The 576,716-nt window shown below is 40.9% G+C and overlaps 6 protein-coding genes, 1 non-coding gene and 1 pseudogene across 15 annotated transcripts in view; 4 read left to right on the top strand and 4 right to left on the bottom strand.

The window, feature by feature from the left end:
* The window catches only part of CISH (cytokine inducible SH2 containing protein), a 5,650-nt gene extending 1,609 nt beyond the window's left edge, over nt 1-4,041 (bottom strand). Inside the window, exons 1-3 of one of the 3 annotated variants that reach the window (XM_045530120.1) lie at nt 2,312-3,679; nt 1,031-1,036; nt 211-431 (exon numbers count right to left, since the gene is read on the bottom strand). In XM_045530120.1, coding sequence (XP_045386076.1) covers nt 211-431; nt 1,031-1,036; nt 2,312-2,376 — 292 coding nt within the window. In that variant the 5' untranslated portion in view covers nt 2,377-3,679. Of the gene's footprint in view, nt 1-210; nt 432-1,030; nt 1,037-2,311; nt 3,680-3,720 lie in introns of those variants that run through there. The other 2 variants (XM_045530118.1, XM_045530119.1) reach the window with 2 other exon arrangements.
* Nucleotides 4,042-10,890: 6,849 nt separating this feature from the next.
* Nucleotides 10,891-40,115, top strand: MAPKAPK3 (MAPK activated protein kinase 3). Of its 5 annotated transcripts, none has more exons than XM_045530115.1 (11): nt 10,899-11,068; nt 11,306-11,582; nt 31,055-31,194; nt 32,745-32,809; nt 33,276-33,355; nt 35,133-35,256; nt 36,445-36,520; nt 36,861-36,985; nt 37,475-37,560; nt 37,864-37,944; nt 38,676-40,115. In XM_045530115.1, exons 2-11 carry the CDS (start codon nt 11,358-11,360, stop codon nt 38,826-38,828), a joined length of 1,155 nt encoding a protein of 384 aa, XP_045386071.1. In that variant the 5' UTR covers nt 10,899-11,068; nt 11,306-11,357; the 3' UTR covers nt 38,829-40,115. The 5 variants fall into 5 exon arrangements, with proteins under 5 accessions (XP_045386073.1, XP_045386072.1, XP_045386071.1 ...); XM_045530113.1 differs by having other exon boundaries at nt 10,900-11,015; XM_045530114.1 differs by having other exon boundaries at nt 10,925-11,000.
* Nucleotides 40,116-78,849: 38,734 nt separating this feature from the next.
* Nucleotides 78,850-87,003, bottom strand: LOC123623397 (annotated as a pseudogene).
* Nucleotides 87,004-131,255: 44,252 nt separating this feature from the next.
* Nucleotides 131,256-482,820, top strand: DOCK3 (dedicator of cytokinesis 3). Its single transcript, XM_045530466.1, has 52 exons — nt 131,256-131,424; nt 148,711-148,751; nt 174,210-174,265; nt 194,585-194,681; nt 232,533-232,681; nt 244,141-244,225; nt 273,502-273,543; nt 274,181-274,335; nt 318,661-318,742; nt 322,017-322,077; nt 323,300-323,447; nt 353,170-353,258; nt 358,419-358,544; nt 371,484-371,608; nt 373,116-373,278; nt 373,800-373,906; nt 374,468-374,639; nt 375,005-375,102; nt 378,559-378,642; nt 379,743-379,843; nt 387,570-387,651; nt 396,412-396,582; nt 399,792-399,984; nt 402,978-403,105; nt 405,630-405,776; nt 407,808-407,906; nt 431,028-431,122; nt 432,746-432,821; nt 433,211-433,311; nt 433,581-433,639; nt 435,721-435,869; nt 439,685-439,770; nt 442,314-442,340; nt 442,470-442,565; nt 446,959-447,019; nt 447,549-447,642; nt 449,930-450,078; nt 454,973-455,059; nt 456,443-456,547; nt 459,872-460,013; nt 461,064-461,230; nt 461,384-461,470; nt 461,938-462,117; nt 462,746-462,829; nt 462,951-463,067; nt 465,407-465,528; nt 466,753-466,891; nt 467,412-467,559; nt 472,879-472,997; nt 474,151-474,238; nt 478,728-478,810; nt 479,699-482,820. The coding sequence occupies exons 1-52, from the start codon at nt 131,256-131,258 to the stop codon at nt 480,206-480,208; spliced, it is 6,141 nt and encodes a 2,046-aa protein (XP_045386422.1). The 3' UTR covers nt 480,209-482,820.
* Nucleotides 184,309-184,415, bottom strand: LOC123623665. Its single transcript, XR_006729959.1, has one exon. It is a non-coding gene; the product is annotated as a U6 spliceosomal RNA (small nuclear RNA).
* Nucleotides 481,915-487,366, top strand: MANF (mesencephalic astrocyte derived neurotrophic factor). Its single transcript, XM_045530465.1, has 6 exons — nt 481,915-481,971; nt 483,388-483,678; nt 483,810-484,026; nt 484,707-484,834; nt 485,640-485,781; nt 486,934-487,366. The coding sequence occupies exons 1-6, from the start codon at nt 481,915-481,917 to the stop codon at nt 487,116-487,118; spliced, it is 1,020 nt and encodes a 339-aa protein (XP_045386421.1). The 3' UTR covers nt 487,119-487,366.
* A 1,932-nt stretch (nt 487,367-489,298) lies between these two features.
* Nucleotides 489,299-492,421, top strand: RBM15B (RNA binding motif protein 15B). Its single transcript, XM_045530112.1, has one exon. The coding sequence runs from the start codon at nt 489,419-489,421 to the stop codon at nt 492,092-492,094; it is 2,676 nt and encodes an 891-aa protein (XP_045386068.1). The 5' UTR covers nt 489,299-489,418; the 3' UTR covers nt 492,095-492,421.
* Nucleotides 492,422-495,502: 3,081 nt separating this feature from the next.
* On the bottom strand, nt 495,503-565,274 carry DCAF1 (DDB1 and CUL4 associated factor 1). Of its 3 annotated transcripts, XM_045530109.1 has the most exons (24): nt 565,101-565,261; nt 556,789-556,906; nt 548,787-548,863; nt 546,593-546,666; nt 544,124-544,237; nt 535,429-535,566; nt 533,949-534,461; nt 533,266-533,367; nt 527,046-527,204; nt 525,512-525,691; nt 524,314-524,523; nt 523,136-523,305; nt 520,203-520,327; nt 518,011-519,274; nt 517,230-517,428; nt 516,062-516,144; nt 515,425-515,509; nt 512,459-512,692; nt 511,784-511,877; nt 511,139-511,243; nt 510,857-510,930; nt 510,234-510,335; nt 500,457-500,709; nt 495,503-496,485 (listed from the first exon to the last, which is right to left on the bottom strand). In XM_045530109.1, the coding sequence occupies exons 2-24, from the start codon at nt 556,896-556,898 to the stop codon at nt 496,427-496,429; spliced, it is 4,524 nt and encodes a 1,507-aa protein (XP_045386065.1). In that variant the 5' UTR covers nt 556,899-556,906; nt 565,101-565,261; the 3' UTR covers nt 495,503-496,426. The 3 variants fall into 3 exon arrangements, with proteins under 3 accessions (XP_045386065.1, XP_045386064.1, XP_045386066.1); XM_045530108.1 differs by lacking the exon at nt 495,503-496,485 and having other exon boundaries at nt 500,058-500,709; nt 565,101-565,262; XM_045530110.1 differs by lacking the exons at nt 495,503-496,485; nt 500,457-500,709; nt 510,234-510,335; ... (1 more) ...; nt 511,139-511,243; nt 511,784-511,877 and having other exon boundaries at nt 512,495-512,643; nt 565,101-565,274.
* Between the last annotated feature and the right edge of the window lie 11,442 nt (nt 565,275-576,716).

Here is a 576,716-nt window from a genome sequence, read left to right as displayed (position 1 = left end):
CAAGTAGAGAGGGGGCCGAGGGACTGGTTACAGTGGAAATTAGCTGGGGGCACCAACCCAGGGCAGGTTCACACTTCCCTAGAGAGGACTGTGCCTCTTCCATCGCCCTCTCTCGGGCAGGACCATGCCTCCCAAATCAGACTCAACAGGCACAGCTAAGCTTCTCCCACCACACTTCCTAGGACAAGGCCTGCCGCCCCTCAGACTTACCAGATTCCCGAAGGTAGGAGAAGGTCTTGGCTATGCACAGCAGATCCTCCTCAGGGTCCAGCACCTTGGGCTCACTCTCCGGCTCGGCTGGGGTCTCCTCTGCTACCTCCTCCAGGAAGGCCCTGACAGGCAAGGGCTGCATGACTGGCTCAGGCAGTTCCAGGGACTGGGCCCTCAGGGGCCGCTGCCCGATCCGTTCCGCAGCCAGCAAAGGACAAGGTCTAAAGGAGGTGGATGGGCAGTGAGTTGAGGCCCCATCCTTCCCTCATTTCCAGAGATCCCCATGCCCCAGACTTGGGGTGGCCCATCTCACTATGAGCCTCAGTGTCCCCTCTACCCAGACATAGGCTCAATTAGCCCAGTATCCTATCCCCCACTTGCCATCAGAAAATCTCCCTTGAGTGTTTCCCCAATGTGAAGATCCTCTTTTTAAAGATTCTTCTCCATTCCCCTGCATTTATCAAACAGTAATTAATCTATTTTGTATCGGCCCCAAACACAGATCATTCCCTACAGGCATTGTGAGTGTCATCAGCACACTGATAGGATCCCGTCCAAAGCAGTCTCATATTTGTGTCCTGGCTGAGGTAGGCTGATTAAATGGCACTAGTCCTAGTTGGGACTGCAAGGGGTCCTCCAGAGAGGCCTCAAGATTACAGTAGGATACCTGAGGTCACATGCTACCTCCCCATGGATAGGAGTGTCTCTCAGAGGAGCCTACGTCCACACTGGCCAGGACTTTGAGGCCGAAACAACCCCTTACCCATACAAACTCCCCCATCCCGGCCTCTGCTTCTCTCAGCTGAGGTCTGGGGTGGACAGTGGCCTCTAAAGGCACTGGCAAGTCTACCTCCCATAAATATGAGCTCCCACCAAAGGGCGGGGTATTTAAGCCACATTCCAGATCCCACCCTGGCAAGCCAGCCTTACTATGGCTCTATGACCTGTGCTAAGCTTGCTTCTCAGTGGGCTTCAGTTTCCCTCTCCCCCAATAAAGGGTCCCACCAGCCCACATACTGAGAGGTTCAGTAGCACCATATTCTTGGACGGTTAGGGTTGGGAGAACTGAGCCAGCTAAAATCTGAGTAGTAGCTTCCTCCTAGAGGAAGCCCACGCAGCATGGTGATCCTGGAGCTTCCTCCCTGGGAGTAGGGCAGGGACTGGCTCCACTTTCCAAGGAAGAGACTGCTGATCCTCCCTCACTCCTTATAAAATACACCCCCAGGCCTCAGTTCTGGGGATAGTCCCTGGCTGGGCCTCAGGACACTGAGATTGGGCCTGGCCCTCAGGACTGGCTGGGGAAGATGGCACTAAGAATAACTATAACCCAAAGTCATAAAAGTACAGGGTGTCACGGGGGAGTCAGAGTCGGCTTGGCCAAAGGAAGGAGCTGGGGGAAGGCACTCCATGCAGAGATGACAACATGGGCAAACAGTGTCAGGTATTGCCTGTAAGGCAGGAAGGAGTGAGCAGGAGCTGGTGGCAGAAGGCAGGTAAAGGAGCCAGATCTGACCAGTATAGGTTACAGGTGACCCTCAGAAGGTTCTCACAAATTATGGCCCTATAACCACCCATGGGGAGAAGGGACTATACAGCCCTGGCACACTGTAGCTTGCCAAGTACTTTTCCATACCTTCCCTGGGTACATTGTGGAAGCTCTGAAATCCCACTTGGGGAGCAGGAGGCCGAATTTTGAGATTACCTGCCTGCTGGGGCCCAGCACAGCCTTCCCGAAGGTGGCTAGCCAGTCAGGTTGGAACCTTTGGGGGTGGCCGTGTCCAGACAGCTAAGGAACCTACAGCTTCAGGACCACAGGTGGCCTTCCAGATCCCCAACTGTGGCCCCTCAACTGAATCCAAACTTCACAGAACAAATTTCTTTATTAAAACGATTTGTTTTGTAAAATTTGGATTCTGTCAAAAGGCCGTACTCAAGGATCCAGAAGGCCACATATGGCCCCAAGGCCACACACTCCCCACCCCCAGCTCTGACAGGTCCCTTGTGTGGGTGTGGGCACCTCTGGGGCTGATAGGGTATCTGGGTGTGTGAAATGGCAGTGTCAATCTCCACAAGCTCCTGGCAAGTGACTGTATATCTGGACAGGGGTGTGTCCATGGCTGTGTCATCGTCGTGGTGGGGGCGGTGGCTGGTATGTCCCAGGCACATGTGTGTGCTTGCTGTGGAGCCCTACCTGGGGATACACGTCAGTGGGGTGAGCTCCCCCTAGGGTTACCCCCCAGCAAAGCTGCCAGCCCAAACCTACAGTTGGGAATCCCTGCCCTCCATCCCAGGAGGGCACCAGCTGTTCTGTGGCTGTGTGTGGGGGAGATCTCTTAAAAACTTTGTTCCCTGACACCCTACACTGGCCCTGAGGTTACAAAGGGGCCCTCAGCTAGGGCAAAGTGAAAGAGGCTATGGGACCCGGAAAGGGGTAGGGGGTCCCGAGGAGGAAGGTAGTGGTAGGGGCAGGAGTTCAAGAGTCCCAAAATTCAGAAAGGAACATGCTGGAGACAAGCAGGGAGTAGCAGCCTTCCCAGCACCACCATGTCCTCTTTCCTGGACCAAGGACTGCTCAAAGTAAGGGGCACTTCAGCTTGGCCCCAGCTTCTACCCTTTTTTACTTGGCACCATGCCAGGTCTGGTAACAGCAGCCACTGGGCCACCCAGTTCTCCCTGGGTGTGGAACGCCCATTTATACCTCCTCTCTCTCTCCTTGGAGCTTCCTGAGCTCCTGTCAGATCAGTGTGGAAAGCATCAGACCCTTTGGCTGAAAAGATTACTGAGGCTCAGGGCAGAGTGGATGTGCCCAGAATGCTCAGCTGGGGCCAAGACTCCCTCTTTTCAGGATCCCCCCTCTACTGGCCCTCACCCCAAGTCTTTGGGAAACTTGCAGATGGAAGGCAGGAGCCAGGGTCCTTCTCACACTGGGATCCCAGATGGGGCTGAGAAGAGGGGTGAGTCGATTGTGGGGCTACCCCAGGCAGGACCAGGCCAAACCCAGACTCTCCCAAGAGCTTCTGGTTATCAGGTGCCAGCCTGGGGAGAGGCAAGAATCTCAGGGGGCTTCCCAAGAGGAACCTAATTGGTAGCTGAGGCAGAAGAGTGGACACAGAAGAGGGGCAGGGGCTGGCCCAAGGTCACCCGTTGGCAGGGCAGCCGGCAGGCTACGGTACAGCGCTCTAGTCCCAGAAGCGGGTCTGAGCTGGTGAGCCACATCTCGGAGGACGCCCTGCAGTAAGAGTCCACTTGCTCCAGTGAGAACCCAGCTGAGCCCACCCTGTGTTCCTCCCGTAGCCGGCCAGTCCCTAGTTTCCCGACCCACAGTGTGAGTGGAGGTGAGCGGGGGAGGAGGGTGTCACAGCCCCATACAGCGCCGCACTCCAAAAGTCCTTACGCGCTCGGTCACCTCCGGCCCGCCAAGCCCTCCCAGTGCCCGGCAGCCAGTACGAGGCCCGTGCTTTCCCGTGCGCCCGGCGCAGAGGCTGGGCGGGGGCGGAGAACCGCGCTTACCCCTGAACGCAGAGGACCATGTCCTCGCGGCGGCGACGGCGGCGGCTGCTCGCGAGTGGGGACTCGGCTGAGCGGCGGCGGCGGCAGGGAGTCGGCGGGCTCGGAGCGCGGGCACAGGGTAAGCTCCCGGGGCGCACCGGCTGCGGGCAGAGACTGAGAGGCTGCGGCGCCGACCGCAGGGGAGGGCGAGGGGGGCGGGCCAGGCGAGCAGGGCGGGGCGAGCTGTCGCCTAATCCTTTGTCCGCCGCGACCCTGCCCTTCCCGGAAGCGGCGTCTTCCTAGAACCGCAGGCTGTGCGGTGGGGCCCAGGACCGCGCGCGGGCGCCGGCGGCGGTGTCTGGGGCCTGGGGCTGTGAAAGGAAACACCTTTGACAGATTTCCAAGAACTTTCCAGGAAAACGGGGCGGGGCCCCGTGACCCGACCAATCACAGTGCAGAGGTGGAGCCGAGTGGCCAGGGCGGGCCAATTGCAGCCCGTGGACCCCGGGTGACGTAACCCGGCGGGGCGGGACCGAGAGACCAGTAGGGAAAGACCGGGTTGGGGGAGGTTAAGGAGGGGTCCGGCTCCGGCAACCCGAGCCCAGATTGCTTCCTGGCTGTCTGCTTCGTTGGGGAAGGGCTCTCTTATCTCACTGTCGAACCCGTGGGCAGCGCGGTGGCGAGGTCCCAGGCCTGTGCTCCCTACTAGCCTCCCTTCCAAGGCGGTCTGTCGGGGTGTGCAAGCTCCCCGTGTTGGGCCGCGCCTGGACCCCGGGACTCTGTATGCGGGGTGTGGGGGGAGGTGAGTGGAATGGGGTGGGGTCTGGAGAGGGACATGGGGGAGGAGCAGGGTGCAGAGGGCGGTCCTGCACCCACAGAACCACTGAGGTCAAGCCTGCGGCCACCACAGCCAGAAGAATCCAGGCAAGAACGTTTTCTTTGAAGGAGCTGGGGGAGAAGCAACCCCTTTTGCATCAGGCGAGACTATCTAGTCTAGGCAGGTACTGACCTCGGGCTGGACCCCGCCAATCAGGGAAGAATTGACTACAGATTTGAGGAGGCAGGCAGGGATAGTCAGCTTCCCAAAATGCTGACAGACCTGAAGCTCTAAACACCCAGAGATAATCTGGAGGTGGGAGGTGTGGAACAGTGACACTTGCTCTCATCTGCAGGGAGTACTAGCTACATTTGATCTTCAACAACTAGTATTGCCCCCCTTATGCAGACTGGAAGACAGAGCCCCAGGAAACAAAATCTCTTGTTAGGAAATAGCAGGGTTGGAACTTGATCCCAGTTCTGAGTCAGAAGCCCACACTTCTACCCCGACGCCCCCCACCATTTTTAGTTCCCTGGACCCACCAGGGAGCATGTGGAAGGACTATAGGGTTTGGGCAAACCTCCTCCGAATCCTTGGGCCAGAAGAAAACGGGGCAGGGGGAGGTGGAGCAGAGGGGAGTGGGATTTGGAGAGGGGGCAGTGTCCACTCCCTACCTCCTACTGCCCAGTGTGTGCCCCCAGGTTCCCAAGAAAGGAGGCAAGCTTTGAGATCCAGGGCAGAGGTGACAGACCCCTGGCCTGAATGATAGGGTCCAGGCTTTCCCCAGGGCAGACAGGGCTCAGCTTGCCCTGCTCAGGATGGCAGAGGACAAAGGAGACCTGAAAGCAAAGCCCTGTGAAACTGGGTGTAAAATGGTTAAGATGAGAAATGACTTCAGGGGACTTATTTTTCTGTACCTTTCCTGAAGGGAAGCTAGGCTTCAGTGTAGCACTGCAGCTCCCTCCTGACTTGGCCAGAAGCCAGTTTCTTGGGATGGAGTGGGGCGCGATGGATACCTCATAACCTGCTTTGAGAGCCAGGGTGCCTGGGGACCCTGTGTGGGGTGCTATCTAGTAGGAACTGTCCACTGTCCCAGTACTATGAAGACAAAGAGGCTTTGCAGCTGCCGTGCAACCAAGGCATGATTTTGAAACTGGGTCTTTATGGGGCCAAATCCCAAGCTTTCTACCCCAAGACTATACTCCTTCCCTCTCACCATGACTATTCTACTGAACACTTACTATGTGCCAGGCACTGTCAGCAATTGCTAGCCTCATTTCATTGTCACAACTACCACAGTCAAGGAAACTGAGGCACAGAGAGATTACAGTGTATCTTAGGTCTCATAGCTGGCAAGTAGTGGGTTGGAGTCAAGGCTCTACACCCTTCTACTCACTTCCTCTCTAGGTTCCGGTGATCTGCCAACTCCTAGGCATCCTTCAGGATCCAGCTTTAAGGTCCTCAGTGAAGTTTCCCTGTCCCCAGGCCAGTCAATGTCAGAGCACCACCGGTGTTCCCTTGAAAGCATTGTCTACAGTGGTCAGTCTATGTAAACCAAAGGGTCCCAAGGACTTTGGCTCTCCAACTATTTTTTTGTGAATTTAACAGCACTGGGCGCCTGGCCTGCATGCTGGGAACAGTGATGTGTCCCTGTTCTGCCGCAGGTGCCTGCTGGCCTCAGGCTTGCGGGTCTCTCTGGCCAACTCCTTGTTGGGTTAACTCTGCCTGGGCTTCTCCCCACAAGCCCCGGGTCTGACTGCTGGGCCCACACTGCCACCCAGTGGTGCTCCATCTCATGGCCTCATGAGCCAAATATCCAAAGATTGTCCCTTCCAGGATGATCCCTCCTCTGCACCCCGGGGATTGGCCTTATTGCAGAATCCCCCCACCCCTCCCCACCCAGAACAATCACAACATGGGTCACAAGAATACACAGTAGTGCCTTCCTCAAAGGCAGGCTCATTTGGTCTCCATCCACTCCCCATGTACAGCCTCCCCTGTCCTATCCCCAAAGGACAGTCCACAGGCGTGTGTTGGTGAGGGGATTCAGCCCCCCTCACTCAGGCACTTACTTACTGGACCCCTTGGTCACTATAAGCTATTCCAAAAGCCTCAGTCTCTGTTCCCTTAGACACACAGCTATTATGGATGACTGTGTGGCCAAGTCTGCCACCATGAACCCATTCCTGCCCAGGCCCAGTCATCCCACATACTGAATCCTCCCATCATTGTGAAGGTGGATGTGGCAGGTAGTTGCTGGAACATGAGCATTGCGGGGAAATCACATATTCTGACGGTGCTGGGGTTAAGTGAGCAATTGCAAAGCATCTGCCTCTAGGGGAGCCATGTGGGGAATGTGTGTGCCTATAGAAGCACGGGCATTGGTTATGGGGACTGGGAGGGGAGAGGCAGCGCCACTGCTTACTTTTTACACTTCTGTATGGTTTGAGTTAATTACAATTAGCAAGTTTTACTTATGTAATTAAAAATTTTAATAAAAGAGACCAGCTTAAAAATGCAATTATAAAATTTTTAGAATAATTGTAATCTAACTCCATTTTTAAGAAAGAAGACATCTTCACAGAGCATGCACTGAGATGACCTCAGCTGGGACAAGAGCCAGCCTCCACCCTCATCTGCCTAAACTTCTGCTCATCCAGAATGAGACCTTGCTCAGCCTCAGGTTCACTGGGCCTAAACCAGTTGCCTTCAGAGGTCAGAGCCTTCTCCAGACTGCCAGCAGTAGTGTTAGGTTTCAGTCTGAAGCTTTCAGTTCTTGGCGCACCCATGGTCGAAGAATGACCAGACACACCACAGTTAGGCAAGTACGAAAATGAGGTTTATTGAAGAGAGAAAGATAGGATTATAGGGCAAGAACAAGATACGGGTTTACAGAGCATGGTACACACGCCACAGGTGAGGACTGGACCCATTGTCGCAGCAGGGCAAGTAAAAGGAAGGGCAAAGAGAGAGAGACTGGCTATGGTCTGCGTCCTATTCCATAGTGTCAAGATAGGGACCTCCCATGTGGTTCAGAGGTCACCATGGAACCACTTTGATTAGACAATTGGTAGTCAGATGACCTGTACCTTAACTGCGCATGTGGGTTCTAGGTCACTTTCTGGACTTTATGATACTCATGCGGCTTGGCCTGTGGGCTAGAGAGTCCTCTGTATTCTTTTGCAGCTGGCACACCAAGTTCTGATTGGCAGATTCATAGGGTATTCCCTCCTCTCCCAGGTATAGAGAATTAGGGTTGGGCAGGACCAAGGTCGGGGTAACAGCACCCATTTTCATCCCTAGGAGATCCGGTATCCGTCACTGTCTACCTAACAGTAGAAGTTTCCAAATTGCAGGGCTCTGAGGTGGGGCTCAAGGACATTGATCCTGGGTTCAGCTGGGCATAAATGTGTGTGAGTATGTACATGCACATGTGCATATGTGTGTATGTGCACGGGCGTGTTGTGTGCATGTGTGTCTATGCACATACAGACCTGTTAGGTTTGTTCCGGGTGGGAACCCGAAAAGTATGTATAGGATGGAATAGCGATCATAAAGCCTGGGAAAATAGCTGCAGGAGTCTGGAGAGTCCGGAGGTTGTAAAGCTAACTCTGACCACAGGCAGTTGCAGCGACGCTGACATTCCTATCCCCCCTGATAAGAACGAAGCTACCCCTCCATCTCTGCAGAATGAGACTGAAGCAGGGGTCCCAGAAATTGGTTGTTTGAAAAGAATTTATTACATAGGCTGTTCTGGTCCAGTTGCTCACTCCCCCTGGAAAAACCTATAAAACTCAAGGCTTTCCCCTCCCTCGTGGTGGATGCTCTTTAGGCCTCCACCCATCTGCACCCAGGTGCTCAAAATAAACAGCATTTTGCTACACATGAGGCTTTGTGTGTCTCCCTCTCAGCTCCAGACCTAACAACAGCCACATGTAGGCATGTCTCTGTGTGTGGACATATATAAATGCATAAGTGCATGTGTGTATGGGTGAGAGTATGTTTACACATGTGGACATGTGTGAGGAGGCAGGGAGGGCCAGGAATGGAGGCCGAGATTCGAGGATAAGAGCCCAGCCCTGAGGTTGAGCTTTGAGATTGGTTGGCGGCTTTGTCATGATAGCTGCAGACTCAGGCAGGTTGCTTAACATCTCTGGGTTGTCTGTCCTGTGTATCTGCAGAGTGTGCCCAAAGGGATGAGTATGCCCTCCCTCCTCCAGTTTCCCTGAGGTCATATGACACCCAACTAGAGCACCTGCTGAGCATCTGGACTGCAAGAGACAAGACTGCATACAGGGTTTGGTATGGTCAGCGGAGACTATCTTCTGGGTCCCCCTGCTTCACTGAACACTGCTAGCTTGAAGGTCACCTGGAAGAGATAGGGGCTGTAAAGGAATATAAAAATCTCAGGACCAACCCTCCTCCCAACTCCTTATGCAAAAGGGAAGGTAAAGCCTGGAGGCTGAATCATGCAACACCCCTCTCCAAATAAATAGCTCTTATTAACATGTATCAGCCAGACCCCCATGGAAAGGTAAAAGGCCTCAGGCATCTACAAAGACTGTCCCCACAAATCATTCATAAGGAAATTCCTTGCTGTCCTCCCATAAACAAGGACATGCAAACTGTAACTTTGGGTCTGCAGGCTAAGTCTAGCTCCTAAAACTAGTCTGTGCAATTCCACACTAATAGTGTTGATTACAAGTTTATCTTCCCAGGTGCAGAACAGAGACAGGACAAGAGCAAACATTCTTCCACCTACTCAGGGACATCTACATAATTGATGCTTCCTTCACTCCCTTTGTCTTTTCTAATTCACCTTATCTTATATAAAATACAGATTTCCTGGGCCTCACAAGAATGTAACCATTTATCTCCTGCCCGTCCTCCTCTTTCCCTCCTTTATTCCCCTGTGTGTTCTATCCCCTTAAAAAACTGAGTTCCCAAATTTTGCTTTGGAAAACCAGTCCCAGATTTGTCTGTGGTTTGTGTTTTTCCCGGGGGTGTCGTCAACTTTGGTTTAATAAACCTCCACTGATTGAGATCTTTGCATCAGCACTTATTTTGGGTTGTCAGGGCAGAGCTCCAAACCCCCGTCCTCACTGAACATCTGCACATAGGGTGTACCCACCAATAATAGTTGTAGCACCCCTTCACTCGCTCAGTTACTCATTCACTCACAGAACGGTCATCAGGTAAGGGGTGGGTGGTGGAGAGCCAGGTGCACTGAGAGGAGGGCACAAGTTCCCGCTCTCTGAGAGCTATAGCTCTGACCATCTTGGACCTTCAGTGCAAGCGTCTGTGAGAGGAGAGAGAGAGAAAGACAGACAGACAGGGAGAGGGAAAAGGAGTAGAGGGAGAGGGAGAGAGAGAGAGGGAGGGAGGGAGAGAGAGAGAGAATGTGTATGTGTATGTGTTGGGGGGGGCAGGGGGTTGGGGGAAAGGCGCTCATGGGGCCTCAATTTGGAAGCCAAGAGTAGGACAGCTCGAAACGCCTTTGGGTGGGACCGAAGTCACGGAACCTGCATTCCTGAAGATGGCCTGTAGATGGCAGAAGAGGCACACGCAGATACCCTGCCCCAAGCCGCACCTTCCCAGCCGAAGCCACCTCGCTTGGGTTCCTGTTTCCTGGTAGGAGGGAGGGGTGATGCGCGGGAGTAGTGTAGATTTGTCCCCGGAGACAGCCACAGCCAGGCTCTCTGTGGCTCTAGACAAGCTGTTTTCTCTCCAGGGCCTCATTTTCCTCATCTGTGAAATGAGAGTTAACAGCCTGGGGAAACGGGCTCAAAATATGTAAGATGGGCTCAGGATGAAGTAGAGACCTACATGTGGACAGGAAAACTACAAAGCTAATAGAGAGTATCTGTCACTGGGGTAGGAGGCAGAGATTATTAAACATGACACAAAAAGCCCAAAATAAAGGTGAAAAGTTGGTGGATCTGGCTAAATGGAAACGGAATTTCTGGCCCAAGGGCCCTGTATAACAAGCGGGGAAATGAGCCAAGGATATGAGCGTGAGAGGCGCATGAGGGGAAGAGTAGCCAGTGCCAGTGAGACGCCCGGAGGCACCAGGGCCTAGGGAGTCGCGAATCAAACAACGGGATGCTACTTCCTTTAGCATGGTGGCAAGAATTGAGAAGTTGGGTACGCTGGCGGTTGGTCACTACTAGGGAGGGCGGAAGCCTAGCAAGCCATGCCGCAGCGCCGCCTGGCAGCGTGTGGAGAAAACACCGACTCAGGAAGCCACGCCTCCTACTTTGTCCCGGCTCGGGGGCGGCGCCCACTAGGGGCTCCCGCTCCGCCCAGCTGGGGCCCGCCTGGCCCTTTAAGGCTGACCTAGCGGGGCCCCAAGTTGGGATGACGCGCGGGGCGGGGTGGCGTGGGGGTCACGTGGGCGCCGACTGCACGGCTGGCGGCCCAGGGCGCTCCGCGGCCTCCAGCTCCCGGGACCGCCGCCCCTGCCCCTCGCCAGCGCCTCTGCCAGGTGCGCTGCCGCCAGGTACGCCCCAGCCAGATACGCCTTCCTTGAGCCCCCTCTGCGGCCTGCTCCAGGTACGTCGCCGCCACTAGGCGCCTGGCCACTTCCCTTCTCGACACGTGCCCGGGTAGGACTTGGTTACGCTCGGCTGCGCGACTACCAACCCGTGCTGCACGTCTGTACCCTGGCCATTCGCCCCACATTCCCGACTTGTCCCGGGCCAGGCCCACAGCCCAGCCCGGCTTAGGGGCTCCAAGGCCAGGGTGTGTTGGAAAAGTCTGGGCAGGACTCACTTTTCCCCTTTCCCCCAGGTGCCCCTGGACGCGCCAGGCTGGGGCCGCCTCTAAGTGCCCCGCGGGGGCCATGGACGGCGAAACAGCAGAGGAGCAGGGGAGTCCTGCGCTCCCTCCAGTTGCACACGGCGGACCCAGCTTGAGCGGTGCTCTGGCTTGCGGGGGGCGGCGGGAGCCCAAGAAGTACGCGGTGACCGATGACTACCAGTTGTCCAAGCAGGTGCTGGGCCTGGGTGTGAACGGCAAGGTGCTGGAGTGCTTCCAACGGCGCACCGGGCAGAAGTGTGCCCTGAAGGTCTGTGACCCCCCTCAGTGAAGCCTGGAGTGACCTAGAGGGTCCAAAAGCAGAAGCCTGTGGGTGCAGCCTGCTGCCTCTCGGGCCCTTCTAAGCTTCCTATGTGTGGCGTCATGTTTAGTCCTCATATTCTCTTCTAAGGTCAGGCTTGTGGTCCTCCCTGTTTTAAAGATGGGGAAACTGAGGCTTAGCCTAGCTAAGCTCAGGGTGTCCCAGTGAGCAACGGGTGGAGTCAGTATGGGTAGGGCTGTTGTACCCGGAAGCAGGGAAGGAGTGGCTCCTGACTCTTAGAGTTCAGGCCGCACCTATGTGTTCAGGCCCAAGGGGGGCTCTTGCTCAGCTTGGCTGCCCCTTCCGTCAGAAGCTCCTCTGAGTTTCCCTCTGCCTGAAGGTCAGCCCCCACCAAGGCTTAGGGTGTGCCTACTTCCTCCCTATGGCCCCTGCTTGCCTGGGTTGGAATGGTGTGAGCCTCCCAGGACTGGCTGGTGGGTAAGGCTGATGCCCATTGCACCTGTGGGTAGGAGGCTGCTGATGGGCTCTTGATGAATCACTGTTGAAAGGGACAGGCCCTGCTCCAAGCCTGACCCACCATAGTTCCTGGGCAGAGGGTGGGCCAGCCATCTAGACACATCACGCTATAGGATCCCTGGAGGCCTGGCCTGCTGATACAGGTGGAATGGGGTGGGTGGGTAGGAGTTCTGAGCTGGCTGATCTAGCCACCTAGTTCTTGCTTAAGGCACACAGTTCTGGGCCCAGGGCCTCACCCCATACCCAGAATCCCTTGAATCTGTCATCACTAGGAACCATAATCATCTGTAGCTTGTGCCAGTGGCCACCTGAATGGGTAGAGCATGGCAGAGAGACTGGCTCCTGGAGGTTAGAAGTATAGCAAAGGATCTTCCCATTTTACAGAAGTCGTGATTATGAGTCTGAGTGTAGAGTCCTACAGATATGGCTCCAGGGACTTCTGTGTGTGTTTGCGAGCTCTGTGACCTTGGACAGTATCCTAGACTCTTGAAGCCAGGTTTCTGTCTCTGTTCATGGGGAAAGATAAGGGGTTGTTGTGAGCTTGAAACAAGATTATGCATGTAGAGTGCTTGACACAGGACCTGGTACAGGCTTGAAAAGGCTATAGGACTAATTTAGGGTACAGGATCTTCAAGCACTGAGCGCGGACGTGGGCCTAGCTCTCTGTGTCTTTCCCAGAAGCACTAGAACCAATGGAGGAGGTTGTCTCCCCAGGGTGGCCTTAGAGGAGATCGTGAGGTTGGGTCTCAGGGAGAATCAAGGCTGGGCTGTTAGGGCTGGACCCTTTAACCCAGCAGTGGAATGGGGTGGGGAGAGCTTTTTGGAATCCTAGGCATGGAATTCTCTGAATCCTTCAGGGAAAAGGTAGCTGTTCTGAGGGCAGATGGGGGTGAGGGGATTAGGAATGAGAGTCTTTACGCTCTCCCTCAGCACCAATTAGCCCTTCTACCTGCGCTAGGGTTAAGGACAGCCTGGGCAGGTGAGGGGCTGATTGAGGCCAGAAAACCACTTCTCAATACCAAGGCTTTGGCCCTGTGAGCCAGGACTGAGTTCTGGCCAGCCCCTGTGGTGTCTAAACACTGGGATGGGTAGGAGACCAGAGTTTGTGGGCCCAGACAATGCCAGCTTTAAACAGGGCTGGGCCTAGACCCTCTCCCCATAGGTTCTGTGTCTGATAAATAACTTGGGGGAACTTCTGACTGCAAGAACTTCCACAGCACCTCCATTTGAAGCTGGGGCCTCAGTGTTCTCCCTGTTCTGGACTGGGAACTGGGGCAGGCCTGGAATGGGTTCCCCTCTGTACTCCTTTAGACTTTATGGGTGAGCATGGCTGGAGCTACTGGCTTGGGACCTTGAAGACTGGCCCTAAATTGGCCTTCAAGGGGGACATAGATTAGATGTGCCCCCCCCAAACACCTTCCTGTTCTTGGTCTCCCCAGGGACCAAGCCTAGAGTCCATACCCAGCTAGACAGGCTCTCACTATCTCCCAAGATTGGGCTAGCATAACTCTGGCACAGTCATTGTACCTGTACTGTGAGTGGTAGCTGTGACCATGAGGAGGGAGGTAGCATCTCCCCACTTACAGCTTCTTCCCTCTGCCCAGGAGGGCCAGGACTTAGAGACCTCAGCACATGAGCAGGCCTGGACCCAGGGAGCTTAGCTGCTCATCAATGGGTCCCAGCCCTCTTCCCAGCTGCCTTAGCTCAGCCTTGGTAAAGGTCATGGGCTCTGAGTCTTTCTGCATCCCCAGGGCTATACCCCAGGTCTTGCCAGTGTCTTGTAGTCTGAACTTGTTCAAGCCATCTCTGCCCATCTCTTTTCATGCCTGTCCTCTTGGCTGTTATGCCTGAGATGGCAGATAGTGCTTAGCAGGAAGCCTGGGCCAAAGCAGCCTCATCAAACAGGAAGAGCTGTGGTCACTGTCCCTGTAACTGTTGCTACTCCGTGGAGGCCCTATGAGGAGCAGGCCTCTCCCGCCTGGGGAGCTGGGCCTCTTCCCCTTTCCCTCAGCCCCTGGCCACAGGCTCGCTCCATCTTGGCCTTGCCCACGCTCAGTGGCTCCCTTCCAAGGTCAATTTCTGCTGCTGCTCTAGCCATTCTACTCTCCACCCCACCCCAAGCACTCGTCTGCCCCATGGCAGGGACTGGAGGGTTGCCTTTCTCAGAGAGGGTCCAGTTCTGCTGCTCCTGCTGACCTCTTGCTTGTGCCCCTCTCAGGCCTGTTTAGTTTGTTGGTACTCCTCAGCTTTACCTCTAACTAGGCATGGCCCGCAGATTTGTCACCTGTCAGTCATCCCACCAGATCCAAGACACAGCCCCTCAAACTTTGTCACCTATGTGAAAATTGGGAACCAGAAGTTGGTCAGAAGTCACATGGCTTAATGGGGGTGTGTGGTGCAGCAGAGGCCAGGATTCCCTCCCCTGACTTCCTGCCCAGTCCACTTGTGGTTGTCGGCCTCCTGGCAGGCAGAAGTGACCATGGCACTTAGTACCTCTAAATAAAAGCAACACAACACCTTGAGGAGACGTAGGGGGTCTACACATGGGATCTTCTTTCCCGGCCCTGTACTCTGGACTGTGGGGCTGGGGGCCCTTCCCCTCTGACCACTGCAGCATGTTGGAAGCCTCTCTGAGTTCCTATTGCCCTCCTCTTCCCTTCTTTAACACCAGTGGAGTAGTGGGGGTGGGGGAATTCATATGCTCAGGAGACCCCTACAGAGTCCTCTGGGTCAAGTCTCTGCAGTGAACATCTTCCCTCTGGTCCCCAGGATCTGGGAAGGTTGCTGGGGCTGCCTTGCCCAGGACAATGCCCTTGTCCTTGGTGCCAGATGGCTGCTGTGAGCCAGGCTGCTCTGTGTGTGGGATCTCAGTGATGCTCCAAAGCACAAGAGGGCACATTTCTTCTGACAGATGGAAAACTAAGTTCTGGGGAGCAGGAAGAGATCTTGCCTGAGATGACACAGAGATTTGAGAACTTGACCATATACATTCTGAGCCTCTGAGTGTGACATTTGAGGCCTCTGCAGTATAGCCCACCTGTCTTTCCTACCCTGGGTGATGTCTCCTTCTGCAGCACTGAAGAATCCCTTCCCATCTGTCATGACTCAGCCCCAATGCCACCTCTTCCAAGAAGCTGTCCACAGTCCCTGGCTTTGGGGAAATGGAACCTTCTTTGACCCCTAAAATCCTCTTGTACCATCTGAGCCCAGGGCCTGGCACAGGGGCTCATAAATCTTGTTAAAATAGCCATGCTCTGGCTCACTGAGCTTCGGAAGGAGCCACCGAGGGCTGATCTTTTCCTGTGTTTCCCCATGTCCACAGGAGAGGGATTCTCTGACTGCATCTCAGAGGTAAGCCACAGAGAAATACTGTTTCTTCTGTGCTAAGGTCTGGGAATTCACAAAGGAACCCCCTGCACCCAGACAGACCTCATAGGGAAGGTCTGGGGAGAAAGGAAATGCCCATCCATGAGGCCATTTCTGCCCTCTGCCTGCCATCTAGGCCACACCTCTGAGCAGTAGACAGAGGGGCTCTCTCTAACCATAATGCCAAGAGGAAGGTAGCATGTGAGTCAGATGCAGAGCTCGGGGCAGGGCGGCAGAGGACCAGGAGCCCAGTAACCTGGATGCCTCACCTTGCCTGGGGGGGATGGGGACAGTGCCCATTGGTTCATGGGCGGGGCTGGCCTGTTGGGGCTGGTGCTGCCAAGCTGGATTTGAGGCCAGGTGGAGCTGCCTGGCAGGTCAGGCCCTTTCTCATTTGGCAGCTGCCACCCCCTCACCTGCCATCTCCAGACCAGTCAGATGAGCCTCTCCAGGGCCACTTGTTAGAGTCAACAAATCAGGAGGCACATGGAGGGGCTGGCAGCCCTGGTACAACCAAGTCCCTGGAAATGGTCTCACTGTACCCAAGGTTCTCTGCAGGCTGTTCTTGGTGTTACCATGTTGTAGCCTTCCGAACTGCCAGGGGTGGGCAATTTGCTTTTTAATGAGGATCCTGGGGACGGCATCAAACCCTACAAAATGCAAATAGTGGAAAGGGTTGATTGTTTTGAGAGGCCTAGCTGGCCTTGCTCCAAGCTTTCGAAGCTGCACTCCCAGCCCACTCCCAGGATCCCCTCTAGGGGTCTAAGATCTTTTCCCACCCACCCAGGAGCTGGTGCCAGCTCTCCAGGCTTGAGATATTAGAGCTGTGGATTCTAATACTCTCATAAATAGCTAACAGTTTTCCAGAGCGTTCTGTCTGGCAGATCCCGTTCCCAGTGCAGAACACATGTTGTCTTACCTAACTCCCATCATTCCCATTATATGGATTATATGGATGAAGTTCAGAGAGATCAGTGATTTGCCCAAGGTACACAGCTGGTAGGTAGCAGGGCTGAGATACAAGCCTAGGCAGTTTGATTGCCAGAGTCTTAGCATTTAAGTCATCTCACACCTCATGCAAGTCTGTGGGGACATGAGTGGGTCTCTGAGACTTGACCCCTGGAAGGATATTGTCCTCCATGTCTCCACAGGGAGCCCTGGCAGCCCCAGCTGGGCCCAAGTGGTGCTGCCAGTGTTTGCCTACATCTGCCCAACTCTCCTCATTGTATGGAACTCTATGCCTGTGATTGGACAGGTGGTGATCCTACAAGGCCAGCACACAAAGACCATGATGGCTGTGGGGCTGCCTCAGAAGGGGAATGTGCCTTGTCCTAGGCCTTATGAGTCTCAGATAAGCTCAGCCCAGAGCAAAGCCCAAGCAAAGCCCAGAGCGCCATAGACAGACAGTCAGGCTGGTGAGTGGGCCAGAGGAAATTTTCTCTGGGCCGGGCCAGCAAAGGGAGGATTCCTGGAAGAGGTGGCCAGTTTAATCCAGACCTCTGGTCCGAGAAGGATGTGGATGACAGTGGAAGGCACAAGGGGTGGGTGTGTACGACAGCATGCTTGATTTAGACACTCAGCACCTGCTTCCCTACTCGCAGACCTGTGTCCTGGCAGGATGTGACTGATAAGCCCTGGGAAGCTAACAAGTGACTGAAGGGTTCTTTGGAGGTAGAGACACTTGTGTAGGGCTTCGCAGGGTAGAGCACCATTGCCAAGGATGCTATAGGGCTTCCAGATCACCTGGGCTGTGTTCAGGCTGTGTGGGAAGGACCTGGTCTCCATCACAACAGAGTCATTGTTATATCTCTTCTGAGCTTCACACTTGAGGGAGTGGTTTTCCTACTTATATCCCTCATCTTCCTCTCCTTGGGACATCATCATGGGAGACCCCTGGGGGGGCAGCTGTTGGAGCATCTGGTTCTGCAGGCCCCCACCCTCTGCTGGTTCCAGCCTAGTGGCTGGCTGCTGTGTATCCAAGGGTGATGGCCACCAGACAAGAGCTGAGGACAGTAGTCATCCCTAGGTAAGGGGAGTATTCCAGGCATACTTGTGTCATGGAGAGAGTGTACACCAAGCACTTGCTGGAGGACTGCCTCTGCTGCTCTCAGGGCAGTGATACCATTGGTCCTGTGAGCTCCAGTGTTTTCCCAGAAGAACATTAGTTCTGCAGCCCTTGCTCTATCTACTAGAGATCTTGTGTGGCCCCAGATGAGAGGCATTGCCTGGGGTTGAGAGAGGAGCAGGGCTCTGGGCTTCAGATCTTTTTTGTCACCTTTCCCCAAGTGACCCTGGACAAAAGGCAGTTTGGGAATCTTTTGCAAAACCATCACCTTTGTGGTACAGTTGAACCCTGGGCTTGAATGTGTGGCAGGAGGCAGGATCCAGTCTTGGCGGCTGTAACTATCCCTACTTTCACGCTGCGAGTCAGTGCAGGCCGGCAGACACTCTCAGAGGGCAGGGCTCTCTTGTGGGTGGCCTGGGTGCGTTTGTTTTTGGTATATTCGTGGCCTTTATGAGGACTCTCTTGGGTTCACCCTGTACCTGAGGAAGTCAGTCCCTTGTGGAGCAGGAAATAATGGTGTGAGGGGAGCTCTGGGCCCTGGGCTCCTCCCCGCCCTCCCTCCCTTTTGGAACTAAGTGGATTAGGCCTTGTGCAATTGTGATTAAAATCCCACTGTGTGGGAACCATGGAGGTTTTGCTTAGAGCAGGAATATGAGGCGTCTGTTTGGGGGAATAAGGAGCCTCAGGAGGCCTTTTCAGCACTGGACAGGCCAGGGACGCTGAGAATGTTGATTATGGTTTTGATGCAGGTTTGGTATTAGGGTTGCCTTTTTCTTTAGGCTAGGGATTTGTCCTCACTGCTTTCTCATGGCACTATCTGTCCTCAGCCTCCTCACCCTTTTCATTTTTCCTTTCCTGCCTGTTTCCCCTGCTGTCACTCTGTCCCTTCTTTCTTAGGCCTTGCCACTCTGCCTGTCTCATGTGTGTCAGGCCTGGCTGGCCTCTTCTCTGCACAGGCAGGCCGAGGGCAGGCAGAGGACAGCGCAGGGCCAGGTCAGGTGCTGGGGCTTCATCCTAGCCAGTCTGCAACTCCCTCCCCCTTGCCCCAGGGGAGGCTGGGGGTGGGACACGAATGAGGATTGCCTAGCTATACGCATGCCACTACAGTGTCCCCTCCTGCTGCCAGCATCACCAGGTGCCAGCAGTGTTGGCAGTGGGAACAGTGGAGTCAGGCGCTTTTGGGCAGAGCTGTAACCCAAGGCGTCTCCCCCCATGAGGTGTGGGAAGTCAGCTTCAGCTTCGGTCTCTGTTGCTGGGCCTTCTTTTATGGCCCAGTGATCTGAGACTTTTGCTTGGGACAACAGTGTGGAACCATGCACATTATGGCCCCCGAGGCTTCCCTGGCTGCAGTTGGGGAGGGAGGGGGCTGGGGTCTGACCTGAGTCAGAGTCTCAGAGCCAGCAGGAGGAGCCAGTGGGGGCTCTGGAAATGTTCAAGATGGGAGGTGCAACCTGCTTCCATTTCACAGAGGGGGAAATGAGTGTGAGCTGCCGCTGTGCTAGCTGAGACGAGCACCTGAGACTCTAGCCCGCACCTTGCACCTGGCTGCCCTCACCTTGGTAAAGCTCAGAGGCTATTTCCAGCGGCATGAGAGGCCAGGGCCTTGACCTGCCACACTCATTGTCCCACTCCTAAGGCTTCAGCCTCCATGAGAGACCCATAGCTTGCTCATAGATGCTCCCCCAAAATAAACAGCCCCCTCGCAGGATGTGGCAGTGGGGCTGGCAGGTGCTCTCTGGCAGACAGTGGCAGGGCCAGGGGATAGGGATTAAGGCACCCACTTTGCTGAGTGCTTCCTACACACCAAACACAAACAGCAGAATCAGAGCAGGTGACCACCCCCATGTCGTGGATGCAGAGACTGAGGTTCAGAAAGGCAGAGTAGTTCACCTAGGGCCTCATCATGGGGACATGCCCAGGCTGGGCTGGAACCCAGGGCCGGTTGGCAGCCATCCCTCCCTATATCCTGGCTCAGCTGGGGATCCGGAGCCGCAGTCTGCCCATCCCGTAAAATGAGGGGCTGGGTGCTCTGCTTAGCAGGGGCTTTCATTCTGGCTGTGAAGACACTTTTGGTGGGCAGTGACCATGGGCAGTGCCAGGGAAGCTGGCAGGTGTGGGGGCCCACCTTGCCTACCTCTGGGGCTGCTCTTCCAAGTAGACAGGCCATCAAATGGAGACTGGCCATCCAAGATGCCTTTTCCAAGCCAATCAGTGACTGTGTTGCCAGGAAAACAGTCGGCTGTGGTGACACTACTAGCGGTGTCTGTGTTCTGCTAGAGACAGGAGCTCTGGGGTTATGATTCAGGTTTGAGGACCCTTCTCCACTATACTCCATGGCCAGGTAAATGTTTGAGTTAGGCTGAGCCAGTACTGGGGTGCATCCTTACCCTAGGAAGGCCTTAGAGAGTGAGGATGAGTCACTGCAGCCCATTCCCAAGGCAGAGGTGTCCCTCGGTGCTGCCAGGCCATCACCCTGGTCCCTTAGAGGGCAGGGCCTTTTCCCCTCCCTTTCTCATCGCCATGGCTCCATAGCGTGATTGGAGACTAGGAAAGTCTTCCATGAGCCAGCTAGGTGTTGGGATCTTGGGAGCCCTCTGGCTGAACAGGGGCAGGAGGGAGAGAGGGGCCAGGCAGGGGCCAGGGGAAGCTGGAAGCCTGGACAGCCAATGTCCCTGCTGCCCCTGGGAGGAGCCTGAGTAGGGCGATGACTGCCTGTGCTCACCTAGGCCTGTGTGGGGAGCTACAGGACATGGGTGAAGCCAAGAGACATGGGAGAGATGCCGAGCTGATGTGATGTAGGCTTCAGGAAGGCCAGTGTGGAGGGCAGGAGCGGAAGGTTCCCTAGGGCTCTGTGCCATGCCTCTGGAGTTGATCCAGTGCACCCCTCACCCACACTTCTTATTCCATTGTCATCTCTGTTATGTCTCCTCCGGAAGAGAGAGACCAGCTGTCATTCTTCTGAGAGCTAAAAGGTGTTGGGTTCCCTATCTCCAGGGTTGGCCGGAGGCATGGCCTGCTGGGTGCCTCAGAAGGGGTCACCTGGGTGTGACCTCGTTTACCCTGGTCACTCCTGCTTAGGAAGGGTGGCACTGCCCTCTGTAACTCTGTGCTAGCTATGTGGGCATCACTGCAGCATAGTGGGCTAGTTGGGGACACATATTCCATGGCCAAGGTGGGGTCTCTTCATGAAGAGTGACCACTGAAGAGCCATTATTTCTGAGATTAGAACAAAACACTTGTTTGCTAAAATTTTCCAATCTTATGATGAAAATGTCCTATTTTTATACTGTCATAGAAGAAATAGAACCAGGGTAATGTTTCATAAATTATGTAGCTGATTTTGACAGAAAAATCCCTTTTTCCTCTGAGAAGTTAAAGGAGGATAATAGAAGCTGGATCCTCTGAGTATATACTCAGGGGCCTCCCAAGAGGTCTCTGTGGCCCTCCCAGCCTCCTGCAGGAGGGCCATGGGCAGAATGTTGCAATCCCACACCTGTCAGGGGCAGAGGGCGTTCTGATCCTGCCACTTACTTGCTGTGTAACCTCTGGGAGAGGGGAGGAGGCCATAGCTCTCTCTGAGCCTTCTTTCCCCACCTATAACCAGGGCCCATGTGTGAGGAGAGTGCAAGTCCAGTTCACAGATGGGGAGCTGGTGCTCAGGGAGCTTAAGGGATTGGCCCATAGTCACATACTTTGCAGAAGGGGACATTGTTCCAAAGGATACATGGAGGAGTCGAGGGGTATACCACCTGGGAGAGTAGGGGGCTGCCACAGGGGAGTGGGAATATGCCCCCTCCTGCAGTTGACCAAAGCCAAGAACCTGGTTAGTTCTCTGGCTTGGGTCCCCAACTCTCAGCCTTGCTTGCCACTCTCCAGGGTACTCCCCTAAGATCAGCCACCCTCTCCCTACCCTGGAGGGTCTGCCCCTTACTTACTGAGCCTTTCACAGAAAAACAGGATTCATAGACTAGTAATCCTTGGTCCACCTTTGAAATGCCCAGTATGGCCCTGCCCCTCTGAGGATCCGAGACCATTTCCTGTGACCTGCTGGATGGGAAGGGGTCTGCCTCCCCTAGGTCCCAGAGGCTGCACCTAGATTTTCCTGAGTTCTGAAAAACAAGGAGGGAAGAGTATAAGGCCATTTCAGGAAGACCCAAGAGAATCCAGAAGCCAGTAGTCCTCAAGCAAACCTTGAAACCCATTTCCACCCATGACATTGTAGCCCCTCAACATACTCAATATGCCCTTGTCAGTGTGTTAATCTGAGCTCTATATGTGTGTTCTCATTCCATCCTCATGGCCACCTGGGAACATGAGTACTGTAACTGTCCCCACTTTCCAGATTGCCCAGTGAGGCTCAGAGAAGGTAAATGGCCTGCCCAGGGTGAGTGGGGGATGGAACTGTCCTCTGTGTACAGATCTGTCTGACCTGAACCCCTGTGGCTATAGCTGGTCCGGCAGTGCATGGTCCCTGGCCGGGGGTGCTGGGACCCACTGGCCTGCTGAAACTAGCACTCATGTTCCCACTGTCCTTCCCCCTCCCTTGCTGGGAGCCTAGCTCAGCTCCCTCTTTCTAGAAGCACTACTCCCCTGCCCCCCTGCCAGACCTGGCATTTCTGCCTTCATTTCCAGGTTGTCTGGGGCTGGCAGGCAGCAGACAAACTGAGTCCATCAAAATTTAGCAGATTGGACTAGTCTTATGTTCCTGAGACTTAATTTCAAAACTTGTGTTGGCTCTCCTGTCAGCAGCTGCTCCGTGTTCTCCCAGCAGGAAGTGGCCAGGGAGGTTTCAGCCTGTCAGCTGCCACCCACTTTCCCATCAGGTGTCCTGGCCTTGGCCTAGAAGCAGAGTGGTTATTTAGGGGTCTTCCTTGCTCTGTAGTTACCTCAGGAGGGCTGGCCTTCCCTATCTTGCCCGCTCTGCCAGGTTCTGGCTCTGGAAAGAAAGGAGAAGGGAAGAGGAGCCAGAGCAAGTTTTCCCAGGCCTATGTATCCTCATTGAGCATCCCAGTGGGCAATGACTCATTCGTAGACCCCCAAATCTGCCTGTGGCAGCATATCCAGCCCCAGCTCTAGGCCTGGCCCTAGGCAGGGCCAGTCCATGTTTGCAGGAGTGGGAAGGGATCCCTTCCCTGGGGATGAGAGTTGAATCCTGGTTCCCAAAGAACTCTCAGACTTGGAGGTGACCATGTGAGAACCATGGGACCCAGAGAAGTCATAAAACCTCCCTAAGCCTCAGTCTCCTCAGCTGAAAATGGTGGATAAAGATGCAGTTGTTGAAGAGCAAGAGCTAATGGGTGTAACATGCCTGGTACAGGACGGAGGGTCCTTGAACATCTGCCATTGTCGTAACAGACACTGAGTAGCAGAGCCTGGTCTAGACCCAGGAATGTGGGGCCAAGCTCTGGGAAGAAGCATCTGGGCCTTCTTGTTTTGTTTTCCCTCAGCTGGCTTTGTGGGGACAAGTGCGTACTCCAAGCCCCAGAGCTGCATGGGAAAGGGATGAAGCAGCTGTCTGCTTGGTCCCCACTGCCTAGAAGCCGACAGGTCTGGGTTCAAGTCTTGACTCTCACTACCTAGCTGTGGGACTTTGGGCAAGTCACTTAATCTCTCAGAGTGACATTTCTTCACAAGTAAAAGGACGCTGCTGGTTTTTCTTGGGATGTGGTAAGCACTGTATGAGATGGTGTCAGCACAAGTACTGGCTGAGCACCAGGCAGAGACTGTTGTTATGAAGGGGGCACTAATCCTACCTGGCTCCATCATTCTCTGAGCATCTATCTGGGACCTGGGCATTTGGGGTCAATGGTATCATGTGAGCTGATCTCCCTGGAACTGAGCCTCTGAGGATAAGAGGTAAATGCACAGGGTGAGACAGAGGACAGGATGTGGTCAGAACTTAATGAAGCAAGGTCTGGTCTGGCGTGAGGCCAGCTAATCCATAGCTGCAAAATTGGATCCATTAGCTCCCTTAATGAGCTACGAAAGCTGGGAAAATGAGTGTATGAGAGAATAATGGTACATGTCTGTGGCTTTAATTTGAAACTGTGGCTAAAAAGTTAGATTTGACACTACTACCAGCTCTCCAAATAGCACTGGTGCCCTTGGAGAAAGGGGAGGGTGTGGAGGGAAGGAGCAGGGCTCCAGCTTTATAGGGAACATGCTGAGGCCTTAAGAAGTAAATACCTGCTTCTGAACTCTGACTTCAAGGTCAGTCCCTTCCTGATGTCTGCCCCTAGAGCAGAGGCTGAGGCTGTGGCCCATGCTCTCAGTGGTCACAGCAGCCTGCAGTGGTCACAAGTGCTGGCCAGGGCCAAGTGTGTTAACCCTCACAGGTGCTAGTAACACAAGGCAGTAACACAAACCAGTTGTTGGTTTCAACAACTGGCTCTAGAATAAATCCTGCTATTGCATTGGTACCTGTTATAAAATTGGAGATGTGTCCCCATGGGAAAACAATCCCAAATAATCATACAATTGGGAGCAGGAAGGGATCAATCCCAGAGATGGCTGAGTTTAAAACTCTTGTCAAGGAGGGAGTATGGTAGGTTCAAAGTGTTCTTCTTATTCATGGCTTCCCTCTATAGAGAATAAGGGTTCCCTACAATGAAAAGAATGTGAGTTGAAACTGAATTTTTTCTATAACATTCTGTTCCGTTCTGCTGCTTGAGTGTCTGGTGTTGAGCGTATTCACTGTGGCTTAGTCTTCAGCGTTCCAGCCTGCCCTTGCCTGAGGCTGGGATGAGACCCCTGAGGTGGGAGAGACAGTGTTGGGGGACATACCAGTCCTTGCCACTTCTCTCTGTCCTCTGGCACAGAACAAAGGAGAAATCCCAAGAAAGTAAAGGGCTTGGCAATGTCACCTCAGCACTCCTGGCAGGTGTGCCAGGCTACAGTGCCATATGCTGGCCCCAGTTTTTATGGGGGAATCCATATTAGATATGTTCATTTGGGTCTATATCTTTTGAAAAATTGCTGTTGAAGGTGTTGCCAGGTTTTCCGTTATATCAGGTTTAATGCTAAATCCCTTTCAGAATTTAGTCTTGGAAAAAGTTCGATGAATGTGCTTCTCTTCATGGGATAATAAAAGTAACAAAGCCTACTTGATTTCCTTCTTTGCCAAGACTTCCAGGAAGCTCAGGATTAAAATTTGTCCTTGTTTATAGTTATGAACTTAAATGGGTTTCTGATGCATTTTATCTTTCTCTTTATTCCAAAAAGAATCTGCTGTTTTTATATTATTTGGCATCTGTCATGTGTTAGCATCATAAAATGCCTGAAATCCTGTTGTCAATAAGCAGGGCATGTGGCAATAATGGGACTTGGAGTGCTTCGTGGGGCAGTGAGAGGAACTAGATCCCTGGCCTCCAGGAGGCTGTTCCCTTCATCAGCTGTAGGGCCGAGGTCTCTCAGGTTGTGAGTTGTCATGAAATCCAGAGTTTCAGCTTCTTCATTTGTTACTGCCTCATTGATGGGAGAGATTACAAGTCAGTTCTCTTCCCTGGAAAGAGTGGGTGTTCCAGCAGGGGCTGCCGAGCAGTGTGGCCAGGGCTGCAGGTTAATTGGCCGGGGGTGTGAAGGTTGGGGTTTTTGTGGTGGGGGTGTTGGGAGAAGCTGCTTGTTCAGCCTGGTGGCCTCGGCGCCTCGTGTGCGTGAGAGACAGATGGAGATACTGTGAACACTTATATTTGAGAAGAGCCCAGCCCTGGGGTGAGCTGGATGGAGATACTGATATGTGGGTGGGCATGTGGGCCCGGGTAGGTGGCCCTTCCTAGACGGGAGGCAGCTAGAAAAGGGTATTGCGGGCTGGTTGTCAAGGATCACTGCAGGCATCCCAGCTCTGTTTGATGCTCTAGGAAGACAGTGCTTTTCCAGCTCCAGGCAACAGGAGGTGTTGGGCCCTGCAGTGGATATGGGGCCTCAGTGGGAGAGAAGGTCTGAATGGAGGCGTCTAGGCTTAGTCACCTTCTTGGGCAAGTCTGTCACAGACAGGTTGAGTTGTAACAGCAAGACCCCCAGTCTTTCTTGGGCATCGCTCTGTGGCCAGTTCTCTGCTAGGCATTTTGGAGAAATAGAAAATATTGGATAAATAAATGGACAGATGGATGAATCCCTCTGCCCCCATACTCTCCACACACCCATGCATGCACCCCTACACATGCATGTATGCACACACCCATGTTCCCACGTACACTCATGCTCCCACACCGCACCCCCCCCCCCATATGCACTCACCCACACACCCTTGTACATATTTATTTCAGAACAAGCTTCTCAAGTCTTGTGCAAGCTGTGGCTTTGGCCAGTGCCTCTCCAACCTGGGGCCACCCGCTCCTCTCATCTCCCTTCAGGGAGGGACTGTCTGGATGCTCTCACCAAAGTCCTGTTCTCCTCTCTATTCCAGCCTTACTGCAGCCAGGTGGCCCCAGGGCTATGACTTCATCCTCCTGAGCCTCTGTTTCCTCAATCTGTAAATTAGGGCTAATGGGCCCCACCCTGCTTGCCTCACAGGGTGGCACCAAGCATTCCCATGAGATAAGGGACAGCAGAGTGTTTTGGAAACTGCAAATTGTTTTCCAAACAGGCAAATACTGCTGTTGTTCCCTAACTAGGGAACTCAGGAATTCCTCCACCCACAAGTAAGCCCTGTCCTTGGGTGGGAAGGGACGCACCATGGAGGTGGTGAGGGGGCCTGGCCTGTTCTGAGGCCCTCATTCCACCTGGTGATGTTAGAGGAACACGAGCAAGTATCTGTGTGGAGCACGGCCCTTCTGCTCTCAACTTTTGCTGGAACTCACTAGCTGGGGAAGTCAGTAGGGGTCTCGGCCTTCTGGCTGCTGGCTCTGAGGGCAAGTGAAAAAATTTGGCAAAGGAGGGTGAAGGGAGAGGGAGAGGTAGAAACCACTACATCAGAGCCTGAGGCCAGAGCAGTGTCATTTGTTCAAGAAAATGTCATCTCAATTTGATGCTTGTTAAATTTCAGCTCTGATACAGCAGGAGTCCCCTTCTTTAGGAGAAAGCCAGGTTTCCACCTCACCCGTGTGTGTACATCTGTGTGTGTGTGTGTGTGTGTGTGTCTATCTATGTGTGCCTGTCGAGCACTAGCTGGAGCTCTGGAGCTGTCCAACTGCCATGACAGACCCTCTAGCTCTGATGGACTCCTGGGAGCTAAGGGGCCATAGGACGGGAGTGAGGCAAGGGTGGGGGTCTGTTGGGTTGTCAGAAGCCCCCTCCCATCTTCTTGTCCTCCCAGCTGTGACTGGGGACCAATACACCATTGCCTATTTCAAGTAGCCCCCAGGGGGCTCAGGTATGTGGATATGAAGTCCATGGAGACCCAGGGGCTGCTCCGTGGGGACAATGATGTGGGAGTGGGACTACGGTAGGTACTTGGCAAGGAGCCCCCGTCCAGAGGTACCCCTTGTTATCCCACCTTCTCTCCCCACCCCACATAGCCCAAGCCCTGCAGCTTAATATTGGGGAAATAGAGGCCCAGAGAGGAGAGGAGACTGGCCCGAGGTCATATGAGAATAGGGATAGATCTTATTCTCATGCCTGGAAAGATGGAGCTCTTGCTTGGGGACAACTATTATGAAGGATAGTGTGGAGTCATGTACCTGTGAGAATGAGGCCAACTTGTAGCAATGCCTCGCAGACTGGAGCAGTCACGATGGGCTCCCTGGAAGAGGAGTTAAAGTCAGGTTCACCAGAGAGGGTAGGTGAGGTACAGGCTGCCCTTGGACTGCGGGAGCAAGTTTGGCCAGGTGGTTATGTCTCCTCAATTTTATCTTGTCCTCATGATGAGTTGTGAGGGTTTCTTCCCTTAATCCCCACTTGATAGGTTTGTTCATTAAATCTGCAAATACAGATATTATCTGAGTCAGTGCTGTAGGACTGGGCCCACAGTCTGATGAGGGAGGCAGCATGGTGCCAGCCTGGCTGGGAGAACAGCCATATGATCTAGGACCAGTTACTTCCCCTCTTTGTGCCTTAATTTCTCATTTAAAAAGTGGTGATAATGAAGTCCTTTCCTCCTAATATTTATAAAGTGCTCCGAACAGAGCCAGGCACACTGACAATGCAATATCCGTGTGTGTGTTTGTTTAAAGAGTTATCAGAGGAACAAGCTAATTGCGGGTTGTGAGCAAGTGCTGCACAGGAGGTAAAAAGGGCGATGATGCGGGAGCTTTCTGGGGAGCTGGGCTGCTTTCTGTCTTGATGGGGGTGTGAGTCCCAAGGATGTGTGCAGTTGTCAAAACTCATTGAACTGCACCCTTGAGACCTGTGCATTTTACTGGGTGTCAATTATACCTCAACAAAACAAAGCATATATGGAAAGACAGAAAAGAATGTAGAGAGAATGAAGGACCCTAGGAGTCCTTTTTAGACAGGGTGGTCAGGGAAGGTTACTAAGGGGAGGTGACATTGACAGCAGTCCTGGAGGAAGAGAAGGCTCTGGCTGTGGGGAAGAAAGATGAGGAAGCTGAGACTCTGGGAGGTTGGGGCTATGTTCAGGGTCAGCTTGAGGGATCAGGAGTGACAGCCAAGGGGATTTCATGGCAGCTGGGCCTGGGTGGGCCCAGGTTCAGGGTCTGGCCCCCGTGATCTGCCCTGCAGACAGGCCGGTAGGGGCATTTACTATGTTTTCTGGGGAGGGCCCTCTCCCCGCCCCTGTGCCTATTCTCAGGCCTTTGGCACTTACAGAAGGACTATTTTAATCCGTGTGAGAAATGGGTTCCTAAATAGAGGCTGAATGGGGCAGGAAGCCTCATGAGGCTCCACCACAGGGCAGCTCCACCTGCTGTTCCACCTCAACAAAGCAGGGATACAGACCCAGGCTGTGAGGCTCTCTGGCCCTGCCTTGGCCATCCACCCCCCTCCTCCTCGCCCTCCCACACCTCCCGTGTCCCTCTGGCCCCATGTTCATCCTTCCATCCTTTGTTTGCTCAGGAGCCCAGTGTTTCCTGCTAGGCCCCAGCCAGGGACCCGACCCCCAGGTAAATCTGACCTGCCTCGGCCCTGAAGCTGCCCCCAGCCTGGTGGGAGGAACACAGGCAAAAACACTGGGAGATGTGCGGGGGGGACTTTGCAGAGGCAGAGACATCTGAATTGAGCCCAGAAGATTCCTCAAAAAGAGGGAGTTGACCCAATGGAGAGGGAGATGGGACAAGAATGCGTGTGGCAGGGACCAGCTCAGGCATAGCCGCAGAGACTTGAGGGGGTAAGGCCTGTGTGGGAGCAGCATGTGTATCATTCTGGCCAGAGCAGAAAGTGTTTTTGGGCCACAGGGAGCAGGAAATGAGGTGGGAGAGGAGGGCAAGCCCTGGATGCAGGGGAGGAGGTGGTGTTTATCTGGAGGACGTGGAGAAGCGGTCTGTGGCCACAGGTGGAGAAGAGTCAGAAGGGGAGAGGTAGGGCTGAGGACCCCTCCACCAACAGCATTCCAGCTGTGAGCTCAGAATTTGGGATGAGATGCCACAAGGGGGGCAGAGTGAGGAAGAGGTCCAGGAGCCAGCCTGGGAGGCCTGCAGGGGGAGGCTAGGAGGCAAAGGCTAGGAGGAAAGGGCACAGGGAGGCAGGAGGACTGGGACACCCCAGCTGGAACTGCCTCAGGACATGGTGGAGGTGAGCTGGTGTAGTGAGTGGGGATGACCGAGCCCTCTGTGCCCAGTGCTGTGAGCAGGAAGCAGGTGCTCAGGGGCTTTGTGTGTTCCGCGAGGCAAGGACAGCATGAGCAGGGGATCCGTGGTGTCCAGGCGCAACATCTGCCCACAGCAGCCTCCACACGCACCCCCAGCCTGGTCTGGGTCATGAAGCAGGGACCCCAGAGCTGGTAAAGGGGCTTGTTCGGCCCCTGGCTCTCTGAACGCCTTGCACTGCCTGTATTCCAGGCTAGGGTTGAGGGGAACAGCCCCAGAGGGGGAGGACCAGCCAAGGAACAGCAGATTCAAGAAACCACTGCCTTCCTTTCCCCTCCCTGGGACACTGCCCCGGCCCAATTTGCCTTTACCTAGAAAACTTGGTCCCAGAGCCTGCCCCCACAGTGTCCTGTGTAAAGTGGCCTGGCCCGCCCCATCCTGCAGACGGCAGCCCAGGGTCCTGAGGGTACTGAACAGGGCAGGGGTGATCTGAGCCCTGGCCTTGGGCATCAGCCTTGGTCTCAGCTCTTGTCAGGAAACACTGGCTGGGCCTTAGCTGAGCAACCCTTTCGGCAGATGGCTTGTCCCTGCTATCCCTATTCTGGGCCATCTCATTTCTGGTGATGGTTGGCAGCTATAACCCAGAGCTGAGTTAACCTGAGCAAGGATCCTGCCACCTGCCACCTAATGCTGCCTTGCTATGATGCACCCTGTGGGGATGACCCTATTATTACTTCATTTTACAGAGTTGTGGGCTGCGGCTTGGAGCTGTGAATATTTGCCTGAGGTCACACCAAGTCATTGGAGTTCAATCCCAAATCCACATCTCACTCCATCCAGCTGTCATTTCCCTCAACTAGGGTCCTCCCTGCCCCTAGTCTGGGATCCTCACCTGTGGTCTCTAAGCATGGGATGCGGGTGGAGGCTGGGCAGCCAGGTCACTTTGAGATGGTCCCATCTCTCTAGCAGTGGAATGGCATTGTCGCCTTGGCCCTGCACAGCAGCTCCAGGGGAGGCTACAAAGTTACCGTGGAATCTGGGGCCTGACTGGGCGGTCATGACAAAGCAACTCATTTTGGAAGCACTTTTGCTGGTAGGGCTTTATTCCCACGCCCACTCCTGTAGAATTTGAAGTCTTAATTACCTTTACTCCTGTAGGAGTGTGGCCTTGCCTCCCTCCACTCTGGGCTGGGTTTCCAGGTGATGGATGGACTGATGGACACAGGCCTCAACCCCTCCTGCAGGAAGCCTTCCCTCACGCTCCGGCACTCTCCTGGTCACACTGAGGCCTGTAGGGCAGATGTGCATTTAGTGTATCCTCTCCCCTCCCCAGCCTTTCCCCAGCACCCTCCACTTGTTTCACAGAGAGGTGCTAGATGAGGATCACAAGGGCCTACTGTGTGCCACGTGCCACTCTGTACGATTTACATGTACAATTCCCAAACCTTGCCTGGGAAATGGAGCAACCATGTCATCCTCACTGCAAAAATGAGGTTCAAGGGATGTGTGACCCCTGGCTTGGGGTCCCACGTCTGATGTGTGATTTGACTATAAAGCCCACTCAGTTCCCACTTTATTTGCTGCCCATGAGAAGGAAGGCAGGGGCTTCTCTGGCCTCTGAGACCTTCCAGGCTGTCAGCTGCCTCCCAGGGACTCCCTGAGCTACCAGCCAAGCTGCTTGAGCCCAGGACTGACCCTAAAGTCCAGAGGCTCATTGGACCACAAGTCAAGGAAACCTGGATTCAAATTCTCATTCTGGCCCTTATAAGCTGTGTGACCTTGGGCAAGTCACAGGCCTCTCTGAGCTTATATGCCCTGCAAAGTGAGGGCAGTGGGCTGTGAGCCTGACACTCTCTGTGCCCACCCACCCGCAGCTCCTATATGACAGCCCCAAGGCCCGGCAGGAGGTGGACCACCACTGGCAGGCCTCTGGCGGCCCCCACATTGTACGCATCCTGGACGTGTATGAGAACATGCATCATGGCAGGCGCTGTCTCCTCATCGTCATGGAATGGTATGCTGGCCCCATTGGCATCCCTGTGGCCTCCAGGCTCCCAGCCATTCTTCTAGGGACTTTCTCTGTTTTTCAGGTGGCAGCTCTGGGTGCCACCACAGCCCCTGAGGGGCAGCTGCAGGCCCTGCCCATAGAGCTGTGGAGCTGGCCATGAGGGCATTCCCTCAAGGGTGGGGAAGAAACTACAGGGGCTCTGATATGGCCTCATGGGGTATGATTTCCACTCTGTGAGGAGGGGCTGGAAGAGCTGTCAGAGAAGGCTTCCAAGCCCTGAATGTGGATGAGTGGGAGGATTTGGGGAAGAGCAGGACACACACAGTCCCCTCAGCTTTCTTCTTTGTACCCAGGTTTGTGCTCCCATGGTCCCACTGGGTGCTGGGTGATTAGCGCCTAGAACTCAGAGCCAGTGGCCTTCTCTATGCTAGGCTTCTCCCACTAGCACTATGTCTCTGCCCCAGCCTTCTGTGGACCTTGGGCCTGCCGTCTAGGCCCCCAGCTCCTCCCTGTCTGCCTTTCAAGTCCCTCCTACCTCCACAGGTTAGCCAGCTCTTCAGATTTGGGATTCACATCCTGGCTGTGCCGCCCACTAGTTGTGTGACCAGGGGCGGCAGCTGCTAATCTCTCTGAATTTCTGTAACTCACATGTAAAATTGGAGGAAGATCTTTTTTTTTTTTTAAGACAGAGTCTCGCTCCGTTGCCTGGGCTAGAGTGCCGTGGCGTCAGCCTAGCTCACAGCAACCTCAAACTCCTGGGCTCAAGTGATTCTCCTGCCTCATCTTCCCAAGTAGCTGGGACTACAGGCATGCACTACCACGCCTGGCTAATTTTTTCTATTTTTAGCTGCCTGGCTAATTTTTTCTATTTTTAGTAGAGACGGGGGTCTCATTCTTGCTCAGGACTCCTGATCTCAAGTGATCCTCCCGCCTTGACCTCCCAGAGTGCTAGGATTACAGGTGTGAGCCACCATGCCCAGCCTGGAGGAAGATCTTAGTGTAGCATTTATGCTGTGCTCGACACCATCCTAAGTGTCCCATGTGTATCACATAGTCAATCTTCATGACTGTGAGGTTGGTGCTAATAATATTATTCCCATTTTGCAAAAGAGACAGCTGAGGCACAGAGAGGTGGAGGAACCAGCCCAGGACCACACAGCAGTGCTCATACAGGGTGGAGCCCAGGACATAGCACACAGTACGTGCCCAGAGAACAGTGGTCATAGGATGTTGATTGACATCTCATTCCACATTTGGCAGGACTGAGACTTGGATGTGGTTGGGGCTACCCAAGGCATTACAGCTGGTAGGGCCAGTGCTGCTGGGAACACAGGGGCTTCCTGGCAGGGATCAAAGCCCACCAACCTCCTCTAATTCTAAGAGTTCAGTTCAACCCATCCAAGCTACAACCCACCATGCACCAAGTTCTACAAAGCATGGGGAGGCTGATAGTGGCTATTCACCAGGGCCTGAAGCTTGGGCCTAAGATTTGGGGCAAGTGCAGGATGATGCTCGATTTCCCGTCCCCCTCTGCTTACAGTCACCTTCTCTCATAGCATGGAAGGTGGTGAATTGTTCAGCAGGATTCAGGAGCGTGGCGACCAGGCTTTCACCGAGAGAGGTACATGCATGCAGCTGACCAGCGGTGGGGTTCAGGGTGAGAGGGATGGACGAGAGTTGCTGTGTGATGCTGGGCAAGGCCCTGTTCTTCTCTGTGCCTCAGTCTTCCTATCTGAACAAGAGAGGGTGGGACCCAGTGTCCATCCCCTCAAGGGGTTCTGTGAATCTGTGATACCTTGCTAGAGATGGACTCTCCATGGCCTTGGGATGGAGGCCTCAAAGCCTCTTGGTGTTGACCAGCAGTTGAGGTGGGGAGAGGTAGCCCAGGACTGAGGAAAGAAGTTTAGGTGGGCTGGGGGCATCCTCAGAGGAGACTGGGGTGTCTGGGATGGGAGTCCAGGTCAGAGGTCCTAGGTAGTAGGAAGGCTGGCCCACTAGACTGTGCCAAGGAGGGATGATAGGGTGGATGCCCCCAGGTTGATTGACCTTTGACTGGCATCACTGACCCCTCTCCTCTGTGTGTGCAGAGGCTGCAGAGATCATGCGGGATATTGGCACTGCCATCCAGTTCCTGCATAGCCAGAATATCGCCCACCGAGATGTCAAGGTGAGGCTCCAGGACCCAGGTTGGGGGACCAGGGGAGAGAGTGCTGTCCCACTCCACAAGCCCTGATGGCTCCCAGCACCCACGGGATGGAGGCCAAGTTCCTTGGTCAGGATTCAAAGCCTCTGCTCCCTGGCCCAGATTGTTCTCAGCCTCTTCTCCCCTGGTTTCAGCATACTTACTCTGTTCTTGCCAGATGGGTCTCCTGTTTCCTTCAAACACTGTGTAATCCTAATAGTAATAAGCTGACTGCTTACCTCCAGTCACATCTAGCTTAATCCTCAGCCAGCCCTGTGAGATAGGTGCCATTTCCCATTTTACAGATGAGGAAAATGAGGCTCAGAGAGAGATTAAATGGCTTTCACAAGGCTGTGTAGTTGCTGCACTGGGATTCATTTGTTCACTTGTTCAGCAAGAAATTTTGTGTACACACAATGTGTCAGGCCTCAGGCAGGGGCCACCTGATACTGTTGGGGCTTCTGTGAAGTCATAGCCATAGTTCTGACAGATTAGTCCCTCTAATGCCAGCATTTTAAGGGAAAGAAGCCAGTTGCTGGGCACTAGAGGAAGGAATAGAGATAGTTCCAGTTGCTGGGGCTGCTTGCCCTTCCAGTGGATGGTCTTGAGGCTGGACACTCAGCTCTCCAAATTTGCTGTCCTGGGAGGACTGGGTCTTAGAGATGATCGGGATCAGATGAAATGCAAACTGAGGCAACTTTGCATACACAGGCATATGTAGTTGAACACATAAGCACACATATGTGAGCCACCATCAGAGCAGAATCTGCTCTTCCTGGAGCCCTGCCCCAGGCCCAGAGCATTACCCTCCTTGCCTTATTTCCTCCTAAGACTGGACAGAGGGAGCTGAGGGGCCAGCTACTGCGTCAGGTCCATCTGGCTGAATATTCCCAAAGTGTACCCTTTGATTCTGGATATATGTGGAGCCACAACAAACATACCTTCTGAATCCTTGCTTTACTTTGGCTCTGGCTTCTTTTTTCCCCAAGGGGAGAAAAGCTTTCTGCAGAGTGGGCTCCCTTGTGTAGACTAAACCTACCCCTCAGTTTTTATCCCAATACAAGGTCAGATCATCTCAAACAGAACCTGAGAAATAGCTTCCACTGGCTCCAAACTGGAGTTCCATCCAACACCCTGTCCTACCCCAGCTCTGCTTGAGGGTCGCTCCTGCTTCTGTCTGTGGGCCTAGATCGTACCTATTCATTAAAAGCCAGTTCCTGGGCTGCTTCCTCTATGTACACTTCCCCACTGCCCTCGTCTGCCAGGCCTTCCTGTGCTTTACAGCCAGCAAGAATTGCTTCTGTGCAGCCCTTGGGGTCTGAGCAGTCAGGGCCTTATCCCCTGAGCAACCTCAGGCTGGGCTGTCCTGCAGGCTTCGTTTTGGGCTGGGCGTGGGACTTGTGCTTGGCAGCACTGGCTTGTGAGCAGTCTGCCTTCCCCAGCACCCTCATTCTGGCATTTCATGGCAGTGTCACCAACACAGAATCAGAAGTTCCCGTCCCTAGGCTCTTGATGGCACTTGGTCATTCACAACCTTGGCTGAAGACCTGCCTCACTTTCTCCTCTGTGAATAAAAGTATCACCTTGGTCTTCTCTATATTTGGCACATATTATTGATGGCCCAGGCCCAGGTCTTTTTATAAGATGGACCTGGCTCCTCCTGCATTAGAATGGAGTGGGAGAGTCTGGCTGAAGATCACTGTGGGACTCTTCCCCCACCTGGTCCCTGACTGTAAACCAATGCATTCTCTTCCTGGTCCAGCCTGAAAACCTGCTCTACACGTCCAAGGAGAAAGATGCGGTACTTAAGCTCACTGACTTTGGCTTTGCCAAGGAGACCACCCAAAATGCCCTGCAGACACCCTGCTATACTCCCTATTATGTGGGTGAGTCCTTGGGACATGGTTTGTACCTCCTTAACCCAACTGTACACTGCTGTGGTGTGAGACAGCCAGTGGGTTGCAGAAACCAAAGGGTTAAAGCCCAGCGAGGAGGGAGGGGGAGAATTCTGTCTGCATGGAGGCGGGTGACGTGGGGGGCCGGAGGCTGCAAAAATATTCTCCCAAACTTCAGCTTCTGCTTTTGAAAATAGATCCAGGAAAATTCTGGCTGTGGCCTGTGAGCTGAATGACATCACAGCAGCTCTAAATATATATGTGATAAAAGGCTGCCATCAGCTCGGGACGGAGCCCAACTGCGGTTGTTTTTCTCCAGTTTTTCTCTTCCTGGGATTCATATTCAGAAAGTGGGCAGGCCTTTCCTCCTACATTAGAGGGACACAGGATACCAACCACCTGCCTTATGGGAGACGGTTGCTTAGGCCAGGCCGTGGATGGGGCCTAGAAGTGTGCACATACTCATGCTTCCTGGAAAAGCTCCCCACTCCTCTGCAAGTGGAGCCCCGAGATCTGGAAAGGCCCCTTGCCAAAAGTGCCCTGAACCTGAGACTGGGGCAATGGCAGAGGTCACGTCTCCCTCATGGGAAGTCTTCTGGAGCTACTGAAGGGGTAGGGAGCCCTTTGAGACAGCTGAAATGGTACCCTGTTTACCAGGACATATTTTGCAGTATTTTAACTTTAAAATCTCTGGCCTACCCATCTCATTGCACAGATGGGAAGACCAAGGCCCGATGGCTTGGTAGCCAAGCTGACAGTGGAATGCAGAGCCCTTCCCCTGGCTCCTCCTTGCCTGTGACGTAGGCCGTGCATTCAGGGAGGCAAGGGACACAGGACACCTGGTAGGCTGAGGCCCTCTCGCCTATGGCAGGACCCCATCAAGCTCTGGACTGGCCTTCTTCCCTTCTCTTCCCTCGTCAGGGTTGAGACTGGCAGAGGGGCTCGGGGCCCAAAGGAGCTAGGGGGCTGTCTGAAAGTGGTTTATTTTTTTCTGGGAGCTGTTTCTCCTCCCCCACCTTCACACACATGCTGCCTTCCCAGAAGGTGCTAGACACCAATCTGCTCTGCCCCACCTCCCAGCCTGGGCACCTGCTTCCCACCTAGCCCAGGCTTCAGGCTCCTGGCTGGGCTCCAAGACCTTTGGGGCTGAGAGCCCTCCTGTGCCCTCTACCCTGGCAGCCCCTGAGGTCCTGGGTCCAGAGAAGTATGACAAGTCATGCGACATGTGGTCCCTGGGTGTCATCATGTACATCCTGTGAGTACCATCCCCACTCTTCCTCCACCTCCTCTCCCCACCTCCATTATGCACCCTCAGTGCCACTTCCGCCTACATCTGGGTAAGAGGCTTGTGTGTATCACTCCTCATGCAGGCTGCCCTTCCCTTCCGGTCTTGGGATACTACTTCAGGCTGTCTGAGGGTCTCCCCATGCCAAGGGCTGATGGCATTCCTGGGATGTGTCCAGGAATCTGGAGGGCTGGTACTATTGTCATGGTGTCTGGCTGCCTGTCTTCCCAGTCAGGGCCTTGGCATAGAGAATGGGTCTGCCCTGGCACTGCCCTTCACCCCATGCTGAATGACCTCCTCCCTCCCCCAGCCTGTGTGGCTTCCCACCCTTCTACTCCAACACGGGCCAGGCCATCTCCCCAGGGATGAAGAGGAGGATACGCCTGGGCCAGTATGGCTTCCCCAATCCTGAGTGGTCAGAGGTCTCTGAAGATGGTGAGTGAACTTCTCTGCCCCAGCCTGCCCTACCTCGCCCCTGCAGCCTTCATGCTGGGAGATATCGCTTTGGTGTCAAACTGACCTGAGTTCAAATCTTGGCTGCCTCACTTCCCAGCTGTGTGACTCCAGACAAGTCACCTAACCTTTCTGAGCCTCTGTTTCTACATCTGCCAAATGGGCTCAAAACTTGCCTCCTTGAAACTCCCTCTAATTCCTTTCTCATTCATATTATCCCCTCTGGTGACCACAAACTAATCTGTCCTATATTATTAAATAGTTATCTAGTGTTGCTTAACGAATTATTCTGAACACTTAGTGCCTTAAAACAAGAAAGTTATTACCTTACTGTTTCTGTGGGTTAGGAATTTGGAAGCACATGCAACCCTTTGCCCTGACAGAGCTTGTGGTCTGTGGGGAAAGGTTGGGGGACTGGCTCTGAGAAACCCTGCAACCTTACCTTTCCCCTCTCTTCCCTGGCCTCCCTAGCCAAGCAGCTGATCCGCCTCCTGCTGAAGACAGACCCCACGGAGAGACTGACTATCACACAGTTCATGAACCACCCCTGGATCAACGTGAGCACCTCCTCATCCTGCAGCAGGCAGGGTGTTGAGCTAGAGCAGGGTCACCAGGCAGGAGGGTGGTGGCTCTGGAGGCCCCAGTGTGGGGCTGGGATGGACCTGTGTGCACAGATGGGTAGTAAGGCTCTACCTACAACCTGGCTTTGCCATTGTTCCAGTCAGACTCCTTCACCGCTCAGTCTCACTTTCCCCATCTAAGACTGGGAGAAGGGCATGGAATTATGTGTGTGTGTGGGGGGAGCCAGCGCTGTTCAGGTGCCTCCAGGTTCTAATCCATGGGCCTGGGGCTCTTTTCAGCAATCGATGGTGGTGCCACAGACCCCGCTCCACACAGCCCGAGTGCTGCAGGAGGACAAAGACCACTGGGATGAAGTCAAGGTGGGTAGGCTCTGCCTTAGTCTCCCTGTAGGTTCCAGGGTTTTAGAAAAATGGACTACCAGAGTCTGGATCTTTGGCCCCTCCCCCATGCCTGGAACACAGGGTGTCTGTGACTGCCCCAGTGGTCTAACCATGGCACTCCAAGTATTGGTCCACACAACCCATTCAGGGTGACCCTCCTGGCTCATTTCCTCAATGAAGGGGGCCTTTGGGCCAGAGGTTCAGTGAAAGGGCTATGGCCCAAGCTTTGGTCATAACCTTCCTTATAACCAGCAACATTTGGGAGGGTGGTCAGCCTGGTTTTAGACTCAGCAGAGGCCAGGTTTGAGCATATGAGGTAGTGGCTCAGAACTCTGGGGCACCTAGGGCACAATTTCCAGGCCCCAGTGTCCTGGATATCCAGCGAGATGGCATTCTCTGGAGGCCTTGTGGTTCTGAGCAGGTGGAGTTGGTTCAGTTCCCTGTTCCACTTACCCTTGGTGTGGTCCCAGAGAGTCACTATTCTTTTGTGTCTTAGTGGATAAACTCAGTGTCTACCACAAAGGGCTATAGTAAGGGTTATGTGACACAAAGGGCTTGGCCCAGTGTTGGGCACACAGTAGGCACTGGGGCAGCACAGGATGTCATTGCCATCACTGACTTTATTAAGGGGCTTCCAAGGCAAGAGGGTGATGGCTCTTAAGGTCAGTACATCCTCACCTCTTAGTGCCCCCCATCCTGTCTGTCCCCAGGAGGAGATGACCAGTGCCTTGGCTACCATGCGGGTGGACTACGACCAGGTGAAGATCAAGGACCTGAAGACCTCTAACAACCGGCTCCTCAATAAGCGGAGAAAAAAGCAGGCAGGCAGCTCCTCGGCCTCACAGGGCTGCAACAACCAGTAGCTCATGGGGCCTTGGATGAACCAGGCCTCTCAGCCTGGGTGACAGACTGGAGTGTGCTGAGGCCCTGGCCAGGAGGGCCCAGGGTCATTCTTGTAACAAAAGGATTATTTTGTTGTGTTTTAATTTGTCACTTGAAACTTCAGGATGGAGGACCCTGACCCAAAACCTCCTTCAGAGCTCTGGCCCAGGCTCAGGCTGAGAGGGTCAGAGCCTAGAGGCTAAGGAGCTGCCTGCTGCAACTGCAGCACCTTTTGTCAGGGTGGCCTGAGTGATGCCTCAGCTCTGTCCTCCCTGGGGCATGGCCTTAGCCTTCTAGGCCACTGGGAGTTGTGGCTAGGCTTCCCTTCTTCTACGGAGACACCCCACTGTGGGGTGGGCAGATGGGCCGGCCTTGAGAAAGGCATTGGGCCATCGGTTGCCATGGTGACCAGGGATAGTGCTGCTGTCTGTGACTGCAGAGCAAGTGAGCAAGGGAGGGAGGAGGGGCAGTCGAGAGTCCACCTCTGCCTTCTTAGAGAGCGTGGTTTCTCACACTGGCTGCCCCTCTCACGTTCACCCCTCTTTGGTCTCCCTGACCCTGCAGGGTCCAGTCTGCCTGCCTCCCTAGGTGGTCCAGCCCTGCGTTGCTGCAGCCCCAGCCCAGAGGGCACTCAGAGCTGTCCCCAGAGGGAGTCCCTGGGCCCAGCCATTTTGTCACTACCCCATACCCAAAGGGTGGTTTTGTTTTTTGTTGTTGTTTTTTTTTTTTAATCTCAACTGAGGGTGAGGGGTATTCTTAACCCTTTTCCACTTTGGAAAATTTCACTGTGACAAAATCCAGTACACTTCCCTTGCCCCTACCTGCTCACCAGATCTCAGGCAGGAAACCCCCTGTCTGTTCCTGGCAGGGGCTACCTTTTGGTGCGCTTTTGTGAAAGTGGATGGTTGGAGGTGGGGCCAAGAGGCTTCCCATTAACCAGGCATCTCTTTCTATCCTCTGGGTCAGACCTGAGGGGCTAGGAGGCTACTGAGCAGTGCCCCCTAGAAGTCTGGTCTCACTTGGCTCGGGCTTGCATCCAAGCAGAGAGGACGACCCCTTTCTGGCTGATCCAGGCTTACCCCTCCCCATGCTGCCCCAGGTAGCCTCAGGGTGCTGAGTGCCTGGTATGGGCTGACAAGTGCCTGACACCCAGCCTAGTTCCTGGTTCCTGGCCCCTCTCTCACTGGCTGGGAAACCCTAGGCCAGCAGATAGGGCAACACTGCTGGGTTTTACATCTAGATATTAATAAACACCATTTTGGCATTTACCCCTGGTTTCTGGGTTTCTCTTTGTCTACATGGGTAGACAAAAGTGGCCCAAGGGCAGCTACTCACGCCCACTAGTGAATTCACCCTGACTGGAGAGGGTGCCCCAGGCCTGGTAAACATGCCAGGCTGTTTCCCAGGCCACTGTGTCCTCACTAGGCATGGAAAGGTCAGAGATGTTGAGGGATGGCAGCTGCCGCGTGCCCCCAGCTCTGTGCCGCCCCTGTGCACTATGTGTGTGACACCCACCCCCAGCCCCATGTGTGCCAGTGTCTGCCCACAGCGGCCACCCCCAGCTGCGTGCCAGCCTGCTGAAGGGCGGGCAGAGTGCCTGCTGCAGCGCTGAGCTATTTTCAGAAGCTGCCAGATTTCATTTGGCAGTGAGAATATCGGGGAGGGGAGGGGCGGGGGTGGGTTGCTGGAAGACTGTCTTTTGACTACTCTAGTAACAGAGCACCTTCACCCCTCTGGAGCCTTGCAGGCAGCCTCAAGGGGGCTCTAACTGTGGCATTTCTCCCCCAGCTCCTGTCTTGAAACCTCCCAGTTTTCCAAGAGCTTATCTGGTGTTTCCTCCTCCTCCCGCCTTCCCTCGGGGGAATGGGGGAGGGTGTGGAGGTGTTAGAAGGCAGGGGACAGGCAAGCACTCCTGAGATGTTCTGCTGCTCCTCAGCCTGGTGACCTTGGACAAGTCCCTCGGCTTCCTTGTCCTGTGTCCCCAACCATGTACTGGAGATGATAGAGCTGACCTCGTAGAGTTACCTGGGGATTTGGGTAGATGATATATGTGAAACACTTAGTGGGGTGCCAGGTGCACAGCTCATGCCCAGCACCCATTAGCCACCCCAGCATCCTTAGCCATCAGAAAAGAGAAATACCTAGAGTTGTGAGCAAAGAGCAGTCCAGCCCCAAATCTACCTCAGACTTTCCACTCAGAAGATCAGGCCTTCTCCACCCCTGGGGTTCCACTACTAAAGTCCTGCTCTCCAGAGCAGCCTCATGTGGACCTCCTGGGCTTCAGTTCCAGTCTTGGCTTCAAAGTGGGTGGCTGGATAAATTCTAGGGACCCCATGGAGCCTGTGGTTCAGGCCATCTCCCCGAGTATACTCTCTAAGTCCGGTGAAATGCTGGCGGGACGCAAAGGTATGTGTGGTACCTATCTAGTCACAAAGCTGCAGAGGTACAGATGGATGCCCTCACCTGGCCACTGAGCACCTGCTGTGCCTGAGACCCTGTGCTGGGTGCAAGGAAGGCAGCAGTGAAAGCTTAAGACAGAGTCTCACCTCAGAGTGTTCATGTCTATGAGGGAGAGGACAAAACACACAAACATGCACTGAATCACGGTCTTGATGCAGTCTATGAAGGAAGGATGTGACCCCAGGAGAAGGGGGTGTCATGGGGCAGTTTAAGGCAAAGAGAGAACTTGTGTACTCCAGTGGCTGGGAAGGGCGCCTGATAGGTTATGGGGTTGAAGGCAGAACTGCAGTGGCTGAGGCCTTGGGGGCAAAGGGACTCTGTGCTCTAGGGCTCTGTTTGTCCCCCACCTCTGCCAGTCTATGCTTCTCCCTGGGGCTGGTCTTGATCCCCCACCTGCACCAGCCTTCTGCACAGGCAAGACCAGAGTCGCTGAAGTCCTAGTCCGGAAGGTCATCTGCTCAGGTGTCTGTGTGCCAGTCTCAGGGAAGGATTCTTATTGGTCACACTTGGCCCTTTGCTGTTATGGGGTAGAGGATATGGTCCCTACTGTTATAAGGTGATGAAGGGGGTGCAGCAGAGGCAGTTGACAGAGGACAGGATGGAAGGATTGTCCCCTTATCTCCCGCAGCTGTTTGGCCACTTCCAAGAGTTTATGAGGAGCCTGGCCCAAAGAAAAGCCCAGCCCAGGCCCTGGCTCCCTAATCTTAGGCATCAGGTGTAACTCGCACAAGCCAGGGCTGGGAGACCAGATGCCTGGCCAAGTCACACTGCGCTTGGGGCCTCAGTGTAGTTGTCTGTGAAATGGGAGCAAATCTCTGATAATCAGCTAGTATCAGGTGAGCTGAGAAGCCAAGTGGCAACATGTTCACAACTAATCTATATACAGACATTTGCATGGGCTTCATGGTAGCTTCCCTGGGAGCTTTTAGTAAAGAATTCCATAAGAGGTATGTTCACACATATGCATGTGTGAGTATGTGTGTACACGAGAGAGAGAAAGAGAGAGAGAGAGAGAGAGAGAGAGAGAGAGAGAGAGAGAGAGAGAGACATCTCTTCCCAATGATGCACCCCCTGACTTAACCACAGCTCCTGACTCTGTCCTCCAAACCTGATGCTGGCTGGCTCCCAGCAGCCTGCCTCATTGCTATTCTACACCAGCCCCTCTCTGCCCTCGATTCAGCCCCTCCACTGCAGCGTCAGAATTGAGCCTCAAAATGCAGCCTGCTGTGGCCTCTGCGGGGGTCTCAATGCTTCCAGGCCTGCTTGAAACTCTCCTGGCAGGCATGGAGTGGGGGCAGGGCAGGCCTTGTGTGGCTGTCTCCAGACCTGGCTTCCCTGGGCCAAGCCTGTGGGTCCTCACAAGCCCAGCAGGGTAAAATTCTTCCTTTTGTTCTGCTGGGCAGCCAGCACACTTACCTTTCGGAATCAAGACCAGCAGGCAGGGAAGGGTCTAGGAAGCCCACCTCCCACACTGTGAGTAGAATAGGGTGGGGTTGTCAAGAACCAGGAGACCTGAGCTTTGATTATCATGAGGCCTTGGGCAAGGCCATTCTTATTTTTGAGGTTCCCCATTAGTAAAATGAGATGTTGATTAAACACAACCAGGTAATTCCAGCCCCCTTGACAGACATGTTACCACCAGTTGGATTGTGAGGAATGCTCTCTGGTCTCAGGTAGAACATGCACTTTGCTAGGCCTTAGTTTTCTTATCTGTTAAATGGGAGTAACCCTCAGAAGGGTGGGAAGTGCTGTGATGGAGAAGGAGAGAGGGGTGGCTAAGCCCAAAGGTGTTGGTCACCAACATAGCCCAAGTGTCTGCTAGGTGATGTGTCACCTACCCAGCACTCTGCCAGTTCTGTGCTCTCTCTGCTTCCCCTGACAGGAGAAACCAGTTCCTTGGGACCCAGAGGAGCTGGCTGCAGGCAGGACAGGTTAAATGGGTGTGGGGCCACCTGCTGGTCACCTGGGTAAGCATTCAGTGGATACCTACTGTGTGCCAGGACTCTGCTAGGGCTTTACATGGATCATCTCACTTAGTCCTCATATTCCCATCTTACAGATGGAGAAATTAAGCCCCAGGCTCTTAGCCACTGGCCTTTGTGCCAGAGGAGGTCAGAGGAAGGAAATGCTATTTTTGGCTGTGGGTAATCACAGAAGGCTTCCCAGAGGTGGTGACAATGTGAACTGCACAGGAAAGCCAGATCTGGTTAGACAAAGATTTAGGGAAAGGGCATTTCAGCTGGCAGGTAAAAGGTGAGGCAAGACATTCTGCATGAAGAATGGGGAACAAGCCTGTTTGCTGGGTGAGAGGCAGCCATGGCAAGGGAGTCTCTCATTTCCTCATCCCACCTCCTGTAGGAAGTCAGAATGGGGTGCTCAGGGGTGAGAGAGACAGTGGGCACCTGGTAAAAGCTCCTCCTTCTTAGCACCCCCAATGTACTTTCATGTGTGGTGCATTCCCCTCTCCCCACACCCCCCTCTGCCTCTCCTAAAGATATACCCAGCTTTTTGTCAGCCAGTTTATCAAATAATACATGCATTTTCTTTTAAAGCTGTAGCACTTCTAGTTGGCTCCAGAGCTGGCTGCCAGAGTTGGGGCCAGGTCTTGGACTCCCTAAACCCACAGGATTTGGTAGAGGAGTCCTAGGCACCCCCCGCCACCACCCCATTTCTACTTTCTACAGTGCTATTTTATATATTGGAGTTTCTCCTGAGATTTAATTTAAATAAAAGTTTATATGCTTAAATTTTTTTTTTTTAAATTTCAGCTCATCATGGGGGTACAAAAGCTCAGGTTATATACATTGCCCATGTCCTGCCCATCCCCCTGAGTCAGAGCCTCAAGCTTGTCCATTCCCCAGACAGTGCGCCTGGCACTCACCATGTAGTCATACCTCCATCCCCTCCCCCCATGTGCCAGGCATGGGAGGCCAAGGCAGGAGGATTGCTTGAGGCCAGGAGTTTGAGACCAGAATAGGCAACATAGTGAGACCACATCTTTACCAAAAAAAAAAAAAAGAAAATTAGCCAGGCTTGGTGGCATGCACCTGTAGTCCCAGCTACTCAAGAGGCTGAGATGAGGCTGGGCGTGGTGGCTCATGCCTGTAATCCTAGCACTCTGGGAGGCTGAGGCGGCAGGATAGCTTGAGGTCAGGAGTTTGAGACCCCCCTGAGCAAGAACGAGACCCCCGTCTCTACTAAAGATAGAAAGAAACTAGCTGGACAACTAAAAATATATAGAAAAAATTAGCTAGGCATGGTGGTGCATGCCTGTAGTCCCAGCTACTTGGGAGGTTGAGGCAGAAGGATTGCTTAAGCCCAGGAGTTTGAGGTTGAGTTTGAGTTTGAGGGAAGAAATAGGACAAGGAAAGAGAAGCAATCACTGGATTTGCCATCACAAACATCCTTGGTGGCCTCAACATGGGCATTTCAATGGAGAAATAGAGCTGGAAGCTCAGTTGGGAAAAGTAGGATCTGTAGATACGGAGGTAGAAGCAGTGAGCACAGTGAAGTGGAGGCAGCCTTTCTCCAAGCACCCCAAGAGGAACCTTGAGGAGCTCTGGAATTTTTCTCTGAGTGACCAAAGGCCTCGTTGACCACAGAGAAAGAAAAGTGAGCCCTGTGTCCTGGAAGTAAAGGCCTGGCCAGAATGGATGAGTGGATGAGTCAGGCCAGAGAGGATGAAGAAGGTACAGGAATCCATGCTCAATGCTGTCGCAGTTCTCTATCATGAGAGCCTAGCTTTGAGATATCCTTCCTGCTCATCACTAGGAGGGATGAGCTCCAAGAAGGGTGGGAGGGTTGGGCTCCAGAGTACCAGGTGGCCAGTGCTGCCCAGTTCCATGTCCTGTCTATGTGTGTTATTCTCCTGAGAAAGCTGCACTGCTTTATACAGGTAAGTTTGTCACAGAAGCAACACACACTCATTGGAAAATTGTAGAAAGGAAGGAGTCACTTCTTGATGTATTTTACTCTGGTTTGTTTATACATGCATTTGTTTTTGCATAATTATAACCACACTGTGAATAGTTGTGGGCCTGGTTATTTTTCATTGAATGTGACATAATAGACATTCTCCACTGATATATGGCTTTCATAGTTGTTATTGGTTGCATAAAATTGCATGGGGTAATGCCCCATGTTCAATCAATTCATCCTCTACTGGTTGTCATTTGGGTTATTTCTAGTATTTATAGACAGTGTCACATTGGATATCTATGTAAATGAAACTTACCCCAGATCCATTTTCACAGAACTAACATTTTTTGGGGGGTTTCTTGATACCCACTTGCCATATTGCTGGTGTAAAGGTCAAATGGACCCACCCCACTATTAACTTCCTGCACACTATCATTCAATGTGGTTTTTTTTTTTTGGATGGGCCAAATAAAGGGTCTCCCTGTAGCTTCAATTTGTCTTATAATATTTTGGTGGTTAAAGAAGATGCTCATTTCTCCATCTGTTCATTTACTGGTTTTATTACCCCTCATGGGAGGAAGCAGATCCCGTTGAGTCACCCACATTTGTACCTTTTCCAGTGGGCTCTCTGATGGCTCGTCATTCCCTGCTAGGGCTGTCTTCACCTACTGGAGTGATCCAGGATCAAATCTTTGTGTCCTTCTGCACCATTTCCACACCTTCAGCCAGTCTTCACAGTCACATTCTTCCTCCTGAGTGCCTCACAGCAGCCTTTCGGCCTGCCCCGTACACTCTCCTCTAGGCCAATATTGACTCTATTCCCGGCCGCTTCCCTGGGACCTTGAAGAGCCTTCAGGAAATACACCTTGACTAATTGACTAGTCTAGTCTCTACTGACTGCTCAGAATTCTTCACAGTCTGCCTCCACCCACCTGACACTTCCCCCAAGGAAATCTTGGGCTCTGGTCACACTGGCCTTGCTATTGCTACTCACTCATCTCTGCTTCTTCCTTCCTCTGTGCCTTGGTTCATGAGACCTTCTCCAAAAGTGCCCCCATCCTGTGCCATGTCCAGTTAAACTCATCCTCTAAGACCTTGCCTCCTCAGCCAAGCCTTCCTGGATTTTTCCAGTTCACTCAGCCTTCCCTGCCTCTGAATAGCTGCAGCATTTATAGTCTACAGGGATTCTCTGAGAGGGCCCCCGGTAAGTAGTCCCCTTTTCCTCATCCAAGTTCTAAACAAGTTGAGAAATAAAAACTTAGAAGGAAGCCAAAGCATTACCTGCTTTACTGATGAAGGCTTGGGGGAAGAAGCAGCTTAGCGTGAGGTCAAATGAGCCTGACTGACCCCAGAATTGGGCTGACTTTCCCTCTTCCCCTAGTCTCACTTGCTCTGGGTGAGTGAAGCCCTGCTTGTCACAGCCAGTGGAGCACTGAAGTGGAAAATCTGCCACCCTCCCCACAGACCAAACCCTAGGGGGAAATGCTAAATCCTGTCTTGAATTATTATTTTATCACTTTGTGGGTTTTGTTACTTCAGCTATGCCATGATATCCTTAAGGCCCAAGGTGTATACAGTTTCCATCTTCACAGTGCCTTCAAGTAGGTGAAGAGGACTCACTCTTAGCAAGCCCTTCCTCCCCCATGCACAGCTACCCTGGTTAAGTCTAAAATTCTCTTCTGAGGGCCTCATTTCCCTATTGATGCTGTCCTGAGTGTGCAGGCAGAACCTATGCGAGCAGGAAGGGATGTAAACACTGTCATTTTCTCAGGCCTCAATCAGGTAGGGTAACAGGCCCTTTCCTGAGAGAAGTCTTCCATGGGAGTGTCCTTGGAATAATTTCCCTTGGTGTCCTTGTACTAGGATCAAGGAGAGAGTCAAATAAGAGGTTTGGATGGCACAGATGTGCCTTGCTTAATTCACAATTGTGCTAAAAGCCCCCTTTGGGCCTGTACTGGATTGATTGATGAATGATTAGATCATTCAAGGCATGGGCGATTAATTACTTTGGGCTGGACAGAGAAGTCCATGGACAGAGCCAAGTTAAAAACTCCACTGCTCCACTGGCTGTTGCTTTCTAGAGGAATGTAGAGCCCACCTGGTATTGCTTGGATTCTAGAGCTGTGAGAGTATACACATCATTGCACCATGTAGAGTTAGAAAAAGATTTCTCTAAAAATAACCACCAAGGAATATTTAATTTGATAGCAAGACTGTGACTAATCCATGAAACAGAGAGTCTGTGTGACAAGACACAGTACAATAATGGGGAGAAATTCATGTTTGACCTTTAAGCAAGTGCAAAATGAAACAGATCTATGCCTTGGCAGCTAAGGACCCTGTGGCTCTAGGGAGAGTGGCGATGAGCAGGGTGTCTGATGGTCATGGAGGACAACTAATGGAATATGTAGTTCTCAAGGGTGTTGCATCATGGAAATAGCTCTGGGAAATCAATACTTTTTGGTGTTAAAAAAAGAGAAGAGGCTGGCACTGAGCTATGTGCTGGCTTGGTAAGAGGCAGATGCAGGAGGCCAGCCCTGCTGGGCAGGGGTGACCAAACCAGCTCTCACCGGTTGGCTCAGAGGAGAAGCAGATTCCACAAATGCAAGGAGACCCAGAATTTCTGGGAACCAATCTGAGCTGGTGGGAGGGGAGAAAGATTCCAATGCTTAGTGAAAATTTACCATGCCAGGCACTGTGTTGAAAGCTTTAGAGGTATCATCCTCACAAGTATCCCTGAGTAGAAGCTGTTGTGATTCCCACTTGACAGAGGAGGAAACTGGGTTCAGAGAGGTTAAGCTACTTGTCTGAGGTTGCTCAGCTAGGAAGTATTTGGACGTGGATATGAACCCAGTTCTGACTCCAAAGCCCTCAAGTTCTATTCCCTGTTGCTAGGTCACTTAAAACTAGAAAAAGCCCAAGACTGGCAGTGGGCCAGAGTGACAGATTGGGGTTGGGGTTGGGAGAGGCTAGGTGCAGGTGGGGTTTTGGCAGGGGCTACCTGGTGATGAGTTCTCATGAAAAATTGCTGTGGCTCCTGGCATGGCAGGTTTTCTGAATTGGGATCACTTTTCCGATCACTCCAAAATTCATGACTGCATATTATAAATTCTGATCCATTCCCTTCAGTGCTAATTGGAGAACAGAATATTCTCCATATTTTAGAGTTGCTCTTCCACAGTGGTGAAAGGGTAAATACTATTCTTGCTGCTCCCTGGGTCAGGCCCTGCATGTTTCAAGTACATGTTCCAAGGCACGGTCTAGTGAGAGAGTTCTTTAAAGACTTTTTTTTTTTTTCATCCTCTACTAAATGTTCCTCAGAAAGAGATTAGCAGTGGTCCTTGATCAGATTTGGGGCCAATTGCTCCTTGGCATGCTTGGCCAGAAGCTTGGCAATATTCTTCCCCTGGACCCTTAGCAGGGGCAGGGATGTGGGTGACAAGCAAAACCCCTCACAGACCCTGCTCTTTCCCTCTGGACCGGGGAGATGAGGGCCAGAGCCTGGGTACAGGTATTCCATCTTGAGAAAGGAAGGATTGGCTCAAGGAGGAGAGAGAAACCTGGAGTGGTTCTAGATGCTTTTGTATAGACTTTGTTGAGTGCTCAGAGAATTGGGGAATATGCAGTAGTGCCTCTGAGCCTAGTACCCAAGGGGATGGGCCTTTTCATAGGCTGTTCCCTCAATAAGCCCAGGATCTCATTGAGGGGCCTCGTCTTAGGGTCTGGGCTTAGTCATATCTCTTATTTCTGCTTCTGACCCAAGGCCTGGTAATGGTTGGTGCCTTAATGTCATGGGACCCAGCAAGGCCCCAAGACTGGCCCCTGTCTTCTACGCCAGCCACATCTCTCCCCACTGTCCACTTATTTGCTCATTCACACATCATATCCTGGTCACACTGGCCATCCCATTCCTTCCTGACCAGACTTACCTCTCCAAATACTCCTCCCTCTGTCTAGAATGCTTTCTTTTCTTAACTGGGCTGATTTGTATGCATTGTCAGGCTTCAGTTTAAATATCATTTCCTCCAGGAAGTTTTCCCTGGCTTGCAAACTAGGTCAGGCCCCTTGGCTGAAGCTCCCTTTGTAGGGTATTCTCTTCTTTCCTAGTTCTTGTGTCTGTAATTAGAGATTTCCTTGTGTGATAATTGGTTCAATTTCTCTTTCCCCAACTAGATGGTAAACTCTGTGGCAAGAAAGACTGTGAGCATCTGCCCTGGATCTGGTCCATAATAGGTGCTCAATAAATTTTTGGTGAACGAATGAATCGAATTTCTCACACTTCAAGATTAAAAGTATGAAGAGCTGGTGGGAACAAAGTCTCAGTTCCTCTCCTAGTCTCAGTACTATAGCAATTCAGAGACAGGATATGTGGTGCCACACCAAATAAATAGGCTTTGTTTTGCATTTAAGTGAATTGGTAAAGGTATTGCAATTGGTTGCTTTTTATGTGTAGAGAAATTACCTCTGTTCTGTTTGCAATATCTGTGCTATTTTGGGCTGTTTTCCTCTTTTGGGTCTATTTGTATTGAAGCAATAATTTCACCATTTGGCTACACAGAGGCCCAATTAATATTATAAATATAGTCCCATAAAATTCACTTCTTGATATTAGAATGTTTTGTTGCTAATTACTCTCCAAGGTTTTTAATTTCAATCCTTCCTTGGTGACTTAGTGAAGAAATTCTTCACTAAGTTACCATGCCAGGCACTGTGTTGAAAGCTTTAGAGGTATCATCCTCACAAGTATCCCTGAGTAGAAGCTGTTGTGATTCCCACTTGACAGAGGAGGAAACTGGGTTCAGAGAGGTTAAGCTACTTGTCTGAGGTTGCTCAGCTAGGAAGTATTTGGACGTGGAAAAACAAACAAACAAACAAACAAAAAACCTTACTGGAACAAAGATATAAATTTCTGGAAAAAATAAAAGCACTCATTTACTAACGTATTCATTCAAACAATATTTACTGAGCATCTACTATATGTCAGATCCTGTGTGCTGGGCACTGAAAACTAAAAAAGAGTATAACATGGCATTGTCTCCAGGTAGCTCACAGTCTTGAGTGGACAGGAAGGAAGTGCTGAGGATTCCCTGACACATCTGGACACATCTGGGGGTGCTTCTCATAGTGGGGCTTGATAGCTACAGCCCATCTAGAAGTGCCACATCAGTTTCCAGGAGTTGAAATCAGGGGAGCTTTGGTCATTTCTCATTTGAAGACCCTGGCTAACTTGTAAGGAATCCACATTTTAATAATATTTTGAATGGGTTGATAAAATAGGAACAGATGGTTAAAGTTTGTCATTTTAGGGAAAATAATAAAATATTGCACTGCTTAATCTGTCTCTCTTTCACACTTTTTTCTATCCCCTCCCTACTGCAAAGATATTCAGATGCAACAAAATTTAAAGCAAAATACTAATAATATCTTCTTAGTCACTTTAAGTCTCTTCACCTGAAAGCACCCTAACTTTGTCAGCCATCTCTGTGTTAACCTATTCTGTGTTAGCCCTTTATTCCTTCTGAAAAGAGGCCTCCTAAAAGGTGTTGCTTTGGGGGTAAAATAAGAGATGATGGTGAAGCGAGACTAGCTTGAGTGTCCCCTCTGCCATGAAGAAAATTAGCTCTGCAGATTTTCACTAACCAGAGCAGACCTACTCCTTGAGGGAACCCAGAAGGGCAGAGATAAGCTGGGCAACATGTGTTCTTGAGCCTTCCATTCACCTGCCCCTGGGCCTTGTATGGGCATAAGCTCTAGCTGTTGCTACCTCCTGATCAAGAGAAGGCAGAATGTCACTGCTCACCTGCACTTTGCTTGGATTTGCCTCTATACCCACTATCTTTCTCTGAAGTTTTCCTGCCATTCCACTTTGACAGAGCATTAGATGAGATCAACCACTGGGAGAGGGAAGTGAGTGCTGCTTTGGCACTGCTGCCAGAAAATCTTGAGAGAATGAGCATCGTGTGCCACTTACCCACTGCTTGCTGACTTCAGTAGCAAGAGCCTCCAGAATGCTCCTGGATAAACATCATCTTTGTGGCCACACATTGTTTTATGAGCTGAGTCATCAGACCAGCTGGCTCCTTAAATGCTGCTTTCTGATTCTCCAGGCAGCAGAAAACAAGGAGAGAGGATGTGAATTGTAGCTCATTGAGCTTTGTAACGAGCCAGTCTCATTCACCAAAGGTGGTGGGCATTTGACATTATGGAGTTTGCTTATGATAAAAAAATTATTGATCAACTTAAATTCCATTTAAGAAAAAAAGATGCTATCTGCATTTCCTGTACATTATTTACAATTTTTTTTGGTTATAGGCTATTTTTAATGGCTACCAGTCTTAAAGAATTTCCTGCTGAAAACTTGATTCCTTCCTCACCCATTAAATTGCAATTTGTCATCTAAGGTAATGAGTTAAGCCCAAAATTAATAGTGATAAGTCAAACTGTTTGCAGACTTCTTTGTTTCTTAGATAAATTGCACCCCCATTTTTTATCTTTTATATAGCTACTCAAGATATATCAATGAATTTTTAATTAAAACCAATGTGCCTATAACAAGGAAATTTAATTAAGCTTCTGAATTTAGAGATTTGTAACTTGCCAACGTAAATATCCCAGTTTTCTTTTCCAACCTATTTCATTATGGTGTCAGTAAACATACAGGCAGATCATTTACTGAAGAGTATATGTTAGGCCGGGCGCGGTGGCTCACGCCTGTAATCCTAGCACTCTGGGAGGCCGAGGCGGGTGGATCGCTCGAGGTCAGGAGTTCGAGACCAGGCTGAGCGGGACCCCCGTCTCTACTAAAAATAGAAAGAAATTATCTGGCCAACTAAAAAAAATATATATATAGAAAAAATTAGCCGGGCATGGTGGCACATGCCTGTAGTCCCAGCTACTCGGGAGGCTGACTCGGGAGGCTGAGGCAGTAGGATCACTTAAGCCCAGGAGTTTGAGGTTGCTGTGAGCTAGGCTGACGCCACGGCACTCACTCTAGCCTGGGCAACAAAGTGAGACTCTGTCTCAAAAAAAAAAAAAAAAAAAAAGAGTATATGTTAAATTCCTGTTAGGTAGCAGGCACTATGTTAGTCTCTGCATGGGGTAAAAATAAATAAAGATCAATCCTTGCCATTGAAGAAGGAAACAGTTGTTTGCCCATGTGCAAGGCAGACACATTTGGTCTCTTAGAGGAGGGTAAGGTGAGTAAGTGCTACAGGAAAGGACTTAATGGGAGTGAAAAAGCCCCTTGAACTGAGAGGCTTCCTGGGGAAGTAGCCATAAGACAGCCTTTGGAAGGTGAGGCAAATCCATGGTTCCAAGAGACGAGAAGACTTGGGCTGAGGGACACTGTATGCAAAGGCCCAACCAGAGCCAGGGAATGCCCTGAAATTGGGGTGGCCCTGCGGAGTTCTGGGAAAGGAGTTTCCGGGAGGTGATGAGGTCAGAAACCAGAACTTTGCGGCTGATAATCAGATGAATTACATTGAAATAAAAGGATTTGGAGTGGATGATTCTCCTTTGAAGGCACATGGAGAGAGGAGGAAGAGAGGGATGAGGGTACTGACAGGGCAGGTGTTCCTGGGACTGTAGAAGGAGCCTGTGGAGTAGGATAGGGTGAAGATGGGAGACAGGAGGCAACAGTAGCACGATGGGGAGCAGGCAGTGAGCCTGGGTGGTGCTGAGAATATGAGGAAGTGTGGGTGGAAAGGGGAGGAGGTCAGTGTGCTGAGGGTCCTGATTTTCAGAAGCAAGCTGGAAGTTAGCTCATGTGTTGGAAAGGTGTGTGTGGGGTATCTCGAGTGGACTGAGAGTCGGAGGAAGGAAGGGCTCAGACCAGATGCTAGGGGGATAGGAGAGCAGGTGCATGGTCCTGCTGAAGGCCGATTCTCTACAACATGTGCTATGTCCTTTTGCTTCAACTCAAGAAAACAGTCTACAAACAGTACAAACAGCAAGAGTGTAGGAGTCTAGGACTTATCAAATGCCCTCTTTCTCACCTTGGCTCCCTTTGTTTTCCCTTCCCTGGTTGGGTTTAATGACCTCATCCTGGAGCTGAGGTCTGCAGTCATGGAGTGGGACTTTCTTTGTTTGGGAAAACCGTCACCTAAGATGGATTCAGACTGGGAACAAGAGAGTAAACTTTGTAAAAACTGGCCCTTAGGCTCTGTGACTGTCATCATGTACATCAGACAAGGGAGTGGAACTAGAGGATGAAATAAGAGCTTTAAGGTTGTTCAGAAGGCCTGTGTAGCTCACCCCACTTGCTGGATAGCTCTCTGGAGAGAGCTTTGTGGGGCTTCATTCCATAGTGGCCATTGGGCAGGGGTCTATCTTCCTGAAACAGTTAGCTACATAAATAAGGACATCCCTTTTGTTGTGTTCTTGGACCCCACCCCCACCCCTCTCCGAAAAAAGAGAGAAGTGTATCTGGCTGTTGAGAAATGCAAACATTCACAGAACAGACATTTTCTGGGCAGGAATGGGCAGCTTTCATTGGTGGGGGGAGGAGCCTATAAATCAGAAGGTGGGAGTGGGTGGCAATAATCCAGGTGAATACTGTCAGGCTTCTCCCCAGGCCTGATTATGGACACTTTGACAGAAGAATCAACAAGATCTGTTGCGACTGGGCACGGTGGCTCACACCTGTAATGCTAGCACTCTGGGAGGCCAAGGCAGGAGGATCGCTTGAGCTCAGGAGTTCAAGACCAACCTGAGGAGGAGCAAGACCCCGTTTCTACTAAAAACAGAAAAAATTAGCCAGGCATGGAGGCACATGCCTGTAGTCCCAGCTACTCGGGAGGCTGAGGCAGTAGGACCAGTTGAGCCAAGGAGTTTGAGGTTGCTGTGAGCTAGGCTGACGCCACGGCACTATAGCCTGGGTGACAGCGAGACTCTGTCTCAAAAAACAAACAAACAAAAACCAAAATAACCCCCCCCCAAAACAAAAAAAACCCAAGACCTGTTAACTGCCAAAATATTCTTGTATTAGTTTTGCTTTCCACTCAACACCCATACACTAGGTGTTGGGTTGGGTGCTGAGGGACCAGAAAGATGACTTTAGCTTCGAGTTTACCTTCTGGGAGTTGACAGTCTTATGAGGGAAATAAAACACAAACTGAACACAGCTGGAATCCCAGAAAAATGAGGGAAGGATCCAGAGGGAAGTCTGCTGGGTCAGGGCAGACTTCCTGGAGGTGAGGTGCTGAGTTGGACTTTTAAGTAAGAATGGAAAAATAAGCACCACATGTACTCACCATCAAATTGGTTTCACCGATCATCATCTAAAAGCACATTCAGGAATAACATTAATCAGGTGTCGGGCGGACGTTGGGGGGGGAGGGGATGGGTGTATACATACATAATGAGTGCGATGCGCATTGTCTAGGGGATGGACACATTTGAAGCTCTGACTCGGGGGTTGAGGGGCAAGGGTAATATACATAATGTAAACTTTTGTACCCCCACAATATGGTGAAATAATAATAACAAAAAAAAAGAAAAACAAAACAAACCGATATACATGAAAACAAAAATCATAACCAAAGGAAAAAAAAAAGAATGGGGCTGGCCAACATCCGAGGGATGACACCAGGGTTTTGACTTGGTAGTGCTCGTGATAGAGATGAATGGATCTGCTGGGATTAGAGCTGGGAACACCATGTGAATCCAGATGTAGGTGGAAAGAAGTCCTGCAGTTCCTGGTCTTTAATGAGGGGTTGACTTGGGGTCACAAGGTGACATCTGTAGATATCAGAATAAATGGATTCTTAAGGAGGAGAGAGAGGAGGAAAATTTCGGGTCAGAACCAGAACTACTCAGGAACACATGGGAGGCAGTGTCCTGGGTAGGAACTCTCAGAGCCCAGTGAGGAAGCGCTTCCTTACTACGAAGGCTCCTGTGATTGTTAAGGTCCCAAACATTAACCACTCAGGCCTACTCAGTGAAGCAAGAACCCAGGAGGTGTCAGCGGCCTCGGCCTAGAAAGCGTCCAGGAACGAGGGGCAGGAATGCACCCATCTTGCAGGCCCTGGGAAAGCGCACGGTGGCTCCGGTATCTTTCCAAGGATATAGCCATGACACGACTGTGGGTGAAAATGGGATGGGGGTTTGAAAACGGTGTCGTCTCCTCCTTTTGCATATCTCCCCTCTCCGACCTGGGGGCCCGTGGTCATCTCCGTGCCCCTGGCCGTTGGCAATGGAAGCAGAAGCTGGTGGGGATTCCAGGGGCTTGCGCACCTGCCCAGCCTCGCCCGCTCCAGAGCTCGCTGTCTCTGAGGGCCCCTGGCCGGCGGGGGAGCCTGTCCTGCGGGGGCCGGCCGGTCCAATCGCCTCTCGCAGATTTCCCTCCGCCGGCGCGCGGGCTCGGGCAGCGCGAGCCCGGGCGGCGCGAGCCCCTGCGCGGCGGGGAGTGGCGCATGCGCGGGCGCCCTGCGAGCCCGCTCAGGCGAGCCGAGCCGCGGCGGCGCGGGGAGCGGAGCGGCGGTGCTGTGAGAAACCGAGCCGCGGCGCGGGAGTGGCGGCGACGGACAGGTGGCGAGCCCTGGCCCGCGTCGCCCGGGGCTGCTGCACCACCCACGGAGCCTTGCGGTTCAGACGTGGCGGCGGTGGCAGTGGCATCCCGGACGGCCTGTGAGGGATGCGCCGCCCACTGCCCCGCGCCGCCTGACCGCCCCCGCCTCGGCTCGCGGTGCGCCACAGCCGGGCCCGCGGCCGTCCCCGCCGCGCTGTCGCCCGGCCGCCGCGCCCGCGGAGCCGCGCCCGGCCCGGCCATGTGGACCCCCACAGAGGAGGAGAAATACGGCGTAGGTAGGTGAGGGTTCGGCCTGGCTGCGGCCGGGATTCCAGAGGACGCGCCCGAGCTCCGGGCCCTGCCTCGATTAGCTCCCTCGCGCCCCCGCCCCTGCCCGCAGGCTGCGCGGCCTCGGCGCAGGGTTGGGGGGGGCGGTGCGGGGGCGGGAGTGGGCGCGGGTCTCCGGGTGCGCCGAGGGCGGCAGGGGGCGCTGGCGGCGCGGCCTCGGCAGGTGCGGCCCGCGGGAGGGGCCGGCGAGGCCCGGGGCGGTTGCCTGAGGTTTCTGGTGTAGGGCACAGGGCAGTTTTACTTAAGAAGCCAAATTCGGGGAATCTGTTTTTTTCTCTCCAAAACCCTGAATTTAATGAGTTTTCCGCACTTGAATTGATGAACCCGATGGTTGTTTAATTTTGGACTGGAACCTTACAAAAAAAGGATGAAAAACGTTGACATCATTTTCTCAGTTCAAAATTTTGCAGACATTTGGCTGCAAATGTTTCATCCCTTTTAATTTGTTTTGCCTGTGGTATTAGAAATAATTACCTTAAAATGGGAAGTGTTTTTTTGACATGTATCAATGTTAAGTTTAGGTATTTTATAGATACGGTTTTGCTTTTTAGAAACCCCTGTTTTCAGATGAAACCGTTATTCCTCTTAGAATCCTCTTTTTAGCTGTTACGAGTGTTAAACTCCAGAGGCTAAATAATTCTTTTAACATTCAATTTCTTTAAAAAGAACATCCAGTAATTTAAGGAATTGAATGTTAGTTTTACTTTTACAATGTCAGTGTTTGTGACAACTACATGATAGGAGAGTTAAGCCACACTCATTATTCTAAGTCACCTATCATCTTGTTCAGTTAGAAACATTTAAAATGTTGAGTGTGCAGGTTTTTTTTTTTTGTTTTCCCCAAGCTTGTAATGGAAAATTTTAGATAGGAAATCTGTCTAAGCATAGATTTTTGTTTCCCATTTTTACTGTGGTTTAATCAAGATTTAGTTCACAATTCACTACAAAATAACTTTTTAAAATGCAGTGGTAACAAATGTTTTGGAATACAGGCAAGTTATGTGAAAAAGTCATGTAAAAATGTAGTTTACTGAAATTTAAGTATGTGCACAGAGGTCTTCTATGCTGGTAGAAAATCTTGTTTTGAAAGATACCTTTCTGAAAAAATTAGCTATGCTAGGATGGAAGTGATAAAAGGAGCCCTACTTCTAGATTCTCTCTCTAGAAGGAGTTGGTAAATGATGCAAAGAGCCAGGATTCACCTCTAGGAACATTTTACTACTTCTCTTAAGCATTCCCCAAATATTAAGTTGATTCTGTGAAATGAGTTGATGTTTTCTCTTCTCCATAACTTGCTTTCAGAATTGCTTAATTAAAATAACAAGTAATTGATGTGAAAGTGGTCAACTGTCCAGTAGCATCTAAGTGATTAATTTCTTTCCTTTTGAGGAGGAACCTCTGAGTAATGGAAAAGGTGGAATTCAGAGTTCTGCTGTGGTGTGCAAGTTATTTAACATCATTTTCTTAATGCGTAAATTGAGGATAATGTTTAGCTATCTCACAAGGTTGTCAAAATCAAATGAGAGCATATCCAGTGCTTATTAAATGTTAGTTTCTTATTTTCCCCTTAGTACTTAGACCAATAGTAATACTAAGTGTATTAGTTCTGAGACAGAGCCAATGCAGGGTAATCAAGGTAGGTGTATGTGAATCTTAAAGCACTATGATTTGGGGTGTGATTTACTCAGCAAGGTGGAATGAAATTCTTGCATTCCTAGGACTGTGTGTTTAGTTTTAGAAAAATTGTCATTCTATGTGGAGGGGAACAGCATTGGGTACGGGGCAGGACTTAAATGTTTGTTAAATGAAAGAGACAGTTATTCTGAAGACATTTCCTTAGCAGATGTAGTTTACTATGATTCAGATGTCTTTTCTGCCAAACCAGGCCTCTCTCTCCCTATTTATCTCACGCCTTTCTTCTACTGTCCCTTCCTCGGTTATGGTCTAAAAGTTTTTGTGTAAATTGTTTAAAACTCAGAACAAATTTTTTCCATAAGCATGTCAGGGTTACACTCCTAGGCCTTTTCATAAAATCCTGTTCACTCTATAAAGTAGGTTAAATATTGTACTTGTAATGAGCAAAATAGTCAATTAAAATGACATTTTAGCTGCATTGTTTAATTGCTGTTGAAAATTTAACCATTATTGTTTCTATGAGAACATGTTTTGAATTTCAGCTTTGATTTTTATGACTAACTTGGAGCACAGATTTCTGTCTCTGCTTGTCAATCTGTAATCCCACAGCAAGGAGGGAAAATTTACACTTACTTCCCACCAATTTGAAGAAATGTGAGGAGGAGGACCTCCTTTTGCCCTGATGTTGGTAAGGGAAGGAGTCCCCTGTTGCAGCAGTGCAAAGAGTTTTTTTCCACTGCAACTGTTCATCTGTATTTGACATTGGTAAGGCTTTTGAGATCATGTAGTAATATCTGACTGCCTTTTAAATTTTTTATAATATAGGAATTCCGCACAGATTATAACATTTGGTTATATTTGGTTATTTATTTATGACTAGGTGATACCTGAGCTTTCCTTTCCATTGTAATATTCTGTGATTGACTTTATAGGTGATGGGGAGGGCACTGCCCTTTTTTGAGGATCTATGATGGGCCAATCATTGTGACTTAATGTTACTCCGTGACAATTGCCGGTGTAGTCTTAATGTTGTCTTTATTATACAGATGAAGAAACAGGATCTCAGAGGTTGTTAATCCTTTTTGTCCTTCAACAATTGTATATTCCCTTAATTTTCTTCTTGGCAATGGGCAGTATTTTGTGATATACTTGTCTGTCTTGCTGTCCTTCTCTAGTTTTATAAGAGATTGTTCTTTACTAAACCTGTTAGCCTGTGTTTTGACTCCTTATGTCTCTTCCTCTTAGAGGATCTTTGCTTTCCTTTCTGTTGCCATGAATGCTTAGAAAGCCCTCCATCCTTCCATTCTTTATTCTACCTTTCCAAGAAACTTCCTGCTCTGCAGTGCTTTAGGTGAGAAAAATCCAGCTATTTTTGTGAAACACTTGTCTTTCTCCATACAGATAGTACCAACACTACCAAACACAGAAAACAAAACCCAAGAAAATACTTTTCTCACCCTTTAATAGCAGCAGCAGCAAACAGCAACAATAAATAAAACAAAAAATAAACTAGAATAGAAAAGCAGTAAAGATGTGAGTGAATATATGTTAGTCTGACATCTTAGAAACAAATGCCACCTCAGAAAGTCATCTTGTTATTCTCCTGCTGTCATGAGGCAAATTTTTTAATAATTCAGGGTATTTATTGCTTAATTTTTCCTAATCCCCATTTAGTAGATGATGAAAAATTTTCCTCAATACCAACTAGAATAATTTACATTATAATTTTCTAATGTTATATTTATTTTTTTCCTAATTTAGAAAGAAATGCATATTTTCTGCTTTACTTTTATCTAATTTCCTCTTGCTCGGTTTTTCCCAGATGGGGAAGGGAAAAAAAGCAGTTTTTTTTTTTTTTTTAGCCCTGAGTCCTTAAAAGAAATTTAACTTATAAACATCTTGTGGTGCAGAGGAGTCTGAAGGTGGGAAGAGAATAGGTCCATGAAACCAGATCTGAAAGAACATTTTGTGGTCACAAAATTAGAGTAAAGCTGTTGGTAAACTGACTACAACTCACTGAAATAGCCTGAGGGCAGTATGTTCTTTAGTTACTTGCTCCTTGAGGGAAGCCCAGATTTTGAAGTCTCTGGAAGGGCCCTAATACCTCTTTTAGAGGTAAAGACACCTACTCCAGGGGTAGAGAATATGTCATATACCCAGGATTTTATTTTGTTCTGAAAAGTGAGGATGTGCTTGATATCTTATGATGAGGGGTTTAGTGTTTACAGGGAACTCCTACATTTCATAATTCTACTTGAGCCTTACATCATAATATCACCTCTCCTCTCTTTTCTAAACAGTTGAGAAAGACACTTTAGCCGAGAGAAGTTAAGTGACTGATCTAAGGCACTTAAGCTAGTAAGTGCTGGATTGAGATTTGAACCCAGGATTTTGGGATTCTAAGTCAAAGATTATTTTATTACACCGTTGTCTCTGAAAGCAGTTTGTCAGTAGTGTGTGTCTCTGGCTTAAAAGATGAGGTATACTCTACTACTGTTTTTAGTTTAAACTGGATATACATTGATAAGGACATGCGAAGTTCAGAAGGCAGGTTTTTATACAGCCCTGAGGAGTATGATGGGTACTATTGCCCTCTTTTAAGGCATTGTTAGCAGGGGGAAAGAAGTTGAATTAAGTAAACATTTATTGAGTGTCTTCTTAAACCAAGATGGATTGATTTTGATCTGTCATTCTATAAAGCAAACAGGAAATAACATGAAATTATCAGCATTTTAATAGAAAAGTTAATATAAAACCCTATTCAATAGAATTCAAGTTTACAGTTCATTTTATCATACAATATTAGAATATGCTTTAGAAACATTAAGCTAAAATTGTAAACATAGGACTATTTTCTGTCTAGTATTTTTAGACAACATTCTGAAGCATGACAAACTCAAAGAATGGCCATTAATTTTTAGTAATTTGTATTTTGAATTTTTTTTTTTTTTTAAGACAGAGTCTTGCTCTGTCTCCCAGGCTGGAGTGCAGTGGCATCATCATAGCTCACTATAACCTCAAACTCCTGGGTTCAAACAATTTTCCTGTCTTAACCTTCTGAGTAGCTGGGACTACAGGCATGCTCCTCCACACCTGGCTGATTTTTCTATTATATTTTGTAGAGACGGGGTCTGGCTCTTGCTCAGGCTGGTCTTGAACTCCTGGCCTCAAGCAATCCTCCCACCTTGGCCTCCCAGAGTGCTAGGATTATAGGCATGAGCCACCGCACCAGCTTTGAATGTTTTTTAAATTCCTGTGTCTTTATTCTTGATTATAAGAATGATCTGAAATTATTCCCAATATGTAAACATTATTGGTTATGCTATATTAGGATTTTAGTTCCAATGTTGTACTTTCACTATAATGAACTTGTTTATAATTATGCTTTCAAGTGTCTTGTGTACCCCCTCTTGACAGATTTTGTATGGAAAAGCAAGGTTTTTTTTTCTGCACATAAAGGCTCTGGAAACCTTAATTTTAAAGAAATAAATACATTACCAAATTATTTTAGCTGTGGCTCAGGTACTTGCAGTTGATTTGCTATATCACACATTAAGATACTCTAGTAAAGGTAATTACTATATTGGGAAATATCACTTTGAAGCTTCCTATTTTCCTGCTTATCTACAATAGAATAAAATCCCAACCTCCTGCTTCCATCTGTTTCTCCCTCTCCCTTCAAAACTCATTCATGACGAGTACATGTGGTGCCTATTCTTTCATTCTTGTGATACCTCACTTCGGACTGATCAACACTAAGGTGCTCACACAGTAGTAATATTCTTTGGGGGTAGGGGAGTTGGGGGTGGGTAAACTCATAACTAATGGACGCGGTGAGCATTGTAGGAGGGGAAGAGCACGTCTGAAATTATCCTTGGGATTATGGCAAAGTCATAACATGTAACCAAAATGTACCCTCATAGCTTCCTGAAATAAAAAAAAGTAAATTTATAAAAAGAGATAAAGCAAAAAACAAAAAACCGACCAACCAACAAACAAAAAAATCTGATTCATGAGCTCTTGGAGATGAGTGAGAACCAACATTGATGGAAGAATTATAGTGTGATAAACACAGAACTTTATAATACAGATTTAGTACCATACCTCCAACAGATGTGCATTTGGCCTTATAAACACATCTAGTGACAGTGCACTCACCATTCTTGGGACAGCCCATTTTATTGTTAGATAGCAGTAATTAGAACAGCTTTTTTTTTTTTTTTCTTTGAGACAGAGTCTCACTCTGTTGCCCTGAGTAGAGTGCTGTGACATCAGCCTAGTTCACAGCAACCTCCAACTCCTGGGCTCACGTGATCCTCCTGCCTCAGCCTCCCAGGTAGCTGAGACTACAGGTGTGCACTATGATGCCTGGCTAATTTTTCTATTTTTTAGTAGAGATGGGGTCTCCCTCTTCCTCAGGCTGGTCTCGAACTCCTGAGCTCAGGCGATCCTCCTGCCTGAGCCACGCTAGAACATTCTTCTTTATTGAATAGAGTAATGACGCTCTGTATTTTTCTTTTTCTTTTTTTTTATATGTATATATTTTTTGAGACAGAGTCTTACTCTGTTGCCTGGGCTAGAGTGCCGTGGCATCAGCCTAGCTCTCTGCAACCTCAAACTCCTGGGCTCAAGCAATTCTCCTGCCTCAGCCTCCTCATTAGCTGGGATTACAGGTATGCGCCACCATGCCCGGCTAATTTTTTCTATATATATTTTTAGATGTCCATATAATTTCTTTCTGTTTTTAGTAGAGATGGGGTCTGGCTCTTGCTCAGGCTGGTCTCGAACTCCTGAGCTCAAACCATCGGCCCGCCTCGGCTTCCCAGAGTGCTAGAATTACAGGCATGAGCCACTGCGCCCGGCCTGTATTTTTCTTGTAAGTCCTTGTTCTGTGCCTACATATAAATAACTTGCATCATAGCCCTGTAATAAGTAATAAATTTTAGAACTCTTTGGATTTTATAGATAGTATGGTTTAAGGCTCCAGAGCTAAGACTAGGTGGAATGGCTAGCATTCATTAAGTGTTTACTGTGTGCCCAGCACTTTCATGTATGTTATGGGTCAAATTTGCCTTTTTAGCCTCATCTGTGACTGACTTGTACTTTACACGTTAGCCAAATTTAACTTTCCCCATGTTCCTGTTTGTGCTTATTTATACCAGTGCTGCCATGTGCCAAGATTATTTCCTGCCTATTAAACATTTCTTATTTGCTGTATCATGTCTTTGTTTATATTATTCCTTCTACGCAGGTTGTCTTTTCCTCATGTCTTCATCTCTTGAATTATTTCCTGTCTGTCAAGGTTCCTCTCATATATTGCTTTCTCTGTAAATCCTTTTCCATATCCTTGACAATACCCTTCCCTTTCTCTAACCAGATATATTTTATTCTGCTAAATCCTATAGTACTTTGTACCTTCCAGTGGTATATTTGCTTTATCCTCTTCCTTTAGACTAATGTCTTTCCAACTTTTGACTATGATCTATGGTAGAAATACATTTGAAGTTATCTTGTATATGTGTATGTATAATGTGTATGTTAATAGTTATATGTATACATATGTATGAAAAAGTTAAACAAAAATTTAAAGATGCAGTACTTAGTCTTACTGTGTGCTTTGAACAGTGTATGATGATATTTTCTATTTCATTAATAATATTGGTGACAGTTTAATTGATTTTGTGACTCATGGTTAAAATAACATGGTTTAGGCTATAAACTCTTAAAAGCAGGGATCATGCCATGTTTATCTTTTTTTTTTTTTCTTTTGAGACAGAGTCTTGCTCTGTCACTTGGGCTAGATTGCTGTGGCCCGATCATAGCTCACTGCAACCTCAGACTCCTGATCTCAAGCAATTCTCCTGCCTCAGCCTCTTAAATAGCTGGGACTTTCAGGTGTGTGCCACTATGCCTGGCTAATTTTTCTATTTTTTGTAGAGATGGGGGTCTCACTCCTGCTCAGGCTGGTCTCAAACTCCTGGCCTCAAGCAGTCCTCGAGACTCGTCCTCCCAGAGTGCTAGGATTGTAAGTATGAGCCACCGTGCCTGGCCATATCTTTGTATTCTTTTTTTTTTTTGAGACAGAGTCTTGCTCTGTTGCCCAGGCTAGACTGTTGTGGCATCAACCTAGCTCACAGCAACCTCAAACTCCTGGGCTACAGCGAGCCTCTTGCCTCAGCCTCCAAAGTAGCTGGGACTACAGGCATGTGCCACTACGCCTGACTAAATTTTTTCTATTTTTAGTAGGAAAAAAAAAGGCAGTTCTCGAACTCCTGAGTTGAAGCAATCCTCCTGCCTTGGCCTCCCAGAGTGCTAGGATTACAGGCATGAGCCACTGCACCTGGCCTGTCTTTGTATTCTTGGCAGACATAATTCAGTATTTGGCCTATAGAAGTTTTTATACATGCATTTGTAGTATTGAATTGGACATTTTTGTTAATGTGGCATAAAGCCTGAGTTTTGGAGACTTTGAAGCTGCCATTTCACACTAATTGCTCATTGAATTTATAACAACTAAATTCTAGGTTTTATTTCATATGAAGTTAAACTGTATCTCCTCTATTTTGAACTTGTATGATTGATACTAAACATACAAGTCAAATTTTAGTTTCATTTTTAAAAGATTTTAAAAATTTATTTCTGTTATATTTTAAGCACTGTATTTGGCTCATTAGTACAAACTGTCAAATCTTTTTGAAGCTTAAATTTGTGATCCCACATATTATCTTTTTCTTGAACCTTTATCTACACAATTGATAAGCCTATCTTCTTTTTCCAAGTGGCTACTAAAAATGTTGAATAGGATAGGAAAAATTTTTATTGCCCTGGAAGGAAGTGTCTAATGTCTAAAAAAGTGGATTTTTCAATGTTGTGTTTTGAATGCAAATTATCTGGATGAACATTTCATGACAGTGCCAGCTGTGCCACCTTCATGAACCTGATAGTGTTTGGGGTTAGGGTGGGCTCCTGGCCAGACTGTGGTTTTTGGCAGAGGTATTTCAGAGGAGGAAAGATTGTGCTAAGAGGTCTGTATGGATTTACATTTAAGCATGGGGAATGACAAATATAAGCATTGAAAAAATGTTGACTCCATTTTCATCTTCATGTACAGGAGGAAGGGTGTCACTAAACTTTTCTTGAGTTTTGTTTCTGACATTCTCTCCACATTCCCTACACTGTAGATATGGTAGACAACTCACCCTTTTGCAGACAGGCCTATAAGTTTCCTATGTTTGTTGCTTTGCTCAGGTTGTTGTTATATCAGCAGTCCCCAGCCTTTTTGGTACCAGGGACCAGTGTCATGGAAGATAATTTTTCCACAGATGGTGAGGTGGGGTGTGGTGGGTGATATGGAGCTCAGGCAGTGATTCAAGGCCAGTTTGCTAATGGGCCATGGACTAGTAACAGGCTGTGGCCCGGGGTTTGGGATCCGCAGTATTGTATGACTAGAATACTATGACTGCCTTTATGTGCCTGAGGAATGCCAGCTGAAAAAGCTCAAATGTCATCTCCTCTTTGGTGCCTTTCCCAGCTCTGCCTGATATAAATAAGTATTGCTGCTTCTCCTACTGTAGTTGGTATCCACCTCTAGTATGGCATTTATCCCTTTAGATCATGCTTAATTGCATCTCTTTGACTCAGGGGACTGAGTTTCTTGAGGACAAGGAACTTTGTCTTCATGTTTGTATCATCAGGACCTAGTACATTGTACCCATACATAATGAGTGATCAATGAATATTTAATTAAAAGTCCAACCTAGTGAAGAGTTTTATTTTGCTTTGTTAATCTTGGTGGTATTTTAAAAGGCAGACTGTAAATAATATTTGATTGTTAGAAATTTGTAACATCATGAATATACTTTTTTTCTTGGTTTTTCTCTTTCCTGAGCCTGTCAGAGAGGTTTACTATCTACAGCTGAGTTCAAATGACTGATTTTTGGGTGGGAGCCTTAGGATTCCCATATGAATCCTTCTCCACATAGTGTTTCACAGTTACCACAGCAGTGATTCAGAAATCTTGCAGCAGGTAATTGGGACGCAGTTTGAACTTATCCCAACAATGCCTGTTTCGTTTGACACCTTTGGGGAATGCTATGTTTTAGATGAGTGACTTTTCCAAAGACCTCAAGGTTAAACCTTTAAGAGCCCAAGAAGAGATTTTGTCTATTTTTGTTGAATTTTTCCTAAACTATAGCATATTCTAGTCTTCCCTGTATTGTGAATTCAATTACACTGAATACATTTGAGCTTTTTATTTTTCTATGTAAGATTTCTCTCTGATTACATAACATATATATCATTATAGAAATGTCAGTAAATATAGAAAAACAAACACAAAAATAAAGAAAGTGTCATTTTTTTTGTCCCCAGACAGAACCTCTCTCAACATACTGGCATATCTTTCCACTCTTTTTTATGCATATATATTTAAGTAGACATTTAGAATAAATTTAGGACCTTACGGTTTATATTGTCTTATAATCTACTTTTATTTTAAATCTGTTATACTGTGAACATTTTATATCTAGAATGTTCATTGTTGTTATGACTGCTGTTGCCTAATATGGATATACTCTAATTTTCTACTTTTGAGCAGTTGATTGTTTGGAGTGAGCTATTGCCAAGTTGTCCTCTAGGGCAGTGAGGGTTCTTGTTTTCTGCAATGTTGTCAGCATAGGGCATTATTTCCTCTACAGATTTGCATTTTCAAAAATTTCAAAACTGATACATACTTGAGAGGAATAAATCCTCAAGCATTACAGAAGTAAAGGGTCCCCTACTGGCAGTTCTACTTCTTGGGTATCAATTGTTTAACTGAATTTCTGATGATTTGACATTATTAATACAAACACGTGATTATGATGTTAATACAGTAATAATTTCTTTCTTCCTCACTGAAATCCATAGGAAAATTTTTAGTTCCATTTTGTGGTTCTCTTGTTTATTTGTTCCTCTTCTAATCTGGTTGTGATGTTTGTAGGGAATTTCAGAGGGGGGGATATGTAGGATTCTTTGACTCACTATCAGTGAATTTAAATGGTATTTTTGTTTTGTTTTAGTATCCTTTTTACCTCTGTACATTTCTTTTCTCTGTAGCTACTTGGGGCATTATCCTTTTCCTTTTCCAATTTGGCAGCAACTCATTGCTGTTTGCTTCTCTCTCCACCCATACATTTGCAAGCTAGACCTGAATTGAACTTGGTCAAGGGAAACTGAGTAATCAAATGTGTGAAAAAATAAAGTGGCTCCTTTCCTCTCCTGTGGTGTGAGATTCAGTTCCTTTGTTAGAGACTCAATCCTGTTAAAAGAACTTTCTGACTCATGGTCAAAGTCCTTTAGGAATGTCTGTCTTTGGAACAGAGACAATACTCTGGGAGTGATGGAACCCAATGTAAATTTGGTCTGTGTAGAGGGAAGTTTCTCTTCTGGGTGGATGCACATGGATGTGACATATGGTAGTGCTGCAACCATCTAATCATGAGGAAAGCCAGGAAGGAGAGGGTTTTATTTTGTTTTTCAGTATAGGAATGGGAAGAAACACTTAGTGCTTGGAGCACTATGGATAGCGGGAAGGAACTTTTTGAAATGAAAATTTTTTGATACGTTTAAATATACCAAAATGTTTAAGGTATAACATATAATATATAAATATAATATAAACATATATAATATATAAATATACTGAGCCAGTGGTATGTGATTGTAAGTAATGATACTGTGGTTGTTCTACAAGTGCTCATTGTTTTTTTTGATTTGCTCTTTCAGAAATTGTAGCAGGTTTCTGTGTTAGGTATATAGAGTTATGATGGATTTTAATTGGTTAACTCTTCACTTTGATCTTTTTTGATTTTTAAAAATTTGTTTTTTCTTATTTTTATTGTGTTTAGATATACATAACATTTACATTTTACCCATTTTAAGTGTACAATTGAGTGGTATTAAGTGTTTATAACCAGCACCATTATTTCCAGAACTTTTTCATCATCTCAAATGGAAAATCTGTACCCATTAAGGAGTAACTCCCCATTCCTCTGTATCCCCAGCCCTTGGTAACCTCTGTTCTGCTTTCTGTCTCTATGAATTTGACTATTCTAGGTACCTCATGTAAGTGGAATCATACAATATTTGTTCTTTTGTATCTGGCTTATTTCACTTAGCCTAAGATTTTCAAGTTTCATCTGTGTTGTACATATCAAAATTTCCTTCCTTTTTTATAGCTGAATAATATTCTGTTGTATGTGTATGTATCCCATTTGTTTATCCATTCGTCTGTTGATAGATACACAGGTTGTTTCTATCTTTCAGCTACTGTGAATAAAGCTGCTGTGTACATTGATGTGCAGATATCTGTTTGAGTCCCTATTTTCAATTCTCTTGTGTAGACACCTAAGATTGGAATTGCTGGATCATATGATTATTCCATGTTTAACTTTTGAAAATGTCCCCAAACTTTTTCCATGGTAGTTGTACTATTTTACATTCCTCTCAGCAATGAATGAGGGTTCCAGTTCCTCCACATCCTCACCAACACTTCTTATTTTCCACTTTTTAAAAAAATACTAGCCACATTAATGGGTATGAAGTGGTATCTCATTGTAGTTTTGAATTGCATTTCCCAACTCAGTGATTAGTGATATTGAGCATCTTTTCATGTGCTTTTTGGCCATCTATGTATCTTATTTGGAGAAATGTCTGTTCAAGTCTTTTGCCCATTTTTGAATTGGATTGTTTGCTTTTTGTTGTTGAGTTGTAGAAGCTCTTTATATTTTCTGGATATTAATCCCTTAGGGAATTGAATAGGATAGGTGAATTGCAGATATTTTTGCCCATTCTGTGGTTATCTTTTCACTCTCTTGGTAGTGTCTCTAGATGTATAAAAGTTTTTAATTTTGATGAAGTCCAATTTATCTATTTTTTTCTTTTCTTATCTGTGCTTTTGGTGTCATACTTAAGAAATTATTGCCAAATTCAAGGTCATAAAGATTTTTCCATATTGTTGTAAATTTTCTTTTATTGTGATAAAATATATGTAACATAAAATTTGCCATTTTGACTATTTTTCATGTAGAGTTCCATGGCATTAAGTATACTATGTTCATATTGTTGTGCAACCATCACCACTATCCATCTCCAGAATTTTTTCATCATCCCAAACTGAAATTTTGTATACATTAAACAAAAACTCCCCATTCCTCCTGTCTCCTAACACCTGGCAACTACTATTCTACTTTTCTTTTTTTTTGTAAAAGGGTCACACTCTTGCCCAGACTGAAGTGCAGGGGTGTGATCATGGTTCACTGTAAACATGAACTCCTGGCCTCAAGTGAGCCTCTTGCCTTAGCCTCCCAAGTAGCTAGGACTATGGGTGTACACCACCATGCCTAGCTAATTTTTAATTTTTAATTTTTTTTTTGTAGAGACAGGATCTTGCTATGTTGCCCAGGCTGATCTCAAATGCCTGGCCTCAAGTGATTCTCCTGCCTCAGCCTCCCAAAGTGCTGGGATTGTAGGTGTGAGCACCATGCATGGCCACTATTCTGTTTCTGTAGTTTTTTTTTTTTTTTTTTAAGAGATGGTGTCTTGCTATATTGCCCAGGCTGGTCTTGAACTCCTGGCCTTAAGTAATCCTCGCACCTTGGCCTCCCAAAGTGCTAAGATTACAGATGCGCGTCACTGTGCCCATCCTGTAGTATATTTTGAAGTCATGTAGTGTGATGCCTTCAGTTTTGTTCATTTTTCTCAGTATTGCTTTGTCTTTTACAGATCTTTTGTGGTTACATATGAATTTCTGGATCGTTACTTTGTTTCTGTGAAGAATGTCATTGATATTTTCATAGGGATTGCATTGAATCTACATATTGCTTTGGGTAGTATGGTTATTTTTAAAACTATTAATTCTTCTGATTCATGAACATGGATTTCTTTTCATTTCTTTTTGTCCTGTTCAATTTCTTCCATCAGTGCTTTGTTGTTTTTGTTGTAGAGGTCTCTTTGGTTAAACTTATTCCTAGGTATTTTTTTTTTTTTTGTGGTGATTGTAAATGGGATTTCTTTCTTGATGTCTCTTTTAGCTAGTGTGTTATTGGCATATAGACGTGCTACTGATTTTTGTATATTGATTTTGTATCCTGCAACTTTACTGAATTCATTTTTCAGTTCTGAGAGTGTTTTTGTATGCTGCAACTGTACTGAATTCGTTTATCAGTTCTGAGAGTGTTTTGGTGGCATCTTTAGGTTTTTCTTTGTATAATATCATGTATTCTACAAAGAGGGATGGTTTGACTTCCTTTTTCCCAGTTTGGATGCCTTTTATTTCTTTTTCTTGCCTGATTGCTGTAGTTAGGACTTCAGGTACTATGTTGAATAAGGGTGGTGAATATGGGCACTCTTGTCTTGTTACAGTTCTTAAAGGAAACGCTGTCAGCTTTTCCCTATTCAGTATGATGTTATTTGTTGGTTTGTCATATATGGCTTTTACTATGTTTAGGTAAGTTCCTTTTATGCCTTTGTTTAGTTTTTATCATGAAGGCATGTTGAATTTTATCAAATGCTTTTTCTGCATCTATTGAGTTAATCCTATGGTTTTTGTTCTTCATTCTTTTGATATGATGTATCACATTTATTGATTTGTATATGTTGAACCATCCTTGCATCCTGGGATAAATCCCATTTATTCATGGTGTATTATCTTTTTGGTGTATTGTTGGATTCACTTTGCTAGTATTTTGTTGAGGATTTTTGTGTCTGTGTTCATAAGAGATATGAGCCTGTAATTTTTGTTGTTGTTGTTGTTTCTTTGTCTGGTTTTGGTATCAGGGTAATGGTGGCCTTATAAAATGAGTTGGGAAGGATTCGTTCCACCTTAATTTTTGAAATAGTTTGAGAGGAAGTGGTGTTAATTTCTGTTTTATAAGTTTGATAGAATTTGCAGTAAAGCCATCTGGTCCTGGGCTTTTCTTTGTTGGGAGGCTTTTTATTACTGATTCCATCTTATTACTCATTGCTTTGTTCAAGTTTTCTATTCCTTCTTGGTTCTGTCTTGGTAGGTTGTATGTGTTCAGGAATTTATCCATTTCCTTTAGGTTTTCCAATTTGTTAGCATGAAATTAACATTAAAGTCTACTGATCCTTTGTATTTCTGTGGCATCAGTTATAATGTCTCCTTTTTCATTTACGATTTTTTTTGTTTTTTAATCTTTTTTTTCTTGGTTACTCTAGCTAGGGTTTATTGATTTTATTCATCTTTTCAGAAAATGAACTTTTTGTTTTGTTGATCCTTTTTATTTTTGAAATCTATTTTGTTTAGTTCTGTTCTTCTCTTTATTATTTTTTTCCTTCTCTAATTTTGAGGTTGGTTAGTTCTTTTCTAGTTCCTTGAGGTATATCATTAGGTTGTTTATTTCTGCTTTTTTTATGTAGGTATTTATTGTTGTAAACTTTCTTCTTAGCACTGCTTTTTATGTATTCCATAGGTTTAGGTATATTGGGTTTCCATTTTCATTTGTTTGAAGAAATTTTTTTACTTCCTTCTTAATTTTTTAGTGATCTAGTGGTGGTTCAGAATCATGTTGTTTAATTTCCATGTATTTGTAGTTTCCAGAATTCTTCGTTATTTATTTATTTTTTTGAGACAGAGTCTCACTTTGTTGCCTAGAGTGCCGTGGTGTCAGCCTAGCTCACAGCAACCTCAAACTCCTGGGCTCAAGCAATCCTCCTGCCTCATCTTCCTGAGTAGCTGCGACTACAGGCATGTGCCACTGTGCTCGGCTAATTTTTGCTATATATATTTTTAGCTGTCCATATAATTTCTTTCTATTTTTAGCAGAGATGGGGTCTCGCTCTTGCTCAGGCTGGTCTTGGACTCCTGAGCTCAAACAATCTGCCCGCCTCGGCCTCCCAGAGTGCTAGGATTATAGGCGTGAGCCACTGCACCTGGCCCAGAGTTCTTCATTATTAATTTCTAGTTTTATTCCTTTGTGGTCTGAGAAGATACTTGATATGATTTTGATTTTTAAAAACTTTTTCAGGCTTGTTTTATGGCTTAACATATAGTCTGTCCTGGAGAAAGTTTTGTGTGATAATGAGAAGGATGTGCATTCTGCAGCTGTTAGATGAAATATCCTATAAATGTCTGTTAGTTCCCTTTGTTCTATAGTACAGCTTAAGTCTGATGTTTCTTTGTTGATTTTCTGTCTAGAAGATCTGTATAATGCTGAAAGTGGGGGTATTGAATTCCACAACTACTATTGGATTGACGTTTCTCTCTTTAGTTGTGATATTTGCTTGTATATCTGGGTGTTCCGGTATTGGATGCATATGTATTCCCAATTGTTATATCCTCCTTATATAAAGTTATATAATGACTTTCTTTGTTACTTTTTATGTTTTTTGACTTAAAGTCTATTTTGTTTGGTATAAGTATAGCTCCTCCTATATGCTTTTGGTTTCCATTTGCGTGGATTTTTTTCCCCCATCTTTCAGTCTATGTGAATCTTTATAAGTGAGTTTCTTGTAGGATGCATTTTCTTGGGTTTTGTTTTTTTATCCATTCAGCTAGTCTGTATCTTTTAATTGGGGAATTTAAACCATTTGCATTCATGTTTTTTTTGTGATAGATGAGTACTTACACCTGTCATTTTGTTGATTTTTTTATCTAATTATTTTGCATATACCTGTACCTTTCTTCCTCTCCTATTGTTTACTTTTACAATGTAGTGGTTTTTGTAGTAGCAACATTTGAATCCTCTTTTTCCTTTGTGCATCTGCTCTACCAGTGAGCTTTATACTTCTGTGTATTTTCATGATGGTACATATCATCTTTTCACTTTCAAATATAGGACTTTCTTGTGCATTTTTTGTAGGGCTGGGTATAGTATTGTTTACTAGCAGTTTTTTTCTTTTAGCGCTTTGATTATATCATCCTATTTTCTATTGGCCTTTAAGCTGTCTGCTAAGAAAGCCACTATTAGTCTGATGGTGTTTCCTTGTATGTGACTTGATGCTTTTCTCTTTCTGTTTTTAGAATTCTCTTTGTCTCTGACTTTTGACAATTTTACAATAGTTTATCTTTTTTTTTTTCTTTTTGAGACAGAGTCTTGCTCTGTTGCCTGGGCTAGAGTGAGTGCTGTGGCGTCAGCCTAGCTTACAGCAACCTCAAACTCCTGGGCTTAAGTGATCCTACTGCCTCAGCCTCCCGAGTAGCTGGGACTACAGGCATGCGCCACCATGCTCAGCTAATTTTTTCTATATATATTTTTAGTTGTCCAGATAATTTATTTCTATTTTTAGTAGAAACAGGGTCTCACTCAGGCTGGTCTCGAACTCCTGACCTCGAGCGATCCACCCGCCTCGGCCTCCCAGAGGGGTAGGATTACAGACGTGAGCCACCGCGCCCGGCCCTACAATCTTTTTTTTTTTTTTTTAAATTTTAGTCATTGAATTCTTCAGTTCTAGGATTTTTGTTTGAGTCTTTTTTACTGTATCTATCTCTTTGTTGAATTTTTCATTCAGATCATGAATTGTTTTTATCATCTTTGTGTTATTTATCTGTGTTTTCTTTTATCTCGCTGAGTTTCTTCAATATCAATATTTTAAATTCTTCAGGCATTTTTTAGGTTTCCTTTTCTGTGTGATCTGTTACTAGAGAATTATTGTGTTCCTTTGGAGGTGTCATGTTTCCTTGCTTTTTCGTGCTTTTTATATCATTGCGTTGATATCTACACATCTGGTGTAACGGTTCCTTCTACTATAGATAGATATATCTATAGTATTTGTTAGGTGGGGTGCTTTGGCTTTGATTCTGGGTAGGTGTAATAGTGTAGTGTCTATGATTTCTTTGGCTATGATTAGTGTCAGTGATGTCTGTGAGTTCCTGAGTGGCATAGGCTGCAATTGTTAGTGGAGGCCGTGGTGAAGCTTTGCTGGGGATGGGGATGCCCAAAGTAAGGTGCCTGAGGTGAGCTAGTCCTCAGGCATCAGTGACGGCTACGATGTTCCAAATATGCTTTTCCTTGGGCTCCCATGTGTATGTGGGCACTGGTGGTGGCAGGTCCACACTTTCTGGTCCATGGGCCTCCAAGTGGCATGCTTGCTTGGTGGCAGTGGCAGTGGCACTGGGGGGCTGGGCAGGCAGGTCCACAGGCCCCTGGGACCACAGGCGTGTATGGTATGGGCAGTGGCAGTAGTGGTAGTAGGTTAGCCCTTGGGTCCCTGAATGGCACACATGGGCACCAGCAGTGGTGGTGTCGGGCTGGGTGCACCATGGGCGTGCCAGTCTTTAGGCTCCCAGGTGATGTATGCAGATGGTAGCAGCGGCAGCAGTCTTGGTGTGCTGATCCCTGGGCCCTTCAGAGGCGCACATGGGCATCAGCAGCTAGCAGGGTGGCCCCCTCTGATGCCTCTGGATAGGATAGCATGTGCATGTGTTTGTAGCGGTGAGTAGGATGGCTTCATTCTCAGGCATCTGAACAACATGCACAGACACTGGCAATGGTGGCAGTGGGTGATGTGGGGTGTCATCAGGCCCTTCCTCCCTGATGGTGCATGCAGGTGGTGGTGGGTGGCACAAACCTGTCCTTAGACACTGGGATGGTGCCTGAGGAGGCCGGTCTCCAGGTGCCTTGAAGGCATGTGTATGCACGTGAAGGCTCTGCTGCTTAAAGAATTAGGGTTGCTGTCAGTGACCGTGGTCCTGTGCAGGAGTCTCTCAAGCTCTGGGGAGTACATGCTTTGACTGTTTTTGCCTCTGTGACAGCCTTCCTAGTGCTCTGTATCACCCATCCCTGGGGTATAGAATACTGTATGGGGCTAGAGTGCTGGAGACCTGGCCACACTGTTCATTCCATTTGGCACCATGATGCTGCAGCCCTCTGGGTGGATGTGGGCAAATGTCAGCAGGGCTTCGGGGATGTGGAGATTCAAAGGGTGTTGGACTCCAGTGCAGTCTGAAATCTGATGAGGGCTGGGCTCTCAAAATGGCACCATGCTGTAGCTGCTTGTGTCTCGGAGAGCATGTGGACCCAGTGCTAACCCCCTTTCTGGAACAGTGCTATAGTATAGACTCAAGGAAGCTCCCTATACTAGTCTTACAGTCCATGAAGACTATAAACTCTCCCATGCCTAGTGTTGCGGGAATTCATTGTGGGAATATAGACTGCTTAGGATCCCTTGCTTACTTTTTCCCTGAAGTGGGGAGTTCCTTCTGGCTCTGAGCTGATCCTGGTTGGGCTGGCTGCTTTGCTTCCCTCTCTTTCTGTGCATCAAAGGTTCCCTGTCACTTTAGTGCTGAATTCCAGTGTTCTTTTCTGGACGCTGTATTTGACATATGGTTATCTGCTTGGTGTTTTGGTGTTTTGTGGAAGAAGTGAGTGCCAGTTGCCTCTAGTCAGCCATCTTGAAGCCCACCCTCTTTGTCTCTGCCCTGTTTTTTCTTTATGTCGGTATAGCATTGTTCCACCGAGTGCTCAACTGTGTTGTGTTTTTCTTGGCAACTTCAATAATAAGATGCAGTGGGTAGAAGTGCTCAGACTTGTACTCCTGATAATAGGTAAGAGATGTCACTTGATGTACAATTGTTAATGGCATTTTGTTTATAAAAGGAATCATTTTCTTAATTCCATTTTTGGATTCTTTTTTGCTAGTTTATAGAAATAAAGTTGACTTTGGATATTGATCATGTGACCTGCAACATTACTGAATTTGTTTATTAAGTCTAGTGTTTTTTATTTTTTTAGTGGATTCTTTAGGATTTTTCATATAGAAGATTGTACCATCTGTTAGTGGAGATAGTTTTATTTTTCTTTCCTTCCAATCTGGATGCCTTTCATTTCTTTTTCTTACCAGATGGCTCTGGCTAGTACCTCTACTACAGTGTTAAATATAGGTGGCAGTAATGGACATCTGTGTCTTGCTTCTGATCTTAAGGGGAAAGCATTTAGTTCTTCACCATTACTTATAATTAATGTTAGTTATGAGTCTTTTCTTAAAAACCACACATACAAGTGGACTTTATCAGGTTGAAAAAGCTCACTGTTTTTGGAGACAGAGTCTCGCTCTGTCACCTGGGTTAGAGTGCTGTGGCATCAGCCTAGCTCACAACAATCTCAGGCTCCTGGACTCAAGCGAGCCTCCTGCCCCATCTTCCCAAGTGGCTAGGACTACAGGTATGTGCCACCACGCCTGGGTAATTTTTTCTACTTTTAGTAGAGACGGGGTCTAGTTCTTGCTTAGGCTGGTCTCAAACTCATGAGCTCAAGTGATCCTCCTGCCTTGGCCTCCCAGAGTGCTAGGATTACAGGTGTGAGCCATTGTGCTCTGCCTGGAAGTTCACTTCTATTTTTAGTTTGTTGAGTGTCTTTATCATAAAAGGATGGTGGAAGCTGGGCCTGATGGTGTGTGCCTGTAGTCACACCTACTTGGGAGGCTAAGATGGGAGGATTGTTGGAGCCCAGGAATTTGTGGTCAGTCTGGGCATCACAGTGAAACCCTATCTCGTAAAAAAAAAAGGGGGATGCTATACATATATTTTTTTACATGTGTGTGTTGTGATGATTGTATGGTTTTTGTCCTTTATTAATATTGCATTAATTGATTTTCATATGTTGAACCTACTTTGCAATTCCTGAGATAAATCCTGGGTACTGTTGTTTGATCTTTTTTTTTTTTGTTACTAGTCATATTTTGTTGAGTATTCTTGTGTTTGCATTAATAAAACAATATTAATCTGTAGTTTTCTTGAGATATCTTTGTCTTGCTCTGATATCAGGGTAATACTGGCCCTGTAGAATTAGTTTTCTCTTCCCTTTTCTCTTTTTTGGAAGAGTTTATGGATTATTGGTATTAATTCTTTGAATATTTTGTAGAATTCTCCAAATTCATTGAAGCCATCTGGGCTGTGCCTTTCTGGGCTGTGCTTTTTTCTGTGGGAAGTTTTAAAATTACTAATTTGATCTTTTCACTTGTTAAAGGCATATTCAGGTATTCCATTTCTTAAGTAATTTATGTCTTTCTAGGAATTTGTCAGTTTCATCTAAGTTACCTAATTTGTTGCTATAACTGTTGATAGTGTTCATAATATTCCTTAATAGTCCTTTTTATTTTTATAAGGTTGGGAATGATGTCCCATCTTTTGTTCCTGGTTTTAGTAATTTGAGTCTTTTTTTAAAAAAAATGTTCAATCTAGCTAAATATCTGTCACTTTTATGGATCTTTTCAAAGAACCAATTCTCAGTGTTGTTGATTTTCTCTGTTGTTTTTCATTGTTGTATTTCATTCAGCTTTAATCTTTGTCTAATCTTTGCTTGTCTTGGTTAATTATTCTTTTTCCATTTTCTTAAGGTGAGAGGTCAGGTTATTTGAAATCTTTCTTTTTTAATATTTATGGAAATAATTATTCCTCTAAGCAGTTCTTTAACTGCCTTATGTAAGATTTGGCATGTTGTAGTCTCATTTTCATTCATCTCAAATTCTTTTCTATTTTTCTTTGTGATTTCTTCTTTTTTTTAAAAATTTTTTTTCTTTCTTTCTTTCTTTCTTTCTTTTTTTTTTTTGAGACAGAGTCTCACTCTGTTGCCTGGGCTAGAGTGTCGTGGTGTCAGCCTAGCTCACAGCAACCTCAAACTCCCAGGCTCAAGGGATCCTACTGCCTCAGCCTCCTGAGTAGCTGGGACTACAGGCATGCACCACCATGCCTGGCTAATTTTTTCTCTCTATATATTTTTTAACTGTCCAAATCATTTCTTTCTATTTTTAGTAGAGCCGGGGTCTCGCTCTTACTTAGGCTGGTCTCGAACTCCTAACCTCAAGCGATCCTCCTGCCTTGGCCTCCCAGAGTGCTAGGATTACAGGCGTGAGCCACTGCTCCCAGCCTGTGATTTCCTCTTAAACCCCTAGTTATTTAGGAGTGTTTTGTTTAATTTCCACATATTGTGAATTCTCCAAATTTCCTGCTGTTATCGATTTGTAATTTAATTCCACTGTGATTGGAGCCATAGTTTGTATAATTTTAACACTTTAAAATTTACTGAGGCTTATTTTGTGGCCTAACATATGCTCTGTCAAGTGTTTCATGTGTGTTTGATAACTATTCTGCTGTTGTTGGGTGATGTTTTGTAATTGTCTGTTAGGCCTAAAACAGGTAATGTTTTGCCCTTAATAAGAAATATGTGTAAACAGGTAGGTCTCTGATTTTTCACCAGTGCTTAGAATGGTCCCATTAGTGCCCTGGATGGAGTTTTTCACACTTCAGGACAGTGCATTTTGGTTAGTTTGAAGATGGATGAAGTGGGATTATTGTGCAAAGGGAGGTGAGAAAGGAGAACCACCAGTATGGTGCCTCAGCTTTAAGTGTGCTCTCAGGCAGATCTGTTTTAGGAAGGTTTCAGGTATGGTGGTGGCACAAAAAAATGTTATTGTCTCTAGTCTCATAAGTAATATTCTTTATTTCAGATATATTTTCTGAGCTCCAGACGCTGATATCCCTCTCTCTACTAGGTTAATCCATTTGGATGTCTCAGGGGTACTTCAGCTACACATCTAGATGGAGTTCATGATCTTCCAGTCTCCTTCAATCTGTTCTTGATTCAGCATATTTTGCCACAGTAAATGATATCAGCTAGAATTTTGATGAAGCTAGAATTTTGCAAGTCCATATTTAGCCAGTCACTATTAATGATTCTAACTATCTCTTGAGGTAAGGGTAGCAGCCCACCATTATTTCTTTTTGAACTGCTGGATTATTATTATTTTTTAACATGGGCCCTTGCTGTGTTGCCTAGGCTAGAGTGCAGTGGCTATTCACAAGCACAATAATAGTGCACTGCAGCCTTGAACTGCTGGGCTCAAGTGATCCTCCAGCCTGTGCCTCCTGAGTGGGACTAAGTGGGACTATAGGCACGTACCACTGTGCTGGGCTTGCTGGATGAGTTTTTTGGATTGATGTCTCTGCATTTAGTTTTGCTATTCTTTTTTCTCTCTTTTCTACACTGTAACTTCCCAAGTGATTTTACTAAAAATAAACCATATCTTGGCACTCCCTTGCTTAAAACCTTCTTATTGCTTCTGTTAGGGTAAAGTCCAAACTTCTTTTTTTTTGGTTATTGAATAATCCTTTATTGAAATATTTTCCTTTGTACTTTTTAAATAGCTGGGCATTCTGCTGCATCTGTATTGATGCCATCTATGATACCATGAGGGTGGCATCCATCAACATTGCAGACCACAGACTGGGCAGTCCTCAGGTCTAATGGTTTCAGAGAGTGCTCTGGCTGAAGATCAGTGCCACGTCTGTTGGGCAATGTTGACAGTCTTATTAATAAAAGTGATATTTCCTCTATGTTTAATGTTTTGCTGTCTTTTTCTGTTTCATGGTGGTTCCTTGAGGACTTTGATAATCAGGGCAGAGGCAGAAGGTACCCACTTAGTCTAGGTTTGTCTGTTCTGAATGGTCAGTTTCACTGTAATCCTCAGACTCTTTCTATCACTAGTTGTCTTAGCAATGTCATCATCAAAGTTTTTTGGAGACAGACCCAGGGAGCCAATCTTGGGGGCCAGGGTAGATGTGGCACTGACTTCGCCACCAGTGCACCTTGAGTACACAACTTTCATCTCATTGGGGTTGAACTTAGGCTCATGGTGGAGGCAGCTAGTGTCAGATGAACCTGGATTTAGGATGACCAAAGAAAGTTACACCTTGGCCTTTTCCGAGCCAAAAAGCAAAAGCCAGATTTCTTAAAATGCCCATCAATTCATGAATGGATTAGTAAATTGTGGTATATGTATACCATGGAGTATTACTCAGCTATAAGAAATAATGGTGATATGGCATCTCTTTGGTTCTCCTGGAGCAGGTCTAGTGGTGATAAATTCCCTTAGTGTTTGCTTGTCTGGGAAGGACTTATTTCTCCTTTACCTATGAAACTTAGTTTTGCAGAATACAAAATTCTTGGGTGACAATTATTCTGTTTAGGAAGACTAAAGATAGGACTTCAACCCCTCTAGCTTGTAGGGTTTCTCTTGAGAAATCTGTCAGTCTCTTGGGTTTTCATTTGTAAGTTACGTGATGTTTTCACCTCATGCCTTTGTAGGAGTTCCTCCTTCATGTCAACTTTGGCCAGTCTGGTGATGTGCCTTGGTGATGTCATTTTTGCAGTGAATCTCCCAGGTGCTCATTTTCTTATATTTGGATGTCTAAATCTCTAACAATACCAGGGGAGTTTTCCTCAATTATTCCCTCAAATAGGTTTTCCAGGCCTTTTGCTTTTTCTTCTTCTCCCTATGATTCTTATATTTGGGCACTTTCCATAATCCCATTTTTCTCAGAGACTTTGTTCATTTCTCTTAATTCTTTGTTGTTTATTTTTGACTGTGTTAATTTGAAAGAGTTCCCTTTAAGCTCTGCTTTTTTTTTTTCTTTTTTCTGCTTGGTCTAGTCTATTCTTAAAATGTTCCATTGTGTTTTGTATTTACCTAAATGAATTTTTCATTCCCAGAAGTCTTATTTGGGCCTGTTTTTAAAATATATTTATCTCTTTAGTAAATTTTTCATTCATTGCCTCAGTTATTTTTCTTGCTTCTATGAGTTGGTTTTCCATTTTCTGTTTAATCTCATTAAGCTTCCTTACAATCCGTATTTGGAATTCTTTATCTGTCATTTTAGTATTTTCATTTTGGTTGGGATCCATTAAGAGAGAGATGGTATGAGCCTTTGCAGGAATCCTTTCACTCTGATTTTTCATACTTCTGAAGTTCTTACACTGATTCCTTTTTATCTGGAGCAGCTGTCACTTCTTGTTTTTGAATTTTCTTTTGTTTAGATGTGACTTTTTTTTCCTTCCCTCTTAAGAGTGTGCCTGTAGCATATGTTGTGTAAGGACCTTTGGCTTTCATGTAGGTATTTTCTGGGTGTGGGGGGATAGGTTCCGAATGGATAGCCTTAGTGTGGTGGTTTTCTCAGTTGCTAGTTATTTATAGGCTGTAGCAGTGTTGTACTGTGTGTGTGGGCAGACTTCTAGCTTCTTGTCGAGAAGCAGAGATGGAGGTCTCTAAATCTTTTCTATTTCCCTAGCCCTGTGGACTTGAATTATATTGGGACACCAGTTTAATTTCCAAGTCAGTAGGTAGTGCTTGTGGGTAAGAGTTGGCCAAGCTCTGTATGACTAAATCAGTAAATGCTGTAATGGGCTGTACAAGTTGATTTCCCTGCCTGTAGGGAAGGTGCTTGTAGGAGTGAACCAGCTGCAGTGTTGATTTGGGGGCCTTTGTCTGGCCCTAGTCAATCAGGGGAAGCACTTGGATGTCCCAGGCAGTGGGTGGGGCCTGGAGTTTCCAGGGGTCTCCTCCTTGTGCTCCAGCACAGCTGAGGCAGATGAAGGGGTGAGACTGGGTGGAGCTGGGTGGGGCTGGGTTGGATGAGCCTGCATCCAGGCTCCACGAAAGCAGGCACAAGTCCTGTCTCAGCAAGATTGGGAATTGGCTCCCTGGTACTGGGGAAAGCCACTAGGGAGGGGCTGATGTGACCCTACTATACCAAAAAAGTCTGCTCTCAGGGGAAGGGTAGCCTGGAATTTATAGTCCAGCAGACAGGAGTGGGTTTCACTCTCTTTCCACTTCCCTTGCCTCTCAGATCCCTCTCTGGAGTCTGGCTGCAGGCAGCAGCCCACACCAACTGAGCTCAATTTTGCTGCCACAGGCTGTGTTGTGAGTTTCCTGCCCATGACCCTGATCCAGACTGAATGCATGTCCTTCCTGTGAGGGGAGGGGTGCTCAGTGAGTACACTATGGTTTGCACCCACATCATATTGTCTTTTTAGTTCTGTCCACCTGGGCTCTCTCCCTTCTCAAGATCAGTTCACCAATTTCTCCTCTGTGTCCCTGAGTGAGGCAGTTGAGTTCTGAGGGTATGGGATCAGGCCTGAAGACCTGTCCTCTGATCCCCCTGGCTCAAGACAGGGAGAGGCGTGCTGATCCCAAGTCACTTGTGAAGTGCTCAAGCAGGCTTAATGTCCCTCTGCTCTGGGGTATGCCCTGCTCTGCTGGAGCATCCAGGCAGGCTGCTCCAGGGAGGGCCGGTGGGTGGGGAGCTCATGGTCTGAGCACCTCTCAGCTACAGGTTTTTTTGGGGAAAGGCATGAGCCCCACTGTCTGTGGAAAACTGGATTTGGTGGATGTGCCAACAGAGGGGCAGCATCAACTCCCAGTTGCCTTGTCTTAATCATGTCTTGGGGCACCTGTGCTGACTCCTTGTGAGAATTGCCACTGCTGTGTCAATAGGTGTGGGCAAGGGAGGGGAAGAGAAGAAGAGTCTGAACAGAGGTAAAGTGGTGCTCTGGTGTGCTGCACTCTCCTCTCACCTGAAGATAACCAACCCTGAATGTCTAAGCTCTGGCATCACACAGTTCCCCAGGGACCCACTGGCCACTTGTGGCTCCTGTAGTCTGAGTGGGTGTTGGGGAATGTTTGTGTGGGATCCAGTGACAAACAACTGAAGGGCTGATGCTTCCTGGGCAGGACAAAGGCACCCAATGGATTTAAAAGCAATATGGCACCTGTTGCCTCTGCCTGGGCCTGTGGTGAGGGGCAGTGACTTTATGGGGGCCTGCAGCCTGGTGCTTTGTTCTCAGGAAGCTCCTAGTTTACTGATGGCAGCGGTTCTTGGGCTTATGAGAATAGAGGAGCTCTCAGACATTTTTGGAGACTGAAGAGTGCCAGAGGTGTGAGGGAAGGAAAAAAGAAACATCCCCATCTACCTTTCCACAGGCCTCCAAATTCCTTAGGGGTCAATCTCTGCTGAAATCTTGGTCTTCCTTCTGCTCTGCGACATCTTCCTGAGGGATCTTTAGTAGGTTCTGGCTCCTTCCCTCAGAAATACACCTGGGCTATGCTTTTTCATATGAAACTTTCTCTTATATGATCTGGCAACCAGTGTCTCTAGTCAGCCATCTTTGTGTATTGATTTTATAAGCTGAGACTTGGCTGAATTCATTTATCAAATCTAGGAGTCTTTTAGCGAAGTCATTAGAGTTTTCTAGGTGTAAGATCATCAGCAAACAGAGATAATTTGATATTCTTTTTTTTCAATTTGGATGCCTTTTATTTCTTACTTGTGCCTGATTGCTCTGGCTAGGACTTCTAGTACTGTGTTGAATAGAATTGGCGAAAGTGGGGATCCTTGTCTTCTTCCAGTTCTCAAAGAGAATGCTTTCAGTTTTTCCCTATTTAGTATGATGATGTTGGCTGTGGGTATGTCATGTATGGCATTCATTATTTTGAGGTATATTCCTTTTATGCTGAGTTTTTTGAGGGTTTTTTTTATCATGAAGGGATGCCAGATTTTATCAAATGCTTTTTCCACTCCATTGAGATGATCACATGTTTTTTGTTTTTAATTCTGTTTATGTGGTGAATCACATTTATTGACTTGTGTATGTTGATCGATGCATCCTTGGGATGAAACCCACTTTATTGTGGTAAATTATCCTTTTGATATGTTGTTAGATTCAGTTTGCTAGTATTTTGTTGAAGGTTTTTGCATCTATGTTCATCAGAGACTTTGGTGTGTAGTTTTCTTTTTTTGTTGTGTCTTTCCTGGATTTGGTATCAGCGTGATACTGGCTTTGTAGAATGAATTAGAGAGAATTCCTACTTTCTCAATCTTTTGTAACAGTTTTAATAGGGTTGGCACCAGCTCTCTGTAAGACTGGTAGAGTGAGACTATGAATCCATATGGTCCTAAGCTTTTATTTGTTGTGAGTTTTTTTATTACTTAATCTCACTAGCCATTATGAGTCTATTCAGGAGTTCTATATCTTCCTGGTTCAGTCTCAGGCAGTTGTGTGTTTTCAGTAATTCATCCATTTCCTCTAGGTTTTCTAGTTTGTGAGTATATAGGTGTTCATAATAGTTACTGATCTTTTGTATTTCTGTGTTACTAGTTATAATGTCTCCTTTTTCATTTCTTATTGTGTTTATTTGGATTTTCGGTTTTCTTTTCTTGGTTAGTCTAGCTTGTGGTTTGTCAATTTTATTTATCTTTTTTAAGAACCAGGTTTTCATTTCATTGATCCTTTGTATCGTTTATGGTCTCTGTTTCATTTAGTTCTGCTATGATTTTTATTCTTCTGCTAACTTTGGATTTGGTTTGTTCTTATTTTTCTAGTTCTTCAAGGTACGATGTTAGGTTGTTAATTTGTGACCTAGATTTCTACTTTTTGGATGTAGGCATTTAATGCTATAAACTTCTTTCTTAACACTGCCTTTACTGTATCCCAGATGTTTTGGTATGTTGTGTTTTCATTTTCATTTGTTTAAAAAATTTTTTTAATTTCCATCTTTATTTCTTTGTTGATTCAGTGATCTTCCAGGAGTGTGTTGTTTAGTTTCCACGTGTTTGTATAGTTTCTGAAGTTCCTCTTCATATTGATTTCTAGCTTTATTCCATTATGGTCTTAGAAGATACTTGATATGATTTTGATTTTTAAAAATTTATTAAGATTTGTTTTGTGGCCCAAAATGTGATCTGTCTTCTAGAGTGTTCCATGTGCTAATGAAGAGAATTTATATTCTCTAGCTGTTTGGTGGAATGTTCTGTAAATATCTTTTGATGTAAAGAACAATTTAATTTCAGTATTTCTTTGTTGATTTTCTGTCTTGATGATCTGTCTAGTGCTATGAGTGGGGTGTTAAGTCCCCCACTATTACTGCGTTGCTGTCTTTTTCTTTCTTTAAGTCTAGTAATATTTGTTTTGTGAATATGGGTGCTCTGATGTTGGGTGCATATATATTTAGGATTGTTATATCTTCTTGCTGAATTCATTCCTTTACCATTATATGGTGGCTGCCTTTGTCTTTTTTTTTTTTTTTTTTTTACTGTGTTTGATTTAAAATCTGTCTTATCCAATGTAAGTATAGCTACTCCTGCTCATTTTTTTTTTTTTTTTTTTTTTTTTGAGACAGAGTCTCACTTTGTTGCCCGGGCTAGAGTGAGTGCCGTGGCATCAGCCTAGCTCACAGCAACCTCAAACTCCTGGGCTTAAGCGATCCTACTGCCTCAGCCTCCCGAGTAGCTGGGACTACAGGCATGCACCACCATGCCCAGCTAATTTTTTCTATATATATTTTTAGTTGGCCAGATAATTTATTTCTATTTTTAGTAGAGGCGGGGTCTCGCTTAGGCTGGTCTCGAACTCCTGACCTCAAGCGATCCACCCGCCTCGGCCTCCCAGAGGGCTAGGATTACAGGCGCGAGCCACCGCGCCCGGCCACATTTTTTTTAGTAGACCAACCTTGCTCAGGCTGGTCTCGAACTCCTAACCTTGAGCGATCCTCCCGCCTCAGCTTCTCAGAGTGCTAGGATTACAGGCGTGAGCCACCACACCCGGCCAACAGTGTGTAGTTTGATCATATTTTTTTAATCCATTCTGCCATCTATATCTTTTAATTGGGCCATTTAATCCATATTCATTTGAGGTTAATATATTGATGTGCAAGGCTTTGTTCTTGTCATATTATTAATTGATCTCTAGTTTTATAAATTCTTTATTTCTTTTTCTCTTTTTGTCTTTGTGGTTTTCTGTACTTCTGTCTGTTGCCATTTAATTCATTTCTCTTCCTCCTTTGTATCATTGTTATATAAAACCTATCAGTTTTATGTTTTTGTGATGATAAATGTTGACCTTTTGATTCCATATTTAAGACTGTTTTGGCTGTGCAGAAGCTTTTTAATTTGATCAGGTCCCATTTATTTATTTTTGTTGTTGCTGTGATTGCCTTTGGGGTCTTTTTCATAAATTCCTTGCCTAGGCCAATGCCTATAAGAGTTTTTCCAACATTTTCTTCTAGAATTCTTATGGTTTCACACCTTAGGTTTAAGTCTGTACCCCCATAATATGCTGAAATAAAAAAGAAAGAAAATGACTGTTTTGAGCATTTCCTGTACTACCAGTCTAGTGGTGATGGATTCTCTCAGCATTTGCTTGTCTGAGAAAGACTTTATTTCTCCTTCATTTATGAAGCTTATTCTGGCAAGATATAAAATTCTTGGCTGGCAGTTTATTTCTTTCAACACTTTGAAAATGCCATCCCATTCTCTTCTGGCATGTAAGGTTTTTGCTGAGAAGTCAACTATTAGTCTGATGGGGTTTACTTTATAGGTGAGTAGATGCTTTTTTCTTGATAATTTTAAAATTCTCTCTTTTACTTTGATTTTCAACATTCTGATTATACTGTGCTGTAGTGAAGTCCTTTTTGCAGCATTTTTTTGCCTGGGATTCGTTGGGCCTCCAAAATCTGAATGTCTAATTTTCTTACAAGTCCTGGGAAGTTTTCATCAATTAATTACTTAAATAATTTTCTAAACTTTTAAATCTCTCTTTTCCCTTGGGAATACCAATAATTTATAAGTTCTGTCACTTTATATAGCCCCAGATGTCTTAAAGGCTTTCCTCTTCTTTTTTCTTTTTTCCTTATTTTACAATGATTAGATTATTTCAAAAGACCTGTTTTCAAGTTCTCCTATTTTTTCTTCTGCTTGTTCTAGTTTGTTTTTGAAGCTTTTGAATGTGTTTTGTATTTTATTCAATAAATTATTCAGCTCTAGAGTTTTTTTTAAACATCTATATCCTTGGTAAATTTCTCATTATTGTTCTGAATTGATTTTCTTAGTTCTTTGTTTTGGCTTCTATATATGTCTTGCATCTTGTTGAGCTTCTTTTGTACCAACATTTGGAATTCTTTATCTGGCATTATGAGATATTCTTTTTGATTGAGATCCTTTGCTGGATAATTGTTGTAGTTACTTGGTGGTATTGTATTTCCTGGCTTTTTCATGTTCCCTGTGTCCTTCTTTTGATATCTGCACATCTGATGTAGCAGTTGCTGCTTCCAATTTTTTGAAATTGCATTTGAAGGGGAGAATCTTGGAGGCTTAGGGCACAGTTATTAGTTGATACTTCCTTTATAGGTGAGTAGATGCTTTTCTCTTACTAATTTTAAAATTCGTATATTGTGCTGAAGTTTTTCTGGGGCTTTGAATGCCAGCTGAGCCACTATTCAGGCCATAATGGTAGCAGCATTGGGTTGAGTCTGCCTGTTTTTTAGACTCCAGAGGATTTTACAGTGGTACTTGTGTTACTGAGTACTGGAGTGCTGGTTCTTGGACCTTTAGGTGGCTTGCTCATAGGCTGTTAGTGGGAGCAGTGTCCTGGGTTTGTGGGCAGGTTATCAGGGCCCTGGGCAGCTGGTGTGATGTGGGTGTTAGCAGTTGTAGTGGTGGAGCCACCTACCGGGATCCACATGGTCCATGTTGGTGTTGCTGGTAGAACTGCAGTGGGTTGGGTGGGCTGGTCCCCAGTTCCACAGCTGACTGTAGCAGAGCAGTGGTATTGTCCTACATGTGCTTAGGAGAACTTGGTTTCCCCTTTCCCTCCATGGCCAGGTGATGACTCCAGCCCTGTCACCTTGAACTGTGCCTGAGGACAGGGCTCAGCCCAGTGTTAATCTGTCCAAACCGTAGCAGCGGTGGGCCTGCAGTAAGAGAGGGCAGGGCCCCTTTCTGGTGAGCAATGTGGGCAATAAATTATGGGGAGTGTGGTCTTTTTGAGTCTTGTTCTCACAGCGGCCTGTTGTAGAGCTGTAGGTATTGTTCTAGATATGCATTGGAAAGCCTGATTTTCCTGTTCCTCTTTGGCCAAGTGGTGCTATAGCTGTGTCAGTCAGAACTTGGCCTGAGGGCAGTGCACTGCTCAGCTTAAATTTTCAAAATGGTGCCTTGGGCCTGTGACCAGAGAGGGTGGGGCCTCTTCTAGGCAAACAGTGTGGGCAAGATGCTGAGGAGAGTGCTGTCTGCTTACCACTTGGTCTCACAGCAGCCTATTGCAGGCTAGTGGCTATTGTCCTGGTATTTGTAGCAGAGCTTGGTCAGCATGTTTGTTTATCCCCGGTTTCTAAGCTTTCAGACTGATGCCCAGCTGAAGCTGCTCTAGGCTTGGTGGATGCCTGTGGAATTCCGTGTGGGTTTCATTTCTGGAGCATCGTCCCTATGCAATCTCTAGGCAGCTCCGTATGTTAGGCCTGAGGTCCATGTGGGTTGAGGGGTTTCTTCTGTGGGCAAGATCATAAAACTTGTTTTGGAGTATGGAGCCCAGGGGGTTTGTTGCACTGTTTCCCTTAGCTATCTGCCAGTCCTGGCCAGACAAGCTTCCCTGAACCCTCTCCTTACTTCTGGTGCTTCCTGTCACTTCTCTGGCAAATCGTAGCATTCTCTCTTAGATTATCTACTTTAAATGTATTTGCTTACTATTGTGATTCCTCTCTGTGGATGAAGCACATATTACCTGTGTCTAGTCAGCTGTGTTCCTTTTTTAAAGTCTCGTAAATTCTAGGCTATGTCTTGTGTTGAGCATCTGCATCAGTGTTTCTTGGCACAAAGTATATCTTAAAGACTTTTTCTTTTTTGTACCATAAAATCTTCCTGAATTATATCTCTATAATTATATTTCTGAATTATATTTTCCCTTGTTTTGCGTTCATTTAGATATTCCAATTATGCATATATTGGATTCCTTTTGGTATCTTCTTTAGTTATGATTTTTTTTCTCTAATCTCTTCAAATTTGTGGTTGGTGTTTTTAATGAGTTTGGGAGAAATGTCAGACATTATCTTAGTGAATATTGTTTCTTTCCTATTCCCTTATTAAGGACTTGAAATTGTAAGTTTTTTAGACCTTGTGATCAAGTTCCACATGTCTCTTATGCCCTTATCTGTTTTTTCTTTTCTCTGTTTGTTTAGATATTTTCTATTGATTTGTCTTCAAGTTCACTGTGTTCTGTTGTGCTTAAATCTCTTGTTAAATATCCATTGAGTTCTTAACTTCATTTATTGAATTTTTCCATTATTAGAATGTCCATTTGACTCTTATTTATAGGTTAAATCCTCCATTGAAATTCTACAATCTATCATTTTTTTCTTAATTTAGCGTACTAATTATAGTTAAAAAAAATTCTTGGCTGGGCATGGTTACTCATGCCTGTAATTCTAGCACTTTGGGAGGCCAAGGTGGGAGACTCACTTGAGGTCAGGAGTTTGAGACCAGCCTGAGCAACATAGCAAGACTCCATCTCTATGAGAAATAGAAAAATTAGTGGGGCATGGTGGTGCATGCCTGTAGTCCCATCTGCTGAGGAGGCTGAGGCAGGAGGATTGCTTGAGCCCAGGCATTTGAGGTTGCAGTGAGCTATAATGACAATACTGCACTCTACCTCAGGCAATAAAGTGAGAACCTGTCTCAAAAAAAAAAAAAAATCCTTGTCTGGTAACACCAGTGTCTGGATCATCTGTGAGTTTTCTTCTGTTGCCTAAGTTTTCTTCTTTATTGTTCATATTTTCTGCTTTCCTTGCATGTCTAGTACATTTTTATTATGTGCTGGACATTGTTATAAAAGAACAGTAGAGGCTCCAGATGTCATTTTCCACTAGAGAGTTTCCCTTTTCCTATATTAAGTAGATTGGAAAATGGACTAATCATCTGAATCCCAGCACGGATTGAGGTGGTCAGCTATGTTTTGCAATTTTAATAAGTGTTGTTTCTGGTTCCCTTTATTTTCCATGGTATGACTTTCCTGGGCTTTTAATAGACTGACTGGTACATCATAGTATCTTTAGTCCAGAGACACTGTAGGAGATTCATTTATGTCCTTTAGAAGTTTTTGGCTTAGCACACCCCTAAATTTGGCAAATTCCCTGAGGGTAAGACTGGTTGTGTGTTTGAATCATGTCCCTTCCCTTGGCAGGTCTTTGCTTCCAAAGCATTGTAAGATTTAAAGAAATTTCATTCCATGATAGAGAGCTTTTGACTTCTCTCTGTCCTTAATGTTCTGCATAGCTCCAGAATTTGGCAAATGTTCTATGTGGTCATACATTTAAGGCTTCTCAAGTTTCCAGTTTATTACACCACCCCTGTGTGGCTGCTAAAAGCTTTGCTGGTTTTATTTTCTTTTAGCAGCAACTCTCTGCCTGGATCAAATCCAAAGTTCAACCTGTAACCAGAATTAGCATACTCCCAAGGAAATGAAACAGTCAGCATTTGTTAGCTTATATTGGAATGTTTTTCTCTTGTTTGGAATTTTAAGTCATCTGATGTTTGTTGCTTCTAGAGTTCTCTAATTCCTTTAGAAATAGAATATTTCTAAATTAGCATTTTCTAATTGTTTTGGGAATGCTATCCTGTTGCTACTACACATTAAATGTATTTTAATTTACATTTTATGTTCACTTTTCTAATTTCTATCCACTGTGTTTTACTGTGCATTCTATAGTGTTTATTTTCTCTTGTGCCACTTCCAATTTTGTCTTCATTTATGTGATGGTTTATTTTTGCTTTTCTCTTTTGAGTTATGTCTATTTTTTTCTCATTTTCCCCTGTTGTCCTACAATCTCTTTCCTGGGTCTTGTATTTATGCTTTGTGGTTCTTTTCTACTGAGGCTTCATTATGTTTTTAAAATTGATGATGAAGTGCTTGTTCATAACTTTTATTTGTTCCACTGCAAGTGATGAATATTCATTGTTGATATGTTTTGTTACTCTTGTCTGCCATTTTTCATTTCATATCTTTATATCAATCCTATTCCAGTTGCTTTCTAAAAACATCTTTATTGAGGTATAACTGACATACAATAAACTGCACATATTTGTAGTGTACCATTTGATACATTTTGGCATGTATATACCTGTGAAACTATCACCACAGTCAGTCAAGTTAATGAATGTATCAGTTATCCTCAAAAGCTTCCTAGTTCCCTTTGTAATTCCTTCCTACTGCTTCTCCCCTAACCATTCCTAGGCAAACCCTGCTATGCTTTGTGTCACTATAAATTAGTTTGCATTTTCTAGAATTCTATATAAATAGAATCATACAGCATGTATTTACTTTCTGATCTGACTTCTTTCACTTAGCGTAATTATTTTGAGATTCATCCTTGTATAAATCAATAGTTCTTTTCTGTTTATTGCTGTTTAGTTTTGCTGAACACACTAAATTACAGAAAGGCACAAGTATTTCCTAGGACAAAGAGACCCATGGCCGGCTGCTTTTTTATCCTGGGGGAATGGTGAAATGAGGTGAGAACCTGCCACAGACAGGGTAGGGAGAAGTCAACTGAACTTTCTGTGAACTTTTAATTGATCAGAATCCCCAAGACTCCTAGTCACAGAGTGAGTTTGCACCTACCTGCCAATTATTTTCTTTTGGGCCTTCACTTAGTGTGAGGCGGAAATATGCCAAAGAATAAAGATAAGGTGTGGGACTGTGATGAAACCCCTAAGATTCATGGGGTCTTTACTAAGTTCATGGCTGTGGTGTGCCAGAGGCAGGGGACAGGGTAGGAAAGCTGAGAGAGATCTTCCTGGTGTGTGTGAGGATTTTATCAAATGCATGGCAGCAGTCTTCTGCAAACTAGGAGAAGGGCAGCAGGGCAAAGAGTGATTTCCTGCAGTACAGAATGCCTGCAGTCTAAAAGGCTGACATTTTGGCTCTATAAATCAGAGAAAGTGAGATAGATCAAGATCTCCTGTGCTTTGTGAAGTAGAGAGAGTTCTCCTATGGTTTGTCTGGACTGGAAAGCCATAGATATTCAGAATCTTGCTTATACTCAGATTCCTAACTCTGGTGATAAAATAGTTCTGATCTTGCATCTAAAACATTTGAAGCAGTGATGAACTAAATCAGTTTTAAGTGGAAAGAAATCTGGACCCATCTTAGGTACTTATTAGATTAAGCCTCCCAGTCTAGTGGCCTGATAGAGGAAAGTTCATGCATTTTTTGGGGATAAATATTGTTTTAGTCTCTACTTTTTTTTTTAAAACACAGAATTGTGTCTGGCATACAGTAAGAAATTATGAGATACACAATGAAGGATGATAAAGCAATGTATAATGAAAAGACAAATAATCAGTAGTGTCAGCTTTACAGGTGGCCCAGATGTTAAAATTAGTATATAGGGACTTTAAAATAACTATGATAAATATGTTAAAGGATATAGGGAAGGTGGACAACATGTATGAACATATGGGGAATTTCAGCAAGGCAGTGGAAGCTGAAAAGAACCACATGGGAATTTTTAGAAACAAAAAGTACAGAAGAATTCCTTAGATGGGCATAGTTTAAGACAGGACATAGCAGTGGGAAATATGGGCAACTTATAGATAGGTTCATAGAAATTACCCCTACTGAACCATAAAAAGAAAGCTGGATGACAATAAAGCGTAACAGAGCTTCTGAGATCTGTGGGACAAAATGAAACTAACATATGGGTATTTGGAGTCTTAAAAGGAGAGTAGAGAGAAAATGGGGTAAAAGAAATCACTGGACAAATAATGGCTGAGGATTTCCCAGTATTGATAGAAGATACCAACCAAAAACAAAGGAAGGACCTGAGGCCACTGAGGATGGTAGAGTTAGGACCTTCAATGATTCATCCCTCTACTGGTGCTGTGATTAAGCTGGAAAATCTGAATTTTTGGAACTCTGGTATCTAATAAAAAGCAACAAACAGGTGAATGCTTAATGAAGACAGGAGCTGCTAAATTTTGGTAAAAGAGTATTATGGCACTTTTGCACAGCAGCTCACTATCTCCCATTCCTTATCTTGGTGGCAGTGGTAGGCATGGTGGCCCACATTCCTGGTATGGCTTGCTGGTTGCAGGGGTGGGGGGGGAATATTGGGGACTTTGTCTCACAGAATTGTGGTTGTATTAATACATTTTGACCTGTCTGCTGTAAATAATTGGTTTAAGGACTTTTGTTTTGCTCCCCAAGCCCCCAACTCAGGGTTGGAATAGCCTTCTGGGTGGCAGGTATCAAAAATGTTTAAAGGCATATACAGTAGTTTCTCAGTATCCATGTGAGATTGGTTCCAGGACCTCCTGCGGATGCTCTAGTCCCTGATATACATAAAATGGTGTAGTGTGTGCATATAACCTATGTGTATTCTCTGTATACTTTAAATCATCTCTGTATTATTTATGATACCTAATACAATGTAAATACTATGTAAATGGTTGTTATGTTGCATTGTTTAGGGAAAAATGACGAGATAAAAAAAGCCTGTATATGTTTGGTACAGATGCAGTTTTCTTTCCTGAATATTTTCAATTTCTGATTGGTTGAATCTACAGATGCAGAAGCGTGTGGATTCAGAGGGCTGACTATACTATCCACAGCCACCTGGAGCAAGGGACAACATTTGAAACAAGCAACACAGAGACTGAAAAGCCTAGGAAGAAAGAGGGTGGGAAAGGAGATACAGGGGGGAATATGGGCTTTGCAAAGTGTATGCGGAGGAATCCAGAAATCTATGTATATGCCCAGAGCTAGACATATGATTTAAAAAAAAAGAAAAAAGACCCGAGAAGACCCTAAGCATGCATTTCTGGCTGATCTTTAGGTTCTGTATGAGGAGGAAGTGAAGGCTAAAGCCTAGATAAACATTGAAAGAGTGTCCTAATTCAGATCAATTTGCAAAGGCTAGGAGAGTTATTTATTGTTTTCCTATTTTGGCTCCAAGCATTTAATTAAATTTGTCATATTGCAAGCTGACTATTCAGCAAGCAGAACAGAGACTTAAGGTATCATATACCACAAAATAATACCTAGGCGCTCCCCCCTGCCTTATTTTTTTGGGACAGGGTCTTGCTTTGTTGCCTGGACTAGAGTGCAGTGGGCATCATCATAGCTCACTGCAACATCAAACTCCTGGGCTCAAGCAATCCTCCTACCTCAGCCTCCCAAGTGGTTAGGACTACAGGCATGCATCACCATGCCTAGCCAATTTTTCTTTCTGTCATTCTTTTTTTTTTTTTTGTAGAGTTGGAGGTCTCGCTGTTTCTCAGGCTAGTCTTGAACTCCGGGCCTCTAGCAGCCCTCTCACTTTGGCTTCCCAAAGTGCCAGGATTACAGGCATGAGCCATCATGCCTGACCTAGAATACGCTGTTTATGAAACTTGTTTAGAAAACTCAATAAACAAACAGCTACAACTATAACAACAACAAACTCTAGGGAGGGGAATGAATCTGATTTCCAGAGTTAGCACATCATAGTAGTCAAAATGCCCAGTTTTTCACACAAAAAAATGACACTTGCAAAGAAACAAAATGTGTATCCCATTCACAGGAAAAAAAAATATTAACAGAAACTGTCCCTGAGAAAGCTTGAAAATTGAACTTACTAGACAAAGAATTTAAATCAGCTATCTTAAAAATGCTCAAAGAGCTAAAGGAAACCATGGACATAGAACTAAGAGAATCTAGGAGAATAATGTGTCACCAAAAAACAGAGGAGGAACAAGGAACAAATGGGCTTGATAGGACCAATGGAAAACAAATACCAAAATTGTATATGTGTGGCCAAAGTGAGCACAACAAATACCAAAATTGTAGACTTAAAACACCATATAAATAATGACATAATTAAATGTAAATGGAATAACCATTTAAAAGACCACTATTATCATCCTGGTTAAAAAGCAGGACCCAGGCTGGGCGCAGTGGCTCATGCCTGTAATGCTAGCACTCTGGGAGGCCGAGGTGGGCCGATGGTTTGAGCTCAGGAGTTCAAGACCAGCCTGAGCAAGAGCAAGACCTTTTCTCTACTAAAAATAGAAAGAAATTATATGGACAGCTAAAAATATATATAGAAAAAATTAGCCGGGCATGGTGGTGCATGCCTGTAGTCCCAGCTACTTGGGAGGCTGAGGCAGGAGGATTGCTTGAGCCCAGGAGTTTGAGGTTGCTGTGAGCTAGGCTGACGCCATGACACTCTAGCCTGGGTAACAGAGTCAGACTCTGCCTCAAAAAAAGCAGGAACCAATCATATGCTGTTTAGAGGAAGTGCACTTTAAAGATGAAGATATAGATAGGTTATAACTAAAAGGGTAGAAAAAGATATGCCATGCAAACCTTATGCATAAGAAAGTTGGTATGGTTGTCTTAATATCAGACAAAGTAGTCTTCAAGAAAAGGAATACTACTAGAGACAAAGAACATTTATAATAATAATGATAAAAGGGTCAATTTATTGAAGAGATAAAAATCCTAAATGTGTATATACTAGTTGATAGAGCTTTAAAACAAACTCTAAGCAAAACAAGCTTAGAAGCAAAAATGAACAGGACTCAAGTGAGAAATAGATACATCTATAATAATAGTTGGAGTTTTTTAACAGCAAATTTTTATTTTTAAAAATTTATTTTTATTTGTATAAATTTATGAGATACATTGTTACATTTGTATACTATGTAGTGATCAGGTCAGAGTATCCAGGATGTTCATCATCTGAATACAGTATACTTTTGCTAAGTATAGTCATCCTACTCTGCTATCAAACACTGAATTATTCCTTCTAACTGTATGTTTGTACCCTTTAATTTATGTCTCTTCATTCTCCCTCGCCCCTCATTCACCTTTCCCAGTCTCTGTTATCAATTATTCTACTCTCTTCCTCCATGGGTTCAAATTTCTTTAGCTCCCATTTATAAGTGAGAGTAAGTGATATTTGTCTTTTTGTGCCTGCTTTATTTCACTTAACATATGACTTCTGGTCCCATCCATGTTGCTGCAAATGGCATGATTTCATTCTTTTTTTATGGCTCAATAGAGTACTTTTGTATGTATACCACCTTTTCTTTATTCATGCATTGATGGACACTTAGATTGATTTTATATCCTGGCTATTATGAATAGAGCTGCAATAAACATGTGAGTGCAGGTATCCCTTTGATATACTGAATTCTTTTCCTTGGGTAGATACCCAGTAGCAGGATTGCTGGATTGATTGGTAGTTCTATTTTCAGTTTTTTTTTAGAAATTTCCATGTGCTTTTCCATAGTGGCTGTACCAGTTTATATTCCTGCCAGTAGTGCAATAGTGTGTAAGAGTTCCTTGCTAATATCTTTTTTTTTTTTGTCTTTTAAATAAAGTCCTTCTGGCTGGGGTAAGATGGTATCTCATTGTGGTTTTTTTTTTTTTGTGTGTGTGTGTGTGTGACAGAGTCTCACTCTGTTGCCGAGTAGAGTGCCATGGTGTCAGCCTAGCTCACAGCAACCTCAAACTCCTGGGCTCAAGCGATCCTCCTGCCTCAGCCTCCCGAGTAGCTGGGACTACAGGCATGCACCACCATGCCTGGCTAATTTTTTCTATATTTTTAGTTGTCCAGCTAATTTCTTTCTATTTTTTTTTAGTAGAGATGGGGTCTTGCTCTTGCTCAGGCTGATCTCGAACTTCTGAGCTCAAACGGTCTGCCTACCTCAGCCTCCCAGAGTGCTAGGATTACAGGCACTAGCCACCGCACCCGGCCCATTTCAAACATTTTTTAAATTTCCATCTTGACTTTGTCGTTGACCCAAAGGTCATTCAGGAGCAGGTTGTTTAATTTCTATGTGTTTGTATAGTTTTGAGAATTTCTCTTGGAATTCATTTCTAGTTTTATTCCAGTGTGGTCCAAGAAGATTTACTTGATATAATTTTTTAAAAATTTATTGAGACTTTTTGTGGCCTGACATATGTTCTATCGCGGATAACATGCTGATGAGAAGAGTGTATATTTTGTAGTTGTTGGGGAGACTGTTCTCCAAAATGTTTGTTAGGTCCATTTGTTCTTTAGTCCAGTTTAAGTCTAGAGTTTTCTTTGTTGATTTTTCTGCCTCAGAGATCTGTCAGTGGGTGTTGAATCCCCCAATATTACTTTATTGTTGTCTATCTCTCTTCTTAGGTCTAGTAGTTTTTTTTTTTTTTTTTTTTTGAGTCTGGAAGCTCTGGTGTTGGCTGCATATATATTTGGCATTGTTGTATCTTCTTGTTTAATTGATCTTTTTATCATTATATAATGACCTTCTTTGTCTTTTTTATTGTTGATTAAAAGTTTGTTTTCTTTGATATAAGTATAGCTAGTCCTACTTACTTTTTTTTTCTTTTTGGAGACGGAGTCTTGCTCTGTTGCATAGGCTAGAGTGCCATGGCATTAGCCTAGCTCATAGCAACCTCAAACTCCTGGCCTGAAGTGTTCCTCCTGCCTCAGCCTCCTGAGTAGCTGGGACTACAGGCATGCACCACCATGCTTGGCTAATTTTTTCTATTTTTAGTACAGGTGGGGTCTAGTTCTTGCTCAGGCTGGTCTCAAACTTCTGATCTCAAGGGATCCTCCTTGCCTCAGCCTGTCAGAGTGTTAGGATTACAGTCATGAGCCACTGTGCCTGGTCCCTACTTAACTTTTGGTTTCTGTTTGCTTGCAATGTCTTTTTCTACCTCTTTACCTTGAGTCTACAGGCTTCACCAGTTAATTGAGTTTTCTGTAGCCAGCATACGGTTGGGTTCTGTTTTTTATTCATTCTCTCAATCTTTACCTTTTAAGTGGGCCATTTAGTCCATTTACATTCAAAGTAAATATTTTTTTTTTTTTTTTTTTTGAGACAGAGTCTCACTTTGTTGCCCGGGCTAGAGTGAGTGCCGTGGCATCAGCCTAGCTCACGGCAACCTCAAACTCCTGGGCTTAAGCGATCCTACTGCCTCAGCCTCCCAAGTAGCTGGGACTACAGGCATGCGCCACCATGCCCGGCTAATTTTTTCTATATATATTTTAGTTGGCCCGCTAATTTCTTTCTATTTTTAGTAGAGACGGGGTCTCGCTCTTGCTCAGGCTGGTCTCGAACTCCTGACCTTGAGCGATCCACCTGCCTCGGCCTCCCAGAGTACTAGGATTACAGGCGTGAGCCACTGCGCCTGGCCGGTTGAGCATTTTTTAATGTGTTTGCTGGCCATTCTGTCTTCTTTTGAAAAGTTTCTGTTCATTTCCTTTGCCCATTTATTTTATTTATTTATTTATTTATTTATTTTTTATTTGAAAGAAGTTTATTCTGAGCCAAATTTGAGGACTATGACCTGGAGCCACGCCCAAGAGGCCTTGAGCAAGTGGACTCACTGTGGCAGAGTTACAGTTTGGTTTTATACATTTCAGGGAGACAGGGATTACAGGTAAAGTCATAAATCAATACATGAGAATCACACATTATTGGTTTGGCCCGAAAAGGTGGGACCCCTCGAAGTGGGGGGGGGTTGGTGCTTACAGGTTATAGGTGGGTTTAAAGATTCTTTGGCTGACAATTGGCTGAGAGAGTTAGACTTCTTATCTAAAAGACCAGAAAGGAAATGGTTAATTTAAGATAAAGGTGTAAACACTCTAAGAGGTCCAGACCGGAGAATCTCTCAACTTAAGATAAGGATCTGCTGGGATGCTTGAGTTAAGATGGGGGCTTTCTATCTTTTAGGTGATGTTAATGGTATACCGGAATCAGGTTGGGAAGTAAACCACACTATATTTGGTTAACAAAAACCTGCTTAGTGGGATTTTACCATTTGTGAGCCTGACTCATCTGGCTTCCTTAGGAAGGAATTTGAGCAAAAGGAAAGAATCAGAGTTCAGTCCTCACTACATAGAAAATCATGTTTTCTATGACTAAAAACTTTTATTTCTTCCTTTCCCATCTAGATGCCTTTTGTTTTCTTATCTGACTCTCCTGGCTAGAACTTCCAGTACAAGGTGGAAAAGTGCTGATTTCTGGGAAAAATAATTAATGACTCCTGGTCATTATGTATTATTATTATTATTATTTTTTTTTTTTTGAGACAGAGTCTCACTTTGTTGCTCGGGCTAGAGTGAGTGCCGTGGCGTCAGCCTAGCTCATAGCAACCTCAAACTCCTGGGCTTAAGCAATCCTACTGCCTCAGCCTCCGGAGTAGCTGGGACTACAGGCATGCACCACCATGCCCGGCTAATTTTCTGTATATATTTTTAGTTGTCCAGATAATTTTTATTTCTATTTTTAGTAGAGACGGGGTCTCGCTCAGGCTGGTCTCGAACTCCTGACCTCGAGCGATCCACCCACCTCGGCCTCCCAGAGGCCTAGCATTACAGGCATGAGCCACTGCGCCCAGCCTCGTTATGTATTATTTTTTAATATATTTTTGGATTTGATTTGTAAGATTTTGTTTAGAATTTTTTTTTTAATTTCAGCTTATTATGTGGGTACAAAAGTTCAGGCTATATATATTGCCCATGCCCCCTCCATCCCCCCGAGTCTGAGCTTCAAGTGTGTCCATTCCCTAGACAGTGCACATCGCACTCATCATGTAGGTATACACCCATCCCCTCCTCCCACCCCCATCCCCCCCAAGTCAGAACTTCAAGCGTGTCCATTCCCCAGATAGTGTGTATTGCACTCATCATGTAGGTAATACACCCATCCCCTCTTCCCACCCCCCACCTCTGTCCGATACCCAATTGGTGTTATTCCCAAATGTCCTTTGCCCATTTATTGATGGAGTTGTTTGATACCAAAGCCAGAAGAGGACACAACAAAAAAAGAAAACTACAGACCAATATCTCTTATGAATATAGATGCAAAAATCCTCAACAAAATTTTAGCAAATCGAATCCGGCAGCATATCAAAAAAATAATTCACTATGACCAGGTGGGCTTTATTCCAGGGATGCAAGAGTGGTTCAACATATGCAAATCTATTAATGCAATTCACCTTATAAATAAAAGCAAGAACAAAGACCATTTGACTCTCTCAATAGATGCAGAAAAAGCCTTTGACAAAGTCCAGCACACCTTTATGATAAAAACTCTGAACAAAATAGGCATAGATGGGTCATACCTTAAAATCATCAAATCTATTTATGACAAACCCACGGCCAATATCATATTGAATGGGGAAAAATTGAAACCATTCCTACTTAGAACGGGAACCAGACAAGGTTGTCCACTATCTCCTCTTCTATGCAACATAGTGTTGGAAGTCCTTGCTAGAGCAATTAGACAAGAGAGGGGTATTAAGGGCATCCAGATGGGGGCAGGTGAGATCAAACTCTCGCTGTTTGCTGATGATATATTATATCTAGAAAATCCCAAGGAATCAACCAAGAGACTCCTAGAATTGATAAATGAATTCAGTAAAGTCTCAGGATACAAAATTAATACATACAAAGCAGAGGCATTCATATACGCCAATAACAGTCAAGCCGAATTTCAAATCAAAAGTGCAATACCTTTTGCAATAGCCTCAAAGAAAATTAAATATCTAGGAATATATTTAATGAAAGATGTGAGAGGCATATACAGGGAGAACTACGAGACACTAAGAAAAGAAATTACAGAAGATGTAAACAGATGGAAACATCTACCTTGCTCATGGATTGGTAGAATCAATATCGTTAAAATGTCTATACTACCTAAAGTGATCCACAGAATTAATGCAATCCCTAGCAAAGTACCATCATCATTCTTTACAGATCTAGAAAAAATAATTCTGTGCTTTGTATGGAAGCAGAGAAGACCTCGTATAGCCAAAGGAATCTTAAGTAAAAAGAGCAAGCTAGGAGGTATCAGTCTACCAGACTTCAAGTTGTACTACAAGGCTATAGTAACTAAAATAGCATGGTATTGGCACAAGAATAGAGACATAGACCTTTGGAACAGGACTGAGAATCCGGAGATGAAACCATCCACATATGGTAATCTAATCTTTCATAAAGCAGACAAAAATACACACTGGGGAAAAGAATCTCTTTTCAATAAATGGTGCTGGGAAAACTGGATAGCTACATGTAGAAGATTGAAACTGGATCCCCACCTCTCACCTCTCACAAAAATCAATTAAAGATGCATAACGGACTTAAACCTAAGGTATGAAACCTTAAGAATTCTAGAAGATGTTGGGAAGACCCTTTCTGACATCGGCCTAGGCAAAGAATTTTTGAAGAAGACCCCCAAAGCAATCACTGCAGCAACAAAAATAAATAAATGGGATATGATCAAATTAAAAAGCTTTTGCCCAGCCAAAGAAACTATCGTTAGAGTGAATAGACAGCCTACAGAATGGGAGAAAACATTTGCTCTCTACACATCTGATAAAGGACTGATAACAAGAATCTATCTAGAACTGTTTGAATTTACTTAAAAAAATTTTTTTTATTTCAGCATATTACAGGGGTACAAATGTTTAGGTTACATACATTGCCTTTGCCCCACCTGAGTCAGAGCTTCAAGCATGTCCATTCCCCAGACAGTGCGCACCACATATACCCATCCCCTCCTCCCCACTCCCATGTAGTAGATTTTCGAATCGGATAGTGTGTTGCCTCCAGCTTTGTTCTTTTTGCTGAAGATTGCTTTTTGACTATTTGGGATCTTTTGTGGTTACATATGAATTGCTGTTTATCTGAAGAATGTTATTGGAACCATGATAGGAATTGCATTGACTCTGTAGATCACTTTGGGTGGTCTAGACATTGTAACAATATTAAATCTTTCAGACCATAAACATGGGTTGTCTTTGTGTTTATTGGTGTCTTCAATTTATTTTATCAGTGTTTTGTTTTCATTTTAGGTATCTTTCACCTCCTTGATTAAATTTATTCTCATGTATTTTTTTGGTAGCTATGATAAATGGGATTGTTTTCTTAATTACTTTTTCAGGTAGTTCATTGTTAGTATGTATTAATATAAACACTACTGATTTTTGTGTGTTGGTTTTGTATCCTGCAACTTTACTGAATACATTTATTAGCTCTAGTTGTTTTTTGGTTTAAGTCTTTAGGGTTTTCTGTATATAAGATCATATCATCTGCAAACAGATTCAGTTTTACTTTTTCCTTTCTGGTTTGGATGCCTTTTCTTTCTTTCTCTTCCCTAGTTGCTCTGGGTAGTACTTCTAGTACTGTGTTGAAGAGAAGTGGCAAGAGTGGGCATCCTTGTTTTATTCCTGATCTTGGAGGAAAAACTTTCCACTTTTCACTGTTGTGTATGATATTAGCTGTGGGCTTGTCATGTACAGCCTTTATTATGTTAAGGTACATTCCTTCTATTCCTAATTTGTTGAGAATTTTTATCATGAAAGGATGCTGAATTTTGTCACATGCTTTTTCTGCATCTATTGAGGTGGACATACGATTTTTATCCTTCATTCTGTTAATGTGCTGTATCACCATTTATTGTTTGTGTATGTTGAACCATTCTCATAAGCCAAGGGTAAATGCCATATAATCATGATATATGATTTTTTAAATTGTGCTATTGAATTCAGATTGCCAGTATTTTGTAAAAGATTTTTGCATCTGTATTCATCAGGGAAATTAGTCTGTAATTTTCTTGGAGTATCTTTGGCTTTGGTATCATGGTAATGCTCTTCTTATGAAATGGGTTTGGAAGTATTTTCTTTTCTTCAATTTTTAAAAGAGTTTGAGAAGAATTGGTATTCTTCTTTAAATATTTGATAGAGTTCACCAGTGAAGCCAGAAGGTTGTGGGCTTTCCTTTGTTGGGAGGTTCTTGATTACTGATTCAGTTTCCTTAATTGTTATTGTATTACTTCATGATTCAGTCTTGGTAGGTTGTATAGGTCTTGAAATTTATCCATTTTTTTTGCTATGTTATAAAATTTGTAGGCATATATTGTTCATAGTAGGTCTCTCAGGGTCTTTTGTATTGCTATGGTATCAGTTGTAATGTCTCCACTTTTATATATGATTTTATTTGAGTTTTCTCTCTTTTTTCCTTAGTCCAGATAAAGATTTGTGAATGTTGTTTATCTTTTCAAAAAAACCAACCTTTAGTTGCATTGATCTTTTAAATTTTTTTGCTAGTCTCTATTTCATTTATTTCTGCTCTGATTTTTATATTTTTCTCCCTTCTGCTAACCGTTGGCTTAGTATGTTTTTTTTTTTATTTCCTTGAGGTATAAAGTTTGGTTTTTACTTGAGATCTTTCCTTTATCTTCATGTAGACGTTTGTTTAAAAATTTCCTCTTAAAACTGCTTTTGTTGTATCCTGTATGTTTTGGTACATTGTATTTCCATTTTTTTTGGTTTCAAGATTTTTTATTGATTTACCTTTTGATTTTTTCTTTGACCCATTGGTTGTTCAGTAATATGTTCTTTAATTTCCACATATTTGTGAATATTGCCATTTTCTGCTGTTACTGACTTCTAGTTCCATACCATTGTGGTCAGACAACAATAGTTGATATGGCTGGATATGGTGACCCATGCCTGTAATTCCAGCACTTTGGAAGGCCAAGGCAGGAGGATTACTTGAGGCCAGAAGTTTTAGACCAGCTTGGACAACATAGCAAGACTGTGTTTCTACAAAAAGATTAAATAATTAGCTAAGTGTGGTGGCTCACACCTGTAGTCCTAGTTATTTGGGAGGCTGAGGCAAGAGGATTTCTTGAGCCCAGGAGTTCAAAGTTTCAGTGAGCTATGATTATGCCACTGCATTCCATCCTGGCATACACAGTGAGACTCTGTTTTTACAAAAAAAAGAAAACAAAAAAAGGAAAAATTACTTGATATTATTTCAATCTTCTTAAATTTATTAAGACTTGTTTTGTGGCCTAATGTATGGCATATCCTGGAGAATGTTTTGTGTGCTTGAAAAGAATGTGTATTCTGCTGCTGTCGGATGGAATGTTCTGTATATATATCTCTATTTAGTACATTTGGTCTGTAGTGTCATCCCAGTCTACTTATTGATTTTTTTTCTGGATGGTCTATCCATTGTTGAAAGTGGTATATTGAAACCTCTTATTATTATTGTATTGCTGTCTTTTCCCTTTAGCTCTATTAATATTTGCTTTACCTTAATGTAGAATATTAAGATGTTCTGATGTGGATGCGTATGTATTTACTGTTGTTATACCCTCTTGATGAATTGACCTCTTTGTTGTTATATAATGACCATATTTGTCTCTTTTGACAGTTTTTGTATTTTGTATGATGTAAGTGTAACTGCCCCTGCTCTTTGGTTTCATTTTCATGGGATATCTTTCTCTATCCCTTCACTTCCAGGCTATGTGTGTTCTTAAGTCTAAAGTGAGTCTCTTGTAGGCAGCATATAGGTGGATCATGGATTTTTATCCACTTAGCCACTCTGTGTCTTTTGATTGGAGAATTTAATTTATTTACATTTAAAGTAATATCAATAGGTAAGTACTTACTATGGATATTTTATTAATTGTTTTGACTTTTGTAGTTCCTTTGTTTTTTGCCTTCTGTCTGTCTTCCATTGTGATTTGATGATTTGTTAGTGGTGTGCTTTTATTCCTTTCTTTAAATGAATCTACTATTAGTTTTGGCTTTGTGGTTGTGTGAGGCTTATTTTAACCATATTACTGTTGTAACAGTTTATTTACAGGTAATAACAATGTAAGTCTGCATATAAAAATTCTATATTCACAACATGGCGACTATAATTAATAACAATGTATTGTATGTTAAAAATTGCAAGAGAATAGATTTTAAGTGTTCTCACCACAAAAGATAAGTATGTGAGATAATGTGTATCTTAATTAGCTTGATTTAGCCATTCCACGATGTTTACATATTTCAAAGCAAAATGTGACACACAATAAATATGAATACATGAAATTTTTATTTGTCATTTACAAAGTAAATAAAAAACCCAAAATGCAAACTACACTGTAATTTCTTCTCCCCCCACATCTTATGTCACAGTTTACATCTTTTGATATTACATATTCACTTACAAATTATTATAGTTATAGTTATTTTTAATTCATCTTTGAACTTTTATGCTAGAATTAAAAGTGATTTGTGTGCCATTGCATTATTGTATTTGATTATATTCTTATCTTTACTGTGAGTTTTTTACTTCATATATTTTCATGTTGTTAGTATCCTTTTGTTTCACTTTGAAGAACTCTATTTAGCATATCTTGTAAGGTAGGTCTGGTGGTGATGAGCTGCCTCAGGTTTTGCTTGGAAGCATCTTTAACTCTTCTTGTTTCTGAATGACAGCTTTGCTGAGTATAGTATTCTTTCCTGCGTTTTTTTTTTTCTTTTGACAATTTGATCATTTTATTCTTCTCTCTCCTGAACTGCAAGTTTTCTGCTGAGAAATCTGCAGATTGTCTTATTGGGGAATGCCTTGTATGTGATGAGTGCTCTTCTCTTGTTGCTTTCAATGTTCTTTTTCTTTTAACTTTTGAGAATTTGATTATAATGTATGTCAATGATGATCTGTTTATGTTTAATCTATGTGGGGTTCTTTGGGCTTTATAGATCTGGATGTTCATTTCTCTAGATTATGGAAGTTTTCTCTCACTGTTTTTTAAAAAATAAACTTCTTCCCTGTTTCTTTTTCTGTATTCCTTCTGGAATTCCCATATGTGCACATATTAGCTTACTTGGTGGTATTACCTAAGGTCCCTTGGCTTTTTTCACTTCATTTCATTCTTATTTTCTTTTTGTTCTCTGACTGAGTACTATCTTTGAGCCCAGTGATCCTTTCTTCTGCTTTATTCACTGTGCTCTCTATGCAATTTTTCAGTTCATTGTGTTCTTCAGAATTTCTGGTTGGTTCTTTTTTATGGATTCTTCTTGTTGAACTCCTCATTTTATTCATGTATTGTTTTACTGATTTCATTTAGTTGTGTGTGTTCCCTTATAGCTCACTGAGCTTCTTTAAGACAATTACTTTGAATTGTTATGGTAGTTTGTAGACCTCCATTTCTTTGGGATCAGTTACTGGTGATTTATTAATATTTTGTTACTTGGTAGTGTCATATTTCCCTGATTATACAAGATCCTTTTGGCTTTGCATTGGTGTCTGTGCATTTGAAGAAGTAGGCATCTCTTTTAATATTTACAGGCTGTTTTTGGCAGGGCAAGCCCTTCACCAGTCAGTCTGTCTAGAGATTCTGGGCAGGTCAGCTGGCAGGTTTTGCTGGCAGGCCTGCTGCTGTAGTCCTTGGGTGGGCTGTCCTGGTGGTTTGGTTAGCAGGTGTGTGTGCCTGGCCCCTGGCTTCACAGAGGCTGGCCCAATGCCCTGGTCCTTAGGGCCAGGCATGGAGCCTGGATATGTGAGTGCTGGCCTGGAGGCTGGATCTGTGGGTGCTTGTCTGGAGCCAGAATCCATGGGGGCCTGGTGCTGGGGTCCCCAGGGGCCAGCCTGGCAACTGGGTCCTCAGGGGATGGCTTGGAGCCTGGGGTTTGTGGGGGTTGTCCTGGAGCCTGAGTCCATGGGAGCTAACCTTGCATCAGGGTTGGCTTGGCCACTAGGTCTTCAGGGACTGACATGGAACCTGGTTTTGTGGATACCACCCTGGAGCCTGAGTCCACAGGGGCTAACCTGTCACTGAGGGAGGCCTTGGGCCTAAGTCTGCACGTGTTGGCATGGTCGTGGAGCCTGGGTCCATGAGGACTAGCCTGGAGCCTTGGTCCATGTGGGCCAGACTGATGGCAGGGTTTACTGGGGCAGGACTTGGACTGGGATTCACAGTGAGTAGGGTATCTCCCTCTGTGATGTTCAGGCTTGGTGGTGGTGGTGGGGAGTGCTGTGAAACTGTCCTATAGTCTTCAGTGCATCTTTTCTTATTCTGTGCTCCATTGAGGTGCTGTAATATCTCACTTGCATTCGTTAGCTCTTGTGAAAGTATTTTTGTGCTTGGATAATTGTTCAAATTGATGTTTCTGTGAGGGGATGAACCCTAAAAACTTGCATTCTATCATCATCTTGATGATGCATTCCACCTAACTATGGTTTTAGTTAGGTTTTAGCAGGAAGTGACATTACCTGCTTGTGTGGGGCTAGCTTCCTTTGGAATTTGAATTTTTAAATTTTATGGCCCAACTATATGTTGGGGCAGAGAGAGCTGTGATTTTAACACACTCAACCTAACAAACCCAGTGATTGATAATGAATTTCTTTTGTCTGTACTGTGAGGCTTCATATTAATGCCAGTGGAGTATAGGATCTGAAGAAGTTTTCTCTGTAAAAAACGATGAAACTTTATATTGTGAATGGTTGAACCAGGATTTGAGATCAAAGTGCTTAATGCTTGCAATCTGTTTAGAAATCATTGTCTGTTTTCCATGGTCTTCAGTGAATTTATGTGCATGTTTCTTAAGGAATGGATGGCCTCAGCTTTTATCAAATTCTAGGGGAGATTTCTGTGGTTGAGCTATGAAATTAGGTTATAATGGAAAAAAAGGGGAGTGATTTAGAGACTTTATCCTTTTTCCTATTATAGGTGAAGATTAAGTTCATTCTTTGACGCCTAGTATTTTGGCAGTGTTGGCCCTTTTTGCAGTCAGTTACAGTGAGGGATTGTTTCCAAATCACAGTTGAAACTTTCAGGTTGTTTTCCTGCTTTAAATAAAATATATCTTTATTTTACTGTTTTCAGTTTATCTACTGTGCCTAGTAAGCCTTCTTTGTGTTAATTTTCTAGGTTTGTGACTTAGCCTCAATAGTCATAAACTGTCATATTTCAGATCTCAATGTATGATTGCTCAGTCTTTTTTCTTAGGTTATATTCTTTTGTAGTTCCAGGCAGAAACAATTCTCTGTAATTATGCTAATACCTACTGGCAGGTTTCCAGATAAATAAGCAGCAGGTTGATATTGTGTGCTGTGGTAATTATACTAACTTTTGAGTCATCTTCCATTTGAGTTTTGGGGAGTTTTATTTAGATTTAGGTTACCACATTTAAAAATATAGCAGTGTTCTCCAAGACACATCTCTTGCAGTTTTTTTTTTGTATTATCTTACTGTCTTATTGTCTCACTGACCTGTTATGGGAAATGACATAACTTTTCTTTATGCAGCACAGATAAATACCCAGAATTGCACTAAATTCTTTTTTTGGGGGGGTTAGGTTGAAATCAGTCTATCACTGTAACTTCCTCTTCCTTAACTGTTTTTATTTTATTTTATTTTTTTTGAGACCAACCAAGTTATTTAGTTGTGTCTGTTCTCACATGTCCTTTTCACATCAGTAACCATGTCTTTTGCATTGTTTTACTGTATCTTCCTTGAGACATTTCTACTTTTAAACATTGAACCACTCATTCCATAGCACCTTATTTTACTTTTTTCGTAGCATTTAATTGACTATGTCATATGCCATTTACCTTTGTTTATGACCTGTCTACTCCCAGAATGTTTAAACTCTATGAGTACAAGGATTTTTATATCTTTTGTTCACTGCTATATTCTCAGAGCCCAGAATAGTGCTTGACATATAATAAATATTTGTTGAATGGATCTTTACACATGTGTATACTTCTCTTTCTTCAAAATAAGCATAAAGAGAAAGGGCTTTGTTACTACGCAGTCTTGGATTTGAATTCTGGTTTTTCTTCTTACTAGTTCTGTGACCTAGGGCAGGCTCATTGAACAACCTGTTACCTGTTTCCCTCTCTACAAGACTGGCAACTCTATCTATTGTATATAAAAGTGAGCCATGTTAGTTCACCTTGACATCTTTTTTTTTTGTTGAGACAGAGTCTTGCTCTGTTGCCCAGGTTAGAGTGCCGTGGCGTCAGCCTAGCTCACAGCAACCTCAAACTCCTAGGCTTAAGCAATCTTTCTGCCTCTCAGCCTCCGAAGTAGCTGGGAATACAAGCATGTGCCACCATGCCCGGCTAATTTTTTTTTCTCTCTATATATATCTGTCCAGATAATTTCTTTCTATTTTTAGTAGAGACGGGGTCTTGCTCTTGCTGAGGCTGGTCTCAAACTCCTGACCTTGAGCGATCCTCCCTCCTCGACCTCCCAGAGTGCTGGGATTACAGGCGTGAGCCACTGCACCCGGCCACCTTAACATCTTTTAGAAAAAAAATACTTTATTGAGTTGTAATTGACATATAATCTATACCTATTTAAAGTGTATAATTTGATAAATTTCAATATATATATTCAACTGTGAATTGATCACTGTAATCACCCTCAAAAGTTTTTTTATGCCCCTTTTTTTCCAGCATATTATGGGGGTACAAAACTTTAGGTTATGTATATTGCCCTTGCCCTCTTCTTGTCCCCCATATCAGAGCTTCAAGTGTGTCCATCCCCTGGAAGGTGCACATCGCATTAATTATTTATGTATACACCATCCCCTCTGCCCCCCCACATCTGCCTGACACCTGATTAATGTTATTCCTAAATGTGCTCTTAGGTGATGATCAGTGAAACCAATCTGATGGTGAGTACATGTGGTGCTTATTTTTCCATTCTTAGGATACTTCACTTAGTAGAATGGGTTCCAAGAAAATACAAGAGGTGCTATATCACCATTGTTTCTTAAGGTTGAGTACTACTCCATGGTATACATATACCGCATTTTATTAATCCACTCATGTATTGATGGACACTTGGGTTGTTTCCACATCTTTGCAATTGTGGATTGTGCTGCTACAAACATTCGTGTGCAGATGTCTTTTTTATAGAATATCTTTTGTTCTTTTGGGTAGATGCCCAATAATGGGATTGCTGGATCAAATGGTAGGTCTACTTGTATCTGTTTAAGGTATCTCCATATTGCTTTCCACAGAGGTTGCACTAGTTTGCAGTCCCACCAGCAGTGTATGAGTGTTCCTGTCTCTCCGCATCCACACCAGCATTTATTGTTTTGGGACTTTTTGATAAAGGCCATTCTCACCGGAGATAAATGATATCTCATTGTGGTTTTGATTTGCATTTCCCTGATGATTAGGGATATTGAGCATTTTTTCATATGTTTGTTGGCCATACTCTGTCTTCTTTTGAAAAATTTCTATTCATATGCTTTGCCCACTTTTTGATAGGGTTGTTTGATTTTTTTCTTGCTCATATTCTTGGGTTCTAAATAGATTCTAGTTATCAGCCCTTTATCAGATGTGTAGCATGCTAAAATTTTTTCCCATTCTGTAGGTTGTTTGTTCTCGTGACAGTTTCTTTGGCTGTGCAGAAGCTTTTTAATTTACTGAGGTCCCATTTATTTATTTTTGTTGTTGCTGTGATTGCCTTTGGGATCTTCTTCATAAATTCTTTGCCTAGGCTGATGTCTACAAGAGTTTTTTCCACATTTTCTTCTAGAATTCTAATAGTTTCACACCTTAGGTTTAAGTCTGCTATCCACTGTGATTTGATTTTTGTGAGAGGTGAAAGGTGTGAATCTTGTTTCAGTCTTCCACATATGGCCATCCAGTTTTCCCAGCACCATTTATTAAATAAGGAATCTTTTCCCCAGTGTATATTTTTGTCTGCTTTGTCAAAGATTAGATGGCTATGTGAAGATGGTTTTATATCTGGATTCTCAGTTCTGTTCCACTGGTCTGTGTCTGTTCTTATGCCAATACCAAGCTGATTTAATAACCACAGCCTTGTAGTATAGTTTGAAATCTGATAAATTAATACCTCCCATTTTGTTCTTATTGCCTAAAATTGCTTTTGCTAAATGGAGTCTTCTCTGGTTCCATACAAAGGGTAAAATCAGTTTTTTTATATTTGTGAAAAATGATGTTGGTAATTTAATAGGGATCGCATTGAATCTGTAGATCACTTTGGGTAGTATAGAGATTTTAACAATGTTGATTCTTCCGATCCATGAGCATGGTATGGTTTTCCATCTATGTGCTCTGCTATCTCTTTCCTCAGTGTTTATGCCCCTTTTTAATCCTGCTTTTTCATCTCTTCTTTCTCCTCTTGCCCCTTCCCCCATCTCCAAACAACTGGCTTGCTTGCTGTCACTGTATGTTATTATAGTTTGCATTTTCTAAAATTTTATATAAATTGATCATTATGTACTTTTCTTGTGACTGCTTTTCACTTAGTCTGATTATTTTGAGATTTATCTATGTTGCGTATATCAATAGTTCATTGCTGATTCTTATTGAACAGTATTCCATTATATGGAAGTACCACAATTTGTTTATTCATGTATCACTGATGGATATGTGGATTGTTACCAATTGTTTGCTATTGTGAATAAAACTGCATTGAACACCCATGAGTAAATCTTGGTATGGTTATATTTTTCTGTTTCTCTTGAGAAAATACCTACGAATGGAATGGTTGGATTATGTATTAAGTATATGCTTAAATTTTTTAGAAACTGCCAAACATTTTCCCAAAATGATAGTATCATTTTTACAAGCCTACTGTCAATGTATGAGAAATGCAATGCTTCCACATCTTTACCAACATTTTCTATCACCAGTCTTTTTAATTTAAGCCATTAAAGGTGTGTTGGTATATCATTGTGGTATATAATTTGTGTTTACCTAGTGACTAATGATGTTGAGCACCCTTTTATGTGCCAGTTGTTTACTTTTGTAGTGGGTTTTCAAATATCTTTTTTCATTTTAAAATTAATATGTTTTCTTATTGTTGTATTTTTAAAGTTGTTTTAGGTTGGAATCATTGATTTATTTAGGTGATGAACTTGATTAGTCTTAAAATTTCATCCCCAGTATCTGGCCATGAACTGTCAAGCTATTTATGGAAAACTTTTTACTGTAATAGCTTTTTAAAAAATTGTGGTAAAATATATGTAACATAAAATCATCATTTAAACTGTTTTTAAGTGTACAATTCAGTGGTGTTAAGTACACTCACAATGTGTAACCACCACCACTATTTCCAGAACTTTTTCATTATCCCAAACAAAATCTGTGTACTCATGAGACAACACTTTTGTTCTCCACTCCCCACAAGTCTAGGTACCTCATATAAATGGAATTATACAGTACTTGTCCTTTTGTGTTTAGCTTATTTCACTTAGCGTAATGTTTTCAGGATTCTACCATGTTTATAGCATGTATTAGAACTTCATTACTTTTTATGGGTGAATAATATTCCTTTATCTAGCTCACATTTTGTTTATCCCCTAATCTTTTGTTGTACATATAGATTGTTTCCACTTTTTGGCTACTGTGAATAATATTTCTATGAACATTGATGTAGAAGTATCTGTTTGAGTCTCTTTTCGATTTTTCTGGGTATATATTTAGGAGTAGAATTCCTAGAGCATATGGTAATTTTATGTTTAATTTTTTGAAGAACTGCCAAGCTGTTTATGGAAAATGTCTATGGAAGCAGCTGTACCACTTCACATTCCTATCAGCAGTGCACAAGGGTTCCAATTTCTCCACATTTCTTGCCAACACTTACAATTTTCTGTTTTTTTTAATAAAGAATATGATAGCCATTGTAGTGGGTGTGAAGTGATATCTTGCGGTTTTGATTTGCATTTCCCTAATGACTGACGATGTTGAGCATCTTTTTATGTGTTTGTTGTTCATTTGTATATCTTGGTGAAATGTCTATTAAAGTCATTTGTCTATTTTTGAATTGGGTTTGAAAGATTTTTGTTTTGTTGAGTTGTAGGACTTCTTTATATGTTGTGTATATTAAAGCCTTATAACATATGATTTGCTGATATTTCCTACTGTTCTGTGGGCTTTTCACTGTCTCAGTAGTGTCCCTTAATGCACAAGAGCTTTTCATTTTGAAAGAGAGTTCAATTTGTCTATTTTTCTTTTTTGCTTTTGGTGTCATATGTCAGAAACCACTGCCAACTCTAATGTCGTGAATACTTGCCTTTATGTTTCCTTTTAGGAGTCTTATAGTTTTAGCTCTGATATTTAGGCCTTTGATCCATCTTGAGTTAATTTTTGTGTATGCTGGTAGATGAAGGTCCAACTTCATTCTTTTGCATGTGGATATCTATTAATAGTTTTCCTAGGACCATTTTCTGAACAGTCTGTCGTTTCCTCATTTAATAGTCTTGGCACCTTTGTTAAAAATGTGTGGACTATATGTATTCGGATTTATTTCTGACTCTTGATTATATTTCATTGATCTGTATGTGTATCCTTCTGCCAGTACCACACTATTTTGATGACTTTAGCTTTGTAGTAAGTTTTGAAATCAGAAAGTGTGAGTCTTCCAACTTTGTTCTTCTTTTTCATGATTGTTTGGCTATTTAGGGTCCATTAAGCTTCCATGTTAAATTTAGGATGGGTTATTCCTTCTGCGAAAGATACCTTTGGTATTTTGATAGGGAGTAATTGAATCAGTAGATTGCTATTGGTAGTATTGTCATTTTAACAATATAAAGTCTTCCAATTCATGAACACAGGATGTCTTTTCCCTTAGTTATGTCTTATTTAATTTCTTTCAGAAATGTTTTGTAGTTTTCAGTGTACGAGTCTTGCACCTCTGTGGTTAAATTTATTCCTAAGTGTTTTACTCTTTTTGATGCTATTATAAATGGAATTTGATCAAAACCAAGACAAACATGTATGCTGATCACTCAGGGATCCTCCAGACCAAGCAAAATGCATAAAACTGAATTTTTGGAGGACGACCACTGCTTGCCCTGGCAGCAAGCAGCTGCTTCAGGAATGTGGGCTACTATCCTCACTTTTGCAGAGGGGCTGAGAAATGAGTGATAGCTGGTTTGCATATATTGTTCTTCTATCTAAGATCAAAGTGATTAACCTCTCCCTTAATCAGGTTGTATTAGTGCTCATCCCTGGTTGTTGTAAGTGTCCAGTTAGGTCCTAGGGTTCCAAGAGAGTTGATTCAGGTTGTTTCTTTTCCAGTTACTGCTTTTTTTCAGTGGAGGGTACAACTCATAGAGCTTCCTACTCTGCCATTGTGTGTCGCTTAACTCTTTTATTGTTGGGTTTTGACAGTTCTTTATGTATTCAGGACACAAGTTCTTTGTAAGATACATGCTTTGCCAAGATTTTCTTCCAGCCTGTGTTGTGTTTTCATTCTCTTAACAGTGTCCTTCAAAGACCAGAAGTTTAAGTTTTGATGATGTCCCATTTATCAATTTGTCCTTTTGTAGATTATGCTTTTGGTGTCTTATCTAAGAGATCGTTGCCTAACCCAAGGTCATGACAGTTTTCTCTGATGATGTCTTCTGGAAGTTTTATAATTTTAGCTTTACAGTTAGATCTATTAACCATTTTGAGTTTTCTTTTTAATATGGTGCAACATATGGATCCATGTACATTTTTTTCATATGGATATCCATTTGTTCCAGCAGCATTTGCTGAATAGACAATCTTTTCCCCGTTGCATTGTTTTTGCATTTTTGTAAAAAATCAACTGTCTGTATATGTGTGGCTTTATTTTTGGACTTTTTATTCTGTTCTCCTGATCTATTAGTCTATATTTACCACAAATTAGTCTTTAATACTGCACTATTTTGATTATTGTAGCTTCATAATAATTCCTGAAGTCAGATAGTGTTAGCCTGCTGACTTTTTTCTTCTTTTTCACAGTTGTTTTGGCAATTTTAGTCCTTTGCATTTCTATATAAATTTTAAAATCTGTTTGTCAGTTTCTGTAATTGGGATTTTGATAGAAAGAATTGTCATCTTAACAATATGGAGTCTTTGGACCAATGAATAAGACATATTTACTTATTTCATTAATTTCTTTGAGAAATATTTTAGTTTTTAGTGTATAGATGTTTTATTTATTTTTCCATTTTTACTGCTAAGTATTTCATATGTTTAATGTTAGTTTAAATGGTATTTTTAAAAATTTTCTGTTTTCTGCTAGGATGTAGAAATGTAGTTGATTTTTGTATAGTGATCGTGTAATGTCTCATGTTGTTAAACTCATTTATTAGTTCTAGCAACTTTTTGGGGTGGATTCCTTTTGATTTTCAGTGTAGAAAATCATGTCATATGCAAGTAGAGGAGGGAAAGGATTCAGTCTTGTAAAGTTGAGGTGGAATTCCTTGAGGCCAGGAGTTGAGACCAGCCTGGGTGCAACATAGCGAGACCCTGTCTCTACAAAAAATGGGAAAAATTAGCCTGGAGTGATGGTGCATGCCTATGATCACAGCTACTGAGAAGGCTGAGACAAGAGGATTGCTTGAGCCCAGGAGTTTGAGGCTGTATTGAGCTATGATTGCACCACTGAACTCCAGCCTGGGTGACAGAGCAAGCCTCTGTCTCAAAACAAAACTATTTTTAAAGAAAATAGCCTCTGAAGTGACTTTTTCATGTGTCCTTGGACCCCGTGACATGAATGTTTTAGGGGATTAAAAAGAACTGACTTTTTATAAGCCGTTGTAATGCTATGAATGCATAGGTATCACAGCTTTTGTAAATGTTAAGTGAAATTCATAGTAGTTCTTCCATCTTGATATTGTTATGATACCATGAAATGTTACCAGCTAATTACATATGTTACAGCATGTATATAGCTTATATATTGATGGTTTGAACTAAACACCAGTACTCATAATGGTTTTTTTTTTTTACTTTCCTATTTCAAAGGGAAGCTTGTCAAATGGAAAATATGATAATTCATAGGATGCTTTATAAATTCTTTGAGGAAGTGTGTTATGTAATTTTAAAATATACTAGTGAAGAGGTAAAAAATTACTCATTGATTATAAAGTAGAGGCAGTCAGTGAACACAAATAATAGACCACTTCCGTGTAGTGTAATAATATACAGCACTATAAATTCCTTCCTTCCATACTTTGTGCTACTTTTGTCATAAATTTTACTTTCAAAATACTACAAATACATGACATTGGTACTATTTTTGCTTTAGACTGGGAGTTGGCAAATATTTTCTCTAAAGGGCCAGGTAGTAAATAGACTTTATGAGGCAAGAGGCAAAATTGAAGATATTATAAAAGTACTTAAATAACAAGAGAGCAAACAAATTTCCACACATTTTTTATTGATGAAATTTAAAATATAATTCAGGGTATTTTTTTGTAATACATGTCTACTGAGAAGAATATAATTTTTAAAAATAACATTTCAGTTATTATTCTTTGTTAATGTTCCCTGTGATCAAAGTCAATTGCAAATCTTCATCTGTTAATGCTGATTTGTAATGAGATTTTATTATTTCATCTTTATAAATACTTTTTCATATAGATAGGTATTGCCAAATGCTGATGTTAGTCAGAGTATTCCCCTATAGACTCCCGTATGTCAGTCTATAGGGGAATATTTTACTTCGAGAATACTCATCATTTGAAAGGCATTTATGGGAATCTACTAGAATCTTATCTTGTTATTTGCCACTTAGCATATCATTACACTGCAGATTAAAGTACTTCCAACTGATGGTTAGATGGAAGCTCCTCAGTTGCACTGTTATATGGATTTTGAAGTATGGAAATTTCATTTGAAGTTGCATTGAGGTTTAAAAATGCTGCAAGAACTATACTTTGAGCACAAAAATATATTTGCTGTAAATCTGAGAATAGAGATCTTCCTTTTTAAACTTTTGACAGTGTGTTTAAAGAAGCTTGATATTACTTGTGATTTAGGTTGTTGTTGAAATGACTTTATAGCAGTTCTAAGTTTCACATAAAAATGTGTTTTTAAGTTGCATTCATTAAGGAATATTATCAAGATTGTAGCAAAAGCTAATTCCCAAAACCATTTATTATTTGATAATAGTGGTTGAAGGGAGTTCTCATTTAGAAAAATTTCAGTTACAAGCTCAAAAAAAAAAAAAAAGCAGCAAAACTTGTCCATTGCTAAGCCATCTTTCTCTGTACATGAGCAAGTCAATGTGTCCAGCTTTTGTTTCTCACAAAGGTCATGGAAGTGAAAATGGTTTAGTCCATGAGAGTGAATGAAGTTCGTTGTTGACTAGTTATTGTATAACACATGATAGAGTCAAATAATTTCTTCAAAGTACTTGCTGATGAATAATACCACATCTTGTATTTTCACAAGCTTTGTGAATTTGTCTAACTGAACCTTTTTCTGCTCCACATATATTTTCACCACCATTAATTGTATGTAATACATTTTAGGAGATACCACTTCATATTATAATGAATTAGCGTCTCAACTTGTTCAGTCACTTCAGACTTGGCAGTGACTCTGTGAGTATAACTGAGCAGTGTCAGGAACATTTGCTGATGTCAAGGAAAATTACTTGAATTCTTTTGCCTTTTAAGAAAGTATATAACACATCGGTTTTTAGCATATATTGAAAAGGTTGTACGGCCATCACCATGATCTAATTTCAGAACATTTTCATTACCTTAGAAAGAAACTTTGTACACAATAGCAATGAATTCTCATTCCCTCTCCCTTCAGAACTGAGCAACCACTAATCTACTTTCTCTGTCCATGGATTTGCCTATTCTGGACATTTCATATGAATGGAATCATATAGTATATGGCCCTTTGTACAAGCGGAGTGGCACAGCGGGAGTGTGCTGGGCCCATATAGTATATGGCCCTTTGTGTCTGGCTTCTTTTACTTAGCATAGGATTTCATAGTTCATCTATGTTGTAGCATGTATCAATAATTCATTCTTTTTCTGGACAAATATTCCATTGTATAGCTGTATCACATTTTATCCACTTATCAGTTGATGAACGTGGGTTGTTTCCACTTTTTTGATATTATGAATAATTTTGTTTTGAACATTTGTGTACAAGTTTTTGTGTAAGCATATGTTTATAATTCTCTTGGGCATATACCCAGGAGTAGAAATGCTGGATGGGTAATTATATGCTTAACTTTTTGAGGAACTGCCCACCTGTTTTCCACATGAGCTATACCATTTCACATTCCCATCAATAACACATCCTCATTTATACTTTTGTTGTCAGTCTTTTTGGCTACATAGTTATCCTAGTGGATGCAAAGTGGGATCTTCTGGTTTTGATTAGCATTTCACTAATGACTAATGATGTGGAACATTTTTTCAACTTGCTTTTTGGCTATTTATATATCTTCTTTGGCAGAAATGTCCATTCAGATCCTTTGTGCTCTTTAAAATTGGACTATTTGTATTTTTATTATTCAGTTGCAAAAGTTCTTTATATAGTCTAGATACCTTATAAGTACCTTATAAGATATATGTGATTTGCAGACATTATATCCATTTTTAGGTTGTCTTTTCACTTTCTTTACTGGTGCCTTTTAAGGATAAAAGTTTTAAATTTTGATGAAGTTCAGTTTATTCTTTTATTGCTTATGATCTTGGTATCATATCTAAGAAACTGTTGCCTAATTCACGGTCATAAAGATTTACTTCAATGTTTTCTTTAAGAATTTTATATATATAACCTGAGCTTTTGTACCCCTATGAAGAGCTGAAATTAAAAAAAAAAGAATTTTATAGTTTAACTCTTATATTTCAGTTTAATCCATTTTGAAATAATTTTTGTGAATGATGTGAGGTAGGGGTCCAGTTTAGTTTTTTTGCCTATGGATAGCCATTTGTCCTGTCATCATTTATTGAAAAACCTGTTCTTTCCCCCATGGAGTGTCTTGGCACCTTGTTGAAAATCAATTGACTCTAAATATGAGGGTCCCGTCTCCCCCACTGGACTCTCAATTCTCTTTCATTGACATATATGTCTATCCTTATGCCACTGCCACACTATCCTCACTATTGTAGCTTTATGGTAAGTTTTGAAATTGGAAAGTGTGAATCCTTTATATTTCTTCTTCATTTTCAAGATTTTTGTTTCTATTATTGATCTTTGAATCTCTTTTTATTGTGGTGAAATATGCATAAAATAAAATTTACCATTTTAACCATTTAAAAGGTAAGTATATTTACATTGTTGTGCAGCCATCTCCACCATCTGTATCTAGAACTTTTTCATCTTACACAACTCAAATTTTATACCCATTAAGCACTATTCTTCATCCCACTCTCCTATAGCCTTTAGAAACCACCTTTCTACTGTCTATCTCTATGAATTTGAGTACTCTAGGAACATCATATTACAGATGTTTCTCAACTTAAAAGGAAGTTACATCCCTGTAAACCTATTGTAAGTCAAATATATGGTTAAGTTGAAAATGTGTTTAATACCCTGATAAACCAGTCATAAAGCCAGACCATGGTAAGTCAAGATACTCTTCTACTTATGATGGGATTACTTCCTGTAAAAGACATCATAGAGTTGAAAAATCATAAGTTGAACCATCGTAAATCAGGGACTGTCTGTAGTGGAATCATACAAAATTTTCCTTTTGTGACCAGCTTATTTTACTTAGGATAATGTCTATAGGTTCATCCACGTTTTGGCATGTCAAAATTTTCTTCCTTTTTAATTCTGAATAACATTCCATTGTATGTTTACCACATTTTGTTTACCTGTTTATTCGTCAATGGACACTTTGGTTACTTTCACCTTTTAGCTATTGTGTATAATCCTGCTGTGTACATGAGTATACAAGTATTTGTTCATATCCTTGCTTTCACTTCTTTTGGGTATAAACCCAGAAGTGGAATGGCTGAATCATATGATAATTCTATTTAATATTTAATTACATTGAAATAAAATTAAATATTTCATTAATTAAATTTTAATTTAAAATTTTAAATTAAATTCTATTTATTTTTAATTTTTTGAGTAATTACTGTACTATTTTCCACAGCAGCGACACCATTTTAGATTTCCACCAGCAATGCATAAAGGTTCTAATTTTTCTTCATCTTTGTTAGCATTTGTTATTTTCTGTTTTTTTGTGAAGGCTCCTGACCTCAAGCGATCCTCCTGCCTTGGCCTCCCAAAGTGCTGGGATTGTAGGTATGAGCCACCATACCGGCCTATTTTTTTTGTTAATAGCTATCCTAGTGGATATGAAGTGGCATCTCACTGTGGCTTTGGTTTGCATTTACCTAATGATTAGTGATGTTGAGCGTCTTTTTATATGTCTATTGACCATTTGTATATCTTCTTTGTAGAAAATGTCTATTCAAGTTTTTTGCCCATTGAAAAAAGCAGTTTGTTGTTGATTTGTAAAAATTCTTTATTCTACCAACCAATCCCTTATCAGATATATGGTTTTCAAATATTTTTTTACATTCTGTGGGTTGCCTTTGATGTATCCTGTGGTGCACAAAAATTTTTAATTTTCATGAAGTTGAACTTAACCTATTTTTTTTTTTGCCTGTACTTTTGGTGTTCTGTCCAATAAATCATTGTCCTGAAGCTTTTCCCTTATATTTTCTTCCCTTAAGAGTTTTATATTTTTAGTTCTTTAAGTCTTTGAGCCATTTTGAGTTAATTTTTGTATATAATGTAAGATAAGGGTCCAACTTCATTCTTTTGCATATGGACATCCAGTTTTCCACCACCTATGGTTGAAAAGACTGTCTTTTATTCATTGAATGATCCTGCCACTCTTCAAAAATCAGTTGATCATATATGTGAAGGTTTATTTTTGAGATCACAACTGACTTTCATATATAGATGGTCCCTGACTTACAATGGTTCACCTTAATGATTTTTGGACCTTACGATGGTGTGAAAGTGATACACATTCCATAGAAACCATACTTCAAGTACGCATACAACCATTCTGTTTTTCACTTGCAGTATAGTATTCAATAAATTACAGAAGCTATTCAGCACTTTATTATAAAATAGGCTTTGTGTTAGATGATTTTGCCTAACTCTAGGCAAATGTATTTTGAGCATGTTTGAGGTAGGCTAGGCTAAGCTATGATGTTTGATAGGTTAGGTATATTAAATGTATTTTCAACATATGATATTTTCAACTTATGATGGGTTTATAAGAGAGTAACCCCATCATAAGTCAAGGAGCATCTGTACTGATGTGGTATCTTCTTCAACTTTGTTGAACTAGTTTACTACCTCTAATAGTTTAATGTGGATTCCTTAGGGTTCTTTTTTTTTAATGTAAGACCATATTGTGGGGAGTTAGCTACGCTCCCAACAAAAGTTTGGGTTCCTCAGACAGGGGTAACAGGGTTTACATAATAACAGGTAGTTTGGTTTAGGGTCAGAGTCTTCTAAAAGGCTTCTACATATCCTTTAACTAACTCTACCTAGGTGAACAATGAGTTATAAAATCTTCTTAGGGCAAACTTCTAAATTTTAGGATAAGGTTATCACTTTAGCAAAAACAGAGACATCGTGGCTCTGGTTATTGTGTAACAGTGATTTCAGAAGTCAAGCATGAGCTGTCCCTTATGCTATTTACTTTAACCTCATGGTTTCATCTGGGCCCCGGCTCGGGCAGCATATCTTATTGATCACCTTTTATCTCTGATTAGCTGTCATCTCCAGCGGCCTGTCTTTGTTGATCAGCTCCACATCCCATGGCTCCATGCAAGACCTGCTTTGTCTTTCAAAGCAGGTGAGAGCCACAGGCTTGAGACTGCAGCATCACCTTGGAATGCAGCTGCTACTGACCATTGAGACGCCCTTCTGAGGCGAGGCAGCTTTTGATATGTGAACTAACACGTTTACATTTTCCTTTAGGACAAAGCCTTGCAAGACTCCTGAAATCATTTCTGTCTCTAAAAATATAGGAGGCATTTCTATAAATCAATATTTCTTAGGCTCAATACCATGTCATCTTCAAATGTTAAGTGGTTTTACTCGTTACTCTACGCTGTGATCTAGATGCCTTTTTTTTTTCTTGCCTAAACCCTGGGTAGAACTTTCAGTGTAACAAATAGAAGTGGCAACCGGAGATATCTTTATTTTGTTCCTGATCTTACAGAGAAAACATTCAGTTTTTGTCCATCAAGTGTGATGTTACTCATGGGTTGAGAAAGTTACTTTGTATTCCTAATACTGTGAGGGTTTCTTTAAATCTTGGAAGGATGTTGGATTTTGTCAAATGCTATTTCTGCATCCATTGAGATGATCATGTGCTTTTTGTCCTGTAATAATATGGTTTGATATATTACATTGATTGATTTCCGTATGTTGAGCCAACCTTGCCTTCTTTGAATAAATCCCACTTGATCAGGTTGTGTAATCATTTTTATATGTTGCTGGATTTAGTTTTCTAGTTATGTTCATAAAGCATATTATTTGTTTTTTTATGATATCTTTGGTTTTGGCATGAGGGTAACATTGGCCTCATGGAATGAGTTGGGAGTTGTTTCTTCCTCTTCTATTTTCTGAAACAGTTTTTGAAGGGCCTGTATTAAATATTTTTTAATCATTTGGTAGAATTCACTCAGATTATGATGGGGTTATGTCCTGATAAATTCATTATAAATTAAAAATATTGTAAGTTGAAAACGTATTTAATATCCTGGTAAACCCTCCATAAAGTAAAAAAATTATAAGTTCAGATGCTTTTCAACTTACAGTGGGGTTATTTCTCTATAAACTCATTATAAAGTTGAAAAGTGTAAGTCGAACTATCATTAAGTCAGGGACCATCTGTCTGGTCTTGGACTTTGTTTGCGGGAAGCTTTGTGATTACTACTTAAGTACCTTCTCTTGTTAGAGGTCAATTCAGATTTTTCTATTTCTTCTTGAGTCAGATTTGGTCACGTGTGTCTTTTTAGGAATTTGTCCATTTCATATAGCATTATGCAATTTATTGGAATACGATTGTTCAGAATATTCCTTTTTAATATTTTTATGTTTACTTTTGTTTTTCTTTTTGGTAGAAACGGGGTCTCACTCTTGCTCGGGCTGGTTCTTGCTCAGGGTGGTCTCAAACTCCTTAGCTCAGGCAATCCTCCAGCCTCAGCCTCCCAGAGTGCTAGGATTACAGGCGTGAGCCACCATGCCTGGCCTCATATTTTTAATTTTTCTAATGTTGGTAGTAATGTTTCCTTTTTTCATTCCTGTTGTTAATAATTTAAGTCTTCTCTCTGTTTTCCTTGATCTGTCTAGTTAAACGTCAATCAGTTCTGTTGATATTTTCAAAGAAAAAACTTTTGGTTCTATTGATTTCTTTATAATAAAAATGTATTTTTTCCCTTATACTATACACAAAAATCAAATCCAGGTGTACAAAGCCATTAATGCAAAAAAAAATCCTCCACATTTTTGAAAGAGTACCTAGGAAAATATATTTATGGTTCCATTGATTTTTTTGCCTCACTTTCAAATTGATTGTGGATGTTGGTCTGTATGTCCAGAACTCTTAGAGCAGTTGTTCTTACCGAAATGCTAATGGTCTTAAACAAGTTTATATTCTCTGGACACATTTCTTTGCTTATAATCAAACATGATTTAATTAATTCACTATCTGTAAGTGGCTTTCCTTGTTTGGCTATCAAATTAGCCACTCAGAAATTTACCTTTTTTGCAGTCATATTTTCATTTCTGTTTTTGTGAAGAAGATCTGTGATAAGATACTCTATTTAAATTTTTGTTTTCTGATTGATGGTTTCCTGTGAGTTGAGAATATTGTGATGAGTACTTAATTTGGTGGTGTTAACATATATTGGATTCTTTTAGCACAGATACAGTGTTATTCCATAATAAGCAGAATGTTAGAAATATTACAGGAGTATACAGTTGGCCCTTCATATCTGCAAGTTTTGCATCTGTAGATTCAAATAACTGTGGATCAAAAATATTTGGGGAAAAATTACAACAATAAAAAATACAAATAGAAATAAAATATAACAACTATTTATATAGACTTTACTTTGTACTAGGTATTATAAGTAATCTGGAAATGATTTAAAATATATAGGAGGATATGCATATATTATATGCAATTACAATATCATTTTATATGAGGGACTTGAGTATCTGTGGATTTTAGTATCTACAGGGGAGTCCTGGATGCAATCCCTTGTGGATATCAAGGGATGACTGTGTATACACTGAAGAGTAAGCAGAATATGAGGCAAATAAAAATATCCCTATTCTTACCCTAGCTGAAAGCAGATATATACTCCACAAAAATGGAATCATGCTGTAAATACTGTTTATAATGCTTTTCTACTTAACATAGTATGAAAAATTTTGAAGTTAATAAATATCTGAAAAATTTAAAAATTAATAGCCAGGCACAGTGGCATGGGCTTGCAGTCCCAGATACTTGGGAGGCTGAGTCAGGAGGATCACTTGAGAATAGCCTGGGCAAAATGGTGACACTCTATCTCTTTAAAAAAAATTTTAAACCAAGTTAAAGTAATTAATCTATCTTTTTCTTAACATGTTGTTTGTCAAAGGCCTTCAATTTTATTTTGCCACTGATAAATTCTTAATTACTTAGAGTTAAAGAGGGTACACATCTAAAGGAGAAATGGTAAAGGGCATAGTTGTTTTAAAGCTGACACTTCATTCAATAACTTTTAATGTATCTGACAGCCATCTGACAGACACAGTGGGGAACAGAGCCAAACAATCTATTAACTAATAGTTTTATTTTTCCTAATATGCCTGCAAATAGAGGGTAGACCTGAAAATAGATCCATGATTATAGAGAGAAAGCTGTACTCTCTTTCAGGCTTCATGCTTTTCTTGCAAGTATAATTTGTTTCTTTCCTCCTCTTTCTACATTAGTAAATTTTTTTTGTTCATTTTAAAAGTTTTGCTTTTGACACGTTATTTTAAATATTTATGAAATATAGTGTGTTGTTTTGATACGTGTATGCATTGTGCAAATCAGGGTAATTAGCTTTTCCATCACATAAAACACTTGTCGTTTTTATTGTGGTGAGAACATTAAAATTCCTTTCTTCTTGCTATTTTGAAATATACACTATGTTATTGTTATTTATAGTCACCCTATTGTGCAATGAAGCACCAGAACTTATTCCTGTTATCTAACTGTAACTTTGTACACATTGACCAACCTCTTACTGTCTTACCTCTTCCCGTGCCTCCCTATCCTTTGGTAACCCCTATTCTACTCTCTGCTTACATGAGATTAACTTTTTAAAATTCCACATATAGGTGAGATAATATGGTATTTGTCCTTCTGTGCTTGGCTTACTTCATTTAACATAATGTTCTCTAGGTTGATCCATCTTGTCCTAAGTGACAGGATTTCGTTCATTTTTTTAAATGGCTGAATAGTATTCTGTGTGTGTGTGTGTGTGTGTGTATGTGCGCGCGCGCGCGCGCGTGTGTATGTATGTGTGCGTATGTTAGGTTATTAAGTGTGGAATGTCTGATTTCCTTAAGTACTAAGTTTGACAGTTGATATCTCTGACATTTCACTTTGACATTTCTTGTGGGTTTTTTTTTTTATTGTGAAGGTATATCCTCTTTCTTTCAAACACATGTTTGAAAGAGTTTTTTAGAGCAATTTTTGTGAAACCATGGATAAGTCAAAAATTCATATTATTTTTTAATATGAATTCCATCGTGAAGTGAATGCAGTACACACAGCTCGAAATATCAACAAAGTGGTTGGGAAGGATGTGGCTAATGAACATACAGTAGTAAGGCGATAGTTTGAGAAGTTCCGTTCTGGTAGTTTCAATCTTGAAAATGAGCCATGTGGGTGACTAAGACCAAGGTGGATAATGATGAGGTGAAAGCTGTAGTGGAAGTGAATCCATCTCAGCCTACTCGTGAGTTAGCAGCAAGGTTTGATGTTACTATTCCAACAATGTCAGACCATTTGAAACAAATGGGCAAGGTAAAGATGGATAGATGGGATGGGTGCACATGAATTAAACGAGCATCAGAAGAGAAATCGTCTTGAAGCTTGTCATTCTTTGCTGTCACGACATAAAGGTGAACCGTTTCTATACTGTATTGTTACATGTGATGAAAAATGGATTATTTTTGACAATCACAAGCATTGGGCACACTGGTTGGATAAAGATGAAGTACCAAAACATAGTCCAAAACTGAACAGTCATCAAAAACTAATGGTGTCTGTTTGGTGGTCCTGTGCTGGTATTATCCACTACAGCTTCATGAAACCTGGTCAATCCATTACAGCAGATGTCTACTGCAACCAACTGGATGAAATGATGAGGATGCTTGTGATTATGAAGCCAAGATTGATCAATAGAGACAGGCCAGTCTTCTTGCAGGACAACGCTCAACCACATATTGTACAAACAACGCTGCTCAAACTACAGAAGCTGGACATGGAGACTCTCTGTCATCTACTGTATTCACCAGACCTTGCACCAACCATCTACCACTTCTTCCAGGCTTTGGACCACTTCTTGCAAGGAAAAATAATTCAATTCTCAACAAGTTGTGGAAAATGCCTTTCACACTTTCACGGCCACTTGCTCTCTAGGCTTCTTCACTGCTGGCATAAGCAAGCTACTGTTAAGATGGCAAAACTGTGTTGATAGTTTAGGCACATACTTGGATGAATTATACTGCTGCTTGTTTGAGATATAATAAGGTAAACTTTTGATTCAAAATTGTACATTTCATATTTAATGACCTAATACATACATATTACATTTAAAAAATCCATTCATCCATTGTTGGACATATAGGTTGATTCCATATCTTGGCTATTGTGAACAGTGCTGCAGTAAACATGGGAATGCAGATATCTCTTTGACATACTGATTTAATTTCCTTTGGATATATACCCAGTAATGGGATTGTTAGATCATATGGTAGTTCTATTTTTAATTTTAATTTTTTCAGGAACCTTCATACTTTTATCTTGAATGGCTATACTAATTTACATTCCCTCTGACAGCATTTGTTATTTTTGTCTTTTTGGCAATAATCATTTAACTGTGTTGAGGCGATATTTCATTGTGTTTTTGATTTTCATTTCCCTAATGATTAGTGATGTTGAGCATTTTTTCATATACCTGTTGGTCATTTGTATGTCTTCTTTTGAGAAATGTCTATTCAGATCTTTAGCCCATTTTTAATTGGGTTTTTTTTGCTGTTGAATTGTTTGGGTTCCTTATATTCTGAATATTGACCCCTTGTCAGATGGATAGTTTTGAGAATATTTTCTCCCATTCAAGAGGTTGTCTCTTCACTCTGTTGATTGTTTCCTTTGCTGTGCAGAAGCTTTTTAGTTTGATATAATCCCATTTGTCTATATTTGCTTTTGTTGCTATGCTTGTGAGGTCTTATCCAAAACATCTTTGCCCAGACTAAAGTCTTGAAGCATTTTCCCTATGTTTTCTTCTAGTAGCATTCAGTAAAATTTAAGCATCCTTTCATTATAAAAACCCTAATCAAAATGGTTATAGAAGGATCATACTCCAACACAATAAAGGCCACATATGATAGTCTCACAACTAACATCATACTGAGTGGAGAAAAGTTGAAAGCATTTCATCTAAAATCTGGATCAAGATGAGAATGTGTCCACTTTTACCACTTCTATTCAAAATCATACTGGAAATCCTAGCTAGAGCAATTAGGCAAGAGAATAGAGGGCATCTAGATTGGAAAGGAAAAAGTCAAATTGTTCCATTTGTAGAAGACCTATAGAAAACCCTAGAGACCCCATCAAGAAATTGTTAGAACTAATAAATGAGTTCAGTAAAGTTACAGGATACAAAACCAACAGACAAAAATAGTGGCATTTATACATGCCAACAGTGAACTATCTGAAAAAGAAATAAAGAAATCAATTCCATGTATTAATACAATAGCTAGAATACATATACCTAGGAATAAATTTAACAAAGTAGGTGAAAGATCTCAAAAAAAACTAACATTGATGAGAGAAATTGAAGAGAACACAGATAAATGGAAAGATACTACCTGATCATGGATTTGAGCAATTAATTTTGTTAAAATATCCATACTACCCAAAACAATCTACAGATTCAGTGCAATCTCTGTCAAAATACCAATGACATTTTTCAGAGAAATAGAAAAAACAATCTTAAAATTCATACGGAACAACAGAAGACTCTGAACAGCTAAATTAATCTTGAGCAAAAAGAACAAAGCTGGAGGGGCATCACGCTACCTGACTTCAAAATATGCTACAAGTAACGATAACCAAAACAGCATGGTAGTGGCATAAAAAAAGACATATAGATCAATGGAACAAAAATAGAGAACCTAAAATAAATTTACACAGGAACAGCTAATTGATTTTTAACAAAGGCACCAAGTGCACACATTGGGGAAAGGACAGTTTCTTCAATGAATGGTGCTGGAAAAACTGGATATCTTCGTGCAGAAGAATTGAACTAGATTCCTGTCTCTTACCACTCACAAAAATCAACCCATAATGGACTAAAGACTTAAATTTAAGACCCAAAACTATGAAACTACTGGAAGAAAACAGAGAGGAAATGCTTTATGACATTGGTCTACTGCAGTAATTAAAAAAAAATAATTTGAAAGCCAATCTAGAAGGAAGATAGTTATTAAAATGGAAAGTTTAGCCGGGCGTGGTGGCTCACGCCTGTAATCCTAGCACTCTGGGAGGCTGAGGCGGGCGGATTGTTGGAGCTTAGGAGTTCGAGACCAGCCTGAGCAAGAGCGAGACCCCGTCTCTACTAAAAATAGAAAGAAATTATATGGACAGCTAAAAATATATATAGAAAAAATTAGCCGGGCATGGTGGCGCATGCCTGTAGTCCCAGCTACTCGGGGGGCTGAGGCAGGAGGATCGCTTGAGCCCAGGAGTTTGAGGTTGCTGTGAGCTAGGCTGATGCCACGGCACTCACTCTAGCCTGGGCAACAGAGTGAGACTCCGTCTCAAAAAAAAAAAAAAATGGAAAGTTTACACAGTTTCTCTGAATATATATGAAACACAATTTCAGACAGTGAAGGCTGTTGTTAATTTTTGTGTTCTTGTCAATTAGTGACAAAGGTTAAGAAGACAGGAATGATGAGTGCTCCTGAGATTGAAATTAAATAGCAAGGGCTTTGATAAGGATTTATCAGAGGGTAGAAAAACTGCTGATGTTAAATTCTTAAATGCCCATGCAGTTCTTTGTAGTTTTATTTATGAGCCATGCTCAGAGATTGTACACTTTTGACCTTAGCATAGTAGGCAGCTATGTTGTTAATTTGTGGATACCTGAAATGACTAGAGAGAGACTGTGGAACGTGATGCGTGCTCACCAAGGGTTAAATCCAGTAAATCCTAGGAGAGGTAATTTCTTTGGCACTTAGCATTTGGAGGAGCGTACTGATGAGTACCTGATACATTTTTTTTTAACATTATCTCCATCTGTATAACATTAAGTGATAGAACTTGGTATAACTGCTTTGTTTTTAAAGTTTTTATTCAGAGTTTATTTTTCATTGGGAATTTAAAATAGTTATAGAAGACTGATAATGCTACAAGTACTTGCAAATATAATGAAATATTACAAGAGTATGTAAATTACCAATAAGCAGATTTGATGTGTTCAACAGAGATCAGATATAGATATACACATATATACACGTGCAAATAGATTTATGCTGTATATATTTTTTCATAGCTTGGTTTCTTTTTCAACTGAAAGATCGATATCTGATAGTATATTTACCCGTGTCATCCTTTGCATTTTCATACACATTTTAGAGTTAGTTTATTGATTTCCACAAAAGTCTGTTAGGATTTTGATTGGGATTGCATAGAATCTAACGATCAATTTGGGGATAATCTATATTTTTACACTATTGATTCTTCTAATCCATTAATATAATGTATATTTTTGTTAGGCTTTTAATATCTCTAATGTCTTATATTTTTGTGTGTAGAGATCTTCCATGTGTCTCATTAGATTTATTTTTAGTTACTTACAATTTTTTGATGTTGTTATAGATGGTACGTTTTATTTTATATTTATTTATTTTATTTATGTATTTTTTGAGATGGAGCCTTGCTGTGTCACCTGGGCTAGAGTGCCATGGCATCTGCCTAGCTCACAGCAACCTCAAACTCCTGGGCTCAGCGATTCTCCTGCCTCAGCCTCCTAAGTAGCTGGGATTACAGGCACATGCCCTCATGCAGGGCTGATTTTTCTATTTTTAGTCGAGACGAGGTCTTGTTCTTGCTTAGGCTGGTCTTGAACTCCTGACCTCAAGCAATCCTCCCACCTTGGCCTCCCAAAGTGTTAGGATTACAGGCCTGAGCCACCATGTCCAGCCCTGATGGTACATTTTAAAAACATTTTTAATTTATTTTCTAATTGCTTGTTGGTATATAGACTTAAAAAAGTTAACCTTGTGTCTAATGACCTTGCTACATTTATTTATTTGTTGTACTAGTTCATGTCCAGATTGTTTTGAATTCTTTATACACACAATCAGACCTGCAAATAATGACAATTTTATTTCTTCATTTCCAATCATAATACCTTTAATTTTTTTCTGCCTTATTTGTACTGGCTGGCTCTCCAGTACAATGTTGAATAAAAATGGTAATAGTGGGTATCCTCGTCTTGTTCCTAACCTTAGTGATAAAATTTCAGTACTTCATTAATATGCATGATGTTTGCTGTACACACATTGTAGATACCCTTTATCAGATTAAGGAAATTCCCTTTTAATCTTAGTTTGTTAAGATTTTTTGGTCATGAGTGGACATTGAATTTTATCAGATTTTTTTTTTATACCTACAGAGATGCTCCTGTGATTTTTTTCATTTCATTGACTTTCTAATATTAAACCAATCTTGCATTCCTGGAATAAGCTCAAATTGGTCATGATGTATCCATCATCCTTTTTATACATAGTTGGATTTGATTTCTTTTTATTTTTTAAAAAAGATTTTTATATATGTTCTTGAGCAAGATTGGCCTGTAGTTTTCTTTTCTTATAATGTCCTTATCAGGTTTTACTATCCTATTGAGTTCAAAATGAATTCCCTCTTCCCTATTCCTTGGAAGAGTTTATGATTGGTGTTATTTCTTCAGCTGTTTGGAAAAATTCACTGGTAAAGTCATGGGAACCTAGTATTTCATTTATGGGAAGATTTTAATTATAGATTTACTCTTCTTTAATAGGTATAGGACTATTCACGTTTTAAGCTTTTCCACCAGTTTTTGTAAGTTTTTTCTTTCTATAAATTTGTCAATCTCATCTAAAGTTTCAAATTAGTTGGTATAAGCTTTTTTTTTTTTACCTTTTATGATGTTTTTAATGTTTTGATTGTTGATATTGATAATTTGTACCTTTTCTCTTTTTCTCCTTATCAGTCGTCTTGCTAGGTGTCTGTCAGTGTTAGTGTTTTCAAAGAACCAGTTTTAGATGACAAGGCTTGATATATGATAGTATAGGTTCCTTAAACTTGACAACGCTTTTCTTTTTTTTTTTTTTTTTAATTTCAGCTCTTCATGGGGGTACAAAAGCTCAGGTTATATACATTGTCCATCTCCCGCCCATCCCCCTGATTCAGAGCCTCAAGCGTGTCCATTCTCCAGACAGTGTGCCTGGCACTCACCAGGTAGTCATACCTCTATCCCCTCCCCCACCCCCCACCTCCCCGAGTCAGCACCTTCAAGCATGACCATTCCACAGACGGTGCGCAACGCACTCATCATGTAGGCATACACCCATCCCCTCCCCCCCATCTCAGTCTGATATCCAATTGGTATCCTTCCCCGAAAGCTTTTCTTTATTCTTTATATTCTTTTTTTTATTGTTTATATTCTTAATATAAATTGAATCTGTTTATTCATTTCCTAAAAAAAGACATGGGATTTTGATTGTTATCTATAGATTTTCTCTGTTGTACTTTTGCTTCCTATTTCATTAGTTTCAGTTCTAATTTTTATTATGAGGATTCTGTTTCTCAAAGCATAGTCAAATTTCATGACTATTTTAAAAATTATCTGTTTATAATACATAAGAAGCTCCCAGTGTTAATTTTTTCTTAAGTAATTGATACAGACTTGCCCCAAAAGGGCACATGAACACAAGTTATGCAGAGGGACAGAGAAGCTCTTTTTAGAAATGTTTTCCTACATGGACACACCACTCAGGAATAGTAATTTTGGCACAATATACTTCATTGTCCTAAAGTATTTAATATTGCCTTTCAAAATATAGATTAAGTTGAAAGGGGCTTACACATTAGAGAAATTAGTAAAGAAGGGAGAGTATGTATTTAAGAAAATGTAGTGTGATTGTGACCCTGTCTCAGTATTTAAAAATGCTAATTGATGTGTTTATTCTTGCTTTTCTAGTGATTTGCAGCTTTCGAGGATCTGTCCCTCAAGGGTTGGTCTTAGAAATAGGAGAAACAGTCCAGATTCTTGAAAAATGTGAAGGTAAGTATGGACCTATTAAGCACATAAATAGTGATCATTTCTATCATTATATACATTTATTTTGTGCTAATAAGATTATAAATAGTAATTTTAAAGCCATAATTAATCACATCATGAAATAGTGTTATGTAAAATCCTTCCTGATCTATGTTCAGCATAAAGGTTTGAGCTTTTTTGACTCTGATCTAATAGTAGTAATTAGATAATTAGTTGTTGTCTGTCAGAACATGACTTTTACATACTATGTCAAGTTATTTTTGATTTTTTACAAATAGGTAATCTTCTACTCATGCTAGCTGCATTTGAATGGAATTGAATTGTAAATCCATTCATTTGTGTGTTTCTGCCTGATTGGTTGGATATCTTTAGTCATAATTAAAACAAGACCTTAAATATACTCAAATGAAGTTTGGCTTAACTGCTATCCTCTTCTGTGACATATATGGGTATTTCTGCCATAACATTTATGCACTCTTGAGATACATCATGTTCTTCAAAATTGCATACTTACCAAGATTTATGGAAAAAATAAATTTAGAGAGAAATCACACAAAATCAGAGCATTAACAAAACCAAAATGATACCATGGGAAATAACTTTAGAAGACTAGGCTCACAGTTCAACATGACTAGAAGCCATCTCAGATGATAGAAAGGAGTGGAACTGTTGTGATGTGGGTATGGAGACAAGTGCATATGGGAGTGGAACTCTGATTGACTTGGGCTACTGTTAAGATGGCTATGGGAGTACATTTAACCTACTATGACCCAGGAACCATTTAAGTTTAGGATGTAGTTTTCTGGAAAGGAAGCTCTAGTATAGCATTCATTTTAAATTTTCTTAAAACATAAGTATAAATCAGAACCCATTCATGATAAAAAAAACTCTTAGTAAAACAAAAATAGAGCATAATTTTCTTAGTTGGGCATGGTGGCTCAAGCTTGTAAGCTCAGCTACTTGGGAGGCTAAGGCAGGAGGATCACTTGAGCTCAGGAATTTGAGACCAGCCTGGGCAACAAAGTGAGACTCCGCTTCTTAAAAAAAAAAAAGAAGGTAAATAAAGGATATTTACTAAAAAGCCTACAGCAGACATCATATGCAGTTGTAAAATATTGAAAGATTTCCCACTAAGATTTCCCAGTGAGGCTGGGTAATTTATAAAGAAAAGAGGTTTATTTGGCATTGTTCTGCAGGCTTTGAAAGAAGCATGGTGCCAGGATTTGCTTCTGGTGAGGACTTCAGACTGCTTTCACTCATGGTGGAATGTGAAGGGGGGCTGGCATGTGTAGATGCATGTGAGAGGGAAAGGAAGAGAGAGAGGAGAGGTGCCCGCCTTTTTTAAACAATCAGCTCTCTTGGGAACTGACAGAGTGAGAACTCAATTATCCCCACCTCTCCAGGGAGGGCATTAATCTATCCATGAGGGATCTGCCCCCATGACCCAAACACCTCCCATTAGGTTCTACCTCTAACATTGGGGAACAAATTACAGTATGAGATTTGAGAGGACAGACATACAAACTGTAGCACTTGCTGTCTATTGAACATTGTATTGGAGGTACTTGCTAGTATAGTAAGGTAAGAAACATACAGAATGAAAAGGAAAAATTGAAACTATCGTTTGTAGATGATATGATTGTATAAAATATCCAATAGAATCTGTAGAAAAAACTATGAGAATAGATAAGGGAATTTAGCAGGTTTGATGGCTACAGTATTTTATTTTATTTATTTTATTTTATTTTTTATTTCAGGTAATTATGGGGGTACAAACATTTTGGTTACATGTTATGACTTTGCCGCATCCCAACCATGATTGGAGACATACCCTTCCCTCCCTACAATGCTCACCATATCCATTAGTTGTGAGTTTACCCACCTCCAAACCCCCTACCCCCAAAGAATATTCCTACTGTGTGAGCACCTTAGTGTTGATCAGTCAGTGCCAATTTGAGGACGAGTACGTGGTGGTGCCTGTTCTTCCATTCTTGTGATACCTCACTTCAGAGGATGAGCTTAAGTCCTGCCCAGGAAAATATAAGAGGTGCTAGGTCATTGTCAGTTTTTATGTGTGTATGATGGCTACAGTATTTTAAAAATACATTATCTTTCTCTATTTGCAAAAAAGAAGTAGAAAATGAATTAAAGAAATAATGCTATTTATAGTAGTATCAAAAACATCAAATGCCAAGGAATAAATCTAATAAAAAATATAAGACATCTGTGTTAAAAACTACAAAAATATTATTCATAGAAGTTAAAGAAAATCTAAAAAATGGAGAAATTTACCACGTTTATGGATTGAAAGACTATTATAAACTTGTAAACTCTCCCCAAATTAATCTAAAGATTAATGCAATCTCAATAAAAATCCAGCAGTTTTTTTTTAAGTATGGAAATTGAATAGCTGATTCTGACATTTGTGTGAAAATGTGAAAAGTTATAAAGAGCATGACGACAATCTTGAAGAAGATAAAGGTGGATGATTTACACTACCAGTTATCAAGATTTATTATACTTTAGGACATTGTGGTTTGGTTTGGCAAAGACAGACTAATCAAAAAGAGCAGAGGGGCCAGAAACTGTAGAGCCATACTTATAGATTAGGTCTGGGTCACTCATGCCTTTCCACAAGTTTCTCTGTCACCCAGCAGGTTGCTCCTAAAGACCAGCTCCAACCCATGCCCTCTTACAAGTTTTGCCACCACTACCAGCAGGCTGCATGTTCCTATGGCAGCCGTGCTCTTTCCCAGAGATTCTGAATCTTAGCCTTGAAGGGGGAAGGGAAAGGGTTCTTTTAAGTTCTTAGTTTCTTGCTTGTCTGCTCTATGGTTGTATATCATCCACTGATTATGAGAGAGGCGATACTGCAGTGCACTGGAGAAATGAAGTCCTTTATGAAAAATGATGCTAGGTCGATTGAAATAAAAAATGATGACCTATTTAATAAATGGTACTGGGCTAATATGGAAAGTGATGAATCTTGATCCCTACCTCACAGAATACACTCCAAACTCAATTCCAGATGGATGGTAGAGCCAAATGTGAAATGTAAAAACAGTGATTCACCTTGAAGGAAGCATAGTGAAATATTCTTCTTGACCTTGGGATAGACAAAAAATCTTTTATAAAGAATACAAAAAGCACTAACCATAAAGGAAAATATTGATAAGTTATACTTTATTAAAATGAAGATTTTGTTTTGTTCAAAAGATGTCATTAAGGAGAGGGAAAAGACAAATCACAGAGTGAGAGAGTTATTTGACAAAAGAATTCATATTCAGAGTATATAAAGAACTACTACAAGTAAACAATTAGAGGGTAATCTGATAGAGGAAGAGGCAGAAGGCCTGAATAGGCTCCTCATGAAACAGATATCCTAGTGGCTCAAAAATATATGGAAAGGTGCATAATCTCAGTCATCAGGGAAATGCATGTTAACACTACAGTGAGGCCGGGTGTGGTGGCTCATGCCTGTAATCCTAGCACTCTAGGAGGCTGAGGTGGGAGGATCGCTCAAGGTCAGGAGTTCAAGACCAGCCTGAGCAAGAGTGAGACCCCGTCTCTACTAAAAATAGAAATTAGCTGGACAACTAAAAATATATAGAAAAAATCAGCCAGGCATGGTGGTGCATGCCTGTAGTCCCAGCTACTTGGGAGGCTGAGGCAGGAGGATTACTTGAGCCCAGGAGTTTGAGGTTGCTGTGAGCTAGCCTGATGCCATGGCACTCTAGCCTGGGCAACAGAGCAAGACTCTGTCTCAAAAGAAAAAAAAAAAAAAACTGCAGTGAGATACCACCAAACAGCAACTGGAATGATGAAAAATTAAACTACCGGCAGTATCAAATGCTAGTGAGGATATGGATCAACTGTTATTCTTGTACATTGCTAATGGGAGGGAAAATGGTATTACCATTTTGGAAAACTCTTTGGCAATATTTATTAAAGCTGAATGTACAAGTACCTTGTGATTTAGCAAGTGTGCTCATAAGTATAAACCCAACAGCAAAATATCTGTATAAAATGTTAGTAGCAGCCTTATTCATAATAGCCCCAAACTGGAGAAAACCAAAATGTTCATCAGCAGGAGAATGGGCAAATAAATTGTGGTATATTCATATAACTCAATGTGATACAGAAAGAAAATGAGTGAATTATTGCTATGCACAATACAGATAACTATTACAGACATACTCTTGAAGAAATAAGCCAGGTATAAGAGTCCATGATGTTACAGTTTTATCTACATAAAGTACAGAATCAGGTAAAACTAATAGATGGTGATATTTGTTAGAATAGTGGTTATCTTTTAAAGGGTGTGTGTGTTGATGAGAGGAGGAGGTACAAATGGCATTTGGGATGCTGCTAATGTTTTATATATCTGGGTGGTGGGCATACAGGTGTGTTTACTCTTTGAAAATTTATTTAGCTGTACATTAATAGTTTTCACACTTACGGATGTTACATATTAATAAAACGTTTACTTGAGAAATAAAATAACTTTGTAAAAAATTGTTGAAGATACAACAATATGGATGAATCTAAAAATATTATATTAAACAAAAGAACTAGAATAAAAGATCACATTCTGTATGATTCTATTTATATAAACTTCAAGAACAAGCAATACTATAGATCTATGGTGATAGAAACCAGAACAGTAGTTGCCTCTGGGAGAAGATTGACTGGAAAAAGGTATAAGATAATTGAAAAGTTCTGTCTGGATGAAGTATGGGTTACATGGGTATCACATTTGTCAAAGCTTATAGTACTATATGTTCATGATCTGTATATTTCACTATATGTAAATTGTGCATCAATAAACTAGATTAATGGTTTAAAATGGATAAAAAGAATATGTATAATCTCTTACCAATAAGAATAAATAACAGGTAAATAGAAAAATGAAGAAAAATGTAATCAGGGACTTCACAGAAATGCTCAATCTTGTTAGTAGGCAAGGAATAGAGTTAAAACCAGAATGATGAGTAATTTCACACACATTAGTTAGAGAAGACTGAAATATCTGACATCTCCAAATGTTATCACAGATATGTTTCCACGGGAATGCTTATAAACTGCTGGTATCTTGTGAATTTGTATGTGCATATCCTTTCACCTAGCTTTTTAACTCTTAAGTATATACCTTAGAGAAATGTTTTTCAGGCTGTCTTCATCCAATCATTAGGGGGTTACAAATTACACTTAGTGGCTCAATATCTGTGTTAATAAAAAAAGAATAGAATAAAAATATCAAAGTTTATTGCTGTATCTGTCATGATCTAATCAGGAGAGAAATCACACTAATAATTTGAATAGGAAAGATTTAATGTAATTGTTAACTAATAAAAAGTGATTAACTACTAAAAGGGGCAAGAAAAGACTCAAAGGAATATGCAAGTAACAAATGCAGAAATCAACTACTACCTATAGGGCTGAGGAAGAGTGGACAAGCAAGAAACTAAGAACATAGAAGGACCCTTCTCCATTCCCCCCATCAAGGCTAAGATTCAGAATCTTTGGGAAAGAGCATGGCTGCCATAGGAACATGTAGCCTGCTGGTAGTGGCAAAACTAGCCAGAGGGCATGGGTTGGAGCTGGTCTATAGGAGCAGTCTCCTGGGTGGCAGAGAAACTTGGGGAAAGGCAAGAGTAAGCCAGAGCAGGTCCATAGGTTCAGGTATCCAGATGGTGGAGAAACTTACCAGAGAATGAGGGCCATAGCTGGGCTGTGAAGGTGTCTTGGATGAGTACTACTGGGTTGCCAACATGCCAGTTCACTGGCTAGTGTGCTGGCAATAAAACAACAGTATACCAGAACCAAGAAAGGAAGCTGCTTCTTTCTGCTATGGCTTGCAGTGTCCCAGCAGTACCCTTTATTTGCAAAGCATAACTTCAGGTGAGCTGGCAAAAGGAAAATGTTTATAGGGTTGTATTAGTCTGGTTTCCAGAGAAGCATTGTGTGTGTGTGCATGTGCACACACACACATGTATGTATGTGTGTGCTCTGGAATATGTATGTTGCTCTGGAAAATGCAGACTAAAACATCCCTCTCCCTATAGAAGTAAAAAGATGTTATGGAGGCTAAGAAATCCCAAGATGTTTAGTTGGCAAGCTGTAGACCCAGGAGAACTGATGGTGTAAGTTCCAGACCAAATCTAAAGGCAGGAGAAGACCAATGTCTCACCTCAAAGAGAATCAGGCAGAGAGATCAAATTCTCTTTTACTCTGCCTTTTTGTTTTATCCAGGCCTTCAAAGGATTAGATGAGGGCCACCCACATTGGAGATGATAGTCTGCATTACTCAGTCTACCGATTCAAGATTTAATCTCATCCAGAAACACTCTCATAGATACATCCAGAATAATGTTTAGCCAAATTTCTTGGCATCCTGTGGCCCAATCAAATTGACACATAAAAGTAGCTATTACAGGGTCTAACTCTAATATTGCAAGGCAGAGCAAAGAAGCGAGGATTTAGTGCTGAGGACCAACAAATTAGTAACTAGCACAATTGCATGTAGCATCATTAAATTCTTTTCTTTATGAGATTTGCTTCAATTTTATGTGTTATGGGATTATGATATAAAATAAATTTCTAAGTCTGGGCCATGGTAAAAGATTCTCAGAAGCCATTGATCTTGGAGAATCTTATACACATGTACACATGAAGACATTTATAGCATTATTTATCATAGCAAAAAAATTGGCAATGTCTTAAATGCCTACCAATAAGAGAATATTGGAGAAATACAGATGCTCCTTGGCTTACAAAGGGGTTATATACCAGTAGACCCACTGTAAAGTTGAAAAATTTTAAGTCAAGCTATCATAACTTTGGGACTGTCTGTAAATCATGGTATATATTTTATGATGAAATACCATTCAACAATGAAAATGAATGAACTCCAGCTCACATACACAGATCTCATAAACATAATATCAATCAAAAATCAGTGTAAAGTATAAAAACATGTAAAATAATACTGTGCATATATGGTAAGGCCATACCAATGTAGTAAAAGTAGAAAGAAGCAATATGTAATAAATACCAATTTAAGTTCATCTGCTTGGGGGACATAAAATATATGGGTACTATTTCATTTTTAAGTTGTGGGGTGAGTATATGGCTTTATTGTAATGCTAATATTTTGCACAGTTTCTTAAATACTTCATGATAGATTTTTAAAAACTTCCTATTTTAGAATAATTTTAGACTTTTAGAAGAGTTGCATGTATAGTACAGAATTCTTATATACCCTTGTTCATTCACCTTCCCTTAATGTCAAATTTTTATATTAACTATGATACAATTATTAAAGTGAAGAAATTAACATTGGTACAATATTACTAAGTTAACTGTAGAGTTTGAATTTTCTCACTAGTGTCCTTTTGCTGTTCTGTAATCCAATCCAGGTTAATAGATTTTTGAAGAGGCATTAAGACTTGCCTATAAAATGCTTTTTTGTCTTTATTTTATTTTTGTTAAAGTATTATACTTCAAAAACCTGGGGCTGGGCATGGTGGCTCACGCCTGTAATCCTAGCACTCTGGGAGGCCGAGGTGGGAGGATCGCTCGAGGTCAGGAGTTCAAGACCAGCCTGAGCAAGAGCGAGACCCCACCTCTACTAAAAATAGAAAGAAATGATCTGGACAGCTAAAAATATATAGAAAAAATTAGCCCGGCATGGTGGTGCATGCCTGTAGTCCCAGCTACTCGGGCGGCTGAGGCAGAAGGATTGCTTGAGCCCAGGAGTTTGAGATTGCTGTGAGCTAGGCTGATGCCACGGCATTCTAGACCCGCTGAGTGGTAGAGGCAATTTACCTGTCTCCTAAATGCCTCCAGCGGTAGCCCAGGCCAGTCCCTCTACCACCCAGTGTAGTCCTGGCACAGAGCTCAGGGAGTTCAAGATGCTTCCCGCTAATGTCTCCTCTCCACAGAGCCCCACATCACCTGCAGTGATTTTGCACCGACTTCAGGCAGATCCCTGTCTGAGTGGGTGTGGAGGTCAGTGGGGAAGCGAGACATTCTCCTGTGGGACTGATCCCACCTCACCCACTGGCGAGGTTGGCGCAGCAGTCCCACGCTCTACTCTCTATTGTTTGAATAATTATGTTCCCCTCATTTTGGGGCTGATTCTCTTATAAGTTTTTTATTTTTGCAAGTGGTTGGCACTTTCTTTCCTGCCTATTACTAGTTATATAATTGGGAAAGGGATCCAGAATTGGGTGGGCTGTGCCTATTTTTATTGATGGACTAAGAGGAGAAAACGCCAGTATTTTTAAAAAGTTATAGATTTTGTTTTTGACTCTTGAATTCACAATTGGATACTTAAATGATCTCTAAATTGGATCCTCATGCAAGTCTTCACAAAGAGCCATGATTTTTTATTAATTTTAAATCATGATGATCTTCTCATGGAAGAGAAATTGTGCTTGTGTTCTACCTGTCTCTACTTCCTGTGCAGCTGTTGGCCAGGGGTTAGGGGTAAATAAATTTGCATTTTTCCTTTTGTCAGTGTGGAATATATGTTATACCTTTAAAATAAAAAGCTTGAAACTTCTTGTCGAAGGGTACTTTTTGTTGGACTGTGTTTGGTGCTTTTGATCTGGCTTGATTGGTTTGCCCCCAGAATCTTTGAAAAGGACTGCTGATTGTTGGCTGTCACATGGCTTGATCTATATAGAGGCTTCATTCTTTTGGGTTAACACTGCTGACACTGTTCTGCAGCCTCTCTGTCAGTAGCAATTGTAGGGGTACTGTTGGCTTTTTGGGATAGCCTCACTTGCATTGGTTGGCTGGCAAGGACACTTCATAATCTAAATAAGAATGCATATTTAACAAAGTGGTATTCAGCATTGTTTGAGATTATAGACGTGAAAACACCTAGTGCAGAGCATGGCACAAGGGTAGATGACCACCATTTTTGTCTGCATGTTTAAGGAATTGTAGCTTCCACATAAATTCATCTTTAGTATATTTATACCTAAGTCCCAAAATATTTTCTCAAATAGATTTCTCACTTAATTTGTATTTCCCTTCTTATTGACTTGCTTGTCTAACCTAATGGGATTACATTTTTAAAAAAAGTTTCCTTTGGTTTTTTTTTGGTAAAAATTAGGTTTGAAGTAACTTTTTTTTTTTTGGAGACAGAGTCTTGGTCTGTTGCCTGGGCTAGAGTGCCATGGTGTGAGCCTAGCACACAGCAACCTCAAACTCCTGGGCTCAAGCGATCCTGCTCCCTCCACCTCCTGAGTAGCTGGTACTATAGGTTCAAGGGGTGGGGGGCGGGTCTCGCTCTTGCTCAGGCTGGTCTTGAACTCCTGACCTCAAGTGATCCTCTAGAGTGATCCTCCTGGTTCAGCCTCCTAGGGTGCTAGGATTGCAGGTGTGAGCCACTGTGCCTGGCCTTTGAAGTAACTTTTTGATTTATATACAAAGTGTGTTTGGCATGACCAATCATGGAAGGTGTAATCCAGAGTTAAGTTGATAAATGAAACCCTGTACCTATCTCATTTCATTCTCACAGCAGGTAATTTTTGAGCACTTACTTAGTGATGGTAAGCACATATACGCTCTGGTATGCTTCTTTCCTACTTCTATGACAATTATCTAATATTCTCAGTTTCTTCTATTTTCTTGTACATTAATTACCTATAAGCAGTATGTAATTTCTCTGAATTTTGTTGTCTTTGAAAGTAGAGTGAATCCCTGTCTTTCTAAAATCTGCATTTGCTTTTTGCTCTTCAGCCTAATGTGAATATTTTTTATTTAAAACATTTTTTCATTTCCTTTGTGGACTAATTGCTTAAATAAAACATACTTTGAATAACTCTTAAATTCTAAAATCTCTAGTAATTTCAGTATAAAATAGGAATTAACATTACGTCTCAATTAGAAATTTAGTTTCATTTATTCCCTTAATTTTTAATCATATTTAGTAATAAATGGCATTTTTAGAATCCAGGTTTTTGATATTTTTAACGTGGACTTTTTGGATATATTATTGAATTTCCTATCTTTATATTTTATTTTAGGTGATTTTATAATTTTTAGTAAATATAATCAATAATGTTTAAGTTGAAATGCAAATGTATCATATTTTCAGTCATCTCCATTAGGATTATAATGTCTAGGTGAAAGTAGTTTTCACAGCATGTGGCTATTTTTATATCAAATTAGACCAAATTTGGAGGAACAGGTGCAGTTAATGTTTTAGAACCTTTGGTTTTACTTTTGGTTTTTCTACTTTATTTTTTGTTATTTCGTTATTTGTCACCTTATCTTGAGGCCCTTGTACAGATAAGTTGCTTTTATAAGTGAGATCATGATTTGCATCTGTATTATAGTTTCTAAGTTGGGGTACAATCTGTGTTTTATTTTGCTTACTTAGTCCTAGTTCCGTTTTGGCTCTTTTCAGCATAGAACTTTTTAACTTATTTCTTGTGTGGGTGAATTAGATATTATAAAGAATTTTTGTAAACCTAGTCTATTATAGAGGAAACCCACTTGGATTTTTGTGAGACTTTGCACCTGGTAATAAAATACATAGACTGAGAAAATAAGCTTGTTCTTTTGGGCCAGTGTATGTTTTGGGACATTAAATCAAGAGACATTTTAATTTATATTGTCTCTCATATCCCTGATTTACTTTCTACGTGTAGTTTATTTTGATGTAAATTTTACTTTAAGTCATAAACAAAAGACCACCAGTGGATGAATAACTCTAGATAGCATTTTGTATGACAGTGAGTTAAAAGTCAGTTGAAACAGAACTATGGTTAGAAGCATGAGAGATTCAGTGGTAGTGTTTTAAGAATAAGGAGATTGTGTGGGTAAAGTCATATTTGTCATGCAGATAGTTTAGGCTTTATCAGTGATCACTGTGCATGGATTGTATGGTTTAGAAATCATTTCTGTTTAATGTTGGAAGCATTACTTCCCACGGGCGTGGAGGCTCTTCATGCTCATTTACTCTGGTTTTAAGTTTATTGATTGTAATTTTGTTGTAATAGTAAATCTTCTCTGTAGTAGTGCTTGTATCAGAATTTTACTAGTGATAAAATAGGTGTTCAGGAAGTCAACAGAAAAGAAGCCAAACTTTGTAAAATAATTTAAAGAGGTTTAGTCTGAGCCAAATTTGAGAATCATGGCCTTGCCGAAGCCTTGCCCAAGAAGCTTTGAACAGTTGGACTCACTGTGGTTGGGTTACAGTTTGGTTTTATACATTTCAGGGAGACAGGAATAGCAGGTAAAATCATAAATCAATACATGGAAGGCATACATTGGTTTGGCCCGAAAAGGTAGGACAGCTCCAAGCAGAGGCTTACAGGTTATAGGTGGGTTTAAAGATTCTTTGACTTGTAATTGGTTAAAGAAATGAAACTTTGTCTAAAGGCCTGGAATGTTTTAAGTTAAGATAAGGAAGTCTGTTAATCCGAGATTAGCCACCAGATGTATACCCAGCCTCAAGTGAGTTGTTATGTAAATTGAGGCCCTGCAGGTTTGTCTGGAATAGCCTTAGGCCTGTTAATGAGTTACAAAGGATATCTACAAGAAGGGATGGGGACGTGATGAGGTGTGTCGGACCTCCCTTCTCATGGCCAGCAACTCAGCTTTAGGGTATTTCTGGGATCCCCTTGGCCAAGAGGAGGTCCATTCAGTCAGGTGGGAGGGGGAAGTTTAAGATTTTATTTTAGTTCACAAGAAGTATGTAATTTTGGTCCCTTAAATTTTCTTAGAATCAGCATCATTTATATTAAGAAACTTCAGATTTCAATTAATTTATTTCATGAGACCAGTCTCCTCCGGGGAGGTTTAGAAATAACATTTTCCAGTGTTACTTAGCAAACATAACATATTAGTGTATATTGCTCCCCTGTCACTACTCCCCCCCAGTCCCCGGCAATAATTGAGTTATTGCAATATGTCACATACTGTGCATGGCACTTTACATCTGTCTCCTCTAATTTTATTAACAAACTTGTTGGGTAAATATTATTATCCTATATATTACATCTTCATTTATTCTTTCAGTTCAATCACCAAGTATTTGAGTGTCAGGTTGGCAGTCAGTTCTTAGCTCTTGGTGTTTTCTTGGCCAAAGAATGACCAAACACACTGATAGCAAGGCCAGTACAAAATGAAGTTTATTGCAGAAGAGCAAGATAGGTTTACAAAGCAAAAGCAAGATACATTCACCATACCATGAATGAGCCCTCTGTTGTAACAAGAGGCCCTGGTTATGGTCTGGGGTCCTGTTTCATATTATCTGGATTAGGCCCTCCTCATGGTTCAGATGTCACCATTGAACGACTTTGATGGACAGTAATAACATGCTAATTACCCTTAGGTTACTCTAGGTCATTTTTCAGACCCTATTATGCCTTCGCTGTCTGGCTCACAGGCTTGGGAATTCTCTGCATTCTTTTGTAGATTGGCAGGACTTTCTCTTCCCCCCATGTGTGGCAATTGCCCAAGGCAGTACCAAGGCCAGGCACCGACTTTAGTCCCTAGCAGAGCCTTAGTCCTTAGGAGAGCCGGAGTTCCCTATCTACCTAACATGTCTAATGTAAGTCAAGCATTCTTTTAGCTACTGGGGCGCAGCTATATAAGAATAAAATAAAGTCCCTATTTTCATCAAGAAGAATAAGGAAAGATAAAACAGGTAAAGAGAAATACAGTGACTGTATGTGGGGAAAAGAAGATGGGAACTTCTGTCTTCTATATATTCATATAGGATCATTAGGGCCTTTCTGAGAAGACAACATGTAGGCAGAGAACAAATGGAAACGAGGAAGCAATCCTGTGGTTCTGTAGGGGCGGGGGGTGAGAGGATCAATCTAGGTATATGGTACAAAAAGTGTAAAAGACCTGAGGTGGGAGCCTGCTCAGTGAATTGAATGAATTGCAGGGAGACTAGTATGGCTGCAGTGGAGGGGTAGGTTAGGGAGGAAGCCGAGAGAGTAGTGGGAGTTGAGATCAGCGGAGGCTTTGGATTTTACTTTGAGATGGGATGCTGTTGGAGAATTTTGAGCAAAGGAGTAACTGAGGCTCAAAGAGTTATGCTTTTGGAATTTGAAGACAGTACCCAAACCTTTTCTAGTAATTCTTACATTGTAAAGTTTCATTGCCAGACATTTTGGGTAATGTGCAAAAAATTATGTTTCTCACAACAGTCGTGTGAGTCACACGTCTCTACCTTAGAAGTTACAGAGTAATAGGAAGTTATTGAGGAAGGGAAGAGCTGGTATTTACAGATGGGATAGAAGACCTGCCTTTTTGGAGGCAATACTTATTTAGCATTTCTTAGCATTCAAATCTAATCATGTTATTATGATCACGTCAAAGGCATACATAGTTGATTGCCTGAAGGAAGTAGTCTTTAAATTATAAACTGTGGTGTTGTAAGAATGCCTTCCTCTCTTCATTTAATTTTCTATACAAATTTATATCTGAAAATTTTGCCTTGATCTTAAGTTCCTAGTAGTGATCAGACCATCAGGTGTTTACTTACTATTTGGGAAAGACTCTGAAATTTTTTTTTTTTTTTTTTGATACAGAGTCTTACTCTGTCATCCAGGCTGGAGTGCAGTGGTGCGATCATAGCTCAGTGCAGCCTCAAACTCCTGAGCTCAAGTGATCCTTCTTCGTCAGCCCCCAAGTAGCTGGGACTTTAGGCATGTACCACCATGCCCAGCTAATTAAAAAAAAATTTTTTTTGTAGAGATGGGGTCTCACTGTGGTGCCCAAGCTGGTCTTGAACTCCTAGCCCCAAACCTGGGCCTCCCACAGTGCTGGAATTACAGGTGTGAGCCACCATGCCTGGCATGTATTCTTCAGTTAACTGCATATAGTGGCATTGAAATTGATGAGGATTCAGGAAATCTGAACAACAGAGGGATTTCACTTTCTTTGCTAATATTCTGAAATCTTAGAAAGTTAAGATATAAATCATGAAAATGAAAGGGGATAATACAGTTGTAAAGGCAGATTGTCCAGGGTTCTTGGATGATAGGTAAATTGACATTTAAAAGATGCTTTGTTGTTACTAGCTCATTAAAAGTGTATATTTCCTGTTGACTTATAATGATTTTGGAGACATTTTAATTGTTTCTTTGAGAGGTTATGAATTTTTTTTTTGTCAATGTATAAGAGACATAAAAACAATGAGTCCTTCTTCCTTTTGTCTCCTCTTTCCTTTCCCTCGCTCTCTTCAATTCTTCTAAGTCATGGAATGGGCACATTTGGCTAAGTTTGTGCAGAGTTTTGATTTTAAGAAAAGGTAGCTGGGCATGGTGGCACATGCCTATTATCCCAGTGCGTTGGAAGACCAAGACAGGAGGATCACTTGAGGCCAGGAATTTGAGACCAGCCTGGGCAACATAGCAAGATCTCATCTCAACAGAAAATAAAAAAATTAGCGGGGCCTGGTGGTGTGTGCCTGTAGTCTAAGCTACTCAGGAGGGTGAGGCAGGAGGATCACTTGAGCCGAGGAGTTCTAGGTTACAGTGAGCTATGATTGTGCCATTGCACTCTAGCCTGGGTGACAGAGCGAGACCCTGACTCAAAAAAAAAAAAAAAAAAAAAAAAAGTGATGGTTGAAGTTCAGTGAACACAATTCTTGTGACCCTTACAATGGTGGCAGCCCATAGAGATGGTAATATGGTTTTGAAGATCAGTGGTTGCCAGGGTTGGGGAGGAGGATGGACTACAAGGGAGCATGATGTCACATTTTCATTACCGTTATATTGTGTTAAATGCATCAGTAATATGTATTTAAAGTTCCTCAATGTCTTTTTATGGCTTTATTGCTCATTTCTTTTTATTGCTGAATAACATACCATTGAATGTACCACAGTTTATTTGTCCAGTCACCTATTGATGGACATCTTGGTTGCCTCTAAGGTTTGGCAGAAGTTATGAATAAAGCTGCTGTAAACATCCATTTGTGGTTTTTTGTGTGGATGTAAGTTTTCAGCTCATTTGGTTAAGTATCAAGGAGTGGATTTCTGGATCATATGGTGTGATATGTATGTTTGGTTTTGTATGAAACCACCAAGCTTTCTTCCAAAGTGCCTGTACCATTTTGTATTCCCATTAACAATGAGTAAGAGTTCCTGTTGCTACACATCTTCACCTGCTTTTGGTGTTGTCAGTGTTCTGGATTTTGGCCATTCTAATAGGTATGTAGTGGCATCTCATAGTTTTAATTTGTAATTCTCTAATCACATAATGATGTTGAGCATGTTTTTGTATTCTTATTTGCCATCTGTATATATCTTCTTTGGTGAGGTGTCTGTCAAGGTCTTTTGCCCATTTTTAAATTGGGCTATTTATTTTCTTATTGTTGAGTTTTAAGAGTTCTTTGTATATTTTGGATAACAGTTCTTTATCAGATATGTCTTCTGTAAATATTTTCTCCCAGTCTGTGGCTTTTCTTCTCATTCTCTTGATAGTGTTTTTCACAGAGCAGAAGTTTTAATTTTAATGAAGTCCAGCTTATAAATTATTTCTTTCATGGATTATACCTTTGGTGTTGTATTTAAAAAGTCATTGCTGTACCCAGGGTCACTATGATTTTCTCCTATGTTACCTCCTAGGAGTTTTACAGTTGTGCATTTTACATTTAGGTCTATGATTCATTTTGAGTTAATGTTTTTTTTTTTTTTGAAATAGGGTCTCATTCTTACTATGTTGCCTGGGCTAGAGTGAAGTGGCATCATCATAGCTTACTGCAGCCTCAAATTCCTGGGCTAAACTGATCCTCTTGTCTCAGCCTCCCAAGTAGCTGGGACTACAGGTGTGTGCCACCACGCCTGGCTATTTTTAATTTTTTTGTAGAGGTGGGCTCTAGCTATTGCCAAGGCAGTTCTAGAATTCCTGGCCTTCAGTGGTCTTCCCACCTTGGCCTCATAAAGTGCTAGGATTATAGGTGTGAACCACTGTGCCAGCCTTGAGTTAATTTTATTTTTCCTAGTATAAAGTCTGTGTGTAGATTTATTTTTTTGCATATGAATGTCCAGTTGTTCCAGCACCATTTGTTGAAAATGCTGTCTTTTTCCACTGTATTGTCTTTGCTCTTTTGTCAAAGATCAATTGACTATATTTATGTGGGTCCATTTCTGGACTCTCTGGTTCTGTTGATCTTTTTGCTTAATCTTTTGCCAGTACAACACTGTCTTGATTACTGTAACTTTATAATGTTTTGATTGCTTTTATTGAGGAGAGGCTTTTTGGAGAGTCCTACTCTGCCATACTTGTTGATGTCATTTTCTATTATGTTTCTAAAGATACTGTAAAGTGTCACATTGATAAGGTTATCACAATTTTAAAAAATAAATGAAGAAATTGAGATTCAAGGTATAAGATGAGTTAATGAAATTTATTATTTCAGCTGTTGTACTCAAGAGAAGCAAGGCTGTCTCTTATTGTTTGTTACATTTTCAGGTGAGGAAAAAGTTGGTTCTTCATAGCTTTGTTGTGAGATTTAAAGGTTAATACATGGAACAGGCTCTCAACAATAAGCCCTCAATTAAAATTAGCTGTTATCAGCAGTCTCGTTTTTCTTCTTTTCTTCATCTCCCTCTTTCAAATACAACTCTTGGCTCCTCTCTTACCCATTGGAGCTGCTTCCTCTTACAACCTATTAGAGAAACTGTAGCAAAGCTCTGAAAATAACAGATCGGAATTGAGAAAAATTGGCAGTAAAATTTTCTTTCTCTGAATATTGTTTTTCATTGTGTAAGTTAAACTTTGGATAGTATGCTGCGTGTGTGAATGCTAAAAAAAAAAAAAAAAAGTAGATCAAGAGGAAGATCTGCACTAGCAGGGATGTTGACCTTAGCAGCTGGAAGGCAAAGAAATGAGAGTAGTGTAGTATACTGCATGGGAAATTGATTGAGACCAGGAAACAGAAGGTCTCGACTGTATTCCCTGTCTGGCACAAAAAAAGCAATATAATTTTAGCATTTCTCTGCCCCAACACCTTTATCTGAGAGTTTTTGTGCTGTTTAATTGTATGTCGTCTGAGGTCTTTTCTAATTTTTTGTGTCTTATTCAGTTGTAAGGCTTTATGCATTGTAATGAAAATTGGGAATGTCATATTCATCATAAGACTGTTCTGTTTGGAATAAATTGCTATGACAACTCTAGATGCTAATAAAGCAACAGTTGGTGTTTTAAAGAAAGATTTGTATTCATATATTTTTTTCTAAAAATACTATTATGTCTCTTACAGAAAATGACAACAATATGATTTTAATATCCTTTTGTGATTTGTTTTAGGTTGGTACAGAGGAGTTTCAACAAAGAAGCCAAATGTGAAGGTAATGAAAAGTTTATTGTTGCCTTTTCTAATGTAGGAAGGAGGTGTCTAGTATGTTGGATATGACAACTGCACTTATTGGTCCATCTTTTACAGTAGCCACAATCATTCTTTCCTTTACAGAATTGCATCAGCCTCTTTTCTGTCTCTGCAGTATTAAAGCCTCTTCTCTGTCTCAGCAGTATTAAAATGGTTTTTCTAAAGGACAAAAAATGCAAATATGGTCATAGCTGCAAAGCTTATCTTGAAAAAGCCTATTTAGGGTTTTTAATATTTTTTCCTTCGAGTATTTGGCAAAAAGTAAATTGACTTATTCATAGGCCTAGTCCTGTGGAACCACATGATTAGTTAGATGAATTTATTTCTAAAATACAAAATGGAAAAAATTTTCAAATAGTGTCCAATTAGACATTTCTCTATTGATCATAATATCCTTGTTCAAATATGAATTTAAACAAAAGTTATTAGTACAGAATACTAATTTTATATACTAGACTTCATGTACTTGATCTATTATAATTAATATTAATTTTATCAAACAAATATATATATATTTTTTGAGATAAGGTCTTACTCTGTCACCCAGGGTAGAGTGCAATGACACCATCATAGTTCACTGCAGCCTGAAACCTCTGGGCTTAAGTGATCCTCTTTCTCAGTTTCCCGAGTAACTATGGCTACAGGGGTGTACTATCATGCTTGGCTAATTTTACTAATTTTTGTAAAGATAGGATCTTGCTATGTTGCTCAGGCTGGTCTCAAGCTCCTGGCCTCAAGCACTCCTCTCACCTTGACCTCTCAAAGTGCTGGGATTATAGGTATGAGCCACTGCACACAGCCCCCAAATATATTTTAATTAGCAGTTATAATACAGTTAGGAATATTCTTTTCCAGTAATGCATTTGTAAAAAAATTCTTTCTGCCTACTCTTTCATATAATTAATACTATCCACTTTTCTTATATGTTTCTGTAGTATAATATTTGATGTATTATATCTTTTCTTATATAAGAAAATATCAAAATTATCTTTTTATTAAAAAAGGCTGCGCACGGTAGCTTGTGCCTGTAATCCTAATACTCTGGGAGGCCGATGCAGGATGATTGCTTGAGCTCAGTTTGAGAGCAGCCTGAACAAGAGCGGGACCCCATCTCTACTATTAAAAAAAAAAATAGAAAAATTAGCAGGGTGCAGTGGCATACACCTGTAGTCCCAGCTACTTGGGAGGCTGAGGCAGGAGAATTGCTTGGGTCCAGGAGTTTGAGGTTTCAGTAAGCTATGATGACACCACTGCACTGCCTGAGCAACAGAGTGAGACTCTATTTCAAAAACAAAGCAAAACAAAAATTCAGAGTTCTAATCACCAGTTTTGGCAGTATAATCATTCAATTTGATTAGTTTTGAAGGTAATGATTATAAGGAGACAGTATTTTCAAATTTTAATGCCTCCTAGCCAGCGTTTCTCATTCTTGGTATTGTTGACATTTTGGACCAGATGAGTCTTTATTGTGGGAGACTGTATTGTGCAGTGTCAGATGTTTAGCAGTATACATGACCTCTACCCACTAGATGCTAGTAACTCCCTCTTCCCTAGTGTGGCAGCAAAAAAGGACTCCATTGCCAAATGTGTCACGGGGCAGAAATGCCTCTGGTTGAGAACCGCTGCTCAAAGGTAATTTTTGTATTTCTAATTTTGAAACATACTCAAGAATGCTTGTATGGGGATAGATTGTATTTTAATTTTTAAATTTTGATTTAAAATTTTTGAAAAGTTAGAACTTGAATAAATGAGAAATCTGAGAAATGAATAGAAAGTTGTAATTTGTGATACTGCAAGCTATTTATTTATTTTTAGTAATATTTGTGATCTTGGCCACCCCTACCCCCACCACCTTGCTTCCAATACTAGTATTTTGAGAATCAGTGTGGAGACTGTGGCTGTTGAAATTCTTGTTTATTTGTGATTAAATTATCAAACTGATGTATACTGTGTGGCTTAAAAAGCACAAATACCTTTAGACATGAATGACAATACTCTTAAAATGTTAAACGTAATTGTTTTGATTATCTATTGCTGTACAACAAAAGTACGCCAAAATGTAGTGGATTAGACTAACACTCATTTTATCTCTCATGATTCTGTGGCTTAACTGGGTCAGCTGGGAAGTTACTTATTCTGGTACCTGTGGCATCTGGGGGCTCAACTGGCAGGAATGTCCAAGAACGTTTACTCACATGTCTGGCATCTTGGCAGGGATTTCTGGAAGGTTGTCCTCATTTGGACTACCAGGATAAGTAAGCTTCTTGCGTGTAGTCTCTGGGTCTCTCTCTCTCCATGTGGCTTCTCCACATGGCTTCTCCAGCAGGGTAATTAGAGTTTTATTTTAGTACTCATTCAGAAGTACTGAGAACTTCATACCTAGTTCTAAATTCTCTTTCCTACAACAAAAGTATTTGGACTCTGTGGGAGAGGCCATTTTATGATTAGTCTTAGTAATGGTTTGACAAATTAATCAAAATGAGGAAACTAAACCATACTATTCTAAACAGTGTTAGATCTCTTTTTGTTCTATCAGACTTCTTTAATTTCTTCACTTTGGGCTTATGTGGTACTTCTGAGATTGTATATTTTGGTATTATCAACTCCATTCTAGAATCTTAGGTTATTGTGTTGTTTATAGCAACATGTACCTATATACCTGTTAATAGCTTACATTTGTATTCTTAAACTTCAAAAAAATTAACACTGAATTAAATATTAATATTAATTAATACAATAATATTAAGTATTAATAACTGAATTTCATCCTGTGGCAGTGACATTTTATGGAACCAGTTATTCAGTGTTTGTAAGGGTAACCATTTAGTGATACCATATGCTTAAAATGCTACAAAAATAAATGCATCCCTCTATATCTTTTATTTTTGTTAATATTATGGTCATACAAAGTAAAATTTTCTATAGGTTTTTCATAGCTGTTAGTGGTTAAAGAAAAATAAAAGGATGATTTATCGAAGTATATGATTGGCTACGTATGATTTATACTAATAATGAAGTAAAACTTGAAATACCTCAAATAAAATATCTGAATTAGGGATACATGGTGAAACATTTCTTCTTATAAAATGGTTTAGTGCCAAATCTTGCCAAGCTTAATCTTTTTTTTCGGCTTTAATAATTTATAGTAGGCTGGGCGCGGTGGCTCATGCCTGTAATCCTAGCACTCTGGGAGGCTGGAGCGGAAGGATCGCTCGAGGTTAGGAGTTCGAGACCAGCCTGAGCAAGAGCGAGACCCCGTCTCTACTAAAAAAAAAAAAATAGAAAGAAATGATCTGGACAGCTAGAAATATATATAGAAAAAAATTAGCCCGGCATGGTGGCACATACCTGTCGTCCCAGCTACTTGGGAGGCTGAGGCAGTAGGATTGCTTGAGCCCAGGAGTTTGAGGTTGCTGTGAGCTAGGCTGACGCCATGGCACTCTAGCCCAGGCAACAGAGTGAGACTCTGTCTCAAAAAAAAAAAAAAAAAAAAAAAGATAATAATTTGTAGTGAAGTATAACATTTAGAAGGAAAAACTGGGTGATTATAAAATACTCTTTCAGTTATATATTTTCACGACTGCATGTTAAAATTATATAGTATAAGAGAAGCATGATAAGGAAATACAGATTACTATATTTTATACTAAGTGATTTTAAGAATGATAGTTTTTTTTGTCTTGCATTGTTTTGAGGACTTTATTTTTGTAGCGTACACTTGTAGGGTAAAATTTAGCTTGGTTTTATAATTTTAGAGATCAAAACAAGATTTTGAGACATAGTGTTATCTTTTACTGGTGAAATATCATGTTATATATATGTTAGGGTCATCAAAATATTAACTTTCTTAAGAACATACATAAAAAATTAAAGAATAAGAGAATAAAATAAAATTAAGAAAAAAGGACAACAAATATTTGACTTCAATTTTGTGCTTTTTATAAAACATGCTAAAGTAGACAAGAATAAAATTTAGAATTTGTATTTACTTACATTTTGTGGTTCCGGGATCAGCTTTTATACAATAATTGTTAACAGGATGCCTAGAATTCCATGAGATAGGAATAGGGCCTTATACAATGTTTTGTACAGCAAAAAATTGCAAGACATACTTAGGGAATGGTAAATAGTCCAAGCAGGCGAGAGCATAGTACAGGAGAATGATGAATGATAAGGCAGGAAAGGTAGATTGGGCCCATATTTAGAGTCCTATATACCAAAGAATACAAAGAATGCTAAGGAATTTGGACTTTGTCTTTCTGGCAATAGGGACTCTATCATTTAAAAGAGGTATGGATTAACTATTGACATACAGTATAACTATAATATAGGGTTTATTGGAGAAACAGCACCTGTTAAAGATACATATTGAAGTATTTATGGATAATTTCTGAAATTTGCCCTAAAATACTACAGTGGGTAAAAATGTGCGTGGGGATAGATGGGTCAAGGTTGACTAAATGTTGATAATTATTGAAGCTGAATGATGGCTTTATGAAGAATCCTTATACTGTTGTCTAACTGTGTGTGTATTTGAAATGGGGATAATATTACTTATCTCATAGAATTCTTATAAGTAATCAATGAATTTATATGAAGCCCTTAATCCAGTGCTTAGCACATAAGAACACGATAAATAATTATTTCTTTTGCTATGTCAAGTATTACTATTAAAGCATAGGTTTCGAAATGACACTGTAAAAACTACCAACACCTTGGAGGTCAGAGAAAGAACTAGCAAAAAGTCTGAGAAATGGAGGTCATAGTTGGTGAAGGAGAAGAACATTTTTTAAAAACGGAGTGATTGATGATTTCATGTACTATGGAGTAGTCTAGCAGAATGCAACCTGAATAGGGGCCAATGTGTTTGACAATTAGAAAGCCACTGATGATTTTTAAGAGAATGTCATTTAATTAGATGGTGGTAACAGAAAGCCAGAGTTTAATGATTCATAAAGAGAAAAGACAGAAGTTACCACAGTAAGTTATAGGTGAAAAAGAAGGAAGAAAATGCAGATTCTAGGGAATATAAGGTTGTAGTGGTGATTTTGGGAGTGGAAGACTGATGAACATTTTTTATTTGATTTATGTAAATTCTGGAAAATGCCAATAATTTATAATGCTTTAAAACAGTTCAGTGGTTGCCTGCAAATAAATGTTGAAGAGAGGGATGGATTACAAAAAGGTATGAGGAAACTTTTGGGATTGATGGAAATGGTCATTATCTTAATTGTGTCCATGATTTTACTTATGTATATATATATATATATATATATGTCAGAAACATCAAATTCTCTATGTTAAATATGTGAGCTTATGGTAAATCAGTTATATCTCAGTAAAATTATTAAAAAAATTGTTTTTTACAACAAACCCTGAAGACGTGGTTTCATATTCACTCTGAAAGTTATTTTATTTTCTCAATTTACTTTCTAGCTGTGGTATGTTCATTTTTACACAGATTTGGTCAAATGCCAGGTCATAGTGGAACCTAATCTAATGCTTTATTTTTTAAATGAAGGGATGCTCTAGGTATCATCAATATTAGTTCTCCTAACTGAAAACTTTTTGAAAATTGACTTTTACCATTGTTACCATGTATTACTGAGAGTTTGTGGATTTGTGATCAGGAATTTACCTGATATCCATATTTTAAGTGTACTCCATGGATATATGCCTTATGGTTAGTGTGTTTATGTTGTTGTAGTTGGGGGAGAAGATGGTGGGAGCTGAAGGGAATGAAGGCTAGGTGATATTTTGTGTCAGGTTTATTTGTTGTTGTGTTTGGAAGTTCCAAAGACCACCCCCAGGTTTGAAGATTTGCTATAAGGATTCACAGGACTCAGCATATAGTTGTAACACAGCTATGAATTACAGTGAAAGAATACTAAAAAAATTAGCAAAGAGAAAGGGTGCATGGGGTAAAAGTTTGAGGAAATTGGGCTCAAGCTTCCAAGGATCCCCTCCCAGTAGCTTCACGTAGAACATGCTTAATTCCTCCAGCAGAAAGTTGTAACAGCACATGTGAAACGTTGCTAACCAGGGAAACTTGTTCAAGACTGAGCACTCCGAGTTTTTATTGAGAGCTAGTCAGGTAGACAGCATCTGTCTAGCATGTAACAAAACTCCACACTCCCAGAAGGAAAGGAGATGTTCAGCTTAAATCACATTGTTGATACAAATAGGTAGGGACAATGAATTATTCTTACCAGTTAATGGCTGGAACCTTCCCAAAATTTTGAGTTTATATTTAACTATGAGAGTTTCACCTGGTTCCTGTTTTCACCAGCACTTTTCATTTTGAGACTTTTTAATTTTAGCCATTCTAAGTGATGAGCCAGTGGTGTCTTGTGGTTTTAATTTTTATTTCCCTGACGACCAAAGGGTTAACACCTTTTCAAGTGTTTATTGGTCTTTCACATCTATTTTTTTCTGTAAAGTGTGTTTTTGCATCTTTCATGTTTTTTATTGGCTTGTTTTCTTAAGTTGTATAAATTCTTTATTCTGAATACAAGTCCTTGGTAAATATATTCTTTAAATGCATGGCTTGCCTTTTTATTTTTTAATGTTGTGTTCTGAAGATATTTTAATTTCAAGGAAGTCCAATTTGTCATTTTAAACTTTTTGTTTATGGTTGGAGCTTCTTACATTTTATCTTCATTATGTTTGTCTAACCCTTTTTCTGTTGGTTTTGGTAAGTTTGTTTTGCAAGAAATTTGTCTACTTTATGTATTAAAATTTGTTATTTATTTATTTATTTTTTGAGACAGAGTCTCACTCTGTTGCCTGGGCTAGAGTGCCGTGACGTCAGCCTAGCTCACAGCAACCTCACACTCCTGGGCTCAAGCAATCCTCCTGCCTCAGCCTCCTGAGTAGCTGGGACTACAGGCATGTGCCACCATGCACGGCTAATTTTTCTATATCTATTTTTAGCTGTCCATATAATTTCTTTCTATTTTTTTTAGTAGAGACGGGGTTTAGTAGAGACACACACACACACCATGGGACGCTATTCAGCCATAAAAGGAATGAAATCCTCCTATTTGTGGCAACATGAATGGAACTGGAGATCATTAAATGAAATAAGTAAGGAATAGAAAGTTAAATACTGCATGTTCCCACTTGTATGTGGAAGCTAGAAAAGTTGATCTCATAGAAGTACAAAGGAGAACAGAGTATACTAGAGGCTGGGAAGGATAGGAAGAGGGAGGGATAGGGAGAAATTTGTTAAAGGATAAAAAATTATAGCTATGTAGGAGGAATAAGTTCTAGTATTCTATACCACTGTAGTGTGACTGTAGTTAATAATAATATATAGTTCCAAATAGCTAGGGAATGTTGATCATTCCCAATCCAAAGAAATAATAAATATTTGAGATGATAGATGCTAATTACCCTTATCTGATCGCCACACATTATATGTATCCAAACATCACTATGTACCCCATGAATATATTACTTAACAATTAGATAAAAATTTTAAAGTAAAAGAAAAGATCATGTTACTTGCAAACAAGGATATTTGACTTCTTCCTTTCCAATTTGGGTGCCCTTTATTTTTCTCTTGCCTGTTTGTTCGGCTAGGATTTCCAGTGTTATGTTGAATAAAACTGGTGAAAGTGGCATCCTTGTTTGGTTCGAGATCTTTTTGAAAAGGCTTTCAATTTTTTCCATGTTCAGTATGATATTAGCTGTGGATTTGTCATATATGGCCATTATTGTGTTGAGTTAAGTTACTTCTGTGCCCATTTTGTTTAGAATTTCTTTCATGAAGGGATGTTGAATTTCATCAAATGCTTTTTCAGCAGCTCTTGAAATGATTATCTGGTTTTATTGTTTGTGATTCTGTCAATGTGTGATGTATCATGTCTCTGATTTGTGTATGTTGAACCATCCTTGCATCCCTGGAATGAATCCCGTTTGACCATGGTGAGTAATTTTTTAAATGTAGTGTTGGATTTGGTTTGCTAATATTTTGTTGAGAATTTTTGCATCCATGTTCATCAGGGATAGTGGCCCTGTGGTATCTTTGTTTTGTTTTGTGTTTTTATCGTGTCCTTGTTTGGTTTTGGTACCAGGGTAATGCTGCCTTCATAGAATGAGTTTGCAGATATTCCTTCCTCTTCAATTTGTGGAAACAGGACTTTTCTTCTTCTTAAACTATTGCATTTTGACAGTTTTGTCCCCCATGTGGAAAAATAGGAATTATTTATTTGATATATTAGACAAGAATAGAACTAAGTATTTACTTGTACTGCAGCATCACAAGAAATTATTCTTTTACTGCAGTATAAGGTTTAAATGCAACAACCTGCACAGGGGTACTTGTAATATAAAACATAGTAAGATTACTGCTGTCTTACCAAGTACTTCCAGTGTTTACTCAGGGACTGTTGAAATACTCGTGGTCCAAATAGTTTTATTGATACAAATGTTTTTTGTTTGTTTGTTTGTTTTTAAGAAAATAAAGGATTTAAAAAGACAAATCATCCCAGCACTTTGGGAGGCCGAGGCAGGAGAATTGCTTGAGTCCAGGAGTTTGAGATCAGTATGGGCAACATAGTGAGACCTCATCTCTACAAAAAATTAGCTGAGCATGGAAACTTGCACCTGTAGTCCCAGCTACTTGGGAGGCTGAGGAAGGAGGGTCTCTTGAGCCCAGGAGTTCGAGGCTGTAGTGAGCTATGATCATGCCACTTTACTCCAGCCTGGGCAACAGAGTAAGACCCTGTCTCTTAAAAAAAAAAAAAAAGACAAATCAAAATGCTTCAGTAACCATATATTCAGTTGAAACTTTATCTATTTAAATTAGTTATATTTGCCTCCCACAATTAAATCTTTATTTCACTCAAACTAGAGCAATAGATCTTTCATCTTTAAGTATCTTCTTTGCCCAATAATTCCAAGGAAAAAATCCAAAATGATTAATAAAGAAAAATGTAGGAATTAACACACCCTTTTGTTTTAAATATTGTAAATTTAATATTTAAATATGAAAAAGTCTTTAAAGTTTGTAATTTTTAGTAGGAAAACATTATCTGAAAGGGTACCTTTATGGCAAGCCCCTGTAAAATGCTTCTGTTACATTTAGGGCAGAAGGGTAGAGATTATCTTCAAAGCATTAAAACTCTCTTGATGAGAAGGTCAGAGGTACACTGGTTGGTATTACTGAGACATTAGATGATCTATTTTGCTTTTCCTTCAGCAAATGCTTTTTTATTTGTCAGAGGATATTATGCTTGACTTCCAATTTGACAACATACTGAGGATATTCATCACTTTTGGGTTGTTCTGGCGTTTTGGCATATTTGCTATGTTCTGGGCCACATCCTATAAGGCCATCATAACTTCTGGATCCTACATGACTGCCAGAATCTCTAGATCACTAAGAATTTCATTGAATCTGGGCATTCCTGTTATTCCAGGAGTTTCTCCAGGAAAATTACCAGGCATTTTCCCCAGGAAAGCCGCCTGGAAAAAGAGCCATACTGAGCTCCTATTTGTCATCTGGCTTCTTCCTCCCTCTGGAGTCTTTCATGCTCTTCTGGAGCCTTTTTAATTCTTTCTGTTCTTTCCTTGATCTCTTGCTCTTCACATTTCCACTCATAGATTCTCTGATATTCTGGGCCCTTGGTTGAACTTCTTTCAACATTTCACTAGCATCTTCATCATAATGCAGTTTACAGGCAAGGGCAACATCATGAACTGCTTCTTCCCAATGGCCAGAAGTCTGTGTGCTTTTCCTATCCACTTGTAAGGCTGAGCTGAATCAAGATTTATTTCAATGGCTCTATCACAGTCTTGAAGGGCAGCATTTGGCTTTTGTAATTGGATGAAGACACTGGCTGTCTTGGCGTACAAAATGGCCAAGTAAGAATTCAACGTGATGGCATCTGTGAACAGTCAGTGGCCTTCTGTAGTTCACCATCTTTTAGAGCTTCAGTTGCATCCACTTTCTTATCATTTGCCTGATCCATCATCTACTTGGTTATCTCTACATTTTCATCTACCATTTCTTGAGGAACATCAAGTGTCTGGTTCAGTCACACCTGCATTATTAGTTGATGGTTTGTCCATCTTTATGTTTTACTCTGTTTCATTACTATGTTTTCTTCCTTGATATTTTTTTCTGGTTTAGGTTTTTGAGTAGCAGGTGGTATTTTACCCTCATGTTTTCCACCTAGTCCCTCAGGAAGTGCATTTCTGTGGTGTGCAGAATGTTCAGGTCCTGCTTATACATTTTCATCAAGGCTTGAACCTCACTCTGGAGCTTGTGGCGGCCCTTGGTCAGGAGGCAGAGGGTGTGGCTGTGGAGGCTGCAGCCTGATTCTAGGCTAGGCCCATATAGTAGCTCACTATGACCATGTAGAAGAGGGTGAGGGTTCTTTATATAAGTCTAGATACCAGTCTGTGTGACATATGTGGTTTGAAATTATTATCTCCCATCTGTAGCTTGTCTTTTTATACTTTTGACAGGGTCTTTTTTTTTTTTTGAGACAAAGTCTCACTTTGTCGCCTGGGCTAAAGTGCCATGGCGTCAGCCTTGCTCACAGCAACCTCAAACTCCTGGGCTCAAGCAATTCTCCTGCCTCAGCCTCCCAAGTAGCTGGGACTACAGGCATGCGCCACCATGCCTGGCTAATTTTTTCTATATGTATTTTTAGTTGTCCATATAATTTCTTTCTTTTTAGTAGAGACGGGGTCTCGCGTTTGCTCAGGCTGGTCTCGAACTCCAGAGCTCAAACAATCTGCCCACCTCGGCTTCCTAGAGTGCTAGGATTACAGGTGTGAGCCACTGTGCCTGGCCAACAGGGTCTTTTATATAGAAAAATTTTTTAATTTTGTTGAAGTCAATGTTTTTTGTCATGGATTGTCCATTGAATGTCAAGTCTAAGAGTTCTTGGCTTAGCCCTAGATCTTGAAATTTTTCTCTTGCGTTTTTTTCTAAAAGTTTAATGATTTTACATTTATGTCTGTGATCCATTTTAAGTTAATTTTTTATAGAAGGTTTGAGGCTTAGATTGAGGGTTATTGTTTGGTATACGAATGTCTACTTTTTCCAGTATTATTTGTTGAAATGTTATCTATCCCTTATTAAATTGCTGTCACACCTTTGTGAAACCTTAGTGGTGTATATTTGTATGGGTCTATTTCTAGGTTCTTATTTCATTAATCTATGTGTCCATACCCTTGCTAACACTGCACAGTCTTGATTACTGTAGTTATATAATGTCTTAAAATCAAGTAGATTGTTTTTTCTCATTTTGTTATTTTTCAAAATTATTTTTTTTAACTGTTGTAGTTTCTCTGACTTTTCATATAAGTTTTAGGATAATCTTGTATATAACTAAAAAAAAAACTTTTCTAGGATTTTTGTAGGAATTACATTAAACACGTATTTCAATTTGGGGAGAATTCATACCTTCTGTTTATTGAGTCTTCTGTGAACATGAAATGTCTCATTGTTTAGATATTTGATAATCTTTTTCAGTGTTTTCTACATACAAGTCTTGTATCTGTTAGATTTATACCTAAATATACTATTTTTTTGAGTGAGTGTAAATGGCATATTTTAAATTTTGGAATGTATACATTCATTGCTGTCATATAGAAATACAATTTATTTGTATCTGCAGTCTTTTAGAATTCTCTTGTTCTAGGAAGGTTTTTTTTTTGTAGATTCCTTCATATTTTTTATATGGACAGTCATGTCATTTGCAGATGGGGAATTTTAAGTTTTTTTCTTGTATGTTTTTTAATTTTGCCTTATTGCACTGGATAGAACGTCCAGCACTATATTGAATATGAGTGGTGAAAGTGGACTTTACCTTGTTTCTGATTATAGGAGGAAAATATTCGCTCTTTCACCATTAAATATAATGGTAGCTATAGGTTTTCTGTAGGTGTTTTCTATCAAGTTGAGAAAATTCTCTTCTATTTCTGTTTTTTGAGAGTTTATCTTTATCATGAATGGGTATCGAATTTTGTCTCATGCTTTTTCTTCATTGATTAATATGATTATGTGGTTTGTCTTTAAAATATTAATATGGTAGATTACATTAATTGATATTTTTAATATTGAAAATGACTTTCATCCTTATAATAAACTTCACAGTGCATAACTATTTTTATATATTGCTGAATTCTATTTAATAACATTTTGTTAGGAATATTCACATCTATATTCATGAGAAATATTGGTCTGTAATTTTTTCTTTATACTGTCTTTGTTTGATTTGGGTATCAGGGTAATACTAGCTTCATAAAATGAATTGAGAAGTATTGCCTTCTTTTCTTTTATTCTATGTTAGAGATTTTAAAATATAATCAATCATTTGGTAGAACTTAGTAGTGAAGCCATCTGGGTCTGGAGATTTCTTGAGAGTTTTAAAAATATGAATTTAATTTCCTTATTAGTGACTGTTCAAATTATCTATTTCATGTTGGGTGAGTAGTGGTTATTGGTATTTTTCAAGGAATTAGTCCATTCCTTATAAGTTGTCACAGGTGTGTAGAGTTTTTTTGGTAGTATTTTTTATTATTCTTCTGATGTCTACAGGGCCTGTATTGTTATTCCATTTCATTCCTAATGAAATCAGTAATTTGTGTCATCTCTATTTTTTTCTGTCAGTCTTACTGGAAATTAGGTTGGTTTTATTGATCTTTTCAAGGACCAACTTTATGTTTCATTGATTTTCTCTTTTGTTTTTCTGTTTTCAATTTTAATGATTTCTGCTTTTTATTCCTTCTTTTTGCTTGCTTTGGTTTTATTTTGCTATTTTTCCCTCTAAATTCTTGATATTGGAGGTTAAGTCATTGATTTGAAACTTTTCTCTTTAATAATATGTACATTCAATTGTCATAAATTTCCCATCCAGCACTGCTTTACTGGGTCCCAGAAATTTTGATGTTTTGTTTGTCATTTTCATCCAGTTCAACATAATTTTTTATTTCCCTTGAGAATTCCTCTTTGATGCATAGATTATTTAGAAGTAAGTTGCTTTGTTACCAACTGTTTGGATATTTTCCTCTTATCTTTCTGTTATTGATTTTTAGTTTGATTTCATTTTAAGTGGGAATGGTGTTCCATGTGTTATTTCATTTCTTTTAAACTTCTTGAGTCCCCCCCCTCCCCGCCCCATATGATTTATCTTGGTATATGTCCTGTGGGCACTTGAAGTGAATGCATATTTTGCTTTTGTTAAGTGGCTGTTCTGTGATTGCGATTAGATCTTGTTGGTTGATGGTATTGTTGAATTTCTTTATCATTGCTGATTTTCTGTGTACTTGTCCTAGGTCTTTAACTAAAATGGTAGATGTGCCTATTTTCTTTTTATTTCTATCAGTTTTACTTCACATATTTTGTAGTTCTCTTGTTTAGTGCATATGCATTTATGATTTCTGTGTCTCTTGGTGGTTGACCCTGTATCATTATACAATGTTTGTTTTTGTGTTTGGTAAATTTCTTTGCTGTGGAGTCTATTTTACCTTAACTCCTCCTTTCTTTTGGTTAATTTTTGCATAACATATCTTTCACCATCCTTTTACTTTCAGTTTGCTTATATCATATTTAGAGTGAGTTTTTTGTAGACAACATACATGTTGATCATGGACACCTATATATGCTCTGCCTATCTCTTTTAGTGTGTTTATACCATTTACATTTAATATAATTATTGATTTGTTAGGGCTTAAGTCTCTCATTTTTTGTTTCATAGTCTATTCTTCTTTTCTTTTTCCTGCTTTGTAGTTTACTTGAATATTTTTAAAAAGAATTCTATTATGATATATATCTATACCTAGATATATAGTGTTTCTAAATCCATCTCTTTGTGGAACTCTTCTAGTGGTTACTCCTACGTTTATATTATATATACAGAACTTATCACAGTCTGCTGGTATCATTTTTTCAGTGGAGTAAATTGTAAAAGCCTTATCTTCTTTTTTATATCGCTTTATTCCCCCTTTATAATTGTATTAAATATTTTCTCTATACATTAAGAACCATATAGCATTATAATTTTTGTTTCAATGATCAAGCATAATTAAGAAAATTACAGAGAAGGAAAATCTATTGTATTTAGCAATAGTTTTGCTTACCTTTTTGTTTCTCCCTTACCGATGTTGCAAGATTCTTTGTTTTATTGTTTCCTTTCTGTTCAGAGAATTTTTTTTTTTTTTTTTAGAGCAGACCTCTGGTGACAAATTCTTTTGGTTTTTCTTCATCTTAAAATGCTTTGATTTCTCTTTCATTCCTGAAGGGTATTTTTGGTGGAGAATAAGATTCTAGGTTGACAGTTTTAGCAGTTTAAAAATGTGCCACTTCTTTCTTCTGTGGTTTTTTTAATTAAAATTTTAAGGAATGTGATTTAAAAATATTTTTATTTTACATATTTTTAAAAAAACTAAAATATATGGCAAAATATACATAAGATAATATTTACCATGACTATCATTTAGTACACTCACAATGTTTTACAAATATCACCACTATCTCAAAACATTTTCATCACCCCAGACAGAAACCCCTGAACCCACTATGCAGTTACTTCTCCATCTTCTAGTCCCTGACAATCAGTCATTTTGTCTCTGTGGATTTGCCTATTTTGAATATTTCATATAAATGAAATCATATAATATGTGCCTTTTGTGTCTGGCTTCTTTCACTCAGCATAATGGTTTCAGGGTTCATCCATGTTATAGCATGTATTAATGTATCAGTACTTTATTCCTTTGTATGGCTTAATATTCCATTGTGTGGATATACCGTAGTTCATTTATTCAATCACCAGTTGACAGGTATTTGGGTTGTTAGGAACTTTAGGTTATTGTCACTGGTGCTGCTGTTCTTTATGGTTTTGGTGAAAAATTCCCAGTGATTTAAATTGGTTTCTTTTTTTGTTTGTTTTGTTTTTTTGTGAGACAGAGTCTTGCTCTGTTGCCCAGGCTGGAGTGCAGTGGTGCGATCATAGTTCATTGCAGCCTCTAACTTCTGGGCTTAGGCATTCCTCCTGCCTCAGTTTCCTGAGTAGCTGGAGCTATAGGCACGTGCCACTGTGCCCAGCTAATTTTTCTATTGTATAGATGGGGTCTTGCTATGTTGCCTAGGCTGGTCTTTAGCTCCTGACCTCAAGTGATCCTCCCACCTTGGCCTACCAAAATGCAGGTGCGTGAGCCACTGTGCCCAGCCTTAAATTGTTTTTTTACTCTATGTGAGGTAGGGTGTTTTTCTTTGGCTGTAATATTTAGAAGTGTAAGTGTGTTGTGTCTTGGAGTTTGTTGTCTTTGGGTTTATTCCTGTTTGGGATTCACTCAGCTTCTTGAATCTGTAGGTTTATATCTTTTACCAAATTTGGAAAGTTTTCTGTAATTTTTTTATTTTACATTTTTTCATTAAAGCTTATTTTTAAACAGTTTTAGGGTTATAGAAAAGTTGTGCAAAAAGTACAGAAAGTTCCCCTTTCCCCTACAGTTTCTCCTTTATAAATATCCTGCATTAGTGTAGAACATTTGTTAAAATGGATGGACCAGTATTGATATAGTGTTAATATTATTCATCATTTACATGAGATTTCACTCTTTTTGGTGTATAATTCTGTGGTTTTTAACAAATGTATAATGTCATATATCCATCATTCCAGTATCATACAGAATAATTTCACTGCCCTAACAATGCCCTGTGCCCCTCCTTCATCCCTCCTTACCTCCCCTAGAAACCCTGCAACAAACTGTTCTTTTTATTGTCTCTATAGTTTTGTCTTTTCTAGAATGTCATATAGGTGGTATGTAGCCTTTTCAGATGACTTCTTTGACTTAGCAATATGCAGTTGTTTCCTCCATATTTTTGTGGCTTGATAGCTCATTTATTTTTATTGCTGAATCATATTCCATTGTATTAATATGGATGTACTACAGTTTGTTTATCCATTCACTTATTGAAGGACATCTTGGTTGCTTCCAGGTTTTGGCATTTATGAATAAAACTGGTATAAATTTTATGTACAGATTTTTTCTTGTGTGGACATCAGTTTTCAACTCAATTGGGTGAATACCTAGGAGTGCAACTGCGGGATCCTATGGTAAGCCTATGTTTAGTTTTGTATGAAACTGCCAGAATGTCTTTTAAAGCAACTATACTATTTTGCATTCCCGCCAGCAGTGATGCTTCACGTTCTTACCAGCATGCTATTATCTCCTCATATACTTTTTCAGTTTCAGGTCTCTCCTTGGGCTCCTCTGATACCATGACAGCAGGATGATGGAGTTTAATTAATGCTGGTTAGGGATGGAAGTCCAGGTAACCCAGTTAGTCTCCATGGCCACTGTGTGGTGGAGGCTTGTTATTAGCTACTAGGATAGAAAGTTTTGGCTCCCTATCCAGCCTTCTCTGGCATTAACCCACTGCATGGTTTGAAGGCTGCTGTACCACCTGATGAGAGTGAAAGTTCAGTATCTCCAGTTGATTTTGCTTGTGTGGGTGAGGATCAGGCCACATTTTGTGTGTGTGTGTTTGTGTGTGGTATTGGACAGCAATACAGTCTGTCTGACAAAATGACCCTTCTCTGGTACTTTGGCTAGAGAGAGTAGGCTTTCATTGCAAGTCTTTTTATCTGTGCCTGTTGGTGTATCCAGGTTTCCAGCTTCTTAAACTTCAAATAGCAGATATATAAGGCAAAAGGAAAACCTCATACACCACTGTCATCAATGTGTTTCAAAGTCCGTAGTTGGTCTGCTGCCTTCTCTCTACCTTTCAGAGTCTGTTTTTTTTTTTTTTTTTGGAGACAGAATGTTGCTCTGTTGCCTGGGCTAGAGTGCCGTGGCATCAGGCTAGTTCATAGTAACCCCAAACTCCTGGGCTCAAGCAATACTTCTGCCTCAGCCTCCCGAGTAGCTCGGACTACAGGCATGCATCACCATGCCCGGCTAATTTTTTTCTACATATATTTTTAGCTGTCCAGATCATTTCTTTCTATTTTTGGTAGAGATGGGGTCTCGCTCTTGCTCAGGCTGTGTTCTGATTTTGGTTGGTATCCATTGCTAGAGAGGTGGTGTTTCCTTTTGGGGGAGGTGTCCTTTTCACTTTGATTCTTTGTTCTTCTGGAGTTCTTTTGCTAATTCCCTCTCATCTGGAGCAGCTGTTGCTACTTACCTTTGGATTTTCTTTTGTTCAAATGACACACCCAATTTAATATCTGAGGCAGTAGGTGGTGCTTTTGAGTGGGAATTGACCACACTCTTATCTGATGAGTCAGTAAATGCAGTAAAAGGGCATGCAAATTGACCTCCCTGTCAGTGGGTGGCGCTTGCTTAGAGGAACAAGCTGCAGTGTTGTTTTTGGGTCCTGTGAGCAGCTCTAGTTCTTCAGGAGAGGCACACTAATGCTCCAGGTAGTGGGTGGAGCCCTGGAACTTCCATATGTGTACTTATTTTCCACCTCAGGAGGGGTTGTTGGGGTGTTAAGGCTGGGGTTGGCTGTGTTGGGTGGACCTGCCCTCAAGCTCCAGATATGCTTTTAGCAGGGGGTCAAAGGTCTGTTCCCTGCCTCTGGGCAAAGCTTCCAGGAAGGAGCTGAGGTAACCCCCCTCAACCAGAAAGTCTGCATGTGGAGGCAGGGCTGTTGAGTCCCACAGTCTGGCAATCTGGAGCAGACTTCACTCCTTTGCACCCTCCCCTGTGCTACACTTTCTTCTGGGCCTCTGTAGGTAGGCAGGACCTCAAGGCATCTGACCTCCCCCGTGACTGTGATGTGGAATGGGAAGTTCCCTGCCCAGGATCCTGGACTGAGCTGAGAACGGGACCCTCCCATGGGAGGAGGGGTGCCCTATAAGCATGCTGCAGCTAGGACCCATACTGTACTCTCACCCCTGACCTGCCCCTGCAGGCACCCACACCTTGGAGACTAATTCACAAATATACCCTTTTTGCCCCTGGGCAATGTAATCAAGACCTGGGTGTACAGGAGCTGGCCTGAAGGTCTGTCGCTGGGGCTCTGGAGATCAAACTCTGACCCTGTAAGGGAGAAGGATACTGGTCCCACGTCTCTCTCATGTGGTGCCCAATCTGCTTCAGTGTTCCTCCACCTTGGGGTGTGTCCTGTTCTGCTGGAGTTGCTGGGCAGGTAGCACCAAGGAGGGTCAGCGGGCAGGCAGCTCACAGTCTGAGCACCTGTCAGTCTGCTACAGGACCCGAAAAAGAAAGGTCTGAGCCCCATTCCCTGTGGAAGCCTCTGTGTGGTGGCTCAATTCTCTCTCTTGGCAGCTGCAGGTGGGGGATGGATAGGGATGGAAAAGAGTCTTGGTGGAGGAAAGTCCACCCTCTGGTTTTCTCCAACCTTCCATGTGGGTGGCAGTCTGCTCAGAATGATGAGGCTCTGGAGTCAACGCAGATCACCCGGGACCCAGTGGACCCCATGGACCCCATGGACCCCTGTGGTTCTTGTAGTCTGGGCCAGAGTTGGGAAATTCAGTGTGGGGACTAGGAAGGTGGAACCTGAGAGATTGAGACTCTCTGTGTACAGCAAAGGCATCCGGTGGGTAGAGAAGCAATGTGGTGCCTCCTGTCACCTTGGGTCTGTGGGTTGGGAGGTGCCCTGAGGGGGGTTGGTGAGAGCCTGATGCCCTGTCCTAAGGAAGCTCTCTGCTTGCTGGTGGCAGCAGTCTCTTGGCTCACTTTGGCAGAAGGTCTCTCCAGCACAACACTTCGAGATGCGAAGGAGGGGAATGTTAGCCAATCAACTTACCCTTCTTGCTGGTCTCTGAGCCTCTCTGGGCTTAATCCTTGCTGATGCTTTTCTCCTTCCAGGACTGCTTCACAGTCTCTTCCTGGGGAGTCTCCTGTAGATTCAGGCACCCTGCCTTCAGACCCTCATCCGATCTATGTTTGTCTGTCTGTGTTTTCTCTTTCATCTAAAATTTCTCCTTCTTACAGAGATGCTCTGGCTGCTAGTGTCTTTGGTCTGCCATCTTGTCCCCACCAAGTCAAGCATTTTTGTCATATGTTTATTGGCTATTTGTCTATTATCTTTTGAAAAGCTTCTGTTCATGTTTTTTGCCCACTTTTTAATGGGGTTGTTTGCTGATTTGCTTGAGTTCTTTGTAGATTCTAGTTGTTAGCCCTTTATCGGATGCATAGATTGTGAATATTTTCTCCCATTCTGTAGGTTATCTGTTTGCTCTGTTGATTATTTCCTTAGCTGTGCAGCAGCCTTTTAATTAAATTAAGTCCCATTTGCTTATTTTTGTTGCTGCTGTAATTGCCATTCGGATCTTAGTCATAAATTCTTTGCCTAGACTGGTGTCTATAAGAGTTTTTCCTGCATTTTCTTTTAGAATGCTTATGGTTTCATGACTTACATATAAGTCTTTTATCCATCTTCAATTAATTTTTGTGAGTGGTGAGAGATAGGGGTTCTCTTTCTGTCTTATGTATGTAGCTATCCAATTTTCCCAGCAGTGTTTATTGAATAGGGCTTCTTTCCTCCTGTGTGTGTTGTCTGCTTTGTCAAAGATCAGTTGGTTGTAGGTAGATGGTTTTATATCTGGATTCTCTATTCCATTCCATTTGGTCTATGGCTCTGTTTTTGTGCCAGTACCATACTGTTTTGTTTACTATAACCTTGTATAATAGTATAATTTGAAGTCTGGCAATGTGATGCCTTCAGCTTTATTCTTTTTGCTTAGGATTGCTTTGCCTATTTGGGCTCTTTTCTGATTCCAAATGAAATGTAGAATTATTTTTTCTAGATCTGTGAAATATGATGTTTGTATTTTGATGGGGATTGCATTGAATATGAAAATCACTTTGGGTAGTTTGGGCATTTTAACAATGTTGATTCTACCAATTCATGAACATGATATGTCTCTCCATTTGTTTGTGTCATCCACAATTTCTTTCCTCAGTGTTTCGTAGTTCTCCTTGTAGAGATCTTTCACCTCCTTGGTTAAGTATATTCCTAGGTATTTTATTTTCTTTGCAGCTATTATGAATGGTATTGAGTCTTTGAGTTGACTCTCAGCTTGACTATTATTTGTATATAGAAATACTACTGATTAATGTACATTGATTTTATATCCTGAGACTTTGATGAATTTATTTTTCATTTCCAGGAATCTCATATTGGAGTCTGTGGTTTTCCACGTGATATGTGATCAATCATCAACAAAAAATGATAGTTTGACCCCCTGTTTCCTGACTTAGATACCCTTTATTTCTTTCTCTTGCCTGATTGCTCTGGCTAGGACTTATATATAGCACTATGTTCAATAGAAGTGGTAACAGTGGACACCCTTGTCTTGTTCCAGTTCTTAGTGGGAATGTTTTCAACTTTTCTCCATTCAGCATGATGTTGACTATGGGTTTGTTGTATATGGCTTTTATAGTTTGGAGATATCTATTTTTTAAGCATATTTTTGTTGAGGGTTTTTATCATGAAAGGGTGCTAGATTTTGTCAAATGCTTTTTCTGCGTCTATTGAGATGGTATATGGTCTTTGTTTTTACTTTTGTTTATGTGGTGGATCACATTTATTGATTTACATATGTTGAACCATTCTTGCATCCTTGGGATGAAGTAACTTGGTCATGGTGGATTACTTTTTTGATTCATTGTTGAATTTGATTTGCTAGTATTTTATTGAGGATTTTGGCACCTGTGTTTAGAAGTGATACTGTTCTGTAGTTTTCTTTTTTTGTTGTGTCCTTACCTGGCATTGTTATCAAGGTGATACTGGCTATGGAGAATGAATGGGGAGGATTCCCTGCTTCCCAGTGTTGTGGAATAATTTCTGCAGTGTGGATATCAGTTCTTCTTTGTAGGACTGGTAGAATTTGACTATGAATCTTTCTGGTCCACGGCTTTTTTTTTGTTGGAAGACTTTTTATTACTGCTTCAGTCTCACTGCTCATTATTGGTCTGTTTCCTCTTAATTGATTCTTGGAAAGTTGTGTGTTTCCAGGGAATTTGTCCCTTTCCTCTACATTTTCTAGTTTATGTGCATAGAGATTTTTGTAGTATTCATGGGTGTTTTTTATTTCTGTGTTATCAGTTGTGATATCTCCCTTTTCATTTCTGATTGAGCTTATTTAGGTCCTTTTTCCTCTATTCCTGATTAATGTAGCAAGAGGTCTATCAATCTTGTATATCTTTTCAAAGAATCCACTTTTTATTTTACTGACCTTTTCTCCCCATTTTGTTTAGTTCTGCTCTGAGCTATGTTACTTTTTTCTGCTGGGTTTAGGTTTGGTTTGCTCTTTCTTTTCTAGTTCCTTGAGATGTGATATTAAGTTGATAATTTATGATCTTTCTGACTTTTGGATGTGTGCATTTAAGGCTATGAATTTTTCCCTTAGGTTGTTTTTGCTGTTTCCCATTGATTTTGATAGCTTATGTCTCCTTTGTCCTTCAGTTCAAGGAATATTTTGATTTCTATCATAATTTTATTGACCCAATAATTATTTTGTAGCAGGTTGTTTCATTTCCATGACTTTGTGTAGAATTGACTTTACTCTTAGAATTGATTTCTAGTTTTAATCCACTGTGGTCTGAGAAGATACATGGTATGATTTTGATATTTTACAAAATCTGTTGAGACATGTTTTGTAGCCTAAGATATGATTAATCTTGGGGAGTGTCTCATGTGCTAATGAGAAGAATGTATATTCAGTAGTTGTAGGTAAATATTTGTTAAGTCCTTTAGTTCTAAGGTCCCATTTAAGTCCAGTGTTTCTTTATTTATTTTATGTTTTGATGATCTGTCTAGCTCTGATAGTAGGGTGTTGAAGTCTCTGGCAATTACAATGCCATTATTTATTTCCTTGTTTAGCTCTAGTAGAATTTATGTATCTGGCAGCTTCTATGTTAGGTGCATATATATTTGGGATTGTTATGTTTTCTTGTTGAATTGCTCCCTTTACCATTATCAAATAACCATCCTTGTCTTTCTTTACCATTGTTGATTTAAGGCAACTTTGTCTGATACGAGAATGGCTACACCTGCTCTCTTTTGGCTTCCATTTGCATGGAATATTTTTTTCCATCCTTTCACTTCGAGCCTGTTTGAATCCTTATGGTTTAGATGTGTCTCCTGGGAGCAGCACATACTTGGGTTGTGTTTTATCATCCACTCAGCCAGCCTGTGTCTTTCTAGTGTTGCATTTAAGCCATTAATGTTAAGAGATAGAGTTGATATGTGTGATGTTGTTCTGTTCATCATAATGGGTAGAACCTTGTTGCTTTGTTTTCTTCTTGTGCCATTGTTTTATAGGAGTTGTGAGCTTTGGTTATTTTGCATGATTTTGCACTAGTGCGTATCTATTGCACTGATTTGTATATAATGCATTTCTAAGTATTTCCTGCAGGGCAGGTCTGGTCATGACAAATTCCCTCAGTGTTTGCATGTCTGGAAAAGATTTAATTTCTCCATCAGTTGTGAAACTTAGTTTTGCAGGACAAAAAATTCTAGGCTGGCTGTTATTCTGTTTAAGATAACTGAAGATAGGGGCCCACCCCCTTCTGTTTCCACTTCTCAGTTTCCACTGAGAAGTCTGGCATTAACCTAATGGGTTTTCCCTTGTAGGTTAGTTGTTGCTTATGTCTATCTGCTTGTATAATTTTCTCTTTCATTTTGACTTTGGCAAGGTTGATTACTGTGTGTCCTGGAGGTGTCCTATTTGCTATCAGTCTTCCTGGTGTTCGATGACCATCTTGTATCTGGATGTGTGGATTTCTGGCAATACCAGGGAAGTTTTCCTCAATAATTCCCACTAACAGATTTTCCATGGTTTTAGCTCTTTCTTCTTCTTCCTCAGGGATACCTATAATTTGTATGTTAGATCACTTCACGTAGTCCCGTATATCTCTAAATGATTCCTCTACTTTTTTTGTTCTTTTTTATGCCTTTTTAAATGACTGCATTACCTTGAGAGCTTTGTCTTCAAGCTCTGAGATTCTTTCTCTGTTGCTGAAACTTTCTACTGTGTTTTGAAATTTCCAAGCGACTCTTTCATTTTTTTAAGTTCCATTATATCCTTTCTTACATTGTCTAGTTCTTTGGTGACTTTTTCATTAATTTCCTGAAATATCTTTGACTTCTTTTTCTTGGTTTTCAACTTTCTCTTAAATTCCATTCATCTTATTTGCCATCTGTATTCTTAATTCCATTTCTCTCATTTTTTAAATTTCCTTATAGTTGGAGTTCACTACAGTAGCCCTATTGTGATCTCTTGGGGGTTACAGTCTTTTTTGATTTTTCATGTTGCCAGGGTTCTTTTGCTGGTTTTTCTCATTTGTAGCCTCTTTTCTAAACTCAGGGGTAATAGGTTTTTAGGGCACCTGTTCCTTGCTGGGAACTCTTCTGCTTAATTAGAAGAAGGGGAGGTCCCTAGATGGCACTTTATCTCCCCTACTCTGGAATATTGATGTGGCAGAGGAGGGGCGTGTGCACTAGAAGCCTGTAATGCAGCTGTTCTGACTTGTTCTGTTTACCTGTGATTACCTGTGCTCAAGCCTGTGCTGAATGCTGTTTATGTTGGGTGTTAGGTTGTTCACCAGATAATTGTAGGATGTTTGAGTTGGGAGCTGGATGAGACCCTCTTCCATGAGGTTGGTGTTGTGGGGATTGCTCTACCCAGGGTCTCTCTGCAGAGGTGACAGTAGCAGCTGGATGAGGCTACCTAGGCAGTTGTTGTGGGTTCCTGGGCTGTGAGCGTTTGCTCTATTCAGGTCACAGTGTACTGGCCGCTCAAGGCTGGGTGGTCCCTGGTGGGGTGCTGGACTTAGAGCAGTTCCTCTGGGCTGGGGTTTCGGGGGCCAGGTACAGTGCTGGAGTCTTGGGGATGGTGTCTTGGGCCTGGCAGGTGCTATGGAGACACAGACACAGAGCCTTCAGCTCCTGTGTGAGAACCATAGAGCTGGGCCTGGGGAGGAACTGGAAGCAGAGCCCTGCGGGTGGCAGGGCTGATCTAACCTGGAGGGCAGGGTCAGGGCTGAGCATGCTGGAGGCAGTTGGGGCCTGGTGGGTGTAGTCCTGGCTGAGCAAGTGGCATGCTGTTTCGCAGCCTTGGCGACCATGCAGATGTCAAGCCATGTGGCTGGAAGTCAGTTCCAGTGGCCCAGGCATCACAGAGTTCTTCCTGGCCCACCTAGGACTTGCTGAAGCAGTTGCCTGAAATCTCCCAGGTCAGAGCTTGCTGCGCCCTAGTCAGTTCTCATGCTCAGATCCCACTGTGCTGTAGGGGAGCGTTGCTTGGCTTCCAATCACAGGGTACAGCTTGGGGTAGCCTCCAGTTGGTCTACTCCTTCCCCAACCCAGTGCAGAGCTGGTGCCATGCATCTGAGAGCTTAGGATGGCTTTAGCTGCTGCCCAGTCCCTACTGCACCTGTTGTCTGATGCAATGACTTTGCACAGACTCCAGGCAGTTCCCTGGTCCAACCAGGTAGAGGTCTGTGGCAGTGGTGGCAGCCGTCTCACAACTTGGATGGTGCCAGCAGGGTGAGTGCACCACCCCAGCGCTCTATCTTCCTATTCTTCCCCGCACACACTTTGATCTCTTTATATATATATTGCCTGTCACCTTTTCCCCCCACACTGAGTGTCCTGTGTTGCTACTCTGTGATTTCACAGTGTTGCTTCAGAGAAGAGGGATCCTATTACAATTTTCAGTTCTTTCTTTGGGAGCAGCATGTTGGCAGGTGATTGTAGTCCACCATTTTTTTCCCTCCCTGCTCATGGTTTTGATTGAGTTTACTATTGGTTGTAGTGTGGGCCAAAGAGTATAAAAAATATTTAGGCCAGCTGTGTTTTATTGAAGAGAGTTTCATATGTCAGGAGAAAGGGTGAAACACTGATTGTAAAACTGACATGGTTTCTAAGAAAGAATACACTTCTTATCTCTTAAGAATTGAAATCAAATTATAATAAATAGCAAAGTGGAAATAGTTTTGAAAGAGTAAAAGAAGGCATATTTATAGAAGCTCCCAGATTGATTCATTCTTGTGAATATAAATGTCAGCCAGAGTCTGGGAATTGTTTCTTCAGCTCAGAGCTGGATAATCTGTAAATTGTTGGTTAGATGATTATATTAGTTTTGGAGATACTTGGTGACCTCTGTACATAATACTGTATCCTGAGAGTGATTTGATAGATGACCTCCAGTTTATAACTCTTTTAAAATTTAAGTTTAAAGCTTTATTTTTGCAGCGCATAAGATCAGTTTTCTCCTGAGGATAGACTCTGATTGCATATGGCCAAGAAATTCCTACCTAATATATTTTGTACAACTCTTGCTTTTTAAATTAATATGCAAAGTGGATTCTATATTAGATCTGCTGTGTTTCCATGTTGAAATGTGATTGCTGCTTTTTTATATGTGAGGTGTTTATCATATTTATTTTTTTCTAATGGGAAATCTTTTCTCTTTTACAGGGGATCTTTCCTGCAAACTACATTCACTTGAAAAAGGCAATTGTCAGTAATAGGGGGTGAGTAATTGGCCTTACTAAATTTATTTACAAGTTTTATAGGCTGTGGAGGAAAGGCTATTTTTCTTTCTGATTCATAGTATAAAATATGCTGTTGTTTTTCTTGAAAACATATACATACATTATCATATATAATTCTGAGGACATAATTTTTTCTTAAAATACTGACAAGTTTAATCTGTTTTCCTATATACTGGAAAGTAAGCTGAGTTGCAAATTTTATAAAAACAGTTAATGCATACAGTATGTTTTTAAACAATTATGTACGGTTTTCAGCATAGTGATTAATAGATTTCCTATAATTTTGTTTCTATATGTCAAAGTGAAGGAGACTTTTAAAGTTTTTTATTTGCAATTAGAAATTGAAAAAATGTTTAAAGGCATACTGTAAGATAAAAAGACAACATAAAAATGAATAGTTTCATCACAAATTTGAAAAACAGAAGTAGTCTGCATAAAAAAAAGCTAATAGTAAATATATCAAAACGTTAACATTTGTTGTTTTGGCATGTTAGAATGAATGCATGAGTGATTTTTAAAAAATTCTTTGCTATCAAGTCCTATTTTTAAAAGTAATAAAAATGTATTACAATAAAATTGTGATTTTATTTTAAAAAATTCATTATTTTAAAATATAAATTTTAAGTACAGTATAATTTTCAACCAAGATAGCTTCCTGTAATAGAAATGATTTTTTTCACCAGAAATTGAGTTAAGTATCAGAGTAACTTTCTGGTCAGTTAGGGTTTATACAGGAAAATAGAAATTACCTGAGTCACTTTATTTGGTAGAATTTAATGCAGGAAGTTGTTTACACACACGTTTGAAGAGTGAAAGAACAAAAGAATAAATACTGATATTACCCATAGATAACTGCAGAAAACAGTCTACACTCTAATGGTTGGGGATACAAAAGAGATAATGGGTTTGGGGATACCAGAACTCAATAACATGGAAGATAGATCTTGAGACACTTGAGCTCAAACATTTGAGGAAGGGACATCACATGGCTACTGCTGGTATGTATGAAGAAGGTGGTAATGAGGCTGTTTCAGGGATTGTCAAAAGTAACTGGAAGCTGGAACCAGTTTCCACTGGTGGGAAATTGTTACAGGAACAGCAAGAACCAACCTCCTACTGCCTTACCTCCTTTCATCCAGTATCTCTCTAATGCCCCCAACTGACAAAGGAGACTGTGAAACAAAGTTTGTGAGTCCCAGCCTCAAGATCAGTGCTTAGAAGGGTAGATTTGGAGATGGTATTTATGACTAAATGTCTGGTATGCCTTCCAAGACAAAATTTGTTATTGAGTATAAATAAGAATATAACTTAGAACATTCTGATGGGAACACTCAACATACTTTACTAGCAGAAGTATTCCTACTTGGATTCAGTTTGTTTCAGGAAAGCAGAGGAGATATAGCTGTATAATGAATTATACAAAGCAGCCATATTTGGAAGCACTCCTTCTTTGTGGAAGCAAAGAAACATAGATTTTTTGGATGTAAATCTTAGAAAGCTACCTGGACTCAACTTCCATATCCAAATGTCTAACAGATTGATGGTTCAGAATAAAAGTTCTAAAATCTACAGAAAATATTAAAAACAACTGTATGTAAGCACTGGAGAACAGTTGATGTAGGCAGGATCTTGAGGGCCTGTGATTCTTGAAGGAAGAGATATACACAAGAAGAGCTCTTTGGCTTTTTTCCCCAGACAAGTTTTGAGTTTGCTGTGTTGTGGCAGAATAGAGCCCAGCCAGAAAGTGGTAGTCTTTCATGGCATCAGCAATTTGCTGGAATAAGAAGTCTCAGTTCTCATTCTCCAACAGAAACACGGATTTAACGACAATATACTGAGAAAAATACCTTTATAAGAGGTCCAGAATTTAGCAAAGAAGTTGTAGTACCCTAGAGGAGCACAAAATGAAAAACAGCCACATTGAAACAGGTAAGAAGACAATTTCACTTGACCTGCATCAACCCCTCCCCAAAGCTGGCCAAGAGAGAATTTGCCTCAGTCTGTGACTCCTCCATAGGAATGAAAGAAAGAGTGAGTAGAGTATACATCCAATATCCCTGGCATTTTTGGGTGCTGCTCGAGTAACTGCTTTTTGTTCTGCGTCACTGAAGTAACCAGCACAGTTTAAACATGTAGGGGCCACTAAGAATAAAACAATGGAGTGGGAGGCTCACTGCAACTGGCACAGTTCTGCAAGACTGGGAGATGTGCACAATCTTAAGATTTTTCCCCCAGGAGGGAGTGAGAGAAGTCGGAGCAGGCATCCAATGTCCCAGCCTTTCAGTACACTACTCTAAAGAAAAAGGAAGGGCAGCTAACTGTGGCCAGTAGAGCTCTGCAAGATTGGGAGAAGGTGCATAATTCTGATAGTTATGCCCCAGGAGGGAAGGAGAAGAGTGAAGCATGCATCCTGGCCTTTCAGTGCAATGCTACAGGGAAAAGAAGTAGGTAATTTACTGCTGCCAGCATGGCTGCAGTGAGATTGGGAGAAGGCAAAGAATCCCAAGATTCCCAGAGGGAGAGAGGGATGGAGCGTGCACATCTGTAAGGTTTGAGAGGCTCCTGGAATCTCAGCTGGGCTGGTTGGTGAGGATCTTTCTCTATTGAAGCCAGTCCATGAAGACTGAGAGGGGTAGCCATTTCTTCATATCTACAGACACTAAGGCAAAGCTACAAAGAGAATGAAGAATCGGGGATATATGACACAACTGAAGAACTGAAATAAATATCCAGTTGCTGACCATAAAGAAATGGAGTTCTGTGAATTGCCAAACAACTCAAACTAATTGTCTAAGATTGTTTAACTCAGTGAGTTACAAGAGAACACAGACAACTAAATAAGGAAAATGATATGTGAACATTGTGAGAATATCAAAAAAAGATAGAAACCGTAAAAAAAAAAAAAAAAGAATCAAACAGAAATTCTGGAGCTAAAGAGTATAATAACTGAACTGAAAATTCTATAGAGAACTTAAACAGCATTCTTGATCAAGTAGAAGAAAGAATGAGTCAATTTGAAGACAGGTCATTTGAAATTATTCATTAAGAGGATCAAAAAGAAAAAAGAGCTGGGTGAAGTGCCACACACCTGTAATCCCAGCTACTTGGGAGGCTGAGGCAGGCAGATTGCTTGAGCCCAGCAATTCAAACATAGCCTGGGCAACATACTGAGACCCATCTCTCTCTCTTTCTTTTTTTTTTTTATTTCAGCTCTTCATGGGGGTACAAAAGCTCAGGTTATATACATTGTTGGTGTCCCGCCCATCCCCCTGAGTCAGAGCCCCAGGCGTGTCCACTCTCCAGACAGTGCGCCTGGCACTCACCATGTAGTCATACCTCCATCCCCTCCCCCCACTCCCCCACCTCCCCGAGTCAGCACCTTCAAGCATGACCATTCCCCAGACGGTACGCAACGCACTCATCATGTAGGCGTACGCCCATCCCCTCCCCCCACCCCCCGTCTCAGTCTGATATCCAATTGATATCCTTCCCCGATGTGCATTTAGGTGATGATCAGGGAAACCAATTTTCTGGTGAGTACATGTGATGCTTGTTTTTCCATTCTTGGGATACTTCACTTAATATAATGGGTTCCAACTCTCTCCAGGAGAACCAAAGAGATGTCGTATCACCATTATTTCTTATAGCTGAGTAATACTCCATGGTATACATATACCACAATTTACTAATCCATTCGTGAATTGATGGGCATTTGGGTTGTTTCCACATCTTTGCAATTGTGAATTGTGCTGCTATAAACATTCGGGTACAGGTGTCTTTGTCATAGAATGACTTTTGTTCCTTTGGGTAGATGCCCAATAATGGGATTGCTGGATCGAATGGTAGGTCTACTTGAATCTGTTTAAGGTATCTCCATAATGCTTTCCACAGGGGTTGCACTAGTTTGCAGTCCCTCCAGCAGTGTATGAGTGTTCCTGTCTCTCTGCATCCACACCAACATGTGTTGTTTTGGGATTTTTTGATAAAGAGCATCCTCACTGGAATTAAGTGATATATCATTGTGGTTTTGATTTGCCTTTCCCTGATGATTAGGGATGTTGAGCATTTTTTCATATGTTTGTTAGCCATTCTTATATCTTCTTTTGAAAAATTTCTATTCATGTCATTTGCCCACTTTTTGATAGGGTTGTTTGATTTTTTCTTGCTGATTTTCCTGAGTTCTAAATAGATTCTTGTTATCAGTCCTTTATCTGATGTGTAGTATGCGAAAATTTTTTCCCATTCTGTGGGTTGTCTGTTTAATCTCGTGACTGTTTCTTTGGCTGTGCAGAAGCTTTTTAATTTACTCAGGTCCCATTTAGTTATTTTTGTTGTTGCTGTGATTGCCTTAGGGGTCTTCTTCATAAATTCTTTACCTAGGCCAATGTCTGTAAGAGTCTTTCCTACATTTTCTTCTAGAATTCTAATAGTTTCACACCTAAGGTTTAAGTCTGTTATCTACCGTGATTTGATTTTTGTGAGAGGTGAAAGCTGTGGATCTTGTTTTAGTCTTCTACCTGTGGGTATCCAGTTTTCCCAGCACCATTTATTGAATAAAAAATCTTTCCCCCAGAGTATGTTTTTGTCTGCTTTGTTAAAGATTAGATGGCTATATGAGGATGGTTTTATATTTGGATTTTCTGTTCTGTTCCTCTGGTGTATGTCCCTGCACTTGTGCCAATACCAAGCAGTTAAGTTTTAGACATTCTAGTACTTCATTGCTAAATAATTCAATATCTCATAAGAAAAGAGACATTCCTCAACATAATGATAATATATTTATTGCATTTAGGAAACTTAACATTGATACAATAGTACTATAAAACATATAGTCCCTATTTAAATGTCCCTAATTTTCCTAAGAATCTCCTTTACAGCTGTTTTTTTTTTTTTTTATTGCTTTTTTCCTGGGGCAGGGGGCAAGGGTACAGGATTTAATCAGTAATTAATTTTTGTATTTAGTCATTATGTCATTTATAATCTTTTAATTTATAACAGTTCCCCAGTCTTGGTTTTCTTTTTCATTTTATGATTGACATTGTTGAATTGCCTAGGCCAGTTATTTTGCAAAATGTACCTCAGTTTGTATTTGTCTAATTGTTTCTCATGTGTAGATTCAGGTAAAGCATTTTGGACATCAATACTGCATAAGTGGTGTTGTGGATTAAAATGGTCAGATTTTTCCTGGATGTTTTTCCAGTTCTTAGATCAGCAGGACTGGAGCTTGGAACTCTGTCTTAGCACATACTAGTCAACAATGAGGACCTCCCAGTGAGAGAACATGTACTGGGTTTCTGCCATGTGTCTTCTTCATTGTCCCTTGCTCACTTTTGGGAGGAGACCATGACCCCTGTGCTCTCATTGTTTCTTAGGGTATATCAGCTGCTTCTTGAAAACTTGTGCCATTTGTGCTAAAGTGCTTGTTTTTCATTTGGTTGACAACATGTGAAATTGCTTGAATAGGCTATATGTGGAAATTTTCCTATGAAAACTTTAAAATTTTTCATATTTTTGGTTAGCTTTCAAGGTATTTCTTGATATCTAGTTTTCTTATTCTTAAAATGATTCAAATATAGTTGCTACTCTTGATAAAATTTCACTGAAAAAATTTACACATTTATAATAAGTTTCAGATTTCAGGGCTGATCGGGGAAAAAGACATGCCCACTCTTGTGGCAGTAGCACACAATGAGCTATGTGGGCAGCAGTTTGGCAGGTTGCAAAGGGAAGTCCCTCACAGTCATGACCTGGAGATAGAATTTCTGAAGACAGCAGGGCCACCACCCAGACGGGGAAGAGGGCAAGAGAACTCTCTGGGGCATAGGGGTAGCAGAGGTGGGGCTTATGTGTCTAGATGAGGTCATTCAGCTGTGAAATGGAGAATGTCTGGGTCAGAGAGCTCTGAAGAACAGCTTGGGGTACTTCAGAGCCTCAAGATTTGTCTTATCTAGGGCCGGGTGCGGTGGCTCACGCCTGTAATCCTAGCACTCTGGGAGGCCGAGGCGGGCGGATTGTTTGAGCTCAGGAGTTTGGGACAGCCTGAGCAAGAGGAAGACCCCATCTCTACTAAAAATAGAAAAGAAATTATATGGACAGCTAAAAACATATATATATATATATGTATATAAAAAATTAGCCAGGCATGGTGGTACATGCCTGTAGTCCCAGCTACTCGAGAGGCTGAGGCAGTAGGATCGCTTAAGCCCAGGAGTTTGAGGTTGCTGTGAGCTAGGCTGATGCCACGGCACTCTAGCCCGGGCAACAGAGTGAGACTCTGTCTCAAAAAAAAAAAAAAAAAAAGATTTGTCTTATCTATGGGTAGCAGATGTTGAGTGCAGTTTCAGTGGACATACAATGTGTTCAGGCTCTAAATGGCTCTAAATGGCTGAGAATATGCTTATTGGTACGAATTGGTAAAAATTTAAGTTTGGTAATCTGAGCTAATTTAAGGTGGTATCTGAGCTAATGGTGCTTGCCTGCTGTAAAGAAATAAACAACATAGGGGCCAATATACAGGGGCTATCTTTGGTTATTTTATAAAACATTACGTTATGAAACATTTATAATTTTATTATTTTAAATTGTAGGAAATTAACAGTGTGATTTGAATTAGGAATAACTAACTTCTGTAGTTTCAGGAATTGTCAGTTTTACTGATCACTAGCCAAGTTTTAGTTCAACTGAAAAATAAATCTTTTACCCCCAAAAAGAAGCTTGTAATTCTAGGGCCAAATTATAATGGACCAAATTCATATTAGGAAGGAGGTACCAGGTATTACAAGTGGGGCAACAACATACTTTGATCTCTTTTGTTCAAGGAATTATTAATATTTATATTATTCTCTCAATAATATAATAATAATTAAATCTGAATAATAATATTTCCTCTTCACTCTCAGGTTTAAAGAGCCTAGATTCAAATTGGGGTGAGTGTGTATAGGAGCATGTACATCAAGCACACAGGTGTGCTTCAGAGAGCACATGAGAGCAGCACCAATTTATTACTGTCTAACATTTCTTTTCTATGGCACTTTTATTCTTAACTTGCTTAGTGTCCAGTTTTTCCCTGTTTATTAGATAATTTTCATCAGGTTGCAACTTCTTAAACTCCTTTCAGCTGTGACTCATGTTTTAAACCTTTTAAATAGCAATACTTCTCAGAATTGGCTATACAGCAGCGCTCATTGAATATAGACAAGTAATATATTTGTGACATTATGTTTGTTTTTACTTTATATTTTTGATTTAAAAAGCACATACATGTGATTCTGTAATAAAAGTTATTTATATGACTTGGGGTAAAACAGGCAAAACCTCCTAACTTGATGGGAAAACCATAATTTATGAATGTTTTCTGAAGCATATCTAAGGTAGAGAGAAATGTATATGTAGACCTCCCCCTACCCCCATAAACACACTACACACACAATTCTTTGCCTAGGCTGATGTCTAGAAGAGTTTGTTATACGTTTTCTTCTAGAATTTTTATGGTTTCATGCCTTAACGTTTAATACTTTAATCCATCTTGGATTAATTTTTGTAAGTGGTGAAAGAGAGGAGTCCTGTTTCATTCTTCTGCATGTGGCTATCCAGTTTTCCCAACACCATTTATTGAAAAGGGCTTCCTTTCCCAAGTTTATGTTGTCTGTTTTGTCGAAGATCAGTTGGTTGTAGGTAGATGGTTGTATTTCTGGGTTCTCCATTCTGTTCCATTGGTCTTCATCTTTGCTTTTATACCAGTTATATGCTGTTTTGTTTATTATAGCCTTATGGTATAATTTGAAGTCTGGTAATGTGATGCCTTCAAATTTGTTCTTATTGCTTTTCAGATCACTTTGGCTGTTTAGGCTCTTTTTGGTTCCAAATGAAGTTTAGGGTTATTTTTTCTAGATCTGTCAAATATGATACTAATGTTTTGATGGGGATTGCATTGAATCTATAAATCACTTTGGGCAGTATGGCAGTGTGAACATTTTGACAATGTTGATTGTACCAATCCATGAGCAGGGATGTTTTGCCATTTGTTTGTGTCATCTGCAATTTCTTTCCTCAGTGTTTCATAGTTCTCCTTGTAGAGATCATTCACCTCTTTGATTAAGTAAACTCCTTGGTATTTTATTTTCTTTGTAGCTATTCTGAATGGTATTGGGTCTTTGATTCTCAGCTAGACTGTTATTAGTATATAGAAATGCTACTGATTTTTGTACATTGATTTTGTAACCTGAGACTTTGCTGAATTTATCTATCAATTCCAGGAGTCTTTTGGTGGAGTCTTTAAGGTTTTCTAGATGCAAGATCATATTGTCAGCAAACAGGGATAGTTTGACCTCCTCTTTCCTTATTTGGATGCCCTTTATTTCTTTTCCTTGCCTGATTGTTCTGGGTAGGACTTCCAGTTCTGTGTTAAATAGAGATGGTGACAGTGGGGCACCCTTATCTCATTCCAATTCTTAGGGGGAATGCCTTCAGCTTTCTCTAGTTAGCATGATATTGGCTGTGGGTTTGTCATATATCACTTATAATTTTAAGATATGTTCCTTCTATTCCTAGTTGATGGGTTTTTATCATGGAAAGGTGCTTGATTTTATTGAATGCTTTTTTTTGCATCTATTAAGATGATCATATGGTCTTTGTTTTTATTTCTGTTGGTGGTGAATCACATTTATTGATTTGCATATGTTGAACCATCCTTCCATCCCTGAGATGAAACCCACTGGATTGTGGTGGATAATCTTTTTAATGTGCTGTTAAATTTGGTTTACTAGTGTTTTATTGAGGATTTTTTTCAGTTTGTTCTTAAGGTGTATTTGTCTGCACCCTGGGAGTAAGACACACGCAGCCATAGTTCCAAAGAATTCCAAGATAATGTTATACAGTAGTCATGTGGGCCACAGGGGACAGGGCACAGTGTTAGCTACTTCTCTGGGAGGAACATAGCTATGTGGACTCTAGGTAGCTCTGTTGGATGGGCTTAGTGCCTGTGAAGACTTCAAGTGACCCCAGTGATGAGGTCCAAAGTGTTGATGTGGGCTCCTTGGACCTTTTTGTATGTCTTCTCACTATAGGGAGAAGTTCCTCCTGGTTCCTAGCTGATCCCTTTTGGGGGCTGGGGTGATGGAGGCTTGGTGTTTCCTTCTGTTCACTATGTGGCCATCGTACGTTTCTGTGTTCTTCAGGGTTTTGTTACTTGTCTGATGCAGTCTTGCACTCTCCCTAAGTTATTTTTGTTAAGATGTAGTTGTTTTGGCTGCCTTTGTGAGGGGGATGAGTGCTAGAGGCTTCTAGTTATCCATCTTGCTCAGTAATCGTTTCAAAATACATATTTTGAAGAATGTAGGGAAAGACCTATGGAACGCAGTAACGTTGAAATATTAGATGCTAGACATGCATGTTCCAGTTGGTTTATATTAGTATAAAACCTTCATGGTCATGATGTATTATTTTTACTGCGCTACTGCCCTTGATTTTCTAGATTCTTTCTTCTGTGTTTACATATGAGATTGGTTTATGGGTTTTTTTTTGTCACATCCTTGACTAGTTTTGGTGTAAATATTATTCTGGCTTTGTAGAGTTGGATAACCTTATTTCTAGACTTTGTAAAAGTTAATATAGATATTAACCCTTCTTTAAATGTTTGATAAAGCTTGCCTTTAAAAATGTCTGGGCCTGCTATCTTTTAGAAAATGAGTGGTTTGGGTAAGGGAGAAAAACTTGATTAATTTCGTTTCTTTAATGGTTATTGATTTATTCAATATTCTATTTCTACTTGAGTCAATTTTAGTAATTGATATTTTCCTTGAAATTTTAGCATCTCATATTATTTTTCAGATTTATTGGTATAAGATTGTTAATAGTATTTCTTAGGATATTTCAAATCTGATCTGTAGTTTATGTCCCCCCTTTTATGCTAGTATTGTTTTTGTGCTTTTAAAAATTTGTTTTCATGTCATAAATCCTTTTAGAAGTTTGTTTGCTTTGACTATTTACAAAGAACCAGCTTTAAAATATTTTTTTTTCTTTTTTTTAAAATGGAACACTTCACAAATTTGCGTGTCTTCCTTGCGCAGGGGCCATGTTAATCTTCTCTGTATCCAATTTTAGTAGATGTGCTTGCTGCCAAAGCAAGCACAGAACCAGCTTTTTATTAATATATTGCTTATCCTTTCTATTGTCTCTTTCTTTTCTTCATTTGTCATATGTGATATTCTTTATTTTCTATTTTTTGTGACCTCTGATATTTTATTTTGTTTTTTATTCTTGTCAATTCTTAGATTTGTGTACTTAGCTAATTTATTTTTAGTCTTTTCTAATACAAGAATTGATGATTATGGAATTCCCTCTATATAATGTTTAGCTATATGTAGAAGGTTTAATATTCAGTATATATTTCAAAATAATCTCTAGAATATTCTCTTTAATTTCATAATGTTTCTCTTTTGCTTTTCTATAATTTGTACATGATAGTGTAAAACTAAACCTTACCTGCATCCCTTTAAAAATAGGTAGAGAAACAATACCTGGGTAAAGAAAGAGGGAAGACATCAATGAATAAAACTTATAAATATATAGATGATATAGCAAGGAAAATATATACTAGATATTACAGACATGTTTCTTTACCTGGTCATGGGTAAAAGATATATTAATTTGTGTTAATAACTTCCTTCTTCCCTCCTTTCTTCTGTCCCTCCCTCCCCTCCCCACCTCCTTCCCTCTTTTTTGAGACAGGGTCTTACTCTGTCACCCAAGCTAGAGTACAGTGGTGTCATAAAAGCTCACTGCATCCTCAAACTCCTGGGCTCAAGCTATCCTCCTGCCTCAGCCTCCCAAGTAGCTGGGACTACAGGTGCATGTCACCATGCCCAGCTAAATTTTATGTTTTTTGTAGAGACAGGATCTCACTTTTGCTCATGCTGGTCTCAAACTCCTGGCCTCAAGCAATCTTCCCATCTCAGCCTCCCAAAGTGCTAGTTTTACAGGCATGAGCCACCACGCCCAGCTTGTGGTGTCCTTTCTTTATCACCTGTTTTATAATCTCTTTGCCTTAGCTAGGTACTACTTAGCATTTGAGCCCTTGGTGGTTCTGTATACACAGGGATGCATTGCTAAAGGAATACCTGAGGCTGGGGAATTTATAAAGAAAGAGGGTTAATTTGACTCACAGTTCTGCAGGCTGCACAAGAATCATGGCACCAGTATCTGCTTCTGGCAGGGGACTCAGGAAGGGAAGCTTCCACTCTTGCTGAAGGCAAACAGGAGCAGGCATCCTATGATGAGAGGAAGGAAGCAAAAGAGAGGCAGGGAGTGGGTGGGGAGGGAGGTGTCAGACTCTTTTTAACAATTAGTTCTTGTGGGAAATAATAGAGCGAGAATTTACTCAATATCATGATAACACCAAACCCTTCATGAGAGATACACTACCATTATCCAAACAGCTCCCACGTCCAACATTGGGGATCAGATTTCCACATGAGATTTGGTGGGGCCAAACCATATCCAAACTGTAGCAGATGCTATACTTTTTCATTAGCTTTTACCATAGAACATGGCAGTATTTCGATGCTCCCTGGGGATTTCCTGGGCTCCATTCATGCTTCTTCCTACCTCTGTTGTATAGCAGTGAACCTGTTTTTTCTTGAGTACTAGTAAAAATCATACCAACCAATTTTAAAACTGCCTCTTTTTTTTTTCTGTTTGCCCATTGGCAGGAGTAACCTGAGCCTGAAATGGCCTCATGGTTATCTTAGCTTCGGTATAATGGAATCATATTCTTATGGAGTGTATGCATGAAATTAGCAGAGCCAGAGTCCTCAGAGATGGGAAGCAAAAATTTAGTAAGTGAGTCATTTGGTGTGAGAGTGGAGTGAGAAATGTAACTTCCATCTCATGTCTTGTTTCTGGACCCATGTATTCGGATTGTGTGAGAAACATAGCATTGATTATTGGTTCAGAATATTTATCACATAATGTGGATTGCCCCAGCCTTAAAAAGGCTAGTGTAATGAATTCTTCTGTGCCTTCTCTATTGTTCTCTACAGTCCATTGCTCTTGGTGATGAAGTAACTAGTAAGATCAGTGAATCCTGTGGTTACTATCCCTTTATCTTCTTTCTTTTTATCAATTCCTTGCATTATGGCAAAGGTATTAAATAGTCTGTTGAAGTTTATGTTGCCAGAAATGAAGCAGTCAGGGCAAGTAAGTCCAGATATCATTCCCTTCATGATGAATGGGGTCAAAGGGAGTATGGTACCATATCAGAGTTAGGGTTGCCCACTGCTGCTTGCCAGTTCTGATTCAGCAGTTGTGGTGCCAGATCAGCCTTGATTAGGGAAAGTCCATAGAGTTGAGCTCCTGCATAGCTGCTGTTCATTTTACAACATTCATATTAGGATAGCTGGGAAAATAAACAGATTGAAATTTTGGGACACTGGGGCCAGTGATGGGGGTGGTATAGGGTCTAAGGAAAATGGGCTTCTCTTTGCAGTATTACTCACTCAGGTGAGGTAACCTCAGAGTGTTTAAGCAAGGCAAGGACACCCTCACCAGTAAGGAAGGGGGTACATTTTCTGATGCAAAGGGAGCTTTACCTAGGGGTGGAGCTCAGGGTTTTCTAAGTTATCCAATATTTTCCTTCTGTCTCCATTCTGGTTGACAGGTTACCATTCTTTCCAAGTGGGTATCCTGCCTTTTATCTTAACGTTTATGAAAAGGCCATGAATACAACTGACCTTATAACACAGCAATCTTCAGTATCAAAACTTGAGTTTGATTTTTGGCAATATGAATGCTGAAGCTGAAGTAAGAGATTGGTTTGAACTCTTGCATGAGCATCAGAAGAGTGACCATTCAGCTCTTTGTAGCCCTGCTTTCCTACCTAGAGATTATCCTTCCAGTTAGATATTATGGAGTATATAAAATTGTCTAATCCATCTGTCAAAGTCAAGGAAAAATGCAAAGACAAATTTCTAAACAAAATGTTTTATTTGGGAGGCCAGGTTCACTAGCTTGTGTGCCTCTAGTCCCAGCTACTTAGTAGGCTGAGGCAGGAAGATCACTTGAGCACAGTAGTTCAAGGCTGTAGTCACTGAGATTGCACCTGTGAATAGCCACTGCACTACAGTGTAGGCAACATAATGGGAACCCCATCACTTAAAAAAAAAAACACCAAAATGTTTTATTTGAGAAAACAGAATTGCTATCTGGAGCATACACACAGATGGGAGTGGTCTTCTGTGTGTCTGAAGAAAAAAGAGAAGGGTTTTTTTTTTTTTTTTTTTTAAAGAGAAATGTTAACATTTTTTGAAAGAAAACTCGCACCAGTGAAGTTTTGGGGAGTTGGCAAGCTTTGATTTGTGAGTGACATCAGTAGGTAAAACTGGTCTTAGAGTCCTGACAGTTCATTTCAGCAGCTACTACCTAAAACTGGTCATAGGGTCATAGCAGGCAGTTTTGGCATCTGGCCTGTGATATAATCCCTTGGTAGGCACTTTGTGCCCAAGTGCTTTTTCTTCCCCATGGTCTCTTGACACTAATTTAGTTGGATATGACAAGATAACTCCAATTAATTTAATCAATTTTTACATTTCCATTCTACATCTGCTAAATTTGTTTAACTTTTAGTTCATACTAGAGTTAAAGAGAGAATCCATAGGTCAGCAGTACCCAGAAGATTTCTTGCCTTTTTTTTAATAATCTTTTTTTAAATTTCAGAATATCATGGGGGTACAAACATTTTGGTTACATAAATTGCTTTTGTACATTGAGTCAAAGTTATTGTACTCATTAGCTGTGAATTTACCCATCCCCTCCCCCCCACTTGCTTGATTTCTAGTGAGTGTTATTTCCGTATGTGCACATTAGTGTTGAGAAATTAGTTCCAATTTAATGGTGAGTACATGTGGTGTTTGTTTTCCCATTCTTGTGCTATTTCATGTAGGACAGTGGTCTCCAGTTCCATCAGGATTAATACAAAAGGCATTAGTTCACCTTTTTTTTAAAGGCTGACTAGCACTCCATGATCTATGTATACCATATTTTATTAATGCGCTCATGTATTGATGGGAACTTGGGTTGTTTCTACATCTTTGCAATTTTGAATTGTGCTGCTATAAACATTTGGGTACAGGTGTCTTTTTTATAAAATGTCTTTTTTTTCCCTTTGGGTAAATACCCAGTAGTGGGATTGCTAGTGATAGTAGGTCTACTTTTAGTTCTTTGAGGTATCTCCCTCCATATTACTTTCCATAGAGGCTGTACTACTTGCAGTCCCACCAACAGCGTATAAGCGTTCCCATCTCTCCGCATCCATGCCAGCATTTGTTGTTTTGGGACTTTTTGATAAAAGCCATTCCCACTGAAGCTAGGTGATATCTAACTGTGGTTCTGATTTGCATTTTCCTGATGATTAGAGATATTGAGTATTTTTTCATATGTTTATTGGCCATTAGTCTATCTGCTTTTGAGAAGCTTCTGTTCAAGAGCTATTGTGGTATCTGGGTTCTGAACTTTAGGTTTTGGTTGACTTTCCACTGTGGGTGTCTATTGCTCTGGTCAGTGTATAATGCAGGTCTGAGTACTTCCTGCAGGGCAGGTCTGGTCTTTGCAAATTCCATCAGTGATTGCTTGTCTGGGAAAGTCTTTATTTTCTCCCTCATATAAGAAACTCAGTTTTGCAGGATACACAATTCTAGGCTGGCCATTAGTTTGTTTTAGAAGACTCAGGATGGGTCCCTAGTCCGTTCTGGCTTGTAAGGTTTCAGCTGAGAAGTTGCAGTTAGTCTGATAGGTTTCCTTTGTAGGTTACCTGCTGGTTTTTCCTCTTTCATGTTTACTTTGGCAAGCTTAATGACTGTGATTTGGTGATGCCTTTTCTCAATGAATCTCCCCAGAGTCCTTTGTGCTGCTTCTACCTGGATATCTAGATTTCTAGCTAGGCCAGGGAATTGTTCTGCAGTTACTCCCTCAAATAAATCATCTAACCCTTATGTATTTTCTTCTTTGGTCTCAGGGATGCCTATGACTTTTATGTTTGGCTCTTTTACATAATCCCACATTTCTTGTAGGCTTTGTTCATTCCCCTTATTTCTTTGTTCTTTCTCTTGGACTGATTTGTTTAGCTCATAGGTGTTGTCTTCAAGCTCTGAGATTCTTTCTTCTGCCTGATCTAGCCTATTTTTAAGGCTTTCTACTGGGTTTTGTAATTGCTTGTGTGAATTTTTGATTTCCAGAATTTTTTTAAAATTCAGGATATTATGGGGTACAAACATTTTGGTTACATGAAATGAGTTTGCCTCGCCCAAGCCAGGGCTACAAGCATGTCCTTCCCTCATACAGTGTGCCCCATTTTCATTAGCTGTGGGTTTACCTCCCAGCCCTCACTCCCCAACCTTACTGGCACCCAGTGAGTATTACTACCATGTGAGCACCTTAGTGTTGATCAGTTAGTACCCATTTGATGGCAAGTACATGTGGTGCATGTTTTTCCATCCTTGTGATACCTCACTGTGAAGGATGGGCTCAATCTCTATCCAGGATAATATAAGAGGTGCTAGATCACCTTTGTTTTTGTAGTTGAGTAGTATTCCATGGTATACAGATACCACATTTTATTAATCCACTCATGTATTGATGGGCATTTGGGTTGTTTCCACATCTTTGCAATTGTAAATTGTGCTGTTATAAACATTCGAGTGCAGATGTCTTTATTATAGAATGTCTTTTTTTTTCCTTTGGATAGATGCCTAATAGTAGGATTGCTGGATCAAATGGTATTTCTATTTTTAGCTCTTTGAAGTATCTCCAAATTACTTTCCACAGGGGTTATTCTAATTAAATTCTGTGCTCAACAGAGTTTCTGTTTTGTTTTTAATACTTCAATTTCTTTAGAAAATTTTTCATTTTTTCCTGCATTGTTTTTATGGTTTCTTTGTGTTGGGTTTCTATTTTCTCTTATATTTCATTGAGCTTTCTTACAATCCATATTGAAAATTCTTCATCTGTCATTTTAACCGTTTGATTTAGGTTGGTTTCCATCAGTGAGGAGGTATTGATTTCTTTTGGAGGGTGTCCTTTTGCTCTGATTTTTCATGTTTCCAGAATTCTTTCGCTGATTCCTTCTCATCTAGCCTCTTGATCTAGAGTTGGGGGTGCTAGGGCTGGCTTATGGCCCTGTCTCCAGTTCCCCAAAGATTGATCCCTGACCATGCTGGGGAGAGGAGTGCTGGTTCTGAGTTGCCTCTTTGGTGTTTTAGCAGGTTTGATGATTCTCTTGAGTTACCTCTGACCTCTTTCTTGTCTTCACCTCTCTGCGATGGAGTGTAGTGAGTTTTCTCCCCCAGCTTAATGTCCGAGCTGTTGGATTGGACTTGTGGGTACGAATCCGCTGCTCCCTAATTGCTTGAGTTGGAAGGCACTATGTTTAGTAATGGGATTGTTCCCACTGTTGTTGATTATAGTTTGTGTGGAGGAGCCAGCCCCTGAGGTAATCTTTTGTGCCCTTGTAGACTCTGGTCCCACAGGTGGGGTATACTAATGCCCCAAGCTTTAGGAGGGGCCCAGTAGCTCCTGGGGGTTGCTTGATCCCCACTACCTCTGAGATGGGGTGAGGAACAAGATAGATCATGGCTGGAATGCGAGAGCCTGAGGGGCTTTGCTAAGACTCAGCTGGGCTCAGAGGTTGCTTATCTGGCTGCCAGGGAGAGCTGCTGATATGGAGTTCAGGGGTATTTCTCCAAGCACAGAGAGCTGCTCCTGATGGGAGGGTCCTAATCATGTGATTGCTAAGGCCTCCTAGCCAGGCTTTTTCTGTCTTTGTCCACTAGCCAGGTTTCTCTGTGGGGTGGGGCAGGCACTCCCACTATTTGTTCCCTGGAACTCCACAAGACTCCCCCTCTGATCAGTCCATGTGTGTTCCTTCTCTGCCCAAGACTGGCTCTTGATTTACCCCACAGTTTGTGTGTCTGAACCACTGGTTTGCATTTCTGTGTGTCGCTGGTGGGTATAGGGATTTCCAGTTGTGAACCTCTTTTCTACCACTAGACCCCAAGGGGAATTAGGTAGGGCTCTCTATCCTCAGAGGTCTCCGCCAGGGGCAGGCTCCCACCTGGGAAGTAATGTCAGCTGACAAGTCTCTTGGATGAAGTTGCACTCTCTGTTCAAGTGAGTGGTAGGAGAGGCTGCTGCGCCTGTTCAGCCTGTGTACCCCAGGTATTTGGTTGCCACGGGAACCAGGGACTATGCTAATGCAGTCACAGTGCTACTGCCTTCTCTAATGTAGCGATTCTCCAGTGGGGGTTGGGGGTTGGGGAAGGCTGGCAGCCCCCACTCCTCTGTGCTCCTCCACACCCTCCCATTGGGTATGGCTGGGAGGGCTCTCTCGCCACCTGAGCTTGGAACTGCAACATGTCCCTGCCCAGCTCTCATGAGGGGTGGGGCACCAGGTTCGGCCTACCCGTCTGAGCCACCAGCGGGTGAACAAGCCAAATGCCTGTGCGGAGGAATATCTCAAACTGGGGGTGTCCAGCCGACTGGGGCAGGAACCTGCCCCTGTCCCTGAAAAGCAGACCTCTCAGCACAGAGCACTCTAGTGGCAGCTATAGTTGGGGGAGGGGCTGTGGCCTCCCTGCACCACTCTCATGTCTGGGAGGCACTGGGTCTGCCCACCTATTCAAGAGGCCCCCACTGCAGCTACCCTCTCCAAGGGTGGTTCAGCTGGGAATGTGCCCCCTTGTGGGGAGAGAAGTCTCTGAATGCAGAGCACTTTAGTGGTTGCTATGGAGAGGAAGGGGCTGCGGCTACAAACCGCTTGAGCCAAAATTATTTCTGGGATGCCAGGAATGGAGACAGTGAGGAGCAGGAGAAGTCCAGATAGATGTAGGAATGTCGGCTGTCTGGTCCTTCATGTCACTCCCCTGTGGATGAGAGCCCTGTGTCTGGCTGATGGCCTGAGGCAGGGAAGGGATGCGAGAGGGGAGCCCCTCCTTGCCTTTTCCTTGGGCTCCAGGCGTCCCTGGATTTGGTTCGCACTGCTGATCTCTCTCTTCTATCCTCCTCTTTCTCAGCTTCCGCAGCTCTTGTTGGTGGGGTCCCCTGACTTCTCTGTTATCTCCTCCCGTGGTCCGCATCTAAGCAGTAACTGTTCTCCGCTCTCCTCATTCCAACCCTCTACTCTTCTGCCAGGATGGTCTGACAAGCTGTGTCTCTAGTTGGCCATCTTGGGTTTGCCAACCATTCTGTTTTTCATTCTCAGTACAGTAGTCAATAAATTACCTGTGATACACAACACTTATAAAATAGGCTTTAGAGATCAATATGACTTCTTTCAAAAAATTAAATTAAATTATGCTTATTTCTCTGCTCCTGACCTCTCCAAACATTCACCCATGCAGATCACCTCAATATTCTGGGTGGGTGAGAGAAGTGGGCCTCTTGGGCAGTGTCTCACATGGCTGGTGGAGCTGTGCACTCACTGTGCTTTCATTTTCCACTATGGCAGAAATTGTAGGCTGAGGGAGTTTCTCTTGGTACTGAGTTGTGCTGCCTTAGGGGATGGGTGATTCAGGTACAGTGAAACTTTCTTCTTACCCTCTTCAGTGCTTCTATTCTGGATTTTTTGCTCCAGTCGTTTGCTGAATTTTCTCTGCTAGATTCCTAGACTCCTACAAAGGTACTCTGATCTATCGGTTGTTGTCAGATTGGTGATTTTTGGGGCAGATGACAATAGAAAGCACTGATTTTGCCATCCTGCTAGTATTATGTCTGTCACATTTTATCCTTAACAAGCCCTTGATGAAAGATTTTATTTTAATGAGTGTGTAAGTTTGATGGATATGGATAGTGCTGTGGCATTATTCCAAGGTGATTTTCTTCTTATCTGCTGGAGTAAGTCACACAAAATAAAACAGTAAAACTTTAAAATATAATAATGTATGTATTCATTGATGCTCAGTGTTAATGCACTGAGTCATCTTAGAACACAGTGATGCTTTGTCAGCTGTCTTCTTGTAGAAAGAAATAATGCATACTGCTAATTTTGTGGAATACATTTTCCTGTACTATTTCCAAGTAGATGACATTCTCATTGGTTAACAAATTGGGTTCAAGTTACGTCAGTATGTCAGTATATAAAATTTTTAGTCCCAGAAAATATTTCATTACCCCTTTAAATTGATGCAGGCATCACAGAAATGTTAGGAATCATGCCCTCTCATTTCAACAACTTTTCAATAACTTTTCATTCATGTCACTTGTGGTTTAGATCTGGAATTTTTGCTGTCTTTTGGAAAGGCCTTGTGAGAACTGGCCCCAGCCATACCAGCTCTTTTTCATCTTTGATTTGTGAAATTATTTTCCAAAAGTATACTTCTTGTATACTTTTCTTTTTTGCAGGTGACAACATACCTGGTCCTCTCCCACCCCATATACTTTTCATGTCATGACTTTTTTTTGCATGTGTTAGGACTTGCCACTTCTTCAGAGAAGAATTCACTGATCTTTTCATCTTAAATTGGATACCCCTGTTGAAATCTTTCATTGTACCTTTTCATTTCATTTTTAGATGTATCACTGTCCATGTCTGTTTGTTGTGATTATTTGTCTGTCTGGTTCCCTATCTGGACCAAGAGCTTTCTGAATATATGAACTATATCCATTTTTTTTCACTGATAAATTTTTGGCAATTAGCGCAGGGACTGACATCATAGTGGATGCTGCCTATGAGAGAATGCAAGCATCTTTCTGTTACCATATTCAGAATTCCTCTACCAGACCTAGAATTCCTATACTGACACTAATTTCTAGGAAAATATAATACCAACATAAGTGAGTACTTGTAAAACTTTTCAAAACCCATTTTCTGGGTTCCTTTTCTTCCACCACCTCCCCCTGCCCCGCCGTTTTCCAGATTTTTTTACCAAAGGATATGTGCTAATTTGCATTACAGAAAAATGTTAAAGGATACAAATATTTTAAAAATTAATCTAAGCAAGACTTCTGCAGTGTCATGTTTTTTTCTTTGAGTAAAAAAGCCAGACTCCTAAAAAAAGCTGTGTCTTAAAGACAGTATTTATAAATATAAAATTGAGGGCTTATATAGTAAAACCCAAATGTTTTTACCTTAATTCAGCTCAATTACACTATTGCAGTATTTCACTGCAAAAGGATCTTTGATCAATTAGATTTACTTTCTTTTCTATGTCCAGGAATTTAAAAGTTGAGTTAAACATGTTCAAAAAGGCAACAGACAGCATTCTGAGATTTTATCAAAGATAATGTGGCTGTCTTTTGTGGCTCTGGTTCTAGGCAGTATGAAACTGTGGTTCCACTTGAAGATTCTATAGTGACTGAGGTTACAGCGACTCTACAGGAATGGGCCAGTCTGTGGAAACAACTATATGTGGTAAGTAGTTGAACACTAGTTTACTGGGTCATTAAAATTCCGTTGTACTAAGTGTAAAAAAATTAGCTAACCTATGCCAGTCCTACAGTTTTTCAAATGTTTGTTCTTAATATTAATTGAAACATAGTAGACTTGAGTTTTTCCAACCTGAAGAGAACACATTATTCATTTGTCTGTAGTTTCTCTACTCTGCTCCAATCACTAGAATGTAAGTTCAATAACACCAGGGATCTTAGGTGTCTTACTTATTGCTTTGTCTCCAGATGCTTTCATAAAAAAGTTGTCTACTGAATGAATGAACTTGAGAGTTACTTAGTTTTTATCTTTTGTGAACCCAGTGGTGAGTAAAGGGCAAGAAATTGTATTAACAGTTTCTTCTAGCTACTAAACTTAAGGAATATGTCATATGTGACAGTTTGCTGGGCCAACAATTAATAGAGACTATAATGAAAACCCAGTAAGGAAAAAAGAGCAATAAAGTTTTCAGAAAATTTACATAGTAGAGGGTGTGATCAGATGTACAAATAATTATAATATCTACACAAAAAAATTAAGTGACAGGGTTTGGATTCTGGACAAGATGGACTAAACATTTTCCACTTTACTGCTTCTCCCACTATTCACAAGAAAAAGCCCTGGTAAAAACACATAATTTACCTACTGGAAAACTCTGAAAGCTAGGGAAAAGAGAGTAGACTGGCTAGGCATTTGGGGGCTCATGAACTGAGGGGGTTCCCTGGTTATTTTTTTTCCTCTTGCCTTCCATATATCTTTACCTGGTCTTTAGAGGAGCCTTTAACTTGGAAATGCCAGTGGTTGGGAAAAAACAGTGCCAAGAAAAGCCTGTTCTCCCTATCCAATGGATGTCTCAGCAAGACAGAAACCTTTCAGCCGTACTTTCCTATTCTCCAAAAGAACACCACAATAAAAGCTATACCCTTTTCCCACCCTAACAGGCATTTCAGTAGTAAAATCCACAACCAAACCTCTGTTTTATACATATATCCCTCCCTCTACCAGCGGTAATAAGGAGATACCCACCTCCAGTGGAGCCTGTAGGCAGAACTCTGACTTCCACCCACCAGCAGTTATAAGGAGGTGCCTCTTCTCAGCAGAGTCTATGGGTGGGACTCTGTTTCATGCTCGCTCTATAGTAAGGAAGAGGCAACCCTCCATGGAGGAACCTGTGGTTGGAACTCTTGACTTCCACTGTCCTTGTAGTGCTCTTCCCAGCTGAACCTGTGGGCAGAACTCTGACTTCCACCCGCCTCATCCACATTGATGAGGCAGTACCTCTCTCTAACAGATCCTGTGGTATGCTGCCCTGTCTTCTATTCTTGCCCTGCTGAAATGAGGCAGTGTTCCTCCCCATCCAAACCCATGCTGAGAAGACAAAATGAAGTTCTGTTACTTAGGTAATACAACAATAGGGGAAACCAGAAAAGCACTGCAGAGATTTATAAACTAAATTGACATTTGAACCACAGCCCATAAAAGTAAGCCTGGGGTTACATTTTGAATTTAAACAAGTTGACCACCACTAAAATAGATGATTTAAATAGAAATCAGGGTGCCACTATGTAATAGTTAAAATGTTTAGTATATAATCCAGAATTATTTGTCATATGAAGAACCAGGAAAATCTCAACTCTAATTAGAAAGATAGTCAACAGATGTCAATGAGATAGGACAGACATGGAATGATCAACAGGATTTTTAAGCAGCTTTTGTAAAAAACCTCCAATAAGCAATTATAGATACTGTTTTAAATTTCAGAATATTAAAGGGGTTCCAATATTTTTGTTACATGGATAGCTTTATAATGCTTTAGTCAGGGCTATAAGTGTGCCTGTCACCTGAATATTGTTCATTGTACCTGTTAGGTGGGTTTTTCCCCCCATTCCCCTCCTCCTCCAGCTCCCCTTCTTGGTTTCCAGTAATTTTTACTTCTTTCTGTGTCAATATGTGCCCATCAATTAGTTCCAAATTATTAGGGAGTGCATGTGGTGTTTGTTTTTCCATTCTTGAGATACTTCACTTAGGATAATAGTCTTCAGTTCCATCCAAATTCCTGCAAAAGACATTAATTCATTCCTTTTTGTGGCTGAGTAGTACTCTATGGTATACATATACCATATTTTGTTAAACCTAGGCAAAGAATTTATGACTAAGACCCCAAAGGTAGTTGCAGCAACATCAAAAATAAATAAATGGGACTTGATTACATTAAAAAGCTTCTGCACATCAATGGAAATAATCAATGAAGCAAACAGAATGGGAGAAAATATTTGCAAACTATATATCCGATAAAGGGCTAATATTCAGAATCTACAAAGAACTCAAACAAATCAGCAAGGAAAAACAAACAACTCTATTAAAAAGTGAACAAAAGACATAAACAGAAGCTTTTAAAAAGCTTTTAAAAAGATAGACAAATGGCCAACAAACATATGAAAAAATGCTCAATGTCATTAATCATCAAGGAAGTGCAAATTAAAACTTCAGTGAGATTTCACCTTACCGCTGTCAGAATGGCTCTTATTAAAAGGTCCAAAAACAATACAGATACTCTTGAAACAAAGGAAAACACAGCAAACTTCAGCAATAAAATAGAAAATATAAAGAATCAAGTGAAAATTTTAGAACTGAAATATATAATAACCAAAAATTTTAAAATCATTATATGGGCTCAGTAGCAGAGCAGAAATGACAGAATGAACTGGTCAACTTGAATGTAGTTCCATAGAAATTGTCCAGTGTGAATAATGGAGAGAAAATAAATTGAAAAAGTGAACTTACTTTCACAGGCCTGTTAGACAATAACATACAGTGTAACATTGTGGCCTCAGAGTACTAGATGGAGAGGACAGAACGTGGAGGTAAAAAAATAGCCTTGAGGGCCGGGCGCGGTGGCTCACGCCTGTAATCCTAGCACTCTGCGAGGCCGAGGCCGAGGCGGGTGGATCGCTCAAGGTCAGGAGTTCGAGACCAGCAAGAGCGAGACCTCGTCTCTACTAAAAATAGAAAGAAATTGTCTGGCCAACTAAAATATATATAGAAAAAAAAATTAGCTGGGCATGGTGGCACATGCCTGTAGTCCTAGCTACTTGGGAGGCTGAGGCAGTAGGATCGCTTAAGCCCAGGAGTTTGAGGTTGCTTTGAGCTAGGCTGATGCCACGGCACTCACTCTAGCCCAGGCAACAAAGCGAGACTCTGTCTCAAAAAAAAAAAAAAAAAGCATTGAAGAAATAATGACTGAAAACTTTCCAATTTGGCAAAAGACATAAGCTTACAGATTCAAGAAACTGTGTGAACTCCAAACAGGAAAGACCCAAATAAACCCATACCGAGACATACAGAAAGATTTCTGAAAATTAAAGCCAAAGAAGAAATCTCGAAAGCAACTAGAGGGTATTGCTGTGAGAAGCAGCAAATTTGAATGACAGCAGGTTTCTCATTGGAAACTATGGAAGATGGAAAGAAGTGTCCCATCATTTTTCAGCTGCTAAAAGAAAAACAACAACAACAAAAAAACACAAAAAAACCCTGATATTACCCCAGAATTGTGTATCTAGCAAAAATATGTTTCAGAAATGAAGACGAAATCAACACATTATCATATTGTTGCCAGCAGATGAGTTTTACAAGAATGACTATAAAGAAAGTTCTTCATAAAGAAAGAAAGTGATAACCGAAGGACACTTGGAACAGTAGAAATAATGAAAACAATGGAAAAGGTAGATTAATCCTTCTCCTCTTCAGTTTTAAAAATTGTGTTTGATAATACAAAGCAAAAATTATAACACGTGGTTCTCATTGTATGTAGAGGTAATATTTAAGAAAATTATCATAAAGTGGAGAGGGAAAGGGACATAAATTGTGGTAGGGTATGTACATTCAACTTTACATATTAATATGTTGATACTTACAGACTGTGATAAGCTATGTATGTATATTGCAATCTGTGGAGCAATCATTAAAAGTATAACAAAATGGTACAATAAAAAGTACTATAATTAAATCAAAATGGAATACTAAAAATGTTCAAGTAACCTCCAGGAATTAGGAAAGGGGAAATAGAGGAAGGTAAAATAGAGGTAGCCAACAGAAAGTAAATACTAAAATGGCAGACTTAAATCCTAACATATAAATAATTACAAGGTAGAGATTAGCAGAATTAATCAGTAACAAGACCAAACTATAAGTTATATGAAACTCAACTCAAATATAATGATATAGAGAGAGTAAAGGTAAAGATAGAAAAATATATACCATGCAAACACTAATCAAAGGAAACTGGAATGATTATATTAACAACAGATTGTTATATTTTGAATTGTTTCCTCCTTAAATATAAATAAAAATAAGAAATATTAATTCTATTGTACTAATATAAGACCAATTTGACATCAGAGCAAAGAAAACTATCTGGGACAAAGGGACATGATAAAATGATAAAAGGATCAATTCACCAAGAAGACAGAGCAACTTTAATTATGTATGTTCCAAACAACAGAGCTGCAAAATAAATAAAGCAAAAGCTGAAACAAGTGAATGTAGAAGAGAGAAATCCACTATTATAGTTGGGAATTAATAACCCATTCTCTTGGTAATCGATATAACCACTAAGCAAAAGTAATCAACAATAGGGAAGAGGCCAGGCGCAGTGGCTCACGCCTGTAATCCTAGCACTCTGGGAGGCCGAGGCGGGTGGATTGCTCGAGGTCAGGAGTTCGAGACCAGCCTGAGCAAGAGCGAGACCCCGTCTCTACTAAAAAATAGAAAGAAATTATCTGGCCAACTAAAAATATATATAGAAAAAATTAGCCGGGCGTGGTGGCGCATGCCTGTAGTCCTAGCTACTCGGGAGGCTGAGACAGTAGGATCTCTTAAGCCCAGGAGTTTGAGGTTGCTGTGAACTAGGCTGACACCATGGCACTACTCTAGCTGGGCATCAGAGTGAGACTGTCTCCAAAAAAAAAAAAAAAATAGGGAAGAACTGAACAGTGCCATCAACCATAGGATATAATTAAAATTGATAGAACATTACATTTAATAAAGTAAGATTATAGATTTCTTTTTTCAGGAAAACATGGTATATTCACCAAGATAGACAATACCTTGGGTCATAGAACAAATCTTACCAAACTTGTAATAATTGAAGTCATGCAAAAGACATGCTAACCATAATGGAAACAAACTAGACATCAATAGCAAAAAAATAATAGGAAATCCTCAAAATACTTAGAAATTATCATTATTATTGTTTTTAGGGGGGGAAGCATGACAATGAGGTTTATTGAGGAGAGAAGGATAGGATTACAGGGCAAGAGCAAGATATAGATTTACAGAGCGTGATATATATGCCACAGATGATGACCGGACCCATTGTTGCAGCAAAGGGAGAGCCAAAGGAAGAGTACAAAAAGCAATACTTAGAAATTAAATAACACACTACTAAATGATCCATGGGTCAAAGGGGAAGTCCAAAGAGAAATAAAAAGTATATTAAAGTAAATGTAAGTGATATAATAATATATTAAAATCTTTGGGATGCTGCTAAAGCAATGCTGAGAGGGAAATTTATAGCATTAAATTGTAACAATGGAAAAAAGCAAGGTTTGAAATTAATAATTTTAGCTCCTGCTCTACTTCAAGAAAATAGAAAAAGAAAATAAACTCAAAACAAGCAGAATGAAGGAAAAAAAATAAAGAGCAGAAATTAAATTAAAAACAGAAAAATAATAGGGAAAAAATCAATCAAACCAAAAGTCAGTTTTTAAAAAGGTTAAGAAAACCAGTAGACATCCAGCAAGACTGACAAAATGAGAGAAAATAATATCAATATGTTACGACTAAAGACAAAGATATCACTGTAGACATCACAGATATTAAACAAGTAATAAGAAAATACTATAAACAACTTCACACACACACACACACACACACACACACACATCTATACACACACACACACACCAGTCTGATATAAATAGGCCAAATCCTTGAAAACCAAAAATTGCCAAAATCTACCCAAGACAGCCAGATAATCTTAAAATCCTGCAACTATTAAAGTAATTAAACTTGTGGTTAAAATCCTTCCAAAAAGAAACATCCAGGCCCAGAAATAACACCAGTTTTACATGCTATCTTCTAGAAAATGTAAAAGAGGGGAACACTTCTGAATTCATCTTACGAAGGCTACTGTTACCCTGATATCAAGACTAGATGGAGATAGTAAAAAAAAAACAACAAAACAAAACTATAGAGCAGTATCTCTTATGAGTATAGACAAAAAATCTTCAAGAAAACATTAGCAAATTGAATTTAAGGAATGTACAGAAAGAACAATAAACTATGGGCAATTGGGGTTTATTCTGGTAATGCAAGATTGATTCAGTATTTGAAAATCAGTCAGTATAATCCATCTTACTAACATTCTAAAGAAGAAGAGCCACCTGCTCACATCAATTCATTCAGAAAAGCATTTGAGGAAATTCAACACTTATTCATGATAAAATCTTTCAGTAAACTAGCAATGGATGTAAACTTCGTCAGCTTGGACATCTTTAACATCCTGCAGCCAATGTCATACTTAACAGTGATAGACTGTCTGCTTTTAGGAACAAGGCAAGGACATTTGCTCTCAGCATTCCTATTCAACACAGTACTGGAAGACATTAAGGCAAGAAAAGGGAGAGATACAGATTAGAAATGAAGCAATAAAACTGTTGTATTTGCAGGTAACATAATTGAGTACATAGGAAATCCCAAGGAATCTATGAACAAAAGACAGTGGAGTCTTAAAAAAAATCCTAGAACTAATAAATAAATTTGTAGTCACAGGATATCTCATACAGATACATACACTCACACAATATCATATTGCCACATATAAACAATGAATAATTCAAAACCAAAATTTAAAACATAATGCCATTTATAATTGCTCAAGAAAAAAATGAAACAGGTATAAATCCAACAAAACATGTATAAGATATGTATGCTGAAAACTACACAATGCTAATGATCGAAAGCAAAAACAACCTAAATAAATGGAGAGACAACATATTCATGGATTGGAAGACTCATGTATTAAAAATGTTTTACCCACATTGATCAATATATTTAATGTAATTCCTAAAGCAGTCCTAGCAGGATTCTTTTAGATGTAGATAAAATTTGTATGGGAATGCAAAAGAGTTAGAATGGATAAACAACTTTGAAAAAGAAGAATAAAGTTGGAAGAATCACTACCTCATTTTAGTACTTACTGTAGCTACAGTAATCAAGACAGAGTGGTATTGGCAGAGGGATAGACACTTAAATTAAGGGACCAGAATAAAAAATACAGATATAGATTCGCACAGGTGTACACTACTGGTTTTTGACAAAGGAACAAAGGCAATTAAGTAGAGGGAAGGTAGTCTTTTCAACAAATGGTATTGGAACAGTTGGATATTCATAGGCCGAAAAAAAAGAAACTGGCCTAAACTTCATTTCTTCTGTAAAAATTAACTCAAAATGGATCATAGGACCAAATATAAAACTGTAAAAGTTTTAGAATAAAATTTAGGAGAAAACTTTTCATGATCTAGGGTTAAGTGAAGAGTTCTTAAACATGATACTAAAGAAAATGACCCATATAAGAAAAAGTCAATAAATGGGATTATGTCAAAACTAAAACTTTTGCTCTGTGAATGACCCTGTTAAGAAGATGAAAATTTAAGCCATATACTGGAAGAAAATATTTGAAAATCACACATACTATCAAAAGCTTTTAAATATCTAGAATATATAAAGAATTCTCTCAACTGAACAGTAAGAAAACAATTCAATTAGGAATTGGGCAAAAGATTTGAATAAGTACTTCATCGAGGAGGATATGTGGCTAGCCAGTAAGCACGTGAAAAGATTTTCCACATGGTTAACCGTTAGGGTAATGTAAATTAATGCTACAATGAGATACTAATATATACCTATTATAATGACTGAAATGAAAATTATTGATAATACCAAGTGATGGCAAGAATGTGGATCTGGATCTCTCACATACTGGTAAGAATGTAAAATGATAAACTTGCACATATAGAGAGACATGCTTAAATAAATCATTGTCTGTTTTTCTTGAGGATGATTTCTGCATATTTACTACTATGTTTTTATGTTTCTTTTGTATGAAAATTGAATAAACTGAAAGTCAATAAATAAATAAAAATGGTATAGCCACTGGGAAAAAAATCTGATAGTTTCTTGTAAAGTTAAACATACACTTAATCTATGACCCAACAATCACATTCCTGCATGTTTATCCTAGAGAAATGAAAGCTTATGTTCACGTAAAACTTGTACACATAGAAACTTTATTTGTAATAGCACAAAACTGAACAGAATCCAAATATCCTTCAATGAGTGAATAGATAAATAAACTAAAGAATACTACTCAGAAACAAAAAGGAATGAAAAATTGATACTTGTAGCAACTTAGATTGATCTCAAGGGCGTCATGCTGCATGAAAACATTTCAACTTCAAAAACTTGCATACTCTGTGATTCCATTTATATAACATTCTCAAAGTGACAAAATTATAGTGATGGAAACATCTGTGTTTGCCAAGGTTTAAGGCTAAGAGCAGAGTGTTTCCAGTAAGCCTTAATGTGAGGGAGTTTCTTTGTGGGGATGACATAGTTCTGTATCCTGATTATAGTGATAGCTATTTGAGTCTACACATGTGATCTCTCTATAACTGAGTTAATATTGATATTGTAACAAAGTCACTTCCCTGGTTTTGACAAGGTGCTGTGGTTATGTAAAATCTTACTAGTGAATGAAGCTGGATAAACAGTACATGGAATTCTCTGTATGTTTTTTCCAAGTCCTCGTGAGTATTATCATATACAAGGCTTAAAAAAGAATGCTTGCCATATATTTAATAACTGAATACAGAAGATGCCCATGTGGCTTACATTTTCATCCTTACATCACACTCCCATTTGTGCAAGTGAAATTTGAAGCTCTATGGAAAGTAAAAGCTTATTTGTGATAGTCACAAAAATTTTTGTTAAAACTGAAACTTTTCCTAATAAAAGTAAATAGTAATGATTTTATAAATTTTTAGCATGAATTAGTATATAGGAGATTTTAATTATTATTGACAGCATTATTTTAAATAGACCACCGAAACTATAATATAAATTTGAAGAACTCTGTTGATAATAATTTATAGTTACTTTCCAATTTATGCAGTACCTCTTTGGATTTGACATTAATAATACTGAGTTAATACAAGAGTATTTGAATTTACTTAACTTGGACAGACGTAGTTTTGAAATTGGAACTGCACAAATAAAATTATGGATTACTGTAAATTCAAATCAATTATTCTAAAAGAGATGAATCAATTTTGTTACTGTGAATGTGACTATTAAAGGAGAAGCAGTTTTTGGTTTTTGGAAAACTTTTAAGTATATTTGGAGCAACTTTTATATGTTAATCTTTTTTCAACTATGAATTTTATGAAATCTATTAATAAACACAGATCAAACATTTGTGATGAAAATTTAGCATATGAAGTGAGATGTGCTGTAAGTATAAAATATGTGCTGGAGTTTAAAGACATAGTATGAAGAAATAAATGAAAAATATCTCATTAGTAATTTTTGTATTGATTGTATGTTACAGTGATAATGTTTTATAGATATTAGGTTACATAAAATGTATTAGTAATACTTGAGAAAGTAAGTGGCATAATAAGAACATATTAATGGCCGGGCGCGGTGGCTCACGCCTGTAATCCTAGCTCGAGGCGGGTGGATCGCTCGAGGTCAGGAGTTCGAGACCAGCCTGAGCAAGAGTGAGACCCCGTCTCTACTAAAAATAGAAAGAAATTATCTGGCCAACTAAAAATATATATACAAAAAAATTAGCCGGGCATGGTGGCTCATGCCTGTAGTCCCAGCTACTCGGGAGGCTGAGGCAGTAGGATCGCTTAAGCCCAGGAGTCTGAGGTTGCTGTGAGCTAGGCTGACGCCACGGCACTCACTCTAGCCCGGGCAACAAAGTGAGACTCTGTCTCAAGAAAAAAAAAAAAAAAAAAAAAGAACATATTAATAAGAAGACTTTGACTAAAGGCATCTGTCTGTTGTGTGAAGTCTGAAAACTGCAAGCTTCTTTGTTGACGCTGAGAAGTTCTGTTTGTGGATTCTTTCTGTATCTTCCCAGTTTCAGTTCTAGGGTTCTGCTAGTCTAATACTTAACTGTTTAGACCATAAAAGAAAAGAATTTCTTAAAACCAGAATAAATAAAATCCTCAGAGTATATAGCAACTTAAAAAAATTAATGTTAAGGCAGAACTGTGGAGATCTTTTTATGAGTAAAGGGGTTACCAGGGGTTGAAGGGTGGATGAGAAGGTAAGAGTAAGTGAACACATAGGATTTTTAGGGCAGTGAAAATACTCTGTGTGATAGATACTATGGTGGTGGATACATGTTATTGTACATTTGTGCACATGTACATTATACATCAGCACCTTCTGTATAAACTTAAGTTCAATTATTAGTATTTAATAAATAACATTTTAACAAGTGGTATTCTTTTTTAGTTTTTTTTTTAAAGCCAGAATTTTGTTTTATTGCCCAGGCTGGAGTGCAGTGGTGGGATTCTGTGGCCTTGAACTCCTAGGCTCAAGTGATCCTCCTGCCTCAGCCTCCCAAGTAGCCAGGACTATGGGCACATGCCAACACGTGTGGCTAATTTTTCTTATTTTTTGTAGAGACGAGGTCTCACTATGTTGTCCAGGCTGGTCTCGAACTCCTGGCCTCAAGCATTCCTCCTGCCTAGATCTCCCAAAGTGCTGGGATTATAGGGGTGAGCCACTGTGCCCAGCCGATGTTATTCTTAAATAATAGTAACTATATGAAATAGGAAGTATACCCATTTACAGATCTGTCTCCTTAATTTTTCTTTACTTCCCCTGCAAGAAAACTAGTTAAGCAAGTTGGCTATAGATCTGATTAATAGGGGAGAGGGCTTTGTTAGAGAGTGATAGAGTTCATGTAATTCTTATTATTATTATTTTGAAGATGGAGTCTTGCTTTGTTACCCCAGCTAGAGTGCAGTGGTGTCATCATAGTTCACTGCAACCTCAAACTCCTGGGCTCAAGCTATCTTGCTGCCTCAGCCTCCCAGTAGCTGGAACTACAGGCGTGCACCACCACGCCCAGCTAATTTTTCTGTTTTTTATAGAGATGAGTTCTTGCTCTTGCTTAGGCTGGTCTCAAACTCCTAAGCTCAAGCGATTTTCCTGCCTCAGCCTCCCAGAGTATAATTCTTATATTAACTCATTTAAAAAAATGTAGTTGATAAGGAATTTATTAATTTTGTAGTAATGATGATAACAGTAACATATATTTCTTACTTTATGCCTGTTCTTTGCATTTTACATATATTATCTCCTTTTAATTATCACTGCAATCACTGTTCTTCTTTTTATGTTACAGATTTGAAATGGAGCCTTAGAAAGGATAATAAGGAATATGTCCAAAGTCATATAACCAGTGAATGACTAGCCAGAACCCAAATCTAGGTTTATTATACTCTCCAGGGCTTTCATAAATACATTATTTTGTCTTCTTAATTAAATACTTTTAATACATACGTCTAGCATACAATTTATTATGATTTTACTAGTTGCTTATTACTGTCTTCTGATATAGAAGTTGTATTAGTTGGGATGAAGATGATCTGGGAATGACACTTTACCCCTTGGCCCCCCGCCACACACAAAATACTCCCTTAAACAAAACAGACATTTATTTGTGTTTAAAGTAAGCATAGGCAGTCTGGGTTTGTTATGGTAGCTGCACAGTCACCAAGGAATCAGGCTTATTTCATCTTCCTGCTCTGTCTTCCTCATTATAATACTTCAGCCATGTAGCTCAAGATGGCTAGCTCTAGACAGCACATTTACATTCTGTCTAGTGAAAAAAAGGCATGTTCTTTCTTTTTAAGGATAGTTCTTAGAAACTGCCCAGAAGATTTCCTGTCTACTTCCTGTTGGTTAAAACTGAATCACAGAGTAACCTCTAGATGATACAGAGGCTGAGAATTGGTCTTTGTTCCAGATACTCATATACTAGCCAAAAATCAGGGCTTGTATTACTATAAAAAAAGAAGAGAATGAATAATGAGGGATCTCTAGCAAGCTCTACCATAGTGACCATGAAAATTGTTTCCAGGTAATGTTCTAATATATATTTCTTCTTTTGCCAAATCTGTGAAATAGTGGAATCATGTGTTACTAACACTTGAATATATTATTTATGTGGACAATGAATTTTGGGTAAAACATGAAAAAGTAATAAAGTTGTTGATAAGAATCCTTAGTATCACCCAAGATTACCTTTAAATTTTTTGATATATGCATTTGTGAGGATAAATATATTGTGCCTAGAAGTTAAAAGGGTACCAGTATGAACTTTGGGACACTGATATGGGAGGATCACTTGAGGCCAGGAGTTTAAGACCATCCTGGGCAACATAGCAAGACCCCATCTCTACAAAAAATAAAAACAGGATAGTATAAAAGGTGCCAGATCACCATTGTTTTTTGTAGTTGAGTAGTATTCCATGGGATAGAGATTCAGCCCATCCTTCGAAGTGAGGTATCACAAGGATGGAAAAACATGCACTACATGTATTCACCATCAAACCGATACTAATTGGTCAACACTAAGGTGCTCACATGGTAGTAATACTCACTGGGTGCTGGTCAGGTAGGGAGGGTGGGGGGGTGGGGGCTAGAGCGGGTGGGGTGAGTAAACCCACAGGTAATGGAGACAGGGTGCACTGTATGGAGGAAAGACATGCTTGTGGCCCTGGCTTGAACAAGGCAAATGCATTTCATGTAACCAAAATGTTTGTACCCCCATAATATCGTGAATTAAAAAAAAAAAAGCCAGGGGTAGTGATGTGTGCCTGGTGTCTTAGCTACTTGGGAGGCTGAGGTAGGAGGCTTGCTTCAGCCCAGGAGTTTTAGGCTATAGTGAGCTATAATCCTGCCATTGCATTCAGCTTGGGCAACAGAGCAAGACCCTGTCATAAAGAAAAAATGGTACCAATGTAATTTTTTCTGTTATAGTAGCTGGTGTTATTCAGAAATATTCTGGATAAATTAGAGCTGCTATTTGATAGTTTTAGAACACTCACCTTTGGAAAAATCTTTTAGGTGTGCTTTGAGGCTTATATACTTGCCGTTTTTCCAGAGATGTAAAAACAAGTGGGAGACTATCTGGGAAGGAGGACTATTGCAAACAATAATTTTTTTTTTTACTGTTTTACAGAAGTTTGAAATTTTCCTTACAGTTTTATTATTATTATTTTTTTGGTGAATGGAATTTTATTGCTATTTTGGGGGCAATTTTAACAAATCTCAGTGTTTCTAGTTAATTATTTTTAACCTGGTGTGAATAAGACAGGTGTCAAATGATTGTTCTTATTCTTTTTGGCATGGAGGAGGTCAGACATGTAGCCAGTCATATTCAACACAGAACATTGTCATTCTAGTGTGGAATTTCAATGAAATGTGATAACTCTAAGCAGATTTCTTTTCTTTTTTCTTTTTTAAGAGATGGAGTCTCACTCTATCACCCAGGTTGAATGCAGTGGCATGATCCTAGTTCACTGCAGCCTTGAACTGGGTCACAAACAATCCTCCCGCCTCAGCCTACCAAATATGTGGGACTACATGTGTGTGCCACCACCTCTGGCTAATTTTTTTTGAGTGACTGGATCTTGCTATGTTGCTCAGGCTAGTCTCAAACTCTTGGCCTCAAGCAATCCTCTTGCCTCAGCCTCCTGAGTAGCTGTGATTACAGGTGTGAGCCATGGCACCTGGCTCCAGATTTCTTTTAATATTTCAAATTTCACTAGGGAGGGTACAGAAATTATCAGGCACAGTTTAAATGAGCTAATCTAGTGTAAGAAGTGACTTGAATGAATGGAATTCATCTCCAAATTACTTTTGCTACTGGAATAGAACACGATGCGCACTGTCTGGGGAATGGACACGCTTGAAGTTCTGACTCAGGGGGATGGGGGGTGGAGGGAGGGGATGGGTGTATACCTACATGATGAGTGCGATGTGCACTGTCTGGGGAATGGACACGCTTGAAGCTCAGACTCGGGGGGGATGGGAGGGGCATGGGCAATATATATAACCTGAAATTTTGTACCCCCATAATAAGCTGAAATAAAAAAAAGTCTGTTGTATTACTAAAATCAGTCAGAGAACTAAACAATTCTCCCTTTGTTTTCTCTACTTAATTCCAGACCTCATAGTTCTTTTCTAATATGATTTTACTCAGAGGTAATTACTTACCTGGCTGTCCTCTGAGAAGGAATATATTTCAGAGCCAGAATGAATCTAGGTGACTACTTCTGAAGTCTAATTTTATCTGATTTTAAAAACAAAAGGAAACCAATAAAAGGAAAACAGTAAACTATGAGAAACAAGTCTCAGCATATATGACTATAAAGATTAATACCTTTCTATATAAAGAATGCATAAAATCAATAAGAAATCCAGTAAAGACCCCAACAGATGATCAGCAGAGGTTATAAACAAGCCATTCACAAAGCAGTACACCAGGAAATGCTCAGTCTTACTAATAATCAAAGAGATGCAAGTTAAATCCATGAGATAATAAATTCTCCTTCAAAGTAACAGATAAGAAAGTGGAAGTTATCCTCTGCCATTGATATCTGTTGAAATGGATACCTCTGTTCTTTGCTGGTAGATATCAAGTTTTGATTAGCATGTTTAGAAAAGCCTTAAAATTCTTCAGATCCTAGTAATTCTAAACCTGGGAATTTAAGACAATTAAATAGTCTGTGTAAATAGAGATCAGTTTAAGACAGTTAAATATGGGGGGGGCGGGGCGAGGTGATCTCTGTTTCATAAATATGTCCACTGAAGCATTATTTGCAGCAGCAAAAATAAGTTTACTTCCCTAAATGGTTCAACTGTGGTCTAATTAAGACATAGATGAATTAGTGCTTACATGGGAAGAGCCATTAGGAGAAATTTAAATAATATGTAGTAACATAAAAATTTATGTATAGATTATATGTAAAGTATGATCTTACCTGTATTCTGAAAACATATTTGGAAAAAGGTAAAGAAAATGCACTAAAATATTAATTGAGATTTGGAGCTAAGGTTTAGATACTCTCTTTTTCTTTCTATTTTCAGAATTTCCAATTGTGACTATATATCATTTTAAGTGTTAGGAAAAAATAAAGTAAAACTTTCATTTAAAAAATAAACACAATGAGTAATGCTGTGGAATAGTACTACCAGTAATAAGTAAGTAGTATGTGTTAATATTTAATACAATAATTTAAAGTAAGGGATTATGCAGCTTAATTTGCTATGTTTAGCTTTTATCACATCATCAGCAAGTAAATTCTAGGGTGGTTTGTGGAAAATAAAAGGGCTTTAGACTTGGGCTGTAATGTGGGTCTACCACCTTTTATATTAGGCTCGTTATTAGATCTTGGTTTCTTGTGCTATAAATGTATGTTATAAACTTCAAAGAGTTTTTAGAGATGAAATGATATAACATATAATTCTTCAAGTAGCTAATGAGTATTAGTTGCATAATCTTCCTTTTGATATGAATCATAATTCTCTCTAGATTTGTATAATTGATCTCTAATTGCTACTGTAGGTGATATTTAGAGTGGTAACAGCTGTATCAATTAAGAAGCTTCTTTGTATGTAGAAATAAATGGACACAATGAAATGGCCTTCATTTGTTAAATGGGGTGTTTTGATATATATTTGATAGTATGTATATATATGTGTGTGTATATATGTATGGGTGTATATGTGTGTATGTGTACACACACACTCATGCCAGGATAGGAAAACTTCATCCCTTTCAGGCAGTTAAAACTATAATCTGTCTATCCAGGAATCTTACTAATCTGAAAAAGATTATCTGAGAGCCATCGTTTGTAGAAAATGGTGACATTGTTGTGCATTCCTGTCAAAATAAGATTATCAGATTTTAAATATTAAGCTCTATTTTTTTTAAGTCAGAAGTACATTAGAGGTCACATACACAAGTTCTCTTTCTCCTTTTGCCAAGATGATTGAGGCCAATTATTAATATAGCTAGAAAAGGAATTTATTACCAAGTATTATCCTTATTCTTCATTTTTAAAGTTATCCCAGCTATGAAAAAAAGGGAATTTTCCAGCAACCATGAAATCTTCATTGACAAACCATGTAGTCATTATCCTACTAACTTAAAGGTGGACTTTTCTGTGAGAGGATTTAACATTCAATTAGAGTGTCCTATTAAGGTGGCACTTAATAGATTAAAGATAAACTAAACAGTAAAGGTATGTGTGCTTGGGATAATTTTGATTAAGAATTTTTCCTCAAGCATATAACTGAACCATTTTATAATTGTAGCTAAATTGCTTCAGTCGTTTATGTGTACTACTATAGGGTGACAATATTATTAGAATTTTTGCTTTCCTGTCAAAAACTTACCTTTATTTAAGGATATCTATGATGAAGTTTACCATGTAGTTTACTTTTCCTGTGTGACAGACCATAACTCAGTGTAACATTTTCATGTTGTAGGAAGATGTTAACCACATTTCTACTAGGACATAGTTGCTGAAGATGATATGCTTTATAACAGTTCTGCTTTGTATTGCCATAAGAGGTTATTTTTTATTTTTTAAAGAATTGCTAAGAAATGAACAATTCCTAGATGTTATGAGAAACAGGCATGCTCCTTTAAACTCTGCTGTGTAGTGTCTCTTTAATCCCTGGAAGATCAAATTTGTAAATGGCAAATGGCATGTCACATTGGGCCCCTGTGAAAAACAAAAGGTACGAAATGCCACTATTCATTTTTATGATTGTCCCAAGAATATTTGTCAAAGATTAAGAATGTATGTTCTTGTATCTTCAATATTCAGATTACATATAAGAGGAATTTAGAGGAATATCATATAGTAGCTAAGTGCATAGGCTTTAGAGAGAGTCTTCCTGAGTTCACATTCTGATGCCACAACTTTCTGGCTGCATGATTCTCTGCACTTTAGCTTCCTCATAGGAGATAATAATGGTACCTATCTTCTAGGGTTGTCATGCTGCTTAAATAACATAAAAAGCTAAGAGTAGTGCCTTGCACATTTTAAATGCTTCATGAAATGCTTACTCATATTTGACTTTTGTTATTATTTAATAGGAACAGGTATTTACTATGTTAGTAGTCTGTTACTGAAGCAAATCTTTTACTGACTTTAGCCCTACTGTTTTTCAAATATATACTACCTCCCTATTACACTCTACACTAAAGTTTTTTTTTTTTTTTTAATTTCAGCTCATCATGGGGGTACAAAAGCTCAGGTTATATACATTGTCCATGTCCCGCCCATCCCCCTGAGTCAGAGCCTCAAGCGTGTCCATTCTCCAGACAGTGCGCCTGGAACTCACCATGTAGTCATACCTCCATCCCCTCCCCCCACCCCCACCTCCCCGAGTCAGCACCTTCAAGCATGACCATTCCCCAGACGGTACACAACGCACTCATCATGTAGGCGTACACCCATCACTTCCCCCCACCCCCCGTCTCAGTCTGATATCCAATTGATATCCTTCCCCGATGTGCATTTAGGCATTTAGGTGATGATCAGGGAAACCAATTTTCTGGTGAGTACATGTGATGCTTGTTTTTCCATTCTTGGGATACTTCACTTAATATAATGGGTTCCAACTCTCTCCAGGAGAACCGAAGAGATGTCGTATCACCGTTATTTCTTATAGCTGAGTAATACTCCATGGTTGCATATATACATATACTCCAATATACATATACCACAGTTTACTAATCCATTCGTGGATTGATGGGCATTTGGTTTGTTTCCACATCTTTGCAATTGTGAATTGTGCTGCTATAAACATTCGGGTACAGGTGTCTTTGTCATAGAATGACTTTTGTTCCTTTGGGTAGATGCCCAATAATGGGATTGCTGGATCGAATGGTAGGTCTACTTGAATCTGTTTAAGGTATCTCCATAATGCTTTCCACAGGGGTTGCACTAGTTTGCAGTCTCACCAGCAGTGTATGAGTGTTCCTGTCTCTCCACATCCACGCCAACATGTGTTGTTTTGGGGCTTTTTGATAAAGGCCCTTCTCACCAGAGTTAAGTGATATCTCATTGTGGTTTTGATTTGCATTTCCCTGATGATTAGGGATGTAGAGCACTTTTTCATATGTTTGTTAGCCATTCTTATATCTTCTTTTGAAAAATTTCTATTCATGTCGTTTGCCCACTTTTTGATAGGGTTGTTTGATTTTTTCTTGCTGATTTTCCTGAGTTCTAAATAGATTCTTGTTATCAGTCCTTTGTCTGATGTGTAGTACGTGAAAATTTTTTCCCATTCTGTAGGCTGTCTGTTTATTTTTGTGACTGTTCCTTTGGCTGTGCAGAAGCTTTTTAATTTACTCAGGTCCCATTTGTTTATTTTTGTTGTTGCTGTGATTGCCTTAGGAGTTTTCTTCATAAATTCTTTGCCTAGACCAATGTCTGTAAGAGTCTTTCCTACATTTTCTTCTAGAATTCTAATCGTTTCCCATTTAAGGTTTAAATCCGTTATCCACTGTGATTTGATTTTTGTGAGAGGTGAAATCTGTGGGTCCTGTTTCAGTCTTCTACCATGTTTTGACTGTGCCCTATCAAGTGGGATCAGGGGTAGAATTTTTCACATGTGGCATAATGTGGGCATACAAAAAGTTTTAAAGTTTGGAGCATTATGGATTTTCAGTTTAGAGATGCTCAACCTGTACTGGAAGTCCTAGCCAGAACAACAGACAAGAAAAAGAATAAAAGGCATTCAAATAAAGGAAGAAACCAAATTATCTCTATTTTCTGATGACATCCTTGCATGTGTAGAAAGCCCTAATGACTTGACAAAAAAACTCTTAGAACTAATAAATAAATTCAGTTAAGTTACAGGATAGAAAATCAACACATAAAAAATAATTACATTTCTATGTTCTAACAATGAACTATCTGAAAAGGAAATTAAGAAAACAATTCCATTTATAATGGCTTCAAAAAGAATAAAATACTTAGGAATAAAGTTAACCAAAATGTGAAAGATCTCTACAATGAAAAGTGTAAAACATAGATGAAAGAAACTAAAGCAGACAACAACAAATAGAAAGACATTTCATATTCATGGGCTAAAAGAATTAATATTGTTAAGATGTCCATGCTACCCAAAGTGATCTACAGATATTGATAGATATTCTCTATCAAAAACCCAAATAACATTTTTACAGGAATAAAAAGAAAATTCTGAAAATCAAATGGAGCCATATATAGAAAAGCCTGAATACCAAAAGTAATTTTGAGCAGGAAGAACAAAATTTGAGGTGTTGTATTTCCTGATTTCAAAATATATATTAAGTTATCAAGTATGAAATGTTTGATTTGCTTAAGTACTAAGTTTGACAGTTGATATCTCTGGCATTTTACTTTGATATTTCTTGTTTTATCTTTATTGTGAAGGTACATCCTTAGTCTTTCAAACGTATGTTTTGGCTTGTGATTATCTTTCAAAGTAGTTTTTTAGAGCAATTTTTGTGAAACCATGGATAAGTCAAAAATTCGTGTTATTTTTGAATATGAGTTCCATTGTGGAATCATTGCAGTGCGGAGAGCGCAAAATATCAATGAAGTGTTCGAGAAGGATGTGGCTAATGAATGCACAGTGTGTCAATGGTTTGAGAAGTTCCATTCTGGTGATTTTTTTTTTTTGAGACAGAGTCTCACTTTGTTGCCTGGGCTAGAGTGAGTGCCGTGGCGTCAGCCTAGCTCACAGCAACCTCAAACTCCTGGGCTTAAGCGATCCTACTGCCTCAGCCTCCCGAGTAGCTGGGACTACAGGCATGCGCCACCATGCCCAGCTAATTTTTTCTATATATATTTTTAGTTGTCCAGATAATTTATTTCTATTTTTAGTAGAGACGGGGTCTCGCTCAGGCTGGTCTCGAACTCCTGACCTCAAGCAATCCACCCGCCTCGGCCTCCCAGAGTGCTAGGATTACAAGCATGAGCCACCGCGCCCAGCCCATTCTGGTGATTTTAATCTTGAAAATGAACCATATGGATGATCTGAGACCAAGGTGGATAATAATGAGCTGAAAGCTCTAGTGAAAGCGAATCCATCTCATCCCACATGTGTATTAGCAGCAAGGTTTGACGTTACTATTCCAACAATATCAGACCATTTGAAACAAATGGGCAAGGTAAAGAAGATGGATAGATGGGTTCTGCATGAATTAAATGAGCATCAGAAGAGAAATCATCTTGAAGCTTGCCTTCCTTTGCTGTCACGACATAAAGGCAAACCATTTCTACACCGTATTGTTATATCTGATGAAAAATGGATTCTTTTTGAGAATTTCAAGCATTCATCACAATGGTTGGCTAAAGATGAAGTGCCAAAACAGAGTCCAAAACCGAATATTCATCAATGTTATGACTCGGGAGGATTGGGTGGGGGGAGGGGATGGGTGTATAACTACATGATGAGTGCATTGCGCACTGTCTGGGGAATGGTCACACTTGAATGTTCTGACTCGGGATGGGGGGAGTGGGGAGGGGATGGGGGTATAACTACATGATGAGTGCAGTGCACACTGTCTGGGGAATGGACATGCTTGAAGTTTTGACTCGGGGAGATGGGCGGGATATGGGCAGTGTGTGTGGCCTGAACTTTTGTACCCCCATGATGATAAGTTGAAATAAAAAAAAAAATCCAATGGTGTCTTGTGGTCCATTGGTGGTATTATCCATTACAGCTTCATGAAATCTGATCAATCCATTACAGCAGGTGTCTACTGCAACCAAATGGATGAAATGTGAGGATGCTTGCGATTAAGCAACCAAGATTGGTCAATAAGGACAGGCCAATCCTCTTGCAGGACAACGTTCAATGATATGTTGCACAAATAACACTGCTCAGTCTACAGAAGCTGGATTTGGAAACTGTCATCCTCCATATTCACCAGACCTTGCACCAACTGACTACCACTTCTTCAAGGCTTTGGACCACTTCTTGCAAGGAAAATTATTCAATTCTTAACAAGCTGTGGAAAACACCTTTCAGGATTTCATCACCACTCACTTTCTAGCCTTCTTGGTTGCAGGCCTAAACAACCTACTGTTAAGATGGCAAAACTGTGTTGATAGTTTCGATGCATACTTTGATTAATTGCACTGCTTATTGTCTGAGATACAATAAACTACACTTTTGATTTAAAATCATACATTTCATATTTAATGACCTATATTACAAAGCTACTGTAATCAAAGCAGTGTGGTACTGGAATAAAAACAGACATGTAGTCCAATGGAACAGAATAGATAGCCCAGAAGTAAACCCACACATATACGGTCAAGTGATCTTTGACAGAGGTGCCAAGAGTATACAACAGTCATTAAATAAATGGTGCTGGGAAAACTGGTTATCTGCATGCAGAAGAATGAAAATGGACCTTATCTTCTAGGGTACACAAAAATCAACTCAGAATGGATTATAGACTTAAATATAAGACCTGAAACCTTTTAAGTCCTAGAATAAAACATAGGGAAAAATCTTCTTGACATTGATTGGCCTTGGCAATGATTTGTTGAGTATGGCAACAAAAGCAAAAATAGAGAAATGGAATTATATCAAACTACAAAACTTCTGCATAGCAAACAAACATAATGAAAAAGCAAACATAAGGAATGGCAGAAAATATTGGCAAATCATATATTTGATAAAAGGTTAATGTCCAAAATATGTAAGTATCTCCTGGAAGTCAATAGCAAAAACAAAAACAGAAAATTAAAAATAATCCAATTTTAAAATGGGCAACATAACTAAACAGACATTTCTCCAAAGAAGATATACAAATGACCAATAGGCACAGTAGTCCTCCATTATCCACAGGGGATTTGTTCGAAGACCCCCTACGGATTCCTGAAACCACAGATAGGACCCACTCCTATGTATACTGATATGCATTTACACACACATATATACTTGGCCCTCAGTATCCATGGGTTCTGCATCTGTGGATTCAAACAACCACTGATTGAAAATATTTGAAAAAAAAAAAACAATTTAAAAATAACCATAGAACAGTAAAAACAATACAAATTTAAAACCATACACTATGACAACTGTTTGCATAGCATTTACATTGCACCAGATGTTATAAGTAATACAGAGATAATTTAAAGTATATAGGAGGATGTGTGTAGGTTATATGCAAATACTATGCCATTTTATATAAGGGACTTAAGCACCCACATATTTTAGTATTTGCAAAAGGTCCTGTAACTAATCTCCCACAGATACTAAGGGGCAAGTATACATATATACCTATGATAAAGTTTAATTTATAAATAAGGTACAATAGGAGATTAACAATAATAGAATAATTATAATAATATGATATTTTATAATATAATAATATACTGTAATAAAATTCTGTTTCTCTGTCAGAATATCTTATTGTACCATACTCACCTGTTTTCCGACCGGAGTGGACAATGGAAAACTGGAACCTGGGAAAGTGAAACCATAAATATAAAAGATGTATATTTCAGCTCAAGCAGAGAGAGCGAATTCACCCTTTCTCTGCCTTTTTTATTCTATTCAGGCCTTCAACAGGCTGTATGATACCTACCCATATTAGCATGATCTTCTTTACTGAATCTACTGGTTCAAATGCCAATGTCTTTTAGACACACCAAGAAATAATGCATTACCAGCTATCTGGGTATCCCTTAGCCCAGTCAAATTAACACATAAAATTTACCATCACATATAGCATTATATGGTTATGTATAACCATATATATTTTTAATGAGAATAACTTAACTGGAAATGATTTATTTTTTTATTAATTTTTTGGTTTTACACTTCGTAGTGCAACAGTTTGATGGCAGCCCATTGATTTTGGGTCTAGGACTTAGTAGTGCTTAATTTATTTGTCTCATTTTTCAAAAAAAAAATTGTAAATAGCTTCTGTCTACCTTATTCAGAGTAGCACATTCTTGAAAAATAAAGATTCATTTCATCAGGAGGATACAGAATTTCTTCATTTAAGGGTTTTAAAAACAGACGAAACTAAACAATTTTTAAGAGATGTATACATAAGCAGTGAAAATATAAAGGAAAAAAAGGATGCAAATGTTTACCTGTAGGAAGTTGAAAAGGATTATTATTAGGGAGATGCACATGATAAGATTCGAGGGTGAAGACCAAATGTGGTGCCCTGATGGGGATGCCATGGTCATTGTTTGGAAGCACATCTAGAAGACTTGGTGATGTTTGGGAGCTAGGTCCAGAGCTAGGTCTGTTGGAGGGAAGGCAAGGAATGTGGTACAGTAATAGTCAGACTTATAGAGCCCTTACTAAGTACCAGGTGCATTAAACTCTGTAATAACTCTTAATAGATGACTTTTTCCTCTCTCTCTCTCTCTCTCTCTCTCTCACACACACACACACACACACACACAAAGAGGAAACTGAGGCACAAAAGAAGTTAGTAAATTTGCCCAAGGCATTATAGTTGGCAGAGTTGAGATAGAAAACCAAGCATTCTGACTCTAAAGCCAATACCCTTACCCACTATACTATTTAATAAATTATCTCTACCTTAAAAAATTATGAACTCCAGAGCAAGGACTAGTAGTAGAAGGCAGGAAATGTTCTGGACAATTTTTACAGATTTTTTTTTCTTTCTTTTTTTCTTACTGCTGGATCAGCACAACACAGATTGTTTATGATAGTGATGACCTTGAGGGGTAAATGGGAAGTATGAGGGTGAGTTTGTGTTCTTTTTTAAAGTTCTCAGCTTTTTTTTGCCAGTAGGTAAGACAGAGCCATTTGAAAGGACTGCAGTAATCCAGAGGTAGGATTTAATACAGTACAGTGCCTCCACTAGGGAATTCCTGGATGCCCTTGGTATTTCAGCCCTGTTTGAAAGGACTGAGCCTGCTGCCTCTCTAGACAACTTAGATGTGAATATGCACCTTCTTCCTTTCTTTGATGCAGCAGGGTGACTCAGATCCTGAAGGGACTTGGTTGACAGGGCAGCTACTATCATTTCTGCCCTGTATGTCCTGTCACCAGTATGAAAGCTGTGAATGGACAGATGCTACACTGTAGTCAAGAGACAAAGCTTTCTCCAGGGCATTTTTCTGCTGTGGAATGTGTTTCATTTCTTATCACTCTGGGAGATGTATAAAGGGTCTAGCTTTTGTGTTGATTCTGAGAGGGGATCATTGTAGTAGTGTAGATTTGGCTGGTTCTACTTATTAATATTTAAAGTAATAAATAGCAGTGAAGGCTGTATTGAGACTGCTTAACTTTGTGACCTATAGCAACCCACTTGGAGTAGGGGGATGGAGGAGAGCCTTTTATAGTAGAGATTATTCAATTTCATTTTTTAAAAAGGTAAAAATGTATTAATATATATATGAATTTTTAAATTATACATTAAGGACTAGTAAGCATTTAATGAAAAAATAGCCGTTCCTGGCCTCATCTCTTTCCATTCCCAATTCTTACTCCACACTCTTTTTTTCTAGCTCTTAGCTATTTCTTCTGATGTTTAATATTTCTAATTAATATTCTTTTAATGTATATCTTGACTCTTTCTATTTTAGGTATCATTTAATGATCTCCTTATTATAGAAGATAAGAGTTAAGCTCTGAAGGCTCTTATCCCTACACATGTACTCTTCCCCACCTTCAGTACTTCCAAACTAGTTGTATCACCATTTTTTGAATCAATATCTAGTTGCTACTATTCCTGTGTAACCACTTTCGAGTATAACAAACTAAGATTGTATTTCCTTTCTTGTGTAACTTTGTTTTTCTTATAATTAATACTTGTTTCTTTCTCCTTTTTCTTTTGTTTCTTCTGTTTTTGGTGTTTCAGTTTTCCGGCATAAATGAAAATCTTCTTCGAGTATGTTCAAACTCTTTAGGTATTTTATCAGTTTAATTTTTTTTTTCTCAGTTATAGCCTATATGGAGCCTTGACACCTCCTTTGTTAATCTGGCCTGAGAAATCTTTGCTTCTCTACTAGGTCCCTTTGTTTCTTAGGTTAAATCACTGTCACTTTAATTCTTGGTTTCCTGGGAAAAGTGTATGGGAGAAATTTTCTTTTTTCCCCCCAATTTTTAAAACTTTTTATTTTTTATTTTATTTATTTTTTTGAGACAGAGTCTCACTCTGTTGCCCGGGCTAGAGTGAGTGCCGTGACATCAGCCTAGCTCACAGCAACCTCAAACTCCTGGGCTTAAGCAATCCTACTGCCTCAGCCTCCCAAGTAGCTGGGACTACAGGCATGCGCCACCATGCCTGGCTAATTTTTTCTATATATATTTTTAGTTGGCCAGATAATTTCTTTCTATATTTTTTTTTTAGTAGAGACGGGGTCTTGCTCTTGCTCAGGCTGGTCTTGAACTCCTGAGCTCCAGCAATCCGCCTGCCTCGGCCTCCCAGAGTGCTAGGATTACAGGCGTGAGCCACCGCGCCCGGCCCAAAACTTTTTATTTTGAAATAATTATGGAGAAATTTTCTTTTTGAAAATGTATTTTCAAATGTATTTAAAATGTATTTAGCATACACTTACCTTTGATTGATAATTTGGTTGGATATAAAATTCTTTGTTACAAATAAGGTAGAGATTTTGAAAGCATTAGTTCATTATTTTCTAACTTCCAGTGTTGTTGAAATGTTCCTGTCATGTCATGTCCCAGTGTCATTCTAGTTCCTGACCTTTTATTGACAATTTATTTTCCAGTGAAAATTTAGAATCATCTCTTTGTCCTCAGTGTTCTGAAATTGTACAATTATGTGCTGTAGTTGTATTTTTTTCATTAATTAAGCTGGCTACTCATCCATCTGTTTGTAGTGGAAACTCATTTCCTTCAGTTCTGGCACATTTACTGGTTTACGTTTTTGACAGTTTCCTCCTCTTTGTTTTAACAGTTCTTTTTTTCCTAGAATTCCTTTGTTAGGGCTTTCTTAGGGTTGGAATGATTCAATAATTTTCGTCCCATTGTATTGCATTGCTTCATTTTTTTTTCTTTTTTGAGAGAGAGAGGGTCTTGCTCTGATGTCCAGGCTGGAGTGTAGTGGCACAATTATAGCTCAGTGTAGCCTCAAACTTTCAAACTCCTGGGCTCAAGTGATCCTCCCGCCCCAGCCTCTCAAGTAGCTGGGACTACAGGTGCATGCCACCACACCCAGCTGATTTTTTATTGTTTTGTAGAGACAGACTCTGTTATGTTGCCCAGGCTAGTCTCAAACTTGTGGCCTCATGTGATCATCCTGCTTTGGCTTCCCAGAGTGCTGGGATTACAGGCGTGAGCTACTGTGCCTGGTCTGCATTGCCTTTTTGTTTTATTTTCTGGCAAGATTTCTCAGCTTTGTGTTCCATCAGTTTGCTATTCTTTGTTTTAAATTATGGCTATCCTGTTTTTAACTTCCAGTGCCCTTTTGGGTTTCTTGGGGGTTTCCCCCTTTATTGTACCCCTATTATTTCTTTGAAATGTTCTTTTACTCCTGGTATTGTATCTTTTTCCTCCAGTTTGCATTTTTTCTGGTTGCTTTGATCTCTTTCATTCACATTGGAAGCTTTCCTTATTATATGGTGTTCTTTATCCATTCATATTTAAGAATAAAGCATTAAAATGTTAATAGAAAGCTTTATGAGTAGGGTCAGTATTTATTAATTGGTGGACATTACTGTAGAGTGATTCGAAGAGGGCCTGGCTTTTCATGAAGTAGAGCAACTGTTAGTATTTCTGGATCTTTCCCCTGGGCTGAGTTTTCCTAATGAGGAATCATCCATTCTCCTTCATAGGAAGGTGTAGGCTTGGCTGTTAATATTTCGGGAGCTCAGTGTGGAAAGGGCACTGGGGATGGTACCGTAATACTATTTACTACATACTCTTTGACTAAGTTTTTGGTTCCTAACATGATACCCCTATCCTCAGCTCTGGTACACCCCAATGTATAGACTCTGTTTTAACCTCTGGAGAGAGTAGCTAATCATCTGGCAGGATGGGGTGAGGATGGTAATCTGAAGATGTCACAGCCTTTTTAGAGACATTTAACTAATTCTTCTGTTTCGGTTCCCCATGGACACTCTCCAGACCCACCACACTCGCACATGCACACATATACACATTTTCAGAGGTTCCTGGTACCTCTAATTCCAGAGCCTTTCTACAGAGGTAATTGGCTTACTTCTTATTGATTTCTTCCCACCTTTCCCACTTATTTTCCCCTCATTCCATGGCTTAGTTTTTGGTTTCATATTCTCTGACAAGTCATCTACTTTCCAGCTTTCATCTTTAACATTTAGGGGAGGAGGTAATTGTACACGGGAAAGATTGGGACTGATATCTTATTGGTCTTCTTATCTAAGAAGAGATGCCTACAAATTAAGGACTGCCTTTAAGTAGAGGCATGTTTTGTCTTGTGTAGAAGGGCCAACTGTGAGCCTGAGAATGCCTCAGCTATTCACTGCCCCTTGTTAGGTAAGTCTACCCTTTTCAGCGTTGTGAATGGGTAAGCCAGGTAGGGTGGCTCCTCTAGTCCATGCCTGTAGTCCCAGTTACAGCTACTTGGGATGCTGAGGCAGGAGGATCCCTTAAGCTCAGCAGTTAGAGACCAGCCTGGGCAATATAGCAAGACCCTGTCTCTAAAAAAACAAAAAACAAAAACAAAAACAAAAAAACCCCACAGAAACCAGAATTGTGAATGGGTACTCTTGACTTGAACAACTACTGCCTCCATTTTTCATATCACTAATATTTTCCTACCTTTGACTTTAATCTCTTATCAAGATCTGCTCTAGGGGATAGAATATGATTAGCTTACTTAAACTAAGATAGCCTTCCAAAAGTCTTAGCTCTCCTATAAATATTTGTGTTGTAAGAGAAGATTCAATCTATAAGACTGTTATTTGGGCTGTCAAGTCTAAGGGAGGATGTGTTTGGATTGAGGGTGAAGTGAGGTTTGCATCCTGGCCCCTGAAAGGTGGAGGAAGGAGTAGATATGTATGCCAAGGAAATAAATTGTATAGGCACATTCCCATATTAGTAAACAGAAAAAGTCCACATTGGTTGTTTGTATTTTTATTTGTTGCAAATATGTGCTTGAAAATCAGCACAAAATAGCTTTGGTTTATGTATTTTTTCATTTCACAGAAATTTCTGTCTTTTGTACTCAGTTGCCAACTATGTTTTTCAACAACCTAAAATGAAAGTTTAAATTCCTGGGTTTAAAGATATTTGTAGACATTTTAACAATGTTGATTCTTCCAATCCACGAGCATGGTATGGTTTTCCACCTATTTATGTGTTCTGCAATTTCCTTCCTCAGTGTTCCATAGTTCTCTCTATAGAGGTCCTTTACCTCTTTAGTTAAATATATTCCTAGATATTTTATTTTCTTTGTTGCTATTTTGAAGGGTATTGAGTCCTTAATTTGGTTCTCCGATTGAATGTTATTGGCATATATGAATGCCTCTGATTTGTGTGTATTGATTTTGTAACCTGAGACTTTACTGAATTCATTAATTAATTCCAGGAGTCTCTTGGTTGAGTCCTTGGGGTTTTCCAGATATAACATCATATCATCAGCGAAGAGTGAGAGTTTGATCTCTTCTGTCCCTATTTGGACACCCTTGATTCTGCTCTCTTGCCTGATAGCTCTCGCAAGGACTTCCAATACTATGTTGAAAAGTAATGGGGACAGTGGGCAGCCTTGTCTGGTTCCAGTTCTGAGTGGGAATGCTTTCAGTTTTTCCCCATTCAGTATGATGTTGGCTGTGGGTTTGTCATATATGGCTTGTATCATTTTTAGGTAGGTCCCGTTTATGCCTATTTTGTTAAGCATTCTTATCATAAAAGGGTGTTGAATTTTGTCAAATGCTTTTTCTGCATCTATTGAGAGGATCATATGGTCTTTATTTTTGCTTCTATTTATGTGGTGAATTACATTTATAGATTTTCGCATGTTGAACCACCCTTGCATCTCTGGGATGAAGCCTACTTGGTTGTGATGAATTATTTTTTTAATAAGCACTTGGATACGATTTGCTAGGATTTTATTGAGAATTTTTGCATCTATGTTCATGAGAGAAATTGGTCTGTAGTTTTCTTTTTTTGTTGCATCCTTTCCTGGTTTTGGTATCAATGTTATATTGGCTTGGTAAAATGTGTTGGGGAGAATTCCATCCTTCTCGATATTGGAGAATAGTTTATGTAGGATGGGCACTAGTTCATCTTTGTATGTGTGGTAAAGTTCGGGTGTGAACCCATCTGGACCAGGGCTTTTCTTTTTGGGAAGATTTTTTATTGGTGTTTCAGTTTCAGTTCTTGATATTGGTCTATTCAGGAATTCTATTTCTTCCTGATTGAGCTTGGGAAGGCTATGTGTTTCTAAGAAATTGTCCATTTCCTCCACATTTTCCAGTTTGTGTGCATAAAGATTTTTGTAGAATTCACAGATGATATCGTGTATCTCTGTGGCGTCGGTTGTGATTTCTCCTTTCATGTTCCTGTTGGAAGTTATTAGAGATTTTTCTTTTCTGCTCTTGGTTAGTCTAGCCAGTGGTGTGTCTATTTTGTTTATCTTTTCAAAGAACCAACTTTTTATTTTATTAATTTCCCTTATGGTATTTTTGTTGTCCTTTTCATTTAATTCTGATTTGATCTTAATAATTTCTCGCCTTCTGCTGGGTTTGGGGTCAGTCTGTTCTTCTTTCTCCAGCTCTTTGAGTCTATTCATTAAGTTATCTATTTGTAAGTTTTCTGTCTTTTTGAAATAGGCATTTACGGAAATGAATTTTCCTCTCAGGACTGCTTTAGCTGTGTCCCATAGATTTTGATAAGTTGCAATAAAAACAAAATGGGAGGTATTAATTTGCCAGACTTCAAACTATGCTACAAGGCTGTGGTTCTTAAAACTGCCTGGTATTAGCACCAGTGCAGGGACATAGACCAGTGGAACAGAACAGAAAATCCAAATATAAAACCATCCTCATATAGCCATCTAATCTTTGACAAAATAGACAAAAACATACTCTGGGGACAAGAATCCTATTCAATAAATGGTGCTGGGAAAACTGGATAGCCACATGTAGAAGACTGAAACAGGACCCACAGATTTCACCTCTCACAAAAATCAAATCATGGTGGATAACAGATTTAAACCTTAAATGGGAAACGATTAGAATTCTAGAAGAAAATGTAGGAAAGACTCTTACAGACATTGGTCTAGGCAAAGAATTTATGAAGAAAACCCCTAAGGCTATCACAGCAACAACAAAAATAAACAAATGGGACCTGAGTAAATTAAAAAGCTTCTGCACAGCCAAAGGAACAGTCACAAAAATAAACAGACAGCCTACAGAATGGGAAAAAATTTTCACGTACTACACATCAGATAAAGGACTGATAACAAGAATCTATTTAGAACTCAGGAAAATCAGCAAGAAAAAATCAAACAACCCTATCAAAAAGTGGGCAAATGACATGAATAGAAATTTTTCAAAAGAAGACAGAAGAATGGCCAACAAACATATGAAAAAATGCTCAACATCCCTAATCATCAGGGAAATGCAAATCAAAACCACAATGAGATACCACTTAACTCCGGTGAGAATGGCCTTTATCAAAAAATCCCAAAACAACACATGTTGGTGTGGATGTGGAGAGACAGGAACACTCATACACTGCTGGTGGGACTGCAAACTAGTGCAACCCCTGTGGAAAGCATTATGGAGATACCTTAAACAGATTCAAGTAGACCTACCATTCGATCCAGCAATCCCATTATTGGGTATATACCCAGAAGAACAAAAGTCATTCTATGACAAAGACACCTGTACCGGAATGTTTATAGCAGCACAATTCACAATCGCAAAAATGTGGAAACAACCCAAATGCCCATCAATCCACGAATGGGTTAGTAAACTGTGGTATATGTATTCCATGGAGTATTACTCAGCTATAAGAAATAATGGTGATATGACATCTCTTTGGTTCTCCTGGAGAGAGTTGGAACCCATTATATTAAGTGAAATATCCCAAGAATGGAAAAACAAGCATCACATGTACTCACCAGGAAATTGGTTTCCCTGATCATCACCTAAATGCCTAAATGCACATTGGGGAAGGATATCAATTGGATATCAGACTGAGACGGGGGGTTGGGGGAGGGGATGGGTGTATGCCTACATGATGAGTGTGTTGCGCACCGTCTGGGGAATGGTCATGCTTGAAGGTGCTGACTCGGGGAGGTGGGGGAGTGGGGAGAGGGGATGGAGGTATGACTACATGGTGAGTGCCAGGCGCACTGTCTGGAGAGTGGACACACTTGAGGCTCTGACTCAGGGGGATGGGCGGGACATGGACAATGTATATAACCTGAGCTTTTGTACCCCCATGAAGAGCTGAAATAAAATAAATAAATAAATAAATAAAGATATTTTTAGCATAAAAGTCATGAGGGTTGCAAGTAGTGTAGTTTAGAAATTTTTACATTATGTTGGGATGAATTTTGGAATATAACAAAATATTTAGAATAGGATTAGAGGTTACTTCATGATAAGAGACTTGATTATTAGTAGTAATGGGAAAAAAATACATGACAGTTTTGAATAAACAAACTCAAATTCTTAATGGTTACCTTGTTTAAAAAGAAATAAAGTGAGGAAATAAACCTTCTACTTATGTATAAATAAAGGAATGTTCAAAAAGAAGAGGTAAAATGGGGAAAATCTGGTAATCTTGCTGTAACAACTTGAAATTTAGTGCAATGCTTATCTTGCATTACATTGATTTTCATGTAAAGTTTTTGGTACTCATGGCAGGATGTTTATTTTCTTTTGAGGGGAGTTGTATTTCTGATGTAATTTTCTTTCAATTAGACTTCTGTAATCCTATATTAGCTTATATAAGCCTTTAGGCATATGTAGTTTTAAAATAAAGGTGTAACATACTTTCCGATGAATATCCTACAACTTTGCTCATTTTTTGACTCAGAGGCATTATTGTGCAACAACCTTCCTTTGCACATTGGGTTAAAAATAGTTAAGTAAAAACTATTTTTAAAACAGGAGCATTAAAACTCACTGTATTTTTTCTGCAGAATTCCATGCTTCACAATGATGAGGCAAATTCTACTTGGCGTGGGGTTGCAAAGTAGTCTAATCATTCTAAATTTATGGTTTCTGCTGACTCTTCAGTATGCCTTCCAAACACTCTGTGACTGATCTTGACAAATATTAGTTGGTAGAGTTTTTGGAGAGACTGGAGGTGTTGCTGAGATGAGCTACAGATTTTTCTTTCACCTCTCCTCTGGCTCCTCCTTTTCCTTGTGGAATTTTCCTGCTTTTATTTTAGCAGTGACAGAAACTAAGGATGGTTGTGCCAGAAAACAAAATTTGTAATGCCCACCTAATAATACCATTATTTCAATCCACTGAAGAGCAGGTCTCTAAGTAGAAAAGGATTGTTTATCCTGAGTGATGTATTCATCTATCTTGTGGCATAAAACGACTGTAGGTGAATTGTGTGCTCTTGTGCTAGTTGCCCTGATTGCTCACCTTGAGTGGTTTATGCTCGTTTCTGCTAATAAACCCAAGCATACAGCGTGGTATCAGAGCGATATTGGTGGAGCCTCCAATGGTAGGGTGTCTGATCAAAGAGATCATTAGATTGGCCTAGAAAAAGAAATTGTAATCACATTCATTGCAGTAACAGTGCTACTTTCTGTTTATATGATCCATTTCATTCTTAGTGCATCTTTATACAATAGCTGTAGGATATTTCCATCTTTTTGTAGTTAGAAACAATAACTGATTTTCTATTGAAATAATATTGTATAATTGTTTCAATTACCTACATTACAAGCCATCCATAGTTTAGTGGCTTAAAGCAACTATTATCCTTCATTCTTTTCTGGACAGAATGAGCTCATTTGGGCAGTTTTCACTAAGGGTTTCTCATTGTGTTGCATTCTGATATTGGTAGGGGCTATAGTCCTCTGAAAACTTGACTGGGCCAGGCATCCAAGATTGTTAACTTACACGGTTGGGACTGCTTACTAGAGTGCCTACTTGTGCCCTCATTATGTAGCTTGGGCTTTTGACAGCATGGCAGCTGGATTCTGGTAGGGAACCTCCCAAGACATGCATTCCAAAATGCAAGAAGCAGAAACATCCAGAATAGTTAATAACTAATAACTGGCCTAGTTCACTGCTGTCACATTCTATTGGTCAGAGCAGTCTCAGAGCCTGCCCAGATTCAAGGGTATGGATAAATAGACTCTACCTTATGCTGGAGGAGTGTCAAAGCACATTATTGCAAAAGAGTACTTGGCATGGGAGATATTGTTGTTACCTTTGGAAAATATAGTCTGTGAAACTCCTGATTTAAAAAGTAAATAACTGTGTATAATGCCTTAAAATACATTAATGTATTCTTGCATAGATATTGTATGTGTGTATGCATGTTTATATGACATATTGGTTATGTGTGTATATATATAGTATGTGTATATATATATGTACATGCATATGCATATTTGTACACATACATAGTGTATACATACTGTCTTAGTTCCTTAGGAACACTATAACAAAATTTCATAAATTGTGCAGTTTATAAACAATAGAAATTTATTTCTCACAGTCCTACCTAGAGGCTAAGAAGTTCAAGATCACGAAGCTGGCAGATTCAGTGTTTTGTGAGGGTCCACTTCCTCATAGTTGACACTTTCTCAGTTGGCCTTCTGTGGTGGAAGAGATGAATGAACTCCCTTGGGCCTATTTTATATGGGCACTAATCCCATTCATGACGGCTCTGCCCTCACGACCTAATCATCTCCGAAAAAGCCTCACTTCCTAATACCATGCCTTAGGGTTAGGATTTCAACATATGAATTTTGGGGGGACACAAACATTTGGACCATAGCACGTACATACATGTATATTATGCTTCAATATCAGTTTACTTCATTATACTTGATGAGAAAAAACCCACCTCACTTTTAATTAATGATCACAAATCTTAAAACTACCTAGCAATTGAACTATTAGTACCTTTTCTCTATCAATTCCAGTTACCACTCCCTAAGAAACTGTTTTACATTGTTTCCTCTATTCTCAAACCTCAAACATCTCCTTTCACTCTCCTCACTCTCAGCTGATGATCTTTTTATTTCTCTGAAAATAAAACAATCAGAGGAAAAATTTAGCTGTCCTATCACCAAATTTCCCAGCTATCTTTGTCATTACCCTTGTTCTATGCCTTCCCTCTTTGTGACAAAATAAAGTATCCAGCCTCTTATCTAAATCCAACCCTTTCCTTTTGTCCTGGGACCCATCTTGTTATGGATATTCAAGGATTTAACCCCTACATCATCACATTTTCCCTCTGTACTAGGTCATTCCCTTCAGCATACAAATAAATAGCCTGAAATTTTGTCCCGTTTAAAAAAAACCAACCCTCCCTTGACCACACAACCCTATTCTGCTGCCCCATTTCTCTGCTTCTGTTTACTGCATATTCTTCAAAAGAATTGTCTGTACTCTTTCTCCACTTCCTCCTCTGATGTTCTCTCTTGAACTCACTCTAACCATTTGATCAAAACTGCTCCTATACGGGTCAGTGATGGCCACCACAATGCCCAATCTCTTGGCCAATTCTTAGTCCATATTTATTTAACCTCTTGATACATTTGACAAAGTCCTTCTTAAAATCCATTTTTCCTTTGGCTTTTGTGACACCATATTCTGCTTTTCCTCTTACCTTACTGCCTACTCCTCCTTAGTTTCCTCTGGTAGATACTCTTCATTTTCCTGACCTGTAAATGTTGGAACTTGATGTCAGCCTTAGCATGTCCAAAATTGAACTTAGTTTCCTTCGTCCAGATGTGCTTCCCAGGCCAGAAAAAAATGAGTAATCCTTTATTCCATTCATATCCCTCAGTCAATCTATCAGCAGATCCTAGTACCTCTACCTACACAACATGTCAAAACTCCAAACCCTTTCCAATATCAGCATTCTTACCTTTATCCAAGCAACCATCATCCTGTCAATTGTTGCACTACATAGAATTATGCTTAGAAACCCTGCATTTCTTCTTTGCCTTTTTATGGTTCATCTTCAACAGAGCACTCAGAGTGATGCTTTCAAGACTTAAAGTCATTTCACATCACTCTTCTCCAAATCTCCAGTGACTTCCCGTCTTGCTCAGAGTAAAAGCCAAAGCCCTTAGCATGGTTAACAAAGGTCCCGGTTTAATCTGGTTCCTGCTGCCTCTCTGCTTGCATCATCACCAATTTTCCCGTTGTTCACTTTGCTCTAGGCACACTGACCGCCCTATTCTTCCTGAACATGCCAAGTTCACTTCTATATCAAGGCCTTTGCACTTGTTTCTTATGGCTGGAAAACTTCCCCAGTTTTATTTAAATGTTGCCACCTTACGTCATTCAAATCTATACTCAAAATTCAGCTCCCAAAGAAGTCTTTCCTTGACCACTATCTGAAGTACCTTTCCCCACACCTCAGCCAGCCCACCCTTGGCCACTCACTCTTCCTACTCTGCTTTAATTTTTCTTGTTAGAGCTTGTCACTACTGCTAATTATTTATTTGGCTATTGTTTTTTTCTGCTCTCTAGAACAAAAGTGCCATGAAAGCAGAGACATTTTGGGTTTTTTTTTTATGCACACAAACACACATATCTGTTAATGTCTATACACACACACACACACACACCATAATTTGCAGCAGTGACTTCTGATCACAACAAAGTTTTAGAACTTAGCAGGTGCTCCATAAGCATTTGTTAATTGGGTGAATGAGTGAATGCTTGTGTATACATGCGTGCAATGGACTATTGTGTATGCTTCGATAGGAAAATAATTCATCTTTCTTTTTTGAACTTAGGTGGCTTTGTTTTATCTTATTTTCAATATGAAATGCATGTGTTGGAAGCACATACCACATTGCTTATGTTGTTTATCTTCAAGATTCCCATTTTCCAGATGATGCAGTTTGTTTAGGCCTTGCTGCTTTTTGAGCTGGCAGGAAGTTGGGAGTTCTGCCCTTTTGCCAACATTGTGTACTATCAAGGTGCTTAACTTTTCTTTATCTGTTCATCATCTTAAGAAAGAATAAGAAGTTATGTAATTAGAATGCATGATTCCTTGGGTCTTCTAGTTAAAAATAATTAAGATGGACCTTTAAAAATCTCATGTTCCATTTGGTGATTTAAGTTGTATCATGTTCCGAACATTTTAATCCTAAAATCACTGCCACCTAAAAACACTAGCTGACTCTACTGTTTTATAATTTGCTATATAATTTTATTTACACCATCTGACTCACGCTTATTTTGACAGACTTTTTTTGGGGGGGGTAAATTCCATATAGGTATTTGTGTCTTGTGCATGTTGCTCTACCTTTAAAAGCATTATTTATAAATAGGTTACATTCCAAGAATTTTAATTATCATACAAAATTACATATACTCTTCTATAACAGAAACAGAAACCTAAAGATTCTAAAATCAAGATTTCACTTCTAAGCAAATAGGACTTGAGTTCTTAAATTTATGTATTTTAAGTACATCTCATTTCTGAAGTATCTACCCTCCGCACTGTTTTTCTTGTAAGGTAAAAACCACTATAATGACCCTAATTAACTTCATTAAGATATTTCCACTTAGGCCGGGTGCGGTGGCTCACGCCTGTAATCCTAGCACTCTGGGAGGCCGAGGCGGATGGATTGCTTGAGCTCAGGAGTTCGAGACCAGCCTGAGCAAGAGCGAGACCCCGTCTCTACTAAAAAAAAAAAAAAAAATAGAAAGAAATTATCTGGCCAACTAAAATATATATATAGAAAAAAATTAGCCAGGCATGGTAGCGCATGCCTGTAGTCCCAGCTACTTGGGAGGCTGAGGCAGTAGGATCGTTTAAGCCCAGGAGTTGGAGGTTGCTGTGAGCTAGGCTGACGCCACGGCACTCACTGTAGCCTGGGCAACAAAGCGAGACTCTGTCTCAAAAAAAAAAAAAAGAAAAAAAAAAAGATATTTCCACTTAACTCATAAAAAGATAACACTTTTTTTATTAAACTGAAAAGACTAGAAATCTATAACACTGTGGACATAAACTTTTTAGAAAAGCTAATTAGGAAGTTAGATGAGGCCTAGAAACCAGGAGTGAATTTCTCATCACAGACTGTGGCTTCATATTGAAACTTTAGTTGCTTCAATATAGGCCAGATGATTCTCCTTCTTCTCTCAACTTCAGTATCCCTCCTGGAGAAACCAGAGATGTTGCTGGATAGTTGAAATCTTTGCTGTTATGTGCACTGCATCTTCTGTCAGAGGAAACAGCTGTGGGCTCCTATATAACTCTCTGTTCTGATTAAGTTTAGTAACTTTGATTTACTAGAAACTGAATAGTCCAGGATGGAATAGAGATAAATGGCGCTTTTGCATGATCCAAATCTGTTGTTACTTTGTTAGATGTCACTGTGTAGCGATTTTTAGACAGTAGGAACTAAAGACTTTAAGATTTTTAAATAAGCTCCTTTTTACAAATTGCCTTAGTGATTCAGAGAAATGAGCACTTTTCACAGTTTAACTCTTTCTCTTTTTCTTTTCATTCCCTTTCCATATTCCTTTTGTATTTCACCCAACACCAAAAATGCCCTTTCAGAAACACAAAGTAGATCTTTTCTACAAACTACGCCATGTGATGAATGAACTAATTGACCTGCGAAGGCAGCTACTATCTGGTCATCTGACTCAGGACCAGGTGCGGGAGGTTAAGCGGCACATCACCGTGCGCCTGGACTGGGGTAATGAGTAAGTATGAATATTTAGGAGTCTCTCAGTTTCATTTATGATAATTCAGTCCTCATAGAGTTTGCACCTATACAGAGTTTCTCTTTAATTATTGAAAGACAATGGTTTATTCTCCACTAAGCTTTTATCATTTTTGCTAGAGCAGTTGTTTCTTTTAGTTAGCAAAGGACACTTGTTCTAGTCACTGAAACTCACTCACCCTCCATTTCCATTTCTAGAAAATAAGAATTAAAGAATTGTAATTAAAGAATCCTCTGGGGCTTCTTCCAGCTCAGTTTCTTGATTCTAGACCTCCTCCTAATCAGTGCTTTTTAAAAATGTGAATTTGGTGTCTTTTACATTTTGTAGCTATACAGTGAATCTGAATAAGCATAATCTACAAATGAGAACTGTCTCCATTTGTACTTCAGAATATTCTTAACTACCTTGTCATTCAGTAATAGTTCTGCATTTATACAGTAGGTATGATGATTTGCTGTTGCCACACAAATAAAATTCTAAGACTCTGGCATGGGAAGTTAAGATAGATAGTATTCAGATTTATTTCTTCCTAGAATTAATAATTGATATAATTTTCAGGTGCTTTTTTCTCATTCTTTTAAAATCGGGTCCATTGAATTTTAAATTAACCAGGTTGCCTCCTAGTTAAGATAATATATATACTTTATGTATATTTAAATATGTGTCTTTAGCTCCTTATCCTTTTAAGACAACTTTGAAATGATAGAAAACAAAAAGAATGGGAGGGGATTCATAAATGAGATTTATGAACCCAATCTTGGAAGGTAGAAAGTAGATGGAAGATTAATGACAGAAGCAGCCCAGTATATGTGGAGGAAAACAGTGTATGTGGAGGAAACCTTAGTTAATGAGAGAGCCAGTTTGCCCTGTACCTCCTGGAATCATGGAGGGTAGGAATAGGCCTTGGAGCTTTATTTGTTTATTTATTTATTTTGGGGTTTTTCATTTGTTTTCCAAGCTGGAACACTCTTCCTGTTCCTTTCTATTTACCTTAATCCTGCCCCATCCTTCACAGCTAATGTCAAGTCTACTCTCTTCTGCAGTTCACATTTTTTTCCCAAATTTTTATAAAACAGTGGAGAAAAATTTATTGAAAGTAGCTGAAAATTATAAATTGTTCAATAGTGCCTCAAAACGTTTTTAGGTAAAGGGAAGGTATATTCAATTAATTTTGCCACATTTTTGTCATTTATGTATGCATGTGTATGTACTTATTTTCTGCTGAACTATCTGAAAACAAGTTGCAAATACAATGCCACTTCACACCCAAATTATTTCAGCATACATCTCCTGAAACAATGACATTCTCTTAAATTACAGAATTTTATTAATGAACATAATAAAATTAAAAAATATATTCACAAAGGGTAGCAGAGTGGCATATAATCAAGCATGAATATATATATTTTAAAACTAGGAATAACAATTAATATGATCTGCACTGGGTTATTTTTTTCCACCTTAAATCTTTTTTTGCTTTTTTTAAATTTATTTTTTAATTTCAGAATATTACAGGGGTACAAATACTTTGGTTACATATATTGCCTTTGCATTGCCTGAGTCAGAGCTACAAGCGTGCCCATCCCCCAGACAGTGTGCACTGCACCATTAGGTGTGAATTTACCTATCCTCTTCTCCCCGCTCCCACCTGCCCTATCCCCAGTGAATATTACTTCCATATGTGCACTTAAGTGTTGATCAGTTAGTACCAATTTAGTGGTGAGTACATGTGGTGCTTTTTTTTTCTTTTTTCTTTTTATTTCAGGATATTATGGGAGTACAAACATTTTGGTTACATGTTATAACTTTGCCTCACCCAAGCCAGGATTAGAGGTGTGCCCTTCCCCCATACAATGCTGACTGCATCCATTAATTGTGAGTTCACCCCCCCAGCACTCTCCCTAGTCCCCAGTGAGTATTACCACTATATGAGCACCTTAGTGTTGATCAGTTAGTGCCAATTTCATGGCGAGCACATGTGGTGCTTAGTATTTCATCCTTGTGATACCTCACTTTGGAGGATGGGCTCAAGCTCTATCCAGGATAATATAAAAGGTGCTAGATCACCATTGTTTTTTGTAATTGAGTAGTAGTATTCCATCGTATACATATGCCATATTTTATTAATCCACTCATGGATTGAAGGGCACTTGGGTTATTTCCACATCCTTGCAATAGTGAGTTGTGCTGCCATAAACATTTGAGTGCAGATGTCTTTATTATAGAATGTCTTTTGTTCTTTTGGGTAGATGCCTAGTAGTGTTCTTGCTGCAAATGATATTTCTATTTTTAGCTCTTTGAGGTATCTTCAAATTATTTTCCACAGAGGTTGTACTAATTTGCAGTCCCACCAGCAGTGTAAGAGTGTTCCTCTGTCTCCACATCCTCGCCAGCATTTGTTGGTTTGGGACTTTTTATTTTATTTTATTTTTATTTCAGGAAATTATGGGGGTAAAAACATTTTGGTTACATGTTATGACTTTGCCACACCCAACCATGTTTTGAGACACTCCCTCTTCCCCGCCCCCACCACAATGCTCTTTGGGACTTTTTGATAAAGGCCATTCTCACTGGAGTTAGGTGATATCTCATTGTGGTTTGTATTTGCATTTCCCTAATGATTAGGGATGTTGAGCACTTTTTCCATTCTTGTGTTACCTCACTTTGAAGAACAGGCCTTGGAGCTTTAAAAAGGGGCTTGGCTTAATAGTGTGTATAAGGAATAATTCACGCCAATCAATGAGCAGAAATCTTGGCCAGGTGTTTCCCCTTCAGATAAACAAATACAAAAAACAACTGGGGGAAAACTGGGAAATAGGAGTATAAACTGGAACCTTATTTTAAAACCATGCACATTCTGGCATTTAGGAGTTTTAAAGTATAATGATCAGATCCCTCCCACTTACCAGAAGGGAAACTTGCCAGTCATGTACAGAAAACACCTGATGTTTCCTTTACTACCTTTTAAATCTGAATGGACAATCAAGTATCACCAGGTGTTTGAAGAAACCCTTCCACAGGGAAGAGGGAGGCCAGGATAAACAAGCTACCTGGGCCCAGAGGACATAATGTGTTCCCAGAGATAATTGAGATTCATAAAGAACTTTAAAACAAAACAAAAGAAACCCCTCTAATATCCTCAAAGAAAGTCAAGAAGATCTATCATGTAGAATAAGATGCCATGAAAAAGGAATGGAGAATGTGACTTCCAAAATAAAACATTCAGAAAGAAAAGATAAATTCTGTGTAATCTCCAAGGAAATAAAACAAAAAGGAAATAGTTGAGGAGAGATGTTCAATGCAGAGGCTCAATCCAGGGAAGTCTAATATCAGACATTATACTTTCCAGAAAAAGAACAAAGGAAATTTTAAGGAAATAATAGAGAATTTGAGCCAAAGAACAAGAATGTTAGAATTGAAAGGGCCCACCAAATACTTATGATAATGAATGGGAAAAAAACAAAACAAAAAAATCACAGTGAGACACATTAAGATATTTCAGTATTCCAGGGATGAAGAGAAGACCCTTAAAAGTTTTCAGACAGAAAAACAGGTCCTCTTACAAAAGAATAAGAATCACACTGGCCTGAGAAGTTTTATCATTAACACTGGATGTTAGAAGGTAATTAATATCTTCAGAGTTCTGTGAGGAAATAATTTGTCAGAATTTTATAAACAACCAAACTATCTAATTAAGTTTGAGGCCCAAATAAAGCTATTTTTCAGTATTTAAAGATGTATATAAGTTACCTCTCATGGCCCCTTTCTTAAAAAAGGACTTGAGGTTGTGCTCCTGCAAAGTGGAAGAATAAATGAAGAAAGAGGAACTGTTCATTAGAAAAGAGAAGAGTACAACCTTAAATTGGTTATTTGTGATCTTTTTGAAGCGACAACATCCTATCCTAGTTTGTTTTATTATACCCTCTCATGACTGTTAATAGGGTTGCCTGGCACACACTACAGACTGCTTGTATAATAGTATATAACATGAATTTGGGTATATCATAGAACAGACAGTGATCTCTAAATTTAAGTTTGGAAAATAAAAACTTAGTGAAATACAGTATGTTGACTTATAGTATAGCTACTGATTCTGCCCTTCAACCCCAAACACTATTATGTTATAAAATGGTATCACTGTATTTATTTATAAAATCAGTAACAGTAATTGCAAACATAACATTACTATGTGCCAAGCAAATTTGTACACTTGACCTGATAACACTAATAATTGTGTGATTCATTAAGTTAAACAATAGAGACCAGTAAATAAAGAAGGGAATTGTTTTAGAAATATTGGTACCTGTACTTCTTTATTATAAAACTTGGAAAACAGATTTTGTAATCAAATCTGAAAACTTGATGATAGTTTAGAAACAAGTTCAAATTATACTTGAAAAAGGTAAGAATATTATAAAAACATGTCAGTAAATTATAGGGCTATTCCAAAACTCAGTAACTTTTCCTCAGTGATGTGTGTGTGTGTGTGTGTGTGTGTGTGTGTGTTGGAGGGGTATTGATATGTCCATTTTATGTCCAAAATACAAATAGGAAATACAGTTCCATTCATCTCTCCACTTCTTTTCCTGTCTTTTCCCTCTCCCCAGTTCCTCCTATTCTCCCTTCCCTACTTTTCCTCTTCTTTCTTCTTCCACCCTTTTTTCCTTCTCTTCCACTTCTTTACCTCCACCACCCCCCTTTCCTCTTTTTCTCGTTCTCTCCTTTCTCCCAGAGGAAAATATGGCCACTTAAAAATCTAAACAAGAACTTTGTAGATTTATCATTATTAAGAGAAAAAGACACATTACCTCAAAACTGATGAGACTATTCTCTCTGCTTGTTGCTTAAGCTTACTCTTTAAATTTTTCTTCGGAAATAAGAGATGTATACTGGAAAAAATAAGGTCATTTCATACCATTAGGTTATGTAAAACAAGCTGTTCCACACAAAAGCTGAGCACAGGTGATTATATCCATTGTTCCCATTTTATTCTGATAGTTCCATATGTCTTGTTCCATCATACTTTTATTAATGCCATAAGATACTGAAGTATGGCACATATTGACATGTGGTGAATGCATCAATCAATGTTGGTGAGTGTATTTTAATGTTTTAATTGATGTAATTAAATATTAATCATTATATGACTTTAAACTTTTATGCCTTTTCTGTAAGCGTAAAACATTCATTACCTTAAACATTTTAGCTCTGACTTTTCAGAATCTATTTCAGAAACTAATAATAGTTTTTAGTAGTTTATTGATTACATATACCTACATCACTGTGACAAGTGCAGGGTCTCACTTATATGCACTGTTATAATGAAATGCTATTATGACTTTCTAAGACAAGAGCTCCATTTTAGCCAGTGAGGAAACTAAATCTCGGAGGCACTTTTCCCAGCATTGTATGGCAAGTGGTAGAGCTGGTGTTTGTACCTAGAACTGATCTCAAAGCCCATATACTTTATATAATACCTTACCATCTCTCAAATTATTTGTAAGTGTGAGTCTTAAAACTAGGCAAATTGTTGCCAGTATTTCTAGTCCTTAGGTTATTTGACCTTTGTTTTGTTCTCCATGCATGAATATTGCTATGTCCCATAATACATATCTGATTAACATTCAGTTAGAACTTCCAAGGATATAAACTGAACTAGTCCTATACTCTTATTTAGAGTTTAAATTAAATGTAGAATTCTCCATATCTAGGTAAAAATAATTTTTGTTTCCTGATACTAAGAATTTATTTGGCTAAAAATTTGAAAATTCAGACATGAAATTTATGTGACTTATGTTTGTTGGCCTATGTATAGACTCACTCCATAAGTAAAAATTATTAAATTGTATCAGAGAGAAACTAACACAATATTGTTCTTAATTATGAATTATAATACTGGAAGGGAATAAAACAAAGTTATGTTCAAATTAACTAGTCATTACCTCTGCTCAAGTGTCCTATGCAGAGAATAAGTCAGTTAATATATCCACTCCAAGGAAATTTTAAAATAATTTGTCTAGTGATAAAATTTTAATTTAATACTTTTTACACTTTCTATAAAGATGTTGATACGTTTCTTCTCAGTCTCTAATTCATCACTACAATAAATATAGCATAGCTAAGTTAAAATTGCATTAACTCAGAAGTGACACAGCCTACTTGATCTCTGCCTTAGAAAAATACTGAAGTAAGAAATATTTTATTCTTAGAATAATAATTTAAGACAAATCACTAATAAATACCTAATTCTAGGTATTTTATTCTTTCTTTCTCTCCTTCTCTGTCATTTTTTTCTCCCTCCACCCCTTTTATACTTTCTCCCTCAGATTTTCACATATCCTAACCCATCCATATCCTTTTCTTCCCACTTAATATATGTCCTTCATCAAAGGAATTGCTCTCAGAGTAAGCAACACAAGCAGTAGTTTACTTTGTAATATGCAGAAAGTACTCACCCAATGATGGGACCCAAAAAGGTTTATGGCTCAGTACTTTCCCTTTGATGGCATGGTGATATTTTCTAGCTTTAGGACATCTGAAATGCGCAAAAAATCCCAAAGATGTCTCAGGGTTCTTCTGATACCTGGTGGTGTGCTCACTGATCAGTGTCTTGCCCTGTTTATGCAGTCTAGGTTGGCTATGTTTAAAGTACATATGCTCAATATCCTTCTGTCAAGTTTTATGTTCAGTTGACTGATTTTCTCACACACACACACACGCACACACACACTCATACACTTTGTACGTCTATTTTGCTCATCATTATACCCTGCACTTACTACAGTGCCTGTACTTAGGAGGGACTATGTGAATATATTTGAGTAATAAAGTGGATTTGTTTTTATGCCTGGTAGACACTTATTAACCAACTGGTATTAGTCTCCTTCTGGGTTGATGTATTCACATGGAATCATCTCTCAAACTAATATGACTGAATTGATTACCATAACTTGTAGCCTTAGTATTTAACTTTCATAGTTATTAGTAGAAGGGCAGCAGGTATAGTGGAAATACCATAGGTTTGGAGGGAGACTGACCTAGCTTGAGATAAGTCGGTCTTTGTTCCCTTAATAGGTGACTTAGTTAACCTCTCTGGCCCTCAGTTTCTTCAGTTATAAAATGGTTCTAATACTATCTACTTCCTGTAGTGCTTAGAGATGATGTACATAAAGTGCCTAGCCCAAGTAAATGTTTGGTACAGGGTAGCTTTTATTAGATATATCTTTTTATATGTTACAGAAATATAAATATGCTGTGCTTTCATTAGTATAGTTATTATCTGTGTGGTCTTTTTATTATAAGCATTAGAAAAGGCACTCCCTACAAGAGATCTTAACATCTCCATTTTTTTCTCAACTGTTCTGGGAGAGAACTAAGTCCTAATGCCCCAAAGCATCCATTGTATGTTATTAATGAACTTCAAATTATTTTCTATTAATATGTTTTTGGTTTAGATGAAGAACTCGAGAAGAAAAAGATAAAATAGAATATAAAATATTTATAAAGATTACTTAATATTCTTTTTTTTTCAAATTATCATTTATCTCTTTTTTTATTTCAGCATATTATAGGGGTACAAAAGTTTAGGTTACGTATATTGCCCTTGCCCCTCAACCCCCCACCAAGTCAAAGCTTCAAGCGTGTATACACCCATCCCCTTCCCCCCACATCTGCCCGACACCCGATTAATGTTATTCCCAAATGTGCTCTTAGGTGATGATCAGTGAAACCAATTTGATGGTGAGTACATGTGGTGCTTATTTCTCCATTCTTGGGATACTTCACTTAGTAGAATGGGTTCCAACTCTATCCGGGAGATTCTTTTCATTACATGAGTGGATTAGTAAAATGTGGTATATGTATACCATGGGGTATTACTCAGGTATAAGAAATAACGGTGATACAGAATCTCTTATGTTCTCCTGGGTAAAGTTTGCAGTGAACATGTATTGCTTCTCACTGTGCAACATCTCTGCCTTTTGCCAATGAGGGCAGTCACTAATTTAATTTTTGCCAACTACTCTTCCTTCATTGAAGATGATCTTAGCAGAAGGAACTGTCTTTGGTTTTTACCAAATCACCCATTAATACTTTTCTTATTTTTCAAGGTAATGAAACCAAGAAACTGAAGGGTACTGTGCTGTAGCTACTTCTAGAAGAGGGAAAACACTCTGCTCTCAGGGGAGGGTTAGCATGATGAAAAAGAACATTTGCTTGACTCAAAACTACTGCATTCCCCATATCTTATACCATTGCTCTGGTACATGACAGGTCCTCAGAAAGTATCTGTGGGGTGAGTGGATGGGTACATGGGTGGGTGTTTGACTGGATAAGCAAGCTAAGGGTTCCATAATGTTAAGATGGACTTCTCCTAGATGCCAGTCTCTAGACAGTCTCATCACTGTGTGTGGTGCACTACCACAGAACACATACATCCAATCCCAGCTCTACTGGCTTAGATGCCATCTGTATTTTTAATAAGTTGCTGTATCTAAAACATTAATTTTGATTAGATTTACACAGTCCTTTTTTTGTTTCCTAATTGCAATACTTAAACTATTCTGTGTATCTATATTTGGACCTCCAATGGTTAACAGAATATGTATGAAATGTTGTCTTTTTTTAATTTAAAAAAATTTAAGGTGATTACAGAACATTTGGAAAGTGCTTTAAAAGATCAGGTTTGGCTGGGTGCAGTGGCTCATGCCTGTAATCTTAGCACTCTGAGAGGCCAAGGCGAGAGGATCCCTTGAGGTCAGGAGTTCGAGACCATCCTGAGCAAAAGTGAGACCCTGTCTCTATTAAAAATAGAAAAAGTTAACTAGGTGTGTCGGCATGTGCCTGTAGTCCCAGCTATTTGGGAGGCTGAGGCAGAAGAATGACTTGAGCCCAGGAGTTTGAGGTTGCAGTCAGCTATCATGATGCCACTGCACTCTAGCGTGGGCAACAGAGCAAGACTCTGTCTCAAATAAATTAATTAAATAAAAAAGATCAGTTTTATAATTTTAGTTTCCTAATACGCTAATATGATCCTTCTGATCTTTCCACTGTTTACCACATACATATAAAATATTTTAAATATTTGAGATCATATCTGTGAAATCTTTATAATTTAAAATAACTTTTTATGAGAAGAGGGGTAGAAAGGGATGTGCTCCAGCTCTCTGTAGTTCTCTGTAGACACTACTGTCTTTTCATACTGTAATTGTTAGAAGCTGGAGGCCTGAAATTGTTTCAGAGAAATTAAGAATAGCTAATAATACAAGTATAGTGAACACTATTTGGGTGATGGGCATACTAAAAGTGCCAACTTAAGCATTATAAAAAGGTATCCATGTAATGAAAACATTTGTACCTCCTTAATATTTTGAAATTTTTAAAAAATGAATGAGACCAAATAAAAGAATAGATAATAAGAGGTGATAGAATGAGTCTTTCTTTGATACAAGAAAACAGGATCTCGGCCGGGTGCGGTGGCTCACGCCTGTAATCCTAGCCCTCTGGGAGGCCGAGGCAGGTGGATCGCTCGAGACCAGCCTGAGCGAGACCCCGTATCTACTAAAAATAGAAATAAAAATTATCTGGACAACTAAAAATACATATAGAAAAAATTATTCGGGCATGATGGTGCATGCCTGTAGTCCCAGCTACTCGGGAGGCTGAGGCAGTAGGATCGCTTAAGCCCAGGAGTTTGAAGTTGCTGTGAGCTAGGCTGACGCCACGGCACTCACACTAGCCCAGGCAACAAAGTGAGACTCTGTCTCAAAAAAAAAAAAAAAAGAAAAGAAAAGAAAAAAAAAGAAAACAGGATCTCAGTGACAGAAAAATAAAATCTCTTACAGATTTAAATTCAATTAACTTCAATAATGAAACAGATTCGAAGGCATAGTTTTATCATAAAACTGTAGACTATTGTGGATAAGGCCAACAGTCTATTATTGATCTCATTATGTAAAACTGAGTTATTTTTAGCATTTAGTTCCAAAAAAATGTTTTTTTCTTTATAAACTCAGGTTTTTCTATTAAAGGATAATGCAAGTGTTTCTTTTAACAGAAAAACATGAGTTTTATCCTTTAATAGAAAACTGTTTTACTTTTTTCTTGCCTATGAGAAAGTATACATGTAAATCTTAAGTCTTAATCATAGTAATCATTTTATCATGTTATTAGTATGTTTGCTTCGAGCTTCTTCATATAGGTTTGATTTTCCATGTTTACTTTACCAATCTTACTGCAATTTGTTTAGTGTCTTCAGATATTTTCCTGTAAACAGGGTCTATATTATAAATAAATCTATATTTTGGTGTACACCTGACTTTATTTTAAATGAGTGGGAGTTTTATGTACAGAAAGAAGCCACAGAATTAGTTTTGCTATCATGTTCTAAGAATAGTTCATAATCTAGAAGAAGAGGGAAAAAATGTTTCTCCTCCCATAATCCCGTGGAATATTTTTGCCAGACACAATTTCATAACTCTTGTTTTGGGGTAGGATGGTCACAAAGCATCTCTGAAACACTAATGAGAAATACAGACTCTCTCCTCAAAAAAAAAAAAAATCATGTATGAACACACACACAAACTTATCCAGCAGTTTCAGGGATCCAGAACCCTCTGACTGTATTGGAACTCCAAGTTTAGAACCGTTGTCCTGGGGTGTCAAAAAGGAACTAAAATTTATTGAATGTAAATTATGGGCCATATCAGAACCCAAGAGTTCTGGCTATATCCAGCATTATTTCCACTGTCTAATACTTCCACCTAATCAGTCATTAATTACCATTAGTTCTTTCTTCCTGCCCAAAGTACCAGCTCTTCTTGATTGTGTCTTGAGTAGTAATACACTTGGATTAAACTTCTGTTTGATGTTTTTTACAATATTGGTGCTAATACATGGCCAAGTCTTTACCAATATCAGTATTAGTTAGATTGAAAATGAGATAAAACTCAACTAAAACATATGTCTCTTTGAGTTTAGTATCTTTAGGAGTAATTTTTGTGTTTGACTTTGAATTATAAATCTACTCAGATCCTGAATTATGTTTTCATCCTAATTAAAGTGATGCATGACTGAAGCATGAACATGCTTGTAGATTGGGGAGAAATAGAAAAATAAACATAACTTGTTGATGATCTAAAGAAAACCCATCCTTAGTGAACCAAGCACTTTTTATAAATGTGAATACTGAATGAAACCTTTTTACCATCATAAGTGGAACTGCTTGATGACTAGAATTATGTCGGCCTTAAAATCCCTAGCCTCATTCATTTACCAAAGGTAAATACAATTAGATGTTTCTGGATAATACTTGTCCCTCCCTGCTGGGGCAATGTCTGAACCTCTGTCCACAAGATCATGGCAATTATGGGCTCCCAGGCATATAAACACAGGTGGGTAATCTGAGGGCATGACATGCTGAGTGTCTTTCTCTTTACTAGGCATTTGGGCCTGGACCTGGTGCCTCGGAAGGACTTTGAAGTAGTGGATTCGGACCAGATTAGTGTCTCGGATCTCTATAAAATGGTAAGAAATCTAACATGGGATAGTTTGTTCCTGTACAGCTCATTTTTTCTCTTTTGTTTATTTTCCCTAGTTACATTATGAAACAATATTGCTCAAATTGTTGCTTTGTCTCTTTCTCAATGTACTTAAGGGATCTTACTTATTCTGACAGTACATACCGTGCTTGCTTTCCAAATGGAATTACAGTGTAGGAATGCTGGGGTTAATATACTGTCTAGGGGTCACTTCTCTTTTGATTTTGCTGGTGAGATAGAGCTCCTTCAGCCTGTAGCAGTTACTAAAGTTATGTCTCTTTCCCCTATGTTCTAAGAAAAGAAGGTGGAAAGAGCCAATTATTGGATAATGCAGTAAATTGAACATGGAAATAATATACCAGTCTTTCCAGAGAGACAGAGCCTGATAGATACTTAGCTGTTCATTGGTTATTATAAAAATCTATTGAGTTGACTAATGACCACAATTACACTTACAGGCTGGATGAGAAGTAACTAAAAGAAAGGTACAATATTTTTAAGTAAAACAAATAGCAGAAACCTAAGGTAAAAATTAAGCTTAGACTGAGGTACTGGGTAAAACCTCACTTTGAGGAGTATATATTCATTGAGTATATATTGGTGAAAATTAGAAGTTTTAGAATCTCTTTAAGAAAATGTAGTATTTTAGGGAATATAGAGGGTACCAAGTATGTTGCCTGGTGGAGGACCTAAGGAAATTTGACTAAATAATATACAAATAACATATCAGTTGCTTTTGCATGTTTACTTGTATATATTTATTAGTGTACACAAGCATTTGTGTACGGTTGATTTAACTGTGCTCTATGTAGTGTATGATATGTATGAGACACAGAGATTAAAGCTGGCCCGACATGGTGGCATGCACCCATAGTCACAGCTACTTGAGGCAGGAGGATCACTTGAGCCCAGGAGTTAGAGACTAGCCTGGGAAAAATAGTGAGACCTTGCCTCTTAAAAAAAAAAGAAAAATATAAAGATAAACAAGACTTATCTCTTCTCTCAAGAATCTTACCATCTAGGGTGTTTGTTCCTAATCCCTTCTGGGTCATGGAGGATCGAATGAAATTTCCTCCCAAGACAATGCACATATTATTTGCATACAGAGTTGTATAATCAATTTTAGGTAATCAATGGGCAGTTCTTCCTCACATTTGTTCCTGAAGCCCATGCATGGACCCCATGTTAAAAATTCTACTCTAGTGGAGTCAATAGGCCATAAACAAATAATTGCCATATATGTGTTACATTACATAATTAAAGTATACACTGATGCTGTTAGAGGCAGTGACTGATTTCCTGGGAATGGTAAAAGAGAAGGAAAGACTTTCCAAAATGGCACACAGCATAGGGAAGAGGTAGTTCCAGGAAAATATAAGACATTTAATAACTTTGACATGGAGGTATATTTTAGCGAATGAGAATAAGGCCAAGAGGGAGGCAAGAGCCAGATCATGAAGAGCTTTGTCTGTCCCAAATTGAACTCTATGCAGTAGTGTGATAGAATCATGAAAGTGGCATGATCACATATGGGCTTCAAATATTGACTCTATCGCGAGTATAAAATGCAGAAGACTGGAATCAGGGAGTGAAGAGACCACAGTAAAGATTCAGGCAAGAAATAATGGCTAGACAGCAGTGGAAATGGAGAAAAAAATTCAATAAGAATGTTATAGATATTTGGAAATCAAATTGATGAATTTTGATGATTGGGTGTGGGAAGTGAAGGGAGAATTAGAGTTTGAGGCTAAGAACTCTCTTTGGAATGGTGGCCTGGAGGATGTTATTTTTGTGGTAAGGATTTTAGATTTTATTCTAAGTGTGACAGAAAGTCTGTTAAGGTTTTTAAGCAGGGAAATCAAATGATCTGGCTTAAATTTTTAAAAGTTCCCTCCAGCTGCTATGTGGAAAATGACTGGAGTGAGACAAGAATGGAAGCAGGGAGCAGTCATTCAAGCAAGAGATCTTAATTTCAGTAGCTTGGGCAAGAGCTAAAACAGTGAAAGTAATAAGAAGTTGTTGGGTTCTGAATACATTATGAAATTGGAACCAATCAGAGTTGTTGATTAAATTGGTATATGTGCATACAAGAAAGAGAAAGGTCAGAGAAGAATTATTCCTGTGTTTTTTACTTGCCCAGCAGTATAGAAGTAGAATGGGAAGCATTGTGGAGGAAACAGGTTGGGTAGTGAAGCAGTGGAAATCAATTGTTCCAGTTTTTCTTTTCAAGTTTGAGATGTCCTTTAGCCATTCCAACAGAGATATTAAAAGTCTAGGGAAGGGGCCAAGATAGCAGCCTAGAAACAGCCTGCACACACCGCTCTCCCGAAGAGGACTTAAAGTTGCAAGTAGGTATTCACCTACATATGAGTCATCTTAGAAAAAGTATTGTGAATCATTAGAGAAGCGACTTGAGACACCCAAAGTGAAGGAGGGAGAAACCAGGGTCAACCACTCAGTAGGATCGGAGGTGCCAGGTGCCCACACATGGGGAATGGACTGAGGAGAGAACCCCGGGGCTGCATACTTCCCCTGTGGACACTCCAACCTGAGCTGTGAGGGAGTCACTCCACCACTGCAGGACTCTGGGCTGATGAGGGAGCTTCTTGGAAACTATGCAGCAGCACTGCACCAGAGAGCAGGCATAGTGGGGTCTTGCTGGCTTCCGACCCCAAGTCCCTGCAACTGACACCACTCTGAGCCCTCACCCCCAGAGTGCCCTGTTTGTACTGGGTCAGTTCCACTGTGGCTGTCTGTCCATTATCCCTGCTGGGCAAGGGAGACAGTGGGGAGGCCAGGCACTATCATGAACCCTGTGATGGGGTGCTGTGCACACACCCCCACCCATAACTGGGGAATCTGAGCAAAGCAGGTATCTGGGGCCCCCAGCATCTACTGCCACCATCTGGATAGTGCTGTTGCTGCTGTTGCCACCTGAGTAGTGCCTCAGCTGCTGCTGCCATCAGACCTGGACAGAGTGAACACCCACAGCCTGGGCACCCATGACCACCATCTAAATATAAACAGGCTTGCCCAGCCACCATGGCCTCAGCTGTGGGGAGACCTGGGTAGAGCAAACTCCCACTCCACCCACCTCCATGAAGAGGGACACCCCCAGCCCCCACCCAAGCTTTCAGCAGCAGCCTGGAGACCAACCCACCACATTGCACAAATATCCCCCAGTACTGGCTTGGACCGTGACAACCACAAGGGAACAGGGTGATACAAGAGAACAGCTGCATCACAGGCTGTCAGGGCATCTGTCCCTCTTCTGCCCGGTCAGTCTTCCAGACAAGGACTCAAACATGCTATCCAGGGACCTCTCCCTCTCTTCACTGAGCAACAGAGTTCCCAGCTGAAGAGAACAGTTGTGAAGGAGGGAGAAATGGAGTCAACCACAATACCACAAAGCTATTACTTTTGAGCTGAGAGAAGAGATTCCAGATGAGAAGGGACCAGCATAAGAATGCTGGCACTTTGAAAAAAGCAGTCTCCTTTGACACCCCCAAAGAATCACACTAGCTTCCTAGCAATGGACTTCAACCAAAAGGAAATTTCTGAAATACCAGATATGGAATTCAGAACATGGATTAAGAGCAAGCTCAATGAGGTCAATGAGAAAAGTTGAAAACCAACAAAAAGAAACAAAAAAAAAAATCACAACATGAAGGAAGAATTCACTAAAGAGGTAGATATTTTAAGGATAAAACAGAATATCTGGAGATGAAAGAGTCAGTTAGGGTACTTTAAAATATAGTGGAAATTTTCAAAACAGACTGGACCAAGCAGAAGAAAGAATTTCAGAACTTGAAGACAAACCTGTTGAATTAACTCAGTTAGTAAAAAATGAAGAAAAAAGAATCAAGAAGAATGAACAAAGTCTTTGAGAATTATGAGACTATGTAAGATGTCCAAACATAAGAATTATAGGTATCCCTGAGGGATAAGAAGAAAAAGCAAGAAGCATGGAAATCCTACTTGAGGGAATAATGGAGGAAAACTCCCTGGACTTGCTAGAAATATAGACATCCAGATATAAGAAGGGCGATGAACTCCTGTAAAATTCATTCCAAATAGGACATCTCTGAGACACATTTGACTGGCCAAAGTCAAAGTTAAGGAGAAAAACTTCAAGCTGTGAGATACAAGTATCAAGTAACTTACAAAGGAAATCCTATGAGACTAACAGCAGACTTCTCCGAGGAAACCTTACAAGCTAGAAGGGAATGGGGTTCTATTTTTAGCCTTTTTTAAAATTTTTATTTATTTTTCAAATTTATTTTTATTTATTTATTTTTTTATTCTTATTTCAGCATATTGTGGGGGTACAAAAGTTTAGGTTACGTATATTGCCCTTGTTCCCCCCATCCCCCTGAGTCAGAGCTTCAAACGTGTCCATCTCCTAGATAGTGCACATCGCACTCATTATGTATGTATACCCCCATCCCCTCCCCCACCCACATCTGCCTGACATACGATCAATGTTATTCCTCATGGGGAAGGGCATGCCTCTAATCCCGGCTTAGGTGAGGCACAGTCATAACATGTAAACAAAATGTTTGTACTCCCATAATATCCTGAAATAAAAAGAAAAAGAAAAGAATTTTGTATCCTGCAAAACTAAGTTTCATAAATTAAGGAGAAATAGTCTTTCCTAGGCAAGCAAACACTAAGGGAATTTGTCACCACTAGACCTACCTTATAAGAAATCCTTAAAAGTGCTCTATACACTGAACAGAAAAGTCAATACCCACTGGTGAAAACAACCAAAAGTAAAAACTCACCTCTTATAAAACAGTAACACAAGTGAAAAAACAAAGCAACTAGATAGCAGTCAACATGATGACTGGTACTGTGTCTTATGTATCAATATTAACATTGAATGTAAATGGTCTGAACTTCCCACTTAAAAGATACAGGTTGGCAGAATGGATAAAAACAAAACCCAAATATATACTGTCTTCAAGAAACCCATTTAACTTGTAAAGACTCTTATAGACTCAAGGTAAATGGATGTAAAAAATATTGCATGCAAATGGAAACCAAAAGTGAGCAGGAGTAGCTATTCTTATATCATACAAAATAGACTTTAAAACAACAGTGATATAAAAAAACAACGATGGTCATTATATAATGATAAAGGGATCAATTCACCAAGAAGGTATAATAATCTATTCATCCAACAGAGGAGCTGCCAAATTCATAAAACATATACTATTAGAATTAAGGAAAGAAATAAACGGCAACATCAGAATAGCCAGAAACTTTAACACTTTAACATTCCACCGTTAAAACTAGACAGATCATTGAGGCAGAACATCAACAAAGAAACACTGCACTTAAGTGGGACTCTAGAACAAATGGACCTAACAGATATTTATAAAATATTCCACCCCCAAACTACGGAATGTACATTCTTCTTATCAGCACATGGAGCATTTTCCAAGATAGATCATATGTCAAGCCACAAAAGTCTCAGCACATTTTAAACAATCAAAGTTATACCATGTATCTTCTCATACCATAATGGGATAAAGCTAGAAATCAATTCCAAGAGGAACTCTCAAAAATACAAAAACACATGTAAATTAACCTGCTGCTGAATGATCCTTGGGTCAATGACAAAATCAAGATGGAAATCAAAAGATTTTTCAAATTGAATGACAAAAGCAAAACATGCTACCAAAATCTCTGGCATACAGCAAAAGCAGTACTAAGAGCGAAGTTCATAGCACTAAATGCCTACATCAAAAATGCAGAAAGAAAACAAATTAGGAACATAATGTTACACTTCAAGGAACTAAAAAGAAGCTAAACCCAAAGTCAGCAGTAGAAATGAAATAAAGATCAGAGCAGAACTAAATGAAATTGAAACAACAAAAACAATATAAAGAATCAATGAAACAAAAAGTTGGTTCTTTGAAAAGATAAATAAAATGGATAGACAACTAGCTAAATCAACCATGAATAGAAGAGAAAGGATTCTAATAAGCTCAATCAGCAATGAAAAAGAGACATTACAGCTGTACGACAGAAATACAAAATATCATCTGAGACTACTGTGAAAACCTCTACACACACAAACCAGAATTCTAGAGGAAAGAGATAAATTTTTGGAATCACACAACCTCCCAAACTTGAATCAAGAAGAAATAGACAATGTATATGACCTAAACTTATGTATCCCCATGATGACCTGAAATAAAAAAAAAAAAGAAGAAGAAATAGAAATCCTGAACAGATCAATAATGTATAGTGAGATTGAAACAATAATAAAAAAAGAAAACTCCCAACTAAAAAATGCCCAAGACAAGATGGATTCATAGCTGAATTCTATAAGACCTGCAAAGAAGAGCTGGCACTTATCGTACCAAAACTGTTCCATAATTTCAAGAAAGAGGGAATCTTCCCTAATTCATTTTAGGAAGCCAGTATCACTCTGATATCAAAGCCCAGAAAGGACATTACAGAAAAAGAAAATTACAGACCAATATTCCTCATGAACATAGATGCAAAAATCCTCAACAAAATACTAGCAAACTGAACCCAACAGCACATCAAAGAGATAAACCATCACAATCAAGTGGGTTTCATCCCAGAGATGCTAGGATGGTTCAGCATATGCAAATCAATAAATGTGAATCACCACATAAACAATTCAAAACAAAAACTATATGATCATCTCAATAGATGCAAAAAAAGCATTTGATAAAATCTAGCACCCCTTCAAGGTAAAAACCCTCAGCAAACTCAGCATAGAAGGAACATACCACAAAATTTAAAAACCCATATATGACAGCCCCATAACCAACATTGTACTGAATGGGGAAAAGTTGAAAACATTCCCTCTAAGATTTGGAACAAGACAAGGATGCCCACATTCACCACTTGTATTTAACATAGTCCTCTTAAGTCCGAGCCAGAGCAGTCAGACAAGAGAAAGAAAGAAAGAGCAAACAAATTGAGAAAGAAGAGGTCAAACTATTATATCCGTGTTTGCTGCCAGTATGATCTTATATCTAGAAAACTCCAAAGATTTCTCCAAAAGACTTGTAGAGTTGATAGATAAATTCAGTAAAGTGTCAGGTTTCAAAATTAATGTGTACAAATCAGTAGTATTTCTATACACTAGTAGCAGTCAAGATGAGAGTCAAATCAAGAACTCAATCGCATTTACAATAGCTGCAAAGAAAATAAAATACCTAGGAACTCACTTAACCAAGGAGCTGAAAGATGTCTACAAGAATTACTACAAAACACTGATGAAAGAAATCAGAGTTGGCACAAACAAAAGGAAAGATATCCCATGCTCAGGGATTGAAAGAATCAACATAGTTAAAATGTCAATACTGCTCAAAGTGATTTACAGATTCAATACAATTCCCATCAAAATGCCAATGACATTTTTTGCAGATCTAGAAGAAACAATTCTAAATTTCATATGTAACCAGAAAAGAGCCCAAATAGACAAAGCAATCCTAAGCAAAAAGAACAAATCTGGAAGCATCACATTAACTGACTTCAAATTATACTACGAGGCTATAGTGACCAAAATAGCATGACACTGCTGAAATAGAAAATCCAGAAGTAAAGCCACATAGCCACACCAACTAATTTTCAGCGAAGCAGACAAAATATTCCCAGCATGCAATAAATGGTGATGGGAAAAGTGGATAGCCCCATGCAAAAGAATGAAATTGGATCCCTATCTCTCACCATATAAAAACTCAAGATAGATTAAAGACTTAAATATATTAGCTCATTAAATATGAAATGTGCGATTTCACATCAAAAGTTTAAATTATTATATCTCAAACAAGAAGCATTACAATTAATCAAAGTTTGCACCTAAACTATCAACAGTTTTGCCATCTTAGCAATAGCTTGCTTATGTCAGCAGCGAAGAAGCCTGGAGAGCAAGTGGTGATGAAATGGCCAAAGGCATTTTCCACAGCTTGTTGAGAATTGAATATTTTTCCTTGCAAAAAGTGGTCCAAAGCCTGGAAGAAGTGACAGTTTGTGTAAGGTCTGGTGAATATAGTGGATGACAGAAAGTTTCCAAGTCCAGCTTCTGTAGTTTGAGCAGCATTGTTTGTGCGATATGTGCTCAAATGTTGTCTTGCAAGAGGATTGGCCTGTCTCTATTGACCAATTTCAGCTGCTTAATCCCAAGAATCCTCATCATTTCATCAATTGGTTGCAGTAGATGTTTCCTGTAATGGATTGACCAGGTTTCATGAACCTGTAGTGTATAATACCAGCGCTGGACTCCCATGAAGTCACCATTGGTATTTACTGATGAATATTTGGTTTTGGACTATGTTTTGGCACTTCATCTTTATCCAACCATTGTGCCAAACTCTTGTAATTCTTGGTTAGAATCCATTTTTCATCACACTTAACAATACAGTGTAGAAATGGTTAGCCTTTATGTCATGACAGCAAAGAAAGGCAAGCTTTGACGATTTCTCTTCTGACACTTGTTTGATTCACGCAGTACCCATCTATCCAGCTTCTTTGTCTTACTGATTTGTTTGAAATGGTCCAATATTGTTGGAATAGTAACATCAAACCTTCCTGCTAATTCACACATAAGTTGAGATGCATTCACTTCTACCACAGTTTTCAGCTCGTCGTTATCCACCTTGGTCTCAGATTGCCCTTGTAGTTCATTTTCAAGATTAAAACAATCAGAATGGAACTTCTCAAATCATCAACATACTGTGTGTTCATTAGCCACATCCTTCCCAAACACTTCGTTGAAATTTTGAGCTGTTTGTACTATATTGGTTCCACGACAGAACTCATATTCAAAAATAACACAAATTTTTTACTTATCCAGGGTTTCACAAAAATTGCTCTACAAGGTTTTTTGAAAGATAATCACAGGCCAAACCATTCATTTGAAAGAATGACAATGTACCTTCACAATAAAAATAAAACAAGCAGTGATTTATTATCTGAAGTGTCAGAGATATCCTGTGATAGTTTCCTTGGCTGTGCAGAGGTTTTTTAATTTGATCAGGTCCCATTTATTTATTTTTGTTGTTGCTATGATTGCCTTTAGGGTCTTCTTCATAAATTCTTTGCCTAGGCCAATATCCATAAGAGTTTTTCCAACATTTTCTTCTAGAATTCTTAAAGTTTCATGCCTTAGGCTTAGGTCTGTTATCCACCGTGAGTTGACTTTTGTGAGAGGTAAAAGATACAGATCCTGTTTCAGTCTTCTACATGTGGCTATCCAATTTTCCTGTCACAATTTACTAAATAAGGATTCTTTTCCCCAGTCTGTGTTTTTATCTGCTTTGTCAAAGATTAGGTGGCTATATGAGGATGGTTTTATATCTGGGGTCTCAGTTCTGTTCCGTTGGTCTATGTCTCTGTTCCTGTGCCAGTACCATGCTGTTTTAGTTACTACAGCCTTGTAGTGTAGCTTGAATTCTGGTAAATTGATGCCTCCCAGATTTGTTCTTTTTGCTTAAGATTGCTTTTGCTACACGGTGTCTTCTCTGGTTTGATATGAAGCATAGAATTATTTTTTCTAGATCTGTGAAAAATGATGTTGGTATTTTAATAGGGATTACATTGAATCTGTAGATTACTTTCGGGAGTATAGGTATTTTATTTTCCTTGTTGCTAGTGTGAAGGGTACTGAGTCTTTGATTTGGTTCTCAGTTTGACTGTTGTTGGCGTATAGGAATGCTACTGATTTCTGTACATTGATTTTGTAACCTGAGACTTTGCTGAATTAGTTTATCAATTGCAATAGTCTCGTGGCAGAATCTTTGGGATTTTCTACATATAAGATCATATTGTCAGCAAAGAGTGATAGTTTGAACTCTTCCCCCATTTGGATGCCCTTGATTTCCTTCTCTTGTCTGATTGCTCTGGCTAGGAATTCCAGTACTGTGTTGAATAGAAGCTATGATAGAGGGCAACCTTGTCTGGTTCCAGTTCTAAGTGGGAATGCTTTCAGTTTTTCCCCATTCAGTATAATGTTGGCTATGGGTTTGTCATATATGGGTTGTATCATTTTTAGGTAAGTCCCGTCTATGCCTATTTTCTTAAGCGTTCTTATCATAAAAGTGTGCTGAATTTTGTCAAATGCTTTTTCTGCATCTTTGAGAGGACCATATGGTCTTCGTTTTTGCTTGTATATATATGGTGAATTACATTTATAGATTTGCGTATGTTGAACCATCCCTGCATCTCTGGGATAAAGCCCACTTGGTCATGATGGATTATTTTTTAATAAGTACCTGAATTCGGTTTGCTAGGATTTTCTTGAGAATTTTTGCATCTGTATTCATAAGGGATATTGGTCTGTAGTTTTCTTTTTTGTTGCGTCCTTTCCTGGTTTCAGGGTCAGGGTGTTGCTGGCATCATAAAACATGTTTGAGGGGATTCCTTCTTTCTCAGTGTTGTGGAATTTTGTAGGATAGGCGCCAGTTCTTTGTAAGTCTGGTAAAATTTGGGTATGAAACCATCTGGTCCCGGATTTTTCCTTTTAGGATGGTTTTTTATTGCTGCTTCAATTTCAGTACTTGATATTGATCTGTTCGGGAATTCTGTGTCTTCCTTATTAAGCCTAGGGAGGCTGTGTGTTTCTAAGAATTTGTCCATTTCCTCTACATTTTCAAGTTTATGTGCATAGATGTTTTCATAGTATTCATAGATGATATTTTGTATTTCCATGGCATCAGTTGTAATTTCTCCTTTTTCATTCCTGATGGAGCTTATTAGAGTCCTTTCTTTTCTGCTTCTCATTAATCTAGCAAGAGGCTTGTGAATTTTGTTTATTTTTTCAAAGAACCAACTTTTAGTTTCATTAATCTTCTATGTAGTTTTTTTATTGTCAGTTTCATTTAGTTCTGCTCCAATCTTTGTTATTTCTTTTCTTCTGCTGGATTTCGGTTTGGTTTTTTTCATCCTTTCCAGTTCTTTGAGATGATACATTAGATTGTTTATTTGACAACATACAGAATGGGAGAAAGTATTCCCATGTTCCACATCTGATAAAGGGCTGATAAGTAGAATCTATATAGAACTCAGGAAAATCAGCAAGACTAAAATCAAACAACCCTATCAAAAAGTGGGCAAAGGATATGAACAGAAACTTTTCAAAAGAAGATAGACTAATGGCCAACAAACATATGAACAAATGCTCAGCATCTCTAATCATTAGGGAAATGCAAATCAAAACCACAATGAGATATCACTTATCTCCAGTGAGAATGGCCTTTACAAAAAAGTTTCAAAATAATAAATGTTGGTGTGGATATAGAGAGATAGGAACACTCAGACACTGCTGGTGGGACTGCAAAATAGTACAACCTCTGTGGAAAGTAATATGGAGATACCTCACAGAGCTACAAGTAGAACTACCTACCATTTGATCCAGCAGTCCCATTACTGGGCATCTACCCAAAAGAACAAAAGACATTCTATATAAAAGACATCTGTACTAGAATGTTTATGGCAGCACAATTCACATTTGCAAAGATGTGGAAACAACCCAAGTGTCCATTAATACATGAGTGGATTAATAAAATGTGATTTATGTATACCATGGAGTTCTACTCAGCCATAAAAAACAATGGTGGTCTAGCACCTCTTGTATTTTCCTGGATAGAGCTGGAACCCATTCTACTAAGTGAAGTATCCCAAGAATGGATAAAGAAGTACCACATGAACTCACCATCAAATTGGTATTAACTGATCAACACTTAAGTGCACATATGGTAGTAACATTAATCAGGTGTCGGGCAGGTGGGAGGGGATTAGTATGTTCACACTTAATGGGTGAGGTGTATACTGCTAGGGGATGGATATGCTTGAAGCTCTGACTCTGGTGGGGCAAAGGCAATATATGTAACCTAAACATTTGTACGCCCGTAATATGTTGAAATAAGAAAAAAATTTTAAACGTCAAAGATATCAACTGTCAAACTTAGTACTTAAGGAAATTGGACATTTCATACTTAGTAACCTAATAATATCTGAAACCATAAAAAGTCTAGGAGAAAATATAGGAAAAACTCTGCTGGACAGCAACCTAGGCAAAGAATTTATGAGTAAGACCCCAAAGGCAAATACAGCAGCAACAAAAATAAATAAATGGGACTTAATTAAATTGAAAAGTTTCTGCACAGCAAAGGAAATAATCAATAGTGTAAATGTACAACTGACAGAATAGGAGAAACTACTTGCAAAATATACATCTGACAAAGGACTAATATCCAGAATATACAAAGAACTGAAACAAATTGACAAGAAAAAGTGAAATAACCCCATCAAAAAGTAGGCAAAAGACATGAACAGGTTTTTTCCAAAAGATAAAACAAATGGCAAAAAAACACATTAAAAAATGCTCAACATCATTAATCATCAGGGAAATGCAAACTAAAAGTACACCAAGATGCCACCTTTCCCCTATCAGAATGTTTATTATCATAAAATAAAAAAACTCTAGATGTTGGCATGGATGCAGTGAAAAAGAAATGCTTATACACTGTTGATTGAAGTGTAAATTAGTACAACCTCTAAGGAAAACAGTGTGGGATTCCTCTAGGAACTAAAAGTAGATGTACCCTTCAATCCAGCAATCTCACTACTGGGTGTCTACCCAAAGGAAGTGAAATCATTTTACAAAAAAGACATCTACTCCCAAATATTTATTGCAGCAGTATTGACGATAACAAAGATGTGGAATCAGTCTAAGTGCCCATCAACAGATGAGTGGATAAAGAAAATATGGTGTGGGGTGTGTGTGTGTGTGTGTGTGTATGTATTATGGAGTACGACTCAGCCATAGGTATGAAATAATGTCCTTTGAAGCAATGTTGATGGAACTGGAGACCATTATCCTAAGTGAAGTATCTCATAAATGGAAAAATAAACACCACATATTCTCACTAATAGGTCAGAGCTAAACGATGGTTATATATGGTCATAAAGTGGTGTAATGGACATTGGAAACTGAGAATGGGGAGGCTGGGAGGAGGGGAGTGAGGGTTAAAAATTTACCTGTCTATTAATTTACTAGACTTCAAACTATACTAAGGCTGTGGTTATTAAATCAGCTTGGTATTGGCACAAGAACAGAGACATAGACCAGTGGAATAGAACTGAGAATCCAGATAGAAAACCATCTTTATATAGCCATCTAATCTTTGACAAAGCAGACAAAAACATACACTGGGAAAATGATTCCTTATTCAATAAATGGTGCTGGGAAAACTGGATAGCCAAATGTAGAAGACTTAAACAGGACCTACACCTTTCACCTCTCACAAAAATCAAATCATGGTGGATAACAGACTTAAACCTAAGGTGTGAAACTATTAGAATTCCAGAAGAAAATGTGGGAAAAACTCTTATAGACATTGGCCTAAGCAAAAAATTTATGAAGAAGACCCCAAAGGCAATCACAGCAACAAAAATAAATAAATGGGACCTGATCAAATTAAAAAGCTTCTGCACAGCCAAAGAAACTATCACAAGGGCAAACAGACAACCTACAGAATGGGAAAAAATTTTCACATGCTACTCATCCGATAAAGGGCTGATAACTAGAATCTATTTAGAACTCAGGAAAATCAGCAAGAAAAAATCAAACAACCCTACCAAAAAGTGGGCAAAGGACATGCATAGAAACTTTTCAAGAGAAGACAGAACAATGGCCAACAAACATATGAAAAAATGCTCAACATCTCTAATCATCAGGGAAATGCAAATAAAAACCACAATGAGATATCACTTATCTCCAGTGAGAATGGCCTTTATCAAAAAGTACCGAAACAATAAATGTTGGTGTGGATGCGGAGACATAGGAACACTCATACACTACTGGTGGCACTGCAAACTAGTGCAACCTCTGTGGAAAGCAATATGAAGATACCTTAAACAGATACAAGTAGACCTACCATTTGATCTAGCAATCCCATTATTGGGCATCAACCCAAAAGAACAGAAGACATTCTGTAAAAAAGACATCTGCACTGAAATGTTTATAGCAGCACAATTCACAATTGCAAAGATGTGGAAACAACCCAAGTGTCCATCAATACATGAGTGCACTAATAAAATGTGGTATATGTATACCATGGAGTACTTACTCAGCTATAAGAAACAATGCTGATATACAAGCTCCTCTTGTATTTTTCTGGATAGAACTGGAACACAGGCTCCTCTTGTATTTTCATGGATAGAGCTGGAACCTATTCTACTAAGTGAAGTATTCCAAGAATGGAAAATTAAACGCCACATGTACCCACCATCAAATTGGTTTCACTGATCATCACCTAAGAGCACATTTAGGAATAACATTAATCGGGTGTCGGGCAGATGTGGGGGTGGAGGGCATGGGTATATGCATACATAGTGAGTGCAGTGCGCACTGTCTATGGGATGGATACACTTGAAACTCTGATTTGGGTGGGGGAAGGCAAGGGCAATATACGTAACCTAAACTTTTTTACCCCCATAATATGCTGAAATAAAAAACATAAATAAAATAAATAATTCTAAAATAAATAACACTAAATGAATATGAAAGTTAAAAAGAAAGGTAAGCTTTTTTGCTTTTATAAATCTTTGAATTATTTTGGCTGAATAATGACTATTTTATGTTATAGGAAAAAAAAAAAGAGTAAACTTACTCTTACCATATGATCCAGCAGTCACACTCCTTAGTATTTACCCAAAGGATCTGAAAACTTACATCCACACAAAAACCTACACATGAATGTTTATATCAGTCTTATTCATAATTGCCAAAACTTGGAAGCAACCAAGATAATCTTCAATAGTGAATGGATAAATAAACTGGGGAATATCCAGGGAAAGGAAAATTATTCACTGCTAAAAAGAAATGAGCTATCAAGCCATGGGGGGCATGGAGGAACCTTAAATGCAGTTTATTAAATGAAAGCACCAATCTGAAAAGGCTGTATACTATATGATTCCAACTATATGACACTCTGGAAAAGGCAAAACTTTGGAGAGAGTAAAAAGATCGGTGGTTGCCAGGGATTGGGGAGAGAGGTAGGAGTCAGGGATTTTTAGGGCAGTGAAACTATCCTTTATAATAGTACGATGGCAGGATGGCAGATACATATCATTATGCATTTGTCAAAACCCATAGAATGTCCAACACTTAGAGTGAACCCTAACGTAAACCACTGACATTAGGTGAGAATGTGGCCATATAGATTCACCGATTGTAATAAATGTGCCACTCTGGTGAGTGATTTTGGTAGTGGGGGAGGCTATGCATGTGGGGGGGGGGGATAGGTGGTATATGGAAAATCTCTGTACTTTTCACTCAATGTTGCTGTGAACCTAAAAGTACTCTCAGGATAAAGTCTATTAATAAACAAAATTTACCTATCAGGTTCAATGTACACCATTTTGGTGACCAGTACACTAAAAGCCCTGACTTCAGCATTGTACATTTCATCCATGTAACAACATTTGTACCTCCGTAATCTTTTGAAATTGAAAAATAAAACCTTTTAAAAAATGTCTAGAGTACATAAGTTCAGAAACAACAATTTTAGAGCAATCAGATTATCTATGGTATTTAAAGCTGTAGGACTTGATTAGATGACCATTCCCATTCCTAAACCTTTGTATAGTGAAATTCAGTGGTCAACACACCTCACACAGCACTTCCAGACAGCCAACCATCAATGGACCAAAAACATGTCACGTGAAATTTTGAGACCAAACTAAACAACATACAAAAGGAACTTGGAAGAAACACTGGTTTCAGCAGAAGAAAATGGTGATTGCTGACTTCAGAGACAAATGAAGAAACAATTAGGAAACAGAGTATACCAACCCAAAAAGCTTCAGAAAATTAAAAAGGGGATAACTGGAATATACTTGGTGCTGGGATTAAAGGTATAAGCCACTGTGCCTAGCCTGGTCAAATTTTAAAGTTATCAATAAGATCCATAGGAATATCCTTTTAGAACCTTTTTGTATGAACATTTAAATCTTTTATTGGAGATTACAAACACTCAATGTGAAGCTTTCCGATTATAACAACACTCCTTGTTATACATACACTTTACAAAAAAAAAAACTATGAACAGGATTATGCTTTAAATTTGCACTTAGAGCATTTTTTTCATGAAAAATTAAGTCCCTGTGCAAATGTTGAATGATAGTGATTGATAAAAATTTCTTAAAATATACACTTGGATTTTTAAAATTCTATATGACAAAACCCAGAGGAAGTCTTTAGTGCTTCTTAGTTTTTGCTTCTGCATCATAACAAATCCATTTTCAACAATTGAGATTTGGTGCTAACCCACATATAAAACATTTGAAATGAAAGTAGCAAAGTATTTGTATTAATCTTAATTAGCCATGCATTCTTGTAAAATATGATGCTTGAAAATTACCTAAAATTAGAGTTTCTAGGCCGGGCGCGGTGGCTCACGCCTGTAATCCTAGCCCTCTGGGAGGCCGAGGCGGGTGGATCGCTCGAGGTCAGGAGTTCAAGACCAGCCTGAGCGAGACCCCGTCTCTACTAAAAATAGAAATAAATTATCTGGCCAACTAAAATATATATAGAAAAAATTAGCCGGGCATGGTGGCGCATGCTTGTAATCCCAGCTACTCGGGAGGCTGAGGCAGTAGGATCGCTTAAAGCCCAGGAGTTTGAGGTTGCTGTGAGCTAGGCTGATGCCACGGCACTCACTCTAGCCTGGGCAACAAAGTGAGACTCTGTCTCAAAAAAAAAAAAAAAAAAAAAAAATTAGAGTTTCTAAATTATAGCAAGATCTAACAGAATACTAACATTGTGACTGCCTGCTTCAGTGTTCTCCTTCCACGTTACCATGTATTGGGAACTGTGTTAGCCTGCTGTCTTCTAGTGCTAATTAATATTTTTAATAGATAAATGTTTATACTTTCATTGGAATAAAGCAATTGATTTGCTAAAATTCAAGTATAATTTCATTGGTGATCCTGACTAAATATGCCTTATATTTCCTTGTAAGAATCACAATCCTTAACATAACTCCCAGCATATATAACAGGCAGTTAGTTCTATTATTGAGTTGAATAGCATATCCAAAGCTTCATAGTTTTATCCATTTTGCTAAACTTTTGTAGACTAAGTGGACTAGAGACTTAAAAGGGCTAAAAACTACTTTGCTACTGGGGAAAAATTGGAAGAGGGAGTAGTGTAGTCCATGCATTTCTTAATCAGTTTACATTTTTGACGTACATTGCTAGGCACCTGGGATATAAACATAAACAAGACAACACTTTGCTCCCTAGGAGTGCAGAGTCTAGAATTAAGTAGTAAACACAGAAACATAATATTATACAGCCCTAATACAGGTGATGATGGCTCTGAAGAGGGATGTATTGGCTGGCCAGCTGAAGGCTACCTGACAACAGAGTAATGGTTTTTCCTTACAGTGCTAGAAAAGACATTCCAATGTGCCAGTTCTTATATCTTTCTCTGGCTGCCCATGTATTGGGCTTTCAGACTAGATTGAAAAGTTCTCTCAAAATTTGATGCATCTGAAGTCTAAAATGACATTTTTTATCGTTAACAGGGATATTTGTTACTGAAAGTAGCAGTTATTTTTAAGAGTTAGTAAATCTACTTGAGAAGAATGACTTAGTGCAGCCCCTGAATGTAAAATAAAATAATCAAATTAGTTTTAGGCCAGTAACCTCCTCCTGAGGTATGGCCAGTAAACCATAGAAAAATTGAAATTTTTTGAAAACCTGATTCTTTAAAAAGTTTTCTTTTCTTTTCTTTTTTTTTTAATTTCAGCTCTTCATGGGGGTACAAAAGCTCAGGTTATATACATTGTCCGTGTCCCGACCATCCCCCTGAGTCAGAGCCTCAAGCGTGTCCATTCTCCAGACAGTGCGCCTGGCACTCACCATGTAGTCATACCTCCATCCCCTCCCCCCCCACCTCCCTAGTCAGCACCTTCAAGCATGGCCATTCCCCAGACGGTGTGCAACGCACTCATCATGTAGGCATACACCCATCCCCTCCCCCCACCCCGCATCTCAGTCTGATATCCAATTGGTATCCTTCCCCGATGTGCATTTAGGTGGTGATCAGGGAAACCAATTTTCTGGTGAGTACATGTGATGCTTGTTTTTCCATTCTTGGGATACTTCACTTAATATAATGGGTTCCAACTCTCTCCAGGAGAATCAAAGAGATATCGTATCACTGTTATTTCTTATAGCTGAGTAATACTCCATGGTATACATATACCACAGTTTACTAATCCATTCGTGGATTGATGGGCACTTGGGTTGTTTCCACATCTTTGCGATTGTGAATTGTGCTGCTATAAACATTCAGGTACAGCTGTCTTTGTTATAGAATGACTTTTGTTCTTCTGGGTATATGCCCAATAATGGGATTGCTGGATCGAATGGTAGGTCTACTTGAATCTGTTTAAGGTATCTCCATAATGCTTTCCACAGGGGTTGCACTAGTTTGCATTCCCACCAGCAGTGTATGAGTGTTCCTGTCTCTCTGCATCCACGCCAACGTGTGTTGTTTTGGGATTTTTTGATAAAGGCCATTCTCACCGGAGTTAAGTGGTATCTCATTGTGGTTTTGATTTGCATTTCCCTGATGACTAGGGATGTTGAGCATTTTTTCTTTTTTTTTTTTTTTTTTTTAATATATTTTTTTTTATTTCAGCTCATCATGGGGGTACATAAGTTCAGATCACATACATTGTCCCTGTCCCGCCCATCCCCCCGAGTCAGAGTCCCAAGCGCGTCCGCTCCCACTCTCCAGACAGTGCGCCTGGCACTCGCCATGTATTCATACCTCGATCCCCTCCCCCCCCACCTCCCCGGGTCTGCACCCTCAAGCATGACCATTCCCCAGAGGGTGCGCAATGCACTCGTCATGTAGGCATACACCCATCCCCTCCCCCCACCCCCCCATCCCAGTCTGATATCCAATTGGTATCCTTCCCTGATGTACATTTAGGTGATGATCAGGGAAACCAGTTTTCTGGTGAGTACATGTGATGCTTGTTTTTCCATTCTTTGGATACTTCACTTAGTATAATGGGTTCCAGCTCTCTCCAGGAGAACCAAAGAGATGTCGTATCATCGTTATTTCTTATAGCTGAGTAGTACTCCATGGTATACATATACCACAGTTTACTAATCCATTCGTGGATCAATGGGCACTTGGGTTGTTTCCACATCTTTGCGATTGTGAATTGTGCTGCTATAAACATTCGGGTACAGGTGTCTTTGTTAAAAAATGACTTTTGTTCTTCTGGGTATATGCCCAATAATGGAATTGCTGGATCAAATGGTAGGTCTACTTGAATCTGTTTAAGGTATCTCCATATTGCTTTCCATAGGGGTTGCACTAGTTTGCATTCCCACCAGCAGTGTATGAGTGTTCCTGTCTCTCCGCATCCACGCCAACACGTGTTGTTTTGGGATTTTTTGATAAAGGCCATTCTCACCGGAGTTAAGTGGTATCTCATTGTGGTTTTGATTTGCATTTCCCTGATGATTAGGGATGTTGAGCATTTTTTGATACGTTTTTTGGCCATTCTTATGTCTTCTTTTGAAAAATTTCTATTCATGTCCTTTGCCCATTTTTTGATAGGATTGTTTGATTTTTTCTTGCTGATTTTCCTGAGTTCTAAATAGATTCTTGTTATCAGTCTTTTATCTGATGTGTAGTATGCAAAAATTTTTTCCCATTCTGTAGGCTGTCTGTTTATTTTCGTGACTGTTTCTTTGGCTGTGCAGAAGCTTTTTAATTTAATCAGGTCCCATTCGTTTATTTTTGTTGTTGCTGCAATTGCCTTAGGGGTTTTCTTCATAAATTCTTTGCCTAGACCAACGTCTGTGAGAGTCTTTCCTACATTTTCTTCTAGAATTCTAATCGTTTCCCATTTAAGGTTTAAATCTGTTATCCACCGTGATTTGATTTTTGTGAGAGGTGAAATCTGTGGGTCCTGTTTCAGTCTTCTACATGTGGCTATCCAGTTTTCCCAGCACCATTTATTGAATAGGGACTCTTGTCCCCAGAGTATTTTTTTGTCTATTTTGTCAAAGATTAGATGATTATATGAGGATGGTTTTATATTTGGGTTTTCTGTTCTGTTCCACTGGTCTGTGTCCCTGCCCTTGTGCCAATACCAAGCAGTTTTAAGCACCACAGCTTTGTAGTATAGTTTGAAGTCTGGCAAATCAATACCTCCCATTTTGTTTTTATTGCTTAAGATTGCTTTTGCTATACGGGGTCTTCTCTGTTTCCATACAAAGTGTATAATTATTTTTTCTAAGTCTGTTAAAAATGATGTTGGTAATTTAATAGGAATTGCATTGAATCTATAGATTACTTTGGGTAGTATAGACATTTTAACGATGTTAATTCTTCCAATCCATGAGCATGGTATGGATTTCCACTTATTTACGTGTTCTGCAATTTCCTTCCTTAGCGTTTCATAGTTCTCTTTATAGAGGTCCTTTACCTCTTTAGTTAAATATATTCCTAGATATTTTATTTTCTTTGTTGCTATTTTGAAAGGTATTGAGTCCTTAATTTGGTTCTCCAATTGAATGGTATTGGCATATATGAATGCCTCTGATTTGTGTGTATTGACTTTGTAACCTGAGACATTACTGAATTCGTTAATTAATTCCAGGAGTCTCTTGGTTGAGTCCTTGGGGTTTTCCAGATACAACATCATATCATCAGCGAAGAGTGAGAGTTTGATCTCTTCTGTCCCTATTTGGACACCTTTGATTCTGCTCTCTTGTCTGATAGCATTTTTTCATATGTTTGTTAGCCATTCTTATATCTTCTTTTGAAAAATTTCTATTCATGTCATTTGCCCACTTTTTGATGGGATTGTTTGATTTTTTCTTGCTGATTTTCCCCTATTTTATATATGAACTTTTGTGCATATACAGTCTATATGATGATTTACCCAGCTGGTTGGGACTTGATTTTTTTTATATTAAATATATATCATAAGAGCATACAGTCCCATGAATGAACATTAATACTTAATAATAATTAGGTAATACTGGTAATAATACACATGGATATTTAATAATAAGCAAATATAGTTAGGGAGACATTTAAATTAATACTTAATTTTACTTCACTTTTATTTAGGGTTAAATGATGTATTTGGAAAAGAAATGAAACCATTGTACTGCCACAACTATTCTTACTTGTGTGATGTGGAGTTGTTCAACAAATGAGTGTTGTCCCACACCTCTAGAGTCCAAAAGGAAGTAGGATGGTAAACTCATTGTTGAGTTCACCAACACCAGGCACTGAATGTTTGTGAACTCACCATTCTTCCTGGCCAGTGTTTACTTTTAAGTGTGAATGACTTTTCTATAATAAGTAATTATAAAGAAGAGTGACAATTAATAATAAGCATACCAATTATAAATAACAGTTATCAGCCACTTACCATATGATAGGTAACATGCCGAGTTAATCTGCTCAAACCCTGTGAGGTTGAGTTAGGCACAAAATTTTATACTCACTTTACAGATAAGGAATACACTGCTGCTAAGTGTGAGTCAAGATTCAAAACCAGGGGTTGAAGGGGGCCTCAGGATAGCTGACTAGAGATACCCAGCATTTGCCTTTCCACAAAGAAAGACCAAACCAGTGAGTATATAACCAAACACTGAATAGAGGATCTAAGAGAGAGAGAACACTGGAATTCATCAGGGAAGTGACAGGAAATCTCTGTGGCACAGGAGAGGGAAGCAAAGTGGCTTGTCCAGCCAAACTGGGATTGGCTCAGAGCCAGGAAGAGATCCCTGCTGTGAGGCAAAGGTAACTGAGAGATCCCCAGCACTCCACATTCCCATGGTAGATTTTCACAGTCCTAGCCATAGGAGACCCCTTGGCCCTCGCAGTCCTTGACATTAGCCTAGGGAACTATATAGAGTCCATTTGACTGCATTGTTTGAGATACGGCATTCATGCTGAGTACCACACTGTCTCTGAGATTCAAGCAGCTGCAGCACAGCATCATTTTGAGAGCCCAGCTTCCATCAGACTACATTCTGCCCTGGGGCCCAACAGCCCCTATATGTCCACATCTATGGAGCCCCACTGACATCCCCAGATATCTACTCAGATAGCTCTAGCATCACAATGCCAGCTGGACCCAGCATTGTGGCTAGATTTCTAGCACTGTGGCCCAGGCAATGTCCTATATTCTGGGTAATAGACAGTGTAGCATAACAGGGAGGCTGCCTCTGGGACAGAGGGAGCTGAAGTATGTGCTCCCCAGAGCCTAAGAGCCACCTGCCTGGGGCCACTGCCACTGATAGCAACAGGGCCACTACATTTCTGCATGTACCTACAGAGGGCCTAGGGATCCACATGCCATCCCAGAGCCTGAAGACAGGTCTGCCTTGCCCACTGCTGCCAGTTCCCAAGCATACCATCCAGGGTAGTAAGGACCAAACTACCTCACCCATCATGAGCAGTGCCCACACATGCCTTCCAGGCCCTGGATATTGATCAGTTTCACCTACCACTGCTGGTGCCTGTGCACATCATCTGGGGGCCAGAGGACAGGCCTACCCTACAGCTATTACCAACACATACTGTTCAAGGGCCTGAGGATTGACCCTCTGAGCCTACCACTGCCATGGCCAGTTCCCTCAGGTGCCACTCAGGGGCCCAATGACCTGCCTGACCCACCACCAGGGCCCACGTACACTGCAAGGAGGGCCAAGGGACCAGCTTGCCTGGCATTCTCATTCTTCACAAAGCCTTGCCACAGCCTCTGCTAACAACCACAGCCTAAGCCACTAAGGAACTGATAAATGCCATGAGTATAGATAAATCATTCAGAGACTACACTTCTCCACCCACCCAGAATCTAAGGCAAAGCACCCTACCCGACCAACACTATAGCTACATCTCTAAGAAAAAGGCTTTTCCTGTGAAAAGCAATCCATAAAATAGAAGTGACTGTTACATCAGATGTACAGATATCACTGTTAGGACACAAGAAAAAGCAAGAAAACAAGACACCTCCAAGGAAACACAATAATTCTCCAGTAACAGCTCCTAGAAAAGGAAATATATGAAATCTCTGAAAAAATAATTCAGAATAATGATATTAAAGAAATTCAATGAAACACAAGAGAACACAGATAATAAGAAATTAGGAAAGCAGTTTATGAGTTGAATGAGAAGTTTTACAAAGAGAGACAATAAAAAACAATCAAGCAGAAATCCTGCAACTTAAGAATTTAATGAATGAAATAAAAATATGATCAAGGGCTTCAGCAACACACTAGATCAAATGAATGGATTTCTGAACTTGATGACAGGTCTTTTGAGATAACCCAGTCAGACAAACATACACAAAAATAATAAAAAAGAATAAAGAAAGCCTACATTATATATGAACACCATAAAGCAAATAAATATTCGAATCATGGGAGTGTCAGAAGAAGAGAAAGACAAAGGCATAGAAAACATTTTAATGAAATGAGAGCTGAAAATTCCCCAAGTATTGCAAGATATAAATCTACATACAGGAAGCTCAAATCTTCCCAAACAGAGTCAACCCAATAAGGCCTTCTGTTAGGCACATTATAGTCAAACTGTCAAAAGTCAAAGACAATTCTAAAAACAAGGGAAAAAGCATCAAATCACATATAAGATAATCCCCTTAGACTAACAAAGGATTTTTTTTAGCAGAAACCATATAAGCTAAGAGAGAATGGGATGTTATATTGAAAATGATGAAAGAAAAAACTCTCAGTCAAGAATAACTATATCCATCAAAGCTATTTTTCATAAATGAAGGAGAAATAATGTTTTTCCCAAATAAGCAAAAACAGGAAATCTATTACCACTAGACTAGCCCAACAAGAAATGTTTAAGGGAGTCCTACATCTGGAAGTGAAAGGACATTATCTGGCATCATGAAAACACCCAAAAGTATAAAACTTACTGGTAGAATAGGTAGATGGAAAGGAATCAAATGTTGCCACTACAAAAAAACACTAAATCATAAGGATAAACAATAAAAGAGGAAAAAGGAACAAAGGATATACAAAACAATCAGAAAATAATAAAATGAAAGGAGCAGCTCCTCACCTATCAGTAACAACCTTGAATGTAAATATTAATAGTTTAAATTTTCCACTTAAAATATATATGCTAGCTGAATGGGTAAAAAAAAAAAAAAACAAAAAACAAGACTCAACTATATGCTCACTTCACTTGTACAGACACACATAGACTGAAAATGAAAGGATGGGAAAAAATATTCCACACAAGTGGAAACAAAAAGCATGCCAGGAGTAGCTATACTTATGTCAGACAAAATATAGACAAGGTTATATATTATTATATAATGATAAACGCATCCATTCAAGAAGAGAACATAGCAGTTGTAAGTATATATGCACCCAATACTGGAGCACCCAGATATATAAAGAAAATATTATTAGAACTAAAGAAATCTATAGACCCAAATACATTAATAGATGGGGACTTCAACACCTCACTTTCAGCATTGGACAGACTATCTAGACAGAAAATAAAGAAACATCAGACTTAATTTGTACTATAAAACAAATTGACCTAAGAGACATTGACAGAATATTCACCAGCTGAAGAATACACATTTTTCTTATCAGCACATGGAACTTCTCTAGGATAGATCATAGGTTAGGCCATAAAACAAGTCTCAATAAATTTTTAAAAATCAAAATCATATCAAGTATCTTCTAAGACCATAATAGAATAAAACAAGAAATCAATAATAAGAGGAACTTTGGAAACTGTACAAATACATGGAAATTAAATGACATGCTCCTGAGCAACCACTGGGTTAATAAAGAAATTAAGAAGGTAATTGTAAGATTTCTTGAAACAAATGAAAACAACATACCTAACCCTATCAGATACAGCAAAAGCAATGCTAAGAGGGAATTTTGTGGCAATAAACACCTATGCCAAAAAAGTAGAAAGATTTCAAATAAACCACCTAATGATGCATCTCAAGGAACTAGCAAAGCAAGAACAAACCAAACCCAAAATTAGTAGAAGCAAATAAATAATAAAGATCAGAGCAGAACTGAACAAAATAAAGGCCAAAAAATAATGCAAAGATCAATAAAATGAAAGTTTGGTTTTTTGAAAAGATAAAATCGATAAACCTCTAACTAGACAAACAAATCAAGAATAACCATTCTACTAAGTGAAGTACCCCAAGTATGGAAAAATAAGCACCACATGTACTCACCATCAAATTGGTTTCACTGATCATCACCTAAGAGCACATTCAGGAATAACATTAATCGGGTGTCGGGCAGATGTGGGGGCAGGGAGAGGATGGCTGTATATATACATAATGAGTGCGATGTGCACCGTCTGGGGGAGGGACATGCTTGAAGCTCTGACTTGGGTCAGGGGGACAAAGGCAATATATGTAACCTAAACTTATGTACCCCCATAATATGCTGAAATAATAATAAAATGAAAAAATAAATAAAAATCAGAAACAAGAAAGGAAACATTACAACTGATACCACAGAAAGTTGAAGGATCGTTAGAGACTATTACGAACGTTGATACACTATTAAATTACAAAACGTAGAGGAAATGGAGAAATTCCTGTACACACACAACCTACCAAGATTGAGCCAGCAAGAAATAGAAAACCTGAAAAGAGTGATAACAAATGAAATTAAATTGGTAATAAAAAGTCTCTCAACAAAGAAAATCCCAGGACTGTATAATGATGGCTTTATTGCTGAATTCTACCAAACTTATAAAGAAGAACGAGAATCAGTTCTCAAACTATTCCAAACAATTGAAGAAGAGGGGATTTTTCTTAACTCATTCTTTGAGATCAACATTATACTGATACCAAATCAGGCAAGGACATAACAAAAAAAGAAAACTATATGCCAATATCACTAATGAACATAGACACAAAAGTCCTCAGCAAAATACTACCAAACCAAATCCAGCAATACATCAAAAAGGTAATACATCATGATCAAGTGGGATTTATTCCAGGGATGCAAATATGGTTCAACATATGCAAATCAACATATGTGATACATCACATCAACATAATTAAGAACAACAACCATATGATCATCTCAGTAGACACAGAAAAAAACTGGAAAAAATTCAACATCCTTTCATGATAAAAACTCTCAACAAATTAGTCATAGAAGGAACATACCAACACAATAAAGGCTATATATGATAAACCATAGCTAACACTACACTGAATGGGGGAAAGCTGACAGGCTTTCCTCTAAGACTGGAGCAAGACAAGGATACTCAATGTTCAACTCTTTTGTTCAGCATAGTACTGGATGTCCTAGCCAGAGCAATCAGGAAAGAGAAAGAAATAAAAGACATGTAAATGGGGAAGGAGTGAGTCAAATTGTCTTTCTTTGCAGATGATACTATCTTATATATAGAAAAACCTAAAGACTAAAAATGTAATAAATGCATTCAGTAAAGCTGCAGAATATGAAATTGGCATTCAAAAATCAGTAGTGTTTCTATATACCCATAACAAATTAGGTGAAAAAGAAATAAAGCAATTAATCCCATTTACAGTTGCTACAAAACTAAAATACCCAGGAATAAATTTAGCCAAGGAGGTGAAATATCCCTACAATGAAAACTACAAAACATTGTTGGAAAAAATTGCAGAGGACACAAACAAATGGAAAGATGTCCTGTGATCAAGGATCGGAAGAATTAATAATGTTAAAATAACCATACTACCAAAAGCAATCTACAGATTCAATGCAATCCCTATCAAAATACCGATGATACTCTTCACAGAAATAAAAAAAATAAATCTAAAATTTGGAACCACAAAAGACCCATAATGGCCATAGTAACACTGAGCGAAAAGAACAAAACTGGAGACACCACAATACCTAATTTCAAAATATGCTACAAAGCTAGAGTAGCCAAAACAGCATGGTATTGGTGTAAAAACAGATGTGCAGACCAATGGAATAGAATACAGAAACCAGTAATAAATCCACGTATTTAAAGCCAACTGATTTTTCAATAGAGGCTCCAAGAACATACATTGGGGAAAGGACATCTTCTCATTAAATGTTGCTAGGAAAATTGGATATTCATATGCAGAAGAATGAAACTAGATCACTGTCTCTCACCATATGCAAAAATCAACTCAGGATGGATTAAAGACTTAAATGTAAGACCCAAAACTATAAAACTGCTTGAAGAAAATAAAGGGGAAACACTTCAGGACATTGGTCTAGGCAAAGATTTTGTGGTTAAGACCTTAAAAGCACAGGCAACAAAAACAAAAATGGACAAATGAGACTATATTAAACCAAAAATCTTCTGCACAGTAAAGGAGACAATCAACAGAGTGAAGAGACAGCCTATAGAATGGAAGATAATATTTGCAAACTATTCATCCAATAAGTAACTCAATGCAATAGGAAAACACCAAATAGTCCCATTGAAAAGTAACAAAATATCTGAAGAGGCATTTCTCAAAAGAAGATATGCAAATGACCACCAGGCATATGATTATCACTAATCACATCACCAATCATCAGGGAAACACAAAAGCACAATGAGATATCATTGCACCCCAGTTAGAATGGCTATTATCATAAAGACAAAAAACAACAAATGCTGGCAAGGATGAGGAGCAAGGGAAACTCTTACACACTGTTGGTGGAAATAAATTAGTACAGCCATTATGGAAAACAGTATGGAGGTTTCTCAGAAAACTAAAAGTAGAATTACCATACAATCCAGCAATTCCACTACTTGGTATTTATCCAAAAGAAAGAAAATCAGTTTACCAAAGGGATAACGGCACCCTCATGTTTATCACAGCATTATTCACAATAGCAAAGATAAGGAATCACCCTCAGTGTCCATCAGCAGATGAATAGATAAAGAAAATGTAGCATATATACATATATATGCACATAATAGAATATATACATACTAGAATATATACATAACATATATAATAGAATATTATATATATGCATAGTATATGTTGCATATATACATAGTAGAATACTATTCAGCCATAAAAAAGAAAGAATGAAATCCTGTCATTTGCAGCAATGTGGATGGAATTGGAGGTCATTGTGTTAAGTGAAATAAACTATGCACAGAAAGACAAATATCACATGTTCTCACTCATTCTTGGGAGCTAAAAACATGGATCTCATGGAAGTAGAGACTAGACTGATAGTTACCAGAGGATGGGAAGGTTGGAGTTGTGGTGATGAAGAGAAGTTGGTTAATGGGTATGAACATACAGTTAGAAGGAAAGAATAAGTTCTAGTGTTCAATAGCACAGTAGAATGGCTGTAGTTAATAATTTATTGTACATTTCAACATAGCTAGAAGAGAAGATTTGAAATGTTCCCAGTACAAAGATGTGATAAATGTTTGAGGTGATTAATATCCTAAATATCCTGATTTGATCATTATACATTGTGTGCATGTATCAAAATATCACATGTACCACATACATTTGTGCAAATATTATGTATCAATAAAAAACTTTTTTAAAGATTCAAAACTGGTATCCTGACTTTTGCACTTAGCTTCCTTAACTACTATATCATACTGATTCCCACTATATAATCTGAGCCTCACAATAACTTTGTGAGGAAGATAAGATAGGCTCATATCTCAATTTTACAATTCAGGAAAATGTCTCTTGGAGAGATTAAGCAATTTCTCTGAAGTTTCACAGCATTTGAGTGGTGTGGCCAGTATTAGAATCTGCTTCTTCAGACTTTAGCTAGCAGGAAAGGAACAGCATGGAGAGATGTTTGGGAGGGAGCCCGTTTTCACTAAAGGGATCCAATGTGGAAAGCCTGAAGAAGCTGAATTAGGCGGCTCAAAAGGTGGTACAGTGTGTGGAGAAGACAGTACCAAAGCAAAAATCCAGTAGCCGGCACCCATTGTGATTTGGCTGGTACTCTGAGCTGGAGAGGCTCAAGTTTGAATACAGACTTTGTTGCCACCTTGCTGTGTGATACTCAGCAAGTCACTTTCCTACTCTAGGCCTTAGTTGCCTTCATCAAATGTTAATGACACTTATCTAACAAGATCATCAGAATCAAATGAGATCATGAATGTAAGAGATATAGCAGACTGCCTAGCATATAGAAGGTGCTTAATAAAATTTAGTTTCTTCCCTGGAAGAGTGAATTTTTCTTTCTTTCTTTTCATAGCATTTATCTAGCCGACAGAGTGTACAGCAGAGCACATCCCAGGTAAGCAGCGTACTCAGGCCTCCCAGTATTTCCCCTCAACTCTCTCTTTTAAGAGATCACAACATGTGAATGTACCTGGAAATGACAGACAGCAATGACTTATTGATTCTGTGGTGTCTTTATCCAAGGAGGTTTGAACTTCAAACAGATTTGGCCAGTCTCCATTTCTCTGTGCAAATTTGCATAAGCACAATTAAAAGAAAATAGACTGAGACTAAAATGAATCAGCTTGGGAGAAAATAAGAACGTTACTAACATTTAGAATGATAACTATTACCATCTTACAGTGTAAATCAAGTGCATCAGGGTCATGATGGCATCTCTAAGAAATGACTTTGAAAATAGTCCCTGAAGAATTTAGATGTTTGTGACCTGGTGGACATTTTGAGTTCACTTCTAAGTTGGAATTAGTGTTCCCGTATTTCCTTCACTGTTTATTTCTCCCAGCTGTTTGCTTGCCCACCTTAACCTAAGTCTGTCAACATAGTAACCCCTACTAGCTGAGAAATCATCTTTAGTCTCTCTCTTAAATAATTCCCTTCAACAATGTGAGGAGAGTTAGTAATTTAGTTTCTAATTTTTAAGGATCAATATAATAACTAAAATAGAAGTCATTGTTTTTTGCTTTTGTCATTAGGTAGATACAATGCGCCCACGTCATGGGGAAACCTGTCGGATGCCAGTGCCACATCACTTCTTCCTCAGCCTAAAGAGTTTCACCTACAATACCATTGGAGAAGATACCGATGTCTTCTTTTCCTTATATGACATGAGAGAAGGCAAGCAGATAAGGTAAGAGCCACTGTAAGTTCTGGTGAGGTTGAGACTCTTTGTTAGGATAATATGGGTCATAGGCATTTGTGGCTTTCAGAGAAGATAAATGCTCAGAGGAAGGAAAACAAGATAAAGTAACCTTGTCTTGTTAGGTAAGAGTTTGGCCCCAATTTCCAGTGTACCCTTAAGTCATCTAAACCATACCATGTGTGGCCCTGCTTTTTTATTCCTATTTCCATAGGAAAGCTCAAAATTGAGTCTTGGCTATCACCACCTCACAGAGAGAAAAGGATGCATCTATTTAATGCCAGAGAAAAGGAATGGGAAAAACATAGAACAAAGCAAATGCAACAGAGATGCCCAGCCCCAGTGTACAGAAAGTGTTTGGCCCTGGCTTGCTATATGTGGGAGAAAGGGTTCACAGGGAAAGAGCCTGATTGTGTCCCATCTGGCAGCCCAATGAGGGGGAGAGGATCTTCTGGGCAGAAGAGAAGGCTAGCATACCTTTGTCTTTCTCTTTGCCTTGGAATGAAGGATAGGCAAAAAAAGAGACTGACGTATAGTAGACTATTTATCTTGGCAGAGTAACAAGGCCCTGCTTTCTGCCTTGAGAAAGGATAGGGAAGAATTAAGGAGACTTTCTGGGCTTCCCTTTCTTTAGAGGCCAGCAAGGCTCTGACAGTGTGAGATGACTTTTGTAGCTAAAATGAAATTTAACAGAGTCCAGCTGTTTCTCTGTGATCATCTTTTAAGTGGGACAGAAAGAAAATAAATCTTGGGTTTCTTTTATCTTGCTTGGAAACTTCCTATGTTAGGAGTGCTTTGTGGGTTTTGTTTGTTTTTTTACTTAAAATTTGAAAACAGCTCTTTCACTTTTTCAATTGCATGTGTTAACTGAAGAAATAATGAGGTTCATAATTTGGAAAAGAGAGCTTTATTTCTCATACAGGGTTGTAGCCTGCAGGTGGCCATTCCAGCAGTCTGGAAAGCAAGGCCCCCCAGCCACAAGCCAGGAACATGTGCTTTGAGGCAGGGACAATAGGAACAGAAATTTATACTGAACAGAAAAATACATATTTAACAAGTTATAGGAGGAGCCATGAATATTTATGAAAAGAGAAGCCTGTGTCTGTGCAGTGGAGCTTTCTGCCCTTTTATGGGGTCCGTGTTCAGAGATGACTGCCCTCTGTGGCAAAAGGATGAATCAAGGACACAAAACCCCTCTCTGTTTAAAACCACTGCATGGTTGGTGGTCTTTTTCAGAAAAGAATGCTAGTCTGGCCCTTAGGAAAAAAAAGCCTGATGGCCATTAGCAAGGGAGGGGGTAAAAGGATGCATGTCTCACCTCCCATCCTGTCATGGCTTGGAATTCAGTTTTAAGGTTTCTTTGGGGTCCCATTGGCCAAGAGGGGGTCCTTTCAGTCAATAGGGGTTTGCTTAGGATTTTATTTTAGTTCACACGTTACATGTGGGAAAATTAAAAATGGAAGTTATAACAATGCAAAAGAAAAACAGTTAATTTACATGCTCCACAATGCTTCTGATCTTGACAAAATAAATTAAAGTACTGTGCTTCACTTTGGCCTAGAAATAAAATGATGCACCCATCGATCAAGGCATATGAGTTTTCCTTATCATCAGTGGCTCCTACTGTGTGCCCTTAGGAAAGCTGTTATAGAGAAGGTAGTAGTGGTATTGATGGCAGCTACAGCACACAAGCAAGACTACAGGCTAGGGCTGCATAGATATAGATTCTTGCTTCTCTTATTTATCTACTAGACCGGAAATTTGTATTCTTGATTATTTATTTTGTGTGTAAGAATCCTTTCTTCAAGCTAAATTTCATGAGAAAGTTCAATATATGAAACAGATAAAATAGACCTATTCCATTATTGAAGGGAAGGGGGAGATAACAGGAATCTCAGTATGCCTGTACCCAGTGGAATTGCTGAAAGTCTGTGGGTTGCAGTTTGAAAACCAGAGCACACCACTTTGTCATCTTTGAGCACAGGGACTGTCTTCTCTCTGCATAATCCCAGCACCTCACACAGTGCTTGTGCCCAGTACATGCTTTGTTAGGTTTACTGAGCAGAGAATATCCAAGCCTAGCAGAACCACTCCACTGCTCTGGTGTGTAAGCTGTGGGGGATCATCAATGCAGCAGTTACTCTATCTTTGGAGTTATTGTTTACAATGTAGTTTCAAGAAACTATAAAGCATTTTAAAAGGAGAATTTTTTTAAAAATTTTGTGGAGTTGCTGGAAATGTTTAGGTTATTAAAAACGTCTTAGATATTAGAGAGAACTATACCACCTTCCCATTCAATTAAGAAAATCATAAAATTTTTAGTTGAAAATATCATCTACTTTCTTTAAAGAGTGAACTAATAAGCAGAATTTTATGTATAGATCTAAAATTGATAAATTTTTGTTTCTTCTTTCTGTTACGATCTGTATAGTTGTAAAAACCCTCAAAAAGTTTAGGTCATTGAACTGGTATTATCAGAGAATTCTGCTTTTATTGTGGTTAAGTGTTAAACTGGTCATATATTACTGTCTTGAAGCAGTTATCAGAAATCATTAAGGGCCGATCGTGGTGGCTCACGCCTGTAATCCTAGCACTTTGAGAGGCCCAGGTGAGAGGATTGCTTGAGCTCAGGAGATCAAGACCAGCCTGAGCAAGAGCAAGATCCAATATCTACTAAAAATAGAAAAAAAAAATTAGGCATCATGGTACACACCTATAGTCCGAGGTACTGGGGAGGCTGAGGCAAGAGGATCACTTGAGCCCAGGAGTTAGAGGTTGCTGTGAGCTAGGCTGATTCCACAGCACTCTAGCCTGGGCAACAGGGTGAAACTCTGTCTCAAAAAAAAAAAAAAAAAAAGACAGAAAGAAAGAAAGGAAAAAGAAAAGATATCACTGAGGTGTGCAGAGTATTGAACAGAGGAATTGGTTTAATTGTGTTTTCTCATCAGAACACCTAGAGTGCTGTATTTCCAATCAAATATTGCTAGTTTAGTCTCCAATTAAATGGTGTTGGTCTAATATTCAGTACTGCCAAGACACTCACACCTCTGTGCCAAAGAGTGCATGTGAGCAGGTAGAGAAGATTAAAGAAAAGAGCAGATAGTTCTCCATTAAAGTCTCCTTGCTGATTCCACAGGCAAACCTAAAGGGACTAAAATGAATGATATATTGCAAACCTACATAGTGCATCCTGATATTGCTGACTGGTGAGTATTAGATGATCTCCAGAAGGGAAGAAGCAGCAGCTGGCAGATCCTTGGTAGCTCTAGCTAGCTTTTTTGATATTTCATCATTCAGAACAGAATCATAAATATTTAGCCATGAAATCTGAAGTCTCCAACTGAGACCTTTCCTCTGAGCTTCAGCCCTCGTTTCCTTTTTCCTGCCAGACTCGGATGTCCCTCAAACATTTCTCCCTCAACATACCTAAAGTGAATCTATTTTCTTTGCTTCACACATATACTTCTGCCTGTGTTCTTTAAATCAGATGAAAGGCATTATCATTTGCTCAGAGACCCATATCTGAAACCTTTGAGTTATCTGAGGCTCCTCCCTTTCTATCTCCTCTCATTTAATCACTGTGTCCTGTCAAATTTTACCTGCTAAATATCAGTCGAATCACCACTCCCACTCCATCCCCATTGTCATCTAAGATCCTTCACATTTCTTCCCGAACAGATTTCCTGGTTCTACTGTCTTCCCACCATGAGTTATTCTCCACACCACCACCAAACTTATCTTCTCAAAATGCAAGCTAGTAGGGTCAGCTCCCATTTATCCTAATGTACTTGCTACGTAGCATGGCATAAAAGGCCTGACATATGATCCTGCCTATTTCTCCTACCTTGTTTTATGCATATTATTTCACCTCAGTGACTTATTTGGTTATCTCTAAACATGTCTTGTTGTTTTATGCCTCTCTACCTTTTATGACTTGATAAACTTCTGTCCATTCTTTAAAACTCAACTTTATGAAACCTTCCTCAATATTCATGGTTAAAATCAATTCCTGAGACTTCATTTTGCACATGATGATGATGACACTCTCTACTTAGTTTTATCCCATTACTAGATACTATATTGTTATAGTGTACGTGCATAAAGATTTCCCCCACTAGAATGGGAACTTCCTTAGATGTCTCTTCCCTGTGCTAAGCATAAGACTTGGGACATTGGAACATTAAATAAATATTTATTGAATAAATAAATAAATGCATCTATAAAATAAATACCAATTACCCATGAATCAAGAAATTTCATTTAATTTAATAATTTAGCAAGCATTTAATAAATTGGCAAGCATTTACTGAGGGTCTGTCATTTGTGGGCCTTTATAATACCTGCTAGGGATCTATAGATTAAAAAGAAATGTCCCTATCCCTGAGGTAAGGACATGGCAAGGCATGGTAGTATTCCCAAAAGATGTCAAATATTTTGTCCCTGATTTTATGTACCAAACAAGCTGACTGAAAAAGTCAAATGGGAAGATATGTTAACTGACATATGGCCAGACTTTAAACACAATAAGAAGGCAGGAAAGAAGAAGATCACTGAGGGACAGAGAAGCCAGAAATGGCTTTTGGAGAAAATGATAGCTGAGTTAAGGAGCGGCCAGGATCAAGAATAGGGTTTTAATTCATTTGTTCAACAAATATTTATTAAGCATCTATCAGGTATTGTGATAGGTTCTAGGGATACCAAAGTGAGCGAGAGAAATATGTAGATTCTAGGGATACTGAGGTGGGCAACACAGATATCTTATCTTCTTGGAGCTTATGGTCTAATAGAGAGACCAATATTAAACACATGATCACGTAAATAAGTATGTAGTTTAAAAGTTGTGGTAAGTACTATAAAGGAAAATTGTGAAGGGTGCTGTGAAGAATCTCATGTAGATTAGTGTAAGGGAAAGTTCTGGCATTCAAGCTAAGCCCTGAAATATAAGTAAGAAAAAAAAAAGTAGGTAATGTGATCTACACAGAAGGTCTAGAGGCAGGGAAAAACTTGGTATATACAGAGAACTGAGAGGTGATCAGTGTAGCTGGAATGTAGTGAGTGAGATAAGAAGAGAATGTTACAAAGGCAATTGAAGAAATAGGCTGGGGCCAGATTATATAGGGCCTCATAGCCATCAGAGGACTTTGGATTTTACAGTAAGTTCAAGAAGAGAAGATATTCAAGCATGAAAAACAGCGAAAGAAAAAGGTCATGAGTCAGAAACAGTAAGGACAGCAGTATATGTGTTCAGGAAAATGGCAGAGGCTATTAGAGCTAGTAAAATGTTTGTGTTCACAATAAACTTTGGGGCCTGAACCTGTTATTTATACTTGTTTGACTGCTCACAGTCCCTTGAACACTGAAAGAACTCAATAAATATTTGATCAGAAAACAAAAGCTAGAGATAGGCTCATAGACCTAGAAGTACAAATATAAGAATCTAGGACTAGAAGAAGAGAGAGTGAAAAGGATAGGAAAAAAATATTCTGAGAAATAATAATTGAAAATCCCAAATTTGTTTAAAAACATTTTATGCCCAGGAAGTTCAATGAACCTCAAGTGGGATAAATATGAAAATATCAATACCTAGACATATCATAGACTATCACAAGGCAAAAATAGAAATTGTTGAAAGCAGCAAGAGAAAAATGACTCATCATGTGCAAGAGAACAACAGTACAAATAATGGCTGACTTCTTATCAGAAACAATGGAAGGCATAAGGAAGCCTAATGATATAGTCAATGGGTGAAAAAACAAACTATCAACCATGAATTTCTATATTCAGTAAAACTACCTTGAGAAATGGTGACCGTTACCTCACACCAAATACAAAAATTAACTCAAAATTGTTGAAAGACTGAAATGTAAGAGCTAAAACTAGGGGAGGGGGCAGAGCAAGATGGCCAGATAGAAACCTTCAGCGATCGTCCCTCTGCACAAACACCAAATTCAACAACTGTCCACCCAAGTAATAACCTTCAGAAGAACCAAAAATCAGGTGAGCAACACTACTACCTGGTTTTAACATTAGATCCAGGAAAGAGGCACTGAGGAGGGCAGAAAAGAAAAGTCTTGCATTGCCTATGCCATCACTCCCCATCCACTGGCAATGTCATATCCGCATGCTGAGTGGAGAGAGAATCTGTGTGCCCAGGGGAGGGAGAATGAAGTGATTATGGTAATTTGCATTGAAACTTAGGGATACTTGGCATAGGGGAACACAGCACAGGGAAGAAATCTACCGGTGCCCACAGAGGGAGCATTTAGACCAGCCTGGCCAGAGAGAAATCCTCTATCCTGAGACCCAAGTTTTGGCTAGCCCCACCACCAGCTGAGAAAAAGTGGCCTGGACTCTGGACTAAATTCACAAGGCAGGTGGGCCACAAAAGCTATAGTCCTTGGGCAATTCCTGCAGGTGTGCTGGCTCGCAGCCAGTGGACTTAGGGCACACGTGACCCAGTGAGACACTAAGAATGACAGCCAGGCCAGTGCCAATGTCACCCCTCCCCCAACTACAGGCAGTGCTGCTCAGGGAGTCTTCTTCTACTTGGGGAAAGAAAAGGGAAGAGTTCAGAGGACTTTGTTTTACAACTTGAGTACCAGCTCAGCCACAGTAAAATAAAGTACCAGGCAGACTCCTGAAGCCCCTGAGTCCATGCCTTAGTTCCTGGAAGGCATTTCTGGACCAACCCTAGGCAAGAAGGAAACCTGCTACCCTAAAGAGAACCCAGTCCTAGCAGGATTCAACACCTACTGACTAAAGAGCTCTTGGGCTTTGAATAAATATCAGAGGTAGCCAGGCAACAGTCACTATGGGCTTTCGGTAAGACTGGGCTGGCTTCAGGTGTGCTATGGTGCTGGTGGGGACAAGGGAGTATTCATGTCATTCCTTCCCCAACTCCAGAAGCCTGGCACAAAAATTAAGGGAAGAGACTGAGAGACTTTACCTGGTAATCCAGGGAATCCTTCCATATCTTACCCAAGTCCACCAAGGTAGTACCACCAGGAGTCTATAAGAGTCACAGCATTACTGGGATTAGGGAACCACCAGTGCTGATACAGCTGCAGTGACCAAAGACTTAGATCACAACACTCAATTTCCTTTGAATATCTGGAAAACTGCCTCAAGAAGAGCAGGTTCAAACAAGTCCAGACTGTGAAGATTAAAATAAATACCTAACTCTTTAATGCCCAGACATTAATGAACATCCATAATCATCAAGAACACCCGGGAAAACATGACCTCACAAAACTAACTAAATGAGATACCAGTGAACAGTCCTGGAGTGATGGAGATATATTACCTTTCAGACAAAGAATTCAAAATAGCTGTCCTGAAGAAGCACAGTGAACTTCAGGACGACACAGAGAAGGAATCCAGAAGCCTATCAGAGAAATTGAAATAATAAAGCAGAAATTTTAGAGCTTAAGAATTCAATTGGCAACCTAGGAATGCATCAGAGTCTCACAAACAGCAGAATTGACCAGGCAGAAGAAGGAATGAGTGAGCTTGAAGACAAGCTATTTGAAAATACAAACTCAGAAGAGAAAAAAGAAAAAGCATAAAAAAGAATGAAGCATGCCTAAAAGATCTAGAAAATAGCTCAAAAGGACAAATCTAAGAGTTATTGGCCTTAAAGAGTAGGAGGAGAGAGAGATTGGGGTAGAAGTTTTATTCAAAGAAATAGTAACAAAGAGCTTTCCAAACCTAGAGAAAGATATCAATATTCAGGTACAAGAAGGTCACAGAACACCAAGAAGCTTTAACCCAGAAAAGACTATCTCAAGGCATTTAATGATCAAGCTCCCAAAGGTCATAGATAAAGAAAAGGTCCTAAGGGAAGCAGGAATAAAGAAATAACATAAAAAGAAGCTCCAATACATCTGGCAGCAGACTTCTCAGTGGAAACCTTACAGTCCATGAGAGAGTGGCATTACTTATTCAAAATGCTGAAGGAAAAAAACCTTAACCCTAGAATATTATATCCTGCAAAAATATCCTTCAAAAATGAAGGAGAAATAAAGACTTTCTCAGACAAACAAAAGCTGAGGGATTTCATCAACACCAGACGTGTCCTACGAGAAATGCTACAATGAGTTTTTCAATCTGAAAGAAAAGGATGTTAATGAATAATAAGAAATCATCTGAAGGTATACAACTGACTGGTAACAGTAATTACACAGATACACAGTACTGTATTGCTGCATTTTTGGTGTGTAAACTACTTATATCTTGAGTAGGAAGATTAAAATATGAACCTATGAAAAATAGAACTTTTTGAGAGATAGTATAAACAGATATGCATGGAAACAACAAAAAGTTAAAAAGCAATGGAAAGATAGAGTTAAAGAGTAGAATTTCTGTTAGATTTCTCTTTGCTTGCTTGGTTATAAGCAAGGTTGTCGTATGTTTAAAATAATTGGTTATAAAAATGTTTTTTGCAAGCCTCATACCCCAAAAAACCTGTAACACTAAAAAGAAAAAGCAAGAAATTAAAACACACTACCAGTGAAAATTATTTTTAACAAAGGAAGACAGGAAAGAGAGGACCACAAAACCAGAAGAAATCAAATAATAACATGGCTGTAACGTTGGTTCTGTCTGCCTGTTCCCTGGTTCCCAGTGTCAAGAATGAGTACTTGGTACCAGTACCAGGTCAAGCCAATTACGGAGTGATCACAGATACAAAGCAATCCCAAACAGTATTACAGGAAAGAGAAAGAAACTATATGAAGTGAAAGTGAAGAAGGAAGCTTCACAAAGTGAAAATACATTCCAGAGAGAGGAACGGGTCAGTCTCCACCAGAGGAGAAAGATGCTGGTCTGAGTGCAGCCTGTCCTTTATATGCTCACTAGTTTGTCCCACCTCTCTCCTTGCAAGATTGGTTGCTGTTTCCTGTCTTTTGAAGTGATTGACAGGTTGGGTTTATATAACAGATCACATGACAGATTACATAACAGGTTGGTTATGTAACAGTTTCCCTTTCTATCTGTGCCTCTTCTCCAGAATTCTTCCTGAGGCTCCACCTGTTATGCTAATTAGCTGGTAATGAGCTCTAGGTCAGTTAAAGGTCCCTGGGAACTTCTTACTACGTATGTTCCTACTAGGGAACAGTTCCTATCTGCAATTCTAGCAGATTGTAGCTCCTAGCTACAATTCAGTTCTTGTTCTCCACCCTTAGCCACTTCCTTGCTAACTGTTTACCCTCCACCAGACCGAACAGTAGTAAGTCCTTGCCTGTCAGTAATAACATTGAGTGTGAATGGACTAAACCAGGGGAGGGGAAGCTTTTCACATTGGAAGGCCATATTAATTTAGCTGTAGTCAAATAAGGCCATATTCAAGAAACTTCAATTGGATATACTTAAAAATGTACATTATTTTATAAAAATCTAACTACTATGTACTTGATCATCACCTAAATGCACATTGGGGAATGATACCAACTGGATATCAGACTGAGGCAGGGGGTAGGGGGAGGGGATGGGTGTATGCCTACATGATGAGTGCGTTGCGCACCGTCTGGGGAATGGCCATGTTTGAAGGTGCTGACTCGGGGAGGTGGGGGGGGAGGGGATGGAGGTATGACTACATGGTGAGTGCCAGGTGCACTGTCTGGGGAATGGACATGCTTGAGGCTCTGACTCAGGGGGATGGGCGGGACATGGGCAATATATATAACCTGAGCTTTTGTACTGCCATAATAAGCTGAAATAAAAAAAAATAATAATAATTTCAAGAAATGAAAACTATTCATTACTTTTAAAGTTAACTAACTTTTAATGTCTTTGTTGTGTCTGCTTTTTGTTGGAAAGCATTTGAATATTTAATTGCATCATGGAGGTCTGCAGTTTCAGTTGATCCTCTAGATGGCTGTCAGTCATGTGTGACCTTAAGGGTGTCTTGATTTGGGTTAGGTAGGAGAATGTAGATTTGCAGCAATAAGTGGTTGAAATACAAGAAAGCATTTTTCAGGTATGTTGCCAACAGCATAGATATTCTGCATTTTTCCATATTTCAACCGTATCTTTCTTAGCATCAAAAAATAACTTTAAAATGTCATTTACTGAGAGCTCAACTAATTCCATCTCTAGTTCTTTAAGTTTCTTGGTGATATCAACTAGGTGAGGCCGAAATGCTAATTTGAGTGTGATGCCATGATTCTCAAAGTCAGTGAAACTTTCATTGTATTTTCCAATTAATATGTCTGTAACAGCTGTGTATTCTTCAACCAATCACATATATCATCTTGCTTATCGATGACCTTTGCTAACTGGGGAAAATGTTCATCCAAAATTTCCTTTTGAAGAAGTGTTTTGAAAAAAAGATAGCTTTTTTCAAAATGCTTGGATTTTTTGCGACATACCGTATATTGACTTAGTTTTACCTTGTAAAGAAATATTCAGGTTGTTTTGATTTGACATGGTATCACAGAGAAATGCTGCATTCCTATAGAAATCTTTCAGTAATTTACATTGCTGATTCTATTCTTCATAAAATTTAACTATCTGTTCTCACAGAGATAAAATTTTGGCTAATACGTGTCCCTGCAATAGCCTATGCACTTTAAAATGATATGGCAAATCCACACTGACTACCTCATCATTAATTTTAGATATGTGTTGCTTTTGCACAAATATAGTTAACTATACTTATAACTTTGTTGCAAAGTGTCACTTAAAATAGTAGCTTTACCACAGAAATTTTGCTGATGCAAGGTACAATGAAAAGAAACGAGAGTATCTGGATTGGTTAATACTTTTTGTACCTGTGCAATAAGTCTTTCCTGTTTTCCTGTTATGGAGGGTGCACCATCTGTACATACACTCACTAAATTTACCAAATTCAGTCTAACTTCACATTTATCTTGAAAGTTGTTGAAAATATTTCTTCCCAGTATTCTGTTCTCAAGGATGCCCAAAGCGAGTAACTCTTTGTAGCAAAGGAAATCTTTGGTTATGACCCAAATGAAGTATAAAACCTGTGTTGAGTAAGTAGTATCGGTTGATTCGTCCAAAGCAATTGAATAATATATATATGTTCCTTTTGAAGTATTGCATGAAGTTATTCTGTTAAGTTGAAGGATAATTCATGCTGCTGATAAGTTATGGTTCTTCTTGAAAAGTTATGGTTATGGTTCTTCTTGTTTGTACTTTGAAACAATATAGGAGCCTAAGCATCCTGTAACTTTGACAATGCATTCTTTCCCAATTTATACATCACTGAATGGCTTCCATTTTCCCCCCAAGTATTAGCTTTTGCTTTTCATCTTTTAATTTCTGCAGTACAACCTTTCATGCCTCTCACTCTAGTTTAAAATATTTGTGGTCCCTTGTGAGTGCTACAAGGCTGATGAGCATTTAATTTCTTTAATGTTGATGTTGCAGTATCACAAAGCAAGCAAGTCATCTTAGCTTTACCAGAAACAAGATAATACTGCAACTCCCAACCCTCATTAAAAAATCTATTTTCTTCTTTCAGTGTTCTTTTGGTCTTCTTTGACATGATGGGCTGTTAACCAGACTGATTTAAAAAATACCGTTAGGCCGGGTGCGGTGGATCACGCCTGTAATCCTGGCACTCTGGGAGGCTGAGGTGGGTGGATCGCTCGAGGTCAGGAGTTCGAGACCAGCCTCAGCAAGAGCGAGACCCCGTCTCTACTAAAAAAAAAAAAAAAAAAAAATAGAAAGAAATTATCTGGCCAACTAAAATATAGATATAGAAAAAATTAGCCGGGCATGGTGGCGCATGCCTGTAGTCCCAGCTACTCGGGAGGCTGAGGCAGTAGGATTGTTTAAGCCCAGGAGTTTGAGGTTGCTGTGAGCTAGGCTGACGCCGCGGCATTCACTCTAGCCTGGGCAAAAAAGTGAGACTCTGACTCAAAAAAAAAAAAAACAAACTGTTGAGCTGTGCAACTATTCACAAATCCCATCTCAAACAGAAACACAATGCACCATTGTCAAAAGCTGTTAACAGACTGGTATACTCGAGCCCCATAAACTCTCACCAACCAGCTTCATGCAGTAGTGGTGACAGGTGGCGGAAGTTAGAACTAAATCATGAGCATAACAGCTGTCACTTTAGCCCTTATGGCTTCCTAATGTTCTAATTGTGCCAGTAAATCTGGGAGAATTATTTCATTGAAACTTATTTTATTCCTCGGTATTTTAAATACATTCAGTTTAAAAATAAAATAAAAATATAAAAGATTAACAAAAATGTGTTTATAAAAATAAAAGGATTTGTTCTGTAAAATTTGGATCCAGTCAAAAGGCTCCCCTAAGGACCTAGAAGGCCACATGTGGCCTTTAGGCTGTAGGTTCTCCACCCCTGGACTAAACTCTCCAACCAAAAGACATTGAATGGCTGAATGGATAAAATAAAACAAGAGTCAAATATATGTTGTCTGCAAGAAACACTCATCACACATATGAAGACACACATAGACTGAAAATAAAGGGATGGAAAAAGATATTCCATGCAAATGGAAACCAAAAAAAGAGAGTAGTTGCTATATTTCTCGCAGATAAAATAGATTTCAAGACAAAAACTGTAAAAAAGAGATGAAGTTCATTATATAGTGATAAAGCAGTGAATTCAGCAAGAGGATATGACAGTTTAAATATCTATGCACCCAACATTGGAGCATCCAAATATATAAAGCAAATATTATCAGAGCTAATGACAGAGATAGACCCCAATACAGTAATCACTGGAGACCTCAACACTTCACTTTCTGCTTTGGACAGAGCATCCAGACAAAAAATCAACAAAGACACATTGCACTTAATCTGCGCTATGGACCAAATGAACCTATTAAATATTTACAGAACATTTCATCCAACAGCCACAGAATACACATTCTTCTCCTCAGCTCATAGATCAGTCTCAGGGATAGATCATATGTTAGTTCACAAAACAAGTCTCAAAAAATTCAAAAAATTTAAAATCTTACCAAGTGTTTCTCTGAGCAAAATTGAATAAAACCAGAAGTCAATAACAAGAAGAACATTGGAAACTATACAGACACAAGGAAATTAAACAGTGTGCTTCTGAATGACCAGAGGGGTCAATGAAGAGATTAAGAAGGAAATTTTAAAATTTCTTGAATGAAAATGAAAACACAGTATATTAAAACTTGTGGGATACAGGAAATGCAGTAATAAGAGGAAAATTTATAGTGATAATTCCTACATCAAAAAAGTAGAAAACCTTCAAATAAACAACCTAATGGTGTATCTCAAAGAACTGGAAAAACAAGAGCAAACCAAACCCAAAATTAGTATAAGAAAAAAATATTATAAAGATCAGAGCACAAATACATGAAATTTAAACCAAAAAAGCAATACAAAAGATCAACAAAACATAAAGTTGGTTTTTTGAAAAGATAAACAAAATTGACACACCTTTAGCCACACCAAGAAAAAGAGAGAAGACCTAAATAAATAAAATCAGAGATGAAAAATGAGACATTCCAACTGATACTGCAGGAATTTAAAGGATCTCTAATGATCCTACTATGAGCAACTATATGCCAACAAATTGAAAAACCTAGAAGAAATGGATAAATTCCTAGACACATACAACCTACAAAGATTGAACTAGGAAGATATTCAAAACCCGAATAAATCAATAAAAACTAATGAGATAGAAGCAGTAATGAAAATTCTCCCATCAAAGAAAACACCAGGACCCGATGGCTTCACTGATGAATTCTACAAAGCATTCAAAGAGCAACTAATACCAGTCCTATTTAAACTGTTCCAAAAAATTGAGGAAGGATTACTTTCAAGGTCATTCTATGAGGCTTGTATCACCCTGATACCAAAACCAAACAAAGACACAACAAAAAAAGAAAACTATAGACCAATATCTCTGGTTAACATAAATATAAAAATCCTCAACAAAATACTAGCAAACCGAATTCAACAAACATGAAAAGGATTATTCATCATGATCAAGTGGGATTTATCTCAGGGATGCAAGGATGGTTCAACATACACAAATCAATCAATGTGATATATCAACAGAATGAGAGACAAAAACCATATAATTATTTCAGTTGATACCAAAAAAGCATTCCATAAAACTCAACATCACTTCATGATAAAAGCTCTTAGCAAATTAGGTATAGAAGGAATATTGCTTAACACAATAAAATCCATATGACAGACCCACAACTAGTATCATACTGAATGGGGAAAAACTGAAAGCCTTTCCACTAAGATCTGGAACAAGATAAGGAAGCCCACTCTCACAACTGTCATTTAACTTATTACTGGGAAGTTCTACCTAGAGCAATCAGACAAGAGAAAGAAATAAAAGGCATCCAGACTGGAAAGGAAAAAGTCAAATTATCCTTGTTTGTGAACAATATGATCTTGTGTCTAGAGAAACCTAAAAACTTTACTGAAAAACTATTAGAACTGATAAATTCAGTAAAGTTGCAGGATACAAAATCAACATGCAAAAATCAGTAGCATTTCTGTATGCCAACAGTAAACAGTCCGAAAAGGAAACCAAGAAAGTAATCCTGTTTACAATGGCTACCAATAAAGTAAAATCCCTAGGAGCAAACTTAGCCAAAGAAGTGAAAGATCTCTATAATGAAAACTATAAAACATTGAAGAAAACATACTAAAAAGAGAGAAAGAAAGAAAAGATATTATATGCCCATGGATTTGAAGAATCAATATTGTTAAGTTCATACTACCCAAAGCAATCTACAGATGTACTGTAATCCCCATCAAAATAAAAATGACATTCTTCACAGAAATAGAAAAAATAATTTTAAAATTTACATGGAACCACGTAAGACCCAGAATATCCAAAGCCATCCTGGGTGAAAAGAACAAAACTGGAGGAATCACATTGCTTGACTTCAAATTATACTACAGAGGAGAGAAGCCAAGATGGCTGAGTAAGAGACAAAGCTTGTCAGACTGTCCCAGCAGAAGAGTTGAGGATTGAACTGAAGAGAGCAGGGAGTGATTATTGCTCGGAAGTGGACCTCAGAGACAGACACCAGTGGAGTCTGGGAACACCACTAGGAGGAACAGAGCAACAGAAAGAGAGGAGGAGACAAGGGAGCAACCAGTGCAAACTAATAGCAGGGAGTTTGGGAGCCCAAGAAAAGTGTAAGGGATTTTTTTCTTCCTCTCCTCACTTGGGTGCCTCAGACTAGCAATGGGACACAGGGCTCTCATCCCACGGGGGAGTGGCACAAGTGACCAAAGAGTTGGTATCCCTGCATCTGGACGCCCCGCCCCTCCCCCACACACCTCCTCCATTCCTGCCATTCCAGGAAGTAATTTTGGCTCAAACCGCTGGTAGCTGCATGGCTGCATCCACCCCACAGCAACCACCAACACATCTTGCACTGAGGGACTTGGCTTCCCACAAGTAGAGTACACTCCCAACCAAGCCAGCCCCAGTTGGCAAAGTTGCCATAGCAGAGCAGAGAAGAGGGCAGTCACTTTGCCACGACGGGGGCTTAGAGAGGAGGGAAGATGGGTGTCCCCCCAACTTGAGCAGTGCAGGAAGTCTACAGCCCCTCCTCCAAACCATAGCATCCAGTAAGGTTCTCTGTGCCAAGAGACCTGCTTTCACCACGGGGGATGCATCTCCATCCCCATTCTCCTGCCCACAGACATTTGGCACATTCACCTGGTAACAACACAAATGGCAGGATGAGGCAGTGTGGGAGAGAGATCCCTATACCAGGGTTGGGCGGCAAGCAAAATCCTGTGTCCATCAGGAGGGTGCAGAGGTGCTCAAGAAAACAGAGTTCTGTGGGTGAGCCCCAACCCTCCTCCCCTGGTTGGAGCATCCCCATGGCAGAGACTTCTGGGGATAGAGAGGCCTACCTGCCTCACCTTGCGATCTAGTGGCAGGAAAGGGGTGCACAATTGGAGAATCCCCTATCCACCACTGACATGTAGAGACACACACCAGCAGGCCAGACACATGAACTGTGGGGAAGCTCAAGAGCCCATCTTGGATAGAGAGGCAAACACAAGTGTACTGATCAGAGGGGGAAGTGCCTGGGTTTGTGGGCAGGGAAGGAAAACCTGGCTAGATATCTCAGCAATGGCAGCAGTTGATCCCTTCCATCAGGAGCAGCCTTACAAGCTTGGAGAGAGAGTTCTGAAATCCATATTAACAGCTACCCCCTAGTGGCAGGATAAACAACCGTAGAAGCTCACACACCCAGGCTTTTGCACTCCAGCTCAGATCTATCTTGCTTTTCTACCTACCTCAGCAGGAAGCAGGGTTCAGGCAACCCCTGGGAGCCACAAGGCCATCCTCAAAGCTTGGGGCATTTGTATACCCGACATGGGGGACCAGAGCATACCATGGGGACAACATATTACCTCAGCAATTGGCTTCTCCACGCAAACTACAATCAATGACAGAGGGTACAACCCCATAGCTAAACATATTTCTTTTCATCTCAAGCTATTAGAGAGCAGTGGATTCATACACACAAGTATAATCCACCAGCTTGGAGCTTAAGCTGGGGGACCAAACTCACTATACTCCCCTAGGAAGAGGTGAAGACATCAGGTCAGAGGTAATCCCAGAGGTTCATCAAACTTGCTTAACACCCCTAAGGCCATAGAGGACCAGCGCTCCTCTCCCCAGCACTGTCAAGGAATGACCCTTGTGGACTTGGAGATAGGGCCATAAACCAGCCCTAGGACCCCCAGTTCTCAACCAAGAAGCCAGATAAGAAAGAATTAGCAAAAGAACTCCAGAAACATGAAAAATCAGAGCAAAAGGTCACACCCAAAAGAAATCATTAGCTCCTCAGCAATGGATATCAACTTAAATGAAATGGTTAAAATGGCATATGAAGAATTTCAATTATTACAGGGAGTTAGCTACTCTCCCAGCAAAGAATCGAGTACCTCAGGCAGGGGTCGTCACATAGGATGGAAAAATAGTAGGAAATAGAAATAAAACAATACACAGAGGCAAAAATACAGTTTATAAAAACTAGATTTATGAATATAGGCAAGGTGGTGTGCTCAGGGATCCCCACAATATCCCTGTAAATTGTGAGGCCAATATTGAAGTTTTACATCAGTATTTATAGGTACAGTGATCGGTTGCCGGGGGTAACAGATTTACATAATAACAGGTAGTTCGTTTTAGGTTCAAAGTCTCCCAAAAGGCTTCTGTCAATCCCTTAATTAACTCTATCTATGTGAACAAATGGTTATGAAATTTTTTTAGGACAAACTTCTAAGTTTTAAGATAAAACTATCACTTTAGCAAAACAGAGACATAGTGGCTCCATATTTTGTCTAGTTACTGTGTATTGCAACAGATTCTTCAGAAGTCAAGCAGAAGCTGTGCCTTAGGCTAATTACTTTAGCCATACATGTCTGTCTCGGGTGGCATGTCTTTTTTGATCAGCTCCCCATCCCGTGGCTCCATGCAAACCTGCTTTGTCATTCAAAGCAGGCAAGAACCACAGGCTTGAGACTGCAGTGTCACCTTGGAATGCAGCTGCTACTGACCATTGAGATGCCCTCCTGAGGTGAGGCAGCTTTTGATATGCGAACTAACACGTTCACATATTCCTTCAGGGCAAAGCCTTGCAAAACTCCTGAAATAATTTCTGTCTCTAATATTATAGGGGGCATTTCCATAAATGAATATTTCTTAGGTGCAAAAAGTTATGGATTGTAAGAAAGCTCAATGGAATTCAAGAAAAAATAGAAACCCAACACAAAGAAGCCACAAGAACAATGCAGGAAATAAATAAAAAATTCTCTAAAGAAATTGAAGTATTATGAAAAAAACCAAGCAGAAATACTGGAAATGAAAGAGGCATTCAAGGAACTACAAAACACAGTGGAAAGCCTTAAGAATAGGCTGGATCATGCACAGGAAAGAATCTTAGAGCTTGAAGATAACATCTATGTGCTAAAGAAATCATATGAAGAAAAAGAATACAGAAGCAAAATAAATGAACAAAGAATACAAGAAACGTGGGATTATATAAAGAGACCAAACATAAGAATTATAGGCATCCATGAGTGTGAAGAAAAAAATACACAAGGGCTGGAAAATCTATTTCTAGGAATAATGGAGGAAAACTGACCTGGCTTAGCCAGAAATCTAGATATTCAGGTAGTAGAAACACAGAGGACTCATAGGAGACTCAGTGTGAAAAGCAATCACCACATCACGTAGTTATTAGGCTGTACAAAGTAAACACAAAAGAGGCACTCCTTCAAGCAACAAGCTGAAAACACCAGGTAACTACAAAGGAAAACACATCCAACTAACTGCAGATTTCTCAACTGAAACCTTAAAAGCCAGCAGGAACTGGGGACCCATCCTCAGTCTTCTAAAACAGAATAATGGCAAACCTAGAATTCTTTATCCTGCAAAATGAAGCTTCTTATAGGAGGGAGAAATAAAGACTTTACCAGACAAGCAATCACTGATGGAATTTGCAAAAACCAGACCTGCACTGCAGGAAGTACTCAGACATGCATTATATGCTGACTAGCGCAACAGACACCCACCAGTGTAGAATCACCCAAAAGTTAAAGGCCAGAACGCTGATTCCACAATGCCTGGAGAGGTAAAACAATAAGTCTATCCAACAGTATGAACAGAAATCTAGGCTAAATATCAATTCTCTCAATAAATGTGAATGGCCTGAATTGCCCACTGAAGAGATATGGGCTGGCTGAGTGGGTAAAGAAACACAAGCCAAGTATCTGCTGTCTCCAGGAAATGCGTCTTACCCACAAGGATGCATTCAAACTCAAGATGAAGGGATTAAAAATAAATTTCCAAGCAAATGGAAACCAAAAGAAAGTGGGAGTAGCCATTCTTATATAGCCTAAACTTTAAAGCAACAAAAGTAAAGAAAGACAAAGATAGTCACTATATAGTGTTGGAGGAGAAAATCCAACAAGAAGACCTAACAATCCTAAATATTTATGCACCCAACACAGTAGCGCTCAGATACATAAAGCAAACCCTGATTTATCTAAATAACATGATTAACAGCAATACCATTATAGCTGGGGATTTCAACACTCCACTGACTGAACTGGACAGATCCTCCAATCAGAAAATAAGCAAAGAAACAATGAACTTAAACAGAACTTTAGAACAAATGGGCCTAACAGATATATAAAGAACATTCCACCCAAACAACGCTGAATATACATTCTTCTCATCAGCTCATGGAAACTTCTGTAAAATTGATCACATCGTAGGCCACAAAACAGATCTCAACAAATTTTTTAAAAATCAAAATTATACCATGTATCTTCTCAGACCATAGTGGAATAAAATTAGAGATCAGTTCCAACAGAAACACTCACCTCTGCACAAAATCATGGAAATTAAACAATCTATTGCTGAACGACTATTGGGTCAAAAAGAAGATCCAGCTGAAAATCAAAAGATTCTTCAAACTAAATGATAATGGGGACACAAGTTATCAGAATCTGTGGGATACAGCAAAAACATTCCTGAGAGGAAAACTAAAAGCATTAAATGCCCACATCCAAAAGACAGAAAGATCACAAATCAATAAACTAATGAACCATCTCAAGGAACTGTAAAAGGTAGAGCAAACCAATCCTAAACCCAGCAGAAGAAAAGAAATAACTAAGATCAGAGCAGAACTAAATGAAATTCAGAATAAAAGAACTATATGGAAGATTAATAAGCCAAAAGCTTGGTTGTTTGAAAAGATAAATAAGATTGACAGTCCTCTTGCTAGATTGACCAGAAGTAGAAAGGAAAGGGCTCTAATAAGCTTAACTAGAAATTAAAAAGAAGAGGTCACAACAGATATCACAGAAATATACAACATCATCTTTGAAAACTATAAAAATCTCTATTCCCAAAAACTTGAAAACATGTAGGAAATGCACAAATTCTTAGAAAAACACAAGCTCCCCAGGCTTAATCAGGAAGAAATAGAATTACTGAACAGACCAATATGAAGCACTGAAATTGAAGCAGTAATAAAAAATCTTTGAATAAAAAAACATCCCGGGGCAGATGGGTTCACACCTGAATTTTACCAAACCTACAAAGAAGAATTGGTACCTATGCTGCAGAAATTATTCCACAACATTGAGAAGGATGGAATCCTCCACAACTCATTCTATGAAGCCAACATCACCTTGATACCAAAGCCAGGAAAGGACAGAATGAAAAAGAAAACTACAGGCCAATATCCCTCATGAATATAGATGGAAAAATCCTCAACAAAATTTTAGCAAACTGAATCCAATATCACATCAAAAAAATAATTCATCATGACCAGGTGGGCTTCATCCCAGAGATGCAAGGATGGTTCAACATATGCAAATCTATAAGTGTAATTCACCATATAAATAAAAGCATATGATCATAAAGACCATATGATCCTCTCAATAGATGCAGAAAAAGCATTTGACAAAATTCAGTACACTTTTTTAATAAAAACTTAACAAAATAGGCAGAGATGGGTCATACCTCAAAATTATTAAAGCTATATACAATAAACCCATAGCCAACATCATACTGAATGGGGAAAAATTGAAAGCATTCCCACTTAGAACTGGAACCAGACAAGGTTGCCCACTATTTCCACTTCTATTCAACACAGTGCTGGAAGTCCTTGCCAGAGCAATCAGACAAGAACAAGAAATGAGGGGTATCTAAATAGGGGCAGAAGAGGTCAAACTTTCAGTCTTTGCTGGTGATACAGTATATATCTAGAAAACCCCAAAGATTTAACCAAGAGACTCCTGGAATTGATAAATGAATTCAATGAAGTCTCAGGATACAAAATCAATGCACACAAATCAGTAGCTTTCATATATGCCAATAATAGTCAAGCTAAAATCAAAGACACATCTTCTTTCACAATAGCATCAAAGAAAATTAAATATTTAGGAACATATTTAACTAAGGAGGCAAGAGATCTATATAGGGAGAACTAGAAAACACTGAGAAAAGAAATTGCAGAGAATGTGAACATATGGAAAACCCTACCATGCTTATGGATTGGAAGAATCAATATTGTTAAAATGTCTATATTACCTCACGTGATCTATAGAAGCAGTGCAATCCCTATCAAAATATCAACGTCATTTTTCACATATCTAGAAAAATTAATTCTATGCTTTCATATGAAACCAGAGAATACCCTGTATAGCCAAAGCAATCTTAAGCAAAAAGAACAAATTGGGAGGCATCAATCTACCAGACTTCAAGCTGTACTACAAGGCTATAGTAATCAAAACAGCATGGTATTGGCATAGAAACAAAGATATTGACCTTTGGAACAGGACTGAGAACCCAGATATAAAACTATCGTCATATTGTCATCTAATCTTTGACAAAGCAGACAAAAACATACATTGGGGGGAAGACCCCTATTCAACAAATGGTGCTGGGAAAATTGAATAGCCACATGCAGAGGATTGAAACTGGCTCTACACCTCTCACAAAAATCAACTCATAATGGATAACAGACTTAAACCTAAGACATGAAGCTATAAAAATCTAGAAGAAAATGTTGGGAAAACTCTTCTAGACATTGGCTTCGGCAAAGAATTTATGAAGAAGACCCCCAAAGCAATCACAGCAGCAACAAAAATAAATAAATGAGACCTGATCAAATTAAAAAGCTTCTGCACAGCCAAGGAAACTATCATTAGAGCGAATAAACAACCTACAGAATGGGAGAAAATTATTTGCATGCTACACATCCGATAAAGGGCTGATAACTAGAATCTGTATGGAACTTAGGAGAATTGACAAGAAAAAATCAAGCAACTCCATTAAAAAGTAGGCAAAGGACATGAGCAGAAACTTTTCAAAAGAAGACAGAACAATATCCAGGAACCTACAAAAAATTGCTCAACATCTCTAATCATCAGAGAAATGCAAATCAAAACCACAATGAGATAACACTTAACTCCAATGAGAAAGGCTTTTATCAAAAAGTCCCAAAACAAAAAATGTTGGCTTGGATGCGGAGAAATAGGAACACTCTTACACTGCTGGTGGGCCTGCAGATTAGTACAACCACTATGGAAAGTAATATGGAGATATCTCAAAGAACTAAAAATAAAACTACCATTTGATCCAATGATCCTACTACTAGGCATCTGCCAAAGGGAAAAAATGTCATTTTATAATAAGGCCATCTGCACTCGAATGTTTATAGCAGCACAATTCACAATTGCAAAGATGTGGAAATAACCCAAGTGCCCATTAATACATGAGTAGATTAATAACGTGGTATATATATACCATGGAGTACTACTCAACCATAAAAAACAATGGTGAACTAGCACCTCTTGTATTATCCTGGATGGAGCTAGAGGCCATTATTTGAAGTAAAGTATTTCAAGCATGGAAAAACAAGCACTACATGTACTCACCATAAACTTGTTACTAACTGAGCAACACTTAAGTGCACCCATGGAAGTAATATTCATCAGGTTCCGGACAAGTGGGAGGAAGGTGGGGGGTAGGGTAAATTCACAAATAATGGGCGTGGAACACACAGTGTGGGGGATTGGCACACTTGTAGTTCTGGTTTGGGCTGTGCAAAGTCAATATATGGAACCAAAATGTTTGTACCCCTATAATATTCTGAAATTAAAACCAACAAACAAAAATTATACTACAGAGCTGTAGTAACCAGAGCAGCATGGTACTGGCATAAAAACAGACATGTAGACCGAGGGAGTACAATGGAGAACCCAGAAATAAATTGACACATCTACAGTGAAAATATTTTTGTTTTTTTTGAGACAGAGTGTCACTCTGTTGCCTGGGCTAGAGTGCTGTGGCATCAGCCTAGCTCACAGAAACCTCAAACTCCTGGGCTCAAGTGATCCTCCTGCCTCAGCCTCCCGAATAGCTGGGACTACAGGCATGCGCCACCATGCCTGGCTAATTTTTCTATATATATTTTTAGCTGTCCATATAATTTCTTTATATTTTTAGTAGAGATAGGGTCTTGCTCTTGCTCAAGCTGATCTCAAACTCCTGAGCTCAAATGATCTACGCACCTCAGCCTCCCAGAGTGCTAGGATTACAGGCATGAGCCACTGTGCCTGGCCTACAGTGAAAATATTTTTGACAAAGTTTCCCAGAACATACATTGGTGAAAGGATAGTCTCTTCAATTAATGGTGCTGGGAAAACTGGATATACTTGATGCAGAAGAATAAATCTTGACCCTTATCTCTCACCGTATACCAAAATTAAAACAAAATGCATTCAAGACTTAAATACAAGACCTGAAACTATGAAACTACTGAAAGAAAACATTGGGGAAACACTTCAGGACATTGGTCTGGGCAAGGACTTCTTGAGTAACACCCCCAAAGCACAGGTAACCAAGGCAAAATTGGACAAATAGGATCCATCAAGCTAAAAAGCTACTGTACAACAAAAGAAACAATCAACAAGGTGAAGACACAACCCACAGAATGGGAGAAAATATTTGCAGACTACTTATCTGACAAGGGATTAATAACTAGAATATATAGGTAGCCCAACAACTTGATAGGAAAAAAATCAAATAATCCAAGTAAAAAATGGACAAAGGATCTGAATAAACATTTCTCAAAAGAAGACATACAAATGGCCAATAGGTAGATCAAAAAATAGTCAACATCATTAGTCATCAGAGAAATGAAATCAAAACTGCAATGAGGTATCATCTCACCCCAGTTAAAATGGCTTTTATCAAAAAAACAGGCAATAACGAATGCTGGTGAGGATGTGGAGAAAGGGGAACCAACCACTATGGAAACAGAATGGATTTTCCTCACATAAACTAAAAATAGAATTACTATATGACCCAGCAGTCCCACTGCTGGGTATATACCCAAAGGAGGGGAATTTAGTATATCAAAAAGATACCTGTACTCCCATGTTTATTGCAGCACTATTCAGAATAACCAAGATTTGGAATCAACCTAAGTGTCCATCAGTAGATAAATGGATAAAGAAATTGTGGTACATATACACAATGAAATATTATATAGCCACAAAAAATGAAATCTTGCCATTTGCAACAACATGGATGGAACTGGAGAATATTATGTTAAGTGAAATAAGCCAAGCATAGAAAGACAAATCTCGCATGTTCTCACTTATACATGGGAGCTAAATATTTAAAACAATTGATTTCATGGAGACAGAATACCAGAGACTGGGAAGGGTAGCATGGAGGGGGGATAAAGTGGAGATGGTTAAGGGTACATAAATATAGTCAGTTATACAGATGAACAACATTTGCTAGCTCAACAAAGTGACTATAATCAACAATAAGTTAGAATATACTTTAAGATAACTGAAAGTGGAATTAGAATGTTCCTAACACAAAGAAATGTCAAATGCCTGAGGTGGTAGATACCCCAGTTATCCTGATTTGATTAATTCACATTGTATGCCTGTATCAAAACATCACATGTACCCTGTAAAGATATACAACTATTATATACCCATAATAATTAAAAATAAAATTTTTAAGAATGAAACTAGTGGAATACCTGATTTGTTTAGATATGTTGAAAGGAGAGGAAATTTACATGACCAAAGGAATATGTGTAATTGAATTAGTGAAGAGTACCTTTTTATGCAAATAATTTTTAAAATGACATTTCTTAGTGCTTTAGTTCAGGTTGTTACAACAAAATACCATAGATTAGGTGGCTAAAATAACAAACATTTATTTCTCACAGTTCTAGAGGATAGAAGTTCAAGATTAAAGTACCAGTAGATCTGGTGTCTGTTGAGGGCATTCTTCCTGGTTTGCAGATGAACATCTTCTGATTGTATCTTTACATGGCTAAGAGAGAAATCATCTCTCTCATATTTTCTCTTGTAAGACTGTAGATCCCATTCATGAGGGTCCCACCCTCATGACGAAATTACTTCCCAAAGACCTCACTTCCTAATATGCTAGTGGTTAGAATTTTAACATATAAATTGAGAAGGACACAGACATGCAGTCTACAGCATTGCACCTATGACTCCCCAAAATTCATACCTTTCTCACATGAAAAATACATTCATTCTGTCTCAGTGACCCCAGTAGTCTTAACTTGTTCCAGCATCAACTCTAAAGTCCAAAGTCTAATCTCAATCAGACATGGGTGAGACTCAAGGTACAATTCATCATGAGGAAAAATTTCCCTCCAACTGTGAACCCATGAAACTGAACAAGTTGTATGCTTCTAAAAATGTGGGATATAGGTTAGATGGTCCCATTCCAAGAGGGAGAAATACAAAAAAAGGAAGGGGTGACACGTCCTAAGCAAGTCCAAAACCTAGCAAAGCAGACTTCATAAGATCTAAAGGGTTGAAAATAATGCTTTTTGGCTTCATTCTGTGCCTTGTAGACCCACTGGGGTGGCAGGGTCACCCCCCTTATGTTTTCTATTATATGAATATCCTTATTCACAAGAGGAATGTCATTGTGTAACTAACTTATTTTCTCTACACCACTGGTATACTTGTTAATATGCCTGGTTTTCTTCCTGGACTTCTACCAATTTAGCGTAGTTTTCCAAACCCTCAGAGCTCCAGTGACTAATTTCATCACTCAACTGACTTTTTCTAAGGAGTCTCCTCTATGCAGGACTTTTCTGCTTGGCCTTTAGGGTACAAAGTTGCCCTCAAAAACTTGTCTCTGGATTATTACATGAAAATGCTTATGTTAGCCCCCTTGTGTAGAATAAACCTTTTCTTGGAAATCAGCTGCTTCTGTTAATATAATTGAAGTAAAGGGCTGTGCCTGAGAGTCAAGCATTGTACCCAAATGAGATAATCTGCTGTGAAAATCTCAGGAGCCCTTGGAGAGAAATTTCTATTTAAATTTATGGGTAAGCACTTTGTGTATTAAAGCAAATAGTTCTGTTCCCCTCTGCAAAAGAGGTCATGTCTTATAATGCAAGTAGAGCTTATCTGCAGGAGCCTAGGCAGTCACTGATAGACCCACAGTTCAGTCTTGGTCCTTTGACCCAGTCTTAATTTGGTTTGTGGCATAAACTCCATCTTACTACCCAACATTTCCACAAGGATTTTCTGTGACTCCCAGCAAGGTCTAGAGAAATTAAAAATTAGTGTTTTCTCTCTTCTCTCTCTCTCTCTCTCTCTCTCTCTCTCTTTCCTTCTCTCTCTCTCTCTCTCTCTCTCTCTCTCTCTCACACACACACACACACACACACACACACACACACACACACACACACGGAAAGCTAGGAATCTGTGCCTGTGGATGAGAAAGCCAACACAGGATATTTAAGTGAAACTCTTGCCTTGATAAATTTTTGCATTAGTATATTTTCTTATATAACTCAAAACTGAAAATATAGACAGAATAAATGCAAATAGGGTTTAAAGTTAAGTGTATTTCTAATTAGTGGACAGGCTATCATGACATGCCTCTACATATATACCCAATACAATAGATCTTACTCAGAAACATTAAAGTGAAAATATTCTGAGAGATAGAATGAAACTTTTTTCTTTATATATGTACCTTGGCCTATGGTTAAACCTATGTCTTTTTCATCTGAGAACAAGGTTAGAAATTGCTGTTCTATATATATCTCATTGTGTTCTGAGTCTAGCTGTTAGGTGGGAGAAAATTTTTAAAGTATCATCCTACAGAGTGTGGATAAAAAAACAGTGAAAGAAATTATCAGGTTCTTTTAACAAGTTCATGTTCTTTATTTACAAGAAATTTGAATTATTCTCTGCCTAAAGCATAATACACATACAAAATAGAGCAGAGTGACTGATGCTTCTGACATAAGTTCAAAAAAATCCTCTGCCAGTGGAGTAATGTGGAAAATTAAGGGAGATCAGAGGCAGAAATTATAGTGATTGGTATAGTCATTTATTTATGAATCAAATGTTTATTTGGGCACCTAGTATGTGCTTGCACTGTTATAGGCTCTAGTGATATGGCAGTGAATAAAACACGGAAGAATTCATGCCCAAATTCTAGTAGGGGGAGATGATAAATAAAAATAATAAATAAGTAAATTGTATAGTATATTTGAAAGGGTAAGTGTTACAGAATAGAAAGAGTAAAGTATAAGAGAGATTTGCAATGTTAAATAAAGTTGTCAGGGTAGGCCTTACAACAGAGAAGGTGAACATGCTATGGTGCTATCTTCCAGGGAAGAAACTTCCTTTCTCCTATCCTTTCATTCTTTGATCTCAAAAATGACTTCCAAATTAATGAGTTGGAGCCAAGGGATGGAATTACAGAGAATCTTGTCATCCTCAGTCACTTAAGGATAGAAAAGAAAACTAAATAGGAAGCCTTTGCCATAACCAAATGATAGAAGACGGTGGCTTGGATTCTGGAATGGGAAAAATTTTTCGCATACTACACATCAGATAAAAGACTGATAACAAGAATCTATTTAGAACTCAGGAAAATCAGCAAGAAAAAATCAAACAATCCTATCAAAAAATGGGCAAATGACATGAATAGAAATTTTTCAAAAGAAGATATAAGAATGGCTAAAAAACGTATGAAAAAATGCTCAACATCCCTAATCATCAGGGAAATGCAAATCAAAACCACAATGAGATACCACTTAACTCCGGTGAGAATGACCTTTATCAAAAAATCCCCAAACAACACATGTTGGCGTGGATGCAGAGAGACAGGAACACTCATACACTGCTGGTGGGAATGCAAACTAGTGCAACCCCTATGGAAAGCAATATGGAGATACCTTAAACAGATTCAAGTAGACCTACCATTTGATCCAGCAATCCCATTATTGGGCATATACCCAGAAGAACAAAAGTCATTCTTTAACAAAGACACCTGTACCCAAATGTTTATAGCAGCACAATTCACAATTGCAAAGATGTGGAAAGAAACCAAATGCCCATCAATCCACGAATGGATTAGTAAACTGTGGTATATGTATACCATGGAGTATTACTCAGCTATAAGAAATAACGGTGATACGACATCTCTTTGATTCTCCTGGAGAGAGTTGGAACCCATTATATTAAGTGAAGTATCCCAAGAATGGAAAAACAAGCATCACATGTACTCACCAGGAAATTGGTTTCCCTGATCATCACCTAAATGCCTAAATGCACATTGGGGAAGGATATCAATTGGATATCAGACTGAGACGGGGGGTGGGGGGAGGGGATGGGCGTACGCCTACATGATGAGTGCGTTGTGTACCGTCTGGGGAATGGTCATGCTTGAAGGTGCTGACTCGGGGAGGTGGGGGTGGGGGGAGGGGATGGAAGTATGACTACATGGTGAGCTCCAGGCGCACTGTCTGGAGAATGGACAGGCTTGAGGCTCTGACTCAGGGGGATGGGCGGGACATGAACAATGTGTATGACCTGAACTTATGTACCCCCATGATGAGCTGAAATAAAAAAAAAAAAAAAAAGGTAGAACTGTGCTCATTTCATTTCTAGTAAGCTTCTGACAGGCTGGCCCTCCTGCAGTTAACTGTTAACACTGGGCAACTGCCTGAGGGTTCTGCAGAATGAAAACAAAAGCAGGCAAATATCAAAGGGGAGTAAAAACTTGGAGAGAAGGACCGGACACTGGGTGAATTCCTTGCTTTTGTGGTTTTGATCTGAAAGTGAGCTGTAGTTGTAGCATAGCATGGAGTAGTTAAAACTAAAATAAAAAAGAAAAACTAAAAAAAAAAAAAAAAAGCAACTTCAGTAGAAAGCCTGCCATATTTTTAGCCTGAGGAACCAAGAGGTGGAGACGGGGGCAAGCATGGCCACCAGAGGGAGTTCTGGAGAAGAGAGATTAGGGAATGGAAATCCCAAATTCCATGTATGAATTCTGCCCAGGTCACTGGCTGACCTCTGAATCATGCATATCCAAGACAGAGTCAACGTAACTAGCAACTAAGGCTAAAAGAAAACTGTGATTTGACCCACCACAGGAGAACCAGATATTATAGATTAAGTCTAATTAAATTAATTACCTATTAAAACAAAAATACTGACCCTCTTCAGAACGTAACATTTACAATGTCCAGGATGCAATCCAAAGTTACAGGACAAACAGAAAAATGAGTTACCTCAACAAAGCAAGGGCTAAATTTAATTAGCCTTTCTTAGAAAATTGCTAGACAATGAAGGTCATCAAGACACTAGAGAACAAAATAGATAATGTGGTAAAATAGAAATCCTTTGTGAATAAAGTGGCGGTAAACATTTGAACAAGGTTTTCAACTTAAATTGAAAACTAAAAAATTGCCATAATATGCACATACTAATTTCTTTTCCTTCTGTTCTTTTTTCTTAGAATATTGCTTGTGTAAGCAAAAATGTTACAGAGCGTACAGTGAGCTGGTAACATTTATCAAATGAAAGAATGACTTGCTATAAACTCTCAAGATGGACTTTGAGCAGTTCATCTACAGTAGACTACATCTATAGTTGTAAAAAGGACTGTGTAGAATCCGGCTGAATTCAAATTAAGGGATTCTTTCCTTTCCCTCATACCTCAAGGCTAGAGCCACAGAAAGAGTGATTCAAGCAGGCATCATCACTTCCACCCCTTTCCTTAACATCCGCTTGGCTAAATCTCAAATTTGCAAAAAGTGCAACTAAAGCTATTCCAGTGCAGTGGATAAAGGAAAATATGAAGAGATTTTAAAAAAAGTATGGACTCAAAGTTTGCTACATTTCTTGTGCTTTTTTTAAAAAAAAAAAAGTTTTGTTAAAATATATTTAGCTAGGGGATATTTCAACTAATTTGTGTTTCTCTGGTGCTTAGAGGAACAGCTTAACTGTAAGGCCTGTGTCTAGTGCCTTTGGAGTCACAGTCCTTGTGGGTCTCTGAGGCTGGGTTCCCTGAGACACAGTTTGTAGTGATTGGAGGTGTTTGTGTCAGAACCAGAGACATTTCTTCAGAAACTGGGGATTATTTTCTCTGACTCACAAAGCAATGTGAAACATCTGCCTGGCTTTAAATCTGGATTTATTAAAGATCATCTTGAGACAGAGCAAGATTTTAAAAACTAGGTTTTGAATCCTCACAAGAAAGTGGCAGAACACGAGGTACTGGATGCTGTCAGCAGATCAGTGTTTGTGGATTTATATTCTGAAGGATATACTAAATGGTATTTAAAAGCTAAGACTGGAGACTCATAGGAAAGAATGTATGTCAGATGCATAGGCTTGTTGGTGTTCAAGGAGCAAGCTGTGTGGATCTTGTTAGGATAACTAAAAATTAGATACAAAGAAATAGAATAAATAGTGGAGATAAAGAAACAGCACAAATGAAAGGAAGCCCTGAGACTAGGTAGATCCTTTGCAGTGCATGAGGAAGCAGGAGTCCAATAATTATGACTTGGTTAAATGATATGAGAGAAAAATGAAAATTTAGAGTTTCAAATACAAAATATATATAATTATGAGTTTTCAAAAATTAGTTCTTGGGTATAAAACAGGGAAGAATATTTTGTCTAAACACTCCTGTATAAACTTTTATCTTAGTGGTATCTAGAGATGTGGCTGCTGCTTCCTGAGAGGGAACATTCCAAATAGCTTTCCCCTGGGCACATTTAGAATAGAAACTCACTTGGAAATAGATTATGCCAGTTGTTTACCTGGAACTCAATTAATTATTGTTAAAACTCCCATTCTTCCCCACCCTGCAGAAAAGACATAATATGGACTCTTCAAATCAAAGTTATAAAACTGTCTATTAAATATCTACCTGATTTTTGCCCTTAGGTTTTGAAACTAAATATATAAAAAGATACCTTTTTCTTTCAAGGGCTTTTAATGGAAAATAGAAATATTTTAGCACCTCAAGACATAGAACAAAGAGACACACACAGCAGATGCACTAAAGCAATGATGATACAGGCCCAGGAGCTGGAGCCTGGGCTAGGATGGGGCTATAGAGCAAAGTGAGTGAGATGCTTATGCAGAAGAAGGGAATGGAACAGACGAGATAAATTCCAGCATCTTGACAAGTGAAAGCAAAGACAGTTTATAAATTACACAGGAAAATGAGTCTTATAGATACCCCTTGTTTACTAAACAAAAATCATATTACCTTTCTTGATTATCCACTTTTACCATACTTAACTCCTAAATTACTTTTTGCCATTTCTAATAAATAAATACACTCTCAAAAAATTGATGTTACTACCAAGATACTTAAACAATTGTGCAACAGTCTCCCAGAAATTCTCCAAATGCTTAAAGTAGTTGACTCCATTTAGTGCCTGCAATGTGCCAGGTTCTATACTAGGTCCCAGTAAAATACCCTCTTTCCTTCAGGGACCTTATATTACAAATCTACAGCTTTTTATGTACAAGGGAAGGATACATTTCTGTGCCCAGGTTGGGCTCTGGTGGGCTTCCTTAGCTGTGTTTGTGCTCATAGAGAAAAAAAAAAAAACCTGGAGGTTACTCCCTTATCTAACTACAATGGGACAAGCTGGGGATATACCAGGGAGCTAGACAGCAATATTCCTATTCATCGTGGGGGCTGAGGGAAAAGCAGATAAAAACAGGATTAGTAAGTAAAATACACAGTGTGTTCAATTGTATGTATTCAGATATTATCTTTATTAGAAAAATAAAGCAAGGAAAGAGGGATAGATTAAATAAAGCATGGGATGGGGGAATTTTTGATAGGAAAAATGAGAGAAGTTTCATTCAGAAGATGACAATTGAGTTAAAGACCTCCAAGAAGTGGGGGAACAGCCAGGTATCTGTTTTGGGAAAGAAGTTTCCAAACACAGAGAACCATAGCAAGTACAAAGGTTCTCAAGAAGAAGTATGCCTAATGAGCTTGAGGACAGTGAGGAGACCAGTGTCATTGGAACAAAATGAGCAAAGGAGAAAGAAGGTCATAGGACAAAGTAGATGAAGAGGTCAAAGAAATAAATTACTGGCCTTGGTGATGGAGTGGTACAGAAACGTGGGGTTTTGAAGGCCATTGTAAATACTTGGGATTTTACTCTGAGTGAAATAGTAGTCATCGGAGGTTTCTGAGTGGAAGAGGGACATGATCTGATTTGGGCTTTAACCTGTCCACTCTGATAGCTGTGTTGACAGCAGACTGGGAAATGGAGGCAAAAGGAGGAGGACCAGTTGGGAGACTAATATGAATACAGCTGGAGATACTGGGCTTGACCAGTGGCGGCAGTAAAATGGCTTTATGCCAAAATGTTAACAGTGATTATGATTATTTCTGAGTGGTAGAAGTATGGACAAGTTTAGTGGAATTGTGGGCAATTTTAGTTTTTTCCTTTTTGCTTTTCAATATTTCCTATAGTTAACTACTATAATCTGAGAAAATATATAAACAACAATGAAGAATTACTCAGGGTATTGCGAGAGCATATGGAGAATTTCTCATTTCTTCCTGAGGATTAGGAAAAGTTTTCTGGAAGAGACCATGGTAAACGATGAGTACTTCTACTCATCCTGGCAATGAGAGGTGACAGATATTCCAAGCAAAAAAGAGAATGTGAGTAAAGACTTGGGGAAATAAGCAGTGGTAGGAGGTAGCACAAGCATTTGATTTTGCTGTAGTACGAAGAGTGAGAACAGAGATGAGGGAAAAGAGTCTTCTGTGCCAATTAAGGATCTTGGGCTTTATCTATAAAGAAGATAATAAAAAACATGATTGAATTTTAAGGAGGGGCCTGGCATAGTCATCCTTATATATCAAATGGATCCTACCAGTAATGAGGATCTAGTAGTACACGAATAATGTGCCAAGAGTGGATCTGAGGTTGAGGCAGTTTCTGATAAAGTTAAACATGTACCTACTCTGTGTCCCAGCAGTTCTACTCTGACATGATATATACCCAGGAGAAACAAGGTATATGCCCATAAAAAAGACTTGAACAAAAATGTCTATTGAAGCTTTATTCATGATAGCCAAAAACTAGAAGGAACTCAAGCATCCATCCACGGTAGAATGGATAAATAAGTGTAGTATACTTATATAATGGAATATTGATATGTACAACAACATGAATGAATCTCAAAAGCTTAATGTTGTATGAAAGAAGCCAGACACAGAAGGATACATACTAACCATTTATATAAAGTTCAAGAATAGGCAAACCTAAACTATAGTAATGATCAAAATATCATCAAGTGGGGCATATTCACTAGAAAGCTCACAAAGAAAATTTTAGGGTGGTAGAAATATTCTGTATCATCTGCATGGTGGTTCCATAAGCAAAAATTCATCAAGTTATATACTTAGATTTGTGCATATTACTGTATATAAATTATACCTCAGTACATTTAGAAAGAAAAAGAGAGATGGCGTAGTTTGCAACTTAGGCAATGGAAGTGACAATAAAGATAAAAGAACATGTTCAAGAGATATTTCCTTAGAGCTATATGTGAAGTGAGAGGAGTGGCTGTTGAGTGTGTGTTGAGGCCATTAGCCACAGGAGGGAACACAAAAGAAGTGGACAGGTTTAAGGGAACAGGTTTTAGTCCAGTAGTTCTTAACCTTAGCTGCACATTAGAATTAAAGTTCCCAATGTCCATGCCACTCCCCAGATTAATTAAATCAGAAACTCTTAAATGACTCCAATGTGTAGGAAAGGTTAAGAACCACTGCCTGTGACAGCTGAACTCAAGGAATGTGTTGGATTTTGGGTAGAGCTGCTACATCTGGAAGGCATTACTGGAGTATTAGAAGTAATTTGTTATTAATATAGTTACAGTACTGATTTGAAAATTATTTACTTTTTTACAAATTTGAGTGGATTTGAGGTATAATATTGCTGTTGTTCATTTATTTAAAACGTGTACACACACCATGTGTAAGAAGTTGTTCCAGGTGGTGGGGATTCAGCACAAAATAAGAGAAAAATCCTTGTATGTAAACTTGTAGTTTACATTCCAGAGAGTGAGACAGAAAATAATAAATTACTCTGAAGAAAATGAAGCAACTGAGAATCACAGAAATAGGGCATGACACTTTCTAAATTAGAGTGGTTAGGGGTGACCTCTCTAAAGACATGACACTGACTCTGTAGGTGATTAAAACCCTTAACTTCCAAGGACTCCAGTGACTCCTAACAAGTCCCCATCAGTTCCTGAACTCTAGGCTTCCTTAGCCATATAGTTTTAGCGATTATACAGCTTCTAGCAGTAGTACTTGGGGGCCAATACCAGCTTGTTACTGTGGTTATAAAAATGCTATTATAATTATTTAAGAATATGTGACAACACAATTAGTTGTGTATCCCTTTTGCCTTAGACAAAATGAAAAGAATTCATTTTCTAGGATTGTCATTCAAGAGTCTCTGCTTGTTCCAAATCAGGCAAATCAGTTGCCTCCATCATCTCTCCATCTTTTGGGTGGGAATGTCATGAACTTCAAACAGTCTAGGTGCCACCAGAAGAGATGCAGTGGGAGCTTGGCATGGACTTTCTAGTCAGAGTGCCTTGTGTGGGTAATAGGGATACTGGGGCTAGCAAGCCATCCTCCATGCAGCACCTCTAGGAGCCTTTGGCACACAGACACACACACACACACACACACACACACACACACACACACATACACACACACAAATTAAATAAATAAATACAATGAATGCAATTAGGGAAGAAAAGAAATACTTAAAGCAATGCCTCATATACAAAAGACATTCAAGTGGCTGCTGTGGCTGATACAGCAAGCTAATTAGTACCAGAGCTATATCTCCCACCCATGTCTTTTCTCTGAGCTTCAGATTTAGATTTGTAGCTGCTTGTTTTCTGTTCACCTGTGTGTTCCACAGAGACTTCAGATTCAGCATACACACCTGAACCTTATATCTTCCTCCCTTATATCTCCTCTGATTGACACTGCCACATCCAGTCAATTGCTAAATCTAGTCAGCTCTGTCTCCTAAATATAGCTCACATTCATTCCCCATCTCTTTAGTCCCAAAACCACATCATAGCTTGCCTGAGCTATTCCAGTTGTCTCTGGAGTATTTTCTGTGTTACCAACCTGGCTTTCTCACTGCAGCCCAAGTGATCATTCTGAACATTTATGAGATCATGCTACTTCTCAAGGTTGAACTTTCAGGGCCTCTCTAAGTCCCACGGTAGAGTTTTCCAAACTTGTTAACCCTAACACCAATTGAGATGCTTTTTAAAAATACAGATTCCTTGACTCCCTCCATTAGTCCTCTCCTCTAGAGATTCTGATCCAGAAGATACGGGGTATAGCCCACAATATCTGTATTTTAAATAAGCTGCCAGTTACTACTGATGATAGCCAAGTTTGGAGAACCTTCACATATTAGTCCACTCTGTATCGCCTGGTGCCTCTGACCATTCCCCAGATCTCCAGGGCCCTCATAACTGATGCTCTCAGCTTCCTCATGTAACAAGCTACATCATCCTTAGAGAGTCTGTGCTTGGCCCCCTCTCCTCCTGTAATCCCTTTCTCTTCATCTCTAATTACCCATTACCAAATGGCAAAAGCCCAGCAATCTTTTAAGACCATGTTCCAATACTTCCTTCAGGCAGCCTATCCTTACCTCGGCAGTTTGTCAGCCCGCTTCTCTGCAATTATAGCATTTTCCACTATGTTGCAATTTTTGGTTTATGTGGGTGTTCTGTTGTACCAGACTCAGAACCTTGAGGACAGGAATTGTTTCATTTCTATACTCAGCATCTAGCTCAGTTTCTGAAAAATTATAGAAGTTAATGAATGTTTGTTGAAAGAATAAAAGGCAGAGAGGAAGGCAGGCTAGAAAGAACCCTTGAATTGTGCCCGGAGTTACAAAAATGTGCCTTGGAGCCCCAAAGTGTCTCAGGGGCAAGTGGTGGTTAGTGTAGAGGCAAGTAGGGAGGATTTTTGCATCTCCCACCTGTCGCCAGGCCACCACCTCTGATTCAACCAAAGTAACAGTACTTTTTAATTTTCTATGTGCTAATGAACAGAGTAAGGTTTTGTTGAAAAAAGGGAAAAGATGATACTAAAATAAATTTGGAAACCATAGCACTGTACCCTGGTTTGCCTTTATGAAACCCCTTTGTGCATTTCTGCTCTCTGTGCTTTAAAATGAAGTGGGAAAACTTGAAGAATTTGAGAAGGAAAGCCAAGTGATCTAAATTGGAAAATTAATCTATAAGGGAATATTAAAGATTTCTTAACCTGTTGGATTGTACAGTATAGTATAGCCTTGGGGCTACTTGCCTATTTTCAAGCACGTGGCAGGTTACCATGAGAGAGTTGCTAAGTGGTTGGTATCCATATCCATGGAGGACCAAATGAGGAACATGAAGATTAAATTGAAACAGCTACTGGGCGCAGTGACTCATGCCTGTAATCCTTGCACTTTGGGAGACCGAGATTGGAGGAATGTTTGAAGCCAGGAGCTCGAGACCAGCCTGGGCAACATGCCAGACCCCATCTCTACAAAAAAAAAATATTAGCCAGGTGCAGTGGCACATGCCTGTAGTCACAGCTACTCAGGAGGCTGAAGCATGAGGATTGCTTGAGCCCAAGAGTTTGAGGTTTCAGTGAGCTATGATGATGCCATTGTACTCTAGCCTGGGCAACAGAGCAGGACCCTATCTCCAGATGAAAAAAAAAAAAAAAGAAAAGAAAGAAACAGCTGAGAGAATTCCTCTGAATTTATTTGAGGTGACTGCTTCCATTTCCAAGACAAAGTATTTAGAAAATACCCTAAGGCTAATACCCTAAGAGACTCTGTTGTTTCCTCAGTGCTTGACATAGGCTAGCACCTCACTGGCAGTCACCAAACATTTGCTGAAGGGATGCATGAATTGCTATCATCAGTGGAGAAGTGTGTGAAATGCAGTGCCAACCAGAAATTATAAGTCTCATAAAAACAAGTGATCTTAAAATTACGATACCTTTAGTCTTGTCACAGATTCAAATTATGGAATTCATTTGTAAGAACTTGCTCAAAAATGTGAAATTAATGTAACATATAATGTATGTCTGTAGTTCCTCATCATAAAGACAAATAGAGTACTTCTCTTATAACGTTGCTTATAATTCTTATAACTCTTACTGAAGAGTAAGAGTAACTGATTCTCTTTAAAGAGATCAGATAGTAAATTAAAAAGAGGGTTTCTCACCCATATTATTCAAGAGAAAGAATTACCTGTTGCTCTCCTGTAGAGGTGTGGGTGTTTATAAAATCTCATGAGTAAATTCGACTCTTGGCCACAGTTCCTATTACATCTTTGAGAAATATGAGTAGTTGCTGTAGCTCTAGTTGCCAAATAGATTCTATCAGCATTTATCAAACTGTGTTCCTATCCACTCCATTGCCTTACACAAAAGTGGGTTGTGGATCAAATGTAACCTGTCACTTCGGTACTTAAAACACACACCAACATCTTAAGCCTCTGAGAAGTCCTAGAAGGTAGAAATTTGTGCTTAATGCAGTATTTCCCAAAAATATTCAACCACTTCTTTTGCAGAACAGCCATTGCCAAATCATGGGAACATTGGATAGATAATTGTCTTCAAATAGTTTGAATGTTAATGGAAATAGGCATTTATTTATCATACCCATTGGAGAAGCTATCAAAATAGGAAATAATTAGACATGCCTAAATCCCTCTAAAATGAAAAACAGTTCTTTTGAGCTTCATAAATTGTCAGGAAGGTCAAGTGAAACCAGAGCATGAAAGGCTCTAGGAAATGTGAAGCTCTGGTGGGCACTGTGAGAACTAGACTTAAGGGTCTCCTTTCATTGTTGAGGAGAGGATGTTTCTGGGTTCTGATAGGGCCGACAACCCTGTACACCTAGGAATTTGCCTCATATACCCCTTTATCTTTGGACTAAAGCTTGGCATAGTCCCTCCAAATCACAGCCGTCTCTGTGGACAGCTCCAAATGGCACCTGCTGGGGAGTGTTCTTGAGAGATTCACAGAGTGGTAGTGTGATGGTGAGAGCAACTGTATGTCTTCCTTCCAAAGAACAGCACAAAAGTAATGCTAGATTCTCTTCAAAAGACATATAGTTCCTGAAATTATTTTTGATGATTGTTATGTGCATGATATACAGATCAGTTAGGATAGATCAACTGTTGTAACAAATAGAAAAATATATAATGGCTTAAATACAATAAAAGTGTATTTCTTGCTTGCATAACAGCACTGGGTGTGTAAATTTTCAGTTAGTAAGATATCTTCCATTCACACAATAATTTAGGGACTGAGATTAATGGATAATCTGCCATCATCAATACATGGCTCCAAGGTTGTCCTGGGGACCATCTCCACTCCAGGTATCTGGAAGAGGAAAGAATGTGAAGGCATATATAAGGTTTTTGGAGCTAGACCTAGAAGTTGTGCACATTACATCCATTCACACTTTAGTATCTAGAATTCAGTCACATGGCCACACTCAACTGAAAAAGGGGCTAAGAAGTATAGTCTAGTTGTGTACCCAGGACAAAACAAAAACATGGATTTTAGTGAGCAGCTGGGAGACTGTGTTTATCACAACATACTTGATGCTTCTTGGTCCTTGGTCACCAAGTTAGAAGGTTGATTTGTGCTATCTTATTTGTTCCCTATTGGCTCGTGGATGTTTCTGCATAGTATGCTGCTGATACTACCAGTCTATTTTTATGGTGACCTTCATCAGCAAGCTTCCACATACCACACAGAATTTCTTCAGGAAATTTCCACCTTTGTTCATTCAACATTTATTGAGCATTTCTATAGGTCAGGCTCTTGGATGAACTGGAGATACAGCAGTGAACAAATGCCGTTGCCCTTAGAAAGCTTATTCTCTTCTATAAGAGAAAAAGAGTAAGTAAAAAAAGATAATAGTTTGTGCCACTTGCTTTAAAGAAGAGAATAAGTAATAGGGAGGGAAAAAGGAGTACTGCTCTTGCCAGCATCATCAGGGTTGGCTTCTTTGGGAAACTGGCATTTGGGCTAAGACCTGAAGAATGGCAATGAGCCAACCAGTTAGGCTGAAAGAACAGTGTTCCAGTCAGAGACAATAGCATGCACAAAGGTCCTAAGGCAAGAATGAGCCTGGCATGTTCAAGAAACTTGTATCTATGAAACCAGTATGTGTGTGTGGAGAGTAGTAAGCAAGAAAGGCTTGTGTGAGATGGGATGGAGCTGAAAACTTAAGCTGAGTGGACTGTTCCACACAAAGCCTTGCACGGAGAGAAGTTTACATGTTATATTTGACAGTAAGAGTGAGCCATGAAAAGGTTTGTTGTTTTCTTCAACAGCTTTATAAAATACATTAATAATTCACAACCCATAGAATTCACCCATTGAAAGAGCACATACAATTCAGTGGCTTTTAGTATGTTAGAGTTGTGTAATCATTACCACAATCCATCTTAGAACAGTCTCATCACCCCAAAAAGAAATTCCATACCATTGAATAGTCACCTCATTTCCTCCAAACCCCTACCCCTAAGCAACCACTAACAAAATTTTTGTCTCTATAGATTTGCCTATTCTAGGCATTTTATGAAAATGGAATAATATGATACAGGATCTTTTGTGACTGGTTCCTGTTACACTTAGCCTAATGTTTTCAGGGTTCATCTATGTTTTAGCGTGCATCAGAACTTCATTCCTTTTATGGCTGAATAATATTTCATATATGGATATATCCACATTTTATTTACCCATCTATTCATCAATGGATATTTTGGTTGTTTTCACCTTCTAGCTATTATTAATAATGCTGCTATGAACAGTCATGTACAAGTTTTTGTGTGACCAGATGTTTTCATTTCTCTTGGATATATACCTAGTAGTAGAATTTCTAGGTCATATAGTAACTATGTATAACATTTCGAGGAATTTTCAGGTTGTTTTCCAAAGTAGCTATACCATTTTACTTTCCCATCAGCAGTGTATGATGTTTCCAGTTTCTCCACCTTCTTGTCAACACTTGTGATTATTTGTTTTTTTGAATAAAATCATTCTAGTTGGTGTGAAGTGGTACCCTCATTGTGGTTTTGATTTGCAGTTTCCTGATGTGTAATTATGTTAAACATCTTTTCGTGTGTTTATTGGCCATTTGTGTATTTTCTTTGGAGAAACATCTATTCAAGTCCTTTGCCCATTTTTGAATTGGGTTGTCTTTTTGTTATGGAATTTTAAGAGTTCTTTCTATATTCTAGGTACAAGTTCCTTATCAGATACGTGATTTGTAAATATTTTCTCCCATTCTGTAGCTTGTCTGTCACTTTACTGATGGTGTCTGGAAGCATGAAAGTTCTAAATTTTATGAAGTCCTACTTACCTATTTTTTTTTCTTTTGTTGCTTGTACTTGTGTTGTCCTAAGAAACCATTGTATAATCCAAGGTCATGAAGATTTATGCCAATGTTTTCTTATGAGAGTTTTGTAGTTTTGCTGGGTACAGTGGTTCATGCCTATAATCCCAGCTACTCAGGAGGCTGAGGCAGGATTGCTTGAGGCCAGGAGTTTGAGACCAGCCTGGGCAATGTAGTGAGAACCTGTCTTAAAAAAAAAAAAAAAAAAAAGGAGCTGGGCATAGTGGAATGTGCTTGTAGTCCCAGCTACTAAGGAGGCTGAGGCAGAAAGATTGCTTGAACCCAAGAGTTTGAGGTTGTAGTGAGCTATGATTGTGACACTGCACTCCAGCCTGGGCAACACAGCAAGACCCTGTCTCTACCAAAAAAAAAAAAAGTTGGTTTTAACTCTTACATTTAGGTCTATGATTGATTCATTTTTAGTTAATTTTTATATATGGTGTAAAATAAAGGTCCAGCTTTGTTCTTTTTCATGTGGATATCCAGTTGCCCCATATCATTTGTTGAAATACTATTTTTCCTCCATTGAATTGTCTTGACACCCTTGTAAAAAACCATTGACCAAATTGATCACATGAAAGTTTCTAAGATGGGAAAAGATATGATCTGATTGCTTTTTTAAAAGGATCTGTCTCTCCAAAGAATGGGTTTTAGAGAAGCAAAAAGGGAAGTAGAGATACCAGCTGGGAAGCTATTGTAATAATCCAAACTAGAATCCAGTGTTGGCCTGGATTAATGGAAATGAAGGAGATGGAGACCTTTATAAAAATTGAAGATATACTTTGGAGAGAGAATTGACTTGACTAACTGTCCCTTTTTTGCCAGTTTTCCACTTGTCTATGTCACAATGATCTTTTCTATTTTATTTCATTTCATTTTTTCTCAAATGGTCTTGAGAATTTTTTCTGATGTTTTGGATGTCTTTTTTTCAAAACTGTACTTTGCTGTTCTTATTTTCTGTTTCTTTGATAATCCCCAACTTTCTATTACTAAAATTACAAACTTATTTGTATCTAAATCTATTGTTTCCTCCGTCACTCTACTGGATTCTGTCAGTTTTTACCTCCTCATGGATTTTCATTTACCAGTCATTTCCTATGTCTTCAATATTCTCTTTCTACAAGCAGTGTCCTAGTAGGTGTACATGTTCTTAGGTGTATCCCATCTTTTTTTTGAAGTCAGGTTTGTTGAATGTAGTTTATATTAAATATATAGTCAAATTCACCCTTTTTGATGCATAGTTCAGTAAGTTTTGACAAATGCATAGTTGTGAAACCACCACTACAATCAAGAAATAAAACATTTTATCACTCCCAAAAAGTTCCCTCATGCACCTTCAGTCAGTCCCTACCCTCCTTGCACAGCCTGGCAACTCCTGATCTGATTTCTGTCCCTATAGTTTTACCTTCTCCAGAATGTAGTATAAATGGAAATATTCAGTATATGGTCTTTCACAATTGACTTTTTTCACTCAGTAAGCTTTTGAGATTCATCCACGTTATTATACCTCTCCCTAGTTTTTTTTTTAATTGTGAAATGGTATTCTGTTATATAGATGATTCAATTATCTTTTGATAGACACAGGTTCTTTAAATTTTTTGGCTATTATGAATAAAGTTGCTATAAACATTTACATACAGGTCTTTGTGTGGACATGTATTTTCATTTCTCCTAAATAAATACCCAAGAGTAAAATTACTGGACCATTTAGTAAGAAACTGCCAAGCTGTTTTTCAAAGTGGCTATACCATTTTGCATTCTCACCAACAGTTTATGAGAGTTCTAGTTGCTGTACATTCTCACCAACCTTTGGTATATATTCAGTCTTTAATTTTAGCTATTCTAGTAGGTATGTATTGGTATCTCACTGTTTGTAACTTGCATTTCTCTAATGACTAATATGCTTTCTTTGTACTTATTTGCCATCTCTGTACATTCTTTGAATAGTCTGTTCAAATCTTCTGCCCATTTTTAAATTACTTATTCCTATCCAGTTGAGTTTTTTTATACATTCTCAGGACAGCCCTTTCTTAGATGAATGTTTTATAAATATTTTCTCCTGCATGGTAGCTTGTCCTTTCATTTTCGTATCAGTGTCTTTCAAAGAGAAGACAGTTTTAATTTTAATAAAGTCTAATTTATCATTTTATTGTGATTTATGGTATTTGTTTTATAATCTCGGGGCACAACAAGTTTTCTACAATGTGCTAAATATGGAAACACAACTGTGAACAAGATATGCAAGGTACTTGTTTTCATTTTTTCCTGAGTTTTCTTCTTGTTGTTTTATAGTTTTAGTTCTTATATTTAGGTCTGGGGCCCATTCGAGTTAATTTTTTATAGGCAAGGGTCAAGGTTCAGTTTTTTCCATATGAATTGTTCAACACCATTTGTTGAAACTACTGTGCTTCCCTCATTGAATTACGTTGATACCTTTATTGAAAATCAGTTGGCTTATGTGGCTTATCCCATCTTTTAACAAAGACCTTCCTCAGCTCCACATGCCTATTTAACTAAAAATCATCACTTCCACCTCTTTACTACCATTCTTTAAAGACTCATTGTTCGTGCTTCCCTCACCTCGTCCTCCTTATACTGGCATCTTTCTCTACCATTCCACTAAAACAATTCTTGCCAGAATAAACAGTAATCTCTATTCTAACATTAAGTGGGACACAATTTTGTCCTTGTCTCATGTCCCTCTCAACGGCGTTGGACCATATTTACCCCTGCCTCCTCTTTCAGATACTCTCTTCCTCTAACTAAGGCAGCACCCCACCATCCTTCTTATTTTTCTTCTGTTTTTCTATTTGCCCCATCTGTCTATTTTGCTAGTTCTTCTTTTGCCTATTTCTTAAATATCATTCTCCCTCAGGATTCTGACCAAAGCCCTTTTTTTCTTCTCAGTCTCAAATTTATATCTGGCCCAAATCTTTTGAAACTCATGTCTGCATGTCTAACTGCCTACCAGGACCATAGTTCTGTGAAGAAAAAGTACCTTGTATATATATATTCGTATATATTTTGTTCACATTTGTATTCACATGCTTAGTACATAGAACCTAATAACTATTCATGGGCTAAATAAACAAATGAATCCATTTGTTTTGAAACTAACTAATCAAACTATGCAGTTGATGTTATACTACATCATAATTCTAGCATAATATTTTAACATCAGCCCTTTTACTGATACCACATACATTCAGTGAATACATGACTACGGGCACAAGAAATAACTTTATTTTAAAATCACATGCTTTCTCTTCACCATGGCTAATTTTTCCTGTTACAGTTGATAGTGAACCTTAGGATGAAGAGATGGCAATGAGATTCTGGGAAGGGGCAGGAAAGAGATGAGAGAGTAAGAAGACATTTCTCCAAATGTTGCAAACACTGTTTATAGGTTTTCTAGTTCAGTAATTTCCTTCAGGAATTACCTATATTATTTGGGGAATTAAATATTTAGTGGCTCTATTAAATTCTCATACAGCTTTAGCTATAATACACCATTTCTCTTTGAATTTCCACCCAAGTTTTTAAAAGTTGCTATAACATTTTTAAGCCCTAATAGGAAGATGTACGTTGGTTAATGTAGATTTCTTTTTGATTTAATATGATAATATTTTTATGAGGATCTGAGTGCTCACATCAAAAAATGTATATACTTGTTATGAATTTAGCATCATGTGAGGTGCTTTGGAGATATTTGGGAGAAATATAAGATACAGTGCTCACTACTGCCCTTGGGGAGCTCACACCTTCAGAGAGATAAGACATGCAGCCACAACCAGCAAGTGAATAGCAATACCTATGAGGCAGTTTGTAGTATCATTTGCATGTTGCTTGGCAGGAAAAATAGGGTATCCTCACTAAACATGTGTATTTGGTCTTGTCACTGCAAGCTGTTCTTAAAGTGTTTAGTATTTCTCTATATATGCCCTTTTTATTTGTTCTGGAGCACACACTTCCTCATATTTCTATCTCTTTCTGCCCTACATTTCAGTGAGCGATTTCTGGTGAGACTGAACAAGAATGGTGGGCCAAGGAACCCAGAGAAGATAGAACGAATGTGTGCCCTTTTTACAGTATGTGCAAATTCTCTTTCCTTTCTTTGCTGTTGACTGTAACCAGGGACCTGTTATGTAGATATTATCATCCTGGAAACTCATTTCTGTGTACACTGGGGATAATAGGACTTGATTTATGTTTCTACCAGATTTTAATGAAATATTTATAGAAAGCTGAAATTAGCTTCAGTTTTAAACTAAATTGTTGTTAAAGAAATATAATCAAGTACCTTTTACTGATGTAGATTGTATAAGCTATTTCATATAATAGAACTTAAAATGTGACAAAGTCTTTCTTACTATTCTTATCCAAGGCCACTGGGAATTTCTCTGATGTGTAAGTATAATTTCTTTTAAAGGCATCCACAAAATTTACAGCTTTGCAGTTTGTTAGTGAGTTCACATACAGTGAAACTAACTAAATAGTCGTCTTCCAAATACCAAATGGAAGATCTTTCCATGCTATGATCTGAACTTTAGTTTCTTCCTGAATAACCGTACTGTTGTTCATAGTCTCTGCAATCATAGACCCATCAACTCAGAAAAGTCTTGGTAATGTGCTTATTAGAAAGTTCTAAACCTCACAGTACCACATTGTACTTGTGTATTCTTCAAGTTGATTCCGACTTACTAATTTGTTTTTACCCAGTTAAAAAACTAAATTATCCAGCTTTATTGAGTTAATTTATTTGCTGAAGAAGGAAGCAAAACTGTGTCACAATTTTAAACCAGTTTTGACTTTTGTGGATTCTTTGATCTGTTTCACTGATACTGAGATATATCAAAACCTATTGTATGGGGGGAGATGTGATAATCTGACAGTATCACTGACCTGTATTTGACTGATTGATGGATGGTGGTCAGATATCTTAAACCTTATAGTGTGCCTCATAAATGCAAATGGGATTTATCTGGACATCTGATATGTGACTTTCTTTGAAAGTTAAAGTTGCATTTGTTCACCTCACTTTTTAGTTCATTTACTACAAATTTATCTTTCAAAACATCAAATGATGTTATTGCAGAATCCTTTACAGGGATAGCTTTTATTGGAAACATTTCAATAAAACAGAAAGATGTATAAATCTGGCTAAGCCAAAATAATGTTTTATCCATCTTAGAGCTTAGCATTCAAGGCTTAGGGGATAATGCAGGAAGAAAGATCAGGGAAAAGCCGACCTATGAAGATGGTCAAGGGAGTTGAATTGGGTTAGTCTGGAAAGATCAATATACTTTCTTTAATAGGAAAAGAACAAAGGATAGAATTCAAATTGTAGTTAATGGGATTTAGGTTAGACTATTGGGTGAGAGCTTCTGAAGTGAGTATGTGAATACCAAGGTGGTTTTATTGGAACTCCTTTCTAAAACAGAATTAAAAAGAGATAAGAGACCCACCTGTCTAGAATGTCTCAGTAGCCTTAGGAGGTTTTTCTAGATCCTGATTCTCTGATACCATCTGGTAAAGCAGCAAGAGAATTTGTTGATACCTTGTTCTTTGGTTTTGAGGGAACAAAGCTATGTGTGTATGATATCCTTGAATCCTTGAATATGATGAGTACAGTCCTTGTCTCTTGAAAAATGGACTTAATTATGATGGTATTTGAATGTAATTACAGTAAATAAAAAATTTCATTTGGTATTTTAATTATCCATGTAGGCCTAGAGGCCAAAGCTGTAGCTCCAACTTTATAAATCAAAGATGCACATAACACTTGGGATGTGCTCTTGTTCAGCCACAATGGGAAGGGGCAAGGCTGCTAAATATACGGTTTCCATAATTCCCTTTGCAGTACAGACCTGGATGGTTTTTTTTTTTTTTTTAAAGGCCCAAACATGATTTGAGGAATTTTTTAAAAGTACATAAGATTTCTGAACAAGATTATCCTAGCCAGGATTGTTATGTTTTACTTTAAACTATTATAAAATAATAACTTTGGTTGACCTGTTTTCTCATTTTCTAAGACTCGAGTTCCTCCTATGAGATAAAGGAGTTTTCCAGATTGGCATATGTGCTACAAAGTCTCAGAGCAAATGCAAGAAAATGTAGCCACAACTATGGTGTTAGCTTACCTTGGAATAGGGAAAAGGGGACCATACAAACAGCAGATTGCATGGTTACTCAGCTGACTTCAGAGCCACATTACAGTCACATTATTTGTGGCACAATGCTGTTCTCTTTGAATCCTTATTTTTTCTGATCTGAATAGATTTTAGAGTTTCCTGTGGAGGAAGAATTTTATCCAAGAAGGGGCTGTTTTATACTTATGTGACTGGCCAATACAATGAGGATTCTGCCGACTTTCATGATAAACAATCCCTATATATACAAAGGTGTGAGAGATAATGCAGGAAGATAGACCTTTATATTAATTTAATCTATCACACTTGATTAATTTCAAAATATAAACCCAAATCTTATTGCCTATTTTGCCTTCTACTCTGTTCTGATAAGAGTTGTATACTTTATGGGATGAGGATCTTCCTTTGGAATGTAACTTAGTTCCATCCCCACCCTCAGTCCATGGAGAAATTGTCTTCCATGATACCAGTCCCTGGTGCCAAAAAGGTTGGGGCCTGCTGTCTTAAAGGGAACATACCTAGTATGTAATAATCATTTGTGGACAATGAATCAATGTTAAACTAGAGAATAGACCAGGAGTTAGAGACCAGCCTAGGCAACATAGTGAGACCTCATCTCTACAAAAAATAAAAAAAATTAGCCGAGCATGGTGGTGTGCGACTATAGTCCCAGCTACTTGGAAGGCTGAGGCAGGATGATCACTTAAGACGGAGTATGAGGTTGCAGTGAGCACTCTAGCCCAGGCAACAGAGCAAGAACCTGTCTGAAACAAACAAACAAACAAAAATAAATTAGAGAATAAACTTTTAGAATTTCAGTCATTAATGAGCTTTTTGGTGTTTTCCCATATTTTTCTGTACTGAGCATTTACTCCTTTTGTTACAAAATGTTTTTACGTGATTCTAGAATAAACATGGGATAGAGCAATCTCATGAAGATTTGTTTGAGAACTTTTGTAGATGTTTGATTTGTTAGGTGGTCAAAATGAGATCTGGAAAAGTATTGTCAATAAAATTAACTTCCAAAGGCATACAAAATATCCAGACTTTAACTACAGGAATTTTAATAAACACTAAACTGCTGTGTGCTGTAATCTCCCTTCCCCCACCTATAACATATACTGAAAGCAAACCGCTAGAGGTTCGAAATGAAATTTTAATTATTTTCTGTGTATTCCTTGCCTAAATTTACTTGTTTTTTCTCTTTTCTTAGGATCTGAGCAGCAAAGATATGAAGAGAGATTTGTATATAGTTGCCCACGTGATCCGAATAGGTACTTCACCTTATCCATTCTCATAACTAAGACTGGCCCAATTTGGGATAAGTATCTCCTATGAATGAGCTTTGTTTTCTCCACAGATCTTACCTGTTATTTCAGGTCTCAGGACTGGAGTCCAGCTTGTGTTGGAGCTCTACCTTAAGCTCAGCTGCTGTGATAGCTGGGTTTGATATAAATGGATGCTTTTTTGTTTTGTTTTGGGGGGGCAGGTTTGTCACTTGAAACCTTCTGCTCCCCATTTGGTTTTGTACCCAAACTTTTTATTTCAAGTGGTCTGCTTTTTTACATTCTCTTTAGCACAATGTCCTGCCTCTGTACCTACCCTCTTGTTCAGAGATCTTATAGCAGGTTACCAGGGGTACCAACCTAACAGGTGGTAAATGCCCTTTCTTGTGGTTTGAGTCCAAAATTATGTATCTGTGCTATTTTTCACAAAATTAAAGTTGTTGTCACTCCAGAAGATGGATGGCATCTCACTTTTATCCCACCAAAGATGAAAAAAAGTTATTTTTTTCTACTGTTCTGTGGTGGGTTTGCCCAGATTTATTTCAAGTTTATGACATAACTTTTGGGTCTATGGCTACCCAAATCTTCCTTCATAGGTTTCGTTCTTTTTATCTGTGGAGAAACTACTTTGCTATACTTAAGGCATTTGTTGAGATTCCAGCATTTGCAAGTCTTCTTGCCACTGTAGTCACTGCTTTGATAAGCAGGCAAAGCAAGCACCTGTCTACTCAAGACTGCTTTCATTTCCACAGTGGTTCAGGAGGACCTTCTGCAGGAAAATTTGGTTGAAAGAACACAGTGTCTTCCTCATCTGTGCATACATAGTTTATACCTGGCAGCTAAAATACTGAACTTTGTATCCTTAATATGCCTGACATATTTAAATTTATTAGCACATTGCTTTTTCTAAGAAATTCATGAAACCACTCTTTTATCCTCACGTGATTAATAAATAGACTATTGGTGTTGGTTTAGAGGTAGATAATAAGGATGATTGATTGATTGTGTGCAGGCAAAGAGCCTTTGCCAGAGGCCTGTTTGGTATTCTGCCACATAAATATCCTTGTATGACTGCATTCAGCCCTGTGGTCTTCCAATATAGAGGATCTCTTAGGTGCCTGTAGCTCTGGCATCCTTGGATGACAGTCAAAAGATGTTAGAGAAGACAGTGAAGTTCTCAGTCTAACTGGTGTTTTCTGCTGTGTCCAAGGCCGGATGCTCCTGAATGACTCAAAGAAGGGCCCTGCTCATCTGCACTACAGGCGACCATATGGCTGTGCAGTCCTGAGCATCTTGGATGTCCTACAATCACTCGCAGAATTAAAGGAAGAAAAGGATTTTGTTCTTAAAGTTTACACGTGAGTAATGGACATCAGGAATATTAATGATTTGCAGCATAAGACATCCCACCACTGCCATCAAGAGCAGCAGTTCTCAAACCTTGTGGACACAGAATCACCATATTGTAGGATAGGGAATTTTTTTTTTAAATGCAGAGATTGATCTCAGGTTTGGGGAGGGGCCCAGACAATGTTTTTTCAATAAGTTTCCCAGGTGATTCCAAACAGCTGAGTTTGGAACCTTTTATCCTAAAGTGAAAGTCTAATAGTACACATTTCCTTTTCTCTCCAGAATTAACCAACTTTATTATATATTTGCAGAAAAGCTAACAATATAATTTCTCATGTATCTTCAGCTATAAAAGAGTCTCCTGTGTCAGTACTTATCTACCAGTTATTGTAACTAAGCTGGCTGGTGATGAAGATTGCTTAAAAGAATGATCACAAGTCAAGTTGCCCTATCTTTAAAGAAAAGCCTGTTTTTCTGAGAGATATAAGTCTTCATTTCTGCCACCACAGATCTATAAGTCACATCCAACCGGGCATGGCATTACTTTTAGTGTTATTCAGCCAAGTGATCTGCCTTATAGAAGTAGTCCATCTCCTCCTGACTTTTGCTAAGCAAGCAATAGAAAAAACAGAATAATGAAAAGAAATACAGAATTCAGGCATATATTCTGTCTTTGCTGGTGGAGACTTAGAAACAAATAATAAATAGTGCTAAAAAATAATCAGTGGTAAATTTAGTGAGTTTCTAAAGCAAGTGTATTTCTGTGAGAATTTTTTTAAATCTGACCTTTTAGTTTTAATCCAACATTGTTTTTCCAAATTAAATCAAATACTGTCAATCACAATATTAAATATTTTCATCATAATATCATATGGAGAGTTTTTTTTGCATTATCTGTTGTTCTGTCTTACTTGGGCATAAGATGAACTTAATTCACAACTACTCTTAATTTGGGCTTTTATATAATAAACCACATTTGATTAATTCCAAAATACAAACCCAAATCTTATTACCTATTTTGCCTCCAACTCTGATCTGTTCAGAGTTGTATACTTTATGGGATGAGGATCTTCCTTTGGAATGTAATTTATAAAGAAAACCTTGGCTGGTTTTCTCCTCCTTTTGTGTATCAGTTACAGACTTACAGACTTTTCTCCATTTACCAAATCCCTTCATTGGTAGATGGTAGAACCTGCTTCTTCACATGCCTTCTTCCTTTTGAAAAGAACTAAACAGAAACCTAAAATCATCATTATTTTCTTACTCCACTGCCCTTCCAAGGGCAAGTGATTTATGGATAGCACTCCAAAATTGTATCTCTGTGCATGTATCAGCTTTTCTGTGTTTTAGTGCAAATGTTCATTGCTGATAAGGGCTTTCACAGCATTCCTTCTGAAATCATGCTGTCAGGCTTAATTGGCCTAATTGCTTCTAAAACAACAGCTTTCAGTACCAGCATGTCACTTTGCAAGAAGTGGGATTTGTGTACACCTTTTTCTCAGCTCCTCCTACGAGCTGTATCTAATATACCTAAAAAGCCAAAGAAAAATGTTTCTAGAGAAGATAGTTTTTTTAAATATTTCTTTTGAAGGACTGATAGAATTAAAATGTAGGATAATTTTTCCATTTGAAAACATTGACAGACTTTCAGACAGACTCTCAAATGCATGTTTGTGAAATTGATTTTGTGTGTAGTGTGGAATTATTCTAGGATTAGTAATTTAAATCCATACCAGCACTGTGAATCCAGCCCTCAGAAGAAGCAATATTTTCCAATAAGTTTTAGGCAATGTGTTTGTTGATTAGATTGAATTGGAAGCTTAAAGGATTTACTAATTGCTATTGATAGTGCTTTAGCCTTTGCTAGGACAGGATTTTGCAAAGATAAAAACCTCTTGTGGGCCAGGTGCGGTGGCTCACGCCTGTAATCCTAGCACTCTGGGAGGCCAAGGCGGGCGGATCACTCAAGGTCAGGAGTTAGAGACCAGCCTGAACAAGAGTGAGACCCCATCTCTACTAAAAATAGAAAGAAATTGTCTGGACAACTAAAAAAATATATATAGAGAAAAAATTAGCTGGGCATGGTGGCACATGCCTGTAGTCCCAGCTACTCGGGCGACTGAGACAGAAGGATCGCTTGAACCCAGGAGTTTGAGGTTGCTGTGAGCTAGGCTGATGCCACGGCACTCTAGCCTGGATAACAGAGTGAGACTGTGTCTCCAAAAAAAAAAAAAAAAAAAAACACCTCTTGTGCAATTTTATTCAATGAATTGCAGTATCATTTCTTTAATTATTCAGAGTCACCTTTAACCAGAGAAGATTCAAACTCCTCTCTGTCTCTGCCAAACCCACTACTCTGTTTTATAGTGTTGTTTAATATAATGTGTTTATGGGAAAGTACCATAGCCTTTTAAGAAATTCACAAGAAGCTGAAGCATAGAAACTAGGTCACTTCCTAATGAGTCAAAAACCTTAAAATTCACAAGTAAATAACCACTATGTATATTTCAGTCTGATATATCATATTTTTCTTCTTGGCCAGAGGGACAAAGGGTCACAAGCAGGTACAGGGCATGCTGTTCCTGGAACCTAGGACACAAAAGAAAATGAGTGCCAGGAACTAAACATTGGAGGTGGTGTCCATAAATAATACCTGTGACCAAATACAAGATGGCTGTGGATATGTGATGACCGCTGTCTAATTTCTTAATGAAAAAAGTTCAAATAAACATTTTTAGGGCAACCCTAATAAAATAGATAAATATTTCAAATATTAAATTTATACTTTTGGTTACAATATATGTTATATTTCATATTATATAAAATATGTATTACAAATTATGTATTCAATCACACATTATGTAAAATTGAAAAGTGTTGCTTATTCCCTACTCACATTTCATGAAAATATTTATTCAAATTCTTCATATGCAGCCATGCCATCGAGTCTTTCTCATCACTAGAGCCACTTTGAGTCATCTAACAGTTTTCCAAGGCAAACATTATTTTCACTTCCATCAGGTTGGTTCTGATACATAACTCTTTGAATCCTTCATGATGTTTTTACACTGGAAATTCATCTCAAGGCACAATTGCATATTTACTTAATGGTTTAACACAATGTTTTTTTATGTGTGTTTTCATTTGTCCTATAGGCCTCATGATACAGCCACTTACTGTGCTGCTTTTAAGGTGATGTTTACAATAAATTCAACACTTTAATTTGGTGATTATACTGCAAGCATAATTATTAATATAAGGTGAAAGGTATAAAATGGATGTATATGTCAGGAGTATCAGGGATTGATGGAAAGAGAACATACATCTACTGTAAGGTTAAATTAAGTTCTTATTTTATCCTCCAAAAACACATTATCTCATGGGAAGACAAGAGGCTGGCATAGATATAGCGTGTGATAGCACTCACTCCTTCAGCCCCAGAATCCCTGCAGGCCAACCCATGATTGCTTGGTTTCTGCAAAGTAGAGCAGTGGTCCTCAACCTCTTTGGCACCGGGGGCCAGTTTCATGGCAGACGATGTTTTCCACAGACAGGATTGGTGGAATTGTTGGGGGTATGGAGGCGGAGCTCAGGTGGTGATGGGAGCGATGGGGACTGGCTGTAAAATACAGATGAAGCTTAGCTAGCTTGCTGCTCACCTCCTGCTGTCCCTCCCCCATCCCCCACGATTCCTAAGTTTCATGGAAGACAATATTTCCACAGGGGATGGGAGGGGTGGCAGACATCTACCACATAGTCCCTAACAGGCCGTGGACCAGTACTGGTCCACAGCCTGGGGGTTGGAGACCGCAGAAGTAGAGGGTTGCTGTTTGCTACCCATTAAATTCAGGGTTTACACCCTTGTGCTGAAGGAATTTTCCTAACATTCCATGCACTTCTGTTTAAAGGAACATTGACCAAATCCAGCCTTAACAAACTCAACATCTTACCTGGGTAGAAAAAGCAGAGCGAAAGCCTCACATCCTTGACAATTTCTCTGCTTCTACCTCTCTCCTATTCCAGGAAGCCGATTTTTTATTTCAAAGGGATAGAAGAGTCATTTTATACCAGTACATGGTGAAATTTATAGTGAAGGTCTAATTGTGATGACGTTAAAGCATATAAAAATATTGACTTCAAGTTATTATAGCCAATTTATGAGAAAGCTAAAGAGAAGACGAAAGTATAGTAAAAGATATTTTCACATGCCTCTTGACAGATAAGACAAAAATAAATAAATATGGAAATGATTTAGGAGAGAATCTGAATAAGTTTAATGTAACAGATGATAATAGCTTCAGTGAGTACTTGCTATAAGCTGTTATTATCTCTTGTTTATGCGTAATTTACAGTGAGGAAAGAAGGCATAGAGTGAGGAATGTGCCTAAGCAGCCTGGTTAAGAGACCATGATCTTAACCGCTTGCTCTCCTACCTATGAATAGGGTAAGCATAATTTTTTGTCTAAACTAGAATGTTGTGATACTCAAAAGGACTGGTATTGATGCCAGGACAACAGATGTAAAAGGAGCATTCCAGCTTACAGGTTGTATGGTTCTCCCAGCTCTAAACAAAATTTTTTAGCTAACAAACAGAACATATCTTTTGCATTGCTTGTGAAACATTCACAAAAATTGTTCATAGAAAAAATTTCTGTAACTTCCATAAGGCAGAAATTGCAGAAGCCACACTCTGATCATAATGCAGTTAGCATATAATGCATCATATCCATCATCCAAAGGGGGAAAACCCATACAGTTATCTTGATATCAAACAAGTATTTGACAAAGGTCAACCTTAATTCTCAATTATTTAACACTTTCAAGTTAGTAAACTAAGAATAAAATGCTGTCTGTTGCCATTTGAGGGGACTAACAGATATCGTAGATCTCCCTAGCTGAGATCAAAACAAATCAGGATGCAGATGTCAAGCAGGTATAAATAAGAATAAATGCACAGTGTAGAGTAGCATACATTGTTTTTGTATATATGTAAGTAGTGTAGGTGAAAGTGCCACCTTTGTTAACAACAAAACTTAAATTTGAGGTCCTAGTTTAGATACATGAGCCAGGTGGACTTGTGTATTAGTTTCCTGTAGCTACCATAGCAAATTATCACAAATTTGGTGGCTTAAAACAACAAAAATTCATTCTCACTGTTCTAGAGCCAGAAGTCTGAAATCAAGATGTCAGCAGGACCTCACTCCATCTGGAGTCTGTAAGGCAGAATCTATTGTTTGTCTCTTCCAGCTTTTGGTGACTGTTAGCATGCCTTGACTTAGGGCCACATCACTCCAGTCCCTGCTGCTGCTTCACATTGTCTTCTCTTCTGTCTGTGTCTTCTACTCTTCACTTTGTCTCAAATTTCTCTTTGCCTTTCTCTCATAAGAATATTTGTCACTGGATTTACCTCAAAATCCTTAATTACAACTGCAAAGACCCTTTTTCCAAATAAGGTAACATTCACAGGTTCTGGAGATTAAGATGTGGTCATATCTTTGTGGCGGCCACCATGCAACCCATTACACTTGTGATTAACATGAACCCTGTATTAGAAAGACTTTTAAAGTCACCATTATGTGGAGCCTGCTGGTGCAGAGATTGTGTGCTCTCTGCAAGCAGGTTGGTCCCAAAAGAGGGAAGAGGCAGAACTGAGATGTTCATGCCCAGGTCCTTCTGTTAGATGCACTGGCCAGAGAAGTCAGTTCTTCTCCCAGGAAAGTGGGTGAAAGGGCAGAGAGACCCTCACTGTTACTCATAGAACCCCTTCCACTTGGAAAAAGAAAGAATAAAAATAAGTATTTCTGACAAAGCACTATAATTACATGAGTATACATGAACATGCTATTTGTACTTTAATTGTGTTAACATGTATAAGTTATAAGAAATAGTTTAAATTTTTCATGAATAAAATGGCAATTTTTTTCCTGTATCTCTTACTATTTAACTACCATAAGAACCTAAGAACCTTATTTAGAAAGGCATAACAACCTGTTTAATAGCATATAAATAGTATATTCATTGTAGATTCAAAAACATGAGGAAGTTATGAAGGAAAACAAGGAAATGATAACCACAAAATTTAGGTTAGTGGTTAGGTCTGAAAAGAGAGGTAGGGGTATGAGTTTGAGGAGGAGCTTCAGAGATGACAGAATGTTCTTTTTCTAAAAATGAGCAGTGAGTACACAGGTGTTCATTGTATCAGTACTTTTTATACCAGTGGAGGACTTGTTAAAACACATTGCTGAACATCTCCCGCAGAGTATCTAATATAGTAAATTGGGATGGGGCCAAGAATTTCTGTTTCTAACATCAACAGTTCCCTGTTGATGCCAGTTCAGTTGGTCTGAAGAGCACACTTCTTAAATATTCTATAAATTGTCTTTTATATCTATTTAATATTATTAAAAAATTAATTTTATAAGAGTATACAAAGCAAAGTCTGGTTTTCAACTCCATGTTCTGGGATAAGGGTAGGTTTGCTTTTACTTAGTCACAGAGAGGTAGGTACCTTTCTAGTAGAGCTAGAGCTAGTACAGGTGAAGGCAGATTCCTAAGGTAGACTGCCTGGGTTGAACTCTTGGCTCTGCCATATATAGGTTATATGACCTTGGGCAAGGTTTTTGACTTCTCTGTCTCTCAGTTTTGTCATCTTTACAAATGGAATAATATTAATATCTATCTTGTTGTGTTACAATGAAGATCAAATAAGTCAATATATATGAAGCCCTTGGGATAGTACCTGGCCTGTCAGGAAGTGTCAGCTGCTGCTGTTATTACTCTGAAGTATTGTACTTAGCCTCTGGGGGTGTCCATCTTGGAGGTGCTGTTTGATGTATTAACTCCTTGTTCTTGAGAAAGGACCTTCTGCCAGAGTCATGTTCTCCACAAGAAGCCACTGTTCTTACTTTGCCTCTAGCTGTCTCTTGTTTTCTTGCTAATGGAGAAAGAGGTACTTAGAGAAGTGAATAATCTTTGAAACCTTCATTTTTTGCCTTGAAGTTTTTTTTTCATTGATAATTACAAGGCATTTGGCTTTCAAACCAAACTAAGAAGTGAAGGTTCCTCCACATGGTGGAGTGAGATCTTTTGATTTTTACCATCCTAGATGTTATGTTAATTTATAATGAAGATTGTGATAATGTTTCTCCTGCTAACAGATACTCTCTAAAATTTTTAAGGAATAAAGTTCCTGATTGTTCGGTCAATTCCAAGAAAGCTTTTATAGACAGAATCAGAATTGTTGCTCTAGCTGTCTAACTCATACCTTTAACTTCTGCCAAATGGTCTAATGTGCCTTAACAGTGAGAACTTGATCAGCAAACAGCCCATCGCTGTTTCCTCCCAGAGTGCACTTTTTGTACTAATTCTGGCTCGCAAACAGACAAATGCATGCATCTGGGCCCCTCATTTACATCTGTCTAATTTAAGTCCAGTTGCCTCCTTTAAGGCCTGAACCATAATTCCCAGACTTTCTCCATCTGCCACTTCCTGCATGGCCTTTTGTATACTTGAAGTAAAATGAATTAAATTAGTTTATTTCTTCCTTTGCATATCCATTAAGAAAGTATTGATTAAGCATTGTGCTTGTATAAAATTAAATACTTGAGGAAAATAAACTTGCTTTGTGGAAATATAAATATTTTTATTTTCATAGATTTTTATCAAGGAAAAAAGTATTTTTTTTCTTTTCTTTTTTTCTCCCCCCTCCCCTCAGAAAAAAATATTTTGTAAAAATTTTTTTCCTTTTTATTGATACATAATAATTGTACATATTCATGGAGTACATGTTGTATTTTGATACAAGCATACAATATACAATGATCAAATCAGGGCAAATGGGACACGATTCACCTGAAACATCTATCATTGCCCCATGCTGGGAGCATTTGAAAACTAGCTATTCTGAAATATAACAAATCATTGCCAACTATAGTTGCCCCATTGCACTATTGAACACTAGAACTTTTTCCTTCTATTTAACCGAATTACTCTTTCACCAACACCTTTTCGTTATCCCTTCCTACCACCCTTACCAATTTCTAGTAGCCACCATTGTATTCACTACCTCCTTGAGATCAATCTTTTTTTTAGGTCCCATATGTGAGTGTGAAAATGCAATATTTGTCTTTCTGTGCCTGGTTTATTTCACTTAAAATAATGTCCTCCAGATCTATCCATGTTTCTGCAAATGACAAAATTTCCTTCTTTTTCATGGCTAAATAATATTCCATCGTATACATGCACCACATCTTTTTTATCCATTCGTCCCTTGATAAACACTTAAGCTGATTCCACATTTTAGCCATTGTAAATAATGCTAAAATTTATCAGTATCATTTTAGAGAAAGAATTTCAAATCCCCTGCCAAGGACATTGTAGCTCTTATAAATCACATGATAATATTTATAGTACACCATTTCCTTTGTAAATTGTTTGCCTACGATAATATAGACAATCTGGTTACAAAGGTATATTAAATGGTGTCTTACCATTTTACTGTGACTGTTTCAAAAGAAACAAACCCAAAGCTTGGGGGTGTTTAGCGTTGAGAATATGGTGGCCTAGCTAGTTAGATTCCATAATTTCATCTATTCTTAGTTTTGATCCCTGATGTATCATTCTTTCCCCTTTGTGTGTTTATGCTTTTCCTCTTATTTATGCTCCTGCTCTCTCTTTAATGATTTAAGGAAGGGAATTGCGGGAAATATGTACATGTGAAGTTTTCCTCATATGGCAGATGTGCTCCTGCAAGGAGGATATAAGTTGGTATTTCACAAACTTTTTGCTTGCTTTTAATGCTGAGGCTACATATGTAAAGAGATTCCATTATGAATTATTTCATAAAACAGATGATTTATCCTGATTTATCTTTTGTGATCTTGAGTTTATTAAATATTCTGAGCATCCATTTCTAATCTATAAACTGGAAGTAATGGTCACTTGCCTCACAAGATTATAAGTCCATTATAAGTCCAGATTTTAATATATTCATGTTGCTTAAGATGAAATATGTCTGTACTTAAGGAATTGTGGCTTCATAATTTAATTCTCATTTTCTTTATCCAATCATCTGGTGATGGACACTTAGGTTGATTCCATATCTTTGCTATTAAATAGCGTGAATAATGCTGCAGTAAACATACAGAAACAGATATCATTTTGATACAATGATTTCTTGTCCTTTAGGTAAATACCCAGTAGTGGAATTGCTGGATCAAATTGTAGTTTTTTTTTTAACTCTTTGAGAAATCTTCATACTGTTTTCCATAGAGGTTGCTCTAATTTACATTCCCACCAACAGTTTATAAGCGTTCCCTTTTCTCCTAAACCTTGCTAACATCTGTTATTTTTTGACTATTTAATAATAGCTGTTCTGGACACAGCTGCAGCTGCCACCTAGCTGAGGAAGGAAAGAGGAGCCTAAGCTCTCCTACATATACCTAGGACAGTTCCAATTGCCCTGCTACAGGCTGCTGTGAGACCAAGATGCAAGCGGATGGCACTCCCCCCAGCATCTTGCCCATGCTGTTTGCCTGGAAAGGGTCTTACCCTCTCTGGTGACAGGTCCAATGCACTATTTGGGGAGTTTAAAGCTGGGCAACACCCTTCCCTCAGGCTGAGTCAGGCTGATGACACAGCTGCAGTCCCACTCAGCTGAGGAGGGACAGGGAAGCCCAAATTTCTTAACACACCTAGAACAATTCCTATCACCCTGCTACCTGCTCCTGTGAGACTAAGACGTGAGCAGACAAAAATCCCCAGTTTCTTGTCCATGAAGCTTGCCTGAAAGGAGTCCTGCCCTATTTTATTGCAAGACCACACCTGGCACCATTTTGAGAGTTTAACACTGGGCCAGACCACACCCTCAAGCTGACTTGAAGGTGATGTGAGTATAACCATCACCTGGCCAGGAGGGGACAGGGAAGACCAAGCTCTCCAAAGTACACTTAGGACAATACCCACTGCCCTGTTACAGGCACCTATGGGACTAGGGACTAGCCTATCCACTCCATTGCAGCTACCAGTAACACCAATATAGACTACTTGGGTCCTAGTGCATGGCTCCACCACCATTTATGCTACCTACCACATCACACCAGCTTCTCAGGGGCCTTGAGATCCTGCCACCACACCCAGGCCTCTGATCCAGCTACTAGATTTTGAGAAAGCTACCTGAAGCCCCAAGAATTGTCCTCCCCAGAACACACTAAGACCACTGCCAGCATAAGCTGCTCTGGGGCCTAAATTCAGGCATACTCAATCCACTGCTTCCACCACTAGGGCCCAAAGACTGGCATGGCTGCCATTTGAGTTCCCACCAAAACTTAACCACAATGTCAACTAATAATTGTTCCCTAAGCCACTAAGGAAATCCTAAATACCACTGACTCTGTGTACTACATAAGATATCATATAAAGATCCCACTAGTGCTGGCACCCAAAATCAAAGCCAAAGCATCCAGCTCAACCAACAACATATTAATATATACACCACCAGGAAAAACTCTCCCCTTCAAAACCAATTTCAAAAAACTTGAACAAATGACTGCTACATCAGCTGTGCAGATATCAATGTAAAGACATAGGAAACATGAAAAAGCAAAGAAGCTCAATGGAAGAGATGGAAGAGAAATCTGAAAGTTAATACAAAGATATCAGAAAATCAATTTAGAATTTGAATGAGAAATTGACCAAGGAGATAGATACCATTTTTTTAAAAATGCAGAAATTCTGGAGCTGAGAAATTCATTGAAGGAAATATAAAACATATTCAAAAGCTTCAAGAATAGACTAGACAAAGCAGAAGAAAGAACCTCAAAACTTGAGAGATCTTTTGAAATAATCCACTCAGACAAAAATAAGGGAAAAAATTTAAAAGAATGAAGAAAGCCTTTGAGACATCTGGGACTACATAAAGTGACTGAACTTATGAATTATGAGTATTCCCAAAGGTAAATAGATATCAAAAAATTTAGAAAACCTATTTAAGAAAATAATTGACGAAAACTTCCCAAGACTACCAAGAGACTTAGACATTCAGATACAGGAGGCCTAATGATCCCCAGGCAAATATATTGCAAAAGGACCTCACCATGGCATATTATAATCAGAATGACTAAATTCAAAGTGAAAGAGGAAATAATAAAATTAACAAAAGCATCTAGTCACTTATAAAGAAAATCCCATCAGACAACCAGTGGATCTCTCAGCAGAAACCTTACAGGACAAAAGAGAATGGGAGGCATTTTCAAAATGCTGAAAGAGAAAACTGCTAACTAAGAATTTTATGGCCTTATTAAACTTCATAAATGAAAGAGAAATAAAGTCTTTCCGAGACAAGCAAATGCTGAGAGAATTTGTGACTACTAGACTGGCCCTACAGAACATACTCAAAGGAGTCTTAAACATGGAAACAAAAGGACAGTATCCAATATCATGAAAACACAAAAATACAAAATTCACAGGTCATATAAAACAGTCGCATGAAGGAGAAAGAGAAAGGAGTTAAATGCCAACATGACAAGTTCAGCAAATCACAAAGACAGAGAAAAAAATTATAAAATGATTAGAAATCAGCTAACAATATCAATATTAACAAAGCCTCACATATCAACATTAACCTTGGATGTAAATGGATTAAATGTTCCTCTGAAAAGGTATAGATTGACAGAATGGATTTAAAAAAATATGATTCAACTATATGCCGCTTTCAATAAACTCACCTTACTCAAAGACATACAGACTGAAAGTAAAGGAGTGGAAGAAGATATTCCATGCAAATAGAAACCAAAAGCAAGCAGGAGTACCTATACTTATATCTGATAAAACAGAATTTAAATCAAAAACAGTTTTTTTAAAAGAAGTCATTATATCATGATAAAGGGATCAATTCAGATGGAGAATATAATGATCCTAAATATACACGCAACATAGGAGCATTGAGTCACAAAACAAGTATTAGTAGACCTAAAGAAAGAGATAAACAGGAGCACAATAATAGTGGATGATTTCAGTACCCCACTCATAGCACTAAACAAATCATCAAGACTGAAAATCAAGAAACACTGGACTTAAATTGGACTTCAGACCAATTTAACAGACATTGACAGAAAATTTTACCCAACAACTACAGAATATACATTCTATTCATCAGCACATGGAACATTCTCTAAGGTAGGCCATATTCTAGGCCACAGAACAAGTCTTAACAAAGTGTAAAAAATTGAAATCATACCAAGTATCTTCTCAGACCACAGTGAAATAAAGCTAGAAATCAATACAAGGAGGAACTTCAGAAGCTATGCAAAACTGTGGAAATTAAATAACATGCTCCTGAACAATGTCTTTATGTCAATGAAGACAGGTGGAAATTAACAAGCTTTTGAAAAAATAAAAATGAAAACACAGTGAACACAATGTACCAAAACCTCTAGGATACAGTAAAAGCAGTGCTAGAAAGGAAATTTATGCCATTTAAATGCCTATATTAAAAAAACAAAACAAATATCACAAATTAACAACCTAACATCTCACCTCAAGGAACTATTTAATAGAAAAACCAGAACAAACCCAATGCAGCATTAGCCGAAGAAAAGAAATAACAAAGATCAGAGGAGAACCAAATGAAATAGAGACCAAAAAATAAAAACAATGCAAAGGATCAAGAAAACAGTTATTCAAAAAGATAAACAAAATTGATAAACCACTAGCTAGATTAACCAGAAAAAGAAGAGGGAAGATCCAAATAAACAATCAGAAATGAAAAAGGAGACATTACAGCTGATACCATAAAAATACAAAAGATCATCAAAGACTATTTTGAGCAACTGTACACTCGCAAATTAGAAAACCTAGAGGAAATGGATGAATTCCTGAAGCATACACCCTCCCAATATTGAACCAGGAAGAAGTAGAACTCCTGAACAGACTAATAATGGGTAGCAAGATTGAATCATTAATAAAAAATCACCCCCCAAAAATAAGCTCAAGACCTCATGGATTCACAGCCAAATGCTACCAGACATACAAAAAAAAAGCTGGTGCCAATCCCAAACTGTTCCAAAAGATGGAGAAGGAGGGACTCCTTCCTAACTCATTTTACAAAGTCATTATCTCCCTAATACTAAAGCCGGGAAAGGATGCAACCAAAAAAGAAAGCTACGGACCAATATCTCCGATGAACATAAATACAAAAATCCTCAACAAAATACTGGCAAACTGAATCCAACAGCACATCAAAAGGATGACTCACCATGATCAAGTGGGGTTCATCCCAGGGATGCAAGGATGGTTCAACATACACAAGTAAATAAATGTGATTCACCACATAAAATAATTAAAACCAAAACCATATGGTCATCTCAATAGATGCAGGAAAACATTTGAGAAAAATCCAACACCTCTCCATGATTAAAACCCTCAAAAAATTCAGCATAGAAGGAACATAGCTCAAAATAATAAAAGGCGTATTTGACAAACCCTCAACCAACATTATACTGAAAGGGGAAAAGTTGATAGAATCCCCCTGAGAACTGGAACAAGACAAGGATGCACCCTTTCACCACTTCTTTTCATCATAGTACTAGAAATCCTGGCCTGAGCAATCAAGTAAGAGAAATAATGAAAGAGTATCCAAATTAGAAAAGAGGATGTCATATTATCCCAATTTGCTGATGATAATGATCTTGTACCTAGAGAACCTTAAGGAATCCTCCAAATGCCTCCTAGATTTGATAAATAAACCCAACGAAGTCTCAGGTTATAAAATCAATGTACAAAAATCAGTATTTCTATACACCAACAGTAACCAAGCTGAGAGCCAAATCAAGAACTTAATCCCATTTATTATAGCTAAAAAAAAAAAAAAAAACCTTGGAACAAATTTAACCAAGAAGGTAAAAGATCTCTACCAGGAGGACTAAAAATCATGATGCAAGAAATTGTAGATGACAGAAACAAATGGAAAAACATCCCATACTCATGGAATGGAAGAATCAGTATTATTAAAATGACCATACCACCCAAAGCCATCTATAGATTCAATGAAATTTCTATCAAAATACCAACATTATTATTCACAGAAGTAGAAAAAACAATTCTAAAATTCATATGGAACCAAAAAAGAGCCCAAATAGCCAAAATAGTCTTAAGTAAAAAGAACAAAGCTGGAGGCATTACGTTGCCTGACTTTAAATTATGCTACAAGGTTAAAGTAACCAAAACAGCATAATGCTGGTATAAAAATGGACATATAGATCATTGAAACATAATAGAGAATGCAGAAATAAAGTCACATACTTAGAACCTGTGGTGTTTGATAGAGTCAACAACAGCATACATGGGGAAACACCCTTTTCAATAAATGGTGCTAGAATAGCAGTATGCAGAAAAATGAAACTGGATCCCTATTTCTCACCTTGTACAAAAATTAACTTAAGATGAAATAAAGACTTAAATGTAGGCCAGACGTGGAGGCTCACGCCTGTAATCCTAGCACTCTGGGAAGCCAAGGCAAGAGGATCACTTGAGGCCAGGAGTTCAAGACCAGCCTGAGCAAGAGTGAGACCCAATCTTTACTAAAAAAAATAGAAAAATTATCCAGGCACAGTGGCACATTCATGCAGTCCCGGCTACCTAGGAGGCTGAGGCAGGAGGATTGCTTGAGCCCAGGATTTTGAGGTTGCAGTTAGCTATGGTGATGCCATGGCACTCTAGCCCAGGTGACAGAGTGAGACCCTGACTCAAAAAAAAAAAAGTTAAATGAAAAAACCTGAAACAATAAAAATCCTAGAGAAAACCTAGGAAAAACTCCTCTGGACATTGTCCTAGGCAATGAATTTATGACTAAGACCCTAAAAGCAAATGCAATATAAACAAATATAGACAGACCAGACATGCGAGTGGTGGCTCACACTTGTAATCCTAACACTCTGGGAGGCCAAGGCAGGAGGATCACTTAAGGCCAGGAGTTCAAGATCAGCCTGAGCAACATAGCAAGACCCTAAATATAGAAAACATAACAAGACTCTAAGGATAGAAAAATTAGCTGGTCATGGTGGTAAGTGCCTATAGTCCCAGCTACTCAGGAGGCTGAAGCAGGAGGACTACTTGAGTCCAGGAGTTTGAGTTTGCAGTGAGCTGTGATGATGCCATTGCACTGTATCCCAAGCAACAGAGGGAGACCCTGTCACAAAAAAACAAATAGACAAATTGGACTTAATTACACCAAAAAGCTTCTGCACAGCCAAAGAAATAATGAAAAGAGTAAATAGCCTATGGAATGGAAGAAAATATTTGCAAACTGTGTACTCACACACACACACCACTTTGGAGTCATATTCATCAATAAGAAAGAATGAAATAATTGCTTTTGCAGCAACTTGTATGGAACTGGAGGCCATTATCCTAAGCAAAGTAACTCAGGAACAGAAAAATAAATGCAGCACGTTCTCACTTATAAGTGGGAGCTAAACTATGGCTACACAGTGGCACACAGAATGGTATAATGGACATTGGAGATTCACAAGGAAGCAGGTGGTAATGAGTGAAGGATGAAAAATTACTTACAGGGTATAATGTACACTACTTGGGTGATAGGTACACTACAAGCCCAGACTCTATCACTACACAATATATACATGTAATGGAATTCAACTCTTACCTCCTAAATCTATTAAAATTTTAAAATTTAAATAAAAGTGAAATGCTGTTATTTAAAATAATAACAGTAATTTAAAAAATAATAATAGCCATTCTGACTGGTGTAAGATGATATCTCATTATGGTTTTCATTTGCATTTCCCTGTTGATTAGTGATATTGAGCATTTTTTCATATGCTTTTTGGCCATGTGTATGTGTTCTTTTGACAAATGTCTATTCCAGCCCTTAGCCCACTTTTTAATGGGGTCATTTGGATTTTTGTTGTTGTTTTGTTTTGTTTTATATTATTTATTTCAGCTTATTATGGGGGTACAAAAGTTCAGGTTGTATATATTGCCCATGTCCCGCCCTGAGTCAGAGCTTTAAGCGTGTCCATTCCCCAGACAGTGCACATCGCACTCATCATGAAGCTATACCCCCATCCCCTCCCTCCATCCCCCATGCCCCCAAGTCAGAACATTCAAGCTACAGTGCGCAACGCACTCATCATGTAGGTATACACCCATCCCCTCCCCCCTACCCCCCACCTCAGACCAATACCTAATTGGTGTTATTCCCAAATGTGCACTTTGGTGATGATCAGGGAAACAAATTTGCTGGTGAGTACATGTGGTGCTTATTTTTCCATTCTTGGGATACTTCACTTAATAGAATGGGTTCCAACTCTCTCCAGGAGAACAAAAGGGATTCCATATCACTGTAATTTCTTATAGCTGAGTAATACTCCATGGTATACATATACCACATTTCACTAATCCACTCATGAATTGATGGGCATTTGGGTTGTTTCCACATCTTTGCAATTGTGAATTGTGCTGCTATAAACATTCGGGTACAGGTGTCTTTTTTATACAATGACTTTTGTTCTTGTTGTTGTTGTTGAGTTCCTTGTAAATTCTGGATATCAATCCCCTATTAGATGCATCATTTGCAAATATTTTTCTCCCATTCTCCAGGTTGTCTGTTCACTCTGTTGATGATTGCCTTTGCTGTGCAGAAGCTTTTTAGTTTAATTAAGTCCCATTTGTCTATTTTTGGATTTGTTGCTTGTGATTTCGAGGACTTAGTCATAAACTCTTTGCCTAGACCAATGTCTAGAAGAGTTTTCCATATGTTTTCTTGAAGTATTTTTATAGTTTCAGTTCATACATTTAAGTCTTTAATCCATCTTGAGTTTTTTTTTGTATATAGTGAGAGAAAGAGGTTGAATTTCATTCCTCTGCATATTGCTATTCAGTTTTCCTAGCACCATTTATGGAAAAGGGCATCCTTTCCCCATTGTTTGATTTTATTAACTGTTTCTAAAATCAGTTAACTGGTGACTTTTTTTCTGGGTTCTCTATTCTGTTTCATTGATCTGTGTCCTTTTTTGCACTATTATCATGCTTTTTTGTTACTGTAGCCTTGTAGTATAATTAGAAATCAGGTATTGTGATGCCTCCAGCTTTGTGCATTTTGCTTAGGCTTGCTTTGGCTGTTTGGGTTCTTTTTCTGGTTCCATATGAATTTTGGGATGGTTTCTTTTTAACTACGAAAAATGACATTTGTAATTTGGTAAGGATTACATTGAATCTGTAGATTGCTTTGGGCAGTATGGTCATTTTAACAATATTGATTCTTCCATTCTGTGAGCATGCAGTGTGTTTCCCTTTGTGCCATCTATTAATATAATTTATTTCATCAGTGTTTGTAGTTTTCCTTATAGGGTTCTTTCACCTCTTTGGTGAAATATATTCCTAGGTGGTTTTTTTGTTGTTTTTGTTTTTGTTTTTTTGTAGCTACTGTAAATTGGATTGACCTCTTGATTTGGTTCTCAGTTCAATTGTTAGTATATAGAAATGCTACTGATTTTTGTATGTTGATTTTGTATCCTAAGACTTTATACTTAATAAATGTAACAGGTTTTTGGAGGAGTCTTTAGTATATTCTAGTTATAAGATCGTATCATTGGTAAACAGAGTTAATTTGACTTCCTCTTTTCCAATTTGGATGCTTTTTATTTCTTTCTCTTGCTTGATTGCTCTGGCTAGGACTTCCAGTGCTATGTTGAATAGGATTGGTGAAAGTGATCATCCTTATCCTGTTCCAGATCTTAGGGAGATTGCTTTCAGTTTTTCCCCTATGATGTTGGCTGAGGGTTTGTCATATATGATGTATATTATTTTGAGGTATGTCCTTCCTATACCTAGTTTGATGAGGGTTTTTACCATGAAGTGGTGCTGAATTTCATCAGCTGCTTTATCTGCATCTGTTGAGATATCATATGGTTTTTGTCCTTAATTCTGTTCATGTGACAAATGACATTTACTGATTTGCATATGTTCAACCATCCTTGCATCCCAGGAATAAAATCCATTTGATCATGGTGTATTATCGTTTTGATGTGCTATTGGATTTGGTTTACTAGTATTTTTTTTGAGGATTTTTGTGTCTATGTTCCTTGGGGGCTATTGGTCTGTAGTTTTCCTTCTGTGTTGTGCACTTTTCTGGCTTTGGTATCAGGGTAATTCTGGCTTTACAGGATGAATTAGGGAGGATTTCCTTCTCCTTAATTTTTTGGAACAATGTCAAGAGGATTGGTACCAGTTTTTCTTTGTACATTTGGTAGAATTCAGCGGGGAATCACTCTGGTCCTGGGCTTTCTTTTTTCCTTTTTTTTTTTTCTTTCTTTTTTATAGTACTTTGAGGTGCCGTTTTACTGAGCTTTTTTTTGGTGAGATTTGTTATTAGTGATTCAATCTCACTACTCATTATTGGTCTGTTCATGATTTTTTTTCTTTTTTCTTTCTTTTTTACAATACTTTGAGGTGCTGTTTTACTGGGCTTTTTCGGGTGAGATTTATTATTAGTGATTCAATCTCACTACTCATTATTGGTCTGTTCGTGATTTCTATTTCTATATCTGGTTCAGTCTTGGGAGGTTGTATGTTTCTAGTAATTTATCCATTTCTAATTGGTGAACGTGTAGTTTTTCATATAGTTTAATGATCTTTTTTTATATGTTGTAATGTCTCCTTCTTGAAGGCTTTGTTCATTCTTTTTTATTCTATTTTATTTATTTTTGTCTGACTAGATTAATTCAAAAGACCTGTCTGCATGTTCTGAAATTCTCTCTTCTGCTTGATCTAGTCTACTGTTGAAGCTTTCAACTACATTTTGTAATTCCTTCAATGAATTTTTTATTTCTAGATGTTCTGTTTCATTTTTCTTATGTCTCCTTGGTGAATTTCATTTTCATATCCTGAATTGATTTTCTGATTTCTTTTATTGGCTTTCAGATTTCTCTTGGAATGCATTGAGCTTCTTGTAATCAGTATTTTGAATTCTTTATCTGGCATGTTGAAGCTTTTATTTTTGTTTGAATTCATTGGTAGAGAACTAGTGTGTTCCTTTGGGAGTGTTATAACCCCTGATTTGTCATACTTCTAGTACTATTATACAGATTTCTTCAAATCTGGAGAAACAGTTTTTTCTTCTTATTTTTTAATTTACTTTCATTTGGGTCAGACCTTTTTTTCCCCTTGAGGATGTGACTATGATGTATATTGAGTAGGGCTGTTTGGCTTTGCTTCTGAGTGCATTTAGTGGCGAAGACTCTGTATGATTTTCTTCATTATAAAGAACCAGGGAAGTGTGGTGGCTTTCTCAAATTCTGGCTGTAGTAGCAGTGTACCAGGCAGATGAGCTGGCTCAAGGCCTCCTGGGTGGCCTGGGTGGAATGGGCAATGGTGGTAGCAGAGGTCCCAAGAAGTTTGTCTTCCCAAATGCTGTGTACTTATGCCAGTAGATGTTGTAATGGGCTCAGTGGGTTGACCTCCAGGCCACTAGGTGGCACTTGCAGGTGAGAGTCAGCTGTAATGGTGGTAGTACAGTTTATGCTTTCCTATTGTTAACTAGAAGTACTCTCGTGTCCCAGGGAATGGGTTGGCCCATGGAAGACTCAGTTGTCCGGGTCCCACATTTCCCCTCTGAGGTGTAAGGAGGAGAGGTGGAGCCAAGTAGGGCCAGGCCTGGCAAGGCCACATTTGGGCCCCTCAACAACGGGCACAAGTGCCAGCCTCAACAGGAATATGGGGCAGTCCTGAGGTTACCAGAGAAACTCCCCAGCAAGGAGCAGAGTAGCCACTGGCACACCAAAGACCCAGCATGAGGAAAGAGGAGCAACTCAGCTCCACAACCTCGCTAGTGGTAGTGGGATCCTCCTTGTTCTCATGTACCACACATGATGGAGCTCCCTTCCATGGCCTGACCTCTGCAGCAATTTGGAGCAGTCAGCCAAGTCATATGCCATTTAATCTCAGTTTGCAAAACTGCCCCAGGCTATAAAACTCACTGCCTAGGCCACAACCATGCTTCTCAGACAGATATCCTCCTGCTCCAGCCACAGGAGGGCAGGGGGTGCCCAACTCTAGCACCCCTGGCTGGAGCCCACCCTACACTCATCTCTCAGTTCTGGTAGCAAGGCCCCACCCCACTCTAGACCAGATCACCAATCCCTGGCCTGAGAATCTCCAAACCAGTGACTGCCAGCCCTGCAAGCTGACAGACTCTGGCACAGCCCTCTATGAACTAGGATCAGAAATGGCCTCCTTCTATTGGCACTCAGGTCTGGGAGCATGTGCAGGTCACTTCCCAGTGCCATTCCTTCTCACAGTCTCCCAACTTCTCCAAGTCAGATCCAGGGTTTAGTATGGTCAAGGAGCTCCCCTGTGTCCCAGATTGCCTGGCTCCCCAGTGAGGCTGTGTATCACAGAGATGCTATCTACCCCTCTCATGTACTGGGAATTCACTCAGTTTTCCACTGGACCCCACCACAGAGGCTGCTGCCCACCTTTTTCCCAATATCTGAAGGTTTCTTTCACTTTTATGTTGAACTCCTGTGTTCCTTCTTGGATAAACATTCATAGTATGAATCTCTACATGCTATTTCCAAGTGAGTGAGGCACACTGGTAAAGCTCCTATTCCACCATCTTGTGGGGGAAAAAACTCAACTCATCTAATCTTTACAAATGCTTTAAAAGCTCCTAGTTCAGTGTCTGGCACACAGAACATGTTCAGCCAATGTTAGTTCCTCTTTACTCTTTGTTTAATGAGAAGGATATGGTCTGATCATACTCTTCAAGCAGCCTTTCCAGCTCCAACCATGCATGTTTCTTGTGAAGCATGGAATTTTGATTAGATTTGTCAGAAGAGGGAGCTTCTGACATAACCAACAGGAAAAGCAGCACCATTTCTTCCTTGTGAGATTTTCAGATATATATTTTCAATGTAGATATAGAAGTAAATCTGTTCAGGTTTTACACAGCTCCCATCTGGCCAGTAGTGGACAGATGTGGCTCATGAGAGCCCATCTAGAATGAATCACATTGGTTGATTTGTGTCACCTTGGTCTTAAATAAGAATTATTCAGGCCATTTTTATAGAATTGTTTCCTTTTTTATTCATCCTTATTAATGCCTCTCTCTTCTTTTGTAGTATAGGTAAGGACAGCGTGAACCAGTGGTCAGTATTGGTTATATTCCTAAATCTGTAGGTTGTTGCCTATTTTCTAGCTTATTAGGGCTATCAATCAGATAAAGGCTATTAAAATAAAGCAGGTGCCACCCAAAGAGAAAGAATTTTAATATGAATTATTAGCAGTAAGTTGAGTTGCAAGCCCAGGTCAAAACTGAATAGTTACAGATAGATAAGGGCAAACAAAATGGGAATGCTGACTGATGTCAGGGAGACAAATATCCTGAAGCCTGGTGCAAGAATAGGGTTTTAAGAGTCCCAGTACTCTGCAGCCTCTACCCCTTTACCTCCATCATGCCTTTGAGGCCAGACAGACCTATATTTTGACTCCAACTCCACCTCAGTCTTCTCACCTATAAAACATACATGATAATACCTATCTTGTAGGATAATGAGAATTAATTAAGGTAAATTTGGGGAAATACTCCAACACTTACCTATGTATAGTAGGCACCCTTTCTCAATCATTTATAATTTCTTGAATGCTTTCTTGGGTTGCCCACCTTGGGGAAAGATGAGAAGAAAGTTGGGTGAATACCCTTCAGAAACAGAGATATCAAGAAGAGGCAAATGATAAATGTACTGCAGTGCACAGGAAGAATATTCTGAACTCTCTTTATTGAGCAGAACCTGCACACCTGCTTTGGTGCTTCTGAATGCTTGGATATCCCATGTAGAAAACAAAAAGGCTCCATCCTTCTGTCTTATTCCTTGAGTAAAATCTCTGGGTGATTATAATGGTGAACATGCTACTTCATTGACTGTGCGCCTGTCTCCTCTAAGGTGAAAGTCAGCTGCCCCAGAGGTACACAGATCCCCAAATCCCTCATACATCTTATAATTAAGGACAAACTATCAACATCAGTGACCATGCTCTAAATATTCATTTGATTGGATGTAACATAATTGTGTTTCATTATAATCACAACTCATTTAATTGTTTAATAAATGCTCACATTTATAATTTTTCCTTACAAATTATCCTAGTGATTGGTTAGAATATGCTGATGATACCACATCCACCTAATTTCCAATGATGTGAGTAGCTTCCCTTTGCGCTCAGCCTGTGCTGATTGTCACTCAGATCACACCTCATCATGTGCAAGATGAGCATATTTATCGGCATATTTATTTTCCCTACAATCCTTCCTCATCTGGTACCCCCTCCGCCCCTGAGTTGTGACAATCAAAAATGTCTCTAGACATTACCAAAAGTCTCTGGGGACAAGATCACCCCCAGTTGAGAACCAGTACTATAAATCTACACAAACAGAAGTAAATCTTTTTAATCTAGCAATTTCTATTTCACATTCCCCTAGACCCACATCCTTGTTATATTTTTTAAATCACTTTTAAGATACAACAATATTTTAGTCTGTTCCCAAGTTCTTTAGCCTTTCTTTGCGCCTTTGGGTGAGTTTTCACCCTCTCATCTTCAGTGCCTGTTCTTTCTTACTTCTATCCAATGCTTATGTCTATTCTCATGTCTCCAAGGCTTGAAATGGCACAACATATTCTTTTATGCTCCTTTTTCTCACTTTTATTTTAAACCGTTTTTTTTTTTTTTTTTTTTGCAGAACCCTGTAAGAGAGTTTTGAGGCAAAGGGAATTGTTGTTGTTGCAGTCTTATGATCTTCACTGTAATCATCACAAGATTTTTGTTGAATACCACTTTATGAATTCATGGTTGACTGTATCTCCCCAGCATTTTTTTTTTAAAAATTAACACTGCATACTAACCCATTCTTTGATTTCTGGGTGCATTTAAAGCATAAAGGAATGGTGAGATACCAGTGGCATTTGAGTCACGTTGATAGTATGTATGATGTGATGAGAATGACACGTTACCTCTGTAGTCTTCCTCCTGAAAACATATTACTTTAGTCTAATCATGAAAAAAATATGAGAAAAATCCCATTTGAGGGCTCTACAAAATACCTAACCATTATAATTGTCAAGGTCATATAAAACTTGGAAAATTTGAAAAACTGTCACAGTCAAGATGAGCCTAAGGAGACATGATGCCTCCATGTAATATGGTATCCTGGAACAGAAAAAAGACACTAGGTAAAAACTAAGAAAATTTGAATAAGGTATGGACTTAACTAATAATAAAGTATCAGTGTTAATTTGTTAATTGTGACAAATATACCATAATAACATAAAATGTTAATAGAGGAGGCAGGGCACAGTGGCTCACACCTATAATCCCAGCACTTTGGGAGGCTCAGGCCGGAGGATCTCTTGAAGCCAGGAGTTCAAGACCAACCTGGGCAACATAGCAAGACCCTGTATATATAAAAAAAAATTAGCTGGATGTGGTGGTGCACACCTGTAGCACTAGTTACTTGAGAGGCTGAGGCAGCAGGATCACTTGAGCCCAGGAGTTCCACCCTGGGCAAGAGAGTGAGACTCCTTATCTAAAAATAATAATAATAATAGGAGAAACTGCATGTAGAATATATAGGAACTCTGTAATTTTTCTGTAATCTAGAACTGTTACAAAATAAGAGTACAAATAAATAGGAAAAGAATGTCCAGCATAATGGTCTTTCTATACTAAGGATCAGATATAATGGTCAGAGTAAGCATTTAATGACTAGTCTTCAAGCACCAAATAATGAACTCTATAAAGATCAAAGAGGATGTATGTTCAGAGTTTCCTTTGTATATTTTAAGGCTTTGCTCTTTCTTATTCTAAGACAGTAAAGCTTCTGATTGTCAGATAACTGTATAACTCCATAGTAGAGAACAGTTTCTCAAGATGTGCCTTCATGTGAGTAACATGATTGTGGTAAATAACATGAGCAGAGTGTGCATTAGTGACTTACAAGCTATGGGAGGCAAGACCCAGGCTCAAGATGAACAATGAAGCCTTCCTTTTTTTATTCATCCCCTGGAGGCATGCCCTCATATCATGAAGGCACATTAGTACCAAGTAGAAAGCAGAGAATTAATGTTATTCTAAGGATGAATGAACTTTATTAATTATGCTAAACATTGCAAGGCTAAGATAATATTATTGAAAGAGATTACACTGAAGACCGCATAGGTTGCTAATTGTTAAGAAGAAAATGATATAGGTTTTATTTTAATATTCAGAAGAAGTTGCAAAAGTATTGTTCTTGGTGTTCAGTAATGTGCAGGAAAAAGGAAAGTTTCTCTTCAATATAATATTATTTATTCATCACTGACAGAGAGGTAATTTGTAGCCCCACCAAAAAAAAAAAAACAGGAAAATGGAGGGATAGAGAGAGTGAGATTGTGAACAAGCCAATACATGTACATTTCTATGTGTTTGAAAACCCACTCACTCTTTATACTATTAATAATTTAAACTAAGGACTTGTGAGTAAGAAGGGCCATAGAAGGTGCATATCTGTCACCACAGAATAGGATTTTAGAGTTAGAGAGCAATTTTACCTAAAGATGCCTTTAATAAGTACATCAGGCATAACATGGGGATGCTACTAAAAAAATGGGAGGGTAAGATAAAGGGGCTTGGAAGTGATGAACTCTATCATGGGGCTAGGACTGATAACTACAATCTATTTATAACTCAGGAAAATCAGCAAGAAAAAAATCAAACAACTCCATCAAAAAGCGGGCAATGGACATGAATAGAAATTTTTCAAAAGAAGACAGAATGGCCAACAAACATATGAAAAAATGCTCAACATCTCTAATCATCAGGGAAATGCAGATCAAAACCACAATGAGATATCACTTATCTCCAGTGAGAATGGCCTTTATAAAAAAGTCCCATAAGAAAAAATGTTGGCGTGGATGCGGAGAGACAGGAACACTCATACACTGCTGGTGGGACTGCAAACTAGTGCAACCTCTGTGGAAAGCAATATGGAGATACCTTAAACAGATACAAGTAGACCTACCATTTGATCCAGCAATCCCATTATTGGGCATCTACCCAAAAGAACAAAAGACATTCTATAAAAAAGACACCTGTACCAAATGTTTATAGCAGCACAATTCACAACTGCAAAGATGTGGAAACAACCCAAGTGCCCATCAATACATGAGTGGATTAATAAAATGTGGTATATGTATACCATGGAGTACTACTCAGCTATAAGAAATAATGGGGATATAGCATCTCTTATATTTTCCTAGGTAGAGCTGGAACCCATTCTACTAATTGAAGTATCCCAAGAATGGAAAAATAAGCACCACATGTACTAACCATCACATTGGTTTCACTGATCTTCACCTAAGAGCACATTTAGGAATAACATTAATCGGGTGTCAGGCAGATGTGGGTCTGGAGGGGATGGGTGTATATATACAGAATGAGTGCGATGCGTACCATCTAGGGGATGGACACGCTTGAAGCTCTGACTCGGGGGCGGGACAAGGACAATATACGTAACCTAAACTTTTGTACCCCCATAATATGCCGAAATAAAAAAAATAAAAAAATTGAACAATTAATGCATCATTAACATCATACAATATTTGAAAACAAGTATCATATTAAGAGGACAAAGAGAATCATTGGTAATTGAAGGTAAGTTGATGGCTTTGGAACAATAACTTGGCAATTCTGTAAAGCTAAATTTTGTTTATAGCCAGTCATGAGTAGACTCAGTGTTTCCTCTGGAGCCACCATGAGCTTTATCCAAGCATATTTCTATTCATTGGTGCCCCATCTTTTTTGACTCAAACAAATAGGGTCATATGGCCATTCCATTTTTCCCTTAATTTCTCCCGAAATGTGATGTTCCCTGAAAATGGTAATGTTCTCATTGCCCTTTTATTATTTTCCTCTGAAATCTAGATAAAACTTGTGATGGTTCCATAATATGGTCATAATGCAGAATGTTTTCCTCAAGTCTGCCTTTACTTTAATGTAATTCTGATACAGATTGATGGCAGAGTTTTAATCAGTATCATTTAAGCTATAAGAATAGCCAGTTGGTTAGTTGACTTTGAAAGTTACTCCGTTTATTCAACAAATATTAAGAACTTACCATGTGCTACAAGTTTTGCTACATGGTGGAGATGATTAGGAAGACACAGCCCTTGCCTTCTGAGTACTTGTAGTAGAGTGAAGTAGACAAATAGATGCCCTAAAATACAATAGACATTCTCCTAGAAATCAGAATTCATTGAAGACCAAAAAGTAGTGGTCAGGTTTGTAGTAGGGGTGTTGAGAAATGAGAATGATAAAGAGAAAAACTAGGAAAGGATTGATTGAGGAGACAATATTAAACCAGAACCTATTTTTTTTAAAAAAGAAAGAACAGGAAAGAAATAAAATTAGTAAAGTAAAGCTTTTGTAGCTATCAAGTAAGAAATACACACGCTTAAATGTATAAAGCTATTGGACTTTTCCAAAGTAAGAGAAGTAAGAGAGGACTCTAAGGTGGACTGCCTTAAAAGTTTGAACTCTGTGTACAGGAGGAACCTGTGAAGGGGTCCAAGAAGGGTTAACATATGACCAGATTGACATTGTGGAAACGAAGATGTTTAAAAGACCAGTTAGAAGGTGATTATACTGATCCAGAAGAGAGATGATAATGATTAAACCAAGATCCTGAAGAGGAGAGGTTGGATGTGACAGATTTTTTTTTTAATTTTCATGTAGTTTTATTTATGCATAAATGGAAAGTTATGCTTGTCTTTTTTTTATTTCAGCATATTATGGGGGTACAAAAGTTTAGGTTACGTATATTGCCCTTGTCCCCCCTCCCCCCAAGTCAGAGCTTCAAGCGTGTCCATACCCCAGATGGTGCACGTCGCACTCATTATGTATGTATACACCCATCCCCTCCCCCCACACATCTGCCCAATAGCCGATTAATATTATTCCTATATGTGCTCTTAGGTGTTGGTCAGTGAAACCAATCTGATGGTGAGTATATGTGGTGCTTATTTTTCCATTCTTGGAATACTTCACTTAGTAGAATGGGTTCTGGCTCTATCCAGGAAAATACAAGGGGTGCTACATCACCATTGTTTCTTATAGCTGAGTAGTACTCCATGATATACATATACCACATTTTATTAATCAACTTATGTATTGATGGGCACTTGGGTTGTTTCCACATCTTTGCAATTGTGAATTGTGCTGCTATAAACATTCAAGTGCAGATGTCTTTTTTATAGAATGTCTTTTGTTCTTTTGGGTAGATGCCCAATAATGGGATTGCTGGATCAAATGGTAGGTCTACTTGTATCTGTTTAAGGTATCTCCATATTGCTTTCCACAGAGGTTGCACTAGTTTTCAGTCCCACTAGCAGTGATAGATTTTAAGATAGCAAAATCTGTAAGAAATGGTGACTACTGGGAGGGTATAGTGAACTAGTGGGTTCCATTCAGCAAGAGGGTATAAATGGGAGCAGACAGGTTCAGGAGAAATGATGAACTCACATGGCGAAGCAGGTCAGGAGCATAGGGATGAGTCTGAGCTGGAGACACCACTTTGGCTTGGCAGCCTGTGGTAGCAGTTGAAGCTATGGGAGTGGATGAGATTTCCCATGAAGGTTTGTAGGGTAAGAAGGAAATGGGCTGAAGGCAGAGCTGTGAAGGCCACCAGTAGTTAAGGGGTGTGCAAGGGGAGAGGAATGGCAGGAACAAGCCATCAGTTGTCTGGCATCAGAATTGTATGTTTTGGTTGGAAAAATGCATGTGAGTGAAATAATACAGACTGTCACTGTTGGTGTGGCTGACAAAGCACTAGCTCCACTATTACCAAGGGACCAGTGAATGTTTTATTGGAGAAGTACTGAAATTACCCCATGTGTTTGGGGGGAGGGGCATAATTTTCAAGGCTTTTCTTTTGTAGTAAGGGAGGGAATATTTTATTTATGACAAACTATGATCAGATTTTAAAATAACTACTGATCTTGTAAACCTGGAAAGTAACAAGGAAAAAGCAATAGCAAGGCAAGTCTTTTGATCCTCACCAGCTGGGCACTTCTCTGATGTATTGACTGGTTGGCTGGACAAGATGAGTGAGACAGAATGCATGTCAGACAGGAAGGGCTGGGTGTGCTGCTGCTGGCACCTCTCATTTTTTATTTCCATATGAGTTGCTATTAAAATATAATTACAAGTATTATTTTTAAGGACACTCTTCCCCCTTCCTTTGTTTGGAAGGAATTCTGTAAGCAGAAAGTTGTCCTCAGAGTTCTAGACTATTTAAGATCCTCACCTTTAACCATTCATCACAATAGCTCTGAGTAAATGAGGCTTATTTATATGGCCAAGGATTCCAAAGAGCCACTGATCAGATAACAGAATTAATTATTTAGTCCTTCATGCTGTTGGATGGCACATGCTATAACTTTTATTGGGATTTCCTCCTGGAAATAGCCATGCTGCACTGGGCACTTCTGAATTACCAATGAAAGACCCTATGGGTTTTCCTTTGTACATGGTTCTTTTTTTCTGGGATCAGTGGGTCCATACCTTCCTAACTAACAAGGGAAGGGGTAGGACCAGGACTGTGGGGACTCACCTGAGTGTCAAATGGAATTTTTCAGAGATTACCTTAAATTCATTCCAACTGTTTTATCAAAGTGTCTGCATTAGGATGAGGAATACCTAGTCTCTGTTCCTAAGCTCCATTCCAAGTGGTTGTGTGGTTGCAACTCTCTTAGAATTGCCCTTTAGAGGGAAGACACTAAAACATCAGAACTTAATAGGAGTGCAGTGTTGTTCCTCCATTCTCTCTTTTGTCCCTACCCTATAGTCCCTAGAAAAGAACTTTATCCTTACATATTTAGGCATCCAGACTTCTCAGCTAAGCCCTCCTTCCCCCTGACCACAGAGGAATTCACAGTGAACAAAACCCACTGGTCTCCCAAGCTTTTCTTCTTGTCTTGGTCTAGTTGAAATACAGCTACAAGCAAATGGTATCCCCATTCCTCTGGACTTTCCTCAGGACTTCCTGAGGAATTCACAGTGAACAAAACCCACTGGTCTCCCAAGCTTTTCTTCTTGTCTTGGTCTAGTTGAAATACAGCTACAAGCAAATGGTATCCCCATTCCACAGGACTTTCCTCTGTGGCCAGTGTACTGAGAATTGTATGACAATATACGGCCAATGGTACAGCAGTTTCTAAACAGTAGCACTTGTTGACAGGAACTGTTCTTTCTCCATTAGGAATTTTCCTCTGGGGCTTGGGGCTGGGTGGGTGGGGTGCGTGTGTGTGTGTGTGTGTGTGTGTGTGTGCGTGTGTGTGTGTGTGTGTGTGTTTGTGTGTGTGTGTGTGTGTGTGTGTGTGTGTGTTTAAGGGGGGCTAGAAAAAAATAACTTTTCATATGGGATAGTGCTACTTTATGGAGGAGGGCATTTTGCCACTTAAAAAATATTTCTAGAGATTTATTTTAGAGTTTCTACCCTTTGCCCAAGTGTGAATCTTCTACACTTAACAGGAAACCAAGCCTTGTCTAATTTAATAAAACATATGCTCATTTCTTTAGGAAAGCGAGGAATCCTTTTTCCTTAAAAGTTAGTGTTACATATTGGAACATCAGACCAAATGCGTAAAATACTTGAGCACCATAACACCTGTCCTTCTGTTTCAGGTGCAACAATGAGAGTGAGTGGTCCCAGATCCATGAGAACATCATCCGAAAGTCCAGCGCCAAATACTCTGCCCCCAGCGCCAGCCATGGTGATGTACTTCTCTGGCTAGAAAATTTTGTGTTGCTTTTGCAGTTGCTAATCATACAGCACCTCAGTTGGTTGGTGCTTATTGACTGCTATATGTGAAGTTCAGTTTCCTGCACAGTTTATTCTCCTGCCTAGGCACTTTCTACTAATTCTTTTGTAATAATTTGAGGCCCTCCCTAATATCTGCTGACCAGAATACATTTTCTGTTCTTTCTATGATGGATCCCCTGTGCTTTGATAGGTAACTTGAGTTCCAGTTTAAATCCAAAGTGAGTAAAAGTGTTGGCAGGATTTGTTGCACTGTGAAGTCTGTGCTTTCCTGAACAAAGATTACACATCTAGCCAAATATATATATATATTGATATCACTCACTTCTCTTTCCATTCCTGAAAGCCTGACACTAATGAGAATCAGTGATTAGTCCACCAATATCAGTCATTCTGGAACTAGAATAGAAAATCTTTACTTCAAGGCAGTTTTTATCTATGCTCAACTTCTTTTCCTTTTCCCTTCTTTTCTTTTAAAGCTCTGTTTAAATAATTTCTATCTAAATCTAAGTGCAATTCTACACATTAGATTGTTTTCTAAGTTGAATATTAATTGCTTGATTAAATTAGAAACACTAAAATCCTATGAGCCTTTATATACCCTTGCAGATAGCTACCTAATTTACATAAAACCATGTTTCTCCTGACAGTTCTTACCTCTAAATCATTTCATAACCTCTTTTATATAACCTTCTTTATTTTAACTTTCATAGGCCTTGTTGGAAATTTTAAGTTTGCCTTAAATGACAGTATGAAGTCACTGCAAGGCATGGCAGTTTCTAACAAGTGGTACTTGTTAAAGAGAACTTTGTTTTTTCTCTGTTGGGGTCAGCAGATGCTCGACCAGGAAGGTTGGTCCTTAGAGGAGATCCACACGAGAGGCTGCGAAGATTGAGACCTTCAGCTGGAACTACTTGATTTCTCTAAAACTCTATAGTAAGGGGGCCCTGAAAGCCTCTCTCACTATTTTTAAATTACAGTTTTCCCTTATGTATATGCCTCGATGCCAAAGAGCTCCATGCAGTATGTTAAAACTAGGCTAAGGCAAGAAACGAATATGCTCCTCTTTTGAAAATATAGGAAAGTTACTAGCAATTTGAAAAACTACCATTCACATCAATATTTGTCATGTTGTTTGCTTTATTTACTTATTTGATTTATAAAGAGGTGCCCTTGGCTACAAGTTCTTGGGGGCATGATGTGATTCAAATAGGGAGAACATTTACAAAGAGAGATGGTGGTAGTAATATATGAAAAAAAAAAAGACTGAAAAAGCAGTTTCCACCGTCACTTCACCAGGTTAAGGTTGTGAGTTTTGTCTCATTCCCCGGAGTGAGCAGGGACTGTGCTGTCTTCAGTGTCTGTGATTTTTATCCAGACCTCACAGACATTGGCCATTGAAAAAGTGTTAGAAAGACCTCTGTGCTAGGGCACCACAGATTTCAGAGAGCCTCAGGTAGAATGGCCCTAGTGAGAAGAGATCTCTAGGCAGTTGTAGAAAAGTCAGGAGGAGGAACAGGCAGCTGCTTTTTGAAGGATGTTAGAATCTGGTTGAGACCTTGGAAATCACCTGTTTCAGCCTCTCTCATTAAATAAATGAGGAAACTGAAGCTCAGTGAAATGACTTAGTAGCTGAACCAGGATGGAGCCCAGGTCTTCAGACTCCAGGGAACTGTCTTTTCTAGTCAATTGCCGGGCTTCTGAGCATGGATTTTCCACTGCTGGACTCTAGGGTCTTCATATGAGAGAATTTTATAGATTGCTCAAGGAATAGTTCAGGTCTTTATTAGTCCCCTTAATTAAAGATAAATCTTTATAAAAAGTTAACTTTGCTACAAATTATTACCCATCTTTATTAAACATCATGGATATTTCATTAAGCCTTGCAATTCTGTTTCAGAAATTATTAGTACTTTTCCTTCAAGTCAAAGCATGTCAAAATGCAAGAAGGAATTGCTACATTAGGTTTGAATGCAGAGTAAATGTATCATTTAGTGGTAACTCTTTTATATGCAACTTTAATTGATGTGGCTCTTCATTTCCATTGATGGCCTCTTAGATGGGTAGCCAAAGACTTAACTTTTAGCAGTTTCAGCAGCATGAAGGTCATTAAGGACAAGTGAAGACAAATAAAGCATTTGGCACACAAGTTTTCTATTAATTTTTGTGGGGGGGGTATTCCTTTTCCCATTTTACAGACTAGGAAACTAAGGGTAGACAGAGGCACCATGGGTATTGAATTTTAGGGGGATCTGACTCTAATCTATAAATTCTTTTCCCTAATACCAAAAGGGGTCCCTGACAAGCCACTGTGGACAGGACAGTAACTTGGCTGCCTTCCCACTCAAGGCTCCCTGGCTGCAAGGAGGCCAGGCATAGTGGGGCAGGGAGCAGAAGGAAAGGTCTCCACCGAGGCCAAGGGCAGAGACTTCGAATGCTGAGGAGGCATCCATTTCCCTTTCTTCCTCCCCTGGGAACCCAGCACTAGGGAAGGGCACCTGGCCACAGCCCCACATATCTACCTGGGCCACCAGGTGCCTTGAAACTAAGCCTCCCCCTCCCACCCCCATGCCTGTTCCCAGGGCAGCCCAAGTCCTATTAATTTTTTTTTATTTCAGCATATTATGGGAGTACAAAAGTTTAGGTTATGTATATTGCCCTTGCCCCTCCCCAAATCAGAGCTTCAAGCGTGCGTATTAATTTTTATTTTTATTTTTATTTTTTTTTGAGACAAAGTCTTACTCTGTTATTCAGGCTAGAGTGCCATGGTGTCAGCCTAGCTCACAGCAACCTCAAACTCTTGGGCTCAAGCAACCTTTCTGCCTCAGCCTCCCGAATAGCTGGGACTACAGGCATGCACCACCATGCCCGGCTAATTTTTTCTGCATATTTTTAGTTGTCCATATCATTTCTTTCTATTTTTTTGCTAGAGACGGGGTCTCACTCTTGCTCAGGTTGGTCTTGAACTCCTGAGCTCAAACAGTCTGCCTGCCTCAGCCTCCCAGAGTGCTAGAATTACAGGCATGAGCCACCGCGCCCAGCCTGCCTATTAATTTTTAAATGACTATTAACTACAGTTTTATTTACATATCTTGGGCTGAGATTAATTTACATAATTAATCCTCATCCAGCATTTCCACAAGAAGGAAATGGGACACAGGGAAAAAGCCAAGTTGCTGAACCTCCATTATTCCACATAAGTGTCAATTTGTCCAGTTACTTTTTTATGGACCAGTCTTTAACCTGAGATAAGGTTTAGTAAGAAAATGGTCTTCTTGTGTCAGATAATCAGGAGGATCAGATTAACAGAGAAATTGTGTAGACTTGGTTATTTGCAAGTTTTTTGACTTGAGGGCCCCCATTGAGATGATGGGTAGGTAGAACATCAAGTGTTGCCTAGAGAATGGTTGCAGACTGGGTGGGCAAGTGGGTTGTTTTTCTGAACTGTTTATGGTGTTTATGGAGGTTCTCTTCCCCTGAGGACCACGCCTTAGCATTATTTTGCATGTGCTTCAATAACCCATGTTTTCAGAACCAGAAAGGAAACCCAGAAGTTCCAGGATCCCATACAAAATGGGATGCAGTTTTTATAATCTCCATTGGTGATTTCTTTCATTCTTTATGTGTCTTTTCACTTGATCTCTTGTGTAAACTGAAGCTTTCCTCTTATTAGTTATGTTTAGAGGTGAAGAGCAGCTGCTCAGGATCCCTTTGGGTAGCTAGCTGTGACTCTACCAGCACCTTCAGTGTCCATCTTCACAAGTTTAGATCTGTATCTCTAGGCCATTTTGGTTGCTCAGAAAATGCAGATGAAAAGCAGTCAATGGGTACTTGAGTAAATCTTTGCAAATAAGAGTACACCCACTGATTTTTTTTCCTTTGCCCTCCAACCGCCACCGCCTCAAATTCTGGAGACTATCCCATCCTCAGCTATTTGCTACATGCTGGGATGTCAGGATTTCTAGGTCAGTGGATTTCTGTTTACCCAGAGGATACAATTTTCTGGCTGTGTAAAGACAATGAAGATGAATGAGCTGGGATTATAAAGGAAGGGTCGATACAGCACAAGCTGTTACCTGCAGAGATCATTGTGGTCTTGGTTCTGGCCCCCAGCCTTTCAGGTTCATAAACTAATTGTAATTTAGTCTACCCATTGATTAAGCTATAAGAAATTACTCTAGAGTGGTCAAATCCCAAACACTGATTATCTAACTAGAATGTCAATTGGAATACAATATGTTTGCTTTTCAGGGCACTATGATACTGGTGTTAATGACACTTGGGATACCAGGTCTGTAATCCCTAGTTTTCTTGGGATGCATGAGCTTAGCAGAAGCAATGAGATAATCTTGAGGTTCTGTCCAGGCTACAGTAGAACCATATTTCTTCCCTTGGCCTAGTTCTGACAGTGCATATTCCTAATTACAGGAATACTTTTATCTACCAGATAAAATATCTATGATTCTTCTGACTTCTCTCTTTCTCTGCTTCTCCATCTCCTCACCACTCCCCATTCCCATATCATTCTTATTCTATAATTCTGCTTGCTCCTGTCTTCATTCCAGCTGCTATTCTTCTAATCATACTCACTGTCATAACACCTTAGTCCTTAATTTCTATATATATTCATCTTTTGTTCAACTCCCAAGTTTACAGATCATTGAGGATGCCTCCTGCCAACCCATAGATCAGTACCTAAATTCATTATCCTGTTAACAGCTAATCCCATTCACAATCTCAGACATAAAACTTCCTAATTAACTTCATATAAGCTTGACCTTTGACAGCCTTCTAGGCAGTGGCTGCAGTGGGGGCCCTCAGGACAGTGGAGTGGAGGAGGGAATTTCAGAACATTCTAACCTTGTACAGTACTCCAAGGGTGCAAGTAATAAGCCAGAAGCCAGCTCACCTTGAGGGGACATTACATATTCTCTCAAGTTTTAAACAAAGATTATCTGGAGGGTCTGAAATCATCATGGAGTCTGAAGCAAGAAGAAAAATGCTGAACTTTGCACATATTCCTCTGAAGACTGTGACTTCTAATGTTTTTTCTAGTACTACATAACAGGGTGGGAGTATGGTTCTGAGTAAGGAAATGCTTTTGTTTTTACAGGTCTTATCATTGCTCTACAGCTTCTTCGTGGAGACATGGAACAGATTCGGAGAGAAAATCCCATGATATTTAATAGGGGATTGGCAATAACAAGAAAATTGGGATTTCCTGATGTCATTATGCCAGGTAGGTAGATCCCAGATCCAGCTTGGGGCTGGGAAGGGAGATGGGTTAGGGTAATGGAGTCCAATGCTCCTCTCCTGAGCAGGTCATGAACTATGCTGTGGAGAAGCCCTTCAGCCAGTAAAGTTTCTGCAGCCCAAGTCAGGTTTCTGACTGTATTCTGCAGCCAGTGACCCCTTGGACTCTTATAGGCATTTGTTCTTTTCCAGAATCCCTCACATCATATTCACCAGGGCAGTATGACAATACAGCAGATGGGCTTTGTTGTCTCCTATGGAGGCTGGATGGTAGGAACTAACACAGAACTCTTCATGGAGATGCCTTTTTCTACCCTCTTTTCCATCACATTTCTTAGAAGAGAATTGCCTCACAAGAACTTCCTGCTTGGCCAGGCGCGGTGTCACACGCCTATAATCCTAGCACTCTGGGAGGCCGAGGCGGGTGGATTGCTCGAGGTCAGGAGTTCGAGACCAGCCTGAGCAAGAGCGAGACCCCATCTCTACTAAAAATAGAGAGAAATTATCTGGCCAACTAAAATATATATATAGAAAAAATTAGCCGGGCATAGTGGCGCATGCCTGTAGTCCCAGCTACTCGGGAGGCTGAGGCAGTAGGATCGCTTCAGCCCAGGAGTTTGAGGTTGCTGTGAGCTAGGCTGATGCCACGGCACTCACTCTAGCCCGGGCAACACAGCGAGACTCTGTCTCAAAAAAAAAAAAGAACTTCCTGCTTAAGGGGAAGAATATACTAAAATATGTGCCTGCAATACCAGTGAATCCCATTTGTGTAGGAATAGCAGATGCATTTTAATGTATCATAAAAATAGTTGGATAAATGGGATAAATTAAGCACTGTGAATAGTCCTCCCTGGCCAGTTTCTCAGGAATGGTCTCACACCCTTCACCTAATGCCCAATGGAGAGCTCAGGCAAAAAGAAGGAATGCATTGACCCTTAAGTGTGGTTGCAGTAGGTCAAAACCAGGTCCATGTTTCCTAGTCAGGTAGACATGGATAGGGCTAGAGAAGCGGGTCCAAATGGAGCATCAAAGCATAGGGGGCTGTTGAGAGTGAAGGAGGTAGGGAGGCATGGTTCAGATAGATGACAGGTGGTCTGATAACCAGAGAAGATGTGAATAAGAGGAGTGAGAGGAGGACAGGCAAATTTCTAGTTGTCTGGATAGATTCCAGGAGGAGGGAACTTTCCTTCTCAGTTGAGTTTTAATGTTCTGCTAAAAGCTTGTTTGCTTTTGTTTAAAAGGGCCAGGCCAGGCTAGACCGAACTGATTGTGACCACTTTAAATATCACCTGTTTGGAGTACTTCATGGTGCTTCACTAAATCCTCTCATTGGAAACATATCCAAGGTAGCATGGCCTGAGCGTGGAGAAGGCCCATGTGATGGGTTTCAGCTGCCTTCCAACTTTCCAGGCTATGCCCAGATTTATTTTCTGTCTCCTTCATTCTCTCTCTACAGACATTGTGAATGCAGAGAAAGCTGCTATGCACAGTGTTCATCTACTTACACAGGAGGGTCTTTTGGATGGTAAACCTAAGCCACTAGATCAATTATGTTTGTCTCTAAATGCTGAGGAGACTTCATGCTTACGCCAATCTGGCTGTTGTAGAGGTGATGGCCTCCACGGGACATTTCTCCCATGCTGTCCTGACACCATTCCTCAGTTCTGTGAGCCTGGTAATTAGGAGAAGAAGCCCAAGCATAGTCTCTGGCTTCTTGGCAATGTGACATTGACAAAAGAATAGATGGTTACCAAAATTGACCTGGTGACCTTTTTAAAATTAGATGCCTAGGGTTATGTAGTGGAGTAATATATTCTAAGAGGTGTACTTAAAGTCCTTACTTTCTTTTAAGAACTTTGATTTTCTAAGGTTTGACATTAGTCAAACATTACCTTCCCAGTAGCCTTTACATACTCATGGGATTAAAGCCAAGTGAACAAGAAAGGAACTAGACTAGAAAGGACAAGCTTCAGTCAGAATTGTATTTAAGTGAAATTTGATTTCAAGTTACATTGCCAAAACCTAATCTATGGAAAGAAATATTTTTTGGAATATGCTGTATCTCTTTGTATTATTGGCACACAGGTTTGTAAATAATTTCTGTCTGTGCTGGACATGACTATGGAAATATGCAATTTCAGGCATTGGTAAGGCAAGCTAAGGTTAAGAGGGTTTTACCTCCCCTGGGCAGCTAAGCGATCATCGTATGATTTGCTCTATAAGGCAGAGACACTGGGCAGTCCTGGGAGGTTCAAGGTGGGGCCACAAGTGTGCTGCTTCCTGGGTTGTCTGCCTTTGAAGTACTGAGTGCTGTAGCTGAAAGCAAGTACTGATTCACAGGCAGAAAGAAGTTCTTTGTGCATAAACTGTCCCTCCTCTACCCTTTCTCTTCCTGAGGAAAGAGCTTTTTACACAGATGGTCACTCTCAGGATTGTGGGCTGTTAACAACTAGGATCCCCCTGAATGCAACCCAGTATATTTTCAGAGTGGGTTTGCCATCCTCGGGCAAGTTGGTAGGGCTGCCACCTGCATGTCCTGCTGAAGCAACAAGAAGAATATGCAGGAGTGTTTTACATTGTGATCAGCCTGTCTTGGGAGACAATGACTGTGATAAGAAGTCTCTTGATGAATCTTCCAAATCCTAGCGACTCCTCCGCCTGCAGCTGGTCCACTCTTCATCTGTGGGAATGTTTTACTAGGGCTGCAGCAGTCCTTCAGCCCTCACAGTGCTGGTGTGATCAAGTTACAAGCAGTTGCAACTTCTGCTTGACACATGAACACAAGGAGAAAGAACAAGGAAAGAAATCATGTCAGTAACTGAGCATTTCAACACTTAAGCAAGTCTGAGAAATTAGGGTAAATGGAAGAAATAGAATTATTCATAAACTGTGTTTCTTATTTTAAAACTATCAAGCACTTGGCAGAAACTATCAGACACTCATCTGAAGAGGTCTTTTTTTGTCAGGATGGCCCCGATAGGTTCTTGTCAAAGCATGTTGGCAGAACTGTAAGGAAGAGTTCAAACAGGCTCTAGCCACACCAGTATCTAACATGCCATTTCTAGAAAGGTCTTTCTGACAGTCCACCATTGCTTTCCATGGTTGTATACATGCACACCATATGGATGCCATGAGCAGGAGATATCCTGTTCTGTGCCACAACTGAGGCCCTATCCATACCACCATCCAACTCTGCTTATGATCCATGCTAATGACCAAGAGGCCACAGAGATGCTGGTGTTCTGGGAGCCAACCCAGGAAATGCCATCTTAGATTATAGAAGAACAAATAGACATGGCAATTTTAGCCACTTTTTCTGAAATTAAGCACCTACAGCCTTTTGTTGGTTGATCACCATATTTCTGTGGGTACTTCTTCGTTCCCTCCATATTCATTTTAGTTAAGTACAAAATCTAAGAACACTATAGCACACTTTTAGTCCTTTCCTAGATTTTTAAAGAAGATGGGCTGGAAAGATGAGGATGACAGGTGTTCCAGGTGAATAAGTTGATGTTAACATTTGTCCCTGTGTGCAAAGCATGTCTTAAAAAATTTAAAACAATAGAAATTTTGCCATGCATCTTCTCAGATCACAGTGGAATAAACGTAGGAATCAACCCTAACAGAGTTATTCCACAATATTGAGAATGACGGAATCCTCCCCAATACATTTTTATGAACACAACATAACTCTGATACCAAAACCAGGAAAGGACTCAACAAAAAAAGAAAACTACAGACCAATATCCCTTATGAATATAGATGCAAAAATTCTCAATAAAATCCTAGCAAATCGAATCCAGGTGCTTATCAAGAAAATAATCCATCACCACCAAGTGGGTTTCATCCCAGAGATGCAGGGATGGTTCAACATACGCAAATCTATAAATGTAATTCACCACATAAACAGAAGCAAAAACAAAGACCATATGATCCTCTCAATAGGTGCAGAAAAAGCATTTGACAAAATTCAACACCCTTTTATGATAAGAATGCCTAACAAAACAGGCAGAGACGGGGTTTACCTAAAATGATACAAGGCATAGGGGCCTACCTAAAAATGAAACAAGGTATTTATCACAAACCCACAGCCAACATCATACTGAATGGGGAAAAATTAAAAGAATTCCCACTTAGAACTGGAATCAGACAAGGTTGCTCACTGTTCCCACTGCTATTCAACATAGTGCTGGAAGTCCTTGTGAGAACAATCAGGCAAGAGAGCAGAATCAAGGGTGTCCAAATGGGGACAGAAGAGATCAAACTCTCACTATTTGCTGATGATATGATATTATATCTAGAAAACCCCAAGGATTCAACCAAGAGACTCCTGGAATTGATAAATGAATTCAGTAAAGTCTCAGGATACAAAATCAGTACACACAAATCAGAGGCATTCATATATGCCAATAACAGTCAGACTGAGAACCAAATCAAAGACTCAATACCCTTCACAATAGCAACAAAGAAAATAAAGTATCTAGGAATACGTTTAGCTAAGGAGGTAAAAGACCTCTACAGGGAGAACTATGAAACACTGAGAAAAGAGATAGCAGAGCACGTAAACAGGTGGAAAACCATACCATGCTCATGGATCGGAAGAATCAACATTGTTAAAATGTCTATACTACCCAAAGTGATCTACAGATTCAATGCAATCCCTATTAAATTACCAACATCATTTTTCAAAGATATAGAAAAAATAATTTTATATTTTGTATGGAACGAGAGAAGACCACGTTTAGCAATAAGAACAAACAAGGAGGTATTAATTTACCAGACTTTATACTACAAGGTGGTGATTATTAAATCAGCTTGGTATTGGCACAAGAACAGAGACACAGACCAGTGGAACAGAACTGAGAATCCAGATATAAAACCATCCTCATATAGCCATCTAATCTTTGACAAAGCAGACAAAAACATACACTGGGGAAAAGATTCCTTATTCAATAAATGGTGCTGGGAAAACTGGATACCCACATGTAGAAGACTGAAACAAGACCCGCACCTTTCACCACTCACAAAAATCAAATCACGGTGGATAACAGACTTAAACCTAAGGTGTGAAACTATTAGAATTCTAGGAGAAACTGTGGGAAAAACTCTTATAAACATTGGCCTAGGCAAAGAATTTATGAAGAAGACCCCAAAGGCAATCACAGCAACAACAAAAATAAATAAATGGGACCTGATTAAATTAAAAAGCTTCTGCACAGCCAAAGAAACTGTCATGAGAGCAAACAGACAACCTACAGAATGGGAAAGAATTTTAGCATGCTACACATCCAGTAAAGGACTGATAATAGAATCTATTTAGAACTCAGGAGAATCAGCAAGAAAAAAATCAAACAACCCTATAAAAAAGTGGGCAAAGGACATGAATAGAAATTTTTCAAAAGAAGACAGAAGAATGGCCAACAAACATATGGAAAAATGCTCAACATCTCTAATTATCAGGGAAATGCAAATCAAAACCACAATGAGATATCACTTATCTCCAGTGAGAATGGCCTTTATAAAAAAGTCCCAAAACAATAAATGTTGGCATGGATGTGGAGAGATAGGAACACTCATACACTGCTGGTGGGACTGCAAACAAGTGCAACCTCTGTGGGAAGCAATATGGAGATACCTTAAACAGATACAAGTAGACCTACCATTTGATCCAGCAATCCCATTATTGGGCATCTACCCAAAAGAACAAAAGACATTCTATAAAAAAAAGCATCTGCACTCGAATGTTTATAGCAGCACAATTCACAATTGCAAAGATGTGGAAACAACCCAAATGCCCATCAATACATGAGTGGATTAATAAAATGTGGTATATGTATACCATGGAGTAGTACTCAGCTATAAGAAACAATGGTGATATAGCACCTCTTGTATTTTCCTGGATAGAGCTGGAACCCATTCTACTAAGTGAAGTATCCCAAGAATGGAAAAATAAGCACCACATGTACTCACCATCAGATTGGTTTCACTGATCATCACCTAAGAGCACATTTAGGAATAACATAAATTGGGTGTCGGGCAGATGTGGGGGGGAGGGGATGGGTGTATACATACATAATGAGTGTGTTGCGCACTGTCTAGGGGTGAACTCGCTTGAAGCTCTGATTTGGGGGCGGGGGGCAAGGGCAATATACGTAACCTAAACTTTTGTACCCCCATAATATGCTGAAATAAAAAAAAAAAAAAAACATTTGTCCCTGTGACTTACATGTCAGGATTAACCATAATAAAACTTTGAAGAAAACTCTCAGCCGAAAGACTATAACCTGAAAGGAGTGATTTAAAACATCTTGCTCAATAAGGGGCTTATACCCCGTTCCAGACCTTGTCTAAGCTAGCAGAGATATGCACTGCTTTCTATGGCTCTTTCTATAATATTTCTTAGCTTTCCTAGAAAGTCTGTGCCCTGGAGTCATTGGGAATACAGGACTCTGCCATGTTTCTGTGTGAAGTACAATGTTTTAACCTGTTTTCTGAGCCTTGAATTTCTAAGGTTATCATTGACTGTGGGTGATATGGGCCAAGTTTCACATTAATTAAATGGTCTTCTGTCTTGTCATAAGAAGTATGTCTATGATTAATTTGTTTTAACTGATGACTAAGTTTTTTTCCTAAAGCAGTGGTTTAGGAAACCACTGGGTTTAGAATAACACAGGGCTTAGAATAACACAGATTTCTGGGCTAACCTCAAGAGTTTCTGATTCAGTACCATTGGGGTAGCACCCAACAATTTGCATTTCTCATAAGCTCTCAAGTGATGGTGATATTGCTGGTCTGGGACTCCCTTTGAGAATTATGTCCTAGAGAATGCTGTGCTTTAGGGATGTTTTTCCTCTCCTTGAGTTAGAGCTGAGGGAATTACTGCTGCCCTCTGGATTGCCCTGAACATGCCTATTAGAAAGTACCTATGCAGGTGTAGCATCCCTCTAGAGCAGCAGTCCCTAACTTTTTTGGCACCAGGAACTGGTTTCATAGAAGACAATTTTTCCACAGACTGGTAGGGGGCTGGCGGGGGAAGCGGAGCTCAGGTGGTGATGCAAGCAATAGGGAACAGCTATAAATACAGATGAAGCTTCTTCCCTCATTGGCCCACCGTTTACCTCCGCTGTGTGGCCCATTTCCTAACAGGCCATGGGACGATTCTTGTCCACGGCCTGGGGTTTGGGGACTACAGCTCTAGAGGACCCTCTGACTCTTGCCCTCATGCTCAAAAACACTCTTTTGCTTTGACCCCTGATAAAAAGTGCATGCTTCATCACTGACCTGCAAGTGATGTTTCTTTCTCTTTTCCTATTTGTTTTAATTGTTCTTGTTTCTCTCTGTGCTGTCCCCTCATTCTCGCCCCTTTCTTTCTGATGCAGAGATGAAGATAGTTGGGTGTAAGTTCTGGCTTTTGTGTGTCCTGTCTGCTTATTGCCTGCTTTGTTTTCATCTTCATTTGTTTCATGGAATGTTGCAATAATGGGATGGGGTGTCATGTACATTATTAATCCTTCATCAGCCTCACCTTCTTATGTAACTGACAAGACATAAAAATGAAAGCTACCAGCCTATCTAGAACACTGTGTATTGCTCTAGGTGTTCATTAATATCTGAAGAAACTGAGGACATATTGGAATGTTTAGAAAATCTCAACAAGCTTGAGATGTAGATACAGGAAAGGACTTTTATATATGAGACAGATCAGTTACATCTGTTGAAAAGAAAAGGAATAGTGCTTATCCCAAGTCACAAATAATCCAAAAGGCAGAAAGCTTCTCTTTTCAGCTCTATTGGAACACACCTAATATGAAGGGCAAACACATAGAGACATGGCTTTTGGAAGAAAGTTCTCCTCGAGAGTAGTGATGAAAGTCAAATGAGGCTTTGTCATTGTCTCTAAGGGATGGTTTAGGAATGATCACATGTGGTCCCACAAGAGGTTGGAAGATCATCACATCCCTGACCCAAGAAAGGAATAACTATATATAGTGATGTCACACTGTGCTCATACCTGTCATCCTGTTATAGCAGAGAGCATCACTGACTTTGTGGTGGTATAAACAAGAAGTGTGACACTAAAGACATGGTGAGAAAAATAAAGAGCCCATCTTTTCTAGTTACTCTAAAGAAGTCCTCCCATGAGTTTTTTTTTCTTTTTGTCTCTTCCTCAAGAAAATAAGAACTACTACAAAATAAAACATTGGTCACATACCCAAAACCATCTAACTTGAATGGTAGCTAACATCTCTGTATTTCCATGTATACTGTTAGGAAACTTCCTTCTATTCCTCCAAGAGATAGAATTAGCACCATCCCATGTAGGCTGCTGTGTCTACTGGGAGAAAGTCAGTTCTCATTTTACGTGATCTTAAGGGAAGAAAGCACATCCACAGAAGCTCCTCCTAATCCAACTAGAAGTAGGGCAGGTATAAATAATATAGTATTAAGTACTGTATTGAACCCAAAGCTCGTAATATGTAGTGTGAATAATTTATACAGAAGGAACATGAACATAATAAAGAACCCAAACCAGACTGAGTGCCCAAACTTGTTTGGGCCCTCCTGGATCATTTCTACTGGGATGGAATTCCACATAGGTTGGAACTAGTGAGATACATGACCCCAAAATCCAAGTAAGGCTGGAGTATCTGGCAAGAAATTCTCTTGCTAACAAATGCTCTGGTGCCTGAGCTGGACCTCAGAGGAACCTCTGTGGACGCTACTCTCAAAAGAGACTTGGAAACACATCATGAGCTCTGTTTCTCCATAGTCATACTAGGATGCAGGTCTTCAGAAAGTTAGACCTGTTGTGGCTGGATGTGATGAAACACAGCAACTCTGTCACAGTGCTCCCTAGCCCCCTAAGATTTCTGGTGGCTGAACAGCACTGTGTCCTTCTAAGACCTCTCACTCCATAAGGACCCCAGAGTATTTCAGACCAATCCTTGTCATAATAAGATAGCCTCAGGTTCATTACCTTGCTCCTCCCAACAGCTGTTTGTGTAGGCTCACAGGAATCTGTATTTTTGATGTGTAGTTGCCGTGCTATGCAGCTGTTCACACATAAACATTCCAAGCCAGGTATCAACGCACTATGGCTCATGGGCCAAATTCACCCAGCAGTCCCTTTTTGTACTGCTTGCCGGCTAAGAATGGTTTGTTACATTTTGAAAGGGCTGTTAAAAACAAAGAACATGCAATGTAGACATTTGTGATCCACAAAGCTTAAAATATTTACTCTCTGGTCTTTTACAGAAAAGGTTTGCCGACCCCTGCAAACTTAAGTAGCTAGTTCCCTGACCTGTAGCTGTACCAACAGCTGGCCTTGGCCATAATGTGTAATTGTGAAAGGGGCAGAAACTATTTATCCTGACACAGAAAAAACTCTGTTCATTCATCTTCATGCAAGAAACTCTGTTGCATGTCACCAAACCACTAAGAACACTGAGATGTAAGAATTCCTGATGCTGTAAGATGTTCTGCCAACCTTAGGAAATAGAGGGCACCGAACAAAGGGAAGTGAGGCTGCCCAAGGCCCTTCCTAAAAGAGAGACCCATAGTCAGGGCCACCCTCAGCAATACCTACTCCTCCCTACAGAAAAGCCTCATTCTCCCAGCACTCCTCCATACTGCCTAAGAGCTTCCCAGCCCCCCAGCCCCAGCCAAACTTCATCCGTGTCCTCCCAGCATACCTCCATGTTCTGGTTTCCTAGTGTTAAACCATGGGAGAGCATCAGAATCACTTGGTGATTTTTTTTTAAATGTACATACACAAGACCCAGTGGAATCTCAAGGAGTATGTGCTAGAAATTTGTTTTTAGCAAGCTCCCAGGTGATTCATATGCAACTAGCCAGGCAGTGGTCTGCACACTACCTCCAAAACCACCACTCATGCTTTCTCTTTCTCATTCTCATTGTAACATGCCTATCCTCATCTCTTTCCTGGTATACTTTCTGGCAGTTGGTACTGAAGTTTACAGGAGCCTCCTGGACACAGTGCCTTAACCCAAAGGCACAATTCCACTGGTAGGTTTTGTGAACATGTAACATGCAATAGCAACAGCTGGAGAGCAGATGAACCCTGGGAGGCTATCTTTAAGGCAGGTCTGGGTCATTAGATCCCTGGAGCTTTTCACATTTGCTTCTTATTAGGTTTTTTCCTAGTTCCAGGGGAATTAGTGGAGATCTCAATTTAAATGATCCCCAGGGAGATTTTGACAAGAAGCCCCTACCCCCAGAAACTTTCATAAAGTGCCATTCTTGAAACCATAATTTGCAAAATTGCAACCCATACGCAGCTTAATAGCTATTCTGACTAAGAATAGCCCTGATCTAGGCAGGTCTGTTCTCCAAACAAAGTGCAGCTAAAGACCTGATGAAATCACACTGTTTCAATCTATAACTTGAAGGGTATGGTTACTTGTATTGACAAATTTTCTCAACTAGGTGATCACCAGGGGCATTCTGTTTTAAAAAGAATGAAAACTATAGGAGTATCTAGCTCAATCCTTCCATTTTGAAATTGGCCTTTTGCCTTAAAATGCCCTGCCCAGAAACTGTGAGCACACTCTATAAAATCAACACAAATCAAATTCTGTCATTAACAATCTTCAAGATGATGCTTAGTTTTATATTAGTATTTAGTATATATTTCTAGGAAAAGTTTGGAAATGTTTCATTTGAAGAATGTATTTATTCCTGTATAGAGCGACATAAATTAAAAGTGTCTGTATAAAGAATATTGCTGGTAGCCAGCAGATATATGTTTTAAAAGTCACATGGATTATCTTAAGGATAACTTCCAGAGAGTACAAACCAGGGTAATATTTAAACCAAGCACCTGTTCTTTAGATTAGGCATTAAAATTTTCTTGACTATTCACTTTGTGCTAAATCAGTTACTTAAATTCCATAGGAAAGTTAACATGTAACTAAAAGGCTTTTATAGGAAGGATCCGTTTCAATTACTAAAAATTCCAAGTGTAACCAACTCTGATTTATCCCATTATAATAGCAGTAACCCATAGTAAAGTTCCCAGTTAAGTTTGAATTTTACTCTCAGAACTGATTTTATTGAGCCTCTGTCCTGACTGTAGCAAACTGAGTTTCCTTTCTCTTTGTATATACCTTCCCCATCCCACCCTACCCTACCCTGCATACCTGAATGTTCTGAATGGTATGGTAGGTGGGCCCAAGCAGTGATGTCCAAAGGAAGCTGATGTCCAAACTCATCAGAATTCCAAGCAGAGGCTCTACCCAACCCAGGAGTCTATGAAATCTGCACACTGCAAGATGGACACCCCCAATGCTATCCCGCATATGCAACAGTTGCATTTGTGTATGATTTTTCAGAACATGTTTTCCTCTTCCCTTCGTGGTAGCTTCAGGTGGCATGTTTGAGGAATAGGATGGCTTTCACACATTAGGGAGAGCTCTGAGGGCTCTCAGAGAATAATTAATTACTTGTCATAGGCTGCTCTTCCCTACTTGAGCGGCATTACTTTGGGAACCTTCATTATGCAACCAAATAACTGTGATTGCAAGATTGCACTCCTGGGATAGGAAAGTGACCTGAAGAGTGGAAGGACTAGTTATGAAGACCTTGAAAGCCTCATATATATGCCAGTCCTGGTCTATCCCTGTTTCATACGTGAGACACGTTCAGATGCTTCCACAATTAGAGAGGAAGTCAGTACAGAAAAAAGAGCATTGCCACGTATCTCTGACCAAACCAGAAAGCTCATTTGCTAACCCAAAACAAACTCTGTTTCTGTCATTGTCATTCCAGGTAATAAACATATTTTGATGTATCCATTTTTCTAAGAATTGAAGCAGAAAGAATATCTGGCTTCTGAATTGGCTTGCATTGCAAGTTAATTGTTTCATCACCTTTCATTTGGTTTCTTAAGGCTGCTAACACATTTTCACTTTGGTCTTAACCTGTTTACCTTTGCCATTTTCTTCCTTTGAAGTTTTCTTCCCCCATAGCCTTTACTGTGTTTTTTTGAAAGTCAAAAGCCCTTATTTAGAATATGTGAGTAAAACTGGTCGTGTTACAGATTTAACAACTTAGAACAGCCTAAATAAACTCTTCTTATATATGAATAGGCAACTTTGTCCTCCCTTAATTCATCCCCCTAAAAAGGCAGATGTGATGTGGGCCATTTTGGACTTATAGTTTGAGCTTCTCCTGCCCAGTCTTGAGCAGCAAAGATGGGCAGAATATGCTGGAGTCAGAGCAAAGGGAAACAAAAAGAGCACAACAGATTGTTGCCCCACTACCTTAGCACCTATGCTTCTGGGGTGTGATCTGCTCCCAGGGCACTTGCAAACAAAAAGAAGAAAAAGTAACAGGTAGTCCAGTGACCTCTGCCTATATCCCAGCAGGGAATGGGATTTGGAACAAAGCCTCCAGAAGGAAGGAGAAGTAGTATATCCTTTAGTTGGACTCAGAAGGGTTGGGGGTTGCACAAAGAAAACCTATAAAATTTATAAACCTACAAGAGAGAAACGTTTTGTGGGAAAAGAGGAGTAATTAGTAGTTAAAGCATAGGTATGATTAAAATAAGTGTTATTCCTGTTGATTCTAAAATCTTTGCCCTTCAGGAGGCTTATATTATAGCCATTCTCCTGGAGAGGAGATAGACTGAGCAATCTGAGCACCCACAATCTGAGAGAAGATTCTCTACCCTGGACAAGCTGTGTTGAACCTTTAGAACCTTTAGAATTCAGACTTAGCACATGACTAACCAACTTGGGTACTGCTGCACTGATACTGGTAGAATGTCTATCATTATTAACCAAGCTTGGAATGCCCTGAGCACCCACCTGAACCCCAGAGGATCCAAATAATAGCATGGTCCTCCATGCAAATGGGGTAGCATGGCTTCTGCGGTCACGAGGACATGGCATTTCTTTCCCCACAGGTGATATCCGCAATGACCTGTACCTAACCCTAGAGAAAGGGGATTTCGAGAGAGGAGGAAAGAGTGTACAAAAGAATATTGAAGTGACCATGTATGTACTTTATGCAGATGGAGAAATCTTGAAGGTAAGACTTTCCAGTAAGTCATTTGGAATGGAGGCTAATCCTGCGATAATTCTCTGTGGACTTTGTCTAGAGGCCCATTTCCTTCAAGCAGGACTGAACTCAAATCACCCCATATGTATTTTTCTCTGTCTTTTCCTTTCTTGAAGGCAACCCTATGGTGTGCTTTGATAATAACTTCCAGTGCCATACAGCTTTTGCAGAAATTCTTCCTAGTGCCTAACCTGAATCTCTCCCGCTCCAATTTAGACCTATTCCCTGTAGTTCTGTCCTACATGTTACCTCTTCTGCCATTCTGCCTAGCATAGAGCCACCTACTTTTGGTAACTGCTATTAGTCCCACTCTGCCTTTTTATTCCTTGAGCTAATACGGAAAGTTATATTTGCACTTTGGTCAGGAATGGCACTTAGATTCTCACTTGCTGGTACCAAGTTGTAGGACAAAGAACAGCAAACTCAGGCCATGGAAGATTAAAGTCAATGTAGTACAAAGATCCTCTGTCATTCTTCATCAAAAGTAAAGACCTAGAGGGCAGTTTTTCTGTTGTCGGTATGTCAGTTTTTCCCTTAGTCATGTCATGGTAAAGTCCCTGGTGAATAACAAGGCATCCTTTACAGCATACTTGATAGAAGGCATATCAGTGTTTCACAAACCTTGTTTCTGTGTGTTGGCAACAGCCCTGTGAGATAAGGCGGAATAGGAATCATCATCCCCATTTTACAGAGGAAAAGGTAAAATAAGTCAAAATCATCTCCAAAAACAAGATAGAAATAGAGGAGAATATTGAAATAGTGATAGAAACAGTGATTTGTCTGTCAAGGACCTAGGGGATGTTAATTGTTTGCCTGGAGAGTGCTGAGGGCAGGAGAGCTCTTAGCTAGTCACACTCCTCGTGTGTGGACAGTCAGCTACTCCTGATTGTGTTGCCCAAAACTTCCTGTGTTCCGGGACAGGAATGTGGGCAGTCCTGAGACTGCATCTTCATGGCAGTATTTGGGAGCTGGGATCAAGTTAAATCTGAGCTAACTTGTTTATATCCAAGGAAAGTCAGCCAAGGGCAACCTAAAATGCCAGTCTAACACTGAGCTTTGGAAAATTAGAAAACAGCCTCTCTCCACTTTGTAATTTAATTTTTTTTTCCTGATCTGGTAAAATGTGACATACAGGTATCTTCTCCCATGGAGCTTGTTGTTTCCTTTCTTAGTGAGGTAAAAGAACCTATCTTAGTGATTCAGATGCACCACCCAGCTTCACTCCAGTTTGTTAAGTAGTGTTATGTGGTTACTTCTACCACAGGGAAAATAAGAATTGTGACTGCTTTTCTTATACTATCTATACAATGGCCTCCAAAAGTATTGAATTTAAGTCAAATGCATTTTGTTATTTCATAGATTTTGCCTGGTGCAAAAATGAGAACTTCAGGCAGGGGAAAGTAAAGTATCCTAGTGACACAGAAATCCAGGCACTCCCTCCAGGAAGATGACACCTTATTTTGTTTCTCTCTTCTAGGATTGCATCAGCTTGGGTTCAGGAGAGCCAAATAGGAGTTCCTACCACTCCTTTGTCCTCTACCACAGTAATAGTCCTCGTTGGGGAGAAATTATCAAATTGCCTATCCCCATTGACCGGTTCCGGGGCTCCCACCTGCGCTTCGAGTTCAGACATTGTTCCAGTGAGTGAGATTTCTCTCCACATTCCTTTGAGGGATATGAATATAACCCTTTCCCCTCTGGAACAGAATTAAGTGGGTTATTATTATTGGGGCAAGAAAATGAGGAGTTGGGAATAAATGGTTACTCAGAGATGGGACATCATCAGAGGCTGTTCTTTGGACTGTAAAAGCAGTGATTCGAAACTATAAGTCTGGTATTGGCCCTTCCTAGTATCTGACCTAGTGTCTGAAATTGTCTGTTGTCATTCTCCTTTGGTTGTTTCCTTTGTACCTATTAAACTACTCCTTAACAAGCCCCTGGTTCATCAAGACCAGCAGTTTAGTTTCTGTTTGGGCCTGGGTAGCCTGTATAAATGGAAACATATTCCAGTACATTTCTTATCATTGCTGCAGTCAGGTTGCTACCTAGTTAATGAAAGAAGTAAGGGGCAAAAGAACATAGGTGATAAATATAAGGGAAATTTCTGTTGGAAATCCAAGTGGGGGACAAAAACAACTAATACTTGGCTCTAATTTCACAGCAAAGGACAAAGGGGAAAAGAAACTCTTTGGCTTTGCGTTCTCACCCCTGATGCGTGATGATGGCACTACCCTCTCAGATGATATTCACGAGCTTTATGTGTACAAGGTATGAGGCCTGGCTGTCTTTCATCCCTACCCTTCCCCCCTACTGAGGTCTCACTCGTGGTTCTCAGGTGATTTTCACTGGGCAGGCCAGAGGATCCAGGGTAGTGCGCTAGTGGATGACAACAGGACAGCTGTGGGCAGGCTATTCTCTTCTAAGTGCAGTGGGCTTTATCCCACAAATAATGCCAGCAGGTTTTTTGTTTCCCACCTCTCACCCCATTGGATGGAAATCCAGTACCAACCCCTCTATGATACTGTGGTCTTGGGTAGTACATTCTGAGACTGCTATTCGAAATCATGGTACTGTCAGCTGTCACAGCATAGCTGCCACCCAAGTTTACTTGCATACCAGGTGGAGGCCACATATCCCACCATGTTCTGTTTAAAAGGCACATGAGCTGCTCTGGGAAGTTTCTGAGCAGAAAGCACTTTCAAGATGACCTGAGGCCCAAGGTTCAGCCTCAAGAAGATAAGAACAAACAACTCAGAAATTCCCTGGCTTCTGGTTTTTACACATGGCATGGCTCAGGAAACATTGTCTGTTCTCTACTTTTGCCTACAGTGCGACGAAAATAGCACATTTAACAACCATGCTCTGTACCTGGGCCTACCCTGCTGCAAAGAAGACTACAATGGCTGCCCTAATATCCCCTCCAGCCTCATCTTCCAGCGCAGCACCAAAGAGTCTTTCTTCATTTCCACTCAGCTCTCCTCTACCAAACTCACCCAGAATGGTAGGTGATGGTGCCTGCAGGGTGGTGCTCTCTACTGTCCTCAGTTCTCTCCACATTGCTAGTGCATGTTAAAGGAGACAGAAATTATTGTTTCTTAATGCCACAGTAATGGGCTTCTTTTCATTTGAAGTTGGAGGAGTCACTCAGCAATAGCAGCCTACAAGGTTTCACATGGTTTTAGTAGCTCTACAGTGCACATTCCAGGTTCGTAGATGTGTCTTTGGCCTTGATCTCAGCAGTAAAGAAGCTACTGTGATGCTCATAGCTAGTTCTGCTTCTATAGATTCCACCTTGGCTAGGAAAATCTGGGCCTCACTTGACCTTGGAATAACCAGGGTTCACCATCTTTTGGGCTTGCTTTCTAGTGGACCTCCTTGCTCTACTAAAATGGAAGGCCTTCCCAGACCGGATTATGGATGTCCTAGGACGGCTGCGGCACGTCAGTGGGGAGGAAATTGTTAAGGTATGTCTTCCACACAATTTGAACATACTGCCCTGAGAAAGAATCTGGACAGAAGACCTTACTTCCTCATGATTTCTGCCAGTAAGCCTCTAAGGCCATTTCTCCAGATTGCTTTTTACTTTATTTTTTTAGTTTGTTAGCTTCTTTTTTAAAAATATTTTTATCTTTTTATTTTCAATTGAAAAATAATAATTGTATATATTTATGGGTTATAGTATGATATTTTGACATGTTTACAATGTAGAATTATTAAATCTAGCTAATTAACAAATCCATTACTTCACATTCTTATCATTTTTTCTTTGTGGTGAAAACATTTAAAATCTATTTATTCTTTTAGCAATTCTGAAATATACAATGCATTATTATTTATTATAATCACTATTTGGGGTAATAGATCACTAAAGCTTATTCCTCCTATCTAACTGAAACTTGTACCCTTTGATCAATATCTCCCCCCTTTCCCCAATACCCCCATTTTCAACCTCTGGTATCTATCATACTACTCCCTAGTTTTGTGAGTTTAACTTTTTTAGATTCCACATATAAGTGAAATTAAGTGGTATTTATCTTTTTTTGCCTGGCTTATTCCACTTAGAGTAATGTCCTCTAGTTCTATCCACGTTGTTGCAAATGACAGGATTTCCCCTCTTTTTAGTGCTGAATTCCATTGTGTATATATGCACACATTTTCTTTAGCCATTCATCTGATGATGGACACTTAAGTTGTTTTCATATCTTAGTTATTGTGAATAACGCTACAGTGTACATGGGATTGTAGACATCTCTTCAGCATACTGATTTCAATTCCTTTGGATATCTACCCAGTAGTGGGATTGCTGTATCATATGGTAAGACTATTTTGTACTTTTCTGAGGAACTTCCATACTGCTTTCTATAATAGCTATATCAATTTATGTTTCTTTCCACCAGCAGTGCACAAGGGTTTCCTTTTCTCCACACCCTCACTGACACTTATCTTTTGCCTTTTTTATGATAATCATTCTGACAGGTCTGAGGCGTTATCTCATTGTGGTTTTAATTTGCATTTCCCTGATGACTGGTGATAAGGACTATTTTTTCATATGTCTGTTGGCCATTTGTATTGTATGTCTCTTGAGAAGTTTCTATTTAGGTCCTTTCCCCATTTTTTTAATTGGATGGTTTTCTTGCTATTGAATTGTTTGAGTTCCTTATATATTTTGGATATTAGCTCCTTATCAGAGATGTATGGTTTGCAAATATTTTTTCCCAATCCATGAGTTGTCTCTTCCCTCTATTAATTGTTTTCTTTGCTGTGTAAAAGCTTTTTTCAGTTTGATGCAATCCCATTTTTTTTATTTTTGCTTTTGTTGCCTGTGCATTTGGGGTTATATCCAAGAAATCATAGTTTTTGGATTTCTTTTAGTTTTTTTGTTAGTGTCTTTTTTTTTTTAAAAAAAGTATCTATCATTTCAGATTTATTACCTTTTAAAAACTATATTTAAGTATAAACTCTATTTTTTAAATTGTTTTTCTTCCCAGAGAGCAAAATGATAATTAAAGGGTAGTGGTAAAAGCATCCTCTTAGAAACAATTCCAGTGCTTTGTGCTGCCTCCATTCCTTTAGGTCTCCTCTCCCGTCTTTAGGTCTCTTTCTCATTTTCCTTACTTTGTAACCTTTTTACCAAAAACCCAGCCCAATGTCTTTCTGGTTCTCCTCTCCTGATTGTAAGAACTCTAAATATTGTCCATTAACTTATATCTGCTGATTTTGCCCAGTCTGTCACTTGGAGTTCATACTAGGAAACCCTTCGTTATCCCTATGTCAGCTTCTTTCTCCAGATACCTTTGTGACATTTCCCATCTAATGGTCTTAGCAGGCTGATGTCAACACTTCCAGTCACCAGTTGTCTTCATAGGGCTTTTCTGGGAAGAGTGTTTGCCCATCTGGTTTTAGCTCAAAACAAAACCAAAAATAAAACACCCAGGCACTTCCTAGTGGTGAAAGCCCAGCAGGTGAATCCTGCACAGTGGACTGAACTCTACTGAGGAAAGTGGTCATCAGCAAGAGCAATGGAGTGTAGGTTAGAGATTAAATCTTGAGAAGTCATCCTGTCTATCCTGAGCGTCCTTAGCTCTGCCATCATAAGTGTCAAATCAATTATTAGTAGCACAGATGCACTGTCTATACTTTATTTCACAGCTCCATTGACTCAGTAATACACAACATGGTATCACCAAATGAGGAACAGTTTTAAAGTTTGTGTACCACTGTGTACTTTTATGAAATTGATGTATGAATTGTTTTAATTACTCAGATTATCATAAACATTTTTTAAGCTCTTCACAATCTAATGCTAGTTTTGAAACTTAAGAGAAAGTCATACTCATATTTTCCTTCTAAGCATATTAAAAATATCAACCAGTACACAGACAAGGTATTAAGAAATCTGTGGTCTTTTTAAGGGTGAGTTGTATTTCTGACAAGAGAACATCCTACTAGTGTACCTGGTTTTAGCGTCAATAATTTGTCTCAGCTAGCCAGAAGAGAATGTGCTGGCATCTTGAAATTTATTTTTTTTTCTTTTTATTGGAAAATTTCAAGCATACACAAAAGTAGACAGAATAGTATAAAGAACCCTACATATACTATCACCTCGCCCCAAAGACCATCAACCCTTGCCAGTCTTAACCCATCAGTACCCCAATCTAAAACTTCCACCTCATATTGTTCTGAAATAAATTGTAAATGTGATATCATTTAAATTGAGATTTGACCAGAAGAATGTTGAACTTGATTTTTAAAGACTGCTAGCATCCATCAGTATTTATTATTGTCTCTGTTTTTGCATCTCAAAAATAAAAAGGTACATGCCCAAACAACAACAACAACAAAACACTTCCACTTTTTTTACCCCCATTGACAGCCTTATCAGCTGCATTCTCCCTTCTCCTGTGATACTAATTCCTAGACCAAAAAATAGTTTCTGTAGTTAAAGCCTAGCTTGCCACACCCATATCTAAATGTACTCTGTATGATTAGGCCACAGTAGAAAGCAAGGGACTATTGAACTTTTTGAGTCCCCGGAAAGTGAACTCTTCTTCTCAAAATGAATTTGGCATCAGAATCACTTAGATTGTTTTTATTTCAAAATTTCTATTCTGCATGGATGTCTTTTGTTTTTCAGGCAATTGCTCTTTCTTTCTAAGGAAAAGGCTTAGCACTTAGCCAACAAGAAGATCCTCTCTAGGTTTCTCTCAGGGCCCTTTGGGCTATAAGCAAACACCTCAAGTCCACCTAGCTGTCACTTAACTAGGTGGAGGCAAGACACTAGATCATTTTGAAGTGGTGTTTTAAGATCCCAAGAAATCTTTCACTTTGTTTATTGTGAGCTGAGTTCATTGGTGGATGGAAGTTTGACCATGTATGTAAGGTCCTGAGACCTGAGCCCTCTGCTTTTTATGTTGTTTCAGTTTCTACAGGACATCTTAGATACGCTCTTTGTGATTTTGGATGATAATACAGAGAAATATGGCCTGTTGGTTTTTCAGTCTCTGGTAAGTCAACTTCTTTACTTTTTATTTTTATTATTCCTGTCACATATTTCAAAAAATCTAGGGGAAACAATTTGTTAGAGGGAATCAGCACAGGTGTAGATATTTCTAGTAGGAGGAGTGAGGAGTGATACTCCAAAAGGACTGAGGAGTGTCATCTAAGAAAGACCAATCTACCAGGCAGATCCCTCCGAGATCAAATTTGAAAGAATCAACATGGTCAGGTCTAGACCTCAGCTTTTCAGTTCTAGATCCTCAATCTTATCTCTATTTCAGGGTTTCCTGGCCCCTAAAATAATAGCCTCCATGAGTAAGAAACCCAGAGACTAATAGAGGAAATCAGATGGCCCATTTTTTCACTTACAAAGTAGGATATATAACCACCGGGAAAAGCAGAGACTTACTCATGCTAGTCTCTAGAGACCTGTGCAGTTCCAGAGGTCACTGGAGACTCTGTCCCTCTATGCAGTTGTTTCAGAACCAGAGTCTTAGAAGGTTAATGAAATTGGACAGTGATTTGAATGTTTAGTGCATTTTGTTTAATATATCCAGTTCCACAGGAGAGAAGGAGATCCATATATTCAAGGGGATCCAGATACTCCAGTCTACATGATAGACAAGGAGCAGAAGTGAGAATTAGAATGGGCACTTGCATAGTTTCCCCCTCTGGCTCTTCTTCTTCCTTGCTTCCCTGTCCACCAGCCCTGTTTGTGAAGGGCACAGCCTTTCATGGGCTGATTTGGCTCAGAGGACAATGTTTTTTCCCTCTCTTCTCCAAGTTTTTGGGGATATTTCGTGCCATCTACACAGGTATTGTTTTGCCTTTCTGCAGTCTATATTGCACCTATTGTGAAGGGAAAGACTCACAGTAACACTGGCACAGACTGATGAGCTCCAGGGCTGGATTAGGAGGCTAGGGTGTTAGGATGAGAAAAGACAGAAATACAGGCACACAATGGAAATCTATATTCACTACCCATGGGAATCACTAGAGAAAACACTGACAGTTTGCCATTCCTTGAAGAAGCAAGAGTCTGTTTCCTGTCAGGGATAGATCTGAGGCTTCCAGTGAACCCTGGTGGCCTACACTCCATCTCTCCCAGGTATTCATCATCAACCTGCTCCGAGACATCAAGTATTTTCATTTCCGACCTGTGATGGACACATATATCCAGAAGCACTTTGCTGGAGCTCTGGCATACAAGTAAGTTGCATTTGGTATCATCATTAGGACTTGTGTTTGAGCAGAAAGATAGGCTTTTAAAAAGTTCATTCATCTGCAACCACTATTTGTACAGCTAATTTTTTAAAGCTATTTATTTTTTAAATTGTGATAAAATACTCATAACATAAGATTTACCATCTTAACCATTTTCTGAGTGTATGGTTCAGTGGCATTAAGTACATTCACATTGTTGTGCAACCATCACCAGAACTACATCCACCTCCAGAACGCTCCTCATGGCAAAATTGAAGCTCTGTGACCGTTAACAATAACTCCCCCTTCTCCTCTCCCCCAACCCCTGTCACCACCATTGTACTCTCTGTGAATTTCTCTCTCTATTCTAGGTACCTCATGTAAGTGCAATCATACAGTATTTGTCCTTTTGTGAATAGCTTGTTTCAGTTAGATAATGTCTTCAAGGTTCATCCATGTTGTAGCATTTGTCAGAATTTTCTTCCCTTTAAGGCTGAATAATGTTCATGTGCTTATTGGCCACTTGTATATCTTCTTTGGAGAAATGTCTATTCAAATCCTTCACCCATTTTTTAATCAGGTTGTTTGTTTTGTTGTTGAGTTGTAGGAATTCTTTATATATTCTGAAGATTAACCACTTATCAGTTATATGATTTGTAAATATTTTTCCCATCCCTGGACAGCCTTTTCACTATGTTGATTGTGTCCTTTGATGCATAGGAGGTTTTAATTCTGATTTAGTCCACTTTATCTATATTTTTGTTTCCTGTGCTTTTGGTGTCATATCCAAGAAATCATTGCCAAATCCAATGTCATGAAACTTTTCTCCTATGTTTTCTTCCAAGAGTTTTACAGTTTTAACTATTACAGTTAGATCTTTGATTCATTTGAAGTTAATTTTTGTATATTGTGTAAGATAAGTATCCAACTTCCTTCTTTTTGAATGTGCATATCCAGTTTTCCCAGTACCATTTATTGAAGATTGTCTTTTCCCCACTGAATGATCTCAGCACTTTTGTCAAAAATCATTTGACTATTTGTGAGGCTTTATTTCTGGGCTATTTTATTTAATTATTGAATATGTCTGTCATTATGCTAATACAGTATTACTTGAATTGCTGTAGCTTTGTACTAAGTTTTGAAATCAGGAAGTATGAGACCTTCAACTTGGTCCTTCTTTTCCAAGATGGTATTGACTATCCCAGATCCCTTAATATTCCATATGAATCTTAGCATGGATTTTTCTATTTATGCATAAAATACTGTTGGAATTTTGATAGGGATTATATTGAATCTGTAGGTCACTTTGGGTAGTATTAACATCTTAAGTCTTCTAATCCATGAACATAAGGTATCTTTCCATTGATTGGTGTATTCTTTCTTTCAGCAACATTGTATACAAGTCTTTTGCTTCATTATTTAAGCTTATTACTAAGTATTTTATTCTTTTTGATGCTATTGTAAATGTAATTGTTTTCTTTTCTCATTTCTTTTTATTTTAATAGATTTAGGAGGTACAAGTTGAATTCCATTACATGTATATATTGTGTAGTGGTAGAGTCTATACTTTTGGTATACCCATCTCCCAAGCAGGGTACATTGTATCCCATAGGTAATTTTTCATCCCTCACGCTCTCCCACCCTCCCCCCTTGTAAGTCTCCAATGTCCATTATACTGCTCTGTGTGCCAATGTGTAGCCATAGTTTAGCTCCTACTTATAAGTGAGAACATGCAACATTTATTTTTCTGTTCCTAAGTTACTTCACTTAGGATAATGGCCTCCAGTTCCATCCAAGTTGCTGCAAAAGCAATTATTTCATTCTTTCTTATCACTGAATAGTACTCCATGGTGTTTGTGTGTGTGTGTGTTTTATTTTTCCAGTCATCAGTTGATGTGCTCTTAAGTTGGTTCCATATCTTTGCAATTGTGAATTGTGCTGTGATGAACGTATGAGTGCAGGTATCTTTTTGATATAATGATATCTTTTCTTCTGGGTAGATACCCAGTAGTGGGATTACAGGATCTACTTTCAGTTCTTTGAGAAATCTCCATATTGATCTTCATAGAGGTTGTACTAATTTACATTTCCACTAACAGTGTATAAGTGTTGTGTTGTCCCACATCGATGGCAACATCTATTGTTTTTTGACTTTTTAATAATGGTCATTCTAATTGGAATAAGTTGGTATCTCATTGTGGTTTTAATTTGCATGACACTGGTGATTAGTGATTTTGAACATTTTTTCATATGTTTCTTGGCCATTTGTATATCTGCTTTTGAAAAATTCCTGTTCATGTCATTTGTACACTTTTGTTTGCTTTTTTCTTGCTCGGTTGTTTGAGTTCCTTGTAGATTCTGGATATTGGTCCTTTGCCAGACATATAGTTTGCAAGTATTTCTTACATTCTATAGATTGTCTATTAACTCTTTTGATTATTTCTTTGGCTGTGCAGAAGCCTTTTAGTTTAATTAAGCCCCATTTGTCTATTTTTATTTTTATTGCATTTGCTCTTGGAGTCTTGGTCATAAATTCATTGCCTAGGCCGATGTCCAGAAGAGTTTTTTCTAGGTTTTCTTCAAGGATTTTTATTGTTTCAGGTCTTACGTTTAAATCTTTAATCCATCTTGAGTTAATTTTTTTATACAGTGAGAGACAGGGATGCAGTTTTATTCTTCTGCATGTTGCTATCCGATTTTCCCAGCACTGTTTATTGAATAGTGTGTCCTTGACCCAATGTGTGTTTTTGTCTGCTTTGTTGAAGATCAGTTGGTTGTAGGGATATGGTTTTATGTCTGGGTTCTCTATTCTGTTCTCTTGATCCATGTGTCTACTTTTATGCAAGTACCACACTGTTTTGGTTACTATAGCCTTGTAGTATAATTTGAAGTCAGGTAATGGGATACCTCCAGTTTTGTTCTTTTTACTTAGGATTATTTTGGCTATTCAGGCTCCTTTTTGGGTCTATATGAATTTTAGAATTATTTTTTCTAATTCTGTGAATAATGATGTTGGTATTTTGATAGGTATTGCATTGAACCTGTAGATTGCTTCAGGCAGTGTGGTTGTTTTAACGACATTGTTTCTTCCAATCCATGAGCATGAGATGTTTTTCCATTTATTTATGTCATCTATGATTTCTTTCATCAGTATTTTGTAGTTTTCCTTGTGGAGATCTTTCACCTCTTTGCTTAATTTCTTCTGATATATATAACAATTTATGTGTGTGTGTGTGTGTGTGTGTGTGTGTGTGTGTGTGTGTGTGTGTATGCAGCTCTTGTAAATGGGACTGAGTTCTTGATTGGGGTCTCATCTTGGTCATTGTTGGTATATAGAAATGCTATTGATTTTTGTACGTGAATCTTATAACCTGAGACTTTGCTGAATTCATTTATCAAATCTAGGAGTCTTGAAGGACTCCTTAGGTTTTTTTTAGGTGTAAGATCATGTCATCAGCAAACAAAGGTAATTTGACATCCTCTTTTCTAGTTTGGATGCCCTTCATTTCCTTCTCTTGCCTGATTGCTCTGGCTAGGTCTTAGAGTACCATGTTGAATAGAAGTGGTGAAAGTGGGCAACCTTGTCTTGGTCCAGTTCTCAGGGGGGATGATTTCAACTTTTCCCCATTCATTATGATGTTGGCTGTGGGTTTGTCATATATGCTTGTATTATTTTGAGGTATGTTCCTTCTATGCTGAGTTTTTTTGAGGGTTTTTAATCACAAAGCGATGCTGGATTTTATTGAATGCTTTTCCTGCATCTATTAACATGATCATATGGTTTTTGTTATTAATTCTGTTTATGTGGTAAATAAAATTTATTGACTTGCACATATTGACCCATTCTTACATCCCTGGGATGAAACCCACTCAATTGTGGTGAGTTATCCTTTTGATGTGCTATTGGATTTGATTTGCTAGTATTTTGTTGATGATTTTTGCATCTTTGTACAACAGAGATATTGGTCTATAGTTTTCTTTCTTTGTTGCGTCCTTTCCTGGCTTTGGTATTAGTGTCATACTAGCTTTGTAGAATTAGTTAGGGAGGATTCCCTCCTTCTCAGTCTCTTAGAACGGTTTAGGTAAGATTGGCACCAGCTCTTTTTTGTATGACTAATAGGATTCAGCTGTGAATCCACCTGGTCCTGGACTTTTATTTGTTGGGAGATTTTTCATTATTTATTTAACCTTGCTCCTTGTTATTGGTCTATTCAGGAGTTCTACTTCTTCATGGTTCTATCTCAGGAGGTTGTGTTTTCAGGAATTCATCCATTTCCTCTAGATTTTCTAATTTGTATGGGTATAAGAGTGTTCATAATGGCCTCTGGTGATCTTTTGTATGTCTAGTATCAGCTATAATATCTCCTTTTTCATTTCTGATTGTGTTCATTTAGATCCTCCCTCTTTGTTTTCTTGATTAGTCTAGCCAGTGCTTTACCAATTTTCTTTATCTTTTCAAAGAACCAACTCTTTTATTGATCCCTTTTTTTTTGGTTTTGAGTTTTGTTTTTTGTTTTTTGATCTCTTTCATGTTTTCGTTTAGTTCTGCTCTGCTCTTTGTTATTTCTTTTCTTCGGCTAATTCTGGGTTTGGTTTGTTCTTGTTTTTCTGGTTCCTTGAAGTGCAATGTTAGGATATTAATCTAACTGTTTTTAGTTATCTTTCTGTTTTTTTAATTTATTTTTATTTCAGCATATTATGAGGGTACAGATGTTTAGGTTACATATATTGCCTTTGCCCCACCCGAGTTAGAGCTTCAAGCATGTCCATCCCCCAGACGGTGTGCACTGCACCCATTAGGTGTGTATATACCCATCCCCTTCTCCCCACTCCCATCTGCCGGACAACTGATGAATGTTATTACTATATGTGCACTTAAGTGTTGATCAGTTAATACCAATTTGATGGTGAGTACACGTGGTGCTTGCTTTTCCATTCTTGGGATATTTCACTTAGTAGAATGAGCTCCAGCTATATCCAGGATAATACAAGAGGTGCTAGATCACCATTGTTTTTGTGGCTGAGTAGAACTCCATGGTATACATATACCACATTTTATTAATCCACTCATGTATTGATGGGCACTTCGGTTGTTTCCACTCCTTTGCAATTGTGAACTGTGCTGCTATAAACATTCGAGTGCAGATGTCTTTTTTATAGAATGTCTTTTATTCTTTTGGGTAGGTGCCCAGTAATGGGATTGCTGGGTCAAATTGGCCGTTCTACTTGTAGCTCTGTCTGCTTTTTTGATATAGACATTTAATGCCATAGACTTTTCTCTTACCACTGCTTTTACTGTATCCCAGAGGTTTTGGTATGTTGTATTTTCATTTTCATTTTTTTCAAAAAAATTTTAATTTCCTTCTTTATTTCTTCATTGACCCCATCATCATTCAGGAGCATATTGTTTAATTTCCACATTTGTATAGTTTCTGAAGTACCTCTTCATTTTGATTTCTGCCTTTATTCCACTGTGGTCTGAGAAGATACTTGATATATGATTTCAATTTTTTAAACTTTGTTACAACTTATTTTGTGGCCTATAACATGGTCTATCTTGGAGAATGTTCCATGTACTGGTGGAAAGAATGTATATTCTGTAGTTGTTGGATGGAATGTTTTATAAATATCTGTTAAGTCCATTTGGTTTAAAGTCCAATTTAAATCCAATGTTTCTTTGTTGATTTTTTGTCTTGATGATCTGTCTAGTGCTGTGAATGGGGTATTGAAGTCTCCTACTATTATTATGTTGCTGTATATCTCTTTAGCTCTAGTAATATTGTTTGGTGAATCTGGGTGCTTTGATGTTGGGTACATATATATTTAGCATCGTTATATCCTTTTGCTGAATTGGTCCCCTTATCATTATATTATGACCTTCTTTGCTTTTTTGCTGTTTTTGATTTAAAGTCTGTTTTATCTGATATAAGCATAGCTATTCTTGCTCACTTTTGGTTTCCATTTGTGTGGAATACCTTTTTCTACCCCTTTACTTTCAGTCTATGTGTCTTTATGGGTAAGGTGAGTTTCTTGTAAGTGGCATATAATTGGATTATGTTTTTAAATCCATTTTGCCACTCTGTGTCTTTTAAGTGCAGAATTTAGTCCATTTACATTCAAAGTTAATATTGATATGTGAAGCTTTGTTCTTGTCATATTGTTAGTTGATTTCTAGTTGTTTTATAAATTCTTTGTTTTTCTCTTTTTGTCTTTGTGGTTTGCTTAACTTCTGTCATATTGCCATTTAATTCATTTCTCTTCCTACTTTGTATTGTTGTTTTATAAAACCTGTGAGTTTTACTTTTTGTGTGTGTTTTCATGATGATGTATACTGTCCTTTTGTTTCCATGTTTAAAATACCTTTGATCATTTCCCATAGGACCAGTCTAGTGATGACAAATTCTCTCAGCATTTGCTTGTCTAGGAAAGACTTTATTTCTCCTTCATTTATAAAGCTTATTCTGGTAGAATATAAAATTCTTGGCTGACAGTTTTTTTTTTCTTTTAGCACTTTAAAATGCCATCCCATTCTCTTCTAGCCTGTAATATTTCTGCTGAGTATAATTGTTTTGTTAATTTCCTTTCCATATTGTTCATATTTAGTGTATAGATATGCAACTGATTTTTTTGTTTTGTTGATTTTGTGTTCTACAACTTTGCTGAATTTATTTATTAGTTCTAACGGTTTTTTGTGGAATCTTTAGTGTTTTCTACATATATGATTATGTCATCTGAATACATAATTTTACTTTTTCATTTCCAACTTGAATGCTCTTTATTTATTTTTCTTGACTAATTACTCTGGCTACAACTTCCTGTACTGTGTTGTATAAAAGTGGCAAAAGGAAGCATTCTTATCTTGTTTCTAATCTTAGAGGAAAAGCTTTGCCAGGCCTGGTGGCTCATGCCTGTAATCCTAGCACTCTGAGATGCCAAGGTGGGAGGATCGCTTGAGCTCAAGCATTTGAGACCAGCCTGAGCAAGAGCGAGACCCCGCTTCTACTAAAAATAGAAAAATTAGCCAGGCGTGGTGGCACGCACCTGTAGTCCCAGCTACTTGGGCAGCTGAGTCAGGAGAATCACTTGAGCCCAGGAACTTGAGGATGCTGTGAGCTAGGCTGATGCCATAGCACTCTAGCCTAGCTGTGGGCTTTCAGCTGACATTTTAAGCTGTAGTTTATTACACATTTGCCATACTTTTGTTTCTAAGAAATGATGGTAAAGCTCCTAAAAATGTTTTGCTTTTACCACAAGAAACATGTGAATAGCTAAAATAGCACCCACAGATAAATGTCAAAGAAAATAAAAGTCCATAAAAGAGATACTATAACTAGTAGGCAAATATGAGAAAAACAGGTTTTCTAAGACTATTAAAGCAGTAAGAAACCACCATTTTCTTCTATGGAATTAGCACAATTATTGAAAACATAAATAAAACTCAATGGTGGCAAGGCTGTGGAGTCACTAGAACTTTGATACTCTGATGTCACTCTGGAGAGCAGACTGTGCTGTGTGCTTTATATATGTCATCCTATTAGTAGTCACAATAATTTTGAGACATACTATTATCTCCTCCACATTTTAATGAAGCGAATGAGGAACAAAAGGATTAAATAACTTGCTGGAGGATACACAGCCAGATTTTCTATTTGACTAATTCAGGGCTACAAATATTTTAGACTACATTGCTTTTGGATTAAAGTGGAATTTTTGGAACTGTTCTGTTTTTCAGGGAGCTCATCCGCTGTTTGAAGTGGTATATGGACTGCTCAGCAGAACTAATTCGGCAGGACCACATTCAAGAAGCCATGCGGGTAATGTACTGAGCTGTCTGTACATAAAGGGTCCACTAATGTAATTGTTTGTGAGTAATCTCAGTGGTATAGTATGCAGGAGAAGTGTAGATATACAAGTACACTGGCCTGCTTTCAGAAATTACTGCCTTTATCCACAAAATTCCTCCTTCCTCACCTTGATTTTGCCCCAGGAAACCTTTATGCCTGATAATTTTATCTTAAAGCAGGAGGTAGGGATGATGTGCACATGGCTCCTAGCCATCCTTCCCTGCCTGATTTTTACCAATAATGTCAGTCCTTCCTTCCGCTGGCTAAAGTGTTGTAACACCTTCTGAGCCAATGTTGATGGCAACATTAATTAGAATTAAGATCTTCCAATACTATTCCCTTCTTTGGTAGTTACTAGGCATTGTTTTTTGGAATTGGTTTAAGTAGAAAGAGCTGAATGGACATGTTAAAAAGAAGATAATCTTAAAACCTCGGCCTTAAGATGAACCTGGAGTCTTCCATGGTCATGACCATTGTCAGCACCCCTGCTTGCACAGGTTCCCTGACAAAGAAGCCCTTTGCATTGCTGGATAGCTCCAATTGAAAGGGGATTGTCCTCACTGTGAGTTAAGTCCACTGTCTGGTAACTTGTTTTCATGACTACTGCTTCTGCTCTAAAGAAAAGCAGAGTAGTTTTTCTTTATTCCTCTCTCTCTCTCTTTTTTTTTTTTTTTTTTGAGACAGAGTCTCACTCTGTTGCCCAGGCTAGAGTGCCGAGGCATCAGCCTAGCTCACAGCAACCTCAAACTCCTGGGCTCAAGCAATCCTACTGCCTAAGCCTCCTGAGTAGCTGGGACTACAGGCATGTGCCACCATGCCTGGCTAATTTTTTATATATATAAATTTTCAGTTGTCCAGCTAATTTCTTTCTATTTTTTTAGTAGAGATGGAGTCTCGCTCTTGCTCAGGCTGGTTTCAAACTCTTGAGCTCAAATGATCTGCCAGTCTCGGCCTCCCAGAGTGCTAGGATTACAGGCATGAGCCACTGTGCTGCCTACTTCTCTCTTTTAATATCACATCATCTGCACTAAGTACTGGGCCTGTGTTTTTGTTCTTCTTGTCCACATGGTAACAGGTGTAACATTGTTTTCTCAAGCATTATCAGATTGAAGGGGCAAAATCAAATTATAGATCTGCATTTATCCTGTCTCTGCACATTCTGTAAAAATATGAGGCCACAAGTCTCATTTCTCTCTTCCTTCATACATATGTCCACTGAACAGTCACCATCTGTCCTGGATGCTAAGATATAAAAATGATTAAGACCAGCCCATCTTCTTGAAGAACACATCCCCAGTGTCCTAAGGTGAGACAGGCACAAACACAAGAGTAGAGCAGGCTGCTGAGTGTGATATGAGGGCCTGGATTTTGTTCTTCTCAGAACTCCAGCACCTGTCAAATTCCTAGCATAATATTTGAGGGGATAAAAGTTGGGTTAAATGCAAAAGATTCTATGTGAGGCCCAAAATTAAATGCTTGAAGATACTGGAGAAGGCATCACAGAAGCTGTTTTCTCCTAAGAATCATTCATTTTGTCAATATTGCTTGATACCTGCCATGCATCAGACACTATACTAGCCACTCGAGATTTAGCAGTGGCCCAAGCAGAAAAGGCTAGGCCCTCATAGTACTGCCATTCAAGTGAAGGAAGACAGACGATAAACATATAAAACAGATAAATATACAAAAGTCAGGAAAAAATTCTTGATGAGTACTATAAAGGACATAAACAAGATCATGGAATAGACTGGGGAGGAGTGGTTATTTCAGAACAAGGACTTAGGGAAAGCTTCTCTGAGGAGGTGACTTCTGAGCTGATTTCAGTGTTAAGAGCTAGGGGATGAACATTCCAGACTAAGGAAATAGTATGTTTAAAGGCCTAGGTGAGAAAGAGCTTGAGTTTTCCAGGAACCAAAAGGCAATGGATGTGACTATAGCAGGGGCTTTCAAATGTTAGATTGTATGTTGAAGGTGACAGAAAGGGAGAACTGAGGCTGGTTCCAAGGGGTCTGGCTAGATCCGCTAGGTTTATGGCAGGGCCATTTATGGAGATACAGAATTCTGGAGAAGGTCAGGTTTGGGTGGGGAAAAGGAAGAATTCCATTTGGGGAGCTCTCGAAAGCACTTTCCTGACATGCTTTCATACTCGTTCTTGCTATTTCAAACTTATTTCCAAACTTCTTTTCTAATACATTCAAAACTTTTATCAGGCCATTTTTCCTTCTTCATCAAATTTCAGTTTACAAGTGCCCTTGACCAAACTAGTAAGTCTCCATCCAATCTTGTTTTTATCCTTCTTCACAGAATATATACTCTTGGCCTGACACTTCTCATTCTAATATCATTAGCTGTGGACCAGGAAATTTTTTTTTTTTTTTTTTTTTGAGACAGGGTCTTGGTCTGTCACCCATGCTAGAGTGCAGTAATGTAATCATAGCTCACTGCAGCCTCCAACTCCTGAGCTCAAGCTATCCTCCTGCCTCAGCCTCCTGAGTAGCTGGGACTACAGGCATGCACCACTACACCCAGCTAATTTTTTTACTTTTTGTAGAGATGGGGTCTCGCTGTGTTGCCCAGGCTGGTCTTAAACTTATGACCTCAAGTAATCCTCCTGCCTTGGCCTCCCAAAGTGCTCAGATTACAGATGTGAGCTATCACGCCCAGCCCAGAAAACGGTTTTTTGTTTGTTTGGTTTTTGTTTTATGTTTTTTGAGACAGAGTCTCGCTCTGTCACCCAGGCTGGAGTTCGGTGGCATGATCATAGCTCACAGCAACCTCAAACTCCTGCACTCAAGCAATCCTCTTGCCTCAGCCTCCTGACTAGCTGGGACTACAGGCGTACCACCATACCCGGCTAATTTTTTTTTATTTTTTGTGGAGACGGGATCTCACCGTGCTGCCTAGGCTAGTCTTGAGCTCCTGGCCTGAAGTGGTCCTCTTGCCTCACCCTCCCAAAATGCTGGGATTACAGGCGTGAGCCACCACACCAGGCTAGAAAGTTGTTTATTACTCTTGATTCAATATATCTTGCCACTCATAATCCCATCTCTTCCTTTCACTTTCAGAATCATGACCTTTAAAAAAAAAGTTCTGTTGCTAAAGAATATGAAAATAAAGAGTTCTTCATTTCCTACTTGGTTATATTATTTGTTTTCATGTAAGTGACCTGTAAAGGGTGTCATTGTGGGTTTGAGAATGGCTCTTGGCAAGGCATTCCAAAAAGGACAGCACACTTTTCACTGTGAAGCTGTATCAATTCCTTAGCAGGTAGCCATGAGGAGGAAAAAGAGGGAACAATGGATCTTCTTGGTGATAGAAAGGTTGTAATAACTTTTAAGATCTCTTTTCGTTTCAGGTTTATTAACTTAAGTGGAAAAGGACAGGGCAGCTGCTTTAGCCACAGCAAAGTATTTTATTGTGTCTACACAGAGTTAGCAGCACCCTTAAATCTTGAACAAATTCCACAGGATTCACCTCTCACCTATGACCTCACTCTCTTTTCCTGGTTGAATCTGTCAGAGGTGGGCAGTGTCACCTGATCCTGGCCAAGCAGGTGTTGATCCTAAAAATTGAGGAGTCAAGAAGGGGGAAGTCAGGTGCTGATGGATGACTAGAAAGGGGCTTGTTTTCTATGCCCTCATACAGCTTTGCACAGAGCCTTCTTTTATACCATCTGTGTGCTCCTCTGCTAGGTGTTTTATAATGTGGAACCAAACAAAGGAATGAAAAACCCTCATGCCCAAAAGGTGCAAGTGATTTTACTATCTGATTCTGCCTCTCTGAAACTGGTGGACATTTCAGATCACTCAATACATCTCTTGGGGTAGTTATTTCAAACTGAAAAAACTGGCAATGATGATGATAAAAAGAGTTTCCTTTTTAAAATTAGAGGAGTCTGGGCATGGTGGCTTACACCTGTAATCCCAGCACTTTGGGAAGCTGAGACGGTAACATCACTTGAGGCCAGTAGTTTGAGGCCAGCCTGGGCACATAGCAAGTCTCTTTCTGTACAAAAAATAAAAAAGCTTAGCCAGGAGAAGTCGCATGTGCCTGTAGTCCTAGCTACTTGGGGGCTGAGGCAGGAGGATTACTTGAGCCCAAGAGTTTGAGGCTACAGTGAGCTATGATTACACCATTGTACTCCACCCTGGGGGACAGAGTAAGCTCCTATCTCCAAAAAGATTAAATAAATAAATAATAAAATTAGAGGAGTATGTAGCACATAACTAGATTTTCTCACCTCTCAGGGTATCCTGAGATTGCATTTTTTTAAAAAATATAGCTTATTTTCCTGTCTTTATTTCTAGTGTTCCACATAATTGCTGATCCTTCCTACATCCTTCTTGACTTGGGCATATGACAGTAAAGGGGTCAGCAGGCTCACATTCTATTCTTATGCATGCCACATTTTTGGTGACTCTTTTCAGGTCTTAGCATACTTTTCTTTACTTGTGTATGTGATTTACCTGAGGAAGTCATCCTGATTCTGTAGTCTGTCCCAAGGAAATCTATTCTGTCTTTACCTAAAAGGATTCCAAGATGTCAATGGACATGGACCCGGTCCCTCCTTTGTCCTCAGCTGAGCCCAGCAAGCCATCTTAATCATACTAAACCAAAATACCTAAAGGGGAAAGGTCAGACTTACTACCTAGCATTTGGTTTGGGAAACACAAATTTTCTTCTTTTTTGGATATAAAATACTTACTACTTCATAACCTAATAAATGAAGCTGGCTCAGAGCAGTGTATTTTCTGCTTCATGGGCCTGAAGAGTCTCCACAGTATAGACATACTGTAGCAGTGGCAGAGTCCAGCCTGCAAGTATCCGGATTTAGAAATTAACAGACTGTTCGGGGTTTTGTTTTGTTTTGTTTTTTTCTTGTATTATATTTCTTTTATTTTATTTTTTATTTTTATTTCAGCAATTATGGGGATACAAAAGTTTAGGTTACATATATTGCCCTTCCCGCCCTCCCCCCTCCCCAGAATCAGAGCTTCAAGAGTATCCATCCTCTAAACGGTGCGCCTCGAACTGTTCGGGTTTTTTATAGACCAGAAATTAGAAGGCCACTAGAACAGAGGCTGTAGCGTTTATGGCGATGAGGACATTAATTTCTTCTACAGAATCTCCTGGTGCAAACCCTAGAAGACACATTTTTCTAAACTAGCATTCCCCAGTTCCAAGTGAATTTTGTGTGGGCCACAAAAGATTAAGCTCTGCTATGCCAACCTTTGTGACAGATGAATAGATGGATAGACCATAAAAGGTAGCTTGGGAATTGTTTCCTTTTATATAGTTCAGGTAATTGAATTCTGTTTCTTTTATCCTTGGATGAGTTTCTTTCCATTGTGTCTGCCTTTTCAGTGTCTAGAAAATATGTGGCATGTCTTTGATTAGAAAACATAGTCTTGGGTCTTGAATCTGTTCTCTTAAAAGAGAATTACTATGTTTGTAAACATGGGCCAAGCTGCAGCACTCGTTAGAATCAGATTCTGCTCTCAAACCATTTTATGAAAGCTTCATCTTCTGCATGGTTTATAAACTGTTTATGGCAGATGTCTTGGTTGGAAAGTGGTGGAGAGTGGATGTGTCAGACCTGCCAGCTGCTGTGCAACCTGTGACAAGTTTTTTCCAGACTTCTATGACCCCCTGTGAGAAGAGAGGCACTGTGTCAAACCCCAGCCATATCTCAAAGATGCAGGGGACCCCTTAAAGCAGTGGTCCCCAACCTTTTTGGCACCAGGGACTGGTTTCATGGGAGACAGTTTTTCCACAGACTGGGGTGGTGGGTGGGGATGGTTTTGGGATGATTCAAGCACATTACATTTATTGTGCAGTCAAACCTCTCTGCTAATGATAATCTGTATTTGCAGCTTCTTCCCAGCACTAGCATCACCACCTCAGCGCCACCTCAGATCATCAGGCACTAGAATCTCATAAAGAGCACACAACCTAGATCCCTTACATGCATAGTTTACAGTAGGATTTGTACTCCTATGAGAATCTAATGCCACCACTTACGTGATAGGAGGCAGAGCTTATGCAGTGATGCAGGCGATGGGGAGCAGCTGTAAATACAGATGAAGCTTCACTTGCTCACCCTGTGCTCACCTCCTGCTGTGCAGCCCAGTTCCTGACAGGCCACGGAGCAGTGCCAGTCCACGGCTCGGGGTTGGGGACCATAGCCTTAAAGGACTCTTCCTTGCAGTGAACTCAGGAGTGAGTCTTACATCCTTGCCTTTTGAGCCTTTTATTTTCATACTTGAAAAAAAATAGGCCGGGTGCGGTGGCTCACGCCTGTAATCCTAGCACTCTGGGAGGCCGAGGCAGGTGGATCACTCGAGGTCAGGAGTTTGAGACCAGCCTGAGCAAGAGCGAGACCCCGTCTCTACTAAAAAGAGAAAGAAATTATCTGACCAACTAAAAATATATATAGAAAAAATTAGCCGGGCATGGTGGCACATGCCTGTAGTCCCAGCTACTCGGGAGGCTGAGGCAGTAGGATCGCTTCGGCCCAGGAGTTTGAGGTTGCTGTGAGCTAGGCTGATGCCACGGCACTCACTCTAGCCCAGGCAACAAAGCGAGACTCTGTCTCAAAAAAAAAAAAAAAAGAAAAAAAGAAAGAAGTTTAATTTACTTTTTTTTTTCTGTATCTAATAAAGAAATTTAATAGGCAAGTACAATGTTTTTTCTACAAAGAAAATTCTAGGTCCCAGATGTTTCACCAGTGAATTCTACCAAATACATAATGAGGACATTAGGTCAATCTTATAGAAAATCTCCCATAAATTAGAAAAAAAGAAACATTAGTCTACTAGTTTTATGAGGTCAGCATATCCATTTGCCCAGAGCCTTAAAATAAAGTTAAAGTACAGAGAAAACTCTCTTATAAACGTAAATATAATGAAGTTCTAAGCAAATTACATATGGATAATTCAACACAGAAAAACATAATACTATGTCATTATCACATTGGTCAGAATCTAGGAGTGCATGGTCTAATATCCATAATGCAATGTAACACATCATTTAATAATTAATAGGGAAAATCAAATAATTTCAGTAGATGTAGAAAAATATTTGATATAATTAAATATCAATTCATAACAAAACATTTAGTGAACTAAGATGAGAAGGTAATTTTATTAATATGGTAAGTGGTGTTTATAAAAATTCTATAGCAGCATCACAAATAGTTAATCTATTAAAAGCTTTTCTTTGACATTGAATAAGACAAAGATGCTTATGCCTACCACTTCACATCAACATTTTACTAGACATCCTACTCAGTAAAATAAGAATAACCAAAGAAATAAAATTTAAGAACATTGTACACAAGTTAAAAAAAACTACACATGTTAAAATATATCATGATTAAATATGAAGAAAAATAAAGAATCTACAGTTAAATTACGAAAAGTAATGTGAGTAGCCAAGTTGCTGAATACAAGATCAATATAAAAGCATTGCTTCTATATATCAGTGACAAGCAGTTAGAAAAATTTATGAAGGGTACCACTTATAATAGTATAAAAAGCCACAAAAATCTAGAAATTACTAAAAAAAGGGGGGGATATAACATCTTTGCATTAAAAACTATAACAATTTTGAAAGGAATTTAAGAGCACATGATGAAGAGTTGTAGCATGTTCATTAATTGATAATTTGCTTTGAACTCAGTGGGAAAAATAATAAAATGCAAAGCATACTTTCATTTTAGTTATAGTATCAAATAGCTGTGCCAACTAGAAAAAAGAAAATTAACTCTCCAGATGTTTCCAATGTTAGAGAAGAGTAAAATAATATAGAATGGTATCTAAGTATTTCATATATGCATAATATTTCCAAAGACTATTTAACTCCATCAATATAAATGTATTGAAATGCTCAATTCTATCTGCCTATAATGCCTTCCAGGTCATATTAATGTCTGTTTTTCCTAAAATCCCATAATATTTTTGCTCTTTAGTACAAATTATTGTGCCTTATTGTCTCACTCAATTAGTGATGAAAGCCTTGGATTCTCCAATGAGGCCAGAAAGAATATACTATATTCTGCATTCTGAAATCATACTTGCAACTAGCTCAGTATTATATATTAGGGTTAACCATAAAAAACTGCTGATATCTGAATATTTTTAATCTACAAAATTGGTAGTTTCATTGGGTACCACCTGTTTCATTGGTACTACCTAATAGCTAATAGATAATCAATAAATACTTATTGAATGGATGAATGAATTCAAATATAGAGGAAATATTTATTATGTATATATTCTCAAATTCTTTGTCTAAGGATGAATTTATAAAACAATTAAAAACTGGAAATTTTTCTCAACAAATATTCTGTGTTTCTTTTTCCATTTTGTTTGAAGAATACTTTAGCATGTTGATCAAACCAATTCAAATCGAACATTTTAAAGTGCTTAATTTTCTTTTGATCCTAAATGTTCTTGAATCCAACTGTTTCTATTACAGTCTATGGTTCCTTAATTCCAGAACCTCAGAAAACAGTTGTGAAATCATTTAATAATTCTCTCAATAAAACAGCTGCTGCTTAATGGCAATTTGGATATTTGAGAAAAAGTTTTAAAAATAAAATGCCTGTCTCCATAGTTAGAATTACCCATCACTTGACTTTAGTGTTGAATTTGCTGTTAAGTTCCCTGCTATCTGAGTTCCTGGGCATTTTCAATACCTCTCCATCACTTTTTCTTCCACACTTTCCAGGCTTTGGAGTACCTTTTCAAGTTCATTGTGCAGTCGCGGATCCTGTACTCACGAGCCACATGCGGGATGGAAGAGGAGCAATTCCGATCCAGCATCCAAGAACTTTTCCAGTCCATCCGGTTTGTGCTAAGTCTGGACAGCAGAAACTCAGAAACACTTCTTTTCACTCAGGTCTGTGAGCTGTAGAGAAGCTTTGCTGCTGGATTTCTTGTCTTTCTTATCAGGTGGTTTCTTTGTTCTCTGGTTTCCAGAGTTGAAGGAGCCTTTCCAGGATCCTGTGTGTTGGGTAAGGGGTGATTTATAAGGAAATAACTAAGGTAGCAATGCTTCAGCTGCCAAATACAACACAGCTCAATGGCTTTATGGTGGAGAATAAGCACAAATTTGTTCTTATGAACCCTTTTAGACTGAATTTATTCAGCTACCATACTATTTTGTTTTTTATGAACATATTCATAGGGGATATTCAGAATGTCCAGGAAATTTTATTTCCTAATTAATCACTGTATTAATTAAAATTTAGATTAGTATTGTCCATTCCAGAAGTTAAGAGTGAAACAAATTGAAAAACAGCAGGATAACTAGAAATTTTTGGCTAAGAATTAGGATTAGATTCTACTAGAAATATCAGTGTGGGAAGAAAATTTGCTTCCTTATATTAAAACTGCTTGGCCAGCTAATTTGTTACCTTGTCCACTTTGCCTCACCCTAGAACAAGTCAAGGATTCATTACCCCAGTCACAAGGGGGTTAGTGTTTCTAATAAAAATGAATGTCAGAACTTTTACCTACTGTATTATAGTTCTTTGACCTTTTGAAGCTAATTATGACACCAAAACCTGTTAGTAAGGATCAGACAGTTTCTCTTACGTGCATTCATTGAGTCACTGCCAGGTGTGTTGTTAGTGTACGTTATGTATTGAAACTCTGTTTCTTTTAAGATTAAAATAGTCTACTCTTTTTTGTTTTCCACTTGCCTCTGTGTTGCCCCTAGATGCCAATTGCCTGTAGGCCCCTCAGCCTGTAGGACAGGTAATCACCTGGGAATTAGACTCTGTAAGGGAAAACCTTAAGGTTTCTAGGTGCCTCTGTAAGGAAGACCCCTTCCATTATCTCCCCTCCTAAGTACCCCAAGCAACTCATCTTCCTTCCCCTACCCCTCCCATGGGCCATCTTTTCCTTCCAACAGGAGCCAAGGACTCTCTTTCACTCAGCCAAAAAAGAGAGATGAGGAGATTGGAGGTAGCTGTAATTCAAACCAAAAAAAAAAAGAAATAAGTAAATTGGAAAAAGAGCAGATATATCTTCTAGGAACTTGGCAATACCTTTTACTCAATACCATACTCTTATCGCATCAAGATAAATAGCTTAGACTTAGTCTCAGTTAAGTCCTGTGTCAGGATCAGACCTGTTTTGGTGGCAGACTCTTATTTTAGAGTTTCAGAACCCTCAGCAAATATTTTATTCAGTTAGACTTTATATCTTTGGTTATGATCACTAGATGATGTCAGTGTGCAAGTGGCCTTCTGTCATGGTGCATAAATATAGGAAATTTCACCATTTAAGAGAGCAAATCATTACTATTTGTTATTGATTATGAAGCACATACTTCCGTCCCTTTGCCTTTTGTTTCTAACCTACTTATAATATGTTTTATTCTGGTTATAATTACTACAAAACAATCTCCTTGATATTCCAGGATTTTGGAATTCTGCAGATAGAATTCACGTAAGTTCTACACTTGGATCTGGCCTGAACATAAACCACAGTACAGGCCTGTTTCCCAAGACATAAATTTTCACTCTCTCTCAGCCAGTGTCTACTGCCTGATGAAGCAGTCAAGAAAAACAGGCTTTCTTCCCCCACCTTCCACTTGGGAAGAGTGAGGTCTCACCTTTTTGTCTCAAGGTGGCACTCCAGTTCCCTTTGTAAGTCTTGCATTAATGGTATAAAGGGACTGAGAACTGAAAAAAGCCTCCTTAATGCTGCTTCCATTTAGACAAGAGAAGAGAATGAGAACCAGCATATATTTAAAGGCCTATTTCTGTCCAGGCACTCTACTGGAAACTTTTTGCCTCTAAATTTTTTCCTCATACCAATATCAGGAGATAAGTAATAGCATCATCCCCATTTTATAGATGAAAAAATTAGGTTTAGGCAGTAACTCACTAAAGGTTATGTGGCAGGTAAATGGTAAAGCTTAGATTTGAACTCAAGTCTGTCTAATTCCAAAACCCATTCTCTTTCTCCTATGGTACTTTGCCTCCCAAAGGCTCTGGAACTGTTATATTATCAAATTGTCCTCAAGAGGTCACCTCATGGGTCTACCAGAGCTCAGATCCTAGAAGAGAAGCCTACACACACACACACACACACACACACACACACACACACACACACACACACACACACACACTCACTCACTCACTCACTCACTCACTCACTCACTCCCCTTGCCTGGGCCATCTGGGTCAACGAACTTGAACATCATCAGTAATTCTTAAGTAACTCTTGAAGATTACCGACTAAATTACATTCCTCATTCTTTTTGATTTACACTTGAGACTGTCAGGCATCACATGTTAAGGGATTGTCTCCTGGGAAAATGCTGTAGCTCTCAGAGCTGGATTGCTGGCTGCAGGGCTATGAGCAGCTGGTGCTGCTTTAAGGCACTCAGCCCTCCATGCCTTACTTTCTTCCAGAGGTTCTTGGCTCCAGTTTGGAACCAAAATTGAAAAGTCAAGAGTTTGATCATAGAGACAAACAAAAAAATTAAATCTATTTTATGAGCAAAAACAGCTATGGATCTTAAGCCACACTGAGCAAATTTCTTTTTTTTCTTTTCTTTTTGAAACAGGGTCTCACTTTGTCACCCAGACTGGAGTGCAGTGGCACTCCTCCTACTCCTGGCTCTGCCTCTTGAGTAGCTGGGACTATAGGCATGGACCACCACACCTGGCTATTTTTTTTTTTTAATTTTTTTGCATTGGCAGGTCTTGCTATGTTGCCCAGATTGTTCTCAAACTCCTGGCCTCAAGTGATCCTCCCACCTTGGCCTCCCAAAGTGCTGGGCTTACAGGCATGAGCCACTGTGCCCAGCCCAAATTTCTCTTTATACCCTATTATCTTGCTGCCAAATGCCTTGGCAAGTTATGAAAGCTTCAAGTGGTCTGGGCCCCAGTAAATTATCTTGTTTTCATTTTCTTTTTGGTTATCCTTGCTCCAGCCCAAGGACTGCTATAGCCATGGGTAGAGTCAAGAGTCAAGAAAGAGCACATCCAGGGCAGGGATGCTGCAATGCCTTCTCAACCTCTCACCACCTTGTATCATTGTGTGAGCAATCTAACTCTGAGCTAACGACAGCTTCACTTGCTTCTTCAGGCTGCACTCCTCAATTCTTTCCCCACCATTTTTGATGAGCTGCTGCAAATGTTCACCGTACAAGAGGTGGCAGAATTTGTGAGAGGGACACTGGGGAGCATGCCAAGCACTGTGCACATCGGGCAGTCGATGGACGTGGTCAAGCTACAATCCATCGCCAGGACAGTGGACAGCCGCTTATTTTCTTTCTCAGGTAAATGAAGTTGAAATGAGAGTCAGACTCATCTTTTATCCCTTCCAGGGGAGATAGCCAAGTGGCAATAAAAGGATATGTTTTATCAACCATCATGCAAGAAAATGCATTCTTAAATTGTGGCATTTTTGGTGAACTATGTTAGAGAATGCAGCCAAGACCTAGGCCTACTGCCTCATTCACAATTTATTCCTAGAGACCCACACCCTGGAGCATGTCAATAGAGTGGTGCCATAGTTTATTCAGGCTGCTATAACAGGATACCATAGGCCAGGTGGCTTATAAACATTTATTTTTCACAGTTCTGGAGGGTGGGAAGGCTAAGATCAAGACAGCAGCAGATTCATTATCTGGTGAGGCCCCACTTCCTGGTTCATAAACAGTTGTCTTCTCTCTGTGTCCTCACATGGCAGAAGGGGCAAGGGAGCTCTCATTTAAAAAGGGCAGTAATCCTATGAGGGCACTAGGCCCTCATGACCTAATCACCTCCCAAAGACTCCACCTCCAAATACCATCACAATTGTGGATTAGGTTTCAACATATGAATTTGGCAAGGGGAACACAAACATTCAATCTATATAGTATGGGGCCTGCAGAGTAACCTCCAGGCCCACAAATCCAGCTAGCTAGCTACCAAGAATAGAGCCTGCCACACCGCCAGCAGGATAGAAGACAGTGGGAAAAGAGAGAGAGCAAAAGAGAAGGGTCCAGTCCAAAGGGATACGGATAAAACAAAGAAATAAAAGAGGCCCTGAAAGGGGGTCTTGAGGACCCTGTGCTTTCTTGTTTTCTTACCACACCAGTCAGATAGATTCCTTTTCCTCTCTTTGTAGGAGCCACTAAGGATTAGATAGGGAAATGGACAGGGAGCCCTCCACACTTCCCAAGGGGTCAGAATGACCTAACTAATGCATTAAGAGCTGAAGCTGCCTTTCAGAAAGAACATCAGGATTCACTCCTGAAACCATATCATACATGATCAAGTTCTGTCTTGCAGGGGCACCAAATATTCAATGGCAAAATGTTAAGATCAGTATGAGCCTGATCCTTTACATAAAATATCACTGTCCTAGAATAAACTTCTGGGGCACAGAAATAAATTTGAAACACTAGCAGAACAATTATTATTATAATTTTTATAATTAGAATTTTCGGTGGTTAATTTTTTTAGGTTTGACTTTTAAAGTATAAAAACAATAGTTTCTCATCCCAGTGCTACACATATTTGCAATACTAAATAGATGTTCCTATTGACTTAGCTCTGCTGGTGTATATATTATTGCTAATGGTAAAGCTGCCACCAAGAAAGTCATCTTTTCTCCACCAGGAACTGTTTATGGTAAACATTTCTCTCTTCTGCAGCTCCTGGATTGAAGATTTTATCAGTGGTTTTGACATGCTGTCTCTGAGGCCATTGCACACACTCAAGTTTTGTGCACTGTTTAAAGAAGATTCTTTTGAAATATATGGAAAGGGAACAGCAGACTGACCTCACTGATATACTTTATTTCTATTTTTACATGTACTTGCTGATTCACACAATCACTTTAGAAAAATTTTTCTTAAACCTTATGTGGCATAAGACCATGTAATTGGATTTTGAGATGACAGTCCAACACCAAAATTTCATTTGCATCTCAGTTTCATTGAATGCCTGAGTCATAGCATCTTCACTGAAACAAGACTTTCGTTACCAGTGGTATCATTTAACCAACACATTCTCAGAGCACACCAGTTTGGTCTCTTCTTCAGCAAGTTCTAGTAACAAACTACTGTTTTGTCTGCAAGCAGATATTGGTTGTTATAAAACCTACTATGTTGCTATTTTGGTCTTCAAAATGCAGTGTCAACTTTTCTTTTATCCAAGAAGCCTTTTAAATATGTATTAGCTGTTATTCCATTCTATTTGAACGTATTCTAAGTATTTGACAAGGCAATGCCAAAATCTCTCATATGTCATGTAACTTGTCTTTGGTTGAAAAAGATTTTCTTTTTGAATTTCATGTGAAGCACTTAACTATGGTCAAATATGAACGGTAAATCCAAAATGCCGTGGCTTGTTTGTGTTACTGATAATCTGACTAAATTATGCTGGCCAGATATAATGAGACCTGCAGGGTCAGATAATCACTGACCATATAGGAGTCCAGGGCTCCAGAAACATATTCATACTTACATTTCACTTTGATGTCTAACCATCCTGTAAAGTAAATGTAGATGAGGTCATTAGCACCCCATTTACAGATGAGGAAAATCAAGCCCGTGGGAGTCAGCCTGCTTGAATTAGGATTCAGCCTTCCTAAATTCAGAGTTCTAAATATAGTTACCTCCTGATAAAAATGCTATTCTAGTAGCAAAGAAAAACATTTGAAGTGTGCACTAGGATTGATGATAAGCATTGACTAATTCTCAAAGTCTTATGACAAGACAAAGGTCGTGCTTCTATTCATTGCTGCGGACACACTGAGCAGCAGTCTAACAAGGCTGTTGGGGAAAGGGAGCAGGCCTGATAGCTGTGGTAAGGCAAATGCTGACAGCAGCAGTGGGCATGCTGGGCCACCTAGGCAGGGCATAAGGAGGGACAATCTATAATTCATATCAAATCTGCAAATTCAGTCAATGTAGTTCATAATAAGTGTGCCATTTAAATGGAGTTTTCACTGTAAACTGTGCTTTTAATTTGGAGTCTAATCATTAAAGAGATTTCATTTGGAAGCAAATTTCTAACATCCATGCTGCACAAAATGTCATGGATGCTGGGGCTTGAAATGAGAACAAAGGAAAGAAAGATGGAAGAACAATATCTTGGGATAGTTTATAATCTCTAGGCAGTGGACTTTTGGGCCCTTATAAGGGAAGGAGATTACCTCTACCTTAGCTGCAGTCACAACTCCACCTGCTTTGAAACTAGCTAAGTCCCACAGTGCCACTGGCTTCTAGTAATAGCTGGTTCTTCTCTGAAGGGCTTCTTCACCTTGTGTTTTCTCTCCCAGAATCCCGCCGCATCCTGCTTCCTGTGGTTCTCCATCACATTCACCTTCACCTGAGGCAGCAGAAAGAGCTGCTAATTTGCTCAGGGATTCTCAGCAGTATCTTCTCCATCGTCAAGACCAGCTCTCTGGTAGTGGCCCCACACCTGTTCTACCCCACTCAGCTCTGCCCTAGTCTTATGTTATTAATAGTTTAGCCAGAGGCAGACCAACAAAGATGTCTTTGTATACTTCTCAGTCAGAGGTGCTTCCATCAGTGACAGGAAGGTGCCCAAGTGAATGAAGGCCTGTGTGTGCCTTGCAGGCTTCTTACTACAACATATTCTTCCTATTTTAAAAGTTGTTCTACCATAAATCTACCCAGAAATATAGTTATCTGTAGTACCAGAAAGCCCAATCCTGTGCCATGCTTTGTTTCTATCAAAAAGTTTTAATTCTAGATTCCTGGGAGTTTTCTGAGGATACTTAGGCATGAACACAGAGAGGCAGCTTACTCAATCCGACTTTTCTGTCAGCTTCCTGACAGCTTGATTCTACCCATATGGCATTCCTACACCATGCCAGATGAGGTCAGGATATACAAGAGGTAAATGTTGCCCACAATGTTCCTGACAGCTTGATTCTACCCATATGGCATTCCTACACCATGCCAGATGAGGTCAGGATATACAAGAGGTAAATGTTGCCCACAATGTTATGGGCACTAACATACATGTTAGTGCAAGGTGGTAGTGCAAAGTGAGCTCTACCATGGAATGGTAGAATTGTACTTTAGGGGTCAGATTTCAACTGATAATGCTGTCGCCTGTGTTCTTTCCTCTTGTTTTTTCTTTTTAAAAGAGATCTGTGGTAGGAGGGGAGGGATTGAGGTAGGAAGGAGTGAAGGAAAGACATGTATGAGGCATGGGTGAGGGCAGGAATTTATTTTAATGATATTTATTTCATATATTTTTGATAATATAAGAAATATATGTTATAGAAAATTTAGAAACTACAAGAAAGTATAAAGAAATGAAGAACAAAAATAGGTTTATTATTACACCATTTTATTAAAATTTCTAGAGAATAAAATTTCAAGTGCATTTAAAATGAAGGCCAATGTTTTAGATGGTAAGAACATAGCCACATGCAGCAGGAGAGGTAAAAGAAAGAGTATATTTGGTTTGAGAAGGGGACAGGGACCCAGTAGGGTGCTCTGGTGTTCAGTCTTGAAATACCATCTAGTGACAGAGGCCCAACTTGGCAGAGAGTGACTATGATGGTGGTAGTACCCCTATCATTTGCTCTTGGCTCCAGGAAATACTTGGCAGCTCTTCTTCCCACCATGCCTCAGAGAAGACACACCAAGCACATAAGGTCTACTAGTAGCCCAAGGTCGTATCTGAGGAGGGGGAGGGTTGTGGGTAGCGTATTACTAAAGGAAGGAGAAAAATTGAAGCAAAAAAAAAAAAAATGAAAGGAACAGAAGAGGAATGGGAACCAGTAAAAACCTGGAGGAGATGGTTTTGTTGTTTTTGTGGGGCTAGAGAAAGTTGGTTATTAGTTGCTAACAACTGCTCAAAGATAAGTCACAAGTAAGAGTGTTACAATCAGTTCAACAGATGAAAAAGATGACTTTAGCCCCAAGGGCTGCTCAAATTCTTCATGTGGTATGGGGCACAGTATAATTATATTGTAGGGATAGGTAGAGGGAAGATGAAATCTAAGCTCAATGAGAGCAGAGATATTATCTCTCATGTTCACCTATATGTATTCAGGTCCTGAAACAGTGACTGGCACATAGAAGGTGCTTAACAAATGATAGATTGATGGCTGGATGGAGGATGGACATTAGGACCAGTAATAGTACAAAATCTTGGCGATGGGGCATTGGGAATCTCTTTGTGAGATAATTAAAGTCATTCTGCAGAATTTGAGATGAATGTGAGAGGTCTATAAAAGGATAACACAGACTCATCTGAAATACAGAGCCTAGTGGCTGGGAAGCAGCCTTTAGTGAGGAGACATGTTATATGGTTTTTGTGAGGCAGCCAGAGAAAGATGCACTGAGACTAGAGTCCTTCAGGAGGACCAGGGAACACAAGCAAAAGAGCTAAGGAGCTACAAGTGGGACTGAGGCATATCTGGGCAGCAGGCAGGGTTGGCAAAGATTGAGGGCACCCAAGGAGAAAACCCTGAGAGGGATGAGCTACTTCTGTATGCCTTAGTGCTAGTGAAGGTGCTGCTGCCACATACCCTGTGGTGTGAATACTTCACCGGTTTTCAAACTTTATCATTTTGCAAAGTGTTAGCTGGCAGAGTTGTGCTTTCTCCTGACTATTCTAGGGAAACCAAAGAAAACATTTAACTCAGGACCTTTGCTTCTGCCTTGTATATCAAAATTAACCTATCTGCCTGAGATTCAGAATTGTGAGTGGTGCTGCGGTTAGGGTAAGGCTGCAACCACCATGCCTGGGCAACAATGGCAGGTGAGCCTCACCTTCTGTCAGAGCTATTGTCCTGGGTTCCTTGACACTGCATGTTGGTGAGACTGCGAGCTCCATGCTGAGAATCCAGTCAGAAGACCATTCTGACATGGCTGACTTAGTAAGTGCTGCCAGCTGCACATCAGCCTGACCTGGTGCTAATGGTGTGCTCTCTCACTGCTCACTCCAGGAGGCAGATGTCATGGAGGAAGTAGAGATGATGGTGGAGAGCCTCCTAGATGTGCTCTTGCAGACTTTGCTCACCATCATGAGCAAATCACACGCTCAGGAGGCGGTAAGAGGGCAGCGGTGCCCGCAGTGCACAGCCGAGATCACTGTTAGTAACTAACATCCAGGTTTTCTTGCCTTCTTTTCTAACCTGGGGCTCCTCCACACCACCCCCCCATCTCACCATCCCACCACCTTCATCTCAACCTCCCCTCCTGCATGGTTGTCAGCATGTTTCCCTCTTTCCTTCTCAAATCTGGCTCCCCTTTCCACTCTGAAAGCTCTAGGTTCATATTCCTAGTTTTCTTTAGGGCAGATTCAGGGAATGCTTCTTGTCCTTAAATTTTCCGGCACACTGTTTCAGTTGGCCTTTGCCTTTGAGCCAAGTCATTTTCTATATTGTATGATGAAACAGGGATGTAGTAAGATGTACTAAGAGGTTGTAGGTGAAAATAGACTTATTTCTTCTAGGAACCTTCTCATACAGACTCTCCTAAGTGATATGCAAGACAGAATAATTTTCTCAGAATTGGCTTGTATCTACAAATTAGTTGCTTTTGGCCATAGTGTTCGTATCTAAATTTCTAGCCTCAGGAAAAATGTGATGCAGTAGAACTGCACTGGCATTACTGAATAGTTATTTCCTATGATCAAATTAGAAGAGAAACAAACCTGGAAATCCTCTCAGGAGGGACAGAGAGATGGCGCCTTGTGCCCCCTGTGCCCCTGCTCCCATATCCAGAGTAGACTTCTCATCCCTAATGTGAGAATATGATAAACAGTTCTTGTGGAATATCTCAGTTGGCAGATGAGAGAGTACAGTGATCTCTGAAGAAAACCCTCTGTGGGAACAAGCCAAGCTATAGCATGGGAGGGAGAGCAGGGAACACACAGGAGCAGGCATGTGTCCTGGAGCATTGGACTTGGAAAGAGTGTCTGCTCCCTTAGGAGCCCCTGTCGAGGGCACTCTGTAAATAAAAAACATACATTCCCTGGCATGTCCTGGTAACCCAGCCTTCTACGAACACTTATATAGTACTTGCTTTGGGCCAGATCCTGCTTAAAGCACTTGACCAGTGTTAACTCATTTAGGAGTACCAATGAAGTGATTCATTTGATATAGATGACAATGAAGATAATAATAACTATAATTTATTGAGCACCTTTATATGTAATGGATTTTGTACATAAATTCTTTATTTATATTAACTCATCTGACCCTCACAACAAATGAATTATGGTTTATTCCCATTTTTTCAGATAAAACTGAGGTTCATGTTGTATTTATATTTTTCATACACATATGTGTAATAGTTTCAAGGATCTATAAAGGATTTGAGAGACTAAAACACTATTGCCAAATTCTCATGAATTTATAAACATTTGAAAATTGTCCAGTGAAATAATTTTTCTCCCTCCTTTCCGAGGAGGCAACCTTCTAAGAAGATTACATGCTTGGCTGTCCCATGCCAAAAATTGCTATAAGATGGTCTTTGGAGTTCTTAAAGCAAGATTTTCTTCCATGTATCCCAGTTGGAACTTGAGGAAATTTTGAAGATTCATATCTGTCCTTAAATTTTTACTTGTCCTAAAGCCCATACCTTGTCCCCTCAGAAAGGTCAGTTTGGCTTTTCTGCCTTTTAGACAGTCATGTTTATCTGCTGTATTCCATTTGCCCAGTTCAGTAACCCCGTGCAAACTCTGAGAGGTCCCCAAGGAGGTCCCTGTAGAAGAGTTGTTCTAGCCCATAAGGATGGGCAGGGTCCAAATTCTGTCCAGAGAAGGTCAGGCTCCCTCCTGTATCCCCTATAGCATGGTACCCTGGTGGCAAAGAACTATTTAACCAAAACTTCCCTAAGAAAAAAAGGAGAATATGTGTCTTACTTTGAAGTACTACTTTATCACAGGTTAAGGTTTTTCAATAGCCCCAGACTACAGAGGCCCTATTAAAACTCCCAAGCCCCTCAGGCCTCCTTTAGCAGAAAAGAAAGCTCATTTTAAGGGCCAGAATTATCACCTTTCTTCCATAATAATCATTGGGGCCATCTCAGACCCTCCCTTCTCTCCTTGCCCTCTGTGGATTGGGGGAACACAGCCCTTGTGATTGGCTGTGCTAAGTGTATTTTGGATTGATCCCCAGGGCGAGTATGTATCCTGCCTTCTCTCACTGCTCCGCCAGATGTGTGACACCCATTTCCAGCACCTCTTGGACAACTTCCAGAGCAAAGATGAACTCAAGGTAGGCAGCAGAGCACTGGCCTTTCATCCAGGAAAGGAAGTGTGCAGCTAAAACTGCCCAGGGCCTTTTTCCTTCTGAGGGGGATGACTGTAAGTGGCCAGCACTGCCAAGGATGTCAGATTCACCAGCCCTACTTTATGGCTGAGTGTACAGCCTCCAGAAGCTGAAAGCCAGCAGTGTCTCCACACAAGCAGACCCCAGTAACACTGATTTTCCCTGATTGATAGCAGCCCTGTGACCATGTGTCCCTATTTAGACCACACTGGTTGTCAGCAAACCATGACTCTTAGAAACTTGGTAATTCCCCTCATATTTTTCTCCTGCAAACCAGGCCTTCACTGTTTTGGTAACTGTAGTAATGATGATGATGACAGTTTTTGTTCATTTAAATGTGTTTCTAGAAGATATCTGTAGAGAGGAAAGGTATGCACCGCCTACTGGCTGCCAGACTCTGGATCTGAAGTACTGAGGGGCAGAGAACTAAGACTGGGATCCAGACAGGAGAGCATTGCCCAAGCTGAGCATGGCATCAGCTGCTGTCAGACTCCTAGGGTTTGCGTCTTTGCATTAGAACATGCTACAAGTTCTTCCCTGGATAAAGGGGCTATTGCAAACTGTAGGTCTGTGCTCTGCCTTTATTTAGAGCCACATCACTTGCATTTCGTAGTAATACTGTGTTAGTCTGTTTGTGCTGCTATAAAGGGATGTGTGAGTCTGGGTAATTTATAAAGAAAGGAGGTTTATTTACCTCATAGTTCTGCAGATTGTACAGGAAGCATCGCACCAGCATCTGCTTGAGGTGAGGGCTTCTGGGAACTTCCAATCAAGATGGAAGGTGAAGGGAGAGCAGGCGTGTCACAAGGAGCAGAGAGAGAGAGGAGGAGATGCCAGGCTCTTTAAAAACAACCAGCTCTAGCGTGAATTAATACAGCAAGAAGTCATTCATTATCGTGGGAGGGCACCAAACCATTTATGAGAGATCTGCCCCCATGAACCAAACACCTCTCACCAGGCCCCACCTTCAACACTGGGGATCAAATTTCAACATGAGATTTGGAGGGGCCGAACATCCAAACCATATCATGTACATCCCACTGTTTTTCATTTGTGTGATCTTTATTAACCATATCATGTCAATTAATAGATAATCAACTGTCATTTTCCACTATCTGATCCTGTCTCCCTTTCCATAGACATGGGTCTCTGTAGGTCAGTATTAGTAACTCATTATAGTGTGGCCAGTCTGTCATTTCAGAGGGAGGAATCTCGACAGCCCTTGAAGTAAGACAGAAGTCATCCATGGCCCAGAGCACGTATCCAGGTCAAGCAACGCTTGAAATGAAGCCTGAAAGTCCAGACTTGGCTGTTCTAGATAATTTTCATCCTCTCTGTGTGTTTGATACTAACTGATTCTCAGTCAGGCTGGCATCATTCTCTTACTTTTTAATTTAAAGTTTATTTTTTATCACAGCAATATGTGTACATAATTTTAAAAGCCAAAATTCATGCTACAAAGCTTGTAAGTGTTAAAACACCTATAGTCTCGGCTACTGGGAAAGCTGAGACAGGAAGATCTCTTGAGCCCAGGAGTTTAAGTCTGGCCTGGATAAACATAGACCCCATCTCTAAAAGAAATTTTTTAATTTAAAAATAAAAATAAAACATTAGTTTCCTGGCTCGGCCTGACTCATATCCAATCTCTACTTTCCAAATCTCTTGCTGTTTTTCAGAAAGCTTCTAAAGCTATTTTTTAGCTATGAATTGTTATTCTTTATTTTCATCTTTCTAAGGAAAATGAAGATGATTCTCCTGAATCATTCCTCTCTTACATAGTGTCCTTCCTCCCATTCTTCCAATGTAATTTTGATGCATTTTTCTTTAAATTGGTAATCAGCTTTTCTTTATTACAGCTATGTAAATACTATGGTAAGCCAAGAGGTATACTACAATTATATTTCCTTTCTTGTAGAACTTTTTGTTTTTCTAGAAATTAATTGCCTCTTTTCTTACTTGCTTGTTCTTTGTTTTGGCTTTCAAATCTGGCTAAGCTAAGATTTCCTGCTCTTGCCATCATCTTTTTAATAAACCTCTTCTTGCAACTTTCCTCATGGTCAAATCTGTCAGATTTCAGGTCACCATTTTTTGAGACTTGCCCTACTGCTTTTATTTGTTTCAGTCTCTGTCTTTTGTGTTGGAGACTTTTTTCCTATATGTAGAGGTTCCTGGATGTTAGTCTGTATCTAAAAGTGAAGTCCTTTGGTGCTGATTAGAAACTCTGTATATGGGTATGGCTTGTCTCTGGAAGGCTCCCCTATAAATGACCAAAGAGGGCCTGACCTTTTGGTCAGAGCATCTCCTTCTTAATTCCTGTATCTGTGGGCCCGTTCTCTTAGACTTTTTCATTTTGCCAGAGAGGAATCCTCTACATTTCCTGGAGATGGAGTAGCCTACCAATATTTTTGAAACCAAAGAGCAAAAGGAGTCTGTGAGTCTTCCAGTTCAGTAGGTAGACTTTCTCTCGATGCCTGTTTTCATTTTGGCACCTCAGCCCTTAGCCATTAATGTATCCTTGAGGACACATCCTCAGTGATCAACTAGTCCAGAGAACAGCCCTCAGTCTTCTGACAGGGCATAAAAAGCCTGGTTAACTAGTGACATGAGATAGCAGAAGGGATGTTGGGAGACTTTAAACTAATCTTGTTTTTAGCCCTCATACCTCAGTCCCACAGAGGTGCCTGGTAGTACCTCCAATTTGTGTGCTTTTCTCAGATTTTTGCTTCCTGTTGTTCTCACCACCAAAGGCTCTTGGCTATTGTTGTTTCCAAGTTTATTAAATCATTTTCCACAATTTCTTCTTTTTTAAATTTTCAATGTTTGTTGACTTCATTTGATTACTGTCTTCTCCTCTCCTGTTCTTGTTGTCTCTGTGATCTGTGCATTTCTCTTTCTTAACTGTTGTTTTAGAGGATTTGAGGGGAAGCAGAGATGAGGAAACACGTTCAGTCCACCACACTGAATATGGATATTTGTTCCTGTGTTCTTTTTTATGACATCATTATTAAGATATAATTTGCATACCATAAAATTTATACTTTGAAAGTGTACAATTTAGTGTCTCGGATTATATCCATCTTAAAAAGATTTGTCACAAGTAATAAGATCAAGTTAAATAATTTAAAATTTCCCACAAAGCCCAGAACCAGATGCCTTAATTAGTGAATTTGCCAAATTTTCAAAGAAGAATTAATACCAGTCCTTCACAGATTCTTCCAAAAAATAGAAGAGGAGAGAACACTTTGCAACTCATTTTATGAAGTCACTATCACCCTGGTACAAAAACCAAAGGCATCACATGAAAAGCAAACTATAGACCAATAACCCTTATGAATGTAAACACCAAAACCTTCAACAAAATACTAGCAAACTGAATCTAGCAACACAGTAAAAGGATTATAATATACCATAATAATGTGGGATGTATCCTAGAAATCCAAGGCTGGCTTAACATATAAAAATCAGTCAAGGAGTCATATCAGGAACATGGCAGACACAGGGTGCTCTTCACTCTCCCTCCACCCATGGACACACGAAATAAACATCTGTTCATGGGTCACTTCTCTCTGGGAGAAAGTCAGAGATAAATTGAGAAACTCCTATCCACCAGGCAACTGAGAAAACATCCACATTGGATGGGCAGGAAAAGCTGAGGCACACTCAGGGACAGACTCCACCCCAAGCACTGCACCATAAAATCTGGAAAGGAATCCCCAATGCCCAGCTCCTCCTTGTGGAGAGAAGGGTTTGGACTTTACATGTACTACCCTCATTCTAAGTTTCCTCATGATTTGGCTCCTAATTCATCAGCTCTAGGAGTGGAGAAGATTAAGCCACAGGAAAAAAGTGGCAGTTTTATATAGGCACACAGGCACTTCTGGGCCCTCACCCCCTAGAAGCAGTATGGAGAAGGAACTTAAAAACACAGTTCCCTGCCTCTCTCAGGAAGGGCCAGACTCTTCCAGTGGACACTTGGCAGCCTGGCTTCTAACTGACTTGCACTGGGGAGTTAAGGGGCCAGACAAGCATTAGTTCAAAACTAGACCAGGAAGCACATCAGCATTTCCTTATCCTTGTCCTCCAGGCAGCCTGGCTTCTAACTGACTTGCATTGGGGAGTTAAGGAGGCAAACAAGTATTAGTCAGAAGCCACACCAAGAAGCACATCAGCATTTCCTGATCCTTCTCCTCTGGCTTGCCCTAGGGGAATGTCTATTGATTCCTCCTGGAAGAAGTTTTTCCACACATAGAGTGCCCTAACTTTTAAAGCTTCCACTCAAGGGATAGCATCCTAAACTTCCTAGCTCTGGGAGCAGAGGGGACGGGCATACACATGTCTCTGTAGACCATAGGAAAAAAATCAGTGGTTTTATATAGGCATGTAAGCACTTCTGGGATTTTATCTCCTGGAAACATTGCAGAGAAGGGGCTTAAAAATGCAGTCCCCCTGTTCCTCCCTGAAGGGGTGTATGACACAGTCTTCTAGTAGTTACTTGGTGGACTGGCTTCTAACTAATTTGCATCAAGGAGTTAAGGGGGCAGACAAGTGTTAGCCCGTCAGCAGACTGAGAAGCAGATTGGTACTTACCAAGCTTTTTCCCTGACCTCACCCCAGTTAAAACTCCAAGCCTATGAATCCCCTCTGGAATGAGTTTGTCCACACATTGAGGTCCCCAGCTTTTGCAGCTTGTACCCAAGGGACTGTATCCTAAACCTCTTAGCTCTGGGAGCAGAGGGGACTAAGTATATGCAAGTCTGTCTAGACCACAGGAACAAATGGCTGTTTCATATAGGCACTTAAGCACTTCCAGGGGCTTCATCTCCCAGGAACAGTACAGAGAAGCAGCTTTAAAAAAAACAGCTCCCTGGAAGGAATGAGGGTACCTTAAAAAAATGCACACACATACAAACACAACTCCCTCTTCCTCCGTGGAAGGGGTTTATGTCACACATTGATTGCCCCAGCTTTTACAGCTACCTCTCAAAGGATTCCTTGCTAAACCTCATAACTCTGGAACAGAAGGAAGTAGGCATATGTGAGTCTCCTTAGATCATGAACAAAGAGGTAGTTTTAAACAGGTGTACAAACACTTCCAAGGACTACCCACCTTTGGAGCAGTGCAGAAAAGGGGCAGGAACATGTAGCTCCCATTTTCTCTCCAGAAGGAGCTTACAGCACACAATTCCAGTGGCTGCTTGATGGTCTAGCTTCTAATGAACATGTATCAGGAAGTTCATGGAGCAAACAGAAAATAGCTGTTCAGCAACCTAAGACAGAGCTCAGCACTTCACAAGCCTTGCCTTTGGCTTACCACAGTGATAAATCCAGATGTACCCATTCTTCCTGGAAGGAGTTTAGCCAAGCATCAAGTGCCACAACTTCTGTAGCTCCCACCAAGGGACTGTCTCCTTAACAAACTAGCTGTTGGGGGATAGGGCTTTGTATTCCTGAGTGGCCCCAGACCACAGAAAAAAAGAGCTGGACATACATAATACCCACTGTCAGCAGCTATCTCCCCAGGATCAGAGAGTGAATACAGGCATTTGCCACAGATCCCTTATCAGCTTAGTGCAGAAAGTGTGAAATAAATGCCCATGCTCAGCTTCACCATGAAGATAGAAGGAATTGAAACACAAATCTAACACCTTAACCTTTTCAGCTATATCTGGAGAGTCTGGTTCCTACCTTATCAGTTTCAGGGCACTGACAGGATGTGACCTATGCTCCAGGGGCCACCAAAAACAGAGATAGCAGTCTGGACAAACACAAAGATTTGAGAGGCACCTAAAATCTCTGGCCAGATGTATTGTTGAGATCCTTCTATACAAAGCCAGTCTGACAAAAGAGGAAGAGGTAATTGTCTTATATAATGAGCAGAAACCAACGTAGAAATAGGAAAATAAAGAAATAGGGGAGTATATTCTACATAAAAGAACAAGATAAATCTCCAGAAACCAGCCCAAGTGAAGTGGAGATATGTAATATACCCAACAGGCACCACTGCACTCTAGCCTGGGTGACAGATCAAGACCTTATCTCTAAAAAAGATAAATAAACAACCTAATGTCACTCCTCAAGGAACTAGTAAAATAAGAACAAACTAAGCCCAAAATTAGCAGAAGGAAGAAAATAACAAAGATCATAGCAGAAATAAATGAAATAGAGACTATAAAAACAATAGAAAGGATCAACAAAATTAAAAGTTCATTTTTTGAAAACTAAGCAAAGTTGACAAACCCATAGCTAGACTAAGAGAAAAGGAGAAAAGACTCAAAATCAAATATGAAAGAGTGGAGACATTACAAGTGATAACACAGAAATACAAAAGATCATAAGAGACTACTGTGAACAATTATATGCCAACAAATTGGGCAGCCTAGAAGAAATGGATAAATTCCTAGAAACATACAACCTACAACCTACTAAGACTGAATTATGAATAAATAGGAAATCTGAGCAGACAAATAACCAGTAAGGAACTTGAGTTAGTAATTAAGAGTCTCTCATCAAAGAAAAGCATAGGACCAGATGGCTTCATTGCTTAATTCTACCAAACGTTTAAAGAAGAACTAATGCCAATTCTTCTCAAATTCTTCCAAAAATTAAAGAGGAGAGAATAATTAAAAACATTTTATGAGGCTAGCATTATTCTGATACCAAATCAGGCAAAGACACTACCAAAAAAGAAAGCTATAGGACAGAATTACTGATGAACTTAGATTCAAAAATCCTCAACAAAATATTAGCAGACTTTATTTGACAATACATTAAAAAGATCATGCACCAGGATCAAGTGGGATTTATCCCTGGGATACAAGGTTGGTTCAACATATGCAAATTAATCAATGTGATTCTCTATACAGAATGAAGGACAAAAACCACATGGTCATCTTAATAGATGCAGAAAAAGCATGTGAAAAATTCATCCTTTCATGATAAACATTCTCAGCAAATTAGGCATAGAAGGAATTTTGCTCAATCCAGTAAAGGCTATATATGGTAAGTATGACAAGCCCATAGTTAACTTCTTACTCAACAGTGAAGTTACAGGCTTATTTTTTAAGATTGGGAACAAGACAAGAATGCCCATTCTCACCACTTCTGTTCAGTGTAGTACTAGAAGTCCTAACCAGAGCAATTATGCAAGAGAAATAAATAAAAGGTATCCAAATAAGAAAGGACAGAGTAAAATTGTTTGCTGATGATATGATCTTACATATAAAAAATCCTAAAGACTCCACAAAACTATGAGAACTAATAAGCAGTTCCAGTAAAGTTGTAGGAGACAAAATCAACTTATAAAAAATCAGTTGTGTTTCTATACACTAAAAGCAAATTATCTGAAAAAGAAACTAAGAAAACAATCCCATGTACAGTAGCACCAAAAGAGTACTTAGGAGTAAATCTAACCAAGGTAGTTAAAGATCTGTATACTGAAAACTACAAAACATTGATGGAAAAAATATCTCATGTTCATGGATTAGAAGAATTAATATTGTTAAAATGTTCACATTACCCAAAGAGATCTACAGATTCAATCCAATCTCTATAAAAGTCCAATGTCATTCCTCACAGAAATAGAAAAATAATGCGAAAATTTGTATGGAACACAAAAGACTCCCAAATAACCAGGGCAATTTTGACTAAAAAGAACAAAGCTGGAGGCATCACACTAGTGGATTTCAAAATATAAAGCTATAGTAATTAAAACATCATGGTACTGGCATAGCAACAGACATATTGACCAATGTAATAAGATAGCCCAGAAACAAAGCCATACATCTACCATCAATTTATTTTCCACAAAACTGCCAAGGACACACAATGAGGAAAGGACAGTCTCTCCAATAAATGGTGTTGGGAAAACTGGATGTCCACATATAGAAGAATAAAAATGGATCCTCATCCCTCACACAAGAATCAACTCAAAATGGATTACAAAGATTTAAATGTAAGATCTGAAACTTCAAAGCTACTAGAAGAAAATATAGGGGAAAAAACTCCGTTACATTCATCTGGGCAGTGATTTATTGAATATGATCCCAAAAGTACAGGCAGTGAAAACAAAAATAGACAAATGAAATTGCATCAAACTAAAAAGGTTCTGCACAGCAAGAAAATTATAGAGTAAGGAGACAACCCACAGATTGGGAGAAAATATTTGCAAATCATTCATCATATAAAATGCATCTCTGAAATATACAGGGAACACAAACTACCCAATAGCAAGAATACAAATAACCATATTAAAAAATGTGGAAATGGCTGGGTACAGTGGCTCATGCCTGTAATCGTAGCACTCTGGGAGGCCAAGGCAGGAGGATCACTTGAGGTCAGGAGTTCAAGACCAATCTGAGCCAAGAGCAAGACCCCATCTCTACCAAAAATAGAAAATATTGGCCAGGCCTGATGGTGCATGCTTGTAGTCCCAGCTACTTGGGAGGCTGAGGCAGGAGGATCACTTGAGCCTAGGAGTTTGAGGTTGCAATGAGCTATGATGATGCCACTGCACCGTAGCTGGGGTGACAGAGTGAGATTCTATGCCCAAAAAAAGGGGGAGGAGAGAAATAGATATTTCTTAAAAGAAGACTCCAATGGCCAATAGATATGCAAAAAAAATGCCCAACATTTGTAACCATGAGAGAAATGCAAAGTAAAACCACAGTGAGATATCACCTCACACTTGTTAACTCAGCTATTATGGAAAAGATAAAAGATAGCATGTTGGCAAGGATATGGAGAAAAAGGAACCCTTGTACTATACACTGTTGGTGGTATTGTAAATTAATACAGCCATTTTGGAAAACAATGTGAATGTTCCTCAAAAAACTAAAAATAGAACTACCATATCATCCATCAATCCCACTTTGGGTATATACCACTTCTGGGTATATACCCAAAGAAATTTAAATCATATGTCAGAGAGATGTGTACACACCCATGTTCATGGCAGCATTATTCAAAATAGCCAAGATATGGAAACAACCTAAGTGTCTATAAGTGGATGATTGGATTTTCAAAGTGTGGTCTATGCACAATGGAATACGATTCAGCCTTAAAAGAAACAGGAAATTCTGTAATTTGCAACAACATAGGTGAACCTACAGAACATTCAGTTAAGCGAAATAAGCCAGGCAAAAATAGACAAATATCATATGATCTCACTATATGTGGAATGTAAAAATGTTGAACTCATAGCAGTAGTGAGTAGAATTGTGGTTACCAGAGGCTGGGAGTTGAGGGGTGGAGAGAGGAGCTGGATGGGGAAAGAGAAGACATTAGTCAATGGGTACAAAATGTCAGTTAGATAGGAAGAATAATTTCTCGTGTTCTATTATACATCACAGTGGCTATAGTTAATAATGATTTACTGGATATTTCAAAATATCTAAGAGGATTTTAATTGTTCTCACTACAAAGAAATGATAAATATTTGAGGTGATACATATGCTAATTAACCTGATTTGCTGATTCCACAGTATATACATGTATCACATTGTGCCCCATAAATATATACAGTTATTGTCAATTAAAAATAAAACTTAAAGAAAATCAGTCAATGCAATACACCTTTAAATAATATAAAAGACAAAACTACATGACCATCCCAGTGAATGTTGTCTTAATCCATTTTGTATTACTCTAAAGGAATACTTGAGTTTGGGTAATTTATAAAGAAAAAGGGTATATTTGCCTCATAATTCTGGTATCTGGGAAAGTTCAAGATTGGACATCTGGTAAGGGCCTCAGACTGCTTCCACTCATGGTGGAAGGTGAAGGGGAGATGGCATGTGCAGAGATTACATGGCAAGAGAGGAAGCAAGAGAGAAGGGGGAAGGTGCCAGGCTCTCTTTAACAACCAGCTCTCATGGGAACTAATAGAATGAGAACTCACCCCCAAGGGAGGGGATTAATCTATTCATGAAGGATTTACCCGCATTACCCAAACAACTCCCATTAGGTTCCACCTCCAACATTGGAGGTCATATTTCAACATGAGATCTCCAGAAGCAGACTCTAAATTTTTTTTTTTATTTCAACATGATATTTGGAGGGGACATATATCGAGACCATAACAAATGTAGAAAAGGAATTCTTTAAAATCCACCAAACTTTTGTAATAAAATCACTCAACAAACTAGGAATGGGAGGGAACTTCTTCAACCTGATAAAGAATGTCTATGGGCTGGGCACAGTGGCTCATGCCTGTAATCCTAGTACTCTGGGAGGCCTAGGCAGGCGGATCGTTTGAGCTTAGGAGTTCGAGAGCAGCTTGAGCAAGAGCAAGACCACGTCTCTACTAAAAAAAAATAGAAAGAAATTAGCTGGACAACTAAAATATATATATATAAAATTAGCTGGGCATGGTGGCACGTGCCTGTAGTCCCAGCCACTTGGGAGGCTGAGGCAGTAGGATTGCTTGAGCCCAGGAGTTTGAGGTTGCTGTGAGCTAGGCTGACACCACGGCACTCTAGCCCGGGCAACAGAGTGAGACTCTGTCTCCAAAAAAAAAAAAATAAATAATGAAATAAATAAATAAAGAATGTCTATGAAAAACCCACAGCTAACATCATACTTAATAACAAAAGACTTAATGCTTTCCCCTTAAGATCAGAAACAAGAGTAAGATGTTTGCTCTAGCCATTTCTGTTTATTATATTGGAAGATCCAGCTAGGGCAGTTCAAAATGAAAAAGAAAGAAAAAGCTTTCAGATTAGAAAGGAAGAAGTAAAACTATCTCTATTCACAGATGACCTGATTTTATATACAGAAAATTCTAAGGCATCCACAAGAAAAAAATATCAAAAGTAGTAAACAAGTTTAGCAAGGTTCCAGGATACAAAGTCAATATCCAAAACTCAATTATAGTTCTATACACTGTCAATGGATGGTCCAAAAAATGAAATTAGGAAAATAATTCCCTTCACAGTAGTACCAAAATGAATAAAATAATTAGGGAAAGAAGTTAAAGAAGACCTAAATAAAGAGAAAGATACCCATATTCATGGATTGGAAGATTTAGTATTGTTAAGATGGCAATACTTCTCAAATTAATCTACAGATTTGATGCAAGATCTATAAAAATTCCAGGTTTCTTTTTATAAATGTTGATAGTCTGATCCTTCAATTCATATTGAAATGTAAGAGTCTCAGAATAGCCAAAACAATCTTGAAAAGGAACAAAATTGAAGGAGTCACACTTCTCAGTTTCAAAAGTTACTACAAAGCAACAGTAATCAAGATTTCTACTGGCATAAAAGTAGACATATAGATTGATGAAACTGAATTGAGAGTCCAGAAATAAACCCTTGTGTTTATGGTAAGTTGATTTTTGACAGTGGTGCCAAGACAAGTAAGGAGAGAAGTGTCTTTTCAACAAATGATTGTGGGACTTGATATACACATGCAAAAGAATGAAATTACACCCTACCTCATATCATATACAAAATTAACTTGAAGTGGATCATAGACCTCAATAAAAGAGCTAAAACTATAAAACTCTTAGAAGAAAATACAGTAGTATATCTTGTTGGGTTAGATAGTGGTTTCTTAGATATGACACTAAAGCACAAACAAAAGAAAAAATAGGTAAGTTAGGCTTCATCAAAATTAGAAGTTTTTGTGCTTCAAAAGATGCCTTCAAGAAAGTGAAAGACTTAGTTCTTTGAGGAATCTCCATATTGCTTTTGATGGAGGTTGTGCTAGAAAGAAATGCGTATATACACATATACATACATACATACATACATACATACCACAGAGTACTACTCAGCCATAGAAAGAAATGAAATAATGTCTTTTGAAACAACTTGGATGGAAGTTGAGACCATTATCCTAAATGAAGTATCTCAAGAATGGAAAAACAAATACTGTATGTTCTAACTTATAAGTGGGAGCTAAATGAGGGGTATATATGGTCATAAATTGGTGTAATGAATATTAAAAACTAAGAGGGAAGGAGGAGAGGTAGGAGTGAGGGATAAAAATCTGCCTATCAGGTATAATATACACTATTCTGGTAACAGGTACACTAAAAGCCCTGACTTCAGCATTCAGTTCAAACATGTGACAAAAAACACTTCTCCCTAAATCTATTGAAATAAAAAAAAGGAAGAGACAACCCACAAAACAGGAGAAAATATTTGCAAATCATAGATCTAATAAAGTACTTATATCTAGAATGTATTAATTTATGACTCAACCATAGAAAGACAAACCAGTTTAAAAATGGGCAAAGGTAGACATTTCTCCCATAGGAGGTACACACATAGACAATAAGCACAAGAAAAAATACTCAACATGATTAGTTATTAGGGAAATATAAATCAAAACCACAATAAGATACCATTTCACACTGAAAATGGATGTAATAAAAAGACAAATATTGGCATCAATTCTTTAAACATTTAAAAGAATTCAGCAGTGAAGCCATCTGGTCTTGGATTTTTAATTGTGGGAAGCTTTTAATTATTAATTTGATCTCTTCACTTATTTATAAGAGGTCTATTAAGATTTTGTTTCTTCCTGAATGAATTTTGGTAGCTTGTAACTTCCTCAGAGTTTGTCCATTCCATCTAGGTTATCTAATTTGTTAGCATCATTTGTTCATAGTAGAACCTTATAATCCTTTCTAGTCTATAACATTGACAATGATGTCCCTTTTTGTCCCTAATTTTATTATTAATAATTTGAGTCTTCTCTCTTGTTTTCTTGATCAGTCTAACTAAAGGCTTGCCAGTTTTCTTGATCTTTTCAAAGAACCAATTTTTGCTTTAATTATTTTTCTATTTTTCTATTCTTTATGTCATTTGTTTCTGTTCTAATATTTATTATTTCCTTCCCTCTGTTTGCTTTAGGATTATTTTGCTCTTGTTTTTCTTGTTTCTTATGGTGGAAAGTAAGTTATTGATTTGAGATTTTTTTCATATAGGTACTTACAACTATAGATTTTCCTCATCCCGTAAGTTTTGATATGTGGTATTCTCACTTTTATTTATCTCAAAGTATTTTTCTAATTTCCCTTGTGATTTCTTCTTTGACCCATTGGTTATTTGGGAATTTGCTGTTTAATTCCATATAGTTTTTATTTTCCCAAATTTTCTTCTCTTATTGATTTCTAACTCCCTTATGTAGTAATTGGTGAACGTACTTCATGTGATTTTAATCTTTTTAAATTTATTAACATTTTTCTTTATAGCCTAACATATGATCTATCCTAGAGAAGAGAATGCAAATATCCTTCTTTGTGCATTTGAAAAGAATGGGTGTATTCTGCTATTATTAGATGGAGTGCTCTATAAATGTATTAGATCTAGATAGTTTATCATATTGTTCAAGTTTTCTATTTCCTTGTTGATCTTATGTCTAGTTGAAAGTGGTATTAATATATTGAAGTCACCAACTGTTGTTGAATTGTCTATTTTTACTTTCAGTTCTGTCAGTTATTTCTTATGTATTTTGAGGCCCTGTTTTTCAGTGCATATATGTTTATAATTATATCTTCTAGACAGATTGGCCCTTTTATCATTATAAAAATGTCCTTTGTATCTAGTAATTTTTTTTTCTTAAAGTCTGTATTGTCTGACATTAATAGAGCCATACCACTTCTCTTTTGGATACTAATTTTATGGTATATAATTTTCCATTCTTTTACTTTCAGTGTATTTGTGTCTTTGAATCTGAAGTGTGTATCTTGTGAACATAGTTGGATCATGGTTTTTTTTAATCCATTCTTCCCAGCTCTGCCTTTTTATTAGAGTGTTTAATTCATTTATGTTTACTGTAACTACCGGTAAGATAAGATTTACACCTACCATTTTGCTATTTGTTCTATATAGGTCTTTATAGGTCTTATGTCATCTTTGTTCCTTTGTTCCTCCATTATTGCCTTCTTTTATTTTAAATAAATATTTTTAGTATGCTTTTTTAATTCTCTCATTGTACACACACACTGTGTGTGTGTGTGTGTGTGTGTGTGTGTGTGTGTGTGTGTGTGTGTGTGTGTGTGTGTGGTTATTTGGGCCTGGAAATTACAATTAGCATCTTAACCTAAAATAATCTAATTGGAATTAATACTGGTTTAATCTGAATATTATACAGAAACTTTGCTCCAGTATACCCCTGTTCCTTTCCCGCTCTTTCTTGCTATTATTATCATATAAATTATATCTCCAAATGACTTTCCACAGAGGTTGTACTAATTTCCAGTCCCATCATCAGTGTAAGAGTGTTCCAATCTCTTCACATCCATGCCAGCATGTGTCGTTTTGGGACTTTTTGATAAAGGCCATTCTCACAGAGTTAGGTGATATCTCATTGCAGTTTTGATATACATTTCCCTAATGATTATAGATGTTGAGTGCTTTTTTATATGTTTGCTGGCTTCTTTTGAAAAGTTTCTGTTCATGTTCTTTGCCCATTTATTGATGGGGTTGTTTGATTTTTTTCTTGTGGATTTTCTTAAGTTGTATATAGATTCTTGTTATCAGCTCTTTATTGGTTGTGTAGAAAGCAAATATTTTCTCCCATTCTATAGGTTGTCTATTCACTCTGATGACAGTTTTCTTGGCTGTGCAGAAGATTTTTAATTTGATCCGGTCCCGTTTATTTATTTTTGTTGCTACTGAGATTGCTTTGGGGGTCTTCCTCATAAATTCTTTGCCTAGGCCAATGTCTATAAGAGTTTTCACAACATTTTCTTCTAGAATTCTTAAGGTTTCACACCTTAGTTTTAAGTCTGTTATCCATCGTGAGTTGATTTTGTGAGAGGTGGGGATCCAGTTTCAATCTTCTGCATGTGGTTATCCAGTTTTCCCAGCACCATTTATTGAATAGAGATTCTTTTCCCCAATGTATATTTTTGTCTGCTTTGTCAAAGATTAGATGGCTATATGAGGATGGTTTTATATCTGGGTTCTCAGTCCTATTCCAAAGGTCTATATCTCTTTTCTTGTGCCAGTACCATGCTGTTTGGTTCCTATAGCCTTGTTGTAAAGCTTAAAGCCTGGTAGACTGATGCCTCCCAATTTGTTCTTTTTGCTTAAGATTGCTTTGGCTATACAAGGTCTTCTCTGGTTCTTACAAAGCATAGAATTATTTTTTCTAGATCTGTAAAGAATGATGGTGGTATTTTGATAGGGATTGCATTAATTCTCTAGATCACTTTAGGTAGTATGGACATTTTAGCAATATTGATTCTTCCAATCCATGAGCATGGTAGGATTTTCCATCTATTTACATCTTCTACAATTTCTTTTCTCAGTGTTTCATAGTTCTCCCTATGTATGTCTCTCACTTCCTTTATTAAATATATTCCTACATATTTAATTTTCTTTGATGCTATTGTGAAATGTGTTGTGTCTTTGATTTAATTTTTGGCTTGACTGTTATTGGCATATATGAATGCCACTGATTTGTGCGCATTAATTTTGCATCCTAAGACTTTACTGAATTCATTTATCAGTTCCAGGAATCTCTTGGTTGAATCCTTGGGATTTTCTAGATATAATATTGTATCATCAGTAAAGAGTGAGAGTTTGATCTCTTCTGCCCCCATTCGGACACGCTTAGTTCCCGTCTCTTGTCTGATTGCTCTGGTAAGGACTTCCAGCACCATGTTGAATAGAAGTGGAGATAGTCGGCAATCTTGTCTGGTTCCAGTTCTAAGCAGGAATGCTTTTAATTTGTTCCCATTCAGTATGATATTGGCTGTGGGTTTATCATATATGGCCTTAATAATTTTAACGTATGTCCCAGGTATGCCTATTTCGTTAAGATTTTTAATCATAAAAGTGTGTTGGATTTTGTTGAATGCTTTTTCTACGTCTATTGAGAGAATTGTATGGTCTTTGTTCTTGCTTTTATTGATGTGGTGAATTGTATTTATAGATTTACATATGTTGAACCAACTTTGCATCTCTGGGATAAAGGTCACCTGGTCATGATGAACTATTTTTTTTGATGTGCTGGTGGATTCAGTTTGCTAAGATTTTTTTGAGGATTTTTACATCTATATTTATGAGGGATATTGGTCTATAGTTTTCTGGTTTTTGTTCTGTCCTTTCCTGGCTTTGGTATCAAGGTGATACTGGCTTCATAGAATGAGTTGGGGAGGATACTATCCTTTTCAATGTTGTGGAATAATTTATGCAGTGTAAATATGAATTCTTCTTTGTAGGTTTGGTAAAATTCATGCGTGAACCCATCTGGTCTGGGACTTTTTTCTGTTGGAAGATTTTTAATTACTGCTCCAATTTCTGTGCTTAATATTGGTCTGCTCAGGAATTCTGTTTCCTCCTGATTGAGCTTAAGGAGCTTGTGTGTTTCCAAGAATTTGTCCATTTCATCCACATTTTCTCGTTTTGGGGCATATAGATTTTTATAGTATTCAAAGACATTGTTTTGTATTTCCATGATGTCTATAGTGACCACTCCTTTTTCATTTCTAATTGAGTTTATTACAGTCCTTTCCTTTCCAGTTCTTGTCAGTCTAGCAAGAGGGCTATCAATTTTGTTTATCCTTTCAAAAAAAATAAATTTTGATTTTATTGATCTTCTGTATAGTTCTTTTTTTCTCAATTTTATTTATTTCTGTTCTGACCTTAGTTATTTCTTTTCTTCTGCTAGGTTTAGAATTAATTTGCCCTTCCTTTTCTAGTTCCTTGAGATGGTTCATTAGTTTGTTGATTTGTGAGCTTTCTATCTTTTGGATGTGAGCGTTTAATGCTATTAGTTTTCCTCTCAGGAATGCTTTTGCTGTATCCCACAGATTTTGATAACTTGTGTCCCCATTATCATTTAGTTCAAAGAATCTTTTGATTTCTGTTTGGGTCTCCTCCTTGACCCAATAGTCGTTCAGCAATAGATTGTTTAATTTCCATGACTTTGTGAAGTGGTCAGTGTTTCTGTTGGAACTGATCTCTAATTTTATACCACTGTGGTCTGAGAAGATACATAATATAATTTCTATTTTTTTTTTAATTTGTTGAGGTCTGATTTGTGGTCTAGGATGTGATCAATTTTGGAGAAAGTTCCATGAGCTGATAAGAAGAGGGTATATTCAGCTTTATTTGGGTGGAATGTTCTGTAGATGTCTGTTAGACTCATTTGTTCTAGAGCTCATTTAATTCCATTATTTCTTTGCTTATTTTCTGGTTGGAGAATCTGTCCAGTTAAGTCAGTGGGGTGTTAAAATCCACAGCTACTATGACATTACTGTTTATTATGCTATTTAGACCAAACAGGGATTGCTTTATGTATCTGGGCTCTCCTATATTGGGTGTATAAATATTTAGAGTTGTTAAGTCTTCTTGTTGGATTTTTCCTTTCAGCAGTATATGGTGACCATCTTTGTCTTTATTTACTTCTGCCATTTTAAAGTTTATGTTATCTGAAATAAGAATACCTATCCCCACTTTCTTTTGGCTTCCATTTGCCTGAAAGTTTGTCTTCCTACTCCTGACCTTGAGTCTGAAAGCATCTTTGTGGGTTAGATGCATTTCCTGGTGACAGCAGATACTTGGCTTATGACTTTTTATCTACTCAGCCAGTCTGTGTCTCTTCAGAGGACAATTCAAGCCATTCACATTTATTGAGAGAATTGATATTTGGGGTAGATTTCTGTTCATATTGTTAAATAAATTCTTATTGTTTTGTTTTACCTCTCAAGCCATTGTGGAATCTAGGTTTTGGACTTTAACTCTTGAGTGATTTTACTTTAGTGGGTGTCTTGCATTGTTCAGTATATAATGCAGGTCTGAGTACTTCCTGCAGGACAGGTCTGGTCTTCGCAAATTCCATCAGTGACTGCTTGTCTGGGAAAGTCTTTATTTCTCCCTCATAGATGAAGCTTAGTTTTGCCGGGTAAAGAATTATAGGTTGGCCATTACTCTGTTTTAGAAAACTTGAGAATGGGTCCCCAGTTCCTTCTGGCTTGTAAGGTTTCAGTTGAGACATGTGCATTTAGCCTGATAGGTTTTCCTTTGTAGGTTATCTGCTGTTTTCATCTTACTGCTTGAAGGATTGCCTTTTTCATGTTTACTTTAGCCAGCCTAATAACTATGTGACATAGTGATTGCCTTTTCACATTGAGTCTCCTAGGAGTTCTGTGTGCTTCTTGTGTCTGGATATCTAGATTTCTGGCTAGGGCAGGCATATTTTCCTCCAGTATTCCAAGAAATAGATTTCCCAGCCCTTTTTTATTTTCTTCTTTTCTCTCTGGAATGCCTGTAATTCTTATATTTGGTTTGTTTATATAATCCCACATTCCTTGTATGTTTTGTTCTTATCTCTTGCTTCTGTGTTCTTTTTCTTCATCTGATTTGTTTAGCACATCGGCATTATCTTCAAGCTCTGAGATTCTTTCCTCTGCATGATCTGTATTCTTAAGGCTTTCTACTGCATTTTGTAGTTCCTTAAATGCCTCTTTCATTTCCAATATTTCTGTTTGGTTCTTTTGTAATATTTCAATTTCTTTAGAGAATTTTTTATTCATTTCCTGCATTGTTCTTGTGGCTTCTTTGTGTTGGGTTTCTATTTTCTCTTCAGTTCCATTGAGTTTTCTTACAATCCGTATTTGGAATTCTTCCTCCATAATTTTAATCATTTCGTTTAAATTGGTATCAGTTGTTGAGGGTCTAATGATTTCTTTTGGGGGTGATTTTTCTCTCTGATCTTTCATGTTTCCTGTGTTCTTTCTCTGATTCTTTCTCATGAGGCTACTTGGTTGAGAACTGGGGTGCTAGGACTGGTCTATGGCCCTATCTCCAAGTCCCCAAGGGATGTTCCTTGACAATGCTGGGAAGAGATATGCTGGTCCTGTATTGCCTTAGAGGTATTTTAGCAAGTTGGGTTACCTCTGACCTGTTGTCTTCACCTCTTGCCAATGGAGACTAGTGAGTTTGATCCCCTAGTTTAAGCTCCCAGGTGGTGGATCCCACTTGTGTGTATGACTCCAGTGCCCTCTAATAGCTTGAGATGGAAGGCACTGTGTTAAGCTATGAGTTAGCCTCTCTATCATTGATTGTAGTTTGTGTGGAGGAGCCAGTTATCAAGGTAATCTGATGCCTCTGTGTTAGGCTTTGGTCCCCCGGATGGGATATACGAATGCCCTAATCTTTGGGAAGGGTCTTGGCACTCCCAAGGGTTACTTGGACCCTGTTCCCCCTTAAGGTGGGGGTAAGGGCAGGATAGATCGCAGCTGGTGCCTGCAAGCCTTGGTGTGTGTGCTTGTATGGTTGCTTCATCTGCTGCTGGGAGAGTCGCTAATATGTTATTCGGGGCTCTCTCACCACACTTGGGAGGCTGCTCCTGATGGGAAGCTGGTGCAATTGATGAGGTCTTTGGCCAGGATTTTTCTTCCCTGTCCACAAACCCCAATGCTGGCAGCCACCCAGATGTGGAGACCAAGCCCTAGAATTGTGTTCTTATTAGATGACCTAAGCCGGTCCAGTGGGCCAAATCAACAGGCCGCCACCTGTTTGTTCAGCACCAAGGCCCTGCAGATTCATGCCAGTTACACAGACAAAACGGCTTTTCTAGCTTCTCCCCACCTCCAAGGACAGAGCCTGCTATGCCTAGCATGAAAGTCGCTGGGCTGGGGGAGGGGTGTTGCCCCAGACCGCCGTGTACCCCAGCATCTGGTGATCCCACAGATGGCATCCTCCCACCCCTAGAAAACTAGTGTTGGGGCAAAGCACTCAAGATTTGCCCACAGACACCAGCCTGGCTAGAGCTGAATCAATAGGTTGTGGACTATTCTTCAGCACTAAAGTCCTGTAAATTCTTGCCAGCCACATAGAGACAATGGTTTTTCTCACTTCTGCCCACCTCCAAGGACAGAGCCCACCACACCCAGTGTGAACGTCACTGGGCTGGGGGAAGGGTGCTGCCTGAAACTGCAGCATGATGCAATGTCTCCAGGCTGTGGACCCCCAGAATGGCAGCCGCCCCGGCCACCCCACAGAGAGTTAGTGCAGGGAACAACTGTTCAGGAGTTGGCAGGTGCTGGTTCGGCAGGCTGAATCAACAGGCCATCATCTGCCCCCTCTGCTTCACAGTCCAGCTGTCTCACATGTGCCTAGCAGCAGGTCCTGCTCTTTCTGTCCTGCCCTGAGCCAGCCAAATTGTCAGTGGTTTCCTGGGGCAGAGCCCCCTTTTCAGTGTTCACCTTTGTACTGGTCCCACTGACCACCAGAGGTGAGGTGACTGTCTCCAAACTCCCTCACTCGGTTGCGGGATGTGACCACTCAGACCAGTCCCTCCCCACCCAGTGCAGTCCTAGCACAGAGTACCAGGGAGTTCAAAATGTTTCCCATTATTGTATCCTGTCCACAAAGCCTGTCATCCTGTGCCACAACTTTGCACCGAATTCAGGCATGTCCCTGTCTAAGTGGGTGTGGAGGTCAGTAAAGGAGCTGGGTGTCCTCCTGTGGGTGAGATCACACTGCACTGGCTGGCCAGGTGGGTGCAGCCATCCCACACTCTATTCCCTATTGTATATCTCACACACTCTAGTCTTTGTAATCATATCTCCCATTCACTGTTTTGTTTTTTTTTTGCCCCTGCCCTAAGCGTCCCATGCTGTTTCTTTGCAGATTCACAATGCTGTGCTTGGGGAGGAGTGATCCACTCATGTGTAGCCATCCAAGTTCTTCACCTCCTTCTCTGGGAGCAGAGAGCTAGAAGGTCACTGCTAATCCACCATTTTTCAGGAACCCCCCTGTAGTATTTCTTATAGGGCAGGTCTCCAAGTAGCATATTTTCTCAGTTTTTATCTGAGAATGTCTTAATTTATTCATTTTCAAACAATAGTTTTGTTGGATATAGGATTCTTGGTTGACAGTCTTTCCTCTAAAATTTCAAATATGCTTTCTGGCAAATTTGCTTTCTGGCATTTTCTGCTTTCTGGCATCCGTTACATCTGATGATAAGTCACCTGTTAATCTTATTCAGCATCATTTGTACATGATGAGTTGTTTTCTCTTATTGTTTTTAAGATTCAAGATTCAAAGAGATTCTGTTTGTTTTTGGCTTTTGACAGTTTGATTCTGACATGTCTGTATGTGTATCTCTTTGATTTTATCCTATTTGGAGTTCATTGAGTTTTTTGTATGTACAGATTAAAGTTCTTTTCCATCAAGTTTGGAGATTTGGAACATTATTCCTTCCCCTTTCTCTCTCTTCTCTTGCTGGCACTTCCATTATGTGTATGTTTGTACCACCCTTAATGATGTCCCACAGGTCTCTGAAGCTCTGTTCCTCCTACTAGATAATCTCCATTAACCTGTCTTCAAATTTGCTGGGTTTTCTGCCTGCTCAAAGCTGTTTCTGAGCCCCTCTAGTGAATTTTTCATTTTAGTTATTGTACTTTTCAAATTCAGAATTTCTATTTAATGCTTTTTAAATAATTTCTGTTTTTTTATTGATATCCTCTATTTAGTGAGATATTGTTCTTGTACTTTCCTTTAAACATGATTTCCTTTAGTTTTTTGTTAAAAGATTTTTCCTGGTATTCCAACATTTGAGCTACCTCAGGGAAAGTTTTTATTGACTTCTTTTTTCCTGTGTATAGGCCATACTTTCCTATTTCTTTTTATGTCTTATAATTTTTTGTTGAAAGCCAGACATTTTAAATAATGTGGGTACTCTGGAAATCAGATCGCTTTCCCACATCCCCAGGGCTTGTTATTGTTGCTTTTTATTGTTTTTGTGGTTGATGATGTTTCTTTCTTTCTTCAGTGACATTACGAGACTCATTCTTTAATATCTTTATTTTTTACTGTGTGCAGCCACCAAAGGCTCTGTTCAGTTATATTAATGATCAGCTAATAACTGGACAGAGATTTTTTTAAATGACGTAAAACAATAAGTCTTCACACTTTGCTAAAGGGTTCTGTGTGTGTGTGTGTGTTGGAGCTCACCTTCATTGCTCTAACACTTTACAGCTTTACCTTAGCCTTCCCTTCCTGCTTGCCCAGAGCCACAAGTCAGCCAAAGGTGAGAGATTAGGGCCTATCTTGCCCAGAAAGGTGCACAGCCCTGTACATGTGCGTGGCCTTTTAGATTCCCAGGTGTATGTCAGGGCTTTTCAAGGCCCCCTATGGATATCTCATTTCTCAGATTTTTCTTTAAGTTTTTTGGCCATTCTCTTGTTTGCTTCAGATGATATGGCTGCTTCATGTAACTGGTGGAATATTAAATTATATAGCTGATTTTTTTTTTGTCAATAAATGCCCTAGGGATAGAGCTTCACTCAATGAGTGAGCTCTGAGTCAAGTCAAATTAAGACAAGCCCTGTGAATAGTGCTTTTCCGGGAAGCTAACACACAGGTCAAATAATAAGAATTCTCTGGGGATGGGGCTTTTTAAAGATTTCCAAAACTATTCCATCCTTCCAATGGCTGTTAGGCCGCTAGTTTTCACAACTGCCATGGTTCCACAGCTGCTTGTTTTCAAGGTTACTGTGGAGGTAGGGAAAAAGAGGGGATGGAAATAGGGCAAGTTAAAATGCAATAAAGCTCATTGTTCTTGCTGAGATTCATCTATTTTTTTGAATAAACACTCCTCAGATTGTTTCAAGCCTTTGACTAACCAGTCTTAGCCACCCCATTGTTTTCATGGAGGAGCAGATTTTCAGAAGTCTATACTCTGACATTCCTGAACTGCTTCTTCCAGCAATATGTTCTTAATATCCAAAAAAACATGTTGTTAAAATCAAGTGCTCAGGGGCCATGCCCCAGAGAATGAGGCCCATGGACTCAGTCAGATACCACTTCTGCTGGACTCTAATCTGCCCTATGCTTTAGCCTTTGGACACTGTCGCTATAGAGTGGGTATAGAGCTGCCCCATTCTGTCCAATTTGGGTCTGCTCTCATCTGGCCTATGAGAGTACCCAGAGCTCACTTTCATGTATTAATAGCTCTCTACAAGAGAAGCAACTCACAGATGAAACCAGAATCTAACTCACTGGTCCCACCCATTCTTGTAGTCTAGTGGCCAGGGGCACTTGTTGAGGAAATGTGCACTGTGGTGGTAGTGTGTCACATCAGCATTTCCTCTGTGGTCAGGAATTCTTGCTGAAGATTTTCTGTGTGTTCCGGAACCTGATGAAGATGAGTGTCTTCCCTCGGGACTGGATGGTGATGAGACTGCTCACAAGCAAGTGAGTATGGAAGGGGCCTGCATCCACATCGACAGAGCTGTGCTCAGAAGTATGTGTGTACTTGAGATAGAAAAAGCGTGAGCAAGACAGAGATGAAGGCCAAGGCCATGGGAACAGAGAGGAGAGGGCAAATGGGAAAAATGTCTGGAGGCACAATTAGCAGATTTGGCCATTGATATAACAACAAGGAGAGGAGAGAATCAAAGACAAGCCATAAACGGAGTCTAAGTGCCTGATAGATGATGGCATAGTAAGGATAGAGAAGGAAATGTTAATGGTGTGAAATATAATACCCAAACAATGGTTCCTTCTTGAGAAAGGCCTGCTCAGTGGCCTATTGTACTCTTCTGCTCTGTAGCTTTAGGCATTGTCCCAAGCCCTCTTCCCAATTTGAGTTATGTTGTCTGCCAGACAGAGCTTGCATCCCACTGCTGGTGCCAATTGCCCACCTGAGACCTGTCTGTAAAAATTTCCTCTAGGGATAACACTAACTTGCCTCCAGGAGAAAGCTACTTGGCCTCCACACTCTAGCCCATTGCCTCCTCCCACTGATCTGCCTTTTATTATATATCGGCATTATATAGAATGTAGTGACATTATTTGTTAGATAGATTAGCATGGTCCAAGCATGGTCTTTTCACTTAGTACCTTTTATAGGACACTACCACTTTTTCCAAAATTGCAAAATGTTTTATACAGAACAGAAGAATGGTTATAAACTAAGTTGCACATTTTCTCAAGTAATGACTTGTCCATTTGAATCCTTCTTGTTTCTAACTCTTAGCTCCACTTAGAGCACTTCAGGCTCCCCAGACTATCCTGCAGGAACAGCCTCTTCTTTTGAGGCTTTTACTCTTTAAATTTGTCACCCCCTCTACTGGTGGACTAGTCTCTCTAATGCACTGTTTTTACCTTGTTCTTCTCTACACCAGAGCCCAGAACTAGATTTATGTGAGACGTAAGTCCCTTTGCTAGGCAGCCAAAGCCCTGTGTAATCAAACCCTCACCTACCTGTTGCACTTCACTTTCTCCCCACTTCACACTCCTTTTCCAGTAGGACAGCCTCCTATTGCCTCCCATATGCCCAGGCTAAGATTGAGAGTGAGACTCTAGATCTGAAATCTAATGACTCACAGATGAAAATAATAGTGTATGACAAAAGCAAGGATTTAATAACTATAAACCCCCATTGTCAAGTAAAGAAATAAAATTATATTCTAAATCCTACAAAGTAATCTTTATATGTATGGATTACCCAAGTTCCCAAAAATACTAGAATCACTCTTTGAACTAGAAGAAACCTTAAAGAATCATCGAACCTACCCCCTTCGTTTTATAGGCAGGGAAACTGAGGCCCAGAGAGAAGAAATATGAATACCAGGTAATGGCAAAGCTAGATCTAGAACCCACTAATGTCCTGTGCTAGCCTGACAACTATGGGGCATTTCTCTAAGATTGGTTTTCTGTAGAGTTTGTGCCATCTTCCCTTTCTTTTATAGTCACATCTTACATGGAAACAAATTTACTCAAGAAGTTTGTACACAGCCATAGACAAATGACACTAAGCTATCAAATGTCATTGTTAGTTTTTAATTCTGCCAATGCCTTGTTTCCTCACTGCAGTATTATAGTCACTACTGTCCAGTACCTGTCCTCTGCACTGCACAAGAATTTCACAGAGACAGACTTCGACTTTAAGGTATGTGCTCCTGAAATCCATCACTATCTTTGCAGTTAACCTAGAAATCCGAAACCCAAGCTCACTTGTTTTTCTTTATTAATATATTTATAGTCTCAAACTTCTAAGCCTGATGGTGATTATAATATGACCTGGGAGCCCCCCTTTTGGGAGCCAGACATCCCTGTGTGTGCTTTCTAGTCCAGAGTCAACACTTTTGGCTTCAGAAGAAGTCAGGAAAGTAAAAGGGAAAAAAATCCTGTTTGCAACGATATTTAAAAAGGAAAAAAATATCAGGATCTTAAGATTATAAAATGGATTCTGTGCTACACATGCCTGCATTTAGTAACTCTCCCTATAAGGTTAAGGTCTCAGAATGTCAAATGTTTCCTCTTTCTCTGTCTCTCTAGGTGTGGAATTCTTATTTTAGCCTGGCAGTTCTGTTCATAAATCAACCAAGCCTTCAACTAGAAATCATCACTTCAGCCAAAAGGAAGAAGATTCTAGATAAGTAAGACAGATGTCTCCTGTTCATCTCCTTACCACTCGCCCTGATGGGGCTATGTTTCCACAAGAGGCTCTTTCAGAAGTCCACAAGGTTCTCTGCTGGGTAGTTTCCCAAGGGGCCAAGTGTGAGAGTTCAGTTGAGAGCCAAATGGCTTAGCATTTGGGGAAGCATTAGAAACAAACAGTGCTGAAGTACTGTCTTCATAAGGTTTGCAGCCCTATCTTCCTAAACCTTCTCCTCCTAACAGCTGGTTTCTCTGTTACTATTCCCAGGTATGGGGACATGCGTGTGATGATGGCTTATGAACTCTTCAGCATGTGGCAGAATTTGGGTAGGTCTTCTCTCCTTATTCTTCCCTTCCACATATTACATAGCCAAATAGAAAGTAACAAGACTAATAATTTTTCCAAGGCTTTATAAATGTTAATTCAGACCCAAGAGATCCTTACATATCTGTAACATAACACCGCAGATGGATGGTGTAGCATATGTGCATAAAGCCCTTGGCAGGGAGAGTTTGGCTGAGAAATAAGACCCCAGTAGTATATATGCACAATCCATTTTTTGAGAACTAAAATCAAAAGGAAATTGAAAAAAAGCAAGAGGAAAAATCCTGTAGTTTTTTTCCAGTTTGAGAACCCATGCCTGTAAGATCCTCTGTGCTCTCCCTGTCCCAGACTAGATGTTGCAGGCTCAAAAGCATAGGTCTTAGAGGTACCCAGCACATGTACAAAGGATGCTATTAATTTTAATAAAGATTGAAACACTTCTTGGGTCTCTGGTATTCATGAATCCAGATCATATAACCTGACACTAATTGCATGAAGGAACTTGTAGCCTCTGAGTGAGATTGATTTTGACTTCCCTTCTTTGCACAGCTTCTATAATATCCACTGCTTTGAGTCTAAACTTATCAGATCACTGTTTTGAGTAGAATTTTTGGGTTGTCATAGTGACTAGGTGGGCCATCCTGTGATACTTTAGGGTTCTAAATGGACTGTCAGGATTCTAGAGAAGCTACTGTTAATATTTCAAGTGAAATCTGCTTTCAGCTGAGCCCATGGCTCTAAAGCTGTAGGAATGATGGTCATAAAATCCTCTAGTCCTCTGTTAACTATCTGTTAACCATCCCTGCCACTAACATAAAGGCAACAAGCAAGGTTTGAGTTATTCCTGCCAGCAGTGGGGGCTTCTATCCCTGGGTGGGGATGCATTTCCCCAAGCAGACTTTCTAGCTTTGGTACTCTTATTCCCTGTATCCAGCACAGTTTGGATATGGATTTTAACCCTGAAGGTGGCTCCAAAATACCCAGGAATGTAAGAGATTGGCAATTACGCCGAATACCAAGATCAGAACATGCAGAATCAGCCTCAGGGCTAACATTTGCTTCTTAGATAGGCTTTCAAAATGGAAGAAAACAAAAAAGATGCAAGATTTGCCTGATAAAGCCAGTCCTGGCTCATTGCTTTTGGTGGAAATGACATTCTGTGGTCGCTAAGAACTGGTTTTACTTGGCTGTAGCAATCATTACACATGCCCACAATTTGTCTCCCCCTCAGTCTCTGAAAGACTGAAATCAGAGCTCTGGCTGATGATTTGCTCTGTTTCACCTTTGCGAGAAAAGAAAAGTCCTATCCCACAGTCCTCAGGGTTGACTCTGGCTTCAGGTAACAAGCCCAGGATCCCAGGCCAGTCAGAGGGGAGTGCACATCACTCACTCACTGTGGAAAGGCCTCATTAAGGAAGCTGAGGGATGAGCTGAGCTGAGCTGAATAGGTGAAGTGCTGTCATCAGAAATGCAATGTGATGATAGGGGGTTTCAGGGTGGGCAAAGCGAGCCTATCAGACCAGGGCTGTGCAGGAGGCTTCTGCTAGCTCAGGAGGTGGACCTCTTCAGCATATATGAACACAGGCAGTGAAAAGGCCCATGAACTTCAGACCTGTGGGGGCTGAATATCCTCATCACTTAAAAGCCTCTGGGCTAGAGGTAGAAACCCCAGGGAGAGTGCATTGTGTTTAAGCAGAAACATGTGGATTTTCCTTGCTAAATAAATGCTATGAAGAGATCATCTGAAACTATCATAGCTTACTCAGAAACTCATTCTGTCCAGAGTAGCAAACTCTATTCCTTGACTTCGTACAGACTTTCAGGTAGTTGTGGAACCTTTCAGGAAATTCTTTGGAAAAGCAGTTTTGTGCCTATTGAACATTTGCTTTAACTGGGCTGGGCCAATTTTATCCATGAACTCTAAAAAGCTGAGAGAAAGTATCTCAGAAAACCATAGGAGAGAGTTTACTTTGCTCTTGGAAGCTTCCAGTACAGATCATAGTATGTGCTAAGGCCCCATTTGGGAATCTCCCGCAGGAGAAAAGTAGCTATGAATGAATATCTGCTGGGTTTTGTCGTTCAGGTGAACATAAGATCCACTTTATTCCGGGAATGATTGGTCCTTTTCTTGGTGTGACACTGGTACCACAACCAGAAGTGAGGAACATCATGATTCCCATCTTTCATGACATGATGGACTGGGAGCAGAGGAAGAATGGCAACTTCAAACAGGTAAGATGATACCTGGCAGTGTTCACAGTGCTCTGGGATAGATCCCTTCTGTTCAGGCGGGTGGCCTAGATGACCAGCCCATGGTTTTAGTGAGGATGGGCTGTAACTTGGTCAGCTTGAATCCTGTTCAAGGATTTTCTCTTACTTGCTGGCCAAAATTGATTTTTGGATTTTCTTTATGAAGCCAGAGGGCAGAAAAGAATCAAAGGAAAGGAATGAACTTTCTGATCAAGGAGAAAATGACTGAGACTGTAACCTCTCCGATTCATTCAGGATAGAGCCCTGGGAACGTGTTGTCTTTCTTCTCCAGAGAATTCCCACCATATGGTCCAGGCATTTCTAGGGCTGGAGCCCAGACCACATGACCCTCATGGCTCAGGGTAGCCCAGGATTTCACAGACTGCTACACACAGGTGTTGGTACAGGAAATGCAGGCCTCTTGGCTTCTGACTGAGTGGCTTCAGGCTATCCTCCTGTGCCTTTCTTCTGCCACCACTGAAGTGGGGGACATGGTCCCTGCCTTTATATCTGAAGCTCCAAGGAATAGTACTGGGACCAATAGGGGCTAAAGGTAGAAAAGCCAATCTTAGCCAATAAAAGAAATAACTTGCTAGCAGCAAATACTATCCACTGTGAGGTGGCCTGCTTTGGGAGATAGGGAGTTTCTCTTTGCTGGTGATCTTCAAACAGAAGCTCCCAGGAGGCCTCTAGGGGAGATTTCTGCATTGGCTTGGGAGTTGTACCAGTTCCCCACTAAGCTCCCTTTGCCTCTGTGATCCTGGGATGAACCAGTGATCTTAGAGTGGGTAACTGCAACAGTAAGGAGCAGACCAGGCAAACATTAGACTCCAGTGGACTGGTGTACTCCTGTTTGCGCTGTTGTACTCTGCTGCTCCAGGTCCCCTCCCTATCTTTTTGCTCTGTTCTGGGAAGCACAATCTACCTGTACCTCCATGTGTGAAGAAAGATCCCTTGTTATAATCAGGCCCTTCTCTTGGGAGGCTTGTGGCCAGCAGGTTGACCCAGTGAGACAGGGCAGGCTCTAAACTGGGAGTAAGATACTTTGACTTCTAGGCCGGGCGTAGTGGCTCACACCTGTAATCCTAGCACTCTGGAAGGCCGAGGCGGGTGGATCGCTCGAGGTCAGGAGTTTGAGACCAGCCTGAGCAAGAGCAAGACCCCGTTTCTACTAAAAATAGAAAGAAATTATCCGGCCAACTAAAAATATATATAGAAAAAATAAGCTGGACATGGTGGCACATGCCTGTAGTCCCAGCTACTCGGGAGGCTGAGACAGTAAGATCACTTAAGCCCAGGAGTTTGAGGTTGCTGTGAGCTAGGCTGACACCACGGCACTCGCTCTAGCCTGGGCAACAAAGCGAGACTCTGTCTCAAAAAAAAAAAAGATACCTTGACTTCTAGACCTAGCTCTACCTGACTTTACATGACCCCAATCAAGTCCCTGCTGATGCCTCTTCTCTACACAGAGAGAGTGGGATGGCATCGATCCCTAAGGACCCCAGATTTCAGACTTTCTATTTTTTATGAAATGTATATTCAAGCAACTGACTCATCAGGCCAGACAATAAATGTACGACAGTCCCTGCCCTGGACATGTAGCCGACCACTATTTAAAAGGCTGTGTTTATTCATCCATCCTCACTTTCTGCTGATGGAACTTCAGAGGCCCTATTTGCCTTCAGTGATTTTACTATTGTAATTCAGTTATTTTTTTATTGCTTCTTTGCTTTAGGATTCTTTTGTCCCTGTATGGAGTGAGAAAAGGCTTCTGTTATAGCACATTAGTAAATGCAGCCATGCTGCGTTTTATTTTGTTTACGTGAAATATCTATATAAATAATACCATAATGCCACACTTTAAAGGCTCGTGAAGGGTTAAAAAGATTTTACTGTACATCATTTAAAAACTAATTTCTCACATCAGAGTAAGTCCAGTGAGACCTATTAGAAAAGTGGTTGATATGTTCACAATGTCAGGTTCATTTAAAAAAAAAAAAAAAAAAAGAGGGCCGGGCGCAGTGGCTCACACCTGTAATCCCAGCACTCTGGGAGGCCAAGGCAGGAGGTTCACTTGAGGTCAGGCCTCAGCAAGAGTACCCCATCTCTACTAAAAATGGAAAAAGTTAGCCAGGCGTGGTGACACGCACCTGTAGTCCCAGCTACTCTGGAGGCTAAAGCAAGAGGGTCATTTGAGCCCAGGAATTGGAGGTTGCAGTGAGCTATGATGACACCACTGCACTCTACCCAGGGCAATAGAGTGAGACCTTGTCTGAAAGAAAGAAAGGAGGAGAGGAGGGGAGAGGAGGAGGAGAAGAGAAAGAAGAGAAGAGAAGAGAGAAGGGGGAGAAGGGAGAGAATGGAGAGAGAGGAGAGAGGGGAGAGAGAGAAAAGTGTCTGAATGATGCCCTTGCAGATCCATGGAGTAGGAACAAATGTAATATTGTTCCTCATGGTTTAAGTATCCAATAATATATGCAGGGGGCTCAGTGATGGGGCAGTGGCAAGAAAGGCAGCCCTCAGGGCTTTAGGTCCTGTGGGTACAAACAGTGGAGCCTGTTATCCTGAAGGAGAATCTCCGAAGGAAACACTCACGTCTCATTCAACCCCAACTAATGCTAGCCATTAGAGTGAGGACCAGCTTCCCAGCAAATTCCCTTCCTTTTTGACTAGCTGACTAGAGGGTAAAGTTCTAACTGTGTTTTTTGTATACAAATTATTTTGAATTAATATCTTTAAAGAAAGAAAAACACTTGACAAAGGCCTCTTTTGGATCCAAAATACTTTTCTCTCCAGGGAATCCTTACCTTTTGCCCTCTCTCCTCCCCTTTGCAAAGTTGAGGGAAAGTGGAGTCCAGGGGAGCCCACTGGGTGAAATACACTGGGAAAAAATTAGTAAAAGAGCAATTAGGAGGAGAAGGAAGGGGATGGAGCCTGGGACAGACTGCCAAATTCAGCCTCTACAGTAGAAAATGATGGAGGAGACACAGTAATGTTCTTATGAAGCATTCGAATGTTTTGGATAGATGAATGAATTGAATCAGAAAAGGGGCCTGGAAACCAAACAGACAGAGAGAATGGCTTCTGTTGTAAAGACAGTAAGCTGTAGTGGGCTTATGTGGAATGTGAGGCTGAAGTGGGCATTGCTGGTTTAGGAAGGGAGTTTGGTAAACTCACAGACACTTATCTTAGCCTTCCAGAAGGTTTACAAACCAGCCAGCCTTAGCAAACTAGCCAATAAAACATTCACCTCTCCAGCACCTTAGCTAGTTTAGCTCTTGAGGTTTTTCTTACTAGAATCCCAGCTGCCCTTGCCAGCATAGGCCCAGAGCTGTAGGTATCAGAATGGAAAGAGGAGAATCTGTACTGACATGTCTTTCATTTTGCCCTGAATCATGATTTATATTCATCTTCTAGTCTGAATTCTTACATTCTCGGCCTGATGGTTAAGAAGAATAGAAGTTAGGGTGGAAGGAGTGACAAATAAAGAGGATCACTTGAGCCCAGGGGTTTGAGACCAGGCTGGGCAACATAGTGAGACCGTTAAATTAGGAAAAGGGTACCTAAGACTTTTAAGTCCTACTTCTTATTTAAACCACTAGGCTGGGAGGCCTTCCTATTTGGGGGAGGCAGTTTTCTTGGTGCTATAAATGAGATCCTATCTTCTCTGGGATTTGTCTGGAGCAAGGAGAAAATCAGGAAGCAATTTCTCACCATTCTAACCTATTGCAGGGACTGGATTTCCCATTCTTCCTCTGAGGTTGGCTCAGGTTTATGAAGTCTCTGCTTCCTTCTAGGTGGAGGCTGAACTGATTGACAAGCTGGACAGCATGGTGTCAGAAGGGAAAGGTGACGAGAGCTACAGGGAACTCTTCAGCCTGCTGTAAGCCGCTCCAGCCCCAGGCGTCTCATACTGGGGAAGGGGGGCCAATGAAGGGTAGAGGTTTTAACTGTATTTGGGCAAGCTTTAGAGATTAGTTACCAAGAGAGCCCCTAGTTGTTCCTGGTGGTAGCAGTGCTCACCTTCTGTCAATAAGAAAGCAGGGTCTTTCAGGGATCACCATAGTTGACTGAAGAGGTAGAAACAGGTAATAACTCTGAGCTCCTAGATTTGCTGACAGGGAAAAGGATCATCATCTGTCTTCATAGCATGTACTGCATCCAGTTGGGCAAAGAGCTCACAGGGACTCAGTTAGGGGTCAATGCTGGCATTTCTAGTAGGGAGAGGGGGAATAAATCCTCTTTTAAAAGAAGGGATCCTATTTGCCCTGCTTTGTAAGATAATACAGTCAGCTTAAAAAATACTGTGCTGGGCTCTTGCATAAGTCACACACCTCTCTCCAGGCCAGTCTTCTGTGTGTGAAATGAGGTGGTTGTTCTTAATGACATCAAGGTTTTCCAGCTCCACCATTCCGTGGCTTCTGTCTTGAGTTGATGGAGGCCTCTAAGAGACCTAAGGAGGGACTGAGGGGAACTATGGCCCTCCCAGAGGTAGATAGTGGTGTTGCTATTTTATCTTCATAAAAAATGAAATCTTGAGACATTTACAGCTCTAGAGTACATCTTACTCATCATTTCCAGCTTTGAGATTTTCTTTGTTTTGGTGCCATTTGAAGACAAACATATTTTACCAGTCATAATACTGTAAATTTTCTTACAGCTTTACAGTGTACAAATTGTATTGACATTTCTTATCTTATTTGATCCTCACAACACATCTGCAAGGTGGGCAGGGGAGAGATTATCCTTCTTCCCACCTCAGAGGTAATGCGGCTGAGCTCAGGGAAGTGCTAGCATGTCCTCAGTTGCATGACTGGGAAGAGGCAACTCTGGAAGGAGGAAACTGGAAACCTTCCAGTTTCAAGCGGGGGGAATCTTTCTGCTAAACCATGCCTGTTTGGTTTCTTGATGAGTCATGAGAGAAAATGTCAATTTACATTAAATATAAATATAATTTGTGAAAATGAACCCATCCTTTAGTATTTCTCTTTTAGCTAAAGATATTTCTAATTGTGGAAACAAGGCAGAGAAATCTCTTCCTTGGCCGCTAACAAGTAACTTTGCTACAAAAGAAAAAGTATAAAAATAGTGGACAATTACTAATTACCTGACCAAATAGTGTTCATAAACTCTTTTAAAATCAGTCTGAGAACTGAGAGCCACTGATAACATGGAGCAACATTTCCCAATTTGGATTTTGGGAAGATACTTGTAGGTATACTGAAAAAATGTAAATCATGGGCTAATTAGTTTAGAAAAGAGTCAGTTAAACAAGTCTCTTTATTGTAGGACTTCTCAAAGCCTTTAATGTATAAAAGAATAAGAGTGGTAGTATGCTTCTATAATCCCAGCTACTCTAGAGGCTTAAGCAGGAGGATTGCTTGAGCCCAGGAGTTTGACATCAGCCTGGGCAACATAGCAAGACCGCATCTCAAAAAAAAAAAAAAAAAAAAAACAGATATGGAAAATCTTATCAGCATTTCCCACGCTTCTGTGCTCACCTTCTCCTGTCCTCCAGGACAGAGATCACTGTAGAACACAGTTTGAGAAATGCTGATACAGTGGCTTTATCCACACAGCTCAGAGGTCAGAGTCAATGGTCTTGTCTTCTCTAACATCAGTCACATGGGAAACACTCATTTTGCCAGAAGTCAGGCCTAGAAAAGATGCTCTGTTCAGGGAGACAATAATCGTAGCAGTAGCATTAACAGCAGCCAGGCTATGGGTTTGAGTCTCCAGTGTTGGGCCCCCAGCTGGGCCTGCCACTCCAGGTGACTCTCATGATATTAGAGAGCAAGGGACAGTGTGGGAAGTAATTAGGAATAGAATTCTGTGGAGTGAGAACTGGACCTATGGTCATTACTGGAGCAGAGTTAAAGTCATTGTCCCCTAGAAAAGCCCTGTAGGATAGCAGAGGATCTCAGAAGCCAGCCTTTTTGGAGAAGCCAGAGGCTGCCCTGAGGTACCAGAAGCATGGGGCTATCAAGTAAGAAAAGAGCCTAGGCATTTAGCTCTTGGCTCCGACATATTTTTCTTGGGAGTATCCTCTGACAGTAGAGATGGCTAAATGTAGCTCCCTGGACTTGCTCACTATCCGTCATGCTGGGCCCCTGAAGCTACTGAGAAGCCTTCCCTTGGTTTATGTGAAGATATTGGTTTGTATGTTTGCTGAGGATGGCTCTGGGCAGTGATAGAGGCAGTCAGCCAATTGGAAAGCAAGGCTTATCCTGCAGTGGGCTGTTACTCAGCTTCTCCTTCAGAATAAACCTCACCGTGTATACCTAAGGTGGCTGGGGCCTTGAACCCCTCTCTCACCTTTACCTTGGTGGCATCCTTAGGGACTTGTACAGAAAAATGGGAGGTGTGTTCATTTGTTGCTGCTAGTTCAATAACCTCCTTGTCTTTGCTTTCTGCTGCATGGAGTAGAACCCAGCTGTTTGGGCCCTACCCCAGGTAAGACTGCAGTGTGGTAAGTCTGCCGTCTCCAGATCCACCACAGCTCCCATGGGCTCATGGACCTCACTCTTGCACCCAGAGAAGGCTCATGAATTGTGTTTGCTTCCCCTGTCCCTCCACCAATAGCCTACTGGAGAAAGTTGAACAGGAAACATGGCGTGAGACCGGCATTTCCTTTGTGACCTCTGTCACCCGCCTCATGGAACGTCTTCTTGACTACAGGTATCTTCTCAGGCACCTACCCAACCTCTTCTCTGGTCCAGATGCTCTCTAGCAAGGAATTCATGACCTTAAAGCTGAGATCATGTGCCCATCATCGGGAGGACTGTTCTGATGTGGGGTGCCATCACAGTTATTAGGAATCTGCTGATGACCAAGGAGGTGGGGAGAGAGAAAGCATGAGTGTGTGCACCTTCTCCCAGGAGTAAGCTAAGGCTTTCTGGAATCCTCCCCTAAAATGTAGGCACATTTACCCAAGAAGCATCCCAGGGACATGTAGCCATCTGGCTTTCCATCCAGAAAAGTCAAGGCTCAGATAAAGGGGCACAGCATGGGAGAAAAGAAAAGCTGTCTCCAAAGCAAGGCAGGGAACAGCTGTAGGTCCTTAGTGCAGAACTTCCTCAGAGTCATATGGCAGATAAGGAGGGAAATATCACCCAGAGGACTTTCAGTTGACTTTTCCAGGGACTGGGGAACTCCACTTTCAATGCCTATATTCTGTGCCTAAAGTCTATCTATTTCTGTCCCCTGGTCCTGGCTAGAGCAGACTAGAGGAAACAGCCCATGAGCTCAGAGATTTTTGTATTATGTTCAGTCTGAGAGTTAATGTGGAATTAGAATTTTTTGTTAAAATTGGCTTTCCTGATCTATCATGGCTTTCAATTTGTGCAAAAGTGACAATGAGACTACTACTGCAGCTTTAATTATTCTCTCCACGGGGTTCAGGTGATGGCTAAGGGTGCCTTAACCCAGCTGCAAGCAATACTTACCTTCTCTGTGCTACAAGCAGTGCAAACATCAAGAGGGTAGGGGGGCATTTTCAACCCATGGATCAGGAAATGAGGAAGTTTAGGCCACTTCCAGTTGCTGATGAAGTAGAACATGCTGCTATGCAAAAGACTCAGATGTCCAATACACTGGCCTGGATAATGGAAATGGAATTCCTGAGACATGTGCTCACATCTTTAGTGTCCCTTTTTTCTGTAGCACAGCCATGCTTATGTGAGCTTTGGCCCATTTTCCTGGGCCTTATAAGGTCAGAGCTGACCTTTTGAGGACCCCTTTTACAGCAGGGGACTCCTTTGTTCACACCAGCTCCCCAGCCTCTCCTGCACCTGCCATTAGACAGGAAGAAAGGTGGGCAGAGCTCTGTGCCTCCTCCTCACTGCAACATTTTCTTAGGGTTGGCCTTATTCACTGTGGCCTACCAAAAAGAGCAGAAATTAATTCCTTAGGCTCCAAGGCCTAGTTTTAGCTGCTTGTTTGATTTCTTTAGCTATCTTCTATAAGCAACTCAAACTTATGCCCCAAACCTATTTCATTCCCCATTTCTTGTCTCAGTGGTGGTCCTATGAAACAAAGTCCAAAGTCTTTGATATGGCATCAGAGGCCCTTAATGAACTAATCTTTGCCCACTTCTCCAGCCCTGTCTCCTGGCTATCCCCAGTACTCATGCAATGTAACCCAGCTTCCCACTGTTGCTCCCTAATATGAAAGGAAACACCATGATGTTTATGATGGCTCCTATCTATTGAAAATCTACCATGTGAGTGCTCTACATACATTGTCTCTAATCCCATAAGCATCCCTGAAAAGTAGCTTTACTGTTTTTACCCATGAGGAGACACAAGTAGGAAGTACCATTGCCAGGATTTGAACCCAGATCTAGCTGACTCAAGAGCTATGCCCTTGTGCCTGTAATCCTAGCACTTTGGTAAGCTGAGGTGGGAGGATCACTTGAGGCCAGAAGTTTGAGACATAGCAAGACCCCATCTCTACAAAAAATTTAAAAATTAGCCAGGCATGGTGGCGCGTGCCTGTAGTCCCAGCTATTCAGGAGGCTGAGGCAGGAGGTCACTTGAACCCAAGGAGTTTGAGGTTGCAGTGAGCTGTGATGATGCCACAGTACTCTAACCCAGACAGTAGAGCGAGACCCTATCTCAAAAAGAAAAAAACAAAAACAAAGAGCCATGCCCTATCTCTTCATACATATTGTCACCACTCAACCACTCATATCCTCCTTTCAGATTTCTCTGTATGCTGTGTCCTCTCCCAAGAGTGGCCTTCCAACTCACCCCCATTGAGGAGGTTTTCCCAAGCCAGGAGGTTACCTGGCTTTCTGTGCACACCATGGTTAATGATCATTTATCACTTTTCTGTCTTGCCTGACAGAAGAGAGCCAGCTCCTCGAGGATAGGAACCTTGTCCTTATCTCCCTGATCCCTTGCATGGGGTCTGGCTCCTGGCAGGTACACAGCAAATAATGATTGATTGATGAACTTGCTGGAAAGACCATGCAGGAACCAAGGAAATCTTTTCCTCTACCCTATTGCAGCTCAGTTCAATGAGAACTTAAGAAAATGGTTGGTAAAAGTTTAAAAGATATATGTTGATGATACAAATAATAAATAGGTTTTTGTACTTTAAAATGGCCTGTACTTTAGAACCTGTAGCGTGAGACTCAATTTTAGACTAGCAAAGCTTTAGGTACTTGGAAGAATACCTCTTTGACTTTTGTGTTAATGTCTTTAACTTTTAGGGCCGAGTGTAGTGGCTCACGCTTATGATCCAAGAGTTTTGGAAAGCCAAGGCAGGAGGATTGCTTGAGGCCGGGAGTTCAAGACCAACCTGGGCAACATAGCAAGACCTTGTTTCTTAAAAAAAAAATTAAAAAATTAGCCAGGCACAGTGGCCTCTACCTGTAGTCACAGCTACTCTGGAGGCTGAAATGGGAGGCTCACTTGAGCCCAGGAGTTTGAGGTTTAACTCAATCACGCCACTGCACTCCAGCCTGGGCAACAGACCAAGAGTCTGTCTGTAAAAATAAATAAATATGTAAATAAATAATTTTTTAAAAAAAGAAAATACAAACCACTAAATGCCAAAGTGGCTAGGTAAGATCTCACTGCCCTCCATGGGGCCAACTTACTGGGGACACAGATGCCTCCTGCCACTTTGTGGGTTCCTTGGAACAAGTTGGCCATCTGTCCCTGAGGCTCACTCCTCTAGAAAAGTCATAGCAATTTCCTGGCCCTGCTAGCACTAAATGACAGGTTCTGCAGAGGACATTCAGGACCCTCATGTCTGGCAACATAGGAACCAAATGCCTTGTGGGGTGAATTTGCTGATAAGGCAAACACCAGAAATGAGGGCCTAGGTTCCAAATCCCACAGAGCTGTCAACTCTAACAGTAGACCTCCAACAGGAAGAAGGACATTTAGCTTTGCCAAATGGAGAAGACCATGCGAGTGGTATGGATTTTCAATATCCCTTTCTTTCAGATAAGTCACCTCAGAGCCCTCCCTCTGTGTACTGGGAAGGTAGTCAAAACTGGGTTTGTCAAATGACCATCCACTGTCTCAGTGACTTGGCCTAGGACTCTACTGCTCCTCACGGGGCCCCATGCCTGTCAGTGGAACAAAGCCAAGACACTCTCTACCCTGACCCTGGAAGTGTATATAAATTCCCTTCTGCATCTTTTCCCCAGAGCTGCTAACACACAGCTGCACAAAGAACTAGATTTTCTTCGGAGCACTGTGAGAGTGCCATGGAAGGAGACACAGCAGGCAAATGGGACTCTGGCTGGCTATGTGTATAAGAGGCATCTTGCTGGACTCACTAGTCTTGTTCTTATTCTCTTTCATCTCCTTGTGCTGGGCCTCTGCTCTTTCCCAGAGGAAATCGGCTTTCACCAGCCCTCTCTCTACCTTGAGAAGGATCTATTCTCAGTGTTCCTATTGTCAAGTCTCTCACAGGCCAGCCCTGACCCCTCCTACACCCAGACCCTCCTAGATATAAATGCAGTTCAGTCCTGCCTGAAGCTGCCTCTGATCAGAAAGAAGCGCCAGATCTGCTGCTTCCGACGAGAGACGATTCCAAAGACTAGTATGCAGGAAGGAGACTAGAGAGACATGCTGATTGGCTGGTGAACATGTCAGCCATCCTGTGATTGCTGTGGCCACAGGGTCCTGAAGTGGAGGGTCTTGGCTTGTATTTAGCACTGTCCAACAAAATGAAACCTGCCCTTTAACTTTAAGGAGAGCTCTGTGCCTCCCTTTATGGGAACTAGAGGATTTGGCCTTCCACTTAACTGACACACCCTCTGTGCCAAGGACATTGGTAGGTGCCACTTAATACCCAGATGTGGCATGTGAGCTCTGCACTCTGCCACGAGAACAAGGGGCTCATTTGAACAGAGATCTTTGAGCCCTAGGAGTGGCTCTACAGCTCAGAGGGAGCTCACAGTATAGTCCTCATCTGTGGAAAGAGTTCCTTTTGGAAGGCATTCTAATTTGGGGTTTGGTCATGCTAATACCCCAGCGATACTGTAGTTTTGTGTGTTGTCTCAGGGGCGCTGCTTCATATCATGGGTACTCATCTGTGCTCTGTCTTACAGGGACTGCATGAAAGGAGAGGAAACAGAGAATAAGAAGATCGGCTGTACCGTTAACCTGATGGTGAGAGGACATGGGCTCTCCCTCCTGTCTGCCTAGTTGGATGGTTTCTGTCCTGCACTGTAATTGGCTTGGCCTTTCTATAATACATGGCTATAGGCCGAAGGGTTTAAGTCAAGACATCAGCTTTGTTACTGGTATCTTGGAGCCCTGCACCTCCTCAGGCACATTTCTACTTGGGAAAGGAATGAAATGAATTCTATTTTGGTGGAGCTCTAGCCTGGTCTCTTGGCAAGGTTCCACCAACCTGACATACCCTGATTCACAGTGTGCCCCGATCGCTGATCTGCCCTGATGCTCTTCGTCTTTCATGCTACCCAAGTCTCCCACAGACCCGCCAGTGGCTCTACCCCCAGTAGGTGTTTATTCTGGCTGGTCCTTTCTCTTTCTGGTGCTGTCTGCCTCTAGGATCCGCCCTCTCCCTCCTGCCCAGCATCCTTATGGCTTTGGCCAGCTGTCTAGAGCTCAAGTATATCTTCCACAGGTAGCAGACTCTCTCATCTTTATGTGTTTTTCCTTCTCTCTCTTACAGAACTTTTACAAATCTGAGATTAACAAAGAAGAGATGTATATCCGTTACATCCATAAGCTTTGTGACATGCACTTGCAGGCTGAAAACTACACAGGTGAGGGAAGAGCCATGCCTGCCCATGAGGACAGACTGAAGGGATATGCACACTGGCAGAGAAAGGCTCTAAGCTGGTGCCTGCCAGATCTCAGCAGAATGTTGGGGCTCATGCTGTCCCCTCACCTCGTTTCTTTCTCTCAATGCCTTTGTGGCACGTGGTAGAGAGAAAGCAGGCAGAGACTCCACTCGTGCCTTTGTGCCATGTCCTCCACTGCTTGAGGCTATTCCACTCTCCTTCACCATGTCCACCTCTCTGAGGCCTCAAGGGTGAGTTCCAAATTCTGGTGCACCAGGTCAGCACATCCTGAGCTCACTGTCACTCCTCATGAACAGAGGCATTTTTAGGACCTTCAAAGCTGGAGCTAAGTGAGACCACAACAGTAGAATATCCTCCTAACCCTGGGACTTCCAGAACTCACCGGCAGACCTGCCTTACAGTCTAGGCTCTTCCCCTGTAACTGCACAGTAGCCCCACATTGTGTTCCCAGTGGAGAGTATGGAGAGTGTTCATCTGACTTCTTGACAGGCTAGACAGGGGCCCTTTCATTATATCCACTGTTTAATCTATTACTATGGCCTTTTCTAGCTAGAACAAATTTTAAAGGACTTCAAAGTGCCTGGCACAACTGTTTACTGAGAACCACTCTGAATTAGGAGGATGTGTGCGTGCATGTGTGTTCTATCTGATCACCTTGTGCCGTAGTTCCCGAAAAATAGCCATCTTCTCCACCATGGTGACTAGCCACTATGTCTTAGCCCTTAAGCCATAAGACTTGAATTTGTGTGATAGACCAGGAAATTCAAGCTATTCTTGTCTGTAAACATTACTAGAATCAGATGGATTTGTAGAAATAGAGAATCCTGCTTCCTTATCTATAGATGTTAGAGAGAGTTTAGCATAGATGCCACCTTCTCTGATATCACAGTTTGGCAAGAATTAAATCTATAATGACTGGACTGAATCTCCCATTCTCTGCATCCATTTCCACCCATGATCCCACCAGTCTTATGAGACGGCAGTGAAGAAAAAGACTGATAAATTCCATGTACCAGTAGAGGCATTTGCTAAACTCCTAGAGGACTGGGCCATGACTAAAGAGGCTAGGTCAGGGATGTGAATAGAGAAAAGATGCTAATGCTTGGCTCCAGGAATGACATCTGAAAAGAATATAGACAGGAAGAAAAAGATTTTTCACATGGTTTCCTAAGCAACAAAGGGAGGCCCTGAGTGCTACACAGCTTTTCCCCAGAGAGAAAAGGCTTCCTGGACCCTGTGAGAAGGCATATGCCTCCCTGGGCAGGAGGTTCCAGTGATAAGGGGGCAGGCAGAGAGGCAAGGATGAGAAGGAGCACAGAGAGTGGACATAGGCAAGTGGGCCTGGCTAAAACTAGAAGTGGGTTAGAAATGGGCAGCAGGTTTGAGTAGGGCCGTGAAATCCAGGGCAGAAGCTAGAACTAATTAACTTGCCAGTAGAAGATGCCCACTAAGAATGAGCAAATAGAACAGAAAAGAGAAAACTGTGTAGTAGGGACCTTGAGCAGTGGATATAATTAGTGTGTCTCATCCCTTGGAATTTAGAGAGCCACAGTATTTAGCTGCTGTTGTTTTACATAACCTTCTCTAGTTGTTACACGCACACAGTAAGATGTTGCCAGGCCTTCTCTCTGGGTCCAGTATTAATTTAGTGCCCTCCATGAATGGAACCTCTGGCTGCAGGCCCATGACACAATTACTACCATTCACACTCCTCTTTTGTTCTTTTAGAAATGGTAGAGATGAGGGGAAAGGGCCATTCCCAGGGCCATGCTGAGGGCAGAAAATGGAGCTAGAGGCATTGAAACTGGCTTAGGGAGGGTTAAGGGAAGCCTTGGTTGGTGTTTACCCCTAAGAGCCAGTCCTGAGAAGGTTGGAAAGGAAGCTGTAGCCAGTCGAGCAAAAAGGAACCCAAGAGTTCTCTCTGATATGTCAGTGTCTCCCAAAGCAAGGCAACCTGTGCACAGACTCTGGATAACTGAGTCATTTTTTATTCTTTATCTGGAGCCCAGAACAGGTGACCAGGCCATGGGAAGAAGGTATCTTCCAGGATATTTGGCTCCTTCATGCTTGTCCAAGGGTCACTGGCTTGCTAGGCAGCCCCACTGTCTCATCTTTGGTATCTAATGTCTCTGACCTGGACTACACACAACTTGCCCTGGCATTCTGCTCAGCACAGTCCCCTGGCACCAGGCTGCTCCTAGGCCTTTGAGGGGAAGCCCCTGTACCTCCATGCTGCCTGTCCCCACAGAGGCTGCATTCACCCTGCTCCTTTACTGTGAGCTGCTGCAGTGGGAGGATCGGCCACTGCGGGAATTCCTCCACTACCCATCCCAGACAGAGTGGCAGCGGAAAGAGGGACTGTGCCGGAAGATCATTCACTACTTCAACAAAGGCAAGGTAGGTGTTATTAGGCAAGCCTTTCAGCCCTGCAGTTTCTGCTGTGATGCGTGGCATCTTGACACCATAGGGTTGGCAGCAGCTGCAGAGGGTGGTATCTGGGGTGGTGAGTGGGTGGGTGCCCATGTATGGGCATCAGATTTGGAGACAGCATGATTTTCTCTGGGGAAAGGAAAAACCAGCAGCTTAGTTCTGTGCCTTGAAAGCCCAATTCCAGATTGGAGGTGTCAGAAACTACACTACACCCCAGCTTTGTAGAAGCATTAACATTTACAGGTGTTAATGCTCCTACAGCAGGGGCTTCTGGAACCATTTGTTTTTATTAGATCTACTTAAAGAATTGATGTGGCTTTCTAATGTGCTGCCATAGAAAATGCGAGTGGTAAAAATGAATGGATTTTAACCATAGCCAAAGGAGGCCTGTACTGCCTCTTTCTGGTACATATTCTTGTCTTAGATTTCCCTTCCCTACAGCACAGCCTGGGCTTCTCTTATATTGGGGTTATTCTCCATCAAACTAGCTTCTCTGGGATTGGCATCATTGTCAGTGCTGGTTTAGGCCTTCTTGGGGCTTCGCAGCCATCCTGCTCCAATCTCTGGGAGAACTCTCCATGGGGCCCTTTGAACACCTACTGTTGGGTGTGGCCCATGCACTGGAAAGGCTGGGAGTATATATAACTTCTTGAAGCCATTCTCTCGTTACTCAGCTTTGAGCACATTTTAAAAAGCTGCCAGCCTGAGCAACAGCGAGACCCTGTCTCTACTATAAATAGAAAGAAATGATTTGGACAGCTAAATATATAGATAGATAGATAGATAGATAGATAGATAGATAGATAGATAGAAAAAATTAGCCAGGCATGGTGACGCATGCCTGTAGTCCCAGCTACTCGGGAGGCTGAGGCAGTAAGATCACTTGAACCCAGGAGTTTGAGGTTGCCGTGAGCTAGGCTGATGCCACGGCACCCTAGCCAGGGCAACAGAAGGAGACTCAAAGCCTCTTCCCCTTACTGGTCTGGGGCCTGACTTAGGGGCCCCTCACTGGCACAGTTTTAGGCCTGTCTTCCTGGCACCCAGCCATCTTGGAGCTGCCACTCACTCAAATGGCCAGCAAGCCCTTCCAGCTCAGAGGAAATAGTATAGCATGGTGTCAGTGTGCATGAGTGCTTTTTTAGTGTATTGGTTCTCCTCTTTTATTTCCATGGCCATGGAGTACAGAGTAGAGAGTTAGCCTAATCTGATTGAGCCTACCAGTGGAATGTGTGAGCATTAATGGTCCTTTCTTCATCTGATACTGTAGTAATGCATAGAAAAGCAGGATTAAACCATAATATGGACTAGGCTAGGGAATGAAACACCAAACCTGCCCGAGTATTTAGTAGATGGGCAGGAAGGAGAGGAGGACTAGGAGTCTCCATAGGCCACCTACTTGGGGATCTCCCCACTCTTCCTTTGCTGTGAATTGCTGGAAGAGCAGAGTCTGTGCTGAGTGCAGACCACTCAGTGAGCCCTTCCATGAGCTCATCCTCAAAGGGCATTTATCAGATCCATTCTCTTAGGCTCATATAGAAGGTCTGCCTTCTCTGTTCCTGTGCCTCAGCTCCTGATGAAACCAGTAGGTGAGGCTAACCAGTTCTTCTTGAAAGCATTCAGGTTTTTTTTAATGGCTCCAGAAAAGCAAAACCTGACTGCTGTAGGAAAAATGCTCCTGTGGAGCAGGGATACTTGGTGCCCGAAGAAAAGCCACCTTGGCAACGAGAGGGCAGAAAAGGAAAAGACTCCAGGGGAGAGGCAGGTGAAGGGGTTCTAGCCGTCAGCACTGCCAGCACACCCTGCCTCACAAGCCAATTCCCTCCTGACTTTTCTTCCGCACACTCCTAGCATCTCTGCTATCCTCCTTAAATAGACAACCCAATCTCCTTTGGTCCCATGTTTATTTCCTGGGTACTCAAGAGGATTAGCCATGGCCAATGACTGATGGTCACAGTCTAGCCCTGGGCCACACTCTCCAGTAGTGAGGTGGTTAACCTAGGAACCCGCTCCACAGTGGACTGGACTCCAGTCCATGAAAAGTCAGCTCTCCCAGGCCAGACAAGGAGAAAGAGAAACTCCAAAGAGACAAAGTGTGGCAGAGTGAGAGTTGAGAGAAGGAAAGGAAGATGTGAAGATGGGAGCTGGTCCTTCAACCCCAGGCAGAGGGAGCAGACAGGAGGAGAAGCCAAACAGAGGCCTCTGGTCCCTGTTCATCTGGCAGACCATCAGAGCAAGACCAGCCCCCACTGTCAGAGTGGGCTGGGGCTCTCCTGCTTGAAGGTTCACCATAGCCCCTACTCCTTTGAAGAAATGACTTGTTTCTAATATGTAATGTGTAAACAGATGTACAAAGACTGCCAAACTGGAGACCCGGGACTTTCCTTTCCTTTGCTGTTTGATTAGAATGAACCTTAAGGCTGTGCATGGTGGCTCATGCCTGTAATCCTAGCACTTTGGGAGGCCAAGGCAGGAGGCTCACTTGAGGCCAGCAGTTCAAGACCATCCTGAGCAACATAGCGAGACCCTATCTCTACAAAAATTTTTTTTAAAAAGAGCAACCCCTAAGTCAGTGTAACTTTTTGTGCCATCCTATGAGGAGGTAACAAGGCCATATAAAAGCACACATCTGCCAGAGCTGGTAGAAGTGACTGGATTTCAGACACCTGGTAAGGAATTTTAGAGTTAGCTTTGCCGCCTGCCTGAAGGAGGGAAACCAAGGTAAAAGATGTAGATGGGGATGCATTGTACCTGCAGTTTATTCCTTACCTGTGTAGAGAGGTAGCTATCAAGACCCCAGACCTACCAATGTTCCAGCACACCCCTTGATGCTGGCACAGTGTCTTAAAACTCTTGGTCCTGGCTCACTCTAAAGTTAATTGGGGGAGGGAGGCACCGTGGAGCAGCAGGATTACAATGTGGGCTAGAGATGCCAGCAAGACAGATGAGCATCGATCCCAAAGGATAAGAAGAACTGTTTTATTGGGAGTTACTGTCAGCCGGCAGGGTGCCTTTAAGCCCCACATGGGGCCAGCATCACCTCAATGAGCAGTCCCCCATGGGGTGGCTCTTGACAGGCTGGCCAGAGTCTGTACACAGCTCAGTTGCTTAGCCAGCCCCCATGGAGCTGCCTACCAGACAGACTCTGTTGCAGGTCCTTGGCTGAAACCTGCCCAAGCAGCATTTGGAGCCAGAGAAAGGACTGACATGTGCCGCCTTGAAAGCTGCAGTGTGAGGTTGCAAGATGTTTTCTAGCTCCCTGAGGCAGAGGCATTGCATTATATTAGGACAAGAAGAAGAAGGCTATTTAAAATTATTTTTGGTTTGTTTCAATCTTTTTAATTGGCCATACAGTTTCAATCCATGTGGCATTAATTTATTCAAAGGACAGAAATAATATGCTCTTTCCTTCTCCCTGATGCTATTTCAAATAGTAATTTTAAAAATATAGTCCTTTATTGTTTAAAGATTCATGCTGAAATATTTATTGGTGAAATTATATCATACCTGAAATTTGCTTCAAGTACTATGGGGAAGAGTCAGTGGATGGGGTATGAATTATACAAGAGTCCATGAGTTGGTCATTGTTGAGGCTGGATGATGGATACCTAGGGGTTTATTCTTCTATTCTCTCTACTTTTTTGTATGCTTGAAATTTCCTATAATAAAAAAATTTTTTTAATTAGTATTTAGAGTTGGAGAGAATAGTCTGGGTAAAATATCAAGTAAACTAATAATTCCCAATCAAACAAAAGAGAGAAAACACTATATTTTTTAAAGAGGGAGAAATGGACAATTTTGCCTCTTAATGAAGTGAAGGCCCACTTATTGGAGGGCCTTTCTCCATTACAGGAGCTATTCCACAGAAACAGTCTGGGACCTGTCTAGGCAAGGATCATCTGAAGCCTAATTTAAGGTTCAAATTTTTCCATAAAGGAAATTGTCAGGCCTACTACCACATCTCTGGGTAGGCACTTTCTTCCTGGTTTACGTACTTGTTTCTGAGCTTATATGATCTGAATTTAAAGGTCAATGTTTCCTTCATTGACTCATTAAATAAGTCTTTATTGAGTATCTTAAACATGCCTAGAATTGTTCTAGGCTCTGAGGATAAATTAAATAAACAGAATCCCTACTCCCCCATGCAGTTTTTATCTAATCAAGACTAATACAACAAAAAAAAATGGTAGTTTTTTAAAACTAAGGTAACTTCAGAGTAGCAGAACAGAAATGGACAGGGAAGTTCCTGTTCTTGACAGAGTAGTCAGGGAAGGCCTCTTAGAGGTAGAGGCATTTGAGCAGAGACTTGGAACTTGTGCTTGAGCTAGAAAGCCACTGTGCTGTTGGGTGTTTTTGTTGTTATTTTTGGTTTGGTTTTTTTGTTGTTGTTGTTTTTGTTTTCTTTTTTCTTTTTCTTTTTTTTTTTTTTTGAGACAGAGTCTCACTCTGTTGCCCAAGGCGGAGTACAGTGGCATCATCATAGCTCACTACAACCTCAAACTCCTGCACTCTGTGATATTCCTGCCTCAGCCTCCCAAGTAGCTGGGACTACAGGCACTGGTCACCACACTTGGCTTTTTTTTTTTTTTTTTTTGTAGATACTGGGTCCCACTATGTTGCTCAGGTTGGTCTTGAACTCCTGGCCTCAAGCAATCCTCTCACCTCAGCCTCCCAAAGTGCTGGGATTATAGGCGTGAGCTACCGCGCCTGGCCTCAAATTGGTTTTGAGGCATATGTTCTTTGTGACATATGAGTTGGAGCTAGCAGGAGGCCTTTTGTTGTGACCTCTGATGTGTTTAGTATGGACTTAGGCTATTCTGAGGGTGCCTGAGGTACTGAAGTCGTGTTCTTATTTCTGACACAGAGCTGGGAGTTTGGGATCCCACTATGCAGGGAGCTGGCATGTCAGTATGAGAGCCTCTACGATTATCAGAGCCTCAGCTGGATTCGGGTGAGCTTTGCCCCTTCCCCTGCCCCATCCCTGACTAGAGGAGCCAGGACTTCCCTGGCATCAGTTTCTAAGTGAGCATTTACAGTGGACCTAGCCCTTGGTTTAGTGCTGTGGACAGTACAGGAGAAACAGAAACCAAGATTCCTATCCTTGAGACACTTGCAGTCTGACTGGGGAACCAAAACACACCCCTGACAAATGATGGTATGATGTGGACCCCAAAGGCCACTGATGCTCAGGGAAGGGAGAACCCAGCATAGGCATAATAGAATGGAGGTTTCATAGAGGAGATGGAAGCTCAACTTCACAAAGAAGCTTTTCCTGAAATGATTTTGTTTAAGGATGCTTCATCTAAAAAACTTTATAAAAGCTTTCCTCACTTTGGCTTGTGGTCACTGTTAAGCACCTTGTCCTTGCTCTCTTCCTTGAAGCAAAATATTCAAAATTTAAGTCAAATGCTCCATGGACTTTGAAGGTCTGCATCAAATTTTTCCTGGTTGTTGATGCTGGGTTCTGAATTATAACGTGCTGATTTCTTTAGCAAATAGAGGTTAGCAGTCCCAGCACACCCTTATCCTTGTGGCTAACTCTCCTCTGTTCCCTGATGAAGATAGGGGTTTGGGCATCTTCCTCTAGCAGTAACTTCTTGACTGCTTTTGAGGGCCACTGTTCCCTCGCAGGCTGGCTTGATTGAATTCATTACAGCTATCTTCCCAAAGTTTCAGTGAGTTTTTTTCTAAATGGGAAGCAAGTTCAGCCAAAACTAAAAAACTTACCAACCTTGGTAATACTAAACATCATGGGTATTAGTTAATTTTTTAAGTTTAAAGTCTCCTAAATTAGAACCAGTACCACTGGTGCTGGCATCTGAGCCTTTCTCACTATGGTTGTTAGCATCTTAGTCAGACAATAGATGAATGAGAGCAGGTGCAATTGAACTGATGCAGAATGGTGCTGAGACTTGCTGGTAGCCAGCTACAAGCAACTCTAGTCGGGGGTCAACCAGTGGAGTCAGTATCAGTCAAAACCAGAAATCCCTAGGCAGAAAAAGTCCATGTTAAATGTGTGCTCCCCAAGTGCAGGAAGCACCAATCTCAGTGGGGCTTAGTCCACCCTCTGGGAAGAACATTCAGAGCAGCTACACAGGGCTAGATGGGCAGGCTGGTCCCCATCCCACTGTCAGACAGTGATGATGGAGGGCTTTCTCTTCCATGATGCAACTCCCAGGAGAGAAGCTGGTCATGGCCAGGGGCTCACTTCCATCTTACCTAGATTGAGTTGCCATGATCCCTTTCCAGAAGACAGTGTCCAGTTGGGCCTGGGAGAACTTGCTTTGGACACCAACAGCAGTGAAGCCAACCTGAAGGCCTTTCTCATTCACAGAAAATGGAGGCCAGCTACTATGACAACATTATGGAGCAGCAACGCCTGGAACCTGAGTTCTTTCGAGTTGGCTTCTATGGCAGGAAGTTTCCTTTCTTCCTTCGGGTGAGTCCATTCAGGTAGTCAAAAAAACATGTATGTTTTACACATAATTCACTTAAAACCTGTACTCATTTTTTCCTTTTTGCCTATTCTACTGAATACTTGCTTTCTAAGGACTGACCAGTCAACAAAAGACATTTGGCTTTATTTTACTGGACTGGCAGCCAACTTCAGACTGTTTTCGACTGCTGTATTGTTCTGTGGCTGCTAGGAATGTGTAAGGGTGACTTTCTTACCAAATCAACAGAGTCTCTTCAGGAAGTGACCAGGGTCTAGGAATGTCCCACAGGTACCTTCCAACTTCTGCTTCCAGTGCCTGGAACCTCCACTTATCCAGACAGGGCACTGCTACAGCCTGACCTCAATAGTAGGCTGGCCTCTTGGGATTTGTCATCTAAGATGGTACTTTTTCTCTCCTGGCCTCACTGTAGCCCCTTCAAGGCCAATTCTGTGACCCAGGATGACAACAGCCATTTCTGTCCACTATTTCCTGGATGGCTGGGCTGGAATATAAACATTGTGGATGGAATGACTAAGCATAAACCTACTTAAGCAGTTGTGATTTTCTTATTTATTTAGCACAACGCAGAGGCGCCAGGAATAGTCAGCCTGCACCTGTAGGTTATATCCCACAGAGATTTGTTGTTCTCAGATGACCTAAATGAAGGTGTCCTGATGAATGGGCCCTGAAGCAGTTAAGACCTGAGATTAGCTCTGATTGCCTCCAGTTCCAGTACCTTACTAAAATTCGATGTCTGCAAGTCTCAGCAAGCACCTGGGAACGTTCATGGGATCCCTTTGATATGTTTGGGATCCCATCTTATCAGAGAAATTTCTTTAGCCAGTGAGCAGTAACAAGTTTGGTATCACATCATGGGTCAACCAGGCTTAATGGATCCTCTAAAAAAATTCCAATCTGCTAGCAAGAGAGTTAGGGCCTACTATATTTCAGATGTAAGACAGATGCACTTGGTTTTCCTGGGCTGCAATCATTCTAGGCTGAAAGGAAAAATTACCTGTGTGGAAACTGATAATGTAACAGGGGCAGCAAGCTTGCTCTGCCTAATTGTGATCCCCAGGAAGACTCTGGCGCTGTGCCACAGGAGTGTCCCTAGTGGCAAAATGGGAATAAACAGAGAGACTAACTACCTTAGGAGGACTGGGCCTCCTTCATCTCTAGTGACCACCCAGCATAGGCATTTCCGAAGTGGCATATTTGGTGCCCCCATCATAGAGATCATACAACAACAATGGAGGTAGAGGTCAGCAAAGGAGGTAGAGGAATTGTGTAAGTATTAGAAACCAAAAGAATCTTCATAAAATCCTTTGACAAACTAATGATTCTGGCCCTATAACTTGCTTTTTTTTTCATTTTATCTTTGCAAATCATGCTTTATTATCATTTTATTCTTATTGTGTAGATCCATAATTTTGGTACATCATAAATCAGATTTCACTGCAAAACATCATTATTTGGAGTATTACAAAGTCAGGCCCTGGTATCTCCTGTTTCTGTTCCTGCCAAGCGGGAATGCTCCATCACAGTTTGACCTGGCTCCCACCCTCTCATGGTCATATCATAGGGCATATCAGTGTCTCAGGGTTCTTGGAGCTTTCTGACGAGTAGGACCTGGCATAGAACCTGCATCTAAGCCATCCAAATCATGCTTGCAGTCTGAATGTTCAAATGTGGTTTCAAAGGTTCCAGTAATGGAGGAAGAATAACAAAGAATGTTAGGAAATGTCACCTGTCAGCCCATCCCCATCTCCACACAAGGATCAGACTCTAGGAACTATGATTCATGCATACAAATTTCCCTGGCCTAGCCACATGCTGCCTTTCCTTCCTTCAGCTACTCAGTTCATCTGTGGCAAATAGAATAAGTTCCCGTGGCAGTAGCTATTTGCCTTCTAGATGGCTAGAAAAAAGTACAAAGCAGTGGTGGCTAGATCTGTCTTGTGTGGAGATGCTGGAGTGAGGAATGTGATAGCAACAGCCAGCCTCAAGGTCAGCACTGTGTGCCTTCCCCCTATTGGGCCTTCCCCAAGGGCTAAGTTTCTCCCTCACCATCCCTGAATGCATAGGCCATCTATTACATCTGTTCTGCTGGAGAGGCCAGCCTGCTCCTCTTGCCTTTAACTTCCCTTCTGGTGTTACCTTTCCATTCTGATTCATCCAGACACATGGCCCAGCCTTAGCTGAATTCTCCCATAGTAACAGGGGAAGTAAAAAGAGGCAGAAATCCTATTCCAAGAACGGTGAAGTCCTCCAAGGCCTGGCCCATGATCAGCCCTGTCCTGGGAAGCATATGGCTGGCCCTTGGAGCCTCTCTTTCTCTCTTTTCTTCTGAAGACATGCCAGGAGGGGCTGTCAATGTCTGACACCACTTTATTGAAATAAGTCTGGTTAGGCAGTTGGGTGGGCAAAAGATGTCACCACTGGGTTTCAGAGGAACTTCCTCCAGCCACCCACTCATGACCAGCTATGAAATAGGCAGAGCAGCAGCGAAGATGGTACCTTGTTCACAAAGAGACTTCAGTCTACAAAGAGAAAAACTGAAACCTGAAACCTAACCCAAACCAAATCTGATATAACATAAAGTTTTAAGAAATGTGGAGTTAGAATGATGTTGATTTGTTCTGCTGACATGTTTGCAAAGGAATTTGCTGCCAAAGGGGTTTATTAATGTAATAAACAGTTACTGAATACCTACTGTGCACTGGGAAATGTTTAGACTGTTTCTCCCAGCTGACAAAAGTGATCCTTCAAAATCACACACTTGATCACCCCCATATTTAAAATTATTTTGTGGTACCCATAGCAATCGGTCCTTGGCACACGTCTGCTGACTTCTTCAACCACCCTCCCGCCAGTTCTCCATACACACCTTTTTTCTAACTGTACCTTTTCCTGTCTTGGCTGTTGTTGGCTGTTGTTACCCATGGTTGCCTTGATTATCACTGTACCTACATAAATTGCCCTTCCCCACTCTTCTCTACCAGGTCAACCCAGAGGGACCTTTCAGAACTTTTAAAAAACATGACCTTTTCCAAAATCCCAAACCCCACCTTGCTCCCCTTCCTGGGAAAGGTGCCTATTATCCCACCCCCAGGGCTGCCATACCACAGTGCAATTCTCCCTTCATCTGTCCCTCTCATCTTGACTGTCATTTTCCTTAGGACAGGGACCGAGTGCTATGCCCCATGCCTGCCCCAGGGCCTGGTACAGAGGAGGTTCCAAGATGTGTTTGTGGAATGAGTAGCTACTGATGCCCATGTGGAGGTTGGGAGCTACAGGCATAGAGTGTGCTTTCGTGTTTGTGACAGAACAAAGAATATGTGTGCCGTGGCCATGACTACGAGAGGCTGGAGGCCTTCCAGCAGAGGATGCTCAGCGAGTTCCCACAGGCCGTCGCCATGCAGCACCCCAACCATCCTGACGATGCCATCCTACAGTGTGATGCCCAGTGTATCTTTCGACACTCGGTGGGGGGAGGAGGGCAGGGGCCCTGGGAGGTGAGGCCCACCTAGTCAGCTGCCCTCCTGTGTCAGCCATACAGAGTACGTTACCCATAGTCCTAAACCTGAGTGTGTCCTCATCACTGAGTACACACTTAGCAAGGCACTCATGCCTCACAGAAGAGACAGTGCCATGTCCTTAGCCACAGGTGGTCTAGTCATCATCAGGGCTTCAGGGAGACCTTTATCCCTCAGGCTGGCTGCTACTAGCAGCTTAGTCCCCACCCTGCCCTATGAGGGCCCTGCCCAGGCAGCCAGGAGCAATTACTGTGCCGGGTGATTTGGGGTCCCACCAGGGCTCTTGTCACAGGGACACCATCTGTGCTGTGCCCTGCTCCACTGCCATGTGCACGATTATTGTCTCTTTGTCAGGTGGACTGGGGCAGAGCCCTGGGGATGAGGGGACAGGGAGGAGATGGGGAGTTCCTGTGGTTTGGTGGCACTTGGAAGTCTGAGTGCAAACATTGCCCTGCCCCTCATCGCCCCTCACACAGCTTCCTTGGAGACCATGTGGTAGTTGCCATGGGTGTGGCAAGCTTATTTCAGACAGGGGAGAGCAAGCAAACTCCCATCTGTTTCTCTCCACAAAGACTCCAAATACTATTTTATTTAAAAATCATTTTGCAGTAAATACAGTTTACTTGCAGGGGGCAGGCCCATGCCCTTGTAGCCGTCTCACTATGGTGAGGTGGGTACCTGCATTCCCCTGACCTCTTTCCCCTTCTTTCTTAAAGGGGCACCACAGAACACTTGAGTATTAACATCTCACCTCGGCTGAGTGCCCATGAGACTCACCACTGGAGCAGGGAGGGGGAGGGGCAGATAGAGAAATTTGCCTAACTGCACTTGGGTCTGATCTGCTCTTTTAGATATTGCTGCCTCCACTGCTGCTGTCAGCAGGGAACAGGGGCTGTGGTGCTCCTTTGAGGAGATGACAGGGATCAGCCACTCAGGTCCATCTCTTTGGCAAGTCTGGGTTTCCCCTTCACTTCCTACCCAGACTTGCAGATCTATGCAGTGACGCCCATTCCAGATTATGTGGATGTTCTGCAGATGGACAGGGTCCCAGATCGCGTCAAGAGCTTCTATCGTGTCAACAATGTGAGGAAGTTCCGGTACGACAGGCCTTTTCACAAAGGCCCCAAGGACAAGGAGAATGAATTCAAGGTGAACAAATCTAGGAAAGCAGGGGCAGTGCCCGTAGCAAGTCCAGGGGCAAGCCTTACTTTCTTGGGAACACGCCACTATTTTATCCCAGGGGTAGGCAGGGTGTGGCAAAACTTGCCTAACTGCCTACACCTGCCTGTGCCTTCCCTGCAGAGCCTGTGGATTGAGCGCACCACACTGACCCTGACCCACAGCTTACCTGGCATCTCTCGATGGTTCGAAGTGGAGAGGAGGGAACTGGTGAGACATGTCTCAGATGAGGCCGAGCTTCACAGCTGCTCCCTCAGCCCTGACTCTGGGGAACTTTCTCAAAGGACAGAAGAAAGAGAGAGCTTCGGCCACCTGCCTGGCCTAGGCTCCCACAGGTCAATCCTGTGCTGGGATCTTTGTGTACCATCTCTCATCTAATCCACACAACACCCCTGGGCAGCAGGTATTTTTAACCTCCTAGTTTACAAATGAGAAAACTATTCTGTGAGACTCAGGAAGCCAGAGCTCTCTGATTTCAGAACTAGTGCTCTTCACTATTTGCTGTACTTCCAAGTGCCTATAAATCAGAAGAGAAAAGTAGAAAGGATGCAGGGAGTCTCAAGTCCACAGGAACAAGGAAGGGGAATCAACATCAGAGGTCTCAGATCCTGCTCTCAGGAACATGATGAGGGGTTATCGTTGTTCCTGGGATGACACTGTGTGCTGTATGCCCCCAGGTGGAGGTAAGCCCTCTAGAGAATGCCATCCAAGTAGTTGAGAATAAGAACCAGGAGCTACGGGCCCTGATCAGCCAGTATCAACACAAGCAAGTACACGGCAACATCAACCTGCTCAGCATGTGCCTGAACGGTGTCATCGATGCAGCTGTCAATGGAGGCATTGCGCGCTACCAGGAGGTGAGCTGGAGCCCTAGACCAAACCCACACAGGTAGCTTGGCTAGAAAGGAAATTCTCAGGCTCCTCATCTCAAGAGTGCAGCCTCTCTGGGTAGCCTTCCCAACTAGCCCTCTCTTGGCTAAGCTAACTTGAGCTGGTCCTAGGATGAGACCCTAAGCTCTCTACCACTCCTTATTTCTGTGGCACAGTTCTCTGGTGGGGACTTTTCTTCACTTTTATTCTCTGAACTCTGACAGATGGGTAATCCATCTGATTATGGGAGGATAAATGGCCTCCAAAAGGAACCCGGGAGCCCAGCCCTTCATGACAAGTGAATTACAGGCTGGCTAAGAGGCTAGCCCCACTCCCAGGCTACCAGCCCTGCCTGCCCTAGGCCATCCAGGCTCCTCGAGAGACTGGGACCAGCATTCAGGCTTAGATGGCTTGGCCTTCAGTCCTTCTCAGATAGAAAACACACCTCTGCTTGCTGGAGGTTCACACAAGCCAGGCTGGAGGTGCTGGTGTGTGTACCTGTGAAGAGACAGCCTGGCTGCCTTTTAGGTGGCATCTTTGGACTCAGGTCTGCTGGGCCCCATCTAAGTAGTAGTCCTGGGGAGAGTCATGCTGACTTGGCCTTTCCTTTCACAGGCCTTCTTTGATAAAGATTATATCATCAAACACCCAGGAGATGCTGAGAAGATCACCCAGCTCAAGGAGCTCATGCAAGAGCAGGTATGTCTTGTAGGGCTTGGAGGCCAGCAGCCAAGTGGGAAAAGCCATGCCCTGCAAGATGCCTGTCGTTCTCAGGGGCTGCCCAGGGTTCAGAGAGTGGCCTTGTTTGTCATCCTAATAGGTCCATGTCCTTGGAGTCGGGCTAGCAGTTCATGAGAAGTTTGTGCACCCAGAAATGAGGCCTCTGCATAAGAAGCTGATTGATCAGTTCCAGATGATGCGGGCCAGTCTCTACCATGTAAGCTGATCCCTGTCCTACTTCAGTAGAACCAAGTGTCACTTCCTCCCAACCTGTACCACAGACCAAAGGAGAGTAGGAGGGAGGGGTTGTGGAAGAGAGGCTGTCTCTGTCACAGAGGTGCAGGAAGCCGGGGTAGATCCTGTATCCAGGGTAGTGATGCTCGGAATCTTCTCACTCACTCACTCCAAAAAGAAGAATCAGATTCGAGGGCAAAGAACATCTTTCAGGGCACTGTGCTAGTGAACAGAGGTTTTCATATGTGGAGGAAAAGAGCTAAAGTATATGGCCCACATATAGGGATCTCTTTGGAGATGTTTTTCATCCCAAAAGCCTAAAGAGATAAAGCATGGCCTAAGCCAACCTGCTCTCCCCATCTTCCTCTTCTTCTTTTCCCTGTTTTTACCCTTTCCCTCTAAGCTCCTCCCTCCCTTTTCCTCCCAACTTCCTCAGTCATGTTTGGTGATCCAGACTTGTATCTGAAAAACCCTAGGATGGGCAATACTTTCATGATGGCTGTTCTTAAAGGGGTCAGGCAGGTTCTGAGGCTGGACCAGGCCCCAGAGGGTCTTCCTAACTCTGGCCTGGCTCTTCAGCCTCCACAGCAGAGTTTGGCCCTGCTGATACACACAGGGAAGACCTGTATTCCAGGACTAGTTTTCCTTGGCAGGGTCTTACATGGAATGCTGGCTGGTTGAGGATAGAGTTCAAATGGTCTTGAGTCTCCTAATCACATACCCTCACCCCTTTTTCAACTAACCATGGGGCTAACTCCAAATGTTTCCTAGAAATGCCTGCTAAACAGGCTGGCCCCCAAATCTCAAGGGTATAAGCCCAATTACCTGCTGCTATCTGGCACCAAAGCAAAGTTTCTCTTCTCATTACCCAGGACCACTGGATAGAAATAGTAGGGAGACAAGAAGTAGAGCTGTTCATTCCTACACCAGGCTGTCAGGAACAAGAAATTCCCCTCTAGACATGACCACCAGCCACAGAGGCCCTGGGGGAGGTTAGACCACTTGGACTCAGTGGGCCTAACCTGTTTGGAGCTGACCTGCTTTGTTCTTGCATCCTGAGGGTTCTAGTCATCTCAGTCCCTCCAGGCTCTCAGTGCAGGTCTCAGCCTATTCCTGCACAAGTGTGTACAGCATGAAAAGCAAAAAGAAAAAGAAGCTTGTCATAGTTTGAGATGTGGGCACATTTTCTACCTTTCCAGGAAAGCCTGAAGAGCCTGAAATTTCTCATTTCTGTTATGATTCTCCCATGGTATTTCAAGGTGAAACAGGCAGAGACAGTCTTTTATGTTTCCCCCTTAAAACTGAAGTGTCAATTTAGTAAAGAACTTGGGTACTGTCACTGAATGTGATGAATATTCCATTGCCTGTCATTCTACTGTGTTTCCTGACATTGTGGCTGGTCTCTACTATGTGTAAACTTCCCTGTCACAGCAGGTGGCCCAGGAAGGCTAGAACCTGGCCACTGGTGAGTCTTCACCATGCAGGCAGCCAGGTCACTGCAGCAAAAAAAGCACAAAACACGCTTGCCTGCACACATCCAGGTCTTCAGTGTGCGCGCGTGAAGGTGTCCTCTCTGCCCAGAAGCACAATTCAGCCCTCTGCGTGCTTTGAAAGAAGGGCATGGAAAACCTTGTGCTTCTTCAGCACAAGCTCAGAATCATCCCCAGTGGACTTCTTGAGGACAGTTGTACTGTGTGTCCTTAGTAAACAGGGACACAAACCAGCATACTGTTACCTGGTAGCGTTTGAAATCAGAAGTTTCTGCCAAGAAGTCTACATACTTGATAATTTAATTACACTAAAATAGAACTGTGCTGTTTTTAATTACTTACATCAGGACTTTATGTCCCATCTTCCCAAAGACAATGTCATAGGCAACTTAACCCCAGTCACTAAGAGGCCATTTAGCAATCCAGTAAAACCCAGTCCCAGTCCTTATGTAAGAGGTACCCACTGACTGACAGCTCATAATAAGCTCTTCCTCTCCTCTTTCCCAGCTCTTGCTCTACTTATTCTGTAGTGAAAAATCCTCTTAACACACTCCTATGAGCTCAGACTGGCTTCAGCCTATTCCATATGTGCTCCTATTAAGTCAACCTAGGGTCCTATGGCCTCTGGTCTAGACTCCAGTGCAGTTAGGAGGAATTTTTAGTTGTATACAGGGCATTGCCCAAGAGAAATCAGCAGTTCAGATTCAGCCAACAGTATATGACTCTTTTTTGTTTCTTTTATATTTTCGACCACTAGCCAGTTCTTCCCTCCTACCCATTAATTACTTATTTATTCTTTACTCTCTATGAAGGGGCATTCATTTCTCAACAGGAGTTTCCAGGTTTGGATAAGCTAAGCCCTGCATGTTCAGGCACCAGCACCCCACGGGGAAATGTTCTGGCATCTCATAGCCCCTTGAGTCCTGAAAGCATCAAGATGACTCACCGGCACAGGTACGGCCTTAAGGCTGGGGAGGGTTCCCTCCAGAGAGGTAAGTCTAAATGTCAAGGGTCAGAGGAAAGCAGTCCTAAAGAGTACTTGGTGTGTACTCACTCACATTCCCTCTTACCCATGCACACAGCAAACACTTACATAGCTCCTGCCATAGAACCCACACCCCGCATCTTGTCAGTCACTATTCTGGGTGACAGAAGTATATACATGGTATTGTGGGAACATGGTGGGAACATGGAGGAGGGTGTAAGTTTTAAAGAATAAGTAGAAGTTTGCTAGGCAGGAAAGAGTTGAGGTGAGGAGGGTGATGGGGCAAGATCTAGGCAGAGTGACTGACACATGCAGAAGCCTTAAGATGTGAACAAGCCAGCCTGGTCAGTACTACAAATAAAGCCAAGGGGCTAGAGTGCAGATTCCAGGGTATAGAAGGGGGCCAGGACCAGCTCTGAATGGGCTTTGTTTATGCAGGCCTTTGGACTTAGTCCCAAGGGAAATGAGGATCCCCTATCAGTTTTAAGGAAGAAAACAGCATAGTGATGTGGACATCAAGGTGTGGCTGCTCTGAACTCAGGAGTCCTGGTTTGCCTGGGCTCAGCTGAGAGTACTCAAAGCTTCTAGGGCAGGAAGGTCCAGGTTGGGGGACTAGGCCATTGAGAGGAGCCCCTTGCTTAGGTTTGTTTTCCAATGTGAGCAGCAAATCAGCACAGAGTGGGCATTTGGTAAATAAGGAGGAACAGATGAATGAGAGGCTTCCTGGTATTGCTAGAGGAGAGCTGTTGGCATTCTGTGGCCACAAATGTGGAATGAAGCCCACAGATAGTTCACAGCCAGCTATTCTGGTAGCTTCCCCATACCAGGAAGACACCTGTGACCTAGGAGCAGATCCCATCATGGTGTGGGCGCTGGCTCAGACTACTACCCCATAGAAAGGCAGACCCGGGATCATCGACCTGATTTAGCATCTCTCTTTTATTCCTCCTGAGAAATTGCTAATGTCAGCAGACTGAGTGGCCATAAACCAGTTAGCTCCCAGAGCAGGGGCTCCTGAGCAGCAGCTCAGAGCCACTCCAGGCCTCGGATGGGCATGAGCACTGGCTGCGGAACCCTCCAAACTAGTGACTGAGACTGGGCGTGACCGTTTCACACATTTCCCTCTGCTTACCACCTAGATGGTTTCTCAACCGTGGGCCTGACTCCTCCCTATTTCCCACTCTTGCTCACAGCCCCATGAACTTGATGGGCACAGGCCGCCATTCATCATCCTCTCTCTCCTCACATGCGTCTAGCGAAGCAGGAAACATGGTGATGCTAGGCGACAGCTCCATGGGCGAGGCTCCCGAGGACTTGTACCACCACATGCAGGTACCAGAGCTGTCCAGGGAGAATGGGCCAGCGTACCATGCCTAGAGGACTGACCTTTCTCTTGGAGGGTCTGGCATGAGGGCTAGTAACCCTGCCTAGTTCTCTAGTTCCTGAATTCAGAACACCCCTCAAGAGAGCTAAAAACCTGCCTTCCCTTAACACACCATCCTACATCTCAGTTCCTAGCCCTTATTTCCCAAGAAGGAAATCCAGCTTTAGTCCTGGCTGCTCTCAGAGATCCCATGGGAACGATCCTCTGCCAGATTGCCCTCTTGCCTGGCATTCCTTCTGGCTTAGTCCTACTTCCTCCATGGGCACCAGAGCAGGGCCAGCTCAACAGCCCTGTTCCATGTGGGTGGTGTGGGTGGCCCCTAGTCCCAGGCATTAGCCTGGCCTCCATCAAGATATAGTATCAGGCACTGGGTCTGGGCACCTCAGGGCATCAAGAAGCCAACTCTGCACCAACCCTACAGTCCTGGCCATTCAGACCTCTATCCTGCTGATTTTTCTCCCTTTGCAGCTCGTGTATCCCAACCCCAGGTACCAGGGCTCAGTCACCAACGTCTCTGTTCTGTCCTCGTCCCAGGCAAGCCCTTCTTCTTCCAGCCTGAGTTCCACTCACTCTGCACCATCCCAGATGATTACCTCTGCCCCTTCCAGTGCCCGAGGTAAGGATGGCAGGGTACTGCTTGCAGAAGGGAGAAGAGAGGACTTCGTGAACCCCACTCCTCCTCTCATCTGTGGCTGTGTCTTTGAGAGCAGCCCTATGACTTAGCAAATACTCATTTGTGCTTTTAGCACTAAGGACTCGAGGGTACCTGCCTCCAGACCTCTCTCTCTGGCTGGCTCGAGACCCTGCTCTGAACAGTGGTTGCTGCTGTGCTGCCACCAGATAGCCAGCCATTACATCTCTACCTCAGTCCAGGAGAAAGCTCAGCTCTTTCCCATTGAAATGTTTGTTAGAAAAGAGATGAAAGTCAAAGCAAAAATGAGTCTTTTGTCTTGAGGAATCAAGCATGATGACAAGAGTATAAAAAGTAAATTTGAAGGCTAAAATTAACTCTGGAAAATGTTATTCTAAAACAGTAACAACAATCAAAAATACTTTCTTCAGTTGGGAAAGGCTTAATCAGGAGAGATGGCTCTGTAAAACCCTATTTATATTGTCAATTATTGCTTGGTTTCTTATTCAATTGAATAAATATTGTTATTTGAGAGCCAGCATCTTTTCCACATTCTAATCCTAGTTCCTGCAGTGAAAGTAGAATCTGTCCTTTTAGATAGAAACATTTGCAGTGGAATAGAAATGAGATGTAATAAATAATAAGATCTAGTGTTTCTCAGGGTTGACTGTGCAGCATAGTGACAGTGGTCTGAGCTGGCCAGCCAGTCACTGGCTGTTGCTTCCAGGCTTCAGAGGGAAGGGGGTCTCTTCATTCTTTCCATTATCATGAAGGCAGAAAAATAGCACAAATTTATGACATGGAAGATCATTAAAGAAAGAATCTCTCCAAAGCACACAACCTGTGAGGACCACAGTAGGAACGTAGAGAATAGGGGCAGTGTGGCATAGTGGAAAGGTACAGTGGCCACTGGGAAAAGCCTTGGCAGAGTGGAGGGAAGGGGGCTAATGTTGCAATAGGTGCAGCCACAGACTTTCACCTGAAGCATCCAGACCAACCCCTCATTTCCTATGGGGGAACAGGTCCAGTGTGGGGGGATTAAGGCCACGTAGCCAGTTCATGGCCACGCTGTACAAGTCTTTACACTCACCAGCCCTCAGTCTGACGGCCATCTCACCCTCTGGGTTGCCTTCCTAACATAGACTGTGGGATTCAGAAAAGGGGAGCCAACATTTGGAAGCAGACATTTTTAGTGCTAAATAAGACAAATGAACCAAAAAAACTTGGTACATGCTGAGATTTGTCATTATGTGAAGGCTGCATAGAGAAGAAATAGTGATGTGTGTTATAAGAAGGCACACTGAAAGATGGCTTTATGAATAAAAAGGAAGGAAACCCTGTGAAGTTAGCTGTGAATGCTATAGCAGAGGTTGGCCTTCATAGAGTCTTAAGGTAAATGCCCCTCAATGGGGCTGCAGAGACAGATTTTGGAATCCCACCTGTTTTTTGGTTTTTTGTGTTTTTTTCCTAACCAGAAGCCTCTGTAAGATATGCTCAGCCATATCTAAGACTTTATCTGGGTATTCTTGCTGAAGACAGATCTCTGAATCATGAATGTTGATAAAGACAGAAGGCAACAAAGGATGGACATTTTAACTCAGTTCTGTTCTGACATTGCTCAGACACTTTCTCTGGGCTGTGCATGATACTCAGTGCCCTGGAGAAAACAAAGAGGAGGGACCAGCAGGCCCTGTTGTCAGGGACCTCACAGCTGGCTATTACCACCTTTGTTCTTCCCAGCTACCTATTTACAGATTTATTCACTTGTCAAGCTTTTACTGGGTGTTCAGTGAGGAATCTGTATGGATCTTGCTTCAGGGGGCACTACATCAGAGTTGAGAGAAATTATTTTCTCCTTCTTTAGAAATAACCTCTCTTTATTTCACAGGGCTTGGTTATCTGTTTCTGTATAATAACCCACCCCCAAAATTTTTGTCTTAAAAATAACAATTTATCATCATGTCTTACTGTTCTATGGGTTTACAGAGCTCACTGAGCAATTCTCACTTGGAGTCAGATGTCATCTGGGGCTGGAATTATCTAAAGGTTCAACTGGGCTCATATCCAAGATGGCTCACTCTCGTGGCTGGCAGTTGATTTTCACAGTCAGCCAGGAGCACAGCTGGGGCTGTCAACCTGAGCTCCTACGTATGACCTTTCCATGTGGCTTAGGCTTCTCACAGCATGATGGCTTCTCACCAGAGCAAGCATTTCAAGAGACCCAGGCAGAACCTGCAAGGCTCCTTATTTCCCAGCCTTGGATGTCCCAGAAAGTCCTTTTTGCCACATTTCTATTGGCTAGTCAAGTCACTAAGGCCAGCTCAGATACCAGGGAAGGGAATGAGACTCCACCTCATGTTGGTAAGGAGTGGCATGAGTGTTTTGGGAGGGAAGGCATTGATGGTTGCCATTTTTGGAGACACATTATCACAGTGGCCATACTCTGGAATATCAACATAGAGGAAGGTTGAGAGAAGCTTCTTCCCTTTCTGGGGCAGACATTAAGTGCTAAAATAAACAAAATGGTTAAAATAGAACTGGGCCCAAAGCAGGGAATGGTGACAAGTTTGGAGGCAATAAGAAAGAAAGGAAATCCCTCCTAGACCACATCCACACAATCCACATGCAGGCCCATCTGGAGAAAGCTGCAGGCCCAACATCTGTCAGGCATCAGAGTTAGGCCCTATGAGAGAAGATAGAAGGCTGTATGTGACACAGCATCATAGAGGAAGACTGATGTTTTCAAATAAATGTGGTAGATACAGTAGATGCACTCTGGGCAAAGAAAGGAGGGAGCAGTCCGTTCTGGGGTTTGTTTGATGTTATTGGTGAGAGGAAAGCTTTCATGAAAAAGGTGATCTGGAGGGGAGTCCTTTGCATTGGAGTTGCTTCCCCTACTCCCAGGAGACCAGTGGCCTTCCTTGCCATGCCAGTTGGTTCTGTCTGCTGTGGTTCCTGTTGCTTTGGAAACCTCTGCAATGAATGGCCTGCAAGGCACGGTCTAAACTCTTGTAAGTCAGCAGCTCCCCCTGGTGGTCAAAAGGCTGACTGGGGGCTAGGAAATGGGAATTTTGAATGATCCTCCTTGAATAACTCAGTCACGCTAGGACTTACCCTCCCTGGGTTTTACCAGACTACAACTCAAGTAGTTCAAAAGTCCCATGAACATAGAAGCCCTTGTAGTGTTTAATGCTTTCACGAAAAGTAATCACTTCCTACCTTGGGACTGGCTGATAGTGGGAGAGAAGTTGAAGCAGTAGAGTTGGAAAATTTAATGGTAGCGTAGAGCACCCCTTTGCTATAGCACTAGAGAGGCCACCATAACATGAATCCAAATCCGATCCCAGGGCCTGCAGGCTGCTGTCCTCCATCCTAGCCCCCTAACATGAATCAGGACATTGAGTACACAGATGGAGCTTGGCCTTGTGAGCCAGGCTATGAGCCCCATGAGATGAGGGACTATGGACAGCCTGAGCAAGAAAGCAGCCCAGGTTCCAAGCACATGCTTCGCATGGAAGGGGCATTTAGGTAGGAGTTTGGCATGACTGAGTTGGTGTAAAGATGCTGTGTTTCTTTCTGTGTGTGCTAAATGAAAGGTAACCCTGTCCAGAGCTGTGGCCTTCAAGACTCAGGGAGCATTCTGAGTTTCCTGCTGGGAATGTACTATATAAAGCAGTGAATGGAAGGGCTTTTTTCTTTTCTCTTTACATAGCCATTTTCTTGAAGTTGCCTAAGAGCACAAGTTTTAAAGGAGAACATAGAAACCAGTAAAATAATAAAATAATAGCACTTCAGGCCCAGTTTTTCCAAAAAATCATACTTTAACCATTCCCTTATCAGTGAAGGACATTTTTAAAGACTGGGTCTTAAAGCCAGCCCTGAGGCTTTACAAACAGGATCACTCAGACCAACTGCAGAAGTTACATTACTGGTTATTGATCATGCTGACTCCTTCAAAGTACTTCAGCCTCATCTTGTTGGACTAAAATGAATACAAGAGGAATTTCTTAAGGATTCCTTGGGCAAGCTGGCTGAGGACCTTTTGTTATCTGTGTCCTGACAGTGCTGCCACTGCACACTCAAAGGAAAGCCCTAGAGACCCTGAGTTTTAGGGAGATAGAGCCCCTAGGAGCTGTAGATTCACCCCTCAGTTGGACCCCATAGGCTGGTCTCAACCATCCAGCTTCGCTCATGGCATATCACAGACAGGGGTTTCAACCACGTGAGCCAGGCAGAGGCCTTGGAGTCCAGTGACCTTCCCGTGAGGGTTCCCGTGCCCCTGGTAGTTTCTCATGGATGTGCTGGTCTCTGGCACAAGGAGCTGTGAACATTTGGAGGGCCTTCCAAACTACCCATTCCCCAGGAAAGCCAGCAAGTTATTCTTACTGCTTCTGTGGAAGGTCTTATCAAGCACCATGGGTTGACAAGTTCTTGGACCTATATCTATGGCCTGAATCCATAGGGACTGGGTCACACCACACCTGGCATGGTCTGGCCTCCAAAACAGCCCCTAAGGGCAGGGGAAGTCACTGCAGAGGCCTCACAGGAGAAGAACATGAACCAAGTCAACTGAAGAGCTGGAATTGAAGCCCCACAACTTCCAGATTAGTTTTATGACCCTTGAGTTTACTAAAGGGCAAGTTCACAGAGGGAAACCCTGTGAGCCACTTGTGTACGGGGCCCTGGCCCCTAGCCAGCCTGGCTTTTGGGCTGCAGTAGGACTGGCAGGAAGGCAGAGACCAGGTGCTGGGGGCCTAGAAGCTGGGAGAAGCATCTGGAAAAAGGTGGTAGGGGGCAGCTGAGAACAGGGTCAGTGTTGGGAAAAGGTAAGTATGTAGAGACAATGTGTCAAGTAAGAACTGTTGGCTCTGTTATCTGAGTGTCTCTGTCTCTATGTGATGGCTCCATTGCAAGCTGGCCTGTGCCCATGCCTGGGCCCCCTGAGAGAGCCCAGCCTCCAGGCCACACCTTTCCGCTGAGAGTGCTGAGTGCAGAGGCCCCTTAGCCACCCTGCTTCAGTTCTCAATTCTCCTCGCCCTCTGCCTCTGAGCACGGTGAGGGCTCTGTCAGCGGGCCCACATCACCCCGGCCTGCAGGGTGTCTGCCTCAACTGGGATTCCAGTTGCAGCCCCTACCACCATCCAGCCACCAGGCTCTGCTTCATAACCCCTGTGCTTGCTGAGCTCATCCTCACCCCACTGCAAGGGAAACCTAGCCCGGTTCCCCATCCCTGAGGCTGCTTGACTGCTGGGCCCTCCATCTGTGGCTTGTCATCTGTGCTTGATTGTTCTCACTTGGTTACAGGCTCTCCCTCTCTGCCAGATAAGTACCGCCATGCCCGGGAAATGATGTTGCTGCTGCCCACACACCGGGACCGCCCAAGCAGTGCCATGTATCCAGCAGCCATCCTGGAGAACGGACAGGTAGGAAACCCACCCTACTGACTGCCCTCTGCCACAAGTGTGTTCTGTGCCTCCCTCATTGCACTCACTGGGCCTTCTGCAGTGTCCTACGTGTCTTCCCCATTCTGCTGTAAGATCCCTCAGAAGACTGCAGTGAATCTGAGGACCAGCAATCCAGAGTACAGGTGTGGGTAGGATGGCATAAGGGTTGGAACCAGCATTGTTTGTATGGCTATCTGTCCTTTTGGCCAGACTCCTGGACTCCTCATCCCTAGACAGTCTGGCAGAAGAAATTAGTTCTCTGGAGTCTGTCTCAAGAAGGCAGTGGTGTAGATGGGTCTGGAGGATGTCCTTCCTCCATATGGGTGGGGAGGGCATCCTCACGGGGAAGCTCTGCCTCTTTCACTCATGCATCCACCTGAAGCCCCTCACTACCTGCTAGGGCTGCTCTCTACACCAGCTGTCCAAATACTCTTCCTGGGGGCCTTGACCAAGAGCTTCAGAGATGAACTTATTCCCCTGTGCAATCTGCCTCTGCCCTTCTATCAGAGTCCATAAAAGTCACCTCCAAGTGACTGTTACCTAGTCTCAGAGTGCCAGGAATTTCTCAGTGGTACCACCCTGTGCCTGATTAGCCCTGCCAGACAGAGGAAATAGGTCTGCTTGGCAACTGCCCATCCAAACAGCAGGTCCTGTCTGTGACTTGGCTTGGGTGCTGCACGTGCTGTCCTTTTCCCTAACCTCAGTGCTAATGTGGGCCTGTGCGAGGCCTCTCCAGGAGGCTAAACCTGTCAGTGCTCACGGGGGGAAGGGGGAGTGGGGTCCCTAAATCCTTTCTGCCAGTGGATCTCCCTGGCTGGACAAAAGGTTGCAGACAGTTAGATGCTTTCAGATACTTATGCCCTGTTTCTTGGACCCTGCACAAGACAGCCTGGGTCCCAACCCATCCCACTGGAGGATGTTGCCTCAAATGTTGTGCATGGAAGCACTCAGAACCAGACACCTGGACAGTCTTCCCTCAGGCTGACATGGAATTCTCAGCACATCTCAAGTGTGAGCCATACCGCTGGTTTGATTTCCCCCTGTCTGATCCTGGAATGTCCTGGCTCCTGTGGCCCACAAGATGCCTCCCTTATTGTTTTCACCCTCTGGGATCTTTTTCTCCTTCCCTCAGCCACCGAATTTCCAACGGGCCTTGTTCCAGCAAGTGGTCGGAGCCTGCAAACCCTGCAGTGATCCCAATCTGTCTGTGGCTGAAAAAGGTATTGCTCCCCTTCTCTAGGTGGCATTCCCCCATGTCTGTTCCCATCCTGAGTGTCTGACTCTTGTCCCTGAGCAAGTACGTCCACACAAGACCAGCTGGCCAGGACTGAGCCATACTCCAACACCTAGATCTGTCTGTCTGTCCAGAGTTCTGACCAGTTTCTGTGTTTGCTGTTTAACCCATGTCTGGCTTGATGCTGAGGTTTAAATCCTGTTAATTGTATCTCTCCCTCCCCAGGGCCTACATTCAGAGAGGCCCCAGTTGCCACCTGCTCTGAGCCCAACTTTATGAAAAACTGGGCTGCTATTTGCAAACTGTGGACAACCACTTTCCTAGGATTATCACAACCAGCCCCAGAATTTAGCAGGTCCTGTGGCCTCTTTGGTCCCTCTCAACTTGGGCCCTAGGGAATCTCTCCTTTAAGCTCAGGTCAGGTCTGTGGCCAAGCCCCAGGAGGAATGGAAAGAACATGCCAGTTTCCCAAAGACAGGGTTCTCCAAATGAAGCCCTGGGTGCTCCTAAAGGAGTCCAGTCCACCTGTAGCCTCTGGCCAACAGCTGCTATGAGTCCATCTTCCATGCCATGCAAGGCCATTAACCATGCCATGAGACTGAGCAGTCCTCCTCAGAGCTGAGGCTGTTTAGATAGTGGCATTTTACTCCTGCGAGCTGATTGAAGAACCAGACTTCAATCTATATGGCCCTGGCCTGAAGCCCTAGACACAGAGACCTGAGTTAATTTTAACACAGCAATACCCAAATGGGGACAGTGTTGAGCCTTCCTGCCACCCAGAACCTGGCCCCATGGGTTCTCCCCTCTCTTCCATCTATTGGAGTTTAGGGCACACTCAGTTCCCACCAACACAGCATGCTGTCCCCCATACCATCAGAACATGTCTATAGCTGTCAACATGTCATTGTACCTGCTCACCAACTGCTGTTTGCTGTCCCCACTGTTACTACTCCTCGCTTATCATGGAGGGCAAACCTCTGTGTCCTCTTTAAGGAGACCAAACACTGGGTCCACAACCTCAGTGCCTGGAAGGCATTGGTGCTGATTTTCAGCCACAAAGGGCCTGAAGACTCTGGCTGAAGATGCCTTGCTGGCCTCAAGGCTGCACATCTTGAAAACATGCAGCTACTTGGACTCCTGCAACTATGACCCAAAACGGATGCACTTTTGGCCTGGAGGGCCAGAATACTTTCATTCACCTGAGGTGCAGCACAATCTCAGAACCAGCCAGGGGCCCACACAGGCTCAGAGCTCAAATGGATGCTGGTGGCCAGACTAGAACCCTAAGCCTGCTGAACACAAAAAAAACTTCAGGCCTCAGGCCAAGCTGCAGCAAGAAGCTGGACATGCCCACCCCAGTTGTTGGAGGGAAGGAGGGTTGTCTCAGAACAGAGGCTGAGCCCAGAGCAAGTATGTCTACACCACAAGGCCAGCACTTAGTGGGCAGCAAATTAGATACTTGCCTAGTGGAAACAGATAGACCAGAGTGATAGCTCCCTAACTCTCTACCTCCAGGGCAGGAACTATACGTATTTGCCATCATTCTCTTGTCAGTCAGGGTCCTGAGTCCCACTTCTCACTTGCAGGTATACTCTCTTTGCCAGGCAGTGAGTCCAAGACAAGGCAAGCCTACCCTCAGGGCCATGGCCTATGCACTGGGGCCCTCAGGCCAGTGCTAGACAGTTAACACTAAGAGAGAAAGGCAATAGGACACAGTGGGGATCGCTGATCACTCCTCTTCTCCTAGGATAAATCATTCTATGTTAGCCTTCCTAAGAGCCCCAGTGCACTTGTGCTGCATGGCAAAGGTCCACTGGCCACGCTGCTCACAGACATCAGGCTACAGCATGAGCTTGATGGCTTCTGGTTCACATGGAGTAGCTCAGGCAGGCGCCCTTTTGTAAACCATTACAGCCTTGCCAGCTTTCTTCTCCCATAGCCTTCCTGTCCTAGAGTTCCTTTGGGCCCTTGTGGGTGAACTTTTGCAGCCCCACAATTCTTCTAGGGATTAGGTGTGCATCTTAGATCCTGGGCTGTTGCAACCCCTGTGAGGAAGCTGCCCAGACCCATTTCCAAGCTTCTTATTCCCTGATACTCAGTGGCTTTTTATGAAGATGCTTTTCTTTGGGGGAACAGAGAACATCAGTGCTAAGGACCAAAAAGCTCACGCTGCATCTTGGAGAGAGCATGGGTGATAATGGGCCTGTTCTTGGGGTGTCTCAGGCTCTCTGAGGAGGCCATCTGGTGCTCATCATATTCAGAACTCTTTCTCCCTTCAAGTGACAGCTGAGTGCCTGCACGATGCCCGGTTGCTGCCATGCCTCTCCTTCCTGCCACCAAGCCAGCATCAGCCATGCCATGAAACTGTGCAATCCTCCTTAGAACGAGATTGTTCAGATACTGTGGCCCTGTGTTCTGCTGTAAACCTGCACCAGTTCCTGAGCAATGAGAAGATGGATGTCACCACCTTATCCCTGGACTGCCGTGGGTCTCAGGTCCTCTTAGCCACATCCTCCTCGAAGGCCAGACTCCAGCTCCTTCCCTTCCGGAGTCTCCAGCTCTAAGGCCCTGGAATTCCCCACTCAGTGCCTGACCAGGAAGAACCCAAACCCCAGCTACCTCAGGCTCAATGTAACTACCACTGCCTTAGAACAAAGCCAGTGGCTAGGCACCTGCATTGTGAGCTGCTTTCCTGCTGCTGATAGCCCAAAAGAGAGATTGGCCTTGCCTGGCTCCATCAGAAAAAGGACATATTTCTTCTTGCTGCTATTTGTTCTAAAAGAGGCCAACAGGAATGACGTATCTCCTGCTGCTCTTGCAGAGTGGCACTCCTTGGTCCCCAAGGTCCAGACATCTCTCCTCTCCTCTCCTCTTCCATCCTGCAAAGTCTCTTACCCCCAACTGTGGCCGAGGGGTCAGTATTCAGGCACTGGACTCCTTCCTTAGCATAGAAGGGCATTGTGCCTCCCTTTGTTCTGGGCCCACTGTACCCTCCATCCATGGCATGTGGGTGCCAGGAACTGGCCTTCTCTAAATGACCAAAGGCACCCATTGGCTCCACTGTCATGTTCCTCCTTCCTCTTGAGAAGCAGTGGGTCCAGCCAGACCTGGGCTGCAATTCCTGGCCTTATACTTTCTTCCAGCAGGTACATTGAACACCTGTCCTTGCCTAGAAAAACCTCCCGTGTACCCCAAATCCAGCCAGTAGGCATAGGAGGAACAAGGAATGGGGCAAATTTGAACAGACCCTCTGTAGGGCCATTTCTTGTGGAGCTCCTGCCCACTCTGTGGCCATGCTCCCAGCTCTGGAAGGAAGCAGTCTCTACCTCTCACTCTTCTTCCTCCCTACTTTTCCCACTGAGTCTGGGCAGTAGGAGAGTCCTGACTCTTGACTTCATTTAGCCACAGAGCTCTATGGCCCATGCTTTCTCTGTATTCTCTTGGTCTCAGCCTGTTCCACCCTCCTCTTCTGTCCTCTTTTGTTTTCTCTTCTCTTCCTGGCAAATCCCAGAGGCTGCACATGTTTACTTCTTGCATCACTTTCCTCAGCTATCTCATCCTGAATACTATTAGACATCAGCTCACTCTGTTGTCATCCTCTTAAGCGGTTCCAATCCCTGGCCACTCTCCCCTGTGGGCCACAGTGCCTTGCTTGGCCAGTGTTTTTAGTTCCAAGGGCTGGCATTCCATTCTCATGTGTGCTGGATACATAGTGCACACCTGAAGAATCCACAGGCTGCAGAATGGGCTTCTCCCAGAGGGTGGCTCAAGAAGTAATCTCCCTTCATGCCATCTGTTTCCACCCTCAGTGGTGTCAGCAGCCCCCAGCAGCTGGAGCCTGGATAGCGGAGCCCGAGAGGCCCAGCCCTTCCCGTCTGCCCACATCCTGGCACCCCCAGTGCCTCCCCGAAGCCTGCTACATGGTAAGAAGACCTCTAGTGGGTTCCCCAAATAGTCCCTGGTCTCAGACTCTGCTCAAGGGCCAGGGCAGCAGCTATCCAGGCTAAGAAGATGGGCCATTCTCTGGGATGACTCAGCCAAGGAAAAACGTCCCACCACAGGAAGGATCCTGCTGGGCTTTGGGGTCAGTGAGGTTTCTGAGTACAGCAGGTTAGCTCAGGAAGGCCATCCCAAGGAGGGAGGCTGAAGACAGTGAAACTGACTGTTCCAGGCACACTGCTCACCAGCCTGTCATCGCCTAGCAGTGGGCTAGAGCTGCCACTGCCGGCAGCCTCTCGTTCCACAGGCTCTGAAGCACTCGACTTTCTGACCTCTGTGTGGAGCAGGTTTCTTTTACCCCAGCAGCCTGTGTTTTGCAGAAGGCCAATGTAAAGAGAGGTTCTTTTATAGCCCTCAGTGCTGAAGGGTCCCTAGGTGACTCTTCCCATGCCTTCCCAGGTGGCCCAGCAAGTTGGTGCTGACATGCAGCCTGAGTAGGGCCCTCAGCTGAGACTCTGGTTTTGTTCCCTTTCCAGGTCATTACTCCCTACACTTTGACGCTTTCCACCACCCTCTGGGTGAAACCCCCCCGGCCCTCCCTGCCCGGACCCTGCGCAAGGTAATGTACTGAGGCGGCAGCCCTGCCTGATGAGTCATCTACCTCATCTGCTCTAGAATCACCCGCAGGGTCTACAAGAAGAACCTGAGCCCTCCCCTGCTCCTCTTTCCCCAGCCTGGCAGAAGCTGAGGGTGGCCAGAGCCACACTTGAGCTGCAGGTCACCAATGTATCCTGCAGCAAATGATATGCAGGCAGGGAGATCAGAGGGTCCTGGAAAGAACAACACACTGTACCAAGGCCGTCTGAGCAGAGGGCACTGAGAAACCAGGGGGCTCTCTGCCAACACAGTTGGCAGTGCACCACAGTTCACCATAGTACACCATAGTTCAATAGCTAAATAAGCATTCCTCTGGTGGATCGTAGAGCATTGAAAACTAGAATTCAGTAAAAGCAAGAAGCATCAGGCACCAGGGCTTTATTAAAAACTCACAAGGGTAAAACTTAAATCCTGCCTGTTAATTTTTTTGCAAATTGGAAAAGACTGAGTCTACCACAGATTTTCACAGCAGAATACACTACTGTGGTCCATGGCCCACCAGGGATTTTTCTGCCCCCACCCCTGACCCCAGCTGGCCTGCTGACCCAGCCCTTCTGTTAGTACCACAGAGCCACAAACAGCAGCCTGGGACCGGGCCCCAGGGGACACCAATGGCCAGTGGCCAGGACAAGGCCATTTTTGGCCACAGAAATGCAGATTCTGGAGTTCCACTGGCTTGCTTGAGGGTGTGGGGAGGAGCTAGGGGCTTGCTGCTGAAGAAACAAGAAACATACTGTTGATGAGGGTTATTTTAAAGTTCATTCATAAGCAGGCTTTTGGTCTTCTGGCAGCAGGCCAGTCAGCCTCTCTGGAGAGAGGGATTCTAACATGCCCAAACTTTCCTTCACAGTCTCCTCTGCACCCCATCCCAGCCTCCCCCACAAGCCCCCAGTCAGGTCTGGACGGCAGCAACTCTACACTGTCCGGCAGTGCCAGCAGTGGCGTGTCCTCCTTGAGTGAGAGTAACTTTGGGCACTCCTCAGAGGCCCCACCTCGCACTGACACCATGGACTCCATGCCAAGCCAGGCCTGGAACGCTGACGAAGATCTTGAGCCGCCCTACCTCCCTGTCCACTACAGCCTCTCTGAATCCGCTGTCCTGGATTCCATCAAGGCCCAGCCATGCAGAAGCCACTCAGCCCCAGGGTGCGTCATCCCTCAAGACCCCATGGACCCGCCTGCGCTGCCACCCAAGCCCTACCACCCCCGCCTGCCAGCCCTGGAGCATGATGAGGGGGTGCTGCTTCGCGAGGAGACTGAGAGGCCTCGGGGCCTGCACCGCAAGCCCTCACTGCCTCCTGGGAGCGCCAAGGAGGAGCAGGCCCGCATGGCCTGGGAGCACAGCCGAGGGGAACAGTGAGGGGCAGGGAGGCGGCTGGGACACCGCCCTCAGCGAGCAGCTTGCCCAACCACTCTGGGTCTGAAAAGCAAGTCCCCCCAGGAAGCTAAAGGGGCTTGGCACTCAGGAGAGAACCACCCCAAGTCTCCGTTCTACTGCCGTGAACTCATGTGTTGCCATGTACAGAGGCTGCAGCAGCATGAAGGGTTGTGGCTTCTCTTTTATTTCATTTTTTACATTTCCATTTTTATGGGTTTTCCTTTCTTTATGCAGTAGATGCTTTCTTTCTCCTGCGGTTCCAGACATGTGGAGCTATATGGAGATATTGCACAGACAGAGTTACTTTGCCGCACTGCAGGGCCCAGGAGCAGGAGCCCAGGCCCTCCCTCCAGGGAAGAGATGCACAGAATGGAAATTGCACTAGGGACCTCTTCCTCTGCTGTATGAACAGAAAAGTTCATGGTTGCATTCAGGGATTGCAAGGACCACATGGACTACGTCACTGGTGGATAAAGGGGCTACAAGCCGTTTTGCACAAATGCCTGCCCACTCTTCCATCCAGGAGTGTGCAACTGAGGGGCTGGCCGGGCCAACCTGCTGGCTGAGGCATGTGACTGGCCTAACTGCATGCCCAGGGCACACTGCCAGGCTTCCATGGGCCGGCCATCTCCTCCTACTCCACTTTGGATTCTTCTCTCCATCACAATTTCTGACCATTCGCTACCTTCTACTCTTGATACATCTCATACCCCACAGGAGCCCCCATGGCAAATAGATATGCAAGGGTTATCTCCCACCCTCTGAGGCTTGAGTGGAGGTGCAGAGCCAGAGGGGCTACCCTAGCCACCTTCCTCCTAGGGGGAGCTGAGCACATTCCCATGTGGTAGAGAGCCTGGTTTGAAAATGAGGCTGTGGTGTGGCAGGGGCCGGAAATCCTCTAAGCTTTCAGAAGCATCCAGAATACTTGCCATCAGCTCCTGAATCAGGGATTTTCAGCACTACCTCTGAGCCATGGGGTTGGCTGCCCAGCCAGGCTTCCAGGCCCTGAGGACATGTGGTCAGGTTCAGCACGCTCCAGTGTAGAGTGTGGGAGGGAGCTTCTCCTTTTGGAAGCAGATAGCCATGCAAGTAGAATTGTTATCTCTCAACTGGCCAAGTAGAGTGCCCCCTGCTCCAGGCCCACTGGGGACCACCACTCAGGGTTCGAGGCGGGCAGGAAGGCAGTTTCTCCAGCTTCCCCAGTCTGTCGGGCAGAACGCAGTAGTGTCTTTATAGGAAACTCTTTCAGGTCAGGGCACTAATTTTCCTCTGTTTATTATTTGGGGGGATAGGGTGGGGTGGGTATAGTAGTATTTTACCAGGGTGCTTCTAAGTTACTTAAAAAAAAATATATTGTCTACAAAAATTTTTTTTCTTTTATTTGCTTGAGTTCACATCAGTGATGGTCACGGCTTTGATGGTCACAAGGCTGCCTTCTCCTTGTTGAGCAGGCATGTTGCTCCCCAGTTCCTCTTCTGCTGGCCTGCCTGACCTCCATGGTCAGGACCTGGGCCCTAGTCCCTCATCCCTTCTCCATAACCCCTCTTTCCAAACAGAAAAGGCCACGGTCAGGGTGTTTTTCCCTTGTAAACAAACACTTAACTTGTTTAACAGAAATGCCAGCAAGTAACCTATTGGGAAAGGTGGAGGGCTGAATTACCTTTACGGTTTCTGGGGATTTATCACTAATGTGGGTCTTTTCTGATACCATCTGGAAAGTGGAGCAGAAGGCTGCTGAGAGTGTGGTAAGTCATGGCGGCCCCAGCTCGAAGGGCAGGCCTGCTTCTAAGCCTAGATTCACTTGCAAGCTTCAGTCTCTGGACCATCTGGTGTTCACAGATGTTAGGGTTGGGGGCTAGCTTTGGATTTGATTCTTAGACAGGAGGGCATCTTTAGATTTTAAGGCTTCTGAACCTCAATCCCTGGACCAGGCAATCATCAAAGAACAGTTAACTTCTCCACTTGGTGACACAGGAGATAGGGTGGAGAGGGGTGTGTGGGTTCATCTGGCCTTGCTTTGTGCAAGGTGAAACAGTATGTTTTCCCTCTCCATTTTCCCTAACTGGATGAAAAGGACACATTCTGAATCCCTTTTGTTAGAGAATCAGCCAGTCTGAGGGGAAATGGGAAGCCAGAGATGAGAATCCTTTGAAAAGATTGTAAAATACTGATTTTCATTCTTTCGAGCTTATTTGTAAATATCTATTTGAATGCTGTGTATTTGTACAGGAATTTGAGCAAAAAATGTATAGAGTGTGATGTTCAACTGGTATTCAGCCCTATAAATGTGTTTTTAACCTCTGGCATTCTGTGCTTATTTAAAACAAAAAAACTTCTAACCATTTCTTTTGTGTATTCATGTTTAAAGAAAAAGTGATTTAAAATGATCTTACCTGTACCAGAAAAGCAAAGTTAAAAAAAAATTTGTACCAATGTCCCAAGGGATATTTTACTGTATATATTGTGGTAGCATGTTCAAAATCCAAGACGTAATGTGAATTTTAGATGTAAATATCTGCCACTTGACTTTCCCCCCCCCTTTCCCGCTCCGTTGACTGCTGTGATGTGAATTAAAGATGAATACCTGACACTGATCCACTGAATTCACTGAATGGGAGCAATACATGTGCCCTCCTCCAACCCTTGTCGCCGGGCTCCAAGCCCTCCTGGCCCCACAGCCAAGTCCTGTCTGCACTGAGCAGGGCCAACCCTTTCTGCGCGAGGGGAGGCAGCCAAGCCTTGCACTTGAAAGGGAGGCAGCCTAGGAGGAAACATCCTCCAGTGCTTGTCTGCTGCCCCACGCACGAGACCCCATACAGTAAAGCCTCGGCAGCCAACGGGCCTGAGGGCTTCGCTGGCAAGGAGGGGGCAGGCCAGTCACCTCGGCCACGCTTCCGGAACTGGTGAGCAACTGGGGAGCTCTTCTAGGAGTGGGGGATAAACTCCCCAAGCCGCCCTGACATCCCCACTCTGAAGCGATCCCAAAGCCTGGGCCGCAGCCCTGGCCGGGCGCTTCCCTCAGAAGTCGGGTGGCAACGCGGTACGGCCGGCCTCCATCCCTTCCTCCGGCAGGTCTTCTCCTGCCAGCCCGTCCCAGGTGGGCTCTGGCCAGCCGGGGGCGAAACAGGTGGGCGCCTGAGCCTCGCACACGTTTCCCAAAGGGAACGCCTACGTGGTGGTGTGACAAAAAGAAAGAAACAGCTGAGCCCTGCCGGGAGCGGCCCGCCCTCCCTGCCTACTCTATTGGGTCGCGGTTGACCCCCGAACTCCTGACCTGTGCCACGAGCTGGGGCGCTGGGCAAGGAGATCCGCACGGTTTCCAAGGCGGGCGCGGGGCCAAACGCAGGGAGTACGCAGGGCAACGCAGCAGACGCGGAGCGACGAGCCCTCCGCCTCCACGAGCACGGCCGCCCCTACCCAAGATGGCGGGCCGCACCGCTTCCGTTGCGGCCGTAGCCGCTTCCTGAGGCCGGCCCGGGTTCAATCAGCAGCGGACAACTGTCTAGGGCTGAGACGGCATCAGCCAATGCGGAAGGGCAGCGTGGAGCCGCCCGTCTGGGCTCCGAGGCGCGTGGACCAATAGGAACGCGGCGTGTGGGAGGGCGCGGGGGTCTCCCGCCAATGGGGAGCTACGGCGCGCGGCCGGGACCGGGAGGCGGTGCGGCGCGGCGGGTGCGGTTCAGTCGGTCGGTGGCGGCGGCGGCGGAGGAGGAGGATGTGGGCTGCGCACGGGCTGGCGGTGGCGCTGGCTCTGAGCGTGCTGCCGGGCAGCCGGGCGCTTCGGCCGGGCGACTGCGAAGGTGCGCGGGGGCCAGGGACCGCGCCCAACCCATCAAAACCACCAGACGGCCAGGCCCGGGCGGGCGGGGGCGGCGATGGTGACCGGTCCCAGCAGGGCCCGCTGGAGGAAGGGCAGACGACGGGCCTAGAAAACATTGGTCCCATGAAAAAAAGTTGAGATTAGATCATGCTGAAAATTTGGCCTGAAATCCACATCGCGCCAGCGGTTTTGTTCCTTCTCACCACTGTCCAGAGGCTCCTGGGAGCGTCCCTGTCCCGGGTCGGGGACCCGAGGGCTGTCCGTTGGGATCGCGAAGCTGGACCTCGGGGTTCGGTGTTGTATTTGGAAATGAGCAGCAGCAGCATCTTAATCGTTTTTCTCTTCATCCTCCAGTACATTTATGAGGTCACAGTGAGTCCCATCTCAAGGACACGTGTTCAGTTCGGGCTTAAACTTGAAAGGAGCAGGGAGAAGTTATATATGAGTCATTGGAGTGATGCTCTTTCCCCTTATACTCTGGGTGTACCAGACCCAGCAACCTAGAACTGGTTTCTTTCCAGCTGAGAAAAACCAGTGATGGAAAAACTTACCTCTAATGATTCATCTGTGTGTCTCCTATTAAAATTGGTAACAGAGTTCCTTCCTGGTGGATTAGGGACAATTTGGTAATTGCTGAGCATCCTCCCCTCTTTTTTCCAGTTTGTATTTCTTATCTGGGAAGATTTTACCAGGACCTCAAAGACAAAGATGTCACATTCTCACCAGGCACTATTGAAAAAGAACTCATAAAGTTCTGCCGTGAAGCAAGAGGCAAAGAGAATCGATTGGTGAGTAGCTGACCCTCCCCAGCTAGCCCTGGCCCATGTTTAACCCTCTGCTTCATGGGCTTCTTGACAAGAGGCCCTGCCCACCTCTCTATTCAGGAAGCCAGCTGCTCTGTCCATAAATTAATGTGAGACCAAAGTGCTTTAATGTCCTTCCCCAAGTAGGCATGTAGTTTGCAGTTGTGATGTTTTTTATCCTGTTAGTATTTATTAAGCACCTGCTGTGTGCTAGGCACTAGGGATACCTGGAGAGAGAAATGACAGTTAGGCAAACAATGCAATATATGAGTGTCATGAAAAAAATAGACAGGCTCGTTGGTGTAGCGGGAGGATGCTGTTTAGTGAGCAGTCAAGAAGTATGTCTTTGAGGAAGGGTCATCATCAAAGTAGGGGTAAGAGTATCCCAAGCAGAGGGGACAGCCAGTGTGAGTGCCCAGAGGCCAGAGTTTGGCATGTGTGAGGACAAGAGGTGACAAGGTGCCCACAGGGTAGACCAGAGCCCAATTGAGGACAAGTGCCCTATTAAAGCAATGGCTTTTCTAGCTTTAATTTCCCTGGCAGTCTCTGGTTTGTCTATTAAAGGTTTGAACCCTGGTGACTCTTAAACTCATTTAGTGGCTGTCAGCTCTGGGACTGAGAATGCGTTAAGAGCCCAGAGTTGACACTAACTGAATCTGACTGCCAATACAGGCAGGGCACCAGAAAAATGAGGCCCTGGCAGAGAACGAGTTTGGGGACATCGATATGTTTTGGAGGAGATGACTCTCAAGTGGCACTCCGTAAAGGCCATCGTCCTTTCTTCCTGCAGTGCTACTACATTGGGGCCACTGATGATGCAGCCACCAAGATCATCAATGAAGTGTCGAAGCCCCTGGCCCACCACATCCCTGTGGAGAAGATCTGTGAGAAGCTCAAGAAGAAGGACAGCCAGATCTGTGAGCTAAAGTATGGTGAGTGTGGCCAGGCCTTATTTAACAAACACTGTGCACCTTTTGTGGCCTCTGTGTGTACCTTCTGAGTTTACTTTCCAGCTGGGAGAGGAAGGTGATAAACTAGAGCCATGAGTGGGTTATATCATGTGATATATGGTGCTAAATGCTGGGGGGATCTGGCCTGGAAGTGGTCGGAGGTCAGAACAGGCCTCATTGAGAAGGTGACATTTCAGCAAACTTTGAAAGAAGTGAGGATTGACCGAGAGGCCAGCTAATGGAAGAACATTCCAGGCAGAGGATACAGGCAGTATAAAGGCAGCCAGTTGTAGTATGGCTGGCAGGTGGGCAGGTCACACGGGGCCTTGCAGGTTGGTGAGTACTTTGGCTTTTAGTCTAAGTGAAGCTGGGAGCGTTAGAAGTTTTTGAGAAGAGAAGGGACATGATCTGACTTGGGTTTAACAGGCTTGTCCTGGCTGCAAGCTCTGAAGGCCCAATGTTGTTTATTATTCTGAAAAGAAACACTATGTCCAAGTAGGGAAGCCCAAGCATCACACCTGCTGAATCGGTCTCTGGTTGCACATAGTCCCAGTCTTCAGAAAGAGTTAGGGCCTTTTCTGCAAAATTTAAACAGCATCGTTTTTTTTGACATGAATGTCCAAGGGTCTCTGTTCACCCACTTGTATCAAGAATGCCTGGTCTTCTGAGAGTGATCCTGGTACAGGTGGTTCCAGGTCACTCTGTGGTCACAAGTGATCACAGAAAGTAAGTTCCTGAGTCAGGGGCCTGACCAGGGCCTGTATTGGGAAATGGGGACTATAGGATCCATCTGCTCTGTCACCAGCCTAGAGCTGCCATTCTACAGAGACTCTGTAAGAGGCACCTGGGACATGGGTGCTACTTTTCTCCTATAAGGACAATGTAGCCTCTGTCCCTGTCCTTGTTCACACTGCATGTCCACAGTGAGCACTGACAGCATGAGGTGAGCCTTCCTGATGAAGGGGCCAGTTCCCCCTCTTAGGGGCAGTGGGTACTGACACCCCTGTCTGGAAATCTCTCCTCTTACAGCCTCTAGGGCTGGTTTGGCCATGTAAGGGGTGACCTATCCTGGGACTATTGGGGGGCTGTGGCTGCTCCCACCCAGCCAGTTACTCTCCCTGTTCTCTCCTGCAGATAAGCAGATCGACCTGAGCACAGTGGACCTGAAGAAGCTCCGAGTTAAAGAGCTAAAGAAGATCCTGGACGACTGGGGGGAGTCGTGCAAAGGCTGTGCAGAAAAGTCTGACTACATCCGGAAGATCAATGAACTGATGCCTAAATACGCCCCCAAGGCAGCCAGTGCACGGACTGATTTGTAGTCTGCTCAATCCCTGCTGCACCTGAAGGGAAAAAGCAGTTCAGCTCTTTCTGCCCCAAACAACCTTTTTGTAATTTATTTTTTAAGCGGGCTCCTGACAATACTGTATCAGATGTGAAGCCTGGAGCTTTCCTGATGATGTTGGTTCTACAGTTTCCCCATGAGGGGATTCACTTCCTTCTGTTGCTGGTTTACTCTAGGACTTCAAAGTGTATCTGGGATTTTTTTATTAAAGGAAAAAAATTTCTAGCTGTCCTTGGAAATTAAAGTGAATACTGAAAAAGGGTTTTACCCCATAATGAGGATCCTACCAGTTTATGCTTTCCAGTTTGCAAGGAGTTTGGGGGTATATTGCCATTCGTCCCTCAGCCCACCACTGCTGAAAATACCAGGACACGATACAAGGGCTGAGGCCCATTGGTGTGTGTGGGTGTGTAGGGCTAGAGGGTAGCAGGCACCTCGCCAACATGGAGCCTGGGGAGGAGGCCCAGCTGACGCCCTGCCCCTCCTCACCCACACAAGAGGAGGGTGGAGGCCACACAGCTTCTAAGCACAGATTGAGTCTGGGGTACATGGGAGGGCTTCTCATTGGGGCTCAGTACAAGCAGAACTGAGGGTATGTGGAGTGTAGTTTTCCACAAAGAAGGCTTCAATAACCGTGCATGTTATGTACTGACATTTCTAAAGATGCTCTTGGCCTGGTCACCAGCTTGCTCTTCTGGGCTCACAGTCTAGTATTTGTCCCAAGCCTCTGAAGCCTGACTGGGTTTTCGCAAGACTGGCAGGAGTCAGCTTATACAAAGAGGCAGTAGGAAGCTGCCTTTTGCCTTCGTTTGCCTTAGATTAGTCTGACAGTTGAGGTCCCAAAGGTTTTTCTGCAGTCTTTTTTAGCAGCTCTCTATGTTGCTGGTGCATAGGACACCCAGTTGTCGATGTGAGCTGTGGCTCAACGGAGGCACCTGCTCCTTAGGCCTGCAGAGACCACCTGAAAGACTAAGAACCAGTGCTTGCCAAGGAACTGATCTTACCTCAGATCACTTCATTTGTGTCAGTCCTAAGTTCAGTTTGCCTACAAGGGGCATTCTTACTCCGCTCCGTGGAGCCCACTGCTTTCTTCCAAGACTTTTCCCCTTGCAACTGCCTGAGCTGCTCCAGGAGCTGCTCTCTGGTTGCGAGAAGAGGGAAGGGATGGATGCTACTCCCCATCTCACGGTTTCTGTGCCTGAAGTTGGGTCAGGTTCTCCAATGACTCCAGCCACTGTCCTTGGAGAATGAACGCTTCCTCAATGGGCTTGGGCACCTGGGCGCCTTTGCCCTCACCTCACCTAGGGAGAAGAGGTCCTCCCCCTGGAAGTGAATAGGAAGGCAATGGCCAGCGAGAGGTCAGCGTGGCAAGCTGCGGTAACTGCTGGTTCACCCTTGGCTCCATGGCCCTGCCCTTCCAGCCTGCCATCTGCCGGGACGCCCACAGCAGAGGGTGGGACCCAGTGGCGCTAAGGAGCCTATGATGACTCCACAAACTGCAGGTTTGTTGTCTCCAGTTTGTGTGTCTGGACTCAGCCAGGTCTCACCTGCACGCACAGCCATAGTCCTCGTGGCCTTTCTGGGGACTGCTGCAGATGAGCCTGAACGCAGAGGATGCCCGGGATGTGGGCCGCAGGTCTCGGACAGAGCCTAGGGATCAGCGTGAGTTAGTCCTTGGGGCTGTCAACCCCGGACCCCAGTCGAGAGATGCCGCGTGGGCGGGAAATCGCCCATGCCTACCCTGGGACTTGGAAGGACACCAGGTAAAGAGGCCGCTGGGTCACGGCCCCAGACTGCGGAAGCTGCCACTCCTCCAATCAGCGCGGGCCCCAGCGCCTGCAGGTGCCCCCAGAGCGGCAAAGCACGCCCGGAAGCCCGACGCCTAGGACCAGCTCGGCTCACTGGGGCCCGCGGCCACGCGAGCTACCCCTACTCTCAGGGACTCCCATCGCTGCCCTTAGCCTGGAGCCTCGGCCCGCGCGGTGGCGCCAGACCGCGCCGCGGAGCACTCACCCGCATCACGTGGCCCGGGGCGGCGCACCCCGATGACGCACGCGCGGCGCCGCTCTCGCCCTGGCCGGCGCAGTCACGTGGTACGGCCGGCGCAGCCTGCTAACGAAACGCCCGGCCCCTCGGCGCCGCTCCCGCCCCGCCCCGTCGCCGCCGCCGCGCCGAGTCCTTTTGTCCAAGATGGCGGCGCCGGGGGCGCTGCCTCCTCGGCTGCCGCCGCCGCCGCTGTGAGGAGCCTGCGGGCCGCCCGCCCGCCGCGCCAAGGCCATGAAGCGGCAGAGCGAGCGAGACTCGAGCCCGAGCGGGCGCGGCTCGTCATCGTCGGCTAAGCGGCCGCGGGAGCGCGAACGGGAGGCGGAGGCGGGCGGGCGGCGGGCAGCGCACAAGGCCTCCGCCGGCGCCAAGCACCCGGTTCCAGCGCGAGCTCGCGACAAACCCCGCGGTAGCGGGGGTGGCGGGGGCGGACATCGCGATGGCCGTGGCGCTGGGGACGCGAATCACCGTGCGAGCAGCGGCCGCTCCTCGGGCTCCGGCGCCGGCGGTGGGGGACGCGGCGGCAAGGCCTCAGGGGACCCGGGCGCCTCGGGCGCATCGCCCCGTGCGTCTCCACTGCCGCCGCCTCCGCCGCTGCCGGGGGTCGAGCCCGCGGGCCCCGGCTCCTCGGCGATCGCGCCGGAGTACAAGACACTGCTCATCAGCAGCCTGAGCCCCGCGCTGCCCGCCGAACACCTCGAGGACCGGCTCTTCCACCAGTTCAAGCGCTTCGGCGAGATCAGCCTTCGCCTGTCGCACACACCTGAGCTGGGCCGTGTGGCCTACGTGAACTTCCGGCACCCGCAGGACGCGCGCGAGGCCCGCCAGCACGCCCTGGCCCGCCAGCTGCTGCTCTACGACCGGCCGCTCAAGGTAGAGCCAGTATACCTGCGCGGCGGCGGCGGCGGGAGCAGCCGGAGAAGCAGCAGCAGCAGCGCTGCCGCTTCCACGCCGCCCCCAGGACCGCCCGCGCCCGCCGACCCACTTGGCTACCTGCCGCTGCACGGAGGCTACCAATACAAGCAGCGCTCGCTGTCCCCGGTAGCTGCCCCGCCCCTGCGGGAGCCCCGTGCCCGCCACGCTGCCGCAGCCTTTGCCCTGGATGCTGCTGCCGCAGCTGCTGTGGGACTGTCGCGGGAGCGGGCCCTAGACTACTACGGGCTGTACGACGACCGCGGGCGCCCCTACGGCTACCCGGCCGTGTGCGAGGAGGACCTCATGCCCGAGGATGACCAGCGGGCCACACGCAACCTCTTCATTGGGAACCTGGACCACAGTGTATCTGAGGTGGAGCTGCGACGGGCCTTCGAGAAGTACGGCATCATTGAGGAGGTGGTCATCAAGAGGCCTGCCCGTGGCCAGGGCGGCGCCTATGCCTTCCTTAAGTTCCAGAACTTGGACATGGCCCATAGGGCTAAGGTGGCCATGTCGGGGCGGGTGATAGGCCGCAACCCCATTAAGATAGGTTATGGCAAGGCCAACCCCACCACACGCCTCTGGGTGGGTGGCCTGGGACCTAACACCTCACTGGCGGCTCTGGCCCGGGAGTTTGACCGCTTTGGGAGCATTCGGACCATTGATCACGTCAAAGGAGATAGCTTTGCCTATATCCAGTATGAGAGCTTGGACGCAGCCCAGGCCGCCTGTGCTAAAATGAGGGGCTTTCCTTTGGGTGGTCCGGACCGCAGGCTCCGTGTGGATTTTGCCAAAGCAGAGGAGACTCGGTATCCCCAGCAGTACCAGCCCTCACCCCTCCCTGTGCATTATGAGCTTCTCACAGATGGATATACCCGCCATCGAAACCTGGATGCCGACCTGGTGCGGGATAGGACCCCCCCACACCTCCTGTACTCAGACCGAGACCGGACCTTTTTGGAAGGGGACTGGACCAGCCCCGGTAAAAGCTCCGACCGCCGAAACAGCCTGGAGGGCTACAGCCGCTCAGTGCGCAGCCGGAGTGGTGAGCGCTGGGGGGGAGATGGGGACCGTGGCATGCCCAAGCCCTGGGAAGAGAGGCGGAAGCGGAGGAGCCTTTCCAGTGACCGTGGGAGGACAACCCACTCCCCTTATGAGGAACGGAGCAGGACCAAGGGTGGTGGGCAGCAGTTGGAGCGAGGCTCGGACCGTACCCCTGAGCGCAGCCGCAAAGAGAACCACTCCAGTGATGGCACCAAGGAGTCAGGCAGCAACTCCCTCAGCAACAGCAGACACGGGGCTGAGGAGCGTGGCCACCACCACCACCACCACGAGGCTCCAGACTCTTCCCATGGGAAGAAGACAAGAGATAGCGAGCGCAATCATCGGACCACTGAGGCTGAACCCAAGCCTCTCGAAGAGCCAAAACATGAGACCAAAAAGCTAAAGAATCTTTCAGAGTATGCACAGACACTACAGCTGGGTTGGAATGGGCTTCTCGTGTTGAAAAACAGCTGCTTCCCAACATCTATGCACATCCTAGAGGGGGACCAGGGAGTTATCACAGGTCTCCTCAAAGACCACACTTCGGGGAGCAAGCTGACCCAGCTGAAGATTGCCCAGCGCCTTCGACTGGACCAACCCAAGCTCGACGAGGTCACACGACGCATCAAGCAGGGGAGCCCCAATGGCTATGCAGTCCTCCTAGCCACCCAGGCGACCCCCAGTGGGCCTGGCACTGAGGGGATGCCCACAGTGGAGCCAGGCCTGCAGAGGCGGCTTCTCAGGAACCTGGTCTCCTACTTGAAACAGAAGCAGGCCGCAGGGGTGATCAGCCTGCCAGTGGGTGGGTCCAAGGGCAGAGACAGCACAGGCATGCTCTATGCCTTCCCACCCTGCGACTTTTCACAGCAGTACCTCCAGTCAGCACTAAGGACATTGGGCAAGCTAGAAGAAGAACACATGGTGATAGTCATAGTCAGAGACACTGCCTAGCCCAAACCTGTCTTTTCCAGCTCTATGTTTGTGTCACAAAAGCAGTTATTTTAAAATCTGATCCACTCTTTACCCTACACCCTTGGTTTGAATTCTCTGCTGGGTTATTTTGGTTCTTTTGGTGGGGATCAAAGTCCTATCCACCACCAAAAACTAAGTTCTTAGATTTGGGGGGATTTATTTTTTTTACAATGATGAGAAGGGACTCCTGTTACGTTGATTTCTAGTGTACAAGATACTGTCTGCTGTGTTCTGTATTTTTTTAATTTTTTGACTAACTGTATGGAAAGTTGTCAGTAAAGCCTTTGTCAGAGGATGGATTTTTAATCCTGTTCAGAGTCCTGGTTTAATCAAGGTACGAATGGAAGACTTTTCGCTAGTGCATGTACACAAATGCCCTACATCATCTTTCCAGCATGTCCAAAAGTCCTGCTGCATTAGTGGCTCTCAGCCTGACCTCACTGCTCTTCAGGCTGGGAGGACTATACTCACACTTGTTTTTAATCTTGGCTGATGGCCGGCAGGCTTCAATTTGGCCTCTGAACCCTGTCGTACCAGCCTGGAATAGAGCCCATGCAAAGTTAGAGGGTGAGCCTAAGTTCTGTGGCCAGCAGCTAGTGGTAGTTTTTCTGCCCCAAACAATGTGCGTCCATCAGTTTGAGCTGTGTCTCTTGGACAAAGTGCCTAACCTCAAAGCCTGTGTGACGGCAGGTAGTCTTCAGCAGGTGTGTAGTCTTGTACACGGAGGAGGAACAATGCAATATTGATGCCAAGGGGTCTTGGTGCTGCCAATCCATGCAGGCGCCCTCTCTTGTTCAGACTGCCAGGAGGCCAAATAATGGAATGGAGGGTTAGCAGCAGCTTGCCTTGGTTTATTCTTGAACTTTACCCAGATGTTTGTGAGTTATGGCTCTTGGTTGTTCAGAGCTGATGTGTAATAGAGCAGGGCCTGTACCCAGTCATACATAGAGTTTCGTGGGGGACACAGTCCCTGAAGTACTTTTACCAAGTGCAATGGGTTAACAGGAGATGCCCTTGATAACTGATAGTGGTTTCCCAGGTGCAAGGTCAGAGCAGGTGCCTAGACCTCATGCTCTGATACTGAGGAGGTGGTGACCACTGGGAAGTAGGTCTTTCTCGTGGGGGAAAGGTGTTGGGCAGGACTAGAGCTTGAAGCCACTCAAGCCATGCTGGGGAGGAAAAGGATGTGGAGGCATCCTCTAGCTGGAAGGGAAAGGTGGCCTGAAGTCTTAAAATTTTGCCTTCCCAGAACACAGTTGTCACTGTAGAACACAGTGCAAATACCATTCTTCAGACTTTTGTGTGGCAGCTTGGATGTTCCAAAAGGGATCGTTGTCAGGGCTGAGGAGAATGGAATCCCTGCTAAGAGAAATGAGCTCCCGAATGACCAGGAACTCCAGGTGCTGCTGGCCATGCCATCCTCTCTCCAGGTCTGGTCCACTACCGCAGCTAGCACAAAGCAGCACGGGTGAGAGCTGGAGGTGAGAGAGGCTTTGTGGAGCTAGGGCTCAGTACAGACTGCATGGAAAGTACATGCCAGCCCACAAGGACAATGAAAGAGCTGTCAGTGACCTCGAGAGATTTGGAACAAACGGGAAGGTGCCTGGGGAAGTATCACTGGGCTTCAGCTGGTGCTCATGAGAGAACAAGCACATTCATAACAAAACATTAATGCAAGGAAATGTTAAACATGTTTATTTGCCTGTTTTTACCTGAGCTGTGGCTGTAGCTGCAGGTAACTAAGCAAGTCAGTCTGGGGCATAGCAGGACGCACCTGTACCATTCCAGGGTAGCTGGTACTGCCAGAAACCGGAGTGGGCCTTGTCTTGTTGAAGGCACATGGGTAGAGAAGACACTTCAGCCTTTTCCCTGTCCACCTCACTTCAGGGAAGGGTGCCTTCTGGCCCCAGAAAGAACTCCCAACTTTTGGTGAAGAGCCACACCCAACGTGTAACCTTCCTTTCTCTTCCCTGGACCTCAGCCACTTCCTTCCTTTGGCTCTTAAGACATAGCAGGTTTTATGACCTCTCAGAAGGGCCTTGGCCAGCACTAGTGAGGGTAGGTCAGGTGGCAAGGCCCTGGTTGCTTTATGAGACTGGCCAGTGTGAGAACTTAACTGCCGGTGTACAGGGCCTCCACCTAGGGTTCAGGTCCTCAGACGTTACAGGCAAAAAGCACAAGGCTGCAAAATTTGCCTCATTGGTGGTGTGCTGCTATTCCACATTTTCCGATGTGACTCTGATTTTGAGTCCTGGTAGAATAAAGAAAAAGGGTTAATATTTCCCTAGCCTCTCAGAATTCTGCTTTTCTGTTAAAGGCCCCCATCTCCACCTTAGAGAACTGTGGGCACTCCCAAGAGCTCCTGGCAGGGAGACTGGCTCAGTGGAGTTAATGACTAGAATATAGTGGTTTTACTGCTTCTTGATTTTTAACCTGTTCTCTTCTAATACATTCAGTCCCAGCCATCTAAGTGGTAGTATTACCATTTAAGCTGAGGCAGGAAGCAAATTAAGAGCTGAGACCTCTGCTATCTAGAGGACCAGGAGGTACCTGTGTGACACAGGTCCCCTTCAGTGTGTGTGGCATGTTGTATGGCACTCCTGAGCCCACCTGCCCCTGGAGAGTTGTAGCCATCTTGTATTGCTTGTTTATTTCACAACAACCAAACTTGTATCTTCTCCTCTTGGTAAAAGAAGAAAAGCCTCTTTAGCTGGATAATACCTATGTAACAAACCAAGAAGCTGTTACTTGGGCAAAATCAAAGGAATAAAGAGACTAGGGACTTACGTTTACTGTGGGAAGGAAAAGGGGGTGGAGTGGGGGGAATGAAAAAAGGCAGGAGCCCCTGGCACTTTCCCTGGTTACAGAGTTTAACTATTGGCCAATTTTAGAGGCCTCTGAAGGATCTTTCTGCAAACCCAGACCAAGCCCCACTGTCCCTTTCAGGAAACAGTAATGGCCATCACCCCAACTACGAGGATGGCCAAAATGTTTTTACTCCATAGATTTGACAGCTCATTCTTCAAAACTTCCCAGGACCCCTCCCTTTCCAGCTCCACCAAATCTGTACTTGGGGGCTTGATCTTTAGAACGTGAGAAAGATGTGTCCACAGTGAACAATGCCCTGAGCTCTCTTCTCTGCGCTGTCTCCCCACAACCCCCATATTACCCTTAGAAAGATAGGTCCTACCCCCAAGAGAGAGCTGTAGGCCACGCTTAGATACTGTGACTAAGCTACTTTTCTCCCTGGAGTGTTTTATTTAGGCAGAACCTTTTCACCACCATCCTGGTCTGCCTCTCTTGGAAGATGTCTTCTCTATGGCCTGGCTAGAGCTACAAGAAAGGGATACACCCCACTATGGTAAAAGAGAACAGGGAAAGGCCATAAACAAAGACAGACCTGTAATTTATTTTGTATTTTTTTTAAATAAATACACTTTACATTAAAGAAAAAGGCCTTTGATTTGTAATTTCCACATCTGGGAGAAAAGGAAGAAAGAAAGATTTCTGAAAAACCGAATCACAAAGAAAAACAGAGGGAGTGAACTTATATCCTAAGTTCTCTCAACTCTAAAAAACCAATATCCACAATGGCCAAGCTGCCCCCAACCATGAAGGTGGGTGAATTTAGGCATTTTACTCAGCACACAAGCAACGCCTTCCTTCCCACCTCTGGCACGAAGCAAAACAAACTAATCTGACAGCATATGAGGCAACAAAACAGATTAAAAAAATCATATATTATATTTATAATAAAATATTCTTAATCCTTATCAATTTAAGAAACCACGATTTTCCTTTTCATTTAAATATGTATGTAAAAATGCCTCTATATTGTTCTTTAGACATCATTTTCTTTCAAAGAAAATGAAGCACAGGGACAAGAGACCTGGTGGATATAAGTTCATACCCTCAGTTATAAATGCCTGTTTGTTTTTTTTTCTTTTTTAAGTTTTATAAAAAACTATTTCTTGTTCTTTAAGTAAAGAACGTTATACAAAGAAAATATATTGTGAAATAACCCCAGAGACATGTTTTGTTTTTTTTCCCTTGAAGAAAGATATGTCCATCCTAGGAGAAGAGGGGAAAGCAGAATAGGGCCTAATCCCTGTTGTCTTTTTGTGGTTGTTATTGTTTTCAGAAGGACCCTCAGATTCCAATGAGACTCTCTAAGCCACAATCCTCTGAATGCAGGGCATGCAGTTCCTTAAAAGACAGACAGCCCTGGGAGAAAGGGAAGGGAAAGTGTTCTGAATTCATCTGACTCAGTTTCTCGCCTGCCAAGAATCTCTTCCAAGTGGTGATGGCTCCTCACTCATTCAGAGATAAGATGATGTCATCTTCCAAATCAGAGTTGTCAGAGCTGTCAGCTGAAAGGGAAGAAAAGGGAGAGACTAGATTATGCGCTAAGCTTACAGGAAGCTTTCAGGAGGGAAGCACCTGTGCAAGATTAACTACCAGTTTCCAGAAAGAAGAAAACACATCAATTAACTCCCTGGAGCTGGCTCTGGAGAATATAGCTGTTGCTGGCAACAGTGGTCGCCCCTGGGACCTCTTGCTTTTTCTATCTTTCAAAGAGCCTAGCCATGGTGCCCTCTGCTTCCTGCCTAGGAGGCCCTGAGGGATCTAGCCAGCACCCTCTGAAGCTTCCACCCATGGTACCCTGAATGGCTACAAAGGGGCAGGGCTTAGGGGAGCAGTGAGTGAGCCTCCATGGCCCTTGGCCTCACGTTCTTCAAGGACAGACACAGGCCTGCCTGACCCCAAGGGACCACTAAAAAGGCAGACTAAGTCCAAGCAAAATTGAGAGATTTATCTGTTCTTAAACTCCTTAGCCACTCCCTTCTCCAATCCTCAGAAGACTGACTGCACAAAAGCAGAGATAGCCAACCTAGATTCATTCCTCTGTGATTTCTGAATATAATCTACAGGAAACAAATTCCCAAAAATGTACAGGCCAGTTTGCAGCAATACCAGAGAAGGAGTCTCCTATCTAGAAATGTGGCAGGAAGCCAGCAGGGAGCAGCTGTGACGCCCTAGAAGGTGGTACTGTCTCTGATGAGGAGCCTCTGCTCGACCATCTGCCTTCTCTGGCAGGGCACAGACACATTAACACTTCTGGAAGGATCCATTAAGGGGCATGACTGGGTGGTAGCAAAAATGACCCTCAAAATGAGGTAGATAAACCATGGCTGGCTAATCAAAATCCTGATAAGGACTCTAACATTTGCTGAGTGAAGGAAAAGGAAAAGGCCTCAATGCCCACTTTGATTACTCATGGCTCAAGAAGCTATAAAAACAATTTTAACCCAGTCCTCAAGAAAGTGGACAGACAGACTCTGCACTGGAGCCCTGCAAATGCCTATAGGCTCTGGAGTTCCCATGTGAAGAAGGGTGGCCACTAGTTGCAAAGAATCCCTCCAGCCTTTCCCAGTACCTAAGAGAATCAACTCTCGGGCAAGCAGAGTTAGAAAACTTTCCTTCAATCCCAACAATCTCCTTTAGGAAGAAAAACAAGAAAAGCATGGCAATGATACCAGAAATTCCTGAAAGCAAAAGGATGGCTGGAAAAGCCAGTGTTCCTGAGTCTAAGTGGGCACACGCATGGCCTGACTGTTGGCAAGGAGTGGGAAAACAAGATGGACAGATCAAAGAATGAATCCCTGACACACTGAATAAACAGCCTCATCAGCTTCTCTGCTACAAGAGCTCTAGGAGGAAGCGTCACAAGAAGGGGAGGGCCTCCTCCCAAGAACCAAGCCTCGTACCATGTCCCGGTCCCACACCACAGGTGTGGCTCCCATCCAGCCCTGCAGAGAATCCCTCAGTGCTCATGCACTCTGCGAGCCAACAATGCCAGAGCCCCTGCCTGAGGCCTGTCTGGCTATTAAGCAGCAACTGTATAGTTACTAAGAGCTAAGAGTCTTAACAATTCTGTGTCACATCTAAGGACTGTAAATGCAGCTTAATGAGGATCACAGCACAATCTTCTTCCTTTTTTTTTTTTTTTTTGAGACAGAGTGTCACTTTGTTGCCCTGGCTAGAATGAGTGCTGTGGCGTCAGCCTAACTCACAGCAACCTCAAACTCCCGGGCTCAAGCAATCCTTCTGCCTCAGCCTCCCGAGTAGCTGGGACTACAGGCATGCGCCACCATGCCCGGCTAATTTTTTCCATATATATTTTAGTTGGCCAGCTAATTTGTTTCTATTTTTAGTAGAGACCGGGTCTCGCTCTTGCTCAGGCTGGTCTCGAACTTCTGACCTCGAGCAATCCACCCACCTCGGCCTCCCAGAGTGCTAGGATTACAGGCGTGAGCCACCGCGCCCGGCCAACAGCACAATCTTCTTTAAGCAAATAACTGTCAGGCCCAGAGTTTCAGAGAGAACCTTCAGGGCTTGGGCACTGACTTCCCACCTGGTGGTCAGGTTGTAGGACTCTTTTCTCTACTAGCCTTTTCCCATGCTCCAAGTGTTGGAAGTGACTCAATCCCAGACCTTGGCTGGGACCTCCCATTCATAAGGGAAAGGCAATCTAGACAAAAATAGTCAAGCCCTGCAGTGTTTAACCTATTGCTCTACAACATATAGGTTTTGGGGGCGGGGCTGACAAGCAGAGAAACACAAAAGACCTTAGAATCAAGGTGTTTCTCTTCCTAGGGCTAGAGTCCTGCCTCTGGAACCATATAGAGTCTCTGCAGGATCCAGGGCCTGTGCAAAGGTACATGGGGGCACGTGGGTGTGCTTTTCTAGAAGTTTCTATGGCTTTCATCATATCCTAAAAGGGTCCCCTAACTCAAAAAGGTTCAGAGCTACTGCTCTAAAGGATTAATATGAGACAAAATACTAGCAAACCAAGGGTGCCAAGAATGATCTGTTTGTTCTGCCGAGAGCTGCTGTGGATCCCCTATAAACACAGAGAAAGAGCACAGTGTGCGTGCTGTGATGGCCACCACCTCTGCATCCCTGCCTCCATTCTGGAGTCCACTCGTAGGTATCCTCAGTTGTCCTCTATTATTCTCACATCATAAATATTCTCATCCAACTTAACATTTTTATAACATAGAATTAAAGTTTTCCATATTACCTTTGGCTTAAGAGAAGGAGTTTCCTAAACAGCTAAAGGAGGTGCTCAGGTTACAGGCCAAATACAAATTGAGTAGCTTTATATTCAAATTAACAGAAAAATTAAAGTGATACCACTACCAGCTGGCCAGCTGTTTGCTGACCCTCCTAACCTGCCTAACTACTTGTAATTGAAGGGAGGTATAACTTGTTTCCCACATGTCTTTATTCACATATGACAAAAAGGTTCACCAAAACTTGCTCTGCGTCCCTTGCCCTAGTTCCTCTTACCTGGCTCTCTGACCATGGTTTGGGACTATTCCACTGAATCACCTCAACCTCCAAGTACGGGAAAAATGAAAGCTGATAAACAGTAGATAGACAGATATAAGGCAGTTGCCCCCTACCCTCCCACTGAGCTTCCTCAAAATACAACTTCAGTAAGGGGACTTACGTATAGCCACAGACCTAACAGACTCTTAGAACTATTAGCTATTAATAGTTTATTCAGGATTCATTACCATAGTCAGGAGACAACTTGACTTTAGAAACCTGTCCTAATGGAAAAGTACTAGGAAAACTGGAGCTTGTTCTTCAAAATTTGGAATAAGAAAGAAAGAAAAATGAATGGAAGTGAACAAAATAGGAATCAAAGAAAACATCCGTTCCCTTTAGAAGGGATTAGCCAAAAGCAGACAGGAAAAGTCTCCTCCACAAGAGGGCCTTCATTTCTTTATAACTTTAGAAAAAAGAACAGTACCCCCATTAAGAGTTTCTTCTAACTGATTCCAGCTTTGCCCTTCAGAAGAGAGCTACACTTTGGCTTCCATTCTATGGCTAATTCTCTAAAGCAGGGGTTGACAAACTACAAGCCCACCCATTTTTGCAAATAAAAGCTTTATTAGAACACAGCCACAATCATTCATTCACATATTATCTATGACTGCTTTCTCACTACTACAGCAGAGTGGAATAGCTGCAACAAAGACCATATGGTTCACAAAGCATAAAATATTTACTGTCTGGCCTTACAGAAAAAGTTTGCTAACTTCTACCTGAAAGATAGGAGATGACAGCCATTTGGTTTGGTTACACAGTCTGATGGGAGAGCAGGGGATCAGAGAGATGAAAGTGCTTTTCTTTAAGGGACCAGAGTGGTGAATCAACAGTTACAGGGCACAGAGCCTTGGTGTGGCCTGCCCCCTGGGTCGCACTGGCACAAGAGAAGGGACCTTGCTCTGGGTGCCAACGTTTAGCCCAAACTCTGCCTTATACTTACTGTCCCCCAGGATCAGTTCCACTTCCTCGTCTGCATCAGAGTCTTCATCCTCCCCATCCTCTCCCTCCTCTAGAAGGTTTGCTAGCTCCTCATCTGAGGGAGAGAAGTCATTGTCCCCATCTTCCCCTGCATTCTCGTTGTTGTCGTCTTCCTCCAAGTCGGCCTCCAGCAACTGGTCAGTGTCAAGCTCATCTAAATCATCAGTGTCATCATCATCTTCATCATCATCTTCTTCCTCCTGTTCTTCCTCTTCCTAGTAAGAGAGCATGAGGTCCATTAGGACAAAAACAGAGGCCTAACCCACGTGGGCCACATGGTGAGTCTTGCCCAAAGTAAAATGGAGAAAACTGTCAGGAGAAAGGGTGGTAGTCTAGATTAGCACAGACTAAGTGGGCCAGCCAGTCTTGTCAGTAATGACTGAGACAGGCACACACAAGTCCCCCCAGACATTTGAAGCACCCTGCAGACAAGGATTATGGTCACTCCACAAAGGCATTACTGGTCACACAGCCCTTATCCAAGAAAACAGACAACTTGCTTCACAGAAGTCTCTGCTGTCCATATTCTAGGAGCCCAGAGGGAAGGGGCTCTTCTTTCTCACCTGCATCAACCAAGGCAAGTGAAATCAGTTGAAGCACTAGAACAAAAGCTTTTACCTGGAATCTAAAAAGCAACACTTTAACAAAATGGAGGAAGAACAGTTGCTGAATCATCAGTTCCTAAGCCCTACAAGCTCTTGCCCTTGATCTTCTAACCAAAAATGTGGGTAAACCCCTAAGAGTGCTATCATATGTATTTGATTATCTGAACTTTGTAACAAAACAGACTTACAATATAGAACACTAACAGGTATCTACATTTCTTGTTACAAGCCCCCCCAAAAAAGTATGCTAGAGAAACTATCCATCCTTTCATTCAAAAGAGAATTTCCTAAAGGCAAGAAAACTACCAGAAAAGCCAATGAAATACTTTGCTCTAGGTACCCTGGGCTTTGTAAATTGTGCATTCTGGCATCTGCCACAGATTTCAGCTTTGCATTAGAATCCCAGTTGCTTCCCCTTCAAATGGAAGAGAACACTAAGATACCTCTCTGCTTTGATAAGGATGACAGGCAGTCCCAAGTAAATGTAACTAACAGACACTTATCTTTCTGCTCAAACATCAACTGTCAGCCTTGCCAATAGCAAAGGATTCTAACTCCTGCAATAATAAAATATAAAATTCATTTAGTACATTGGCCTAATGAAATTCAAGACAGAACAAGCCCAACATCAGCAAAAAAAATATTCTTTTTTAATTTTAAAGGTGTTACTACCTGCCAATCACTTAAAAAACAACATTTTGTGCTTTCCCAGACACTAGTGTTCACCAGCCATAAGACAAACTAGGCTCATTCAGCAGAGTAGCTCTGCTTTATGGACTTTTGGTAATTTTGGAACCACCATTAACAACTTTTTGATATGCTATTTGATCCAGTGATTTAGACTTTTCAAAATTTCTGGCAGCTATATGGGAAAAACTGATGCCCTTTAAATACCCAGTAATCCTAATACTTGCACAAATGTGTGTACGGTCTATGCCAGATTTTTCAGGGGCACGCGTGTGTGTGGTGTGAACGCACATGTAATGGCCTGAGACTATTAGCCACACCCTTGGCCACACATCCTTTCAGAGCTACTGAGCATTGCCCCACCTGAAAGGAGCTCAGGCAGCAATGACGAACTGAAACACGGACAAGCTCATGACCCCTGCAAGCACATCAGATCACACAAATAATTGAGAAAGGCGAGGGGAGCCAAAACTAGGGGAAAATAATCCAAGTGCTTACCAGATGACAATGTTTACCTCTTTTTTCCAGGCATATTTTCATGAACAGAACCAAAATTAGCTAATCAGTTCACAAAGTACCAAAGTTAAAAATAAGTACATTAAAGAAGAGAATATCTGGGGCCCTGTGTCTCTTAAGCCTTCGTGGAAAAGAATGCTTATATTCTAAATTTAAGATAGCACAACTTTTAAAGGTCCACAGTTGAGTAAGTACATAAAAGGTGAGGTAAACTGTCTGAATGGTCATGGGCTGGACAGCAAATTCAGGAAGACAGTTCTCTTTCATTTCGAAAAACATCAAAGCTTAGCTAATCCAGAAGAACTGAGCAAAAAGCTCCCAAATCAAGAGCAATCCTGGAAAATAGGTCAAGCAGGGTCTAAGCTTTGAACTACAGAGATACCACTACAATTTCTTATGGCAGCCTACAAACCCAAGCTTTATATATTTTGTAGCAGAAGAAACAGTTGTATATTAATTCATCCCAGAAGGACATGAGGACATCACATGTGACCATGACAGTGGAGGGGAAATGAGCAGAAGATATACCTGAATCACAAACGGAACACTTCACTTCACTGCTCGTACTCTGTATTTAATGACCAATGCTGGTTTAATATGTATTTGTCACATATGGACATGGCCATAAACTCATTTTCTAAATTTTAAATCCGAAACCAGGATCATGAAGCAGAAATTCAAAGACCTGTCCAAAATGCTGTGGTAGAATTCTGTGGTAGAAACCAAAGGGGATTCTAGGAAGCAATTTGAGGAGCATTCTCTGCTGGTCAAGTACCCAGTTGGTAGCATAAGCCCCTCTCTTTCATTTCTGAAGAATAAAGCTTCTAATAATGAGTGGTCCAAAAAGTAAAAACAAAAAATTATTTAAAGAAAAAAGCAAATCTTGCTAAAATCCTAACTCAACTCCAGCAACACTTAGATAATGTTTTGGATACAGGAACATTTTTTTTTCCCCCAATTCTATAAGACTGCTCCCTGGTTCCCTCTCCACATCCAAACCTGCCTTCGACTCTGGTCTGAGGAGGAACCTCCCACTCCTGCTCTGGACCTCAATGCACCCTGGAACCCTGTTACCACAGATGCTTTTCTCACCCTCACCCCACCCACACTCAAGTTCTCTCCACTGGCTCCTCATCTTCTATGCCAAGAGGTTCAGCTCCCCCATACCTAACAACTTCTCAGCCTACACGGGCTTCAAATTCCTCCTACCTACAGACTTTTTGGAAAAGGTCAACCCTTTTCCTGACCTCCAGGTATCCAGCTTCCCCTTGCTCACTTCAGGCTCGCTCTGCCTTTATTCCACTAACACCTGACAGTCTGGCTCCTGCCCAAACCGCTCCACAGTGTTGCAGTTAATGGTGTGTGCTCTGGAGCCAGGCTACCTCTGCCGAATCCAAACTCTGTTAGCACGATGATCAACTTTGGGGCAATTTATTTACCCTCACAGGGTTGCTGCTGGTGGTTTTAAGTTTTGTGGTTTTCTGTTTTTGTTTGTTTGTTTGTTTTTGAGACAGAGTCTCACTCTGTTGCCCAGGCTAGAGTGCCATGGTGTCAGCCTAGCTCACAGCAACCTCAAACTCCTGGGCTCAAGTGATCCTCCTGCCTCAGCCTCCCAAGTAGCTGGGACTACAGGTGTGCATCATGATGCCTGGCTAATTTTTCTATTTTTTTGTAGAGATGGGGTCTCACTCTTGCTCAGGCTGGTCTCAAACTCCTGAGCTCAAGCAATCCTCCCACCTCAGCCTCCCAGAGTGCTAGGATTACAGGTGTGAGCCATCGCACCCAGCCAGGGTTTTAAGTTTTTTAAAAATGTATGTGTACGTGTGTATTTAAGCTCTTTGGAAAGTGCCTAGCATATACAAAGTGTTCAACAAGTGTTAGTTTTTTGTTCTTATTATAATTACTGAAATCCTCCTAAAGGAATACGGAGGCTTGAATGGCCAACCAAGGGCTTTTCTGCAGTGACTGACACTATCCAATCCTGGCCTCCAAACTGGGCTGCTGGCCTGATCCTTACTTGGTCTCTTCTGAATCTTCCCCTCTAGGCAGAGGGGTTCCTTCAACTGCTATTTCTGCCTTCATATATTCTCTCATTCATAAACCCTCAACTCTCATTAGACAGCTCTAAGCATCAGTACCACAAAAACTGAAAATCCCGTAAGTCTAAAACTAAACTCAATCCGTCCCTACCACACTTCTCTCGGTTACCAGGTCAAAATCTCAAACGTGTCTTTCACTTCTCCCACTTTGATGGCTTCACACCTAGTTAACTTCTGTTTCTCACATATCTGGGGTCCCCAGTGCTCTCTCCTATCCACTCTCACTGTACAACACTTCCTCCTGCTAGCCTTCAGTCTCTCCAACTCTCTATGGTCTTATCCCGTCCTCAATCAAAACCTCCTAGGGCTCCATGATGCTGCCCACATTACAGAATTGCCATAGACTCAATGACCATTTACTGAACATCTATCAAATGACAACTTTTCTGAATCTCAATTTCTTGTTAAATGAGGTGGTTTAATTAAAACAGTTACTCTTACTGAGATGTGATCATCAGAATTACCTAAGAAAATTGCAAAATATTCATGTCTAAACCCCACCCAGGGTCCTAAATGATAGAACCAATCTTTCTGAACGAACCTCATGAAGGTAGATTTTGGAAAGGTTCCCCAGGAATTGTGAAGTGCACCCCTAATTAAAAACCACTCCACAAATGACAGCTGAAGTATCTTCCAATTCTAAAGTTCTACTTTTCTGCAATGACACACCCTGTCTGTAGATTCAAGATAACAGAACCAAACAGGTGAGTCCAGATATTCCCACCCACCTTCTCTGCCACATCAAACTATCTTATTCTTTAGGACTTAAACAGAATTTGATTTTTTTTATTAGTGCAGAGTTTATTTCTAGACTATTCAAAATTGTTCTTGAATATATATCTATTTTTCACAAGAAACAGCTTTTAGCTTATATTTCCTTCAAAAATATAACCAATCCCTTAGAAAATAAAACTTCTGGTCATACTTTAAGAACAGTTAATCTAAATACTAGGATAGCTTAAAAAAAATGTAATTCAAACCTGATCCTGTCTTGACACTTTAACATGTCACAATTTGTTAAATTTAAATGCTTACTTTTTTTTAAACACTTGTTCCTGATATTACCTATCCTTAAAAGCTATAGGTTTCTCAAATATAGACAGAAGGTAAAAAAAAATAATAATAAAGAAAAAGAAAAAATATTTATATTGAAAAAAAGCTATAGGTTCATTTCAGGGCCATAAATGCTGTGTTTTTCTCTCCTTACTGGCAGAATCTAACTCAAATGTATTTTAATTTTTTTAGGACAAAAAGAGGCTTTCAGGAATCATGACATTCAACCTGACCAGGCACACGGTGGGTGTGTAATCAGTAAAGACTCTTACCATCCGCTTCTAGGCAGTGGAGAACACATAGGAAGCACAGCACACAGTGTGTCCCAGATTCCAAAATGGAGTGGAAAAAAGAGAGCATTATTTCCTTGAGTTTTTTCTTTATAAATTTAAGGTTAACTATATTAGCTGAAATGTATTGGCTTTTCAAAATCTAGGAATAATGATCAATTACTAACCTTTGGTTTTATGACTTTCCTAAAAGCCACCATTAAATATAAATGAATTGATTTTTAAAAACACAGATACCAAACTTCCAACTGGATAATAGAAGCTTTGATAGGTGACTGGCTTATCTCTGCTTTCATCAAATGCCTGAAGGCAGGCAGCCTAGCAGCCTCAGGAACCAAATATTTATGGCTGTCCAATACATTGTATATGTTTCCATTCATCAATATAGTGTAACAGAAGGGATGAACTGTACATCTCCAAACTTATTTAAACAGAAGGGCATAAAACAACTATTTTTATGGTATGAAAATTATATCTCAATAAAGCTCTTTAAATAAATAGCCGTTTCATATAGACACTTTATGCCAGTCCATATTATCAGATGGCAACTGACCATTCAGGCTTCTGAGTTTATTTTGCTGAGGTGAAAAGGCAAATTCAAAGGTGTTGGTTACAGGTGCCTGTATCTCTGAGCCATATAAGTCATACCTGGAACATCTGAGAAGACCTGGGAACAGATATCTAGACCAGGACAAAACTTTGAATAGCAAATGACTCGTATGAAAATGAAAAGTCTCTAGTTTTAAAATCAGGTGAAACATACGAACGAAAGTGAGTTAAAAAAAAATTCAAGCTGACATAGGAAGAGGCCATAGGGAGAAATCTGATGGAGATAGTAAATATAGCAAAACACCACAAGATTCTAGAAAGAATGTGTATCAAAAGAATTAAAGTTACAAACAAGATTTACTTAAATAGATATGGCATTATCCCACCTAAAACATCTCTAAATCAAAAATTACAAGGCCAAGGGCTTTTGTTTTCTGGAGTGCTATACTATGTGACTTGTACATGTTACTAGTCTTTCTTGGTAGCAGAAGGAATAAGCATCTAACGGATATCCTTCAAACATGAAATGCACGAGATGACCATCGTATCAGTATGTAGTGAAACGTACATAGATGCTGAGAAATCTGGAAGCAATGCTAACTCACCCAAGTCACACACTTACCCAGACACCTAGTCCTCTCAGAGCTAGAAAGCTTTGAAGCTCTTCTACAGACTGGGCACCAGAGCCACTTCTAGAGTCCTCTTTCGCCTTCCCCTCTCAATTTTGGCTGTTCATCTCAAGGCAGCCTCTAGTTTTCCTTCCTACACCAGAGTCAGAAGTCCTGGCCGGGCGCGGTGGCTCACGCCTGTAATCCTAGCACTCTGGGAGGCTGAGGTGGGAGGATCACTTATGTTCAGGAGTTCTAGACCAGCCTGAGCAAGAGTGAGACCCCATCTCTACTAAAATAGAAAAATTAGCCAAGTGTCCTGGCGTGCACCTGTAGTCCCAGCTACTTGGGAGGCTGAGACAGCAGGATCGCTTAGGCCCAGGAGTCTGAGGTTGCAGTGAGCTATGATGATGCCACTGCACTCTACCCAGGGTGACAGAGCGAGACTCTGTCTCAAAAAAAAAATTAAAAAGTCCTAACCACCACCTTATCCCCCTTTTCTAAAACCTTTTTCCCTTAACCTATCAAAAGGAAACATAAGGAGAACCACGGAAGGAGAATCAGTCAGTCTTTACCCTGACCCAAGCCTCCCCCCTGGAGAGGATGGAGTGAGAGAAGGGGAAAACTTAAAATTGTTCCCTTACAGTGGCCTCTTCCTTACACAACCAACCACCTGTCTCTACCACCTTTGCCTCTCATCAGTCCATATCTGCAAGAAGAATGAGGCCAACCCAGGGAATTGCCTTCCAGCTCCCAAGGTGTCTAGGGCAATTCTCACTTCCCCTTGAGCTTGGACCACATCCCTAAAGACAGACAACCAGGCATCACATGGACCCAGGTGATGGTCCCCAGAAGGTCCTTGTAAATTGCGAGGATGTACGAGGGCAGGGATGATGGTGTTGATAAATAACTTAAAATAATCTGGGTTTTGCTTCAGATTTACAGCTCAACGTGTAGCATCCAAGAAGCCTGAGACAGAACTGATACCCCATAGTGATGAATAAATCCATGAAGGACAAGACTGTCTATAGCCACCTGTACCACTGTAATATATGAACAAATGGCTTGACATCTGCACCTTCTGTATCTACTCAAGGATAAACCATATTTTGTTTCTAACACCCAAAGTGAAAAAGTATGCATTAAGGGAGTGAGGTGTCTAAGGTAGCAAACTGAAGTGAGAATAAAAGAACAGAGATACTATTAAGAAACCCACTCAAGGCAACCACAAGAAGTTTGGTGGTTCTAATACCACTTGCAAGCTCTGCTACCAAGAAAGACTAGCAACATGTAAAGTTAAATAGTATAGCACTCTAGAAAACACTAAAATCCATGTCACAAATAAATCAAAGATCTCCAGTATCCACCTAAAGAGCACTTCCTTCTACCAGTATCTCATGACTCACATGAGCTTTAAACACTGCTGGCTCCTCTCACCCATGAAACCAAGGTCCCTACATCTAGAAGGCATTAAAGGAAAGCCTTTCCACACTAGGAAATCCTTAGCAGAATTTGGTGAAGTGGTTTCAAACTCTGGAGCCTATTTGTCCTTTATAATAAATATGGTATTTAAAAAACTATAGAACTGAGGATGTCATTTTCAGTAAAGGACCTTATAAAATAATATTTCCATGGAATCCAACAAAGATCACGACTATCCTCTTCTGTGTGTGAGGGGAAAGGGAAGCGAGGGCTGGGAATGTGCCCCTCCCTAAGAGGGCATCCCACGAGGAAAGTGCCTCTGGGTCAAGCAGCAGCCAAGCCCTGAAGAAAACTCTGCTCTGATCCCACAGTGATCACCAGCTGCCCCCACAAGAGTCTCCTTTCTACGCTCTGCCTAGAAACCCATATCTGTGGATTATGAATCATCTCTGAACTCTAATAAAATGCATGCTTAGCCAGTCGGAACACACCATCAGAAACAGCAAAGACCAAGAAAGCCCACACAGAGGATTTTTTGTTGAGTCTCTGTTTTAGCTTTTTGATCTAGATGCAGTTATCATCTCTGATGTACAGGTGATACAGTATTCAAAGAAAGATTTGATTTAAAGAACTATATGCTCATAACCTATAAAGCCCAACAGTGAAACACATATCTAAACCTCAAATTGGCACAACAAAACACCATTACTTAGTACTAAGTCCTGACAGAGAAAAACATGGACCCTTTGCCCATAGTATTAGACTCACATCCAAAAAATACTTAAAAAACTACCATTCTCAAAAATTTTTGCTTTTAAAAATTATTTTAAATTTTAAGTACATGCTGTTTGGGAGGAATGCTAAGAGAAAGCTATTTCATTAGCCCAAACCATTCAGCATGATTTCCCAAAAAGTAGGGAGGGATGAGGGCAAGAGAGCTGTGGCATTGCAAACTGAGGCAAGGGCACTTCCTCTCATCCCACAGTGCACCTTTCTCCTCATCTAGAACACCTCTATGCCTCTGAAGAGACAAAGCACCAAGACCAAACAATACCACAGTGGGAGAAAAAACAGAAATGAACCCAAGATCTGGAAAAAAGACATTTTACCTGCTATAATATCTGCAATAAGAGAAAGTCAAATCCTAGCCATTCAATTTCAACGTTATATTACTCAGCAATAAATACATCTCAGAAAATTAGACAAAAGAACCTTGCCTGGGGAGTGTACTCTTATAAAGAGAATGTGGTGAGAGCCCAGTAGATAGGAAAACACCTGCTGAAACTCAAAAGTTTGAAAAACTCTTCAGAACCAATACTGATACACCACATAGGCAAGCACCTAGCATAATACAATCACAAATTAAAACTTCCTATGAAAAGGAAAAGCTAAGATTGTAGGACATGAAACTGTATACCCACATTTTATATATGTTTAATTTCTCAAAGGCATCAAAATCTTCTCTTTATCTCTTAGTTCCACTTTATTACTCTGAAAATAGACTATGCCATCAAACTGAGAACTTTATAAAATAAAGGTTGAGCCATTTCTACAATCCATCTCAGCAGTGTAACTATTCTGTTTTGCATTGACATTGGGACTATGGGGTTCTCTGGTTTACTCTGAAGCCAGACAGGGCACTGGTACCAAGGACAGGACTAGGAAATCTCTGAAGCAAAATCAGAGATTGCTAAGTTTTAAATTAATCTACAAATGGAATTCATAGGATCATCAGGTACTGGTTAAAGTCTTGTAATAAAATGTCTTCTGAGTTTCAGTGATCAAGGTCACATATGCCTTCCAAGTATGGCAACAGGTAGCAAAGGATGATTAGACCTTTAAAATGCCCTATAGCAAAACACAGAAGATGAAGGCCTGTTTAGCAGAAAGAAATCTCAAAGACCACTGACCTGATCCTCCTCTTCATCCTCATCCTCTGCCAGACGCTGCCTGCCCACTTCATATAGCCTGCATACTGTGTCCATGTTCAGGGCATCCATGCTGCCTTGATTCTGGAATAGAACACCCAATCCACAAGGAGCAGTTAGTTTTCAGAAGAACACGTCCACACCTCAGCTCTGACTAGTACCCATGACATTGACCCTATAATTATCAAAGCTTCTGATGCCCAAAATTCTCAAGCTGACTCTGAAAATGTTATACCTTGGACACAGGGAACAAAAAACAGAATGAGAAGGCTTGAGTAGCGAAGGACATAATCACAGGAAAGACCACCATCCTTGGAATAAACCAGTCTTACTCTGGTGAGAGAGATCCAGACTCCTCTGAGAAACTGTAAGTCCAGAATAAAAGGAGAAAGGACTCTCTAAGCTGTCTTACATTGGGATTTTCTTACTATTTCTCTTGAACTATATATCTCCCAAACCCCATTAAGTGAGGTTATCAATAATCTACCATCAGGAATGTATCAACTTTAGAATACATCTCAGATTAGACAAATGTCTGTAGTATAACTTGAAAACGATCCTAAAAATCAGAACAAAACAGCAGGGCCTCTGCAAGCTCCCTTTACCTCAATGACAGCAAGATAGCAGTCTTTAGTGTCTGTACACAGGTCAAAGATGTTCCGTTTCACATCAATGGTCGCTGGAAAATAGAATGTGAAAAGACTCAGGATTGGACTATTGCTGTGACCTTAAAACCCGCTTTTCTTCTAAAGGAATTCAAGATTATTGCTTGTAAATATTTCCATAACTCCTCCGCTTTTCAATAAAAAATTATAGTCCTCCCAGAAAATGGAGAATCTTAAATAAGGAACACCCAAACATGGCAATGTGTGCCCCTTCATGCTTACCTATAGGTTTGTAGTCAGTTGCATTAAATGTTCGGAAGGATGACCCAAAAGGGCTTTTCATCCTCTCTTCCATTAAGTCATCTTCATCATCTGCCTGTAACATAGCTAGTTGGGGTGGGGGGAGGAGGACAACTATTAAGAATCATAAACATGTCCTATTCACAAGTGCAGAAAATGTTAATGGACAATCAAGACTTCAGTGAGTTCCTAGGATGTAAATCTACTCTGCATCCAGTTAGTTCCTCTCAAAGTATACTTCTTGCATATCCCACCTATTGTGGCAAACAGTATGCTCAACCTCTCGTCTAGCTCCCAAAAGTGTTAAAGCCAAATGCTTACAACATCACAAGACAAAAATATGAAGGGTTTTAAGCTCATAATGATACATGTGGGAAATTATACATGAAATTTCTTTTCATACAAGATTTACTTGTTATCTTCAAAGTCAGTTGACTTTCACTCTCAACCAACATTTTCACCTTCCCTTTTGTCACCATTTATAATATCACTTTATCTTTTATGTTACAACTTTCAAATACTTTCCAATTCACAAGTGAGAGATAGTTCCAAAATGGAAGTATCAAATAAGTGAGGGGGCAAAGCAGGAGGAAAGAGAATAATGAAGAAAAGGGTAAGATGTATTACCTCCATACATCACTGTCCCCGTGTGATTGAACACCACACGACACTGATCCAAGGCAGGAACAGTATGCAAAAGATGGAAAGTTCGAAGGTCCCACTAGGAGGGGAGTGGTCAAGGAAAACTATTTTACACAAAACTTCTTATATAACCTCACGGGGGAAACTCTAAAATATCACTTTGTTTTCCTCCTGCTAGGTAGTGAAACTTTAATGGTCAATGAGATCACAGTAAAACAAATATATATAGAATACATATTATTAAATGATGTCCCTGAAAATATCCTAGGATGTGCTCATATACATGAATGCTCCATGAGCTCTCTTCTTCCAAATAGTAGTGCCTCCTTCTCCTCTCATGTCTAGCAACTGATTTCTATAGAACAAAAGGAAAATCCTTCTGAAGATAAAGGCTAATTCAATACTTGGAGAATTGCAAGGCAAGAATCTGATCACTCTTCCCAATACATAGTAAAACATGTTAGTGAAAGTATTCCAGTAATTACTAACATTGACAACGGTACACTGGAGATCTTTACCAACACTTCAAACCAAAGGACAGGTATCATATTATTACCAGTGTGGCTATTTAACCAGGTATTGGTGGAAAGATAAAACAAATAATTTCTGCACCAAAAACCAGGTAACAAATGGAAAGTAAGATATGGGTGTAAAGGATACAATCTCAGTATTTATGATGACCTCTAGCCCATTCGGATGGAAAACGCCACTGATGTTCATGTTGAACTTGTCAAACTTGTGGATGGCCTGTGCAGAGCGGACATCCCAGAGGACGCCATCATTTAAGACAAGATCATCTGTAGGATTAAAGGTGGCACAGTTCCTCTTGTAGTTGTTGGCAAGATCTGGGTTAAACAGAGTCAACAGCTTGTTGCCAGTCTGAATATCATAAATCTTTAGAGAAGAAGGGGTGGGAAGAGAAAAATCAGACCAATCCATCCATGACAAATTTAAAGAAGAAAATGTGCAAAATATTTCTCCCATACTTTCCAAATCCCCCCAAAATTACAAAAGCCCTGACACTGTAAAATAACTGGAAAGTAGGAAGACTATGCCCATCCCAGCAAATTTTAAGTGCGTTGGTTCCCATTCAAGGTTTGAAAAATCCCTTTCCCACAAGGAAAAAAGGGAAAACTGAAACTATATTAGGGATAAGAATACCCTTTTCTTCCCCTCCCCTTTTCAAGAAACAGAATATATTTCTAAGATTAAAACTGAGACATCCTCCATATGAATCAATCAATGATTACCCTTGGAATACTCCTTAAGGGTTATTTTTTGGAGAAAGGCATCAAAAAAATACCCCTTTTTCCTTAAAAATTTCCCAATGTACATATTTTAACCCCATCATAAGTTTCCCAAGTCTACAGTACGCAACCCATGCAGAGACCAGATCTTTCCCATTAGCTTACAGAAGTGCCATAATAGTTCCAATCTTTAAAAAAGTCCTCCCTTTGATATAGGAACAAATAAGGAGACACCACAAGGAAACAATCAAACAAATCCAGATCATGGGACAAGACAACTAGCCTGGTCTCTTCAAAAGTCAATGTCATGAAAACTGAAGAAATGGTTCTTGGCTTTAAAACATTAGTAAGACACAACAACCAAATGCAATATGTGAATCTTGGCTGGATCCTGGTTCAAAAAAAAAAAACAACAAAACATTTGAAAACCAAACACATCAGGAATAACTGGGAATACTAAGTATGGCCTGGATGTTAGATGACATTTGAGAATTACTATAAATTTTCTTAAATTTGATAACAGTGTGATTATATAATAAAATGTCTTTACTGTTAGGAGACACATACTATAGGGCTTAGATATAAAATGCCCTGATGTTTGTAACTTACTTCCAAGTGACTCAGAAATGCACACACACAAACACACATGCACACTTACACAGAAGAAAAAAATAGCAAAATATTAAACAAATGAATCTAGGTGGTGGATATTCTTTCAATTTTTCTGTATGTTCTATCATTTTCAAATGAAAAGCTGAAGGGAAAACCTTCAGTTTACCACCTCATATCCCCCTCAAGCTACTATCTTACTTTTCTGCTTCATTTTTCAGCAAAAACACTTCAAAAGAATTGTCTATACTCAGTGTATCCATTTCTTTCATTTTCATGAACCCCCTCTAATCAGGTTTTCATGCCACCCCCCACCCAGTGCATAGAACTATTTCTTGACACAGTTAACAATGAACTCCAAATTGTTAAATCAAAGGTCACCTCCTCTCAGTCCTCATCTTATGCAACTCATCAGCAGTTTCTGACCCAGTTGATCAATACTTCCTCAAAATGCAGTCCTTCCTTAGCCTCTGGGGCACCTCTCTTTCCTGGAGTTTCCTTCTGCCTTACTGACCACTCTCTTTGATCTCATTCCCAAGTTCCTCACTTGGTAACTTCTGAAACTGGCACATGCCAGGGATCTGTCCCCATACTTCTTCTCTTCTCTAGCCCCCTTGATAATCTCAAGTGGTTCATAGCTCTAAACACTATCTATATGTGGGTAAGGTTTAAGCAGGGTCTTGAAGGAAATGTGAGTGTCATGCAGATCTCTAGAGGAAGAGTGTTCTAAGGCAGGGGAAATGGCAAAGGAAAAGCCAAAAGAGAGAAGAGAAGGTAAGAGCTGAGGTCAATAAGGAGGCCATATCCAGTATGTGGACAAGTCCCATATTTATATCTCTCATTCCATACCTTTCTCCTGAACTCCTAATTTGCATATTCATCCCCCGATTCCCTACTTGAATGTCTAAAACAATCTAAAACTCCATGTGTCCAAAACCCAGGGCAAGACCCCTCACTTCTCATCGCCTTCACCATGCCTACCTGGGCCCAGCCCCACTGCTGCTCTCACATATCAGCTGGTCCCATACTCTCCTACCTGGAATGCCTGCTCTTGCCTCTCTCACAGAAACCAGAGTCACACTTTAGGAACTTTACATCTAACCATGTATCCTCTTCTCACCCTCCAGTGTCTTCATCTCATTCAAAGGAAAAGTTGAAGGTCCTAAGTACTGCCTGTAGGATGTTACTGGATATGGCCTCCTCATTGACCTCAGCTCTTACCTTCTCTTCTCTTTTGGCTTTTCCTTTGCCATTTCCCCTGCCTTAGAACACTCTTCCTCTAGAGATCTGCATGACACTCACATTTCCTTCAAGACCCTGCTTAAACCTTACCCAGTGATGCTGACTACCCTAGTTAAAAACAGAAGTCCCACACATCACCAGGCTTTTCCTACTTCTTAGCCTGTTTCTTTTTCCCTGCTTCACCACCTAACATACCGTATGTTTGCTTCCTTATTTATTATCTCCCCAAGGAGGCTCCATAAAAGGAGGGACCTTACTTCATCTAAAACTTAGTAAGAACTAAAAAATATCTGCTGTGCTAATGATATCCTCTCAAACTACCAGATTAAGTTCATGTTTAGCCCTTTTACACTTTTCCCATATAGTTTAGAACAATTTCATTACATTTCTAAATTCTAATTAGAAGGAATATTATTGAGTAATTTCTAGTTGCCCACAGGATTTAAGTCCTCACATTCAGTCCATAAGATTTCAGTATAAACAGATGGGCATAATCAGCCTGAAAACAGTGAATTCTTAAGTACTTACGTGGGCAATGTCTCCTTTTGTGCCTATGACACGATCCTGAGAGTGCTTACTGAACTCAACATAGTGATCTTCTGTGAAGGAATGCCTATGGACAAACAACAGGAGTTCTGAAGTGACAGACCTTCAGGACACACTCCTTCAACCAACTGAAAATAAGGGTTATCCTCAGCCTCTTGCACAACCATACTCAACTGAAGATCCTTGGCTCTCAAAGAGAAAACAATTGTATGCTTAAGAATAAAAAGAAAATTCCTTCCATCAGTTTGTCCAAGCAGACCCAAAATAATTGAAGGGAATTCCTTGGTTAGAGAAATGACTAATAGGGCACATGTGCCTTTGAAATACAGCAAAGAGTACAATTGTCGTATGTGAACATGGGAAAATACATAGATGTGCCATTTTGGGTTACGGTCTGCTGCATAATGGAAATGTACATACCTCGTGAGAATATCTAGGAATTAAGAAAGATTACATCTTATTAATAAACAGGAACCTCAGGTGAGAAAGGGAATAGTTAGCAATAACTCACAGCATTCCTCTTTTCCCAAAAGGCTTCCAGTCTGAGAATTGGATGAAGGGGGTTATAAATTAGGTAAATAAAACACAGAGAGACAAGGTTGCAAAAGCAGATACATACTTCATATCAAATACTGATTTCATTCCCCAAAGTGCAGACAAAGGCTGGCTCCAAGTAGCAGATGTCAGCAGCAAGGACCCATCCTAAAAGAAGAAGGCCCCATGAGGGTTATCATGTGTTTATATAATTATGCAGATTGCACTACCTACCATTAGTATTTTAAAATATATGCATAAAAAATACTGTTGGGGGTATAGTGGCTCATGCCTATAATCCTGGCACTTTGGGAGGCCAAGGTGGAAGGATCACTTAAGGCCAAGAGTTCGAGACCAGCCTGGGCAACACAGTGAGACCTCATCGCTAAAAAAAAAAAAAAAAAAATTAGTGGGTGTGGTGACGCACACCTGTAGTCTCAGCTACTCAGGAGGCTGAGGCAGGATCACCTGAGTCCAGGCATTCTGAGGTCACAGTGAGCTATGATTGTACCACTGCACTCCAGCCTAACAGAGCAAGACCCCATCTAAAAAAATACAAAAAAAACAAACAAACAACAACAAAAAAAAACACCGCTACTGGAGTCAAGAGAAATAGAAAAACTGCCAGAAAGCAAGAAATTATCAGAAGCCACTAGAATTTAAATACATGTACTTGTGCTGTCCTAGAAAATAACTAAATTTAAGAGACCACTAAATCTTCCTGAACTAATAACAAAAATACAATACTTCCAAGGGAAGGGTGAAAAAAACTTGGAAAGATGTCAAAGTTGGGTCCTCTCTCCTAATACTTGACCATATTCCTCAGACTCCATGTGAAATATGAGTCAAACTCAACTAGACTTTCCAGTTGAGGATTCTTTCAAAAAAAAAAAAACACTCAGGCCAGGTGCAGTGGCTCACACCTGTAATCTCAGCACTTTGGGAGGCCAAGACAGGAGGATCGCTTAAGGCCAGTTTGAGACCAGCCCGGGCAACATAGCAAGACCTCATCTCTACAAAAAATTAGCCAGGCATGGTGGTGCGCACCTGTAGTTCCAGCTACCCTGGGTATTGAAGCAGGAGCATCACCTGAGCCCAGGAGCTGGGAGGTTGCAGTGAGCTGTGATCACTCCACTGCACTCCAGTCTGGGTAACACAGTAAAACCTTGCCTCAAAAAATAAGCCTCCTTTAATCCAGTTTACCAACTCATCTTAAAAGAATGATTGAGAGCATCCTCGGAAGGAATCTTTACCCTGGAAGGTTCAAGGTGTGTGATGGCCGAGTTGTGACAGTTATAGCTGGCCTCCTCCTGTCCACTAAACACATTATAGAGCTTCAGCTGTCCCGTGCAGGTGCCAAGCATCAAGAACCGCTCCCGTGCTGAGAATGCACAGCAGGTGAAGCCACTCTCATCTTCATTGGCTTCCCGAAACACTGAAATAGGACGGAATCTAAGCAAAAGAGAGAAAATCAGAGACAACGAATGGGCCTCACAAAAGGCAAACTTTGCTAGAAGGATGGAAGAGAAAGTATAGAGCATTAATGTTTCAAGTGGGTTCTTCCAAAATCAGTGACTTTCAATGGTTCACTTTCATTTTAAAAGACAGAAAAGGACCTCTACTTATAAATTTAAATAACAAAAATATCCACATTTAAAACCTGTGATCCCACGACCTTTATGTAAAATTTGTAAAGAATAAGACTGGGAGGTAACTTGGACCAGCACAAAAACAAGCTTGGGAGCCTAGGCAGGGACAGTGTGTTGCATGGATTCTAGAAAACATACTATTACAGTTGTAACAAGAACAGAGTATTAAAGCAAATGTATTGTCAACCACCACATGAGGAACCCATGGTTGACAAAAGATGGTTCAGTTACATTGTTCGCATATTACACAAAGTGACAATCAGTGATATTTCAGGCCAACAAAAAGTTTTCTGGACTAATCCCTCTACGCTGGAACTGCCCGAACACTTTGATTTAAATAGAAGAAACATTCCAATTCCCAGGGAGTGGGGGGGCCTCTTCTTACCTGCTAAAGATAAGGTGCCTATCAAAGCAGCCACCATCCACCCCTCCATACTTTGGAAACGATGCCCTGCGGTTTAGTCTTGAGGTAAAGTTTATTGGCGCTTGCCGCCTCTGTTTTGGCTCAGGACACTGGTGAGGAGTAAAGAGAGAGAAAGGTGGGCAGGTGGCAACTGGATTCTTGCAGCGGGCATGCTGTTCTCTAAGATATTCTGTGATGATACTGTCCAGTGTAGGTGGGGAAGGAAGATGTCTGTCCAGCTGTTTTTTTATGGCTGGGCTTTGGCTGTAGGCGCCATGGTCCGACTTCTGCCGCAACACTCTGATTTTTCTGCCATTGCAAGGTGATGGTCTCTCTCTGATAAAGCTGATCCTACCAATCAAAGGGGAGTTACCTGCATAAGATGGGCCGGGCAGAGCTAATGAACCCTGGGGGGGCCGTGGCTGAGGATGGGCAGTAGGGGCAGAAGGGGCAGAGGCACCCACGGCAGCATGGCTGCCCAGTCGAGTTGCAATGCCATTGGCAATACGAGGTGTGCGAGGAAGAGAGACAGGAGAAGCAGCAGCAGTGACTGGGGTGAAGGCAGAAGAATGGGAGGCAGCAGTCATGGGCAGGTCTGCCTCTTTCGTCAGCACGGATGCTGTCTCTCCAAGCCCTTTAGAAATAAGATGGTTTCGTATCAGCAGAAGCAGCTCTTTCTCAGGGAAGGAAATCCTTGACTGGGCAACAACATCTGCTTTCTGCAGTCGTGCCAAGGATACATCAGTACCAATGAGAAGTGGTTTTCCCGACACTCGTTCAATGAGCTCAGCGGCATACTTGCAGAACTTGACATGGTCACTGCGCTTGTCCTGCAGTACAGGCTCTTTCATCAGCTGCTGGATCTGGCAGCTGCTGAAAAGGGGCAGTTTGCTGATGATCTGCCGGACAGTGCTACTGCGAGACAGGCCCACCAGGGCCTTACAGGCCAAGGCCCGGATCTGGTCTGCATCTGTGATGGGCATCTTGATGGACAATAGGGACAGGAGCACCTTGATGCCATTGTTGGACTGGACCACATTCCACATCTTGGCCAGGGTGTGCTCACTGCTTTTGGGGGTCTGAGGCAGCTTTCTCCGAGGAGTACCAGAGATAAATTTGCCAATACTAGATATTCGGTTATCCGGGCCACAAACACAATTGATGATAATTTGAAGTGCTGACTTCTGAATTTCAGCATCATGGATAAAGAACTCACCCTCAGCCACTCCCAAAATAATGCTGATACCTATTGAGGAAAAACATATTATATCATTCATCATAAAACTAATGACCAACTTCAGTGGTTGTTCCAGAGTCAAAACTTGGGGTTCTTATTCGTTTTGTTCTACTTTAAAAAAAACTACCTCACTTTTTTAAAAAGTACAAAGAATTGCATAAAATATAATTTGTTCTACCAGAATGTGTCTTTATGATGTAATACCTCATATAAAGTTATAAAATAGGAGAATGATGTAGGTATTACCTAGAAGTCACCAAGGTTCATGTGTAATTTTTCCTAGATAAAAGGAGCAAAAATAGTAATAAATTAAAGACCTTCTCAAGAGAGGAAAAAGCCCTCAGCTTTGCTGCTATAGTGTCAGTAAAAATCTTTCCACTATATTAAGAAAATCAATAACAAGTGCCTGAGCCTGGGGCTTTCTCGCCAGAGTGGTGCATCCTAGGACCCACAGCCAGTCACACTGGCTGTGAAGTGAGCCATACTCACTTCAGCAATACCCTCATCAGCCCTGCTCTTAATAAAGTATATTTTCAAACAAAATTTTCCTTTTTTTGTGTATATGACAGTTTCTACCCATTCTGAGCTACTGGCCAATTACTGGCTGCTTTTAGTGTACAGGTTACAAAGTTGCTGAAGTTTTTTACTATCAGCCGCCAACCCATTTTCCCATAAACTTTATTTTTAGTGCAAGACTCTGCAGAGTATAAGGTTTTCAGGAATGTACATGTACTATTATAGCAGAAATGCTGATACCACTCAGAAAACCTTTGTTTACTAGCATGACTCCCTTATATAAAACTGTCTGGCACTACTAAAAAGGGATTCTACTACTTTTTGTTCTAATATCCCAAAATCAGGTGAGTAACCACAACCAGAATAACAAAGGAAAACAAAACCAGACCAAAAACAACAAAAATGGTAAGGTACAACCTACCTACAGTAGAGATGGTAGAGCCAGCCTCATCCAGCACGTCCACTGATTCTGCCAACTGGAGCTGGATTTTTGGCACCACAGTGAGAATAGCCAGGACATCCAAAGCAAAGCGCACAGTATCATTCCTGGATAGGAAGAATAATTAGTCAAAAGGAAACTAGAATACAGCCAAAAGAAATAATAACCGTTAAAAAAAGAGAGAGACACACAGACAGACAGACAGGCAAACACACAATAGACCAGAACCACTACCTGTGTGGCTGTATGCCTAGCTATTGGCATCAAGAGAGGATTTGTAAGTCACCATGACATTACTTCCAAAAAATATAGGGATAAACTTTTTACCTACCAAACTGCTAAGATTAAAAACAAAGACTAATCCCCAATGCTGGTGAGTATATATAGAGACAATATAATATAATGCTCTCAAAGTTTTAGTGAGACTAGAAATTAGTACACTCTTTCTAGAAAGTAATATGGAATTATGAAACAAGAGTCTAAAATGTTCATAACCTTTGGCCCAGAAATTTCACCTTAGCAATATCTGTCACAAAGAAATAATCAGAAGTACAAATAATTATTTATGTATTGAGATGTCCATTACCACATCATTTAAAATAGCAAAAGAATTAGAAAACCCACATACACAACAGGATACATGTGTTAAATTATAGTATACCCAAATGACAAACTACTCTGCATCCATTGACAATCGTTTTCAAAGAACTCTAAAGGATGAGGGAAAGGGCTCAAAATACATTAATGCAATAGAAAATGTAGGATACAAAGTTAAAAATCTGACAATACCAAATATCAGCAAGAAGATAGAGAAATGAAAGCTCCTATATACTGGTAGGAGAATAAAATGGTATTAACATTTTACAATTTGGCAATATCCAATAAATGTAAAAATGCAGACACCCTACAACCCAGGTTCTACACATCATATCCTTAAGAGAGACTCCAAAAGGAGGTTATAATATGATTTATTTAATAGAAAAACAAAAACAAAAAAACCCCAGTAAATGTCCATCAATAGGGGGATAAACTGTAGTATAGAAATACAGCAGTTTAAATAAATATCAACATGTATAAATCATAAATCTCAAAAACATAAGGATGAAAAAAGCAAGTTGCAAAAGATGCATTTAGGAAAATATATAATTTTAAAACATACAAAGCAGTATTATATTATTGTTTATGGACACATAGATACGTATGGTATAAATACATAAATGGAGAGAACACAGTCCAAATTCAGAAGAATGGTCACTCTGGGGAGGCAGAAGGAATTGAGGAAGAAGCAAATACAGCAACATGCCAGCCCTGGTTAAGGCTGGAGCAGTTATACTATTCTGTACCTTTCTATATTTCAAAATATTCATAAAAAAGATGAATTTGATTAAGTAGTATAATCTCAATTATATATATTTACAAACATGGAAAAAACTAGGAGGAAATTAACAGTGGCTAAGAGTAGTTTTCTCTTTATAAGGTTCGTATATTCTAAAGCAGAAACAAGCATTTATTAATTTTATTTTTAAAAATAAGCTTTTTAAATCAAGGACATTTACTGATATTTTTCAATAATCCAATATGCATTTACCAAGTCAAAAATGTATTTATACCCTTCCTAATTATCTTTTGAGCTTTCATCATCTTTTGAGTTCTCCAAATAAACATATTTCTTTTCAATATTCTAAAACAGTGGTTCTAAAAATATAGTCACTGAAAACTACACCTAGAAGTCCCCGAGACCCTTTCAGAAGGGACTGTGAAGTCAAAGCTATTTTCATAACAGTACTAAGATGCTGTTTTCTTTTTGCACTCTCATTCTCTCACAAGTGTATACTGGAGTCTTCCAGAGATTATGTGGTGTGTGAGATTGAATACAGAAGCAGATATGAGATATTAAGCCAGACATGTTTAAAAACTTGCTAAAATTATCTGGTTTTATTTTGGAAATTTTTCATAAAAAATGCAAACATGCAATGGGTTCACATTATTTTTAAATAAATGCATAAATATTTTTACATTTTTCTCAGTTTTAATTTCTAATACAGTAAACATTAATAGATATAACACAAAAAACAAAAACTCTTTAGAGTTCTCAATAATATGGTTTTTAATATGGTAAAGGGGTCCTGAGACCAAAAGTTTAAGAAAAGCTGCTCCAAAAGTATCCGCCTGTATTTAATCCTGGGATAAGCAAAGGAACTATATTCACCCTAAATAAGCCCCTCTTATCATTATGGCAGTGGATGAACAGGGAAAGAAGGTCAAGAACTGCTGTTTATAAACTTTGTTACTATCTTCTCTTCAGACCCCAGTCTTTTACAAAATAGAGTTTTAATTCTTTTTACATCACTTACAAATAGAACCCACCCAACTTCCTGATTGTATCAGCTGCCCTTTTCTGAGCCTCATCCTGCTCTGCTCTCAGTTAAGGGCTCTGCTCTGCCCTTAACTGAATTATGAAAATCATAATAGTGTGTTGAATTCCAAGAGTAAAAAGACAGTCTTATGCAAAAGTAAGATAAACATTATATATGGTTGTCAAGTAGTAGCAAGACATTTAAAGTGTAAGTACCAAAGAATACAGGACTCTAGCCTCAAGGTGAGACTTTAACCCCAGCCCTGCAGCTGCAGCCATGTAAATTATATAACTTCTCTGAGAGTACAGATGTTGATCCTTGCCTATTATGCAATATTTACAATCACCAAGACCATATATTTATATATATATATTATATATTACAGCACCCTGTAAATTAAAAACCATATTTTCATGTTTAATTTAGTTTCTCAGATTCAAGTCCAAAATTTCAATTCAATTCAACAAATGTTTGTTAAGCATACACCATGTGCAAACCAACATCAACTTTAGCAAAAAGCAGGATCAAACTTCATTTGAAACCTCTCTCTAGTCCCACCTTGCATAATAGGTCTTCCAATTGCAGGCAATAGAAATAAGCTGCAACAAGAGTTGCACACAAGAAAGTTTGAGGAAGACTTCAGCTGGTTCCCAATACAGCTGCGCTGGTCCATATTCTATCAAAAACTCCATCATTTCCACAATCTGTTCATGAGTATATGAACATGCCTATAAAGGAGAGATATATGTTATTACTATATATAACTATCACCTGCCTGCTACCTTCTCAAGCACACCTCACTGACCAATAGGTTTTAAAAATAAAGCTAAGTAACAACAGCTTTCAGATTCCACAATTCTTGAGTCAATAGTCCATACATGAAATAATGACTATATACTGTTTCATCTTTGTGGGGTTTTTTTTGTTTTGTTTTTGAGACAGAGTCTCACTCTGTTGCCCAGGTTAGAGCACTGTGGCGTCAGCCTAGCTCACAGCAACCTAAAAATCCTGGGCTCAAGTGATCCTCCTGCCTCAGCCTCCCAAGGAGCTGGGACTGCAGGCATGCGCCACCATGTCCGGCTAATTTTTTCTATTTTTAGTAGAGATGGGGTCTCGCTCTCACTCAGGCTGGTCCAGAACTCCTAAGCTCAAGCGATACTCCAGAGTGCTAGGATTACAGGCATGAGCCACTGTGCCCAGCCATAATCTTTTATTTATTTATAAGTAGACTCACAATACATTTTGCCCAAAATGATAACAAAAGGTTCTTTTGTGCATATATTTCACAGCTCAAGAAGAGAAAGAAGCACCATGTAATTGATTTCTTTTCAATTTGTGATTTTTAAAACATGCAGACACTGATCTTGATCCCAAAACATATTAAGTTCCAGAATGATAGAGAAGTGAAGTTATAGGCACACCCTTTCAGGAAAGAAAGTCCACATAGGAAGCAGGATATCTAGTATCTGTCATAAAAGAAAGTCCTCTTACACATACTTTAGTTTATCTTTTAGTTCTAGTCCCCTCAAAAAAAGTAGCAACTTACAACCAGGAGCAAAATAAGTCCTTAAAATTAACCTATTACCTCCATTTTCAATTGTTCTGCCTCAATACAGGGAAACGATAATGCAACCATGTGTATCCTGCAGAGATTCCACTGATCTAAATGTGAGTTTCAGGCTCAAGATGATACAGAGAGTGTTAGAACTTTCCCTTGTAAGACAAGGTCCTCTCACCTTGTATGGGGGTTGAGGGTGGACAAGGATGCCACCCTCAGTCCTCTGAAGTGATTGCTTCACTTGTTCCAATTTAATAGCCAGGTGAGCCTCAAAGTACTTGCGCAAGGCCATGCAGGTATGTTTCCCAGTTTGGCGGCTAGCAAATATTTCATCATCACTCAGAAGTGCACCCTGATCTTCCAAATTCAGAATCTCCAAAGTACTGATCTATTAACAAAGAGGCAAAAGATTGGGGCAGAAAGTAGGGGAGAGAACAGGAAGGAAGAGAAAAGTAAAAGGATAAAAAAGGGGGGAAAAGATTTGGTAAACTATTATGCTCAACAATTGTGGTCCTCAACCCCCAGGCCATAGACCAGTAACATTGTGGCCTGTTAGGAACCAGGCCAGGCTGCACAGCAGGAGGTGAGCATCAGGCGAGCAAGCAAAGCTTCACCTGTATTTACATCTACTTCCCATCATTCACATCACCACATAACCACTGCCTCCTGTCAGATCAGCAGCCACATTAGATTCTCATAGGAGTCCAAACCCTACTGTAAACTGTACATGCCAGGGATCTAGGCTGCTTACTCCTTATAAGAATCTAATGCCTGATGAGCTGAGGTGGAGCTGAGGCGGTGATGCTAGTGTGGAGAAGCGGCTGCAAATACAAATTAACATTAGCAGAGAGGTTTGACTGTACAATAAATGTAATGTACTTGAATCATCCCGAAACCATCCCCCACCCCCACCCTGGTCCATGGAAAAACTGTCTTCCATGAAACCGGTCCCTGGTGACAAAATGGTTGGGGACCACTGCTTAACAAGACTGACAAATATCAAAGTTTATCTACATATACAACATGCTAACAGTAGCTATAAGAGAGGCAAACATTAAACCTACACTGAAAAATGATAAGAGCTTTTAATTATGGTGAAAGAAATGCAGGCATAAAGCTATTGCTTTTAGAAAGATCATGAATAGCAATTCCTCCGTAAGAATACTATATCCAAGGCTAATCTACAATGGTACACAGAGTCCTCTAACCGCTAAAGAAAAAGAGAAACTTGTGAATGGAGAAAAAAGATTTCACATAAATAATAACAAAATTCCTTCAATCAGAAGCTTTCTTTCTTCAATGGTGTGTTACTAAAGGGTAGCCAAGACAAGCAGAACCCCTACTTCTAGAGAGAAAAACCAATGAAAGAATCTCACCAAGTTCACCAGACGGCGAAGACCATCATAGCGGTCAAAGAGCTCCAAGACAGCCCGGAATGAAAAGCAAATTGAGAAAAACATGGTAGCATGGCAGCATCCTGAAGCATGAGAACACTCCATTAACCACAGGGTATAGTTCACCACGTCAGACAGAACATTGTGCGGATGCATGCAAACCTGCAAAAAATAAAAATAAAACATAAAGCTTTTAAATTTAAGGGCAAAGGAGCCTCAGAATGGGATGAAAAATTCACCAGTATAGATATCTTTGCAAAATACAATGATCATTCCCAGTGAAGTCATTCTTAAAGTTTACTTCACAATTGCAATTTTAGAACGTAATCCATTCCAAACCTGAAAACCTAATATTAGATAAATATTTAAATTCAACTTATACTTACTAAGTGCCAACAAATATTTATATCATTTAATACTCACAATGGCTCTGTTACATAGGTATTAGGATTCCCACTTAACAGATGAGGAAGAAGCTCTCAGAGAAGTTAAGGGATTCCTCCGAGGTGATAAAAGTAGCTTGAGCCTTATGATACTAAGTCTACAAGTTTAGTGTCCATTCGCTCACTGATTCAGTCATACACATTTTGATGTCTACTATGGCTCAGATAATTAAATTGTAAAGCATTACCCAGGTTTGTTTGGTACTTTTTTCCTCTATCTTAGCCACAATTAACTTTGTATATACACATACAGATTAGTTTACTATTCTCAAAAGACTACCTATCTTCCATAATGTTGAATTCAAAAGGAAAAAAAATTAAAAGCTGATTATCTTATTAAAAAATAAGCAAAGATGAATAAAGATATAGCTCAAGAAGAAATTTACCAGTTTCTCTCTACCACAAAAGACAAACCACACAGAACATTAGAAAAATGTTCCAGGCATAGAAACAAGAGCTTTCCAAGGGGTGCCCAGGGGCCCATCACTTTACAAACATACTACCCATTTACAACTTTTTAAAATAAAATAAAAAAAAAAATCACTAAATATGAAAAAGTCTTAACTAAAAAAACAGCAGAACCAAATGAGGAATGCCTACAGCACTGAGAACAGCTGGAATGATCTTATTATCTCCATCACAAACTATCTGTTAATATACACAAAGCAGCACCTGTTGTTTTTACAATAAATGACTCAAAAATGTCCCTCTACTTAGGGAGATCCAAAGTGCCTGAAGATTAATCTTAATGCCACAGAAGTGGCAAAGACTAAATAAAGCTCCTAGACTCCAATCCATCCTGCATTTTCCCAGTAAAGTCAGAAAAAAAAAATAGGACCTTTTATAAACAATTTTACATTTTTTAAATTATTACTGGCATATCTGAAGACAATCTTACATTTTTAGAATGCTTTGTGAAGACCAGAAATTCATGTTCCTTGCTTCTTTCATTAAAATCTACTCCTCAACTATTCATTTTTTCTTAACCAAAAATTATTCTGCAAATGTGCTCTTTTAAAAAGACTATCCTCGACCCAATCCCATGCCCATAGACCTGAACAGACTGTACTTACTCTTTCCATGGCATCCTGGTTGTAGGACAGGTAATACAAGCACATGGATACACCAGTTGCAGCCATAGAAGGACGAGGAATTTCCAATAATTTCTGTACTCCGCCATGTGCAACAAATTCTGTGGCAAATTTGTTATGGAGCAGGAGAGATGCTAGGTGCTAAACAACAAGGACACAAATTACCACCACAAAACAATCTAGAAAAATCACAAAATCTCTTGACATAATATTAAGTTAGGCTGCTAAATATAACAGCCCTCTGAGTAGACAACCAACCCCTCACAAAAGAAGAAAAGCCAATATCATTTAAGGAAAACAAAAAGCTAAGATTCTGTAACATTCCTCTTTTTCCTCCCAACACCAAGGTTTTTATGAAGGTAAAACATAAGAAATTAAAAGTATTGCTATAAATAATTATATAACCATCCAATCATTTTATTATTACATAGCTTCCCTAAAGGGCTTTTGCTAACTTTTCCATTTTAATCCTTTTAATATTAGGTTATTAAGTAGGGAATGTCCAATTTCCTCAAGTACTAAGTTTGGCAGTTGATATCTCTCACATTTTACTTCAATACTTCTTGTTTTTTCGGTTTTTATTTTACTGTGAAGGTACATCCTCATTCTTTTAAACGCACGTTTTGGCTTGATTATCTTTCAAAATTTTTAAGAGCAGTTTTTGTGAAACCATGGATAAGTCAAAAATTCATGTTATTTTTGAACATGAGTTCCATCATGGAACCAATGCAGCGCAGACAGCTCAAAATATCAATGAAGTATTTGGGAAGGATGTGGCTAATGAATGCACAGTACATCAGTGGTTTGAGAAGTTCCATTCTGGTGATTTTAATCTTGAAAATGAACCATGTGGGTGACCTGTGACCAAGGTGGATAATAATGATGAGCTGAAAGCTGTAGTGGAAGCGAATCCATCTCAACCTACGTGTGAATTACCAGCAAGTTTTAACATTACTATTCCAACAATATTGGACCATGTGAAACAAATGGGCAAGGTAAAGAAGCTGGATAGATGGATACTGCATAAATTAAACAGGCATCAGAAGAGAAATCCTCTCAAAGCTTGCCTGTCTTTGCTGTCACGACATAAAGGCGAATCATTTCTACACTGTATTGTTACGTGTGATGAAAAACGAATTCTGTTTGACAATCTCAAGCATTTGGCACAATGATTGGATAAAGATGAAATGCTGAAACACAGTCCAAAACAGAATATTCATCAAGAAAAGCTAATGGTGTCTGTTTGGTGGTCCAGCACTGGTATTATCCACTACAGCCTCATGAAACCTGGTCAATTGATTATACCAGATGTCTACTGGAACGAATTCAATGAAATGATGAGGATGTTTGGAATTAAGCAGCGGAGATTGGTCAATATAGACAGGCCAATACTCTTATAAGATTGTATGTTGCACAAAACAACAGTGCTCAAACTACAGAAGCTGAACTTGGAAACTCTGTCATTCACCATATTCACCAGACCTTGCACCAACTGACTACCACTTCTTCCAGGCTTTGGACCACTTCTTACAAGGAAAAATATTCAATTCTCAAGAAGCTGTGGAAAACGCCTTTCATGATTTCATCACCATTCGCTCTCCAGGTTTCCTCACTGCTGGCATAAGCAAGCTACCATTTAATATGGCAAAACTGCATCAATAGTTTAGGCCCATACTTTGATTAATTGCACTGCTTCTTGTTTGAGATATACTAAACTTTTAATTTGAAATTGGACATTTCATATTTAGTGACCTAATATATTCAGCTCTCCGTTCTAGCTTTGTTTCAAACACTGAATCAACTAAAAGTCTTAAACTTTGCCTTCTTTTAAACTGACCTCAATATATCCCAAAAGAACAATCTTGAGCAAATTATCAAAACGAGTAAATTTTTAGAGCTAACCAGAATGCATTTTATTTATTTATTTATTTATTTTTGAGACGAGTCTCGCTTTGTTGCCCAGGCTAGAGTGAGTGCCGTGGCATCAGCCTAACTCACAGCAACCTCAAACTCCTGGGCTCAAGCGATCCTACTGCCTCAGCCTCCCAAGTAGCTGGGACTACAGGCATGTGCCACCATGCCCAGCTAATTTTTTCTACATATATTTTTAGTTGGCCAGATAATTTCTTTTTATTTTTTAGTAGAGACGGGGTCTCGCTCTTGCTCAGGCTGGTCTCGAACTCCTGACCTCGAGTGATCCACCTGCCTCGGCCTCCCAGAGTGCTAGGATTACAGATGTGAGCCACCGCACCCAGCCCAGAATGCATTTTAAATAGACATTTAAAAGTTTTTTTAGTTCAGTTAACTTCCTGTTCAATTCTCACTAGCCTCTCTAGGATCTCCTGCACAATTTTAAGGACAGGGAATGCAATGCAAGTAGCAGCTTGTTTGATTACTCTGAACCCAGGCCAATGTGGACAGCTCCCCCTCCTGTTTCCACCAAGGTGCCTTCCAGGCACAGACAATATAGATGTGCAATTACATGATTACCTGAACAAATCTCACCAAGGTCAACAGCAAAATAACAGGTGTACATGCCCTCTTTAGAAGTTCTCTTAACACCCAGGCTCAGGCTAATCCTTCAATAAAATTCAAATTCCTTCTCTCATTATCCTGTTTTTTTGTTTGTTACACAAGTCTACCAAAATCCTACCCAGTCTTCACCCCAAGATGCAACTAAACCCTGTGTGATACCCCTTAAAACTTCCCACACAAAAACGTACAGAAATAGCAACTGCCTCAGTTCCCTTCTACCACTACATCCTGTTCAGGACTGGAAGTTGCATCTGAAAGCAATATCTTTGGGCCAGTGGTAACAACTCTGACCTCCAGCTTCATCTCATTGTTCAAAGTATTAATCTTGATTTTTACACACTTTTTTTTTTTTTTTTTTTTTTGAGACAGAGTCTCTCTCTGTCACCCGGGCTAGAGTGCTGTGGCGATAGCCTAGCTCACAACAACCTCAAACTCCTGGACTTAAGCAATCATCCTACTTCAGCCTCCCGAGTAGCTGGGTCAGGCTCGCGCCACCACACCTGGCTAATTTTTTCTATTTTTAGTAGAGACAGGGTCCTGCTTGTGCTCAGGCTGGTCTCAAACTCCTGACCTCAAGTGATCCTCCCACCTTGGCCTCCCAGAGTGCTAGGATTACAGGCGTGAGCCACCATGCCCGGCCAAGTTTACACACTTTATACACACATATACAACACATCCCACATGTAGGGAAAAATTTTACTCCATTAATGTCTGACCTCCTACAAGTTTAAAATTTCTGGGGGCTGAAAGGCAAATTTCCTCATTTCTATTCCATTTTAATATATTCTGGAACTGTACTATCCAATGCAGTAGTTATTGGCCATACATGGCTAGACATTAGCTACATTTTAAATGCTAAAAGTCACATATGGCTAGTAGCCACAGTATTGAACAGCACAGACACAGACATTTCCATCATCACAGAAAATTCTACTGGATGATGTAGCTCTGGAATATCAGTAATAAAGTTCTGACTTTGAGACGTTTTAAAGTGTCTCTTCTATAAGGTCTATTCTGAAAATTACCATCTCTCAGGAAGAAGAGACCTCTCCCTCCTTTGTGTCCCTACTTTTTTTTCACATCTGTAATATTTAAAAGAAATCATAAGTTTACATGTCTGTCTCTCTTAACCAAATCGTAAAGAGCAAAGACTTAAGATTTATTTGTTTACTTACTGACCTCTTTGTATCCCTAGCACCCAAACATATTTAGGTTAGTGCAAAAGTAATTGCAGTTTTAGCATTATTGAAATTCGCCATTTGATATTGGAATACATTCTTAAATGTGGTTATGTTATAAATTATTTTAATGCACATTTCTCACTTTATGTTTTTTTGCTAATGATTTATTACTTGCTGTTTATATTTATTTTAGACTATGGAAATGATGTTAGACAAAAAGCAAATTCCAGTGATTTTCTTATTCGAGTTCAAAATGGGTCATAAAGCAGCAGAGACAACTCACATCATCAATCATGCACTTGGCCTAGGAACTGCTAACAAACATACAGTGCAGTGGTGGTTCAAAAAGTTTTGCAAAGGAGATGACAGACCCTTCAAGATAAGGAGGGCAGTGCCTGGCAGCCATCAGAAGTTGACAATAACCAATTGGGAGCAATCATCGAAGCTGATCCTCTTACAACTACAGGAGAAGTTGCCAAAGAACTCAACGTCGACCATTCTGTGGTCGTTTGGCATGTGAAGCAAACTGAAAAGGTGGAAAAGCTCGGTAAGTGAATGCCTCATGAGCTGACCAAAAATCAAAAAAACCTGTCATTTTCAAGTGTCATCTTCTCTTCTTGCATGCAACAACAATGAACCATTTCTCGATCGCTTTATGACATGCAACAAAAAGTAGATTTTATACAACAACCACCAACAACCAACTCAGTGGCTGGACTGAGAAGAAGCTCCAAAGCACTTCCCAAAGCCAAACTTGCACCAAATAAAGGTCTTGGATACTGCTGGGTGGTCTGCTGCCAGTCTGATCCACTACAGCTTTCTGAATCCCAGCAAAACCATTACATCTGAGAAGTATGCTTAGCAAATCTACAAGATGCACTGAAAACTGCAGCACCTGCAGCTGGCATTGGTCAACAGATAGGACGCAATTCTTCTCCACCACAACACCCGACCACAAATTGCACAACCAACACTTCAAAAGTTGAATGAATTGGGTTACGAGGTTTTGCCTCATCTGCCATATTCACCTGACCTCTCGTCAAACAACTACCACTTCTTCAAGCATCTCAAGAACTTTTTGCAGGGAAAACATTTCCACAAACACGCAGGATACAGAAAATTCTTTCCAAGAGTTCGTCGAATCCCAAAGCACAGATTTTTATGCTATAGGCATAAACAAACTTATTTCTCATTGGCAAAAAGTGTTGATTGTAATGATTCTTATTTTGATTAATAAAGATGTGTTTGAGCCTAGTTATAATTATTTAAAATTCACAGACCAAAACCGCAATTACTTTTGGACAAACCTAAATAGCACCTGGCCCATGAAAAGCACTCAAAAAATGTTTACCAAAGAATGAAGGCAAAAATACAGTTCCAAGTGGTTTAGAAAAATAACCTCTTCAGCAAAGGGAAAACATAAACTAAAAGTTGATTAAAGAAATAGCAGGCAGACTCAAACTCAGTAAAGGGAAATGATTTCACAGGTTGCAAAGGGGCTAAACATAGGAGGGCAAGTATAGCCCACCAAGTCCATATCTATCTGTGATAATTAAGGTAATCTGAATAGAGAGAGGTAAACTGGCAAATAACATTGTGGCTATCATATACTTCTACCTAACAGCTAACTATTGAACAAAGTACCATTCAGAGACAAAATCATTAAAATTCTATTTAAAAATTTGTATAACATGAACAACACCGTAACAATCCTCGAAATCCTGAAGAAAATAACAATTATTGGCTGGGCGAGGTGTCTCATGCCTATAATCCTAGCACTTTGGGAGGCCAAGGCAGGAGGATTGCTTGAAGCCAAGAGTCAAGACCAGCCTGAGCACTGTTGTGAGACCCCATCTCTACTTTGTTCAGTAGTTACCTGCACACAGAACTATATGATAGCCACAAGGTTATTCATCCAGTTTCTCTCTCTCTGTTTAGAACACCTTAGTTATCATGGATAAGTGTGGACCGTGTGGACCAGACTTATCTGCCCTTCCATGTTTTAACCCTTTGCAACCTAGGAAGTCATTTCCCTTTACTGAGTTTGGGTCTGCCTATTTCTTTACTCATTTTTTGGTTTATATTTTGTTCACCCTAGATAATCTAACATTATACAATATGTATACAGTTAAAAGTTTAGAAAAAGTGTTGTTGGCTAATAGAGGGGATATCTAAAAGGCAGTATGACATTAAAAAGTACTATCATACATAGTTTTCCATTCCTATTCATCAACAATAACTGAGGCCACTTGCAGGTCTAGATTCCATTTTCTACCTCAACATTCAGCCCATTAGGATTAACTCCTAAATTTCTCTACAGACACTTGGTAAGCTTCATTTCTTCTATCTAAGAATGCTATTATTCTGACACATCTGGCAAAAGAAATAACCTGAGCAACACAATACAGAGAAACTGTATGCTGAAATACGGAGACACAGGTCTGTCAATAAAATGCTTAGTGATCTAATACTTTTAAGAAACTTACCTTGAGTGCCTCAAACGTAAGTAGGACATCATTAGTTTGTTTCAGGTCAATATAGAACATCATCAACTCCCGTGATCCAAGCTGCATGAATATGGGAAGTAACTAAAATGAAAACCAAAAACAAGTCTTAAATTTTGGCTTTGTTTTCTATGAGGATAGAAGATTAAAGTAATGAGGCACTTCTCCCCTTCCTTATGAAGATAAACATATGAATGCTCTGTGATCAAACAGACCTTATCAAGAAGTAACCTGCATAAGACTTTACAAGTTTGGGGCAAAGACTTATTTGTAGTAAAGAACATATCATTGTATAAAATGCTACCACAGGCCAGGAGTCGTGGCTCACGCCTGTAATCCTAGCACCCTAGGAGGCTGAGGCAGGAGGATCGCTTGAGCTCAAGACCAGCCTCACCAAGAGCAAGACCCCATCTCTACAAAAAATAGAAAAATTAGCCTGCTGTGGTGGCGAGTGCCTATAGTCCCAGATACTCGGGAGGCTGAGGCAGGATGATCACTTAAGCCCAGGAGTTTGAGGTTAGGTTACAGTGAACTAGAATAACACCACTGCACTCTAGCCAGGGTGACAGAGCAAGACTCTGTCTCAAAAAAAAAAAAAAAAAAAAAACCCAGAAATAAACACAATCATTCCAAAGTATAAACAATACTCTTCCCAACAAACTTACCTCCTGATATTCTCCTAGAGGGGTTAAGTATTGGAGAATGAGTCGCTGCTCAATAGCGGGAGTCATAGGATAAAGGGTGTAATTGGTGCCAATCACCCAGGGGGACATTTCTGACCAGCTGCTGTTAGACAGCTCAACAAACATGCGATCTGGATCAGAAGACGAGAAACCCAGCTTTTGCTTGGCTTTCCTAAAGTTCTCTCTGTCACCCTGTTTTGATGGCTTGTTTTTCTTCAATCCTCCTTCCTCAGGTTTGGTTGCTGAGTTCACTCTGCTACTGGTCTTATGGCCTGAATCAAGATGAAAGGAGATCTCCATGTCTCCAGAAGCTTCCTCTTGGTCTCCATCCACTACATCTACAGGCATGTCACCATAGTCCATATCCACAGCTTCCTCATCCAGAGGCAAAAGGGGTTCAGAAGAGAGCTTCCGTGGGCTGGGACGCTTATTTTCTTGCCGCAAAGCCACTTCCTGAAGCTGTAGCTCCCTCAGTCTTCGAAGTACTATTGCCACCTATCAACAGATATTAGAATAAAAGAGGTGGTCTCTTCTGCATCTTAATTAAATAATATTTAATAATTCTTATTTCTACTTAAGAAGAACTAGATACTCATGTAGTTAGCCCAATGCCTGGTAATAGTAAAGATGTGATAAATATGTTGAGTTGATTCCTACAATCTGAGGAAGCAACAGCTAGTCTTGTTGTCCATAAAATTTCCCATAGAACCCAAACCAGAAGATCTACTCATAAACTACATCATTTACAAGTGATCTGTTTAGGTCAAGTTGGGCTCAAAAATCACCCCTGAAGAGGCAGAAACTAGATATATTCATAATTTTTAAAAAGTGTCTCTGATAATCAAACATGAAGTTTTCTTAAATCTATTAAGTTGTATTCTGATAGGTACTATCATCTATATTGTACCCAATTACATAATCTATTTTTCAAGTTAATTTATTTTTTTACTTTTTCTTTTAAGTATTTACTTTTTAGGTCAACCCTAGAAAGTAGCATTGTGCTTAGTTTTAAAAAGAGAGGGGGATTATGTGTGCAATTTACTTTGAACTGCAATTTTTTTTTTTAATTAGAACGGTGGCTAGATAAAAGGAAGGGCAAGTGGATGAATATATAATAAGTATAGTAAAATGTTCACAATTTAGGTGATGCATATACAGTTGTTTACTATAAAATGCTTCCAACTGAAAATTTTCATAACACAAATGTTGGGGACAGAAAGAAATGGAATAGTACTATTCTTTATTTGCCATAAAATGTCATGATTCTTGACAAGATTAAAACAGCTATTTTCAAGTTCAAAAAAAGTAAAATCAAAACTCTTATGGAAAGTAATATTAAAATTATAGCTATGCTCCAGTACCAGGTAATAAATAGGACCTCCCTATTCAGATTCAGGTAGCAAGCAAGAACTTGTGAATATTCTACCATTCTATGCAAAATTTATTCTAACACAGTCCTTACCAGCTGTGAATTTTCATCCCTATAGTTGGCAGCAATGTCTTGATTTTCCATAGCACCTCCTAACAGTCCAGTAGAATATGTCCTCAATGGTTGATCAGCCTCTCGGGCCCATTTGAAAAGATTCTCAACAATTCCTTCCTGTAGTAAAGGAAATAAAACAGTACAATTAAGAAAAAGCCCACTTCCGTAATTAAAGATATAAGCAAAGATTTCAGTCTCATGAACAACACTGAATAAAATATTCAATATTGTTCATAAGAATCAAAAATGTTTGGCCAGGTGTGGTGGCTCATGCCTGTAACCCCAACACTTTGGGAGGATGAGGTAGGAGGATCTCTTGAGGCCAGGAGTTCAAGACCAACCTGGCAACAAAGCAAGACTCCACCACTACAAAAATATTTTAAAAATTAGCTGGGTATGGTGGCACACACCTGTAGTCCCAGCTACTTGGGAGGCTGAGGTGGGAAGATCTGAGCCCAGGCATTTGAGGTTGCAATGAGCTATGGTTGAGTCACTACACTTCAGCCTTAGCAACGGAGCAAGACCTTGTCTCTATGGAAAAAAAATATCCTACTAAACTGTCCCATAGTAGGTGGCTTAGTTATATAAAACGTCTGTGCATTTGTGCAAAAGAATCCTATTTAGCCATTAAAACTCAAACTAAAAATCAATAATCACCAGAATTTAGTCCTACTTTACATGTTAACCCCATGCAACGGAAAACGTTTCATGACCAACTAGGGAACACTAGTGGCACAATCACAGCTCACTGTAACCTCGAACACTTGGACTCAAGTGATCCTCCCACCTCAACCTCCCAAAGTGCTGGAATTACAGGTGTGAGCCACTGTACCTGGCCCATTTTCTTTAGACTATGTATGTTTATGTGTACTCTATTTCATAATAAACACTAATTTAAAGTGGGCGCTGGCTGAGGTCATGCTGCGGACTCACAAACCTGGCAGAAAATAAATACACACACACACACACACACACACACACACACACACACACACACACATTGGCCGGGTGTGGTGGCTCACGCCTATAATCCCAACACTCTGGGAGGCCGAGGTGGGAGGATCGTTTGAGGTCAGGAATGTGAGACCAGTCTCAGCAAGAGCAAGACCCCATCTCTACTAAATATAGAAAGAAATTAGCTGGGCAACTAAAAATAGAAAAAAAATTAGCCGGGCATGGTGGCGTGTGCCTGTAGTCCCAGATTCTCAGGAGGCTGAGGCAGGAGGATCGCTTGAGCCTAGGAGTTTGAAGTTGCTGTCAGCTAAGCTGATGCCAAGGCACTCTAGGCTGGATAACAGAGCAAGACTTGTCTCGAAAGAAAAAAAAAAAAAAAGAAAGAAAATGAAAATCACCTGCATTCTACTATCCAGCTTAAGGAAAAGAAATCTCCCATGTGTCCCTCCCTGTACCACCTGTTTCTTCCTTCCCCCAAGGAGTTTAAACATTCCTAAATTTTAACAATTTTCTTGTTAAACTTTTGTTGAGCGTTAAATACTTTTGAACTATATAAATTGTGTGGTACTGTATTTTTTCTGTAACTTGTTTCTTTAACTCAACATTATGTTTTTTAGATTCATCTATGTTGTTGCATGTAGCATACTTGAATAGCACTCAACATAAGACAGGCTACAAAACATGAATTTATTTAACCCTCATATTAACCCTGTATGATCTGGTAGGAACTATATTTGCAGATGAGGAAAAGGAGTCACAGTGAGGGTAAGTAACTAACCAAAAGTCACAAAACTAGTAAGTGACAGAGCTAGATCTGAATCTAGACAAATACCTCCAGCTGCTCTTCACCCCCAAACTGTGCTGCTATTTTGTTGGCTTAACGAACAATGATACTATAAACTATTCTTGTGCAAGCCAAATCTCTGTGGTACACATCTAGGAACAGAACTGCTAAGTCACAGGGTATATACATGTTCAACTTTACCAGATGAGGCTCAACTATTTTCCAAAGTCATTGCAACATTCACATTTCTACCAACAGTGAGTAAAAGTGTTCATTTTCCCCACATCTTTGACAACACTTTGCCAGTATCAGACTTTATTTTTTGCAGTCTGAAAGGTGTAAAAATAGCATTTCATTTAATTTGAATTTTCCTTACTTACTAATTAGGTTCAGCATTTTTATCATGTATTTGTTCAGGCTTTTGAGTCTGTAATATACTCTTGCTTTTGTCAGTGTCTTTTGCTAAATAGAAGTTCTTAATTTTTATATAATACTTAATATTTTCTCTTGTACTTAAGTCTTAAATTCTTCCATAGGGTCATTGAGTCATTCTCCCATATACTGCCAAGAATTTTAATCATTTTTTAAAATCAACACTCTGAAGAACACATTTTGAAATATTTTGTTGTAAAATACTTCTTGATATGGAATATATTTACCATCTATATTAAGTTTCTTTTTTTGTTCCCTCTTTCCAAATAGTCCTCTTCCAATTTATCTAGAATTTTTGTTCTACATTTTCCCCTCCAAAATTCTTTTGGTCAATATTTCTAGGTTTGCGAAAGTATAATGAAGACATTTTCTACTATCTTCTGATCTTTATTACTGCTGTGGAAAAGTCTGCTGTTTTATTATTTGCAGGAATCTTTTCACTCTGCTTGCTTTTAAGATCTCTTTGTCTTTAATTCTTGAATCTGAATGGTCATTTTTTTCATTAATTTGTAAAATCCTAATGTCATATCTCTGAATATTACCTTTCTCATTTCTCTATTCAATCCTCCTGAATCTCCTTTTAGGTACATTTTGAACTTTCTAATTCTAGTCCATGTCTCAACTTCTTTTACATTTTTCATCTCTTATTTCTAGGAGCTTTATTATTAGTTATCCTACCAGATATTCTATTAATAGTTCGTTAATCTATCTTCAGCTGTGTCTAAACTTTAAGTTTTTAAATTCAATACTTGTAATTTTTATTTCTAATAGTTCTTTGATTCATTTTCCAAATAGCCACTTATTTAATAGAATCTTGGGCTTTTCTTAGGGTCCTGATTCCTTCTTTTTATATCCAATAGTTTAACCATTTTAAGTGTACAATTCAACAGAATCAAGTAGTTCACAATGTTGTATAACCATTACCAGTATTTATTTTCAGAACTTTTTCATTATCCCAAACAGAAGCTCTGTATCCTCTATTTTCAATAATGGCTAGGACAACCATACAGAAAGTCAATAAAGAAATGGAGGCTTGAACATTATAAACCACATGACCTAAGAGATATATGCAGAACACTTCACCATATAAGAGTATAATATATAACCTTCTCAAGTACACATCAAACATATTCTAGCGTAGACCATATGTTAGGCCACAAAGCAAGCCTTTTTTTCTTTTTTTTTTGAGACAGAGTCTCACTCTGTTACCTGGGCTAGAGTGCCGTGGTTTCAGCCTAGCTCAAAGCAACCTCAAACTCCTGGGCTCAAGCAATCCTCCTGCCTCAGCCTCCCAAGGAGCTGGGATTACAGGTGTGCACCACCATGCCCAGCTAATTTTTTCTATTTTCAGTAGAGATGGGGTCTCACTCTCACTCAGGCTGGTCTAGAACTCCTGAGCTCAAGCAGATCCTCCCGCCTTGGCCTCCCATAGTGCTAGGATTACAGGCATGAGCCACACACCTGGCCAACAAAGCAAGTCTTAATAAACCAATGAGTGGCCCAGCATGGCCCTCTTCATTTTGGGAGGCACCTAGGGATTTCCTTTTCTAAGAGTTTGTAATAGTTTACCAAGAATTAGTATGTGTGTGTAATAGGGGAGTTTTTCAAGTTATCCTGGCCAGTCATCTTGATATATCTGGGTCTCCTTCCCTCTTTCCTGAACCATTTCTTTTTTCTCTGTTTCTGAAAAACCATATACTCGTGTTGTTCTTCCTACCTCATGGGATGCTGTGAGGATTAAGCAACATAATGCAAATCAAACGCTTAGCACAGGGCTAGCACCCAATAATAGTAGTCGTCAACCTAACTGACTGACCCCAAGGACATTCTCTTCGCAAAACGCTTACTAACATTCTAGGGGAATCTTAACTCTCCAGAGTATAAAGTCAGGGAAAAGATGGCTTAAAGAGTACACTTTGAAATTTCATTCTCTCCTTTTTTTTTTTTTTTTTGTATCAACAGCATCTCGCTATGTTACCCAGACCAGTCTCAAACTTTTGGCTTCAAGCAGTCCTCCCATATGAGCCTCCCAAAGTGCTGATATTATATGAGCCACCATGCCCAGCCCATTCTCTCCAATTTTATAACTTTGATCCCCAGTAATTTAAAACCTCAAAGACAAAAATGAAGGGGATAGGAGAAAAAAGAGAAAAATGATGAAGTATACTCTTACTTAAAAAGTAAGTCCCTAAAAGGTCCTGATCTGCCTGGATTATCAGCATAAGCTGATCACTTAACAATATGAAAAACCTATTACATAAACAATATTAAAGATAAAGTGACACACTTAATATAATGAAGAAACTATACAGCCAAATAATTCTAAATAAAAATAAAATTTAAAGTTTATTTCAATATCTCTGAAAGTCAGCAACTTTTTTAAAACTGGCTTAATTAACAAAATCAATTTAATAAATTGCAACTAGCTCTAAAGTAAAAAGAAATGAAATTTAAATATCAGAATAAATTGTACAAAGTAGGAGTAAACTGTTCAAGAACGTTCTTTTTCATACATTTAATGTATGAACTGGGTTGCAATGTAAAAAATAAATGTAAAATTGAGGCCAAGTGCAGTGGCAATATAGTGAAACCTTGTCTCTTTAAAAAAAAGAAACAACCAGAAATACTTATGGCAAAGAAAAAAGAAAAAGAAAAATTAGCTAGGCACAGTGGCTCACAGCTCAGACCTGTAGTCCTAGCTATTCAGGAGGCTGAAGTGAGAGGATTGAGCCCAGGAGTTGGTGGCTGCAGTAAGCTATTATTGTACCATTGCACTGCAGCCCATGACAGAGTGATACCCTGTCTCTTAAAAAAAAAAATGTAAAATGTGTTACTATGATTCACAAAATTTGAAAAACACTGCTCCAGAGCAATAAAGTTTTTTTGTTTTGTTTTTTTGAGACAGAGTCTTGCTCTGTCGGCCCGGGTAGAGTACAGTGGTGTCATCACAGCTTCACTACAGCCTCCAACTCCTGGGCTTAAGCGATCATCCTGCCTCAGCCTCCTGAATAGCTGGGTCTATAGGTGCAACCACCACGCCCAGCTAATTTTTCTATTTTTTTTTTTTTTAGTAGAGACGGGGTTGCTCAGACTGGTCTCAAACTCCAGAACTCAAGCAATCCTTCTACCTCAGTCTCCCAGACCACTAGGATGACATGTGTGACCCACCGTGCCCAGTCTAGAGCAATAAGCCTTAATCATAGCTTTGTGAAACACCAATAGCCAATCTGTCTAGAAATAATGATTTCTGACTCACTAATTAAAAAGCTATAATTTTTTTTTAAAAGAAATATTGATTCACATCAAAACAGCATTTGCATAGAATACTTCTAAAAAGTAGAGATCATCATGTAATCCAATGGTAAAGTTAACACAATGTGAAAGAGGTTTGTAATCTGTTCTCCAGGACATTAGATTCAAGACAATCTTATTTCCAATCTGATGCACAACTGAATAAGTCAATTCTCCCAATTAACAGAAATTAGTTATTAATTAAATCATCAATTAGAAACAAGAAAGCTGTTTTGCAGAAAACTTTATTATCATAATATCCTTTAATCAGTGTTTTTAACCTCCAAAGGGCATTCGCTTCTTTGTAGATCTACAATGATGAAACTGTAAGGGACCAGAGGTAATTTTCCTACAATAACAACCAGGAAATTTCACAAAGCACAGTGAAATCATCTGTAATCTTCTATAAACCTTGTGTATACAAATATATTGCCACAAATGCTGCTTTTATCATCTTGATTTTCAAAAGTATCCATATTAAAATATTTTTGAGGCTGGGCGCAATGGCTCACGCCTGTAATCCTAGCACTTTGGGAGGCTGAGGCAAGAGGATAGCTCCAGGTCAGAAGTTTGAGACCAGCCTGAGCAAGAGCGAGACCCCTTCTCTACTAAAAATAGAAAGAAATTAGCTGGACAACTAAAAGTATATATAGAAAAATCAGCCGGGCATGGTGGCACATCCCTGTAGTCCCAGCTACTCTGGAGGCTGAGGCAGAAGGATTGCTTGAGCCCAGGAGTTTGAGGTTGCTGTGAGCTAGGCTGACGCCACGGCACTCTAGCCCGGGCAACAGAGTAAGACTCTGTCTCAAAAAAAATAAAAATATTTTTGACAAGGATATAGACTGTTCTGGTCTCCCACAGGGGCTGCTAACTGAAGATTTTAAAATCTAATCTGTATGTAATATGGCAAATTATAACATTAATTACAATCTCATTCTCTAAAATACTAGTTTTCTGCACAACTGTTCTGTAATAAATATTAACATAAATTTTCTTAAAAGTTAAATTTTTAAAAATCCAATAAATAAGAAAAAAAGGAGGAAGATTTAAAATAATAAAAAAGAAAAAAATATATATCCAGTTCATTTGATTCATATACTTAACTATATTAAGACTTCCAGATTGTTTAAGAAGATTAAAATTTTAATATTTTTAAAAATAAAGCGAGCTATGTGGCATACCCAATTCACACAGCAAATTCTTAAAGCTAAGAGACAAAATATTTATATTACTTCTAAAAACAGAGCAACTAATTTCTGATAGTTGAAGTATACATGCATAGTCACTATCTAATTAACATTTTCTTATCTTTGTAGCACTTACTCTTATTTGAAATTATCAGTTTACTTGTGTCTGCCAACCCCCAAACAAATACATGCACGTAAGCGCCCATCTTGCTGACAAAAAATTCCTAGTACCTAGCACAAAACAGGTCTTCAAATATTAACTAAATAAATACTGAAAGGTGGTCTAATAACATAACAGAGGAAAATAAACTATCAAACAGAAAGTAAGAGAAATAAACTCACAGCACATAATTGCCCCTGTGAAGACAAAACTCACAGTACAACTGCCCTTTCTTTGAGTCTCACTCTGTTGCCCAGATTAAAGTGCTGTGGCGTCAGCCTAGCTCACAGCAACCTCAAACTCCTGGGCCCAAGCAATCCTCCTGCCTCAGCCTCCTGAGCAGCTGGGACTACAGGCACTTGCCACCATGCCCAGCTAATTTTTTGTATTTGTAGTAGCCTGGCTAATTTTTTTTCTATTTTTAGTAGAGATGAGGTCTCGCTCTTGCTCAGGGTGGTCTCAAACTCCTGATCTCAAGTGATACTTCCCACCTTGACCTCCCACAGTGCTAGGATTATAGGTGTGAGCCACTTTGCCAGCCTAACTTGTTATCTCTTAAAAGTTCTTGCTCAGCCTTGAAGAGCCCTAGGCAGACAAGTAGGGGTGTGATCTCTCTGCCTCAGTTCCTACCCAAAAAACCAGATTTCAAGGACTCAAATAACCCAGCCTCACAGAGAAAAGAAACAAATAAAAAACACCTGCAATAGCTTCGCTGCTGCTTCTGTTATCAGTCTCCTGAAGCAAAGGAAAAAAAAAAGCCATTTTTACCCTTTAAAACTCCAAGCAGCTTTTCCTCTGCTGGCATTTCCCACTGATTTCTTCAGCGCCATGTCATATCCATATCCCTTCTTTTCTTTCTCTCTCTCTCTCTCTCTCTTTCCCAAGAAAGTAAAATAAACTTTCTTTCCTAAAACTATTCTAACTCCTAGTGTGAGAATTCTTTCTCCAACCAGCACCATGAGAACCTTGTGAGGTCCACACCCTAACAAATACTAAATATTACCAAGAATAGAACGGGCTTTTCAAAGTATACAAAATTCTTTGTCACTGGGAAAGTCCACTCAAGACTAAATGTTAATTTGATAGTGAATATGCATGTATATTTTAACTGTCAAAAATTAGTTGCTCTATTTTTATAAGTAATATAAATATTTTGTCTCTCGGCTTTAAGAATTTGCTGTGACTTGGGTATGACACATAGCTTGCTTTATTTTTAAAGATATTAAAATTTTAATCTTCTGAAACAATCTGGAAGTCGCATTATAGTTAAGTGTAAGAGTTTGGATGAAATTATAAATCTATTCTAAAAACACATGTTCTTAGGATTTAAAAAAAAAAAAAAAAAAGCCAGGCACAAAGGCTCATGCCTATAATCCCAGCAATTCAGGAGGCTGAGGCGAGAGGAACCTTTGAGGCCAAGAGTTCAAGACCAGCCTGGGCAACACAGAGAGACACCTGTGTTGTTGTTTTTCTCTATAAAAAACAAGAAAAATTGGCTGGGCATGGTGGCACATGCCTGTTGTCCCAGCTACTTGGGATGCTGGGGTGGGAGGATAACTTGAGCCCAAGAGTTCAAGGTTACAGTGAGCTATGATCACATCACTGTACTCCAGCCTGAGTGACAGAGCAGGACCATCTCTAAGGAAAAAAAGATTTTAAAAAATAATATAGTACCCAAGCAACAAGTACTCATCAAAATACCTATTTTTAATTTTTTCTTATTGCTTGTCTGGATTTCTTAAATTTGTATAACATTACTATTTGAATAACAAAAAGCTGTAACAATTATTTTAAAAACAAAGACTAATTAAACAGGTCACCATTCAATCAAAAACTAAAATGATGAATTTTCTTTTTAGTAAGTACCTTTTCTTGAAAGACAACAGCAGTTTCCAGCCCTGGCATGATGTCCAGTAGGAGTCTGCAAGCCGCAGTGTTTAAAGGGGGCTCTCGGCTTGTCATCACATATGCATTCACCAGCTGTAAAGACAAAAATGCTTTTCATCTGAAAATCAACCCAGTCAAATTAAAGACATCTAATAAATCTTTAACATATTCCCAATACTTTCTTTTCTTTTCTTTTTTTTTTTTGAGACAGGGTCTCGCTCTGTTGCTAGGGCTAGAGTACAGCGGTGTCATCATAGCTCACTGCAACCTCAAACTCCTGGGCTCAAGTGAAATTCTCCTGCCTCAGCCTCCCAAGAGCTGGGACTACAGGCGTGTGCCACCATGCCAGCTAATTTTTCCATTTTTTATAGAGACAGGGTCTTGCTCTTGCTCAGGCTGGTCACAAACTCCTGAGCTCAAGCAATCCTCCTGCCTCAGCCTCCTAAAGTGCTAGGATCACAGGCATGAGTCACCAATACTTTCTTAAAGGATATGAAAGAAGACTGTAGGTAATAATTACTAATTTACACCTTTAATATTATAAAGTTATGATGCTGCTGAGCCATGATGATATCATACATTTCTTCAGCAGGTTTAAAGCCAAATCCCCCCAAAACAACTCAGCAACCATAGAAACTAAGCTCAAAGGGTATCACAAAGATACCACCTCTCCCCCATATACACTTTTTCAGAAGTATCAAGCAGGGCAAGAGAAGCCTCAGATTCTTGACGATGATTAATAAAACACTTGAATTTTATATTAATAGTAAGTTACACATACATATGTTTTAACAAAACGTTTTGTTTGACACTTACCTAATATTTACCGATCTCTACTAAGCAGTACTATGTTCTGTGCTGGGTATATATAGTAAATAATTACTGACACAGTTCCACCATCAAAGGGTTCATAATCCAACAGAGATGACAGTTGGGAAAACAGATAATATCATGAGTACAGGATGCTGCGTAAGCCCCTAGGAGGCCACACAACCCCTACAAAGGAATCAGAGAAGGCTTCAAGAGAAGAGATTCCAAGCCAGAAGGGACAAGTAGGGAGTAGCTAACAAAGAGTAGGAGGAGAGGAAAGCCAAAGGGCAAGAACTGAAGCTGCAGAGAACATAGTCCAGAGACAGATTGGGTTTTTACACCAAAATAAGGAATTTAAAATTTATCCTCAGGGCAATAGAAAACCATTAATGGATTTTAAACAAGAGGGTACCATAATCACTTTATGCATTTTAGAAATACTTCTGGGCTATAAAGTGAAGAATGGATTAGAGCAGAACAAGGCAAGAACAAACCAGTTAAGAGGCTATTACAGTAACCAAATGAGAGATGGTAGTAGCTAAACTAAGGTCTGGCAAAAAGGACAGAAGGAAATGGAGGGATTTGTGAAGTTTAAGGGGGAGAGAACAATAACACTTGTAAGTTCATTGAATAAGAGAGCTTGCAGGAGTAAAGGATACCATCTAGTTGACTAGACAAGGACATCATTACTGAGCTACAGAATAAGAGAAACAGATTGTGGAGTAAATGGTTAGACATGTGGAATTCAAGGTGCCTGGGGAACCTACCCAGGTGGGAATGTCTAGAGGGCAGTTGGAAGTGATCTGAAGCTGAAAAGACACATTGGTGATACAAAAATAAATTTAGGAATCTATACAATACAGACAATAATAATACCTAATACTCACTGAGCTCTCGTTATCTGCCAAGCACTTTCTGTGCTTAATTTCATTTAAGGATTACAAAAATCACTGTGCTATTATCTCCACTGTACAGATTAGGAAAATAAGCCTTGGAGAAAATAAAGCTTGAAGAGGCTTAAGGCACTTGCCCAAAGATCAAACTGTCAGTGAACAGTGTAGCTGGATTTAAACCGAAAACAGACCCCTAAAGCCCACACAAACCTAACAGCCACAATTTATTAAGCAATTGCTATGTTCGTAACCTGTGAGTGAAATACATATATATATATATTTTTTTTTTTCTCATTTACTCCTCACAACAACCCTGAGATGCGGAGAAAGCACCTTTCTATCCCTCTATGTGCCCAATGCACACATCACAGTGTCAGTACAGAATCATACCATATGCATCACTCTTATTTTTCCATTCAAGAACGCAAGAGGACTCTTCTATTCCCAAACTCAAAACCACCCTGCCCAAGAATGAGCATAGATGCCTTGGAAGCCCTCACCAATATTCAACTCAACAAAGTATACACCAAAGAGAAAACATTTTGGCCACAACCAGGACTTAGGCAAGAAAAAAGCTCATGACTTGATTACTCCTAATTCAACTGAACCAATACCCAAACAAAAAAATCTACCCATCTACTCCCAACTTTGCCAAGGTCTGAGGAGAAAACAAACTATTTACAAAAAACAGTAACAGTACAGCATCTGCTGATAATCTCTGAAGAAAAGTAAGAAGCAAACCTACTGCATTCATGAAATCATCATTCTTGAAGAGTATTCTCAGCAAGTGGCCCAGCATACACTCTGGATCAGCTCGACCTACCAAAAGAAGAGGGGAGGAACAAAGGAATGAGTAAGTCATCCCAGCCAAGCGACTTAGTCCTCTGGAAAGGCACCTGGGTTGTTATAAGTACTAATAAAATGCCAGCAAAATTAAAAAGGAACAAAAGATTCTTGTGATGGATGATTAGACTTTATAAGAAACATTCTTTAAAATTAAAAGTGGCAATATAAAAACCTGAGACACTGCTCTCTAGTTTTCCCATCTCCTAGCACATTGTCTACACAGCAGTACTGAATTAAATGAGCACTGGATCCAGACCAGCATTACTACGGATATTCAAGGTCTACAAAAGAATCATAAAGGAGCCTAAGAGAAAGAAAACCCCTGACTTTCCAGCCACAGAAAGGTAGGAAACACACTTCTTTTGATGGGTGGCCTAGAGAAGATAGGCTCCAAGTCCAACTTCTCCTTTGACTACAATGACAACAGCAGATGCATCCTCAAACCTGTAAGGACATCCTGGGTCAGAGCAGGGATGGGGTGGGGGCGGGGGGTGAATCCCACCAAACAATCACCAACCCTAAAGATACAATGACCTTGGCCATCTTAACTTCCTAACTCTTGTGGAAAGAAAGAAGGCCAGGGACCTAGGATCTACTCATTGCACAGCTCAAAGGTAAGAGAATTAACTAATGACTGGGAGAATTATTGGTTTGTTTTTAAAACAGATACCATCTATTTAATTTCCTTTCAGAGCATTAGTGTGAAAAATGGTGTCAAAGTATACAATATAGGATGAAGATAAGATGTGAGCTGCCTGACATGAAGTTTTTACCAAGCTGTAATTAGTATCCCAAAGTAATTCACAAAAAGAAAACAAACAAGGACCTTAGATTATCTAACTTTTGCTGTTTATGAATGATACTCAGATCTTTATTGTTGTTAAAAGAATTATGCCAAAGACAAATACTGCTTAACATTAAGAGGTAGGGAGGAAAAAACTACTTTATAAGTTTCTACCCAAAAAAAGGTATATTCTCTGTCTCTCCCTTCTTCCTCATTACCATTTCATCCTTTCCAAGGCAATGATACTAAGCATGATCAATTCTTTTAATGTTTTTCATAATCCCATACATTGACTTCATTTGTGATTTCACATTCACTTTTGTACTTCTTCGTGCTGATTGCCTTACTGAAGATGTGGGTTAAATAGTGACTATTTCTCTAGTCACAAGGAGGGATGTCTAGGACAAGAGCAGCAAGTAACATCGCATAAACAACTAGACCCTCAATTTGAAATGTCTAGCTTACTTACATTTGAAAACAAAAGTATGAGAAGTAGCAATAATCCCTGTAACATTCAGGTGAATATATACAATGCTCTTATTCTTGTAACTCTCACTCATTTGTCCTATCTCTCCACTCATAAAATTTCAGACTCCTTTCCACAAAGGACTGCTCCTGGCTAGAGTATATATGCAGTATGGGCCCATATGTGACTTAAGCTTTACCCACTACCTGAAAGAAAACATAATATGGCAAAGTCTCAAGTCCCACATAACTGTGTATTATAGCAAATTCCATGCCAAACCATGTAGGATTGTCACTGTTCTAATTGGGCCAGAATAAAACCAAATTAACACAAGATAGCATATTTTAGCTATCAAGACACTAAAGCATACATCATGAAGTCTGTTCATTATTTAAGGTTCCAAATATCAACTTCCTAACTAAAAGCAAGGTACTGAATGCATTCTCAACTGTTATTTCTCCATCAATAAAAGGATCACCATTGTTAGAAAGATGAAGGCACAGAGGAAAACATCTTTTGGTTTAATGGTTTTAAAAGTCAGAAAGGAAGAACGTTTTTCTCTTTTTAAGATTTTGTAATCATACCAACTGAGTTAACTCAAGTAAACCTAATTAATTTAGTTCCTTTAAGTTAGTTATGTTCTATTTGATCTGTAAATATCACAAATATTTCAGTTTTCCAGGAATTTATTTTTCCTGACTGCCTCACTTTGAGCAATATTTTAATAAATAAAAGGTCTTAAAACGTACCACAGAACATACTATTTCGATCGAAAAATACTCCTATTAGCAATTTTCTTTCATAAGAAAAAAAGACCCAAGCTTAAGAGTACACATGTCTTACCAGGATGTCGATCATCAAATGGGTCTGGATCCCCTTTACGATATTCTTCAGTTTCTTTTTCAATCAATTCAGACATCCTAGCACAAAGGGAAAAAGGGGTCAACTCTGGACAAGTGTACAGAAAAACGCACCACCACCTACAACACTCAATTCAACAGTCAAGTTGTAAAATAAAAGCTAAGTTGGAACAAGGCTATTTTTCTGATGAACATAAAGATCTAAACAAATACCTCATAAAACAGGCTGGGCACGGTAGCGCACACCTGTAATCCTAGCACTCTGGGAGGCCAAGCTGAGAGGATCGCTTGATCTCAGGAGTTTGAGACCACCCTGAGCAAGAGCGAGACCCCATTTCTACTAAAAATAGAAAAATTAGCCAGGTGTCGTGGCTCAAGTCTGCAGTTCCAACTACTTGGGAGCCTGAGGCAGGAGGATCGCTTGAGCCCAGGAGTTTGAGGTTGCTATGAACTATGATGACACCACTGCACTCTAACCCAGGGGAACAGAGTGAGATTCTGTCTCAAAAAAACAAAACAAAAAAAAATCACAAAACAATTTCCACTCCCAAACTTATTTCTCTCTAAACTTTCTCTGCCTCAAAAAATAGCACTACCATTGCCTCAGAAGTCAAAAACCTAACAGTCATCATTAAAATCTTCCTTTTCTCCTCCTCTCCCACAATTCCTGTTAGCTCAATCTACAACATACCTTCTGACTCCCATCACTTTAAATCTTAACCACCCCTACCTTTATCCAGATCACCATCATCAACTGCCTGGAGTACTCCCAATAGCCTTTTCACCAGTCTCCTTGCTTCCTGTTTGCATGCTTAATCTGACATAATTCATTCTCCAACTTCCAATGACTTACCACAATATGTTGAATTAAACCCAAGTAATAGCGTGGCCTACAATTATCTGGCTTGTGCCTGCTTCCTGATCACTTCTTCTACTCCTCCAGCTCTCGTTCATTAAGCTTCAGTCACTGCCTTTCAAAGAATCCAAGTGCATTCCTACTTCAGGGTTACAGTGCTGTTACCTCAGCTTTGCAATGTTCTTTCCCTCGTCTAAGCTTTTACTCCTGCCAAATAACCATTCATCTGCTTTCTCTTACTGCAGATGAGGTTTGCCTGTTCCAGAACTTTTCTTTTACTTTTTTTTTTTAAGGGACAGGGGTCTCACTATGTTGTCCAGGCTGGAGTGCAGTGGCTACTCATAGGTGTGATCACAGTACATTATATAGTCACCAACTCTTGGCCTCAAGCAATCCTCCTGACTGAGCCTCCTGAGTAGCTGGAAGTACAGACATGCATCAGCACACCCATCTTGTTCCAAAATTTCATATAAATGGAATTACACACTTTTTATGTCAAGTTTCTTTTGCCTAGCATGTTTTGAGAGTCATCAGTGTTGTCATATACATCAATAATCCTTTTTTTTTATTCATGCGTTCTTTTATAAAACAAGAAAAATTACTTTTTGAGTACTCTAAGCAAGACTCACTTTTTAATAATAATCAAATACAAGGCTATCACACTCTCCAATATCTAACATGCTCTGTCCTAAGTCAAACTCTCTTACATGATTATTTTCACAAAACTGTATTTCCTAATCTTAAGGGTTAAATTGTCTGCAAAATTCTTGGCCCACTGGTCAAGCCTCAAACTATTTCTGCTTTCTCTTCCTTTACTGTTCTGAAAATTGTCAATGCCACAAAAGACAATCACACAAAATATATTTAGAATTAATGGTATCCTCAGTTGAAACTAAGCAATATAGCAATACAGCATATTAGTTAAAAATGTGGATGGCCGGAGTTCAAATCAGAGCTCTCCTGATAAACCGTGAGATGTTGGTCAAGTTATTTAACCTCTCTGTGCCTGTAAAATGAGGATAATAAGCCCTACCTTACAGAGTTTCCGTGGGTTTAAGTTAACTAGAACAAAGTCTGACATGTGAGAGCTATTTTACATGTTAATTGTTATTATGAAAACTGGGAATCAAAAATAGGAAAAACAATTTAGGATGGATATTGACCGTGAGAGGGCAGGAGGGAGCCTTCTGGGGCTCAAGTCCTATAATTTGATCTAGATGATGATTTTACAAGGAAAGAATCCATTAAGCAGAGTACTTAACAGTAGATAAATTACATCTCAACAAAAAAAAACACAAGCCCAGTATGGTGGTATGCACCTGTAGTCCCAGCTACTTGGGAAGCTGAGACAGGATTGCCTGAGCCTAGGCATTCCCAGGTTGCAGTGAGCTAGAATTACACCGCTGCACTCCAGGCTGAGCAACAGAGCGAGACCACATCTCTTTAAAAAAAAAAACAACACAGAATCTGGATTAAACTCATACTGTTTGGCCCAAAGCCAACCACTTCAACAGAATCAAATCAAAGTCCAATAAATGTTATTGTTCTTAGGAAAACTGTCAGAAGATCATAAAAATAACGGTCAATGAAAGAGTAAGTGGCTGAGCATGGTTGGCTCATGCCTATAATCCCAGCTACTCAGAAGGCTGAGGTGGGAGTACTGCTTGAGGCCAGGAGTTTGAGACCAACCTGGGCAACATAGCAGACCTCATCTCTAAAAAATAAAAAATTAGTTGGGCATAGTGACACATGCCTGTAGTTCCAGCTACTTGGGAAGCTGAGGCAGGAAAAGGGCTCGAGCCCAGTAGTTTGAGACCAGCTTGGGTAACACAGTGAGACTTCGTCTCAAAAAAAGAAAAAAAACCTGACGGTACTTCAGAAAATACCCAGTAAACTAACAGATCCACAGTTTGGAGGGTTAGGAAAGTTGCCTCTGTCTAAAACAAAGCAAGCTATACTTTGAATCCATCCTACTGTCTCCTAAACTTCCTGTCTAACCTTAAAGATCTTTTAAGATCTTGCTCCACACAACTTTATTTTCCACTCCTACCTTACATTCGCCCTCCACTCTGGTAGGGTCCACTTCCTCACTGCCCCAAAAATATGACACAGTTCCTTTGCCTCCAATGCCTTTTTCAGTCACTTTTTTTTTTTTAAGAGACAAGTTCCCTCTCTGTTGCCCAGGCTGGAGTGTAATGGTGCCATCCTAGCTCACAGCAACCTCCAACTCCTGGGCTCAAGCAATCCTCCTGCCTCAGATTCCCAACGGCTGGGACTACAGGAGCATACCACCACACAAAGCTATTTTTTTACTTTTTATTTTTTGTAGAGATGGTGTCTCACTATGTTGCCCAGGCTGGTCTCAAGCTCCTGGCCTCAAGCAATCCTCCCACCCTGGTCTCCCCAAAGTGCCAGGATTATAGGCATGAGCCACTGCACCTGGCCTTTGGTCATATTTTTTGGCTTTCCTAGAAAGTTATGTATCTCTGCTTTTCATCAGCTATAGTCTACCATCTCTCAAGGCCCTGTTTCAAAGAAAATTTACAGCCTCCAGTACTAAAAAGCCCACTGGAATTGGAGTCAAAACCCAGATTCTAACCTAAGCTTTCCACTGCCTGTCTATGCAGTTTTTTGCAATTAGCTCTGAATATTACTATTCCTTTACTGATGCAGCTCTCAGTGATACTTTTAGTAACAAATGAGGAAACTGAGGTCTGACACACAAGAGGTCCTCAAATATTTATTAAGTGAATAAAAGACTCATTCAAGTTCTTTCTATTCTCACAACCCCTACAATATTTACAAGTTATACTGCCTGATTTAGCATTTCATTATATGCTGTTTTGTACTACTCTGCACTGTTTCTTATCTGTTAGTCTTAGCTGCTTCCCAGGTGGTTATCTCCTCGAAGACAGTGCCCCTCTATTTTAGGCTTTGCTTTGCTGAGTATCATAGCATAGTAAAAAATTGAGGGCTAAAAATGATAATGCATGTGAAATAACTTTGAAAATAAAACATTAAGTACTTTTAGTATAATGCTCAAAAAATATTTCTTGGTCTTTCTAAACTCGTGCAGACTGACCCGTTCCTCTCTGGAACGTTTTAAAAAAAATAAAAAATAAAAAACATTTCTTCCCTGGGTGCGGTGGCTCATGCCTGTAATCCTAGCACTCTAGGAGGTCAAGGAAGGAGGATCACTTGAGGTCAGGTGTTCAAGACCAGCCTTAGCAAGAGGGAGACTGTCTCTACTAAAAATCAAAAAAAATTAGCTGGGCAACTAAAATTAGGCGGACGTTGTGGCAAGCGCCTGTAGTTCCAGCTACTTCGGAGGCTGAAGCAGGAGGATCACCTGAGCCCAGGAGTTTGAGGTTGCTGTGAGTGAGGCTGACACCACGACACTCTAGCCTAGGTGACATAGTGAGACTCTGTCTCAAAATAAAAAAAGTATATATTTCTTTTTTTTTTTTTTTTTTTTTTTTTGAGACAGAGTCTCGCTCTGTTGCCCAGCTAGAGTGAGTGCCATGGCGTCAGCCCAGCTCACAGCAACCTCAAACTCCTGGGCTTAAGTGATCCTGCTGCCTCAGCCTCCCGAGTAGCTAGGACTACAGGCATGCGCCACCATGCCCGCCTAATTTTTTCTATATATATTTTTAGTTGGCCAGATAATTTCTTTCTATTTTTAGTAGAGACGGGGTCTCGCTCTTGCTCAGGCTGGTCTCCAACTCCTGACCTCGAGCGATCCACTTGCCTCGGCCTCCCAGAGTGCTAGGATTACAGGCGTGAGACACCGCGCCCGGCCTATATTTCTTAAGTAAATGAATCCACAGCATTATCCCTATTAATGACATTCTTCTCCTTTCACAGTTACATCAATAAAAAACATGTTAACACCACCAATATTTAGATTCTTAAATTCACTGTGGCAGCATTTCAAGTATCTTATTTAATAGTTTTAGGGCTGGGCGTGGTGGCTCACGCCTGTAATCCTAGCACTCTGGGAGGCCGAGGCGGGTGGATCGCTCGAGGTCAGGAGTTCGAGACCAGCCTGAGCAAGACCAAGACCCCGTCTCTACTAAAAAATAAAAAGAAATTATCTGGCCAACTAAAAATATATATAGAAAAAATTAGCCGGGCGTGGTGGCGCATGCCTGTAGTCCCAGCTACTCGGGAGGCTGAGGCAGCAGGATCGCTTAAGCCCAGCAGTTTGAGGTTGCTGTGAGCGAGGCTGACGCCACGGCACTCACTCTAGTCCGAGCAACAGAGCAAGACTCTGTCTCAAAAAAAAAAAAAAAAAAAAAGAATAGTTTAACTGTTCTTAACAGTTCTTAATCTCCAATGCCTCTACAAATTAAAATCCAGTTTCCACCAGTCAGCAATAATCCTGTCCCTTAAAAAAAAAACAAAACAGTACTTTCGCATGTTCCCCACATATCTAGAGCAACTAGGAACAAAGCACTTATTCCCGTTTAAACTTTTATATCATAGTTCTTTTTCTATAAAGAATAAGCAATCACTGCATAAGCAAAGTTTTTTTCACCACTGTATCATACATGTTAAAGATCTCCATAGTCCAGACCTTCTCCTTAAAAAACTCAAGAGTACCCCTCCCCAACCTTTACTTTTCCCTTTCTCTTGACACATTTATTCAGTAAAATTATGCACTATATAGTTATTATGTATCAGGCAGTGGAAAAGTCATTATTTGAGGAGAACACCAAAAAAAAAACAGTCCCCCTAAGCCGTAAGTGGCACATGCCTATAGTTCCACCTACTGGGGAGGCTGAGGGGCAGGGATCACTTGAGCCTAGGAGTTTGAATCCAGCCTGAGCAAGTCTCTTTAAAAAAAAAAAAAAAAATTAGCCAGGAGTCCCAAGTCCCAGCTCCTTGGAAGGTGGAGTCAGGATGCTTGCTTGAGCCCAGGAGTCTGAGGTTGCAGTGAGCTATGACACCACTGCACTCTAGCTGGGGCAACAGAGAGAGACCCTGTCTCAATAATAAATACATAAATAAATAAAATTCAAAAAAATCAATAGACATAGTTCCTGCCTTCAAGTGACTTACAGTTTAGTGAGGAGATATGTGTAAAAAACAATTATAGTACAATGTGGTAAGAGTTATAATGGGGGAAACTTATAATACATATTTATGAATGACAGGAGCATTAGAATAAATAAAGGGGGGTGCCCAAATCTACCTAGGAAAACTAAAGTCCGGGAAGGTTTTACAGACATGATTCTTGAACCACTTCTTGAAAGGACTGGAGTTTGCCAAGCAGACATGTCAAGGAAAGGCATGTCAGACCAAAGAAACAGCAAGTGTAAAAGCATGCAGATATTAAAAAATACGATACTAGTCCTCACAGAAGATGACCAATCCTATGAGGCAGAAAAAAGAGGCAGGAGCCACATCATAAATGACCTCATAGGCCACACTAAAAACTTTACATTTTACTCTGCAGGAAAAAGGGAGTCAGAGAAGAATTACGAGAAATATGACAATCAGACTTGTGTATGAGAAAGAACAATCTCTCAGTAAAGGGGCAGACTTGCAAATTGACCAAGGGGTTGAAGAAAATAGGAAAAGACCAAAAAAAAAGATAAAAAGAAAAGGGGTTGGATATATTAAAAGAGGGTAAACTGGAGCCAGGGACATAAGGCACACTGCCTAATGGGCCAGTAAAGATAAGATCAGTATCTTCTGAAGAAGCAGTAGTAGAGATGGCGAGGAGGCAAGGGAGGAAGCAGAAATTCCCAGGGGTTAGTAACTGATACATATTGGTAGAAGAATACATAAGAAAGGATGGCTTTCCATTTCTCAGCTTAAAACCATTTCGTTTAAATCCAAGGCAGAGAGTACAAAAAGCATAAGTTGTGAATGACGAGGGACATAGAGATGAAAATGATAAACTCTATTTGGACATGGTATGTTTCAGGTGTCTGCAGAAGAGAGAGGTAAAGATATACACACCAAGCAGCTGAGAAATGAGCCTGAAATTTTTAAAAAGGAGGGTCTGAAGTAGAAATAGAGATTAAAAACTTAACACAGGATAATGGCTGAAATCATGGACAGGAATGAACTATCTAGGTAGAATATTTAGGGTAAAGAGAGAAAAATTACTTTAAAAAAAGAGAGAGAGAGAGAAAGAGAAGAGAACCACAAATAAAAGCCTGAGGTTAAGAAACATACAAGAGAAGAACCTATGAAGGAGAATGAGGACAAAGGGCCTGAGAGGAAAAGTAAGAAAATCAAAGAGCTTTAAGAAGTAGGGAGATGGGATAGGCATGGGGCTCACGCCTGTAATCCTAGCACTCTGGGGGGTCAAGGAAGGAGGATTGCTTGAGCTCTGGAGTTCAAGACCAGCCTGAGCAAGAGCAAGACCCCATCTCTACTGAAAATAGAAAAAATTAGCCAGGCGTGGTGTGTCCCTATAATCCTAGCTATTCAGGAGACAGGCTGAGGCAGGAGGATTGCTTGAGCCCAGGAGTTTGAGGTTGCTGTGAGCTACGCTGACACCACAGCCACGGCACTCTAGCCTGGGCAACAGAGCAAGACTGTGTCTCAAAAAAAAAAAAAAAAAGAAGAAGAAGAAGTATGGAGATAAAGACTAGTTCTAAGAGAAGAAAAAAATGGATTTAGAATTCAGTCAAGGTATCTGGGGGCGGTGGCTCACACCTGTAATCCTAGAACCCTGGGAGGCCAAGGTGGGAGGATCGCTTGAGGTCAGGAGTTCGAGACCAGCCTGAGCAAGAGCAAGACCCCGTCTCTACTAAAAATAGAAAGAAATTGTATAGACAGCTAAAAACATATATATAGAAAAATTAGCCAGGCATGGTGGCACATGCCTGTAGTCCCAGCTACTTGGGAGGCTGAGGCAGAAGGATTGCTTAAGCCCAGGAGTTTGAGGTTGCTGTGAGCTAGGCTGACGCCACAGCACTCTAGCCCAGGCAACAGATCAAGACTCTGTCTCAAAAAAAAAGAATTCAGTCAAGGTAAAAGTGTTTCTATACTATTCTCCACACTAATTTTTACTTTTATTAAACTAGTTTTTTGTATTTAAAAAAAAAACCAAACTAGTATATGAGGTTTTTTATTAAACTAGTTAAAAAAAAAATACCTTAATTATTCATACCTGGTAAGGATAGGTACCATATCCTGCCCACTGCCATGCTCCTTTTCCCACTGCTCCAGCAGGGTAGTGAGCTCGGCTTTGGAGTCCACATGTACCACTACAGTAGTCATGGCTTAGCCTAAGGAAGCAAAACAAACAAACAAACAAAAAATAAACCAATAAATGAACACAGGCAAATAAAATTGAGGAGGGGATAGAAAAGGGATGAGTAAGCAAGGGAAATAATTAAAAAGGGAAATTTAACCTTTGAACCCTTCAGATAATTTTATGTGTAGTACAGTGGGTGACTGTAAATACTAATCAGGCCTAAATATTCATCAAGTCATGATGAAAACAAGCCCTTTCACCTTTCTCAGCCTCAGCTATCAAATGAGGCAGAAAGCTGTATCAAAATGGTGATTCTTAACCTTTCCGGAAACCCCTTTGAGAATCAGACAAAAGCTATGATCCCTTTCTCTCATCACAAATGCATTTACCTACGTACAATAATCCCAGAGCTAGATCTTTCAGGTCCGAAACTTTGAGGTTATATTTTTTTTAATACAAAATGTGGCAAAAACTACTCCCAAAAATCTTTTGCTCTTGCTAGTCTTTGGGGAAAGTGCTATTAAAGATAAATGGCAGGCTGGGCGTAGTGGCTCACACCTGTAATCCTGGCACTCTGGGAAGCCGAGGCAGGAGGCCGAGGCAGGAGGATAGCTCTAGGTCAGGAGTTCGAGACCAGCCTGAGCAAGAGCGAGACCCTGTCTCTACTAAATATAGAAAGAAATTATATGGACAGCTAAAAGTATATATATAGAAAAATTAGCCGGGCACAGTGGCACATGCCTGTAGTCCCAGCTACTCAGGAGGCTGAGGCAGGAGGATCGCTTGAGCCCAGGAGTTTGAGGTTGCTGTGAGCTAGGCTGATGCCACGGCACTCTAGCCCGGGCAACAGAGTGAGACTCTGTTTCAAAAAAAAAAGATAAATGGCACATTCCTGTTAATTCTTAACAAAAGGCCAAGAAATTAAGTAGGTATCATTGCTAGCATGAAAGTTGGAAAGGAATACTATAAACCCATTTATCCTTCAGCCTTCCCAACCTCTCACAGATAATTTCCTGGAAGGAAGATAAGTTGCTGGGTTGAGTGGTCAGCCCAGAGATATAGGACAGGGAGCTGAGATGGGCTTTGGAGGAACCAAATAAGACATTCACATGGCAGAGGTTTATAAGGGGCTCCAAACGGGATGAGACTCAAATGTTTGATTTACATCATCAACTTCCAGGAAATTAGCCTTAGGATCAAAATGTCAGATCCTGCCATTCAAAATGTTTATTTTCATAGAAATAGCAACCATTCTATAAAAAGTTTCATACCAGAAAGGGACTACTAGCTGAGGTAAGATTATTAATAACTGTTCTAATGATATCTACCATAAGCCCAAAAGAAATATATGTAAAAGAAGATAACAACAATTCTCTAAAATGCAAAATTTATATTTTAATAAAGTAAGGGAATTCCAATAGTTAGTAAGGATTCCTGTCACCTGGGCTACTCATAACTCCAAATAAAAATATGTGCCCCACCCCCACTCCCTAAAAAGAACAAAATCAAAAGGCTTCTTTTCTATAGAGAAGCAGTCACATTTTCAGACATTCTAACCGAAGTCACAAAAAGGAAACACTGCAGGTGTGATAGGCACTATCGACTCTGACCTTAACTAGAGAAAACTCAGGTTACACCACATTAATAGAAAGAAGGAAAAAAAAACATGATTGATGCAGAAAACATATTTGACAAAATTCAACAGCCTTTTGTGATAAAAACACTCATAGGCAAAGTGTGGTGGCTCACACCTATAATCCTAGCACTTCAGGAGGCCAGGAGTTTGAGATCTGCCTGAACAATATAGCGAGACTCTGTCTCTATAAAAAATACAAAAATTAGCCAACCATGGTGGCACACACCTGTAATACCAGCTACTTGGGAGGCTGAGGCAGGAGGATTGCTTGAGCCCAGGAATCTGAGGTTGAAGTGAGCTATGATGACACCATTACACTCTAGCCTGGGCAAAAGAGAAACACCATCTCAAAAAACGAACAAAAACAACCACTCAATAAACTAGAAACAAAAGAGAACTTCCACAACATGGTCAAGGACATTACAAAAAACCCACAACTAACATTATACTCAATGGTGAGTATAAATCAGAAACAAGGCAAAAATGCTCACTGTTGCCATTTCTATTAAGCACTGTACTGAGTTCTAGCCAACCCAATTAGGCAAGAAAAAGATATAATGACATAATCCTGTATACAGAAAATTCTAAAGAATCCAGGCCGGGCATAGTGGCTCACGCCTGTAATCCTAGCTCTCTGGGAGGCCGAGGCAGGCGGATCATTTGAGCCCAGGAGTTCGAGACCAGCCTGAGCAAGAGCAAGACCCCGTCTCTACAAAAAAAATAGAAAGAAATTATCTGGACAACTAAAAATATATAGGCTAAATTAGCCGGGCATGGTGGCACATGCCTGTAGTCGGGAGGCTGAGGCAGAAGGATTACTTGAGCCCAGGAGTTTCAGGTTGCTGTGAGCTAGGCTGACACCACGGCACTCTAGCCCGGGCAACAGAGTGAGACTCTGTCTCAAAAAAAAAAAAAAACACTTGTACACTGAAAACTTTAAAACATTGCTGGGGTAAATTAAAGATGACCCAAATACATGGAAAGACATTCTGTGTTCATGAATTAGAAGACTTAATATTAAGATGGTAATATTCTCCAAAGTGGTCTACAAATTCGATGCAATCCCTATCAAAACCCCAATGACCTTAAAACAGAAATGGAAATGCTAATTCTAAAACTCATACATAATTACAAAGGACCCTGAATAGCACAAGAATCCAGAACTAAAAAAACAAAGTTGGAGAACTCATACCTCTGGTTTCAAAACTTACTACAAACCTACAGTAATTGAAAGTGTGGTACTAGTGTAAGGATCAACATATAGACAAATATAATAGAATTGAAAGAAATAAGCCTTTACATTTATAATCAATTTTAACAAGGGTCTCAAGACCATTCCAATAGAAAAATAGTCTTTTCAACAAGTGGTGCTGAGACAATTGGATATCATCATGCAAAAGAATGAAGTTGGCTCCCTGCCTCACATCATATGCAAAAATTAACTCAAAATTAATCAGAGACCTAAATGTAAGAGCTTAAACTATCAGATTCATAGTAGTAAATCTTCCTGACCTTGGATTTGGCAATGGATTCTTAGTTATGACACCAAAAGCATAAGCAACAAAAGAACAGACAGATAAACTGGACTTCAAAATTTAAAACTTCCATATATTAAAGAACATTATCAAGAAAGTGAAAAAACCACCTAAACAATGGGAGAAAAATATTTGCAATCATATATAAGGATCTAGTATCCAGAATATATGAAGAACTCTTACAATTCAACAACAAAGAGACAAGCCAATTAATAACGGGCAACAGAAGCACAGAAAGATAAATCTCACGTGTTCTCATTTCTATGTAGAAGCTAAATATTAAAAACAATTGATCTCATGGAGAAAGAGTAGAATGATGGCTACCAGAGGCTGGGAAGGGAGTGGGGAATACATTGCGCGTGGTTAATGGGTGCAAAATTCAGTTACATAGTTAGACAGAATGAACAATATTTGACAGCACAACAAAGTGACTATAATCAACAGTAAGTTAGGGTATACTTTAAAATAACTAAGAGTGGAATTAGAATGTTGTAACACAAAGAAATGATAAATGCCTGATGAATTTATCATTTTGGTGATGAATACCCCAATTAACCTGATTTAATTAATTCACATTGTATGCCTGTATCAAAACATCACACGTACCCTATAAAGATATACAACTATTATCTACCCATAATAATTAAATTAAAAATTTTAAAGAGGGCAATGGACTTGAATACACATTTCTCCAAAGATATACAAACGGCCAAAAAACACATGAAAAGATACTCAACATCATTAGTCACTACAGAAGTGCAAATCAAAGCCACAGTGAGATACCACTTCATATCTGCTAAGATGACTACCATCAAAAAATCAGAAAATACAAGCGTTGGCAAGGATGCAGAAAAACTGGAATGTACACTGCTGGTAGGAATACACAATAGCACAGCAGCAAAAAGTTGTGTTTTTAAAGTTAAATATAGAATTACCATATGACCTAGCAATTCCACTACTAGGTATATACCCAAAAGAACTGAAAATGGGCAAACACTTGTACACAAAAGTTCATAGCAGCATTATTCACAAAAGCCAAACGATGGAAACAATCCAAATATCTATCATAGGATGAATGGATAAAAATGTGGTATATTCATACAATGTAATATTCAACCACAGAAATTAAATATTGATACATGCTATAGATGTAGACAAACTTTAAAAATAATATCAAATGAGGCTGGGCCCAGTAGCTCAGGCTTGTAATCCTAGCACTCTGGGAGGCCTAGGTGGGAGAATCACTTGCGGTCAGGAGTTCAAGACCAGCCTGAGCAAGAGCGAGACCCTGTCTCTACTAAAAATAGAAAGAAATTAGCTGGACAACTAAAAATATATAGAAAAAATTAGTTGGGCATGGTGGCACATGACTATAGGCATGAAGGATCCCTCGAGCCCAGAAGCTTGAGGTTGCTGTGAGCCAGGCTGAGGCCACAGCACTCTAGCCTGGGCAACAGAGTGAGACTCTGTCTCTAAAAAAATAATAATAATAATAATAATGTTAAACGAAAGAAGCCAGACACAAAAGGTCACGTATTATATGGATGGTTCCATTTATATGAAACATTGAGAATACGTAAATCCATACACAGAAAGCAAACTAGTGGTTGCCAGGGGATTAGGGGAGAGGGAAATGGGGAGTGACTATTAAATAAGTATAAGGTTTCCTTTGGAGGTGATGAAAATATCCTGAACTAGAAAGAGATGGTTGCACAACATTGTTAATCTACTAAATGCCATTGATTTATACACTTTAAAATGGTTAGTAGTTAATTTTATGTTATGTAAATTTATCACAATTTTTTTTAATTGGAAATTTAAATGGGAAAAAAACTGGTTCAGGAGGGAATGCCTCTTGGATATCTTAAGCAATCAGCCTTGTAGAGCACATGAAGGCACAATTTAAAGAAAATACTACCTCTACTAAAGGTCAATGCAAGGGCATTAAAACACTAAAATTTCACAGTTCAACTTAGAAACATATACATATATACTTCTAGTATCATTTTCAGAACTTCGAATTAATCTATGTCTGAAGAAAATGATAACTTTGGGAATAACCAGTTGCCCGGGAAAAATATAAACTGACAATAGACTAAAATAATAATGTCAATGCTAATTCATGTTACTGTCAACGAAAAAATGTATTAATACAAAATGTAAAAGGTGCAGTCAAGTCATCTTGTTATGCTCAAGACAGTGAGGGTGCATTATTCAATCCACCATGTTTTAAAGTGAGTTCTTTGAGTGGTATCAAGAAATTATGGCCTGTCCAACAGTGACACAATAGTTACCAATTAGTGAATATGTAAAATGGGACACTGAGCTAAGTAATTTACTGTACTTACATTATTCTGAATTTTCACAATCATCCTGCCCTTTTTTACAGATGAGGAAAGTGACTCACAGAGTTCCCCAAGACCAAGCAATTGACACTTGGAATAAAAGGGTTTTAAAGACTCAAACGTTAACTCTGCTGACATACCTGTGAGATCTTGGTTATTTAATTTCTCCAAATTTCAATTTCCTTATCTGTAAGATGGAAATGGTTGTTGTAAGGGTTTAAATAATAAAATTGTTGATACAATGGAAAATATAAAGCCTTAAAAATATATATATGTAAAATTTCCTTATCCTAAAGAATGCCTGCCAAAGTATTTAGAGGTAATGTGCCTGCAGCTTAATTTTCAAATGATTCCACAAAGTAAACACATACCACACACATAGAGAAAATAAGGCAAAATATTAACAATTGTTAAATCTGAATAGCCAAGTGTTCATTTTACTATTCTTTCAACTTTTTTTATGTTTGAAAATTTTCATAATAAAAAGTTGAAAAAAAGAAGCATTTCCTTAACTAATTTGGACCAAATAGCAAGTGAGATAAGCAAAGTGCAGATCTTTGCATGTAACAGGCTACTTTTGTGAATAAAAAAGGGTGGTGGGTGTGTGTATACTCATATTTATTCCAGGAATAAAATAAGCCTGGAAGAATACATAGGAAAGAGATAACATCTATTACATTATGGCAGGTAACTGACTTAATGTAGAATAAACATAAGAGATTTCTCACTATACTTTTTTATTCCATGTCTGCCATTTTTCCACTATTTTGAGCTAAGTAACCTTTTATAACTTTTTAATTAAACCATAAAATATGTTCTCTTCTTTTTTAATACACAATACTGAATGGCCCATTCAGCAGAAACTATCCCAAAGCCTAAAACCAACGTTAAAGACAGATCTTTTAAGATGGTTACAATCCTAAAACAAACATCTGTAAACATTCTTACAAAAAAAATGGGAAAAAATCCAAATTTAGAGCTTCAAGTAAAAATTTACTTAATAGGCCAGGCACAGTAGTTCACACCTATCATCCCAGGACTCTGGGAGGCCGAGGCTGGAGGATCCCTTGAGCTTAGGTGTTCGAGACCAGCCTGAGCAAGAGCAAGACCCTGTCTCTACCAAAAATAGAAAAAATTAGTCGGGCATTTTTCAGGCACCTGTAGTCCCAGCTACTCCAGAGACTGAGGCAGAAGGATTGCTAGAGCCCTGTAGTTTGAGATTGCAGTGAGCTATGATGATGCCACTGCACTCTAGCCTTAGTGACAGTCTCGAAAGAAAAAAAAGCATAAAATTTACTCAATTACTATGACATATGAGATCACATATACTGTAGTAACTTTCTATTACTGTCCATGACCATATTCTTTACCAAAACAACACAAGAACATGGGTAATAAACCAATTCTAATCAAACTATTATGTGGTTCATTCTATGAGATTCTTCATTAAATTTAAAAACTGTACAACAGGCAGAAGAGTAAAACACTGTGCTCAGCAACTACCCAAGAAATGCTGAGCACAAAATGATTTTCCTACCTTCTTTAAATTCTCTATTATCTCCTTAACATCCAAAAATGTATCACCACTCAAAAATGGGTGATGAATAACTGCTATATACAAAGCCCAAATCTTCACAGCATCAAGCAGAAAAATATTAAGTCGATTCCTAAAGTCTAAATATACACACTTACATAAACCTTAAAGGTAAACTCCGGTAAACAGGAATAAGAAAATTCAGGATGACACTGCAATGAACCTCTCACTCTATACATTAACAATGCGTTTAGAACATGAAGATGCTAATACAAATTAATAACTGAAACAAGAAAACTAATTAAAAGGCTTCACTGAAAAGAGTAAGGAAAAACTAAGACCAACATGACGTACACAAGAGTCATGTACGACTCAAAAACTACTTAGAAACACTCCAAAACTATTTCCTGAACAAACGGAAAATCAGAGCGCTACTACTTCAATAAGAGTAAGCGAAAAAGAAACAGTCTAGGAAGAGATGGAGTTAAGCAAACGCCTCTGACATCCTAGTTGAAAACTACTATAACCCACAGAAATAGATTCCCGGGAAATTTGGCGGGCACTCTTAAGGTTTGGGCTACACGGTGAGAGACCGCCACACCTCTCTCTCCACCTCCTTCTTGAAGGTGGGAGGAGTGCCTGGAAAGCTCCGCCTCCATCGCCCAGTCCAAGAGCGGGGCGGGTGCGGGGAGAGATGGCACGAGGCCGAGGGAGGGGAGAGCCCGCCCAGGTGACTGGGGCTGGAGGCGGAGATACAGTCCGGGAAGGGGGCCGCTGTACGGCAGGGAAGATGGAGCCCCCCAGTCCGTACGGAACGGAGACTGGAAGGACTGGAAGGAAAAAGGTGACAAGGAAAATGAAAGGGGCCCCTCCTTCAGGTAAGGGCGGACACACCCCGCCCCCCACTCCGGGCGGAAGAGTTACTCTCGGGAAGCTTCTCTTGGGGACTGGAGGAAGAACGTAGAGGCCCCGCCCCCGGGAAAGGAATCAGGAGCAGGGAAAGTCCTGTCAGGCCTCGGGCCCAGCCTCCCCGCCGGCCCGCCCCCTCCCCGCCGGCAGTCCAAGCAGGTGCCGCCCCTCCCCCAGCCCGGCGCCCACTCTCCCGCCTGGCCAGCTGCGCGCCCTGTCTCCTCGCTCCCCTGCCGGAGAGCCATCTCCCTCCTTACCCAACTCACCTTCCCGAGCGGCTCCGCCGCTACCCTCCCCCCGACCCCGCCAGCGGCCACAGCTCACACACACCGCCTCAGGTCCCGCACTCACTCTCCCTCACTCACACACACACACAGCGCGACCACGGCTCCTGGGCGGCCCACATATTATGCGTCACTCGCATGCTACGTGCCCCGCGCGCGCGCGCGCGCGCTGGCTTGGCGCGAGGATCGCGAGCCGATGGCGGGAGGAGAACGCCGGCTCAAGCAGAGGAAAATCAAGAGCCCCGGGGACGCCTGGGAAATGAAGTTCCGCGTCTAGGGGCGGGGCCAATAAGGGCCTGGTTGACGCATGCGCACTTGGCCCCGCGCATTGACTTCGGGGATCTGTAGTTCTTTGGTTGACCGCAAACTGGTCATTGTACTGTACTCATTGGCTGCTTTGGGAGGCGGAAGCGAAAAGCGATAAGTGAGGGTTCGGATCGTTCCAAGATAGAACTATAACAGCTTGATACCGTCTTAGCGCTTTATTCTCCATGTGTGTCAGCAGAGAGCCTCTGTTTTATTCTCCCATTGCCTCATCATACCTAGAACATTACCAGGATCTAAGAAAATATTTCCCACATACAAATCACAGCACTCGTTAAACAGAAGGCACTGGTTTCTCTTTGTCTTTCTGTTCAAGACCAAGCCTGTAGGAGTAGATAATTATTGCCAGATATTACGTGTGAGGTAGAGAAATGAAAAATCAAAACCCCATTGGTTAAGGCAAGATTGACCTCACAGATATTTAATTCAGTTCCTTCATTTTGCAGAGCGAGTGACATGCCTAACATCACACAATTAATAGCAGAACTAGAAGACTACTTACTCTGACCCAGGGATCCCTTTTGGGGGCCATGAAAGATAAACGTGACTCGACAGTTGAATAGAATGGCAACCACATAAGATCCTACCCAGCTTTCAAGGCCTGATAACAGCTCATTTTCTCTCTAGGAATCCTGAGCAAGTGTGCATTTCCATGGAGTCCTTACAGCCAATACTTTCTCATGGAGAACACAGCCATAGTGAGCCTCCTGCCATGCTCAGGTTCCACAGCTAGTATGAAGCCTGAATGCTGGGTCTCTGGGATCCATTCCTCACTGGATCCCATTTCCCTCTTTCCAGAAGAGGTCTTCCTTCGCTTAAATGTGTTAATTCTAGAATGTGTGGTGACAGTACCTCACACAGACATGTCAGCTCTCTGCAATCCTTTCTCCTGCCACAACACACAGCTCTCTCTCTGTGCTTTTGGAACTTTGCCTATATTGGTGATGGCTACTATCATTTATGTTGCTTTTTCCTTTTGTTTTGTTTGAGACAGGGTCTTGTTCTGTCACCCAGGCTGGAGTATAGTGGTGCAATCACAGCTGACCGTAACCTCAAACTCCTGGGCTCAAACTATCTTCCTGCCTCAGCCTCCTGAGTACCTAGGACTATAGGCAACACATGCCACCATGCCTGGCTAATTTTTTTTTTTTAAGATGGAGTCTCACTATGTTGCCCATGCTGGTCTTGAACTTCTGGCTTCAAGTGATCCTCCTGCCTCAGCCTCCCACAGTGCTGGGATTATAGGCGTGAGCCACCGTGCCCAGCTACCATTTACTTTGACTTTACAGCAGGCTCAGCTCTCATTCAGGTATTTTAGCCACACTCTCTTCATTTAACCCTCACTACCACCCACAGAGTAGGTATGGTTAGCCACCTTTACAGATGAGAAATCTGAAGCCACGGAGGCAGATCAAGAAATGAAGCCCAGGTTCATGGGTCCAGAGGCTGGGCTCTTAACCTGTGTATGGTAAGCAGTCACCATCAGGTGACTTTCCTGCCATGCCTCCCTGGGTCATGAACCCAAAATGTATGGGGATGGAGTGTTCAATATCTTCCCTCTGTCCATGATTTAGCCAGCCCAATAGTAACTTTCCCACTAGCTGGGGTCCTGAATGGCAGAGCCCTTTGGGGAAACCCAAGGCCCAGCTCACCTGCTCCTGGCACTGCCTCAGCCTGCCACCAGATGGCAATGCTCTCCTTCAGAAACCCAGCCTGGGTCCCTGGGTTGGAGGGGGGAGGTGAGAAGACTCAAGGAGGAGGCCGGGCATGGTGGCTCATGCCTGTAATCCTAGCACTCTGGGAGGCCGAGGCGAGTGGACTGTTTGAGCTCAGGAGTTCGAGACCAGCCTGAGCAAGAGCAAGACCCCGTCTCTACTAAAAATAGAAAGAAATTATGTAGACAGCTAAAAATATACAGAGAGAAAAATTAGCTGGGCATGGTGGCACATGCCTGTAGTCCCAGCTACTCGGGAGGCTGAGGCAGAAGGATTGCTTGAGCCCAGGAGTTTGAGGTTGCTGTGAGCTAGGCTGACCCATGGTACTCACTCTAGCCCGAGTAACAGAGTGACACTCTGTCTCAAAAAAAAAAAAAAAAGAAAAAGAAAAAAAAGACTCAAGGAGGGACTTTGGAGAAACCAGGGCCCAGGAGGCAGGAAAATCAGAGCAAAAAACTACAGGGCCTGCCCAGAAGCCACTCTCTCAAGAATCTCCTGTCTGTAACTTCTATAGCCTCTTCTACCCCTGCCAACACCACCCCACACACAACCAACACACATCCATACACTGCAGGTACCCCCAGACACCCTCTCAACACCTGCCCCAGGGAAGTGGAAGGGGCAGCACTTAGGCTTTCCCAGCTGCACACACATTCCAAGTGTGCTTGGTGACACAGTTCACAGGACAGGCATTACCCACATGTGCCAGCTACAGAGGCATGCACACCTGTGCATTAGGCACCCGTCCTCACAACTAACATTTTCATGCCTAAGCATATGCAAACACAAACCTGCAGATGACCCAGGCCCACAGCCAGCTTGGTTCTAGCACATGAGTTCTCAATCATTGGAAAGAGATTTCTTGGCATCTTTGCTAGAACATCTCTGGACTCTGTCTCACTCTGCTCTGCCTGTTTTCCCCTCCCACATGGTGTGCCTGAGAAAGATGTAACCCCATCTGAAAGGGCAAGGAATGCTGGTGGGGTTGCCCAGAATCAGAAAAAGAGCAAGAACAATTGAGCCTGGGCCCCAGGACCAAGGACTACAGACTTCAGCATGTTCTTCCTGCTTCTGCCCCCAAGCATGCCCACTCTCTGGGGTAGGAAAATGGACAACACAAAGTCCCCTGGGCCTCAAGCTGTTGCTCCCTTCTCCCCCACCCCCTCGCTACCCTTCTAGGAGCCTTTCACTCCCAGAACCTCATAGGCTTATCTGCCCCAGGTGCTCCCACCAGCCCATCCTCACCCCAGAGCCACCCCACAACTCTTATGCGTCCTTCTGCAACTCCCCAGGGCTGAGAGGTGAGACCAGCTGGCCCATATCCACTCCTGCTCTCCTGTTGGCTGGACAAGACTGCTACTGCAAGTGTCCAGGAGTGTCACAGGAGCCACCAAGAAGATGCTGAGGGCTACCAGGTTGGGAACCCCAGCCTAGACAAAGAGGAAATTCCAATGGTTCCCTGGGGACCCTGCTCCTTCCTACAGCCCCTACAGCCTCCCCCCGCCAAAAAAAAATGACTAGAGAGAACACTATCCAATTCCCCAAGAGGTGTGCAAAGTGACCACTTTCATTTTAGGAAGGAAGAAACTGAGGCCTCACAAAGACAGCAGCTTAAGACCCACCTTATCCAGTGGTCCCCACCTTCTGATCCCACAGGCACAACTTCATAGAGGGGTCAGAGGCCCAAGCGGGAAATGAAGCAGTGACTCCCATCTCCACCCCAACTCCTATGTATCATGACCCCGGCCAGAGAGAGGAGCCCCATGCAATATTTAGGATACTTATACTAAAAATATATGTACTCATTGTTTATCTGAAATTCAAATTGAACTGATTCTCCTATATTTTATCTGGCAACCCTCCCTCAGAGCCACTGCTCAGCCACAGACCACAAGGACTCCCTGTGGCCCCCAAGCCCTCACTTTAATCATCTGCAAAATGGTAAGAAGCAAATCAGAATAGCTGCCTCCCAATGAGTTTCATTAAACATTAGACAGGTTCAAGTAGTCAAAACTCTCTTATCCAAAAACTGATGATCTGGGGGATATCAGGTTCAAATTCTCCCCTTCTACCCTTTTTTAACTCCATCACTGATGATTAGGGATGAGAAAAGAGTTTCTTTTACTGTATTGGGGAACATTTAGAGAAGGAGGTAGCTAAGTGGCCAAGTCCAGCTTTGGAGGCAAACTGACCTGGGTCCCAATACTGGTGCTCCCGTTTGCCAGCTGTGGAACCTTGGACTAGTGACTTCACTTCTCTTGAGCTTCAATTTCAGTGGGAATAATACTACCTCCTTTCCAGCACTGCTATGAGAATTAAATGTGATAATGCATTTGAAGTGCTCCGCTTGGGGTCTGGTGCACAGTAAATACTGTGTAAGTGATGGCTATTGCTACTTTGATTATTCTTGGTCTGTGGCTGTTCCTGTTGGAGTTCTTCAAGACTACCTCAACACTGGTTGATTTCTCTTCGCCCCCAGCACTGCTTGCTGGGGGAGCTCAGGTTCTCTGCATTTAAATGAGAAACTAACTCCTTACCAGAAATATACTAGGGCATATTTCTAGAAGCACTGGAAAGTAGTGGAATAGCCACTCTTTGGGATCACCTACGCACTTTCTGTCCCAGCAGGAGGATCTGCTCTAGGCCTCCTCAAACCTGAAAGGGCTCAGCTAATCAATGGTGGAGGTCAGTCAAGGTTAAGGAGCCCCTTGGATATGAAGCCAGACATGTCTCCCCTCCAAAACCAGGGCATCCACCCTGCCTTCCTTCTGGGATGAAGTCTGCATCTGGAACCCTTGCCCAGAGAACACTTGCCTCTTTCCCTGGGGTCCTCTGATACAATAATGATATCATAATCAAAGTAGAGGCCAGAGGGGGTGCAAGAGATGGTATATCCTGGACCACATTCACCAGGAACATGCCCAGCACGAAGGAAAGGCTGTTGCATGAAGAGGGGCAAACTCTGCCTTCCTGGCACCTCCTAGTCCTATCTGATCCTCCAGCCTGGCTGCCAGTTATCATCTCAACTGACTTCTGGAGCCCTTCGCTTCCCAGAGGCCATGCACCAGGTATGGATTGAGATTGGGGAACAGATACAAGGAAGGTAGGAAGCAAGCACACCCAGCTTCTTTTGCCTCAGCTTCTTGGGATTGTAAATCCTTCCTGAGGAAAGAACAGTGGAGTCTACACTGGAGAGAGAGCCTAAGCTGGCCTGGCCTCCAAGCTCCCAGAAGCCTCTGGATTTTTGTCAATCCCTATTTGTAGCCAAAAGACCTTTCTGTAGGATTCAGGGATATCTGGCCTGACCCATTTAAAGGTACTCTGGGGGCTCCTGGGGCAGACCCTGATGAAGACTCAGGTCAAAGCTTCCCACTCTATCAGTTCTTTCATTTTGAAATGGCCTGGAGAAGAATGGCTTTGTCTGATGGGAGTATGTTGGTCTGACCCCAATTCAGAGGTCAAAAACCCACCACCACCACCTACAGTAACCTCTGGCTCTCCCCTGGGATGCACCTGGCTGCCATGGGCCTAGATCTCTGAGAGATGTTGAGAGATGTTGCCAGATATAACCTGGAGTGTCCAGTTAGGCCTGGGAGCCAAAGTCACCAGGGAGAGGCATTTCTAGGTATAAAATGTGTCTTGGACTCTTACCGTGGGGCAGCTCTTCTTCATCCCTTAGAGTTGGGGATGTCTCTCTATGAAAAGTCACATGATGTTCCTGGGGGAAGCCCTCTCTGCCCAGCTCCTGCTTCACCAGGTCCAGACTTGTCACAAGACAGCCTTTTGTGAAGTCACAAAGCTGACTGCCTCCCCATAGGACCAAGGACCAGGACAACTAGGTAAAAGTGGCCATGACTTGGGGGGAAGGAGGACTTCAGAAGCAGCATTTGGACTCTGGAGAGGGTTGTGGGGTCTGTAAGAGCTCACTGGACCAGCTTCAGGTTGTCATGGGGTGAGGGGGTTTATTGGAGACTCAGGATGAAGAAAATTTCTCAGATCTCAATCATTGCCAAAAGGCAAGAACAGCTGGGGCCTGGGACTGGGGTCCTTTGCCATGGTCCTGTCCCTTGGGAACCTAAGGTGAGAGGAGGACCCTTGCCCCAAGTGAGTATATATAAGGGTCTTGATCACTGATGTTTTTGGTGTTCTGTGGAAAAGGGAGGTTAAAACTCCTGAGCCAGGGACCAGATCTTTCCCTCAGTGTGATTCATCCATGATCATCCATTTGAATTTTCTACCTGCTTCCTAGGCAAGCACATACTACTAAATTCTGCTGCATTGTAAAGCAGCCCTGATAGTCTTGGGTACCTTTACCTAATTGGACTGGTCAGAGGAAGAAGAGTGTCAGGAGAAAAATAGGAGTGTCCAGTGCCCACTCCTCCAGAGTGTAGAGACTCCTGCCTCCCAAGGAGCCAACTCAGGGAGAAAACAGGAGGAAGGAGAAAGTGTCATTCCATAAAATGTGGACAGTCACTGCCTTGGAAGGTCATACTTTGTATATGAGGGATGGGGAGAGCCACTTAATGGAAGCCTTGTTTAGAAAACAAATGACCTATAACCCCAACATTTTGGGAGGCTGAGGCAGGAGGATCTCTTGAGCCCAGGAGTTTGAGACCAGCCTGGTCAACATAGTGAGACCCCATCTCTATAATACAAACAAATGAACAAAACTGTCTTTTCGGTTAGGATCCCTGAGCTCCTACTCTGTGCCTTGCTCTGTATCCTGTGTCCCCTGTGCAGAGGAGGATGCATCACATGGTAGAGATTACAGGTCCTGCCCTCAAGGACCCACAGTCTGGGGACAGAGTGACTGTGCCCAGCTCCCTTCCTTAAAAGGAATGCTGCTATTCCAGGAAGTGGTGGGGCAACCTAGAACCCAAGAGCCTATATCCCAGTCCAGGGCCCTACATTTCACAAAGGTAAGAACAGACTAGAATCTTAAGGACTTTGGGCAGTTAAATGAAGGCAGCATTCTACTGTCTGCAGGTCTGGGTCTTGGGTTCCTTCCTTCTGTTGAGAATGGCTCACCACCATGTGTCTCCACCCAGACCAAGGGGACCTCATGGCCATTTTGTCCCTGTGTTCAAGATATGCTTCCATAGAGGGCTTCTGCTGTCTGTCCTATGGAACCAGCAGGTATGCTGTGGAATAGGCTTGGCCTGAGGGATTGGAGACTAGATGGTGACCCTGGGCAAGTTTTCTTATTCATTCCCCATGAATATGGTTTTACTAGATCTATGATTTCAGATTTTATTAGTATTATTATTTTACCAAAGAATCCTTTTTTTCCCAGTGAAATCTTGTACACCTCTTCATTAAGTAGATGTTAGGAGTTGGAGGACATGGTGTTGCAGAGTCCCTACCAATTCTGAGGAACCCCTAGGGTTCCAAGGAACCTAGTTTGAAAACCACGTACCACATGGCTTCCAGACTGTTTCAGGTTTGGCCTGCCACTAATCTGTGACTACAAAACCCAAGCTTTATGAAGGATGGGAATAGGACAAAGAATGCCATATTTAGTGGCCACTTTAGAGTCCTGCTGTGGGTATTTCCCCCACTACCACTTCCAATTCCTGATTCCAGTTCAGCTTATTTCCAACGACCAGGTTGTCCCCAGCCCACTTCTCACCGGGCCCTCTGCTCCCAACTTTGCTTCTCTTTTACAGGCTCTGAAATTAGTATCTAGGGCTCTGGGGCCTGAAGCCCACATGGGGTTTCTAAGCCAGGAGTACAACAGTTGCCTCTCTGTACCTGAATCCAGTAGACAGGAGACAGGAGACTGTCTTTCTCCAGGTGACTCATTTTTGCCTGACTCTCTTCTGAGATCCCTGGAGCCTTTGGAGTTGTCTTTGTCCTTTTTTGAATGCAGGACATATTTTATTTTATGGGACTGCCAACCTCATCTTGGAGCCAGAAGATGCCCAGGGCACCCTGCATGGAGCATAAAACCTGCCCTCCCCATTTTCTTTTCTCCTAAGATATATATCAGAAGGGAGGCAGGCATGGTGGGCTCCCCACCCCACATGCCAGGCAGGTCTGGATTCTAGAGGCCTTTGTTCCAAAAATTTATGAGAAACATCATGGCCTCAGTTTATTCTAAGGTGAACAAGTCAGGACAGCAGTTACAGTGTTGTGAACCTTGTCACAGGGAAAGGGAGCTGCTGCACTGTAGCTGTGGTCAAAGGCTTCTCTCCTTTGTGGCAGGGGAGGCAGGACAAAGAGAAGCAGATATTCCCCAGGGCCAGGCATGGTGAATGAACAAGACCAGCACAAGGCCCTTCAGTAAGCTCACAGGCTAATACAAAAGTTCTGATCCCTGGCTGCACATTCAAATCACCTGCAGAGACTTTATAAACTACCAGTTTCAGGGCCCTGCCCCAGGTCAATTAAACCGGAATATCTAGGAGCAGGGCACAGGTATCAATGTTTTCTAAAGCTACCCAGGTGACTGATACTCAGCCAAGGGAGAGAACCACTAGTCTAGGAGGAGAGATTGGCATTAAACAGAATGTGGGCATGATGACCTTCTCCCTGAGGTAGGGCCCAGAGGCCTAAAATGTTGGGGGCCTAGTGAGCTGGATCCTTCTGGTCCTGGAGGGCATGGGGCCCCCTCTTACCCACCCCTACATGTACCTCACACACCCCATACACACACGCCAGAGCACCTATTGTAGGGAAAGTAGATCAGGAGGCTCAGGGACCCAGCCCTCGGGAAGGGAGAAGCATGCAAGTTTAGAATCTTGACCTTGCAACTCTCTAGTTGTGTGGCCATGGCAACTCTTTGAGCCTCAATTCCTCATCTGTAAAATGGAGGTAATAATGCCTGCTTTAAGGATGCTTGCAAGGAGTGCAACCAGAAGCACTGGCTCACAGGAAGGGCTCCAGAGATGGAGCTGCTAGCAGCAGTAGCAGCACAACCCCAACTCAGTCTGTCAGCTCGGACAGTGCTCTCATGGTCACCCATCCAACCCCCTTGTTTTGCACAGGAAGACCTCAAAGTCCAAAGGAGAAGGGTTTGCCCCAGCACACAGCTATCCAGAATCTGAATCTCTCACCACCCAGGCAGCTTCACAGCACAGCAGCCTCTCTCCATTGGGCTTTAGTTCTCCTCATTCAGCAAAACTCCTAAAATTACTACTGGGGCTTCTAAAGCAGCAAGCAGGGATTTAAAAATACTTCCAGAATACCTTATCTGAGATGCCTGATTGACTCTTGAGGCAGAGGATGTGTTCAGCAAGTCTGGCCACTTTGCCCCAGTGGGCTGTTTGTACTCAGTCCCCTTTGATGTTCCTGATACAGAGAAGAAGGTTCATTACCTCAGTGCCAAGGGCATGGCCCTCCTGAGGCTGATGATTACATAAGAAGATGCCACTCTGCCTGGGACTGAGGTTAGGAAGGGGGTGGGGTGGGCAGGAAACAGAGACATTTGGTTTTCCATATAAGCCTTTTTCCTACTCTGACTTTTAAGCCAGAGCATGTGCTACTTTGATAAACATAAAATTGTGTTGGAAAGTAAAACTACACATGCCATTATACATTTGTCAAAACCCATAGAATGCACAACACCAAGAATGAACCCTAATGTAGACTATGAACTTTGGCTAATGATGATGTATCCATGTGTGTTCATTGATTGTAACAAATGTACCACTCTGGTGTAGGATGTTGTTAATGGGGGAGGCCAGGCATGTGTGGTGGAAGGGGGTATATGCGAACTCTCTGTACTTTCTGCTCAATTCTGCTGTGAACTTAAATCTGCTCTAAAAAATAACACTTGACCCTTGCACAGGTGTTAGGTGGGCTGACTCTCGTGCAATAGAAAATCTGTGTATAACTTTTGTTTTCCCCAAAACTTAACGACTAATAGCCTACTGTAGGCTGGAAGCCTCACTAATAACATAAACAGTCATATTTTGTATATGTATTTTATACTGTATTCTTACAATAAAATGTCTAAAGAAAATGTTACTAAGAAAATCAGGCTGGGCTGGATGGTATGCACCTGTAGTCCCTAAAAGGGCAGCCTTGCTGAAATAATAGGAAAATATCTAATCCACCAAGTCTCCAGGAATACAGAAAAGCAAGAAAGATGGACAACCTGATCTCTTGCAGCTGCCTGCTAATTACTCTACAGCCTCTTCTGTTTAAACTGATAACAGTAACTGGTTTTTTTTTTTTCTTTCTCTTTGTCCCCATAAAATCAGCAAGCCATTTGGCCTCACTGCTGGCTCCCCTTCTCTTTCTTTAGGATGCCATGCCATCTCCCTGCTCTCTTTCTTCCCCCTCTCTTCTTGCCCCCCAGAAGATAAAATAAACTTTTTAAATTTTATATTGTAATCTCTCTGCATGAGAAATCTTTCTCCACCTGCACAATGAGCATCTACCAGGCTTTCCACCCTAACAGTCCCAGCCACTTGGGCGGCTGAGGTGGGAAGATCACTTGAGCCCAGGAGTTTGAGGCTATAGTGTGCTATGATTGCACCTGCAAATAGCCACTGCACTCCAGCCTGGGCAATATAACAAGACCTCATCTCTACAAAAAAGAAAGAAAGAAAAACTTAAGGAAGAGAAATTACATTTACAGTGCTGTATATGTTTATCAATACCGTCAGTTTACCTCATCTGTTTACAGGATGAATCATCCATCTGAAATGGCCAGCAACTGCAGGTGCAGGCCTTGATCCACGGTACATATCAAGCAATTCACCTTTTTCTCGTAATGTTATGACTTTTCTCTGATTCTTGGGAGCCCTTCCAGTATTTCTGGTGGTACTTCGTGTGGGTCCCATGGTGTCATTCAAGATTTAGAGTATTGCACTAAACATGAAAAATATTCAAGAACTGCTGGAGCTCACTTTTTACTTGATATGCAATTTGCTGGAGAGATGAACTGTTCACTCAGAGATGATTAGCCTCACACGGGGTTTTAAACCGACACAATACTTGAGCTCACTGCAATAGCAACAGGAGGTGGCTATGAAATTATTACAGTAGTACAGTGTGTACCATAGTTAATTTTATGCAGTTATGGTTTAATTCTGCATCTTTGTTTACACATCTTTTCCGCTGAAAATGGCACCATGTATTATTGTCTTTAAGTATTTGTGTGTAAGTTGTGATAAATTTTAACAATTTATAATAGATTTACATACATTTTATGGTAGTAAATGATAAAATAGACTAGCATCTGCATATATTTTATGCATTCATGACATACCTGTTTCTTAATTTTTTTGATATTTCTAAGTTATGAGGTTCTTCTGTGAATTTTTTCAAATGGTTGCAAATCTCGAAAAAACTTTCCAATATATTTATTGAAAAAAATTGTGCATAACAGGACCTGTGCAGTTTGAACCCATATTGTTCAAGGGTCAACTGTATATTTATTAGGTTTATATTCATAAACCTAGTATATGCAGAGAATAGTACCCACTCCATGGGGTTTGCAAGGATTACATGAGCTAAGGAATATAAAGGGCTTAGCCTGGCCCAATTGAGTGCTTATTATGAGTTGGTTTATCTTTTCTTTTCTTTTTTTTTTTTTTTGGCCATCTCTATC

This window comes from Lemur catta, chromosome 18 (assembly GCF_020740605.2).
Source record: "Lemur catta isolate mLemCat1 chromosome 18, mLemCat1.pri, whole genome shotgun sequence".
In the NCBI taxonomy this organism is placed as follows: domain Eukaryota; kingdom Metazoa; phylum Chordata; class Mammalia; order Primates; family Lemuridae; genus Lemur; species Lemur catta.
The sequence above is the reverse complement of the archived record's forward strand: the minus strand, read 5'-3'. Positions and strand labels throughout refer to the sequence as shown.

Coding starts and splice junctions, on each gene's coding strand:
- MAPKAPK3 (XM_045530115.1), top strand. CDS start 11,358: ATGGACGGCGAAACAGCAGAGGAGCAGGGGAGTCCTGCGCTCCCTCCA. Junction 32,810..33,275: donor CCAGGCTTTCACCGAGAGAG/GTACATGCATGC, acceptor CTGTGTGTGCAG/AGGCTGCAGAGATCATGCGG. Junction 33,356..35,132: donor TCGCCCACCGAGATGTCAAG/GTGAGGCTCCAG, acceptor TTCCTGGTCCAG/CCTGAAAACCTGCTCTACAC.
- MANF (XM_045530465.1), top strand. CDS start 481,915: ATGTGGGTCTTTTCTGATACCATCTGGAAAGTGGAGCAGAAGGCTGCT. Junction 484,027..484,706: donor TCGGCCGGGCGACTGCGAAG/GTGCGCGGGGGC, acceptor TCTTTTTTCCAG/TTTGTATTTCTTATCTGGGA. Junction 484,835..485,639: donor GAGGCAAAGAGAATCGATTG/GTGAGTAGCTGA, acceptor TTCTTCCTGCAG/TGCTACTACATTGGGGCCAC.
- RBM15B (XM_045530112.1), top strand. CDS start 489,419: ATGAAGCGGCAGAGCGAGCGAGACTCGAGCCCGAGCGGGCGCGGCTCG.
- DCAF1 (XM_045530108.1), bottom strand. CDS start 556,898: ATGACTACTGTAGTGGTACATGTGGACTCCAAAGCCGAGCTCACTACC. Junction 525,692..527,045: donor ACCAGGATGCCATGGAAAGA/GTAAGTACAGTC, acceptor TATTTTTTGCAG/GTTTGCATGCATCCGCACAA. Junction 511,878..512,458: donor TCATCATAAATACTGAGATT/GTATCCTTTACA, acceptor CTCCCCTCCTAG/TGGGACCTTCGAACTTTCCA.
- DOCK3 (XM_045530466.1), top strand. CDS start 131,256: ATGTATTTAAGAAAATGTAGTGTGATTGTGACCCTGTCTCAGTATTTA. Junction 273,544..274,180: donor TACAGCAGAGCACATCCCAG/GTAAGCAGCGTA, acceptor TTTTGTCATTAG/GTAGATACAATGCGCCCACG. Junction 442,566..446,958: donor GAACGTCTTCTTGACTACAG/GTATCTTCTCAG, acceptor TCTGTCTTACAG/GGACTGCATGAAAGGAGAGG.